Source organism: Lycorma delicatula, chromosome 1 (genome assembly GCF_047948215.1).
Source record: "Lycorma delicatula isolate Av1 chromosome 1, ASM4794821v1, whole genome shotgun sequence".
NCBI lineage: Eukaryota > Metazoa > Arthropoda > Insecta > Hemiptera > Fulgoridae > Lycorma > Lycorma delicatula.
In genome coordinates this window covers 327,643,482-328,188,769 of record NC_134455.1, presented here as the reverse complement: position 1 = coordinate 328,188,769, position 545,288 = coordinate 327,643,482, and the positions used below count along the sequence as shown (strand labels likewise).

The following is a 545,288-nucleotide window of genomic DNA, read 5'->3' as shown; positions in this document are numbered from 1 at the left end:
ACAGTTCGGAACAGGATTTGCAATCAATCTTAAAATAATTGACTCAGTCGTAGAATTTAAGTCTTACTCCCCCAGGATTTCAACCTTAACCCTAAAATCAGCCAATAAATTCTACACCATAATAAATGTCCATGCTCCCACCAATGACAAAAACAATCTTAAAAAAGATAGAGAAGAGATGGACAAATTCTGGGAACTTCTTGACCAAACTGCAAACAACATAAATAAGACCCACACGAAGATTTTAATAGGGGACTTTAATGCCCAACTTGGTAAAGAACGAAGATATCGTGATATTATCGGAAAATGGCCTGCCCAAAAGAAAACTAACAAGAACGGCCAAAGACTTGTCGAATTTTGCAGAAACCATAATATGATCTCAAAATCCACCTATTTTATGAGAAAACCAAACAAATTGAAGACTTGGAAACACCCAGATTGGAAAAAAGGAGAATGGCAACTGGATCATGTTTGCATGGACCGGAATTATCACAAGGAGATTTATAATGTAAAAGTCTTGAGAGGAATAGATACTGGATCGGACCATTACTTAATTAAAGTTAAAATAAAATTCACCCCGCATAAAAAGAAAAAATCCCAACCTAAAAACAAAAGAGCTTATGATCCACATAAATTAATAAACAATGCCATCTTTGAAGAAACAACAAAAAAAATCAAATTAACTAATAATTTAAAAGAACTGACATCCCAACTGAAAGAAATAGCTGAAGAACTAGCCCCTATAAACCCAAGAAAAAAACACCAATGGTGGAATGAAGAATGTGACAAAGCAGTCAAAGACCGACACCGGGCTTGGATCAACCACCAAACCCAGAAAACTGAAGAATCTAACCATGAATTCACCAAACAAAGGAAAATAACTCAGAAAATTATAAGAGGAACCAAACGACAAGCCCAAAAAAACTTTATTCAGCAAATAGAAGAAAGTTCCAAGAAAACTAATTTCCGAGACTATTATAAAATTTTTGGTCAGGCTCTTCAAAGATATGAACCACCCACCCTTATGCTGAGAGGAAAAAAAGGAAATATGGCCCACACCAATAAAGAAAATGCTGAAATTTTGGCAGAAACCTTCAATAGACTCCTCAACTGTGACGACCCGCCAGAGCTTTTTGAGATTGACACTGAAACTCCAGTTAAAACTTCACCAGTAAATATCAACCCGCCAACAATTCAAGAAGTTCTCCCAGCCTTAAATGAAATAAAAAACTACAAAGCAAGCGGAGAAGACCAGCTTTTCGCAGAACTCTGGAAACACTCATCAGTTTATTCAGTCAAAACTTCCCTACATCTATGCCTCGTGAAAATATGGAACGAAGAAAAACTTCCAGAACACTGGACCACAGCCCTCATCCATCCATTACATAAAAAAGGGGATAAAACTAATCCGGAAAACTACAGAGGCATATCTCTCCTGGATTGCACATACAAAATCCTGTCGAGAATCATATACAACCGATGCAAAGACCAACTTGAACTGGAACTTGGAGAATACCAAGGGGGATTTAGGCCATGGAGAGGTTGCCCGGAGCAAATAATATCCCTAAAACTTATGATGGACTTATATAAAAGACGGAAAAAACAACTAATAATCACCTTCGTCGACTTTAAAAGGGCCTATGATTGTATACACCGACCATCCATGCTGAATATTCTGAGAAACCTGGGCCTTCACCCTAAACTCGTAAACATGATAAAATTAACTTTAACCAATACCCAGTCCAGAGTGAAATTCAGAGGTGAACTCTCTCAACCCTTCTACATAAAAACTGGATTGAGGCAAGGAGACGGCCTCTCACCACTCCTTTTTAATTGCGCCCTCGAATTTGTCATGAGAAAATGGTATGAAATAAATCCCAAAAATATAAAAATGGGTACTAAGAAAAACTCCATCACACTAAATTGCCTAGGATTTGCAGATGACCTCGCTCTTTTAGCAAATAATATTCAAGAAGCCAAAACACAAATCATGAGCCTTCAAAACCTAGCACAAAAGATAGGGCTTCATATCTCTTTCGAAAAAACTGAACTAATGGCCATAGATCCTCTGGTAATAGAGCACATTACGGTAAACAATCAGAAAATTAAAATAGTAAAACAATTTAAATATCTAGGGGAAATAATAACTTATAATTTAAATGAAAAAGTGACATGGCAAAACAGGACAAATAAAATGATTAAATCCCAAAAATTAACTTGGTCAACATATAACAAAAAATGCCTTTCTGCTAAAACAAAACTTAAACATTATAAAACTGTAGTACAGCCAGAAGTCACCTACGGAAGCGAGACCCTTTTCAAAATCACTCAGAAAAACCGAATTGAAAAAATTCTGAAAATAGAGAGGAGAATTGTCAGAACGTGTATCAATAAAAAACACCAAAAAGAAGGCCAATGGTGGATTGTGCCAAATGAGGTGGTGTATCGAGAAATAGAGCCTGTTACTGATACTATGCGGAAAAAAAGAATCTCTTTCTTCGGTCATCTCATAAGGACACCGGAAACAAGACTGTCAAGAAATATCATTGAAAAGCTCTGGTTCCAAAAGCTAGAAGTAGGATGGATCAAAGAAATTAGAGAAGATATGAAAGAATTGGGAATTTCCCTAACTGACCTACAGAATAAAACTGGAAAAATTACAAAGCTAAAAGATAAAAGCATTAGATTTAAACAAAAGACAGACAAACGACAAAATATAACAAAGAGGGTGTTTACGGATGAAGAAAAGAAAGCAAGATCTGAACGGATGAAGAAATACTGGGCAGCTCGAAAGAGTAAAATAACACGCTTTTCTCAGAAAAGATCCAACTAAAATTGACTTAAGTGGTCCCATGTTGGCCGTAAAAGCATAATAATAATAAGGAATTACATGACCTGCTTCACAAAAAAAAATATAACCTTCCAGTCGATTCCAGGACACTGTGGTGTAGCAGGCAACGAAGTGGCAGATAAATTGGCTGTAATCGCATCAAGCCTAGAACCTAAGCCTGAGAAGATGGAAATAATGACAACAGGTTTGAACCAAGGCAGAAGAATCACCAAAAAACTTTGGGTGGAAAGGTGGAAAACCCCTTGAAGGGCAGAACATTATAAAATACAGAAACAATCAAACGATCTAATGGTTTACAAAGGAGTGACAAGAAAAGTGCAGACGTTCGCAACCCGAATCAGAACCAGTCGTAATTACACAACAATATCTATACAGGTTTCATCTGACTGAATTTCCAGTGTGGAAGATTGGTGTTATTGTGGAAACAATTAAAAATATAATCTTTGAACGCAGTTCTCCGATAGATGTTCATCCTGGTAGTAGGGTATATGTTAACACCCTGTGGTCTAAAAAGCAACTGAGTAATGTAGAAGTCTACATCCCCATGACCCTGTTCTATCTAAGAACTAATTTCAGGGATTAGTTCAAATGTCCATCGGCCTGTTGTCACCACATCCCATCCCCTCTGCCAACTAATTAACAAGGAATCACTTGCTCTCTTTACTCATACCTTCCCGTCTATCTACTCTTTTTGCCACCAAGAGGTCCATAGGGGAAACTCCTAGATGAAAAAATGGCTTCCTTGGACACACTCTGTATGCAGCTGCAACCTAGCATCATACGACTCTGTAGCTCGTTTAACAGGTCCCTGTTCCTTTGAATCATCAAAAAAAAAAGTCCTATGCCAGACCAGCACAGTATACAACCCCATTGACCACAGGACTGAAGCCAGCAGTCTCCTCTTCAGTGAACTCAGTCCTCCTACATTCTGCATCAGCCTGCTACATTTACCATTTTCTCTGCCTTAACTATTACATTCCTGACATGCAGTACAAAGATTCCAACCCTATCAAGCCATACTCCCCGGTACTTCCCCTTTTCAACCGGCTTGATCTCAACACCTCCAACATCTAGGAGTATAGGCAGTATTTTTCTCTTCTCTATCGTCACTATGATTTTCCATCTTCTCAGCCGCTAGCTACAATCCTCTTACCTTTAACCCCCCTTACCATGACAATAGGCTGGTTTGCCTTCTACCTAAGGGTGTCGGTTTTCCTGCTAACCACCACCAGTGCAAGATCATCGGCAAAGCCAACAGGTTCCAAGCCATGTGGCCACTGCAGTCTAAAAACCCCATCATACATAATGTTCCAAAGAAATGGACCTAGCACCAACTCCTGAGAAACCATGTACTGTATGAGCTCTCTAGCTAGATCTCAAACTGGCTAGATACAGCTACTTAATGGTGAATCCCAGTATCTCCTCTGCCACAATCTCTCTCATGCAAGAGGGCACATACCTAGAACAAGAGGTTCAAATTCTAGTATTTAGTTTTAGTTACTTTTGTACGGATTTGAATACTACGCAGTGGATACCAATGTACTTTGTTGGTTGGAGTTCAATTAACCACACATCTCAGGAATGATTGGTCTGAGAGTGTACAAGACTACACCTCATTTACATGTCATACATCATCCTCATCTCACTGAGTTGTGGGGAGGTTGCTTATTGTTGAATGGAACGGAACGCAAAAGTAGCGGGAGTATCACCATTTCTCCCTACGAATCGCAGAGCCTGGACAGTGTCCCTTGCTGTTGTATGATTCTGTAATTGGGCGTGTTTCAAGGATTTTCTTTTAATGTTGGTTATAGGTTTTAAGTTTTATTTATGGACGGATTTGCGTTCTCATCCGTTTGGACCAGCATTTTCAATTTATTACTGGGTCAGACCGTGGAAGGTTAAGCTTTTGAGCTGGTGCTCCTGGCATGATTCCCCTTCAGACCATCCGCTGAAGTCCTTTCGGTACTAGCACCTTATAAGCTAGCAGGAATACACCAAAACAGGACTCTAGTTGTTTAGAAGGAGCGCCCCCTTCTCTGGAGGAGTTACATGTGCTGATTAAATTAAATTGTAAGTTTTAAGGATTGTGGATAAAGGGTTACAGATCTTCATCTTCGTCTTCTGTGGCTGCCCTTCACATTGCTACTCTGCCGGTCTCTTCTTCTGGACTCCAGTCCGTGACGGTGGGTTGCGTTGCGGTCTTCTTTTTTTTTTTCTTCTTTTGATGACCTCTTCATTCTTCTTTGTCATTGTTGAACAGATTGCAACATACACATTAAAAAAATAAAAAATGAAAATTCCTACATCTCAGTGGTTATTTTGCAGGCAATTCCTATTAAGAACATATTTCATTAAAATAGTACTAGATGATTAAACAAAATATGCCTAAACAAATCAACCTTAAAGGGTACATTTTATGATCTACCCATGCCTAATTTATGTTTGCAATTTTAGATAAAGAATATTATTAGTAATGTTTACACTACTGTTAGCTTATTTTTACAAGTTTTCATTATTCTGAAATAATATATGTAAGTAGTTAAATTTTGAAATAACAAATAACTGATTATTATTAAATGAAATTAAAAACATACCCTTTATTATTTTTAAAATGGGAGCCAAAGTACTGAATTTTTCCACAGTAATTGTGTTATTTTAACTCTAGATCAATGTAATAAAATTTTCATTCATACTTTTGGTGCTTGATTTCAGAAAAGTTTAAACCTAAGCCCATAATTAAGAAGTAATGATTTTATAAAATATAATAATACATTTATAACTCTGTTGGTGTAAAATTACTCCCTGAAAAATGTATATTTTTCATATTTTTTTTATATTTTTTTCATATTTTTTTTTTTATATTTTTCCCTAATGGTTCTTTCCTTCATTAAAGATTAAAAAAATAAAATGGTGCAAGGGAATTGAATTTTCACGTATGATCAACAGTATTTTAAAACATCATTTAAAATGCAGCTCAACTCAAACTCTAATTAGATCTTTGCTCACATTGCAGGTTGGGCTTTCAAGTTTCATTCATTTAGGATTGCATACACCTATTTTTGTATTACCCATTGGTAAGATAAGTATTGTCTATCTTACCAGAAGGGAATATATATGTTTATATGTATTTATATAAATTATTATTTAGATCCTTTTTTTGCAATAGTCATATTAACAAAAATTGGGACCAGAAAATCCATGAAAAAAAAATTCAAGCAATATTATTGCAAGGATTCAGACAATTGCTTCAAGGAATATGAGCACAAATCAAAATAAACTGACACTAGTGAATTTTTGCTTCTGGGTAATCATTCAGTGGATAAAACCAGTTAGACTCCTTATAATAAAATAGGTGTGTTTTACAATTTTTAAAATTTTCAATACTTTTAATATAATTTTTGAAATTACACATTTGCAACGCCGATATAGTGCAGTCCTTTTTAATAAACAGTAAGTTAATTTTATAAATGAGACATTTTATAGTAATTTTCACAATATACTTGTATGTATCATACAAATGTATTTGTTGATCATTAAATACTTGTAAATAAAAATTAAAAAAAAAGTGATTTTACAAATAAAAACATTTTAAATATCTAAAATGTATATAGAGGAAAGTTTAATATTTTATCATTTTTAGACTGTCAATTTTTTCCCAATAACTGTTGTTTTGGCATTTTAATATTTATTCTGCAATACTGTGAATTATTTCCTCAATATATAATTCCATAAGTATAATTACAAAAAAACATTAACATAGTAACCACTAGTTGATAAAAGTGATATCTTAGGATTGAAATTACATGTTTTATCTTATTTTGATTTAAAATGTTTTTTAAAAAAATTATTTAAAACATTTTATTTGTAAAATCTGGTTCAGTTTGCAGTTTCAGAAATTTATTGTTCTAAATAATTTTCATTAACATGTACCAAAAATGAATCAATAATTTGCTTTAGGTATTACTTATTATGTTTTATTTCTAATAGACTCTAAATGTGAGATTTCCTCCAGAACAGATTATCATTTAATAATACCCCCAACATTTTGTGGAGCTGATTAAAATTTAATGATTTATAAATTCTCAGAAAAGCAATCAGATAAATTCAGTTTTCCTTTCATGTGCTCTGCTAAGATCGAAAGCAAATATCTTGAGTCAAAAAAGGTGTGAGTTTGTTTGCAATAAATCTATTCCATTTCTTGATCCAGAACAGTAGATTGAATTTTCAAGCAAATCTGATGTATCATCCACATATGTAACTAACCTGCAGACAAAATATTTGATGACAAATCATTTATGCAAATTAGAAATAATAGGAAACTTTTTTAACAAAATTTTATGATTAATGTGCAGATATGCTTTTTGTAGATAAAAAAAATATACCATTGACATGCGTAGATCTATCAGTATTTGAAATTACATAATTTATGAAAGTAAAGACAGCTAGGCATTTTTGAATCTTTAAATGTCAAATTGAATGTAAGCTAGAATCTTATTATCCCTAATATATAATATTACAATGATATTTTAAGTATTTTTTGAAAATGACAGTTCTCATGGCCACAAGACAATATTGATTTATTTCCATTTATTTCTGTTCATCATTTACTTTTTTCAAATAAAGATTTGATAATTGAATTTTTTAGAATGTCAGGAATTGTTTCAAATCAAAATGAGTAGTTCACTAAATAACTAATTAACTCAATATGTGCCCAACACATAAACTAATCAGTAAATACTGATCACTTTATTTTATTAGTAGAATCAGTAAATATTATTTTGATATGATTAGCTGATCAGTTAATATCAGAGATTTACTGATTTTTTATTACATTTATTAAAATGTTTGGTAATTTCTTTAGGGTTTGTAATGTTAATATCAATGTCAATAACTCATCAACTGCACTTGAAGGTTTGGAGCCCACGTATTCGTATTATATTATTTCAGATCATCATGGTAGAGCTATAATCTTTTAGTCATGTTGTCGCAATCCTCAGTTTATTTACAAATACGTAATCTTTTCTCTATACACATTTAAAAAAAAAATAGCAGTTTTTTATCATTAGATGTTTTATTTTATGCAGCTGTGTTTTTTTTTTTGCTTTTGAAATTTATATTATATTTATATTCAAAAATATTAAATCTATATTTTCCTTGTTAATCATTTATTTAATCTATCATTTTTAAACTGTTTTGTTTCTCAGATGTAAGAGAAAATGCTAGAATAAATTACATTATAAATATTAAAAAAGAAATAAATTCATTATTTTTATTAACAAAATCAGTATTTTACACACACACACACACACACACACACACACACACACACACACACACACACACACACACACAAAGGGGTTTTGAGACGATTTTAAGGGAATTTGTTACGAGGATCTGATTGGTTATACTAGCGCCACTTTCTCTTTTTTCTACCAATTGACTTCAATTCACTTTATAATTTTTATAATGTTTTAATGCTTTTTTTATGCTTTATTTTATTTAATATGATTACATTATATTAATATAATTTGCATAGATTTATATTTTTCTTAACAGTTTTTTTTTTCATTTTTAAAAAATACATAGTAGTCCTGTGTATAGCATATCAGCTTCAATATGTGAAAATTTTAGTCACAGGAGAAGTGATGGTCGTATAGTCGATAATATCCTATCATTATTGCAAGCCTAATTTGCAGCAGTAATTTCTACAGAGGAGCATTCAAATTATAATAATGACACTAAATTGTAATAATGCAAATTGTAATGGGAAAGGTGATTTAAAAATTCCTAAAAACCACACTTACACATATCAATACTTGATCACTGTAACAATTTTTTTATTTATAGTCTTTTATTTTTAATTTATTCAAAGTATCATTAAACTTGAAAAAATACATGACCAGTCTTGATTAGTAAGTAGGTGTTACCAAATGGCTTCGGCAACACATGGCACCTTAGAACCTTGTGGTAGCCCTGTAAAGGGCTATTTGGAATTTTTTAGTGGCAGCCCTGAAAAGGACGTTTATGTGTTTGAAGAGGTAGTCCTGAGAAGGACTGTTAAGTTCGTTCACTGGCCTCTGGAGAAGTCGGCTTGACTCGTTCATTGGAATCGAATCAAGCTTCCACTCAGCGGCAGTTGGATCCTCATTACAGTGTCTATTATATTGGTGGCTCATAACCCTGCACTGTCAGGTCGGCATCGGTCTTCTTCCACCTGTGCGGCCACGGTGGTTCTCCCAGAGTGGTGCTTGTCGGACTATGTCCTCAATGTTACGCCTCCTCATACTAGAGGGATTTGTGCTGGGCTTGCTTCTCCAGCGGGCATCCACTGTGAGATTCCATGTTAGGTCAGCCAGGGGACTTCTTTCTTCTTTTTTTTCTTCTTGGTCTGCTCCTCATGGTGATCTGTGAGTGAATGCTCTCACATTGCCATATTGCTGCCTATAAACTCGCCTGTATGTGCGGTGGGGTGGGAGCCACTATGGTGGGGCCATTGCACGATCAGCCGGATTGACGGAACGCATGTGCATGTGCATATGTGGACTGCAAGTTCCCTCAACATCTACAGCTAGCGTCGCGCTGGCCGATAGTAATCGCAGTACATGACAGCAGAAGTTAATATATAGCTAATATTTCAATTGCAAGGTATGAGTTAATGTCAACTGCAAAATTTTTAAGAATTGCTGTTTCAGATAGCAATTCAATTCATCTGTAGTTTTTAATGTTAAATGTTCAAATTTTAACTATAACAATGCTTTCTAATTATTTATTTGTTCTTCAGACATCACATGCAAAAATTCAATGACTAATGTGCACATGCATATTGACCATTGGATTTTTACAAAAGTTTTGTATAATAAGACTTGTAAAATTATTGAAATGAGTTTAAGAGTGGTAAAACACAATATTCACTCAAATGTCAACAATAAAACTTCTTATAAATAATACTCATAATCATGAAGCCAAGTAATTGTTTTGAGTAATATTCTTGAAACAAATTAATTTCTGTAATCTCTACTACTGTTGTAAGGGTAGTTTAATAGAGTTTTCATAACTGTTAAAAATTCATCAATTTCTATAAAGCAAAAATAAATAATTTATTAATTTTTTATCTGTTTTCACATAGGTGGTTAACTGTTACAGATTATGTACTGTAATATGATAAAATTTACATTATAATGATATTAGAACATCACTGATTTAATTTTTTAAACATATGGTAAGGATTTTGATTAAAAAGAAATACCATAGAAACAACAATAGGTCAAGGACAATAATAAATTCAAAGTTAATATTAAAAAAGAAGTCTACTGTAGGCCTATGTTTAAATTGATACTTAAGTATATAACTAAAAAAAATGCATTGCATAAACATAGCTATTTCATTCTGATCTTTTACCATTCATCATTTAATTATTTCATTCTGAAGTTGTTAGTATAAATGTTTGTTTTTATCATCTTATATGTTGAAGAGCTTCTGTTCAGGTATTAGGTTTATTGTAGAAATAACAATACTAGTGAACTGTGAAATTGCATCAATAAAAGAATAGGCCTATTACACAAAATTGATGTATTGAAAAATCTTTTAAGTATACAAAATGGGAAAGAAAAGGTATCATTTTAAGTCTGTGACTCCAAGGGATTTAAATTTGGTTAGGAGAATACATATTAGTTTATTAGCAACACCAAAGGACCGAGTACTGAAACCATGGCCAGATCCAAAATTAGAGGTACTGTGTAATTTACTTAATTTAAGTTATGAATTACTTTAAGCATGGGTATTATTTAAAAAGGTATATAGCAATGCATTTGTATGCTGGTTCCACTAGTAATGCAAAAGCTGAAATTAATAATAAATCTTGTAGTTTAGGTGGAGAAGATGTATTAAATATAGTTAAAGGAGGAGGTAGTTTTTGAATCTTCCCTCTGAATAAGATGGAAAACTGTATGTTTAAAACCAGAATAAGATGTATTTGTATAATGAGGAAAAATTTACTGCTTCTACTGAGATTTTAATTTGTTATTCAAACATGGATGTTAACACTTTGGGATTAGGGATATTATACAACTCAAATTATTACATTTACTTGAGAGATCTAAGTTTCTGAAGAAGCAAAGCTTGTTAAAATTAAATTTCTCTTGTATTCAATATATCTTTTGGTTTTAAAAATATGAATCCATCATTTTTTATGTTTAATATCAGTGAAATTGAGAAATATCCATCATATTTCATGTCATAAGCCAGGACATTACTTTTTATATACATTAGGAGTAGGTGAAAATTAATCCTTTACTTTAATCTTTTTTTGTCCATGACAGTTGGGAATAAAAATTATTTTGCTTTATATTATTTCATCCATCTTCAGTAACTCAGCCACATGAGTGGCTAAGAACTTTAATTTATTAAAAACTATGTATTGATTAAATATGGTTTGCATTACTTTGTTATTTCATTAGTTATAGTTCAAATAACTTGCTTAAGGTTTTTTTATGCCGAAAACAACCTTAGAACTGTTCTTCAGTATCTATTTTTTTTAATATTCTCATTTGGAAAAAAATGACTTATCACTAGCATTGCTCAGATCTATTTAGTTACTTTCAACTGATCCCTGTTTTTCTGGAATGCCTATTGGTTGCAGAGTTTCAGTTAACATCGTTTTAGAGAAGTGAGCAAAACAACACCTAACAAGTTCTATCAGACAAGACCAACAGCTAAATTGCAATTGGACTTATAATCAGTTGAAAGGAATTACAGCATTAAAAAATAAGATATGCATAAAAAAAAGGATTGTAAACAAAAATTGGCTACTGTAAATTGTTGACTTCTTTCATTTGATGAAGCTCAATATGTTTGTTCTTTTCATAAATATCTAAATGTACACAGCCCTATACATCAAATATGCCATTAATTTCTCATGATGTCTGAAGTGTTTCTGTAAATTACCGTTCATTAATGAATGCATTAAGAATGTAAATAAACCATCTAAAAGGTTATACTGCAGTTCTTTCTTACTCACTTTACTCATGTAGTTTTATTATTCATTTATTTCATGAAATAACTTCCTTTATCAATTTACTGTAATTTTTTGTTTTCTATTTGTTTTGCTCCTCTTATTGTCACGTTGAAAATGTTTTTCCTCTGAAAAAATAATTGCATAGGAATTAAGATTTTTTTTCACTTATTTATGAAGTTTTTTTTTATTACTTGATACCTGTTGTGTAATTTTGTATATTTTTATAAGAATATATATTTTATTGAAATTATAATAAATTTATTTTTGAAATTAAGTTTTTCTAACATGGCACCATTTGGTAAAATAACTATTATCATAATTTTAAAAAAGGCTTACCAAAACTGCATTTGACTTCCTCAAGCGCTTTCGGCTATTCTTCCATCTTCAGGCGGAATTAAAAATTTATAATTAAAATATATAAAAACTGTAAAATTCACATAATAAAATTAAATACATAGTCATAATGATTTTAACATTACAAAATGATGATCAGTTGTATTAAATCTTATGTGAATTTTACAATTTTTATATACTTTAATTATAAATTATAAATTTATTATTTATTAAATTATTTATATAAATATATTTATATTTATATTAATATTTATTTACTAGCTGGTCCGTCAAGCCAGAACCTGGACCCTCAGGGCTCAGGTCAGCCCACATGATGAATCCCGAAGCCAACTCAGGAGCTCCTTGGGGCTTCCTGGAGCCAAGAGGCATATCCCATGCCTCTTTGACTTGCTTTGATCACCATTTCCAATTTGCCAGGGGAACTGATGCCCTGGATACCTGCAGAGCTTGCTTTGGTGACATTCTCATCTACTGGGACGACTTCACCCCTTGGACACCCACCTGTATGTTATCCTCATGGTTGTGAGAATAACACTGATAATAATTATAGTATTCAGGCTTTATATAAAACTAAAAAAGAGACTAAAATACAAAAGATAGAATAATAGTTACCATGGTAATTAAAATACATACACCTTTGATGAGGAAAAATTCAAAACTTATTTCTTTGGTGAGAAATATAATAATGAAGTAAAAGGATTAATCTATTTTTCCTTAATGATTTTCTTTAATTCACAAATTCACCCTACTTGACGGTGAAGAAATAATAAATATTTTTAATATCTTAACCTTCAAGGGAGCTAGGGCCTTGGTCAATGGCTTGAAAACTTCCCTAAAATAGCATGAATATATACTGCAATCTGAAAGTAATCAACCGGTTGGTTATTGTGTGATGCACTAACAAGCAAACAGAGAAACTTTCTATATGTGTATACATTTCTGAATAATCATGATCTGTTAGATTGAGAGTGTACCTGATGAACGCAAAAATTAACTTTCAACCTACTAACAAATACCCCGTTTGAATTTTGAAAATCGAATGACTGTTTGCAGAGATATTATAAGAGCACCCCATTGCATCTTGCACCTCCCAAAACACTGTCCAGGGGCATTCTGATAGTTACCAGTTGATGGTGATGATTGGGTCTAACCTCCCATAGTAATTGTTCATTTTATTTTTATACGTTTATAATTTTTTTTGTCTTCAGTCATTTGACTGGTTTGATGCAGCTCTCAAAGTGATATAAATTATTAAATAGTGATATAAATTTATATATGAAATCTATTAGATTTAAGGAAATATATACAAACGTGCTTGCATACATCACCACTCTAGCCTTACATGCAGTCCCCATGGAAACCCCATTATTGTTCCCATTGTTGTTTGTAATAAATGTTTAAATTTATTTAACATTTTATTTAACGTAAATTTAATTCTATTATTTTTATAATATTATTCATTCAATTGATTTGAATCATTCAGTTCAAACCCAGCTCACACAGTGATAGAGACTCACCTTTTACAATGAATATGTTACTCTAACATCACTATTTATAATAAATTGCGTTCTTAACACTGCCGCCAATTACCATTCTGTTGTAGGGCTCTAATTAAAAATACATCCTAGTCTGTTGATACGTGGATGTAACCAGCTAAATTCATTACATGAACAAGGGAATGTCAAATGGTCTTAAATTACTTTCGGGTCTTTTCTCTTTTCTCCCCACAATATTTTTTTTTTACATTACTTGTTAGTAATTGCTCATTTTATAATCATACGCTTATAATTTTGTTCTTGTCTTCAGTCATTTGAGTGGTTTGATGCAGCTCTCCAAGCTTCACTATCTAGTGTTAGTCATTTCATTTCGATATACCCCCTTTTTTAAGGGCGCCTAAGCAATGTCGAGCTTGCTAACAGGTTCTGCCAGTTATAACCAAGGGCATATGTATATTTGCACACTACTGACTAAACCTCTACCCCTGGCTTCCCCCTTCTTGGAACTGCTTGTAAAAACATTTCATCAGAAGAAGAGGGAACTGCCCCCACACACACAGTCATAACAATACAACAATATCACACACCACACAAACAACTCTACTGGAAGCAACACATACAACATATCAAAAAAATACGCCGACAACAACACACAAAAACCTGCAGAAAACAGGAAATGCTACTACCATCCACAACACCCACACGTTACATACTCACACAGCCGTCAAGACAGAAAACTTAAATAGTCACACCATTTACCCAGTAGCCTCCATGAGACGCACGAGCAGAGTGTCCCACAACTCGGTACCATATAGCAGGGCTGAATAGAGCACACCAGTAAGCAACTGCCTCCTATGTTGGGAGGGCCCTCTTGTATTCAGAAGTAGGCTAGCAATAAGCTTCCTCGTTTTTTCTGCCTTCTCACAAGCCCGGAGAACATGAGTTCTAAATCTTAGTCTGGAGTCAACCCAGATTCCCAGGTATTTTATAGCCTCCTGAGACACAATTTCTCTGCTATCAAGTATCAGACATAAAGTTGGCCTCCTCCTGGTGGCAGAGATCACCACCATCTCCGTCTTTTCAGGAGCCAACTCCAGTCCTACCCTAGCCATCCACTCACTAATCCTTGTATACGACTCAGTTATTTTAACACCCTCATACCTTGTTTCCACCTCCACTAGCAATGCTATATCATCTACATAGCCAAATAATGTAATCGTTTGTGGGAGAACAACCCGAAACACTCCATTATAAGCCATGTTCCAGAGGGTCGGTCCAAGGACCGATCCCTGTGCACCCCTCTATCAAGGTTCTTCTCAACATACCCATCATACAATCTAAAGGTCATTTGACGCCAATGAGGTAATTTCGCACTATCCGTCGTAGGTAAGAAGGGACACGAAGGTCCTCCATTGCTCCCATTATTGCTGAGTGGCGAATGCAATTAAATGCGTTTCGTACGTTCAGTGTAACTAGGACGTAGATCCTACCATCACCTTCCTCAAGGTTCTTCCCGCCAAGTCGCAGACAGCAGCCACATCGTCGAGGGCGGACTTATCCCGGCGAAATCCATACTGATTCGCAGAGAGTCCGCCCTGCTCTTCCAGTACACTAAATATCCTTTGCTGAAGCATACGTTCCAGTACCTTTGCTAGCGCATCAATCATCGCCAGCGGCCGGTACGATGAGGGAAGTGCCAAATCCCTTCCCGGTTTAGGAACCAGCACCAGCCGCTGACGCTTCCTTCTGCCAGGAAAAACTGTCTCGTTAAAACAGGCGTTGTATGTCTCTAAAAACGCCTCTGGCTCAGCCCGAGCCGCCACCTTGATAACCATATTAGGTAGGAGATCCGGGTCAGGCGCTCTGGCAGATGATGTTCGTGTGATGGTGGCCTCCAGTTCTGCATCGGTAAACAGCGGTGCAGTCCCAGCCGCGCCTCTTACCTCTGGGAGTAATTCGTCCCCCGGAGGGGAAGAGTCTATCAACTATGTTTAGCACTTCTTGCGGAGACCTCGTAACTGTAGCTCTAGGTCTTACTGCTTTCTTCACTAGAACCGTACAGGGCCTCCCCCACAGGTCCGTCTCCACCTCCTCAATTAATTGAGCCCAACATTTTCTCTGACTGTACGATGAGCTTAGCAAGCTCTCTCCTTTTTTCTTATACAGCTCACGACTTTAACCGAATGCAACTACGCCCTTGTCATTCGCCTTCTAGCCCGGTGGCATTCTCCTCTTCCTTGCTATATCGGCAGTCCACCAATACGCAGGCGGACAACCCCTGCAGATGTACTTACGTGGAAGAACTTCGCAGGCTTCTTCAAGACAATCGGCAAGACATGTGGTCTTCCCTTCCGCCGTGGAGACCCGACGTACTGCACATAGGTCAAGCCGTTTTGTAAAAACACCAGGGTCGAAGTCCCTGGTGCTCCAGCCCGTGAATATAGGTGGTCCATCACTACCAGCTCCGGTGCCAGCGATCGTCATCAAGACCGCTTGATGATCGCTGGCCATGTAGCCTTCCCACACACTCCAGTCTGCAATGCGAGCATCAAGCTCAGAGGAGGCAAAAGTCACGTAAATTTAGACCTAACAATAAAAAATGCACAATTTATACGCTGAAAATGTGAATCCAATAGTCTTTTCTTCAAAGTTTCATTTTGATTTTACTGCCAAGGATACATACTAGGTTTGTGATGTTTATTGTAGGATTCTTGAGGCATCTGAAAGTGAGAAAAGAAAATAGTAGATAAAAAAAAATATATTTTATTGGATTAGAAATTGTCCAAAATGAAATACAATTTGATAAAGAAAGGTGTAGTAAAAATTATTTTGTGTTTACATTTGTTCTTTAAAAAGGATTACCGTTTTCCAAAATTGTACACATGTGTGGCATATTATAAGCGTAATCTATGTTTAAGCCTTGGTTGTCATTGCTTAAACACCGACCAGGGATTTATGTACGTTGTACGTTTGGCCTGAGATTGAAGGCTGTTGTGGTTCACAAGAGATAGTTGCTTGCCTAAAGAAACATATACTTTAAATGCTAAAAATTTTAAAAATATTGCACTGGGAAAAACAGAAATATAAAGCTTGCTTCAAGTTTACTAAAGTTATTGGCTAGTTCCCAGATTACAGCAGAATGTAAATCTCACCGATAGATATTTCTACATTCTTTGTTAAGAAGGGTCTTTTCTTTGTTTCTTAGATATTATAGTTTCTTTATTACTTTCTAAAGAAGGAAATTTAAAATCTATAGGATTTTTATAGGCAAGTAGTGTCTAAGTTTGACTTTTGGCCAACTTTTTCTTTTTCTCCGTTCATTATACTGCCTCATTCTCTATTTTAATCTCACCCGTATAGCTTCCAGTATTCTAATCGGACACATGGAAGCGGTGGACGAGGATTTCTGTTGTCTACAAAGCGAAAATGCTGGTGTTTTATTAGATAAGTTCTAGGAAGATGATGAAATTGATTTCGTTTGCAACAAAATCAAAGCGCCTTAATAAAACGTTAAATATTTGTTATATTTAAAACGTTAAATAAAGTCATGTCTTGATGATTCCTCAAAAAATCACAACTACTTTTATGATAAAAAATGTACTACCAGATGCCCAAATGTTGTGTTTGAAGCCCATAAGTATGAATCTTGTCGTGTAGTACTTATTTAGAATATTAAATATGTTAATTTATTCTTGTATTTAAATTTATGAACGTGCAATCTTTGCTAAAAAGAATGATAACATATTAAAAAAAATAAAAAATACCCACCCCTACGAAACAGATAACGGAACTGTTATCGTATAACTAAACAGTTCTTTCGCTTAACGAGAAAGAATCTTGTTTCCATTGCCATTTTTCATAAATAACCGGATCACTTTTTGAAAAATTCCTACCAATCTATTTAAAATACGATTAATAGATTTTCTTTCACAGAAACAATATTACTCAGGCGATGAATTTTTAAATAATACTAATTGAAACATTTTAAAAAACTTAATTTTCTGCTATCCGTTCAACGTGTTCATAAATATTCGTTTAAAATAATCTTCTGTTACGCCTTTAAATTGTGAATTATTTTGCAGCAATATTTTTATCTATTTATGTGTTTAATGTATTTAATACTATTTCATATATTTACATTTTCAACAGGATTATGTACTTAAATCAAATTTTTTTTAATCTTATTATGTTTTTATATTTATATTTTATTTTATTGCCTAATCTGAATAATGTATTATTATGTACCGTTCAGAATAAAAGATTTATTAACAAACTTTATTTTATTACTTTCTAGCGTACTCTACCAGCACCAGTTTCACAGGCAGCAATGAAGGCAAAATCATCCGAAAGAACAATAATGCTCTTCAAATCAAAAAAAATGTACACTGAAGGAAAAAAATATGAACCTCCGTAAGTTAACGAATTGCTGACTCTTGTAAAATTGTATTTAAGCTCATAGCATTTGGGCACTTTAATCTTAAGGCTAAAATCATCACTCATCAGTATTTAAGGCACATAGTCATATTAAACTTTATTCTCGGTTTAAAAGTAATGAATTCTACCTAAAGAAAAAAAAATACTAGAACTGGTAATTTTTTAATAGGTTGATAAACCTATGTAAATCACTTTGTATTCAGCTGAGAAGCGTAGGTCTTATTCAAGTTGCTAATCAAACAAATAAGTACTTTTATTCTTATATTTCTCATGTGAAATTAAGAAATAATAGCCTCAATGATCAATCAGCAGAGTGGCGCCGATTGAGTAAAAGCGACTAGAAATGAATGATAATAGAAAAAATAATTGTTTACTTTATTGTTATTTACTTTATCTAGCTTTCTTTTTTCTGTGACATAATGTAAAGTATTTGGGAGCTGACATTAGTCCGAATTGCTTTATCTTAAATGATATCCATTAAATCAACTTGTGGAGTTATGTATCTTGTAAACTGGAAACTTTGTATAATGGCAGACCAATGGTGTATTTGGTCAGTAAAGAAGGAATATCATCCTTAAGTTTTTCAAGTATATTTGACTGCCAAGTTACATACACCAGTAAACATTTAAAATAAAAATAATAATTAAAGTTCATGTGAAACGAGTAAAAACACGATTGAGGTTCAGGTACTGGTACATCACCCACCTGATGAACCTATCAAAACGTAGCTGATACAGAACCCCCTAAAGAGAATACGAAACAAATTCCTTCTCAAGTGGTATCACTACCCAAACCAGAGGCCATCCAAAACAACACAAAGGATGACTATTTATCCTCTTTTTGAGGCGGGAGTTGTGTAACGATCGTGGTTGTCTCCTGTTCACGCCTCTGAATCAGGGCCTATTCAAAGCCCCGATCCATACCCGTCCTCGTCCACCGCTTCCATGAATCGATTATAATAATGGAAGCTATACGGGTGAGATTAAAATTGGGAATGAGGCAGTATGCTGTACGGAGAAAAAGAAAAAGTTGGCCAAAAGTCAAACTTAGACACTACTTGTCTAGAAAAATCCTATAAATTTTTTATTTCCTTATACAGAAAGTAATAAAGAAACCATAATATCTAAGAAACAAAGAAAAGACCCTTCTTAACAAAGAAAGTAGAAATATCTATCGTTGAGATTTACCGCCACATATAAGAGGTGGAGTAGCCATATTAACCATACTAAGTTCGACGAGAGCGAGAGCTGCCACCGAAGCGGTGTTTACCCCCTTAACTTGCCTTCAATCTGAATACGATTTAATGGTTTCCTCAGAAGAAATTGCTGAATTATCATCCCAGTTCAAAGGAGTCAGTAAAACGAATAATTATGAAGATTGTTTCAAGAATTGGTGAAAAAAGGACTGAAGGGTTTCTTAAATTTTAGAACAAAAATGAATTTTTTGTAAATGTACCTTTTAAAATAGACGAACTTCTGAAAGTGTTAGAGAAAACAGGCAATGCAGCACCCGGTCCAAATGAAAATACATTACGTCATGATCAAGCAACTAATCACCGCTCTAAAACTTATATTACGGCTCCAAAAAACTTAGATTAAAGAAATCTTTTGATTAACGATTCTTGCATGACTATGGTCTACAATCTTGGAAGGGCTTAGGCTTTCGCTTTGAAACGCAGTAACACGAGTGGAACTCTTCACTGAAGGAAAGTTTTGGATATGCATCCATACCAGAAGCATGATATGCTTCTAAATTCTATCTAAGAACGACAGTTCCTCAGATTCTGGTCAAACGTGGAAACTTTGCCGAATTTTTAAAAAGTTTTGTGTGGTTGCTGATGAATCTTGTGCCAGTGGAGGAAATTTCAAATAATCATATAATGTTCTTTACTTCACGGGTAAAACTAACGTCTTATTAACAACGAGGCTTGGCAACCCGGCCACACAGTCGGACCATGTAAGAGTCCCTGAATGAGGTTGCGTCATTTTCTTCATTGAACAATATCGATCAAATCGGGAACACGGTCTTCTGAAAAGATGCATCCAGTCATCAGCTAAAAATTTTATACAGACGATCGTATACCGTATAAAGTATGGTGTGTATACCTACCTGACATAAGCCATCGTGAGCCTAAAAGAAATTTCGGTATTTGCAAACCAAGCCGGCCGCCTAACGAAAGTAGTTGTTCTGAGCTATTTTATTTCTAATATAATATTTATTTTATCCTCCTCTATGAATCATGAGACCTTGCCGTTGGTTGCCGTTGGTGAGGGGGCTTGAGTGCTCAGTGATACAGAGTAGCTGGACCGAAGGTGCAACCATATCGAAGAGGTATCTGTTGAGAGCCAGACTAAGGAATGATTCCTGAAAGAGGGCAGCAGCTCTTTTAGTAGTTGTTAGGGGCGTGAGTCAGGACGACTTAAACGGCCATATCAACATCACTGAGTCCTCTGAGTACTGCGCAGCTAAAAGCAATGGAAAACTACAGCTGCTTTTTTTCCAAGAAAATGTGGCTCTCTGCATTTTAATATAGCAATGATGACCCTTGGTAAAATATTCCGGAGGTGAACTAGTCCCCCGTTCGGATCTCCGGGTGGGGACTACTAAGGAAGGGGTCACCAGAAAATTAAAAAATAACATTCTACGAGTCAGAGTGTGGAATGTTAGAAGCTTAAAAAAGGTTGGTAGGCTAGAAAATTTAAAAAGGGAAATGGATAGGATAAATGTGGATGTAGTAGGAATTAGTGAGGTTCGGTGAGAAGAGGAAGGCGACTTTTGGTCAGGTGATTTTATAATAATAAACTCAGCTTCAAATAATGGGCAGGCAGGGGTAGGTTTCATAATGAACAAGAAGATAGGGAAGAGAGTAGAATATTTCAAAACGCATAGCGATAGAATCATTGTAATAAGGATAAAATCAAAACCTAAACCAACAACGATTGTTAATATCTATATTCCTACAAGCGCCCATGATGATGATGAGGTAAGATAATGATGATTATACTAAGAGATTGATGAAGCAATTAAACATGCAAAAGGAGATGAAAATGTAATAATAGTTGGAGATTGGAATGCAAGCATTAGAAAAGGCAAGGAAGGAAATATAGTAGGTGAATACGGGCTGGGCAAAAGGAATGAAAGAGGGGACAGACTTATAGAGTTTTGCACATAGTATATTTTAGTAATTGCCAACACCCAATTTAAAAATCATAATAGAAGAATATACACTTGGAAAAAGCCAGACGATACTGCAAGGTATCAGATAGATTATATCACGGTTAAGCAAAGATTTAGAAATCAATTTGTTGACTGCAAAACTTACCCTGGAGCAGACATTGATAGCGACCATAATTTGGTGATAATGAAATGTAGATTGGGGTTTAAAAACCTGAAGAAAAGGTGTCAGATGAATCGGTGGAATTTAGAGAAGCTTGAGGAAGAAGAGGTAAAGAAGATTTTTGAGGAGGACATTGCAAGAGGTCTGAGGAAAAAAGATAAGGTAGAAAATGTAGAAGAAGAATGGGAGAATGTTAAAAAGGAAATTATTAAATCAGCAGAACCGAACTTAGGCGGAACAAAGAGAACTGGTAGAAAACCTTGGGTATCAGACAATATATTGCAGCTGATGGATGAACGTAGAAAATATAAGAATGCTAGTGATGAAGAAAGTAAAAGGAACTATCGACAATTAAGAAATACTACAAACAGAAAGTGCAAACGAGCGAAAGAAGAGTGGATTAAAGAAAAGTGTTCAGAAGTGGAAAGAGAAATGAACATTGGTAAAATAGATGGAGCATACAGGAAAGTTAAGGAAAATTTTGGGGTACATAAATTAAAATCTAATAACGTGTTAAACAAAGATGGTACACCAATATATAATACGAAAGGTAAAGTCGATAGAAGGGTGGAATATATTGAAGAGTTATACAGAGGAAATGAATTAGAAAATGGTGTTATAGAGGAAGAAGAGGAAGTTGAGGAGGATGAAATGGGAGAAACAATACTGAAATCTGAATTTAAGAGAGCATTAAAAGATTTGAATGGCAGAAAGGCTCCTGGAATAGACAAAATACCTGCAGAATTACTGCGCAGTGCAGTTGAGGAAGCGATTGATAGATTATACAAGCTGGTGTGTAATATTTATGAAAAAGGGGAAGTTCCGTCAGACTTCAAAAAGAGTGTTATAGTCATGATACCAAAGAAAGCAGGGGCAGATAAATGTGAAGAATACAGAACAATTAGTTTAACTAGTCATGCATCAAAAATCTTAACTAGAATTCTATACAGAATAATTTAGAGGAGAGTGGAAGAAGTGTTAGAAGTGGAAGAATTTGGTTTCAGGAAATGTATAGGTACAAGGGAAGCAATTTTAGCGCTCAGATTAATAGTAGAAGGAAGATTAAAGAAAAGCAAACCAACATACTTGGCATTTATAGACCTGAAAAAGGCATTCAATGACTTAAACTGGAATAAAATGTTCAGCATTTAAAAAAATTAGGGTTCAAATACAAAGATAGAAGAACAATTGCTAACATTTATAGGAACAAACAACAACAGTAATAATTGAAGAACATAAGAAAGAAGCCGTAATAAGAAAGGGAGTCCGACAAGGATGTTCCCTATCTCCGTTACTTTTTAATCTTTACATGGAACTAGCAGTTAATGATGTTAAAGAACAATTTAGATTCGGAGTAACAGTACAAGGTGAAAAGATAAAGATGCTACAATTTGCTGATGATATAGTAATTCTAGCCGAGAGTAAAAAGGATTTAGAAGAAACAATGAACTGCATAGATGAAGTCCTACGCAAGAACTATCGCATGAAAATAAACAAGTACAAAACAAAAGTAATGAAATGTATTAGAAATAACAAAGATGGACCAATGAATGTGAAAATAGGAGGAGAAAAGATTATGGAGGTAAAAGAATTTTGTTATTTGGGAAGTAGAATTACTAAAGATGGATGAAGCAGGAGCGATATAAAATGCTGAATAGCACAAGCGAAATGAGCCTTCAGTCAGAAATATAATTTGTTTACATCAAAAATTAATTTAAATGTCAGGAAAAAATTTTTGAAATTATATGTTTGGAGCGTAGCTTTATATGGAAGTGAAATTTGGATGATCGGAGTAACTGAGAAAAAAATATTAGAAGCTTTTGAAATGCGGTGCTATAGAAGAATGTTAAAAATCAGATGGGTGGATAAAGTGACAAATGTAGAGATGTTGTGGCAAATCGATGAAGAAAGAAGCATTTGGAAAAATATAGTTAAAAGAAGAGACAGACTTACAGGCCACATATTAAGGCATCCTAGAATAGTCGCTTTAATATTAGAGGGTCAAGTAGAAGGAAAAAATTGTGCAGGCAGGCAATGTTTGGAATATGTAAAACAAATTGTTAGGGTTGTAGGATGTAGGGGATATACCGAAATGAAACTACTAGCACTAGGTAGGGAATCTTGGAGAGCTGCATCAAGCCAGTCAAATGACTGAAGACAAAAAAAATGTTTCAGTGTATTTAAGATGTTTTTCCCTTTATGCACATGTGAAGCATATAAAAGTTACTGTTAGCATTAAGGGATTTATGATTTGGATCTGCTAAATGATATGCAAATATTGATTATATATTACTACGAAATGCCTTTTGTGTTTATATCTTTTCTCTTTTGGGGGAATCCATGTTTGCATCCTTCATATCTTATTTCATGCATACCTCCTGGATTGTATCAAAGAACAGGGAAATCTGACAACTAGTTTAAACCCAACTAAGGAGCCAAATCACTTCTATGACAGTTTTAATGAACAGTGATTTTCAGAGCTTTGACAAAGGTCTTAAAATTGGTCCATTACATAAACTGTTATGAAGAAATGTAGAACGAATAAGTAAATCAAAAACAGATGTGTTTAAAATTTCAGGTAATGAGAAAACAGAGCTAACTGTCCTCTGAAAGACTTATACAAATCCAAATGGACTTAAACAAAGGAAGTATTCCAGGTCTCACATTTACTGCACTTGTTCATGAGTAAAGAATTACAATAGAAATTAAAAATAGAATTAGGTGGATGTTTCTATATATCCTAAACAATTGATATCATTCCAATTATCATTAAAACAGACTCCTTTATAATAAGGATGTATACATTACCCAATGATGAATGACATTACTTGTAGACCTTTCAGAGGACTGGATATTATTGAGGTATTTTCAATAGTCATCATAGCAAATGAGTCACAGCTAAACCAGTTTTAATGAACAAGCATTGAAACATTGGTCAGATACAAACACAATTTAGTCCTTAGCTATACTGAAATAGTTTTTTGTTGGGTAAAGCTGAAAATTAACTTAGACTTACATTTCTGCAGATCTACAGGACCTTAATTAAAGTATTGGATTTCTCAAACAGAACTTCTCAAATTTATCTCAGGATTATCATTAAACTTATTTCAGGATTTCTCAAACAACATCAATTGATTACCTATTCAATTGTTGAAATTCCTGCTAGAAATTTTTGTTCTGTCCCAGTGGAATCTATCAAAAGTTAACTGATATTTCTCTGTACTTTAGAAAACCTTAAGTGGATACCTTCCTTTTTCCAAAAATTATGCAACATTTTTAAAGGATTTATTCCATTTAGAAGTGTTATATATCTAGATGGAATAAACGCTAATGACACTTATCACTAATCCAAGAAACAGAGATATTTTGAAAATATGACAACCTGTTTTCCTTGAAGAAAACCAGAAGAACAGAATAACAATTTTAAAAAAATCAAGATTTAAATAACCATCTTTTTATAGTGATATTTTATCTGTCTTAAAGCTAATGAAACAAGTATTGATGTTGTACAGCATATTAGAATTATTTTCCTTATAGATCATCACATATTAACACTAAGATCTATGAAGAAATAATATTCACATTGCAATAAATTATTATTATTATACAATGCACAAATGATGATCTTAGGAATCTTTTAAATGCCAAAAGGCTGTTGTGATGCATTATGCTCAGAACTAAGTACTGAAGAACTAGCTATACTACTGAAGACACTATAGGTGTTAGCGCTGTAGCTTTACTTGATTTTCATTGTTCGATTATTTTTTTTTAAATCTGTGTTGTAGCATTTTGTTGATCATGACTCTTGGGCAATAATGAATCACCCAGTTGTTCATTCCCTATTAAAATAATTACCTTCAGTACAGGCCATCTTAGGATTAAAAAATGTGGGTTTTTTAATATATCTTATAATGTTTAATTGTACAGCGGACATATTTATTCATTTTAATGTTTTTAGAATTTATACGTGATAAAATTCAAATATGAAAATTATTTTTCAACAAATTTTAGTGTGTTAGGAAATTTCATATTGTTCAGTGTGTTGAAATCTTTGAGTGAAATGAGCATGTTGAGGTTAATGTCTTTGTACATGTCTTATTCCTGTCAGGCGATATGTAAAAGTTGATTCCATTGTTGTATGTGATCTAAGTGTGCTCCTAGTCTGCCTAAACTAGTATTTAGTGTGATCATCATAGTTTAATTTGTTTATTCTAAAGCTTACACAAGGGTTATTGTGTCAAAACATACTAGTGTGTTTTGATTGTGTCCATTTTGTTTGTTGTTTTGATAGTAAACCTTTCTTTCTAAAAGTGTTGGCCGTTCTGTATAATTTTTGACTGACGTAAGTTAAAATTTTTTTTTCGCTAGGTGTGTTTTTGATTTTGTTCTGCATTTTATGTAGCATGCTGTCTTTAAATATGTGGTATTTATTAAATTGTGGTAATTAAGTTCTTTAATGTAGTTGTTGGTACTGGAAATGGGATGTATTATTATTATTATTATTGTATGACAAAAATACATGTTTGGCAACAAAAAATATAAAAATACAAGGTGGTTAAATGCATTGTATTTATAATTAAGTTGTTTAATTTTTAATAATTATAAAATATTATCATGTATCATCATGCTATTCAAAGAGTTTAGTTATTTTTGTTTTATTTTAATAATTATAAAATATTATCATGTATCACCATGCTATTCAAAGAGTTTAGTTATGTTTGTTTTATTTATATTTATTTCGTATTTTGTTTTTATTTTGCATAAGAATGAGTCAATGAATAAGTTGATCTATTTGTGTGTGAGTAGGTATTTTGTCATGTTTATTTCGTCTGTGCGCCATTAAAATGATTATTTAGTGTATAAAAGAAAGAAGCTTCGATCAAATGTATTTTTGTATATGTATTCTATATTGTAATTTAACTTGATTTTAGTTGCCTATGTTACCAGTATTATGCTTGTCTTTGGTATTCATTTAATGGTGACATTTCAAGATTGGTAAGCTGAAAAAACAGACAAAAAGGTTGCTGAAGTGGCACACAGTTGAACCGTATAATTATGAAAAAAGATAAGGGTCGATTAGTTAAATGCACTGACTTTCATACCTATTGTAGTTTTAATAAGAAATGAGTTATTTTTTATAAACATTTTCTATTATAATGATTGTTACAGGGTAAAACCTACTCACTATGTTTCACGAGCCGCAATGAATGCTGTTTCTTCTGCTAGAACAGCAAAACTTGCTCTGCCAAAACAAATTCATAAACTGTAAGTCAACAATGAAATATTTTTTCATATATCAGAAGTGTAATGCATATTATTTTGTTCCACTTCTCTTAAAATTTGGCATTTTTTGTTTCAGGATATTATCAAACAATACTGATAGCACTCTTCAGTAACTTCCTGGCTCTGTAACTTTTCATTCTTACTATACTCATTATATTTCAAAACATTTTAATGTAATATTGTCTGAATGAACTTATCATTTATTACATATATAAGAGCTATTGTAATAAACAAATAATCTGAGTTAAAATAAATACAAACTGAATGATTTATCAGTAACCAATTAAATTCATTAGATCTGTTGCCTTGTTTAATAAATCAGACAGTAAGTTAAATTAATTTGAATTCTTTTTTTGAGATTCATGAAAAAAGTGATGTTATATACAGAATTGTAAAATTTATTTGTGATTGACTATACACTATACACTTAATCTAGGTCAGCGATTCTCAAACCTTTTAGCTCCACGACTCCTAAAAAAAAATATTTGCGACCCTCAACCATAACCCAGTGAAATCTAATTAAAACTATTTACCTGTGTTGATAGCGAATGTGCATGAACAAACATGTGTAAAGTGTACAAACATGAGCAATTTACAGGTTCCAACTTGATGTGTAGGTGCTTCTTTAATTTGGTCTACTTGCATAATATTCACTGTGAGAGTGTCATGTTCAAAAATGCATGTGATCGTTTGAACATGTCGTGCTCTCAGCAGTATAAAAGAGGCATAAGGAATTGCAGAACGTCAGTTTAGTTTCAAATGTGAAGTGTGCATCTGGTGGCTTTAAGTTTTTAAAAGCTAGTTTTCCTTGAAAATAACTGAGGTTTCGGTTGTTTAGTGTGCAATCAAACAGTGCAACTGTGTTTTTTTTTTCAGTTTGATTTTATGTAAAATTGGTAAATTTGTGAATCGATTGGTAAAAAGACAACATACAACATTGTATAATAATAGTTATTTAAATTATGGTTTTACATTATTGGATGGAAAGCCACACTGCGTTGTTTGCTTTCAAGTCCTCTTCGATAAAAGCATGAAGCCATCAAAATTAATTCGATACTTGAAAACTAAACATTCAGATTATAAAAGTAAGCCCTTGAAATTTTTCAAAAGAAAATTATATAATTTAAGAAATCAGCAAGCTTCTACTTGTAAATCAAGCCATACTGACAAAAGTACAATTGAAGCATCTTATTTTGTAGAATTAAGAGTAGGTAATTCGTCCAAACCGCCATAGAGTCGCAGAAAACCTCATATGTCGGCTGCAATTGATGTGGACACTGTTTTATAGGCTTGGAAGATGTAAAAAAATTGAAAAAAAAATCCGTTTCTAGAACATTATCAAGGAGAATCGATGACGTAGCTGCCGATGATCGTAATCAGATAATTTAGCAAGCGAGTTCAAGTGAATCTTTTAGTATTCAATTTGATGAATCAGAAAATGTGGCATTTCTCATTTCTTATGTTTTGTGATGTATGAATGCGATAGGGGCAGATCAATGAAAGAATTTTGTTTTGTAAATCAGTAACTGGTCATGCAACAGGACAATGTCATTTTAGTTTTTTTTTTATGAAGCTTCTAAAATGCATTGGACAAAATGCATTACAGTATTTAGTGATGATATAAAGGCAATAAGAGGAAAGAACTGTGGATTTCTAAAAAAAATAAAATATCGACTTACACGAAGGGCGGAATGAACGCGTTGCTTCCTTCATAGGCATGCTCTTGACACAAAAAATATGCCGGAAAATCTCATACAAATTCTTTGTAAAGCTGTTAAAAATGGTTAGTTTTATTAAACGTCGACCGCTACAGAATAGGCTGTTGGTAAACTATGAAATAGGCAAAAAAAAAATCTCCTCCGTACAGAAGTCAGATGGTTATTGCGGGAGAAGTATTAACCCTGTTATTGGAATTGCGAGATGAATTTATAATACTTTTTCAGGATAAACAAACCCCATTCTTAATTTTTTTACAGAATGAGTTTTGTTACTGTTGGCTTACCAAACTGATGAATTTTCGCATTTAAACGATTTGAATATGTATTTACAAAAACGTGATAAAAACATTTTATTAATGACAGAAAAAGTTCATGATTTCATTAAGAAAGCTTGACATCTGGATTATTCGTTTTCACAGGAAAAATTTTGATTCGTTTCCACTCACTTCTGATTATATTAAAAAATATTTTGATGAAGGTGACACTATTATTCACCACAGTTTGGGTAGCGTGAAGATGCATTTGTGTGAGCCAAAAATTCAGTTGGCGGAGTATTTCCGTGAAGATAAAAATGATTTCTCGAAGAGATGCGTTCTGAATCCATTAGTGAAAGCGTTGTTGCAGTTGCTAAGTTATCAGTTGAGATTCACGCAACCAGCTCATCGAAATGTCTGCCGATAAAACGTTACTACTACATTTACATCTGAAGATTTAGATAACATTTTGGCTTGCTTGTTGCAAAACGGAATATGGAAATCTAGACAGAGAAGTACTGAAAATTTAATCTCTTTTGTCACGTCTTACCTCTGTGAAAAGGGTTTATCGTCCGTCTATGGTTGCGCTAACAACTAAATATAGGAATCGTCTTTAAATCATTTGAAAACAATTTGTTTTTGTGTGCTATTAACATAGATCCACGTATGGAGAAATTTTTCATTGAAAAAAAGCAGCCATCCCATTAATTATATTTATTACATGTGCACTTATACATTTGTTTCTTTTCTTTTTCCTGTTTAGCCTCCGGTAACTACCGTTCAGATAATACTTCAGAGGATGATATGTATGAGTGTAAGTGAAGTGTAGTCTTGTACATTCTCAGTTCGACCGTTCCTGAGATGTGTGGTTAATTGAAACCCAACCACCAAAGAACACCGATATCCACGATCTAGTATTCAAATCCGTGTAAAAATTTACATGGCTTTACTAGGACTTGAACGCTGGAACTCTTGACTTCCAAATCAGCTGATTCGGGAAGACGCGTTCACCATTAGACCAAATGTAAAATTTAAGTAAAATTTTTATAATAAATGATTTTTTTCTCATAAAATGAATTCATTATTGTTTACGTGTAAAGTTATATGGTAATTTCGCAAAACCCTTTCATATCACCGCGACTTCCAGATTGAGAAACGCTGATCTAGGTTATCTAATTATTCTCATTTTGAATCAAATCATTGGGAAAAGGCCGTTTACATAATTTTATACATAATTATATAAATAATTTTAACATTATTAGTCTAATCGCCTTTGTTAAGACGCAGGTTAACAATTCCTATCAAACAATTCTGTTTGATAGGAATTAAGATATTCAGTAAGTTACCAGATATTGTTAAGATGTTCCCCTACTGAGTTTAAGTGGATTACATACACGACATAAAGGGAAACATTAGTTATCCTAATCATTCTTATGGCTGGCTATGCTGTACATCAACTACTGTACTTGAAAAACGTTTTAAACATATTAACTTAAAATAGCTAAAATAAGAAAATTAAAATGAATTAGGCAATATAATTCACCAAGTTTAAACAGTACTTTGCATTCAAAATAAGGTCTGTCTCTTTTGAATCTTTTCATGTCTGTATTATCTTGATGCAAAGAGTTTTCTTTGCATCACCACTGATGTCTGTGGTGTCTATGAGAAATGATTAAGTAATTCCAATCAGTTAAATTAAATTATTATACCTAATGACACCTTGCAGTCTGAAAAAACCACAAGAATGTACAAAGTATATTTCACTAATATACTACTGACTTGTAATATATTTCATACGACTGAATTCTGAAAACATTTATAAAATGAACGTGATTTCCTATGCAGTCTATGAATTTCTAATGTCGGTTCATAATTTTTTTTTAAATACTTTTAAAAACTTGAAAGGTTTTAAATTCACTGTAGTATGAAAATACTTAAGACATTTAATCAATTTCAGTTCAAAAAAGTTATCAAAGAAAGCAATCGCAAAAAGAAAAAAAAAGGTTATAGCATTCAAAAAAGGTAGAGATGAATGGTTAAAAAGCAGAGCAGCTCCAAAAAAAGTTCACACAGCTCCACCAGAACCAGAACGTGTGTGGTCTTTTCCAATGGTAACCATCTCCTTTATTTTACTTTAAATTACATTTATAATTTTGTAATACACAACATAATACATACATACAAGTATATGAATATATTATTAGTCTCTGTTGCATAAATTAACTTTATTACAAAGGGTGATTTAGTTGAAAAGGAAAATAATGAAAAACGTTCATACCAACATATGTCTGAAAACGCTTTGTTATTGAATTACGGGTAGCGAAAAATTTCGCCTGGATTTCAGTTCCCCCGGGTAAAATGAGGTGAAACTGAAATTTTAAAGATTTTATGTAAGGGATAAACTAGAATGATAGTTTCTCATGGTTTTTAAACCGAATGAAAAATCAAATATAACAGGTCCCAGAATTGTACCTAAAGTAGTTTTCGTGATATCCAACGTACAAGAGAGTTCGGTGACGAAAAACACGTTTTTTTAGGTTTGAAGTACAATAACCTTGTAAATGACTAATAAATGCGTAAATTCTAACGTCAAAACTTGTATAGAATTTAATTCTGAGAACATCGATGTAAATAAGGAACTATGAAAAACTAAAAAAACCTTTTATTATTAAAATTCCACCATTGACATCGATACACTTTTAAACTCGTTTCCTTGCGTTTTCTGTCGCCAACCTAAAGATATTTTCTTATTCCTTGATGAGGACAGCAGCATTGGGAATGCGAGCGATTATTTTCCAATTCACAAGTGCATCTACTCTTTACTTGTATACCTCGGATTTTATCCATACCCATTAAGAGTAATCAAAGGGAATATACCTCGGATTTTTTATCCATCCCCATTAACAGTAATCAAAGGGAGTAAGGTCCGTTGATTTAGGTGGTAAATTTACCGGACCTCTAAGGCCAATTCATTTACCAGTAAACGTTTCATTTAAGAATTATCTTACTTCATTCGTGAAATGTGTTGGTACTCCATTTAAGTTGGTTGTTATTACATTTCAATTCGTTTCACCAATGAGAAAATTTGAAGCACTGTAACAAATTCATTGTTTATAAATTCCAGATGATTTCTTCCCGTGACACGTTGTTCTAGTATGAAAGGGCCTGTTAATTGGTTGTCAATCATGCCGCACCAAACGTCGCTGGAAATTTGATTAAACTACGGCACGTGAGTTTACTACAGACCACAAGTGTTAATTCTGTGTGCTGTTTATGCCATTACGGGTAAAAGTTGCTTCACCCAAAATAGTGTGAACGGAATTACGTGGTAATTATTGTTAATCCATTGAAAAAACTGCAGTCGTCGGCATGGACACTAAGATGGAGTGTTGAACTTTCTGAACAAGTTAAGGACGCAGTCCATGAGCCCTTAAAGTTCTCCATATTATACTTGGTGGAATGTTGAGCCGTATAGAAATTCTTCGTGTCCTCAGTGACTAGGCTGTACTACCTGAAGAATGTTTTCCCTTTCATAGCCGTGTACCGGTTGAGGTTCAAATGAAACATGAGCTCTGGGAGATTATTAAAAATTCTACAAAATACTTTACAGTTTGGAACTACCGGTCCAGATTGCTTACGTCGGTATTCTTCCAATGCAGCTGGAGCACTTCCATCGCAAAAGCTGTACACAAAAATCATATCGGCATTTCTGCATCAGTGAAAAGACGCGGTATTTTTCAAAACAAAAAATCAAAACGGAATTTCACTTTTTTAAATTCAGATTCAGTTGGGAAAATATAGGTACAAATTAGGGTATAACAAACACAAAGACACTATATAACTTGATTCTCAAAAATAAATTAAATACAATCAAAATTATGTCAAAAACAGCTAAACCCAACATTTATTATCAACACATAACCACATTTTTATAACAACAATGAGAGTAGTATTGAAATTAATTTCGAAGCATACAGTTAGTGTAACCAACCTAATTTTTTAAAGGTCTAAATTTATTGTACTAAAAATAGCTGTTTGAATTTTACAAATTAACATTTTCAAGTTTTGTTTTTTATAATTAAAGTTTTTTTTTTGTTTTTCATAACTTTATTACATCAATTTTCTCAGAATTAAATTCTATATAAGTTTTGATAGTAGAATTTACGCATTTATTAGTCATTTTCAAAGTTATTGTACTTTAAACCTAAAAAAAGTGTTTTCGGTTTTAATAAATGTTTGTATTTTACGTTGAATATCATGAAAACTACTTGAGATGCAGTTCCTGCTTTGTTTAATTTTTCAGTTAAAATACCATAAGTAACTATCAGTCAGATTTACCGCTTATGTAACTATTTAAAAATTTCAGTATGTCCTCTGTTCAACGAGTGAATAGAAATCCGTGCGAAATTTTTCGCTACCCGTAAATCGATAACAAAGAGTTTTCAGACATTTGTTTTTTCCTTATTTGAAGCTCTAGAATCAGTTCCCAAATTATTTTCCTTTCCAATTGAATCACTCTTTATTTATAATCTGATGATCTAAGATAAAATACCATCAATTTGAATCATCTTAAGACTGCAATAAAGATATCTCTAGTTGTTTATCCTGGAGAAAACTTACACGGTTTACGCTACATCTACTCGAAGAAATAATACAGAAAGAGGTTTTATTTGTTTCCTTAGTGAGTAAATAACCTTGTGCCATAAGGTGATACCTGAGCTCTTCAACTTTTTTATGCCTTATGATTTAATCGGTTTCCTTCAGTTGCATCAATTTCTGAACAGCGTTTTCCATCTCCTTTGTGACACCCCAGATCCCCACCATCCTCTTTACAAAGTCCCATCTCCTTACTACATTATCTTCTTGTGTTCCTTGTTCCGTGCTTCATAATGTACTTTGTAACCTCTTTATTTTCTATTTTTATAGGTATCTTCGTGCTCTCATCTATATTTCCTTTCAGAATCATACTCCATGTTGCTAAATAGTCATCTAAGTATCTGGCACACTCTTAAAAAATAGAAAAAAAAAATTTATAATAAACATTCTAATGTTATATGCACACATATTGGTTCTTAATACAAATTTAATGTAAACATATTATTTAAATTTTAATGTTTACATATATATGACATGCAGCACACATGCATGGTACGCATACAAAAAGTGAATAAAACAGAACAGGACAAGAAAAAATTGAAAGATTCATCATTTAAGATTTTCTGAAAATATTGTTTGTTTTTTTTTCTGTCTTCAGTCATTTGACTGGTTTGATGCAGCTCTCCAAGATTCCCTATCTAGTACTAGTCGTTTCATTTCAGTATACCCTCTACATCCTACATCCCTAATAATTTGTTTTACATATTCCAAACGTGGCCTGCCTACACAATTTTTTCCTTCTACCTGTCCTTCCAATATCAAAGCCACTATTCCAGGATGCCTTAGTATGTGGCCTATAACTCTGTCTCTTCTCTTAACTATATTATTGTTTGTTTAATTATTATTATTGTTTGTTAAGATCTCATTAAATATGTTCAGGTACAAGAACTTACCTTTTTATTCAGACTTCACTTATACACAAATAAGTAATTTTCTAAAGCTTACTGCTAACTTCTTCATTTAAAAATAAAAAAAATTGTTAACATCATCCATGAATAAATGAAATTCAAAGTATATTACTACAAATGGATTGTTAGACAAAGCTAATTTCTTTGTGATTTAGCTTGTTTAAAATAACAGATAAACAATTTATTCTTGTACTAAATAAATAAAATATATACTATAAAGAATTAACCTTACACATAAGACGACTCAGTACCCATTTCAGGTTTTCTTGAAAAATGCGAAACTGGTGACCATCTTCTCTCACAGCTAACAATGTACACTGTTAGATCTTTTATGTGGCTTTTATATATTGTCTCGAATTGCTGTAACGGCACGCGGCGTCTTAAAACCTTATGGTAACCTTACGTTGGGACGGCTAGAGAAGTTTCTTCTTTCATTTTCTCCTTCTTCTTTTCCATGCAGTGGTCGGCGACGAATTTCTCTCGCTCTGCAGTTCGACTCTTTTTATAGGAGCCTGCGAGTGAGTGTTGGGGCCGCACGCCGCTATGGTGGGAGAGTTCCGTGGTCAGTTAGATTGGTGGGGAGTGACGTTGTGCAGGCGCATAGTTATTCTGTACTCCCACTGACGTCTGAACGGCTAGCGTTGCGCTTGCCGATATGAAGTTAGGCATTTATGTGACAACTTTAACCCCCCCCCCTATCCACCACCCGTTTAGGCAGGCGCATACAGATCCAGATCTGATGAATCTCACTGTAGTTCAGGGCGTGGTGTGTTGGTTTGAGCCTGGAGACGTGTACCTTTAACCGAGTACAGTGTACGGGCCTTCCTATGGCGCCTGGAATCCTGCACATCTACCATCCTGAGAAAGAGGGCGTGCTGTCTGACGAACACTTGATCATACCTGTCGGCTGCTCTTTTCTATTGTCAGCTGAATTTCTTCTGACAGCTTAGACCTCCTGGTGTGATGCTGCTGTCTCCCAATGAAGTTCGCCTGGTGGCGTGCTGATTGCGGCGTTGGTTCGCTTTCTTTAATGCGAACAGCACTCGCGGCACACTGTTATCCCAGATTAGTGTCTTCTTCACCTCCTCCTTACGACGCTCCGTATGGTATACAGTGTGCAATGTGCCTTTGGCGGCATAAATTCTTCTACTTCCGCAGCGTAGTCCCTTTATTTGTCAGGAGGTCTACAGGATAGCCCCAGCGATGTTCGTGTCAGTTGGAGGAACGGGCCTTGCCTCTACACAACGGGAAAACAGGTCTGTCACTACCACTAGGAATCTATTGCCTTGTTCCGATTTTTTTCTGGATACGGACCCGTAAATCAATTGCCACATGCTTCTAACACGTGTAGGCCTCCGAGGTTGCTGATTGAGGATTTGGCCGTCGTTTGTAGCAGCCGCATGCGCGGAACTGCCGGATGTACCGCTGAAAGTCCTTCATAATGCCCTCCCAATCATAATATTGGCGGATCACCCGCCAGGTCTCTTCTGCTCCGGGGTGACCGGCTTCTGGAGCTGTTATATGACAGTTAACGGTTGCCGGATAGGTCGTACAGTACCACTGATCGGGGTCCTGCTCTAGTGTCCCGTCCTGCTGTCCATACGTTGCCGTCTTCATCCACTCTGAGGTGAGTGCCTGAGATCAAACTGTAACCAAATTGTAACTGCTCCATTCTTTTTCTGGTTGTGTTCACTCGGCTGTAGTCTATCAAAAAGTTAAAAGTTTCCTACCGCACCGTTGTAGTATTTTCTTCTTCCGCTGGTTCTCTTGATAACAGGTCTGGTAATTCATTCTCCCAGCCAGGACAGTACTCTAATGTAAACTGGAAACTTTTAACCAATAAGGCCCAACGAACATATTTTTTTCTTCCTGGTGGCCTGCCTTAGTAATGTCAGAGCCTTGTTGTCCATTCTGAGGATGAAAGTTTGGCCTTCAAGGTACGATCGATACGTTTGATTGCCCAAAACCCGGGCAAGGATTTAAGCTCAATGGAATGATATTTCTTCTTCGCCTCTGAGATCCTCGTGTTGGCGTACGAGATGACTCTTTGCTCCCCGTTTTTGGCTTGCTGATAAAGCACGGCTCCCAGTCCTTGCTGGCTGGCGTCGGTTTGCAACACTGTAGGAAGCTCTCGACCTAACTAAGATAACTTCAACGGTCGGCTGAAGATTCAAAGGTTAAAGGTCGAAAGGCTGAAACAGCTTCGAAGGTTTGCTGTGCAATGTCTGTCCATTTCCAGTGTTTCCCTCGTAAAAATCAGTGAGCGGCGCGGAACTCTTCGGATATATTCTCGCAGACAGCTCTTTTCTTGACCCGGGAGCCTTTGGCTCGATGATAGCCTGTAGTTGCTGCTTCGAAGTATTACCCGTGGGTGTGATTTCATGGTTCAAAAATGACATCTAGTCTCACCCAAATTGGCATTTCTCCAAAGAGCACATCAGGTGGTGAAGCTGTAGGCGTTCCATCACCAAGTCTTGGTGGCGAAGTGTTCTTCCCAGCTATTGCTGTAAACAATGATGTCCAGGTAGACCAGGCAGTACAAGCCTGGTCTTGTACTTGGCTTCCTCACAGGCCAAGGAGGCCAGTGAGAACGTGCTGCATTAGATGCTGGAAAGTACTAGGTGCATTTTTCAAGCCGAACGGTATGACTTGGAAATGGTATCGGCCGCCATTTGGAACCGAAAAGGCTGTAAACCGTTTAGCTGATTCCTCCAGGGATATCTGCTAATAGCTTCTTAAGGTAGATTGTCGAAAAGACACGAGCACTTTCCAGGTCTTTAATAGTTTCATAGATCAGCGACAATGGTGAATCCACATTTTCTGTGATGCCGTTCAGGTGGCGGAAGTCTATACAAAAACGTGGTATAGACTACGAAAAGAGTCATTCTTTTTAACAGTGACTGGCGGCTCTATCACCTTCTGCCTCAGAATCTCTTCCACTTGTTCTCCTACAATAGGTTTCTTTTCTTTGCTGTATCGATACAAAACGATATAAAACTGTACCGTTCGGTAAGCAAAACGGCCGGCTTCCTTTCCAAAATCGGATCTCATGTCTTGGGTGCTGAGGTGAAGACACTCACTGCCGACCAGTCCGGCTTCGAAGCTGCAGGTTCGGGTCGATGGTACCAAAAAACGGTTTTGCGGGTTTCCCTGCCAAGATGGAAGCAACCACACTTTAGTCTAACACGGCTTGTTACTCCTTCAGCCAGTCGTGTCCTAAGATGATTTCTTATCGAAGTTCCGAGACTAGCAAAAGCGAAATGGAAATTTTCGTGTCACCGCAGAGAAGCTCTGTTTGCACTACTTCCATGGTACGGCAGAAAGTAGAATTAATGTCATATCTATCTTGATGTCGTCTCCCTGCTGTAATTTTTTTATTGGGCAGTCCCTGTGAAAATGGCGCTCCGGGCAGTGATGATTCCACGAAATCAAGCTGCTTATACGTCGAATGTCACCTGTTCTAGCGACAGAAGTATGCGGTTAGAAGATAACCTACTCGATCTAGCGAGCGCCGCCCAGAACTACCGCGGCTTTCGTGAGTAATCTTCAACTTGGATAATCTTCAACTGTAGCTTGGATTTCCTGCTCGTGCGCTTCAACGATGATGGCCCGATTCAGCAGGCCGTCAATATCATGGATGGTTGCCGCTCGAAGCGAAAGTCGAAATTGGGTTTTGAGCTGCTGTAGTAATATTGGTAGAGGAAGGAGTTTTACCTTCTGCAACAGGAAAAGCTCCATTGGTTCATTAGCCCCTTGCGTTCGTCCGTAAAGTTGGGACCATAGATTGGCAGTAGTCTTCGAGCGGTTATATTGATACCGAAATCGGTCGATGAACTCGAGCCAATCGAGTTGTAGGTCTTAGGTATTGCCTGGCCCTGGACAGAGCATCTCCTTTCAGCTGTCCTTCGGCGTACTCAGCCCATTGTTACTTTCTGCCCTTGTAGCTGAGTTTGTAGATGAGTGTAAATGAAAGAACAGTTCTGGAACTTCATGTGGCAGGCCGCTAAAGGTTGCCGTTGTCACCGGCGGAAATGCTGCACCCGGTGCCCGCAATCAGGCAATCAATGTTGTCGGGTGCTTTGTGTGTTTGTCTGTCGGGTAACATGTGGTCGACAGAGGCGTGGCTAGATCCAGTCTTCTCGTCCAGACGATCTTCGCCCCACATTGGGCGCTACTTGTCGTCGAATGGCTTCGACGGCACGCGGCACCTTAAAACCTTATGACCTGAAAATGGCTGTTTAGGTTTTTGGAATGGTGGCTCTGAAAAGGGCCGTTTGGGATTGGAGTTTATGTATTTTGCGAGGGAGCCCTAAGAAGCACTGTTGGGTCCGAAAGCTGATTTCCAGCGATGTCAGCTTGACTGTAGTCGGGGATTTGCGGCTCCATTTGAATCGGACCGATCTTCCCCTCAGCGGCAGTTGGATCCCCACTACAGCGTGGCAGTGTGGCCCTCAGAGTCGCGCAGTGTCGAGTCGGCGTCGGTCGTCTTCCGTCGGCACTGCCAAGGTGGTTCTCCCCGAGCGATCCCACGCTGGTCCGGCTCCTGCTATGACCCCGCTGGCTAGAGCGCTTGAAGCCCGGAAAACTGGCACGCAAAGGTAGCACCCGCGCTCAACGGTTACCTCCGTGGACCTGCCAGGCCTGCTGCACCGGCGGGGATGTTGGCATCCGCCGGGAGCTCCCACGTTGGGCCGTCCAGGGAACTTCCTCTTTCTTCTTCTTCTCCTCCATGCGGTGGTCGACGACGAATTGCTCTCGCTCTTCAGTTTGACTCTTTTTATAGGCGCCTGCGGGTGAGTGTTGGGCCCGCAGCACTGTGGTGGGAGAGTTGCGCGGTCAGCTTGGTGGGAAGTGACGCTGTGCAAGCGCGTAGATATACCGTAATCTCGCTGACATATTAACAGCTAGTGTTGCGCTGCCGATATGAAGTTCGGCATGTATGTGGCAATAATATCTACAGCATAGCTGTCCATTGCGATCAGGTTTTCGTGTTGCTTTGTGATTATATTTTACGGTTCACATTTTCATTTGAGTATTTTAACTACTACCTAATTCATACAGTATGATCTGTTATCTGGTATTGGTCATTTTCCTGGTTACACTTCTTTTCCAACTTTTGTAAGGGATATTTCTTAGCAATGAGTTTATTGTTGACCAGACTTAATGATTTTGTTATACACTATTAATCAGTATTTTTCACAGTATTTTATATCACTACTAGGATTATCATAATTTCTCTGAGTGCTAAAAATACTACTACTTTTAGCTGGAGTGCTAAAACGTATTGAGACTGGATGTACTGCGAAACGCGTAAACCATGACTGTTGAGTGACAATGTTAGGATGGATAGAAAACAACACTCAAATCGTTTTGTAAATAATTTGTTTAAACTCTATTTTTTAAAAATGTTATTCTATTTTAAGAAGGATTTATTTTTTCATTACAGCCCATTTCTATTCATATCGTTATATAAATCAGCATTTGTATTTTCATTATAACAAATATTTTATGATGGTATGTTAGTGGAGAATAAAATGAAATGGTAAAATGCAACACGCTAGTTGTTCGATTGATCAGTGAAAAATAATTACTTGCATTACAACGTTTTTAGCGTAACTGTGTTAATCAAACAATTCAAATATGGATTATTTTTTATTACAGTAAAATTATAAATTTTAATAAGATACTGTGTATGTTTAGAAGAAATGGACACCACAAACACGATATCAACGTATAGAAAGACTTAACTTACTTGCTCAACCACCTGCTCGAAGAAAGATAATAAAACCTGCGATTGTAGTAAGTACCAGATTAATAATTTAATAAACTTGGTGTGTTTTCAAACTAGTCTTTCCCATGTCAAATATTCACTTGTAATGCTAATAATCACTAGTTAACAAAAAAAAAAAAAAAAAAATGTTCGTGTATCTGGAACTGTACAGAGAGGCCGGGAAGTCACTGTACCCCCTAAAGTTAGAACTAAAAATCTGAAATTAGTTTTAAATGAAAAATGGGATATAATAATGAATTTACGTTATTTACTCATTTGATACATAATATTAATTTTAATGCTATAGTGAGTCTGTGTATTCGCTCTCGTGTTGTACTCACAATTCTATACGTCTCCACGTCCTCTGCGACATGCGACGGAGTATTTCTGGTATTACGTTACAGAAGGCGTCCCTCACAGCGTCACGCAATTCTTCATTTGTGGTGTAGCGACGTGCAGGTACGTGTGCCTCGATAATTTCCCATAATGAATTGTCTGGTACGGTGAGATCAGGACTTCGTGGTGGCCATGATAACGAAGCTGGTGACTGTGGAATACCGCGGCCAATCCAGCATCCTGGAAATGTTTCATTCAGAAACGCATCGACTGATAGAGCAAAATGTGCAGATCCTCCATCTTGCTGTAACCATATCGTTCCATGAGATCCTTCTCTTGAAGCTGTGGTAATAACCACACCTCCAACAACTCTAAATAAGTTTTTGAATTCACTCGCCCGTCAAAATAATAAGGACCAAATGAAGGCTGTCATTCCAGCCCATATCATGACGTGCGGTGGATTTCTTTCCAAATCTGTCATGTAATAAGGATTTTCTTTCGCTTAAAATAACGTATTTCTGGCACGCGAATTGCGATAGATTGCGCATTTGTCAGTAAAAAAAAAAAAAACACCTTTCCACTTTTCTTTTCTTTTATCTTTTCTCTTATTTTATCTTTACTGCAGCGGGGAATTTTCTAATGAAGCCCTACCGGTTGCAGCGCGACGTTCCATGTTTGCATCTGACAGTTGATGAACATCGTACGAACGGGCCTTACTTTAAAGTCCTTTACTTCTCATAATACGGAATATATATTTTTTCTTTATTAAGCACGTATGCAAATTGTTTAAAAGTAAAAATACAAAAACTATTCTTAATATTAACCACTATTTGATCAAAATTAGTTTATTATAAAAACATTTACAAATTTACGTAAAACTTTTACGTGGTAACACAATTTCAAACGTATTTAAAATCAGCATCCAAATTACAGTGAGAAAAGTTGCGTAACATGTTAGATATGAATTCTCTGTTGACTAGTGATAATTTATCAGGAAATATTTAATAAAAATTTAAAAAAAACTAAATCGGGTAAAAATATTTACATTGTCAATACCTATGAAAAATTAATTTTGTTTATGCTTCATCAGTATGTATAAAAAATATATTTAGTTAAAAACTGGCTTTTAAAATTACTAGCATGCTATTCTCAGTTCTGTTTTTTTTTTTTTTTACAGAAGATATATTTTTATGAGTTATTTATTATGTTTATTTACTGTTATATAAATAGGTGTGTTTTATATAATAATTAAAAAATATTAATGGTACTTTTTATGCAGTTTATCTACAATACTATATTTTTGTTTAAAGGAAAAACAGTGTTACTGATTTCCTCCATGTGTTATAATGCGCCTTTTAATATAGAAACCCAGAATCCTAATAAGGTTGTTTTGGTTAGCAATTAAGTGGAAGATTACATAATAATCAAAAAATAATTGTGAATACACAAGTATTCACAATATAGTATTTTGTACTAAGGGTACAAAATATTATACAAACTGATGGTTTACACTTTTTATGATGTTTTTATTCAATTTTCTTAATTTTATATTTTTAAGATCAATGTTTCCCTTCTAATTTATGTTTGAAAGCCATAATGACTCCCTTGCCCCATACTCTGGTACAAGAAACCAATTGGTCTTCATTTACTATATCTTTCCCCACTTCTTCTACTCAGCACTAAACTAAATCAGTAAATATTTTTAAAACAATAAATGCTAAACTTATAGTGTGCTAATTCTCAATATATATATATATATATATATATATATATATATATATATTCTTGTTTTCTTTTGTTTACTTCAGATTTCATATACTAATTTATGAAACTGATTCACTTACAAGATAACAAGATAGCAATTCTTGACATAATATTGTCCATTACCTTATTTTTGTCTAAATCTTTGAGAACTCTATTAAATTCTGATTTCACAATAGATTCCTGTTCATAATAGATTTCATAATAGTCTTCTTTGAAGTCGTCAATTTCTTTTTCTTTAATTTTTCTATCTGTGCACTAATCTTTCCAATAATTATTTTCTTCTTTTATCTTCCTTTGTAGCATAACAGCAAAGAAAAAGTTCTATTAATTTTATTTTTAAAGAGCCTTCACAATTCTGGTCTTAACCATTTTTTTCTGTATTCTTCCAACAATTCTAATACTTAACTTATTTTTTATGATTTTCTGCTAGCATTTGTTTTCTACCAACTGTCCCTTGTCTTTCTAAGTACTTGTTCTTTATTAACTGATTTATTTTCCAATGTGTCTGCTTTTGTGGTCATTTCATTGGTTTTCTTAACAGAACTTCAACTTTATAGTTCATAATTAATTCACCTACAACATGTTTTGAAGTTGCAGGTTTCTTTTTTCAGCCTCCAAAATCACAGCCTGATTTTTTATTTATTTATTTATTTTTTTGGAATCCAATTTGATTAGACTTTTTAAAAGTCTAATCAATTTTTTTAACTAGCCCAAAATGCTTTTACTACTTTCTCTATGGCATTCTAATCTCCCATTATTAATATATTTGATTAGATCAACCAGTTTCTTTAGATACCTTCTCCTTTCTTCTTCCTATTTAAAAGTTTGAACCATTGATCTGTATTTATTGTTGATTTGGGCTTTGAACTAATAATCACGAAAATCATTTTTTTACTGTCTTGCAATTACATTACCCTCTCTATTACTCTTTAGATTTGTACTTCCATCATTTGATTCTGCGTTAATTATCTTAAATTTTGATGAAAATTCCTTTTTGCTTTCCATTCTTTACCAATTATTTTCAATTCTTATTTCAGTTATTTTAACTTTCAAGGGCTGAGTCGAATTTCAGTAAAAGGCACTTGTATAATTACGATGTGTAAGTTCTGAAACAATTAAAAGTTTTCTATTTTGAGAAATAGTTTTTGAAAAAAAAACTGTTTTGGTTTAAAATATAAATGTATTTATGTCAGTTTTAAATAATTTTGTCATACAAATAATTCTAAGTATTCTCTTCTTTTCCAGAAAACTGTGGGACAAGTCATTCGTTTGGAAACATCTGATAGGATTCGGGAATTAGCTCTCCCAAGAAAAGTTCAATCAGAGACTTTACGAAACTTGAGATATAAACCTGGTGAAATAAAACGAAATGTGTTAAGAGCTGTAGGTAGGCTACATTTCTGTACTTTCTCAAAGTATAGGATTTTAAGTAATGACAAATTTTTTCTCCATGAAATATTGATAATTTGTAACTAGTCATGGTTAAGCCAACTGTATACACAATATTTACTTACATTTACTATTTATAATATACATTCAAGTTACATCTATTTGATACATATTTAGTTTGACTAAATATGTATCATATGAATGTACTATTCATTATATTTTTGTGATATCAAAAAAAAAAATTGGATGATTAAACATTACTTTTCTAAGCTTATAAAGGAAAATTAAAAAAATGGACAAACATGCAAATTATTTTATAAAAAAAGAGGAAGGGACAAAGACAGAGCATTGACTACAGTGCTTCTTGCTTTTTTATATTTTATTCTGTCAAATAAAATTAAATCAATTATACATTAAATGTTCTATGTGTCCTTTTGTTTTTTAAGTTCAATGATGCCTTTTTTTAATACTTAGTTTTCTTTGATTACATTTTAAAAACATTATTTTATCTGATTAAAATTGAAATAAAACTATTAAAATAAATAGTTAAGATATTTTTGAGGAGGTTTTTATTGTATTTTTAACATCTGTTCAAAAATAGTTGTAATACATATATATATATATATATATATATATATATAGAGAGAGAGAGAGAGAGAGAGAAAGAGGGAGAGAGAGAGAGAGTTTTACTGGCATTTTTGAAGGGAATTTTTTTGCTATACATCGTAAATATAATTCTCTTTTTTTAAACATAAATATTCATCTCTTAAGTAGTACCTAAAGTATAAAATGTGTAGTTTTTTTTAGCAAAAATTATGTTTTCATTTGCCACCAAACCAGCAAAACAAGAAATACCTATTCTTTAAATAATTTTCATTTAAATTCTTCAGTTTTTCAATTAAATTTTATTAATTGTTTTTTTGATAAATCATTTAAATATGCTTGTGCTATCTACCCACCTGTAATGCAGCCTAAGTAATTTAAAAATGAAACACATTCAGTGAAGTGAATGCCATTTACTGCTAAGTGATGGCTTTGTTGCTAAATTAATCCACATCCTGGATTATTACTCTATAATAATCATTACTATTTATTTTTAATATTAATAATTATCATTTTTATAAAAAGATGATTTCAGAACATGAATTATCTTGATTTATTTGGTTGGATTGAAGGTGATACTATGTTATTTAGGTGCTATAGTCATTTAAATAAAGATAAGAGAATAAATTGCTTCAGCATTTGCTTGAACATTCAAGGGAAACCATGAAAATACCTGACTATCAGCAAAAGAAATATTATAATCATCTTTTACGTTTACCTGAGAAGTATGATGAATAGTTTTATTCATACTTAATGACACACATTTACAATCTATAATTTTTTAACAACCATATTACTTAATTATCTTTCAACTCTAATACTATGGTAATCTGTGAAGTGGATAATAATGAACATTAGAGATATTTGGAAAATATGTAACAAAATGACAGCAAATCTCTAATGTTCTTTTGTATTACACCCTGTGATGTAAAACACTTTGTAGAGCACAAAATGTAAAACTTACATCTTGAGAACCTGCATTTTATGTGGGCTAGCACCTCTCATTCAACGTTTTGAAGAGGTTATATTTCACACAGGTGTTCTAACTGAAAATTAAATTTTTCAAAAAAACTTCACTTTCATTAAAACATTTTTAATTTAAATTTTTAATATCTTGCTTTCAAATAATTTGTTTTTTCACAAGATAACAACAGTTCTTTTGCACCACTTTGTTCTCTTTAATTCATCATACACCCATTGGCATTCATGCAGTTGAGCTGAATCATTTGATAGTAATTTCATGAAAATATGTGCAGATATCTAGGGGAGTAACAAGAGCAAAAATATCTCACATAATATATAATAGTTACCACATAAACACTTACCCTCTTTCTAGAGTATTTAGGTAAAACAAAATCACTAGCAGATTTATATTTATTTCTAGTGAGTGAAATTGGTGATTGATAACTGAATGTGAAGATTAGTATAAATACATTATATTTAGTATGATCAAAACTCACCATATACATATTACATAATGAACAAAAATAACTTCATAACCGTAATTATGATTGAGGTCTTGAAATATTGATTAGAGAAATACTTTTTCACTAGAGATCACAATAATGTTTAAAAATGTTTTAAGATGAAGAAATTTATAACTATACTGGTTTGGTGGAAATTTATGTGTATGGTGTGTGATTGTATAAGTATTTTAATACAAAATAAAGTTTGTGGATTTTCATATATGTTCTAGCCTCTGAAAGAACAAAGGTATTAGCAAAACCTCGCCCGAGATCAAAAGCTGTTGATAATGATGTAAGAGAAGATGCATTCACAATCTCACCAACAGCATTAAAATATAAAGCTTCAAGACGAATAATTGATTTAGCAAAACCCAGGATAAAAATATAAACATCAAATAAAAAGATTAATTAAAAAAAAAAAAAAAAATTCAGGATATTAACTGTAAATAAAGTTTACAATAGTGATGTCAATTTTATCTGAATAAACTATTTTGTAATCTGAATCTTTTATTAATTTATTTGAATGAAATGTGTGTAGCTGCATGGATGTGGAAGATATTGAGAAATACTAGCAGAAAAATGTAAACTAAAACTTAAAAGTTTACAACTTATTTATTGGCTTATAAACCTGTAGTGAACCACTCTGCCTTTGGTTGAATAGTATTATTTTTATGCAAACTATACATAATAAGAAAAACTTGGAGGTGGCGTAATGTTAGAATGTAATATTTTTCCATTATTTGATATTTCTTTTTTCACCTAAATTAACATATGGCATAGCGTTTGTATTAGTCACATTTAATTCACATTTAATTCACATTAGTCACATTTAATTCTAAAATGAATTAATTTGTATTTTTTGAAACATGTTACTGTTTTATAGTGGTGATAAATGAACTTGATCCTTCTGATATATTTGATCAAAGTTATTGCCATGACCTCAATCTGCTTTGGTGTTTATTTAAACCAGTGGTCAAGTGTGTACCTTCTGCTGGTGTTGAATTCTTATCGACTAGTCTTTAACAGTATCTGTATCAAGTGCGTAGAGTTCTCATCATTTGTTCGTTTTCACCAAGATCCTTCTTTGTAACTGAAGTTTGATTTAGACTTGTATCTATCTTATAGAGGGCCTTGAAAGTGATAGAGTTTTTGTTCTACAAGGCCCTTGGCAAAGAAGTGGCAATGACTGCTGGTGTTTTTGTAATTGCTTGCACTTGCATAAACAATCCAGCAGTGGCTAAGAGGTGCAAAGAATGACAGGAGGAGAACAATCAGGCCTCCAGCTGCCCATATCTCGCTGAGCACAGCTGTCACATTTGTGGGCTTGCCCAACAAAGTAGTAGATATCAGCGAGTAAGTAGATAGATTAGCTTAGCTTACTTTATTTACTAAGGGAAGCATTGGTGTTTCTGACTTCTCCGATGACAAAGGCCAAGCTAGTCAGGCACGTACATCCAACTGGGTACCAAAAAGTAGTCTGATTATTGATTTTGTTAAGGCTAGTGGCAGGACTGGCCCTCTAGTAGCACAATTTGAGGAACAATATGAGCAGTTGTTGGGCTTTTCTTGAAGGCCCTCGAAGCACCTCTGCAGCGGTTCGCAGATGAGTGATCCTGAGGCTTAATGAGTTTAGGGGAAGGTTTTGTACTTGGGCGAATGGATCTGAGGCGCTTACCTCTAAGCCAACTGAAGTAAAGGAAGTTATAGTTAAAGAGGCAGTTTCCATCCCAGTGCCAGTACCTGTGCCTATTAGAGCAAGTGGAAACCCTATGAGGAAGTGCTTAAAGGTAGGTGGGAGGCCAGCTTAGCCCATAAGCAGCCAGAAGTTGTCTTCCTAAACAGGAAGGAGAGATCCACAAGAGTGATTTCAGATTGCCTTTCAGGGCAAGAGGTCAAATTTAAAAACTTTGAACGTAAAGGACAGTAGCAAATATCTGGTTGTTATAGTAGATGACAAAGAGATAGAATCATTTCAGAATTTGTTGTTAGTAAAAAATGGGAGGTCAAGGTGCATCAGAATGTAAAAGGGGGCCTCGAGTCATTGTCTGATGTAGATCATTGCTTGATCGAGAAGGAGGTTGTCCCTCATACAAGATCAAAACACAGACTTGGATGAGGTGACATTCAAGTCTGAGTGTATGTTTTTGTTCAAATTTGTAGGTTTTGGTAGACATGATTGTCCAAAGGTATGACATGTTGCATTCAAGGTTGGGCCTAGTCTGTTTAACAAGTTTATTGCTGAGGGTAGGTTGTTTGTGGATTTCTCTTCTTGTAGAGTCAAGAAGTACATTGAGTTCAGAAATGTTTTAAGTGTTGTAGGTTTAGTCACAGGGCTAAATTCTGTCAATATGCTTCACTTTGTGTGCATTGTGGTGATAATTTAGCACTTAGTTAAAACTGAGGTGTAACATTTTATGATGAGTCCTAGACGCTATCAGAATGTAGATCTTTATTTGTATAGTTACCAAAATGGGATATTTTTGGAGATGGTAAAAAGTGAATTAGCATTTATTCTTTCAAAGACAGCATTTTTTTTTAATATTAAAGAGATACTAATGTGAAGTTTAAGTAACTGTCTAAACTACAGGTGTACAAATAAAAAATTGGGGTTTTAATTTGTTATAATATCTCTTAAATGAGATACAGTGTTGATTTAAGACTAGAATCAAAAGGCAAAAGGGGCAGTTTCATTTGCGTACAAGGCCGTAGATTGATTCTTAGAATGACCAAGTCTACCTGAAGTAAAAGTTGAATGTATCAAGAAGCTTTCTTGCATATTTCTATAAAATTTGTTAGGAATCCACTAACTAGCAATGATGACGATGACAGTGTGGAACGTTTTTTAAGGAAATACTTGCAAATGCATTCATACTCTTTACAGCTGTTACAGGCTTTGAAACCTACAGACTAGGCTGTGCATGCCTACTTTGCAATTTAAATGTTGCAGCATGAAGATGGTGATTTTCTTGATCATACTGTGTTGTTTAGTGATAAGTCAACATTTCATTTGATATTCATGGACCTGGTGATAGAGCTTGTTTGTGGTGGCCTAAAAGTTTACCTGATCTGACCCTTATGATTTTTTTCCTTTGGGGTCTTATAAAGGATCTTGTGTATTCACCTCCCTACCTACTGATCTACTCGATTTGAAACATAGGATTGAAGCACTGTCTTTGATTACTTCAGACATGCTTGTTAAACTATGGGATGAACTCTCCTTTGACTGGATATGACAGTTAGATATTAATGTTTATAATTTGTACATTCATTCTGTAATATTCATCTTTAACTAAATGGATTCAACTCGTCACAGAAAAGACAGTGTTGAATAATCTATGTCTTCAATGACGACCAATTATAGCAGAAAAGATATTACATACTCATCTTCAATTCAGTATAAACAATTCATCCAAGAAAGGATACAAGAAAACATTATATCTACAATAGACGATTTTTTTCAATTTTATGATAAAAGATTACAAAAAAAATCCAGAAAAGAATATGAGATTTGATGTTAAAGATTGTTAAAGATGTTAAAGATTTGATGTTAAAGAAACTAGTCAGGTGATAGAATTAGGTATTTCCCTCTATAGAAGAATCTAGGTGTTATCCTTGATGAAAATCTTTGATTAAAGGAGCACTTTCAATATGCTGCCAAAAAATTTTTAATGCTTTCTTCAGTGTCCAGAGAACAGTTCACCTCAGTTGGAGGCTTAATTTCAGAACCATGCATATTCTATATAAGGGTGTATGCAAACCTATAATGCTGTATGCTGCACCTGTCTGAGCCCATTGAATGAGATAAAACAAATGTTATAGGAATATTTTGTTGAGGCCATCTCCTATTATTATCTGTGATTGGTGTCTATTGAATTCTCTTGAGAGGCGGTCCTTCTTATTTCTGGTATTAACCCCATTGTTATCCTTGCAACTGAGTGCCAATTATGTTATGATGCTAAGAAGGTAGACCAACTTACCTCTAGGCATATAAAAGAAATAGATGACCAGGTTTTCCATTTGTGGCTGGTCAGGTGGACTGAATCGCTCGATAGCTGTTACATGTATGGAATTTTTCCTGATGTGAGAGGTATGCAGCTGGCTGAGATATTCACTGTTATGATGAGAATGGATGTATGGAGAACACTGTGATGAAGCTGTGGTGTGGGAGGATATAGGTATTGATCTCATTCCTGAAAGCTGACCAGAGCAGAGAGAAATAGGTTATGTTTTCATTACTAGCTTATTATTCTTGAATCTGTGAATTTTTTTCTTGATTTTTGAGGAATTCTAGAGAGCATTGAGTAAACTGAATTTAGAACAAAACTGCTATTTCTATCAACACTTGTCAATTTTATAATGACTTTTTCTTGTTTTCTCTCTGTATCCAAAAAATTTGAATAGTCATTCACTATCAATATTCTGCACCCAGAGTTTTATGTTGTGAGGGCTATTGAGTAAACAATAAGCAGAATAATCAGTTCTGTTTTATTAATTATTTTAGGGGAGAGGGAAAGAAAACATAAAGAACCTTTATGTGAATCTAAAAATATGAGTATAAATCAGAAATGAAATATATAGGAATGGACACCTAGAAAAGTAAAACAGGAATCCAGTTTTTCACCTGCCCTGTTCAATATCTACCTTTAATTGCTCTCAATGAATATTATATTAGAGAACTATCTGCAGTTGGAAAAAAATTGAATGTAACCAATATTAAAATGACTTTACATTGTAACTGACTATATATATATATATGTATGTATGTATATAAAGGCTATACAGAAAATAACTTAAATTTCACTGTTTGTGAAGGATTAGGGGTCAGTAAACATTGACCTATGCTACCTGAAGAACTGTAACATGTCTTGTTGATTGTTTACAAGTGTTTTTAATGTGTGCTGCAACAGAAAATCCCTCTAGTTGTAGTGAGATTAGTTATTAAATTCCTTTTAACAAAAAGCTACAAACCCTCTGAAATTAAATGGGAACTATAAAATATGATGGTTGTGGGAAAGAGGTAATGAGCGAATGTGCAACGAGGACATGTTTGAAAATGACCACCCAAATGTTCACAATTAAAAATTATGGGACCCCCAGCCTAGTGTTCTGATGAACTGGTAAATGTATTGGTACATATATTGGTGCAGGGACTGCAAGCCTACGTACTAGCATTTTTCATATATTGGCCTCTGCTACAAGCCAACTAAAAATATTATCCTTTTCTATATGTCTTTTGTTGTATGGTAATATATGAAAAATAGGTTTCATAAACTTGCTGTAGTATATGTAATTGTTGACTTTTGTTCTAAATTATACAAGTATATTGATGCAGTGATCTAGGTCTACTTCCCGTTGTATAGCAACTAATAATAGTAGAATCATTCATGAATCATACAATTCATTCATGCAATTCTAAGAATTTCATTTACTTATTTTTAATCTACTCTAATCATTGCGCTGTGATGAATGATATACCACACATCGCTTGTAATTATGTTCTAGAAATGGTTATTATAGAAACATTTATTGCGATGTATATTTATTTAATGAAGTGAATAGCGTTAGTGATATATATTTACTATTTGTTGTGTTTTTTCATTTAAGTATTTGTCATAAATTTGGTCATGCAAATTTTTAATATTTCAATAGAGCTATTTTCTTTTAAAATGTCCAAGTTTAAGACGTAAAGGTACAGCAGTTTACAATCAAATGAGAGAAATTGTATTCAATGTTTACAATTTCCTTTTACAAAACAATGTCAGAACTGAAATAGGGAGGTAATCAGTTTACCTCAACTGTAACAACTGTGTTCAGCACTTCAGTAGTGTTGAATACAGTTGTTCAAGCAAAAAAGTATCAAAATGAATGATCTAAAGAATTTTAGCAGGAGGGAAATCAAATGAAACTGAGAAGCCATCCATGTTTGTTTCGCAAGAAAACATGTAACCAATACTTGTGCAGTTTAGATTCGTTTGACAAGGATGCCTTTAGGCATTTATGAAATAAATTTTATATAACCGAAAAATGCATTCTACTGAGAAGAGAATTATGCAAAAAGCCCAAGAAAGTGAAATTAATTACAAAAGGAGTGAAGTATCTTTAAGGAGAATATTACATAAAATGGGATTTAGATGGGAAAAAAACAGAAGACAACCGGAAAATACTGATAGAACAACATCACATTAAAACAAAATGTATTAAAACAAATTTATGACAAATTTCCTGTTTTGTGAAGAAAGAAGACCAATTGTATACTCAGATGAAACCTACATTCACAGTAGTCATGCGACACCAAAATCGTCAGTACAGACAACAAACCGTCATGAGGACTGAAAACCTCAGTATCCAAGGGCTCACTATTAATAATTGTTCATTTCAGCTATAATAAAAGATTCATTAATAATGCTTTACTTATGTATGAGTCAAATAAGAAAGAAGACTTATCACAAATTGATGGATTCCAAAATGTACACGTAATGGTTATGGGAGAAATTCTTTCCAACATTTTGAAAATTATGATCACACCATTCTATGATTGCCACCTTACAACCCTGACTTAAATGCCATTGAAATGATCTGGAGTCAAGTAGGTAAAAGAAATACAACATTTAACATGTCGGAAGTTAGCTGAAGAGGAATTTCATAAAGTGTCTGAAGCTGAGTGGAGCAATGTCTGCGAGAATGTTGTCAACGTTGGAAAAAATACATTGAAGATGAACATCAACAATTTTGTAATAAATGTGAATTCAGAATCGGATACAAGCTCTTTAGAATCTACAGACGACAGCAACTTCAAAATTTACAAGCTACAGCAATAAAGTGAGTAGAAAAAATAATTATTTAAAGTAGTTTAAAATAATAAATATTAACAGGGATACTAAACTAGTTTTAATTAAATAGCATTATATGTATTTTTGGTCATAAATATCATATATATTAAACTGACAATGAATTTTTTCAGTTGGCCCAGTACCATGTTAATATTTGCTGAATGCTAGTAGTTTTTTGTGCTAACTTACATGCCGATAATTCTAGTGAAATTTAATGAATAGATTCACATTAATCATTGCTTTACTATTACAGAGTTTTCATTTCAGTTTCCAAAAATTTCACTTAGTTGTAACAAGTTGTGACAAAAAATTCAGGTTGCCAATAGTTTTACACTCGATAGATTCAAATCTTCCTTAGCACAACAGTTTTCTGTGATAGAAAAGGGGTAATTTTTATTTAATTCATGCAATGTGGTGCTACAATAAATGCAGAAATATATTGTGAGACCCTAAGAAAACTACAAAGAGCAATCCAAAACAGCCCAGATCTGGCATTGGCCAATTACCATTTGTTCCCTCATATGAAAAGCTTCTGGCAACTAAACTCTTTGATTACAATGAGGGCTCCAGGAAGGTGTCATCACTGGAATGGCTGAAAAATCAGGTAGCAGAATTTTTTGATGACGGGATACAAAAGCTCATCCACAGATGTGAGAAGTGCCTCAATCTATTTGGTGGCTAATTAGAAAAGTAGTTTAAGAATGTATTCACAAATTGTAAGTAATAAATTTTTTTCCAACAGCTGTTGTAAGCTACTTTCTGGATAGTTCTTGTATACATAAGAAATAGAATATGGAATGTTGGATGTAGAAAGATAAATAAAGTAATATAGAACAGAAAAAGAAACTAGATAAGGCACTGTTTAAGAAAAATGAACTTACACTAATGGGGTTTTACAATCTATGCTGAAAGGAGAAGGTTTCAAGTATAAGTTAACGTCAGGCTATAAATAAACTAAAGGCAGACAAAAAGATTAGTGAACAAATGACTTGTTTGAAGGCTGGCTGCATGCTGAAACTTGATAGATAACCAGAATACTTATCGAAGAAGAGGGCAGTGAGGGCAATTTTACCATCTTGTTTAACAACTGCTATCTATGACCAGACTTTGCTACATACTAACGAAGTCTTCACAAGAATTCATAGCTAAAATTTATTGGCTTTTTAAATTATGAACTGGAGATAAAAAACAAATGAACAATGATACTAATAAACATGTAATTATGAAATAATTCACTACTCTTGAAATGAAGTGGTAAAAAAGATTTTGTGATTAGTTGTAGATAATTATAAGGTAATAAAAAAACATATTCATATATATATGGACAAAAAAACCAATAATTATGGGTTTATTAATGCATTGCATCTGCTTCTGATTAAACTTGAATTATATGCTGATTAATGTTAAAATTGAATTAAACAAGTGTGATTAGTTGTAGCAAAGCATACTAAACCGATTTATTAATTTACTAATAATATAATGGCCTCATTTCTGATCGCATTGCTTCATCCAACCACATCACATTGTTGAACTTCAAGCACTTTTTCATATATGCTTAATAACTGTAATCGTAGAGAAACATGAGGACATATTCATACCTTTATATTTGTTAAAGAGTATTACTTATGGTATGTTTATAACTAATATGTCAAATGCAGTCAGAAATAAACATACTGCAATATCTCGTTCATGGTTACTTTGTTAATGACAAAATGTTTAGATCCTAATTCTTACGAAAGATAACCGTGCAGTTATCAGCGGAGCTGAGTGATTAAAATGATAAACCTCCTTATATTATCTGAACTCCCAAACACAGTTATCTTCTATTATTGACAAATAATTTACTTCTAAACATTATCACTAATATTATTTTATGTTATTTTGCAAGAGATGTTGCAATGTAGTGGTGTGTTTCCACTTCTTCCACTGAAGAGGAAGAAACAGTATAAAATTGATTAGGCAAAGTTTTTTTTGTTTTCAGTCACTTGATTGGTTTGATGCAGCTCTCTTCCTATCTAGTGCTTGTCACTTCATTTCGGTATATCCCCTACATCCTACATCCCTAACAATCTGTTTTACATTTTCCCAACATTGCCTGCCTGCACAATTTTTCCCTTTTACCTGTCCCTCCAATATTAAATCAACTATTCCAGGATGCCTTAATATAAGGCCTATAAATCTGTCTGTCTCTACTTTTAACTATATTTTGCCAAATGCTTTTTTCTTCATCAATTTGCCCCAACATCTCTTCATATGTCACTTTATCCAACCGTCTGATTTTTAACATTCTCCTATAGCACCACATTTCAAAGGTTTCTAATCTTTTCTTCTCAGGTACTCCGATCGTTCAAGTTTCTCTTCCATATAAAGCTACACTCCAAACATATACTTTCAAAAGTCTTTTCCTGACGTTTAAATTAATTTTTGATGTAAACAAATTATATTTCTAACTGAAAGCTTGTTTCGCCTGTGCTATTCAGCATTTTATATCGCTCCTGCTTTGTCCATCTTTAGTACTTCTACTTCCCAACTAACAAAATTCTTCTACCTCTATAATCTTTTGTCTTCCTATTTTTATATTCAGTGGTCCATCTTTGTTATTTCTACTACATTTCATTACTTTCGTTTTGATCTTGTTTATTTTCATGCATTAGTTCTTGCGTAGGACTTCATCCATGCTGTTCATTGTGTCTTCTAAATCATTTTTACTCTCAGCTAGAATTACTATATCATCAACAAATCATAGCATATTTATTTTTTCACCTTGTACTGTTTCTCCGGATCTAAATTGTTCTTTAACATCCTTAACTGCTAGTTCTATGTAAAGATTAAAAAGTATTGAGGATAGGGAATATCCTTGTCGGACTCCCTTTTTTACAATGGCTTCTTTCTTATGTTCTTTAATCATTACCAGTTGTTGTTTGTTCCTATAAATGTTAGCAATTGTTCTTCTATCTTTGTATTTGAACCCTAATTTTTTTAAATGCTGAACATTTTATTCCAGTTTAAGTCATTGAATGCCTTTTTCAGGTCTATAAATGCCAAGTATGTTGGTTTGCTTTTCTTTAATCTTCCTTCTACTATTAATCTGAGCGCTAAAATTGCTTCTCTTGTCCCTATACTTTTCCTGAAAACAAATTGGTCTTCTCCTAACACTTCTTTCACTCTCCTCTCAATTCTTCTGCATAGAATTCTAGTTAAGATTTTTGATGCGTGAGTAGTTGAGCTAATTCTTCACATTTATCTGCTCCTGCTTTCTTTGGTATCATAACTATAACACTCTTTTTGAAGTCTGATGGACCTTACCCTTTTTCGTAAGTATTACACACCAGCTTGTATAATCTTTCTTTTTCCTGTTTAGCCTCGGTAATTACCGTTTAGATAATACTTCAGAGGATGATATGTATGAGTGTAAATGAAGTGTAGTCTTGTACATTCTCAGTTCGACCATTCCTGAGATGTGTGGTTAATTAAAACCCAACCACCAAAGAACACCTGTATCCACGATCTAGTATTCAAATCCGTGTAAAAACAGCTGGCTTTACTAGGACTTGAACGCTGGAACTCTCAACTTCCAAATCAGCTGATTTGGGAAGACGTGTTCACCACTAGACCAACCGGTGAGTGAGTTTGTATAATCTATCAATCACTTCCTCACCTGCACTGTGCAGTAATTCTACTGGTATTCTGTCTATTCCAGGAGCCTTTCTGCCATTCAAATCTTTTAATGCTCTCTTAAATTCAGATCTCAGTATTGTTTCTCCCCTTTCATCCTCTTCAACTTCCTCTATAACACCATTTTCTAATTCATTTCTTCCATATAACTTTTCAATACATTCCACCCACCTATCAACCTTTCCTTTCGTATTATAAATTAGTGTACCATCTTTGTTTATCACATTATTAGATTTTAATTTATGTACCACAAAATTTTCCTTAACTTACCTGTATGCTCCGTCTATTTTACCAATGTTCATTTCTCTTTCCACTTCTGAATAATTTTCTTTAATCCACTCTTCTTTTGCTAGTTTGCACTTCATGTTTGTAGAATTTCTTAATTGTCAATAGTTCCTTTTACTTACTTCATCACTAGCATTCTTATATTTTCTATGTTCATCAATCAGCTGCAATACATCCTCTGACATGCAAGGTTTTCTACCAGTTCTCTTTGTTCCGCCTAAGTTGGCTTCTGCTGATTTAAGAATTTCCTTTTTAACATTCTCCCATTCTTCTACATTTTCTACCTTATATTTTTTACTCAGACCTCTTGCGATGTCCTCCTCAAAAATCGTCTTTAACATCCTTTCCTCTTCCTCAAGCTTCTCTAAATTCTACAGATTCATCTGACACCTTTTCTTCGGGTTTTTAAACCCCAATCCACATTTCATTATCACTAGATTATGGATGCTATCAATATCTGCTTCAGGGTAAGCTTGGCAGTCAACGAGTTGATTTCTAAATCTTTGCTTAATTTTGGTATAATCTATCTGATACCTTGCAGTATTACCTGGCTTTTTCCACATGTATATTCTTCTATTATAATTTTTAAACTGGTTGTTGGCAATTACTAAATTATACTTTGTACAAAACTCTATAAGTCGGTCTGCTCTTTCATTCCTTTTGCCCAGCCCATATTCACTCACTGTATTTCCTTCTTGCCTTTTCCAATGCTTGCATTCCAATTTCCAACTATTATTAAATTTTCATCCCCTTTTATGTGTTTAGTTGCTTTGTCAATTTCTTTGTATACTCACTCTACCTCATCATCATCATGGGCACTTGTAGGCATTTAGACAATTGTTGTCAGCTTAGGTTTTGATTTTATCCTTACTACAATGATTCTGTTGCTATGCATTTTGAAATACTCCACTCTCTTCTTGTTTACGAAATCCACTCCTGCCTGCCCCTTATTTGAAGCTGTGTTAATTATTCTAAAAATCACGTGACCAAAAGTAGTTTTTCTCTTCCTGCCGAACCTTGCTTATTCGTACTATATCTACATACCCATTTCCCTTTTTAAATTTTCAAGCTTCTTTAACCATTCCATGCTCTGACTCGTAGAATGTTATTTTTTAATTTTCTGGCGACTACTTCCTTAATAGTCCCCACCCAGGCATCTGAACGAGGGACTAGAGACAAAGTAAGTTGCAAGATGTAAAACCACACACATGTAATCAATCGATAACCCACAATTGCCAAAAAATATTATTTCTTAAGTAAAATTTTAGAATGGAATTTTTAATCCAATAAACCTGATAATTTGATCTCTGTGAGAACAGCTGCTACTTCATGACATGTTGACTTTATGGCCACAAGTATTTATTTGATTTGAATCCATGACTCTTAATTTAAACTTACTTAATTTTTTCTCAGCAGTTTAAGTGTTACTTCCATCAGGCTTATCTTTCACCAGCTTATAAATATATAAGAGTAGGTCTACACAAGATAATAAGGTAAGTTATTACCTTATAAAGTTAGTTATAGGGACCTTAATAAAAAGGGATCAGATGATCACTGTAATGAATTTAAAATCTTTTAGATGAGTTTATAAAAAAAAGAATTACATAAATGCCATTTGAAAGTAACAAACAGTAATACTTCTATTGAGGGTTTTTTGACACCTGCAGGACTCTAGGTAAGTAAACCAGTTGACAATGTTTCTAAGACTACTCTTGCCATGCCTCCAGTGTTAATTTACATCTGAGTAGTCCTAAAGTTAATGAGATAGTTGACATTGCTGCGACTGTAAAATATGGCTAGTAACACTTTTTTTTTTTGGATACTACATGAAAAATTCCATGACAATAGCAAAAATTCATATGCAGTGTAATGTTAATGCAATAAATTAGAAAAATGCAGTGTTTCGTAATATAATAAAACTTCTCCATCAACTTAAAGAAATGAGGTGATAAAGAAAAAAAATGTTTGTCATATAGCACTCCTGAGAATGCATTTTCAAATGTATTTCAATCGTAAGAAACTTAGTGCAATGAGTTCAGTACTGTAAATAGGGTTACTGTTGCTATAAGCATTCTTACACGTTATAGCTTTAAATATAGACAAACAACTTTATGCAGATAATCTGACAATCTTTTTTGCATGCAGAAGCAGTGCCATGGTCCATTTTAAGTTGCTGTAGACAATAAATAAATTGGACACAGCTACTGACAAATGGGTATTTAGTTTTTCTGCTGACAAGACATGCTTAGTTCACTTTTTCTAATTATATAATGAAGACAATTGAAATTATTCATCAGGGCAATGTAAAATATTTAGAGTAATTTTTTTTGTACCAATAAAGCAACTTGTCCTGGACTGACTGATTCATCAACACCCAAAAACTACTTAAGATAAATTGATGAAAATTTGTATACATGTTCATGCTAGTGTAAATATACACAAAGAAAGGATTTTTTGAAATTCCGAGTTTAAAGAGTTAATAAAATGGAATAACAATGAAATTTACTATTTTGCTTTTAATTTCTTGGTAAAAAAGGAAGATATCATTTGATTTGATTTTTGGTGTGATTAATCTTCATGTGAATATCTAAAAAATAATTTCTAAATTTTTTGAAATTCAACCTTAAAAAAGGTGAAGAAAAAGTTAAAAAAATTTGAACAATGATTACAAGTTTTCCTCATTTCAGACTATACTAAACGAGGTATTCACTAGATTGTGGCTTGCTAATACTCTTCAGATAAATATCTAAAAAACATTTTTGGGATTTTTTGAATTTTGATTTTTAAAGGGCTGTGATAGAGAAGAGTGTGGCAGCTCAACCAACACAGCCACTGTTAGCGTAAATGCAACACGAATGGCTGCATCTACCTCTGGTTACTCGACTAAAAAACATAAAATAAAAATAAGAAAATTATTTTAAAAAATTGAGAAACTACTGGTGTTTGTTGGGTAACGCTAAGAACACAAGTAAACATATAGCATGGGCGAAGCTGCAACAGGGAATGCTAGTTTTTTATAAAAGACTCGCATGTCTCAAAATGTTCAACAGGCAGAAAGTAATCAAATGTAAAAGAGAGTATGCAACTCAAATGCCTTAATAATATTGGCTGGGAGGGGGTGGAGGTAGAGAAATGGCCTATGTCTCTACTTGTCCTGTTCAGTCAAGAAATGACTATGTACCACAATCTACTCATCAGCATGGAAAGCTAAGACTGGTCTATGTAGTGCAAAATAAAGGGATTGGATATGCTATTGATAATTTTCACTTAAGTCCTGTAGAAATCTTTTTAGTTAATGAGTAGTAATTAGCTCTATGATGCAGATTAGATCTCTTTCTGTGATATGCAGTTCAAGTTTTCTCTCTTTCAGAACATGTTAACTACATCAAATTTAATAATAATCATCCTCTAAAGGACCATTATACATGCTGTTGACATACTCATAACCAGTGTTTTAGAGCCATGTAGTTATGTCATACATATAAATTTACCAAGATGTCTCTCACTAGCAGTATGTAGTATATGACACACCAGCATGGTGTAGTCCACAAGTGGTTTATCAACTGTAGGAGATGACAGACATGTATAGTGGAGCAGGCTCCAAAGACATAGAAGGTTCAAACAAAAAAAATATTTTATATTGCAAAAGTTTTTTATGATGATACATGATAAATAAAGACAGAGTCGGAGTGGGGGTGATAATGATGAATCACCCCCATCACTGGTGTCTTCTAAGGAAAGCCAGCATCTACATAACAGAAACCTATGCCAAGTGACATGCATTATAGAGTATCAAAATAATCATATTAAACCTTTTTTTAACTTCTTAAGGTAGTACATATTTATTTATATAATTGTTTTATTACTGCTGAGCTTCATATAATCATTTAAATATTAAGTTCTTACATATTTTTTTATTCATTTAACATTATGAAATTTAGCACTTTATTCTTTAACATTTTCTGGTCTTTATTATTTATTTCAGATACTTCTTATTTTCCCCGATTGAAGTTTTATATATTATATTTTGATAGATATATGATCATTTTGAAACAACGATATTGTTCAAGAAACTGATTCATTCTTTGGGCATGGTAAGTCAATAACAATGTAATCAAATCACTCAGGACCCAACCACAGCCGATAGGAATAGAAATAAGTTAATTTACACACAGCATGGCCACAGAAAAACTGTGGCCACTTCTACTTGGACATGATGTGAGTGCAGCATGTGTTGGTAGACATGATTGATCACAGTTAATATTAATCTTATCCATCTTTAATGAAATTATCATTTTGTTAGCAAATAATAAAAATTGAATATAATGAATAAATAGTATGTAAAAAAAAATTCAAAACTTAAGTGAGCAAAATGTGGAAGGAAATAAAAAAACATAATTTAATACAACAACTTTATTAGACCAACAATAAACAACAATATATAATACATAGCTACACAATTTACAAAAATCATTTTTTTATATATGACAACTACAATTTCGTTAATAATACATCCTACTGTAAAAAAATGACCTGCACATAATAAGTTTCACAGAAATAATTATTTTAATTTCTATTATATAAAAAAATTATCTGACACAATGATCAGATAGCAAAATATCACAAGTCTGTACAACTAACTACCATGTATTTATAACTATGTGGTACAATAAACATTGTATTTCAAAATACAACAAAAAAATAAAATTTAACAGAATATTCAAATAACACAATTTCAACAAAAAAAATGAAAGGAAGACAATGAACACAAATCAATATTAAAAAAATAAATAATTTTGCCTTTTCTAAATGGTAAATCGAAAAACCTAAAATATTATAACCCTTTCAACTTGTACATTGAAACCATATGAACTCTTTGCATTGTTTCTTTATGGAGATTTTATTTACAATGTATTCATATATTCATACCTTCATAGATAAAGGTAACACAAGTTTGGTAAGAATTAAATAACCGATCAGCATACTTGACATATTAATTAAAAAAACCTGAGATATTAATTAAAAAATAAAGTAAATCCAAAACTTATTACTATGTCTGGTGTTTATTTATTATTCTTTTTTATAAAAACTTATGTTACAAATAAAAATTTTTATATCCCATTTTTATTTTAAATTAAGCTGTTTAAAACACCATAAATATTTCATAATTCATAAAACAAATATTACTCCTTAGCACTCTAGTCTTTAAAGTTTGTGGCTTTCAATAAAAAAATATAGCAACATTGATCTTAAATCTGTATATGTTATGACAGCTCAAATTAGATGAATCTATAAAGCCTACTGACACTGTGTAATAGATAATCATTATTTACATCAGGAGCCATTTTTATTTAAACATTAAAAGCAATCTTTGTAGAAAACTGGTCTTTATCTATAATACTAACTCTTTAATATAGTTATGTATAAACCATCACAGCCTGTATTAACTTACTTTACTTAACTTTATTAATTTATACAATTTAACACATTCCTGATTTTTTTTAAAAATGTTAGTATTCAGTACATTCTGTGTTATTACTAACTTACAGCTAATGTAAAATAAAAGAAGTAAAGACCTGTTCTATTTAACAGATTTAACGGTTTAAGCTAAGAAGGAACATTTTTTCAAACTTATACTGATATATTTACATAAGTTTTATCACAAAAATTAAATAAAAATAATTTAATAAGTCAAAGAATAAAGTGGTTAAAATTATGTTAATGTAATTCTTAAAATATTTATTTATATAATAAAATAACATTTATTGTGATGAGGTAGAAAGATGCCAAAATTAGTCACATGTGGAATGGCCATTATGTTAAAAAAATAACAATCCAAGTTGAAAGAGTTAATAACTTCAAAGAAAAATGTGAATATGAATATTATTAGTAGAGGTGGTTCAAATCACCTAAACTGTTTAATTCTATTCCAAACACTTTCAATACTTGATTCGTTATCATAGTTCTCTTTCAAGTAATAAACCTTTATTTTGTCTTTAGTATGGCACTCGAGTACATTCCACCGTTCAAACAACTTCATAGCATTCCTGATAGTGTCAACAGAGACACTTTCACCTGCACAAAGAAAAATTACACTAAAATCATGATCGAAGATAATAATTCATATGAACAAATTGATTTATCCAAGAAATGGGATAATTAATTATTATAAATGATGGTCAAGTGAGAAGACCAAATTTTTCTAATTTTTAAACAATTGTAGTGTTTTGTTAAACAGAAATATTAACATATATAATAATTTACTGTTTAACAAACTCTTTACACTGTAATTTTAACTGCCTGCACCCTCAACTTGGGGCATTCCTTGCTGTTGGTTGAAGAACAGCGCTTCTTGGAACATTATTTAATATTTGGTGAAGACTATAACACCACAGGAAGTTGCATTCAAGACCTCAAATTACTATGGCTTAAGTTTTCCCACAAAGTATATATAATTTTCTTATTAGTATAGCATATTAACTGCTGAATTGTACCCCATATTAATGATCCTTCATCAAATTGTAGAAGGATTTCACTATTCACATTCGGTTATGCTCTGATTCAATAAATGCTCTTCAGGCTCCATTTGACATACTCATTACAGATCCAATAATAGGTATTAAGGAATCTGATTCTCTTCCCAGTAACCATAAGATAAGTCAGTTTTGGCTGGGTCCCTAACCTAAAGGAATTCTAGACAATGAATGGCCAGATGTAGCCATTAAGGAAGCTTGTGCGCAGTCACTTTTTATGAATAATGTTATTCATTCCAACTACACATACTTTTGTCAAATGTTGGCTGAAGGCAGTTTGGTAGAATGAATAGATGGCAGTTGTTGAAAATGAAACTGTCATTTTAAATTTAGAGCATTGCTTTGGAAATTATCAGTGCACAACAACCACTATGAAGTTATCCTTTGTTGTCTGTGTTTGGGGTTTATTAGGTTAATGCATATCATATGGGGATGATCCAATAAGTATGTCGTATAGCGTTGTGTCATCGGTTTGAGTTAATCATAATCACATTGCAATATAATACAAAGCCACTGAACTTATAAGTTCATCTATCTATACTTCTTCACAAATATAACACACTTCAGTGGGTAACAATGATAAACCCACTAATTATTAAACATATGCTAGCCTGTGTAGCACTTACTATTCACAATGTAAATTTTCAATTAACAGCAAATTTATTAAATTTAAGCTAAGCTGTCAGGAATAATAATCGCATCAACCAGACAACCAAAATTAAATGATGAAAATTAATAACAAAACAAAAATATATTCTGAATGAGAATTCCTGCTTAAGTTAATAATGAAACAAAAAATTTAAGTAGTTACTTCTATTACAATCCTTACCGCAATGTATTATTTTTGCATCGAGTTGAACCTTTATGTCATTGAGAACTACTTTTATAAAATCCCTCTCAGGAATAAGTTGTGAAACAAATCTATGTAAATTTCTAGCAGTGATGGAATATACATCAAGAAATGGAACAAGAATGAAACTGTACAGTTTATACCGTTCAGAATTCTTGTTAACCTGAAACACAGAATTAAATAACACTGATGAAAATAATATACAATGATGTACAACTGAAATAATCATACTTATTAAATTAACAAAATACATGTGAATAAAAAGTATATATTTTACATTATGTAGGGGAGTAACAATCAGTAAAATTATCAAAACAAATGGTTCTGCATATCCATAATTGTTAGATAGAAGGTAGAATACTATAGTGAAATGGTTCATAGTTCTTTAGATATAAGGGCAGTCCAAAAAGTAACGAGACAAAAAAAATAATTGTAGTTAAAAAAAATTTATTCTGATATTACATTTACATATGTCTTTTCAAAACTGTCTCCCTTAAACGAAGCACAATGCTTCCGGCGATTGATCCACTTTACAAACTGAAAGTCCAGACCATCTTTCAAAAGCACTTTGCATTTTGCCTTCATAGCTTTTACAGTCTCTAGATTTGTCTCAAATTTTCACACTTTCAGGTCTTCATTCACCTCTTGGAACAGCCAAAAGTGATACAGATGGAGCTGTATCTGGAGTGTGTGGTGGGTGAGGAACCATTTTATTTTCCATTAAAAAATTCTAGATATTTGAGTGACTTGGAGATGCATGTTATTGTGATGCAAAAAAAGCTTTTCATTTTTTCCAAGGAGTTTCTTTTGAAGTGAGTCAGCATTACCTTCAATACATTGATGTACCAGCAAGCATTAATAGTCAGTCATCCATGTAGGTACCTGATACTGGTAAATGAATTTTTCATTATCAAAAAAGATGATCATCATGACTTTACCCATGTTGTATGCAACTTTTGCTTTTTTCAGAGCTGGTGAAGAAGTTGGCTGCCACTGGGAGCTCTGTTGTTTCATTTCAAGCTAATAATGGAACATCTAAAATTTGTTAATGGTTATCATATACCATTGAACATTTTTTTTAATATAAAAAGCATGTCCCTGCCTTCTTGTAGCAAGCCAACACTCACAGACGAATATGCAGTACCCGTTTGTTCACAGATGAATATGCAGTACCCATTTGGTCAGGTGTTAAGAGCCAAAGAACCCAGCGACATGCAATCTGTTGTACATGCACCTCCTCACTCAGAATTTTATGTGCATTGCTTTTTGAGATGTACAGCAGTTCCCCCAACTGCCGCATACCAATACGATGATCTTGAATGATGGGTATGCTTACTGTATACAGCATAGCGTCATTAATCAATGTTTCTTGGCCAGCTAAAGATGTGGTATGCCAATGAAAACATTTTGCATGTGATACACACCATTCACTGAATGCTTCTTTTGACATTATGTATGTTTCAGAAGCAGATTTTTTTAAACAAACACAAAACTGAATCACGTAATGTTGATCAATATTTTTTCCATGGAAGGAGATTACCTAACATTACACAATCGATTATTGACACTCAATGACTTCAACAACCAACTTGTAACTGAGAAGTAAACAACACATTTGGGTAATTGTATGTATGCAGAACTGCTACTTTGCGTACTTTAAATTTCCCTGTAAAAATCAGTCTCTACTTTTTAGATTGCTCTCATACATTTATAACAACTAAAGAGTTTTTAATATAGAACACAGATTTTTAACAACTGTTAATACAATATTTATTAATTAATTCTAAATTTATATTACATTTTTAAAAAACAATTAACTCTCTAATAAATGTACCCTGTAAATTAAAATAAATATGAAACCAGTAATTTTCATGTTTACCGTGACTGATATCAATATGTGTAATATCTATTTCTTGGTCTCTCTATTTTGTCCAACTGCTCCCAAACTCTAATAACTTCCTTCATTCATCTGACTGTCATCAATATGTTAATTAACTTAATTTATACTTCCACTTCATTCAATTTTATCAGTATTTAAAAAAAAAATGCAACTAATATTATAATGTGAGAACTGCACCATCAGTTTAACATCTCAAGCATAAAAAAAATAGTCACTAGGGTAGATTATAGGTGAACAGAATGCACAGTAGAAAATGTGTTACATGAAGAAGTTCAATCTTAAAAACAACATGAATATAAGTGGGCAAGCATTCTGGTCTCAAATTAATGTTACAAGGGTGATTTAAAAAGAATGAGACCATATATGTGGAATTTATAGATCTGAAAAAAGCATTTGGTAATACTGATTGGAATGTATTTTAAAAATTTTAATAAAAACAGTAATGAAATGGTAGGAGTTATTTACAACTATAAATAATCACCTCCTCTATGAATCATGAGACCTTGCCGTTGGTGAGGGGGCTTGAGTGCTCAGGGATACAGAGTAGCTGGACCGAAGGTGCAACCATATCGGAGAGGTATCTGTTGAGAGCCAGACTAAGGAATGATTTCCTGAAAGAGGGCAGCAGCTCTTTCAGTAGTTGTTAGGGGCGTGAGTCAGGACGACTTAAACGGCCGTATCAACATCACTCAGTCCTCTGAGTACTGCGCAGCTGAAAGCAATGGAAAACTACAGCTGCTTTTTTTCCAAGAAAATGTGGCTCTCTGCATTTTCACATAGCAATAATGGAGGCGCCTTCCTTGGTAAAATATTCCGGAGGTAAAATAGTCCCCCGTTCAGATCTCCGGGTGGGGACTACTAAGGAAGGGGTCACCAGAAAATTAAAAAATAACATTCTACGAGTCGGAGCGTGGAATGTTAGAAGCTTAAAAAAGGTTGGTAGGCTAGAAAATTTAAAAAGGGAAAAGGGTAGGACAAATGTGGATATAGTAGGAATTAGTGAGGTTCGGTGGGAAGAGGAAGGCGACTTTTGGTCAGGTGATTTTAGAGTAATTAACTCAGCGTCAAATAATGGGCAGGCAGGAGTAGGTTGCGTGATGAACAAGAAGATAGGGAGGAGAGTGGAGTATTTCAAAACCCATAGCGATAGAATCATTGTAATAAGGATAAAATCAAAACCTAAACCGACAACGATTGTTAACGTCTATATGCCTACAAGCGCCCATGATGATGATGAGGTAGAGTGTGTATACGAAGAGATTGATGAAGCAATTAAACACGTAAAAGGAGATGAAAATTTAATAATAGTTGGAGATTGGAATGCAAGCATTGGAGAAGGCAAGGAAGGAAATATAGTGGGTGAATACGGGCTGGGCAAAAGGAATGAAAGAGGGGACCGACTTATAGAGTTTTGCACGAAGTATAATTTAGTAATTGCCAACACCCAATTTAAAAATCATAATAGAAGAATATACACTTGGAAAAAGCCAGGCGATACTGCAAGGTATCAGATAGATTATATCATGGTTAAGCAAAGATTTAGAAATCAACTCGTTGACTGCAAAACTTACCCTGGAGCAGACATTGATAGCGACCATAATTTGGTGATAATGAAATGTAGATTGGGGTTTAAAAACCTGAAGAAAAGGTGTCAGATGAATCGGTGGAATTTAGAGAAGCTTGAGGAAAAGGAGGTAAAGAAGATTTTTGAGGAGGATATCGCAAGAGGTCTGAGTAAAAAAAATAAGGTAGAAAATGTAGAAGAAGAATGGGAGAATGTTAAAAAGGAAATTCTTAAATCAGCAGAAGCAAACTTAGGCGGAATAAAGAGAACCGGTAGAAAACCTTGGGTTTCAGACCATATATTGCAGCTGATCGATGAACGTAGAAAATATAAGAATGCTAGTGATGAAGAAAGTAAAAGGAACTATCGGCAATTAAGAAATGCTATAAACAGGAAGTGCAAACTGGTGAAAGAAGAGTGGATTAAAGAAAAATGTTCAGAAGTGGAAAGAGAAATGAACATTGGTAAAATAGACGGAGCACACAGGAAAGTTAAGGAAAATTTTGGGGTACATAAATTAAAATGTAATAATGTGTTAAACAAAGATGGTACACCAATATATAATACGAAAGGTAAAGTCGATAGATGGGTGGAATATATTGAAGAGTTATACGGAGGAAATGAATTAGAAAATGGTGTTATAGAGGAAGAAGAGGAAGTTGAGGAGGATGAAATGGGAGAAACAATACTGAGATCTGAATTTAAGAGAGCATTAAAAGATTTAAATGGCAGAAAGGCTCCTGGAATAGACGGAATACCTGTAGAATTACTGCGCAGTGCAGGTGAGGAAGCGATTGATAGATTATACAAACTGGTGTGTAATATTTATGAAAATGGGGAATTTCCATCAGACTTCAAAAAAAGTGTTATACTTATGATACCAAAGAAAGCAGGGGCAGATAAATGTGAAGAATACAGAACAATTAGTTTAACTAGTCATACATCAAAAATCTTAACTAGAATTTTATACAGAAGAATTGAGAGGAGAGTGGAAGAAGTGTTAGGAGAAGACCAATTTGGTTTCAGGAAAAGTATAGGGACAAGGGAAGCAATTTTAGGCCTCAGATTAATAGTAGAAGGAAGATTAAAGAAAAACAAACCAACATACTTGGCGTTTATAGACCTAGAAAAGGCTTTCGATAACGTAGACTGGAATAAAATGTTCAGCATTTTAAAAAAATTAGGGTTCAAATACAGAGATAGAAGAACAATTGCTAACATGTACAGGAACCAAACAGCAACAATAACAATTGAAGAACATAAGAAAGAAGCCCTAATAAGAAAGGGAGTCCGACAAGGATGTTCCCTATCACCGTTACTTTTTAATCTTTACATGGAACTAGCAGTTAATGATGTTAAAGAACAATTTAGATTCGGAGTAACAGTACAAGGTGAAAAGATAAAGATGCTACGATTTGCTGATGATATAGTAATTCTAGCCGAGAGTAAAAAGGATTTAGAAGAAACAATGAACGGCATAGATGAAGTCCTATGCAAAAACTATCGCATGAAAATAAACAAGAACAAAACAAAAGTAATGAAATGTAGTAGAAATAACAAAGATGGACCACTGAATGTGAAAATAGGAGGAGAAAAGATTATGGAGGTAGAAGAATTTTGTTATTTGGGAAGTAAAATTACTAAAGATGGACGATGCAGGAGCGATATAAAATGCCGAACAGCACAAGCTAAACAAGCCTTCAGTAAGAAATATAATTTGTTTACATCAAAAATGAATTTAAATGTCAGGAAAAGATTTTTGAAAGTGTATGTTTGGAGTGTCGCTTTATATGGAAGTGAAACTTGGACAATCGGAGTATCTGAGAAGAAAAGATTAGAAGCTTTTGAAATGTGGTGCTATAGGAGAATGTTAAAAATCAGATGGGTGGATAAAGTGACAAATGAAGAGGTATTGCGGCAAATAGATGAAGAAAGTAGCATTTGGAAAAATATAGTTAAAAGAAGAAACAGACTTATAGGCCACATACTAAGGCATCCTGGAATAGTCGCTTTAATATTGGAAGGACAGGTAGAAGGGAAAAATTGTGTAGGCAGGCCACGTTTGGAGTATGTAAAACAAATTGTTGGGGATGTAGGATGTAGAGGGTATACTGAAATGAAACGACTAGCACTAGATAGGGAATCTTGGAGAGCTGCAACAAACCAGTCAAATGACTGAAGACAAAAAAAAATAAATAAATAATCAGGTAGTATAACAACAGTAGAAGATTGAGAAAGGCAGGTTTCGATTCAGAAAAGAGGGAGACAAGGATATGTCTCACTGTGTACAGAAGCAATAGACCAAAAAAAAAATTTAGAAAAGAGTAGCTACAAAAGGAAAGAAAATCAATATGTTAACATTTTGCTAATGAGATGGTTTTGGCAAAAATGAAAACTAAGATAACAAATTCTGAATGGCATGAGTTGATTGTAATGGAAAAAGTGAAATTTGAAAATAGAATGTTACCTAAGGTAATAAAATGTGTCAAAAATGAGAAAAAAGAGGAACTTAATATTAAGGAGAGCATAATCTATCAGTATTGCAGAATTTTATAACTTGGACTAAAATTATAATGAACAATGCAAGAATCAGTGTAAGTACACTGTCACAAACAAAAAGAGTTTTCTTGTAGAAAAGAAAAAAATAACTTTAAAAACTAGCAAGAAATTCTAAAAAAGAAGCATTTGCATGTATTGCAGCATATTTTAATGGAAGCAAACAAGGACTACAGGAAAATGAGTAGAGCCCTTTGAAATAGAGTGTTACAGAAAGATGTTAAAAATTAGGCGGGTTGATATACAAAATTAAGACTTAAGATGAACAGGTGAGGAGAAAAATTTGGAGGCAGAATTTTGTGAAGAGTGGAACTAGATTGGAAGGCCATATATTACGGAATCCAGGTTTATTTAATTTGGTAAATGAGCATGTGTATAAGGTGAAAAGTGAGAGGAAGATGCTCAGCAGTCACCTGCCCAGCAGCCACCAATAGCATAGAAGAACGAAGAAACCTGCACTTTCCCCCATTCAGGCCTTCGGGGCCACGGGAACATCAAGGTTACTGGTATGTAATTTTGATTACTGCCGAGTCTCGGAAGGTGCAGGCCATAGAAGAACGAAGAGGTCATCTGTAGAAGAAGAAAAAGAAGAAAGAAGACCCACTATGCGACCCGACGTCACAGACGAGTCCAGAAAAAGAGCCCAGCAGAGAAGCACCATGAAGGGCAGCCATTGAAGAAGTGGATGAAGATCTTCTCCTTATCCATTCCTTAAAATACCTTATTACTTACAATTAATGAAATTAAAACAGCAATTACGACTCCCTCCGGAAAAGGGGGCGCATTGCTCCCTCCAAACAATTAGTGCCCCGTTGTGGCGTATTCCTGCTAGCCTATGAAGCGTTAGCACCGAAAGGACTTCAGTGGACGGTCTGAAGGGGAATTACATCGGGAGCACAGGTATTAAAAGCCTAGTCTCCCGTGGTCAGACCCAAAAATGGGTTCAAGAATGCTGGTTTGAATGAATATGGAACACTATTCACAAATCTGTCCATAAAATTAAAACAAAACTTTAAACTTACACCCAACATTAGAATAAACCCTTAAACACGCCCGATTAACAGAATCATACAGCAGCAACGGACACTGTCCAGGCTCTGCGATTCGAAGGGAGAAATTTGTGAAACTCCTGCCACTTTTGCGTTCCGTTCCGAGAGGAAGATAAATATAGGAATATACAAAACACAAACTGAGCATGTACAGCAGGATGTATTTTCAATTCATTTCAGACCAACCAAAAGAAATTGCTAATAAAATTTATTTATCTTTTTATCACGAAGTGTTATCACATTTATAGTTTAAAACAGAGGTTATTAAAAGGATGCTTCAGATTTTTTCAGCAGCCATTTTGGATAAGGATGTTGACCAATTTTACACTTACAGTTTTGCAGAAACATCAATATAAATTCCTTGTCTTAAAGGTATCAAGTTCAAACAAAAACCCATTCATCTAAATAAAATATGTTTTATATCAATGTTTATTTCAATATACACTGAAGGAACTAGCTCAAAAATTAATTAAACATTTAAATTATAAAAACACAAAATCTAAGCTTTGGAACTAAATAGGGACTCATCTTCAAATATAGTAAGATTAAATGGTTAGATTAAATCATAAACAAATAAAATTACAAAATCAGATGATTTGGTAAGATTTAATCCTGAAATAATTAGGTTAAGATTAACCTAATATTTTACCTTATTAGTACAGAACATTAAACCAGTCAAACAACTAATAAAAAAAATAATAATAAAGCTGATCAGGAATGATACTGTGGAGGTTTCTAAACATCTAGTGCAACTTTCTTTATTTGGATTTTTTTATTATTGATATTCCCAAATCTTTTGTAAGTAGTTAAAAGGAATTATTTTATTATTTATTTTTTTACATAGTAACAACAAGCTTACGCCCCCTTACATGATAAATTAATTTTGTAGCATGTGAAAAATGTCATGCCTGACGGATTCGAACATGGGAACTCCAGATGAAGGACCACGACGCTATTACTCTACAATGGAGATCAGCAAAATACTATGAAAGTAAAATAGTGTTAAAATTGAAAATTTTAATTTAAATGTTCCTTTACATATAATTAAATTAATAAAATATTCAATAACAACAACCTTTTTTCTGAAGTTATCATCAAATATCTGATATGTCATTAATATTTAATTACACATCAAGTTAATAAGCAACTTCTCACTAGAGTAATTCATGCAGTAGCTTCAAGTGTTAAATGGACTTTTTAAATATGCCTATCAATATGGTTTAATCAACTATTTGATTCCAAGGATCAATCAAATGAGATTCTCAGAAAAAAAATTGTAAAAAAATATAAGAAAACGTGGTAAGTACAGCCTTAATTGGACAAAATGTAAAGGAGGGGACTAATTTGACAACTCGATTTGAATAATGATTAGAAAAAATACAGCAATAAACAATAAAAGTTGTAAATTCAAAACTTCAATCCGAAGCTAAATAAAATATAATTATGTAGTTCACTCATAATTTGTATTTATTGAATAGGTTGGGTCTGAATATCTGTCAGTTCATACTTGTCACTTCTTCAAGAAGTCTGGTAACATGATTTAACATAACTCAAAAATTCTCTGAACACACACGCAAGGAGTTTGTAATGTTTATAATTTGATAGTTTAGCACAGTAGTCGGCAAACTGCAGCTCCTTGACTACTTGGCTGCGGCTCTCCCACGAAATGTTTAGTGCAGGCATGGAATATAATTTATTAACTTGCCTTGTAAGAGACAATTAAACATTTTTGAAATGCAAGCCTACAGAGAAAAGAGGCACATTTTTAGAAAGCAACAATAGCACGTATAGTCGCTCGCAAACATGTGTATCATTATCTCTGTTAAATTGCTGCGCGCTGAAATGTATTTTAACTATTTGTAGTTAATATTATTAACTATTTTAATATTATTCGGTCGGTCAGGGCAATGACGGCGCGGGGGAGGCGCTTGCGATTCTTACATGAGTTGTGCAAGCGAGCCCAGTCAGCACTCAGCCAGCAGTCTCACAGCCCAGTAATTAAATTATAATCCGTAAATCTTTCGAGTGATGTAAAAGCGTATATATTTTAAATTCATAAAATTATATATATTAGTAGTTGTACATATTATGTTAATCATCTATTTAATACAGTTATATATATTTTTCCATCTACAGATTCCACAGGTATTTAATGATATTTTTTTACTTTTGTTATAATTTTGTGTTTAATGCTTTATTTTTACTCAAAATGAAACATCTTTTTAGGTGCCCAGCACGGATACTAAGAAAAAGTAAAGAAAAACGGAAGATGAAACCTGTGAATTCAGAGTGGAGTGGAGTGGACAGAAAACTTTGCATTCATCCAAAACTTAAATGGTCTTTTGACCTGTCTTATTTGTCAAGAAAAAATGGCACATAACAAAAAATCTAATTTAGAAAGACACTTTACAACTAAACATGAATCATTTATTATCAAATATTCCGTTGGTGATGCAAGGATGAAAGCAGTCAAGGAACTCAGAGGAGACAAGAAAGGTCAGCTTTTGTTTTTAATCACTGGGTGCAATCTTCTAACAATGTTAATATGGCAAGTTTTGTAATTAGTCAGAAGATTGCTCAGAGAGGAAAACCATACATAGACTGAGACTATATAAAGAGTTGTTTTATAAGTGTATCCGAAGAGGTTTTTTGAGATTTTAAGAATAAAGCAGACATTTTTTAAAAAATGCGAGAGATACCTTTGTCTGCTAAAACAGTGAAAGATAGAACAGTAAAAATGTCTGCAAACATAACAAACAACAAACTGAAGATCTCAAATCGGCCTCAACTCTATCAATAGCAGTTGATGAGTCTTGTGATATAAATGACACAGCGCAAGTTTCTCTTTTTGTGCGATTTATCTCCACTACAGGCCCCAAAGAGGAACTTTTGGGATTATTGCCATTCAAAGGACAAACGCATGGAGTAGCTATAGCAAATGTTGTAATTGAGTGCTTTGAAAAACATCAAATTTCATTAACAGATGGAGCGAAAAGTATGACAGGTGCAAGAAATAGGTTTGCCGCTATTTTGAAAGAAAAAATTAATCACGAGATACTTACCATTGTATTATTCATCAGGAAGCATTATGTGCACAGAAATTTCCTGAAGAAATTTGCAAAGTAATGGAATTGGTGATTAAGATTATCAACTCCATTATAGCTAAAGCTCTTTATCATCACCAATTTAAAGAATTTCTAATTGAGGTAGGGAGTAGGTATGCAGATCTTCTGCTGCATAACAAAATTCGTTGGTTGTCGAGAGGAAATGTTTTAAAATGTTTCGCTTCACTGTTTACTGAAATAAAAGCATTTCTTCTTGATAAGAGTGCTCACTATGCAGAACTAACAAACGATCTGTGGATTCAGAAATTTTATTTCACAGTGGATGTTACTTCTCATCTAAATCAGCTTAATTGTACGTTACAAGGAAAAGGAAACAATTTTTTCGATGTTAGAAGAAGTATTTTCATTCAAAAACAAATTATCGCTTTTTGCCGAAGATTTTGAAAGAGAAACTCTAATTTGCTTTTCATGCCTATTGAAATATTGTCAAGAAAATAAGTCTAATATTAACATTTGCTATTTCAGAACAACACTGTTTAATATGAAGGAAGCTTTTCTCAGCAGGTTCAAAGACTTTAGAAACAGCAAAGCGACGACGTTAGCCTTTGTTAAAAAAACCTCTGAATGCCACGGTAACAGAAATAAATTTTTCCCCCTTTAATACTGATATTAGCAGCTTTGAAATGCAGTTGCCGGATTTAAAAAATAAAAAATTGTGGAGCTCAAAATTTGAGCATCTTTGTGCCGATTTAGAGCTATTGGAGAAAAATAAATGTGAATTAAGTTTACAGCACAAGTGATCTGCTTTGAAAGATCTGGAGAGGGAAGATATGTTGATTTTTAACACCTGGAATAGTATTCCTGACTCATATGATCAACTGAAGAAACTAGCGTTTGCTCTTCTTTCCTCATTTTGATCTACATATTTATGTGAACAATCATTTTCAAGCATGAACTTTATCAAGGGTAAATTAAGAAATCGGCTTATCGATGAACTTGGAATCGTGCCTAAAATTAAAAACAGCGTACAAACCTGACTTACCATTACTTTTCAAGGAAATGCAAGGCCATTGTTCACATTATTGGAGTATCTGTAGTTTTTTTTTTTAAGGATACCTTTTATATATTATTTAACTTGTTATATTTTTAAATAAATATTATCTTTACATAAGTATGATACCAAGTTTTATTTAATGTACCGTTAGTTAAACTAAGACATATTTAGCAAAGGCAAGCTCGAGAGTGTACTTTTGATCCTAATTATTTCCATAAAAATGTCTCTCTACTAAAGCAAAGCTTAAGTTTAAAAAAAAATGGCTCTTTGAATAAACTTCAATTTTGTATTGTTTATATTTGGCTCTTTCGGATGAGTTTGCTGACCACTGGTTTAGCATATTTCATTTAACATCAACTCTGATAGGGGCCTTTATAATATATAATTTAAAATAATTCTCATTATGGTATAATGGAATCCATTTTTAGATTTTTATATCATATTTTTAATGTGCAAGTTTTTGAAATAGTTCAGTAAGTTTTTGAATTTAGTTCGTATTTCTCTACTGGCTTGACTTTTTACATCAGAAATACTTTATTAATTTTTGCAAATATATAACTTTTAAAAGAAATTTAGAATTTATGGATTTATTTTTTTAATAATAAATACAAAAGTAAACACATTATTACTGGGTTATTAGAACAACAAAAAATGCAAAAAGAAGTTTTGGGATGTAGTTACACAGTATTATAATATATTAAAATATTTACTGCTTAACAACATTTTTTACCATAAAGAAGTTATATGGAACATAAAAAAAAATGTATTTACTAATTGCAGTTAATGATCTGTGCACTACAAAACCATATTATAAACAGCTTAAGTTGACTATTATACATATTCTGTAATGCATGTTTGGTCAACAAATTAAGCCACAGCAGCAAATTTGTTAAATAGTCACTGGTATGCTAGTGTAGCCATTCTTTTCTTTAATTCTTTGTTTCAGTATTACCTCCTTATATAAAATGTTTACTGAAAATATCCTTAAAACACTGAAATTTATTTTAACCACATACTTGATAAGGAGGTTGCTTTTCCCAGGAGTGATGTGAATATTCATTTTCTTCTTCAAAATTATCAAACTGTGCCGCAACACGCATACTCTGCTGTTCTTCTTCAGTCAGAAGTTTCTAGAAATTAATACAGAAAAAAGACAATAAAGTAACAACTGGTATAAAATTTCAGACACAAATGAGTATCAACTAATTATCCTTAGATAGTACCCCCAGGCCGATTTGGCATTTCAATAAGACACTCATTACATTATTTTTAATAAAAACTTAATAAGCTAAGAATTAATTTATACATAAAATGCATTATAATATAATTCCTTTATATAAGAAATACATTGAAAATACTGTGAACAAGGTGCAAGGTGTTCAGATTAAAAGAGGCCCATATCATTCAGTAGTTTATACGTAGTAGTTTATCATATTTTAGTGTGAGATGGGTAAAATAATCTGGAAGATGTTGGTATGACTAGAATTAAGGAGGGGAGTACTTGTTTATTGTCTGCACATTTGAGTATTGCCAGTCTGTGTTGGGCATTGGCTTTTGAACAAGGTTGCATTATTAATCGTATGTTCTTTGCTAAAATGCGACTGAACTGTTGAAGAGCTTGTAATAGTGATTGAAACTTATTTGGAAATGAAATTTCATGTTGTGAAATGAAATGATGTTGGTGAAAGTTTAGGATACCAGTGAAAAGTGTAATTCAGAATTTGGTTGAAATTTTGTAAACAGATTCAGTGTTAGACCAGAAACCTATGTGCTCACACAGGACAGTTTTAGTGACTCAGGTTGAACATCAAATTAAAACGGCAGTTACAAGATCTCCTCATAAATCTTTGCAGAGACTAAGCTGGAAAAATAACTTTCACTAGTTCAAACCAGACTGCATAAAGGAGATTGCTAAAATGTTATCCTTAAAAAATGCAGGTTTTCCATGAGCTAACTAATGCAGATTATGCTAATAGGGTTCACTATTGTCAATGGTTCAAGAACTTCATTAAAAGCAACACTGGCACTTAGATCAAGTGTGGTTTGACTTTGGTGGCTAAGTTAAAATGGCTAGTTAAAACTACCAGACCTTCCTTTTTTCCTGTTTAGTCTCCAGGAATTACTGTCAGGTATTACTTCAGAGGATGATATATATGAGTGTAAGTGAAGTGTAGTCTTGCACAGTTTCAGGTCGACCATTTCTGAGATGTGTGGTTAATTGAAACTCAACCACTAAAGAACACCGGTATCCACGATCTAGTATTCAAATCCGTAAAAAAATAACTGCTTTTACTAGGACTTGAATGCTGGAACTCTCGTCCAAATCAGCTGATTTTCTGATGGGTTAGAACTATAGACCTGAGGTACTAAAAACTAACATTTTTTTTTAATATTGGTTTGCATTTTCAAGGCAATGAATAATAATAAAACAAGGCCTTTTAAAAAAAAAAAAAAAAAATTAAAAAAAAACTGAATGCTGCCATCCACCAACATATTAGCCTTCCTGCAAGAGGATGAACATGACCGTTGGTTGTAACAGGACAGTACCACTTGTCATACAAATCTCTCTATTATGGAGACCCTACAGGATTTTTTTGGTGGTAGAATCTTTTCTACTGTGGCCACCCCGATCTGACTAGTTCAGCCTTCTTTCTGGGATTGCTTAAAAGAAATTGTTTGTATAGAAGTGGATGGACATCATTTTCAATATCATCTGCAACTATTAAGTAATGGGGGGGTCTCTTAAATTGAACATTCTGAATATGATACTAAAATTTTCCTGAAATGCAATATTAACAAATTTTAAGTGTTACAAAAATCTTAAACAAGACCAATAATAAAAAAGAAGGAAAAAACATAAAATTTTATAGTTATAATTTTATTTGTCCAAAACCTACCATCCACAAATCTTTTCATACTACTAGCCATTTTTTCATACTATTAAGACAATTAGCAAAAATAACTTGAAAAATTATTTCAGAAATGATTTTTCAAATTATGGGTCCTACAACAAAACAAACAAGAGCAACATAAACTACTGCATCCTTTAATTTCTACTATAAAAATTTTCATTGGAGTCACAAGTTTTTAGAATAAATGAAAAATGCTGCAACAGATTTATAGTTGGCTCCATTTTTAATGCTGATGATGATTTCATTACATACAAAAGGTAAATCATGTTAATCTATTTTAAATAAATCTATTTGCAAGAACTTTATTTAACTAGGATGTACAGGAATCAAAAAGAACTTTTTTTTAATCCTGCATTACAAAAAGCCTGTAATCCACCAGTTAAATGGAAAATGCAATCCATACAAATTTATGCACACCTACATTTAAACTTCACAAAACAGTATTTTTTTTTCACAATAAACCTTCACTACAATAAAAATTTGTTCCAGATGACTCTTTCTCAAAACTTCAGTTGTCAATCTTACAACTTGAAAAGAGATCAGCTATGACAAAAGAGCATGTATGAGTTTCTTCATAGAATCTTCCATTTGCTTGTATTACGATTAAAAATTTCATGTTATAGTTCAGAATCAGCATGTTTGAGTAGAAAAGATGAAGACATTTCCTGATTCATATAACAAAAACTGGATTAGCTTATTGGGGTGATGACTTTTGTGGTTTAGATATTATTTGTAAATTGTTGAATGTTAACAAAAATATGTAAATCAATCGTTTCAAAATGAAGAAATCAAAAATCATTATTCTACCTTATTGGAATCAATGCCAAAGAGGATTAATGAGATTAATCCTCTTAAAAAACAAAGGAACGACACGTAAACTATTAAATTTGATTAAGTTTAACTATTAAACATTCTTTCTTTTAAAAATACTGTGTTTGGATTAATTTGTTCACCACTGTAATAATCACAAGAAATGTAGCAAAGAATTACTTCTAGTAAAATCATTACTAATAAAAATTTCTCTTATTTAATGAAAGGAATTTCCCTTTATATTAATTAAGGGATTGAAAAAAACTACAAAAGTAATTCTTACCTGCTCCTGTGTCAGTATTTCAGTTGTAACAAAATTGTCAATTGTTTCACTTAGTACATTTTCCAAGTTCTGACAAGTTTTAGTGAAAAGGAATTCAAATTGCAGAATATCACATAAAAGTTGAGCTTGTTCCAGAATTTTTTCATTTTTTACATATGTACTTCCCTCTGACATTAATGACTTAAGAGCAGTAGCTGAAATGAGATAATACAGAAACGTTAATTACAATAACATTAATTTAAAAAATTACTAATAGGCAAACTAATAATAGCTTAGTTGATTTATAATTTTTCACATTATTGCTACTTTATATTTTTCACATTATTGCTACTTTAAGTGATATTCACTATTATGACCAAGATGACAATGGCTTGTAATCACCCATTTAAAGGGAAAAAACTAAACACCCAGCACCGTTTTAAATCTTATATTGTTACCATAATAATACTAATAAAATAATAAATATGGGCAGATTAGAACACAAATTTAAAACTTCAACTTAATAAATTACAAAATGTAACAGATTCATACACACATTTTTTTCAATTTATTTGCAATTCAGAATTAACAATTTTTTGGTAGCAGTAATCCCTTTGGCTGTTAAAAAAAGTTTCACAGTGCAAGATTTCATATCTTTTAAAATTTTTAAGTCAAACAAGAAAATTGTTTAAACTGTTCACTCTTTGCACAACACCATGGCATATATTGAGAGGCAAGGTAAAAGCATTGATATAAAGTGTAATACTTTTCATAGAAATTTTTCTAGCCTTCTTGTGTTATAGGAAAATAACTTACATGTATGTAAATTTAGGAAAGTTTTAATGGAAGTAGATAATCGGACTAATTGATCTGAGTGTCATTTTCTACCCTTCCTAGTATTGTCACTCTAACATTCATAGTTGACACATTTTGGAGCACCTCTATTCTCAAAACTACTTTTAACACTAAGTATACTAAAAGTGCTAAAGTATGAGCAGAAGGAGTGCTAAAAGTAGTCTTGAGAAGGTATTCCGAAACGCATCAACTACATGTTAGCGTGACAATGCTAGGAAGGGCAGAGAATAACACTCAAATCAGTTACAAAAATAATAATAATAATGAAAAAAAATAATAGACTACTTAATATTTTTGGAATATAATTTTTGTTTTAGAATTAAAATTAAATGTTAATTAATAAAAATCTTGTTAATATAAGTTGTGTTTATTATTTTATAAGTTCATAACAAATATTTTAATTTTGCATTCAGAAAGAATCGAAGGTTAGTTATGCAGCTCTTAATAAACAGCATAATCGAAAGGCTCACAGACATGGTCTGAAAGGTCAAATTATGGTATATTTTTCATAATACGTTTCAAAAACTTAGGTGACCAAAAATCTATACATCCCTTCATGATTTTCATTCTAATGAAGGACATCAATGTTTTCTGAGTTGGTTCCTGCACACAGACTGTACACTATATTCAGAGGTGAACTGAACTCAAGAGATGTCTTTGTAAAGATACCTTACATCAGAGATGAAATGAATTAGCACGTCTATTAACAATGAGTTTCTGCTATCAATAGGTTTCCCATAAAAATTAAAGAGACTGTACAGATTTAAGAATAAAATTTTACGTACCAAATATGTAAAAAATGTCCAGAAAAGCTAAGGTAAGAGGATTCAATTAGAAGTTTGTAATAAAGCATTCTCTAAAAAGGAAATAACAGAGAATCATCTGGCCATATTAACACGGTTATGAAACAGTGGTAATCTTATCTTTGTCTTTGCTTCTCAATAAATCTTTGGTATAAATAAGGGATCAATATCCTTGATTTCTTTAATATTTTTTTATGTTAACAAAATTTCTTAAAAAACCTCTTATCAAATTTCTTAATTTTTTTCTATTAAGGAGTTGTGCGCTTCTTACCTATGTAACATAATTTGTTACAAAATAATATAACCACCAAAATAACAAAAAAAGTGATTTCTATTAAAGTAGTATTGGAAGTCACTTAAAAAAAATTAAAGCCAATTTTAATATATGGTGAGACCTTCAAGTGAAACATTAATTTCAGTCCATGATTACATTAAATAACTTAAACTCTGATAATCATTAAAATAAGTAATTACCAACAACAGCCTCCAAAATGAAATGTGGTATCACACAGTTACTGTAATATGACAACTCAATAACGTTTGGCAGCATAGTAATCGGTCGTATCATAACACATCCAGATTCTACATCTCTTTCTCTTTTGACCAGAGCTGGGCCTAGAATGTGCAACTGTAAAATAATTGGATATGAGTTTTATATCTTAAGGAGAACTTGTTATGTGATGGGAAATATGGATGCATTAAACACATGTAAAGATATGTACATTATGTACAATTAAAATAGTTAGAAATAACCAGTATGATTAAATAATTATAATATGCAGATGTTAACTAAGAAGACATCATTTGAGGTGTGAAGGAGACACCACACAAGTAAAAAATGTTTTAATAGCTTTGCTTTTATCTAGTCTTATAAGTTTGTCTATAAATCTTATTACAGTAGAGTATGTGAACATACTTATCACAAAACACACACACACACATATATATATATATATATATATATATATATATATAATACTATATTTAAATTCTATTAAATATAAACCACCTAATACAGAATATTGAGATAAGATATATCTTACCTTAATTTTCCGTTAAAGTACTTTTGCAGGATCCTGAATCCTCAGAATGATTGAAGTAATGAAATTATTTCCATTAGTGCATAATAAAAAATTTAAAATAAAAATAATGAAAATTGCATATTTACATTAATTCTGTTATCTGTTGCAGTTTTTTTATGAGACCATCTACCTCCAACATCAACCTCCAGTATCAAGTTTTAATAATGCTTCAATGATATTAGGTATAAATTCTTTATGTATATTTAATAATTCTTTTGTGTCTTATTTTTGTATTGGTTGTAAGGCAGTTATTTTATTCTGCTAATTGTTTTTTATAAATATTATTAATTAAAGTAGTATTATATTCACTTATTATGCGTCTATCTGATTACTCTATTAATCATAATTGTGCAAGTGTTTAATTCTATGAGCCCAAGGGTGACTTGATTTTTGAAACACAATCACACATTTTGTGGGAGACCATCTAATGAATATAGACAGCAGCACTTGTATAAATTAATATGTAATTCTCATTATTTTAGTATTTTTAATTTAAATTTCTATAATGCACTAATGGAATTATTTCAATCATGACTGAGGTGCGGGATCCCACCAAAGTACTTTCATGAAAAATTAAAGTAAGATACGTCTTACCTCAATACTCTGTACTAGTTGGTTTATGTAATAGAATTTAAATATAATTTAACAGTACATAGGAATAATATGAATCTTAAAAGACTACTTTCAGTAAAATAAATATAAATACTAATGTAATGTGTATTTAACTTAAACACTTTTGTAGTGATTATGGAAATTATTTCATTTTTTAATTAAATTATAACAGGAATTTTTTGGTAATGTTAAAGTTTGGTTAATTTTTAAAAATACTTAAGATTACAGTATAGTTATTAGTTAATTATCTCTTATAAAATATTACAATTGGAGTATTAGTTTATAATTTATACTATTATAAAAGTTTGAAAATAGACTCTAACAAGTGAATTACATCAGTTTAAAGGTCTTTTCAAGAAGATGGTTCTAATGTCATTTTTTAAAAACAATTAAAGCTAGAAAGAATTTTTAAGGTTTAATGTGATGCTGATACAATATACAATGAATGCTTATGCAGGCAGATTGCTTAACTGACAACACTGATGCCCTTACATTGTTCTACTCCCTCTATAAAATGAGTCTGTTTGCAGATATCTGCAAGCTAGTGAAGCATATATCAAAGATGTTGGTCGATTATAGATCACACTACTGCTGTGTCAACAGGCTTATATCTTCAGTCTTTATGGTTTGTGACTAACAGTATTTCTCAATACTTCTTATATATATAAAAACAGTATTTAACAGTACTATAAATCCTTTTATTATTTTTACATAATAGCAAAAATGTGTTACAAGTTCCTACCTTTTAAATCCAGCTGAACTTACCATTCAGCTTTTTTGCTCACTTAGCTTATAGTATAAACTGGCATAACTACTTTTTCTCTTTATTCCTTATTCTTTAGTGTATTTAAAATGCCTATTTTTCATTTCCTTCTTGCATTTCTGTTTTTATATTTATTTTTAAATCAAATCTATCTTAATAGAAATTTCTTTTTCTCCTTATAATTTTATTGAACTTGAGACTTCCGGTTATGATTGTTCATCTTCATCTTGAAATACTGATTTTGCTTATTTTATTTATATATACACCAGGTTACACAGTAAAAGAACAGTGACATGATGTCAACAGTACACTGCAGAGATGCCAAGTCATCTGTAAACAGTCTGGCGTGTAATTGTAAATGTACCGGTAAATGTGTAGTCTTGAACAAACCCAAGCTGACCACTCCTGAGACATGTGGTTAATTAAAATCCAACCACCAAAGAACTCCAGTATCCACAGTCTAGCATTCAAATCCATATAAAAGCGACTTGCTTTACAAGGACACAAACCTTCGAACTCTCGACTTGAAAAATCAGCTTATTATCTATCGTTTATTTATTTTTTTAAATAGTGGATAACAGTACTAATGAACCCCATTTGTTTCCTAATGTATGAGAAAATAATTACTTCAATGACTCTACTTTCAATCGATTTCTAATGTTATTTTCCTCAAAATGTTCTGTTTATTTCAAAGACCTGAACAAAACTGATCAGTTAATGATAAAGATATTTACAAATAATTTCTGACTGGAGTTGTAGGCCATTGTATTGAATTTTCCATCATTATGTGACAAAAACAGCTGAGGTATATAACAGCCTTAAACAATCTCTAAGTGCAAGCCAACAAAGAATCATTAAAATTTTGTATCCCCAACAAACGAATATGTTTTTTAAGCCCTTTATACAACAGTCAGATTCATACTCATGTGGCATTTTTGCAAGTGCTGTCAATACATCTTAGGTTTTGAAAAGAGAATCCATCAAGTGAAAATTAACTTATTGATAGAAAAAAAATATAATACGCCAAAAAAAGTATATGTATGATATTTTCCCTAAGTAGCTGTGATCAACTAAGTAATTTTAATAGTTTAACTGTGCACTTATCAAATTGTGACATACTAACAATGCCACTGGGTCACTACCCGAAATTAGAGAAAGTCCCACACATAAAATACTTAGGTGTTACAACTGACTCACACTAAATAACTATTTCAAGAATTCCATGTTTAACAATTAGGCAACTATATATTAAGAATCTACTGTTTTATATATAAATAAAAATAAATGTCCATTTATCCATTGTGATCCATATTACAGTCTATGACCATTATCTAATACTTTTGTAAATACTCATACTGACCACAGTACATTCATTAAATGTATGTAGAAAAAAATTCAAGTATATCTTGAAAGAATTAATAAATATGGCCACAAAATATATGGTTGGTAGGATGGATGAATTGATACTGCGCACAAGATTTTCCTTTGCAGGAATTAATTTCATATATATGTATATGTTTTCTTATTCTATTGTAATTTATAAATAAGGAAATAGATTTTATTAATTTACTATATGTGATACAAATAATCAACGTCAAATAAGTAGTTTAAGGTTTCATTTGACCCAAGTTTTAAACACAAATTTTAGACACTTTCTGGATTTCAAACAACCCCACAATAATTATATTTACAATTGTTCCGGCAATAAAAAAAAAAAAACTGGCTGACCTGTCCATTAAAACTTATCATAGAATCAATAATTTAGCCCTAAAAATGGATTTGATCATTTGTTCAGAAATAGTTAACCAACAACCAGATTCTTAGGTGCACAAAACTGTAGTAAAGTACAAGGTTCATAGTTCGTGTGAATCTTTTAACCCTACATTCAGTTATATGGTAGATGGGAGCTTTCAAAAGTTACCTAAAACAGTTTTTAAAAGAAAGCATTACTGAACAAAATAGTCATCCACTATTTCAGAAGATCTGAGAAAATGATGTGGTCTTTTGAAAAAATTAGTAACAAAAAAAACCTGGTGAAAGTATACACATAGACAATCAATGACAATCAAATAAGTGTTTTACATTCTTATTTTGGTCCCAATGCTCAATGCTCATATTTATTGTTGATTATTTTTCATCAGTTAAACTCATTAAATATACCTACAAATATATTAATAAGGGACCTAACCAAGTATGTTTTTCAGCTATTTTCTGTGATGAAAGTTGTAACGAAGCATTGAAACAAAAAAAAAGTTAAAATTTTATCAAATAAATCACTGACTGATTTTGGACTGCTGCCAGTAAATAATGACGACTTAAAAAATAAAGAACTTTTTCCCATAACTTCACCCAGTATTACTGATATTGCTTAATGATTCTGGGGACTTAAGTTTAATGATAATATTAAAAATTTTGAGCCACTTTTAATTAGGGAACAACATTCAACTACAATTTTATATTTTCAACCGTAAACTAAAATAATTCATCTATTTTCTTTTTAAATGCCCCAGGAAGTATTGGTAAAACATTTTTAATTAACCAACCTACTCCTCTCAGGAATTCAGTCTGAAAAAAAGTTGTATTAGCAATGGCATCATCTGAACTAGCAGCTACCTTTACAAGGAAGGACCACCCACTCAATATTTAAATTTCACTATAATTCTCCAAATCTATAGGCACATTGTGGAACATAACAAAAACTTTTCTTCTGATGTAAGATGTAATTTCAAAATGTTCACTAATAATCTGGGATGAATGTACAAAAATTACAAAATGACTAAAAAAAAAGTCCCCAGAAGTTGTTGACTGTACTTTATGGAATATGAACATCTCAATTCCCCCCCGAGGGGAGAAGATCCCAGCCTCGTAGCTTGTCAGGTCGCTACACCACCCCCTCCGTTCCTTGCCAGCAGTGGCTTTAACGGAGGACATCTTCTTGCCCTCAAACTGTAACACATTCCCCAGTGTACAGCCCGGCCACGGGGAGATGCCACCGATGCAGATGCCCCGAGGGACATCTACATCGGTAATTCGTCACGAGAGATAGTATGAGTTCTGTCTTCCGAAGAAGACAGCTGACACCTAACGCTACCACGTTGCCCTCAAGAACTAAGCAAAAAGCCTAAAATCGCGGAGAAGAAGACCCCGCGCCTACCACAATCAGTCTAAATTATTCCATAGATGCATCAAGTACGCCACGACAGCAAATCTATCAGCAATTTTTTCGGTAACCACAACGGATCGTATGAATTTAAGCGATTGGAGCACAGCCGCTAGATAAACAATAAATTAAGTCCCAGAGGTCCTAAAGTTTGGTCTGTCGGGAGCTGAGTATAACCTCTAATTTCCCACTTCAGCTCCGGTTAGGAGGGCCTCTCGGAATACACCCTGGTTGATCGCAACCAATTTAACCCATCACCCCCATTAGGTGTGCACTCCAATTCGACAAATCGCCATGCTAAAGTTAATAATCGTGCACGGGGAGTGAACCCCCCCGAACACAACCTCCATTAATACTAATCTAACCGAGGCCGGTGCCAAAGCGCCTACCTCTGGCCAGTTAACTGCCTGGGCAGTGCCCTAGCCACCCGGAAGTCCTACGGGACAAGGCCCCACAAGCGCCAACACAGTACGAGAAGCCAAGACTAGTCAGTTATTACAGCAGCATAAGCTGCTAGGAAACCTACACTCTGCCAGGCCGACAACATCAAGAAAGAAAATAACACTGCCCAGACAAGTCTGGGACTGAAAAGCCTACCACCAAATCCACCCACATCCAATGCAGAATCAACTTTGCAAGCAGAGCAACACCAACAGAAACCCGCGGTCGAGAAATAACTGCCAAAGAAGCGATTTGGCTTCGCAGTAAAAATACAGCCTTCCGCATCAGAAATGAGGTGGATCATTTTAAAAGAGCAACTTAACGACCTGGCAGATCGCCCAACTACATGAGCGGTGTTGAAAAACAACCCCGAGACTCCAACAACAACTATCCTACTGTGTGCAAACACAATGCCCCAAAGAAGGATACTAACTATCCAAGGAATTAAAATATAATTTTACCGCACGTAAGTAACAGCCACAGTCCTTACTGTTGACCGAATGCTTGCACTCTTTGCGTTAACGCAAGATGGAGCCTCGGCTTTCTGCGGACATGGAATATGAACAACCAGAATCAGGTAATGGGAAGAATAATCACAATAATATAATAAGATTTTTGTCATACCATGCTGACCATATCAAGAACAAAAGAGCTGATAAAATCTTCCTACATTGGCCTTATGTTAAGTATTTTCCCTTAAAACAAATAGGAGGGTAATAAAATTTAATTTAGCAAATAAATTTCTCTGAAATTTTGCTCACAATAGTAAGCTGTATATATGAAAATCTAAATTTATTAACTTACTTCACTGAGTGGAATATGGTTAAAAATTCACTTATTCAGAAAATAAAACTTATAATTATTTATTCATATTTATGAAAACATAAAATCTGAAATCTAAAATGGCTGAAAGATTTTTTAAAAGAGCAATACTGGCAACAAAAAATTATAGAGTAAATTTTATTCATCATAATCAGTATTCTGTTTTGGAAAAAATTGTGTTCAAAAAAATTATATACTAGAGGAATTAATCAGATTGTAACAATCTAATTTTACATATGGATAAAACTGTTAAATTACAGTTCCAGATAGAAATAACACTGCTAGTTACATAGCTAGTATTCTCATTAATCATAATGATTGTTTCTCTATTATCAATAGTGTGAAATAGAGTGTCTTGTTGAATGATTGATTATGGGATCAAATTAATTTTGTTTGTAACAAAATAAGTTTTGCTTTGAAGCATCTTAATAATATGTTACGCTTCTCATCATTATTAATTATTATTTAATATGCTGACATGCATTTGTATATGAAATTTAAGATCATCTCTAGGGTTACTTCAAAAATTCAGACCCAATTAGAAACAAAAGAGGAACAAAAAAGATAATTGAAAAAAAAAGATAATTGTTTGACACACTTAAATTTTTATGTTGTGACAAATGTTTAACAGATTAAAAATTGTAACACATTTTCATGTTTAAAATTATAAGTATGATTTAAAAAACAATTAATGAAAAACTTTTAGTTTTAATTTTACATTGTGTAGTTTTTTGTTTTGAGAGTTATTAATTATGTTACAATTTTTATAACTATAATTATTAATAATTTAAATCTACTTGATACTGAAATTCTGAGGAAGCTGATATCTAAAACCTTATATTTAGCATTTGACAATCCCAGTTCAATAATTTCTGCTTCTAAATAATTTATTTTTCATTCTAAATAATAATTTGTATTTACAATATGATTTAGCTCATAACTGACAATTCATATATATTTTTTTTAAACTCTGGGACCACAATCAGGTACTGCTTCAAAGGATGAAATGAATGACAAATGTAGCGTGTGAAAATTCCATGTCTGACCAAGATTCAAACCTGGAACCTTCGAATGAATAGCCGAGACGCTACCACTTGTGCCACGGAGGCCGGTGACATTGTCAAATATTAAGCATAACTTTTATAATCTTGTCCTTGGAGTGATGAACTAGATTCATTACTTCCATTTTACACTAGTTCTATGAATATGAAATGCAGCAATAATCTATATTAATATTTAAATTTAAATGAATGAATGAATATCACACGTTGATCATTACACCCTGAAACCAATTATTACAAGCAGAACAAAGAATACCTTTATTTAATAAATACACAATTTACAAATTTCATTATTTTTTGGGGGGGGGAAGATGCTAGTTACTGAATACGATGAGAACAAATAGTTCTTTCAAATACTAATATCTTATAATTTCTGTCATTAGTTCTCATACTGAAAAATTAGTTTTATTAAAAGTATAATAAATTAAAAGTAAAATTACACATATGTGATTTTTGTATAATATTATAAGATGACTATTGACTTACTGTGAACACAGGAGATATGTTACTTCTAGAAACTGCAGTAAAACTATTTACTTAATACTGATAAATTAATTTAATGATGAAAATTATTGATAATGTAATATTTAATACATTTTTATTACCGTTTCACTATCAGAAATAGGTAATCAAAATTATTGCAGGCAATAAGTTCCTACAGACAATCAGTGAACAGTAATTACAACTAAACATGAACAGCAACTATGACCATAAGTCAGAACATCTAAATATATGCAGAAATATATCCAAATGCATCATGACAGAGTTCTCTTATATCTATAAAAATCTGTGATCACAACTCTCTTTAATTTTAAAATTTAAACCTGCACAGTGTAATTTCTTTTGAAAAAAAAGAATCTGATTCAGATAGCTGAATTTTCCACATTGTGACAGCTTAAGTGGTAAGAACAAGAAAGAGTTTCAATCTAAGGAATGAGTATCCCAGTAAGAATTACATGTAAGATTTAAGTACTTTTTTGAGAAAGTTGATTACATTGCAGGCCTATTATCAAAAATTTCTGTAAAATTACTTTATTGTGTCAAAAAGTCAAGCTAATAACATATGCAAATATATATATATATCAGTACCTAATATTTAATTTAACTGATGAATGTAATTTTTACACAAAAACCAAATGATGGTGGTGCTTACTATAAATAGAATGAATCTGTATTATATACGGACATGTTGGTCACTGAGAATAAACACAATATCTTGTAAATTTTTTATTAGGTCATCTTTATATATTGATTGTACTGAGCATTGTACCTTTTAATGAATGATATTACAATGTAAAACAACAAACCTCTTTAAAATAAAGAAAATCATAACATTTACTGTGCAAAATTTATATTAAAAAAAAATTGAAGAGAAAATGCAATAACAAATAAAATTATTTATAAAACCCATATAAACATTATTCATGGTAATTTGAGTATGTCAAGGGTTGACCATAAGGGATTTGAGAAACAGTATACAATTTAGCAAACATAAATCTTGAGAATAGTTTATAAGTCATGTATGAACTATTCCTTATTTCAATAATTAAATCATCACAAAAGACTACACCTACACTTCCAAACAGCTATTCCATACTTGCTCATTGCAGTTCAAATATTACCATTTAAATAACACTTCAAATCTGCCTCTGCTAAAAATACTTTACTGAAAAATTTTACCTAGAACTCATTAAAATGAGCATTTTTACAACAAAGTGAAACATAAAAATCTTCTTCCAAATTACATAAACCTTACCTTTTTTTGGATCTGAAAGAGTACTTGTTTAAATACAACAGCTTAGTTTTTATCCAGGAAAACCATGTCACAATAATCCATGACTCAATAAACTCACCTGATGGTGAGGAATTATAATATCTCTTACACTTTTTAGAATAATTTCACATTTTTATCTCAATAGATAAAAATGTCCTATATCTACGTGGTACATATATTGCATCATATCTGTTTCTAATTGTCTGGAATGATACCCTTCCAAATGTCTTTCACAATAATACATGAAAATCTATCTGACAGAAATGTAAAATATTCTCATACACAATTTAAGTGTCTCCACAAAAATAGATAGTAAAAGTTTCTCCCACAGAAGAATATATTCAGATGCATACTTAAAAAAATATTGAACAGCTTAGACTATCATATAACTTGCAATTCCTTACTAGTGCACAGTAAGTTATATCTGATCTTGATACTTCTTTTAAAGTAGTAAGATTGAAGGAAAGTACACATTACTGTTCGACATAATATCTTTGAAAGAGTAACTGCAATTTTTACTTATGCCATTTTTCCCCCTTTGGCTATGGTAAGAGACTTTTACCTATAATAAAAAATGTTATAAACAGTTAGTTAAATTTTTTTCAATAAGATTTAAGTAAAATATTTTGTAAATGCTTTTAGACTTTTTGAGTTTTCTTGTTTTCCAAGTTATTAAAATAAAAAACTTGAAAAATGTTTCAACTACTTTAAATGATCTGTACATAAATCCAATATGTAAATAGTTCAGTTCTAAAATCAATATACTGTAAATCCCATGCCAATACAAAGTAACTTATGTTTACTTTTTCATACTATTAATTATACATAATTAGATTCAGTATGTGTACACTTATGCATTGATTTACATTACAATCATTGTAGGCTGCATTAGAGATTAGTAAAATACATTGGAAAAGTTAAAAAATTATGTACTAAATGATGAATTAAATGTTGAATTCTAACAGGTTAACTAACACTAAAGTGTACTCTAAATGGTTAGGTTTAGATGTATATTAAATGCTTAAAAGTATTTTCTATTTTAGTAGGTAGAAATATGAACTAACCGCATGGTTTACTACGTCAATTGTTTCACCTGAGAAACCCATATCTCTATTCATATTATGAAGCTCCTGTCTAAGACTATCAACAGCACTGACGAGTGTGTCCAATTTAACACCATTCCTGTATGCATTTAATAACAAGAAACTAACTGCATTTGTTGACATAATTGATGTTGTGCGGCAGCAATCTGAAAATAAACAATAACAAATTTTATAAAAAGGAGTTACAATCAATCTCATTAAAAATAAAATGTTCAATTTCACATCCTTCACTGATTAATTTTTTCTGACATCATGTTGTACTGAACTCAGATAATTTTTGGCAAATTCCTAGGCTATATCATAAAACTGGACATTAAAAACACACTAATGGAAATTCTTAGACCTTAGTTAAGAAAAAAAGAGTAAATAAGTCTTGCAGTTAACAGCCAATTCTTGTAATGATTAGCAATAAGTGAATAGAGTTAGTAGTATAAATATTATGGTAATAACAGAAAGCCTACAACACAGAACCATAAGAAAAGTCTGGATGACTGTGGAGGAAAATGTCAGCTATATGGTGTTTAAAGAGCATGGTTTCAGGAATCATAGAGTAGATTTAGCGGTGGGACTTCACTTTTGTAATGTTATAATTGAAAATGTTTATGGTACTAGTAAAATATAATATGGTCATACATCAAACATACCAATTATAAAATATCTGAACCCTATTTTATTATCTTATTTCAATCATACTACTCAGATGATGTTTTTTGCAATAGTGTTCAGCAGAAAGTTTTGATTAAGTTCGATGTATCCCTTCTTCACTTTTGAATAATAGCTCAATGCAGAAAGAACATATTCTCAGGAAATAAATTTGAGATAGGCTATCCAGGAAATCCTACTTCAAAAGATGTAACCATTTCCATGGCATTTTTAGGAGTGGTGTGAGGAGTTTTGTAAGCAACATCCTTAAGGTATCCCATAAGAAAAAGTTAAGAGGGGATAAATCAGTCGACTAGTCGACTAAAAGGGCCATAACCCTTTGAAATCACTTACCCATGAAAACAGCAATCCAAAAAAGTTATAGTATTGTTGGCTGTATGAACCATAGCATTGCCCTACTGATACCACATAGACAGTCTAGAGGTATAGTGTGCTTACAAATTGTTCCACCATCTGTATGTAGCGTTCAATGTTCACTGATCACTGTACCATGAAGATTTGCCTACTTGACATTGTACAGCAAACACCCACTTTTTGTCCATGCAGAAGAGATTTGTGCAGCTGATGTGGATTTTCCATACACCAAATGCATGAATTCTGTGCATTCACATATCCATCAAGGTAGAACCATGCCTCTTCAGACTACTACCAATCATCGAGTTCTTCCCCATCTGGTGTTACAGATGACATGAACCACTGACAGAAAGTCTACAGGTAACAACTTGTGAACACAAATTCTGTACAGATACATCTTTAACCACTTGCACAATGGCATGTGTGCACTACGAACAGAGACTGGCTAGATAGGTGTCGCACAGACTTCTTGGGACTTGCAGAATATGCAGCTTGCACTTTGATCAACTTTTCTGCTGTTAGAGCACTTTCAGTCTATCACTTCTGGCTACATCTGCCACATTTCCTGTCTCTTGGAACATGTCGTACAGTCGCTTGATAGAGACTGGTTTGGTGAAGCCACACCATAGTTTTCTGCGAAGGCATTCTGGGTCTGGGCATAACTGGCACATCTAATGTATTGGGAGACAATGAATATTCTCTGCTGAATTGTGTAACCCATTTTTCCTCAATTAAACCTGCAATAAAAGAAGGAAACATTCTTCCATATGGGTGCATCACTTTTGGTACACTCTGTACTATTCTGTCTTTTGTAATTTGGTTTCTATTTGAGGTATCTGTGAAAGCTGAATACCTTATTTGCTATTTATTAGTATTATTCTCCCACAGGCATGAGAATAACAAACACAGCAGGAGTCCAGGTGGCAGAGCCCTCTGGCTACACGGGAAGGGCAAGCGAAGCGAGCCTTGACCAGCTAGTCATTTATATAAAAAAAAAAGATAACACAAATATTCTGAGGATAAACTATATGTAGCACACTGGTCTATGAGGAAGGAATTTATTATATGCTTTTTCATGATGTTTGATGTAATAAAATATTGGTAATTTACTAGAAAATCAGAATTACTTAAATTAACCTAATAATACGTGAAACAAATCCCCAAACAAAAGCTGTTGTAAAATTTTTCAAACAAAATATACACAAGAAAAAATAAATAAAAATGTAACTGTAAAAAAATAAATTTATTGGCACTTTACCATATCCAGGATAAACCTGGGAAACATCACCCCAAAAATAAACAAACAAATAGCTGTGAAAATATAAAAGCAATTTAAGAATTCTGAAAGGTAGTATTTATAATTTTCTGACAGTCTTCCGTTCTCCTAAACTGATTTTTTAATGAACACCATATCCTTTCAACCACAATTTAAGTATTTATACTTGGATCATATGGATAAACAAAATACAATTTATGATTTACTGTTAGATACATATACATATCATTGTCGACTTTTGTATAAGGCTTCCTTTGTCAAAATTTATAGTAGTTTTGGGCTTATTAGATTTCCTTATTAATGGCAGTAATTGTTAAGCAATTCTCTTTGTCATTGACAATACAAAATTTTCTTTTGTAATTCTGTTACTTCCACCATATGACCCATGTTTAATAGTTTTTCTTCTGACAATAATCTTCCACGATTATATTTTTTCATTCCGAAATAGGTCTCTTCAATTTCAAAAATATTATTTGTTCCACTAAGTACCGTAGAGTCATTACTAACAATGTAACACACTTCCCTAGACCAATCTACAATTCCTCTCATCAAGTTTGTACAACCAACAGTATAGAAAAGCAATATTTGCCACATCTTTGTAACTAGTTGTGTGAAAAAATTATATTGATCAAAAGAGAGCTAGAAAAGCACAACTTATGACTGTTCAATTGGCATGTTATGAGGATATTTAAAGTTCTTTTAACATTTTTTACACATCTGACCAAGAAATTTATTTGTATGTATATTTTGAAACCTTCTTTGCTGATTTTTTAAAAATAAAAGATAAAACGGTTGGGATTCTCAATATTAATACTAATTTTTCTCACAAAATATACCCACAAAAATGTGGGTATTAATTAAAAATTTCCAACTAGTATCAACATATTTTAAATCACACTGAAAGTTTGAAAGAATGCAAAGAAGGTTTCTAAAGAATGCATAAAAAACTTCATAATATTAAAAAACTAGTAAAATGTATGATAGTACCATAAACAATATGTCTGGCTATGCAGTCAACAAGCTGTCTATGTTCTTCAATTACAACATCTGTTCCATATAATGAGGCACTTGATGGTACTGTATGTAAAGTCTTTCCTTCTGAGCCAATGGAATTAGATCTGTTGTTGATTTCTAAAACTAGTTTAGATTGGAACGACTTGACTAATTCCTGCAACAATGTAATTAAAAACATTTATATGAAAACTAAGTAATAATTAAAGCAACATACATGGATTTTTGTATTTATTAAATGAATTTAAATACTTATAATATTGGGATAATAAAAAACACTTAGAGAAAAATTGTGCATTTTATTTCAATTACCAAGCAATAAAGGAGTGACAGAAGAGTTAGTCATCTGGGTGTCTTTGAATTGTTCAAAAAATGACAATTTTCTTTTCAGATCTATCAAAAACAGTAATACAATATTTTTTTAAACTGTTTAGCTATGGCTATGATACAGCACTGTTTTTTTCACTATCCTTAACATATTTAGTCAAATGTTCAAGAATTTAAGTGGATTATCAATTGTGTAATAACAATCAAGTTTGGAGGTAGAATCTTACAGAAACCTTTTGAAAATACATGTGCTTTCAAATTTGATTCCAATACTCATAACAGTAAAGCAGAAGTTAGCTCAAATACTGAAGTGAAAAAAAAGGCCACACTGAATATGGACTTTGAATGAATTTGCCATAAAAATAGCAGCTGATCATGCAGTTAACTTCATTAAGAGAAGAAGAATATAAAAGGGTTACCATGGGTTATTAGTAAAGGATAGAAAAAATGGAAGAAAGAAAATACATGAACAGGAAGAATAAAGAAAGTAAAAGGATTTACAGAAAATAAAAATTAAATTTTAAAAAAGTAATACAAAAAAGTAAAGGGAAAATGGTTTGCAGATGAATGTTAACACAATTAGACTTGGAAAGCAAATTATATGAATTAACGTATAAAAAATAATGAGAATAACATGGAATAAGTGAAGAAAGAGTGTAAGCATGAAAGAAATTACCAGTAGAGATGGCAAAATCTTTTGCAAAGAGGAAAAGATACCTTTCAAGAAACTAGTAAAAGGTACCTATAAAAGGTGAAGGCATAAATGGAGAAACAGTGCCAGTCTAGCAGAAAGCTTTACTATCACTCCTGTACATCAGAATGAAATGGAAGATATGAATTATGAGTAACGATCCTGAAGTTGAAAGTTTTACAAGAAATAAAAGATTCAAAGAACTGAAAAGCTGTGGACTTAGGTGAATAAAAGAAATGATCAATGTCTTTATAAATAATTACAGAAGTAAGCGAAATTGTATATTGTAATCCACAATAATGGTATGCAACTTGAAGATTTCTTAAAAACAATCATGATTCCAATTCAAAAAGCATGTAATAGTAAAAATGTCAAGCTCAAAGGAAAATTAGTTTATTTTTGCATAACTAAGTAATTTAAATAAAGAGAAGTAAAGCAGATGCAATTGGGTTAATAACTATTGTCGAGAGGTTCATAGAAAAAGATAATGGAAAAGAAGTATATTTTGCAGAAAGAGGAAAACTGTTATATATTGTCAAATGGGATGAAAATTGAGGATACACAAATTAAGTAATTTAACTAAGAAACCTAACTTTATTTCTATGTATGCTGATTGATTAAAATTACTCTGAAAGAAAATGAAGTGATTACTATATGATAAAGGAAATCAAATTGTGTAATATTTGAAGACATGGTGTTTTTAGAATATTAAGCATAGGATAATCAACAAATGATTTCAAAATTAGTAGAAATTATAATTTCAAAATGGAGTAAGAATATTAGAAAAACAGAAGTAATGAGATGAGAAAATAAGCCAATGAATGTCTATACAAAAGATGGAAGAATTGAACAAGTAAAACTTATAGGATAATCTTTTGTAAATCATTTTTAGAAACTGATATTAAGGAAATGTTTGTGAAATGTTAAATCTGGAGTGTATGTTTGTATGGATGTGAAATATGGATGGTAGGAAAAAGAGATAAAGAAAGGCACATATTATATATAAGGGTCATCAGCAACTTCACTAAATACACATTTAGCTAAATCTGCAATCTTATCAGATGAAAAATCTGATAGGCAGTATTTTTAAAACAGAAGTAAATTTTCTTTCATGTGAAACTTTTGAAAAAAATACTATATATAGTGTATTCAAAAAAGAGAACTTGTTTGTGGTACAGAAATCTCATTACAGGATAAAAGTAAATAACTTACAAAACAGTAAAATGGTAACATTTAATATGGCAGTTATATTTTCCAGTATCATGAAGATGACAGAAATCCGTGGTGTATATCACAATTTATCTACAGAGGATTCATCTACTCAGAATTTGGTATCTAGCCAATAAGGCAAGTATGATGAAAGGAATTATCATAAAAGATTTTGCATTTATCATATTACAACCATAATTGCTACTCCTTCAGTAATTAGTTCACTTCTCAAGAGCTACTTGAGAAGTGGCTCAAACTGCCTAAAAGAGTAGTCCACCAATCTTAAGAATTGCGAGGGTGAACGCAGTGTAACAGAGATAACTGAAATAGTAAAAATTTAATAAAAATAATAAAGTACAATTTCAAAAATTTTCTCACTCAAAACGAATCATGAACAAGGGTATTTTTAAATGGCATTGAAAGCTATGAACATCAACAACTAAAAAATAACAGCATGTTAAAAAAAACGCAGACTCAGTTCTTGTGTTAGTAATTCTACCAAGTTTCATCCAAGAAATATCTCACTTTACATTTTTTTCTAATATCACAAACTTTCATTAATCCTTTTCTCCAGTTCTATGTACAATGAATGCACTATAGTAATGAATTTTGATTAGTTTTTTTTTTTTTTTAATTGTAACCAATGAATGTGTTTAGCGCAATAAATCAAAAATATTTCAAACTAATATTTGTCAGCAATTTTCTCTTTCATAATTCATGAAATAAGAAGGAAAATTTTAATTATTCACAAACCAAATAATTTACTGCTACACATTTTTTTTTAATAATTTGAATTTTTTAGAATTCTATATTGCCCACAGTAATGTTCTTCTTTCTGTTAGTATTTTTAAAGGATTGACTTCTACACTTATAAGGAATAAAAAAAATTTAAGAGAACATTCAGTTTCACAGTATGCTAATGACCATAGCAGCAATCAATGTTACTGAACAAGATTCATTAAATATAAGAGAGGAAAACCCATGAAAAAATAATTTTTTTTATATTATTAGAAGAAATCTGTTAAGTTAGGTTGTTTCCAATCGTAGTCTTTATTAGACAGTCTTAAGGTAAAATAATAAAAAAAATTACAGTTTGAATTAATTCATTGTACTAATAGCAGAACTACATTTGTGGCTTAATATGAAAAATAAAGAATGTAACACAATTCCATTCTCCTAAAAAATATTAAACAGTCTTTTGAACATATAAGCATATGTGCATGTAATGTATAAATATATCTAATTTCTACTCAATGGTAATACTAACCCTCAGTGAAAAAGGTTGATTAAAATCAACTCTCATGATGCCATAATGTGAAGTGAATGCATTCCAAATGCCTTTTAATGCAGTACCAAAACTTTCCATCTGTTTAGGTTCACCCATCTGCTCATGCACAAAATTTCCATCAACAAGTTTTTCATAGTTTATACTAACAGGTACAAGAAGAGCATCCTCTATTGTACCATCAATATATGCATCAACAAAAACACTCAACAGTCCACCTAAAAACAATAAAATTAAAACAAGCAAAATGTAAAACATTAAAAACTGAAATACTGATCCAAAAAGGAATCACTCAGTCTATCATAATGCAAAAATTTTAATGCACAATTTAATGTAGGGGAGTTAAAGTCGTTAATTTGTATACAATCATAATGTTAACACACTGCAACAATTAAACGCATCAGGTGTATTAAATTAATCTACCTATTTAATTTACACGTGGGTTAGGATTCCTCTATTCATAATGAAGTGAGATTTATTCACCATATGGGTTATCACCATCTTGATTATTCTGGAAGGTTCCATTATATTTTTGGTCTGAACTCATTCTTCTCTTACCACAAACTCAATATGGCAATATGATACTGAATGACTGTTAATTTTTAATTTTTCTGTTCTATATATTTGTACGAAATTGTGTAAGTTCAAGACGGATCTTCGAGGATCAGAATGTGTGATACCTGGATGTTCACACTATCAACAGACAATATCTCTCTAAATCATTTTTTTCTTTCTTATTTACTTAAATATGGTGTTTTACAAGTAAATAATATACAGATTCACTTCTTTCCAATCCTTAAAACAATTCAACAACTGATAGATAACAAATGTTAAATTTAAAATGGAATAAAGCCACTTCAAGCCATCTTCCATGCTTGGTAATCTATATAGTTATGGTATGTACATGCATTAAAAAATATGTGACCAAGAGTTACATATTTATTATTTTTGCTCATGTTTTCTCCTGTTGTGTTTTCAATTGAGCCTTTGACTCTTATTTAGCGAAATAATTATCTTGTATTCCCAATTTAAAAGCTTAATGTTCAGGATGAACTATAAGTAATTAATTTTAAAATAAGATAGATTTACTTTTTTAATGGATATACAATTGAAAATCAGATGATAAATATTCTCACTAGAGACAATAGGTACAATACTTTTGCTTCTAATGTGAAAATTAAGTTGTGTTTTATCAAGAGATATCATAAAAACATACTAGACTTTTCATCATCATTAACTTATTTATATTTCACTCTGAAGTCTTTCAAACATTACAAAAGTTTCAGGGCAGATTTTCAAGAAGAGCTGGTCACATTTTTGTTAGCTACCAGTAAATACGAATCATACAGGGAGTTGCCAATGGATGATATTTTATCAAATTAAGGATTAGAACATTTCCATGCATTTATATGTGCACAAATGCAACTTTTATTACACAAAACATTTAGAAAAAATTTTTAAACAAACAAGTTATTTATCTGCAACATATCTGTAACTAATAAAACTATGCGATGTTTATTTTTGAATGATCTATATGTTATCTATTTTAATTTTTTTTCAAGAGGATGTACAAGTGTCTGTTACTTTTACACAAGCATACATAAAAAAAATCTACAAGTATATGTCTCAGCTTTTCATCTGGAGGTCCCAGGTTTGAATCCTAGACAGGCATGGGATTTTCACATGCAACAAAAATTGCCATTTCATCTCATTCTTTGAAGCAATATGGTGGTTCTGGAGGCTAAAAAAAAGTATACATCAAAAGTGTATCTATTAAAAAGTAACAAGCTAAAGTGTTCCTCTAGCACCAAGACTCAAAATACATCCAGCATGATGGCACACCTCCCCGCTTCTCTTGTGCAGTTTCCACTCACTTAAATCATAATTTCCCTGAGAAATGAACTATCATGGAGACACACTCCTAGCCACCAAGATCACCTGATCTAACACCTTTAGATTTTTGTGTCTGTAAATGGATGAAAAATATTGTACACAAAACAAAAATACATTCTCGTGAATTAATTGTCTGCATTATGAATGCGGCTGAACAACTTAATGATAGTCTTGAATAATTAAAAAAAAAAGAGCAACAAAGAGTACAATAACATACCATAAATATGTTGAAAATAGGAGACTAATTTCTGAATATTTATTATAAACTAGTACGTACAATGCACTTTGGTCTAGTGTACTGTTTCTAAATAAAATTTGAACTTTTCTAACTTTTCTTTCTTCTATTCAACTTATACCATTTTGTTCAGAATTATATTTTCTACAAGTTTTATGTGTTTACTATCCACTTACAGCAAACATAAAAACCTTCTTTTTTTTCCACAAATTTCTCAAAACCAATGCAGATACAGTTCTGGGACCTATTTTAATTGATTTTTTAAGGTCAAAAATCATAAGAAATCACTAATATTTGTCAGCAATTTTCTCTTGCATAATTCATGAAATAAGAAGGAAATTTTTAATTATTTAAAAAGTGATTTACAAACCAAATAATTTACTGCTACACATTTTTTTTTAATTTGAATTTTTTAGTATTCTTTATTGCCCACAGTAATTTTCTTCTTTCTGTTAGTATTTTTAAAGGATTAACTTATTTTATTCTGCCCTTAGTTAATGTTAATGTTAGTGTGTGTGTGTGTGTGTGTGTGTGTGTGTGTGTGTGTGTGTGTGTGTGTGTCAGAAATTAATTTTTTTAAGATTCATTCAGTACTATTTAATTATATTTAAATTCTATTAAATAAGCTACCTAGTACAGAATATAGAGATAACACATGCCTTACTTTTTTTTTCAAGTACTTTTTTGGGATCCTGCATCCTCAGTCATGATTGAAATACCTAATTAAACTGCATATTAAAAATATTAAAACAATGAAAATTGTGTATTAATTTATTGTATAAGTGCTGCAATCTGTTGCAATTGTTTAAAGACTGTCTCTCTCAAATACTATCTGATGGTTTATCAAATTGAAATTTTGTTATTTATACATGTAATATTTTAATATCAGAAATACAATGTTTATTGTTTTTCAGATGGTCTGAATTATTAGATAAATCTAATTTATTATCTTTGTAATTTCTATAATGTTCAAGAATTTAATTTGTATAATATTATTATAAAATCATAATAATTTAATATCTTAAGATGTTCAATGTTTATTATTGGGTTACATATGAGAATATCAACATAATGTGTTCGTATTAAAACTTTATGTGCATGCAGTTCAATTTAATTAAATATTTCAATCATGACTGAGGATGTGGAATCCTGTGAAAGTATTTTCATGGTAAATTTAACATAACACGTCTTATCTCAATATTCTGCGGTAGGTGGTTTATATTTATACTAAACCTTTAAAAAATGATATTTCTGTTACAATTTCTTACTATTTTCATTTGTTTGTAAATTTAATTTTTTTTTCAATATTTATTATGTTATGTATATCTTTAAGTAATTTATATATATATATATATATATATATATAAACTATATATATGATATGTCATTTTTTTATTTTTAAATACTATGTATGTTTTGTAAACCTAGTATATAATTTAAACATTATTACACTGTTAATATATTTTTTCTATTTATTTCACACTAATTGCATTTTCTTTTTATTATTAATCATAGTTTTAAGTTTTAAGATAACACGGTTGATAGGTTTATAGGATAAACTATAACAAATATTTTTTGTCATAATCCAATTTAACTCATTTACACACTTACTGTATAATTTACTTATAAATCTACCATAATTGTTTCTGTAACCTAAGTCTTAATTTTTTTCAATTTCAGAATTTAAATGCAGTTCTTTACCATGCATATTTATTTGTACAAAGGCCATGTTGATATATTTTTTTTATCAAGTATGTTATTTGTTTTCTTCAACTGAAATGTTTTAATTCCCATATATTATGAGAAATTATTTTTTATATTGATATAAGTATTAATTATTATGTTACTAATACAAAATCCTTTTGAACAGAAAATTCCCAACCTTCTGCATACAAAGATTACTTTTACATATTTTTTAATAATTTATTTATAATAACAACTCAAGAGATACTGAATCCTTTCTAAGTATATCTACAATATATATGAAGTGCATATCGAGTAAAGTAACCTTCCCAAAAAAATCCCTGAATATCAATACAATTTTACCTTTGGGCATGCATGGTTTACCAGATCTGGTTCTGCCACCTTCAATAAAAAATTCAAAATTATGGCCAGCTCGCAAACACTCAGTCATATATGTATGTAGTATTGCTCTGTACAATATATCTCTACGTCCCTGAACAGCTGCTATTTTACGTTTAATAAAAAAAGCTCCTAATCCACGTAACAGCCATCTACAAACATAAAATAATTATTTTTGTAATCATATATCATGATAGATTGATAATAGTAGTTGTACAAAGATATTGAGGAGTATTACGAATGCCTAAAGCATTACAATTGCACATACATACTATTCTTTTCATTGTGATAAAAAATAAAAGTGTATGTTTTGAACAATTCATTATAGAACAGATCAAATCAGTCTGTTAACTGATTCTACTTAACTGATTTCATATTTGTAAAGATAATATGTAATAATTTATTTTAAATAAATAATTATCTACTGTATTACTTATTATTATTATTATTATTATTACTACCCAACTTTACTAGACAGTTTATGAAATTACCCTCGCTCTTATTCAAAGGTCATGCTGCCTTATATTTATTAGTGGCATTAAAAAATATCCCTTCTTTTATTGCTATTCTTTTTTTTTTTTGGGTTGATAATGGTAATTCAATGTTAGTACTGCAATCAAATGTTCTTGGCCAGTATTTTTAAATAAGTTACAGATTACAAGAATTCAGTCTTTTGTTATTTTTAAATCATAATACCATTTACTTTTGAATCTGTTTTTCTATAGAAACGTCACAAATCCCTGAGAAAAACTGGTTTTAATGCATCTATACACAACCTTCCATGATGGTGTTAAGACTGGAGCAATAAAGCCAAAAATATTTAAACATATTCTTAATACTCTTTATTTTCAGCTTTCCTGTTATTTCTACTCAAATTAATATTAATTTCCTGCATAACATTTCTGTTGTCTGAATCCGACTCCAACTCCAACAACTGTTGATTACAATTGACAGAAAGAGGGAAAACAAGTAAGCTGCACTACTGATGGCAAGTTCAGACATGGACGTATTCTATCTAATGAGTCATGCCTACTTTGCACTGATGAAGAATAAGGAAGAGAATTCCTGTTTTTGTTTTTAAGCACAACAAATATATGTGTTTATTACTGCGTTTGTAATATATTTATCTGAAAATATTGCAAATTTTTTCCCAAAAAAAAATTTGTTACTAAATCAGGATCATGAAGTTACAAAGTTGGTGACATGTATGCCTAACTTGACCACAACCCTAGATCTGGTAGTAAAACCTCCTCTTATTCATTTATGTGGACTGCTCAAAACACCAGAATTCTTTCATCAACTTTTTTAGTGAACCATGCAGTGATTAGATGGCATCAGTAACCAGAGTCATATGTTTGTTACGGCATACTCTTTATCTGTTTCTTGAAGATAACATAAATTTATTACAGCAGGAACTGAGGTAATATGAATGGACATAAGCACTGTCAAATAAACAAATGAAAAGTTCATTATATATAGCTCAAGCAGAAAAAAACAGAAGTAGGACAACAGGATGTAAACAAGATGCCAGTGAGAGTTACTACATTTATGATTATAGAAGGTAATTTTTGTTTCAGGGAAGTGAAGATTCCATCAGGCTATCTGTGAATAAAGTAACAAGTTTTAACAAAAATAAAAAATACTTTGAGAATAGATCTGTGATAAAAAAATAAATGACTTCAGTTTTAATATAAAAGTGTCAATCGGAAGCCATGTAATCACAAAGGAAATTTGTACACAAATACCAAAGCAGTGAATATTTCAAGACTAGTTGATTAAAATGATATTTCAAAAGAAATTAATTATCCATTAAAAGATAAACAACTGTTCCACAGCAGCTTCCTGATGCATATAAAGAAAAATGGTGAAGTTTCAATGTTTCACAATAAATTTAACAAAAGCAGCATTTGTTTTCACTGCCCCACATCTAGTATGCCCAGGTATCTGAAATGTACCAAGATACATGGTATTTTGAAATGTACCAAGATAAATTTGATTTGGGGATTATGGTGACAGAAAACAGGAAGAGTGCAATAGAAATAAAAGGAAGGATAGTGATGGCAAAGGAAGCTTTCAGAAAAAAGAGGAAATTAATTTGAACTTAAAAGTTAAGAAATTTAATATTACTGTCAAATTATTATTCAGACAAGATTATCAGCAAGTCAAAAGTATAGAAATAAATAAATTATCACAAAAATTCATTAGCCATAAAAGCTATCTCTAAAGCGTCAGTCTCTTTTTTTCATAATAATTTACTACATTAAAAATACATTGAAATACTTATTACTTGGCACCTTGTTTCAATATAACATTGATAAGATTTATTCTGTTAGGTGTTTACAAAAAAAGTAGGTATATAAATAATACCTAGGTTGTTTTTCATATAGAAATAAGCAAACCACAATAATTTTATAAGCTTGAAAAATGAAATGAAAATTCTATTGAAATGAAATGAAAATGAAAATTATACTTTTCAAGATATTAAATTTATGGCAAAGAACACACTTTGCTCTTCTTCATTCATCTACTACGAAAAAACGTTCAAGGGGGATTCAGTTTCAACAATGTAAATATATACTCTTTGGAGTTAAAAGTGTTAAATTCTAGTTAAGATCTATCAGTAGTATTTTTAAAAGGAGTAATCATGAGAGTGTTATCCCGGTACGGGATAACACTCTCATGATTACTACTGACATCAAGTAAACAAGGACCTGATAAACTGCAAAATTATTTGTTTTAATAAACCTAACTTCCCAATTCTATTGCTGTGTTCATTAGGCATCAATGTATTAAGTTTTTTAGAATGATCTTATGTACTCTGTACTGGACAGCCATTCCTGTTTATGTACTTGTCACCAAATCAGTATAGTTGGTTTTTTATATTTACGCTACCTTCTGCACAGTCATAATGAGCTTTTTCAAAAATATTATTAGGTATATAGGGAAACATTATTGCCTACAGTAGCCACACCTCTTCAGAAACCTGGATTGCTGAAAAATCTAAAAACGTTTTATTCACTTTTTAGACACTAGGATAAAACCTTGACTTTCATCTGTATTATAAATAAAACAATCATATACAAAGTTGATACTATCACTTTTGAAATGTATCATTTATTTTTATCTACTTAGATTATATATTTTCTCACACATTAATGTTTAACATGATACGATTGCTGAAAAAAAATTTATTCACTTTTTAGACACTAGGACAAAACCTTGAGTTTCATCTGTATTATAAATAAAAGTCACATACAAAGTGGACGCTATCACTTTTGAAATGTATCATTTATTTTTATCTACTTGGATTATGTATTTTCTCACACATTAATGTTTAACATCACAAAATTGAATATTTATTCCAACATCTCTATTCACTGGTTAAGTGTAAGTGACAAAAGCTAGCACAATAAATTAGCTTCCTGTAAACTGATTAGTAGTTACAGATATGAAAGTGTTTTTTTCTCTTGATTCAACAAATACTACAAGCCCTGAAAAAGCCTTAGCAACAACTAAGGTTGTTAGTAGTAACTACTACTACGTCAATAAAACAAATACTACCACCTACCCCTTTTAATATCTTACATTACAATAACTACTTAAATAAACTACAATTAAGTGTAATCATTTGACAGAAAATGTTTATTTTATACAAACTTATTTTTTAACTTAATATCAGCACCACTGTTCATTTCTTTTTTAATGATAATTGATCATTTATGTTTAATAATTTGACAAAAATAGAGTAATGTCAGACAAGAATAAGTTTAATCTCTTGATTATATCTTGATAAATAGGATTTAGAAGGAACAATGAACGGCATGGATGAAGTTCTACACAAGAACTACCACATGAAAATAAACAAGAACAAAACGAAAGTAATGAAATGTAGTAGAAATAACGAAGATGGACCACTGAATGTAAAAATAGGAAGAGAAAAGATTATGAAGGTAAAAGAATTTTGTTATTTGGGAAGCAGCATTATTAAAGATGGATGAAGCAGGAGCGATATAAAATGCCGAATAACACAGGTGAAACAAGCCTTCAGTCAGAAATATAATTTGTTTACATCAAAAATTAATTTAAACATCAAAAAAAAAATGTTTGAAAGTAAATGTTTGAAGCGTAGCTTTATACGGAAGTGAAACTTGGACAATCGGAGTACCTGAGAAGAAAAGATTAGAAGCTTTTGAATGAAAAATGAAGAGGTGTTGCGACAAATACATGAAGAAAAAAGTATTTGGAAAAATACAGTTAAAAGAAGAGACAGACTTGTAGGTCACATATTAAGGCATCCTGGAATAGTCACTTTAATATTGGAGGGACAGGTAGAAGGAAAAAATTGTGTAGGCAGGAGGCCACATTTGGAATATTTAAAACAAATTATTAGGGATGTAGGATGTAGGGGGTATACCGAAATGAAATGACTAGCACTAGATAGGGAATCTTGGAGAGCTGCATCAAACAGTCAAATGACTGAGGACAAAAAAAAAGTAAATCATTTTCTCACATTTATTCATCAATTATAACTTCACCACTATACATCTTTACTTCCTATAATTTTAAACAAATGAACTTTAAAAGCCATATCACATTTCAAATTTCACAACTGGTTGGATGGTGTACTTTTCCACACATTTGAAATGCTTAAAAAACAGTAAGATGTATTCTTGAAATTTACATAAAGGGAGCTAATACAGCTGATAACTAATTGCAAGCAATGTTAGAGGTCACTCATCAGTGACAGCACAAATTTTCTATTTTCTGGATGGTTGCAGTAAATTTTATAATTTTTAATTATATCTTATGGCACTTTTTATGTTTATTTTATTGTATAATAGTTTAATAATATTTTTATCAATCATAAAGTTGAATTTCAACAGTTTTACACTGTGATTATATTAATTGTATTACTTATTTAGATAAAGTTATTAAGTCATTTAATATAATATAATAAAAAAATTAATTTAATAGAATAATAAGTGTAAAAGTATAAATTTCATATAATAACAATTTAATATAATTTTTAAGTTATTAGTCACTTGTATTAACGAGGTTATTTCATTAATAGAAACTGTAATATCCCATAGTATAAAAAAATACTACAAAGCTATTAATCAATTTTAAACACCAAGGATTGGCTAGCATCAAAACAAACCAGACAACAAAGAATCATTGTAAAAAGTAATTGAGATTTGTACTTTGAGGCTCAAGCAAATATAGATACATAAATTTGCAATAGCACTATGTAATTTAGAAGAGAATTGAAGAAAATTCCATGCCATGGCCAGCTGTAAAAAATTATCATTCTTGTTTTCCTCTATTAAAAGAAAAAGATTTCATACAATATTTAATCTCTGTATTAAATGTTAACATTTAAAAAAAAAATCTAATATTATTATTAGTATCAGCAAAAGGTAACAAAGGACCCTAAAATATTAGTGGCTCTGAGGAGGGCTGTTTAAGTCAGCTATTGGGATGGCGAGAAGTGATGACTATAGCAGACTGAAATCCACCATAATACATTACATTGACTCCCTAAAAAAATCTTTTTTTTTTACTAATTACCAGGTAGTTAAAGTTAGAAGTCTGACTGGAACTTTGGGTTCAAATTTTATTGGATGGGTTTGAAAAAACCCACTTAGTTTTTGAGCCCCTAAAATTGGTGGTAGTGTGATGGCTGTGTAAATATCTAAGAATCTTAACCTAAAAAATTTTTTTAAAATAACCGTTTTTTGGGTAGCCATCAGGTGGCCAGAGATAAGCCAAACCTAAAATGTTAGATTATTTTTTAAAATACCTTAGATGTTAACCTTAAAATGGTACTGAAAAAATTGTTTGACAGCAGGTAGCAAGAAATACTGCAGGTTGGTGGTGGTAAAGCAGTGGAGATTCTTGGTCACCCATTTCTTACTCTGGTTCTTCTTGAGATATTCATGTTTTCATCGTCAGCAGTCTATTCTGATTATGCAAGCATACATTTTCACCAAACCGCAGATACTGGTTAGAATAATGATATTTCTGGCTGTTTCCTGTGGCCCAATCAGCTATCTAAAATTATGTTATTCAGAAAATTTTATTAATTAAAATTTTTTTAAATATTCTCTAGGGATATGAGTTGCCAAGATATTCCCTACACAATATAAGATAACAGATATATTAAAGATATTTGCTGCTAACTATTTGTATAGAATGACATGATTGTCTAATATTTATGTACATTAACACTTTTGAAGAATAACATGTATCAAATAAAATTCGTAGACAATATAATTTAATAAAAAGGAATCATACCCAAACACTGGTATTCTAAGATTTTCTCCCGCAGCCACTAATGGTGATCTGATGTTATTATAACACAAAATATACGTGATAACAATATAGTCAAAGTGACTGCGATGCAGCGGTATGAATACTAGAGGTAGTCCAGTAGTACTTGCCTTCTTCAGCATATCAATATGAGCTGGATGTACAACTACACTTGTAAACAATCGAGACATAACTTTAGTCATTACCCAAGCTCCTAACCTAAAAAATTAAAAAAAAACCAATAATTCAAGAAAAAATTGAAAATATATAAGTAATGATAGTCTAGCAAACTGCATTCTAGCAGCAGCACATAAATAACTATAAAAACTAATTATTAAATATTTAATGCTTATTTTTTTCTCTATTTTCATGATAAAGTGTGTCCGCAGAGATCTTATTTTTATCAGTATATATAAATATTCAATAAAATTTTGCAAAATTAAAATATAGAGGTATAGGTCAGTGATATAAAATGAGTTATTCTGCTGTTCTGAGTGACTGTTATGGTAGGTATTCTCTTGTAGAATTATTGTTACTGATATTATAATTTTAATACATTTCAAAAATCTAGATTTAAAAATTTTAATTAAATAAATTATTTTCCTAACATGGCCACAATGTTCAAACTTTACTTTTTCCTTAATTATATGCTTACAGCTGGTTTTTATAGTATGTATTTTTTTTGGTTGTTACTTACTTCTAATACTGGGATTTTTTTTATCTGAAAATATATTTTTGTTGAACATTTAATCAGCAAAATAAAATTTTTCTAAATTATATTTAGAAAATAATTATATAATATTAGTATTATTTATAAGTATGTAACTCAAACTGCTCCAGAAAAAAATCTAATGTGTTCTCTTTAGAAGGTAATTTAACTTTTTTAAACACATGTATGGATCATTACAAGGTCAAATTTAAAAAAAAAACAATTATTTTTTACATAATTTTTTACTGGATTTTATTACTTTAACGAACTGAGCTCTATAATGATATTCAACTACTAAGGTGAAAATTAAAATAAAAGACAGAGTAGAGTTGTTTGTTAATAGATTGTAAAAGGTGTTTAATCATTGCCAAAAATATCTTACTTCCATACTGTTACTTCCATAATGTCATATGAGCAGTTCCATAATATCCCCAAAATTATTTTTTTAATATCTTTTATGTATTAAATTTTTTTTGGTTAAGAATGTCTGAGAATAAAACATTAAAAAATAATCTGTACTAAAGAATTGTGAAAAACATTTAGTGCAGTACAGTAGAAGGAGAATGATCCGATGACATCAGCCTTAACGATAAGAGTAAAAAGTCAAGTGAAGGACAGATGTAATTCCTGAAAGACAAAGCGGAAATGGTGGATGATGTAGTAGGTTGCATCAGGAATATGAAAAACTTATGCATACAATGTTTCACTTAACAGCAAGGAAATTTTCAGAAAAATTTTATAAAATTTAAAAAACATATTTGGCCACAACTACATCAAATCGATCGGTAGAATGATGCCAGCGAGAGTTTGTCAATGGCAGAAACACCGAAGACTTATTTACTCTGACCAATTTGTAAATCAACATTTAAAAATTTTTTAAATTGTTTAAAGTATAAAAAAAATAATTTTGATGAAATAAAGCAACATATAATCACAGAACTACATGATCTTAATGAGTATAGGTTTTTTTTGTTGATAAATATATGATAATCTTTGTAATTTCACGTTTTTATTTTAAGATGTGAAATTTCTGTTCTTCTAACCCTGATATTTTCTCCTAAACTGTTTACAAATCACGTCACTAGATAGCAGTACTTGATAGTACTAGGTAGCGTACAAAAACTTGATAATGTATACTTGAAATAATAAAATTTAAAAGAAAAATTTAAAGATTATACTAGTTTTACTAAAAAAGTAATAAATAAAACAAAAATAAGTTGGTAAAAGTTATATTCTACAATTAGAACTATTTGGTGGCACTGAGATCATGATATTCTGAAAAACTGTATTTTTGGTCTGACTTAGCTCATATTTGGAATACATATTAATTAGTTACATGAAGGCATATTTCTGCAAAAAAAAAATGAAAAAAAGATTTTCATTCATGAAGACCAAGTGCTTTATTTGATGAGAATTTTGAAGTTGTTTTTTCATAAAAATAAGAAGAATCTTATATAACAGATGACTAGTTATTGACTAGACTTGATATATCGACCAATCAACCAATTGCATGATTTCAGATTGAATATATTGCTGCTGTTCTACTTGAGTTGAATCTTGCTCTTCAATTTAGGTTAAATTTTTTCAGTGCACTGGGTAAAATCTTCTCAACTTGACTGACTATCAGCTACATATTATTAGTTTCATAGGTAATTTGAATTATAATTCTGATGCTCTCATTCTTAAAAATACACACAAAACAACAATACTTTTTAATAATAGCTTCAGTGCAATATAACCTATCATTTGAAGTTTTAACCTTAGAATAAATAAGTAAATGCTAACAATGAGTAATATTTAATGTTTTTTAATCAGGTCTTTATAAGGTTGATATTGTACATAAGTATACATCCAATTCATATTTTTTCAAGTAAAAAGTTGATTATAATTTTAAAAATCAATTTAGTGATGTAAGGCTAAACTGAAGTAAATTCTTAAATTTAATTATAAAATGAAATACATTCTACTAGCATATAATAATTTTAACATTTTTTTAGTCATAAATAGATATCATACATTGTGGTTAAAAAAAGTCTGAATATGACTGTAAATTTTAAATTTGTAATGGTTTTATTTTTAATAGATAAAGTTGGATAACTTCGTAAAAAAGACAACTTTCATAATAATTTTGGAACACTTTCATGATATATTGCATAATAGAGAACACTCTAAAAATTTAATCTTCCTCAAAACTTTACTGAAGATGAATTGACTTTTTCTAGTATATCTTAAGCATTTTTTAGTCAAATAAATAGTAGAATAAATACAATAAAGTTTTTTATATTTCTAATATTTTTTGAAAAAAAATACTTTAGTTTAATTTCGAAATTAGAAAAGCTTTACTAAATCTTGAAAATTATATTTTGATTTCAATACTCATTTTCATTTTTTTTTTTCAGCTTGCAGTATTAGCTACAATTTTACTCCAAAGTATTTCATATATGTTTTCCACAAAGCAATCATAAAACTTCTCGGTTTTGTATACAGATTCTTGTTGAAGCATAACACAATCAATGCTCTGAGATTTTCAGTAGATTCTAATTGAAGCATTGATATTTTGCTGCAGAGTCTTCAAAACTGGTTCTAGTTGAAGCAATCAAATTATACTTGCTCCCGGTTTAAAAAGTTCTTATTGAAGCATATTAAGTTTATTTATCAGTTACTTTTATTTTTGATATACTGATAAGTATATTATCAAGTATATAAGTGAATAAAACGTTGATGATAAAAATGATATTCACCAAATAATGATTACTTTATCTTCTGAGGAAGAACGTACAATTGTAAGAATAAGTGTTAAATTTGAATTGATGGACAAAGTTTTTGTCATATGGAAACAATTTCCTATATGTTTAAGCTATCACCATACATAAATCACAAGGAATGAGTATATAAAATGCCTTCATAGGTGCTGGTAATAATATTTTTACAGTTGGTCAAGCTTACATCGCATTTTCAAGAACAACATTTATTTAGGGATTTCATCTGATCAATTTTGATCTATCCACAATTAAGGCCAGTTCTGAAGCAATGTATTAATACAATAGATTAAAAAGTAAATATAGGCCCGATCTTCTAGTTCTTGAAGAGGGAAAAATTAATTTAAAAAAAGTCAAGGATAATATTTGGATTATGCCTAAACACGTAAATGAGTGCCAAGAATCGAATGATGCAATTGATATAAACCATGCAAAAGATAGAGAATTGTACAGATTATCTAATGGTGATTAATTTTCATGTTATGCTAATTCAGTTATTCGATGTTTGTTTAATTGTGCATTATTGAAGAATAAGATAATGTATAAACTATAAAAAAAATATATAAATAGAGCAAACATAGATATGATAGAAATAAGAAAATTTGTACATGAGAATTTCAATATTCAATGATCAAGATGCTGTTGAATTTTTCACATATTTAATAGACAAAGTTGAACCTTTCAAGAACATTATAGAACACACTACTCAATACACGATTATTTGTGCAAATGATAAATCTTAAGTAATTAAGTTTTACATATAGATAATAAAACAGATAATTTAAAGAAAAATAAGTCTCCAAGATTTAATTCATAATTTTGGTAAAACTATTGATCTTTAAAACAAAATTATTTGAAAACGATGCAATATGTTTATGCAAAATAACTGAAACTAAAGGAATAAAAAAAAGTGTTTAATGATGCTTGCAAACTATTCGGGAAAAAATATAACGTTATAAATACAATAATTCATCACGGACAGTCAATGAAAGAAGGACATTATACTAGCATGATCAAAACAGGATTGAAGCTATTGAAGCTTTATATATTAACTGCCAAAAAAAGTTGGCCACAAAATTCCAAAAACGTTTATGTTTTAGTTTTAGAACAAATTAAATTTTTTATTAGATAGGTGAATACAACTGACGAAAAGTTATTAGCAAACACACGACAGATACCAGAATTTTTAATAAATATAATAATAAAACCAGTTTCAATTTAACGAATGAAGAGAAAACAAAAAACAGATGTTATCCAAACTCTGAAAACAATAAAATTGTTAAGGTTTCGGCGAGAGTTTGCTGTTAATTGAAAACATAAAAATTCAACAATTTATTTAATTATAGTTCTTCAAAAAGACATTGTCAGAATCAAAAAAGTACAGATAGTATGAAAGGTGAGATAATAATTGTTATTTATTTTTCCTACTTCATTTTCTCAAACACAAAAATATACACCTTTAAAAATTTTCTTCCTATATATTGAATATTAAATATTCATTTTTTTTTGTCTTCATTCATTTGATTGGTTTGATGCAGCTCTCCAAGATTCCCTATCTAGTGCTAGTCATTTCATTTCATTTCGGATGTAGTTTCCCCTACATCCTACATCCCTAACAATTTGTTTTAAATATTCCAAATGTGACCTCCCGCCTACACAATTTTTTCCTTCTACCTGTCCTTCCAATATTAAAGCGACTATTCCAGGATGCCTTAATATGTGACCTACAAGTCTGTCTCTTCTTCTAACTGTATTTTTCCAAATGCTTTTTTCTTCATGTATTTGTCGCAACACCTCTCATTTTTCACTTTATCCACCCATCTGATTTTTAACATTCTCCTATAGCACCACATTTCAAAAGCTTCTAATCTTTTCTTCTCAGGTAATCCGATTGCCCAAGTTTCACTTCCATATAAAGCTACGCTTCAAACATATACTTTCAAAAAATTTTTTCTGATGTTTAAATTAATTTTTGATGCAAACAAATTATATTTCTGACTGAAGGCTCGTTTCACCTGTGTTATTCGGCATTTTATATCACTCCTGCTTCATCCATCTTTAGTAATTCTGCTTCCCAAATAACAAAATTCTTTTACCTTCATAATCTTTTCTCTTCCTATTTTTACATTCAGTGGTCCATTTTCATTGTTTCTACTACATTTCATTACTTTTGTTTTGTTCTTGTTTATTTTCATGTGGTAGTTCTTGTGTAGAACTTCATCCATGCCGTTCATTGTTTCTTCTAAATCCTTTTTACTCTCGGCTAGAATTACTATATCATCAGCAAATCGTAGCATCTTTATCTTTTCACCTTGTACTGTTACTCCGAATCTAAATTGTTCTTTAACATCATTAACTGCTAGTTCCATGTAAAGATTACAAAGTAACGGGGATAGGGTACATCCTTGTCAGACTCCCTTATTATGGCTTATTTCTTATGTTCTTCAATTACTACTGTTGCTGTTTGGTTCCTGTAAATATTAGCAGTTATTCTATCTCTGTATTTGAACCCTAATTTTTTTAAAATGCTGAACATTTTATTCCAGTCTACGTTATCGAATGCCTTTTCTACGTCTATAAATGCAAAGTATGTTGGTTTTTTCTCTTTAATCTTCCTTCTACTATTAATCTGAGCGCTAAAATTGCTTCCGTTGTATCTATACTTTTCCTGAAACCAAATTGGTCTTCTAACACTTCTTCCACTCTCCTCTCAATTTTTCTGTACAGAATTCTAGTTAACATTTTTTATGCATGGCTAGTTAAGCTAATTGCTCTGTATTCTTCGCATTTATCTGCTCCTGCTTTCTTTGGTATCATGACTATAACACTCTCATATATATTACACACCAGTTTGTGTAATCTATCAATCCCTTCCTCACCTGCATTGCACAGTAATTCTACAGGTATTCCGTCTATTCTAGGAGCCTTTCTGCCATTCAAATCTTTTAATGATCTCTTAAATTGAGATATCAGTATTGTTTCTCCCATTTCATCCTCTTCAACTTCCTCTTCTTCCTCTATAACACCATTTTCTAATTCATTTCCTCCATATAACTCTTCAATATATTCCACCCATCTATCGACTTTACCTTTTGTATTATAAATTGGTGTACCATCTTTGTTTAACACATTATTAGATTTTAATTTATGTACCCCAAAATTTTCCTTAACTTTCCTGTATGCTCTGTCTATTTTACCAATGTTCATTTCTCTTTCCACTTCTGAACATTTTTCTTTAATCCACTCTTCTTTCGCTAGTTTGCACTTCCTGTTTATAGTATTTCTTAATTGTCAATAGTTCCTTTTATTTTCTTCATCACTATATTTTCTAAGTTAATCCATGAGCTGCAATATATCGTCTGAAACCCAAGGTTTCCTACCAGTTCTCTTTGTTCCGCCTTAGTTCGCTTCTGCTGATTTAAGAATTTCCTTTTTAACATTCTCTCATTCTTCTTCTACATTTTCTAACTTATCTTTTTTACTCAGACCTCTGGCAATGTCCTCCTCAAAAATCCTCTTTATTTCTTCTTCCTCAAGCTTATCTAAATTCCACCGATTCATGTGACACCTTTTCTTCATGTAAATATTCACAAATATTAAATATTTTATTTCTCTACTAATATTATAATTAAATGATAGAACTTTTTTAATATAAAAAAAAAAAAAATTAAATCATCGAAAAATAATTGGAGATAAACAATTTTTTTTATAAATTTGTATATATACTTATACTAAGTATATACTATATAAGTAAAGTAACATACTATACTATATAAGTATATACTTATTATACAAGCAAGTAAGTAGTATATACTTAGTAAATAAGTATAGTATATACTAAATATATACTGTATATACATAAACTAACACAAATCATACAATAAAAAATTCATAAAATTTTCTCAAATATGTTCATTGAAAATGCAAAAACTCTTGTCGGCCCAATTTCATACTTTTAAGAATGAATCTGAATGAAACTTCAATATTTTACGCTTAACATTGTTATTTATTTTTCTATGCAAATGCATTACAATCTCAAAAAAAATAAGTTCAACTTTGCCTGTTATGGTGAAAAAATTCTACAAAGAATAATATCAATTTCTGATTTCAATATAAAGATCACTTAATGAACAGATCAAGTGTTGATCAAAGATCAACATTAAGGGCAGTACAGGTCATTGTGACAATTTAAAGTGAATGTTACATAACTTATTATATGAAATAATTTAATTATCATTGTAGGTTTCTATTGATATGTATTTATTATATGTTCCTAATGGTTAAAAAGTCACACAATATTAATCTGTGTAATTTTAACTTTAATAAAATGTTTCCTTGATATTTTGATCATTCAAAGTGACAAAATCATTTCTAATGTCATCTTCAGTCTAAGTATCATAACTACCAGTACTGCCTCTAATTGTGCATTAATTAGCTTGGAAAAAATTAAATTACCAAATAAAAAAGTTATTAAAACATATTTCAATATTGTGAACAAAATTTACATTTTTTTTACTATTTTGAAATTATACAACATTTTTTCTAGAATTGAATTCATTTTTGAAACAAAGAAAATTATGAACTGTTAATATTTTTTTCAGATAATTAATTATTTTCAATGACTGTATCATCTGATACTATCATGAATTAAAAATAATAGATCATATTTTTTTCATTAACTTTAAACTTTTGTCAAAAATTGAAAGATAAAAAATTAAGTATATTTTAAAGAAAAATTAAAAAATAATTATATAAATTAAGATGCACATTATTTTGCATGATACTCCCAAATTGCATAAAATTATTTTATACCATATAAGTTCATATGAATGACTAATTAGGATTTAGAACTAGAGAATGATCAGTCATACGATTTGCATTGTGAATTATTGTCTTTCAAAAGCAAGTAAATAAATAGAACACTTACTTATGGAACATGAATTATTAGGATTAACGAAGTTGTTTACAGTATGAAATTTGGTTGGCAAGAGTTTTGCATTTTCAATCAGCATATTTGAGAAAATTTGATGAATTTTTTATTATATGATTTGTGTTTGTTACAAGTACATATACAAGAATATAAAAAAAATTGTTTTTTTCCAATTATTTCTTGATGATTTCTAATTGTTTTATATTAAAAAGGTTCTATCATTTAGTTACAATATTAATACAGGAATAAAATATTTAATATTTATGAATATTTAATATTCAATATATAGGAAGAAAATGTTTGACGGTGTATATTTTTGTGTTTGAGAAAATGAAGCAGGAAAAACAATTATTATCTCACCTTTTATACATATCTGTACTTTTTTGATTCGGAAAATATCTTTTTGAAGAATTATAATTAAATGATGAATTTTATTTTCGACATTTTCAATTTACGGCATGACAATTATTATCTTACCTTTTATACATATCTGCACTTTTTTAATTAGGACAATGTCTTTTTGAAGAACTACAAATAAATTGTTTAATTTTGAATTTTGATAATTTAAAACCTTAACAAAACAAAGCCAAAACCTTAACAATTTTATTGTTTTTGGAGTTTGGATCACAAACATACAGATGAAATGCCAAAATATAGAATTAAAACAGGACCTTGCTTTGCTAAGTCAGTAAAACATACCTCAAGATAAAATCAGAAAATGTAGATCTAAGACCTTTAAGTAATCTAACTGCTCTTTCCTGTTGTCTCCTATACATGGCAGAGTAAGCAGACTCATCTGAGGTAACTTTAGATTCCTCCAAAGCCTGTGTGGTGACATCCTTAAGTATTTCCTGAAGTCGTTCATTTTTTAATACCTAAATAAAAAAAAGAAACAGTAAATTTAATAAAATATGTACATTTTCATATCACAACAATATTGTGTAATTAATAAATAGGGAAGGTGATCAGACAATGCACTAATTATGAAGTTCGATAACTAACAAATTCTCAACACAAAGCTGAAAAAAACTATACTACCTCCAAAACTAAGTTCTTCTTTTTAATTATTTCTAATCAAAACCGTAAGGTCAAAAAATGTTTCAAATACTCACTACAAAAATAAAGTGAGAAATATTATAAAAGTGGTAACAAAGTATTTGAAATTTACACAACTACAGACAATCTTAAAAAGTTATCAATTTTAAAATTCTATTCACAAATTTTACATCTAAAATTTTAAATAATTTTAAATCCATTTGATCAATGTGGCAAAAATAAATGTTTGCTAAATTTACATCATTATAACCTAAGTACCAAAATATCTGAATAAAATTCAGTATCCTTTAACCACAAACAAACATTTATATTGAAATTAAGTATATTGGTGATAGTACCACAGCAAGAAAATTAACATTTCATTTTTTTTTTTTTTAATAATTCATTGTGTCTTTCATATATCTGTATAAACAGATTTCTAAAAATCTAATTTATACATTTTTTTTCTTTTTTGTTGACATTAGAGTAAAAAATTGTGAAAATGAACTGTGGTGTAAATATAAAGAAGTGCTGTTAGTATTCACAGATTAGTGAAACATTCCATCTAAGACAACAGCAGGCAGCAATTTCACTACAAATATTATACAAGGTGAGTAACATAAAGCCAAACCCCTTAATGTAACCGCTGCAGAATCAGTAGGTTATGTTGGAATGAAATTTTATGAATAATACTGGTAAATTAAATAAGAAAAACAAAAAACATAATTTAAATGTTGTAAATTTTATTTATCTTAGTGTTACAAAGATGTTCAAAATGACCACCCTGAGCATCGATACACTTTTGTGCTCAACTTATCATACTGAGAGTAGTCTGACACAAAACATTGTCAATTGCATTGATTTTTTGTTGAATATTCATCACCTTCAGTTTACCAATATTGGGGGATTAGATGCACAAACTCTCCCCTTCAAGTAGCCCCAAAGGAAAAAAATCACAAGTAGACAACTCTACTTGTCCACTAACAATGTTTTCAAGAAGCCATTTAAAATAATCAAATTGTTTCGGTTTGTCTTGTCTCCTTCAGTTGTTGCACAGTTGTAATGCGGTATAGTTTCAGTTTTAATTAATGAAGAATTTTATGACAAGATGTGTATTTAACACCAGATTGTTGGGATAACTTGCATACTGATTTTTATGGATTGGCAGTAATTCTATTTTCGATATCGGCAATGGCCTGAACGGAGTCCTAATGGAAGGTGGACTCTTCACTGGGATACAGGAATTCGGAAATTTGTCTACAAATACTTGACATGATTCTTCAAACAATCCAGAACAAATATAGTCCTCCTCAACTATAACTATCCTCTCCTGGATTGAAGAAGACATTTTAAACAAACACAACCGCACTCGCAATTACTGCACTGCAACAAAACATATACTGCACTGATACGTAACCACCTGAAAAACGGCAGCAACAATCAGTAATAACATATACGAGGTGCGACAATAAAGTAATGAGACTGATTTTTCTTTGGAAGATGTGGCAACCCTGCAGCTTGCGTAGGCACACCATCTTTGACCTTGGTCTATAAGCTACTTCTAGTCCAAGCGGCACATTGATGCAACTGCTCAGTCGTGAGTTGTGCTGTAATAAGTGAACACGTGTTTTGTGTCTCTCATCACACAAATGAAACCGCAAAATATTGCGCAACGGTATGCCATTTCTTTTTGCGTTAAATTGGGTGAAAACAACACGACAACTTATGGTAAGCTTCAGAAGGCTTTCGGAGAGGAGGTTATGTCAAGAGCTCAAGTTTTTCGGTGGCATAACATTTTTAGTGAAGGCAGAACGAATGTTGAAGATGAAGACTGCAGTGGACAACCATCAACCTCACGGACAGATGTCAACTTGACCAGGGTGCGTGAAATTGTACGATCTGATCGAAGATTATCCGTGAAAATGATTGCAGAAGAATTCAACATCAATCGAGAAACGGTTCGTCTAATATTAACTGAAGATCTTGGTATGAGAAAGATTTGTGCAAAAATGGTCCCCAAAAATCTCATACAACAACAGCGAGAAACACTGAAAAATGTGGCAGCCGATCTGTTAGAGCAAACGGAAATCAATCCAGATTTGCTGAGCCGTGTTATCACTGGTGATGAAGGTTGGTTTTTTCAATATGATCCAGAGACAAAACGCCAAAGTTCGCAATGGTGCTCAAAGGAATCACCCAGGCCAAAAACGGCTCGCATGTCAAAGTCAAAAGTGAAATGCATGCTTGTGTGCTTCTTCGATTCCAAGGGAATTGTTCATAAAGAGTGGGTGCCTCCTGGACAAACAGTTAACCGATATTTCTACAAGGAAATTTTAGAAAGACTTCGTAAACGAGTTCTTCGTGTCCGTGCCAACATTGCTGATAATTGGATTCTGCATCACGATAATGCGCCATATCCCATACTGCTCTGTCAGTTCAGCAATTTTTAACCTCAAAACAAATTTCAGTACTACCACAGCCACCTTCTTCACCAGATATCGCTACGTGCGACTTTTCCCATTTCCAAGAGTCAAAATGGCGGTCAAGGGACACCATTTTCAAACAGCACAAGATGTCCAAAAAGCTGTGACGAGGGTCTTGGAGGATATTACAGAAGATGAGTTCCAGAAATGTTACCATCAATGGCAGAAGTGCTGGAATAAGTGTGTACAATCAGAGGAGAACTACTTTGAAGGAGACAACACTAAACATGACTAAAACGGTAAGCAACATTTTTTTTCACATCAGTCTCATTACTTTATTGTCGCACCTCGTACATCTACTAGTTGCGCTAGTTGTGTGACAGTCTTTCATAAATAGTGTTGGGTAGCAGTTTCATTATGAGTTCGGTTTTATGTTGCTCACGCTGTATAATTTAATACATTAATTTAATTATTATTAAATAATAATATTTAATTATTCATTAATTATTTTTAAATTTATCATATTAGTTATTTTTTAATTTATATATATATATATATATCTAAATATAGAGCTCCTATGTAAATTTCTTTTGTGAATAGATTAATGTTTAAGAATAAAGTGAAGGGCTTACTTGAATTGTCTCATCAAATGTGATCTGTCAATCACATCTTTCATCTTCGTGCACTGACATTGATACCTTTAACCCAGCTAGAGTAACATTTAAATATTTTTTTGTAAAACAATTCATTTAAAGTAAGAGTAGTACAGCAAATTAAAATTTGATGTTTTACTTTGACTATTCTTCTATTCTTTTTAATCACCATTTAAAAGAATATATTTTACTGCTTTGCATCATCTATTCATTTTACTACTAAAGATGTGATATTTTTCTGGGCACAATCATCATTTTTGTTATACTTTCTATATTAGTATAACTATATAAATTTTTCTATCCCAAGCTTACATAGTATTCTTGTAACATAAAGCCTTCTCTACCATCTTAATCGTTTCCTTTTATTACTGATCGATTTATTTTTACTGTAACTGTTTCTGTAGGAACAGATACAGTAAAGACTTATTCTTCTGGTATGTTTAAGCTTAGTAATACATTAATCTGTTCCAATCTGCTGGCTATACTCTATCTTTTTATCTTTAGCTATTTTTTTTTGGTTACTTTAACATTAAAAAAAAAAACCATGATTCTCATACTATCTAATGGACTCTCTCCTACTGAGTATTTCTTACCCATAAATTTTACTAGGATACTATGATACATCTTCTTCTACAGTCTGTTCATATTCTATTAGCACATTATATTCTATTATAAAAGAATAAGAAAATGCTAAACATCTCTTATGATAATAAGTATACAGTAATTTTTCATTCATTTAATTTTCTTATTAATAAGCATGAGTTAGCTTTAAGTTTTTGTGCTGAGGTAGTTTCAACATAAATTAAGAGGTGATCTCAGTAACTAAAGAAACCATTCTATAGGAACACAATCTTTCCCACCATCTACAAAATTTTATGATTCCTAAAGACAGATTTTAGTGACATAAAAGCAAATTCTGATAGCTAGAATAAAATTGGAACTATAAAAAATATGGTACAGATACAGATTTACACAACACAAACACAATAATATGTTACAAAGTATGAACATTCCAGTGAACAACCAGAAGAATTAAGCCAACCATCCCAACCCCGTAGAGGAAGACACCCACCTTGTGGCGATTCCAGTTGCCACACCATACCCTCTGTTCCAAGGCCTGAGGGGCTTTACTGGAGGTCGTTTTTACACTATCTAACTGATTATATCTCACAGTCATCAGCCAGGCCTCAGTTGGAATGCCTCGGCAGACTTTTACATCAATAAAAATTAATATCTCAGCCAAAATTTCGCTTTAGGCTTCTTTCAGACCTCTTCATTCTACTTTTCCTACAATATCGCTCTTGGAAAGACAATGCCACAGCTCATGGATGCATAGACAACCATGCCCTCGGTAGCGCTGTCACCTCCTCACCAAAAACAGCTCTGCCACCCAACTTCAACAACCACTGCTTTTGAATTAACCAAGGCTTGTTACCAAAATGCCTACCCTCAGCTAATCAAATGTCTCAGCTGAAACCCTAGCCACCCAGGATCCTACTCCATTTAAACACCTTCAGCCGATCTATGTAATGCAAGGAAACAAAAGGAAACCAGCCACTATTGACCATTCCCCATAGACCTCCCAGTTAACTCAGAGATTCAGAAAGGAGTTACTCTCTCAACTTCTCTAACTACTCTGGTATGTTCAGCCTCATACTGGGAACAGACATGAAGGACGTGGTCCACCGTGTCATCAACTACACAATCCGGGTATAGACCTGAATATACTGAATGAAACCTAGCCAATCTCTCTTGAAAAGCACCATGCTCAGAAAGGAATTGTGTATATACCGATTGGGGAAAATCCACCTAACTGCACGCAAATCAGACAATCTGAAATATGCCATGTATGTAATGACCAACAAGGGATTCAGCCCACCTGGCCTGCCAAGATGTAAAATCCTGGTCTTCAATTTCCTGTATATGTTACCAAGTAAGAAGACCATCCTGTATAACACTCCTTACATTCTACGGCAAGAATATCTATTGACTTAATGCCAACAATAACACAGACTGCTTTCTGCAACACAATCCTGTAACCGCCGACAACAGCCAACAGAAGGAGACACTGGGCTCTCAAAAGAATGTCCCTATAACACCTAAAGGTCATGCGATGAGCTCAGACAGACACAGCATATAACATAATAGCCTCACTTACACCCATTTAGAGGATACACACAGCACAGAAATACAACCCCCAATTAAGATTTATAACTCAGTGAATTCCAAAAAAGGCAGCAACAGCCTTTTTGGCAACATATTGAAGGTGTTCTTAGAATCGAAGATTTCCATCAAGGATTACACCCCAAGTATTTCTGACGAGAAACATACCTAATGAAAAGGCTGGCCACTGAAACCCATGCTCGGTGTGAATTGGCCAGCTGACCCTTCAACAACATCATTGTGGTTTTTTCTGAACTAAATTTCATGCTGGAGACTCCACAATCTGAGAATCTCACATGCACAGGCAGCTTGAGAGAATCTTTATTTCATTCAATGTACAACCTCGTTTCTGCATTTGAAGCAAGGCAGAGGGCTACCATAAGTTATTAAAAGCAACGGGGATATATCCAGAAAAACACCTAACACACACCTACATACACTGGAAGAAGCAATATTCATCACATTCAATATGGTATCCTCTGTGCACTTGCCAGTCTGGAAGACATATTGGCTGTCCATCAATAAGTGCTCAGTAGTTAACCTACAAATAATACAGAGATACCACACTTTCTCAAAAACCTTTCAATTACAGGCACGAACATCAAAGACCAATAAGAGAACTAACAGTAGGATCCTTGTTGCCACCTTTAAAAAACAATATCAATTCTCCATGCTTCCAACATGCTGGGAAATATAAATATAACGGGCCCATGAATAAAGGGGAATGAACGAACAAGGAGTTCCACCGTGATACAAGTATATCTGGGGGCTTTATGTCATGCCATACTAAAGACCACCTGACGAACCTCCACCTTGGTAATCTCAAGAGACTGTACCTAAGTATGGAACTCAGTGATTTCTCACCGGACACGTTGGTGAAACAAAGTCTCACCAGCAAATCATTCAACAAATGTGGAAGACATGATCTCTGTCCATCACAACACCATCCTGAGTCGAAAGAGCTGATAAAAGGACTACCTTCCTATGCTTATGTCAAAGGACTCTGTACACAACACCCCAAGGATCCCTATTTCCTTGCATCTGAACAAATGAGCGCCACGAATTACACTTAGAGGACCAATATAATGATAGTACCTGGCCCTCTCCCTGCGATTATCTGCAAGTAAAGCCATGCACCAACCAGGATCGCCTTCATGTTGTCCTGCATTGACACACAGACCGCTTCATCGCAGTCAAACCCCAAGTCCACCAGCCTGCTATACGTTCTCAGCCAGAGTTCCAGGGAATGGAACTATCAGTAGCTGCTACCAACACAGAAGTAAAATTTTCTGGAGCTCATCCAGGTTCTGAGAAAAAACTTCAAGCCCAGACTCAATAAGATTAGTAAACCTAGGCCAATCCGCCCTCCTGTGCAGGAAGTGCCCCTGTGGAACAGGAAAATGTCTTCCATGAACATTGCACAGCCCATCCATCAGCACAAAAAGTATTAGTGGATAAATCACTAGAGCAATCATCAACCACAGACCAGTCCAGGGATATATCCACAGACCTACCAGGGATATATCTACCAATGGTAATATGCCACAAAAGGCGTATCAATCTACAGCTCCTATCCCATCTTGCCCTGATATTCCTCAGTGGGATCACTATACTTAAGTATGAGCAGACAACAATCAAGTCCTGACCATTAATGACAAGCCAGACCAATATATGATGTGTGTCAGAAGCCTGTTACACAAAGACACTATCAAGCAACCTCCTACACATGGTAGCAGACACGCTATTATGTCTTACATAAAACTTTTCCAGCCATAAAAACCTGGCAGATCACCTTTAAACACAAATGGGTGCTGCAGGAAAATAACATAGAGGCTCTATTGCTGAATAATTTCACCTAACTCAACTACATAAGCAACCAGGGCATTCAGTTGACCAAACTTAACCATCAAGAGATTTAGTATAGCTCAACTGCCTGCAAGTAACAACCACAATCTCTACTAGCAACTGAGTGCTGATGATTCTTGCGCAACCTTTCGCAGTTCACGCAGGTCCAAGCCTCTGATTTCTGTGGACAATCACAATGCACACAGACCAGCGTAAATTTAAAAAATTTGGCTGTGTGGCCATACCTGCAACACTCAAAACATCTTTTAACATCAAGGTATTCTTTGACCCAACAGGATCCAAAGTCAACAAATAATCTACCCTCAGATGTAAACCTCTGAAAGAGACCAGCACTTACCTCAAAAACTCCATGATATCTTTGGGCATCATGCCTACCAGTTTTAAAGACCAACCTACATTCCCGCATAAAAGCGGCTTTATCCAAATCGGTGTTTTGTTCCCTTATTAGGAACAGAACATCCCCATCAGAAAGGCTGCGATCAATATCATAAACAATGATGCAGGGCCTACATATCCTTTTACAATAAATTTTTACATTCAAATGTTTGATGGCTGAAGACTTCATGATCACCCAGACTGTAGTAAACTAGGCTGTTTTAAATGAAATCAGTAGTAGAAGCCTTAAAAACTTAAAAGATTAAAAAAAATAAATGAGCTTAAATTGTAACTCATTATAATAAATACAAAAAAATAATACTTAGCAATACTTACAGTATCATAAATATATGGAAATGGGAATGCCTGAAAAGTAACTGAATGTGCTATATGAGGGAATATTTTAGCTAAAATTCCATCTGGATGATTATCTAAAGATTCTACCTGAAGTACATCTATCAGGCTTGCATTTTTTGCTGATCTATCAATCAAAGAATTCTGTAACAAAAAAAGTAAAAACAAGTTAAGTAAAATTTCTTAATGTTAGCAAAATCAGTTAAGAACCAATACATAAAATGTTATACTCATTGCAGAAAACTCAATTTATTGATTTGTACCATAGTAGAAAATTAATAAAAATATTTTTTTTTAAAAAAAAAGATAAATGACAAGGTAGGAAACTACTAATTTATTGCATGAGAATTGTTGTGTAAACCTCAGTGAATCTGTCCCAAATAAGATGATGGTAGTATCCAATTTGTAAATACGTAATGTAAGTCTACAATTACAATAAAAGTGGCAAGCAACAGCAAAATCCTGCTTAAGTATGTTTCTTTAATTTATTAATACTTTATTCAAAATGCAATTTATGTTGCTATGACATTCATTGGTAATGGATCAGTGCTGTTCACAACTTGTTATTTGCATCTAAACACTGAAACTCTAGAATAATAAGTAGCTGCAATCTTCATTTCTGATTATAGAAAATACTTATAACAAAAATAAACTAAAAAAGCATAAAGTAGCCTAATAAATTAAATTAGCAAAACAGATCACATATAAATCTGTGCCAGAGGTTTTTTTAGCTAAATAAATAGACTGCCTAAAAGTGGGAATTTGTATAATTGAACTGCAGAACTAAATTAGATGATCGTAGTATTATTTTGAAGTATTTATTAAACCATGATAGGACTCAAAGTAATTAGATGCTACTGCCTTTAGAAAATTCGGCTGATTCTTCAATATACAAATTACGTTTTTAATTAAGTGTTTGAATTCACTAAAGTGATAATTTTTGTGTATGTAATAAATTATTTTCTTCCTAAACAAGTTTTAAATAAATATTTTATAATTTTGTTAATTGTAGTTTTCTCCCTCCACTCAACCTGCCCACCCAAGGCCTGACCTCAACCCTGGGGGAGTGTGCTACTGCCTCTAACCACCCGAGTGGCCATACTGGGCCCAGCTACATTCCCAGCAGCACCACCCAGGCAGCCGAGAATAGGTCTTCTGCATGCCTCACATATCTAGTCAGGATTCTCCCAGAAGGGGATCCCCACCAGGTCTGTGGTCTTTTCAGTTGCTGTTGCCTCTAACAATCCAAGTGAGCACACTGGGCCCAACCATGCCATTCCCAGCAGCACCAACTGGACGGCTAGGACTAGTTCTTCTCCTTGTTTTGCCACTAATGGGGGGGCCCCCAAAGCAATATCCCTACTGGGTCTATGGTCGTGGTTAATTGCAATCCCTTGCCTTGCCTAATTACCCCTCTTCCCTTCCAGACCTTTCATCCACCATCTTCCTCGTATTGTAGCTCTTCAAAAGCCTCTATTCTCAGAGTACCACCAATCATGCCAGTGAACAATGCTCAATTTGTAGGACCATGCAGCACAGCTGCTACGATATTGTCAGGGTTAACCTCGCCAATCACCGCAAGGACCTCCCTTCTATCCTCGGTACACCTGATACAATAGAAGATGGTGTGTTCCACCGAATCACTGCACTCGCAGTAGAAGCTCCAATCCAACCTCTTCTGCTTCCTCTCAAACAGATACTTATTGAAGCAGCCGTGGCCAGACAAGAATTGCGTCAGCTCAAAATGACAGTTCTCCATGTCTTCTTGTCAGCCACGGCTTCAACTCCAGGATTAGCCTCCAGGTCCACCTACCCACCTGTGACCTATCCCACCTTGCCTGCCAGCTTTCCAGTAACATCTGTTTTGCCTGGCCCCTTGGCATGCCTTCTGCTTTCCTGGTGATCTCTTCTGCCATTAGGTCAAACAGAGGCAAGGCCACTATTACTAGCGCCGTCTCTCTTGAGACTGGCCGATAAGCCCTATACACACCAAAGGCAAGTGGCCATTGCAATCCGATATGCCTATAGCTGCCTATTTTCTTCTGCAGTGCTCTCTCATGGAGCTCGGTCCACTGTCCTGCCTCTCAGCCTGGTGACCACTGCCACCGTCCTTCTTGCTTTGTTAACAGCCTTGATCATGTGAGGTGAGAATGACCTCCTACTGTCGAGCCAGATCCCTAAACACTTGACCTTAGTCACATGGTACCTCCTACCATCACAATTAATTTTGTCTTCACCGCCAAATGGAACTTCCTTTCTTGTAGCCAGTCGTATACCAGCCGCATTACCACTTTCTTTTTCTTTTCCTGTTTAGCCTCCAGGAATTACCGTTCAGGTATTACTTCAGAGGATAAGTGAGGATGATATATACGAGTGTAAATGAAGTGTAGTCTTGTACATTCTCAGGTCGACCATTCCTGAGGTGTGTGGTTAATTGAAATCCAACCACCAAAGTACAGGTATCCACAACTAGTATTCAAATCCTTGTAAAAGAAACTGTCTTTACTAGAAGTTGAACACTGGAACTCTCGACTTCCAAATTAGCTGATATGGGAAGCCGCGTTCACCACTAGACCAACCCGGTGGGTTACACTGTATCACCTCTGGCCATAATCTCCTCTTCTTTCCTCCCAGTAATGACCAGGGAGAGATCAGCAGGGTATCCTCAGGGTATCCAGTAGGGTATCCTCATAGTACAGCAGTCTGAGGAGCCCTGGGGTACCCCAGCTTGCATAGAAACCTCCAAATTCCTTCCCTCTGCACATTCTACCATCATCCTCCCTTCAAAGTAGTTCTGAGTGAGCCTAACAAAATATGGCCTGATGTTCCGTCTTGTAAGTTCTTGAACCACCCACCTGAACAGCAGTGAGTTGAATGTATTACATATGTCCAACAGCATCACCACCAGGATAGATCGTCTCCTTCAGGAACCGCTCACCACCTTACCCACCAACTGCATGACCCTATTGATTGCTAAGATGGTGGTGAGGCCTCTACGAAAACCGAATTGATGTTGGCTGAGTTCCTCACCACGATCAAATTCCTCCACCAGTCTCTCAGTCACCAATCTCTTAAATAGTTTCACCATGAAGCTAACAAAGTAAAGAGGTCAGTACTCTTTCAGATCATCAACCTCCCTATCAGGTTTTCGCAAAAGAACCAGTTTCAATTCGAACCAGTTTCAATCCATTCACATGGGAGCACTTCACCCAGCACAATGTTGTTGAATGCTGAATGCACCTGCTTAGGTATAATCTTCGTCTTCCAACCCTGGATGCCGCACGCAGCAACTCTCTTGGTGTAAAGATCAGTATATGAACTGCAGTTATCTCATCCATCAACTCAGATGGCATTCTTGGAAACGGAAAGCCCACAAATCTCTTGAACATGTCCATCGACAGTGAGGGTAATGCCCTTGATAAATTTGCCACTGACAATCCTGAAGATCTCCTCATATGTAACTATTCAGGTGCAAATGGGGAATATCTTCCCCATTTCTTCTGTTTGGTATCCAGTATTTCGTATTTATATTCTTTCTACTCTGTCGTAAAGCTTGTCTTTCCTGTGTCACCTCTTCAACATACCCCTTCTGTTGGCACATTGCAATTGCCTCCTGGCCCATATACATGCTGCCCTCTTCTCAACCACCCATTCCGTCCACTTTTATTGAAATAACTCTTTCTTAACAGCTTCTCCTACCAGGCTTTAACAGTTCGTGTGTCACCTGGTTATATCGCCTAAAGATGACTCAGTCATTCCCTTACCACTTTCTCCACTTTAGGCAGACCAAACTTGTTGACAATCTTCCTAGGAGATGCCACAGCGCTCAGTGACCACAGAGTACCCACTTCAAAACAGATCAGTTCATGGTCGCTGAGCGTCTCTTCCTGAAGAACCAACCAGCATAGCACCTCATCTTCTCGACTAATCCGGAGGACACAAATGTCAGGTCTATATAAAAGATCCCACTATCCCTGACCTGCAGTTGTGAATTGGGATCACCATCATTCAAATAGGTGAGTCCCAACCCGCCATTCACTTCATCAAGCAGCCTGCCTCTTCCATCTGTAACGCTGTCACCCCATGCTACATTTTTCGCATAGAAATTTCCTGCTATAATGATTCCCTTACACTGGCCATACCGTACCCTGCACAGACCATCTAGAATAGCCTCAAACTCACTGAAGCTGCTGTTCGGGGAGATATGAATGCTGTAGACTATAAAGTTGGCAACCTCCATCCACACATAACCATATTAAAGCCGAGGTGTAAAATAAGTATGTAGTAAGCAGAAATAGGGCAGCTCCCTGAGTGCTGTCCATCAACCACCTCTCAGCAGTTAACCGCCTTAGGTTCAGTTCTGCCACTACCGGTATGTCTGAATTGTTTCACCTCCCAAGTCCAAATGTAGCATTGTGGGAGGTGGAACTTCTATTTACATTGACCTGAACTATCCTTCTTCAAACACAGTCCACTCTCCGTCCTGTGGCTCAACCTGCCATACTTCATACATTTGGATCTCTCCCTGCAGAGAGGCCTGATGACTACTAATGCCAAAGTTGAAGTGTCTGATCTATCAGGACCACTCCAATTGGCCAAAATATAGCCTACCTCCTGGCATCGGAAACTCCTGGATTTGTCATGTCTCATGGCGCCCAACAAAGGATCAATCAACCTTTACCTTTTCTTACGAAAAGGTAGGGCTACAATGGCATTCTTCGTACTACCTTACACAGACCTGAGTGATGTCACCTTCACTTTCGCCTCACCGTCTTCAGCAAACTCCCTTATAGCTGATAGTACTGTTGCCTCCATTGTATCCTCTTCAAGGTCTTTGACATACAAGTACGTAGGTTTCCCCCTCGTTCCCTTAGCAACAGTAACGCCCTCTAACCTTGCTTTAACTGTTTGTTGCACTACCTCCACGTGCTTGCTCTGTCATTAACCTGTATATGAACGCCTTCTCCTTGCCCTTTCTTAATACAGAGAACATCCCCTAGTTCTTCCTTATCCTTATTAATCTCCTTAAACGTTTTACGGAGGTCCGCGTAAGAGGTCCAGTCGAATTTGAGGATGATCGTGGTTGACCCCTCAACGCTACCCAGTAGACCACTCGTACCGTTGGTCCACTTCTACAATCATTCCTCCTTGAAGTATACAGAACTCGTATTACCCATTCTCCTGCTGCGATATTTAAATATCTTCCTCACTGACCAGTCTATGCGATTCGCCATATACGGCTGTAATTTGCAGTTCATTGATTCTTTTCAGCGCTTGATAGATATCCTTCAGCACAATCGTGTTGTAACAAGCTCCCCATTTTTCCTCGTCCAAGTCACCCAACAGGATTTCCGTTTGCCCTTTCTCCACAACTACCTGTCCCCTACAGAACTTCTCCTGCCTCAGCATCCGATCGACACGGCCCTCTCCAGAAGCTGCTTGCCGTAGTCGGACTTGACATCCCTAGCGAGGTGAAAAACATCTACAATATCTTGGTTTGGCACTCCAAAATCCAACCCCTTCACTCCCTCACATCTGGAGAAGAAATGTTCTCCTCTAGTACTCCTTTTTCAATTTGCTCCAAACACTGTCTATAGTCCATCTGCACAGTTTGTGAGCCCGCTTCTGTTACTTTTCGTCTCAGTAGAAGGTAGTCTCAGCTGAAGGTAACTCTTCATTGGAATCCCGGAGGCCACGATGATCCCTTTCGAATAGGCCTACCACGGACTCCTCATAGAGCCCAGGCTATCCGCCCTGCTCTTTTTTTCGCCCCGTGTGGGCGGTGGGGGAGACTGCAGCCGCCGCTTGGTTTCCGTCTTGGCCGACGGTCGCATCCCGCCTCTACTTACAACCGCCAAGGGGGTCAATACCGGGCCAAAGTAGTACCCGACGTCACAGAAGCACTACCCTCACACTCCTCAACATCATCAAAGCCATCACTGTCGGACACAGAGGAGGAAGCCGCCGAACATCGGCGCCGTATCATACGTGCTATGTATTTTTCCTCGCCTTTCCTATACCTCATTCGATAGGATTCCAATTACCTGCTCGACTCTTCATTCGGTGTCACAGTGCGTTTGCCCACACTTTACTCAGAAGAGCCCCCCTTTGGGTTCTAGAGTCGTTTTTCCTCTCCTATTACTCCTACGCCTTCTGGGAGGGGTGAAAAACTCTTCGCCCACAGATTGGGTAACACCCCTAGACCCAATGAGATCGGACATGATAGTAAAATTCACCAAAACCCAATGGAATCGGACATGATGTTAAAATTCACCAAAAAAATTCAAAGTACAGAACACATAAAAATTACTAGGTCATTGTAAACAAACAATGTCAGCTGTTCAAAATAACTTCATTTATAAAAATAAACACAACCACCGAAAGAAAGACTTAAAAATAAGCAATCCCCACGCAAAGTACACTGCACAAGTCCTTTATCAGTGCAAAAACACAGTAAAAGAAACTGAAAGTACAACGTTTACCTAGGGTTGCTAGGTAACGCTAACAAACACAATAGCCTAGATGGGCAATATGGCTACCCAAATAAGCTATATTAAAAAAAAATAAAAAATAATAAAACGTAAAATAAACAAAAAAATAAACAGGGAACACCAACAAAAGAACAGAACAACGAACAAAAACAAAGTAACAACAAAACACAAAACTGTAAACTCAGAAAAAATAGCTTCAAACACAGAGCGAGAACGAAGCCGACCACCGCGAGCAATAACTCGAAAAACGTTAATTGTAATTGAAGACCTGATTTACACACACCGATGGTATCAGTATCCAGATTAGATTAGTGCACATTAATTTTGTGTTCATTATGTAATTATTTCTTAATTAAATACATTCTTTCAGTTTTATATTTTCTTAACTGAGACATTTTTACAATTTGCATAACTTACAAATGGCATTCCTTTCACATAATGTCAATAATGACAATATTTTATTGAAATTCTCAGTTTTGTTTAAACAAACTGTTTCTTTAGTACTTTTTAACTTACTTTAAAATGGATGTAATTTTCAATCCAATTTGTATGTTTTTTTTTATGAAAAATTACATTATCTACAGTGGTTTGAAGATGTATTTCATCATTTGTTACCATATTTCTAAGTACTGAATCTTTATGGTGTAATGATATGTAGAGTTGGTGTCATTCTTATATTCCAAGTATAGTACATAGAGATTGAAAAAAATTTAGGTGGCAAACTAAAAATAAAAACATAGAAGCTCCAGAATTGAAGAGAGTTTTACTTTACACTCAATAGCTGCCTCTTCACACTGTATATATTTAAAAAAAATTTTATCAAGGCATAGGTTTCTTTACAGCTTTACATTTCTTGCACATCAATGTTATTTTTTTAATTTATTGCATAGTTTTATTAAATTTATAATAAAAAATATATTACAGTTCAATCAAATGTGTATAGTGATAATATGTATAAATTACTGAGTACTTTTAAACAATTTTAAGTCTTACAATTTATCAAACAGAGTAGTTTACAATCTACTGATTTATCAGCATCACATTAATATTAAAAATCATGTAATATTACTGCATTAATAATAATTCAAAATAGAACTATTTTTAATGAGTTGCAATTAAAATCTAGATGGTCAAAGAAACAAGAGTATAATAAATTACAATTTTTTTTTGTCTTGTCATTTGACTGGTTTGATGCAGCTCTTCAAGATTCCCTATCTAGTGCCAGTCGTTTCACTTCGGTATAGCCTCTACATCCTACATTCCTAACAATTGTTTTACATATTCCAAACATAGCCTGCCTACACAATTTTTCCCTTCTACTTGTCTCTCCAATATTAAAGCGACTATTCCAGGTTGCCTTAATATGTGGCCTATAAGTCTGTCTCTTCTTTTAACTATATTTTTCCAAATGCTTCTTTCTTCATAAATTTGCCGCAACACCTCTTTAATTGTCACTTTGTCCACCCATCTGATTTTTAACATTATCCTGTAGCGCCACATTTTAAAAGCTACTAATCTTTTCTTCTCAGGTACTCCGATCGTCCAAGTTTCACCTCCATATAAAGCTACACTCCAAACATATACTTTCAAAAATGTTTTCCTGATGTTTAAATTAATTTTTGATGTAAGCAAATTATATCTCTGACTGAAGGCTTGTTTTACCTGTGCTATTCGGCATTTTATATCTTTCCTGCTTCATCCATCTTAGTAATTCTACTTCCCAAATAACAAAATTACAATTACAATTTATAATCTAAAAAAACATGTTCTATTAGTATTGCCAACTATGTTCATTTTTTGACACTATCAATTCATAATAATTTCCTTCTTGCTTAATAATGACACATAAATTCATAATGGGTTAATCTCTCATAAACTCATAAATAATATTGAGAATGCCGATTATTAGAGATAATAAAAAAATGTATAATTCAGGTTTTACGCTTCAGAGGTAATGTCAGAATTATACTTTCAGAAATATTTATTAAAATTCATAAGTCTTTAAAAATCTATCATTAATCATCCATTTGACCTTCAACAAAGATCTTTTCTTTCTTTTGAGTATCTTCAACAATGATATTTTCTTTTTTTGAGTAATTTTTGTTAAGTATCTTCAAAAAAAATAAGTAATTTCTGTTTTTTTTTCATTTAAATAATTGTTTTGCTATACTATATAAGAGTAACCATTAGCAATAATTAATATTTATAAACGAATAAAATTTGCTAAACTACCTAAAAAGAAATGGCAGTTATTGAAAACTGTTTAGCTGGAAATAAATAAGAATGTAGAAAGATGGGGCAAAGAATTTTTTTTTAATCTCCAGGACCACCATTAGATATTGCTTCAGAGGATGACATGAATGACAAGTAGCGTGTGAAAAATGCCATGCCTGACTGGGATTCGAACCCGGGACCTCTGGATGAAAGGTCAAGACGCTACAACTCGTGCCACAGAAGCTGGCAGGCAAAGAACTTGCCTAACAATAACTACACTTTCTACAGGTTTGCTACGCAAACTATGATTGTATGAGGTAAGATGATTATTAAAATTTGTACAGTTTAAAGATACCTGTGGATTGGGTGGATGTTGACCAGAAGAGTCCCTGCCTTTTTTCTCTTTAATTTGATATATCTCCTCCTTTCAAAAACCATCCAAATTAATATTATTTTAACACATATCACTCTGTGGTTAACTTTTGAAATGTGAACAGCTTAATTCCAGTTTTTTTTTAATTTTATTTGACTGCAAAATATTATTCTTTAAAATTTATAAAATATGGAATGTTAAAAAATTAATATGCAATAATAAAATTATAATTTTTTTATGATTTTACTTAACATTATCTAAAAAGAAATACAGCAAACATTTAAATTATTTTAATGAATAAAATCTAATGTACTTCTTACATAGTAACCCTGTGTACATAGTAAATTTATACATACTTCTAACACAGTAAATATATTTTGTTACAATTTCCAAAAATTGAGTGTTTCTGTTTGATTTACAACCTTTTTCAGGTTGTGTTTCTAGGCGAGATCTGATATTGTATGCGAGTGTTTATAAAAAAATAAATAATCTTGTTTGTAACAACCTTATATGGTTTTGATGCAAATTTTTTTAAAAGTACAAGTCTGTCTGTATTTTGGTTTACATAATTTAATTACAAATATTCCTGTATACATCTGCAACATGTAGTGATTTTTTATATTTTACATCAATTTTTTTTTTAAATAGGGTAAAAAATTAAGATTATTTTGAGTTGATTTTTTTGTTTAATTTTTTAAAAATGAGCTCGACCTCCTCTTTGGGTATATGTGCAAGGTATGATTCGATATGTATCCAACCTTATAATTATTGTGGTAATCAGTTGTAGTAGAGGAACGGGACCATTGTGGAATGTGTCCTTGTATTGTTTGCATATGATTCCCTTTTTGGCGCCATTGCATCCAGTCTCTGCTCAGCAGTCATGAAAGTAAAACATGCGAGTACTGCTCGTGGTGTTTTCATTGCCATACAAAATGAATGAACGGGTTGAACAGAGAATCTACATTTAATTCTGTAAGAAAATTCACAACACGCAAGAAAAGACAATAAGGAAAATTCAAATAGTTTTTGGTGACTATGGAAGTTTATGGTCCAAAATAGTTTTGGACAAACTATGGGCGTTACATAAATTAAAATGTGGTTGTGCCATTTCTAGATGTCTGTTGAAAGTTACAAATGCTCTGGTAGACCTTCCATCAGAAAAAATTCTGAAAAATCAAGCATGCTCAACAGATGGTGAAGAATGATTTTCTCATAACAATTAGAGAGATTGAAGATAAAGTAGGAATTTCATTGAGCTCAGTGCAACTGATTTTAATAGATGATTTCAGGATGCAGCATGTAGCACCAAAATTTGTCCCAAAACTTCTCACTCATAAACAAAAAGAAAACAGAGTGAAAGTTTCATGCTGGAATGTGCTGATAGTGATCTTGATTGAATGAAAAAAATTACAACTTTAGATGAAATATGGTCATATAGCTTTGACTGTGAGACAAAGTTATAGTCATCCCATTGGAAAACTCAAAGTTTTCTGTGACAAAAGAAGGCCAAACAATCATACAGCAATGTGAATGAAGGTCATGCTGACAGTCTTTTTTTATTATCAAAGCATGATTCATCAAGAGTATGTTGCTCAAGGACAAACTGCCAATAAAGAGTACTACATAACTGTTCTTTGTCAGCTAAGATATGCTATTCGATGCACAAGACCAAACCTCTGGGAAATGGCAATTGGAGAATTCATCACAACAGCGCATACATCACAACTTATCCAGAAATTCTTGGCAAAACATGAGATCGAACAACTTTAGCAAGTTTCTTTCTCACCAGATCGACTCCCTGCAATTTTTGGTTTTTATCTAACTTAAAATGCTACTTAAAGGAAAGAGATTTGAAGACAGAGAAGAAATTAAAAGAAATGTGACAGGAAGTTGCATACAACATCAGAAACATTTCTGAGTTAAGTCTGTTAGATCAGAGTCGGTCTAATTTGAAAGGGACACAGACAAGTCACTGAACTATACAGATTACTTTTGTTTTTATGACCTACAGGTAAATATTTTTTGATCACAATTTGTATATATATTACTTTCCCATTTAGATAGAGCTAAAGCTCTAGAAAGGATATTGTAATCAGTCCAGTTTGGGCATATGTGGTTTTTACTGGATCTTTATGTTTTGACATATAAGGAACCCAAAAATTTGGATGGAAATTGTCTGGATGTTATGTTAATGTTAGTGTGTGTGTGTATGTGTGTGTGTGTGTGTGTGTGTGTGTGTGTGTTCAGTGATGGCCATAAAACACCTTATATCTCCAGAACTACTTGAACAATTTTGACCAAACTTTGTCAGATTACTTCTACATATGGGGGCATTGATGCCACTAAATTTTCAACTTAAAAGTTGAAAATTTACAGGGAAAAAGGGAAAATTTCCCTTTTTCCCTGTGTAGGTGGGAAGCGGGAAATTACCTTTGTCCTCGTACTATTAGACCCGGAAATTCGAAATTCCACAGAATTGCCAAACAAATTTTTTTTATACTTTAAATATTAACTATTTATTTTATTAATTAAGTTAATATTTTAAAGGTTGGTACAATTGAAGTACAGCTGTTGTAGTCGTCCGCTGTGTTGTGACGCTACAGGTGAGCGATAGAATTAAATAAATGAATAATATTTCAAGTGTCAAAAAGTAACTCGGTCTGGTTGGGTCTCGAACTCGATCGCCCGGTTGACTCACTTACCTGGTGCGTTAAGCCTCGCGGCTACACCAGCCACCGACCGTACAAGCGAAATTTGTTCTATGTAAGCTGTGAAAATACATTAGTTTAGTTAGAGCCGACCATCGCCGCCAGTACCACCACACCCGCATGAATTCAATATGGTATGCGCACGCGCGCTTTAGTTATAATCAATGAATTAAACCAAAAATTATTATATTTAAACAAAATGGTAAATATTTTTAATTAAGTTGTGTGTGTACGTGCATCAGGAACAGCCCACAGTTGTCATCTTTTATATATATATATATATTTTTATAAAATCGATCCTTTCAAAACCCATATCAACTCTGTACTAATAATTCATATATCTGTGATTACACGTGATCCACCCAAGAACAAAAAATAAATAAAATAAAATGACACACCTTATTTTTTCACGATTCCTAAAACAGTACTTTCGCGGTAACCAGCATCTTCAGTTTTAGATATTTTTTTTGTAAAATATTTGTATAAAAATTCATATTAAACGTAAAAATTAAATATAAAAATAAAATAAATAGAAAATTAAATTAAATAAATATTTATTTTTCTTTACTTTATTTTTAATTGACGTCATACATTTTATATGTAATTTTAATTTTAATATTTAGCTTTTCATTTTAATTTTAATCTTTACGTTTAATATGTAATTTTATACAAGTATTTTTACAAAAAAAAATCTACTACTAAAAATTCGGGTTACCGCGAAAGTACTTTTGTAGAAATCATATGAAAAAATAAAGTGAGTACCATTTTATTTTATTTATTTTCTGTACTTGGGTGGATCACGTTGAATCATATATATATGCGCGTGTGCGCGTGTGTATGCATTAAGCGTTTTATTTATTTTGTACAGCTACTCTTTTTCTAGAAATCAATTTATAAAACAGTATGGGGACGTTTATAAAAGTACTTCTTGGTTCCAAAAAATCGTAATGAAATAATGAAACGGTTAAAAGCATCCAGTTTTCATATTTATATTCATTATATTATTGTTTTTCATCGCAAATATTCGTCACGGTTGGCATTATTGTGATGACTTCACTGCCTAACCAGTTAGCAGTCTCGCTCTCAGTCATGATGAAACTATAATAGAAAGCCCAGTGCGAGATTTGGTTTATCGGAACAAGATCGTTTATCACAGTTCATAATTATCTAGATGAATATGGCGGTGCTGCACCTACGAATAAAACAATGGTTTAATCAGTTTACGGAAACAGTAAGTGTCTTAAGGGGGACACCAGGCAGGCTGTCTGTATTTTAACAAAATGTGGAATGGACCAGCATCTTGTACGTGTAGCCCGAAAACGTCATTAGCAATGCGCAGTTTAGAGTTAGGAATACCTAAATCTAAAGTATACAAAGTGGCGCATAAGAGACTACGTGCACATAAGACACAACTTTTACATGAAATCAAACCCAATGACAAAGTGAAAAGATTAGAATTTGTAGCTTTAATGGTTAACAACACTGAAGAAAATACGGACTACCTGAATAATGTCATGTTTAAAAATGTTTAATGTCATGTTTAGGTCGGTAAACCAACACAATTGCAGAATTTGGGGTTCAGAGCCACTGCATGAAATTATCAAACATCAGTGTGACTCTCACAAAGTCAAGTGACTCTCAAAGTCAAAGTTTGTGAAGACTGATGAATGAACTTATTGTACGCCCGTTAATTTTTGTAGAAAGCACAATTAATGAGGATATTTTCTATGACATGTTCGAAATTTGTTTTTCCACAAATTGACAATACTGAAGAAGAAAAATGATTAATTTTCTATCAGCTAAACAGCGCTTTGCTGCATTACAGCAACAATGTCTGTGCTGCGTTAAACATTCGGTTTTAATGTGGCGGATTGTAAGGAGGGCTGATCGCATGGCCACCAAGGAGACCAGACATGACCCCACTAATTTATTTTTGTGGGGGTATGTGAAAAACAATATTTATTTGGAGAAAATCCATGACATCAGTAGTCTACAGAAGAAGATTGTTTACATGCCAGCAAGTGTATGGGAAGAGCTGGATTACTCTCTGGACGTGTACAGGGCAATGAATGGTGCACATATCAAAGTATATTTAATACCAAAAACTTCAGAATTTACCCTTTCAGAATATTTACTCATGTAAGTAATTCTTCAGAAATAATGTAGTATAAATAATATTTGAAGCTGAGGAGTTTTTTATTAACACCCATATAGGAACAGATTGGTCAGTTAACTTCATTTGTCTCTTAAAAATACTGAATTCCGCTGCCAATCAAGAATATGCATAGTACGCTCTCAATAACAAAACTTAACTTCATTTAAAATCCCAGCGATCTCAGTTGCTGAATATGACTATTTGTAGCCTATCAGTGTGAGTTTCCCAGCTCAATCTACAGAGCAGTACACAAAATATTTTGTTTTGGCAATAATTGTTTAGGTTAATAATTATTGTGCTTTATCTTGGCAGAAGTGTCAGCAGTTCATGAATATTCTGTCACATGGAGGGTGTCTTCCTCTGTGGGGTCAGGAATTCATGAATATTAGTTTCTACTCTTTCCAAGTGCACTACTTGTGTATTGTTCCAAGATGGCTAACAAAGGAAGACTGATTGTTGAACAGCACGTAAAGACTGTGTTGTTTTTAAATGAAACGAAAAGTATGGTGCTTAAACAAAGTCGGTTTTGTTCCCCTTTTCCAACTCGGTGGTCGCCCTCATTTAAAACAATACGTATAGTTTACACAAAATTTAATAGTGATAGATCAGTATTTGAGAGTAAGTGCGACCAGCCTGCTGATGTTCTCCACAATTTCCACAGAATGTTGAAGCTGTCAGAGCAGCATTGCTGAGGAGCCCGGGCAAATCAACAAGAAAAGCAGCTGCACGAATTGGGATTTCTAGGTGATCTAATTGTGCTGCTAATTTTAAAAACCAATTTGCTTTTGTATCCGTAAAAAATAACAGTTTTGCCTAAATTAACAGTTGACAACAAACATCAAAGAATTCGTTCAACGAGCTGTGTACCAAGATGTATTGTTGAACAATGTTTGGTTTTAGATGAGGCAGATTTTCACCAAGACAAGGTTGTTAATAAATAAAATGTTCGTTTTCACGTGCTTCATGAAAAGGTGCATCACACTCCAAGAATTACAGTACGGGCCACAATCTCAAGCCATGGGGTAATAGGGCCATTCTTTTTTGGACAGTGAACATTGAGTGTTATCTAAACATGCTGCGTAAGAAGCTGAGCAATTTTGTTCCTCAGCTTCTTAGGTTTCAATAAGAAAATGAGTGTTTCATGCGGGATGGAGTCAGACCACACACAGCTAATGTTATTTTAGACTTTCTGCAAGAAACTTTTAACCCAAATGTCATTTCAAACCGATTTTCCTATCGTTTTGCGCTTGGACAGAACTGGCCCCCGAACAGTCCTGATCTGAATCCATATGATTATTTTCTTTGGGGCTTTCTAAAGGAAAAGATTTTCCCTAAACATCCTCGTACAGAGATGGAACTGCGAGAGCTGATCATTGAGGCGTGCAATGAAATAACAGAGGATATGTGTTGTCAAGTTATTAAAAACATAGGAGTCTGTGTTAAATAAGTTGTTAGACAAGATGATGGTCATATTGAACACGTGATAAGCTGAACATAATTTCCAAGTTATAGTAAACACGTTGTATTTTACTCTTCTGTATTGCGATTCAGATAAATATTGTTTAACAAAACCAACTGTTGGATCATTTCGTGCGCCACCCTGTATTACCAACATAGAAGCCTAGGAACTTGATTATAAACTTCATGCAATACAAGACCTCTAAGAAAATGGATGCTGTTTGTGTAATTTGACTGAATTTGTTGTTTTGAATATGAAGTATTAATTTTTTTAAAGAGTATTAATGAAGCCTATTCTTCAGATATCAGTTGTTTCTAGTAAGTTTCAAATGACCTGTCAGTTTTATTTTGCATACTAAGAGACAGGGTTTTTAATTAAAACTCTGTCATCAGCAAAGACTATATTTTCATCCATTACACTTACTAGTAAACAACATTAGATTACTAGTAATCTTGAACAAAAGGTTGCAAAATAGATTCTGTAGCTCTCCCATATAAGTTTGTTGTTGGGGTCATTTTGGTAATTTATGACAGGACATATTGGATTGTTGGACTTTGTATTTTTGGAAAGGCTTAATGGGTGGGACTTTAGGGTGAATTTACAGTAAATTTTTCTATGTCAGGCGTTTGATTATTAAGATGTCTTCAATCATAGTTTGGAATTAGTTATTTGGATTCTGACTAGATCCGGTAATTTTTTTTATGAACAAATCAAAGAAACCAACAGTTTAATATATCAGTGTGATTCTCTAGATAACTGTTATGTTCTCTTGAATGAACTGATTAATGATGTCATTTATTCGTATTTTTCTTATAATTCTTTATCTGTATCGATTTTAAAGTAATGGTGTTGCTTTAAATAGCTGTGGGGATGGATATGGTTACATTTTTACTTTGTGTAAAAGGATTTTGTGTCTTGAATTCAGCCATGTGTATTATGTTTTAGAGTTAAGGGTAATTTTCATAAAAACAAATTTCTTTGTCGTGTAACATAAATAAATTATGATTAAAAAGTTTTCTTTTACCGATTGTTTCATCACTTAAGTATGTTGGATTTCTTAAATTTACAGTTTGTTGGAAAATTTTTATGTATAGCGAGTGTAAATGGTGGTTTTTATTTCATTGTTTCAGCCAAGAATTGTTAAGGGGAAGGATGAAGTTAAATGGCAGGTTAACTCTTCTCCATGTATCTTCATATAAGAATGTGACAATATTAAAAACAAATTTATCATTCATTATCTTCTACATGCATATTCTGTAGTTTATTTCTCAATTTGACTATTATTTCCTTTTTTTCAATAAACAAGATTTCAATTTTACCCTGACCTTCCAAAGGTTATTAATATTTGCTCAAGCTAATAATAGAAAAAAAAAAAAAACATACATTTGTTACGACGTAATCTAAATTTTTTAATTCCATTGACAACAATCTGTGTTTAGACTGCACGTGAATGTTAACTGAGAATTTTTATCAGAAAGGTTACATTTATTACAACAGATTACAGATAAACTGATTTATTAGTCAATATTATAAAATAATTAAAAATATTCTTCATTATAACAGTTTAGAAATTACAATATGAGTTCGCAAATGAGTATTCAAAATATAAAAAAGTGATATAGTGCAAAAACCATCTGAAAATTCACTGAATTACTTTGATAATCCTCGCATTCTTTTAGTGGTAGAGATATTAAAGTGAGGGAAAGGAATATGGATCCAGATTAATAGATTTACACTGATAAAAAATTTCAATAAACCAGAATCATAAAAAAGAGATTATTTAAAAGACTCAATAAAATAGAGAAAATCATAATAAGTATTTCACTAATTTAAAATAAAATATTATAAGAGTACTTCGTTCTTCAAATGGAAACTAGGATAGGATTCAGAGCTAAAAGAGCTCAACACTCTTTTAGACACGCTCAATGAAAAATATTCAAAAATAATATAGGGGATCTCCATATAGGTATCAGTAAATATATTATTAATAAATTATTAAAAAGTGCAAATCCACCTAATCAGCAATTAATTTTGACTTCTCAAGATCTTCAGTCTTTAGACCATTGTCAGGAGATTACAATATCATTATAAAATAAAGTTACAGAATTAAAATATTAACCAGCCGTAACCGATTGCTAGTTATCAGTATACTGATTGAAATGTACAGTGTAATCTGGTGGAATAGAATAAAATCTACAGGAACCATGTTGTAAGAATTATATTTTATTTGAATCATCTGTTTACATCTATATTTAGGGCGTGTTTAAACAATTTATTACCTTTAAACAAATGTTTAAAGATGTTGTTTTTCTTCAAAAGAAAACATTAAAATTAAGTTAATCAATAATAAAGCACACATAGTCAAAACTGATAAAACAGGTTCACCTGTCATTACACACAAAGAACAATATCTAGAAAAAATTAAGCAATTTATAAATAATTATTTTACAAAAATCAAAAACCCCATAAAAATATACATTATATATATATAAAATTAAAATGTTAATCAATAAATCTAAATATGTAATACCAGATGATATACTAAAAAATAAATTCAAAAAATTATTAATACATATATGTACCATAAATGAAAGCTTTACCTAAAATACATAAAATTAATACACCAATAAGATCATTAATTGATTTTACCTGTTCACCAACATATCATTTAAGCAAATTTTTAGCAAATACATTAAAAAATCTAAATCAAACACATACACTTCAAAAAATGGTTATAATATTATAGATCTTATACATAAAATTAACATAATAATTCAAAATATATATCTTTAGATATTTGCAATATGTACTCTAATACAGACATAAAAAAACTTTAACAATCATAAAAAAAAAATCATTTAAAAAAACAATAAACATTTAAATATACAATACATTAACGAATTAATAGACATGATAAAATTATGTTGTGATTGTAGTTTTTTTACTTTTAATAACCAATTTTATAAACAACCATTTGGTTTGGCGCTGGGTGAACCATTATTGGCAATTATGACAGAAATATACCTACAATTTAGAAGATACTGATATTAAAAAATTCCTAACTCAACATGATATTATGTTATACAAATGTTGATGACACCATAATCATATATAATGAAAAATTTTAAAACGAGTCAGGTACAATATAAATAAATTCAATAAAATTGATAAACACAAAATTTACCAAGTAAATATAAAATGACAATCGTTTAAATTTTTTAGTTATAAAAATATATAACAATAAAATAAATAAAAAAATAAAATTAGTTATATATATCGCAAACCTTCTTTAAACGATACAATAATTAACTTCAATTCATTTCAACCACGGTCCCAAAAGATGACTGTTTTTAATGGACTTTTATATAGAGCAATACATTAACTCAATCATGATAAAGTTTCTTTAAACAAAGAAATAGAAGTAATTAAAAATATTGCTATTACTAAAGGTTGTAATATTAATACTATAAACAATAAAATTAATACAACTAGGAAATGAAAAGTTGTATAAAATAATTAACATAACACCTACATATACTACAAATAATAAATTAAATATATTAATAACAAATATAATAAGATATGATATAATAATGATGATAATCTTGATAAACAAGGGTTATATAGTTTGGGTTGTGAAGATTGTAACATGATATACACTGGTATGACCAATCATAAATTCTCTACATGCGCAAAAGAACACATGGATAGTATAAAAAACAATAAACCAGAAAATTCTAACTGCTAAACATATATTAGATAATGGTCATACATACAACCCAAATACTTTTATGAAAATTTTAGACATTTATTAAATTTATAAAAATCTTATAATTATTATAAAACATCTAATTTAGCAAAATATCACAATATTTACTTAATAAACGTAAACATCTAATCAATGAGCAAAAATTTTTTAAAGATGACAAATTGTTTAAACACGCCCTAAATATAGATATAATGGGATAATAATTCAAATAAAATATCATTATTACAACATGGTTCCCGTTGATTTTATTTCATTCCACCAGATTACACTGAACATTTCAATCAGTATACTGATAACTAGCAATCAGTCATGAATGCTTAATATTTTATTTCTTTAACTTTATTTTATAACAATATTTTAATCTCCTGATGATGGTCTAAGGACTGAAAGATCTTCAGAAGTCAAAATTAATTGCTGGTAAGGGGTGGATTTGCACTTTTTAATAATTTAAATATCAGCGGTAACCATGTTTGAGAAATTAACTATACAAATAAATCTAAGGGTTTAAATAATATAAGTAAGCACAATCTTCAAACTACAATTCAAGATTACACTAGAGTACAAAAAATTTAAGAGTACAAATAATCAAGCACAAAAATAAATACTTTTCTAGCCAATTTAAATGATAGTATGATTTGTACACAAATGGAATGGAACAAAACAAAAGAAATGAAATGTAGTAGAAATAACAAAGATGGACCACTGAATGTGAAAATAGGAGGAGAAAAGATTATGGAGGTAGAAGAATTTTGTTATTTGGGAAGTAAAATTACTAAAGATGGACGAAGCAGGAGCGATATAAAATGCCGAATAGCACAAGCTAAACGAGCCTTCAGTAAGAAATATAATTTGTTTACATCAAAAATGAATTTAAATGTCAGGAAAAGATTTTTGAAAGTGTATGTTTGGAGTGTCGCTTTATATGGAAGTGAAACTTGGACAATCGGAGTATCTGAGAAGAAAAGTTTAGAAGCTTTTGAAATGTGGTGCTATAGGAGAATGTTAAAAATCAGATGGGTGGATAAAGTGACAAATGAAGAGGTATTGCGGCAAATAGATGAAGAAAGTAGCATTTGGAAAAATATAGTTAAAAGAAGAGACAGACTTATAGGCCACATACTAAGGCATCCTGGAATAGTCGCTTTAATATTGGAAGGACAGGTAGAAGGGAAAAATTGTGCAGGCAGGCAATGTTTGGAATATGTAAAACAAATTGTTAGGGTGTAGGATGTAGGGGATATACCGAAATGAAACTACTAGCACTAGGTAGGGAATCTTGGAGAGCTGCATCAAACCAGTCAAATGACTGAAGACAAAAAAAAAAAAAAAAAAAAAAAAAACAAATGGAATGAGTTATCACACCATGAATATCTATTGTCCAGGTTTTAAATAAAGGATAATGAAGAAACAAAATTTGAGAGGAGTATCCCCTGATTAGCAGAATTAAAAATGATGTTGAATATGATAGATTAATCACAAAGGATCAATGAAAATGAGTCTAATTTAAAAACTGATAAATTTATTAAATTATTCGCATCACTTCAATGTAGTTGTATTACACAATGCAACTTAAAAATAGAAACCCACAAATCAAGAATTTAATGGATATTGAAAGACTTACTGAACTTAAAGAGAACTGATTAAAGAAAAGAATATATAGCGAAAAGAAACAAAAACTAGAGAGACTACACAAAAATATAATTATAATAAATAGTACAAATATTTTATAAAAACAAGTACAAAAGGTTATAAAGCTAAAAACCTTTTAACTCTTTGATGATCTGGTATATTTAAAAACATCATCAAACCTTAATTCAATAGTGTGGAAATTTATTAAAATTATTGATAAAACAAGATCAAGAAATTAGTGTGTTAGTTTTTTTTCAATCTTTCTCAAAATGTAGGATAGGGAAATTTATATCTAAAAAATAACTGATGGGCTCACCCATTTATAATCTTCAGGGTAAGGTATTTTTACAATACTATGAGAATTCAGATTTGTAGTGGAGATTTTACTTTGAAAAACAATAAAAATAATATACCGGAATGTCTTCACTGAGGACAACATACACTCCTACAGAAAGGCAACACAAGAAAATATAATACATTCTTACTCTTACCTACAAACTACACTTCAATCTACTATAGTGTGAAAAATATAAACAGAATAAATCATTTGATTTTGTAGACCTCATATATGTTACGTAAACAAGAAGCACACTTTCAGAATTATACTCATACTAAAACTCAACAGAAAAGCAAAATGAAAATGAAATGACTCACTTTACTGTGAATTGATTCATAAAACTAACTAAATACTTATACCACAACATTCAATGAAGAGCAGAGTGAAGCGAGTTCATCCGAATGAATATAATGTTTATCATGAAATAAGACTACCATTCACCTCGTCAGAAAAAGGAAGATTACTGAAAATGACATTTCAAAGTAATTTAAATATACATAAAATTTTGTTCTGAAACATCTTCCACTATGAATTCCAATATCAAACATATTAATGAAAGAGCAACTTAATATTTAATGGACAATACAATAATCAATCTTACAGAAATACACAATTAGCAAATAATGAGAAGATTCAAGTTAGATGCTAAAATATCATATTCTACACATTCATATAGTGAGATTCACTAATAAATGATACATAAAAAAAGTTACCATTACTTTTAAACAATACAAATACAAATATATATATTTTTTTAAACAAAACACTATATAAGACAAGTTTTATAATAATAACAAGCTAAACACTAAACATAAGATCAGATCCAACAGAAGCACTTTTAAAAAAATAAAAATGTAAATTAAACCTATTCTGGGTGTCAACTAAACCCCAATTCTAATTTTACAATCACAATCATTTATCATTACCTTACAATTAATATCATCCCACCACGATCTCGTATATATGTACGGATTTGAATGCATATGTTGTTGCTCCATTGATAGATAGCATCAGTAATGTTACCCCCACCACCTTACAGCTGACATCCTACACACTAGCTATAACCAACTATTACTATTACCACCACTACAAATGCAGGTCAGTCTATAATTAGAACTCAAATAAAAACATTTCTACATCATTCTTCACCTCTTTCTTTACAGCAATATTTTTTTGTTATACAATACAGAATGTCACATACTGCATATACAAACTGAATTGGAGACCAGTATTCAATGCTTGACCCAAATATCAGTCAGCAAGTTCAAACTGATCTAAATTATCATGAAAACAGATTTTTAAAAAATTATAATATAAAATACTCAAGACTAAACCACAATCTTTTATTAGCCAATGCTTGACCACTTGTAACTGAAATAAATGAATCCAAACAACCATTTACAAAGGTAGTTGATAATACTATAAAGTCATAAATTTTTATCCTTCTCAGTTGTATATATCTGGCTAGATGCCTACAGGACAAAGAAACTGAATCCATTTTCCTTTATCACAGACATACATCTAATTACAAAAATATGGTTTGACAGTTATAATTCTAAATTGTAATTTTTTTTCAACAGCTGAGTTGTGTTTGTAATATATACTACAGTAACTAAACCCTTGGAGCTTTGTACTTATATTGATAAATTATAGAAATATAAAATAAATTTATATAGGAATGCAGAATTTTAGTCAGGTAAATATTTTTACTCCATCCTATAGGCATCCAGTTCCCAGAATAAGCAAGGGCACAATTTAGCAAATCAATTTATTTGCTAAATTGCTACTTTCCAAGTAGTCATTTATTCTTAAAAAATAACAGTAACCAACTCTGTCAAACCAAACAATAGATTATTTTTGTGAAGCTCAGTGCAATATTTCACTGTACAAGAAAGGGACTTTCACTTAATACAAGGGAAGGTTAAGATGTAAAGGAAATTTTTTTATTTTCCTTCCAATCACATGTCTTGCAATACTAACAGTTCTGCAATAAATAATAACCTCATATCACCTGTTCATTGGAAGTAATGTTTCTTTGTGAATGTATTTAAAAGAAACATAAAATAGGTGTTCCTTTGTCTGATCATACCAAGAATGAAATTTAAGTTTCTTAGGGGTGAAAAACCCAAAAATTATTATTCATAGAATAAAGCAGCATATGGAGAGGATTGTGGAAGCAAAATTTATGAAATGATTGATCGCTTTAAAAAAGAGAGGATGGATTTCTTTATGCGATGAAATATGGAAAGATAAGTCTTACATTTCAAAGAATAATGACAATATTGAAGCAGTTTAACAAAAATGATTCAAAACAGTGTATGAATTAAAGTTGATGAGATTGCAAGTGAGTCGAATATAAAGGTCCAACATTAATTATGACTCAGCATTTTCAATCACTCACAATTCTTTAAACTCATGGAAAGTCTGTGCTTGCGGGAAACAAATCAACTGGCTGATATTCACAAAGAGAATCATTTAAAAATTTCTCAGCTTTTGAAATGTTATGAAGATGGAGTTTCATTTCTATAGTGTATAATCATGAATGGGAGAAGGGTCTATCACTTATACTTCAGAGAGTAACTGACAAAGTTAGTCAAGAAACATCCTTTATCTCCAATGGAAAAAATTCATAATTCACATATTTGCAAAAAAGGAATCATCCATTTTTATCGACTTTCCATTTAAAGGTTAGGTAGTGGCTATCTACCAGTAAAGAGTTATTTCTACTGGTAACCTTTTAACTCAACTAACTTATAACTACTAAGTTTTAGTTGGTAGTTATGTCTACCTGAGATGAACAATACAACATTTTTATCCATATTTAAAGTTAGATGGTTAGATGGTCCATCTAGTGAATAATCTTTCTAACTACTATCATAGAAGTTTGAGTTCCTTTTAAATAATTATTTTCAGATACAGAAAACGTTGTATGACCTGTGAAAAGGGTTGCAATGAATGGTTCAAGATTTTAAGGAAGGTCATTAAAAAACAATAAGAAAACAACTCTTCCTAAGGCACCCAACATTTTAATTTTGAAGCAAGTATCTCAATTTTACATGAGTATTCCTAATAAAAGATGATTTTAACAACCTGTTAACAATTTGGTAAGGTATGACTTCAATCAATTATAAGCAGTTCTTCTGATACCGTATTACTATGTTTTTTCATCAGTAAAAAATGTGGAACTAAATCGAATTATTAATTGAAATAGCAAAAAATTAAGTGTTTTGATTTTGTTACCTATATAATTTCAAATACTTTCTAAAAACTGGGAAATGTCTGCTAGATAGAAATTTCTTTCAAAAAAACATGCTGAAAGCTTGTTCATACATTATGCTTCTCAACAAATATTAAAGGCTATTTTCATACTTTTACAAATGCTTCAGAAAATATGTACAATATAAAAATTGGCTTATAATTTTGAAAATTAAAACCCAACCTTTTTTTAGGGAGGGGAATAAAAATAGAAGTCTATATGGAGATGGGAAATACTCCACTGTTGAAAGAGTCAATCCCAATGAGACCAGCCTTATTACTACGAGATGTAAAAAATCAGATGGTGATAGATGACTCCCGTTAAAGCCCAACAGGGCAAGGAACAGCGGGGGGGGGGGCAAGGAAGCGTCACAAGGAGAATATCTTCCCCTAAGGGGTTGGGATGTTGAAAGAGTCATTCTCTGGTCCCTTGAATGCATTTCCAGACAGTTCTGTGGCTTCTTGGTTTGCTATTAGTGTTATTGGCTGTCAGTTGCATGTATACCTACTAATAGTGTCAAGATCTGCTGATTGCATACTGTGGCTGCTCTTTAGAGTCATATATAGACTCATTACTTGCTCCTCATTTGTGGTGTATAAGGCACAGATTTCTGCAAACATGTACCTGCCTCTCCAAAACGAACAGGTGGCAACAACTTCTGGTCGTAAGCTCCTGTAATGAGTAATGGAATATTCCTGCTAGACCTACTTGCGTTATTTTCAGAACGAGGGCCATAATCTGTGGTTATTATATAACTGATCCAGAAGAAGCTAAGAGTGACAAGCACAAAGAGTGGCAGGAGAATACCTCAGGTCTCCAGCTGCTCGTACTCGCTGCGGGCAGTCGTCAAAACTGTGGGCTTGCCCAAAGTTTATGTAGGAGGAAGACAGCAAGAACAGGATTAGTCATGGCTAATCCCGTGGTAAAAGGGAAGTCAGCCAGGTCAAGAAACCAGAGGTGTTTATCAACAAGTCGGAGGGTTTCACCAAGACAAGTACCGACCTCAAGAAGAACTTTCAAGCTGCCCTTCATGACAGCCTTAAGGCCTTAAGATTAGGGACATAAACAAGACCAACAAGGATCTAGTTGTGGTAGCAAATAACAAGGAGACAGTCCAAGTCATCCACGACTCTCCTGCAATGAAGAAGCCTGAGGTCAAGGTTGACCCATGACCTCAAGCGCGGTCGTAGGCCCACTGTCGTAATCTATGACATGGGAGATCGCAGTCTCTCTTCAAGACAGGAAAGCGTGATGCCCCACGATATCACAGTGTGTTCGAGTTAGGCGCTGGTCTTTCTGTCTGAGGGTAGAATCTTTTTGGACTTCGCATCCTGCCGCGTCAAGGAGTACCTTGACATGCAGTGATACTTCAATGTTGTTTTTTCGGCCACAGGGCCAAGTTCTGTAGGTATGCATCAGTCTGCGAGCATTGTAGTGAGGAGGGTTACAAGCGTGACAATTGTCTTCAGAAAAAAGAGGCTCCGACTTGCGTTAACTGTAAAAGGTTGCGCAAGAGTCATAGGCACTCCGTAAATAGCTAGGAGTGTGGTTCTTATAAGAGAGCAGTCGAGATTTATTTCAAATTTCTCATTATTTCATTTTTATTTTATATTTTTTATTTTTTATTTCATTTTTCTATCGGATCTCCCAATCCAGGATGGAGTTGTAATAGACAAAGTTCGTGTCCTCATACTTCTGATGAACAATCTGTTTCCAGATGACACTGAGGTTAACGAAACCTCTTATCATCAACGTGTTCGAAGGGAAGTTGTAGGTTTTCGTGAGAATTTGTCTTCTGAGCAGATTACTGAGGCAGAAGTCCGCCGCCAAGTAATTTGTAGCCTGGCTAGAATTAAAGCTCCCGGATATACTGTATCACAGTGGAATTCCTTGTTCGAACGTTGCCAGTGATTCTTGGTCCCCTGAATAGGGTTTTTAATAGGATGCTTTTGCTGAATATCCCTCAGCGTGTTGGAAACGTGACGAATTGAAACTGCTCCTAAAGGATAGCGACAAGGACCCCACTGTAAGTTCTTCTTACTGGCCTCTGAAGCGCTTACCTATAATAGGTAAGGTTTTCGATAAGACCTTATACCTCCGCATTAATAGTAAGTTGACTTCTAACCGTATGCTGATGGACGACCAGTGTGGTTTTCGCCCTGGCAAGGGCACAGAGGACGCTATTCTTACAGTAATGGATTTGGCTTCGACCAGCGAGTGCAAGTATGTACTCGGCGTCTTTTTGTAAAAATTCGGGGCCCTCAATAACTTGTGATTGCCCTATGCCTTGTTTCAATTGCAGCAGCGTGGCTGCACACAAAATGAAATTAAGAATTTCTCGAGCTATTTCAGCGACAGACCGTCGTCCGTGACTGCGCCTTTGAAGTAGTAAAGACCCTGTCAAAAGGTTGTCCACAGGGCAGTGTTTTAGGTCCACTCGTCTAAGGAGTGGACCTAAAGGGAAGGGTCGTTGAATTCTACTCTCTAATGCGGTTGCGGTAGCCCAGTGGCTGCCGCATCATGGCTTATACCGACGATGGGTTACTGCTTGATGAGAAGCTTCAATTCAGGGAGTTGTTTGTCGCAAGGAAGGCTATAGATGCCTTCTTTGGTGTTCGTAGGGTCATCCATTTCGATTGGGGGTTGAATTATTCTACCATTCGTATTCTTTACAAAGATGTGTGCGAGGCCATAATGTTGTATGCTGCGCCCATCTGGGCTCATCGTTTATAATTCCAATTGGAGACATTTATTTATAGAGAGTTATTATAGAGACATTTTATTGCGAGCCCAGCGTCTTCTATTGTTAGCTGTTGTTGGAAGCTACAGAACTGTCTCGAAAGAGGCAGTCTCTGTGATCGCCGGCATAAAATCCATTGACATTTTAGCTACGGAACGTAGCAAGCGGTATGTTTCTATAAACTTCTGGGCGTATGCGAGAAATCGAAGACCAAGGTTTTGACTCTTGGCAAGTTAGGTGGAACGATTCTTCTACTGATCGATACACGCATGGTATATTTACAAATGTTGGGGAGCTGCGAGCAATTAGGTGGGTCTCCCCCCCAACCGGTACACAACTCAATTCCTTTCAGGACATGATGCTTTTAGGAATAGTTTGGCTAGGTTTGATTTGACTGATTCGGGCGTGTGCCCGAAGTGTAAGGTCGATGACACTGCAGACTATGTCTTTATGTTTGTCCCCGGTACGAGGCTGAACGTACCAGAGTTGTTAGGGAGCTCGAGAGAGTAAATTCCTTTCTTGATCTGCGAGTCAACTGGAAGATTCGCTGAGAATATTCCATTCTCAGCATGGCTGGCTTCCTTCGTTTCCTCGCCCTGAGCAGAACAACTGAAGAGGTATAAGTAGAGTAACACCCCGGGTGGCTAGGGACTGCATAGACAGTTGAATGGCTGGAGGTAGGCTTGTTAGCATCGAGCCACAGTTAATCAGTAAAAGTAATGGTGATTATAGTTAACTGTCAGTGGAACGACGACTGCACTGCCGAGGGAATGGGTAACCATGCAGCCGTGAGGTGTAGCGACATCTCGACGATGGCAGTAAATGAAAATAAATGTCACACGGGACTCTGTGATAGAGCTGTGTGGGAGTAGGAGGTCTGTCCGCCTCTCCCTGGTAGACCAGACCGGAGTCCATAAATGAAACCAAGTCAGGGATATTAACTGAAAGTTTAGTTCACTAAGGGAACTAGAAATAAATTTCGTTGTTGCGTATAATAACATTTTTGGTGGTCTGTTATTTATTCAATTGCCTCGAATATTATGAGACAATTTCGCACAAATTGGCTCTGTAAAGAGTAGAACTAGGCGCGGGGTTCGTGCTTTCGCGAACTAGTTAGCCAGTTAGGGGTTAGCTAGTTCAGAGGGGAACGATGTAGGGCATTCAAGATGTGCGGATGAGGCCTGCAGTGAAGGTAAAACCTGAGTTATAAATCACTGATGTAAATACCTACCAATTTACACCGGTGCCATCCCAACGAGGCCTCGCTTATTACTATGAGATGTAAAAAGTTAGAGGGCGAAAGACGACTCCCGTTAAAGACCATCAGGGCCTGGAACGGGGGGGGGTATTGCGACCGGAAGGGTCTCAAGGCGAGTGCTTCCCCTACGGGGTTGGGATGTTGAAAGTGTCATTAATTAGGTTTGTAAATGAAACAATAATTAATTGTATATGATATCTTTCAAAATACTGCCAGGAATTTTGAATACCCAATGATTGTTTACTAAAAGTTTTAACTTCTTGGGTAAGAAGTTAAAACTTTTATTACGAAAAAAAATACTGATTGATCAACAAAACCATTCAAGCATTTGTTTTAAATGCAGCAATATTGTTATTTGAAATAGTGGAAAAGATTTCATTAAATTCCTCTGCTACAAGATTGGGAGATGGCATAACAGAATTGTGAGTCCTTCTGTATATTTGCTGAAGTTACGTGTTTTATCTCAAATTCGGTTTCGTTTTTTAAACCTGTTTATGTAGCCTGTTATGTAATGTATTGTTTAAATTAGATATTAAATTATCATAATTTCATTTTTTTAACATTACGAATAACTTTAGCATAGATTTTTTTTTATTTTTTCAAATAATTCTGGAAGTCATCACAGAATTATATTTAGACATTTTATGGAGATTTCTTAGTGTAAGGCTAAATTTTACAATTCTTCTAGTAATATATGTTTCTCTTATGTTTTTTTATGAACATTATGTTTTTCTTTTTATATCTAAACTTTCTTTTACTAAATGGTAAGGTAAGAAGAAGGCCTTCTGAAAAGAGTTGAGAAAATTGTTAAATATTTTTCAAAACTAATCTGTTATTTTAACAATCTGTTTAAGACAACAAAGTTCTAAAATTTTTAATTGAATTTTTACTAACCAATCTTTTCAAACAAAAATAATAATCATCTTGTTGCAGGCTTTCATTAATAAATTATTCAATTGCAATTTGACAATTGTGATCTGGAATACCATTATATGCAGAAAAAGGAGGGAATATTATCTTTAAATAAATTTGTAAAAATATTGTCTATACTTACTTAGCTCAGAAATGGCTTCTGTGTATTGGTCAATATTCTAAAATCATGCAAAACCTTGTGACTCATTGCAAAAAAAAATATTTCAACTTCTTTGGATATTTATATGGAAAATTTTAATGTTAGTGTAATTAATGGTGTTCTGGGAGGAAGAATCAAAGTTTGATGTTTCAGATTAAGATTAACTTGACTGCCACCGATGTTTTATTAGTATTATTAGAGTTCATAAAATTTTTAGGGAAAGAATTGTTAATATTAACAATTCAAACTTAAAAAATTGTTAATATTAACAAAGTTAACAGTAGATGGAATTCTATCATTAAAAAAACAATTTGAGCTTGTTAATACATATCAAAAGCTTTTAAAAGTAAAATTGTGTACAAAAATATAATTCCACAGCTCTAAACACTGATTTGTTCATTTATCTTCTGAAATTCTGAATCTGGACATTTGAGAACTGTAGTTTTCTTTTTACATATGGGACTAGCTAAGACTGGTTTTCAAAATTTTCTAAGGAAATAACCAAAAGTGGGATTTAAAAAACAATTTAAAAACATTTAAAAGATTACTCAAATTTCTATTCTTCTCAAGAGTAAATCCAGTTTTCCACACAAATACAAGTGTAGCCTAAGCAACAAACAAGAGCTACTACTTACTTTTGCATAAGTAATGACAATCTTAAATTTCATACTTAAATTTTTCAGAATAACTTGTATGATTTTGATTAAGTTTAAATTGAATGTTCACTGTTATGAAGGGTACTATTATTTCTAACATTTATTACTCTGAATTCTTTTTTTCAAAAAAATCTTTCTTTTTTTTTCTATTCTTATATTTTCTTTTCTTTTTATAAAATAATAGAAGTCGGCAAGTTTCTTTTCTTTGAAAATAAAAATTGTAATTATTCTTTTATTATTTATCTGTTTGAATTATTGTGCAATAATAATTTCTGTACAAATTTCTTCTAGTCTTAGCATTAATTTTGCCAAAATAGTTAAATGAAAATCTGTTATAGATTTTAGAATATCACATTATCAGCAGCAACTTTATAAATATTTATTGGAGGGATTTCATTATGATACAATTTACAGTAATCTTTTAAAAATTAGTTAAGTCATTACCAAGATCTCTCTAAAAGAATTACTACATATGTGAATAAAACATCCATAAATTGGACACAACACTAGCCTATTCATAGAGTTGCTAAAGGAAGTTTCATCATACCTAGAAATGATCTTTTTTTTAATAACTTCAAGGCATTCTTTGTGGTTGTACCTAAAATTTGTAAAAATATATTCTGTTTCAGTAATTTTAAATTTAATTGCCAATTGTTTGGTTAAAACTGCAAAATGGTTTCTACAGATTTGAAAATTAAACTCTTTTTTTAGTGTTATGATCACAGATACGGTTTACAAGTAATTTAAGATCTAAGATGAGATAAATAAAACAACAGAAGGAAAATGCCAGCCCCTCACCTGAATCAGATACAGAGTAAAGGAAACCAGCATCCTCATACCTTCATTAAAAGATATATTTTTAGCGCATGCAAACAACTTTCACAAATCTTAAAATTTCATAATATCTTATAAATTCAAATTTCAAAAATCAGTTCTTCAGAAAAGCTCCAAACTATTTTAATAGACTTAATATATTTATTGTTGTAGAGAAGAATTTTGGCATAGAATTAAAACTTTGTACACAATTTTCACAAATTACAAAAAAAGAGATCACTAAATATGATTTACTGTAGATCTAGATTGATTATTTTCAAAAAAATTATTTAGGTGATTCAAAAGTAAGAATTACATATTTAAAGTAAAACACCTCATTAATTCTATAAACAGATTCAGCAAAAACATTACACAATTTTCATTGCATTTATTAATTTAATACAGGCATTCTTAAAGAAATGAATAGGCAAATATTATAATTAATTAAAAATTTGTTCACAAGAGCTTAGCAAATAGTGCACCTCCTTGTACTTTCTACTGTAAATATTACAACAGAATAATGTTAATATTTAAAGTATTAGATGGCTTATTTTTTATTTACCTAAGTTAATTATTGATATTTAAAACTAAACAAAAAGGAAACTAACAGAATTTTAAAATAAATATTTTTTATGATTTAACAATAAGGAATAAAAACTAAAATAATAAAAAATTTTATCACAAAACGAAGTAAAAATTTCAGTCTTAAAGAAATTAATAACAAGGAACTCGTTAAGAGTTAATCAAAATGAATTTATTAAGTTCAACCATAATGTTTTTAACATTTAATCAAACGGCTAAATAAAAAATACATTAATTATTAGTGAATATTCCAAAATTAGCATTAGAATATTCACATCAGACATCTAAACAAATTAACATTCAACGCACAGTTTTGGTTGAATTAAAGACTACGGGTATTCTGTAAAAATAACTGAACACATTTTGCAAACCACTAAAACCATCATTTCCTTGGTAATAATTTTATGTTATACTTTTAAAAAAATTGCAAAACCTTATTTACAAAATTCAATATTTAATTACATAATTTGAACCCCATTTGGTCTTACTGTCACTTAAAAAGTTGCTAATTACTTCACATTCCAAGTACTGATCGTGTGCAATGAAAATAGTATACCAAAGTTGAACATTTAATCCTAATAGAATTTTAACTTAACTGTATGTAAACAAAAAATTAAGTTAGCCAATAATGGAAAATAACAAAATATTTATCAAATATGTTATAACAAAAGAAAATAAGTAAACAAAAAAGCCTCCTCAAAAAATGCACATCTTCTTTCCCATAAAAAAGTACGGTGCATGGGTTTGTTTGTTTGATTGTGCTCACATTTTTGTATTAGCTGTTATTAGCATATAGCGGACCATGTGGTTTCCCAGGCAGCTACACTCAGCACACGAATGATTCATTCATTCAAAAAATTTATACTTCTCGAACAATTCAATAATTTGAACAATTCATACTTCTTTATATGAACGATTTATTTAAAATTATATTTGTGTTTTGAGGATAAAAAAGGAAAACAACGGGGTTACTGTAGAGCAGTGTTAAAAAATCACAACTAAAGAAACAGCTAAAATGGTTCAGGATTTTGAAGCTTTTCAATGTATAAGTTTTTGTTGTTGTTAGTAGACTAAATTAATGAACATTATTTAGCTACAGTTGACAAAAAATTTAACAAATCATGTGTAATGAAACATAAACCATGTAACATTTTCACAGCGAGCCATAGGCCCACCTTTTTTCCTAGTCACTCTCTATAAAAAAGGATGGTGCATGTGTTTTTTGCATGTACACACATTTTTATTTTAGCTGCTATTGGGGCAGAGCAGACCAATGGTCATGTACCAGGCAGCTGTGCGTAGCACATAAATGATTCATTTGTTCGAACGACTGATACTTTTCAAACAATTCATTTGTTTGAATGATTTATACCTCTTTGTTTTAAAATTACAAAAAAGGAAAACACTGAGGTTAGAGCTACGTTAAAACAAATTACAACTCAAGAAACAGTGGCCTATGGTGGCCGTAAGCCCGCCTTTTTCGTAGTACTAACACTAATATATTTAACTTATATTGAAATACACTTATTTCAGACTAGGCAAACAGTAAATTATTTACAATACATAAAGATTGTATATATAAAAATAATATACTGGGCGATTCAAAAACACAACTTTAAAAGCATATAAAAATTTATTGAGATAACTTTCAGATTCGGTTGAGGCCTCATTTCATACAAAAACACATCAAGTTTGCCACCGAACACAGACTTTGGTTTAATACGGCTTCCATTTGTAAAGCAACATACATCCTACCTGAAGTTGTTTTCATTCCAGTTTGCAGCCAGCAAGTCAAGCATTAACTCAGCAACTGCACAGTAACGCCCAGAGGTTAATTCAAAATCTTAGCTCAACAAGATCAGCACGTAAAAGGTGGTACATAAACCTGATGTTTAATGAAACCCCACAAGAAAAAATCAAGCAGGGTCAAATCTGGGAAGCAGGGTGGCCATGAAATTGGACCCTCACGACTAATCCACCAACTTGGGAATCGAGTATCAATAAAATCTCATACTGCTAAGCAGTAGAGGTGATGTTCTGTTTTGCTGACATTAATGGTATTCATCTTGGTCATCATCAACTAACTGAGGAATTAAAAAATGTTGAAGCATGTCCAGATAAACAATAGTTGCTTCCTGGAAGAAGAACATACTGTTTTTGCTTAGGGCACAAAAATACATTGACTTTAGGGCTATCACAAATATGCTATAAAGTTTCATGAGGGTTTTCGCCACCCCATATTTTGGTAGTTATGGGTGTTCACCTTGCCACTGATGTGAAACGTTGACTCATCACTAAACATTACAGTCTAAAAATGTATTGTCTGCAATTCTACCCATGATTTCCACACAAAACTGCAGGCGAGCAACTTCAATGTCTTCTGTAATACGTTGAACCATGGTAAATCTTTATGGCTCAAGTGCAATCATTTGCATAATATATGCCAAACAGTCGTTTGTGGAATGCCAGTCTCATGCAATGCATGTCGAGTTGATTTCTTCGAACTACGTGCAAAGCTTTCATAGAGTTGTACAGCAGATTCAGGGATGCATGAGTGTCCTGGTGATTCAACGAAGGTTTGGTGCCAAGAGGAAATTTTATGCCTACCAGAAGGCTCCCAAGTACTTTCTATGAAAGTTACGTTGAATTGCAGTTGATGACTGCAAACTGTGAAACTAAAACACACAGCATGCATGTTTGGTAACAGTAAATATATCCATTTTTTTAACAACACTGCTGACAGTGCTCGTGGCTGAATTCAGTACTAATAAACTACCCACCGGGTTAGTCTAGTGGTTAACGCGTCTTCCCAAATCAACTGATTTGGAAGTCGAGGGTTACAGCGTTCAAGTCCTAGTAAAGCCGCTTATTTTTACACGGATTTGAATACTAGATCGTGGATACCGGTGTTCTTTGGTGGTTGGGTTTCAATTAACCACACATCTCAGGAATGGTCGAACTGAGAATGTACAAGACTACACTTCATTTACACTCATACATATCATCCTCATTCATCCTCTGAAGAATTATCTAAACGGTAGTTACCGGAGGCTAAACAGGAAAAAGAAAGAAAGTACTAATAAACTAGCTTGATGTGTTTTGCTATTAATTGAAACCTCAACTGAATCTGTATCTACATAAATGTTTATATGCTTTTAAAGATGTAAGTCCTTTTTGAATCACCTGTAATATTCTTACATAAAATATATATATATAAGAAAAAAATATATATAAACACACACGCATACACACAAGTAATGTGTGATTAAAAAGTTTATAACATAGGTCATACAAACAAAAATACTTAACCTATTTAGTTCAATGACTTGTCCTCCTTAAAATACTTGATGCAACACAGTTTATCCCACTGATGTTTCCATTGTTGAAAGCAATATTCAGTCATTTTTAGTAACACAAGGATTTTGTCACGATTTCTTTTGAATTCTTCTTAGTCTTCAAAATATTTCCTTTAAGCAGAATTTTAAGCTTAAGAAAGAGCCAAAAATCACACAGAGCCATGTCTGGTGAATAAGGAGCCTGGTAAAGTTGTTCAATCCCATGTTTTGCTAAGAATTTCTGGGTAAGTTGTGATGCATGGGCTGGAGCATTGTCATGAAGATTTTTCTAATCACAATTTTCTCAAAGCTTACTTTCATCAAACAGCATCTGTTAGCCAATGAAGAACAGTTATGCAGTACTCTTTATTGACGATTTGTCCTTGAAGAGTATACATGTAATGAACTATGCCTTGATAATAAAAAAAGGACGTCAGTATGACCTTCATGCTGTCATAAAATTTCATCATGACAACACCTATTTTGAAGGGGACAAGTCATTGAACTAAAAAGGTTAATAAGTATTTTTGTTTTTTATGAACCAAGGTCAGATAAAACATAATGACTACTGCATTAATAAATTTTATTATTACATAGAATATAAACCATCAAAACACAATAATTACATAGGTTAAACTTATCAACTATTAACATGGTAACTTTTACCGTAAATCATATTTTTCACTTTTATTGTCATATATAAAGTAAAATTTCTTTTATTTTTATTATGGTCTTAACTTACCCATAAATTTAACTTATGTAAATAAATTAAAAATTAACGTAAATTAATTAGTGTAAAATTAAAAATTAAAATTAAAAGTGTTTTGATGGTTTAGATATATATCTAAATATAATATATATATTTTATATATATATAAAATTCTATAATTACATTAAAAAACATTTATTTATGATTTTTTAATTTGTCGAAATTGTTTTTTGAGAATTTTGAAATTTATTATAGAGATGAATATATATACAAATTCTGCTGTCCAGTTCTGGATTGATGTAAAATTTTAAAAGTTGTATTTTCCTTTGTTCTATTGTCACTATTGCCAACCATTAGATTGTATTTTTATTATATTCCTAATTATATCATCATCTTCAAATATCATTTGGAGGTTCATCATATTATTTTTTGTTTATATTTATAAATGTCATATTTCGGAAGTATAATCATTTTTTTTTATCATTGTTACAAATTTCCAAGATTTCTAAATTATATTTTTTATCAGTAATACTATGTTTACATTCTAACAAATGGTCAGCTACATTAGACGTACATATTTTTTTTGTTTTTGTAAGCTATATAATGTAACGTAAATCTTTTTTTAGATGATCTATTGATTTTTACCTGTATCATCGTATATGCAGCTGTGAGGTGTAGCGCCATCTCGACGATGGTAGTTAAGTGATTAAATAAATGTCAGGCAGAACTCTGCAATGGAGCTGAGTGAGAGTAGGAGGTCTGTCTGTCTCTCCCTGGTAGACCAGACCAGAGTCCATAATTGTAACAAAGTCAGGGGTATGAACTATAAAGTTCAGTTCACTAAGGGAACTAGGAATAAATTTTGTTGCAAACAACATTTCATATTAAATTGCCTCGAATTTATGAGACATTTACACACGAACAGGCTGTAATAAAGTGTATAACTAGGTGTGGGGTTCGTGCTTCCACGAACTTAGTTGGCTAGGTCAGAGGGCAACGAAGTAGGACAGTCAAGATTGTCTGAAAGAAGCATACAGGGAAGGTGAAGGCTGAATCATTAACTCTTTGATGCAAATGTCTACTGAGGAATTTACATCGGTGCCATCCCAACAAGTAGTACTCCATTCAACACATTGAATGATAAATGCTATATCATCATTCCTATTAGGAGGATACGTTTAGGACTTTTGTTCAGGGCACACCAGATGAAAACATAGATTTCTAATGTTATCTGATGATGCTTTAATCTGATTATTGTGTAACTTAAATATAATGTTTGTTTCATGCTGGTAAATTGTTTGAATTTTATAGCAGTACCTATCACCCAACCAAACCATTACCACATCAAACATAGTTTAATTATTTATCAGTAATTCATAAGCATAGAATAGAGGTACCCTCATGAAATGCTGATAATTTGTATAGTAAAGTTGATCCCGTTATATTTTTAAAAATTCACTTAACATAAATGAAAAAATCGACTTTAATAAAACATATAAAACTAAAAGCAAATAAAAAATCATAACTATGTCAAATATACAACCATCCAAATTTATACAAGAATGACATTACAAATGAAGAGCAAAAATGTTGACCTTGATAAAGACAGTTCCTGCTATCTAAGCAGAGGTAAAAATAACACATCAGATTTGTTTTCACATGAAATTTGTTTAATTATTTCTATTTTAAGATACAGATTTAGGTCAATCTTTCTTATTCCTTTTTTTCTGCTTGTTATAGAGTAATGATTTTTTTCTTTAACTCAACATGGTTTGTATCAATGTGGTCAATTTTAAGTTACTAGATTGAGCAACAAAAAATTCTATTTTAAAACTTAATGTTTTTTAATATCTTTGTCAATTACATTCTGAAGAAGGTGGATTCACCAAAAAGTAGTAAAACAATAAATAACAAATGGATGAACAACGAGGACAGTAAAATGTATTATTACCTTTTAACACTGAGAATGAACTGAAAATACATATTCAGAAAAAAATTAATTATATAAAATAAAATATACACATATACACATTTTATAGAGTTATGTGATGATTACTAAATTAAACATTTAAGGAAATAAAAAGGTAACTTACCCGACTACTAGGAGTGCAAGATGTGCAACTAAGTCCCACAAATGGACGAGGCTGTGATTCACCAATTGGTGTCCAATCTGCTTCTTTTATCTGAAATAACTGTCGTTCTAAAGACTGCTTTACAGCTTCCTTATTACGCAATGAAATTTCTTTCTTCCGATTCCTTTGTATGTTCACAATTTGTTGTAAGTGAGGAGTCACTCCTGACTGATGTGTCTTTAGTCCTCTGGTCTCCCACCTCGAGTAAATTTCTTGTAGACGAGTTGAGAGAACATCTACCATCGCTCTCAAACTGAAATATCCAAAAGCAGACACATAAAATAGAATTAATTCAAAATAATATATAACTTAGAAATCACTTTGAAAATTATAAATGAGAATTATAGCTTTAAATGTATGAACAATACTTGAGAATATTTTAAAACTACAATTTACTACCAACAAAAGCCTAGGAAGAAAGAAATCAGGATTTAATGAACTTACATCATTTACTATCGAAAATTATTGCATTAAACACAATCAAATAAATACTCAAATACTTGTCAAAAAATACTTATATCACTAATAAGAATATATTCTTGGGAGTATAGTTCTTGTAATATTCTTGTCTTGTATCAAGTAATATTCTTGTTTATAACCTTAGTTTTAAAAAAATAAACTGAAGAGAATATTTATAAATTAATCAAAGGATTACATATTATTCTGTAATAACAAATACATAGTGCCATCTCCTGTAACAATCCTGTTAAACATGTCTTATTCTTCTTCTATTACAACTTACAGAGATGTTGCAAGCATAGGCCTATTTGATTTATTTTGTGTTCCTCATGGTATAGGTAAGAATCATGCACACATTTTGGAAAATCAAACAATTATGCGTTTTCATACATGGTTTATGATCATTCTCATTCATGATTAACTAGGCTAAATCATGAGAATACCCAATTGAAGTTGCTATATTGTCTACCATTATTTTTCTGCCAACAAATCTAATTAATCTCCTTCTGCTTCTTGGATTGCATCAAAACCAACAGTTTTGATGCAATCCAAACAAGAGAACTGGGTCAGTCTTCATCAACAACTTTTGAGTGTCCTTGAGAGTATTTATTGACCCAGTTGAGTATTACTTTAAACGACAAACACTTCTTGCCAAAAGGAAAATTTTCCTAATGAATATCCTTTCCAAGATGTCTTTTTGCCCAAAAGATTCACAACTCAATCCTACTCTTCTGACACTCAACTTCTCATACACAGCTGCTAATTTTATACTGACCTGCACATATATCATAACCAAGCAACGGCTAATTGAATATCAACACACTGGATTGAGTTGCAACTAACAATATAGAAACCACTCACTACTATTTTCAACTATTACATATCAGTTTATGACCTATTCACAAACTTCCTCTTGTGTTTCTCAGTAAAATATGAAAAAACTAATTATCTAAGTGTCATCCAATCATTCCGTGACTTAAGATTTTGTTAAAATTGATATACGAGGTGCGACAATAAAGTAATGAGACTGATTTTTCTTTGCAAGATGTGGCAACCCTGCAGCTTGCGTAGGCACACTATCTTTGACCTTGGTCTATAAGCTACTTCCAGTCCAAGTGGCACATTGATGCAACTGCTTACTCGTGAGCTGTGCTGTAATAAGTGAACACGTGTTTGTGTCTCTCGCCACAGAAATGAAACCACAAAATATTGCGCAATGGTATGCCATTTCTTTTTGTGTTAAATCGGGTGAAAACGCAACGACAACTTATGGTAAGCTTCAGAAGGCTCTTGGAGAGAAGGTTATGACAAGAGCTCAAGTTTTTCGGTGCCATAAAATTTTTAGTGAAGGCAGAACGAATGTTGAAGATGAAGACCGCAGTGGACGACCATCAACCTCACGGACAGATGTCAACTTGACCAGGGTGCATGAAATCGTACGATCTGATCAAAGATTATCCGTGAAAATGATTGCAGAAGAACTCAACATCGATCAAGAAACGGTTTGTCTAATATTAACTGAAGATCTTGGTATGAAAAAGATTTGTGCAAAAATGGTCCCCAAAAATCTCACACAACAACAGCGAGAAACACGGAAAAATATGGCAGCCGATCTGTTAGAGCAAACGGAAATCAATCCAGATTTGTTGAGCCGTGTTATCACTGGTGATGAAGGTTGGTTTTTCAAAACGATCCAGAGACAAAACGCCAAAGTTCGCAATGGTGCTCAAAGGGATCACCCAGACCAAAAAAAGCTCGCATGTCAAAGTCAAAAGTGAAATGCATGCTTGTGTGCTTCTTAGATTCGTAGGGAATTGTTCATAAAGAGTGGGTGCCTCCTGGACAAACAGTTAACCAATATTTCTACAAAGAAATTTTAGAAAGACTTCGTAAACGAGTTCTTCGTGTTCGTGCCAACATTGCTGATAATTGGATTTTGCACCACGATAATGTGCCATCCCATACTGCTCTGTCAGTACAGCAATTTTTAACCTTAAAAGAAATTTCAGTACTACCACAGCCACCTTATTCACCAGATATCGCTCCGTGCGACTTTTTTCTATTTCCAAGAGTCAAAATGGCGGTCAAGGGACACCATTTTCAAACAACACAAGATGTCCAAAAAGCTGTGACGAGGGTCTTGGAGGATATTACAGAAGATGAGTTGCAGAAATGTTACCATCAATGGCAGAAGCGCTGGAATAAGTGTGTGCAATCAGAGGGGAACTACTTTGAAGGAGACAACACTAAACATGACTAAAACGGTAAGAAACATTTTTTTCACATCAGTCTCATTACTTTATTGTCGCACCTCGTATATATATATGCTAAATTGATAATATCAATTATATATGGTAAGAAATAATATTAATTATATATTGTAAGAAATAATATAAATTATACGGTAAGTAATTAAAGCGTATAATATTCCATGGCTTCTAAATCATGCCTTAATGATTCCTAGAGTCATCTATGACTCAAGATACAAACAGTAATTATTTCTGTTATAAATTATGTCAGTATCTAGCACTAACCCACCAGGTTAGTCTATCACAAATCAGCTGATTTCAAAGTCAAGAATTCTAAGATTCTAATCCTAGTAAAAGCAGTTTACTTTTATACGGATGTGAATATTAGATTGTGAATACCGGTGTTCTTTGGTAGTTCTTTTTTTCCTGTTTAGCCTCCAGTAATTACCATTCAGATATTACTTCAGAGGATAAATGAGGATGATCTGTATGAGTGTAAATGAAGTGTAGTCTTGTACAGTCTCAGTTCGACCATTCCTGAGATGTATGGTTTATTGAAACCCAACCATCAAAAAACACCGGTATCCACGATCTAGCAATCAAATCCATATAAAAATTCCTGACTTAGACTAAGACTTTAAGACTGGAACTCTCGACTTCCAAATCAGTTGATTTGGGAAGACACATTCACCACTAAACCAACCCAGTGGGTTGTTCTTTGGTAGTTGGGTTTCAATTAACCACACATCTCATCTGAGGAATGGTTGACCTGAGACTGTACAAGACTATGCTTCATTTACATTCATACATATCATTCTCATTCATCCTGTGAAGTAATACCTTACATTGGTTCTGAAGGTTAAACAGATCAGAGTAGCTAGAACTATTGTTAATCAGCTGTTGTTAAATGCTGCAAGATGCAGACAAAAATCCAGTTTAAGAACAGTTTTTGTATGGAAGAAAATGCTAATGGAGTTTATTTTTGGGATTCAAGAAATAACATCTGATGTTAGGAATGATTAATGTAAGATCTGGTGAGACCAAATTCTGTACTGTAATCAGACTAATGACCTATGGTGAAGCAAAAAATGGTACATAATCACAACTGCAATGGTTTTTTTAATGGCACAATAAATATAGAGAAAGCTTATTACTGTTGGTTTACTGATGTGGAGTTAAAGCAATTAAATTTTTCTGATGATTTAAAATAATTGGTAACAGATATTCAAATTAATAGAAGATTTTTTTTTTAAATCTACGGTTAATTAAACAGATCCATCTTAGTTAAGCAATTGAAATTTAAATAAATAACTCTTAAAATAAGATTAAATAATAGGAAAACAGTAATAACATGGGTGATAGATAATAATAGATAAGGACATCTAATAATGAATGGTGATTACTGCTAAGCATTCACTGCACTTAAAATTATATTCACATACAACTTACAAAGTAAAAATTGAATCTTCTTAATTGATATAATTCAGATGTTTACCTGATGGTAACATCAATAAGAATCAGTAACATCAATAAGGAATAATCATTAAGGGAAGTAAAATCTGCGACTCAGACTTTTACTGTAGTTGTATTGTTGCAGAGAACAGGGTTCATATCAAATAAAAAAATGTAAGTGGTAAACTAAAAATTCAGAATATGCGTATAATTGTTCTTTAAAAATAATTTGTAACTGAAATTAGTTTCAGGAAGGCTTTGTTTTAGTCTTAACAAGATGAACTTGAAAAGTTAAATAGGCATATCTGTTCTTTTTTAATACTACAATCTTATAAAAGGGTAAAAAATTAATGAAGTTTGACTTTACTAACTAATTTTAAATTAACCACTAGTAAAATTATATCATTAAGATCACACTTAGTGGAAATTAAAAAAAAACAAAATCAAGCACCAGATTCAAAAATTATAATATTAAAATACAGAAAAAAGTAGTTTCAATTTAAAAAAAAATATTTTTATAAATATTCCAACAAATAATATAAGTTTTATTTATAAATACCGAGACATTTAACAAGAACTTCATAGATTCAGTGACACGATTTGAATATAACCCACAATAAGAAATAACAGAAGTTTAAGTAGTGAAATGAAGAAACCAATTTGCTCAATCACTTAAATAGTCCAATAGATATGATTACTGCAGTAAATATGTATCACATGACATGTCACAATAGTTTGATATGTTTAGTCAAAAGCGTAATAAGAACAACTGATGCGGAAGTCGTGGCATGATTTGTATATTATATAAAGGAGGGGAGTAGTTTATACTAAACCAAATTAGTTCACTGAATCTTAATTTTTAATTAGCCAACATTAAAAAATATCATAAAATTTTACATCCATATGATTAAAAATATAAGTTACTTTTACTATTGATAATAATAACTGTATTGAAATCATTCTTTTCCTGCTAATTAATCACATAAAATTGTAATTTAACAATATTGTAGAAATTATTCATTATGCATAAAATTAATCATCTATACTATTATGTTAAATCATTTGAAAAATTTCTTCTGAAAATATTTTCTGGGTATGAAATTTCTCATTTAAAATTATTCAAAAGAATACCTACATGTGGAATCTAATGTTACTGCTGTATATTTATTGTTTTCAAGGTATCAATAGCTTAATCATCTATGTCATCTTCTGATGTCAAATTAATGAAATAAAAAACCCTATTAATAAATTTTAGAATTAATTTTTTGATTCTAATTCTAAAGTTAGATAAGATGTACACTAAAATGAAAAATCAATCATTCTAGATTAGTTAATTAATTAGAACATACACATTTGGTTATATCTTTAACATAATAACTATAAGAAAATTCCATGCACTTAGAAAAAAATTCTAACTAATTCCTTAATTATTCAAAATGAACAACTGAAAGTAAACAGGAAACAAGTGCGTTAATGTTGCTGTCACTAAAAAAAATTCTAAAAACATAATTATACATCAATTTAATATTTACTAACATCTGAATGATAAATCTATAGATATAGATTTGTTCACAAATAATAAAACAATTATTCAAAAGCAAACTATTAACAACGTACAAAATATTTTAATACCATTAAAGGGTGAAATTAACACTTTTTCATAGCATATAAATAAATTCATATAAGTACCATGTATAATTTTGAGTTCTTTAAACATTTAAATAAATCTGACTTTTAAACTCCACAACAGGAATTACATCTGTTCATTTATTTGGTTTTAAGCATTTTTAACAACTTAAATTTAAATAGAGTTAAATAAAAACTGATTTTAATGAATATACTGTAAACCATGTAATTATTCTTACAGAAACCGTAGAATGCTTAGCTTATTCCAGAAAATAAAACTCAAATAATATCTCATCTGGAATCAGACTAGGAGAGATGAAGGTGGAATAACACATCATTTGTTACTTTAATATGTGTGATTGATTACTATACAAATGATCTTTCATTTTAAGAAAACAAGTACAAAATACAATTAAATTATAAAATATAATTGTTTTTTGGATCAACAAAACAAAGAATTTCAGCCAATTTATTTTAGGAACAGATTTTAAAAAAGTACTCTCCCTCTCTTACTTTGTAGATTTAAATTTACAAATCTTTGTAGATTTGAAATTTAGTATTCATATGTTAAATCTAGGAAATATAATTAAGTTGTACTTCCATATGATCTTTTTAGAGTCGCAGAAAGAAGCTGCAAAAGTAACTCCAAAAATATGTTATAAATAATTACACACTTCAACAGTAACGTACAACCAGTCAGGAATATTATAATGCATTAAAAGTGCGTGCGCGCACAAATACACACACAAAAAAATAAATAATGTTAACTTCTTATATAACATACCTCCGAAAAAAAATTAAAAATTAAATTAAAGAAATAAGTTTTACTTATGGAATGTGAAGACTGCGCAGTATATGTCCTTATTTAATTTTTTTAACATAGCTAACGCGATGAACAAAAAAATTCTTTATTATTTCTTAACAACTCGCACGAATAAACGTAATACGTAGTACAGACGAGACACATTTCAATGTTTTAATAACACAGGCAACTGACAGATAAGACTAATCGGTATCAGATTTATTGATAAAATTTATGTCATTTACAGCTACCATTGAAAACAATTATCGCTAAATGAATAATTACATTATCTTATAATTGAAACCTAACGTTTAATAATCGTACTACTTAAATTTTTCGTCTTAAAAAAATACGTAATAATATTTTTCTCAACAGTTTAATAGCTCGATTTGATAACCCCGTGTTACTTAAAAAAAATTAAAGTAAAGCAGGAAGACTATATAGGATACTAACTAATCGCTTTATGTATCTTAACTACGCCTACAGTTTTTAACTTCCTTCGTACTGAATTAAAAAAGCCTGGGTAGGTTATTTACGATCTTAAGTTATCGAAGGAAATTGCCTCCGATTTTTCTCGCTTAAAACAACTTCACGTCATCCATCCACTACGTATTTCCATTTCACCTCAATTATTCCTATTATACCTTGGTTTAACCTATCCGTTCATCTTTTAAGTGTGCAGACCACCACTTTTATTCGAACTAACATTTCACGCTCCTAGTAGAATATCGTGGTTCTTATATTTTCTGAGCACTCGGCACTCCCTGCCCGAAAATTCTAGCAGAAGATTATTTCATCTCCAAAATACTTCATCATAGAGGGTGCCATTGTAAAGGTTTAATAAAAAATAATAATAAATAAAGGAATACCGAGAAAAATGTTTTGAACACATAATTATAGTCGAGCAAGAATTTGATAAGCATTTTAAATGTTGATATCTATTTGTTGACGGTCCTGTTATTTTCGCAGTTTTTATTTTAATTTGCATAAAAACAACATTAAATTAAGCGGTCGGTTAAGATTTCCAATATTACTCACCGATGGAAAATCCTGATTTTAAATCAAAACTTGGAAGTAAAGTTCTGAACAGAGTACAGAATCAGTAAGCGTCGTATGAGTTTATGAAAGAGGAGGCCGGATAAACAACGTCCAATAATTCCGGCGATTAAGGCCCGAAAAAGGACCGCTCAAGTTAGAGCGCGTCGTTGTAGCAAACATCAAGAATCAACGCCGGATTGTAGTCCACTTTAGAGACGGACTCCAAAGATCAAAATACTGCTTCTTTATTGACGCCGAAAAAAATACAAAGGATACGACCGTTTCGGTCGTACTTTTCGTATTTTTTTCAAACCAAGTTTTTTCCGGTCGAAGTCGTTCAAACCGTTAGTATCGGATTTCAGGGAAGCGAGAAAAATGTTAGAACCATCTTCCAAGATGGTGACGCTCGCGTTGAAAAACTCAAATCAAATCGATGATTTATGGGAATACGAATATACCTAACGTCAGATGTTCGAAAAAACGGCGATTACTTATCGACAAACGTTAAAATAATACAGATCCAACTCAACCTTTTACATTTAGACGAATCATTCATACTAGAATCACACTGCTACGAAAAACCTTTAAAATAAGGTTTAAGAATACAAACAGCAAAAGTAGAATGTTTTATAATAAACCGTGGCTAGCGGAGAGAAAGTATTCATCCGAATAAGTAAACAATGAAGACGGCTGAGCAGAGTATAGGATTATCTTGATCAAATGGACAATAGGAATTATAGTAACCAAAAACCCGACCTAGAACCCAACTTAGTAATTATTTAAAAAAATAATTTATGAACTAATAATTACAAACCGTAATAAAAAAAGTATTTTCTGAAAAGGCTTCCGGTTCAAATAGCATAAAGGAGGAAATGTTACAAAAATTAAATTATGTTTGATGAAAACTTACTGAAAAATCGGAGCATTTTTTAATAAAAACTAATAAGCCGAAGCGTCTGCGTTATTTAGTGAATGATGCTATTAGAAAGTAGTGTTACTGTGTTTAACGGCTAACACCGCACCGTACTGATTTAAATGTAACTTAACTAATTTGGGCTAACGCGAAAAGCTACTTTACGAAACAGAATATATTTTTTACCACTTCGGAAGTACAAAAAATATTCGTAGAAAAGATTAGAAATTCAGACCGGTGAATTTCTAAGCGTGAACACATTAAAAAATTTGAACGGGAACACGGAGTGAAGAGTCGATGACAGATAACCAACTACTTTGATTCCATTGTTATTAATTTAAACGAAGTGGATCGTATATTACAGGTTTCGCTGGGAAGATAGAACTTTGGTTATTTGTACGCATTCCGAGTTAAGTTTTAATTGCATTTCTGTTATTACATTTCGCTAGACCTCAAAAAAGTATTTTTCTTGTAACAATAAAGAACTTATTTTTAAAGAAATTATTAGTTTTAGGTCGAAATGAATATAATTATTCATTTTCGCCAACGTTGTGGTAAATTTATTACATGAAATAATAATAATAGTAACACGGGACTTAAACCTAAATATTATAAAACATAAATCTTACGAACTATAATGAAATTGCAGTACAAAATTAAATACTACTTCTTTATACGGAGCAATAGGCAATAACATAAATTTATGTTAAAATTAAAATAACAAACAACCGAAATAAAATTTATACGTAATTTAGATTAAAATAAGAAATACGCAATAAACTTTTTAATAATAAATTCTCACGCAGATCGAAAAGTTTTAATACGGAATAATAGAGGGGAAGGAGAACGAGTAACCGTACACCATTGTACTGTTCTCTATATCAGGTATATTTTTACAATTCTGTATTCATAAAGCGGACTTCTAATTTCACAAAACGGACTTCTGCGCCGTCTTGTTTACTGTTTTTAACTTTTGCTTTCACCTTCGTAACTTTATATAAAGAATTTAAATAGATAATTACTTATTCATAATCAAATCGATACCTTCTGTAATTGGAATAATCTTTTTAAATATATAAACAGGTATTTTTGTTTTCTAAATGTTGTATATAATATATTCGGTAAACTTGTATTACTTTTCCAATTTATTAGTGCAGAAACAAAATGTAATATTAACCTCTTACGTGATTGTCAATGAATCTGAAAGTTTTGACGACATTTTGTTAATAATAGTACATGTAAAAGGTCACGGTGACCTATTTATTTCGTCATCTTTTTACCTTCTGACGAATGGAACGACATGTCATTTCATCACTTAAATTTGTGTTCAAAAAATTTGAAAACCCTATATAAAAATAGATCCTATTTTTATTACTTTTTAATCTAATCAACTATGAAATGCACAAAATAAAAATATGCCTTACTAACTGCCTAATAACTTAATGTATCTTATTAGAATTAACAGTTGTTCAAGTTCAACATCGTCTGGTTTGATCTTTTACATAACACGTTAATATGTTGACTTTTTTTGTTCACACAATTTTTTCAAACGTTAAAGCGGTTATATGTTCATATTTTTTTGTATGCACATATCTTCTATTATTATGCTCTGTTTATCCTTAGATTTAACAAATAGATTATTTTTCTTTTTTTTAGCTCAAGCGGTCCGAAAACATAATATTCATTCAATTTTGTAACGAGCACATAAACAACAATCGCTCACAGCAGCATTGCAATTCGGCGATGTACAATTGGCAGACTGAATTATTTGTAATCAATATCTTCATTTAACTGCACGTGTTAAAGATTAAAATTATCTTTGTTTTAAAAAATACGAACTTATCAATGACAATTTGTTCGTAGACAAGATATGATTAAGCTGAGTTAAACGATGTGTTCTAAATACGATGTCCAGGTTTTGTAGTTATGAGAAGATAATTCTTCTAACTTTTTTTTTTTTTTACTACTTTTAAGTCATTAAAAATGCTACTAATGAAAATATAATGAAAAATATACAGTTGCAACACGAGAATATATGACCCGCTATCGAACCACCTGTAGAAATCATATGAAAAGGTTAAGCATAGCGTGTTAGAAAAAATTAAACAAATGCGATAAGCGTTAGTCAATATTTTCGTCGATTAGATTTTTAAATTATGAAATAAACGTTCAGCATGTTTAATCTCCGTAGATTTGTTTATAAATTCATCAACTGAAGCGATTTACAGGGTCATTCACGAGAACCGGATGTTTTTAAAATAATAATAAAAAATTGAATATTTACTTTAAAAAAGTTTTATTGGTACTGAAACACTTGTTAAATCAAAGCATTTGTTACTTACTCATGAACGAAAAATTACGTCCGGCAAGTGATGTCCATTTTGGGCAATACATTGTTGTAGCCTTTCACGGTAACTGGCCTCAATTCTTTGCAGCATGTCTACATCAATCTGGGTGACGTGATGACGAATTGCGATCTTTAGGTCCTCCAATGTACGCGGTTTATTACCGTACACACGCGATTTCAGAAATCCCCACAGAAAAAAATCACAACTACTCAAGTCGGGGGACCGAGGGCCAAGGAATGTCGCCGAATCTGGAAACGATCCGTTCCGGAAACAAGTTACGTAGAACAGCCATCGTTGTCCTCGCTATGTGCGCTGTAGCTCCATCCTTCTGGAATAACACATTTTGAAAATCGATTCCCCGATTTCGTAACTCAGTGATGAAAAACGTATTCAACATCGCAATGTAACGATCAGCTGTTACAATTACGGCAGCGTCATTTTCTTCAAAAAATATGGTCCAATAACACCGACCTTTCCTATTGCACACCAGACAGTCACCTTTGGGCTATGAAGTGGTCTCTCGTGAAGCTGATGTGGGTTTCTTTCTGCCCGATACCGGCAATTCTGTTTGTTGACGAAGCCATTCAGATGAAAATGGGCTTCGTCACTCATTAACAATAACAAATTTTCATTTTCTTCAAAAATGGTAAGCATTTGTCGACAAAATTGTAATCGCTGCGTGAAATCCTGCTCGTTTAACTGCTGCACGACGGCTATCTTGTAAGAATGGAAACGCAGGTCTGTATGCAGAATTCGTCGTACCGTACTTGTGCTCATTTGAAGCGCTGCTGAATGCCTCTGAATAGAGCGGCGTGGGCTTCTGACAATGGCTTCCCTTACTCGTTCGATGTTCTCCGGAGTGCTAGCAGTTCGCCGGGGACCCGGAGGTTTTTTCTTCAATATTGAACCGCTTGTTCGAAGGTTGTTTACCCATCGCAATATTGTGTTACGAGAAGGGACACTTGCATTACGACGGATATTAAATGACGGCGGAAATTTCGCTGAACATCAGTTACGGATTCGTCATTTCGCACAAAACTCTCATACGCGTATAGGCGTTGGTCTAGCGTCCACGGCTCCATCTCAACGACTAAAATGTAAATGCTATGAACAAAGGAAACGTCAGACACCAGCTACGTGCCCCTCCCACCGCGAACGCCCGAGTACAACCCACTTCAAAAACATCTGGTTCCCGTGAATGACCCTGTATTTTCGCAAATTTCTGCTTTTAAACAGCACTCCAAAAAATCCATCATCCACACTTAAACATGAAGATGCAATGAAAAAGAAATAACCGTCCACAGAGTGTTCTTCGATAATTTTCTACAGATATTCTCACGACATGCCACGGCAACATCCTGCCGGAGCCGCAGTTCATTCGAAATGTCGAGCCGCGACATCGTACGAAACGCAACCGTAACCCAAGGTGGGAACTATCGTGCCGATGGGTGAATGGCTCTACGTAGCGAGTCTCGAACGATGTCCTCTGGGCACCAGAGCTAACCCAGTTGTATTTAGCTCTAGTTCCAGTACGCGTGCGCTCTGCTGGAGTGGTCTATTACATCGCTGGTTCTCGTGGGACCAAAATTTCAGTTCCTATAGCAAATTCTGTGATGGTTGGTGGTCCATCTGAAAAAAATACCAATTTAAGTCTGGTGAAAAGGCCTCGGTCAGCTTCGTCTGACGAGGATAATTTTGCTACAGCCGACGAAGATGGTGTCAGGTGCAAGAATGTTCGCTTTGTTGTTATTAGGAATAATCAGGAGGGTGGCTCCCTTCAAAAGGTCTCACCTTTCCTGATTAATAAATGCATCACAGGATGTATTGGTTCTCCGAGGAACATTAAAAAATTACGTGATGGGACAATTCTGGTGGAGACATATAACGATGAGCAGAGTCGCTCTTTGTTACGTCTGACCAATATGGGCGGCACAATCGTGCGTACGACATGCCACAAGACCCTAAATACCAGCCGAGGGGTAATTTTTTTGTCGTGACCTTTTGGAAATGAATTTAAGGAAGATTGCTGATGAACTTCGTACTCAAGGTGTTGTAGAGGTGAAACTTATGATGAAACGGCAGAACGGGACAGAAGAACCGACGCCGTCCCTGGTACTGACGTTCAGTCTTCCTGTTCCTCCAGAGAATTAAAGATGAGTTACCTCTCCGTTCGGGTACGCCCATTCATACCCAACCCACGGCGGTATTTCAGGTGCCAAAGGTACGGTCACACTACATCTTGCTGCTCGAGGTCGGAGATCTGTGCTCGGTGTGCTACCGAAGGTCACAATGACACTAACTGTGAGGAAAGTGAAAAAGTGCTAACTGCAGTGGTTCACATACAGCCCGCTCCCGAGATTGCCCAACCTTTAAGGAAGAAAAGACAATTCTCAAGATCTGTACTGAGCAGAAACTATCCTTCCCGGCTACACGCAGGGAGTATAGGAAGATAGTCAACTCACGGAACCTCGTACAACCAGATGTGTCCTTCGCCACCGCTGCGTCGAAACAGACTACTTCAACTGCTCATACTCCACAGTGCGGATCCTGCACTGAACTTAAGAAACTCGTTCATATGCTTTCTGATCAAGTTACTTCGCTTACAGCCACTATTTCCGGGCTGACAAAGGTGAGTGAAAAGTCCTGCGTCGCAATAACTGAATCCAACAGTATGGTCCACACAAAAGTTCCTGCTCCCAAAGTACTACCGGTACGGGGAGAGGCTACCACAGCTAACAGTAAGCCAACTAACAAGGTCCCCACGAAGGGAACCCACATAACCACCCCCTCTGGGATGTCAATAGCGACATCCCGTTCTCATAAGTCTCCTCCACCCATACAGTGGGGGATATGGTTGAAGAACCTCCTGACCCAAAAGCGTCGGAGTTATCCAAGTTAAAGAACACGAAAAAGAAAAATAGAATTACATACAACTAAATTCTATATGGTTTCCTGAGTATGTTTATTATTATTTTTTTATTTATTTTTTTTTTTTTTATGAACATTATTCAGTAGAATGTTAGAGGTGTACGGTCCCGCATTGATGATATTGGAGTACTGGCGGACGTACGATTATCATGTGTTTCCAGGAAACTCATCTTCTACGACATGACCCGATAGCACTCAGAGGATACTTCTGTGAGAGATACAACTGTGTAGTAGACGGTAGAGAGAGAGTGGTGGAGTGACTAGTTTCATAAAGGATGAGATATCTGCTACAAGGATTGCGGTGAAGATTTCTGTCCCCTTCAAGTTGCATATCTGCAATCTGTATCTCTCGCCGAACACTGAGTTCAGTGCTCTGGATATCTCAAATCTCCTCACACGAATACCATCTATATCGTTAATAGTAGGGGACTTCAATGCCCACCATGTTTCTTGGGGCTCGACTTTCTGCTCCACTCGAGGAAATATAGTACACAATGTGAGACAAGACTTAGACCTTTGTTTGCTGAATAATGGATCTCATACATTCATGTCTTTATCATCTGGTACTATGTCTAACATCGATCTCTCCATATGCTCGCCGAATTTACTCCCTCATTTTTATTGGTCTGTTTGTGATGATTTTCACGGCAGTGACCACAAACAAATTATTATTGGTTTCGGAGTGGACCACGAGGTTAGGAGAAGGCCACGGAGGTGGATTGTTGAAAGGGCAGATTGGGATGGATATCATAAAGCCTTCCAATCGCAGTATGACGTCGGTACGAACATCCTTGAGCAATGTTCCCCTTTTACGTCCATGATACTTGAAACTGCCAGCAGATATATCCCACAAGCAAATGGTAAACCTAAACGTTCTTCCGTTCCATGGTGGAATGATGATTGCAAATGTACTATTAAGAGTCGACGGCGGGCACTACGCAAATTCAATAATAAACCTACGACTGAACATCTAGATTTGTACCGCAGGGCTAGGGCGGTATGCCGTCGGGTCTTTTTGACTGCTAAGAGGAATTCATGGACGAAATATGTGAACACCATCATCTCACGTACTACACCCACGTCTACTGTGTGGAAAAAATTCCATGCAATTTTCAGATTTTCAAGGCAATCCATCCTCGGTCTTATCGATGAAGGAGAACTCCTTTCATCATCTTCGGCTGTAGCAAATGCTTTAGCGAAATCTTTCCGCTCGGTGTATCTCACTTCATCATATAGTAACGAATTTCAGAGGTACAAAGCACTGATGGAAATATTGGTGTTAAATATTGATGTTTTGGTTGGTGAATTGAACACTCCATTCTTATTTAAGGAATTGTTGCACGCATTTACGAGCTCACGTGACACTTCCCCAGGACCGACAACGTTCGCCTTTGTATGCTTTCACACCTTCCTAACTCAGCACTACGACATCTTTTGAATATTTACAATGGTTTATTCTCCGAACAAGTCTTTCCGCCCGGCTGGTCAGAAGCGTTTGTTATACCAGTACTAAAGCCTGGTAAAGACAAAACCGATCCCTCAAGCTACCGCCCTATTTCTTTGACAAGCGTGTTGTGTAAAATAATGGAGAGAATGGTAAACCACAGGCTTGCATGGTATTTGGAGAAACATGGCTTTCTTTCTTCGGAACAGTGCGGTTTCCGACAAGGAAGATCTTCCATTGACCATTTAGTGTTGATGGAGACAGCTATACAAAACGCCTTCTTGAACCGCCAACACCTCGTTGCTATCTTCTTCAATATAAAGAAAGCGTACGACACAGCCGGGCGACGTGGCATTCTTAACACCCTTAGAAGATGGGGAATCAATGGCAATATGCTTGCTTTTATCCAGGGATTCTTACATCACCGAACGTTTCGTGTTCGTGTACACGATTCACTTTCAGACAGTGTCGTCTCGGAAAATGGAGTACCTCAAAGTAGTGTACTAAGTTCCACCTTGTTTTCTGTGGCTATAAACAGCATTACCGATTGTGTACAGGCTCATGTCTCACGTTCTCTATTCGTTGACAATTTTGTTATTTACGTTGCGAGCCACTCAACACCCACTGCGGAGCGGCTGATACAGAACACTATATTTTGCCTTGAGGCTTGGTCAACGACTACTGGTTTTACATTTTAACCCGACAAAACGACATGTGTGGTCTTTTCTCGGCTACGGAACCCTTCTATTCTGCGGGTTTTTCTGAACTACTTATTGCTGTCTCTCCTTCCTTCAAGTTCCTAGGTTTGCTTTTTGATAGCCGTCTTACTTGGGTCAAACATATAAAGGGATTGAAGACAAAATGTTCCAAACTTTTAGATATGATGCGGATCCTTAGTAACACCAATTGGGGAGCCGATCGGTCATGTATGTTACGTTTTTACTATTCCCTTGTTCGTTCCCGTTTAGATTATGGTTGTGTCGCCTACTCTTCAGCTCGTCAAACCGTACTTAAAATGCTGGACGGTGTACATCATGCTTTTCTTCGGCTTGCCACAGGTGCGTTTAGATCAAGCCCCATCGCAAGCTTACTTGTGTTGACTGTGGCGAGCCATCACTTTGGGATAGACGAGATCAGCTTTTGTTATCTTATTTTGCCCATCTCAAAGGACAGCCAAATCACCCGGCTTTTGACCCAGTTCTTAGGAATCCCAATTTAAGGAAGTATGAGGACCGTCCACGCTGTACTGCGCCTGTGGGTGTCCGTATCCAGCGTCTGCTGCAGCATATAAATGTTGACACTCCCTCGTTCTTTCCATCATGTCCGTGCTCATATCCTTCGTGGAGAAAAAACCTTGTAAATTTTACATTTGACCTTACAACATACGATAAACGATCGACAACGCCTACGGTTTTTCGGCAAATGTTTCAGTGTATTCTCACCAAAACGAACCCAGATGCGATGATATACACTGATGGGTCAAAACAAGACGGTAACGTTGGTTGTGCTTTTGTTGTCAATGACAGGACTTATATGTTTGGCCTAACCGGTATTACGAGTGTGTTCACCCCAGAACTAGTCGCTATAAATAGGGGTCTAAATATCGTTAGCCGTAAATATAGAAACATTCTTATTGGCAGTGACTCGTGTAGTGCTCTCCAGGCGTTAGTAAACTTTTATTCCAAACATCCTGTCGTCATTGACATTTATGATGCAATTGCTGAGTTAGGTAATCGCAGTAGAGGTAAGTTTTTGCTGGATCCCTAGCCACGTGGGGATTCTAGGTAACGAAAGAGCAGATTATGCTGCCAAAGAAGCGTGTATTCAACCTCCTTTCACCACCCGAGTTACTACCTTTGAATTTATCAATCGTACAAAACATCACCGAGAGCAAGGTGGCAAAGTGACTGGGCGACTAACGTCGATAATAAACTCCGATGGATTAAATATATAGTGTTGCCATGGGGTTCCTCTTGCAGAAAATCTCGTCGTGAGGAAGTGGTCCTCTGCCACTGTCCTACGGTTAGGACATACGAGGATCACACACAAATACCTAATGTCAGGAGAAGCCCCACCCCTATGCACACTATGCAACTGCCGCATGATTGTGCACCACATTCTCGTGGACTGCATATGTTATGCGGCTTTGCGTTGTCAATTTAATCTACCTAGAAACATCCGTGATATCTTGTGCAATAATAACGGAATTTTGGACCGGATGTTTCTCTTTTTAATAGTACCAGGTTACTGCAAAAAGTTTAATATTATCATATGTTTTTCTGAGTTTTTAATAATTTTAACCTTTACTTTCAATTTTGGTTTATTAGTTCTATGTATTTAATCTTGCTATCCGGGGAGGGGACTTTTGCACAACCCGTCGAAATTAGCTAAGTTTTATATAGTTTCTTTATTCGATTGTTTTAATTTTTATATTTTATCGACTTCGTCTGTGGTATTAGTATTGAGTTTTATTTTGCCTTCTTGGCTTGTTTTAATAAATGTTTATTGTATGATTAATAATATATTTACATCTTATAAACTTTATTATTTTGGAGTTATTTTAGCCTTTTATTAATAAAGTTCCGGGCGATGATAACGCCCAGGCGTTTTTCGCCCACAAAAAAAAACAATTGTTATTTTTTGAAAGAAAATTTAATACGAATATTTCCAATACGATTAAATATGCGTTTTAATTGCTCTCATTTAAAATTTAAGTTTCAACTCAGAAATAGGATACGTTTACTGCTGTTTTTAAGAGTGCATCTTAAAAACAGCAATTATTTTTAAGAGATGGTAAGTTTAAAAAGTTTGGGGGGCGCTAAAAAAATTTTGATTCTCGATGTGGGCGGTGGGCGAAAAGTTTGAGAATCAATGGATTAGATAATATTAAATATCGAAAACTGTTTGTATTAGCTATTTCGTCTTTAGCTGTTATTATTTACCTTTATTTAGTTTTTTATTTTTTATGTGTGTGATAAAAGTATTTTAATTATGTGTCCAATTTCTATTTATTTAAACATTAATAATAATTATTATTATAAGTCTTTTTTTCTTTTTTGTAGTCACTGAGCTACAAGAATAATTAACACACATAAAAAGGAAATTTTTGGCGATTAGAAAACTCTATGAACATTTTTGAAGTTTAGTTTAAATTTGAGACAAAGAACAAGAAAACAATGCCTGAAACAAAGGCCTAAAAAATCTTTGATTGACTCTCAGGGCTCGGAATTAAATTTTTATTTTAAAACTGAGGTAGTAACTCAAATACGGATTGAAGTTATACGGAGATCCTAACAGTATCACAACAAAACATAGTACAGCATCGAAAGAGTAGAATCTAATAGTACAGCATCGAAAGTCTATGCTTGCAGGCACATTCAGTGCGAACGGTTTGCAGATGGTACGAGTATCTTGGAGTAGCGGTAACCAAAGGCTTACAAATCAGGAATTTGTGAAATGTTTATGAAGGACGTCGTACAGGTTAAGAAGGATTAACTTTAATTACTTATTATTATTATTCCCTAAACATCTTAATGCTTAATGCACCACGAGAAACAATAGTTTTACGATGAGCTCTTGATGTAAATCGTATCTCATCTTCGTCAGTGCCTAATAGTTTAACGAAGTGTGTTCGCGATTGTATCAATGTAGTATTGACAACAAAACAGTAGATCTATTTGCAATCACCTAACGTTTTCTTGTTGATTATGTTTTGCTTTAGATGCCGCTGTCGTTGCTGTTGATTAGTTTACAAATTTTTTTCCTCCTTCTGCTACTCCGCTGCGACGGTTGGACGATCATTTTCAACTTCTGCAGTTAGAGGATTTGCGTGACGGAGTTCCATAACTCTCGCTCGTCTAAAAGAGAAAAAGAATAGGCGTATCTATTTCAAGACCGAATAAATCTTGTCTTTAAACCTTCACCTCGAGGCATCGTGAAGTACTGTCGTTATAAAGGCCGATCATAGCATACTGGCTTTCTGATGGCGCGTAGGAGGGCATCAATACGCGCTAAATTATCCCCTCTTCTTATTCTACTGGTCAATAATAACATCGTATTAACTAACGTAATAATCACCGCGTCAGTAAAACGAATTCCTGTTAGTACGCTTTTGTCCGCTATGTAAAATTCCTTTTACAAACTACAAACCATAATCAATCTCTATCTCTCTCTTGAATTTTTTTAACCCGAAGCACGATTCAATAGTAACGTTACGATCCGTTTATCAGCGTTCATTTGCAATACAGACTTATTCCGATGTGCGATTCATTTTACTGGTACTATTAGTTTCGACATAACAAATAGCTAAATATTAGTAAAGATATTTCATATTTTAACTCGCCTGGAAATGACGATTGTTGATCGATAATAATTTAAATTAACTGAAAATTAGAAATTATTATTAAAGTCTACGGAGTCCTTAGATTTGATGTCAACGATTGAAGTGAAATATCAATATAAAAAGTCGGCGTTAAGGAAAGACTATCTATCTATCTAGTATTGCTAGGTTTTCGTGTTGGATAGAAGCGTATGGTACCGCTGACGATACACACATAATAATGAAATAAAGAGGCAGAAATAAAGGGAGGATACGGAAAAAGATGCAACGAATCAAACATTTGTACGAGTAGTCTAAGGTACATATTGCAAGTACAAGGTGTTCAACTTAAAAGAGGCCCTATTACTTAGTTTAGTCTATATAATATAGTATAGTCTACATAATAATTTACAGAAGCTGTTGAAAATGTCTATGCACTTGTCAACATGTTTAACCACGTACCTGGCTACTCTTGTTAGCTGTACCCTTTCTATTTCCTGGATGACGTTCGTAATGTTTAAGTTAACCAGACGATAATGTTTAGTTATTTCTATTTAAAGATAAAGATTTAAATCTATTTTTTTTTTCCTTAATCGATATTTCGATAATTAAAGAACCGGTAAGAAGGTAGAATCAGATGCAGTATTCATAATGTGAATTAAGGATAATTCGAGGGAGAAGGAGCACAGAGGCTTGGAAGACTATAAGGACGTCAAAGTCGACCTGTAAAAATTACTTTCATCTTCAAGGTATTAGTAAATAGTTGTAAATGAAAATTTTAAAGAAAAATAAACCACGACTAACTTATATTATTGCAGACCATAATGTGATAACCCACCGGGTTGGTCTAGCGGTGAACGCGTCTTCCCAAATCAGCTGGTTTGGATGTCGAGAGCTCCAGCGTTCAAATCCTTTATTCGGATTTGAATACTAGATCGTGGATACCGGTGTTCTCTGGTGGCTGGGTTTCAATTAACCACAAATCTCAGGAATGGTCGAACTGAGACTGCACAAGACATTTCACTTACACTCATACATTTCATCCTCATTCATCCTCTGAAGTGATACCTGAACGGTAATTCCCGGAGGCTAAACAGGGAAAAATGAGACTATAAAAACGTTAGATTGGATATTAATATAGTGAAGAGAGCTTTGGTAATCTCGAAGGTCGGAAATCTGATGGAAAACGATCAGTTTAACCAGAATTGGTGAAGTACGACCGCTAGAATTACGGAGACCTTACAGAAAACAAGGGCGCTGTTTGAGAGACGTTTTAACAGTAGGAAGTGCCATTTGAATAGCTAAATCATCATGCAAAATCTGAATATACGTAGAGCATAAGCCGGACCTCAGAGTTACAGAGGGCTGGATATCATTCATTGGCAGATTGTATTTTGAAAAGGTCTAAACCCGAAAAAGAAACACAGAGGTCGCCCAAGGCGTATATGGCGGGGAGAAGTTAATAAACCTGTACGTCAGAAATTTAGAATTATATGTTCAGTCTGCATGCAAAAGTAAGTAAGTATAAAAATAAATACGTAGATATTATAAATATTTAAAATATAAGTCATCCAGACGATAATGAAAACAACTTCCACTTGAATGTACTGTAAAAGATTGCTAGACCTAAGACTGCAATTGAGAGGCAAGTCAGATTCCAAAAATGTTAATACAATTTTTCTTTAGCTCACATCATCATCTAATTTAGTTCAGTAATATACACACGGATAGCACTATAATAGATTTGAAATCACCTTGCGGATGAAGGTCACGCGTCGTACTTGTCTTGCCCTCCCCCTTAGTGGTATTCTGCAGCAGCGCGATGCGCGTACGGCCAGTACATCACCGCATCCATCATAATTACGCAATCTAAGTCCATACAAATATAGTATTTTCAGTAAATAACTAAATTATAAAAATTGAAATAAAATATTTCAATAACCCCGCTCAAGGTATTTCACGTACACAATAACATTATCTCATTCTACAAAACGTTAAGTGTTTTCCCATATAGAATTAGTTTCATCGCGAAAGCGATGAAACTAATTCATTTCTTTACGGTATTGTTTTTGAGCAACAGTCACGTACAAAGGCAAATCTTTTTTTAAATAAAAAAGTGGCATAATGGTCATTTATATTATTCAGTCTGTTATTTTAAACAGTCTGTGTTTACCATTTAAGACAATACATCATGTTTGTCACCGTATACGCTACTTTTGTTTTGCAATACAATTTCTACCGGTTCAGATTACGGTTTTATATTAATCACACGTGAAGTTTCATTGGCTGATCTTTAATTGTGAAAGTTACGTTATTTTAATTGTGTACGCGTGTAAATTAAAATGGCAGCAAACAGTGCTCATCTTTGAAAACCACCTAAAAAATTTCCGATGGGGTATATAATTATTATAAAAAAACTTGGGCATAGCAAACCTAACGCTACAATTAAGAAGGTTTTTAATGCGACGCAAGAAGTAACCGCAACAACGTGTGTTGTATCAGGGCGTACTGTATAAAATGTTTACAGTGAAGGTAAGAAAATGCGTCAGCCAAGGCATATTACGCGAACATTCTTTCAAATCGTCTTGGAAAAGAATTCCTCATACAAACTGGGTAACCGATCTGGACGATTTTAGTACACAATTCGTCGTTCCACTCAAGAATTTTACAATAGAGAACAGTATCCGAAGAGCAGTAAAATTGGAGACGTTTAGAAAAAAAAAGTAAATTTTATCGGGAGTGCGTGTTCTACGTGGAAAATTGTAAGACAATCAGGGCTCCGCTTTCGTAAGTATAATGACGGCAGGACATTTTTGATGGAAAGGTCTCTGACACTGATCTAGCTCGGGTAAAAGTTTTAAGGAGGATGCACGAAATTATAAAAAATGATTACCGACCAATAATTTACCTAGATGGTACGCGTGTAAATCAGAACCGTTCCAGGAAATACATGTGGGAGAATTCAACAAGCAAAGGTGGTCTTAAGATTACGGTTCAGAAAAGGTTCCGTTTAATTATATGCACGCTGGTCGCTATGAACTTGGTTTTATAAAAAAAACTGTGCTCTCGTTTGTCAGTCGAAGCGTACGGAGGAACTTCCACCAAGAAATGAACGATAATATATTCCGAGAACGGTTCGTAAATTTGCTACGATATTTGGAAGAAGGCTGTGTTATAGTGATGGATAACGCCAGCTATCATTATCCGCTTGAAGGAAAAAGTGCCACAGATCGACATAAAAAAGAGGGAAATTGTTTCACGGTTATAAGAGAGGAAAATACCACACAATCCTTCGCACACAATTCCCGAATTATGTATATTTTTAACGAACACAGAGAAAAATACAGACGGTATGAGCTTGAGGGCATTGCGACAGAAATGGGACATGAAGTCGTTCGACTACCGCCGTATCACTGCCAGTATAACCCAATCGATCATATGGGTGCAGATAAAAGGTGAGAAGGCAGCCAAAAACAGTACATTTCAAATAAATGACGTAAAAACGTAATTGGAAGATGCTATAAACTCGTAACAATACACTGGAGGAAATGCGTTAAGAAAATCTTAAAATCACGCAGAAAATCTTAAGTAGAAGATTTTCATAAAGAAGGGTTGCGGGACGATCATTTAACAACGCATTGTGGTTGTGTTACAAGAAAATGACAATGTCGATTTATCAGGTGATGAAGACTTATAAATTATTTTGTGTAAAGTTTTACGAATTTTTCAGTTTTAAGACCATATATAAATTTAGCCGTAACGTTTCAAAATGTTTGAACATATGAGGAAATTAGAGGAACGAGGAGAAACCATAGGCAGTGGAAATGGGAAAGATCCTGTGAACCTTCAACCGCAAGAAGATTTCAAATCTATAATACATAATACGAGACGAACCTTTAGTGACTATTAGACAGAAAAAATATTAGATCATCAACAAATACAAAATATCCTGGTGCACTCTAAACACAAACGCCATTGGTGAAGCTTCACGATGATCGTCAAACCTTATAAAGCATTTCGTAATTCCAAAAAGTTAAAAAGTAGAACGCATCACAAAAGTTAAGAAAGCACGAACGTCATTGATTTTTCAATCGCAAATACTTATACTCAACTTAGCGGCTGTTATTAAAGTTAACGACAATAATTAAAGGAATACAAAAATTAATTAGTGCCGCTCCAATACCTTCGGTTCAGTCGGTCAAAAACAGCCCACTAATCACTTCACCTCACGGCTTTCAACCGTCATACCGACGTCACGAATATAAACGCTTCTTTTTTTGTACGATATACTTGTTATGAGTTATTAAATTTGTTTTGAACATTAGATTCGTAAAATGTAGATTCAATTTGTAGGGCAATAAAGATAATCTGTTAAGTCTTTTATTCATCAATTTTACGGGTGGGCAAGCTCGTGGATTTTAAGGCCCGAAAAATTATAAGATAAACACCGCTCCCATTTAAGCTCACTTACAATAAAATGTTATTTTAATACAAAATTTTAAAAATGCGTAGACCCGATCTACCACTACACCGAAAAAAGCTTAAAATTATCACACGTATTTGTTTTAAAAATACCAATGAGATTATAAAGTGACCCTACCGAAAAACAACCGCTTTAAAATTTTGGTAAAATAAGTGAACCTAGTCGCCAGGTTTATTTTAAACATTTTTGAAAAAAAAAGTTAAATAGAACGATTCAATATGAAAGCGATACATCGGTCAGAAATTAACAATGCTACGTGGCTCTTCTACTAGCCAAGTATTAAGGTTATACATTTTCTGTTCTACTTATTAACTATTAAAATTATTAAAAAAAAGGTTAAGTACGGATAAAGTTAACTAAGCATAAATACTGATTAAGTAAAAATTTAAAAAACGCTTTACGCATAAATCTGAATTTCGGGACAAGAGTGACCACCTTAAAAATTATTTCAAACTTTAAATCTAGCATGCAAAAATTAAAGTCGCAAACAAATAAAAAATTTAGATCGAAAAAATTTAAAGAAAAGTAAAACCGGTTTCTAGGGAGAACTCTTTAAGGACTGAGGCATCCGTTTCTGACCGCTGTTTGGATAAACCACAAATAAACAGTCGATTTAATGCTAATCGTGCCAATATAAATAATTAGTAAAAATTAAGTAAATATTGCAATAAAACATATTCTTAACACCAAAAGAGTTTAATATCTTTCGGCTAAAATTACGTAATCTTCATTTATCGCGCAAATTCAATCTTCCCGTTACTATATGTACTCACCACCTGTTGTAATAATTCACATATCAACGATAGCGGCAGATTTTAAACAAATTTTATACTTAAACAAAATATTCGACCGAAATTACTAAACTTAGATCAAGAAGAAAGCTCAGCGACTTCATCAGATAAATGTTATTTCTCATACTTCAGTAACAATGTAATTTAAAAAACGTGACGTTGAAAATGTGCCGAATGAATAAAGAAGTTGTTAAACAAATGTTGGCTTCGTTAATACGAAAACCGTACATGCGATGCATGTATAACAAAAATGCAAGTGCACCAGTTATTTTATATTTTATTTTGTTAATTTAAAAAATGTAACACAGATAATCACAAATACAATGTATCTATAATAAATCACCGCATCTGCTCAATCTCTTTGTAAAAATGTATGCTGATCAACAAAAAAAAAATCCAGACGTACAAATTTTGTAATAAGTTTGAATATATTCACAATAACTACCTTATTAAAATAAAATTTCTTACCTGTCACTGAATATCCAACAGAGTAATCCGCCAAACACAACAAATTCGAATAAACCGTCAGCCATCTTAAAGAAAAACGAATTTCAATAAAATCACAATATAAAAAATTCTGTAAATCAATTCTTTAAGAGAATCACTACCGAACAGCGATAAAACCAAAGAACGGAACAGAAAAACAAGTTTTTAAATAACTTTAGTAGTAGTAGCAGCGGCAATAGCAACAGTCTACAGTATAATAGCCAACTGAAGTAGAGTTCAAAACTGAATCGATCACATTAAGCGTCATAACACTCACCACCCGTTTTAATAAACACTACACAAATCCGCATCCAAAACAAACACGGCAATAAAGTGTCAGATCTAAAACAAAGTAATTTCGGTAGGAGAAACGTAACATCATAATTACACATTCTACATAGTACCAACTGTTTAATTAGCTGTCCATTGCCAAGACATTAAGATCGATATAAAATAATTTTTAAATTAACCATTTTTTAAATTAATGCTCAACCTTCAGCATTCTACCAGCACGTAAGTCATTACGTGTTTGTATATTATCAAATAACCACGAATAACGTGAATGAATGCGTAAAATATGAGTAACCACGGGCAATATAAAATGCGATTAGAAGTTGCTTTTATGGAGAATACCCTCGATTCTTAAGGTAATAACAATTTTTACTAAAGAAGCGTTTTGCTAAAGAAGCGTATGTAAATAATCTCATAGAGGAGTAAATGGATTGCCTCAAATAAACGAATTACTCTTGTGCGAGGAAAAAAACATCATCAAAATTAATCTATTAACTAACAACAAAAAGATTAGTTTCGGTTTATGTTTTACAGAAGGATCGGATGAAAATAATAAAAACTATTTTTAATTGATACACATCTTTCAAATTGTTTCTTTTAGATGAAAATATACTAAGATAATAACGGTTAACGAAGAACTAACACAAGGGGACAGTTAACGCTACTTGTCTCTAGGCAAGTCGACCTGCGACTGGGACAAAACCACAGCCGTTATTTGTCAGAAGTTTTAATTTTTTAAAAATAAACCACACTTTTATTTTTTTACGCGTTTCGAAAGCACGATCGTAATGCGAGACGTAAATATTCAAATAGTAGTTGTAATAAAATTAAGAAATACTGAAAAAAGTACACAGGTAGAGAGCTAAAATATCAAACAGAAACTGAATAAAATCAGTCTCAAAAATTTGAAAAAAAAACTTGGAAAATACCCCTAGACTGTTTTTGACTTAATTCGACTTAGTACTTGAACAAAACCCGCAAAAGCATTAAAAAAGTTTATTACCTGTTTAATAACTAATAATTAATCTTTTCCCTTTTTGTTATCTAATTTGGTTATTTTTGAACGATCAGTTTATGTTATTACCGTTACCGGTCATGCCATTTTTTTCAAGTAATAACTATTTCAGTCAGGAGGAAGTTCGCTACGATAAGCTAAACAGAAAAAATATGTAACGATTAATATTAGGACACAATGAAGATATTTGAAGAATAAATCGTTTAAAAGTGCTACATTACTAAACCGAGTTAGGTACTAAACCGATCGCATAACAAACGGCTACTGAGGAAAGCTGATCTTAAATAAGCGCCGACTGCAAGTTTTCAAACATATGTTTATGACACGTCCCTACTGAGAAATATTTAATCGGTTTTCTATGTAAAAGTATCGCTTCATCCGCGATAAACGTACCGGCAGTTTTACTTTTTAAAAATAGAAACGTTTAACTGAAATAGCTATTTTTTGAGAGATGAAAGAAAACTAGAAAAACGTTAGTCTAACATGCCTCAAATTGGACGAAACAATAATAAAGGACTAACCGGTTAATAGAAAATACTTTTAGGAATCTTTGGTGGAAGTTTTACTCGGGTTTAAATTTTAGTTAAAATAAGAATAATAAAAAAGGAGTTTTTCGTTTAGTTTTTATAAAGTTTTCACAGGAAAATTTCAATTTGAAAAAATGCATAGATTAACAGAAAAAAAATCGGAGAACAAAATAAGACTACCATATACGTTTTACCGAAATTAAAAAACGATTTATCGAGTATCAAACTCTTTGGCAAAAATATGTCGGGATCGACTTAACTGTATTTGTCCATAATTGCACCACGAGAGATTAAATAGTAAACTAGAAACGTATAATGAGGAAACCAGTAGTAGTACCTATTTCAAAATTAGAAAAGCATTAATAATTAGGAATAAAGAACAATAGAAAATAACAGTCACACTGCCGTTCCAATATTTCCAATAAAGAATTAGCTACGACTTTGAAATTTTTAGTTTAATATTAAAGGAAAATAACGACGTACTTCAGCGAAACCTAAAAGACGAATTAGTAGTTTTGAAAACAAAGTTCACAAATTACACATTGGAAATTTTGTTTCAAGCAAAATGAATCCGGTAAACATTGAACACCTTAAATCAAATGTTATTAGCAGTTATTACAAAAAACAAAAGCCAAAATTAAGAATATTACAGTATCTCTCATCGTGGAGCAAAATCCATAATTTAATTAATACATAATGCTTAAAAATAACTTAATGGCTACTGGTTTTTTTTCCAGTTATTCAGATGTTACTCCATTTTTGAATTCAAAAACTCATTTTTTCACCGATCACTTTAAGAAATTATATCCAATAAGCACACCAAAGAAAAGAAGAAAAGGACATAGATCTGTCGGTAGCGACTAAAATCGCTATTTCTATTTCAGGAAGTAATGAGGGAGGAAACTCATCGCTTTCGTTTCTGTTATTTGAGCACCTCCCCGATCTTTTAACACTTAAATTTACACGAACGTATGGACTAAACAATACTTGCCGAGGAAGAAATCTTATTTCGAGTTTACGTCAACAATAAATCGTTCACGGTCACAATAATCGCTTCGAAAGTCTTTGTCTTCGTCTACACAATGAAATAATAATCTGTCATCTGCATAACGAAACCTTTAAGACGCTTCGAATTTCTAGCGAAGTAACGCGATTTCAACCGTATTCAGAATTTTCGTCATAAGTCTGCCGAAAACATCTTAACTAATTTTATCGCGAAAAGAAAAAATGTACTGGTTCAAATCATCGGGTATCAATTAATTTTAAAAAACGGAACGATAATAGTTCCACAAACTACGAGAAAATTTACGGTAAGCGCTCAAGCTGTCGAGTCACTGTTACTAGCGAGGGAATCTATTCCGTACAGGAAAAACGTGTCTTACTATCCGTTTATTTTTTATCCCGCTGCAAATACGAAAGCTATTATGATACTTTTATCGAATACCGGCATAACTGATTATACGTTTAAAATATAAAGAGTACGACGTAATTATCACTATGACGTAAATTCAACTACGTATCTAATGTATAATTCAGTATCTAATGTATAGCAGCCGGTTACCTAGAGTATGTTTAAACACCAAGTTTGTTAGATTGCTTAGTTTGTAATCTAGGATTAGTTTGTACCTAGAGTTGGTTTATCGTGAAAGCAATTTAATTTCGTTATCGAAGTTTAATATGAACGTTTGGAATTTGCCGACATACGAAACACGATGCCATGTTTATAACTGCGTGGCATTCTACCGGGAATAAGGACGTGCAACAGTCCAACTTGAAAATCTAAAGTCAATATGCGTGTCGGTACGAGGTGATACGGCTGAAAAATTCGAACCTCGGCTTGGTGACCGTCATACGTTCTCTATGTTAGATGTTCGAACTATCAAGTGCTGCTCGGTGTCACCGTGAATCGGGTACGTCCGAATACGCTAGACGACTGGAATATTTCATTAGAGAAGTGTGTATCGACTACACTAAAAAGCACGCAAGATAAAATCGGGGAGAACGATACGGTCTTCGAAATCGATGAGACCCTGTACTCCGAGACGCAAAATTAGAGCCGATCGTTCTACCCGCAACAACGGATTTTCAGGTAGCATTTGTCGTGAAAACGGAGAGCGTTTCGTTGTGAAACTTGCAGACAGATCGATCCAACCCGATTGAATCCTACCGAAGACAATGTTAATGACGGGAGCATATTGTACTCGGTTTCCTAACGCGAGTACCAAACCGATGCACTGGAAACACAAGGATTCTGCCGCCATTATACTGTGAATCATCGACACAATTTCGTTGATTATCACAGCGGTGCTCATACTAAAACCGTTGAACGCTTGCGGTTGTCGATGAAATGGCGAAGTACAAAACACAGGGGAACTGTGAGGCATCACGTGTAATCATATTTCGCCGAATTCATGTGACGACTCGAATGGTAGGGGACGAAAACCCTTTCCAGAAAATACTCGATACTGTAAAGGACACCCGGCCGCCTGAAGTCGCCAGGCCGGCCGCCAGTAAATTTTCCAGGATCTTTAAGTTTAAATAATACAGTAGCCCGTAAATTAACAATGAATAAATAAATACGTACGAAAAAGCCGCCAATCTGAAGGGAACAAGCGCTGGCGCCGGTATTCGATAAAAGTAACGTTATTATTATTATATTATTAACGAAATTAGTAAAATGAAAAAATTTAACCGTCGTTTAATTAAATGAAATTAATGTTTTACACTAATTTAGTAGATGATTTCTGCTAAAAAAAAATTATTGTGATTTCATTTATTACCGTAATAAATACGAAAGCAATATAAAACGAATGACATCCCGATTTTTTGTCGTTACAATTACCATCGCCTTATTAATAGGTCTAATTTATAGACCTATTGTATGTCTAAATGTCTCCTGATCGAATTCTGTTTTAAGTATGTTAAGTATTATTATAAGACTGCTCAAAAATGAAAGTAATCCATTTAGCGTGTATGTATGTTTCACCATAGCGACTCAACGGCTGAACAAATTTAGATATATTGAAATCCTTACGTTACCGAGAACGTCATAGGCTATATAAATATGTATATATTTATGTTTACTTGTAACTAAAAGATTCTAAATCGACAGTATATTTAGTATCGATTTATTTGTATCGAAAATAGTTATGTTTTAAGTTCTGCTACAATACTGAATGAATGAATTACGGTAGTAAATTTTATTATTACAAGACTACTAAAAAAGGAGTGTAATGTAATTATAGGAGCTATGTATGTATGTTTTTCCACCGTAGCAGCTCAACGGCGGAACACGTTGAAATCTTTATGTTACCGAGTGTCATAGGCTGTGTGTGTGTGTGTGCGTGCGCGCGCGAATTTAAATAAATTTGAAAAAAGAAATTACAATATATACAAAATTGTCGCCCGCACGCACTTTAATCATCATATATTAAAGAGCAATGTTTGTCAGAAATGTATTTTTATTTTTTAATATTTATCTCTTGTTGCAAGCTTACAAATGAAAAATTATCAACTACTTCAAGGTCGATTGGAAATTGGAGAAGCAGTGACAATTTTCAATCAGAGACCTACCTAAGCATTAGCACTAGAGGGATTCTTATCGTTTCTACTGCAGGGACTTTAAGATTAGCGATGCCAAGCTATTAGAAAACGTTAGCACCTGCAAGCGACAAGGAATAATGATGCAGTCAGCCGCATGGACATAGCGTCCGGGCGAAGCCGAGCTAAATTGTCAAAAATCGCAGACATTAAGACGTAATAAGCAAAATGAACAGAGGGCATTCATTTTTATAAAATTATCAAACAACTTGTGAAAAAATAAGTTAATAAATAAATTACCATTTATTCCTAACGAAGCGATTTTGTGTAATTGCATTACGATCTTAATACAATAGTAGCTAAATAAAAATCAAGGACACAAGTATCGCTTCCACCGCACGAGAAAAAGAAAGAAACACTGACTGAGCGAGTGAGAAGCGATGAAGGAAAGAGGTAACTGTGAGAAAAAAAATGTTTACGCACGTTGTCTTTTTTAAACGCTAGTATTACGTATAATACTGCCTACGACCGAAAGAAACGGCAATAAATAAGATAATATTATTTTATTAATATCGTATAAGGTTAATAGTTCAAGAACAAAGATAGCCTTTTACAATAGCAAGAGGGATAATTTAATTAACGAATAGACATCGGCTTATCACTGATAAAAACAATTATACGTTCAGTGTAAAAATAATTGTACAAACCAACCAACCGGCTCTAACCTTCCAACTAATTTAAAAACCCGTTTAATAATAATAGAAAAAGTACCTCTTATAGTAACACAATATATGTATGTTTCGATAAAAAAAAAGTAATAAGAATAATAAACACGATTAATCACTGAACTAATTACAAGCAGTACAGAGTGAATAAAAATTGTACATCAGAGATTGAAAATAACGATTAAATAAAAAACCCTCACTCAGTACATCGCTTGACATGAAAAGTATAATTATCGGCCATAGAATAGTAATAAAATAATATCTTTATTTATTGCCGTTTCTTTCGCTCGTAGGTAATATTATACATTAACATTAGCGTTTAAAAAAAAACAGCGTGCGTAAAAATATTTTTTTCTCACTGTTACCTACCTCTTTCCTCCATTTACTGACGTTTGGTTCAGCTCTGTTTGAACATCAACAGAAATAGGATAAAGAAAAGTTTTAATATGTTTTTCCCAATCATCCCCAATTTTTTTCTGGTTAAAAAAATAATTAAATTATATAAGTATTCAACAACGTTGGTGAACAGAGAAAATTTTATAATTTTCTTTGAGATTATATCGCTAGGTGTTACCCCGTTGTCCAAGCTTACAATTATTTTAATTTTAAAAAATTCCATCGAAAATGTAAGCGTTTTTTTTTAAATAAATCTTTGTATCGACAAATTAGCTACAGATTTTTTTTCCTATTTAACCTTACCGCAGACTACAAACTTACAAATTATGTAAAGTCGTACAACGTAACTCCCTCTCACTACTATGAATCAAAAGATGTCATTCTTCAAAGCTACAGAGCGCTTGGAATAATTGGAGTTTTCTACTAATTGCGGATACTATTATCCAGAATGAACCGATGAAATACTAAACTCAAACACCAGTGATAACGCATAATATATTTAACTAATCTGTCAAGAACATTAATCGGTAAACAGAAAACAATGAAACGAAACAATTACGTAATTGCTATCGCTAAATAAACCAAAAAAAGGAGGACATTATTTAATTGTAAACAAACGAATATTATTGACCGATAAGACCGAAGTAAAGTATAATAATTTTTCCCGATTCTAACATCTACTCGTCCCCGATTATTAATCATCACCGAATAAAACCATCAATATACGCTTATTTTAAATTATTTTTTTGGACATCGACAACACTATACACATACGCCTAGTTGGGGATCGCGTACAGCGACGAAGTTATTCCAATACATAGATAACGGAATAACTTATAATAATAAGTAGCAAATAAAAATTTAAAAAAAAAAAAAGTTTTTTTACTACGTCTTAAATCACAAATGTAATTTTTTAAATAATTATAAGTAGAGTCAAACAATCGTGTCGTTTATTAAGCTTGGAACGTAAGATCATGAAATAAAAACCACTTGCTGAAAATTATTAATTAAAGCATAATATTAAAGTAAAAGTTCATACAAAATTAAACGTTCGCGAGAGTGTACACACACACACACACACACACACACACACACACACACACACACACACACACACACACACACACACACATACACACATATGTTAATACTCTGTTATTGTATTGTACGTCTGTCGTCCTACCATATTTTAAGTAATTCATAATACCATCTGCCGATATTCAAATAAATTAAGTAAAATATTTTCTATTACAACGTCGAAAACACAATTTTCACAAGATATACACAAATTAATCGACAGAATAACCCATTAATCCAAAAAACCAATATTTCACGTAAAACATTAGAAATAACTGCCCGGTAATAAGAAGCCGGCCACAATAGATCCACTTCACTCGAGTGTAACCAATACAATGGCTTGTCTTCGCAGAGTTCAGGCCTCGATAATACGTAGAACGTATCGGCTAGCAACGCACACGAGGAACGCTGAGCAACGCTGGCGGGGTCGAAGGTCATCATAGCTTTTATAAAACCTCTTAAATCTTGATAACAATACCGCGTTATTATAACCACGTATGACATAGAACTTCAAGCGCATATTAAAACCGTGTAACATTGACATTCACAATTCGGTCGCTACGATGCAAATTACATCTGCATTAATATAATGCTTCCTAACGGCTGAGCATTTACGTTAAAATTTAAAAATAGCTCCGAATACATACAAATACATAAACAAATAAACGCACGAGATTCATTGATAAGAATGGATTTGAATGTGCAGTTACTGTGTTTGTATGCATCAAACAATGTTAAACAGTCTTTATACAAACCATAAAAATTAATACCGATAGCTGTACGATCACCACATTAATATCACATCACGCAAGACGCCAAAAGGTCTTTTTAAGCATACCTTAAGGAAAGCCTGGAGCAGGAACTTATTGGTTTTTCGAGCTCGAGTTTTTAACATTTAAAAAGTATTAAGAATATAATCTCAAAATAAACAACCCGTACACTGATGCCAGACGAGCAGCGTAGAACCGTAGGCTTACAAAAGAGAAAAAGACTATTTTCATTATCGGTGATAAGAAAAATAATTTTTTCCAACTTTTTTACATTTATTTCTGCTACCTTAAACCGGTAGCTACAATAAACTTACGTATAGGTTGGCTGAAGTCACGATCGGATAGAGGATAATTGTATTGCAATGAGATATTTTTCGCGAATAAAAACCTAATCTGAAGCTTCAGGGCTTTTGAAATCCCGTCATAATTTGTTAAGCCATTATTGTTACGTTATTAATTTGTTACATGTTAAGTTCTCTTTACGATAAATTTTGCTCAAATGACCGTTTACCATCGTGAATTACACGATAAATAGTTTAACTTGGCCCATATTTTTTCTACGTTTGCTAACCCGTAACGCAAACAATTACATTTACGATTCAGAAATGTTGTTTGCAAAAAAGGTCCGAAGCATCCTTGCGTATACCGAACAGAAAAAACAAGTGATTCTGTGATAGATGTAAAAAGTACTTCCTTAAAAACACGGTCACATTTCCAAAAATGTTCTATTAACATTACTCTGAGAAAATTACTTAGTGTAAATCTTCCAGAGCCAAAATCAAGCAATATAGTATTCAATTTGGTCAAAAAATTGTTATCGCTATTTCGACAGCGCCACATAAATTCGCTTATGTAAAAGTCGAGGGTACATCTAGTCGTTCAGAACTCTTCCTTAATTTTCCTATATGTGCCCCCCACACGCCTTCAATTGCGTTTGTATGTGCTCTACTACCCGGATCTCAAAAACTGATGGAATGATTTTCACTTTCGTTTATTTATTGTAACCTGGAAAATACATAATCTTGTTTTACTTTTTGTTTTTGCTTTTCCAACAATCAGAAATTATTGTTGATCCAGGCCTTTGTACAGTCGATTCTGTCGAGGACAGCGAACATAAGAAAATTTTCGTTTTTTTCCCCTAAACAACTCCGAAGCTACATTGCTGGAGATAAGCTCTCTCCATATTTTATTTTTGTGGGAGAACATGTTCTCATCAATTTCTACCGTTAAACAGTCACAACTTGCGAGAGGATTCTTCACCATCGACTCGGGTTTTCTCCAATAAACGTTTTCTATTCCGTTGCATTCCTAAAGTCAATTCGAATTCTTCGTTACAAAATTGTACGGCAGTACATATATTCATTCTTTTACGATTGCTTCAAATTTCAATTTAACTGACTGTAAACGAAAGTTTCTTCGTGCAATATTTGGGGTTATGAAAGTTACTTTACGTTGTAAAAATCGAACGGCGTATTATTTACTTGGAACTTCATTAATTTAACCAACCCCACCACGCTTTACGTACAACGACTCTAATGAAATCAAACTTCTCAGTTTGAGCGCTTCACAAACGTAGTAAATAAACGTGATTAGTTAAAGTTTGTTTTGTATTTTGAGTATCTTAACAATATCTGCCGTTTCCTTTGGGTGTTTGTATATATTTGAGGCGGTAACGGGTGCAAAAACTGTAACACACAATAAAGTGTCTGAAATCTTAATTTTTAACATTACAGACTGTACAATTTCCACGGTACAACTTGTGAAACTTATTGCTCAATATAAATTTGAGATTTACGTCCATACACTGTTCTCAACTGTCCTATAAAACGCCGTTTCGTAATTTATACTCAAGACTTCAATGTATTTTTCTCCAATTCCAAGTGAACGTCAGTCTCGATAATCAGAATTATAATACTTTTAGTAAAATTTTTTAGTTTGCTATTTAAAAAACTATTCGTCAACTCCCTGAACAAGAATCCGGGCCTTCAATGGTAAAGTTTTTCCTTAAATTCTTCAACATTTTTGAAGAATATGCTCAACTGACACTGATTCTACCGCACCTCTGATATTCAGTTCAAATCTACATTATTTCTCCTTCAGCGTCTAGTAATGAAATACGACTTCGGAACCCTTTGATCATACATTTGTTACAATTTTAACAACCGTTTCAAGGCTACCATTTATCACAAATCTCCAATTATCGAATACTAAACTCTGTTTTAAAAAATGATTTGGTGTATTACGAAAAAAATAAAATAGTCTCTTAAAAAAACAATTTGTTAGCATTCAATATGCTTAGCATAGCAAGGAACTAAAATTTCCCCGTTATACGATAACACACTTTCTAATTCCGGTTTAAACTGATCCAATTTCGTGTTCCGATCATCTGACAAGCACTTAGTGAAATTTTTTAATACGTACTACTTGGAATGGTAATAGCCTTTATAAAAAAAGGTGTACATATTTGTGTACACTATATTCGCCAGAAACAACAGGGTAACGCCAATTACAGTTTCCTTTTGTTAGATAAACCTTTTAGTCTAAGAAAAATGTCAACCCAAATCGGGATTCGAACCGAGAATCTTCCGAACAAAAGACAAACATGCTATCACTCCCTATAGAGATCAGCATATATATAAACCTCTGATAAGTGTTCTACAGTAAACACAGAGAGGGAGAAATACTTTAAAGAATATAACATTTTCATTCGGCTCGCCTTTTAATTTGACTGATTAAATACAAATAAATAACATGAGCAAAGATTTCAGGATTATCGTATAAATCCTTCAGAAATTATCATGCACACAAAATTAAAGGGTTAATCCTGCCATGTTTGGGAGATTTATTTTGTATAACATCTGATTTGTCCGAACCATTTTTAAAAAAAATAATTACTGTGCAATTTATTTATTTTTTAAAAACTTTATTTGATTTTATATAAATGGAAGTTTTACCGCAACTACTATTAAACAGGCTTTTAAAGAGATGTCACTATGTTACCTGATGCAAATACCCTATTACACCGATATCAATAAGCTATACACTAAAATACACTACCGACATCAAAAACGTATGGAAACAACAAAGAACATTTCAAAAAGAAATGTTACTCCGATAAATAAGGGAAAAAATCGTCATAACATATGCTTTCTTATCTCTATTATTCGATGAATCTACTACACATAATAAAACAACTGTACCAACAGTCTAAGTTAAAAAAAAGAAGAAAATAACATTTGCGCCATTTTCAGAACATTTTATAAATGAACAGATGTTAAACAGATTTATCGCTAACACAGAAAAAGAATCGCATTTCTCTTTCAACCGTTCTTGGAACGTAGGTTAAAAAGCAAATAGTAGCAGAAAATTAAAAATCAAAATAAAATTTAAAAAAGCCACAAAAAATCTTCTAGAGAATATAGATCCTCTCAATGCTAATCTCCTATGCAGATACATTTCTTATAATCGTAGTCTGTGGATCAACCGTGCGTCAGCTCTCTGCTGAACAAAATTCATTTTGTACTAAAATTCTTCCTGAAGGAAGAATTTTAGTACAAATTTACACAAATGGAAAACAGCCTTGAATTCGTGTTTTTAATATTAAAAAAAAATTAAAAGGTTAATATGTTTATTATTTTAGTCACAACACTCCGTTGGCCATCAAGCGATCCGATCCCGTCCCGCTCCGTCAGCTAAATTATGTCTAAGTGCCATAAACAAGCCAAGTTGGTCTAGTGGTTAACGCCTCTTCCCAAATCAGCTGATTTGGAAGTCGAGAGTTTCAGCGTTCAAGTCCTAGTAAAGCCAGTTATTTTTACATGGATTTGAATACTAGATCGTGGATACCGGTGTTCTTTGGTGGTTGGGTTTCAATTAACCACACATCTCAGGAATGGTCGAACTGAGAATGTACAAGACTATGCTTCATTTACTCATACATATCATCCTCATTCATCCTCTGAAGAATTATCTAAACGGTAGTTACCGGAGGCTAAATAGGAAAAAGAGAAGAAAAAAAAAGTGTCAAACAAAATTATGTCGCCCAACAGTAGTAAGTGATTCGACATAATACATCGGGATATCTCTAAAAATTATACAGACATTTCCAAGAATAAAAAGCATTCAATGCCAAAGTTACAACAGAAAGCGACGGTTTCCCGCTACAAACTTTACTGAAGCGACCATATTCGTTGCATTTTAGTATGTCTTCCGAAATACAGGTTCTTTTAGACTATACAAGCGACTCCTGTACCCTATTCACTGGTTGTAAAGTATTTACAACCAGAGAAAGCAACTCTAACTAGCGCCTCGTGTTCTCCAACTGCTTCTGAACCATCGCAATCATTACAAAAACTGGGACGCAGTACTGAGCAGCAAATGAATTACTCTTTTCCTGGAAAACTATGTACTACGTATGCTGTTCTCAGTCAGTAGTAGACACAAAAATAATAATTTTAATAACTGAGAAAGCGTTAACCGAAATAACTGTAACTACACGAAAAGAATTTCTTTCCGAAGAAAATGTTTCATTACAATTCCACGATTTTGAATTTTGATTCTTTCTGTCATTTTCATCTTATTGCCAGTTCCAAAACCTGAATAAAGACTGAAATTTTTTTCTACAATAATTTTCATTCCCCAAGAGTTTAAGATTACAAAATCGTCATCAGGCATTTATCGTACGATAGAACTCTTGATATCTTTCTCGACGAATACTATTATCGCGCTATATCTTTTCCGAAAAATTTGAAATTAAAAATCGCTAAGTAATATCGGTAAAAATCGAGTTAGTCTTATTTTATTCATGTTTCTGTAAATTTATGTAACTATACCTCACCAATAAATTTTTCTTCAAAGTGTATTGAAGAAACATCAAACAAAGAATGCTCTTTTACTGCCTTTTAGCTAACATAGCTTCATACCAGTGTGAATCGCGCAAAATTCTAATGCGTTTAGTCAACTGACTTAATCTTTTCTCACCAAATCTGGATGTCTAGTAACAATAACAACCACAAATAATATTTATAAAGCAAAGAGTTAAAATTGACGAAGTAGTAAATCCTGAAAGAGAAATAGTCTGGATGCCACAGAGCCAATTTTAGGAACGTTATTATTTTTATTTTTTTTTTTGTCTTCAGTCATTTGACTGGTTTGATGCAGCTCTCCAAGATTCCCTATCTAGTGCTAGTCGTTTCATTTCAGTATACCCTCTACATCCTACATCCCTAACAATTTGTTTTACATATTCCAAACGTGGCCTGCCTACACAATTTTTCCCTTCTATCTGTCCTTCCAAAATTAAAGCGACTATTCCAGGAAGCCTTAGTATGTGGCCTATAAGTCTGTCTCTTCTTTTAACTATATTTTTCCAAATGCTTCTTTCTTCATCTATTTGCCGCAATACCTCTTCATTTGTCACTTTATCCACCCATCTGATTTTTAACATTCTTCTATAGCACCACATTTCAAAAGCTTCTAATCTTTTCTTCTCAGATACTCCGATTGTCCAAGTTTCACTTCCATATAAAGCAACACTCCAAACATATACTTTCAAAAATATTTTCCTGACATTTAAATTAATTTTTGATGTAAACAAATTATATTTCTTACTGAAGGCTCGTTTCGCTTGTGCTATTCGGCATTTTATATCGCTCCTGCTTCGTCCATCTTTAGTAATTCTACTTCCCAAATAACAAAATTCTTCTACCTCCATAATCTTTTCTCCTCCTATTTTCACAATCAGTGGTCCATCTTTGTTATTTCTACTACATTTCATTACTTTTGTTTTGTTCTTGTTTATTTTCATGCGATAGTTCTTGCGTAGGACTTCATCTATGCCGTTCATTGTTTCTTCTAAATCCTTTTTATTCTCGGCTAGAATTACTATATCATCAGCAAATCGTAGCATCTTTATCTTTTCACCTTGTACTGTTACTCCGAATCTAAATTGTTCTTTAATATCATTAACTGCTAGTTCCATGTAAAGATTAAAAAGTAACGGAGATAGAGAACATCCTTGTCGGACTTCCTTTCTTATTATGGCTTCTTTCTTATGTTCTTCAATTGCTACTGTTGCTGTTTGGTTCCTGTACATGTTAGCAATTGTTCTTCTATCTCTGTATTTGAACCCTAATTTTTTTAAAATGCTGAACATTTTATTCCAGTCTACATTATCGAAAGCCTTTTCTAGGTCTATAAACGCCAAGTATGTTGGTTTGTTTTTCTTTAATCTTCCTTCTACTATTAATCTGAGGCCTAAAATTGCTTCCCTTGTCCCTATACTTTTCCTGAAACCAAATTGGTCTTCTCCTAACACTTCCTCCACTCTCCTCTCAATTCTTCTGTATAGAATTCTAGTTAAGATTTTTGATGCATGACTAGTTAAACTAATTGTTCTGTATTCTTCACATTTATCTGCCCCTGATTTCTTTGGTATACAAAGTTATTATTTACACTTATGTAATTATATACGAGGGTTATTTTTTCAAGGTCCGATCGGTCACGAAATTAAAACCTCAGTGAAAATAAAAAATATTTTTATTTGTAACAAGTACTTACATAGTTACGCTATTTCTCTACATAGTCGCCACTCCGAGTTAGAAATTTGTCGTAGCGTGGTACCAACTTTCCAATACCCTCGTCATAAAACGGAGCCGCCTGTGTTTTCAGCCATGTTTCTACGCTGGTCTGTAGCTCGATGTCTGTGCCAAAATGTTGTCCTCCTAACCAGCATTTCATGTTAGCAAAGAGGTGAAAATCGGATGGAGCCAAGTCCGGGCTGTATGGTGGATGATCAAACGCTGCAGGAGCTTCTTTGTTACAGCTGCAGTGTGCGGCCGAGCATTGTCATGGAGAAAGACAATGCCTGATGAAAACATTCCTCTCCGCTTATTCTGAATTGCCCTTCGTAGACGTTGAAGAGTCACGCAGTATAAGGCTGTAGTGATGGTCGTGCCACGTTCCATGAATTCCACCAAGAGAACTCCACTCCGGTCCCAGAACACAGTAGCCATACACTTTCTGTTGGAGAAGGTTCGCTTGAACTTCTTTGGTTTACTGAGAGAATGAAAATGCATCCACTGTTTGGATTGTTCTTTTGTTTCTTCAGTTTCGAAATGGACCCACGTCTCGTCCCCTGTGACAATTTTGTTCAAAAAATCTTCTCCTTCATTGTGATACCGCTGGAGAAACGTTAGGGAAGCGTCCATTCTCATTGTTTTGTGATGGTCGGACAGCATCTTGAGAACCCATCTCGCACACAGTTTGCGGTACTGAAGTTTCTCACTCACAATAGTGTAGAGAGCTGACCTTGAAATTTCAGGAAACGAATCACAATACAGAAATTGTGAACCGACGATTTTCTCGAATTGCCTCATTCACTTGTTCAACGAGATCATCGGTCGACACTCGCTTCCTTTCGTGACCGCCTGCTTCATGAACATCTGTACGTCCTGCTTTAAAGTTCCTGCACCATTGTCGCACTTTGCTGTCACTCATTGAAGTTTCACCGTACACATTACTTATTCGTCGATGAATTTCAGCTGCATTACAACCTCTCAGCCTGAAGAAATCGAATTACCACACGCACTTCACACTTGGCGGGAGATGCTATTGTTGTAGACATGTTTACGTGCTAGCTGCGTGTCATACTACAGACGCTGCGCAACACATATGCGCAAAGGTTCATCCGAATTTTGCGCGGGTTTTTATTTCGCAACCGATCGGACCATGAAAAAAATAATCCTTGTGTATATATAAATACTTTAAACTCAAACGAAGTGAAAATATTTTCTTTTACTGATGACACTGCTCTATTCTACCCTGATAAAGATTGGGTTTCAATAATAAATAAAGTTAAAACTAACTTTCCACAAATAGTTAAATGGTTTAATGAAAATAAGCTAGTTAATTACAATGTATATATATATATATATATATATATATATATATATATATATATATATATATATATATATATATATATATATATAGTAATTACTATAATTTTTCAAAATAAATAAATTTATTATACGAATAAGTTTGTAGTAGTAGGTTGAACGTGCTACAGCTGCCGTAACCCAGAGATAAGTAAAAGTATAATTATCAATAAAATTTTCTGTATAAATTAAACTTGAGTTACGCTGATACAGTGTCTAAATTTTAGCCTACGATGGCTAAAGAAGTTAAGTAAAGAAAATGGAAAACCTATACAGGAAATTCCGATGCCTCCAACATTAAAAAGGCAATATGCAAGTCCAAGAAGTTCAAGGAACTTCGTAGCTGACTTCACGCTTGGGATTGGCGGTTTGTTTACATAAGAAAACCGTTTCCAAATATCTTGAAAAAAATAATTAACTTCCAGAGACCATACCAAATTTTCCTGACCTCAACATCAAGGGAAGGGGATTAAAATTTGACATTTGGTAATGAAAATAACTGATAAATTATCACTGCCAAGGATTTCTCTGTAAATGAGAAAAAACCGAATTTCATGAGGAAGAAAGTTGTATTTAGTTGGTCAGAATAGCTGTTTAGATAACCATAAAGAAGAAAAAAACACTCAGAAGAACGGTTGAGAAAAGCAGTGGCGGCTCGCGTATAGGCACTGTGGAACAGCAACACTCCCTATTTCCACTTGATATTATCGATAAAATTTAATATAATGAATCCTTTTTTCATTAATTCTTTCTTTATACTTGTACAATATATAATCCTTAAGCTTAATGTCAGCAGCCAGCCCCCGCTTATCAAATACAAAAATCTTTGTATGAAACTGTGCGCTTCACAGTTCCAGCAGCATGGTTTTTGGTTGTTGTGGGCAAGCGCACATAGGAAGCTAAACGCGAGGGGGAGAGGACTGTCGCTTCCGCAGTTCCGACCCTGGCGAAAGCAAGGACTCTTTGATTGCCAAATCTGTCCAAAAACACACTGGAAGGGCGAAAGAGAAGGTAATTAGTAAAAACGAATTATGTATTTGTTTCTGTGTACATAGAAATTTAAATTAAACACCACTGGACTATAGTATTTTTAAGCGGACATTTAATTAAGTGATTAATAATAAATTAATAAAATGTCCCCGTAAGTTGTATATCGTTAAAAATTTCATTTTTAGCGTAGGATAGATCTGAATAAACCATTTCAGCCGACGAAATACAATTTAAAACAACTTTCCTTGGGCATTTTCTTTCCCATTAGGAAGACAACTGGAGTTTCACCCATTTTTTTTATTTTAATTTACTAGCTAGCGATAAAATAATTGCTTGCAATAATTTTTTAATAAAAAAAAATAATTAAAATTACATGACTTAAGAATTAAATAAAGCTTGAAACCCTATTTATATAATTTCTTTGGAACTTTGAATGAGAACTACCTTTCGAAAAATACATAAGAGCTGATATCCAGGGATGATTCAGCAACGAAAATTCAGCCTGTTGTGTAAATGAAATGAAATTATATGCTGGCGTAATTTGTAGTAAATGTTTTTAAAATCTTTACAGTCGACTAAATAAAAATACATCAGTATGATAAAACATTTTGAAGTTAACTATCTTATAAGCAAAGAAATAAAAACATTGCATTTCAGAACACAATTATTGAAAAACTTAAGGTAACAAAACAGCGTAACTCTTTTTACAGCAGGTATTGTTGTGCGTAAAATTGTTATGTACACAGATATGATTAAATAAATTCCAATAAACCGTGTTAAGTAAATAAATATTGCATTTTTTTGCGTAAATGAATATTTTGAAGGCTGAAAATGCGAGGTAGACATGTTACACAATTGCTGAAATATTAGATTTCATTAACAACAAATATTTATACAATTATTAATTCAACAAACTTACATGAAATATTAGGATGAAGTAAAAGTCCCTTTATTACTCGTACTACTAATCAGTATTATTCATATATTCGTGAGTAACTGATTAACAAAAGTTTTAGATTTCTGGTGTGTTATATAAATAAAAGTTAGTAATAATTAAACTATTCTGTTTAGTAAACTGCTGAATACTGGTTACAAATGCTAATTTCGACCTTACGGTGTAAAATATTCAGTTTTTATTATTGAATTATTTGGTGAATAATCAAAAATGAAAAAGAAACAATCACACAGGAAAGAAAAAGATAACATGAAGAAATGTATCTCAAAAACACGACAAGAAGATGAATATGAAGGGGAAGAAATGTTAAGAACAAGGGAAAAATAAAACAATTAAGAGATGATAAATATAAAGAGGAAGAAAATGTTAAAGAAAGAATAAAAAGATTAAGAGAAGATGATAAATATAAAGAGAAAGAAACATTAAGGAATAAAAAGGTAAGACCAAGGAAAGAAGAGAAAGGTAAAGGGCGGATGATGAATATAAGAAGAGAAAATCTGAAAACTAGAAAACATGTACACAAATTAAGATCAGAAAAATTACATCAAACCAAAGAGCAATTAAATGATTGGCTACAGAAATCAAATAAAATGATAATCAACTCCGACTTAGGGAGAATATTGTCTGACAATATCAGAAAAGTAATGAACTAAAAGATAAGGATTTTTTGCAATTTATTAAAGATCGGACATGTATGCCTCAGTGTATATGCTGTTCTTGTGAGAATCTATTTTTCAGTCACTCTGTAGTAAACTTTAATGTAGATAAAATTAAACAATAATTCCAGAATAATTAAATAAAATTAAACTAGAAAATCCAAAAATAATACGATTCTATATTACAATTTACAATTAATACTAAGTAATCCGATGTTTCACTAAATCTATTAGATACACACATATGTAATAATAATGCCTATTAAATTACATATTTTATTTCACTAATAACATTTCATTTTTTCTTTTTTTTTTAATTATTATTGAATAATTACTTATTGTAAAAGTTTTTATACAATCACAGGCTAATAATTATTAATAAATCAATGAATTTAAATTAAAAAAAAGTTAAAAAAAAAATGAGATGAAGTCAAATTTGAACCGATGTGCCATTGCTTGTAAGATCCAAAAATATTTCATTACTTAAATGTTTATTTGGCAACAGCTTTGAAACCAATGAAAATAAGTACCACTTCTGACATATCATTGAAAAGCTCTCAATGAGGGCTTATTACTGCATTTAAGAAAAAGACAAAAATGCAAGTGTGAAGTGTGTGTAATTTGACAATTTTTAATCCAGTAAACAAATTATTTCATTATTAAAATTTAATAATTCAAAGAGACTGGATGTACACTTGCTTACAAGTAAAAGGATCATGTACAGGCAATATACACAACTTAACAAATTTTCCAGATGACCTCATTAAACAGAGCAACATTCAAAAGATGTTTACCACCAGTGGTGACTTGTTGCTAAAATTAGTGCTGCAGAAAATTTTTTTCTGGGACTTTTAAGGCTATGGTTAAAGTTTTCTGTAAAATAATAGAAAAGGAAAATAAAAGAATAAAAAAAGAAGTTTTTAAGCACTGAGCTTAAAAATTCGGTTTAACCGAATAAATAATAAGATGTCAATACAGATAATATTTTTTAGTATTATTAAATAATAACTTAATAAAATGTCAGCTTAAAAACACTGCAGTCCAATGGTGCTTAATTTAAATCTCTATGTACACAAAAACAAATACAAAACTAGCTTCTGCTTCCCTTCCCTTTTGCCCTTCCAGTGTGTTTTTGGACAGATTTGACAATCAAAGGGCCCTTGCTTTCCACCATCTTCTGATCGCTACTGGAAAAAACAACTAAACCGCTTTCATATTCCTTCCACAGACTACACTAGAAAAGGGGACAAACAAGGAATGTTCCATACACACGCAGAATAAAAAAAAACAACCAGCACGCCAGGGTTGGCACTGCAAGAGTGACAGTGCTCTCTCTCCCTTGTATGCAGCTTCCTATATGCGCATGTGCACAACAGCCAAACGCCATGCTGCTGGAACTGTGAAGTGCACAGTTCCATACAAAGATTTTTGTATCTTTTCCATAAACTGCAGGATGGCTACTGACATTAAGCTTAAGAATAATAAACGTAGGTTTCATTTTATTTAATTTTTTCGATAACAATTGGAAATAGGGGTGCTGTAGTTCCACAGTGTCTATACGTGAGCCACCACTGTTTACTACATAATGAAAATCTTACAAATAGTAAAAAAAAAACAAATGCAAAAGTAACAATAAAAACACACAAACAAACGGTAAAAAACTTAAATCTCAACTTACTTGATCGATAACAAATTTATTAATATTTAATTCAACAAAAATAACTTATTAAACAAACATAACAGAGCAAATATATTGTTTGATTACATATGTAACAGCTTCCTTAAACTTTTTAAGATTGGTACCATTATTAGAGTTTGTCTCAGTCAGTAATTATTTATTAATTTCTATTACTTCTTTCAGCTTAAGCTTCTTTCAGGTACTTCTAGACTTCATATTTTCTCTCTCATATTACAATTATCCTTTTTTAACTTTACATATTTGTTTTTGACTGTATTGTTTATTGCTGCAACTTTCAGGCTTGTACCTATGATCTATTCAAATGGCAACATTACATTAGTCTCTTTAAGCCTTATCACATCCCAAATCATTATTTATCATTGTTTCTTATTTCTTAGACTTTAACCTACACTTGACCATTGCTTAATTGTGGAAAGAATCAATGTCTACTTCTTAAGATGTTTACAATATTCCATATTGTGACCCACACACAGTTCCATAGTGTGACACAAAATACTTAAATTAAAATTTGTTGTAGCTTACATCACATTTTGATAAATTAGATTCAGTCAAGGTTTTCATAATCCATTACTTAAAGGATTAATATCACGGATTAAAAGAAATTTTATACAGTAATTTACATATATTAACAAATGCCTTGTATCATTAAACTGTACTAAAAGGTGGAGGTGTTTCAGTTAATTACAGATTAAAATTTACAAAAAGTACTGTTCTGAAAAAGGCACTGAGCTGTCTTTTCCGGATCATTAATTTCTAAGCACACTTGCATGTTAGATTTACATTGATCTCTGTCAAATAGTTGAGATACATTGCCTGTAGTTTTGACAAAAAGATGATTCATAAATATAAAGATGTTGTTCATTTGGGCAATTTTAATATTGATATCGACTTGAAGGTCGACACTATATTTTAAAAATGAAAACAAAATTTATAAGATAAAAAATAAACTAATGTAATAATATATAATAGATAATAAAATCTATGAAATAATAGATAATTATGTAATAAGATAATAGTTTCAACTTCCAGTAAAAGTAGAAGGAGAAATACTGTAGTGAGTTGAAATTATTTCAAAAATGTTTGCGTAGGCAAAAGAAATTGATGTTAATTTTAAGAATAGACTTTAGTGTAGAAATAAATAAATTTAACATAAGTTAGAAAGACACAAGAATAAAGCAGCAGGAATTAATGATGTATGATCTGTATTACTATGATGTGTACGTTAAGTATAACTGAATAAGCATTATACATTAGGAATGCAAAATTTACAGCACTACACAAGTACCCTAAGATTTAAAAGGGTGTACTTACATCAGTCTAAAAAAACACCAGTGGATAAATGTGAATATTACTGCAGTAGTTAATTATCAGTTTAATGCTCAAGTACACTACATATACACTAGCAAAGTTTAAAAGCTAATAGAAAGTGTGTTCAAAGGTGGATTAGAACACCAGGTCAGGATCAGAAAAAATACAAGAAAGGCCATTTTAGCCCTCAGACTAATTGTAAAAGACGGCCTTAGGAAGAAGAAGAATAACTACCTTACATGCATTTGTATATCTGGAGAAAGCACTTGATATTGTAGAATGGAATAAAATTTATCCAATTTAAGAAAAATCTTATAATTTTTATAAGAATTTTGTGGTAATTTAGTTGTATAGGATGAATAACATGCACAGAAAAGAGAGACAAGGATGGAGTCTGTCCTCATTACTTTTTATCTTATACAACGCAAACTTATACAGCAATGCAGGACTGATGGATAGACTTGAAACAGAGGTAAAAACTACAGTAGAAATAACAATATTAAGAATTGCTAATGACGTGTTCTTTTCAAAGATAAAAAAAACTTATTTAAAAGAATTAATAAAAAATAGTAGACCTAAGTTGCATTTGCTTATATTCAGCCAAAAAACTGTTCAACTGAAATGTTTCATCTCAGAAAGCATCTTAAGTTTCAAATGAACTTTTGCACCAATTCCTAACCACCAACAAAACTACACACCTGATAGAAACTAATAGTAAAAACAAAAATGGGACACCTAGAGACAAACCAACAGCAAATAACATAATGCTAATTCCCTCCACTGGAAAGTCATGTTCACTGTTTCTCCTTGTTTTTTTTTTGAGATATGAAGACCATACTTTTAACTGAATATCTTAAAAACTAAAGCAATCAACAGTCAGTTACACCAATTTATCTCTAGTTATTTAGTTGATAATTCACCTGACATACAAATCACCATATCTTTTGCAGCAGGAAAAAAACAGCTCTTCATTGATTTTATAAACTTTTCCACACTTTACAATTCTTAATCTCCCTAAGAAAGATCCCTCAACTACTTCTCAGTACTGTCTGAAAAAGACAACATAATTTTCTTTGTACAGTTTATCTGTGACAATTTTCAAACAAAATGATCCTTATGTTTGTTTTCTAATGTTGAAGTTTTAGTACTAAGGTGCTGTTTTAATAAAGAGAGTTTCACGATTTGATTTGAAAGGATATCAAAGCAGATTACAAATTACCCATAGATCATTATTTACTCTGATAGAGTAAATCCAATACATACTCATGATCATATTTTCTTACAACCTTTCATATTTTAGTAGAGCTCAAAGCAGGGTCTTAACTATGATGTTTTGCTTGTTGTTGCTCTGTAAGTCACTTATCCATGTTGATTTATACCTTATTTTGACTAAACTAACTAAACTACACAAAATTAATTCAAGTAAAGTGTAAATAAGTACGTATATAAGAAAAAAATTCTTTTCGAGATACGAATGCCAACAATATCGCTTCGGTTTTAACAAATGAATAAGTAACATAATCCTTTTATGGTGACCATTACCAAAACTTATACATTTATGGGTCAGACAAGTCACTACATCTGCACTTTGACTTGTAAAAACCCATTGGCATTGCAAGTTCGTTCTTACTAGCCAAATAACTGATGTTCTTATAGTTGCTATACACAAATAATTTTCTCAAATAAAGAAGAAAGGAAATACAAGATAAAATACTTTTGAATAATACATAAAAAAAAGTTTAAGAATTGCTTACCTACTGTATTAATAACAAATATCTGTTACACTAATAATCTTGTATTATAATACAAATTTTTTGTCTTTTTTTCTATTGTTACAACTGTTTGCATACCACCTTGAGAAGTTCCGAGTATTACACCAGTGGTACATATACCACAGTCTGACACCTACTGGACTAAATGGTGGCTGCACATTCACAAATAGACCTATGGAATGCATACAGGTCTACACGTCTACACACAACAACAAAATTGAACTTTGAAAATAATTTTATTACAAGAGGATAGAATTGAAGGGGTATTAACCACATGATGCAAATTTTACAAATGGTACATGAAAAATCAAGATTTCAAGCACTTGAACAACATGAAATTTACATTATACTCAACAAAAACTAACATAAATATATCAAATATAATATTGAATTACAATTTAAGTAATTTGGTAACTTTTTAAGATGGATGCTACCATTTTAAGAAACCAACAGTTCTAATGAATTCTCCAGTGAAGAAGGAACTAATACTTAGATCCAAAAGGCTGTTTTAAGAAATTTTCCATTAATTTTACAGTGAGTTGTTTAATATTTAATAATTTTAAATAAGATAAATGTAAAGAATGAAAGAAAAAATATATAAAGAATGAAAGGTTTTACAGCCTACTTGAAATTCGTAACAACACAAACAAGTATTTTCAAGGAACAGCAGTAGATAAAGTAAAAAAATAATTTTAATATCCAGTATGTTATGGTTTCTGTTCAACCTACATCCATCACCAGATATAAAAAGGATCTGTTATACAACTCTAAAAAAAATAAAAATAATAATATATAATTTAGGATGTTAGCTACATAATGTTAATAAAAAGTTGGGAAAAATTATTTCTGGAACCTCTTTCTCAATAATATCTGTTTTCTTTAACAGGGAGAAAATTCCTAATAAAGTATGATCATCAAAGTTGAAACCATGAAACCGATTCAAATTCATTTTTCTATAACACTAGTCAGTGATTTATACATTTTTTTAACAATTATAATTAAATAGACTATTACATTTCATTTAAAATAAACATAATAATCTAGAAAATGGACAACGTGTATGGTCTCAAAAAGGAAAATTCTATTAAGTATTGATTATAGAAAAAAGTAATAATTGTAAAGATGATAATAAGAAAAGATCATTAAATATCTCTTGATTCTCAATTGGTATTACAAAAAGGATCAAGAGTGACAACTTGGGAAGCAAATATTGTTCTAGTTTGAATCTTAATTAAGTAACAAAAAATAGTGAGCGAGGTTAAAAGAAATAAATGTTAAAAATGAAACTGGAGGATAAATTTCAGTTTCTTATAGTGAATTTGGTATCCTAGAGATGCCCAATGGGCTGGTCTAGTGGTTAACTCATCATCGCAAATCAGCTGATTTTGAAGTTGTGAGTTCTAAGGTTCAAATCCTTGTAAAGACAGTTACTTTTATACGGATTTGAATACTAGATCGTGGATAACGTTGTTCTTTCTGGTTGGGTTTCAATTAACTACACATCTCAAGATGGGTCAACCTGAGACTGTACAAGACTACACTTCATTCACAATCATACTATCATCCTCATTAATCCTCTTTAAGTAATACCTTGCGGTGGTTCTGGAAGCTAAACAGAAAAAAGAGAGGTGTCCCTAGAAATTTTATTTCCTATAATTTATAATTAATAAAAAATCATCATCTTATTTCTCATTCTAGATTAATTAATTCATATAAACTTCATTTACTAATAACAATACTAAATAAAATTTCTCATCACTCACTACAAACAGTGAAATACATTTACATCCCGTACAAGTAAATGCACTGATAAAAAATAAATTTAATAAATATTTAATTTCAGAATATATATGTATAAAAAATTGGTCAATCAAAATAAATAACCCATAAAAGCCTTTAAACAAATGAGCCTCAACAATACAATAAATGAAATATTCTAGGAATTACCACCAATATAAAACCTACGGTTAAATATGCTGACTGCTTGATTGGTTTAAGTAAAACTTGCTTCTTAAACCAGCTAAACTAACAATCCGATTTTAAACCAAATTGTTAAAATGAATTAAAAATTAAATAAAACCTTACAACAACCCTGACAGAACGAAAGTTACATAATACACAGATATTTAAAGTTATAAATTTATTTTCAATTTAAGACAAATAATGTCCTCATTTTTAATTATTAAAATCCTATCATATTTTAGGGGTTGCCTCATCATGTTCCAATTTAGAGTTCCTAAATTTCATAAATATGATATAGTTAAATATGAAGTAATATCCTATTTTGACTGTTAATTCCACACTTGCATGTACATAATCAAAGCATGATGTTTGGCCTTAACAAGGACAAGGTATTCATTATCATTACAATTAAATAAGATAATAAACCAAATTTTAAGACACTTTAACAATGTATAAGATTTGAATTATTCAGAGTAAGTTTTAAGTGTCTTACCCAGCTTAGTATCAACGACTTTCACTTTAAAAATACCTGAATTATCTCAAATGTAACCTTTATTTGCAACTTTTGTGAACATTTTTACAGTATTTATAGGTTCTCTGCAAATAAGCAAGATGGCAAATTTACATCTTCAAAAATAAAACTTTTTCCACATCTAACACTGTTCCAATACTAGTATTTATGGCTTCCAGCCTACAGTAAAAAATCTTTTAAAAATATTTACATTAAAATTAGGTTTGAAATAAGTTTTAAAACATCTTCTCAAAAAGAGGGGAGAGTTACACAACATTAACACAAATATTTAAAGTTTTATATTTACTTCCAAATTAATATAAAATTTCGCAGTCAACTTATACAATGTAAAATACCTAAAAACTACAGCAAAACTATTTTTTTCAATTACGTAATCACTGCTGAATACACGATTGACAACTTACTTTCCATTTAATTGGGGACAGTAATAGCAAAGTAATATTATTTTCACTCTCTAAACATTTACAATTTATAGAACCAAGATGTGTAGTATTTTCCCCACCTTAATTTTCTTAATAACTAAAACATAAAGTAACCATCAAAAGCTAAACTAATTTAATCACAGGTAAGCGTAACATAACCTACAAATGAGTCAGTCACAAAATTGTTAAAATAATAAGACTCGCATAAAAGTTTCAACTGCTTCAAATATGTCTACATAGTACTGTATGACTGAAAAGCTTAAAGTGAATTAATTAAAAAAACGCATCTCATACGTTTGTTTCATATAGCATATAAAGGTTTATGATTACTTACCAATTATATTAAGATCATTCACGATAACAAATTACGTTTCTTTAAAATTCACAGAAACAAACACACACTACGAAAGTAACAAAAGGCGTAATAAACTGAAATATTTGAAATATCACGACGGTACAAAATAATTTTGCAAAACACGTGTAAACTGAAACTTAACACGCTCTAAACAACCAAAGCAAAATATTTTTCTCGACTGCAGCGCTAAGTTGTGTGAACGAAAAATAAGAAAATCGCACCACTTTTTTGAATTTCTAATTCACAGATCCACCTAATAATAATGCTATTAATTTAAATTTAACAAATATTTGGTTAACATTACACATTCGACGTTATAGTTACAGATATAACTATAATTCGTCATTCGTAATTATAGTTATATCTAATATTAAGTCACAGCATCCCTTATCTGAACCAGTTTTTAAGTAATATATATAGAACTAAGTTTAAATTACTTTAATATAGTGTTTCGAAAATGGTGTACAGGCTACACTTTTCGTATTCGACTTGTAAAACTAAACAAAAAATATCCTTACAAAAAATGGCAATATCTCCTTCATTCTCCCCTTGTCCGCCATTTTGTTATTTTTATATAAAAATTTATATCTCAAGTTCGAATAAACAAATCATTAATATATAAATCATTAATATTTGGTAAGTGTCTTCGAAATAATGTTTTAAAATTAGCAATTTACGTTATTTGCTAAAATATTAAGCCTTTTACTTTGAACAGAATGACATTTTATATTTTAAAGACGGTTAACAATTGTGTCTGTTTTCATGTTCTCAACTATATGTTCAATTCGATTAAATATTAATCGTTTTTATTTATTTTTAATTCTAGTATTGTAAATTAGTATCAAATTAGTAATAATCTTCTCACAATAATAGAACTAATAATTATACAAAATTATAACATCAATTTTCTTCCATAAATTGACTGTTGTCAACCAATTTTAAAAACCAAATGGCACTTTTTTCAAAATAAAAGGCTTAATATTTTAGCAAATAAGGTAAATTTTGATAAAACTAATATTTATGGTAATATAACGGTTTGAAAAATAAACATGGTCGCCATTTTGCAATTTGCGAAGGTATTTAAGTCCTGATTTTTTTACTAATTTTAAAACTTTATTACCAACATGCTTACCAAATATTAATGTGATTCATCTATTCAAAATTGAAATATTAATTTTTCAAGTTTTTTTTTCTATAAAAATAACAAAATGGTGGACAGGGGAGAATGAGGGAGAAATTGCCATTTTTCCTAAGGATATTTTTTATTTAATTTTACAAGCAGAATATGAAAAAGTATAGACAGCCCACCAATTTAAAAACCATTTTGTATATCAGTCAACCTCTGTGGCAGAGTAGCTGTATCTACACTTTCATGTAGAAAAGTTTACGTTTGATTCTTGGTCAGGATTAGCATTTCTCATATTCTATAAAACCGATTTTCATCATTGATTATAACTTTAATTAGAGTAATACTATACTGTACTTCCTTAGGTAATCAAATAAATTATGCATATAGTACAAGCATAAAAATAAATGTATATTATACAGATAGAAATATATGTATATAGTGCAGGCGTAAAAATACTGCATTTCTTTTTTGTAGTCTTTACTGAGTTCTTTGAAAAGATTTCTGCTTCTTCATAACTGATTACTTATGAAAAATTAGTTATAATAATTAAAACTTGAAAGTTATACACAAATGTTACCTCTGTTATTGAAATTAATTATTTTGTTTTTTTACCAGTTATATCTGTGGCTACTCTATCTCTATCTGTTTGTGTTTAAATTATAGAGGAAATTTCTTTTCTTCTCTTTGATATTCTTTTGGACCATAATCTTTCAGACATACTATAAATAGCCTGCTGAAACTTTTTTATTTTTCTCTTGCTAAGATTAACTCTTATTCCATTATTAAAACATTACAAATGTGATAGAACCGTTAAACCATCATCACTTGTAGGTTACGTTGGTTTAGAGGTGGCAAAGAATATAGCACATGACGAAACGGGGTTGAGGATGAACTGAGAAATCACTTTTCTTAATTAAATGGAAATGAATTAAATTTCAATGTGTATGTACACAGTGAATTCAAATAGGTTAATAATTATTAAAAGTTTGTAATTTACTAAAATCTTTTAATGTAGTCACTTATGTTTTATCCAGATGGCTACCTTTAAAATCAGAATGGGCAACAGGGTAATAACTATTCGCGAAACTCAGTCGAATCCTCGAATCAGAGTAAGCGAAAGTCTGTTTATACATGAAGTCACTGAAATATTGATTCTCACGCCTGAAAGTGTATCTGTCGACGTGAGAATCGCTCACACATGGGTACCGCAGTAAAATGCTAATTTGACACGTATTAATACATCGTCAGAGCGGCGGCCGGTGGCTGAAGTTGTGCCGATTGTAAAAAAGAAGGTGCAGGTTGCCGAAACTGAGCCTTCACCTAGCGCAGCACCCCTTCAGCCCTTAATTCTTAACGAATCTATCGGCAATATAGAAACTGAAAATTGCGTAATATTATGCAAATGCTCCGATCGTCCAAATATTGTGCAAGCATTATTCATGATTCAAGGGTTTTGAATCAAAACCGCTGGAGTTTTTTGATATAAAGAAAGACTTTAAAACAAAATACATTTGTAGTAGTCTTTGAACTGCAGGATATAAGAATAACCTCCCCGACGGGGAGTCTTATTCTTTAAGACTTTGGGGGTTGGCGTCCCCACGGGCCTAGCCTCCGCAGCTTTTCTTCCCACTATACAATGAGCTGCGGAACACTTTACATTTTACACATATACTACACCAAGAACACTACATAAATTACAACATACACACATACACAATTACACAACAACAACCTACACTGATATTTCTTACATTTACACTCGGTGGTGTTGCGACATCTTACGAAACGCAACCGTAACCCAAGGTGGGAACAAATCGTGCCGATGGGTGAATGGCTCTACGTAGTGAGTCTCGAACGATGTCCTCTGGGCACCAGGGCGAACCCAGTTGTATTTAGCTCTAGCTCCAGTACGCGTGCGCTCTGCTGGAGTGGTCCATTTTTCGCCGGTACTCGTGGGACCAAAATTTCAGTTCCAATAATAAACACTATGATGGTTGGTGGTCCATCTGAAAAAACCATCAATTTAAGTCTTGCGAAGAGACCTCGATCAGCTTCGTCTGACGAGGATAAAAGTCCTACTGAACAGAATTTCTTAAAATCAAAATATAAAAATATCAGATTCATTGTACTCAGAAATAGTCAGGAAGGTGGCTCCCTTCAAAAGGTCTCACCGTTTTTAATAAACAAAACCATAACAGGTGCAAGTGGCTCCCCGAAGAATATCAGGAAATTACGCGACGGATCGATTCTGGTTGAAACATTCAACGATGAGCAGAGTCGATCTATCTTACGTCTCCGTAATATGGGTGGCATAAATATAAGCGCAGAATGCCACAAAACGCTAAATACGAGCCGGGGTGTAATTTTTTGTAGAGACCTTCTGGATATAGATATCTCTGAAATAGTTGACGAGCTGTGCCACCAAGATGTTGTTGAGGTGAAACGTATAATGAAACGGCAGAACGGAACAGAAGAACCGACACCGTCTCTTATATTAACATTCAGTCTCCCTGTTCCACCAGAAAAGATCAAAGTGGGTTACCTCTCGGTTCGGGTACGACCATTCATACCCAACCCACGGCGATGTTTCAGATGCCAAGGTTTTGGTCATACTACAACATCTTGCACGAAAACTGAGATCTGTGCTCGATGTGGTAAAGAAGGTCACAACGACACTAACTGCGAAGAAAGTGAAAAATGTGCAAACTGCAGTGGTCCACATACAGCCCGCTCCCGAGATTGCCCAACTTTTAAAGAAGAAAAGGCAATTCTCAAAATCTGTACGGAGCAAAAACTATCTTTTCCGGCTGCACGTAGAGAATATAAAAAGATAAACAACTCACGGAACCTGGTTAAACCAGACGTATCTTTTGCCACCGCTACAACTAAACAAATTCCTACAAATGCTAATAATCAGCAGTGCGGATCCTGCAATGAGCTTAAAAAACTTGTTCAGATGCTATCTGATCAAGTAGCTTCACTTACAGCCACTATCTCAGAGCTGACAAAAATGAATAAAAAGTCCTCCATCGCAGCTAGTGAATCAAACAGTATGATACATACGAAAGTTCCTATTCCCAAAATCGTACCGCCACGAATAGCGACTATCACAGCTGGCAGTAAACCACCTAATAAGCTCCCCATAAAGGGAACCCACGTAACTATCTCTTCTGGGATGTCAACTACAGCATCCCATTCAAATAAATCTCCTCCACCATCTCCTCATATACTGGAGGATATGGTTGAAGAACCACCCGACCCTAGGGCATCGGAGTTCTTTAAAATAAAAAATTCAAAAAAGAAAAACCGAATCACGTACAACTAATTTTTATATAGTTTCCGAAATTTATTTTTTTACTTGCTTTTTACACTTATGAACATTATTCAGTGGAATGTTAGAGGTATTCGGTCCCGCATTGAAGATATTAGAGTACTGGCGCACACACATGATCCACTAATCATGTGTTTCCAGGAAACTCACCTCCTACAACATGACCGAATTACATTTAGAGGATACTTCTGCGAGAGATACGACTGCCTAGTAGACAGTAGGGAGAGTGGTGGAGTAGCGATTTTCATGAAGAATGGGGTGTCAGCTACAAGAATTCAACTAACCACTGTCATTCCTGCTATTGCAGTAAAGGTCACTATTCCCTTCAAATTGCATATCTGCAATCTGTATCTCTCACCGAACACTGTGTTCAGTGCTTTAGATGTCTCAAATCTCCTTACACAAATACCATCTCCATCGTTAATAGTAGGAGACTTCAATGCCCATCATATTTCCTGGGGCTCAACCTTCTGCTCCACTCGAGGAAATATGATAAACAGATTGAGACAAGATTTTGACCTTTGCCTACTGAATAATGGATCACACACATTTATGTCCTTATCAACTGGTGCTGTATCTAACCTTGATCTTTCCATATGCTCACCGAATGTACTCCCTCATTTTAATTGGTCGATTTGTGATGACTATCACGGCAGTGATCATAGACCAATTATTATTAGTTTCGGTGTAGACTGCGAGATTAAAAGAATGCCACGGAGATGGATTGTTGAAAAGGCAGATTGGAACGGATACTGTAAAGCATTCCAATCTCAGTATGACGATGGAGCGAACATCCTCGACCAATATTCTTCTTTTACGTCCATGATACTTAAGAATGCCAACAGATATATCCCACAAACATCGGGTAATCCTAGACGTCCTTTCGTTCCATGGTGGAACGATGAATGCAAAATTGCTATTAGGAATCGACGGCAGGCACTACGTAAATTTAATCGTAGGCCCACAACAGAACATCTAAATTTATACCGCAGGGCTAGAGCGGTGTGCCGTCGAATATTCTTGGACGCTAAGAGGAATTCATGGACGAAATACGTGAGCACTATTTCACGCACTACTTCCACGTCTACTGTATGGAAGAAAATTCGTGCAATCTTCGGATCACCGAAACAATCTATTCTTGGTCTTATTGATGAAGGAGAACTCCTTTCATCATCCTCGGAAGTGGCAAATAGTCTAGCAAAATCTTTCCGCTCGGTGTCTCTCACCTCATCATATAATAACGATTTTCAACGGTACAAGATACAAATGGAGGTGTTGTCGTTAAACATTGGTGATTCGGTTGGTGAATTAAACACTCCATTCGTATTTAAAGAATTGTTACATGCACTTAAAAATTCACGGGACACTTCCCCTGGACCGGACAACATTCGCCTTTCCATGCTTTCACACCTTCCTAATTCGGCACTACAACAACTTTTGAATATTTTTAACGGTATATTCTCCGAACAAGTCTTCCCACCTGGCTGGTCAGAAGCATTTATTATACCAGTACTAAAACCTGGTAAAGACCAAACGAACCCCTCAAGCTATCGCCCTATTTCATTAACAAGCGTGTTGTGTAAAATAATGGAGAGAATGGTAAACCGCAGACTTACATGGTACTTGGAGAAACATGGCTTTCTATCTCCAGAACAGTGTGGTTTTCGACAAGGACGATCTTCCATTGACCATTTAGTGTCACTAGAAACAGCCATACAAAACGCTTTCCTCAATCGGCAACACCTCGTCGCTATCTTCTTTGATATAAAAAAGGCGTATGATACAGCCTGGCGACGTGGTATTCTTAACACTCTCCAAAAATGGGGAATCAAGGGCAATATGCTTGCTTTTATCCGGGGATTCATAAATCACCGAACGGCTCGTGTTCGTGTAGATGATTCGCTCTCAGATAGTGTCATCTTGGAGAATGGAGTGCCCCAAGGTAGTGTATTAAGTGCCACCTTATTTTCTGTAGCCATAAATGATATTACCAAATGTGTTCAGGCTCCTGTCTCATGCTCTCTATTCGCTGACGACTTTGCTATCTACATTGCAAGCCGTTCGGCACCTACAGCAGAGAGACTACTGCAGAACACTATATATCACCTTGAAGCTTGGTCCAGGATTACTGGTTTCACATTTTCATCCGAAAAAACAAAATGTGTAGTTTTTTCTCGGCTACGAACCCCTTCTATTCCGCAAATTTTTCTGAACGGTGAGACTATTACTATCTCTAATTACGTTAAGTTTTTAGGTTTAATTTTTGATAGTCGTCTTACTTGGGTCAAACATTTAAAAGAATTGAAAACAAAATGTTCCAAAATTTTAGATATGATGCGAGTCCTTACTAACACCAAGTGGGGAGCCGATAGATCATGTATGATACATTTTTACTATTCCTTTGTTCGCTCCCGTTTAGATTACGGTTGTGTGGCCTACTCATCAGCTCGTCAAACCGTGCTTAAAATGCTGGATAGTGTACATCATGCTTTCCTTCGGCTTGCTACAGGCGCGTTTAGATCAAGTCCTGTCGCAAGCTTACTTGTAGACTGTGGTGAACCATCACTTTGGGATAGACGAGACCAGCTCTTATTATCTTATTTTGCTCGTCTCAGAGGACAGCCAAATCACCCGGTTCTTGAGTCAGTCCTTAAAAATCCTAATCTAGGAAAGTATGAGGATCATCCACGTCGTACTGCACCTGTAGGTATCCGTACCTGGCGTCTGCTGCAGCATATAAATGTTGACACACCGTCATTCTTTCCTATGTACCCTTGCTCATATCCTCCATGGGGAATAAACCTCATAAATTTTAATTTTGACCTGACTACATGTAATAAACAATCAACACCATCTATCGTCTTTCAGCAGATGTTTCAGTGTGTTCTCTCCAAGGCGAAACCAGACGCGGTTGTATACACTGATGGATCGAAACAAAACGATACGGTTGGGTGTGCTTTTGTTGTCAATGAGAGAACTTATATGTTTGGTCTCCCCAGTATTACGAGTGTGTTTACCGCTGAACTATATGCTATAAATAAGGCTCTAAACATCATTAACCCTAAATATAGAAAAATTCTTATTTGCAGTGACTCGTGTAGTGCTCTCCAAGCCTTAAAGAACTTTTATTCCAAACATCCTATCATCATTGAAATTTACAACGCAATCGCTGAGTTGAATAATCGCAACACAGAATTAAGTTTTTGCTGGGTCCCTAGCCACGTAGGGATTCCAGGTAATGAACATGCAGATTCCGCTGCCAAAGAAGCATGTAACCAGCCTCCTTTCACCACCCGAGTTGCTACTTCTGATTTCATTAACTATGTAAAACAATTATTAAGAACAAGGTGGCAAGGTGATTGGACAGCTACTGTTGATAATAAACTCCGTCAGATTAAAGATTCTGTGTTACCATGGAACTCCTCATACAGAAAACCCCGGCGTGAGGAAGTAGTACTCTGTCGATTGCGGATAGGACACACGAGAGTCACACACGAGTACCTGTTTACAAGAGGACAACCACCTCTATGCGCAAGATGCAACTGCCGCGTGACTGTGCGCCACATACTCGTGGACTGCATATGTTATGCGGCATTGCGTCGTAAATTTAAAATTCCTAGTAACATCCGTGGTATCTTGCGTGACGATAAGGAGGTTTTAAACCGCATGTTCATATTTTTACGTAGTATAGGGTTAATGCAAAAAATTTAATAAGTATGTATTCTTTAGTAATTGTATGTATTGTCCTATGTATTGTTTTGTTATCCGAGTAGGGAGCCTTTTACACTCCCTATCGGATTTTTTTGTTTTTTTTTGTATGTTTTTTAAATTCATCTGTGATATTGGTTATAAGATTTTTGTGATATTAGTTTTAAGTTTTATCTCCTTTTTTAGTTTTAAGTTTTATTTATTTTTAATGATAGTTTTTAACATAGTTTTAAGTTTTATTTATTTTTAATGTGATAGTTTTTAACATAGCTTTAAGTTTTATTTATTTTTAATGTGATAGTTTTTAACAGAGTTTTAAGTTACATATTAGTGTTTTTGTTATCCGAGAATGGGCCTTTTACACCCATTCCGGATTTTGTTTCTGTGATAGTAGTTTTAAGTTTTAATTTTATCTAAAAAACTAAAATTATTTTTATTTATTTATTTATGTATTTATTTATATTTTTATTTATTTTCCGGGCGATGATAACGTTCAACCGTTTTTCGCCCTTAAAAAAAAAAAAAAAAAAAAAAAAAAAAAATAAGAATAACCTGCATATTTGCTGTGATTAAATTGCTTATATTCTAGGTTCACAAGGTGAAAAAACTCTTTGAGGGATTTACATGTGCAATGTAAATTAAAAATTAATTCAATGTAATTATCAGAGTTTGTAGGTCCATATCAAGCAATTCTTTACGATATTGAATCCAATTATTAAGGGTGTGTGCAGCACATTTTATTCCATCCAGTGACTGATTGACAGATCTCTTCAGGTTGGCAAATACATTATTTCCATTACTTCTTGCAAAATCCTCTAACATTTTATTGCAATTATCATCTCCAAAGATATTACGTTTATTTTGGAATCTCAGACTGGTTAGTGCTCACTGTCATAACTAGAAATAGTATCTGCTATTAACCTACCAGTGATAATGGTTTAACGGTTCTATCATATTTGAAAATCGACTTACAGTACATATTTAACAGAAAATAAAAATACAAAACTACAAATACTTCGTACAAATTTGAAAATAAATCAGGATGATGTACATGTTACGTATCTAATATCCGTTATAGTTCTAAACGAATATCAACATATCCACAGGGAAGAGTTTCTATTTATTAATTGTAACGCGTTTATCATCGAAACTGTTCAGCGCAAGTTTGTTTACAGTCACTGTTTCCACCGTATGTTTTTTGAGCGTATCAGCTTAATTTGAACATACAGGTACGTATCGTCGCCTGTCTTTTACAAACAGTTTTTGTATTGATTAAAAAGTAATGATTTTTTCACTACGTTTATTTTTATTCCTTTAGTTGTTCGTGATTCCCTTCGTTCTAGTAAACGTATTTAATTTTCGAAAAGGAAAGTCGCCGTGATGTTTATGAAGACATTCAGGATAATCTACGTCAACTTAAAGAATGAAACCTATCATTCCATCGTCCTTAATGGACAAAATATTTTCTGCTATCGATTTTTGAATTTATTTTTCGACCCATCGAAAATTGTTTTCGTAAATATTGCCCACCCGTACAAATTGTTTGCATCAAAGAGGGTAAATATTTGGAAGGTGAATTTACATCGAAATCTTCAGGTAAGTACGGATTGTTAGCGTTTGCGTACTTTTTAACGCAAACTGAAATTCCTCCCCTGATTCCTTTCTCAAGGAACATATAGGTGTCATAGTCCGTTATCAATTCTAGTGAAACTTGCATCTTATAAAGCATAACATCGAACGAAAAACCAGGAAGTGTATAGTAGTATGCAAATCTAATTGTACTTAATAAACAGAAATTTTCAAACACATCCGCCAAAAGAAGGACATCACATTTTAAGTAGAGGTAACTATATTCACCTAAACTTTTAATTTTCAAATTATTCTATACGGTTTTAGCATGAATATAATCTTCTTCTGTAAGTGATAAGTGAACTAAAGAATCTCTCTTTTCGTGGTATTTCGGTCTCTTCTAAGACATACCACGAACTAGTGTACCCGTAAGGGTAAAGTCCTTTTCGAATTACTACATGGAGATCATCTTGCTTAAAAATATTATTAAATGATTAAATTTTTCAGTGGGTAACTTTTTAACCAAATTATCTAAACTATATGACATAAATCGAATTGAATATACAAAACGAACGGACATACGAATGAAATATATTTTTTAGTAGTGTTGGGAATTAATCTAATTCTTTTCTCATAACCCACCTCCTTTACAACAAAATGCGAATCATAGTTCGAATTTTTATGCCAAAAAACGGAAGAAAGGTTTGGTTTTAAAGGCTGTATAAGTTGTAATTGTTCCACAAAGAAGTTCTATATCTACCCGTTAAGTGGTAATGATCACGAACAGATATTTTTTTCGAACTAAATTTCACTTTGCACATCTGAAAAATTGAAACTTCGAATGCGATACTGTTTTCATCCGTAAAAATAATTTTTTTATTAATGCCGGCGTACTTTTCAATTTCTAAACAAATATCAGTAAGCACCGACATGAATTTTTGCGATGCTCCTTTTGCCTTGTACAAAACAGAAGATGAAAATATTACATCGCGTCTTTTATTCGGAAGTAATGAATCTGTAACAAATTATAAACAAAAACTTATAGGAATGTGATGTTAAGTAGAAACTGTGAAATAGGTTTTTTTGCTGGGGTAACATGTCGAAATCGGTTTTAGTATACACTCAAAATCGGCGTAACAAACAATTGGTACCGGAAACATTTGGTGAAAATTGTTAAACTTTAATAGAGGGGGTGTTCTGTCCTTTTCTACCTCAGGAAGAACAACGTTTTCCGAGGTATTCAACATGCATCTTTCCATATGTTCAACCATTCTCATACCGAATTTTTATCTGTTTTATAAAATGTAAAACATCTTTTGCAAATAGTAATTCTATGGTTGTTTTTAGTTAATTGCGAACCGTATAATCTTTCAAAATCGACTATATAACAGTAATGAAAAACTTCATTGTCCATTAATAACAAATCGAAATGATCATTCTGTTCTTTTAGATACACCTTTAATAGGAATATTATTGCATTTTCATCAAATGATTTAACGTTAACAGAAACATTTTCTTCCAAAGAATTTCGTCTCGTCTAACGGAGTAGGAAAATTTATACCGCGAAAATGGAATTTTTCTGAAAGAGCGGTATATCGTCTATATACTCGTACGCGGTGAGCACCTTTTACGGAACGACAAAGGAGAGACCATTTAAAACAAAATTGCTCATCGTCCCTTACATTAATAAACGCTCGCTTTCGAAGAAGTTTGGCAGGTAACGAGATATTAAACAAACTTCTTAAAGGAAAGAATTTATTCACCCTTACTAATATCCTATCCAATGTGATAAAAGTCCACTCACTCTGTTTCCCTTCAAAATTAGCCTCCTTCTCAAGCAACCGATAAAACGCATCCTGAATTCAATTATCTAGATCGTTTATACTATATATATATATATATATATATATAAAAATATTTTGTTTTAAATCCCATATTTTTTACATTTCTAGTCATTGGGTTTTTCATTGGTTATGCGGAGATTAAATCGTTTAGCCCTGTTTTGATTGCACTAACCCACCGTACAGCGTACCGATCCGATCTTTCGCTAAATACACTTAAAACTGTGCGCTAGCGCAGGTGTAAAGTATAAACTTATGAAGACTAAAAAGTAGAAAAAAAATATATATAAAAACCTTATTAAAAAAACTACTCTTATTCAGGGTCATTCACGGGAACCGGATGTTTTTAAGATAATCATAAAAAATTGAATATTTACTTTAAAAAAGTTTTATTGGTACTGAAACACTTGTTAAATCAAAGCATTTGTTACTTATTCATGAACGAAAAATTACGTCCGGCAAATGATGTCCATTTTGGGCAATACATTGTTGTAGCCTTCCACGGTAACTGGCTTTAATTCTTTGCAGCATATCTACATCAATCTGGGTGACGTGATGACGAATTGCGATCTTTAGGTCCTCCAATGTACGCGGTTTATTGCCGTACACACGGGATTTCAGAAACCCACGCAGAAAAAAATCACAACTACTCAAGTCGGGCCACCGAGGGGCCAAGGAATGTCGCCGAATCTGGAAACGATCCGTACCGAAAACAAGTTACGTAGAACAGCCATCGTTGCCCTCGCTGTGTGCGCTGTAGCTCCATCCTGCTGGAATAACACATTTTGAAAATCGATTCCCCGGTTTCGCAACTCAGGGATGAAAAACGTATTCAACATCGCAATGTAACGATCAGCTGTTACAGTTACGGCAGCGTCATTTTCTTCAAAAAAATATGGTCCAATAACACCGACATTTCCTATTGCACACCAGACAGTCACCTTTGGGCTATGAAGTGGTCTCTCATGAAGCTGATGTGGGTTTCTTTCTGCCCGATACCGGCAATTCTGTTTGTTGACGAAGCCATTCAGATGAAAATGGGCTTCGTCACTCATTAACAATAACAAATTTTCATTTTCTTCAAAAATGGTAAGCATTTGTCGACAAAATTGTAATCGTTGCGTGAAATCCTGCTCGTTTAACTGCTGCACAACGGTTATCTTGTAAGGATGGAAATGCAGGTCTGTATGCAGAATTCGTCTTACCGTACTTGTGCTCATTTGAAGCGCTGCTGAATGCCTCTGAATAGAGCGGCGTGGGCTTCTGACAATGGCTTCCCTTACTCGTTCGATGTTCTCCGGAGTGCTAGCAGTACATCGGGGATTCGGTGGTTTTTTCTTCAATATTGAACCGCTTGTTCGAAGGTTATTTACCCATCGCAATATTGTGTTACGAGAAGGGACACTTGCATTACGATGGATATTAAATGATGGCGGAAATTTCGCTGAACAGCAGTTACGGATTCGTCATTTCGCACAAAACTGTCATACGCGTACAGGCGTTGGTCTAGCGTCCACGGCTCCATCTCAACGACTAAAATGTAAATGCTATGAACAAAGGAAAGGTCAGACACCAGTCATGTGCCCCTCCCACCACGAACGCCCGAGTACAACCCACTTCAAAAACATCCGGTTCCCGTGAATGACCCTGTATTAAATGCATTAAAAAGAAACAATATGTAAAAAAATTAAAACACCACTTAAAACAAACGCTCTGAAGTGTAAAAAGTAATTTTAGGACGGTATCTCAGAATGGATTTGATCACAAGCTTTTATGTTGATATATAAAATAATGTGAAAGTCATAGCTTCAAATTAAAAATTTCATGTTTTTGCTAAATTTTCTTATGCGTGTTTGTACCCTCTCTTTTAGCCATTCATCACGCATAAGAAAAAATTGGCAAATAAATGAAATTTTTAATTTGATGCTATTACTTTCACATAATTTTATATATCACTATAAAAGCTTGTGATCAAATCCATTCTGAGATACCGTCCTAAAATTATTTTGTACCTTTTAGTGCGTTTAATTTAAGAGTGGTGTTTTAAAACATTTTTTACATAATTTGTAATTGTTTTTCTTCATAAAATAATGAACCATAACCAAAATGTAGACACCGGAATGTACCGATCACTACCGGAAATCCCAGTTCGTTAATATCAATTTCTAAAATTAAATTTCTAATTTTGCTTTCGATATATTAATTTTCATCAATAAAAAAGACATATTTTTACACAAGTCGTAATCAATTTTGGAACCTAACAATCCCATTCCAAGACGCCGCCCGCCCAGAGGGCGTAGCTACGAATGCGTGCCTACGGCACGCCATGCAGCTAGTTAAGGTAGTATTTTAGAGAAATAATATTTCTTTGAATTCTGTAACGGATTATTATTTTTTTATTTATTTAATTTTCTTTTATTAATTGTCTATTAATAAAGAAAATGATTGATGAAATTATTCTATAGAAATTATTAAAACATTATTTGTGAAATATTTTTAGAACCGTAACGAATTTGTTAATGTTTAAAAAAATGATTTTTTCTGTTGAGTGGCAAGATTTGCATTTTGTTGGGAATAGTGTAAACGCACTTCGGTATGGGATGGAATGACATCATAGTCGCACAGCGCATCATTACCGCCGCCAATTCACCGTAATTAATTTATTCGCAATATTCGATTCCTCAGATATCATTCATGCGAGTTGAATACCGGAGACGGTATCAAAATCAAAATGTATTTGAAAAAATTCTACAATTTATTGAGTAATTTATGCCACCCGAATAAATTATACTTCATATTTCAGTATTACTCTCCACTTATACATATTACTGTTCTGTATTATAGGCCTGTAATATTGTTAATTCCTGATTTATATTTTTTTATATTTCTTTACGTATGTTTATTTTTGTATAGAGTATATTTATTATTAAATAAAGTTAAAAGTATCAGTTAGTAAAACAAAACAAAATAATAAAAATAAAAATTAAATAATAACATTGTAATCAATCGAATTCTTTCTTCGACAATCTGGCATCGCCGAGTAGCGGGCCAGTGACTGTGGTGGTATCGACCACCACAGTCGGTACCACCGCAGTCTGTACAAATATCGGACCAGACTCTGTACAAATATGATGTCAATCCAGCTCATACTGACGCAAGTTTACCTAATACCAATAGAAATGCAAATGCTCCCACTTAACGGAAAAACGCCCAAAAAATTTTTCAATTGATCGTTTTCTTTTTGTTTCAACTATTTTATAATTAATTATTATTAAAACATTTTTATTACATGTCAAGGTCGATCTAGTTTTTTACCTATTCCGATCGTAAACATCTCTCTTTTTCTGTTTAGCCTCCGGAAACACCGTAAGGTATTATTTCAGAGGATCATATGTATGAATGTAAATAAAGTGTATACAATAAAGTATATACAGTCTCAGGTTGACCATTCCTGAGATGTGTGGTTAATTGATTGATACCCAACCACCAAACAACAGTTGAGTGGGAGTTGTTGCGAGAGGACGTGTCTTTGCCGCTTCGAGGTTTTGATTGTGTTTTTGAATTGGTTTTTGTTGTTTTTTCTATTGGACTGTACATTCGACAACAACGACGGTTTATTATTGGTCGTGTTTTATAGTTTAAAAGATTTTGGATTACGGAAAACCTTCTTTTTAAAGCGACTTTTTATTGTATAGCTTTATTGCCAGTAGGCAATAAGGTTTGAACTTGTTTGGTGTTAGTGTGTGTGTGTGTTCAGCTGTGCGCATGTTGTAAGTAGACAAATAGAATTTAATTTATAAGAATAGGACTTTTTATCTACGCTGATAATATTGAACATTGAGTTGATAATATAGCGTAGTTAGAGGTAATCTAATTTTAATTTGAATACTGATAAATGAAGCAGGTGCTTATCATAACTTGATAAGAAACTTTTATAGCTTTGCTGGTAAAGCTGTTGAAGTTAATTCTAAGTGATTTGAATTGAAATATATTGAATTTATTTTATATTAAGTTGCCTAAATCGAGTTCGCCAGAAGAAGCAGAAATGGAGTCTTGAGTTTCCTTCTCAACGAAGTCGAAAGACAGCTAGGTCACTTTGGTCGACGCTGGCGCCCAGTATGATGGATCTAACAGTAAACACTCACGATACAGTGGTGAGGGCCTCCAAGAAGAGAGTGGAGGTCATTGAAACTAGCAGTGAAGGGGATCTCACAAGAGACGGATATGGACTACCTTCTGGAGGCCATTACCATATTGGTAGAACTTTCTCGCCAGTTCACAATCACCAAAAAATTAAGGAGGGAGCGGTTCTGGTCAGTGGGACAGCGAGGGATGTGGAAATTGTGATGAAAGAGCTGTTCGCATTATCGCATTCCAGTCTTATAGGGGTACGCAGTGGTGGTTAACCGTTGAAGGATGCGGACACACAAACTTCGAGAGCTGTCAACCGAGAGCTACTGTCACAGATAGAGGAGGATGTGCCAGACGAGGAAGCCCCGGACCTGGTTATCAGGGGAGTATTTTAAATATTGCGAGGAGGTAAAGGGGTCTATCTTTGCCAGTAGTGATATGTTACCCACATATGACTTAGCGGAGAATGGTAGAACAAGCTATGGTATGAAACTGCTGGACAGGCAATCTAAGCTGAAGAGGGGTCAGCTGGTAGTGGAACATGGCCTAGCAGAAGTGTTATAGGGGACATCGAAGAAGATATACAAGGAAGTGTGTACACGGTAGTAATTGAGACTAGGGCTGGGGAGAGAGTAGTTGCAAAGGACTACACAGAGTTGTAAAGAAAATGGAGAAGATTAATGCCGAGGATAGATATGGCTCAGTGGCGAACAAGGTAGGAGTAGTTCTTAAGAAAATGCTTAAGTTCTTAAGAAATGATTACCATAGAAGGAATGGTGGTAATAGAGTTGGGTGTCTGGATGAAGCGATACCGGACGGGGCGGCGAGTAAACGGTCGCAGCAGCCGACGGAGCTCACCACTACACTTGTAATTAAGGAGGAGGAGTCTACGTATCAGACCTCCTCAAAAAAGTAAAAAATGGTGTGACCAAGAAAGAGATTAGGGACATACTGTCCATCAGGAGAAATGGTGAATCCTTGCATACGAAAGTGAGAGCCAACAAAGAAGAAGCTGTAGAGGTTCAGAAGAAGATGTCGAGTAAACTAGAGGGAGTGAATATTACAAGTGGGTCGCGCAGGAGTGGCCTCATTATCGTTAAGGAGCCACGGTGCTGCAGGTGCTTCGAGGTGGGACACATGGCGGCCAAATGCAGTGGCTCTGAAAGGTCGGCCTTTTGTCATATCTGTGGTTAGGAAGAGCACAAGGCCGAAGAGTGAAACATCATGGCGAAATGTTTAAGGTGTGGTAGAACTGGGAATCGGATTGGTAGCACCATTTGCAGTAAAAGAAATGCCTAGAGTTCTGCAGTTAAATACGAATAAGGGCGCGGCATGACATGACGCGCTCCTGGAATTGGGAAGGCGGAAGGGAGCAGACATTCTGTTAGTGTCTGAGCCTAATTTCAGGAAGGTGAAGGAAGACGGCCGGACAATGGATGGGATGAGGAGTGCGGCGGTTTATGGGAGCGGTGTGCCGATCCTAACCACCGGTGAGAAAAATGGATTCGTATGGATTGAGCTTCCAGACGATGTGGTCTTTTCTGTTTATATTTCGCCGAACTCTGGTCTGGATGATTATGTACAATGCTTGGAGGATCTGGCCGGTGTGATTCATCCTCTTCTAAAGGATGTAGTCGTGGGTTGTGATCTTAACTCAAAGAACGTGATATGGGGAGGACATGTCACAGACCAAAGAGAGCGGATTCTGGAGGAGTACATAGCCGTGTTGGGCTTGGTGGTGCTCAATAATGGGTCAGCGTCTATCCTTTTGAAGGTATCCTTGTGAGGGCTGCTCGTTTGGTAAGGTACCGTTTTTCTCGACAGGGTTGTCAGAAGGGTGGTGGAGGTGGAAGGTTCTCAGTGAAGAGGAGTCGTTGAGCAACCATTTCTTCGTTTGGTTTGAAATTGGGGACGGTGGGTCTTATAGCGTGGCGGCTGACAACTGAAGATTAAGTTCGAAAGAGAGCCTAGCTAGACTTAAGAAGTTGGTGAAAGAGCGCCTTGGTCATCTGGAAAACGTCTCTCCCAGCTACCTGACGAAGGTGGTATCAAAGGCAACAGAAGAGTCGCTGGACCATAGAAGTCCGCTAAGAGAGAATGTATATTGGTGGACTGCTCGGCTGGCGGAGGCAAAAGAGCACTATATTAAGGCCAGGAGACAGCTACAGCTGGCCAAGAGAAAGGGGTATCGTTAGGACATTTTCTCATGCGGAATGAAGCTGGCCAAAAAAAGGAGAACTTCCAGGAGTGAAATACTAGACAGTAAGAAGAGGAAGTGGAGAGAGCTCCTGGACTGGTTGAAGCACGATATATTGACACCTTCCAAATCGTAATTGGTAGATTTGGTAGGGCGTTACCCGTTCTTGTCGAGGAGGTTCTTAGATAACAAATTGATGTTTTGTTCCCGGCTAGAAGTGACCGGACCAGAGCGAATAACCCACTATAACTGCAGTGAATAACCCTGTATTCACAATGGGCGAGGTGTGACAGGCGGCAGTGAGACTGAAAGCTAAATTGAGTCCCGACCTCGACCGGGTTACTAACGAGGTTGCGGCTGCAACGGTGGAAGTTGCTGCGGACCAAGTGCTGGCCTTAAACCGAATACTCCTGGATGGTTATTTGGCACCAGAATGGAAGGAGGCCAGGGTGGTTCTACTGAGGAAATATGGAGAAGAGGTAAGAGGGCCAATCGGATACCGACCTCTTTTCCTGTTTAGTTACTTAAGTAAACTCCTCGACAGGCTGTTGGCGGAGCGTCTCCGAGATGAAGTAGAAAGGAAGGGAGACCACAGTGAATGTGAGTATAAATTCAGGAGAGGGCGGACAATGGAGGATGCCATAGCTAGGGTGATGAGGATTGTTGATGAAGCCGCATCGGGTTCTTGGAGGACAAGGTGCATCCCGGCGGTGGTGATGTTGGATGTCAAGAATGCATTCAACACACTGCTGTTCGAGTGCATCATGGATGAGTTGATTCGGAGAGATATCAACCCGTATCTTGTGCAAGTCCTTCATGACTATGTTATTGGCTGGAGGATAGTTGGTTATGCAGAGGGTAAGGAGGTTGCGACCAGTTTGGAGCGCGATGTCCCGCAGGGTTCGGTGGTCTTGCGGAATCTAGCATATGATGGCATCCCCAGGTTGCGGTATCCTGAGGGAGTTTCGGTTACCAGTTTTGCCGATGATGTCTCCATGGTATTAGTCGCCAGAACAGAACAGGAGATAATCAGGAAAGGTGAACGGGCCATTCTATTGTTCGATAGATCGTAGGCGGGTCATGGCCTTAGCCTCGCTGCAGAGAAAACGAATCTGCTGCTGATGGCCGGGAGAAAACGACTCTCCCCGATCAGGCTACAGGTAACGGTGGTTGTTGTCGTGCCGGTCAGTAGAGCCAAATATCTGGGGGTTTGGCTGGTCAACCGGAGAGCCTTTCAAGATCATGTCAGTGATGCAGTTGACGGGGCATGTAGAACAGTGGTCGGCTGTCTCAAGGCTCATGAGCAAGGTTGGTGGGCTGAGCTCATGAAAGAAGAGGATGCTGGCAGCGGTGGCTCGGTCCGTTGCCTTGTATTCCGTGCCAGTTTAGAAGAGGGCGTTGTGCACGAAAATGGCCGTTCGGAGGCTTGCGGGGCTGCAGCGCTCACTGGCAATCGCCGTTGCTAGAGCTTACCGAACGGTCTCTACAGAGGCAGTTCTGGTGAATGTCTTGCTCCCCACTATGGAGCTCTTGGCGGAAGAACGGTGCGAAGAAGAGAAGGGATGACAAAGAGCATGGGTAGGAAAGAGAGGACAGAGCGCTGGCAGGAGAGATGGGTTGGATCAGAGCTGGGTCTCTGGAGGAAGAAGTTAATACTAGGTATCAGGCTTTGGTTCAGACGTGAGCACGGGGAACTCACGTTTAGCTAACCCAGTTTTTATCGGGGCATGGTAGCTTTAATAGCTATTTATGCGGCAGGAGACGGTTGTCTGAAAGCTGCCAGTGTTGTGGAGAGCGAGATACCGCAGAACATATTGTCTTTCAGTGCCCAAGGTGGAAGGAAGACAGGGTGATGATGCGGACGTGGTTGGGAGAGGTTACCGCAGATGTAGTAGAGATAATGCTTCATGGTAAGCGGATTTTGTCGATAGTCAGTAAGGTAATAGGGAACATCATCCGAAAGAAGACCCTGGAAGAAGTGCAAAATGGGTGAGGGATGTTAGCGTTAGGGCAGGGAGGACAGCCCCATTCAGGAGGGGTGGGATGCTCCGGTGACCCACCTTCAATGATTGAACGGGGGCTCCTAGTCCTCTAGGTGGGGGAAAAAACACTGAGTTTCTTTCTGGGGCTTTGGTAGGGGACCCCGGATTTGAAGCAGGCGCTTATGTAAAGACCGAGACCCAGCCACTGAGGGGTGCTGTCAGGAACAGCATAGCCAATTCTGGCATGGCCTCGCAGTGGAGTAGAGGCAACTGGCACTGTCAAGGCCGTGTTATACGGGATCGTGTCTTGAGGAAAGGGAAAATTAAAAAAACCACCAAAGAACACCGGTATCCTCTATCCAGTGTTCAAATCCGTATAAAAGTAACTGCCTTTATTAAGATTTGAAACTTAGAACTCTCGGATTCAAAATGAGCGGATTTGCGATGACGAGTTAACCACTAGACCAGCCCGTTGGACTGATCGAAAACGTCTAACAACGGTCTTCTAATTTGGGTTACCTCACCGTGTCTATTAACTATCTGTGGGATTAGATCACTGATCTCTATATAACTGGATAGGGGATCCCATATAAGGAATTGGTAAAATTTGAAGGATAAACCAGCACTACCAAATGAGTGGTAGAACTAAATAAAATGGAATGGTGCATCCGCAGAGGTAAGTGTAAGTATAAAACCACGTCTTAAACCGATGCAGTAGACGTATTCTGATTTTGTATTTTGAGCACTGATCTCGAAATAACTATATATCTGCTCTCTATATATCTGTCCGTACATTTTTGCTTGTATTGCGAAAATGATTGTTCTTTTTGTTATCTGACTTGAATAAAATAAACATCCCTAACATCCCGATTATAGTCGCGTAAGCTTACAATGGTTTTATCTAGTTCCTAGCTGCTGATTCTGCGGCGCCGGATTATGCTTCAACATTGAATATTTAATTGTATTTTACGCCTTAGGTCCCCTATCCAGTTATGTGGAAATCAGTGGATTTGTGTGTTGGAGGGTGAGCGATTGTTGTGCTACCTATGTTGACCTAACACGAACTAAGATTAGTTTAACAAAGTTCCACTCTTTTTATCGTTGCATCTATGTTCTACTATTACCTAGATTCGGTGTTAATAGACATAAAAATATTTACTTTAGTCGTTTCGATAAGAATATAATTGACGAATCTATTTTTAGTTAAATTAGAGTAAAAATAATTGAATATAATACTTTACAATTGTAGAAATAACACTTGGTACACTGATTGTTTTTTATTTCAACAAATGACAAAAATATTAATTTTTTCTCTGCTCTAATTCCAAATTTCGGTGGTAATTATAAATAGCAATAGAATTAAATAAATATTGCAGAATATCTAATAGGCAGTGGTAAGTGCTGAAGTAGATTCATACAAAATGTGACGTTCGTGTAATCAACATTTGGCGGTAAAGTGTGTTTTGATAAAGTTTGCTCGAGGTTAGTAATTTATTTTCGGTTATGTACAAAAGGCGATCGAAAAAAAGGAGTGCAGGTGCTCTTGGTACTGTGGAATCAAGTAACGGAGATGAAAATGTAGAAAATATTATAAACGGTAGTTCAAATCAGGCAATAGTCGATGATTTTGTTTTGTCACCCGTTATGTTTGATGATGGTCCTAACAAGAAACAAAAGGTTGGGGATAAAAACAAACACAGTTCTAGAAAAATGACATATTTGGAAGAAATTACCCACGTTTCGGGGATGCGAATTCATAAAAAAGACATTCCGAATGAATTGGGTAAGTCAAAAAACCAATACAGTTTAAACCTTGTAGACAGACTGTCTTTGTGTTTTGTATATATTTTAATTGTTAATATAGAAAAAGTAGATTATTTCTAGATTAAGCTTTCGTCATGAATCGTTAAAGAACTGGTCGATTAAACCCAAAGATTTATTGATTCTCATTTCTTCTAGAGATCTGATTTTGTAACTTTTACAAGTGAAATTATGTTCTTTTAAACAATACACTATTCATTCTTTAATTGTGATTGTATTTAAAAAAACAAACTAAAATTTCACTACAATATTTTCATTACTGTACATTTGTAATCAGCATTTTTATGTAAGCTAGCTGGCGGGACTTTTGTGCATGCTAGTCAGAAACATGTTATCAAATTTCCTGATCACTGCATTATGAATCAGACCAGGAAAGTATGAAATTGGTCATGCTTATGCCATTCTTTCCCAGATTCATAACTTTCTTTTGGAATGTAGAAAGAACATTGGAAACTAATGTATTAGCTACTGTAATAAGAACCTGAATGAATAAATAAATAAATATCCGATTCACGTAATCATGATTTGCATGAAAAAAAGTTTATAAAATCATAGTAAAATTATTTGTGTAAGGATCTACTTGATAGCCATTTTTCCAAATGTTCAATATTTCATATTTAAAATATTTTTCAGAGTTCTGCTGTGGTCAAGACTATAATATGATGCGGTTTTTTCATCGTGTCAATATTGAAGGCAGTTTAACAAACAGAAAACATTTAAAATCAAAATTGTACAATATAATAGTAGGTCTTTTAAGGGCAGTACTGAACAAGTACTTGCTCAATGTCAAATTTTAAAATATTCATACTGAGGTATGATTATGTTAACAATAGAAAAAGTGAAGAATATAAATTAGGTATTGGAAATGTAAAATAAACCATACACTAACCCTAATAGTCATCAGAGCCAGCTGTTGAAAATGACTAATCACGCTCATCATAAGGTGATTCTTCATTCTACACATGAATTTTATCACAGAACATGTGGTGTAGTCTCTCTCTGTATGACTATTTTTCTGTTTAAATATAAATTTGGCCAAATGTACTATGAGATTACACTGACATATCTTTCTTTACACTTACCTCACTCTACAAAACCCTAGCCTTAACTGTAACTTTAACTTACATTAACTTGTACTTTAACTTTTACTCTAAGTCTAATTTTAACCATATCTCTGTAGAATGGATTAGTATCTGAATAGGTCGCCATAGTACAAAACTGTTGTTAATTGACTAGACCACCAATAATGCTGTACGGACTTTGACCTTGCATGAATCACCTGTTGTAAAAAACTTGATCTCCAGTATTTAGATCTTGATCCTAAGCATGTCTACTATGGTATTTTAAAGTATACAAAAAAATTGAAGTTGATTAAGTAATTGGTCAGAATTATCATCCCAATAAAGTTTAAATGATTTTCTGTCTTGTAAATAGTAACGGAGTAGATCTTAAGTAGATACTTATAGTATTATTGTATTACTAAACCCAATTCTCATTGGACAAGTTGTTCGAACCTAATTAATAAAAGATTATGCAGTTATCTAGGAGTAACAGGGGCACAAACAAATAAGCATACTATCAAAACTTATATGTAATATAAACTTATGTGTAATATAAGCTGCTTACCAGTATATTATTCATTTCCCTCAAGTATTTTCAGCTATTCTGCCATCTTCAGGAGGGATTATAATTTATAATTGAAATATATAATAGTATTAAACTCACATATTTAAATTATATACATAACAATTGATTGTCATTTTGTAAATGTTAGTTTTAAGTCAAAGTAACTACGTCTGTATTGTAATAGTGCTGCAATTGTTCATAACATTGTGACACTAGATAACAGTTGTGACTATTACAATATGGACGTAGTTACTTTGACTTAAGACTTTTACTTTTACAAAATGGCAATCAGTTGTTAGTTTTATACTATTATATATTTTAATCATAAATTATAATCCCTCCTGAAGATGGAAGAATAGCCAAAAGCATTTGAGGAAAATGAATAATATATTGGTAAGCAGTTTATATTATACATAATAATTATATTTTACCAATAGTGCCATGTTAGGAGAACTTAATTTAAATTATAAACTTACTTTATTAGTCTTCTTAAATAAAATTTAATTGTCCATCACAGTACAATTAACTAAATTAAAAAAAAAAATCTAATTAAGAAAAGACAGAAAACTTAAAAACCCTATCAGATTCAACTGAATTGAACAGTAAACTTACTTATTGTAAATAAAACTCAAAATCCATATCTAGATAGATACATTTTCCAGTACATCTACTTTGTGACGTCTTATTTCAATTTATGAGAGTGAAGGCAGTTAATTATCCTGTTTTAATGAGTGTTGAGTTTAATTACTTTAAATTACCTTCCTAGTGTTGTAAGGTAATTAAAGTATTGTATTTAAATGTTTTATATAGTTAAAATTTTAATTAGTACCATATTTAATTGAAAATACCTAAGAATCATTATCATCACTACCATTGTTAACTTATTTTAGTTAATTAATAATTAATTCAAATGTATATTGTTTATTTATTTTTGTGTGGCTGTTAGATGTATGGAAATAAAACAACAAAAAATAGATTTTTCTAGCATTGAGTACCATTATTGCAAAAATGAGTTGTGTTTTTAAACATTTTTTTCGGTATGAACAGTTTTATTTCAAAATTGTATAAAAGTTATTTCTAAACACTAATTATGTTTTTTCTATCTGCTATTTGGCTAGTTTGGCATAATTTTCTGTTGATTTTGATATAATCTTCAAAGTCATTTTCTCCATTCCATATCCTTAGTTAATACTTTTAATATATAACTTGTATGTTCTTCTAATCATGCTCTCTTTAGTATTCTTTTCTTTGTTTTGTTACTTCCTTTTGTTACTAAATAAACTAATCCTCTAGCTTATAATATAGCCCCCTCCTTTATAATAAGTACAAGAAGCTGTCATAATTTATTTTCTATTTAATCTTGAAAGCTCTTAATTTTGAACATCAACTTCTTTTTATTCTCTTCTCTTTCCTCGTAACACCTCATTTTAAAATCTGTACTCTTAATTACTTGGTATTTTCATTGTCATGAAGGGCTGCAATCTACATCTTAAATGATCTTCAAAGAAGTTTTCTTTCCATTTGCTAATTTACTTAATTTTTTTTTAACTTCATTAAAACTTTCTAATTTTATTGCCTGAAGAGAAAGTATTTGTGATTTTTCCATTTAAAAAAGGAGACTCAATGCAACAAGTTTTCATGAGTGTTGTGCTACCTATCGCTAGTATTCTTGTGAAGTAATTAATTTATTATTGATTTTTCTTGTAAGTGGGGTTATTTCATTCAGTGCTCTTTATTACATCCTTTTCACTTTTCATGATTTTATTCTGATATTTAGTTTTATCCAAATTCTCAGCATTGTTTATGGTGTCTTATTTTATATGGCTTGTATGTTATTTTAGCAGACGTTTTTGAATCAGATTACATGTTATTGTAAAATGTTACAAGTCTAACTTTAATGTGCTGTAGCTTTTACTGTAGAAACCCCTTTTTAAGACTTGGGAATCGTCCATGTGCAATTATGCTGTTGGATGGTGTTTGATGCTGGTGTTTGAAGGATCTGTTTGTGATTTGTACAGAGAGTGATTTAAATTACATGTTTTCACTTAGAATCTTGTTTTTATGCCTTTGTGTGTTTGTATATTTGAGTTGCTCAGGAGTTTCCAATTTGTTCTTTAGTATTTGTGTTTTAAGGTTTTCATCATGTTGTTGATTATATGTGTAATTTGTTTCAATGAAGTCATATGCAAGAGTGATTCAGTGGTGGAGAAGAATCCGTATGAGGGTTTGTTATATTATAAAAAACTGTACCTTGTTTTTCTCGTGTAAGAACTTGCTCCAGTTGGAGCAGTTAAATTTGTTGGACTTCAGGTTAATCAGATTTATTTACTGTGTGACAGATGCACATCATCAGAAAAAAATAAATACAGGTTGTAGTAAGCAAATTCAGTGGAAATCATTGTACAAGGTTGAGTAGAATGAAAGCTAGTCGTTGGTACCTTTTATAAAGTTTTGGTCTTGTGTAAAGCTTTTTTTACTTTCACCTTAAAGTGTATTGTTAAGAAACTGTGGTATATATTTTTAATACTGTTCATAGTGAATACAAAAAAATTGAAATGTTATTTTGTCTTATGTGATTTCACTCTGGAAGTATTCTTAGAAAAAAATGAGTTGAAATATGTAAGTGTTAAAATATGCAAAGTAAGTGGATATTAATAGCAAGTAATGTATAATAATAATTTTAATCATAGTAACAGTAATACTTAATACCTATCTGTGTAATTAAGTGGCTGATAGGGAAGGACTGATATCCAGGGGAACTGAGAAAGTGTGATAGAATAGCATCAAACAGCAATGTATGGTATTTATTCTTGAAAACAAGTGTAATACAACAATAGAACATGGTGGCTCCTTTTAGGTTGCATATTCATTGTTAAAACTTATTTACTGATAAATTTCTTCAGGCTCATGATTCTTGCATTAAAATAATTAATAGTAGACATTATTAATAGAATTGCCTTAAATATTTAAAATGTAAGAATAAAACCATAAATAAACGAAGCAACTTATTGCTTCTTGCAGATAAAGCGCTGTAGTGACTAATTTTGGAAGTGTTGCTTACTTTCTGAATATACCATGTGTGTGTAACAACTTGGTGTAATATTTATATCTTTAATGCTTACTTTTTTTTTAATACATTACTGAGTGAATTGAAGTAATTGAGTATTACAGAAAAATGGATAAAATTAATTTTTGAATATTATGTATTTTGAATTTATTTCAATATTTAAATGAAATGTTTTATTGTAAAGTTATAGTAGATAAACAAGTTATCTACTATAACTTCATGTTGGAGATGATGTCATGTTAAGTATGTGCTCTGTGAACTGAGAACTCTTTTTCTTTTTTAGGAATAGATCAAATGTTATTTATTCAGAAAGTTTCTGAATTTCTAGCCCAAAATGAGGGAAATGTTAAAAGAAATGTTGAAATTCTAATGGAAGACCTTAGAAATTATTGTAATAAATTGTATTGTTTGAAGAATGCTCTTTCTCCTACAGTTGTAAGTAAAGTAGTTAAGAGGTAGTACTGTACTTTTTTTAAATAGTTATTTCAATACAGGTGTTTCTCTGTTAAAAAGTAATTTCAGAGGCTCTTATTATGATTGTGGAAAGCAATCTAGGGTCTTGCTGCTGTCTTCAACTTTTCTGAAACAGGAATTCTTTTTCTCTTTTGTTGTGTTTAGAATGTATTCTGTTAGTGCTAAGCATACTAATTGTTTTATAACCATAGTCAATCCATACAGTGTTTATGTTTGTGTTATGTTGATATACAAACAAGGATTTTTAAATAGGCTGTGAAATTTGCAGTTTCACTTTGCTTTATCAAAGATATTGTCGAGCAGTATATTGCTCATCAGCTCTATTAAGCTTTGAAAATTCATAATTTAGTATTATTCTACTGTTGATGTTTTAAAAATAAAAAATGGTTTCACTATTCTTTAAAAAATTAACCCAGACATGTGCTAAATATTGAAAATTAAAAGAATGATCTGTTATTATCCTGCTGTTTGCCCTGTCTCCAAAATATGGTATCAATAATGCAAATGTAAATGCCTAAATATTTGTTCAGTCCTGTTTCAAGATACGTGTTAAACATCTTCTAAAGTATAACAATACAATCTGGTTCTAAACATTACACTGTAAGTGGAAAGTAGGAGAATAGAAAATGTATGCAGTATACTCTTTGATGGTGTAAATGATTTACAGTACCAGATTGAAATCATAAATTCTGAAACTTCATCATCAAAAAGATTTCAAATAATTGGAAGGAAGTCGTTAAAAATTGTAAGTCTTGTAAATTTAATAAAGTCTTATAGGTCTTTTTTCCCCATTTTTGAATTTTAGTGTATATATAATGTAAAAAAATTATATATTTTAAATCGAACTTTCTAAGTTAGTAATGTTGTTTACTTTAGCTTGAGATTTATTCTTATTTGTTTTTTATCCCCTTAACTGTATTGAAACACAAGTTTATCTCCTATGATAAGAGTGGATTTTCATCATCACTAATATCAAGGTTTTCAGAATAGTTTAAATGGAAATCACTAAGAAGACAGTCTTCTTTTAGGATCTCAGCAATTTATTATACATAAACCTGAGCTTAATAAAGAACAGATAGGTGTAAAATGCTTTTGTGCTCTCTATTGACACATTCTAACAAGAAAATGAGAAGTATAGTGAAAGATCAAGAAAGCAACAAATAATAAGTTTTAATTCTCCACTTATTAATTTGTATGTATAAATTAGAAAAACACTTCTAAATTTTAGATAGAAAAAAAAATGATATGACACTTTAACAAGTGTTATATTGTGATTTGCATTTATCTCTAATCATCAGTATCCACTTGTGAATAATAAAAAACACAAAAAAACAGTATTTGTACATCTAACATCATTTAGAATTTACCAAAGTTATCAGAATCAATTTCAAGTAAGAAAAACTGCACTTGTCTGCAGACAAACAAATTATTGGATCATATTTTTGGAGACATGGTGGAAATCAGCATATCAGTGACTTTCAAGGTTGACAACATGGATTTTTTAATTCAAGATCCTTATCAGAAGCTTTTGATAACCATTCTATCTCAGTTTACCTGTTAGATATTTGCATAATTTGGGATAAGCAACTGTTCATTCAAATAGAATTGAGAATGCTTCCTTTATAGAATTCAGTGTATGTATTAAACAAAAATGTCTGTATAAGCTTTAAAGTGCATACATTGAACCCAGACAAGTACTGCATATAGTTTAATGGCCTTGCAGATATCTTTGTATTGTACATGCTTGTTTCTAAAATTCAACTGCCAGTTGGGTTGGGTAAAACTATGAATGCTGTAGAAATATCACATGCCTTCCTCACAACATACTTAAGTTTGGGTCCTTGAATCAAAAATTCTCAATGACAAACCCAAACACTTTTGGACAGAAAGTGGAGCATATCTAATTAAAAGATCCATCTTTGGCACCCATGGTAAAAGAATCATGGTGATGTTTTAGCAACTAAAGACCATATTGTGCTTAAGATTCCACAATCTTAGAATTCTACATGCCTGAATGCTCTGAACGTGATCTTATTTCTTAGTTTCCTTCAGCCAACAGAAGCCCATCATCGCCATAGGCAGTGGTATGACAGAGGGTAACCTCAGCCTTATCAGTGAATAAAATTTGACAATCCAGATAAGGGAGTCTAATACTCTGTTCTATGGACAACCTTTTTGACAGGCTCTGTCTTATACTATGCTGAAGAACTACAACTCTTGCTAAAATAACTTGAGAGAACCTGTATTTTTAAAAATTTTATAAGTTCATTTATAATCTACCACTGCCAAGGTTATGATACTTAGTTAATTGTGAAGAGTCATATTGCCATGTGTTACATATTAACTATTTATAGTGTATTTTTTACTGATTTCCAAAATAAGAGTTGTTCAAACAAAATATTTACACTTGTGTATTCTGCTTTGCAAAGGGAAATTGAGTTTCTCTCTTTCAGTCAAATTACTTTGAAATTGAGGCTGGTAAAAAGGTTTGGTTGAAAGCTTTAGAGCCATAACCATAAGAATAAATTTTTCCAAAACTTTTAGTAGCTACCTGATCAAATGATATAACTCTCTGCGTAAGTAGAAATAAAAAGAACAAATTGTATTTCTGTCTTGAGTCTTTTTAAAAGAAATATATACCAATAATTCTAACCATAAATTCTGCAGTGGTATGACATGTAAAATAACCTTGCATTAGGAATAAATCCATGCAAAGAAAACTGTACTGTATGAAATAACTGTTCAGAAAGAGTTCATATTTAATAGGTCATTTAAACATGTTCATAGTAACTATATTCTTTTCTAGTCTCCTTTCCATCCATTAGCTTTTAGTGGCAGGATGTCAGTGTTATAAAATGGATGGTGTCAAACAAATTGTTGTTGGCATACGTTTCAGTTTTATTTACAAAGTTAATCTACTGTAACGTTCACTTTGATCTTGTTCATGAATTGTAAGCCTCCACTACATGTAGATCAACCTTTCAGAAGTGAATTTTGTTAGTTTCACTTATGATTGATTATGAACATTGCACCAACTTGTTTTTTACTTTCCTTAAATGCACATGTATTTGGATAGTTGCAGTCAGTTTTTTGCTATTATCAGCTTAGTTATAATTTACTGAAATCAATAACAATAATTGCATTAACATTCTTAATTCCAGAGATAATTAAAGTATTGATGGTAAATCACGATTGGTTGTTTTCAATTAATAATGCAACATTTAAGTTAAACATCTTTTAAGATGAAAATAAGCTGCCAATAATTATTTACGTTATTCTTTACTTAAATTCCTTGCTTCTTAATTTCATTACTCCTTAACTTTTTTTACCTGAAAATTTTAGAAATTTTATGTGTAAATTCATAAATACGTTTTATATATAAATACATAAAATATTTTATGTATTTAAAATACATAGCATTACGTTTTAAAAATGCATGATATTGTCTGCTTGAAGTGGTAGCAAAGTATGCTTCAGATTTTCATTTTTATTACTGTATCCTGTGAATGTGTGTGTAATATGAATTTGTGTTTTAGACTGTAGATGGATGTGATGTGACCAGAGGAAGTGTACAGGATAGTTTGATGAGGTTGTTCCTTCATGTTGATCCTCTTTATCAACCAGTAGCCCAATTTCTCATTGATAAAATGGCAGAAATAACTGCTGATGAAGATATGTAAGTTAAATTAGTTTTTGCTATAAATCTGATTTAAAATAATTCTGTTTCCATTAATTATTTATTCATCTTTATTTTTAAACATTAGTTTTTACTTTTCAGGTTTAAAGTCAATTAAATGTTTTGGAAAGGGATTGTTGTAGAAATACAGAAAGCCTGATTTATGTTGGGAAATTTTGCAGAGTTGTGTTGAACTGATTCATTAAGGATAGTTTGCATGATGAACACTACATCAATGTTCTTGTTTGTTGCTTAATATTATAATGTAAATATGAGCTAATTTTTTTCTTTTAACTGTGGCAAAAACAGGCTACAATTGTATTATAAACAATCCTTAATTTTCAGATAAAAATTTTAACTTTTTTTCTTGTAAAACTGGTTTAGAAAATATTTTTCATATTGCTGAGTGTACCATACAAACAGTGCTTCCCTAGTTTTCAGCTTAATGCAATTCACTGGATTTTAATATGGTTAGGTTCTGTTAAAACACCTCCTGTATACAACTTTTCAGTAATTTTGCTACTTCTCCAACCCCTAATAGTTAGTTTACATTGCCAAATGTAGACTAAACTTAATTGATGAGGTTATTCTTAACCTTTCAAACAATCTTTTTCAAAATTTTTCTCAAGCCCAAAGTTTAAACACAAACCAAAATGAGGATAATGTTCAAGTTTAACTATCAACAACATGCTCTTGAAAAACTAAAGAACAAGTTATAAATATTGTAAAACCAATAATTATGGAAGAGCTCTAACCAACACTGCCTTAACAACACATTCTTTCACTGAAATTTATTTGCGTCAGCGTACGTATAATTTTATATAAAAATGAAAATGCAACTGATTAAATACAGTAAAGTGAACATGAGTTTTATTAAGAGAAAAAAGACACAGTATTATACTAATATATTACAAAATTATTACTATCAAATTTTTTAATATTGTAGCACTAATAATTAAGTGCTTACAATTTACCTGAATGGAAATGCAGATTCATTCATTCCTATTGGGAAACAACATGGTTTGAAACTACATTGTTGTCAACAATTTATATGAATTTAAACTTTTTGTGGATAGTTGTAGGATTTATTATTTTTTTACAAATTTTTTGTTCACTTGTATTAGTGTTTTGGAGTGAATATGGCTGCCAGCTTAACTAGTTCTTTCAAAATCTTGCACTAATTATAAACCAGTTATTGCAAGCCTTTTTAAAAACCAGAAGAGAATACATGTGGAAGAACTAGGAGATACAGGATGGTATTTATCTTTTGTGGTTTAGGCAGGGATATCAAAACCAAATCACCTAAAACCACTGATATGACTGCACTGCCTGTGAAATTTATCACGATAATGATCTCTTTTTTAATGATCTCTTTTTTAATGATCCAGTTTGAAACCAGGTTATCACGTAAGTAGAATTTCCAACAATTCAAGTTTTCAAGTTAAGGAGGGACAAAACATATAAGAATTAAATTTCTCAAATGTGTCCAATGTTTACATGTTTACATGTAAGAAACTACATGCCATATAAGTCCATTTCTTTGACTGTGAGAGTAGATTGTTATAAATCTCATAAAATGTCGATCCTGGGAGAGAAAGAAATAGGTGGGTGCTGCATGAAATTTCCAAATTTCATAGGCCTAAACAGTGTTCTACTCATATTTTCATAATGGAATTTTCCCTTCTTTGTCAGTGAGAATGTAGAAGGTAGGATTTTAAATTATAAATTTATAAATTGTCAGCCCTAGGAGAGAAAGAGATGAATGCTTGTTGCATAAAGTTTCCAAACTCCATAAGTACCCTTGCTTTTACAACAGAAATCCATTTCCTTGTGATTCTCAAATACATGGAATGTCTTTTTAATCTTTTTTGGATTAATGCTTAATGTAGTGAACCATAACGGTAAACCTGTCATTGCATTTTCCAGTCTCCTTGCCATCATATATTTCCAAATCTCATCCCCGTATACTGTCACCATCTTACTTGTGGCTTGACAGACTTACATCTTGGTAAAAAATGTTACATTACTAGGCTTACCATATTTTTTTGGGTCCAACCCAGGACATATTTTTGAAATTACGTAAAAGTCTTAACAGTTTACTGAAAAATTAAACTTTATTTATTCAGTTGTATTTTTCACTAGATGACTTTTTTCAGAAATTGTTTGTTTGTTTTAATTACATCATAAAATTCACAACAAGAAAGTTCTGAATTCATTTTAACATTTAGCAGATGTTTAACAGTAGATACTGAAAGTCTACTCCTTTTTGCAGATCAAATGTTCCCTGTAATTGAAAAAAACTCTTTCAACTTGAGCAGATGTTCCAGGCAGAGACATTACAAACTCAACCATTTTATAAATATTGCAACATGAAATTTCAGTCTTTTAAAACGCCTTAAAAATTGCTTCCCACTCCTCTTCAGTAGTATCTGGTACTTTTTCAGAACTTGAACCACAACCTATCCTTTGGTTTGGAATTACCTGGTTTAACAATGTACATTCATTAAATAGGTCATTAATATTTATGGAATCTTTTATAATTTCATTAGCAATCTGTGCAGTCTTTTCTAAATCAGTCCAGACAATTTCAGTTTGTAGATTTAACCACTGAAACATACTAACTTTATCAAAACTGGTTCTCCACAACTTTAAGTATTGGATACTAGAGTCTACGCTTGAGAAGAATTTTTGTTACTGAACATGATTATTTTCCTTTAGAGTGCATAGCAATTCTTTGGCAGAAGATGGTATAAATTTGTGGGTTTTTCTTTCCTGAAGTTGACAAATTAATTCAGAATATGTCTGATGCTTCTGTTGCTGTGATAAAATTAGCTTCCAATTTTAGAACTACATTATTAAAAACTGTAGAGTACCATATAAAAATTTAAAAAAGTTCATTTTCTAGATTTTTAAAAACCAAATAATAATTTTGGGCATTTGTCAGAAGATAAGAAGTATGATTTTTGGCCATCAAAGATGGAAAATTCTTTCTATTGCAGGTAACAAACTAAGGAACCTTGTGTTGCTACAAGAGAATACTTTTTTCTGATCTGTTTCCACAAATTCACAGAACTCTTTAAGTTTCATTACTCTTACTGTATATGAAGTGTGTTCAAAAAGTAATGAGAATTTTGAAATTTCACGGGTTGCATTAATTCAATTCTTGGGATATTTTCATTGTTTTATTGATAAACTTGCCTGAAAAATATGTGTACATTTTTAGCCATATTGGATGTTTAGTCTGTTGTCAGCTGTCAAAAGGATAACATGCGTTTTGGTACGATTGGCAATTTTTTATTTGTAAAAATAATTTATCAGAGAATTTGTATTAAATTTTGCTATAAGAGTGGAATAAAGTGTTTTAAAAATGTTAAATATTGCCTCCGGTGAGTCTGCTATGAGTAAAGTAAGGGTTTATGCGTGGTATAAGCATTTCGAAGAAGGTCATGAAGACGTCTGAAGATGACGTTTCTGGATGCCCCTGGATGCCCCAGCTCACCAACAACTGATGTAAACGTGGAAAAAGTGAAAGAAATCGTTATGAATGATCGCCGAATCACAATCAGAGAAGTCACTTAAAATGTTGGGATAGCAATTAGCTCATGCCATGAAATTTTTTCTGATGTTTTGGGTATGAAACGTGTGACTGCAAAATTTGTTCGAAAACTGTTGAATTTTGAACAAAAACAGCAGCGAATGGAATTTGCTTAGGAATCACTAAATGAAGTCAACAGCAATGCAGAACTACTGAAACATGCCATAGCAGGTGATGAAACATGGGTTTACAGATATGATGTCGAAATTAAAGCTCAATCATCCCAGTCATCCCAGTGGAGGCATTCTGAATCACCAAGACTGAAAAAAGCTCGACAAGTATGGTTGAATGTGAAGGTTATGCTCACCATGTTCTTAGATTTTTATTGTTTAGTGCATCATAAGTTCTTGCCACATGGTCAAACAATCAATAAGTAATATTACTTACAAGTTCAACTTCGTTGATTGTGTGAAGCAATCCGGAAAAAAACCTGGATTTGTGGCAAAAGAATTCATGGCTTTTGCACCACGATAATGCGCCTGCTCACACTTCATTGCTTGTTCATCAATTTTTAGCCAAAAATAACACTTTAATGATACTCCAGCTGCCATATTCACCAGACATGGCCCCTTGTGACTTTTTTCTATTCCCAAAAATAAAGATAACCTTAAAGAACTATCATTTTACAAGCATAGATGAGATTAAAAGTGAATCACTGAAAGAGCTAAACACTATTCCAAAGATCAAGTTCCAGAAGTGTTTTGGGGATTGGAAAAAACACTGAAATAAGTGTATAATATGTAATGGGGACTATTTTGAAGGGATAACATTAATGTAGAGGAATAAATAAAATTCTTTCCAAAAAACAAAAATTCTCGTTAACTTTTTGAACACACTTCGTTTATATGAAAATATTTATAAATTTTTATAACAATAACTTCTATGTCCAGGGGTAGAGAATCACATGCTGTTTGTACTAAATTGTGTACAATGTGGATTGAACAACCAATTGTTAAAATAGATCTATGTAAAATCACTTTGAACTTTTCTGAAACATTTTCAATACCCCTTTCTGTTCCCACAACCAAAATTACTGTTAGTGTTATCAGCAGTATAACAAACCAATTTTTCTTCAAGTTTGTATTTTTTCATACTGCAAAAGATACTGTCAAAATTTGAGCAGTTTCATCTGACTCTTCATCGAAATTTAAAAGTTTAACTTGAATTCCCTCCTCCAGAAGGAAATATCTTACAACAATCGGAACAAGTTTTACTCCATTTCTGTTTGATCTATCCATTATTACTGTTACATAATTAATATTTTCCAAAGAACGCAACACATTATCATATATAATTGGTGAAATAATGCTAACAATAATTGCTTTGGTTTTGGTTCTAGCAAATGAAAATCTTGGGTCATATAACTTTTTAACTAGTTTAGATATGCAATCTGATGTTTTGAAACTGAGTTTCTGTCCAGCAGTGTGGTATGAAAATGCAAATTCTTTAGCAGCACACTCTAGATCACTGTTACCGTTATTCCCATCTTTGTTTTTAAAATATCTTATGTTTGCTGAAGCAGTAGCAAATAGTACTACTACATAACTGCTTTCACATGGTCTTCAATATCACCCTTTTCTTTTTGCGCAACAGAAAATTCTTCAGTACTTAGTGTGCAATAAAAACGTTCATTGTTACTGTCACAACACAATTTCAAAAATTTGTATTCCTGTTGCAGGTTAACATTAAACACATATTTTCTTTTGCCCATTACTAAACGATGAGACAAAAAAACAAATAGAGATAAAATGAGTTACTTCACACATGAAAACATCATAAACACATTGCCCCTGTAGTGTTGCCAAATGACTAAGTAAAATGTTGTGGTGAGACCGGTAACCACACTTCTGTGAAAATCAATGTCAGTGCTTGTTCCAAGGTCGGCTGAGAGATTCATGACCGTAACAGAATGTTTAAAAACATTATTTCTGTATGTTATATCTATATGTATGTCTTATATCTATATGTTGAACATATAGATATAAAATTAAAAAAAAAAATTCCCAAACCCCGAATATTTTTGCAACCCTGGATAGCACTAAAAACCAGGACTGTCCAGGCTAATCCTGGATGTATAGTAAACCTAATCATTGCTCCCCATAATTTTATTCTAACTGCTGTTGAACACAAATTTTGCCCAGTCTGTAAGTATAAATAAGATATAAATTTTTGAGAAAAATAAAATAGCAGGCAGGGGGAAAATTAAGTGATCTTCGGCATTTGTTCGCATGAACCTTTTTTATTTATTTTGATGTTTTAAATCTGTTCTTTAAGTTTGGCCAACACCCTCAGGAAATCTTGTGTACGTGTGTGTGCGCGCACTCATGCACGCATTTGTGTAATTTTTTTTTACACTGTAAGTATGATTTAACAAAGCTTCTACCTGTTTGATTGCTTACAAAATTAAATACAGCTATTCAGTTATTAAAAAAATCTAATTTATATTTTCTTTTAACTATTATCCTAATAAATAAAATTAAGTAAATTTTAAATAATACTGTCTTAGGAGTGTATACTGGCAATAATATGTAACTCAAAACATTAAAACAATTATAAAATTGTTTTTGAAAAGGGGGTCACTTGAAAATAATTTGAGAAACACTCAAGTATTAAAAAATATTTCACTTAGCTGCAATACTAGTTTATTTATGGGTCAGGTTTCTTAGATTTATGTTTTCACGAATTACTTATATATATGTAATTTTGTCATTCAGGAAAGCCGATGCAATAAATTGGGTTAGAATGTTTATGCAATCTCTTAAATTTCTGGATAATACATCATCTAGTAGTAAACTTGGAGAACAGCTATTTGATATCATTCATAGTTCATCTGATTCTCAGGTAACTAATTTTTAATCTATTTTTTACTCTTCATTTACTATATGTTAAAAGTGTAATAAACATCCTTTTTATTTTGTTTTTTTTTCTTAAATTTTTTCTGATTAATTTAATCAGAAAAAGTTTTAGTATTATTAGTTTAGTATTAAAGTTTAGTATTATCAGTTTTAGTATTGTTTTGACGTTCTGCAGAAAATCTGTTTTTAAAAATAAGCAAGTGATGATGTGTAATACTGTAAAATCATCAATGAAAATTGATGAAATGTATGGATTTATTGAATTATATGAAACAGATTTGTAAAACTAGTGTTTGGAAGTGTGGTTAAAAAAATTCTTCTTTTTTGTGTTGTGGAGTTGCTTCACCAGTTGTTTTAAAGATAGTACAATTATTACCCTTATACTGTATATGCAGTGTGTATAACCCTTCTTAAAGAGCTGGGAATTCCCTTACATATATAGTTGATCTATGATATGTTTCTTCATTTAATAGGTTGCTTTTTCAGATTTAATTTGTTTGTAAAATAAACTCATAAAATTAATTCATTTATAATATTTCATGTAAATGTTGTTTTAGTGTATTGCGTTTATGGCTTTTACGTGCTTTTGTCAAATTTGTATTGTACAGTAGCAGAGCAGAATAAGTGATTAGAATGGTGTTGCTGATATTATGTATTATGAATATTTGCTTCACTTACATACATCAGCACTATTCAGTATGTAAAACTTATTTCTCCAATTTTTGTCTTTGTCCAATTAGAATTTTACATGAACGACAATTATGATGTGTGGAGCAAATTTTTCTTCTTTTGTTCGTATTTTAAAAAGTAATTACATTAAGAAATTTTATAAAAATTTATCATTATAAAACTAGCAAGCATCCTAATGTGCTTTAAGGAAAACAGTTATTACGTAATATTGAGTTGGTGGTCTTAATTAATGGTGTACATAAACCACTGGGTAGTGAAGGCAGAGTGGTCATTTTTAATTAAAGGTTTTTCTGGGGATAGTTAAACAATTTATGTTTAGATTTAAGAAGGAACAGGTTTAATTCAAAAATTGTACTCCATAGTCTTTAAGCATGTAACATTTCCGAGTAAATTCATTCCTATTTGTCTCATTAAATTGCTTGGCATAATATATTTTATGAGTCTTCTTAAGAAAGAACTTACTTTTTAAATAAATCCTGAAAATATGTTGTCTAGTTAAGGAACTTAGTTAACTTACTTAGGCTTTACCTGTATAATATAAAGAGCTTTATTAGGTTTGTAAGCAGCCTGCTAAGCATTGTGTGATGGGAAAAATATTTAAAGTTCTTTGATGTGGTATGTTTTTGTTATACTGTGCATTATGTGGTTAGATGTAGATGTACGTGGATTGAGTAGCAGCATCCTATATAATTTGATGGAAAATTGCAACCCCTTGGGTTCCTGAACTGCTGCTCTACATTGTTTACACTAAGAAGTTAAAATGAACATACAAAAACGTGGCTACAAGTTAAGATAATTGCCAAAACTGAAATAAGTCCTTGAAGGAAATGCCTTGTGCTTTAGTTTCTTATGTGATATAAAAATAATAAAAAATAAAATACAACTTTACAATTATTTACCAACATAACTTTAATTTTTTCTTTAGCATAAGGTAATGCTCACTATAATTTTGACATTCATTAAAGTTTCTATTGAATACCTCAAGAACAGAATTATTGTCATTGTTTAGAAGAAATAGGTCTGATTTGACTAGATTTTTGAGTGTGTCGTTTTTATGATACTGCAGAAGTTGTTTCAGAATATGAAATTGTTATTTTCCTGAAGAAAGTAGTCCAGATTAATGAGATTACTACACTGTCATTCTAACTTTTCCATAAAAAATACTTTTTGAAAATTGTTCAGAGACCAATAGAACATTTGGTGGAAGGTGCACTATTAGTTTCTTAAAGAGCATAGGTAGAAGAAGGCCATTCTGGCCCTCAGACTAATTTTAAAAAGTAGCTTTAAGAACAATAAAGCCAACTACATGACAATTATAAATATGGAGAAAGAATTTGTTGTAGAATAAAAATATTTAACTGTGAATAAAAGTTTGAAAATTAAGAAAAATCAAACTGAAATTTAGGGAAGATGAGTATTTAATCTTTACTAGAATCAAGTTGCAGCAATAAAAGACTAAACCAGCTTCTGTTGGATTTATTTTGGAGTAGAGATGTTAATGTATGTATTAACATTTTTTCTTTTGCTTTAGTATTCACTGCATTAATTCAAGTAGAATTATTAAACAAAACATTTGTTCGAAAAAGTACTAAAGGTGAGAAATCTGTTATGAAAAAAATAAGAGAAAATAATGATTAAAAAATGTAAAACAATGGAGTGTAATGAGGAATCACAAACTTAATTAAAATAGTATTTATTAAGTGTTAAGTTAGGGAAATTTCTACAGTACCTCACAAGTTATAGAATTTTTCTGTTTAGGGAGTAAAATTATAAAGTATGAATGAGGTAAGGTAGATATAAAAACTGACTGGCAGATATGAGAAGAGGTATCATATAGAATAGAAGTTTGTTCTTATCAAATATTAAAAAAGATATAGAAATAATTGCTAGTACTTGTGTAGAGTTGTAACAAATCATGGTCAATAGGAAAGGCTGGGATGAAAAAGGATTGAAATGTTTAAAATGTGGTGTTATAGGAGGATATTGAAAATTAAGTGGGGTAAACTATTACTTACTTATTAGAGAATTAAATTCTCTACAAGTTTTTTTTACTAATTATTATGCATCTATTAGTCATTTAACAAAGGTATTTTATTACAAACCTTAAAAAGTTTTTCAACATTAAATTTTGTGTTTTATGTTGGATATCTTAAAAACTACGTGAGTTACAGTTCTGGCATATGTTTTATCCTATTTCCCAGTTCAAATTACATAAGAAACTATCAACGTTACTCCTTAATTTGCATCCCAAAAATGACAGTAGGGCTTCTTATTATTAGAAGAGCTGAAATCCAGATGAAATCTTTTGCTAGCTGTAACTCAAAAACAAAGTGTTACCAGACATATGTTTTTACAAACTTTTTTCATTATTTTTACAAGTAGAAGTCCTGAAAGTTTCTCCATTTCTTTGTGGGACATCTGTATTCTCCATTGACTTCTCCAGTATCCGTAACCTTTTGAATAAGTGCCATTTTATTAAGAAGAGGTTGCTATTGTAATGTATTATAAAGGCAGATAAATGTGATTTATTTTCTTTTGACAACTCCCCTCTACTTTTGCGTTGTTTCCAGTATAGAAAGCATATATCGAAAGCCTAGCAAAAGCTAAGATTTAAGTTTCTTTAGTTGGGCCATACAACGACTAATCACTTTGACAATGGGTAAATATTAAAAGGCCTGTTGATCTTTTCAGGAAAATATGTATCTGGTCTCTTCAAAGACTGTTGAAAGTATCTGCAGGGTATGGCTGTTTGCTTAACTGCTTCACAAAGTAGTGCAGACTCCTTACTATTAATGCCACACATGGTTCCAGGATTAAAGACTATTTATTTTCTAGTTAACAAGTTGGGCTTTAAAATAAATAGTCAAATTCAAAGGTTTCGAGAGACCAATGCAGAGTGAGGTGCTGTGGGCAATATTCTTATTATTGAGAAATAGCACCTGTGCATGCACATTGTGATCTTTCCTGGTCCAGTTGAATTGTTTGTTAGTAGATTTGTTATTATTAATTCAGAATACATTTTTCTGGGGAAGTTCTAAATTATTAATGATTACTTATAATTCCTTTAATATTTAACTATATACATATACATATAATATCCATATATTTTTTTTGAGGTTTGACCTGATTTGAGGATTGCTGGAAAATGATTGTGTTTAAATGCCAGCACCGTAACTATTCTATAATAATAATCATAATAATGATGATGTTGATTGTGCTGACAGCAGTGGTGTCACTGTCGATATTGTTAATGATGTTTATTTATCTAAAATGGATTGTTATAAATAGCCCTTGTTTACTTTTTAATTCCATTTTTGTTAATATTGTAAAGTCTATTGTACTCTGTTGTCAATTTCTGTGTTGCAGGTGCAGGTAGAGATAATTTATAATCTTCCATCCATAATATCTGAAGTAGAGCATGCAGAATGTGCTACAGAATTAAGGTTCACATTGTTAGATTTATTATTGTATTTTAATTTATAATTACAATTTTATGTATTTTTTGATTGTTAATTGTGTGATACTATGGTTTACCCTGAGTTTGGTTAGGCAGAAAGCCAGGTGATAAAATTGCATATAATTATATTCTCCTTGTAAATTAATATGCTTATCTGTGTGAACATATAACTTCATTAAATCTTTTATCACTATATAAAATTGATAAATTCATTTTTACAGTAACTTGCTTTGTGTATGAAGTTTGTTAATGATAGTTCTAAATTTGAACTAATGGGACATTATTTGGAGTAATGTGGAATTTATCAATTCAGAACCGTGGATGTAGTGGATGAGTATTAAAAAAAAAAACTATAAAAAGTAAGTGAACAAAAAAAAAATCATATTCATAGTTCACTATATTGTTTACTAAAGTGTAAGATACAGGAAGTATATGGAAAAGTAGCTGCTGCTATAGGAGCACACATAAGTATATAAAGATTCAGCAAGGTGACATTACTTTAAAGAAAATTAAATAATTTTAATATTATTACACAAGAATGTTTTACCATAAATGATTCATTTGGTTGTTACTGTTTGTAAAGATTTCTATCTTTATTGTTTTTATAAAAACTGATAAAAGTACCTTTAGTGGAAAGTACTTATTATTTGGACTTTATTTTACAAACTATTAAGTATACTTTTGTATACTTAAAATATAAATACTATAAATCAATAATATTGATTTATATTTTGGGTTATATTGGTTATTTAGGGTGGAGTAAATAGCTGATGGTTTAACAAATAACATTATGAGATTTATGTTTAGAGAAACATACAATTTGTTACTACAGATATTTACAGAATTTCATGGAGTTGAGGTTGATATAGTTCCATCTTTAAAAACAGTGTCCTTTAAGTATCCACCTTCGTTTTCCAAACTCTACAGTAATCTATCTTGAAGAGAATGCATATCTCTTTATAAGAAGAGGTCCTGCAGGATATAACTATGGGCTATGGAATGCACTTCTTCCAATTACAGGTGTTGGGTGGCTGTGTCTCATAGACCTTGGCTTTCAGATATTTTGAAAGAAAAATTCTGGTGCTGAAAGATTTGGTGATCAGGTGGAACAGTTGAAAACACTTCTATGAAATATGGTATCTAGGTTACATTCTTTTTGATGTGAATAAGGCCTGTCCACCTTCACCACACCTTGAATTGAGCTATTTTAATAACAGTATTTAAGTGCTGCAATAGTGTGATAGATTTAGAAAACTTTGATGTTTGAGGTTCATTGTTCAGTAAGGTACTAAAAATGAACTGGCCGTTTATTACAATCTTAACTGCATTTGCAGCTACAGTATATTAGTAGATGGTTGTTGATTTGTATTGAAATCTATTAGAAAAAAAGGGATCAAACTGTGTCAATGAGGCTGGTCCAGCAGTATACTTACCACAAATCACTTGTTTCATAGCAGATTTTCAAAGTCGAAGGTTCTGAGGTATAAATCCTAGTGAAAGTTAGTTACTTTCACACGAATTTTAATGTTAGACTGTGGATATCGGTGTATTTTGGTGGTTGGGGTTCAGTTTAACCATACATTTCAGGAATGATTGGTCTGAGTCTACAAGACTACACCTCATTTACAAGTCATACATATTATCATCATCTCATTGGGCCTGGGTGGGGAAGGGGTTGTTTTTTGTTCACTAGTTTAACAGATTGCAACATTCACATTAGGAGGAAAAAAATTTGAGTGAAGTGTGTCACTCAACATTCAGATAATTTGTCGTAATACAATTTTTCTTTACTGGGTGATTCAAAAAGGACTTCACAAATTTAACTGCACATAAAAATTTATTGAGATAACTTATAGATTCAGTTGAGGTCTCATTTCATAGAAAAACACATCAAGTTTGTCATCCAATGTTCACTTTGGTTCAATGCGGCTTCCATTTGTAATGTGATGTATATCCCACAAAGTTAATTTCATTCCAGACTGTAACCAGCAAGTCGGGTATTACCTCTGCAGCTGCAGTGTTAATTTGAAGTCTTAGTTCAGCAAGATCAGCAGGTAAAGGTGGTATAAACCTGATCTTTAATGAAACCCCACAAGAAAAAATTTAGCAGGGTCAAATCTGGGGAGTGAGGTGGCCATGCAATTGGATGTTCATGATCAATCAATCCACTGACCTGAGAATACAGTATCAATAAAATTTTGGACTTTAGGCAGTAGTGAGGTGGTGCTAAATCTTGCTTATAGTAATGGCATCCATCTTGGTTATCATTGTCTAACTGAGGAATTAGAAAATTTTGAAGCATGTAATAAATGGCATCATTTAATGCAAATGCGACCATTTACTTCTTGGAAGAAGAATGGACCATAGTCTTTGTTTGCTTTGGGTGTAAAAAAAAATTGTCATTAGGGCTTTCATGATTGTGCTGTAAAGTTTCATAAGGGTTTTCGCTATCCCATATTCGGCAGTTACGGTTATTAATCTTGCCACTCTCTCATCTCTAAAAATTACATTGTCTAAAACTGTATTGTTGTCTACAATTCTATCCATTATTTCCACACTAAACTGTAGCTGAGGAACTTTTTCATCATCTGTAATGTGTTGAACCAGATATAGTTTGTATGGCTTTAAGTACAATTGTTTAAGTAATATATGCCAAACAGTCGTTTGTGAAATGGCAGTCTCACGTGACGCACATAGAGTTAATTTCTTCGGATTACATGCAAAGCTTTCTCTGAGTTGTTCCACAACAGATTCAGGGATGCATGGGCATTCTGTTGATTTTGTATGTTTAACAGATCGATCTGTGTCAATGAAGGTTTGGTTCCAAGAGTAAATTGTTTACCTACTATGAGGCTTCTTACTATATTCTACTTAAATTATTCTACTTAGATTTGCAGTTGCTAACTGCAAATCGTGAAACTAAAACACATAGTGAGCACATTCTGCACCTGTAAATGTATCCATTTTTAGTAACACTGATTTACTATCAATCTGGCAATGATGGTCGAATTCAATACTAATGAACTACGTGAGTCAAAACTTGATTTGTTTTGCTATGAAATGAAACAAACTAAATGATTTGTTTTGTTTTGTGAAGTTATCTAAATAAATTTTTATATGCTTTTAAAATTGTGAAGTCCTTTTTGAATCACTGGGTATAATGTTTGTCGTTATACATTCGATAAAGGATAAGGTGGTATTACGGCTGCTTGTGAAGAGGAGTTTTTATGTGTTTAAAATGTGTGTTGTGTTTTGTGTATATAGTGAGTTATGAAGTCTCAAGGGTGGACCCATTTTTTCAAAGGATAAAATGTGCTCAAGATATTTAAACATATAATGAATTAAATGTTAGTGCAGATATTTACGAAGGTGGTAAGAAAATAAGGATTGATGAGTTATAATATAATAACAATCAGTGATTGGCATCACTGATCGGTGATGCCAATCACTGATTGGTTCACTTTTTAGTGTCTGTTGGACAAGTAACCGCCAGATTGTTCATTGTTGTTTGCCCTTTGCGAGACAAAATGAGTGTGGTAATAACAAATCCCACCAGTTGTGAAGTTCTGTCATAGATTAGATTTCTGAACTAGAGGACATAATGCTGCTGAAATTCACCTTCAGTTGTGTGTAACATATGAGCCTACTGCAATGAGTAAAGGGAAAAATGAGGCAATGATGTTGTGAGTTTAAGGAAGGTCATTCAAATATTTACAACAACAAAGTCACAGGTCTAGTGTCTGGATTGATCTCATTAAACGTGTCTTTGCATAACTTAGAGAAAATTGTCGCTTTACAATTAGCAATCTTTTTCTAGAATTTCCGTAAGTTTCAAAGCAATATTGTTGGGATTGTGATTGACACTCTAGGCTATTGTAAACTGTGTGCGCGATGGATTTCAAAAATGTTGACAAGAGGTGCTCACAAAGATCACAGAATGTTGTTTGCATATGCTTTTCTCGACCATTTTAACAATGAAGGAGACAAATTTTTTTATCATATCGTCATGGGTGATGAAGTGTAGATTTTGTATGTCAATGCTACGATGAAACAATAATCTATGCAGTGGTGTCATTCCGATTCACCTAAACTGAAAAAATTCAAACAAGCCCAGTCTTGATGGAAAATCATGGCATATGTATTGTGGGACCAGAAAGGTGGGCATTTGATTGATTTCATGGAATCTGAAATATCCATCACGTGACAGTACAGTTGAGAAAGACTTTCTAAACTGCATCGTACCATTCAAAACCGATAATGAGGATTGGTGAGATCAGGAATTGTTCTTCATGATAACACATATCCACACACAGCTGGAAACACAACAGAAATGATAAAAAATTTTAATTGGATTTTTGATCGCCCCCTTACAGTACTGATCTTGCACCCAATGACTAACATCTCTTCCTACACTCACAACTTGGCTTTTGTCTCAATGATTTAAACAAAGTGAAAAGTTGAAAATCTGTGCTAAGTGCTACAATCCCAGGCAGCAGAATTTATTCAGTGGGTTTGAAGAAGCTTGTTTCATCATATCAAAAATGAAATGGTGATTATGTACAAAAGTAATTTTAATATGTATTTGAAACCATTAATAATTTTTTTTAAACTGTTCTCATTTTGCTATATATCAGCCCTTACTTTTGAACTGCACCATGTAATACTGATTCATTAGTTTAAAGTGGTTGACAGGTTGAATTATCTTTAGGCTTTAAAGTTTTACTGAAAAATTCAGTAAGTATTGAAAAAATAAAAATAATAAATTTTTTTAATAGTTTATGTAAGATACAGTTTTTTTTAAGGTTAATTAAATAAGTTGTGCACCAAAATTTTTATTAAAATATGTGTTTCATTATATTTAAAGTTTACCTAAATGTGTTATTAGAGGAAATGTTAACACTCATTTTTGTAAACTTAATAAAGTATATTCTTTAAAATACTTAATTTTTATTTATAAAGTACAATACTAATACTTTTTATTATACAAATAGTTTGTATTATTGATTTCTTCCTTATCTGTTTTAGTAAGTTGGTGAGAAATGAAAGACTATTGGGGGTAACCCTTGAATCATTGAGCCAACTATCAGTGGACTCTGTTGTCCAATTAGAAGTACAAGAGACATTAATATCTTCTCTTCGCCGAATTTCACCAGATGTTTTGTCTGGAGTTATAAAATTTTTACTTACAACATGCAATCCTGAGCATGTTGATGATGTAAGTCATAGTAGCATGTAATCTAATATGATATTTCAAAACTTTTCTTTCCATTTTATCTTATCAATACCTATATAAACAAGAAAACTTTTCCCAGCAAAAAGGTACATCCTAAAGTTTTTAGCTTTCGGGTGTAATACTAAAACCTAAAACAAAACTTAATAGTAATCCAAGACAAAAAAATAACATCCCATTGTTCATGCAATATACATTATTCACACATTCTTGTTTAGATATTATTATTATTTTTTTTACCAAGGATTGAAAAACAGAAAATATTAACATATTCTAGTAAATTAATGGTATTTAATGGTATTTGTCTGCTAAGACATTAAATACAATCGCTTACAAACTGATGGTAATAAAGCTCCTAAATAAAATATGTTAGGATACCCTTAGCACCTACAAAATGAAAGTACGTGAAATAAGAACAAACAAAATAGCTAAAGCCACACTTAACCACATTAAAAAGTGTTTAGTTAATGTTAAAATGGAGAGTTGTGTACTACTGGGATTTGTCTGGTTAATAACCTGATTCACTTATGGGGGAAATTTTAGTTTGCTTGTTTTTTCTTCATTCCACATCAGTTTGTCCAAAAACAGGCTTTTGACACCTACCAACCTCAAATTTTTATGATATGGTGTGCTTTATTTTTTCTTATAGACTTGTAACCACAATAAATCTTTTCCAGTCCAACTGTCATATTTATTTTACAGATGCTTAAAAGATAAGTAGTAAAAATTATTTTTTAAGGCTTCAGACTGAATGTGTGTCTTCCTTAGAAAAAATCTGTTTCTTATATTAATTAAGTAGTTCCACTGAAAAATTCCATTAGCAATTAAATAATAGGATTTCAGAAAAAACCTGAATGCTATAAGGAATGTCATGTTCAGGAAAAAGTTTATTTTAATTTATCTTCCAGTTTTTATAGCAGAAAAGAAGGGTTTGTGCTGACTGAGTTATTCTTGTGTAGGAACGGGTAATCAAATATGTATTGTAATATGTATTTTTAATACATAAATATAAAATATTACTGGTAAAATGTCACGGTAAAAGTTCTATTTTGAAATATTGAGTTTTTGGTTTTTATAGTAGTTTTGTGTACCTAGTCTTATATATATTTTTTATCTATTACCTTTTAAAAGAGTGGAATGTATATATCATAATGTATACATTACATTTTATTCTTAACTATTAATTTAATAACTTGATTGTACTACTTTTTATTTTAAATTATTTTATAGAGAAACGTGTTTATATTTATTATATCTTGAAGTTTACAAAGCATAAACACACTTTGTTGTCTGAAGTAATGTTGACAATGCTAATAATAGTAGAGGGGATAATATGCCTTGACAAGGAGTGATTAGCAAAGAAGCCAGTCACAATTCTTCCCCATTTTCTATGTCTACTGAGCTTTCTAAACTTTGATGGGTATTACTTTGTGTAATTACAAAATATATACAGGTGATTCAAGATTGCTTTGATTTTAAATGTAAATACTTCAGGAGCTGATTTAAAGCATTAATGTAGAGAAAGTGTTTCTGTAAATTCCAGATATATATCTACTTAATCTTTGCCACCATAATATGACCCGCAGGCCATTTTTAAGATTACTGAGAAAGAAAAAAACTGTAGAAGATATAACTCATTTACATCTAGATACTTAATAAATGGAAGATTTGGTATTAGTAAAAAATAAACAACATTCATTTTTACAGATTTATTTATTAATGTTATTATATATGGATAAATAATTATTTACAATTGCTAAGCTTTCCAGTTAATCACTTCTTCACTTTCATATCCATTTTCAGATCCAGAATCAGTCTTTGTTTTAGTTTTCCCAGAGATCATCATCTGTCTCGTCAATATTATTTGGAGAGAGATGGTTTATTAATTCATATAGTGTGTGTTGATGAATGATGATTGTTTGGTATCCAAGAGAATAGAATTTTTTAAATCTGTCTTCAAAAGACAGACTATTAATATATACATCTAAAGGTTGAAGAAGAGAAGTTAATCCTCTTGGAATAATTACTAATTCAGAATTATTTTTTGATGTATTTTTCACATTTTCAGTTAAATTTTCATGAAAGCTACAAGGGATGAACATAGATTTTTATCGTTTGCAAGCTTTTGGGTCTGCAAAACCACACCAATTTCACCCATTCATCCATTAAATGAGTTCCACCCATCCATTTTCATTACATCGAACAGTTTTATCCCCTTTGTGAAATTTTCTTGGGACAAAGTCTTTTGCTTGAAAATAGCAGAAGGTGGAGGTTTTGTTCCATCTGCTAAAATGGCAATCATAACTGTACATCTTTGTTTTCCATAATCGCTAGTTTGAATAGGAACATTTTTTTCACCAATGAGACTTATAGTTGAGTTCTGCAGCTTTTCAAAGTAAACTGATGTTTGGTCAGAGTTATCTGTTTGTGGTAGTTTGAAATTGAATTTTTTGTGGGTGCTAATAACTTAGCAGAAACTATAAGTGTTTCTTCATATGCATGTAGCCATCTTTGACAAACAGTGGTCTGTCTTTTATAGTCAAATCAGATGTACATATAAATTTAGGAAACCAACCCCTGCTAGCTGTAAACTTCTCAACATTATTGGCTACAGCTATTAGTTTAGCTTTTATAATGCACATTTCTGTCGACACTTTTCCATTTTTTATTTAACATAGTTTTTGCTCTAATACAGGAATTTTCCAGATTTTGGTCCACGCAATGATCGTCTTTTGCAAGAAGCACCAAGCAATAAATCTGTTTTCTTTTGCCTGAAATCACCTGAGTACTGAAAGATAAGTGAAAGGGTGAAGGAAATTTTCTTGAAATGAAAAAACCAAAAAATGGAATGAACCGTATTTCCAGAAACTTGTTTCATTCTTTGTTTTTGATTACAGAATAAAGAACTAATAATAGAGACTTAACAGTATTAACCCTTGTACTCTTCCTCTCTTATAAAGAAATTCATCTTTGTTTACGTGTTGTACCCATTTTTGTGTAACCTTTCATAGTCACAGTCACATATGACACTGGCTTGTAAAGTAATAATCAAATTTAATACATCGTTTATGCATCAGTAATCATTCATTATAATGATTTGAATAAGACTGTACCCAAAATTTTAATCAGAAAATCATGAAAAATGCTGTGAGGTTTATGTGAATAAATATGGATATGCCTGAAAACTATTTTATCTTTATTACTTCTCCATGAGTAAAATGAAGCCATTTTGAAATTCTTTGGACCCAAATTAAACGGGGGAATAAGTCCATGTTTTGTGCTTATGTTCTAAATCATGGAAGAAATCAAGCAAACAGAAAAATGTCAGAAAATATTTCTGACAGAAGTTATTAATTTTTTGGTTAATACAATCAATATTTTTAATATCGTAAGAAGGAAAGGTTATGTCAACTTTTAATAAGTACTCCAAAATATATCTGTACTGATAATCATACAAAATTAAAAAAAAAAACTTTTTCATTTAAAAAAGGGATGAAGCCCTTAATGAGAATTTTTAGTTAAGTATCTTTTTTCAATCCCAGCCAAGATAAAATCATCCTGTTATTTTCATTAAAATTTGTTTAACTGCTTTTAACTTAACTGACAGGAAGGTGACATAAATGTTAAAAAATCGTTGAAATTACGTGTGTATTCTAGAAACTTACAACATGATATTTTAAAAAGCTTTCAAGATATAGCAAATAGATTTTTTATGATTAGATGTTATTATGATTTTTCTGCTTTCAGGTACTTAATGGTTTAAGAACTGAAATCTGTTTAAAAAATGCTGATGAAAGCATACAAGTAATAGTTTTCAAAGGTATTCAGGATTGTATGTATGCTCTTAAGTTTCTTTCCAGTGCTTGGTTAAAAAACATTAGTGGAGTTAAGTCTTTGGAAAACCACAGGTAATTATTAGTATTATTATTATCAGATTATACTACCTTATATTATTCATACTTATTATTTTTATTATTGTGCATTATATACATATCTCCTTACTTTTTTGAATTAGCTGTTTTACTGGTGTGCTGCGCTTCATTCTTTTCTCTTCTGTGACAATTTAAGCTTCAGTGCACCTCTGACATTTTAAATCTTAAATCTATTTTATGTAAACCTGCCTTTGTTTTCCTTTACAGTCTTTTACAAATAAAATTTTCTACTAAAACAAAATTGACTTATACTGGATCCCTTGTAACATACCAGTCTTGTTCTTTTATGTGATTCTGTATATTGAATTCTTTAAAGGTTTTGTTTGATATGCTGTCTATCTTCCTAAATTATAAGATTTCATGTTAATTTCAAAAGCTTTTATTATTATTATTATGTGTGTGCATTATTATTATTTTGCTTCTTTTATTATTACTATCTCGTCCGTTTTGCTCTCAAAAATTTCTGTTTGCCATAAGTAATTTAAATATATATTTTTTAATTTGTAGATGTATGATTGATTTCAGCACAGTTTTTTTTTGCATTAAAATTCATCAGTTTTGTGCAAATCTGACATCTTCCTTACTTCTTCTAATCTATATTTACTATCTTAAATAGAAAGTTTTTATGTTAAGCATCATCATCATATGGTTATATGCCCTAAAACAAATCCCTTGCACCACATTTCCCACCATTCTCCTCTATTCCTGGCTAATTTTTAAAATTTTTATTCTTTTCTGGCCTTCTTTTTGCATTTTTAGTATTGTTTTAATCCTCCTATGATAAATCACAGTCTGTTTTGATTAGTCATAGTTAAGCTTCAATTCTTTTTAAGTCTTCTCATTATTTATTCATTTTTCAGTTTATTCATTTAATCTTCTTTGATCTCCATGCCCGCATTTAAGATGTTTCCAGTCTGTCTATTTCTCTCTTTATTAGTGTCTATATTTCACATCCTTAGAGAAATATTCTCTAAACATAACACTAAACAAGATGCTTATTGTCAAAACTTATTGTCCTCATACTTTTAAATTTCTGTTAATTTTTATATAGCGTTTAGTCATTGTCCCTCCCTATATTTGACGTCCTTATGTAGCCTTATTTAATCTTCGTGTTTATTTTTTATTAATGGTTATACTTATTCTTTAATTTTATTCATCTATTTCTTGTTTTCAATAAATTGAGGTTCTTAAAAAGGACATCTGCTTGATTGTTGATCTATTGATTTATGATCGTTTTATTTTTACTTTTTAATTTAAAGCTACCTTACCTTTTAATTTAAACTTTAAATTTTAATTTAAAGTTTTAGTAAGTCTTTAAATTAAAAAGTAACATTAAAATAATTATAAATGAACAGATCAACAATCAAGCAGATGTCCTTTTCAAGAACCTCAATTTATTGAAAACAAGAAATAGATAAATAAAATTTAAAGATAAGTATAACCATTAATAATAAATATACAAGAAGGTCAAATAAGGTATGACATCAAATATAGGGAAGGACATGGACTAAACGCTATATAAAGATTAAAAAAAATTCAAAAGTACAGGACAATAAGTTTTGACAGTGGAGTAGTTTCGAAATTCGAAATATGTCAACAAGTGATAAAAGAATGAAGCTAAGAAAGGTAAGCAGTATTCAACATACAACATAGAAACTATATAGTGCTCTTAGCAGAAAAGATAATAGTAATTATTATCTTAATAACAACAATTTTAAGTAAATTAAGAATTTGAACATAATAATAAAATAAACTCGTAAATAATAATAATTTGAGCACATGTTTATATCATGTTAAATGTAGGTCCAGAAGGTTCAAGCCTATTTTTTAAATTATTTTTTGATTAATATTAATTAAAAGCTTATAGACAGAGTTTCTATAAAAAAAGGATTTTTTTATTATTTTTGTTTCAGACCACTGGATATTATTATACTTCTCATAATATTTTCTATTTCTGTTGATGACACAAAGAAAAGAGCAGTATTTACCGTTTTAAAAAATAAAATTCGTGATGGACTTTTTAAAAAGAAGCTTTTGACAGAGACATTTGAAGTATATACACAGGTGGGTAATTTTTTTGAGTTTATTAAATGGTTATGTAATAACAGTTGGAAATAAAGAAAAATTTCCAACCAATATAAATAATTTGTATACTAATCTTCAGCACTGAGTCATCATTAGGGATACCTCTTTATCTCAAGAAGCTGATAAATATAAAAACATTTTAAAATATATCAGATATCAGTAATTGTTATGGTGCGTGTCAATTAAAATTTAAAACTAGTGTACATTATAGTCAGATATAATGTAGAGATCAAAATAGGTAGTAATACTGTTATAGAATTTAAAATATGCCAAATTATTTAATAAAAATCCAATTTAATATTAAATTGTATATTAGGATATGTTATTAATAATATATACAGTGAAATCTCCTATTCGTGCTTCTGTATTTGCGATTTTGTTATTTGTGGTGCAATATTTTACGATGTCTTTTCTATATTCACGGCTAAAATATTCCATATTTGCGTACATTACATTAGTTACATAAAAAAATTAAAATATTAAAAGATGGTGCAGGTAGAGTACGAACGTGAAGAGGTAGAAGATACGATCCCTGGAATACAGTTAAATATCAAAACGTTTATTGAAGGTATTAAACTATCTCATGATCTAATATAGTTTTCTATAGACACTGATCCATCTTTGAATAGAAGCTTAATCTTTAAGCGCAAAATTGAAGATGCCATACAAGAATACACAGAACTTCACACAGGTTGAAAAACAAGAGCAAGACAAGGACAAATTACAAATTTTTGTAATCGCAGTCCAAAATACTGTAGGTTAGTTTTGTAAATTTCTTTTACAGTAATTTTAGTTTTATTGTATGTAGTACTCTAGTGTTGTTTTCTTGACTTTTTAAGCCTTTGACTTTTTTTGTACTAAGTACAATTTGAACATGTAATACAGTTTTCTAATACAGTATATACTGTAAGTACTGTAATGAGTTTCTAAATCAAACAGTTCGGTAAGTGCTTACAAGTAATTAGAAAATTTCTGTATTTTGTTAAATATTTTTTGTGTACTGTGCTATAAACCAGTACTTATAATTAATGTTGCTGTTGTATTTCATCAATAACATTGTCCTAAGTAAGTACGCATGATTTTTTTTCATTTTACATAGAACCTAACCATTCTTCCTTAAATGAGTATTAGTTCCGTTGTGTATTCACATCATTTTTAAAGTTTCTAAACCTCGCGAATAAGGAAATTTTACTGTATTTAATATTATTTTTATATATATATATACATACTCCTTTATTGTATGTGTGTATGTGTGCGCAGGCGCGCATGTGTTTGTGTACACACATACATACATACATACTCCTTTATATATACATATAAAAAAGGAGTTGATTTCTTTGAAATGCAAGATTAAGGACCCCATCCATAGGTATTCAAAAAAATCTAATTCAGCAAAAAGTCTATTTATTGTAAGGGTGGTTTTTATGTTTTCCTTTTTTCAGTGCGATTGCTCGTGCGGCAGTAAACCGCACATTTCTATTGCACAAATCCAGCTACATGATTTTTTTTTTTTTTAAATAACCAAAAGATTCATTTTTTAATTATTTATTGATATGCCAAGTAAAAAAAACATTTGTTGTCGGTCGTTATTTAAAGTTATTGGTTATCAAAGATTTTAAAATTAATTTTAAATGAAACATCATATAAAAATGAAATCAGGACAATGATAAATCGATTTTTAGGAACTTTTGAAGTTTTTACAAGCTTTCTACACCTAATAAGCTGTAAATTGCAAAACTTTACTGTGCAAGTGCTATTGAGTACAAATTTTCTTAACAAATTGAAGAATGTTCTCCTTGAAAATGCCTATTGAAATGCACTTTTGGTTCTATAAGTTGGGGATTGATAATTGGAGTTGTAGCTAAAAAATCATTACAATAAATTTGTTGCAGCAAAATGCTAATAAAACATTAAAACATTTTATGAAAGATTTTGTGATCATTTATAATAAAAAAAATCAGATAACAATATCTGTAAAATGTGTCAATAACATTTTTTTCAAATATTTTGAAATTGAAAACATTTAAATACATAGCCTAAGAAAAATTAAAACTACATTATATATCATGAAAATAATTTATGTTTAGTGCTTCTTTAAGGTGCTAAACTTTAGTTGTGCTTAGTGCTCTTTCAAGGTGCTAAACTTTAATTTTATTTGGTAATTTTGCTGTGATTGATAGTACTTTGAATTTCATCAACATTCAACATCAAATAATAATCAAATTGAAAAATTTGGTGGTATTTTACAAGTTGAATTTTTTAAAGTTTATTATTTACATTGAATTGAAAATTTTGTTATTTTAATTTGAATGTTCACTTGAATTTTTTTCAATCAATTTTTCTTGATTTATTTTTTCTTTAAAATTAAAATATTTCTGCCACTTTAATTTTGTAAAATTAAATTGATATGTGAAAAAGTAGTACTGGTAGGACAAGTCATAACCAACAAAGAATTGTAAGACACCATACTTGATTGAATGAAACATTGAGATCCAGATCCGAATTCCAGCGTGAAAGAGCATCACTTGATAGCGGTGAAGGGTTACATTATGATCCAACTATAGTTTATTCAAATCTATTAGAGTTGTCAGTAGGTAAAATGAATTGTATTTGTTTGTTTTGTGAGGCTTGTAAGTTTCATTAAGAAAGAAAAGGAATTTGTTGCGGGGATGGCAAAGTTTTACTGCCAGAGTTATCAAAATTACTGCCGGAGCTAGCATCTATTACATTCTGACAGTTTCCAGTTGAAACAATTTTTGAAAAACATCCGTCATTATAATTCATGTTTTGAAATGACATCGTTTGGAGCATCTGTATATGATTAAGTGGAGCATCTGTAGGTGGGTCTAAGTCATCCTTTAAAGTCCAAGGACAAATTTATTACAGGATTGAATCACTGCTTCCCAACATCAATGAAGAGCTGAGTTTTCTACAACTGTATTTCATGGGTAACCATTCTTTAGAACTCTAAGGAAGACGTCGTTTATTTCAATCGCTTAACCATGAAATCATAAATACCTTGCAAGTGCTTCTGCATTCCACAAATCAGTATATCAGGGTTTTCAAGTCAAGGATTTAACAAATTCCTTCAGATGACTATTCTTTGATAATTGGTGTAAACAGAACTCTGTAAAGTGAACACAAAAATGCTATAATGCATCAACTACATATGAAGTTGTTGTTGTATTGGTGATCAGTCAGAGCAGAGATATGTTGTATTACAAGATTGTATCCCTAAGCCAAACTCCTGTCATCAGTATGGCTGGGGTTAAACATTATATTTGTATTAAAATCTATTAAATTCTACATCTACTCACTCCTTAAGCCTGCTTTATATATAAAAAACCAAATGTTAAGAAAAATTCTGTACACTAATATTTCTCTTCTTAAAATGTTTCTGTCAAATACTTAATATTGTTACTAACATGATACGAACATTTCAAGGATTCAGGGGCAGAGCCCCGTGGCTAGATGGTCTGGCTCACTTTGCTTGCCAGACTGGCTAATTTAATTCTGTTTAAATAAAATATTGTTCTCGAAAATATAACAGGTCTGTAATGAAGGATCTGTTTTTCACAAAATTTGTATTTTCATTTGTTTTGAGAGGCTGACATAAATATTATAACTAATAGAATTTTGTAAGTAATTAACATGTTAATCATGTCGTTTAAATCTAAATCATTAATATGATACTAACCATTGTAACCATTCAGTGAACTAGTGCAGTGGTAAAGTTAAGTAAAGATAAAGGCAAGTCAAGTAAAGTGGTAGTAAAGTAGGTCTAGAAAAGGCTGTAACATCTTTGTCTGTTTGGTGTTGTTTTAATTTTAATATTGTGAATCTTTTTGTGTTATATTGAGAAAATTAATGAACCAAGGTTGTGTAAGTATTCTAGATAATATTTACTGTATTTTTGGTTAGTTTGAGATAAATATTATAGCTTTTATTAGATTATGTCTTATTACTATGACTATTTTGATATGCAGCTGAGAATCAAAATAAAGTGGGCTTCTCACAGTTTGTTGCTTATGGATAGGATCTGTGAAAATCAAAGTAGAAATATTTTTTGAATTTTGTGTTCATGTGATTTGGAAGATTTTTTAGAGGCCCCAGCACTTATATTGCTCTGTAATAATTAGACGTACTTGTAGGTAAATTTAATCCCAAAAGCTGTTGCATAATGTTTGAAAATAAAAATGAATAATAGAAAATCTTAAAACTTTACGTGATATTTCTTACTTGTATTACTATATTTACAGATATCCCACATAAAATGCAATCCATCTATCATAGTCTTATGCACAGACATAAGTGTGTAATTAAATGTTGGGACATGAGTAAGTTACATACGATATAAACATCTTAAATTCTATAGTAAATGCTGAAAATGGCCGCTATCTTTCTGAATAATATGCTCCTCCCGTATCACAGTGTTTCTTGTGATTGTTTTCAAAGTTTCTTACTGGATATTTAATACAGGTTTTTTGATACCAACCTTCAATTCTAATAAGATTTTCTTTGAGGTACCATATATATGGACTCAGTTTCATTCATAGTTTTTAAAATTCACTATTAATGAGAATATTTATTTTCATTTAAAATAGGACTTTTGAAATTTAAAGACTTTTCAGATAGTTATGTTCGGCTGTATTTGGCTACGGTCAGAGTCGCACAGTTTTTGATAAATACATGGCTCCGTTCAGATGCACTCGACTACACTTGGCGATGATTCAGTGGCTGTGTTCAGTTCACACAGCTCTTTTTGGATGGACTTGGATCCTGTTGACTCTATACAGTTCACACAGCTCCTGACAGATTCACAGCTCCATCTTATTATATAAGTAGGTCGTGTTCTGTCAGATCAGTCTTTGATCAATCTCCAAGGACTCAACATGCACTAATTACATGATGTTACGTATAGACTTACAAGTTTAATAATGTTACATATATTAATTACAAATACAATCAATTTACATATATATTTACAAGTTTAATAATGTTTTATATATATATATATTATGACAATCATAATTTATAATAAAAATAATTTATAAACGGAACTACATAAAGGCTTAATTTATTTAAAAGAATCAGTGAAATTCAACATACATTTTTTGTTTGGTCCACCGGCTGTGGATATCTTCAGAAAAATTTGAAGAATTAACTTTTGGTCTTCCAGAACCGTGGTTATAATTTCTCAAGAATCTTCAATAACAACAAACTTCATACTATCAGGGATTGCAACAAATATAACAACATTATCTACCGTATTATATTTTAATTTACTACATTTAATTTACATTGTTTCATCATTTATATAATTAATATCATTGATTAATTTCACATTTAATTTATTTTATTAACATTTCATATTAATTTAAATTATTTAATTTCATAATTGAATTGGAACAATTAATAAGACAAGAGGGTCAGTAAAGGCCTCTACACGAGAATTTGCAACTGTACTGATAAATTTGATCCCTTACAGGATGTTAGGATTGACTTAAAAATTAAGTTAAGGAATCTTCTTGATTTACAAGACAGATGTAACATCATTCAATCAAAAACTGAGATGCAGTTTGATGATGATTTATTTTTAGATCGTGAACAAGTCGATTAAGACTTGTGTATTACAGAATGCAAATTACAAAATTTAATAAATGACACTAATAATAATAAAAAATCATCTAATAAAGAAATTAATCTTTAAACAAACTCAATTACAACCTATAAATATATCCATATTTAAAGGTAATGTGTTAGAATAGCAGCATTATTTTAATATATTTATTGATTTAATACATAATAGAGAGATGATTTAACTAACATTAAAAAAATTACATTATCTTTATTCTTCTTTGAAGAATGAAGCTTTAGTTATCATTAAAGATCTCCCAATAACAACTGAAAATTATCTTGTTACTCTAGAATTATTAAAGATACGGTTTGGCAATAAATTTGTCATTGATTTTCACACTGCTGAATGCATTTTAAGATCAGATTCTTTAAAAAGAGAATTGTAGATATTTTGTCCAAATTTATTAATGAAATTTCCTCAAATGTGAACTTGCTTAAAGCGATGCAACTTCCTGTTAATATGTATGAACTTATAGTAGTCCAATTTCTAACATATAAATTGGATTATAATACCTCAAGGTTGTAGAAGGAAAGGTTGTCAAATGAAAGGTTTCCCACCTTTACAGACTTCATTGAATTAAGAAATTCAATAAAGTTGCAAGTGAATTCAGAAAATGAAACCAAGGAACAACATGATAAAAATACAACCAGATCCTTAGCCAAACATTGTAATTTAAATCGTAATAAACAATTTAAAGGATATAATTAGTTATGCAAAATCTAATTTTAATCAGTGTCAATTCTGTTATTCAAATCATTACTTATATCAATGTAAGGAATTCTTAAATTTGTCCATTGATGATCATTAATTTTCTAATTGTTTGAGTGAAGGCATTCTATTAACCAATGCTATTCTAAGAATCTTTGTAAAATTTGGCAAAGAAATATAATACCCTTCCTTATTCACATGGACAAATTTAATGATTCTAATTTAGTTAATAATAAATCGAAATTAATGCATATTGTTCGTTTAAAAATCATTCAAATGAAAATATAATTTTGTGAACAACTGTATGTGATACCATTGATATACATGGTAATACATATTTCATGCAGATTACTGTTACATTCTTGTTCACAAGCAAATTTTTGTACATTTAATTTTGCCTGCAAACTAGGACTCAAACTTAGGAAAAATAATCTTTCTATTTTAGGAATAAACAATTCGTTATCGCAATCAGAATATAGTGTCGAAATTACATTGCGTTCCAGATACAGAAACTTTACATTCAAGGTACAATGCGCTGTTTTACCAGCTATTACTGACATTCGCATTTGACATTTCTCCCTTCTTCCGCATTTGACATTTCTCATTTCAGATTACCTCATAATATATTTCTGGTGATCCCAGTTTCAATGTACCAAGTACATTGACATCCTGATAGGAGCTCAATATTACTTAAGTCTTATCCTGGCAGGGAAATACATTCGAAACTAGATTTCCTATTATTCAAGTGACTAAATTAGGATACATAATTTGTGGTTGTATACTTATTAATAATAAGGGAAATAACACTGCAGCATCCTTTCTTACTCGTAACGATCATAAAAAATTTATCAAACATACTTGAACAATCTTGAAAATAGAAATTACCACTGATACATCAATCAATAAGAGTTCCAAATGTGAAGAACATTTTCAGTGAAATACTACTCTAAACAACCATGGCAGATTTTTTATAGCATTACCACGCAAATCTGATAATATTTATGTGGGCAATTCCTTTATTAACACTAAAAACAGATTTCTATCTTTAGAAAGGAAATTAATTAACAATCCTAAGCTTAAAAAGAACTATACCACTTTCATAGAAGAATATTTACATTTAGGTCATATGTCATTACTTAATTTCAATGATTTGTTAATTAACTAATTGAATGTTTGTTATTTACCTCACCATCCAGTATTTAAACCACAAGTTTTAACTACTAAAATTCGAATTGTCTTTGGTTCAGTGAAAACCACTAACGGTTTATCCCTCAGTGACACTGTATTAGTTGGACCTGTAGTTCAACAAAATCTAATTTCCATATTATTTAGATTCAGAATCCATAATTATGTCATTATTTCTGACATAGCTAAAATGTATCGTCAAGTAGTAGTAAATCTAGTGATTCCAATTTACAATGTATACTTTGCCGTGATTCTCCAGATCTGGAGATAAAACACTACGCATTATGTATGGTAATGTATGGGATCGCTTGTGCACCATATTTGGCCACATGGTGTTTAATTCAAATTGCAAATGAAAGTGCAAATGAATTTCCACTTACATGTAAGTCCATTTGAAATGATTTTTATATTAATGATCTCATAACGGGTTCAGACAACTTTGATGAAGTTATTCAGTTAAAAATTGATATTTCAAAATTATTACAACAATATGGTTTTTCACTCTATAAGTGGTTTTCTAATAATAGCATCATTTCTATTTCTGAGCACAATACTTCCATTCCCTTAAATAAAAAAACAGAACTTATATAATTTAGGACTTCTATGGAATAATTCCTCAGATAAGCTACTTTTCCAAACCACTCATGCTAATGATTCTAAGAAACACCAAAAGAAATATTCTGTCCATCATAGCCGATGTATTTGATTCTTTAGGACTCATTGGTCCTATTGTTTTTTCACAAAAACATTTTATATATTCATTGTGGCAACTTAAAATTAATTGGGATAAAACATTACCCAATACGTTACTAACACAATGGCTCAATTTATACAACCAGTTGATTTTGATTGAATCCATTAAAATAAATCGTTCCGTCAAACCCAATGTTGATAGAATTAATTCTGTTCAAATACATGGATTCTCTGATGCCTTCATAAAGGGCTTTGGCTGTTGTACTTACATAAGAACTGTACACACTAATCATACAATTTCTCCTAATTTACTTTGTTATAAATCAAAATTGGCACCCTTAAAACAAATTACATTTCCAAGACTTGAACTTTGTGATGATTTACTATTTAGTCGTTTATTATTAAAGTCATTTATATATTACCTTTAATAACTATAATATAAGTGCTGAATGTCTAATAGAAAAATGAAAACATAATGTAGCATCATTTGTATTTACTTTTGTATTCAAATATACAGAATGATTTTCTTCACTATATACTTTAATTCACACTTTTAGTTTTTGTTTCAGAATTATTCATAATTCCAAATCAAGACAGTCAGAACAAATTTCAGGTCCTTTAATTATTCAGGAATTAAACCACACTCTTACCTTTTTTTACAACTACAACACATGCATTTTAGTGACGTATTAAATAATCTTAAAAACAATCAAACTATATCTAAACAAAGCAAACTTATATCACTTGATCCATTTCTGAATAATTCAGACTTACTACGCGTAGGTGGCTGACTGCAACACTGTCTGTTACATTACTAAGTAAAACATCCTAATGCTAACATCACAAAACTAATCATTAATGCTGAACACTTGCGACTCTGGCATGCTGGTGTTTAACTTATTCATCATTCGTTATGACAAAAATATTGGATAATGAATGGCAAGAAAGGTATTTCCTCTTTCATTTGTAAATATATGATTTGCTTTTGATATATTGCAAAAACCCAAGTACAACAGCTTGGTCAGCTACCATCTTTCAGAGTTATTCCTTCCCGACCATTTTCTACTTGCGCAGCCGACTATGGCAGTACTTATAAGATTTGTCTTGGTGGGCAGAGATCTAAAACATTAACTAAAGCATATATGGCGCTTTTCTTATGTCTCACCACTAAAGCTATTCGTTTAGAATTAGTCTGATCTCATCTGACAGTCTTTTATAGCAGCACTTAAAAGATTCATGTCACATAGGGGCATTCTCATACAAGTCTTTTCTGATAACGGTTCCCATTTCCATTCCGCCAAAAATATACTTTATAATTTGTATCATTTTTTAAATTCAGGAAACTTAAAATCAGACATTGGAGCATTTTCTACAATACAAGGTATTACTTGGTCATTCATTCCTCCCTCTTCACCCCATTTTGGTAGTTTATGGGAAAGCACAATCAAAAATGTTAAATATCAAGTTATGTAATAGGACAAAACCTTGTTACTAATCCCAAATGAATTCAAATAATATATTTTCTTTTTTGTAATATTTCTTATCAATTTAAATATTTCATACTTGTTTTCTTTAATTTCATTTGATTTTTTTTATAAATGTCTGTGAACATACTCATAAATATTGTTTTAATATTTGTAACCTGGTACATATTTGTATTAGTTTAATTATGATTATGTAGAGAGCAAATTACTCAATTGTATTGTTATAACAATATGTTAATTATGTTATTGCCCATTTATACCACTAAACTTGTTATTTATTCAAATACTTCATCATAAATTGTACCTTTTATGTAACTTGTATTTGTGAAATCATATGTTTAAAAAAAAAAATAAAATCATATGAATCATGTTATTGTTTATAATATATTAATTCATATTTCATATGAACCATTTTGGCAGACAGTATGTAAAGACTCAGGTTTCATTCATGTTATTTAAAATTCACTATTAATGAGAAACATTAATTTTCATTTAAAATAGGATTTTTAAAATTTAAAGATCTTTCAGATAGCTCGGTTCAGCTGTACTGGCTATGGTCGGATTTACACAGCTATTGATGAATACACGGTTCTGTTTGGCTACACTTGGCTCCTGTTGATTTAGTGACTCCGTACAGTTCACACAGCTCTTTTCAGATGCACTCTGATCTGTACAGTTTATACAGCTCCTGACAGATTCTCCCGGCTCCGTACTACTATATAAGTATGTCATGCTGTGTCATCAGACCAGTCTTCGATCGGTCTCCAATGACTCAATATGCACCAATTACATGATGTTACATGTAGTTTTACAGGTTTAATAATGTTTTATGTATATATACATATATATATATAATATGAATGACAGTTACAATTTATAATGAAAAATAATTTATAAACACAATTATACAAAGGCTTAATTTATTTAAAAGGATCAACAAACTTCAACACCGTAAAGAAAAAATCTGGCTGAGTCAATCTGGAGATCTTGATGGGCATAAAGCACAACCGATGAAATGACCACTAAAGAATTATTTAATAAAAGGAATTGTTGAATCTGGGTTTTGTGATATTGCATTATAATGTTGTAACTAACAATATTGATCTTCTACTTCCAAGAGTGCAGTGAATTGCAATCTAATTTCTGATGTTCTGCATTAATCTTCAGTTGTTGAGGTGATGTCATTTTGACACCTCTTAATTTTTTGCTACTTTTTATGTCATTTTTAAGTAAATTTTTAATTTTAGTTGCTGTTAAGTGAATAAAGATTTCTATAACACCTTTAATACTTTAAACCACTTTTTAATACAGTAAAACACTTTAAAATAGGAAATAGAAAAATAATTTATTCCATACTCCAATTTCACTTTCATTTGGAATATTATTGGTCTGTAACCAATTCGTAATATATTATGTGCCACAAACTTGGACATTTCTTCTCAGTTCTACTTTAGACCATCTAACATTTGATTTATTCAGATAAACATTGTCATCCACTTCCCTATGTTTATCAATTCCTACATTTTCACCACCTCCTGAAACTTCAACCTCAGAATCTGTATCATGTTCACTGATAGTCATTCCGATCAACAGCTTGTTCCTCATTTTCTACAGAAACCACCTCTCGATTTCCATCTTTAGCTCATTCTTACTACCATTTGCACCTTGTTTCCTATTTTGACCTATAATTTGTTCATCAATATCTGAATCCTTGCTTTCCCATCCATCCACTTCAAGAAGAATTGCTTCTTCAAAATTTTGATCATTCACGTTCATTATTATGGTGCAAAGAATTAATACGATTTGCTAATAAATTTGAAACAACTAGATGAAAAAAAATTAATATTTAAGCAAAAATCTGCATTATTTATCATTTTATGAAAGGAAATTGTACTTACATAAATATGACAGACACTTGAAAGTATGACGGACACTCAATTGAGAAAAATCAGACACCATAAAAATTCTCAGTGCATGGCAATCTAACTATAACTAAAAATAACCAGCTACTGCAAATCTATTACTGATGTCAGCCATCCAAATGGAATTACACCTCATCAGAGAAAAATAACAATGTTTTAAAGATAAATGACAATCTATCTGTTTTCTTTGTCTGGATCAGCAAGTTGATGAGTAGTTTTAATTAAAACTACTATTAGATGTTGTCACAGACTTACCTATTTTGTTCTCCTGTGAATGGTTGATTTTGGCAAATTAATTTAGCTGACGTCGATTATTTTTTTTTGGTAGGCAGTTATTCAGTTATTGATCTCAGCAATTTTATCTGCATTCAACACTGTTCTTGATCTTTTGTATTCCTTTCTCTCTGAAATTAGTCGCCAACCTCAATACTAATGTGTTAGGAACTGGTCTGTCTTTGTATTTATGATGAAAATATTCTTGCACTGCAGTTTTTCATTCTGTTTGAAATTCTTTGACTTCATAATAAAAACATGTTCTTGTGAAACATCCTCTCGCTAACAATGCTTTGAATATTTGGATTTTAATGTAATTCAGTACCCTTTGAATTTATAATTAGATTTAGGATATACATCCGAGATGTTTTATTTATTTGAAGCATGCTTTGCTACAGGTTTACTACTTCAAATAAAAAGCTCTAAATACAACTGAAAAAAAACTCTTCTATAAAACAAAACGAGTTATAAAAATAATTGTAATAACTAAACTATTAGTTTTACCGAAAAAGAATGTATTAAATGAGGATTTAACATGAAGAAAAGAATGATAAAAAGAGGAAATACCTCTTTAGTCATTGTAAATAATATTGAAGCCTTTTAGAGGAGGTAATGAAGCATATTATATGTCTATTACTGATGTCTGTAAGTTGGAGGTTAGAGTAAAGATAATTTGTGACATCATACGCGTTACTTTATTTTCAAGCTTTGAATGTAATAAAATGTGTAACAAAATTTTGCAACAGATAGAATTGTAAAAATATTCTTTGAGTTAGAATAGAAGAGTATTACTGTTTATTTTTATTTGCTGGTTTATTTTACTTTATTGAATTTGAGCAAGTGAGAGATTGGACAAATAAAATGTAATGTGATTTTGGTTATCTCTCTGTTCTAAAAGTGAACTACTAATTAAAGTTAAGTACCAAACAAATATGTATAACTTATATGTGTGTGTGTGTGCACACGCACAACTTTTTTTTATAGATTATTACTTGAATAAATATGTGTAATTAGTTGAGTTTGAGAATCAATAACTCCAGTGTGGATTTTGTTTGATATACCCATTTTTGCCTATTAAATTTTATATTTATTGGTTGCCTTCAAAAATGATATATTTTTGACTTGAGAATAAGATGTTTTTTAGGTGGTAGGAGTGGGATCCCTCCTTTAAATCCAGAATGGCAAGTTGCAACTTTATTTTCATGTAAACTTCATTTAAAGATTTTTGAGCAGTTCAAGTAGCTTATTTATACTCCTGCACTGTAGCAGCGCAGCAGCTGAATGGTGAGCATTCTCTTGGGTTTGAATCTCCATTTCAGTTTTCTTTTACTTTTTTTCTTACAAATACACTCGTGCAGATGAGTTTTTTATATCATAGTTAAAATAATATTTATAAGAACCTAGAAAAAGCTCTGAATTTCATGTTTGTTGAGTGTAATTTTATTTGAATATAATAATTATTAACCTATAAATCTTTATAAACGTTTGGGAATTGGGCTCATATGAGGAATGAAGAGTTAACAAACAGAAAACATGCAGATTTTGTAATTCAGACTTAAAAATGTTTAAATAAATAAATTTATTTTAACTTTCAGCCTGTCCGTTACGATCTGGATGATAATTATAAACAAAAATAACAAAGAAAACAAATATTTTCAGCACTAAGAATATTTATTTAATGCATGTGAATGAGCGCATGTTAAACTGCCATTCTGAATTAAAAGGAGGGATCTACGTCTACCAACCTGCAAAAGGGGATCATTAAATTCTGTTGTACACTCCTCTTGTTTGTTGGTAAAAGTAAGGCATTAAAAAATCTTCCAAATCTGTTGCTTGGAAAACTAGCTTATGGAGGCATTTTAATCCAAGTCTATAAAAAATAGAGTTAATAGAATCACAGAATAAGATATCTATCGGACATCCAACAAAACGCAGCTGATAAATTAATAAAAACAAAATAGCTTATGATAATTCCTGATGTTTTGTGGTCATAATTTATTTAGATTATAAATAATGAATGTACTAATTAGGGATTTCTAATGTGAGTGCTAGTTCTAGATTATAAAATACTGATTTATAAGGAAAGTTCAATTACTTTAGAGAAGTGAATCACAGAAAAATATTACTTTCTTCATCTTCTTAGACAGCCTAGCTTTGAATCATTTTGTGTAAATTCATTTGAACTAAAATAGGATTTTCAGTAGTTATTTTAAATGTGTAATCTAACTTAATGTATGATAAAAATTAACATTAATGACAATAGTTTGATTTTGTAGCTTTAGTTGTGCATTTTATTTAAGTTTATTCATTGTTCTCTAGTTTACAACAATTCTTAAAATAGACAACATGATTTGGTTGTGAATTAAAAGTATATATTAAAATAGTTAAATACTATTTACAAAACTTAAAACATCAAAGGAAGATTTTCTTATCTGATTTTTTGAACAATCTGTTTATAGTCACAGGTGTAGTACTTGTTGATAATTATTGCACTGAACCGCCACTTATCATGGGGTTTCTAGTAGTGTTGTGTTCTTTTCTCTGCATTGCCTATTCCTGTAATTTTTTACTAATAAAGAAAAAATTATTTATTTATTATTTGCTTAAAATTATGATGAAACTATGTACATAAAACATCTATATTCAAACTCAGTTAGTGAATATTAATAAGTATCCTCAAGCAGGCATTGTTAAGAGCAAGCTGAATGTTAATTAGTACATAAAACAAGTTAAAAATAAATGTTTATGTATATTTTTATGTCAATTAGATGTGATTTTTTATTTTAGGTTGTAATCCAGTACTTCCAGCCATTAATGAGAATAGCTTCAATGCTTCTGAAATCTCCTGACTTAGTCGTTGCTGATGGTGCAAGTCATATATACAGGTGATAAATGAATTTCTTAATTTATCTTGTCTGATGGTCAACTGATTTCAGAAATTTTTGTTGCATATTTAGATAAAAATTACAGTAAATTTATTAATAATGATTGTACAATGGTTTAGGTGGATGTAAAAGGTTTGGTAAAATTATGTAAACAAGCCATTATGTTTTCTAGGGTTCCTTAATAAATTAGAATTAATTGAAATGTTTATTACATTGACATTTATTCATTGCATTAAATATATTTTTTTGGTAAGGAACTGTACTTAATTTTGCTGTTTTTTTATTGCTGTGGATGAGGCAATTTGTATGTAAGTTCTTATCAATTCTGTAAAAGTTACTAATAATGGTTGTGTAGAAACCAATGATTCATTAGTAGAAGTATATGTTTTTGTATTACACAATTTAAATGGTTTGTTATTCAGCCAAAGAATTTGCCAGCAGTGTTCCACCAAACAAATGTATTATGCTAGTGAATGTCAGAACATGGGGAAAATAAAAAGAAGAATTAAAATATGGTAATTTTCAGGAAAATCACGAATAGAAAGATATGAGTAGTTGTGAAAGGAAATGTTTTTTCTAACAAAGGTTGGTAATTTTTGGCCAATACATGATACAAACAGTGTATGACGTGTTAGTGTTTGTTCCCATCTTGCAGTGCATAGAAAAAAAGAAGATATTTGGTGTACGAGGTGTGATCAAAAAATACGGTAAATAATTTTTTGTTAAAAAAAGTAATAAGGTTACATAGAATTCGATTTAATCTCCTTCAAAGTACTGTCCTTGGCTAGCAATGCACTTATTCCAACGTTGACTCCATGACTGGAGGCATTTCTGGAAGGCGTCTTTCTGAAGGGCTTTCAGCTGCTCGGTCGTGGCCCTCTCAATGTCAGCAATGGTGTCAAAACGTTTTCCTTTAAGCACAGTTTTAATTTTTGGGAAGAGCCAAAAGTCGCATGGTGCTAAATTTAGTGAGTATGGCGAATGTGGACAGACAGAAACACTTTTTTCAGGCAAAAACTCGTGAATGAGAAGCGAGGTGTGACACGGCGCGTTGCCGTGGTGAAGAAGGAAGCCATTGGTCCATTTTTCTGGTCGCTTTCTTCGTACGTCGTTTTGCAACCGTTGCAGTACACCCTTATAAAATTCAGAGTTTACAGTTGTTCCCCTTGGAACGAACTCTGATCGCACTATGCCCTCACTATCGAAAAAAACAACGAGCATGACCTTGATGTTGGATTTTTACTGACGTGCCTTGTTAGGGCGAGGAGATGAACTGGTTTACCATTGGGAACTCTGCATTTTGGTCTCAGGGTCATAGCCATAGACCCAACTTTCATCTCCAGTTACAATTTTGGCCATGAAGTCCGAATCTGCATGAAGACGACCCTTCAACTCCGTGCAAATTGACACACGATTTTCCTTGCGCTACAGACACGATAAACACAACCTCACTCTAGCGGCTGTGGCAGCTGACTGGCAAGCTTGAACGTGTTACAATTTGTCTCAGTTGATCACGCTATTGGACAAATTACAGCATATGGATGTAGTGTCGGCAGTTGCCGCTATAAAAATTCATTCACCGTATTTTTTGATCACACCTCGTATATACTGTCATGATTAAATGCTTCACTACTTTTATTGCATAGCTCAAAGGAAATTAATTTATCTGCATGGACAATAACTTTTTTTCTTTAGCACAATCCAATACAACATTTTATTATATACCTATATCAACTACAACCACCATTAAAATCTTAAAAATTTATTTTGTTGAGATAGTTTTGTTAACCTAAGGAAATGTTTTTCTATCAAATGTAGGGATTAGGAAAGTCTTATAAAAAGTTATGTTGTTAAAAGTGAGTGAAATAACCCAACAAAATTATTTCCTAAGATTTTAATGCTTGTAAATTGATTTTCTTTCAGAGTTATCCAATAAAATTAGTGAAGCATTTAATTATGACAGTACATAGGAGACCAGACCAAATATCATTTTTTTCTATGTTTTGCAAGAAAAGAACAATTCCAAACAAATCATACACTGTTTGTATCTCATATTGGCCAAACATTACCCATGTTTTTTTTTTTAAATGTAATATTGTGTTCCTGAGAGATGTTTGTACTGGAATTATATTGTGCCGAGAAAAAAAGATGAATGATTGAAGGTTTGAACTTATTGAAAAATGCGGTTAATTTGGTGGTCTTCAAAGGAAGTAGTATACACTTGTGTTGCTAAAGGTCATAAACTGAAACATTAAAAAAACAAATCATCACTTTGATCTCAGATTTGATCAATTATTCTGTTAGCCTTATAGGTGCTAGCAAAACTGTGTTGGCTTCTTTCAATAGATCTTGTGTTAACCATATAAGAAATTAAAAAAACTTTTTGTTTTAAAGTTCCATGAATGAATTAAAATTGCATTTGGCATATTATGAGAAGACTTTAAAAGCCTACTTGATGTGGGTTCAAGAGGTGTTATATCTCAATTAATATTGTCAGAAAAGTCAAAATATTGGGTTAAATGTTCAGAATTATTTTTATCATTACTTAATTGCTATTGAAAGGCAGTTAAGCTGCTGTTAATTTAGTGGAGTTGCTTTTTTAAAATTTAATTGTTTATTAATTTTCAAATTTATGATAGGTTTATGTTAATTCCATTTAATCATATCTCTTCAGTAACCATTTCAGTATATAATGAAACTTATGATGAATAGTTAATCCTCTTTACATATGTATCTCCATTAGAGATTTTGTTTGGTACAGTCTCAACCTGAATTATATTCAACACAATTACTTTTACTAAAAAAATTAGCCATCTTCCAGAAGTGAACTGAAATGGCATTAAAAAGTAGAGCAGAAAAATAATTAGCAGTTATGTTATTATGATGGTAGTAATTAAATAACAATATTTTCAATGTAACAGTATAATATTGAAGCACAACTTTTTTTATGTATTATTTTACTTTAATTAATTTTAATGTTGTAGTTTTCTGTTCTCTGTAATGTAAAATTGATAAAAAATTTTAACTGACTTAGGCTATTTAGTTGAAATTATTGATGTTAATATGTACATTTATTATATTTCTAATTCTACAGGATCAGCAGAGTAGCATCATTAGAGTTGAAACAATTTTAAACTCCTATAACTTCCTTTGACCCCTTCAAACTTAAAAAAAATGTTTTCTACTTTCAGAAAAAAATTAGTAAATAAGAGAGGTTGCCTTCATGCTCCTTAGGCTCTACAATTATCAGTAATTGAAATATCACAATATGAAGAAAATATGTTTTACCTTCATTTCAATGTGTTTTCAAAATGTTTTCCTCAGAGAACAAAAAATTATTTCCAAATTAAAATGCTTTTTAATAGGTCTCTAGCCATTTTTATCCTGTCAGATTACACAAATTGAAATATGGGACTATTTAAATCATTTCTGTTCAAAACATGTTTGACCTACAATTCTCACTTCAATCACTTCTCTTGTTAGTGTCAATTTTTTTTGGGGGTAATTAAAAAGTTTATGGCACTGAAAGTTTGAGTAGTGTTACCTGTCTGGCTACATTTAAGTTCTTCAAGATGTTTCATGAACAAAAAAGGAAATTGATTTTCAAACCATAATTTTTTAAGGTTATATGAAGAATAGTGATGCCAAAGAGTCAAGGGACCTCTTACTAACCCAAGTTAATAAAACTAAGAATCACATTTCAGATTAATTATTTCCTTTCTTGAAATTGTGAACATCAAATAATTTTTTTGTTAAAATACAAATATCTCTGGACATAGTAAAAATTGTATTATGTGTCTAGTCTTAGAAATTTCTTCTAGGAATATTTACTACTTCTGTAAGTGATGGTAGTACATGACTTCCATCCTGAAGAACATTTGGTAGTGCTGCTAGAATGTATATTAAAAAAAAAGTCAATAGCACTTGTTTATTTGTTAGTTTATACTTGTGCCTGTAGAAAAAAATTGATTTTAATCTTTTCCAGCTCTGAAATATGCATAAAAGTGTCCTCTAATATTATTTAAGTGGTAATCTTTAAGGAACTGTTTATTATTACTGTTATAATTAAAATAAATTAATTTTTTTTTTATGTTAAATTTTTTTCTTTCCCATGCATCATGTTTTAATAATATGAATAGTTCTATTGTCTCAAATCATTTAACAATATGTTTATTGTTAAAGTGGAATTACAAATGTTTATTTGGTATGTACTGGCTGATTTCATCAATTTAATTTGACAGAATACACACCTTAAAACTAGTGTACATTAACTACTGCTACAGCTCTATTATTATCTCTTGTTAACATGAAACATTGTCACATAATGAATTTTTTTCTATCTCAGCTTATTTTGTTATGTTTATTAAAAATTTATTTTTTTTGTTGTTAAATTTGTATTTTTGTTGTATTGTTACAGTGGTCTTTTTCAGTATGTTGGAGATCATTATTGTAAGCTCATTATAAATGAATTGCTTGTCTGTATTGGAGCTACAGGACCATCTAGTATAGTGTCTGTATCTGCTTTTAAAATATTGAATATTTTGACTACAACTTATGCGAACAAAGTAAAGCAGTTTTCTCATCTTCTGATTGTAAGTTATTTGCTTCCTGTAATCTTTTTTTAAATATGCTTTCATGTATTCCATTACTTCACTAACTTTACTGTTTCTTATATTGGTATCTTTATTATAAAACTTAGCTAACTGTAACCTTCAACATAGAATTTCAGTTTCAGACAGCTATACATATTGTAGTCAAATCATACATACTACATATTGTCACATAATGAGGCCAAAAACAGACATCATTTCTTGAAAAGATTACTTAGAAAAAGTACTAGTATGATATCCGTTGCTTTAGGCAGGTTTCAGTCAGAATATTATGTAACTTCTGTTATGTGATCTTTACTATTAAACACTTTTACCAATAACATCTGCTTAAATACTTCCTTCCAGTATCAGCTTATGCTGCTAAAAGTAGACTGAACTTAGTATATATCGAAGGAGTTAAAAGGAAGTTGTTTCAGTTTTGGTAACCATCTAATTAATCTATGTTTAGTCTAAATATCATTAAAAGCAGAGAAATGCCAAGTTTTACATACTTTTATTCACACTTCTTAAGTTGTGATAGGAGATGGGATAGTTGATGCTGTGGTATGACCTGAAAATGAAACAACAATCTGCTCACTGGACGTTACTGAGTTTACCGAGGCAAAAAAAAGCTTGGCAAGTTTGATCAGATGTATTGATTTACTTTTTGATGTGAACAGGATTGTTCACAGAGAATTTTTTCCTCCTGAGGAGATGATAAATCAGCATTTCTACCTTGGAAGTGAAAGAAGATTGTGTGTGAGTGTGATGAAAATGCCCAGTGATGTGGGAGAATGACAATTGGTTTATACACCACAACATCCCCACTCACATTGTCTGCACAAAACAAGGTGACTGCTTCATACTGCATTACTACTATTTCAAAAAATTAGGTGACCGTTGCCACACATCCTCTATGCCTGATCTTACTTTGTGTGACTTCTTGTTTCTTTGTATGAAAAAAGCATTCAAAGAAAAATATTTGTATACTGTTGTGTCAAGTGCATTCAGTCATATGGGGAGTAACTTTTAAGGAGATTAAAGTTTCAGTAAGAAAAAATGATTAAAAAACTATTTTTGGGCACCCCTGCACTATGGGTGAACGATGCCAAAGAAGTAAAAATTTTAACTATTTGTTGCAAAAACAGCAGGTAACGGTGGTGTTGCATTTCAAAACTGATAGTTGGAAACTTCCATGTTATATAATTCATACTCAGAAAACAATAGTTAAAAACAAAAGTTCCCTAAAAAATGTAGTTGTATTTGTGCAGAGTAGTTGAATGACTTCTGATCTCATGAAAGATTGTATCAAAAATGTCTGTAGTTGTCAATTGGGCACTGTATAAAATCTACAAAATATGCTAATTAGTCCATTTAAACATTTAAAAGACGTGTAAATATAAAGTGTGATTAATAGATATAAGATGCAGATGAAAAGAAATGGTCAGTACATATAAATATGTATTCACAATATAGTAATTCTTACTTGCATGAAAAACCAACTGTGGCCCCTGAATGTGTTGGTTAACAAGTCATTTATAGGACATGTAAGAGAGGAGTGTGAAAACTTGTTTTTCCAGAACCTTGCTGTAAATTCAGTCAGCAAAATTAAGAAAGAGGCCCTGCCTCAGGATGGATCTTGGCTACACAGGAAAGAATTGAAAAAAATATTGTTTAACATTTATTTTTTGTTTGTTACAAACATTATTGATGCTACAGAGATGACAATGTGGCAAGAAAGCAAAGAGTGTAGTAGCAGTAATAATTCCAAGTCGAAACCTGAAAGCTCAACATTGTTGGATGTTGATGCTGATTGAGATTATTATTAAATTACACAAGTTGATTATAAGTTTATTGTTATGTTTGATGTCTTACATTGTTTAGTTTGTTCTTAATAACAATTTCATGTATAATTTTTATTAGTTAACTTTATTTTTTTTCAGTAGTTATGTTTAACTTTCTCTAATAAATGTTTTTCATATGTATTTAAAATAATTAGTTTTAATACTGACTTAAGGAGAGATAATTTAGAGAAGTTCCAGTATTTTCTCTGAAAAGATTCTGAAAATTTATCAAATTTAGGGGGTGATTCTTAAAATTAGTTGTATCTAAGAATTAAAGAAATATGTATTACAAATGAATGGAGGCTTGGCTTCATCTCACTTTGTTTTTTTACGAGCACTAAATATGACATTGAGTAGTTGAACAGTTCCATGCACAGAACCACTATACTTTTTCATGTAGAAAAAAGTATATCAGTTAACCTGCTTTAATTAAAATGTAAGAAGTTCTTAGAATGCCACATATTTACTTGCAGATCTGAAATGTTAAGTTCTAAGTATTTCATCTTGCTAAGATCACCCACAAAAATTAAAATAGATGTGTTAAAGTCACCACTTTCCTTTCTTTTTCCTGTTTAGCCTCCGGTAACCACCGTTTAGATAATTCTTCAGAGGATGAATGAGGATGATATGAATGAGTGTAAATGAAGTGTAGTCTTGTACATTCTCAGTTCGACCATTCCTGAGATGTGTGGTTAATTGAAACCCAACCACCAAAGAACACCGGTATCCACGATCTAGTATTCAAATCCATGTAAAAATATCTGGCTTTATTAGGACTTGAACGCTGTAACTCTCGACTTCCAAATCACCACTAGATTTGGGGAACATTTCGGTGCTTGTTTGTGGATAAAAATTTCACATTTTTCATTTTCCAAGTGTCCATGCTAAGAATTCCATCCAGTGTAAAACATTAAATGTTCAGCGTGCTGTATTAGCTATTATACTAGCTGTATTAACTATTGTAGTAACTGTTGGTATAGTTATTACGAGCTTAAGTAGTAAAAAGAAAAAAAGAAACATTTGTTATGGCCTTTTTTTGAGAATTAAGGTTTACTTATAAAGCAATTATGAAATAACAGGTAAAAGAGGGGTGTTTTGATGTTGATGAAGACACAGTTTGCGATTGAAACATGGCTAAATGGCAAATCAGTCACTAGACAGATGTTGCAATTAAAGACAGTAGAGAGAATGCAGCTTTCTATTCTTTCTATATCAAATAAACCAGAAAGTTGCATGTGTAGTAACCTATTAAAATTATTACAGGAAGATAATTATGAAAATTTAAAAAAATTGCTGAAGGATGAACAGTGTTGTTTTTAATGATTCTTAATTTTAGTTGGACTGTTTTTAAAAAAAATATCAATGTGAATAACCATTTTACACGTAGATTGTTTTGCCTTCTTAAACTATTTTTGGAAACTGCTGCACATCACCAAAGAATTGTCCTATTTGAATTAGTTATATTTTGAAAAATATTGAATATAAAAACTTAAGATTAATTTTGTATTAAAGGTTTATTCATGAATTTCTTTTTCATACCAAGTTTTAGGTGCTGAATATGCCCCCTTGGGATGCATGGCATAAATCCACACGGTAGATGAATTTGTCCCATACCTTAGCAAACATTTCTCTATTTACTGCTCCCACACCTGCTGTTATGTAGTTCTGCAGTTCAACCACTGTAGCAGGTAGAAGAGGACGAAATCTTTTACAAAACCCCACAAGTGGAAATCGCATACAGTGAGGTCTGGTCATCTTGTAGGTCACTGATGTAAAGCAGAATCATTAGGTCTCATTCACTGTTGAGGAATCCTATCATTCAAAAATTCTTAAACATACAGATTCCAGTGAGGTGGTGCTCAGCTCTGCTGGAAAATGAAATCTTCTGAATCAGCCTCTAACTGAGGAAAAAGCCAGTTTTCAAGTATATCGAGATATGTTGTTCTCAAAACAGTGTTCTCTAAGAAAAAAGGGACCATACACTTCCTGAGAAATAGCATCATAAAAACCAGTATTTTTGTGAGAGTTTCTCTCATGCTGAACTAATTCATGTGGCTTCTTCATACACCATATTCTAACATTGTAGCGGTTTATTTTCCCACTTAAATGAAAACTAAGAGTGAATCTACTTCTCAAGATTGCCAGTTGGGGTGCAGACACCAGTACTCTACGTTCTGCTGCACTCGCTCTTGTGTATTCAGCTGGTGAATATTGCGTCTCTGTGTGGGAAAACAGTGCCCACACAACAAAAATTGATGTGCAGCTTTATGAAGCCATGAGGGTTATCACTGGTACTGTTACATCTACTCCCACTCAGTGGTTGCCTGTCCTGGCTAATATTGCTCTGCAGGATCTAAAGAGGAAAATGGCTAAGGTAGACTTGCTTAAGAAGATCACTTCTCATAAGACCTCTCCTTTGTTCAATGCCCTACAAGATCTGCCAACAACTCGGCTGTGGTCACACAAACCACCCTGGTCTGATTTAGAAAGTATCAATTCTGTTGACGTGGTCTCCAAGTGATGATAACACTGGAATGAACATCCACCCAACAATGCTCATCTGGTTCAAGATCCAACAAAGAAGGTTGAGAGATTCCAGTTACCATACTAAACCTGGTTGAGGCTGAACCGCATTAGGACAGGTCAGGGGAGGTATGATTATACTTTGAGGAGGTGGGGTTTCCGCCCATCTGCTGTCTGTGACTGCAGAGTGGAGGAGCAGACAATACAACATATTGTTACAGAGTATCCACAATGAGCACGGTGATCTGGGGACTCTGCATCAAGTGACTGCAAGTGCTTTGGACTGGTTGTCAAATTTGGATATTTCCATCTAATTGTGGATACTTTCATGTACTTGTAAAAACCATATGATATATAATGAAAAGTAGCCTCGTCAGTAAACACTAAACTTGTTATAAAATTGTCATCTTCTGCCATCTTGTTAAAGATGAATTCACAAAACTCCACATGTTGTTGTTTCATAAGCAAAAATCGATGCAAAATGCACAGATAAACATTCAGGGAATGTTTAATTCTCTACCAGCATGACAAGTTGATTTTCAGGGGCTACGTGAAACACTCTGATGGATGTGGTCCACATCTTTGTCTGACACACGGGATTGACCACTTGATTTCACCTTACACACAACCTGTGTCTATAAATTGTCTATACCATTGCCCAATGCTCAATGGAGGAGGTTCAGCACTTTATTTACAACAGAAATCAATCTAGACAGCAATTATGGATTCACACTGCATGAAGTGTAGAATATAAAATGATTTCTGTTGTGGAGTCACCATTTTCTCTAACACTAAAATGAATGAAACTCTGCTGCTACCTAGCAGCAGCTACATGAAATTCGAGAGTTCCCTCTTTCTAACAGTGCTTTGTTCGATCAAAACTGATTAAAAGCTATACGAGATTTTAAAATCAGGTGATTCTTTTAGAGACACACTGATAAATGTATTGTAAAGAAATAAATGTAATAAAAATTATATATTGAAATTATATCTATTAAAGTTGTTCTGTAAAACATAAAATAATAGAATATTAAATACGAGAGTCATTCAAATATAAACCAGAATTCATTTACATTGCTTCATTGATATTAGATAAAATTACAAATAAATTACCATATTTTTCTACATAGTTTCTTTCAACAGAAATACATTTTCTCCACTGGATATGTAGCTTCCTGATCTCCTAACAAAAAAAAAGATAAAAAAGATGGCTGCTCCAATCACTAACTGTGCACATAATGCTTGACTGCGGCATTGTCTTTGAATTTTTCCCCTTCTAAAGCTTTTTTCAGCAAACAAAACATGTGGGAATCATATGGTGACAAGTCTGGACTGTATGATAGGTGTTCAAGAGTTGTCAAATGAATTTTAACAAGTTTATCATGAGTTTGAGTTGCTCTATGCGGCTGTGTGTTTTGGAGAAGGAAAATGTTGCGAATTGGTTGCAGGCATCATTTGCTGTTATACACAGCCCTGCATTATCAAACGGTTGGCAATAGTGCTGTATTCCATCTTTTGTTTGTACAGAAAATCAATTGGCAGCACAGTTTTTGAGTCCTAAAACATTTGCCAGAACTTTTCCAGTCAACAGCTTCTCTCTTGGCCTTGATTGGTTCCCTCCCAATTTTTCTACCACTCCATAAATGGTCTCTTGCTTTCCAGGATGGAGTGGTAGACACAAGTTTCATTGCAGGTCACCACAGTATGGTTCAGAATGCCTCACCTACTTTCTCAAAGCAATTCAGAAGCCACTAACGGATGTCTTTCCGGACATTTCTCTATGCCTCAATTAGGAGTGGAACTCACCTCACTGACACTTTGCTGTATCTAAGAGGGTCTGACAACATTGTATGAACACTTCCAAAACTTATTCCCATTTCTTTTGCAATTTCAGCCACAGTTATGTAGCAGTTACCTTCTAGAAGGTCACGAACAGCCTGAATGATGTCATCATTGATGCTTATCTGCAGATGATGTTCGTGACTTTTGTTTTCCACTGCATCATGGCCCCTTCAGAATTTTTGGCCCAATCAAACACTTGAGTTTTTGACAGGGTAGCATCTTGAAATGTGCTGGGATTTGAGTTAAAATTTTAGAGTATTTGACACCTTCATTGGCGATAGATCAGATTATAATCTGTTACACAACAGATGATGGTATCTCCTTCTCAGACATTCTGCTACTGACGTGGGAACATGACCTATGGGTGTAGCTGGCCAGTTGCTCCCCTCCAAACATATCCCACTAACTACCTACAGCACCTCACTACATTTATTGCTTTTCCTCAGTCTGTGCAGTAAAATTCCAATTTATATTTGAGTTACCTTCATACAAGTTCAATTTCAAAATAATGAAACAAAAAAGAAAGTTGAAATAAAATGAAGCATGTGCTAAAAAGGTGGAATTTGTGCTAATGAACTCACACTCTCAAAGTCCATGCTTCAGTGCCCAAAAAGTAACAATATTGTAAATAGCAAATTTTGATGTTATAATTTATACAGATATACTAGACACGATAATTATGTTGGTTGTGCTTTTGTGGTTGCTAACAGAACATTCATGTTTGGCATTCCTAGCATCACCAGTGTTTTCATCATGGAGCTGTATGTTATTAAGAAGACCTTAAATATATTTAGCCCAATATTCCAGCACATACTTGTCTGTTCAGATTCAGTGAATTGCCTTGCAGGCAATTAATGACATGTACTCCAGACACCCTGTTGTCTGTGATATACATTCTGTTGTCTCTAATCACTCAGCATAACACAAGCATGAAATTCTGCTGGATCCTAATCATATTGGAATTTTAGGCAATGAGTGTGTGGATCATGTGGCAAAAAAGGCCTCCTTTCACTAATTGCATTGTTTTGAATGATCTTGTCTGTTTTCTGAAGAGGATGATTCATGATGAGTGGCAAAGTGTTGTATGCCACCATCAACAATAAACTTCGTCCAGTGTCACTGTGGAGCTCCTCATCCAAGAATAACTGTCAAGAGAAGGTTATTATTTGCCATTTGTGAATAGGGCACACTAAACTTATTCAAGGACACCTCATGAATCGGCTTGATGCACCCATCTGTGTTCGCTGTGACTGCCACTTAACAGTACTCTACATTCTTGTGGACAGCAACTTTGTTGTTTTATATCGTGTTTTTATTTTGGTTTTATTTCTCATTTAGCATACTGCACAGGTGTACATCCTTTTAATTATTAAGTTTTAATAATTAGTAATATAATTCAGTAATTTTGTGTTTGGGGCTGATAATGATACCTCGTGTGTCTAGAAAAATAAGAATAGATTTGATTAATTACTTTTTTAATGAAATTTTATACTATGACTTCAGAATATTGGTCATTGGGGCCATTTTGTTTTTATTACAATCTGTTAAAGGTATGAAGAGGTATAGACACCATGTTTTCCGTATCTCAAAATTTTACTGAAAGAGAAGAAAAATTCTTTTGTGTAATTCTTAGGAGGCTTACATATATTTAGTTAGTATTGTGTCCCTCGGACCTTAAATTGAAAGAGTGGCTGTAAAAAATTCTTCACTCTTTATCTAAAAATTTCATTATTTATTAACCAAAGTAGGTCACATATTTAAAAAAATTCATTTTGGAATCATTTGAATAAGAGGGTTGTGTAATCTATTCTTATGATTAATTAAATATCATGATAACTGTTTTTCGTTCAATTTTGAAATTTTTGCAGTAACTTGGGTGTCAAAAGTATAACCATTGAAATGTTTTTGAATGAAATGAGGAGTTGGGATAATCTACATACATGAGTGATTGATTGTCTATCTTAATAATGGTTTATCTTACAAAGTTGAAATTTTGTGTAATTAAGGAGATATTTTAATTGTAACAGCTTTAGAATTTTTGAGTCAAACAAAAAAGTGGTTAGGATAATTGTATTCATTAATAGTTGTTATGTATTCTAATATTGATTTATCAAAGCTGGGAAAGTTATGCAACTTTTCCAATTTTTTTTTACAAGAAATTTATATAAACAATTTATGCATTTATATATTAATATTAACATTGTTATGTAATGTAATAAAAATGAATTAAATACTTTATGCTATTGGTTTTGATAAATGAAATTGTGAAAAAGGAAAACTAACTGAAAATTGTTTGTAAGATTACATTTTATGATATATGTGTTGAAGACGCTTTAAATTGGGAAGAGAATTGCTATCATTTTTTATAAGAAGGTACACTATTATATGTTTTGGTTAAAAAGGTCTTCCTTTAAATATTAATTTAAACAGAAAACTTGTTTGGACATTGTTCTCAAATATTAATTCCACTGTAAGCTGACTGACTGTGATGTAATAAAGGGTCACTTACATCATGTGATACCTGCTGCTTACAAAAGCATTGATTGGTTAAGAATGAAAAGGTAGGTAAAATTTATTTTTTTCATTAGCAGAAAATATATTCCATTGAAAACTAAGTGGCCTCAGTAATTAATTTATTTGTTGCTATTCATGATAGAAGCACAAGGAGTCTTGAAAAAGTTGAAAAGATAATCATATGACACTGTAGAGTAAATCATTAAGCTTAAGCTACATGATTACTTACTGAACTTATATGTGGCTAGTTTCCCTGAATAAAGGGTAAAGGAAATTTAAAAACTTACCTTATAATCTGCATACTTAACAAATTTAAATTAAAAAGTTTCACATTTCTGAATAATTGGTCAGGTTTTTATCAATTAATTACCCAATTTTATGTTTATGAATTCATTTAGTTTATTTATTTCTGTATCTGTTTAATAATTTTTCTATCATATGATCTGCCCACAATCCCTCAGTTGAGGAAATTCTTATCCAGGTGGGGGTAGCACATAATTTTTTTGCAATTTTTTGCAGTGATCAATAATCTTGCATTGACCATCTTAAATATATATTGCAATAAAGATTGCTTTCCTCAAAAATTAAAAAACCATTGAAAAAGAGGTAGAGGATTCATACAGGAACAACTTCACTGATTTGTGTAATTGTGAACTCTTTTTTTTTTTTTGTTTGTTTTACCTCCGGGTCCGCACGCAAGCAATTCATTCCGCAGAGGATCAGATGAATGTTTTGTAGCGTGTGTGAAAAATGCCATGCCTGACCGGGATTCAAACCCAGGACCTCCGGGAATTGTGAACTGTCTGGAAATATCTAACTTAACACGTTTAAACTGTAATGTGTCTGAAACTGTATAGCCGCTGTCTTCCACTGGAGGTGAAACTAGTGTGTAATTGTGAGATATAACTTAAATGATCTCCAGTTACCATATATATATATATATATATATTTTTTTTTTTTTTATCGGAATTCTAAATCCTGTGAAACCTTCACTCTCCTACAGAAAGATTTGAACATATTTCATTTTTGATTAATGATAAAGGAGTTAATATGATATTAAAAACAAAAGTAACAGGATAAATTATATATATTACTATTTAATGTGTGTTGTTAGAAAAATTAATTACCTTTTTCTAAAAGGAAATAATACAGTAAATCTTTCTGATATAAATTGAGTGAGATATCTTCATTGATCTGTGTTAAGTGTGGGGTTTTGCCAGTGATCATTTAGGATAATAAAATTTATGCTTCTATTAGGTTTTATATTTTTTAGGTTTTGCTTAATAAAGTTAATGAACTGGGATTGAATGAAGCTCGACAGTTGTTGGATATGTTATGCAGAATTGCATATTCTTCTGACGATGATGATATTTCATCTTCATCCGATTGTGAAATTCTACAAAGTGAACTTAATATGCTTGTCCAGAAACAGTTTTCAAGCTTACAACCAAGGTAAGTACATATTTTCTTCTATTTTTTATAACACTATCAGAATTTTAGTGTCCAATACATTAGGTTCCTGTTATTTACATTTTCAATGAGTTTCAAAATTTTTATTACACATTCACACACAAAAAAGCTTCTTCAAGCTTGGTGGTGAAAATTATATATGCAGTGCGTTTGGAAAGCTGTTGTAAAATATGGTTTAGAATTATGTGGTGCATTCTGTTCTTATGGCGTTAGATTGGTTGGCCTGTGGATTTGTTGGGCATTGTTTAGTAATAAACCAAGACGTCAGTTGTTGAGTTGTGATTGAACATGTTTCATTTTGTTTCGTTTATCTTACTCAATCGTTGCGAGAAATGTAATGGTTCTTTGGTAGAGAAACACATTTTTCTCGTTGAATACATCTTTTGTGAAGGTGACAAGTATACTAATTTATTGAAATGCTAGTTTTCTGAAAAGTTTCCAAATATTCCTGTTCCTTACCGCGATGGAATTCGAAAATTGACCAAAAAAAATTGGTCAACAGGCTATGTTGAAGACGCTGATCGAAGTGGAAGATATCAACTAATGAACAGAAGCTGCTTGATATTTTGGATGCTATGATCGAAAGCCCAAACAAAGCAATTTAGTATAAATTTTAGAGATTGTAAGCTTTGTGTTCATAAAATACAACATTGTTAATACTTCTGCTGAATAAAGCAGAAACCATGGGTAAAGTGGCTCTGGATGTGGTTAAGTTACTCTCTTTTACATAAAGTATTGCAGTAGCTTCCTTTCATCATTTCCATCATAAAGGGGTAAAATAGAAAAAACAGACCATATTCAAAAATAAAAAAGTTATTATGCTCATCTCATTAAAACTTAATAAATAAATACAAACATTAAATACAAGTAATTTAAGTAGTATTTTAATCTGGTAATTAGTGCTTAATTTTATAATAAACTTGACTAAAAAAGCTTTTTACCTTTTTGTGTGCTTTTAGTTTCGTGACTACTAAAACAATTTGAAATGTATTATTTTCAGTTTCACTTTATATGTCATACATATCATCCTCTTCTCATTGGGTGGTGGAGGGGGTGCTTATTGTTCAAAATAATAGATTTGAAATTATCCCGGGTGAAGGTCACGCAATTAACAGTTGGCTTGAAATTCTTATTAATTCGACTGACAAGACTTTTTTTTGTTGGATATTATAGTTTAACCCTTTATAAGTAATTTCCAAAAAAATTAAAATTGCCTCTTGGTAATTAAAAATAAATTGTTTTTAAGTTTTTTAGCATGAATTATGCATGTATTATCTTTCATTTCAATTATACTCTACAATGTAAGCTGTTATAATATTTTAATAACAGATTTACTATGTAAACCTGTTAATTATTCAAAAATACATTAATTTTTCAATATAAATACTAATTGTTTAAAACATAACAGAGTTCAGTTATTGATGTTATTGTTCCACAAATAAAATTGCCTGTTGAAAACTTTTTATTTTGCAATTTTGAAGATACTCTGATGTTTTTTTATGCGTAAATTATTAATTATTAAATGCATATTCAGAGTAAGTAAGTTTTTGATAAGGAGAGAACAGTGTTTGAACAACTTTTAGGAACAACATTCTTAGGAACAATAAGGTATATTCAATTGAAAGTAACGTTATTTACAATTTTTCTTGATATTTTCAAGCATGAAGATTATTGTATTTATTCAGTTACAGCCTGTAGTAACTTATTTTTGTACTCAGAATGAGATGCATGTACTAACTTTTCCCTTATTCCAAGTCTATTTGAAATCTGAGTATACTGATTCATTAGGGTGTTTGCTGTTGGGGCCCTACACTGTTTGCTGTTGATAGAACTACACTTCATTTATATTCGTACATATTATCCTCATTCATCCTCTGAAGTAATACCTTACAGTGGTTGCAGTGGCTAAACAGAAAAAAGAAAAGAAGACAAGTTGATTTGCTATTCAATCCACTGGGTTAGTCTAGTTGTGAACTCGTCATTACAAATCAGCTGATTTCAGAGTCAAGACTTTAATTTAATTAAAGTCTTTAATTTAAGACTTTAATTTAAGGATTCAAATCCTATTAAAGGCAGTTAATTTTATATGGATTTGAATACTAGATCGTGAATACTGGTGTTTTTTGGTGGTCGGGTTAAAATTAACCACACATTTCAGGAACGGTTGACCAAGATTGTACATGACTACACTTAGTCTACATTACACTTAGCCACTACTTACACTTAGACATTCTCTTAGTATGAATTTACATTCATATTTATCATCCTCATTGATCCACTGAAGTAATACCATGTGGTTCTGGAGGCTAAACAGAAAAAGAGATTTGATTTGCTGCTGAAATTGCATGCCTTTGCCCGATTCAAACTTTCCTATTTGAACTTCAGCAGCAAATCTTAAAAAGAATGTTTACAACTCCAAGCATCAAATACAATTCTGGGGGTGGGATGATATCAAATATTTCCACATCCTCATTTCAAGCAAGAATTGGCTGGTGGATGCAATTTTCCATATAATTTCACATCTTCTTTTTACTCCTGACTAGTTTCCATGCCTTGTATTGTTTCAAACAGCTTGAAAGTGTCCGCAGCTAAGCAGCATTGTGTAATTTGTTCTTATGTGCAGTGCATCTTGTAGAAGGAAAACATCTTGAATGAGACTTAATCCCTACTTACAAATTAGCTAATTTCAAGTCTGTGGGAACTGTGAATCTTGACAATTTAATAATCTTCAATAATGATCACAGCTTGGACATGTCTGGACACGTTCTCATGATTTTCTTATACCCCTTCTGCCAAACCAATGATAAGTAGCTTTTTAACTCCTGAATACTTATTTGCAGCAGTGGCATCTCACAATTTTTTTTTTGCGACTACTGTTTTGTTGCATGTTCATCTATACTCATCGCTTGTGCTATTACTTCCTCCGCTTCACTTTGTAAAGACACTCATATCTTCAGTGATCCTCCACCACCGTCTGTACCTATTTTTACATGATCAAGTACTTCATTACACATCCTTTGCACTTAGGCAAAAAAATTTTCATAAAATTTTCAACAGGCAATTTTATTTGTGGAACAATTAACATCAATAATTCAACTTGGTTATGTTTTAAACAATTAGTATTTGTATTTATTGTGTTGAAAAATTAATGTATTTTTGAATAATTAACAGGTTTAGATAGTAAAACTGTTGAAATATTATAACAGCTTATATTGTAAGTTATAATTGAAATGAAAAATAATGTATGCTTAATTCATAATAAAGTAGAAAATGAAGACAGTGTGGAAGAAGAACTCAACAAGCCTTCCACATTCCATGACTCTGATTTTGACGAAAAAGGTGATAAACCGCACAGACTGAGTAAAGCCTGAGTAAGGCTTTAGCCTCACAAGACTGAGTAAAGGTCTCATTTGAGACCTTGATTTGTTGAAGGAGAAGGCAGAACTTCTAGGGTCAAGACTACAGTAATGGAATCTTCTCCAATGTAATGTCAGGGTGTCACAGTACAGACATCGTCATAGGGATCTGCTTTCTTTATTTAAGAAGAAATACAATAAATGAAAAACAACAAGAAGAAAAATGACATTAATGGCTTGATGAAATGCTTGAATTTGAATCATGATGGAAAATCTGTGGCGATTTAAAAGACATCACTTTACTCTTAGGAATGCAACCGGGGTACACTAAATACTGCCACTATTTATATATGTGGAACAGTAGTGTAGGAAATCACATTATATTCAAGCAGACTGGGCTGCAAGAAATCTTAACTCTAGCAAGAAGAATGTCATTGTCTCTTCAGGCTCAACCAACTGCTAGGTATTCTTCTATCAATTAAGAACTCTTAGAATGCAACTGTCATTAAAAAATTTCAAATGGACTTTCTGTGTTGTTGGTATATGTAATTAAAAAATATCATTTTCTCTTAATCCATTAAAATAAAATACTTCCACCGATTGTATATCATAGAAAATAGAGCTAATAAAAATTTTTCTTTGTCATATTTGTTTTTCTTAACCCAAAGATTTGACTTATGAAGTGTAGGAAACATTCAAAAAAAAAAAATTTGTTGGGCAGTGAAATTTACCTAGGTGAAATGTGGGTAAACCAAAAACATTCCAGGAAATACATCAAGCAAAAAGAATTCAACAAGTAGTGGTGGCCTTAAGATTTGGTTGAGAAAGGATCCCCTTTGATTATATGCCCTGCTTGTTGCAAGGAATTTGGTTTAATAGAAGTCTGTGCTCTTGTTTTTCAGTCGAAGCATTTGGGGGACTTCCACCAAGAAATGTACTGTGATGTATTCTGAGAATTGTTTGTAAATATGCTGCGACCTTTGGAAGAAGGTTGTGTTATTGTGTTGGATAATGCCAGCTATCATTCTGTGCTTGAAGAAAAAAGTGCTAATGACCAACATAAAAAAGGGGGAAATTGTTTCACAGTTAGAGGAGAAGAAAATACCACACAATTTCTGAATTACTGTATATTTCTAATGAAAACAAAAAAAATACAGACAGTATGAGCTTGAGGACATTGCAACAGAAATGGGACATGAAGTTGTTCGACTACTGCTGTATCACTGCCAGTGTATGCCAATCGAGCTAATTTGGGCGCATATAGAAGGTGAGGTAGCAGCCGAAAACAGTACATTTCAAATAAATGATATTAAAATGTTATTGGAAAATGCCATAAACTTGTAACAATAGATGGACTGGAGAAAATGTGTTGACACGTAGAAAACCTTCAAGTAGAAGATTTTCACAAAAAAGTATTATGGGACAATCATTTACAATGCATTTGTAATGAACTTACAAGGTGACAGTGACGAAAATATGACAGATTTATCAGGTGATGAAGACTTATAATTTATTTCAGGTGATATTGACTTTAAAATTATAATTTATTTAGATTTTGTGTAAAGTTTTACGAATTTTTCAAAAATTTAGCCTTAACATTTCCAAATTTTTAAACATGTGGGAAGATTAGAGAAGTATTTTATGAAAAATAAAAAGTTTCACGTGTGGTAGTAACTTCTTATGCACACCAGAGTAATGTAATAAATATTTTTCTAATAAATGTGTGAGATACAGGCCAAACATTCACCTGTAAAGAGAAAATAAATAATATTTTATTATTCCCGTGGTTTGGGGGGAACTAGGAGAAACTTTAGGCCAATGGAAGAGTAAAGAGTGTGTGATCTTCACCCACAAGATGGTTTCAAATCTATAATAGTTAACAGATTTCAGCATACACATTAGGGAAAAAATTATTAATTATCATTAATAATGGTATTATTAATGACATTATTATTATAATTATGGTATTATTAATTGCCAAGAAATAGTCTTGGCTGCTGAAATAAAACTTCAACTTTTATGACCACCTAAGATTATTTTAGTCAGTCCATTATCCAGGTCTCTTCAAAGGGGACTGTTTGGGCCATTTGGTCCTCCCAGTACTTTTTCATACGTTCAGATCTCCTTGCCCTTTCTGTTATTGAGAATGTTCATGTTGTGAGTTTCTTTCTTGTGAGTGTGAAGAGAGTGCTTTTGTTCTTGAATTTTTCATTATTTTTATTTTTCATTCTTGCAAGCTTTAAAAATAAGAATAAAGATAAAATTAAAAATTAGAAAAAATAAAATAGCTGAAATAAAAATGAAATTAAAAATAAAACAAATTTTATTAAATTTTTTTTTCTGAGATAAAGAGAAAGTATTTGTTTTCTTTTTTCATTGTTTGTTATGAAAGAGCAGGCATCAATAGTTATGGTCATTAGCCCAATGGACATTGATAGCATAAGAAAAGATGCCATGCCTGACCGGGATTCAAACCCAGGACCTCCACATAAATTGCCAAGATGCTTTACCTGCTCAGTCATGGAGGTTGGAGAAAAAAATAGTCATTATTTATGAATTTAAAATCTGTTATAATTTCTTTTATTTAATACAACTTACAAACATATAATTTTTTTTTTGTAAGCCTTAAAGATTAAGTATGAATTAGCCTGAAAATTAAAAAAAAAAAAAAAAAAATTAATTTTAATATTTTATTTTTTAATAAGGTTAAAAAATTACTGAAATAATGCTGAAGCCGAGTTAAATACATTTAATAATAAGGATTCAATTAATAAAAAAAGTTATTGCTTGGTTTTGTAGGTTTTTTTTTATATTTCTGATACTATTGATTGCATTGTATATATGTTTCAGTATGTATGGTGCTTCAAATTGTTATTTTTTTTTTGACTTTATATAAAAAGAATTTAAAAATGGTATGTCATTTAAATTATTGTTTTACTTAATGTCATTTATTTACTAAAAATCCCAACTCCTTTCCAAGTGTTTATATTTACAAACATGCTATTTATTCTAGAAAAAAAAAAATTACATAAAAGTTTTTCTTTAATGTTGATAAAAAGGTGGCTGTTGTTACTTTTTAGGGATGAAAATATCCACTTTTATCAAACCAGAATTACTTTCAAATAACATAAAAATATAATTCAGTTTAGAAGAAGAAAAATCTTTATTATCCCTTTAAATTTATATATTGCCATTTTAAATAACCGTTAAGGATCTTAAAAGATGGGGATAAATTACTCCCATTTAAATGATCTTTCTAATTATTATTATTTTTTTTTGATCTTTAATGACCACATAGGGATCAATCACTTTAATCAGTCCTTTATCCAAGTCTCTTTGACAGTACTTTTTCTTATGTTCTGATCTCTGTGCACTTTCTTGAAAATATTCGTGTTGTGAGTTGCTTTCTTGTAAATATGAAGCGAGGTGTCTTTGGTGAATATGAATCTTGTCTGTGTAAAATCAATTTCCTTCAGATTTTTTTGTTTCTCTGATCCATTCGCATCCTGCCTTGGTGTTTTTCAAGTCCAGATTGTAATGTACCAGCTGTTTCAGAATTCTCGAATCTTGCATCCTGATGTGTCCAAAGAATCCCAACTAAACCTATAAATAGTTTTGTTGGGCACGATCCACTCCACTGCTTGTCTATCTGGTGTTTTTTTTGTTAATCCAGGTTCTTCAAATTCCTTCAACTTTGTGGAGCCTTGTCTATCTTTGATTGTTTGTTCAGGTGGAAGAATGTTTCTGTTCCACGTATGGTTTCTGGTTTTATAATTGTGTTTTAATGTCTTATTTTAGGTTAATTAGCTAGTTTGTTCTTGTTAGCATTGAGCTTTTAACATAAGTTGTTTGTTAATATATTTCTCCGTGTACTGGCCTACTATTTTGACTTTATTACTGTTTTTATTTTTTTTTAATTGTGTGTGTATTTCTGTCTTCGAATGACATTTTGAGGCCAATTTTATTTGTCTCAAAGTATAAAGTTGTATTTTTCTAAAATCGATCCTTTCGGAAATCAGTGGGTTGATTGGATTAATATAAAGTTATATTTATATATATTTAATAAATAAAGTTGTATATGAATATATTTATTTATAACTAATTTGTATATAAATATGTTGTATAATAAATATCAAGTTGTATGTTTTATAAAGTTATGATATCTGTCTTTTAGCTTCGTCAATGTTGTTTGTTAGCAGTGCCAAGTTGTCAGCGAAACCAAGGGAGTTTGTTTTGATTTTTTGGCCTATTTTTATTTTTGGGGAGCATCTTTTGAGCCATTCCCTCATTATCAGGTGCAAATGAATAGCAGCAGTGAGAGTCCATCACCTTAGTGCAGTCCTGTTTTAATCTCAAATTTTTTTGAGGTCTCTGAATTTTACTTTTGACTTAGTGTTTTTGAGGGTCAGTTTTATCATGTTTATTAATTTAGGATGTAGTCTGAGGATTCTTAGAATTTTTTAGTAGAGATTCTGTGTGGATGCAATTGTATGCTTTCTTGAAGACTACAAAGATTATCAACATGTCTCTGCTGTCCATTATTAGCTTGAGACTCATGATCTGATCTGGACAGCTTCTCTAGGATCTGAAACCTTCCTGGTACTTTCCTAGTTCTTTCTCGAGTTGTGAACTCATCCTGTTGAAGATGATTCTTGAAATAATTTTGTATGTTGTTTCTAAGAGTGAGATTCCCGTGTAATTGTTAGGGTCTGTTTTGTCCCCTTTTTTTGTGTAGTGGATGGATGAGGGCTGTCGTTCAATGTTCTGGTAGTTCTTTGATCCAGATGTTGACAAGCTGTTGTTAAAGGCAATTTTGGCTGATTTTTCTGCATGTTTTGGGATCTCTACAGTCTGATCTTCTCCCGCTGTTTTGTAATTCATCTCGTCCAGTGTTTGGTAGATTTCTTTATTATAGTAGGGTTGATGTTTTCAGGTGGTGTTGTTAGTGGGGTGTTGGTGTTAAAGTTTTGTTGGTTCTTCGCAATTTAGGATTTTGTTGAATATTTAGTTAAAATTTCTATTTCCAATTATGGTTTTCATCCTCCATCAGTAGAGTTGGGGTTTTATATTTTTGGAGTGGTTTTTTTGAAGGTTTTGTGGCAGTCTCTGACTGCCACATTTTGTTGAATTCTATTGATTTCATTGTGTCTTTTAGGTGTTGTCTTTTTATTTTCCTTAGGGTTCAGATGATTTCTTTTCTTTGTTTTACTTGTTTTTTTTTTGGAATGGGTGTAATAGCCATGCATGATGTTTTCTTCACTGTTTCATTGCATTAGCTGTTCCATCATTTGTGCTTTTTATGAGGCATTATTGGGACCAATTCTTCTGCGATTCGTTTAAGGTTGTGTTGACTAGGTCTTATTCGTGATTATTATTTTTCCGGTTGCTTTTTGGTAATTTTCATTCTTGATTGGTTGGATAGGGTCTATTTTTATTTTGTTTTAGGGGCTTGGTTTTGTTGCTTCCTTTGGGGAGTGGATTTAATTTTAATTTTGATTACTTAGTGATATGAACCTGTGTCTTCTCCTTGGAGGACTTTTACATGTAGATCTCTTTATGGTGATCTTTGTACATGAAGGCATGATCTAGTTGCCATTCTCCTTTAGTGTTTTCAGGGTGTTTCCAGTTTTAAGGTTTTTGTGAAATATGTGGATTTTGAGATTAAGTTGTGGTTTCTGCAGAAATGGATAAGCAACTGTCCTTTTTCATTTTATTTGTTTTAGTTGGCCACTTTCCGATGATGTTGAGATATCTTATTTCCCTGTGTAGTTGAGTGTTGAAGTCTCTGATTAGTTGGTTAAGGTCATTGTTTTTTGGGGATGTTATTTATGGTCTGGTCGAGTAGGTCCCAGAACTTTCTATTTCTTTAAGGTCTTTTGGATTTGTTTGTTTTATCAATACATGGGCATTTATTATGGTTTAGATTTTATTAGATGCTTTTAGGGTGAGTGTTGAGATTCTTGGCAATTGCGACTTGAACTGAGTTTCTTATTTTCAGAATGACCAAAAAGTCTGTTTCAGACACTTTTCCCACGTATACCTTTGTATGTATACAAAAAACATGTATGTATCTATCTGTTCATATATCCTTCATTTAAATGTATGTTGAATGGATTTTTCAAATATGAAAATATGAAAACAAAACATTTATTATTGTGGTTTCTGATGAAAAATAGATTGTTCTCCATCCATTCAGTGCAAATACCAAGGGATTTTTCTCTTGTGGGCCTTATATATCTTTTGTATTTTTAAATTGCTTTTGTGTAATTGATTTTGATTTTGTATGTAATATAAAATACACATTCACCTTAATCATTTTATGATATTATTTATGAATTTTATTTTCTTATATATTTTATTTTTTATGCTTTTTTTTTAATATTTTTTATTTTCTTATTATTTATGAATTTATTATAATTATATAATTTTTAGATGAAATTGTTATTTTTTATAAATTTGTACAACAGAATGATTTATGTATACTCTACTAATTTGTTAATTATATTTATTTAGTTATTAACTTACCTTAATATTTTTCTTTATTTTATTACATTATTCTAGTTAATGTAAAAATGAGAGCCAATTTCAATCTTTAATCTTGAAAATCTTTAATTCTACTAATTTTTAACAGTAATTAGAAAAAAATGAAATTCCTATCATAAATTTTTGAAGTTATTACTTAAATTTAAAAAAAAAATTAAAAAAAACTGTTTTTTTTTAGTTTGAAATAATGCAAAAATTATCATAGGCAATAATATCTATGATATTTACTAAGTTAAAGTACAACTTTGTCAGTGTTTCACAAAATTAAAATACAGTTCGAAACTGTGCACACTTTTTTCAGAAATGTTTTGTTAGAACACGTGCATTTCTTACTAACAGAATGCTTCTTGTGTTGTAACTTCAATACAAATATTAATCAGAGTATCGGGGATAAATTCTTCTGTGCTTCACTTGCATAAATATGAATTGATATTTATTAATCAGCATGTATCTTCCTCTTGATGTGTTAGAAATACACATAAAAATTTGACTGCTTTTTAATGACTGATCACTAGTTATCACTAATTAAAACAAAACTTTTTATTAATAGAAAGGATACTTTGTGAATTTCAAAATAATTTTTTATGGTTAGCTTTATTAAAACTTTACAGGATAAAATTAATTCAATATTATTTTCTGTATGATTTCTACAATTTAAGAAAATTGTAAAAAGCAAACACTGTTATTTAAAATGATTATATAGGCTGATTTTTACATCCTCCATGAAATCTATTTTTTCCTTAGACAAAAAGTACTGCAAGTTTAGATTACTGTTTGAAGAAACATTAAGCATGGTGAATTGGTTTTTTAAGCATATAATTTGAAATATTTATATTCGTGGTGGTGTCATTCATTGCCTGAATTTGAATTACATTTAAAAATGCATATTTACGTTTGACATGAAATGACATTTTTTCATGTTTTAGCAGTGATACTCATGAATATTTTTAAAGTAAGACATTATTTTCTACATTTAATCATAATCTATGAACTATTTACCTTTAAATTGGATAAAGGATTTTTACCTGTTAAGTTGGATTGTGTTTATAGAATTAAGTATTTTAATTTATTTATAGTGTTGTTAGTACTGGAGTAGTTGGTATCGTCATGCTGATAAAACATATTGCATGTATACCTGATAATGCTTCAATTTCCAATGAACATATTGATCGATCAATTGAAGAAGTGGAATTGAGTGATTATGCTAAAAAAGCTCGTCCACTGTTTGGTAAGTCTATTTAGTACTTGTTTTACTATATTGGTTTTCCTGTTTAATTGTATGTTAAGCTGTTAAGTTTATGTATGTTTTGGCATATAGGATCTGATAATTTAAGAGGAAACTAGATTATATTGAGGATTAAACAGATAATTGAAGATACAGTATGTAATGTGAGTATGTTAAGGAATATATATGTGCTCAAAATTGAAAGCAATAGAAAATTGCACAAAACATACTGAGATAAAAGAAATTAAGCTTAAAAATGTTACAATTGAACAGTTATAAAGTATATAAAATATTAAATTATTGGGTAACACCATTTTTAATTATGATAATTAAGACTTAAAGTAACATGATAAAACATACAAAAAACTAAAATATTCAACCTTATTTCAGGGCCATTAATTGATAAATACCTTTTTTTCAACCATTTTAATGCCATAAATAACAATGGTGTAAAGTACAAAGCCATTTTTATTTTTATCCATTATGAGAGTATCCAGTTTGAATAAACATCTTTTTAATTGTAATGATTTTTTGAGTTTTCCATGTACCTAACATTTTTTTTTTTTTTTGTACTTATACTTATACCTTATACCTTATACTTATATTTTTTTTTGTACTTATACCTTCGTCTTTTTTTTTTGTCTTCAGTCATTTGACTGGTTTGATGCAGCTCTCAAAGACTCCCTATCTAGTGCTAGTCGTTTAATTTCAGTATACCCTCTACATCCTACATCCTACATCCCTAACAATTTGTTTTACATATTCCAAACATGGCCTGCCTACACAATTTTTTCCTTCTACCTGTCCTTCCAATATTAAAGCGACAATTCCAGGATGCCTTAGTATGTGGCCTATAAGTCTGTCTCTTCTTATAATTATATTTTTCCAAATGCTTCTTTCTTCATCTATTTGCCGCAATACCTCTTCATTTGTCACTTTATCCACCCATCTGATTTTTAACATTCTCCTATAGCACCCCATTTCAAAAGGTTCTAATCTTTTCTTCTCAGATACTCCAATTGTCCAAGTTTCACTTCCATACAAAGCGACACTCCAAACATACACTTTCAAAAAAATCTTTTTCTGACATTTAAATTAATTTTTTATGTAAACAAATTATATTTCTTACTGAAGGCTCGTTTAGCTTGTGCTATTCGGCATTCTATATCGCTCCTGCTTCGTCCATCTTTAGTAATTCAGTGGTCCATCTTTGTTATTTCTACTACATTTCATTACTTTTGTTTTGTTCTTGTTTATTTTCATGCGATAGTTCTTGCATAGGACTTCATCTATGCCGTTCATTGTTTCTTCTAAATCCTTTTTACTCTCGGCTAGAATTACTACATCATCAGCAAATCGTAGCATCTTTATCTTTTCACCTTGTACTGTTACTCCGAATCTAAATTCTTCTTTAACATCATTAACTGCTAGTTCCATGTAAAGATTAAAAAGTTATGGAGATAGGGAACATCCTTGTCGGACTCCCTTTCTTATTACGGCTTCTTTCTTATGTTCTTCAATTATTACTGTTGCTGTTTGGTTCCTGTACATGTTAGCAATTGTTCTTCTATCTCTGTATTTGAACCCTAATTTTTTTAAAATGCTGAACTTTTTATTCCAGTCTACGTTATCGAATGCCTTTTCTAGGTCTATAAACGCCAAGTATGTTGGTTTGTTTTTCTTTAATCTTCCTTCTACTATTAATCTGAGGCCTAAAAGTGCTTCCCTTGTCCCTATACTTTTCCTGAAACCAAATTGGTCTTCTCCTAACACTTCTTCCACTCTCCTCTCAATTCTTCTGTATAGAATTCTAGTTAAGATTTTTGATGCATGACTAGTTAAACTAATTGTTCTGTATTCTTCACAATTATCTGCCCCTGCTTTCTTTGGTATCATGACTATAACACTTTTTTTGAAGTCTGACCGAAATTCCCCTTTTTCATAAATATTACACACCAGTTTGTATAATCTATCAATCGCTTCCTCACCTGCACTGCGCAGTAATTCTACAGGTATTCCGTCTATTCCAGGCGCCTTTCTGCCATCTAAATCTTTTAATGGTCTCTTAAATTCAGATCTCAGTATTGTTTCTCCCATTTCAACCTTCTCAACTTCCTCTTCTTCCTCTATAACACCATTTTCTAATTCATTTCCTCCGTATAACTCTTCAATATATTCCACCCATCTATCGACTTTACCTTTGTATTATATATTGGTGTACCATCTTTGTTTAACACATTATTAGACTTTAATTTATGTACCCAAAATTTTCCTTAACTTTCCTGTATGCTCCGTCTATTTTACCAATGTTCATTTCTCTTTCCACTTCTGAACACTTTCCTTTAATCCACTCTTCTTTCACCAGTCTGCACTTCCTGTTTAATTGCCGATAGTTCCTTTTACTTTCTTCATCACTAGCATTCTTATGTTTTCTACGTTCATCCATCAGCTGCAATATATCGTCTGAAACCCAAGGTTTTCTACCAGTTTTCTTTATTCCGCCTAAGTTTGCTTCTGCTGATTTAAGAATTTCCTTTTTAACATTCTCCCATTCTTCTTCTACATTTTCTACCTTATCTTTTTTACTCAGACCTCTTGCGATGTCCTCCTCAAAAATTTTCTTTACCTCCTCTTCCTCAAGCTTCTCTAAATTCCACCGATTCATCTGACACATTTTCTTCAGGTTTTTAAACCCCAATCTACATTTCATTATCACCAAATTATGGTCGCTATCAATGTCTGCTCCAGGGTAAGTTTTGCAGTCAACGAGTTGATTTCTAAATCTTTGTTTAACCATGATATAATCTATCTGATACCTTGCAGTATCGCCTGGCTTTTTCCAAGTGTATATTCTTCTATTATGATTTTTAAATTGGGTGTTGGCAATTACTAAATTATACTTCGTGCAAAACTCTATAAGTCGGTTCCCTCTTTCATTCCTTTTGCCCAGCCCGTATTCACCCACAATATTTCCTTCCTTGCCTTTTCCAATGCTTGCATTCCAGTCTCCAACTATTATTAAATTTTCATCTCCTTTTACGTGTTTAATTACTTCATCAATCTCTTCGTATACACACTCTACCTCATCATCATCATGGGCGCTTGTAGGCATATAGACGTTAACAATCGTTGTCGGGTTAGGTTTTGATTTTATCCTTATTACAATGATTCTATCGCTATGCGTTTTGAAATACTCTACTCTCTTCCCTATCTTCTTGTTCATTATGAAACCTACTCCTGCCTGCCCATTATTTGAAGCTGAGTTAATTATTCTAAAATCACCTGACCAAAAGTCACCTTCCTCTTCCCACCGAACCTCACTAATTCCTACTACATCCACATTTACCCTATCCATTTCCCTTTTTAAATTTTCTAACCTACCAACCTTTTTTAAACTTCTAACATTCCACGCTTCGAGTTGTAGAATGTTATTTTTTAATTTTCTGGTGACCCCTTCCTTAGTAGTCCCCACCCGGAGATCCGAACGGGGGACTAGTTCACCTCCGGAATATTTTACCAAGGAAGGCGCCTTCATCATTGCTATATGAAAATGCAGAGAGCCACATTTTCTTGGACAAAAAGCAGCTGTAGTTTTCCATTGGTTTCAGCTGCGCAGTACTCAGAGAACTGAGTAATGTTGATATGGCCGTTTAAGTCATTCTGACTCACGCCCCTAACAACTACTGAAAGAGCTGCTGCCCTCTTGAAAGAGCTGGCTCTCAACAGATACCTCTTCGATATGGTTGCACCTTCGGTCCAGCTACTCTGTATCCCTGAGCACTCAAGACCCCTCACCAACGGCAAGGTCTCATGATTCATAGAGGAGGACCTAAAATTTATATACTCATTATCCATAGTTAAAAGTACTTTTTGATAAAAAATTATTATTATTATGACTATTATTAGTAGTTTTTTTATTTTTATTTATCTAACGATTTTATTCTATCTGTAGCTTCACATAACAGAATTTCTTTACATTATTTTTCACCATAGCACTAATTCACAGATGTCAATTAAATATACAAGTAGCCATATTTTGAATAAATTCTTTATTTACCTTTGCATGTATAAGTGTTATTGAGAGTGTGATGTGTGTTGTTTGATATATAAAGAAATACTAATTTTAGTAATGCAATTAACATAATTAAGTACAAACAGCTGGTAACTGGCAGTAACAAAATAACAAGTTTGTTTACATTTATAGAAAGAAATGAACATCTTGATATTAAAAAATAAAGTGGAAATGAAGTCGGGACTGACCATTATCCTTCAATATAATACATTTAACTTTTAAAACATTTGAAATTAAAGGGAAAAAATTGCTCATCTTTTTTGTAAACATCTTAGTTTTTTGTACCATATACTATGCAAAGATAGATCAAGATCTCATAAAAATTAATTTATTTTCAATGCATTTGGTACAAATGTCAGCAGACTACTTTCTCTTAAGATCCCTTTATATTTCCTGTATCTTTCCAACATTTACAAATACATGTTTCGTGACTTAGAAGGTACATTATTTTAAATGTGTCAGAATTAAATATTTTTTAAAAAGAATCTCATTTTGAAGATTAGTAATTGAATCTATTGATTTGGTTATTTCAATAAACAAAACTGGGTTTGATTACAGTGGTTTTCTTGTATTATTTATTTTATTTAAGTTAAATAAAATGTTTGTTAATATATAATTAATTTATCACATAATTTTGTTTGATAATTAATTTATCTTTGAATATTTATCAAAAGATAGTAAGTTAATATATATTTACCAATCTTCTCAGTTAGGTAATGCCAATATGTAATAGATCTGCTGTGGTTTCTTACTTTGATTACTTTACTTTGATTACTACTTGATTACACTCTACTTTGATCGTGATTTTATATATAACTGATAAAATAAATAAGCCAAACGATTTTATAATAGTACCAGTAATAATATTATTAATGATAATTTGTCTACTTTGTTATTTACCTATTAAGTCAATATTTGAATGATTTTCAAATGTAATCTTTATTTGTCGATAAATTTGAAAATGTATATAAACAATATAACTACAGATATATGCAGATTGACTGCAATGTTTTAATTTTAAAGATAATTTTGCCTTAATTTTAAACATTAAAAACATACATTTTTCTAAAATGTTTTTTTCCAGAAAAATTTGATTTGATATAATTGTAATGCTGAACTCCCCATCCATGTTACAAAGATTGAAGCATTTAACCATCACATATATGACTATAAAAGAGGTTATCCTAATCAATTATTAAATAAAGAAATTAACATAAAATCTAGAAGTTGAAGTGGCTATAATAATGGGTTAAGTGGAGAATCGATTTATAAAATGTAAATAATGAAATTATATTAAGTGGATTTTTAAGTACTAATAAAATGTTGCATAAACGTATTGGTAATTTAAAGTGCACTTTAGTAGCTGCACTTTTTTTTTATTTTTTAGGAACTGGAAGTATTTGCTCATATTGCTGTAAGCACAATGGCATTGTAGTTTGAAAGTGCAGTTGACTTTCTGCTCAAAAGTTATTGATGAAATTTTAATGTATGAAGTGTATTCAAAAAGTAACTAAAAATTGGTTTGTTATACTGCTGGTGGTGGTGTGAAGAGAAAGAGGAATAAAAATTTTTCAGAAAAGTTCAAAGTGATTTTACATAGATCTATTTTAAGAATTGGTTGTTTAACCCACATTGTACACAATTTAGTACAAACAGCATGTGATTCTCTACCCCTGGACATAGAAGTTATTGTTATAAAAATTTATAAATATTTTCACATAAATGAGGTGTGTTCAAAAAGTTAACGAGAATTTTTGTTTTTTGGAAAGAATTTTATTTATTCCTCTACATTAATGTTATCCCTTCAAAATAGTCCCCATTACATATTATACACTTATTTCAGTGTTTTTCCATCCCCAAAACACTTCTGGAACTTGATCTTTGGAATAGTGTTTAGCTCTTTCAGTGATTCACTTTTAATCTCATCTATGCTTGTAAAATGACGGTTCTTTAAGGTTCTCTTTATTTTTGGGAATAGAAAAAAGTCACACAGGGCCGTGTCTGGTGAATATGGCAGCTGGAGTATCATTAAGTGTTGTTTTTGGCCAAAAAATTGATGAACAAGCAATGAAGTATGAGCAGGCGCATTATTGTGGTGCAAAAGCCATGAATTGTTTTGCCACAAATCCAGGCATTTTTTCAAATTGCTTCAAGCAAACGCCGTTGAAATTGGAGGTAATATCCGTATTCATAATTTGACTTTGTGATAAGAACTCATGATGCACTATGCTGTTAAAATCAAAGAACACTGTGAGCATAACCTTCACATTTGATTGTTGACCTTTGTTGACCTTTTTTTGGTCTTGGTGATCCAGAATGTCTCCACTGGGATCATTAGCAACTTCTCTTATTGTGATTCAGCGATCATTCATAATCATTTCTTTCACTTTTTCCATGTTTTCATCTATTGTTGACGTGCTGGGGCGCTTGTCATTTTCAATGTCTTCACGACCTTCTTGGAAATGCTTATACCACTCATAAATCCTTGCTTTACTCATAGCAGGCTCAACAAAAGCAATATTTAACATTTTTAAAACATTACTACATTTTATTCCATTCTTATAGCAAAATTTAATACAAATTCTCTGATTAATTATTTATACAAATAAAAAATCGCCAATCATACCAAAACATGTGTTATCCTTTTGACAGCCGACAACAGACTAAACATGTAATATGGCTAAAAATGTACAGATACTTTTTTCAGACATGTTTACCAATACAATGAAAAAATCCCGAGAATCTGACTGATACAACCCACAAAATTTAAAAATTCTTGTTTCTTTTTTAACATTCCTCTTATAGTGAAGTATTTTTATTATTCCTTCTTTTAAGTTACAGTTTGAAAAAAGAGAGGAATTCTAAAATAATTCATTTTCAACTATTAATTACATAGAAATTTTGATGGTACTTGAGTTTAGTGGCATGCTTGCTTATTACTAAATTTTCTATCAGGTGCTAATCACATTTGATTTGGATACAGTTTAATGGACTCAGAAGCTTCTGGAACATAATTCATAGGTAAATTAATGAATCCTTCAGGAAATTTTTATGTCGTTGCCTTATATGTTAATATATATTATATATGTTATTTTTAATTAACTTAGCAAAAACAATTCTTTTGTTATTGTATTTGTCCATATTTCCTTCTGTACTAATATCTCAAAGACAAAAGTATAAAAACTGTTTACCACCAAGAGTACAGAATTTGATAATGCTTCTTACCTTATGCTTATTATTTTTTTCTAATAGAGCTTTCAAGGTTTTCCCTCATCATCAGTTTTTCTTTCAAATTACACATTAAATTCAAACCATTAAAATTATAACGCATCAAAAAATATAGTCATAAATATTAAAAAAATATAAAATTAAAAAATTAAAAATTCTTTTATTATGTGACTAGCCACACATACAGTATTGTACTAATATATATGCATGTATGTATACTAATTTTATATGTTATATATAATATATTATTATGTATCTTAATATTTTGTTGGTTTTTTCAACTTGGAAAAGATTGGATGGACCTTACTGAGAGAATGTAATGTTTTATTTAAATTAATTTTGGGAATTTTAATAAATTATATTGTGTATTTGCTGTTGCGATGTTGGCATTTCTGTTTTATCATTTCTATATTTCATCTGATTATAAATCATATTAATTTTAACTATGACTAGACTTTAATATTATATTTAAATTTTTTGTATACTTTAACTTCTTGTAGTAATGGGTATCTCTGAAGACAATCCTAGGGTTGAAGGTATACTTCTACAAAGTTAACTTAGTATGATTTCTAGATGTGGAGTGTACAACTGGTGTGTTGTGGTTGGTGGGATGAGTTATTGCCTCATCTGGAGATAGTCATGTGTTGTCAGCAGGCGCAGTTGATCAGAATGTTCCCTATGCCATGGTTCTGCTGCTTTTTATCCATTTGATGTATTGTTTTGTAGTCTTTTATGACATATCATACTTGTAGCTTTTAGCCTCTGAGTTGGAAATAAAGAATAAAAGTACACCAGTAAAACAACCAAAAAATGGACATTTTTTTCTAGTCATTTTCAAAGACGTGCAAAAGGGATATTTTTATTTTTAATATATGAGTATTGTAACAGGGAAATTAGAATGTACAGTATTCTACAGAGACAATTGCTGGGGGTAAACTTGGATATCAGGAATAAAACAATACCAGTTGAATTAAAAAACATATAATTAATAACATTCAATGGCCACAGATATTAACATTACAGCTTCAACATTTGCCATTATTATGGTTAAAATAAATCTAACCTTAACTGATTACGTTTGTTTGTGATATTTTTGTACTTCAGTTAAACACTAAATGTCAAATACAGTGTATAAACATTATATTCTTATTAAAAATAGTTTTATTCAAAACTGATGTCTTTAAATTTGGTAGCTTGTGTAAGATTGATAAGAGTTGCATACAACAGATGTATGATAATACTTAAAGAGGAATATTATGACTCATTGCATATACTTTGTTCATATGAACAGTGGATAAATTATAAGTGCCTATATAATACTAACCAGTTAGAACCCTGTGTAGAATTATTAGTTATGTTAGCCACTGATTTGATAAAGTTGCCACAGAAAATAAATTTACATCCAATTTAGTTAGTGATGATAAAAATATAAAATTATATAAAAGAATGCTTAACAATTGTAATAATAACCAAAACATTAATTACCTAAGAATTGCATTAGTACTGTTGTAATATCTGATAAATTAAATAGAATTTTCTTAAAATACATACTAATTCCAGTGCTATTTTGTGTTTCAGATCTTTTGATTTACAATAAAAAAAGTGAGAGTCACCCTGTTACAAGAACTTCTGAGTCAAAAGAACAGTTACTCTTGTTGCTTGATCAGCTAACTCATATGATTATGAATGTTCATAATTTAGATCAAACTTTGAATGTAAGTATGAATTACATTACGCTGCTTTCTCAGTTGCCATTTAATATTCTGAAAAACTGTGTAGACTCCTAAACTGAAAAGCTGGGTTCCTAATTATCATTTTTCTTATCATCTTCCCTCTAGTTTGCCTTATGAAATAGATTTGCAGTATTATTTAAAATAAAACAAAAATTAAAGTTAGGTTTTGTTATATGCTGGAATGGGAACATTTGGGGCTAACAGATTAATCTCATTTATGTCCTAATTGCTTCATGTTTTCATAACTTATTAGGGATAAATATACATTTGTGTATATGGCCGATTTGGCTTGAAGTTATCCTTACTCTAATTTTTAGCTACAACATCGTTCTTGTACATCAGAGTTATAAATTTTGATGTTTCACTGGTTCATACATTTAAGGAATGGAGGGGGTGGTGTAGCGACCGGACATGCTATGTTGGCGGGATCATCTTCCCTCAGGGGGGGGGGGATTGAGATGGTTCATACATTTGCACGATGTCTACAGGGGAAACGTCCCTGTTCAGCAGGAGCACTTCCTGCACAGGCGGGCAGATTGGCCTAGGTTTTCAAATATTTTTATGGCCAGGCTCTGAGTCGTTGCTCGAAGTCTGGATGAGTCCCTGTTAGATGACCTGGCAGGGAATTTTTCTTCTGCGGTAGTTGAAGCCATTGAGCAGTTGATTACCAGAAGCACGGGTCGAGAGAGAATAGGTGGATGGTGGACTTAGGATTTGACCACGATGAAGCGGACTGTAGGCCGGCTCAGGACTGTAGCGGACTGTAGGCCGGCTGCACAGCGTGAGGGTGACCCTGATCAGCGTGCAGTTTTGCTTGCGGACTCTCGTCAGAAGAGGACCGAGTATTTTCATAGGATTAGTTCTTTTAAGCGTGATTCCTGGTGCTCTTTTGTACAAGAGCAGGGAAATTAAAACCTGTGGGGTGTTGTTTATAGAGTACGTGGTTATAAGTGGAAAAAAGACATTCTTCTCGGCCCTCTCGGATGAAGTTGTTATAGACAAAGATCGTGTCCTCACTCTTGAACAATCTGCTTCCAGATGATACTGAGGTTGGTGAAACCTTGTATCATCAGTGTGTTCGCAGGGAAGTCATAGTTTTTCGCTATGAGAATTTGTCTTCTAAGAATACTGAGGCGGAAGTCCGCCAAGTAATTTGTTGCCTGGCTATGAATAAAGCCGCTAGATATGATGGCTACTTGTTCGCACCTTGCCATTGATTCTTGGTCCTTTGACTAGGGTTTTTAATAGGATGCTTGTTGCTGGATATTTTCCAGCGTGTTGGAATTGTGGTGTATTGAAATTGCTCTTCAAAGGTGGCGACAAGGATCCCACTGTAAGTTCTTACCGTCCTCTGACACTCTTGGTAGGTAAGGTTTTTGAGAAGGTCTTGTACCTCTGCATTAATTCTAGGTTGACTTCTAACCATATGCTGATGGATGATCAGTATAGTTTTTGCCCTGGCAAGGGCACAGAGGACGCAATACTTAAGGTAATGGGTCTGGCTTCATCCAGCGAGTGCAAATATGTACTTGGTGCTTTTTTTGGACATATCTGGGGCCTTCAATAACTTGTGGTGGCCCTCTGCCTTGTTTCAACTTCAGCAGCATGGGTGCACGCTAAATGAGATTAGAACTCTCTTGAGTTACATCAGCGATAGAACCGTTGTCCTTTGTGATGGTGGCTCGGAAGTAGGAAAGACCCTGTCTAAAGGTTGTCCACAGGGCAGTGTTCTAGGTCCATTCGTCTGGGTTGTTGAGTTCGACTCTCACATGTGATTATGGATGCCCAGTGGCTGCCACATTATGACTTATGCAGACGATGGATTACTGCTGGTCAACGGTAACTCGCTTGCCGAGATAGAACTCAGAGCGACACTGGCATGTAAGGTTCTGAGGTTGTGGAGTTTTCAGCATAAGATGTTTTTCAGTATGAAGAAAACCACTATGATATTACTTAAAGGTTGTCTAACCGCAACCTGTCATCTGCGGGTTGTGATGGATGGCCTTCTGATTACGTATGTTACTGTTCAGAAGTATTTGGGTGTTATCCTTGATGAGAGGCTTCAATTCAAGGAGCACCTGCAGTTTGTTGCAAAGAAGGCCATTGATGCCTTCTTTGGTGCCCGTTGGGTCATCCATCCCGATTGGGGGTTGAATTATCATACCATATGTATTCTTTACAAAGGTGTCTGTGAGGCCATTATGTTGTACACTGTGCCCGTCTGGGCTCATCGTCTACAATTCCAATGTTATAGGGGTGTTCTTTTTCGAGCCCAGCATCTTCTATTTTTAGCTGTTGTCGGTGGCTACACACTGTCTCGAGAGAGGCAGTCTCTGTAATCGCTGGCATTAAACCCCTGGATATTCTAGCTACAGAACGTAGCAAGCAGTATGTTTCTATGAAGGGAGGCCTTCTTACTTATGGGTATATGTGAGAGATTGAAGACCAAGGTTTGACTCTTGGCAAACTAGGTGGGATGATTCTTCTATTGGTTGATACACGCACGGGATCTTTCCAAACGTTAGGGAGCTGCTAGCAATTATTTGGGTTTCCCCCAATCGCTATATAACTCAATTCCTTTCAGGACGGTGCCTTAAGGGATAGTTTGGTTTGGTTGATTCGGGCTTGTGCCAGGACTGTAGAGTCAATGACACCATGGACCATGTCCTTTATGTTTGTCCCTGGTACAAGGCTGAGCGTACCAGAGTTGTTGAAGAACTCGAAAGAGTGGATTCATTCTTTGATCTGTGGGTCAATTGGAAGACTCGTAGAGACTGGACTATTGTGGCTGGCTTCCTCCGTTTCCTCGCTCTGAGCAGAGTGACTGAAGGGGTATAGTAGAGTAGCACCCCGGGTGGCTAGGGACCTGGGCAGTTTGATTGGCCGGAATTAGGCACAATGGCATTGAGCTACGATTAGATAGTATTAGTGGTGATTATTTTTTATTGTTTACCTGTCGGCGGAATGGTGACTGCACTGCCATGGGCATGGGTTACTATGCAGCCATGAGGTGTAACAGCGCTTTGACAAGGACAGTTTTGAATGTCCACGCTGTCGGCAGGATGGCAACTGCACTGCCGAGGGCATGGATCTCATGCAGCTGTGAGGTGTAGTGGCATCTCGATGATGGATGAAAGCAGTAAATGACAAGCAGGACTCTGCGATGGAGCTGAGTGGGAGTAGGAGGTCTATCCGCCTCTCCCTGGTAGACCAGACCAGAGTCTGTAAATTAACCTAAGTCTGGGATATGAATTAAACTTGAGTTCATTAAGGGAATTAGGACTAAATTCTGTTGTTGCGAACAACATTTTTTGGTGGTATGTTGTTAAATTTGCTTTGAATTTCGAGACATTTATTAGAAATTGGCTCAATAAATATAGAAGTAGGCGTGGGGTTTGTGCTTTCGCAAACTTGGTTAACTAGTTATGAGGGAAACAATGTAGGACATTTAAAATGCTCAGACGAGGCCTACAGCGAAGGCAAAAGCTGAGTTCATAAATCACTGATGTAAATGTCTACCGAGGCAATTACATCGGTGGCATCCCAACAAGGCCAAGCTTATTACTATGAGATGCAAAAAGTCAGAGGGCAAAAGACGACTCCTGTTAAAGCCCATCAGGGCTATAAATGGATGGGGGGGGGGTGTGGCTAGGTGACCAAAAGCATCACAAGGTGGGTGTCTTCCCCTAAAGGGTTGGGATGCTTCATCCATCTATTTATGTGTACAGGATTCATAAACTGGGTTATTATACTATATTAACTGGGTTATTATATTATATTTAACCTCCTCTTTTTTGACCAACTTTTTGTGGTCTTGAAATGTATTTTGGCTTTGCTTGATATTTTGTGTTCCATTTTGCATATTCTACTATATTATGAAAAGTGCATTTACAATGATCATTGACTTATAGTTGTGTTTTAATTCACAGTATGTAAATTTACTGTTTTTATGCGTATTGCTTGTCTAATTGTTATTGGCCAACTATTGTAACATCTGTTCTTTGTTGCTACATGACCCAGATTCTACTGTAGTATAGATAAAAGTGTATTTAAATTTTACTTTCAGATTCAATTCACAATCAGAATTTTCATCATATAATCTTCAACATTCTAAATGAAGTAATTTTTTTTATTTATTTAAAAAGAAAGTATAAAATTATACGTATGGCATTCACTGATGCTATACTGTTGTAGAATGCAATTTGATTAGAGATTAAAAAGTTCATTATGTTAAAAGTATTCTTATTTCTATTTTTTAAAAGTATCTTAACATTTAAATGTAAATTTTGGAAAAGTTATAGATCAGTAAATTCTAAGTGAATCTTGCTTAACTTCTAACTTAAGTGGCCACTAGATTAAGCTGTAAGAAAAAATTATAAGTATCAGATAACTTCTGAAATTTTTATGTAAATAATTGTAGGAAGGATGAAAATCGTTCTATAGTGTATCACTTTTTGTTTAGGAAAAAATTAATTATACTGTAAAGTAAAAATTTTTTACCAAACTTTGATTTAAGAACCAGACTATGGTTTTCAAAATAAGATACAAATAGTAAATAACATTCTGTAAATTCTAAATGCTGAATAATATTCAGTTTTACATTTTGTGGCAGCAGATATATGCTTTATATGACTGCAAAGTTTTTTTTATATAACTTTTATTATTGTATAAAAAAAAAAACTAGAGGAATTGAGTTATTTACATATTAAGTTATTTGAATTGAAAATTAAGTATTTGAGATTAAGTTAAATTAACTTATTTAAAAATAAAGTAGAATAATTTTTGTATGATTTACTATGGTCTTAAAATATTAAGTGCAATTACCAGAAATAAAAAAATTCTGATATGGACACCACATGACTTCCTTGTATGGGTATTAAATTACATATACACATATTTTTCTGCACTTCATTTAAACTTATTTCATGTAAAAGTGAGATACAATCCTCCAATTCTTTAATAAAGTGTATAGTTACACAGTTTCATTGAAATGGACACCACATTGCATCACATTTTTTTGTGTCCATATCAGCATTTTATGTTTATATATTAATTTTTGTTTCATATTGCTCAAGTAGTTGTGTGGTGTAAGTGAGAACGTGTCAGATCTGTAACCATGTGTACATCAGATTGAATCCAATTTCATATCCATATATTTTTTTAACTATTTTTTTTTTTTTTTTAATTTAAATATATTGATTTATTAATAATTATTAACCTCTGTCAAATTTTTGAATTAAAATGAAAAGTACTTAAAAGTTTGTTTCACTAACAACTTCTGATTTTTTTTCATATTTTTTTTATTGTTATTATTGAAATATTATTTATTATAAATATTTTTTACAATCGGATGTTAATAATTATTAGTAAATCAATATATTTAAATTAAAAAAAAAGTAAAGTAAAAAAAAATATGTATATGAAGTCGGATTCGAACCAATGTGCCTTCCCCTAGTAAGATCTAAATTCATTAATTAAAAAAAAAATTAATTAATGAATTAATAAACCAATGAAAATAAGTTCCATTTATGATATATCGTTGAAAAGGTCTCAATGAGGTCTTATTACTGCAGTTAAGAAAAGTCTTTTATCTTTGTCTTTTTGGACACTTTTGGTCCAGTTGATTGTAGTCAAAAGGGGAGGTGCACAACTAGATGTTGTAACAGTCCTAAATCCAAAATTTCATCATCCTACAGCTAATCGATTTTAGTTATGTGAGATACATACATACGTTCGTACATACATCATGCCGAAACTAGTCAAAATGATTGAGGAATGGTCAAAATGGATATTTTTCTTGATGTAATGGATATTTCTTGCAACTCATGACAGTTATTTTCTCCTAATTTACTTATTTATAAAAATTGAAATAATTTTATTTAAATGGAAATTCTTATCCCTGATTTTATGAACAAATTCAGGCTGTAAATATATGATTTATATGTATATGTCTATATTTAGACTATGCGTCTTAAGATTTAATAGCTGATGACAGGGAACATGATAAGTAAGAGGGTGGTTCGACTAAAGTTATTTACATTTTCACATGTCAACAGTATTTTCAAATTAATTTTATTGTTTTTTTTTATTGAAAGAGATTTTTTTTGATAAAACTCTTAAGTTATTTATAAGGTGTTCATCCAAAAAACCTACATTTTACATAATAGTTATACAATTTGTAAGCATATAGTAATATGTTTGCACTTAATGTATTTATTTTTGTTATATATTTCATTTTATGACTACTGAAACTGTGGAGATCCAATGTTAGAAAGTGTCAAATGTGCAGAATGAATTAGTTTCACATATCGATAAGGTTTCTTCACTGAAATTACAAAGTACAATGCCTTACAGTTTTTTAAATGTATATCTACTTTGCAGTATTTTTTGAATATTGTTAATTTGCTGAAGTTAGTGCCCGTGCTTATTTATTGAAAATTAGTTTTGTTTTACTAGTGATGTTTATTTGGCTCATGAATATTAATTTAACTTAATGTTACAGTTTAGTACAAACAGAAAACAACTTTTTGCTTTATGTGCAGATACCTGGAGACTGTGTACTTTATTAAAATGTTTTAAATACTTTGTTATAAAAGTTAAAAAAGTTCATAGAACAAATATTTTCCATAATTGAAACTGACAGAGTTATTTCATTGTGGTTTATTGACTGTGTATTTTTTTCAGCATTATATGGTGTCTGTTATAAGAAAAAAAATGAATGATGCGTACCTTATTACTTATTCTCCAAGCACCAAAATTTCAGAATGGTGAGTAAAGTGTTGGATTTGAAGATTTTACAAAAGTCTTGTAATTAATATGAGAGCTATTCCAAAATTGACTACGTAATAACAAAAAATATATCTAAAGTAAATACTAAATTAAAAATATTTATTTTAAAGCTGGTATGTGAGAATATGGAAATGGAATTTTATAGCATATGAAAATTACCATGCTTGACTGAGATTAAAATCTGGTGAAAGGTTGAGATGCTACTATTCCACCATGGAGATCGACAAATCCATATAATAATTACTCAGAAAAACACAATTTTTGTTTCTTAACTTGTGATACATGAATCCATTCAGTTTTTTATGCTGAAAACAATCTGAAGTCAGAATTTTTATACACATTTTTATTTTATAATATAACTTTATTTTATGTGCTCAGTATATATTTTTAACTCTATTACTCAATTAACCGTGAAATAGTAACTTAATTCGTAACACAAGCATATATCATGACATCATACTTTTCTGTTGAAGCATATATGAACAAGATTCATTATGTGTTCAATTCAAAATAACAAAGCTCTTTGGCTTTGTTAGCATATTGCTTTTAATAGTAGAATCTCTTTAGTCAGTGTAAACTGTATTAAGTGAGTGAACAGTGAAGACTCTGTAATGCCTTGTTAGTGTGTAAATGATTTGGACAGTTTTTGCTACAAGTGTGGTGAGTTCACTATAAAATCACACAAGAAAGAACTTCACATCTTTATTAAAAACATTTATAAATTGTACTTTGATTGTAAAATTGGTGATCAGGATGAGACATGGGCTTTTCCTGTAATATATAATAATTGTGTGATCAACTTAAGAGGATGGTTAAAAGGCAAGACCTTGCCGTTTTTTCTCCCTCTGGTTTGGAGTGAAGTAAAAGATCTCTTAACTGATTATTATTTCTGTTTAACTAATGAGTTGAGGAATTCTAAGAAGTCTAAACACACTACTCTATCCTTCATTGCTATCTGCACTCAGATCTGTACCTCACAGTGAATACATTTCAGTTCCTGAAAACTGTTTCATGAAACAGTGATGAAGAAGTGGACTTTTGGAAGACATACATGATTCAGACTTTGAATTACAGTCCAGTGGGCCACACCTTTTATCACAAGGTGATTTAAATGATTTGGTAAGAGATTTAAAATTATCAAAAAATCAAGCTGAACTTTTAGGTTCAAGATTGCAAGGTAGGAATTTACTTAAAATAAAACAAAAATCTCAGGCCATGAAGCTGACAGAAAAATTTTTCTCAATACTGAAGAAAATTACTTACTTTCCTGTATAAGTATTGATGAGCTTATCTTACTATTAAAGCAAGTTCATGTACCTGAGGAGTGATGTCTTTTCAGTAATCCCTCCAAGAATAACTTAAAAGTAGTTTTGCTTCACAATAATAATAATAAATATCGTTTTGTACCTATCTGTTGTGTAATTAATATGAAAGAAATGTATGATGTTATGAAAACTGTAATTAAAGAAGTAAATTATAAAAAATGTTATTGAAGTGTATGTGGAGATGTAAAAGTGATAACTCTTTTCTTAGGTATGCAGATAGCGTATATAAAATAATGTTGTTTTATTTGTGAATGTGACAGTTAAGCTAGGAATCAGCTTTATGTAGTAAAATAGTGGGAAAAACATGAGCACTTAATTTCTGCTGGAAAAACACTATTCTTGAGCCTCTAGTAAAACCAGAAAAAATATTTTTACCATCCCTTCATATCAGACTGGGATTAATAAAAAAAATCTGTAAAAGGTATGAAGGACAGTCAAGGATTTTTGTGCATAAAGCAGGAATTCCCAAAAGTAAGTGAAGCAAGGGATTAGTGATGGCTCACAAATAAAGGATCTGATCAGATGAAATGTTTAACTTACTGCTTGGACAGCATTAAAAGACGCAAAAAATCTTTTGGGTGTACATAAATAAAAAAATTACCAGTCTGTTGTAGATAAACTTATAATTCATACAGATTTATGGGATGTATTATGACACTAAAAGTTAATTTCCTGCATTCATGTCTGGATTTTTTCTCACAAAACCTTGAGGCAGTAAGTGATTAACATGGTGAACAATTGTATCAAGATATTTTAGTTTTGGAAAATGTTAGAAAGGCAAATTGAGGGTTAAATATGCTAGCTGATTACTGTTTGGTTTAATTTGATATTTACTTGAGGCTTGTACTAAAGGAGAGCATCTGCTAAGAAGTTTTAATTTAAGTATAGATTTTTAATGCCATTTTTATTAAAATGAGGGTGATAGAAAGATTCTATTTACATACTTGTAATCCATCCAAAAAAAATGCAGAGAAAGGTATCCCATTTAGAGAAACATTTAAAAAAGATTTATTTTGTATATCAGTAATGTTTGTCCATGTTTTTCTGTCATTTGGTTTGTTTTAGTTTTAAGTAAAGTTAAATTTCTGAAAACTGCATTCATTATGTATTAACTTCATTTACATAAATTTTTTCAGAATTAAATTTTGTACGTATATTATTATAAATATGAATTTGTTTACTAATTAACAAAGTTAATTATGATAAACTATGTAAATGATTTAAGATTTCCTTGACTACAACTTTTTGGAAACTACTAGAGGTACTAGAGGCCTTTCCTACTAGAGGAAAGGCTCCTGGAAAGACGGAATACCTGTAGAATTACTGCTCAGTGTAGGTGAGGAAGCGATTGATAGAATATACAAACTGGTGTGTAATATTTATGAAAAAGGAGAATTTCCGTCAGACTTCAAAAAAAGTGTTATAGTCATGATACCAAAGAAAGCAGGGGTAGATAAATGTGAAGAATACAGAACAATTAGTTTAACTAGTCATGCATCAAAAATCTTAACTAGAATTCTATACAGAAGAATTGAGAGGAGAGTGGAAGAAGTGTTAGGAGAAGACCAATTTGGTTTCAGGAAAAGTATAGGGACAAGGGAAGCAATTTTAGGCCTCAGATTAATAGTAGAAGGAAGATTAAAGAAAAACAAACCAACATACTTGGCGTTTATAGACCTAGAAAAGGCATTCGATAACGTAGACTGGAATAAAAAGTTCAGCGTTATAAAAATATTAGGGTTCAAATACAGAGATAGAAGAACAATTGCTAACATGTACAGGAACCAAACAGCAACAGTAACAATTGAAGAACATAAGAAAGAAGCCGTAATAAGAAAGGGAGTCCGACAAGGATGTTCCCTATCTCCGTTACTTTTTAATCTTTACATGGAACTAGCAGTTAATGATGTTAAAGAACAATTTAGACTCGGAGTAACAGTACAAGGTGAAAAGATAAAGATGCTACGATTTGCTGATGATATAGTAATTCTAGCCGAGAGTAAAAAGGATTTAGAAGAAACAATGAACGGCATAGATGAAGTCCTACGCAAGAACTATCGCGTGAAAATAAACAAGAACAAAACAAAAGTAATGAAATGTAGTAGAAATAACAAAGATGGACCACTGAATGTAAAAATAGGAGGAGAAAAGATTATGAAGGTAGAAGAATTTTGTTATTTGGGAAGTAGAATTACTAAAGATGGACGAAGCAGGAGCGATATAAAATGCCGAATAGCACAAGCGAAACGAGCCTTCAGTAAGAAATATAATTTGTTTACATCAAAAATTAATTTAAATGTTAGGAAAAGATTTTTGAAAGTATATGTTTGGAGTGTCGCTTTATATGGAAATGAAACTTGGACAGTCGGAGTATCTGAGAAGAAAAGATTAGAAGCTTTTGAAATGTGGTGCTATAGGAGAATGTTAAAAATCAGATGGGTGGATAAAGTGACAAATGAAGAGGTATTGCGGCAAATAGATGAAGAAAGAAGCATTTGGAAAAATATAGTTAAAAGAAGAGACAGACTTATAGGCCACATACTAAGGCATCCTGGAATTGTCGCTTTAATATTGGAAGGACAGGTAGAAGGAAAAATTTGTGTAGGCAGGCCATGTTTGGAATATGTAAAACAAATTGTTAGGGATGTAGGATGTAGAGGGTATACTGAAATGAAACGACTAGCACTAGATAGGGAGTCTTGGAGAGCTGCATCAAGCCAGTCAAATGACTGAAGACAAAAAAAAAACTAGAGGTACAATTTTTGATTATTTTATTCAATATTTCAGATAAAATCCATTCAGAAGTACCAAATTTGTTTCTTATTCTTGGTCTCAAGAACTTCAGTATGGTTTCATTTTACCTTTTCACCAGAAATCACAGTGAAATGTTTCATTAGTGGTAACTGAAAATAAAATGTTTTTGAACATATGTGTATAGGGAAGTTTTTGTTGATATCACTGTCCCAAATCAGTTCTTAAAAGTGTGCAGCTTTAGCCACATTTACATAACATACATATTTTATGTTTGTATAATATGATGCGTATTTTACTACATATGAGTTTGATAAAAAAATATAAGGGATTTTTAATTTCTGAGGCTGTATTAATCCAATTCATTTTTTTTGTGTTCGTACACTTGTCCCAGTATTGGATGCTTAGTTTATTGATGGCTGTTGAAAAGGTTAAAGGTGTTTTGGTATGGTTGGTAGACCAAAATGGAATAAAGATTTACATAAAATTTTACTTTAAGAATGGAATAAAGTGCAGCACTGTGTTGAAAATATTGAACGTTGCTTTTGGTGATTCTTCTATCAATAAAAACAAGTAATACAAACATTTCCAAGGGGGCTGTGAACAGACTGGACATCCCAGTACATCAACATCCAATCAAAAAAGTGACAAAAATGATTACAGACAATCGCCAAATCACTATGATTTGAGTGTCAGTATGGATTACTATTTGGAAGTTCTATGCTGTTTGTTTGAAACAATCTGAAGAAAATGCCTGGATTTGTGATGAAGCAATTCATGGCTATTGCACCACGATAATGCACCTGCTCACGCAGCAGGTACTTCAATCTTCTTGTGATGAAGATTGATTTGGCAAGTGGAGTTAAGTCCAGATGAAGTTCAACTTTATAAATTAACCTTCATTGTATTCAAAACAGGAACTAGCTTTTTAATAAACACTTTTATTATAAACGAATGCAGCTCTCACTATTACATCTTGCACATCAGATGTTTATAAGCTTAATGCCCATTATGGTAAATCCATTATGAGACATGTACAAATAGCGTGAAGTAATCAACTGTAAGTGACTTACAGACGGATAGTAGTCCAATAGGTCACATTCCAAAAAATCAGTAATCTGTTTAATGTCAACACTAATTGTCAATAATTGCATCAGTGGTTAGTTGGATAATAGCTTTACGGTAAATTTTAACATATAACATTAATAAGTTGCCTGCTCATTCTGTTGTGAAACAGCCCAATCACGAGAATGGAAAAAAGTAATGTTCATAAAATTATCAATGGCTGTAAGAAAAAATGCCTTTTTTAAAATTAATTAAAGTTTATTATTCTTTTTCTATGAAAAATTTTTATTTACTTGGTTTCCTTATATTTTTATAAAATAATATAACAAAGCTGCTTGGTAATTAAAAAAAAAATGGAGTTCTGTCTTGTGTCATTTGTTTCTCTGATGAAAATTTTATCGGAATCAAACAGTACATTGAAACCAGGTGAATTCTCTTATATCTTACATTATTTAAGAATTGTTGGCTAGTGTTACCTAATTTGAATGCACCGTTAAGTAAATAACAGATATAGTTTTTTAAATGTTCCTATATTTCTGACATTTAAAGATTAAAAAAAAAGTACTTAGTAATTAGAAGTTAAAAAATAAATTTTTTTTGTGTGTTTATATTTTTTTAATGTCCGTTTATGTTTTGTAAATTTTATATGCTGGTCTGCGTAGAGGGTTAACCCTCAGCAGAACTGATTCACTCTATTTGCAGAGGTGTACATGTTACAGTTGAATAATTGAATTGGATTGAATTAACTCGGTGAATTTTGTTACAAAAGACATTAAGATAATAAGGTAAACTTTCTTTTAAAGTTTAACTTTAAGTTAAACTTTCCTCTCACATTAAAAAAAAAATGCAGTATACTCTTATTAAAACTCTACTCATCAAACCTTAGTATTTTATCAACACTGAAACGACAAATTCAACAAATGTGTCCTAGTTTCTACAAGTGGTGGCAGAGATATCACGTCTTTGAGAAAAAAAAATTGGAAAAGTATGGAAGTTTTAAAATATTACAGTATATACTGTTTGAGAATGTTAAATATGGTTAAGGATTTCCCTATATATAATTACCTAAAGTAATCAACTTTGGATTCAGGGCTCTGAAAACAGATCCTCTGTTGGATTTACATAAAAAACCCAAAGTATCTACAAAATACAATCAAAAAATAAAAATCTGATAATCAGTTTCTAAGATATTTGTCTGCAAATATTTAATTGATTAGTTGTGCATAAAGTATTATTTTTTAACAAGAGTTAACTTTAACAACATTCCGTTAATATTTACAGTATTATATTTTCATGCTATTTACAGTTTGTAGATCTGCAGTAAAACCTTTAGTATAGTTATCTAAAAATTAAAGAGTAATGTGATTGTTTATTCATTTAGAAAAATTATATTATGTAAAAGATATTTATTTTTCTTATCAGTTTAAAATATGTTGTGTTCCTTAGAAATATTAAATATTTGATAAGCATATAACACTGTCATCTCCATCTTATAAAGTGTTTGTTGGTTTCATTTTGTACTCTTAAACGTGTGTAATTTAATTACTTCCTGTATTATTAGCTTTTAATAAATATTAATGTGGAATGTTTTTTTTTATGTTTTATAATTATTTTAGTGATGCTGGTCTCCCAATGAATATTCAGTTCTGCTTAAATGAAGATGTTGAAGAAAATATTGCTGTTAATATAGGTGTGCTTAGTGTACAGGAGGCTGAGCAAGTGAAAAAACACCTCTCTTGGTAGGTGTATATATACTATTTACAGTTTTTTTTGTCTTTTTCAGAAATTTTTTTCTCACAGGTTTGTAATTTATATCTTTGTAATATGTAGATTTTATTAAGTAAGAAATATTATTAAAACAAATTTAAATTTAAAAAAAATTTATATATGTCTATAGTCAGTGTGTAACGAAAAAGTATGGCTATAACATTCATTTTCAGATACAACATATCAATTAAATATAGTGTAGTGGTCAGATGCCACTTCTGTTCCTTTCAGAGATCTCATCTATGACTCCTGTTCTGTATCTGTGATCCATTAATATATGGTCAATTTGATTTCTTGTTCGACTGTCTGAGGACATCCATGTTTACTTTTGAATTCCTTTATGAAGGAAATATGTGCTCATAATTCTCACTCCTTCTGAGGTGGCAAAAGAAACAAGTCTGTCCCATTTTCATTGGATTTTTCATGCAGACTGCGGTTTCCTACACAGGGTTTCCATATGGTTTCTTTGCCAACCTTTGTATTTGTATCTCCCAGCACCAGTTTGATATATTTTTGAATCTCATTGTAAGTATGTATGTTCTAGCAGGCTATAGAATTCATCCTTCATCTCATTGCTCTCTTCAGTAGATTATAAATTATAACAGAAATGTTTTTAAATTTTCCTTTCAGCCGGATATAGATTCTTTCACTTGCAACTCAAAATTTCATTATCTTATCAGTATAACATTTCCTTATAGCAACTTCAGTGCCGTACTGGTGTCTATCTTTCTTTTGTTCACTGGAAAGCTTAGTATGTTTCTTTCCTGTTACTCTTCTTTCCCCCACCCACCGAATTTCATGTTGATCAGTGTTACCACATCCATGTTCTAAGCTTCTAATTCAACATCCAATATCGCTGCCACATCCAGGTCATATAGTGTTCTTATATTCCAGCTTCCAAATCTCATATCTTCTTTTTTATTTCCATTGTTTAAAATCCAAATTCCCTGTCTACCTCCAAGGCTTGTTGTGTGCGTTTCTGAACAAATCCATTTTTTCGATATAAGGCTGTTAACCTTATGATCAACTCCCAACCTGGAACACTAGTTTTCAGTTGCCTAATTGTAGCCTATTTATCAGTGCCACATCCATTGAAAAAGTATTTTCTGTCTTACACTACTGGAAAGTACCAGGACAGCTCTTAGAATGCACCTTCACTTTCTCACCACTAGGGCAGGCAGTGTAGTGAGTCCATTACTTGGTAGAGAAGAGAACTCCAGCTAGTGACCCATAGTCAGGACAATCCATATACAATTAAACATTTTTATTTAATTGGCAATCACAAAACTAAATAGTATTATGTCATTAATAAAAAGTTTGTTTTAGTAAAATGTTCCTTTGTTTCATTCTGTCTCTGTTGTGTTGTGTTTTTTCGTCATTTGAAATGGCATCTTGTTGTTTAATTTCCCTACTACTAACTTCCAAAACCTGTAAATCCATGCCCTTTATTCTCTGTCAGATGCCGTTGTCTTATGGAGTCAAGTACATTTGATGCTATGTCTACAATAACATGTTAATGACATTCATTGTTATCTAAAAGCTGTGTATGGTAATGTAACTGTTAATCGAAGTACTCTGAGTTGTTGGACAATAAAATTTTATGCATCAGAAGCTGGTAAAATGAGTATGGAAAATTAACCTCATAGTATTGACCAGTTTCTGTGACTGATGAGAGGCACCAAAAGTTGCTGAATAAATTGAAGTATCACATAGCAAAGCATTATCACCCAGATAGATGTATTGAATGAATAAGTATGACACATTATTGCACAACTGGGCTACCCATAATCTGTTTGCAGTGTTAGCTACACTAACTCGCAGAAAGAACAAATAACGAAAGGAATGTTGTGAATAGTACCTAAAACAGTACATGACAACGGAGATGAGTTCTTTTTCAGGACTGTAATGGGAGATGAAACTTGGATGCATTATTATGACCAAGAAGAAAAACGGCAGAGCATAGAGAACTGGCACTGTGGTTCACAATCAAAAATTCAAAACAAACAATCGTCTGCAAAAAAAGATTCTCTGGACAATGTTCTAAGATTCCACATGTATTTTGACTACCTAGAAGCTTGATTGACTAAATCTTGTGTGATACATAGGACGTTAAAACACCTCAGGAGTCATTTGTGTTGTGTTTGTTAATGCTCGGTCACATACATCATGTTCAACTTCTGAGGTTGCATTCTTACAAGATTTGGCACCCTCTAAATTTCATTCTTTTTTGCAATTAAGGGTTATCATTTTACTGCATATGATGAACTGAAAGACATGGTGAGGTCGTAGATCAAGGAAAGGCCGCCATTATTTTTTAACTGGTGGAATGAGAAACGTTGTTCAACATTGGGAGAAATGTGTAGCTGTAAATGGTGACTATGTGGAAAAGTTAATGTATGTTTTTGTAACAAATAAAATTTACTATTATTCCATATTCGTTTCATTTAACTATCTCTTTTCATTTGCAAGTTATATATAAGTGATTGTGCATTTCATTTTGGTCACTCCAATTTTGATTTTGTTGTTTCATACTTGCAGAACTGAATTTGTCCTTTTATTTCTCACTCGCTCATATACATCCAATTAGGAATTGTTTTTGTTATACTTAAAAATTAAATAAAAAAAAAAATTGTTTATAAGGTCAGTCCGTTTAGGTCAGTCATTGTAAGGATAATTGACCTAAGCATACAATAGGATAGTTAGGATTTAATTAGGAAAATCTTTGATGAATTTTGAGTTCTGTTTAAAAAACCTTAATTTTTTTTTTAGCTTTTAGCATAATGATAAACAATTTCCAGATGGATATATGTGAATGTATTTAAAAGAGAACAATATGAAACTTTTCATTGATTTTTTTTTTTGTAATCCAGCTATGTTTTTGCAACTATATTGATATGTATGTCAAATTATAAGAACATGACTATATGAGATTAAACAGATATAACAAATTTTTTTCTGCTAATTAAAAATTTTGTTGGCTTTTAATTCTTTATTTAGTTATTTGAATTATTTTTTGCTGATTTTTCATTATAGTGCTATTTTCTTTTCTCATAATATCATCATCATCATTATCCATCATGGGCTAGGCTCAGGCTCATTGGCCTTTTCTGGCATCCTATATCTTTTCTTCCCCTCAGTTTGTATCTCTATACTTGAGAAGGAAATATATAAGGTCTACAAAGCGGCATATGCATCAAATGCTCACTCCATCTTTTACAGTATTCCTTTAATGTACCCAATAGTAGCATCACACTTAGCTGTCTTCTTATCTCCTCATTCCTTATTCAGTCTACTTGAGTACATCCTTTAACTGCTCTCAAAAACCTCATCTCAGCAGCCTGAATAAGTGACTCATCCCAACTCCGCAAAACCCACAATTCACTACCGTAACTAAGAATAGACACGGCCATTGTTTTGTAGAATCTTAACTGAGTCTCCTGTCTGCCTGTTTCCCTAACGTTCTGCATATTAAACCACAGATTCCCCCAAATTGGCTCAGCTTTTATCAATATCTGTGTTTCTGTCATATGATAGATCACAACCAAGATAATTAAAAAACTCGTATTTGTTCCAAAAGTATTTTCAAGCGTACTGGCCATTTACCTTTAAAAGCCATAATCTTTGATTTCGCAGATGAGGTTTTCATAGTCGAGTTGGAGACATATGTCATTTGTTGCTTTGCGTTATTACTCTTTTTGATTGGTTTTTTGGTAGAATTTTATGGATACGGACACTGGATATTGTGGTTGAATGGTTAATGGACACGGACACCAAGTTTCAAGATTTTCGGTTGTGGATTACAAAAGTTAAAAAGGTTCTTTCCGAAGATAGTTCATTTCCAGTGCTAGTGAAAATTTAAACATAATTAGTGTTGAGATGTGAAGAATTTATGGGAGCGAGTGATTACCGGTGTTACTGGTTACATCTAAGAATACATTTACAGTATTGTGAGATAACTGGTGTATATGTGTGATTTGTTATAATTTGTTTAAAAATTATTTGAGGTTATACATATAAATACTATATTATAGAGAATTATTCTAAGTTAAACTCACAGGCTAATACTGGTCTGTGACGTCACTTTAAGTAACGTAAACAAGCACTTACAAAATTTCACTCTAGAGAAACTCAACTACGAAATATTTTACAAGTCCTTGTTTACATTACTTAAAGTGACGTCACAGACCTCAGGAGAATTATAAGGGGGAATGTATTTTCATTCATACTTCTTTTCCCTTCAATCCTACATCAAAACCCCCTGGGATCTATTCATCCCGGGTCCTTCTCTGGCCCCTGACCCCTCCCCGCCTGTTTTACATTTTCCCTGACCCCCACCCCCACCACCCTAATTTTTTTAATTCCATTTTTAACAGATACATTTTACCTACCCCTCCCCACAAAAATCCCCGTCCCACCTTTTTTGAACCCCTCCAAACCCTTTTGAGTGGGTACTTTATGAACTTGGGTTGAGGTGCAGAACCCAGGAAAAATATAATGTGTGACCTGGGTCACTCCCGTTGGAAGAAAAGAAGTCTCAAAGTTCTGGGACGGCAGCGAGTTTCGCCACGAGGAGACCAGAGTCTAAAGGGAAGAAACGCTTACGACAGGGATCCTTAGAGGAGGAGGACCCCTTCCCAGACAGTCTAGGTGGATTAACATACCAACTTGGTATAGTTATGATGTTACTCAAACAACACATGGGCTCAGGGCTGTCAAAGTACATTCCTGAGCACGAGAAAGAGTTGAAGAAGATATATGAAGGCCTAAAAACATTGACTGAAATGTTGGCGCCATTAACAGTGATTACCCAGGCAACACAAACAGACCCCACTGTGGATGAAAAAGATGTGACAGGCGCCATCAGGAATACTCACTGACGAGGAACTGGTCGAGTTAATCCCAAGAAGATGGCCCACTACGAATAGAGACAAGCTCTGCATATTGAAGGAACTGCCGGAGAAGTCGTATAATGTGTGTAGCTTACACGATATATCTAAGAAATCTGGAGTCGAAGAAGTTACAACTCGCTGTCTAGAGTATAAACCAGGTGATATACTAAAGGACAAGACGACAATAATCGGCGAGGCAAATATAGGATATACTATGACACAACAGTACCAGAGAAGTCTTCAATGATTGTTATCCTCAGGGCGATAAGAAGAGTGCTACAGTAGTCACCGGAAGTTATATTCACATTACCAGTGGGCGCAATAGGAATTGCGGTTAAGGAGGCTCTTTCATACATCCTGAAGGACCAAATAGAACCAGTCCAGGTGTTGATTCAACATACAGAAGTACCAACAAGACAGGTTAGACCAGGGCCAGTCCCAATCAAAAAGCTAGCAAGAGAGAAGGAAGCAGATTTACTGCTAGTCACGGAACCCAAGATATATGTCACGGCTAAGACTGTCTGGAGTATTGATACCAAAGGAAACGTGGCGTTCATGGATATAAGTGGCAGGATATCATGGCAACTTAAGAGAAGAGGTCTAGGCTATATAGCAACTGAAACAGTCAGCGCAGTAAGTGATCGGGGCATATGTATTTCCCAACTGTGAAATTAGGGTATTTGAAAGGTTCTTAAATTATCTACAAGTCATTACCAGTACTGACAAATGGGTAATTATGCTCGGGGGACTTTAACAGTAAGGCGATAGCCACAGGCAGCAGTTACACGAGCAGGTGAGGGGAACTCTTAGTTTCATAGGAGGAAAAAACAGAGACTCAGGCATACCGGTGGTGAAGCTTATGAGGAAGCGGCCTTAAGGTATGTTGAACACAGAACACTACTCAACAAAGAAACAAGAAAATTGAAACGAGAACACTGGAAGCGATTGTGCCAAGAATTGGACAATGACCCATGGGCTCAAGCCTACAGGATAGTCACCAAGTGCTTTGGCAGGACATTACCAACCCTATCAAAGGCACAAGTAGAAACACAAATAGCAATGTTGTTCCCGTGCACTGAGGAAGTGATGGACGAAGCGATTGAATGGGAGGCTAGAAGATTTACCCTAGAGGAAGTAACACAGGCAGCTGCACAATTAGGCGATAAGAGAAGTCCAGGACCTGATGGCATTCCAGGAGCTCTACTGAAAGGACTTGTTAAGCACCTTGGAGATAGTCGACGTGACCAGTTATTGTATTGAAAACAAAGTGTTCCCAGGGTGCTGGAAAGAGGTGAAGGTGGTGTTCTTGCTAAAGCCCAGTCGAGAGAATGACAATATAGAATTCCGCCCATTGAGCTTGATTAACACAATTGGGAAGTTAGTGGGAAAGATGCTGGTGAATCGACTAGTTAGCGAGGTCACTATGATTGTGTCAACATATATTGCAACAATAGCTGCTACAAGATGTCTCAGATATCCATTTCTAAGCATTATATCCGATACCATGGGCCCCTTAACATTATCAAAAGCTTTTTTCCAGTCTGTAAAAGCCATGTGAGTTTCATAGTTATATTTGCGATGCTTTTCTATAATTTGGGATAAAATAGAAACTGTATCTACACACGATCAACCTCGACGAGAGCCCATGTTCTCTTCTGCAATCAAATAATCTGTTATTGCTAGTAAGCGCTGATTCAAAATAAAGGCATAACATTTATTAGCAACATTAAAAAAACTGATCCCTTTGTAATTTTCTGGCTGTGAATTTAGCCCTTTCTTATAAATATATATTACTTTTGAAGAAGCACAGGCCTGTGGCATTCAGTGTTTCTTCCAACATGTAAAGGTGTAATAACCTCAAAATGGAAGAACAAGCCACCATATTTTATAATCTCAGCATTCATACCATCTAAACCTGTTGCTTTATGATTTTTTAGACTCTTAATGGCTTTCTGAAGCTCATCCATGATGATATCATCAACATGACAGTCTGGGCAATCAACAAATTCAGAATCAGGAGAAGCTTCGTCATACCATAGACAGATACAGTGCTTTATCTACTCCTTCTCTGACACACAGTCTATTCGCACATGTTCTCTTTGTGTTTGTCCCATCAACCATAAAAATTTATAAGCTAGCTCGTGCCTGCCATACAGATTATCCTCAACGTTAGCAATTAATCTTTCCCAAAAGCTTTGATGAGCCTGCCTACCAATGAGTTTAACATAATTCCTTACTTTTTTATAGTCATTCCTATTCTGTTGCATGGGATTAATCAACTATTTAATGTAAGCCTTTTGCTTCCTAGAAATAGCATCTTGAATTTCATCGCTTCACACTTGTAAACCTTTCTTTTTGTTTTGTCGCTTATAACATCCCTTCCAAAAGCTTCATAAGTAGCTTGTTTTAAAGACTTCTCTATATTTTCCCATTCTCTATCTATATCTTCTTAGGTAGGGATACTTCTCAATATGGATGTTAATCTATCTTGAAACAAATGTTCCACACCTCCATCACGCAATAAAGATACTTTGAAAGCTTCTTTGCTACTTCTCTCTTTCTGTGCAGCAGAACCCAATGGATGATACCATCAAGCATATAAATCAATCTTCCCTAATACTAAAACATGATCTGAATTCACGTTGAAATTTCGAAAAGCCCTTACATCAGCAAACTGTTTTGCGAATCTCTGATTGGCAATGATATAATCTATGATCGATCTATTTCCTCTAGCTAAATACATAAACTTATGGATATCTCACTTTCTGAAGAAGGAATTGATGACTTTCAGCTGATTAAAAGTGACAAAATTTCTTAGTTTGGTTCCATTCCAATTAATTGTAGTCTCTCCAAACATTCCAACACAGTTAGGTATGGGGCAGTTACCAATTCTGCTATTCAAATCTCCCATCAGCAAAAGATTATCATTCACATTGATACCATCAATTACATTTGCAACTGCACCTAAAAATCATCTGTTTCTTCTTGTTTTCTATTATCTGTTCTATCTTCCAAAGCATACACACCAAGAATTGAGAAGTAACCTCTGTCATGTTTTACTCTTGCTGTGATAATTCTATCACTCACAAATTTATAATCTTTAATTCTTGAAGCCCAGTTCCTATTAACATACATGGCTACCTCCTTGCTAGCTCTAGTCCTGCTGAACCTCACTATACACCATAATGTAATTCCTCACATATTTAGTACCTGATACCTTCTTTTTAGTCTCTGTAACTACTGCAATTTTTATCTTAGCATCATTAAAGAACTTTGCTAATTCCATCTCTTTATAAGACCAGCTTCTAACATTCCAAGATGCCACCTTTACTATGTCCATAATCTATTTAAACTTTTTTAATTTTGACTTTTCCAGTTTACTTTGCTGATTATTCTGATTCTGATCTGAGGCTAATGGTTGTTTTCCAGTACTATAAAGATTCTTCTAGCTGTGTTACGGGTGCTGCATAGAGAGATGGGGTGGTGGGGCTGCCACCTCTCTGCTTCCAGACTTTCAGGATTATCATTCAGGGTTTACTCCCCTAGGCTGTTCCGTCCTCTCCACTGTTGGGACATTCTTCCATTGTTGAGGCCTTTGACCTGATAATTGCCCCGGGTATTCTATCACCCAGTACCCACCATATCTGGTGAGCATTCCCCTATCCACCACTTGGGGAGGCATCTGATGGGAAACCACAAAACTCCACATAGGCGGAGTATATTATAGTGTTATTTTCTCATATAATCTATTAATTACAAAAGGAGTTCTACAGTTTAATAGGTGGCTTGTAATTGTGATAAAAATCACAATTACAGGTGGCTATAATCACAATTATAGGTGGCTTAAAATCTGTATAAAAATACAGATTTTAATACTAGATCGTGGATACTGGTGTTCTTCGGTGGTTGGGTTTCAATTTACCATACATCTCAGAAATGGTCGACCTGAGACTACACTCATACATATCATCCTTTGAAGTAATACCTGATGATGATTTCCAGAGGCTAAACGGGAAAAAAAAATGTAATGTACAAATTATTTTTTATGTTTATTTTTCTTATTCTATGGAAAATGATTATAGCAGTTTATGTATGATAAATTGTACACAGTATATGAGATGAAAAAATAAACCTTATTTGGGATTGATTGCTGTGGTCATTAGTCATCAATAAATAGCAGCATCCTTCATTGTGGGATATTCCCATTCATCATCAAACTTTGGTGATTTTGAGAATCAGTTTATTAAATTTTAATGGCTTAGATCATTATTAGCATTTTACCTTAACTTTATGCTTTCAATCTCCAGTTTGCGACTACATACGATGTTCCAGGTATAGTTGAACATCAGTTTGTAAGGATGCAACTTACCATCTTACCTGCAGCCTAATAAAAGTGATATTAAATTTTATTACCTGATTCACTGAGTATAATAATATGGAGTTTATTTGAAATGAGTAATTTTTCCAACAATCAGCTTTGTGTAAACATATTTATTAACATTCTTGACATCAGACATGAATTGTGAGTACTTTATAAGCATTCTAGTTCAGCTTGATAAATCATTTATTCTCTTACATTCTCTTATTGAAAGCTATAATTACATAATGCATTAAAAATTGATTTTCTTTTCTTTTTTTCAGTGGTTCTACTTGGCCTTTGAGTTGTTTAAATTCTACTTTTCGTCTATTGCAGTCTTTAGAAAAACATGATTTGAATGAAATCGATGCTTTGCTTGGATGTGGTCTGGTGTTTCCTACAACTGATGTTTACAGTACAGCAAAGTTTAATGACTTATCACCTTATCAACAACACGTTGTCTTAAATTGTTTATTCTATGCTATTAATTGGTTTCGTGGAGTAATCAGTTGTTTTTCTTTTCTGATTAAGAAAAAAAAACCCCAGAATGTGAGTACAGTTATTTTTTTGCTATTGTTGATTATTTTGTACTAGTAATTATGGTTCAGTACAGTTATGTACATAAGTTTTTCTCATTCTCAATTTCAGCTAGTGTATGACACCCATAGAATTAGTAACTTTTCTTATTAAATAAAAATAATGATTGTATATAAGAAAAAATGGATAGAAACTTATTGAAATGTTATTTGGATTTAGCAAAGGCTTATTGTAAGAAACTGAAATGAAAATTATCTGTTAACATGAAAAGTATACTAAAATATTTGTCATTTAATTAATGACAAAACACTTGATAATGATTTCTGTATTAAATTACTGTATTTATGTTTAGACATTTGAGAATAATATTTAAAATTTAATTCTATTTAAGTATCACAAAAAAAGATGAATAATGTTTGTGCAAAAGTGTTACATTGAAAAAATATCTAGATGGATCAACTTTTAAGCAACATTTTATGGAAGATCACTTGGTTTTTATATGTGATTGTGGGACTAATAACTATAGGAAAGAATCAAAGCATAATTAATTGTTTTAAAAAACATGATATGAATATGATTATATAAATATCATGATGTGTATTCTCGCTCTCAGAATTATTTAATTTTTTTCTTACAAAGTATCTCTCAGTAATAATTTACTCAACATCCTTCAGTGAAGTTACCAGTAACACTTTTATTTATAGCAGTTTAGAAACTTGTATGTAATCAAATAATGTATTTGTTCTCTGATGAGTTTATATGTATGTGTGTGTTGTTTTAGTTTGTAAATTTCATATTGCTCAAATGACTTTAGATATGTAGTTTTTGTATACTATATGTAAAATTTGCTTATTATGGTTAATGTTTTTTATGTGTGTTCCATTCTTTGTGTTGATTTGTAGATTGAGCCACTCTGTGTAGGAGTGCCTGTACATGTTGTTTATTTCTGTAGTTGATTATGCATGCAATCTATCCAGAGAGTTGGTTAAAGTGAATTTTAGTTGTGTAGTAAAATCACTGCAGTTTAATTTGTATTCTTCCATTTGATGATTGTCTTGTTACTATTTTGTTTGATTCTGTTTATTATTTAGAAGGCGAGACAGCACACTTCCTGAAAATATTAACATTTTGCATGGGTTGTGATATTTGTGTGTTACGTATGTTCTGTCATTAGGCATGTTTTGGATTTTGTTTTGTATTTTATGTAACATTTTATTCATAAGTGTGGGTGGGTGATTAACCTGAAATCAGATGTTTTATTGTACTAAATTCTTTAGTATAACGGACAGTTGACAAAAGTGTATTTACTAGTAATATGACATTTGTAAGAAAAATGCATGTTTGCAACTTTCTTAAACATTTGAAAAGAGTGAGCCTGTTGTAGTAGGCATTGTGTAAATTTTAAAGCTTTTTTTCTGTCCATTTTAGATGTAGCATCCAAAATCCATTCAATAAATCATAAACTATAGTGATTACATTAAAACTACATTGGGTAGACTGGAAGCATGTTCATCCTCTGATTGTAGGAACACATGCGTCCTACGTTTATCAACTTTTTTAAATCACTTTATTGAAACATGATACATTTACAAAGATGTTAACCACAAAATGCAATTTCTATTCATAACATGTAATATTCTACTAACATGTAATTCTTCTATCATAATAAAAGAATATACACTTGGAAAAAGCCAAGCGATACTGCAAGGTATCAGATAGATTATATCATGGTTAAGCAAAGATTTAGAAATCAACTCGTTGACTGCAAAACTTACCCTGGAGCAGACATTGATAGCGACCATAATTTGGTGATAATGAAATGTAGATTGGGGTTTAAAAACCTGAAGAAAAGGTGTCAGATGAATCGGTGGAATTTAGAGAAGCTTGAGGAAGAGGAGGTAAAGAAGATTTTTGAGGAGGACATCGCAAGAGGTCTGAGTAAAAAAGATAAGGTAGAAAATGTAGAAGAAGAATGGGAGAATGTTAAAAAGGAAATTCTTAAATAACCAGAAGCAAACTTAGGCGGAATAAAGAGAACTGGTAGAAAACCTTGGGTTTCAGACGATATATTGCAGCTGATGGATGAACGTAGAAAATATAAGAATGATAGTGATGAAGAAAGTATAAGGAACTATCGGCAATTAAGAAATGTTATAAACAGGAAGTGCAAACTGGCAAAAGAAGAGTGGATTAAAGAAAAGTGTTCAGAAGTGGAAAAAGAAATGAACATTAGTAAAATAGACGGAGCATACAGGAAAGTTAAGGAAAATTTTGGGGTACATAAATTAAAATTTAATAATGTGTTAAACAAAGATGGTACACCAACATATAATACGAAAGATAAAGTCGATAGATGGGTGGAATATATTGAAGAGTTATACGGAGGAAATGAATTAGAAAATGGTGTTATAGAGGAAGAAGAGGAAGTTGAGGAGGATGAAATGGGAGAAACAATACTGAGATCTGAATTTAATAGAGCATTAAAAGATTTAAATGGCAGAAAGGCTCCTGGAATAGACGGAATACCTGTAGAATTACTGCGCAGTGCAAGTGAGGAAGCAATTGATAGATTATACAAACTGGTGTGTAATATTTATGAAAAAGGGGAATTTCTGTCAGACTTCAAAAAAAGTGTTATAGTAATGATACCAAAGAAAGCAGGGGCAGATAAATGTGAAGAATAGAGAACAATTAGTTTAACTAGTCATGCATCAAAAATCTTAACTAGAATTCTGTACAGAAGAATAGAGAGGAGAATGGAAGAAGTGTTAGGAGAAGACCAATTTGGTTTCAGGAAAAGTATAGGGACAAGGGAAGCAATTTTAGGCCTCAGATTAATAGTAGAAGGAAGATTAAAGAAAAACAAACCAACATACTTGGCGTTTATAGACCTAGAAAAGGCATTCGATAACGTAGACTGGAATAAAATGTTCAGCATTTTAAAAAAATTAGGGTTCAAATACAGAGATAGAAGAACAATTGCTAACATGTACAGGAACCAAACAGCAACAGTAACAATTGAAGAACATAAGAAAGAAGCCGTAATAAGAAAGGGAGTCCGACATAAGGATAGGATGTTCCCTATCTCCGTTACTTTGTAATCTTTACATGGAACTAGCAGTTAATGATGTTAAAGAAGAATTTAGATTCGGAGTAACAGTACAAGGTGAAAAGATAAAGATGCTACGATTTGCTGTTGATATAGTAATTTTAGCGAGTGTAAAAAGGATTTAGAAGAAACAATGAACGGCATAGATGAAGTCCTACGCAAGAACTATCGCATGAAAATAAACAAGAACAAAACAAAAGTAATGAAATGTAGTAGAAATAACAAAGATGGACCACTGATTGTGAAAATAGGAGGAGAAAAGATTATGGAGGTAGAAGAATTTTGTTATTTGGGAAGTAGAATTACTAAAGATGGACGAAGCAGGAGCGATATAAAATGCCGAATAGCACAAGCGAAACGAGCCTTCAGTAAGAAATATAATTTGTTTACATCAAAAATTAATTTAAATGTCAGGAAAATATTTTTGAAAGTATATGTTTGGAGTGTTGCTTTATATGGAAGTGAAACTTGGACAATCGGAGTATCTGAGAAGAAAAGATTAGAAGCTTTTGAAATGTGGTGCTATAGAAGAATGTTAAAAATCAGATGGGTGGATAAAGTGACAAATGAAGAGGTATTGCGGCAAATAGATGAAGAAAGAAGCATTTGGAAAAATATAGTTAAAAGAAGAGACAGACTTATAGGCCACATACTAAGGCATCCTGGAATAGTCGCTTTAATATTGGAAGGACAGGTAGAAGGGAAAAATTGTGTAGGCAGGCCACGTTTGGAATATGTAAAACAAATTGTTAGGGATGTAGGATGTAGAGGGTATACTGAAATGAAACGACTAGCACTAGATAGGGAATCTTGGAGAGCTGCAGCAAACCAGTCAAATGACTGAAGACAAAAAAAAACATGATAAACCAGATTTGAAGCGACTTGAACTGTATAATATTTGTAAACACATTTGACAAAAACAACACATCAACATACATAACATACAATATATTATTGACTAATTAAACTACTTTATTTCGTGACAAATAATTTGTAACATCAACAAACAAACCACCTCATGACTGACATTATTGATTGTATGACTAACGTATTTTTTCATTTTCTGCAGTAAATTTTTACTTTTTCTGGAAATGTAATGTTCCCTATTTTTATTTCATCTTGTAACACCTCTAGAGACTGTGAGAATTGCAAAACTTTCAGCAAAGTGGATTGGATGTTAGATTTCCAAGAATTTTCACTTTTTGTTTTACATGACTGCCCAGAATGGAATGTAATGTATTTAGGGTGAATGTATGTATGTTTGTTCCACCGTAGCAGCTCAATGGGCAAACCGATTTAGATGTATGACCCCGTGTTGGAATCCTTATGTTACTGGGAGTGTCATAGGTTTTATAAATAAATAAATATATATATCTTACTCGAAGGAAATTTGTGTGTGTGTGTCCGTCCGTCCGTCCGTCCGTCCGTCTGTCCTCCTTAGCTTAACACTAGAATGTACCAATCACTAGTGGAAAATTCCAATTTGTTAGTACATATGTCTTGTGGTGGTCAGTGCATACTTGTTATATTATTATATATTGATACATTGCTTATATGTCAATATATATGCAAAATATATATATTGTTATATATTTTTTTGTTTATGTGATTGTACTTTTTCATATAATAGACACCAGAATCTACCAGTCACTAGCAGAAAATCCCAATTCGTTAGTATCAATTTGTAGATTTAAATTTTGATAATTTAACTTCAGTTATATCAATTTTCATCATTCAAAAAAGATATTTTTATACAAGAGGAAATTATTTTGGACACACTGCAAAGGGCGTGCTGTAGGCATGCTCTCTGCAGTGTGTGTATATATAGTACCTTTATAGGTGCAGTGTGTTTTTTCTACAGTATGTGTAAATATATGTAGTAGTTGAGATTTGCTGGTTGAAGCACAAACTTTAATGAATTGAATTAATGAGCTATGATGAACTGCGAGTCTCAATCACTGTGTTAGCTGGGTTTAAACTGAATGATTCAGATCAATCTAATGAATAATATTACAAAAATAATAAAATAAAATTTTCGTTGAACAAAATAATATTAAATAAATTAAAAAAAGTTTCTGTTTAATAATGCGGCCCTGCGTCTTAAATTTAAATTACCCAGGAACAGTCGTCAAATCCTGGGAAATGACAAAGAAGTTTTAAACTGATAATTTTATTTCTTTGGCATATTAATATTTTACATAGTATTTAATGTTATTGTTGTTGCAACTATTTTCATTTTATAACCTTTATAAATTTCCTGTTAAATCTAATCTTTCTGTTATCCGAGAAGGGGCCCTTTACACTCCCCTTGGACTTCATTAAATTTATTTTAATTTTATATTAGTTATATATATTTTAATATTTGTTATTTTTAAGATTTTGTCTGCAGTAATAGTTGTAAGTTTTTCTTTTTTTGTTTTATTTTTTTAATACATTAGTTAAGTACTTTTTAATTTGTCTTAATTTTTGTTTGTTAATTTTATGTTTTTGTTTTTTATATTTTAAGTTTTTTTTCCGGGCAATGATAACATGAAAACGTTTTTCACCCTCCAAAAAAAAATCTGAAAATAATCATCTGATGTATTTGTTAGTAAGTTGAAGGCTAACTTTTGCATGCATCAGGTTTACTCTTGATCTAACAGATCATGGTTATTCAAACCCACCGGGTTGGTCTAGTGGTGAACGCGTCTTCCCAAATCAGCCGATTTGGAAGTCGAGAGTTCCAGCGTTCAAGTTCTAGTAAATCCAGTTATTTTTACACGGATTTGAATACTAGATTGTGAATACCGGTGTTCTTTGGTGGTTGGGTTTCAATTAACCACACATCTCAGGAACGGTCGAACTGAGAATGTACAAGACTACACTTCATTTACACTCATACATATCATCCTCATTCATCCTCTGAAGAATTATCTAAACGGTAGTTACTGGAGGCTAAACAGGAAACAGAAAGATCATGGTTATTCAGAAATCTTGTTATATCTTTGCAGTCAATCTTCTGATTTCCAAAATTCAAACATTATATTTGCTAATATAATATAAAATCATGATGGAACCAAACCAGAACAAAAATTAACTGATATACTCAGTAAAATTGAGTGGCCTGCCTACACCGAGACTAGGTTGAGCCCAGTGAGTTCCCACAAACGGTTTTTGTAGAGTTTGATGACAGTACAATTAGAGGTAATGCTGTTTGCATTGGATTGAGAGCTGAACCCACTATTGTCAAATTTGATGCTTTAGGGTTACAGGGTAAAGTGGAACAGCATATGCTGCCACTAATGTTGTGATGGTGCATAAACTGCAAGGGATTATTACCCTAGATATAGCTGTCGTAGATCTGAGCACTTACATCTTTGCCAAGGGCCAGGCCTACGTACCACCGAGTCGCTTGTTTGGCACCGAGCTGTTTGGATCCCAGAAGATTGCTGTATGATGTGTATGATAAGTTTAGAATGGTACACACCAGTTACATAAATAAATTTAAATCTTTACAGTTTTCTCATTTAGCTCAGTACTTTAAATACATTATATCCATAAGTTTTCAAATTGTCAATTTTTTTCAATGATCTCTAAAAATTACTAAATAATAAAAACAATTATAAAAATTAAAAAACATGACTGCCAAAAATAAATAAATAAATTGTACTAAAAAACAACAATAAATCAAATTAAAAAAAGAAAACACGGTATGAAATTAAAGGACTAAACATCATTGTATTGTATTTAATTAAAATAATGGGTGACCAATCAACCTTCAGACAGTTTTAATTTCTTTAAATATATTTTTCATGTTGTAGAAATAGCAGGTGTTTAAGGTTGTCTAAAGTTTAAGTTCTCACCAGGTCTTACATTGATACGAAAATTTTGTTCTTCAATGAAAATATTTAAATGCAATTGCTGATTTCTGAGTAGTAATTATTCTTCTATATTAAAGAGCCCTCTGAGACTGCATTTAAATATTTTTGTTGAAGGATTAAAATTTTCTTATCGATGTAATAAGACCTGATGAGAACTTATACATTAGACAACCTTAAACGTCTGCTATTTCTACAACATGAAAAATATATTTAAACAAATTAAAATTGTCTGAAAGTGGATTGGTCACTTACTGTTTTATTTAATTAAATACTGCATACGATATATGTTTAGTCCTTTATTTCATATCTTGTTTTCTTTTTTTAAGTTCAGTTTATTTATATATTTTAATTTTTTGGCAGTCGTGTTTTTTAACAAAGTATTTCAAGGATCATCTTTCCTGGTCTCAGCTGTTTACTTTACACCACTACATCTGCTGTAGTGGTTCACAAATTCTCTAGATCTTTGTACCATTCAGTAATCTTTCAAATGTCTAGGCCTGCCAAGACATTGGAATATTCTACCTTATTGGTAATAGTCTACATCTTTCTGAATGCTAAAATTGTAATTAAATTTTGAAATCTTGAATTATTCTGAGTATTAAGCTATTAAGGGTAATTGAAAGTTAAGAGTTATCAGTAATTCAATTTTGTATCTTATTTTTTGGTTGTAATTTGTCATTTTTTATTAAAAATATTTTTTGTTTTCTGTGTTGTTGTCTATTTTTCTTGTCTTCTGTGTTGGAATAAGAATCTTTTGGAATTACAACAGATTAAATTAAGAATTATGTAATTTATTAATTTAAATAATGCATTAATAGACTCATAATACTACCGGGTAATATATTAATTACCAGGGGATATTTCTTGATAATTTAATACTACCCAGATTTTTATTAATTTAAAAACATTTTTTTGCAGATCTTGATAAGGTTGAGGACTGTAGTTTGGCTTATGGACCAGTTGTCATATTGTTTGCCACTTACTATGGACTATATTCCACCACAGTGCTATTTTCGATGCCCTTCATTCAGAGTAAAACCTGACAAAGCAAATAAGTAAATTAGTTTTTTATTGTTTAATTAAATTTAATTTTTTAATATGAAAAGTATAGCACTTACCTCTCTAATTCAACATGTATAATGGATGATGATGTGCCATGGCTTGCAGCTGAAAGATTTTATTCAGCTGCTTTGTAGATAAATGGTTTTTATAATCCATGTATCATTATCATTTGTTGCAAAATTAATGATCTTTCCAATTTATTTTAAAACTTACGATTTGCCCCTGCCTGCAGTTTATCAGGTTGGTATTTTAATTACTTTGCTTTGGAAACTGGTTAGGATTTTAAATCATGCAAAATTATGTCTAAAACATAGGTTTTCTTTGTGTTTTATTTTGATAGTTGTATTATTTAAAATTTTAAGAAATTGGCTGTTTTTTCTGTATAGCTGGTTTTGAAACAACATAGTGAAGTTAAAAAAAAAACATGTTATTGAATCCTGCTGTTGAAAATTGGATAATAATCCTTTTTGTTTATTTAGGTGTATGAAAAGGTAATTTTTATATAGTTAAAAAATAAAAATTGTTTATTTCTTTTTATTCTTGTTTATCTAAAATTTCATAAAAACAAAGTAGTTAAATCTCATTTTCACATTCACATATAATATTATATATATATATAATATCTTCCAAATAAGTCTATTGAAAAAAGTGAATTGTTTTCTGTCTACTAATTTTTCAGATGATAATTTTTTTTACAAAACCAAACAGTTAGAGAAACTATTACAGATCGAACAAATTTTTGATTGTTGTAGATAGGTAACAAGGGTTGCTTTTTAGAGGTACTCTTTGTTTTTATAAAAAAGGTAACTCTGTGCTTGCTTAGGTAACCAACTAATAGACATAGATTATTAAACATGTTCTTAAGTTCATTATCTATAGAAGAATATCATAATCATATTTGTTAATTATCATAATCATGTCATATTATCTGTTTGACTTTTTATAAAATATATATCTTATCATTTTTACTTCCTTGTATGAAGTAAAGGAAGTATTGTGATCGTGAAAAATTTCGGTTTTCAAATTTCAACGGAAATATCCATTTTGACTAGTTTTGGTGTGACATATGTACATATGTATCTCACATAACCCAAAAATGATTAGCTTTAGGATGTTGAAATTTTGGATTTAGGATTGTTGTAACTTCCTAGTTGTGCACTTCTTCATTTGATTGCAATCGACTGGACCAAAAGTGTCCAAAAAACCCAACTCCAAAAAATTTGGTTTTTGGAATTTTTCTGCAGTAACCTCATTGAGAGCTTTTTAACGATGTATTTTATAATTTTTTTTTTTTAATTTAAATGTACTGATTTATTAATAATTATTAACTTATGAATGTAAAATAAATTTTACAATAAATAGTAATTCAATAACAGCAAAAAAAAAAAAATGAAAAAATAAGTTATTAACGAAATAAAATTTTATGTACTTTTTATTCCAAAAAAATATCTGTATGTAGTTTAGTAGGCATACAAGGAAGTCATGTGGTGTGCACACCATATTTTTTATTAAGAAAAACTGGCAAACTTATGATTATTATAAAAAAATAATATATTTTTTTCAAACCAAGATATTTATATAGATAAAATTGGGGGAAAAAATTTAAAACAGGACTTGGTTTTTGCTCATTTCATTTCTTGAATTTTTTTAATTTAAATAAAAAATACTATTCCTCTAACAGAATTACTGATTATTTATTGGGTCATATGTAAATAACATGTGGTGGGGTGGCTCTGTGGAGGATATGCAATCCCTGGGAAAAGTGATACAAATTGAATTTGAAGCCTTGAGGAATCAGCACATGTTTGTCACTCCCTCAGTGAAAGTGCCATATTGAATTGATGAGTGTTAGATAGAAAAGATGCCTGTGAAGGCTTTGATTCTGGAGTGATTGAGAAGTAAAGATCTTACATTAGGATTGACATTTTTTCAGTAAATATCCAACAAAAGTATGCAGTGCTTGGAGTGAAGTTTATGGTAGCAGAAAGTAAATTATAGTTCATGCATACACTGGATATTTGTTTATGTGAAAGTTGTTTTAGCATCAATACTTCCTTTGTTTGTCTCTTAGTAGCTATGAATGAACAGGGAAAAGCCCAAAGCCGAAATCCTCGGGCTTTTCTCAGGCCAAGCCCGTTGAGAAATGTATTAGGGAGGGTCTTGTTCTCGTGAACGAACAGCAAGTTTAAGTCCATCTTGAATGGGGACACTGCCTGCCGATGGTGCTAGGCCTGTAGTGATTGCTTCTTTGTGAGGTGGACCTCTCCTTAGAACGGGGTTGTGTAAAAGTGCAACCCAAAGAGAATGGTAATTTCATTGAAGGCTAAACAAGACCCTGAGACAGGTACGAGTAGCAAATAAGTACTGTGAGGGAAGGTTGAAAATAAACTTGGAAGACAGAGAGTGCAAGAGCATGTGAAACCGTCCAAGAATAAACGGGAAAAATCTGGAATTTTGAAAGTAGAGATTCACATTTTGACCTCAAATCAGCTGCCGGGATGGGATTGCCCTGATCTCGACATTGACAAGATGATGGATTCGAAGCCTGATCTTGGCTGCAGACCCGAGAGAGTCCACTAGTGTCGCTAGTAATGGAGGGCCACACTTCACTTCCTATTGGATGTCGCAACCTGCTGACTGGCGGTCTACAGACTGAAAAGCCTTCAGGCCAGCCACGCCTCATGGGAAGGCAGGCTGGGATTTCCGGTCGATTGGCTGATGGTATGACTAGAAAGTCAAATTCAAAAGCTTCAAATTCTTATTCGAAGCTGCCTTGAAACACAGACCAAAGAGTTGTAACATGTGCGCAAGTCATTGTGACAACTCATGTCAAACACCGTGGGTGTAATGAAAGTGAAGAGAAAGCCGGCCGTCGCCATACTGGGCTGGTCGCTGTACTCCCGGGCATCTTGATCTCACCCAAATGTGAGGCATGGTGCACTTAGAGTGTTCACATTGGGGCCCAAAAACTAATGAACTATGCCTGCTTGGCTTGGATGAAGTCAGGGGAAACCCCGATGAAGGTCTGCAGCTATTCTAACATGCAAATCAATTGTCTGAGCTGGGTGTAGGGGCCAAAGAGTAATCTAACAATCTACTAGCTGGTTCTCTCCCAAGTTTCCCTCAGGAAACCTTTGTCTCATGTAGTCAAGCAAATGATCAGAGGCCTTGCTTTCATTAGATTCAGTGCTGTAATTTGAGTTTAATGATAGATGTCAATGATCTTTATTAGTGTGCTCACTGCAGTGAGCTATGATGAATACAGTGAGCTATTTTTTTGAATGTGTTAAGTATAACTGTTCAGTCACATCACCACTAACCTCTCCACTCTTGTCACCATTGTTTTATGACATTGTGTTTTACTCTATCATATTTCTACATGTAAATATTTCATTTTATATTTCGCTGATGTAATACTGAAATTCTGCAATTGTATGAAAGAGCTCCTGCAAGACCAGAAACAATTATATTTTGTTACTGGGTAGTTTGTTCATAGTTAAATTGAACATGCTTTTTTTGGTAGATTTTTAAATTTGCATAAACATTCATTAATTTTGAAAGAGGATAAGTTTGTAACAAATAGATTTATTTTATAAATTTGTATTTCAGTTAGTATTGATTAGATGATTATGTTTTATTTTATAATTATATATTGATAGTATTATTTTCATTTTGAATTATACATTTGACTATTATTTATTTTGTTTATAATTAAATAAATGCCACAAAGATATTTTTAATTTTTTTATTAATCTTTTAAATAAAAATGTTAATCTATACAATTTATTATTTCATTATGTGTTTAAAACATAAGTAATATAGTTACTTTAGTTGTTTTGTCAGATCTATTCCAAAACGATTAGAGGAATTTACCAAAAATCTTATTTTCTGGTCATAAACAAGTCAGATGATAATAAACTGTAAAAAATTAATCTTACTAATACAAAAGAAAAAAAATTCTAAATCAACTATTGATATATGGAATAAATTGAGGATTTATTGCATATAAATTTATCATACTTTTTAAAGTAAAATCCACAAACTTAGATCTTTCTTTTTTCATAAAACAAAGAAATAAATAATTTTTTTTATCTAATTAAAAGACTAGAAAATTAGTTAACATAAATTGCCAGCATGAACAAGTAAGAAATTTATGAACCTGCTCAACCCTGCACGAGTGAGTGTTCAGCACAGATGGTAAGACGGTATAAATTCAATACTTTTTCGTCTCCCATACACACCTTGTACTAGCATGTGGTTGTGATTTTCAGGCTTTTCAAATGTTTTATATTCCAAGACATGTATAAATGGTGATAATATATACTTAAGTGAGTTAAAAAAAAAAAAATTCAGCACGGAGGGTTGAAGAAAAGTAAGCATTGAATGTGTTAGGCATAACTATTCAGTAGCATCTTCTATCCTAATCTCTCCATTCTTATTGCCATATTTTATGACTAATGTTTTCAGATTATTTCTAAATTATTTGAAATATAATACAACTCAAAGTATGGAGTAATCTTACTCTACTCTTTGAGCTTCCAATTGCTTATCAATGTTCCTTTCCTCTTAATTAAATTTATTTACTGGAATAAGGTCATGGTCAGGAAAACACTTAATTGTTTTAATGTTTTTTAAATAGTCTTAAAATGGAATGTTAACAACAATTTCCTGTGTTTGTAACTGAAAAGTCATTCTTTCAGGAAAAATGACTGGATCAGTGTTTAAGTTTCTAACCCCACTTTTCACTATTTTAGTCGAATGTCCTAAATAAACATCCAAAAGTTACATTGAACAAGTTGCCAATACAATATGCCACCCATACTATTGTCATATAAGTCAACTGTGTATTTTATCTATTTCTAATGTGCAGCTGATGTGAAGTAATTTTTGAAATCATTATGTATTTATAAATAAATAATCAAGAAATATGTTTTCAATATTTTCTTGTTTTAGTTTTTTTTTAGCTTATCTTATTTATTTTTTTGTTGATTTTTTATGTTTAAATTATAATAAAAATACCAAACAATAAAAAAATTGGAATTAATTAAAAAAATAATAATTTAAGCCAATCTCCTTGGCGCCATGGTAGCATCTCAGCCTTTCATCCTGAGGTCCCAAGTTCAACTTCAGGTCAAGCATGACATTTTTCATATGTTACCAAATTTCCATTTCAAATTCCCATGTACAAGCTTGAAGCTAGTGGTGAATTAATCATAAAAATAAAAAAAATAAAAAAAAAAAATAGGATAAGTTTACACGATACTTTGCTAAAAAAATTCTATGCTTTTTCAAATATAAAAACTCAACAAACACCTGGATTACTGAACTGGACTGCCTGATTTATGTAGCCAGTTCAGTTGGTGAGCTGTATGTATGATTCAAACTTTAAGTTAATGATAAAGCCAAATAAGTGCAGTGACAGAAATTTGGCATATCAGAATGTAACATTATATAGTAAAAATAAGATGAAGTAATGTTTTGTCTTTTGACAATAAAAGCATTTCAGGGCCTGAAATCAAAACATTTAATGAAATGGATACCGAAATAATGAATTTTGTGACTAACATGAAATTAACTATTTTGTGTCACTAGAAATTCTGATTTGAAGAAACCAAAAAAAAAATTGCTACTTTATATATTACTACCCTCCTCTATGAATCATGAGACCTTGCCGTTGGTGAGGGGGCTTGAGTGCTCAGGGATACAGAGTAGCTGGACCGAAGGTGCAACCATATCGGAGAGGTATCTGTTGAGAGCCAGACTAAGGAATGATTCCTGAAAGAGGGCAGCAGCTCTTTCAGTAGTTGTTAGGGGCGTAAATCACAATGACTTAAACGGCCATATCAACATCACTCAGTCCTCTGAGTACTGCGCAGCTGAAAGCAATGGAAAACTACAGCTGTTTTTTTTTCCAAGAAAATGTGGCTCTGCATTTTCAAAAGCAATAATGGAGGCGCCTTCCTTGGTAAAATATTCCGGAGGTAAAATAGTCCCCCGTTCGGATCTCCGGGTGGGGACTACTAAGGAAGGGGTCACCAGAAAAGTAAAAAATAACATTCTACGAGTCGGAGCGTGGAATGTTAGAAGCTTAAAAAAGGTTGGTAGGCTAGAGAATTTAAAAAGGGAAATGGATAGGGTAAACGTGGATATAGTAGGAATTAGTGAGGTTCGGTGGGAAGAGGAAGGCGACTTTTGGTCGGGTAACTTTAGAGTAATTAACTCAGCGTCAAATAACGGGCAGGCAGGAGTAGGTTTCGTGATGAACAAGAAAATAGGGAGGAGAGTGGAGTATTTCAAGACGCATAGCGATAGAGTCATTGTAATAAGGATAAATTCAAAACCTAAACCGACAACGATTGTTAACGTCTATATGCCTACAAGCGCCCATGATGATGATGAGGTAGAATGTGTATACGAAGAGATTGATGAAGCAATTAAACACGTAAAAGGAGATGAAAATTTAATAATAGTTGGAGATTGGAATGCAAGCATTGGAAAAGGCAAGGAAGGAAATATAGTGGGTGAATACGGGCTGGGCAAAAGGAATGAAAGAGGGGACCGACTTATAGAGTTTTGCACGAAGTATAATTTAGTAATTGCCAACACCCAATTTAAAAATCATAATAGAAGAATATACACTTGGAAAAAGCCAGGCGATACTGCAAGGTATCAGATAGATTATATCATGGTTAAGCAAAGATTTAGAAATCAACTCGTGGACTGCAAAACTTACCCTGGAGCAGACATTGATAGCGACCATAATTTGGTGATAATGAAATGTAGATTGGGGTTTAAAAACCTGAAGAAAAGGTGTCAGATGAATCGGTGGAATTTAGAGAAGCTTGAGGAAGAGGAGGTAAAGAAGATTTTTGAGGAGGACATCGCAAGAGGTCTGAGTAAAAAAGATAAGATAGAAAATGTAGAAGAAGAATGGGAGAATGTTAAAAAGGAAATTCTTAAATCAGCAGAAGCAAACTTAGGCGGAATAAAGAGAACTGGTAGAAAACCTTGGGTTTCAGACGATATATTGCAGCTGATGGATGAACGTAGAAAATATAAGAATGCTAGTGATGAAGAAAGTAAAAGGAACTATCGGCAATTAAGAAATGCTATAAACAGGAAGTGCAAACTGGCGAAAGAAGAGTGGATTAAAGAAAAGTGTTCAGAAGTGGAAAGAGAAATGAACATTGGTAAAATAGACGGAGCATACAGGAAAGTTAAGGAAAATTTTGGGGTACATAAATTAAAATGTAATAATGTGTTAAACAAAGATGGTACACCTATATATAATACGAAAGGTAAAGTCGATAGATGGGTGGAATATATTGAAGAGTTATACGGAGGAAATGAATTAGAAAATGGTTTTATAGAGGAAGAAGAGGAAGTTGAGGAGGATGAAATGGGAGAAACAATACTGAGATCTGAATTTAAGAGAGCATTAAAAGATTTAAATGGCAGAAAGGCTCCTGGAATAGACGGAATACCTGTAGAATTACTGCGCAGTGCAGGGGAGGAGGCGATTGATAGATTATACAAACTGGTGTGTAATATTTATGAAAAAGGGGAATTTCCGTCAGACTTCAAAAAAAGTGTTATAGTAATGATACCAAAGAAATCAGGGGCAGATAAATGTGAAGAATACAGAACAATTAGTTTAACTAGTCATGCATCAAAAATCTTAACTAGAATTCTATACAGAAGAATTGAGAGGAGAGTGGAGGAAGTGTTAGGAGAAGACCAATTTGGTTTCAGGAAAAGTATAGGGACAAGGGAAGCAATTTTAGGCCTCAGATTAATAGTAGAAGGAAGATTAAAGAAAAACAAACCAACATACTTGGCGTTTATAGACCTAGAAAAGGCATTCGATAACGTAGACTGGAATAAAATGTTCAGCATTTTAAAAAAATTAGGGTTCAAATACAGAGATAGAAGAACAATTGCTAACATGTACAGGAACCAAACAGCAACAGTAGCAATTGAAGAACATAAGAAAGAAGCCATAATAAGAAAGGGAGTCCGACAAGGATGTTCTCTATCTCCGTTACTTTTTAATCTTTACATGGAACTAGCAGTTAATGATGTTAAAGAACAATTTAGATTCGGAGTAACAGTACAAGGTGAAAAGATAAAGATGCTACGATTTGCTGATGATATAGTAATTCTAGCCGAGAATAAAAAGGATTTAGAAGAAACAATGAACGGCATAGATGAAGTCCTACGCAAGAACTATCGCATGAAAATAAACAAGAACAAAACAAAAGTAATGAAATGTAGTAGAAATAACAAAGATGGACCACTGAATGTGAAAATAGGAGGAGAAAAGATTATGGAGGTAGAAGAATTTTGTTATTTGGGAAGTAGAATTACTAAAGATGGACGAAGCAGGAGCGATATAAAATGCCGAATAGCACAAGCTAAACGAGCCTTCAGTAAGAAATATAAGTTGTTTACATCAAAAATTAATTTAAATGTCAGGAAAAGATTTTTGAAAGTGTATGTTTGGAGTGTCGCTTTATATGGAAGTGAAACTTGGACAATCGGAGTATCTGAGAAGAAAAGGTTAGAAGCTTTTGAAATGTGGTGCTATAGGAGAATGTTAAAAATCAGATGGGTGGATAAAGTGACAAATGAGGAGGTATTGCGGCAAATAGATGAAGAAAGAAGCATTTGGAAAAATATAGTTAAAAGAAGAGACAGACTTATAGGCCACATACTAAGGCATCCTGGAATAGTCGCTTTAATTTTGGAAGGACAGGTAGAAGGGAAAAATTGTGTAGGCAGGCCACGTTTGGAGTATGTAAAACAAATTGTTAGGGATGTAGGGTGTAGAGGGTATACTGAAATGAAACGACTAGCACTAGATAGGGAATCTTGGAGAGCTGCATCAAACCAGTCAAATGACTGAAGACAAAAAAAAAAAAATATTACTACTTATTATATTGGGAAGAGTGTTAATAATTCATAATCGATGAGTTCATCACTGATTGACAGTAGTATGGGGAAAATTTATTGGATTGAGATGACCAAACAGCAAATCATCTTTTTCTTTGGTTTGTGGGAAAAGGGAACATTTATTAAGTATTTATGGACTTATCTTTAATTATATTTATATTGCATGTATACCCTTACAAAAAATTATTTTAATTTTATATCTACAAAAACTGCTTACTATAAATATTTTCTATTTAATTCTTGATTTCTTGAAAACAATTTGCTTGATTTTGATAAATAAACCAAAACTAAAACAATTAAATTTTACTTGTAGAAGTAACCATTCAGCTATTTCTTACAGAATATGATTTAGTCAGTGACTCAAAATATTATCATTTAAAAGATTACATTTAAAATACAGCAGACACTGATCATTGACCATGTTCATCCATGTTAAGTGATCTGGAATAGGTAGCTTCGTTATCCATTTTTTTTTTAACATAAGTATGTTAACAGATGCTTGGTTATATATATATATATATATATTTTTTATAATTGAAATGACCTTTCAGCCACCTTTGCAATTTAACATTTGACTCACTCTAGTTCTCTTTCTGCATTATTTTAATGATGTCTGTTATAAACCTGGAATAAAAACTAACTTTCCCATTTATTCATTGTGGCATCTCTGAAATATCACACGTACAGCCAGAGGTACATCTAGATAAACTACAATATGAGTTTTTGCTAGAATTACAAAATAACATTTATTATTTGACATATACCAGTAATATGATGTATGGGCTATTATATGTTGGCCTGCTGTTAGAATTTGTGCCCATTCTTTAAAAATCATGTGAGAATCTGTATTACTATTTTACTCAAGATTATGTATCCTTTTACAATTACTTAATTTAACAACATTTGAATTAATTCATTTTCTCAGCAATCAATTACAGGTTTTTTAAAATTGCTATTTTTTCTTAATTCTGCACAAAAATGCTGTTATTTTTCTGACACTCAGAAAATATTTAAAGTATCCAAAAGACAATTTTTTTGTTGTAGATACTACACATGCTACATGTTCTCAAAATCATCTTACTTAAAAAAAATTGACTAAACTTAGGTATAATATTTTCTTACTATCTGTTACCTAGCCATAAGGTACTTAAACAACTTAACTTATACCATGAGTACACTTAGAAAAGAACTTTAAAATCGTGTATCAAATTTGATTAATTTGAATATTGTGGGTATTTAAAGCTAGACTTCATCATTAATTTTAGCCAATATAATTTCTTATTGGGACTTCTATTTTTCCATAATTTTTCTTGTTTTTTTTCTTTATGTTTTGTGATCAGAATTTTTATGTTTTGTATGACAAAACGTATTTTATAATTATGTATCATAACAGTAATTAACATTTGTTTATGAACCTAGTTTCAACTTTTAAAATTATATTTCAGGAAAAAGAAACCTGGGAAGAAAAAAGAAAAAAATAATAAGAAGAAAAATAAAAACACTGAGAATCATGGATCACAAAAAAGCATCAATGAAATTGAAGGAAGTGACGATGAAGAAGAGGAAGATGAGGGAGAAAATAATACAGTAAACGTAGAAGGGGATAAAAAAGCAAATTTATCCCTTTATCAGAATTTTTTTAGAGAATTGGATATTGATGTATGGTTGTTACTGACTCAGCCTTTAACATTTACTCCTACTCGTATACAGGTATTTACATTTGTAGTCAATTTCTTTTTTTTTATTATGCCATTTAGAGGTCTGATTTTAAAATGAGTGAAAACATTGGGTTAAATCTGCCACTTTGCATTTATGGTTTTAACTGCAATGACTGCTTATACAAACATGAATCTACTTCCTGTCTGGAGTGTATAATATATTGGCCCCTAGGAGGGCTTCTGCTTATGATAGGGTTTGGTTTTCCTTTCTGAAAATTAGTACAGTACCAGTCTCTCAAGTACTGTTGTTGCAACTTTATTCTTTGCAGTGTTCTAGCTTTTTCTATGTACTTAATTTTTTTATTATATTCTCTTTTATTATTGCACGCTTATGTATTTGTTTGTAGAAAGTTATCTTTGATTGAGCCCAATAATTTGTTTACAATTCTTAGTGTAGAATTCTGTATTTTTTCATATTTTTAAGCAAAATCATTGAAAATTTTATCAAATATTCTTCTTTGTGCATAAAAGAATTTTAATATTTCTTTTTTAATATTTGCAGTTAAAATTTTAGAAATAAATAAAAATATACTTGATATTATAGCTTAGCTGGTGGAGTTAACAGATGTTTTCAGTTAGGTTACAGCAAAAAAACAAAATTTTAATATAAATACAGATTTATCATTTAAAAAAAAAAAAATTAGTTACAAAATATATAATTTCTCAATTGCATATCATTAATAATCTGAACAATTTACAATAAAATATTATGAGTGAAAGACAAGACAAAAGTCAGGTGTTTTGTAGCTTCATAATGAACATAACACAATGTAAACACATTGTGTTATGTAATTTAATCAAGCATAAAGCAGCTTAAGATATTTACCTTAAGATATTTACTGTGATATAAAAAATTAAAAAAAGTAATTTTAAATATTAAAGATTTGCATAGACAAAAAAATTTACAAGAACATCTCGTTTGATGTTTGGATGATTATTACAGATTATTACAAGGATCATTCAAATATAGACTAGAATTTGTTTATGTAGCTTTATTGATATTATACCTAACTCAGTTAGCTTATAGAGTTGAAGTAAACAGACTGCGCACATGTGATCAGGTGGCCAATTCACAAGCATCTCTTGTAAATCCTGATGCATATAAAAGAAACTATGCAACATTAATATTTAGTAACCACACTCTATTATATTTTACAAAAGTTATACATATATTCTAAATTTAAATAAATTAAGACATGTAAATGTCTCTGATCAATAAATATTTCTTACCTTGTTGGGCACATCATGATAAACCATGAGAATTTTATTCATTAAAATTGTTTATTGTTATGTAGTTTTTTGAGTTTTAAGAGTTATGAAATTGCCAATTGTCCACTTACAGTAAAATTTCACCAATATTTTAGATTAAATTTTTATAATAATAAACAAATAATAAATTCAATGCAGTTTTCATCATCTGATTGTAAGAAATTCTCAGTGATACAATGAGAGGGTCAGTTTTGTTTTCTGTTGTATCATCCAACTCCTAATAATTTGATTCAACAGTATCTGTTGCACGTTTTGTACAGTTTTTCCATTCCTGCTGGTCATTTTATTGATGGGTTTTAGGCATAAATTTTTAACATCAGATATTTTAAAAGTGGCATTTTCTGATGCTACATACGCTTTTGATTTGTTCCCAAATTAATTCAATTGTGTTGAGTTCACAATGATAGGGAGGTAATCAAAGAATGGTATTACCAATGGATCTTGCCAACTCATCAGTTTTATACTTATTAATATTATTTTTTATACATAAAACCCTTTGCAATAATTGGACCTTAAGTTCATCCTCTTCAAAAAATATCACTTTTGAATTAAGCCACATTTTGATATCATCCTTTACCAAGACAATAACCAAATTATCTTTCAGAAGAGGTAACACATCGCTAAACCATTTCTCAAAAGACATGTGTTCATCTTGTTATGATTGTCTTCTATAGTTTTAGATTAAAAAATCCAAAGACCACCATTGACAAACCCTGTATCACTGCAGAAATGCATTATTATGAGACACCTTAACCCAATGGAGCCTTATTAGTGGTTGATAACCCACACAAAAAGGCTTCTTTTGATGAATTCACAGCCTTATCTTTCCAATTGGAACTTTTTGTGTGACCTTTGTAGACCCATTTCATCTACATAATATATTCTACAGCCTTCTTGCCTCTTTTTCTTTATTTCAGTGAGGTAATGTCTTCACCATATAATGGTATCAACCCTGTTAATTCAAGCACTTTCCAGCCCCTTTTTTGTTGCATTTAAAATTCATACTTTTGAAAAATCTGTAAAACGCTGTTCTTCGGAAATCTGGTGATTGTTATTGCCATTTAAAACTGTAACATTTCGTCTGTTGTAGGCAGTTGGTTTTGAATCATTTATTTTTATACGAATTGTGTTTTTATTGAAATCGTCAACTTTTTCTTCTGTTGACCTGCAGGGTTTTGTTTTCTTAGGAAATCATAACTCATTAGTAGATTTTATACACGCAAATCAAATTGTACTGTGAAGCAGCTCAGTTTCCAGTTATGTTAGCAGTTTTATTAATGACATCAGAAATCAATGCCGTTGGTTTACTCTGTAATTCAGTTTTGTAAACATTTAAATGATGTGCATTTTTACACAACTTAAGCGCTTTTCTCACAGCCTTTATCTTTGTAGATGATATCCTTGTAGGTAATAATCATGCACTATTATCAGCTGAATCATCATACATGATATTATATAAATGTTTGATTACATGACTACTGTATGACAGTTATACGGTGACTAATACATGAATAATGATTATAGTGTTGTATATAGATATGGCCACATTGTGAATCGGCACTGATACATGATTCAGCAGAATCATGACAAGCTCGCGTAAAAAAAATGTTTATTCTTTACTCTATTAGCTAACTGAATAAAATATAAATAAAATTACTAATAAACTTTTTTTTTTTTTTTACATAGTTCCCTTCAATAGAAATTTCTCCATCATATGTGTAGCTTCCTGATCCCCTCATAAAAAAAAAACAAGATGGCTCTCACAACAACCAGTTGCGTAACATGGTACCACCTGCTCAGACATTCTGGTACTGTTGTGGAAACGACCTACAGGTGTGGCTGGTCAGTGCTCCCCTCCACACATATCCAATTAACTACCTGCAGTGCCCCACCACATTCTCTGTTCTTACTCAGGCTGGCAAAATTCCAGTTTATATTTGAATGACTCATATTAATACTTTATATTCACACAGTGTTTCAGTTTAGGATGGCTATTCAGCATTTACATTCAACGGGTGTTTTTAACTATCTATGTTCAATTTAATTAAAAAATAGAAATATTAGTTTAGAAATCATAAAAGAAAAAAAAAAAGCTTTTCATAGAGATTTAAATTGCCACAAAAAAAATTGCTAATGTTAAGCACGTACTGGGTGGCCCAAGATAAACCAAACTGGACGTGGGAGAGGAGAAACCGAAAAGCATTAGTGTATTCAACGTAGCAAAAAGCAATAACATTTTGAATGCCACACAGTGAGTTGTGATACACATTGACTTTCAGTGGTGAGAGGGGAAAAGCACAGCAGGGGGAACATGACTCATCCTGTTGTGAAGGAAAAGCAGTTGAGATAAAGCCAACCACCAGTGCTTACATACAAATATATCACTGATGAAGGATTCAGAATATTTATTTTCAAGGAATATTATGCATAGGGCAGATCAGTCAAAGGAGTGCAAGTAAAATTCCATGCATAGTTCAGCAGTGATCCACCTGCCAAGTCATCCATATACGAACTCTTAAAGAAGTTTGAGCGAACTGGATCTGTGCTTGATAAGAAACATTAGTATCCACCTGTGAAAAACACTGAGGCACAGAAGGAAGATCTTTACCAGTGAACAACATGCCAGTCCATCGTAATGTAGAGATGCATAAATTATCTGTTATTGTACCCTTTTAGTACTCATTTTATTTTTTTTAGAAACAAAAATTCTAATATAATATTTGAGAAATATAGAAAGTGTTTTTTATGGCTTTTCATCAATCAGTTAGAGGTTACTTCTTGTGTGAGACACATTGTTTTACTCATGAAATTTTAACATTTTTAGTTCCTTATATTTTAGCAAGATAGTAGTAGTATCCTACAACTTGAAATATCATTACAACTTGTAAAAAAAAAAAAAAATGTTTTACTGTTATCTGTTATTAAATAAATATTGTAGTCTGAAGCAATTGATAATATAATTCTTTATGAGAGATAAATTAGAGTTGGAACTGTTAGGCATTATCTTCAGCAGACTTCATTTGAAACTATTGAAATTGTTCAAAATAGTTTTTTTTAATATTTTTGCTGTAAGTTCAGTAAAAGTTCAGTTTAGATCACAAAATTTATTTCATGTAAAATTGTTGCAGAACAATAATTATATGATATGTTCATCTTAATATTTGTTTTTTTTTTTATTCAATATGTACATCTTTGTATATTTTCAACATATTTTTACATACATACATGTATTTTTTATTTTTTAAGATTCATGTTTACAAATGATAGATTGACTAACTACACTCTCGTACATTTGGTTTACTAAGTATCCTAGAAGGTGATATAGCAATTTATTTTATTCTTTTTAATTTAATTTTGTTAAAAATAGAGTTGAGTAGGTAAACAAATACCAGGAAATAAAATCATTTGATATTCAAAAGTGCATTTAATGGTAGTTTTTGTCCCTGTACAGAGCAGTAATGTAATGTTATGTTGTCAGATTATAAGTTATGACTAATTGCTACATATTTTATAACAACTGGTAAGAGCCGATATGTATTTTGTAAATTAATTTATGAGAACAATTTTAACAATGTGTTACTATATGATAAAACATATTTCCAATGGTGTCTTGTCTCAAAGCAAAAAGATAACATGTAAAACCCTCTGTTATGCAGTTGATGTTTGCATTTATCACTTAATGGTATTTATTTTAAGAAATGTGGTTCCAAATTATCACATTTTACACATGATGTACCATATTTATTTTAGAAATACATTTTTTGAAGCGTAATATACATTATAGTGATCAGAAGATTCAAAAATTGGCAACATCTTCCCTGTATATGCCAGGTATCAAATAATTTATATCAAAAAATAGTTTTATATGAAGCCATTTTAGTACTTTTCCATCATGAATCTAATTAATGGATGATAAGCACATTTATTATTTTCCAGAGATCATAACATTCTTCTTTGTTTTGAAAACTCATATTTGAACTTCCTGCATAAGTAATTGCTGTTGGTTCCATTAAATTCAATTATGGGAGAGTACATTTTCCCATAAAATGTAATTTTTTTTTTTAAATTAGGCAAAAGGTGAGCTGATGAAAACGTAAGTATTTAGTAAAAGTAGTTAAAAGTATTAACTACTTTTAACCTTAATAGATTTCAGAAAATTAATTTAGAAAACACCTTGAAATGTTACTTAGGTTTTTAACCTTGAAATTAACTTTGTATTTTGTGTATAGCCAACTATACTAATTATATTTATTGTTTATTGTAATGTTTCAGGATGGTAAATTTACAGATGAAATGGGTCCATCAGAATTACTATTTATATTAGATGATTTTGTAAGGAAACTTGAACACAAGTTGCCAAGTTCTATGAAAAGATTATCTAATTTTAAGTCAAATTCAACATACCATGTCGGGTTTGAGAGTATTGATGCTTTTGATGAAATAGTAATAATAAAAAATACTATCACATTACTTGGAAATTTAACTACTTACTTGGAGAAAACTTTTGAATACACACAGGTTGGTATTTTGTGAATATATGTTTGTATTATTTTTAAACTAATCAAATACTTATTTTCAATTACTACTATGATATTCCTCCTACAGTTAATGTATTGTAAATATGCTACAGGATTAATATGTTGTGTTAATGTAGTTATGTAATGTTATTTAAGTCTTGTTTGAGGAATGTATCTAGTTTAGTTTATTGCATTTATTATTATTAGTCTAGTTTATTATTATCTGCGTGTTATTGTTATTCTATTAATTATGATGAATATCTATGAATTCTGATGAACTGTTGAGAAACATATGAATCTAATTTTACCTCGTGAAATAAATTAATCTAATTTAGGAGTTATAAATATTGTTCATGTGGGAGTTTGAAATCCTATGAGAAGACATTAGTTGCTTCCATTATGAATGGAAAAAGTGAAACTAAGGAGTGTTTTAAGAAATGAGACAGTAGCTGTTTCAGTTATTGAAAGTAGCAGCTAATTGATGGCTAATGCAATCTGAACATTAAACACTTAAAAAATTATCTTTTTTAGGCTATTTTTGGGTTGAAAGCGGTAAAAAACTGTAAACTTATTTGTGTAGGAAATCTGTTCATACATTTATTGCTTCATTATAATTTTTTCTTTTAGATATTAAATTTAGGGTGAAGCAAATATTTTTATGTTAAATTTGAAAGCTCAGTGAAAAATAGAATGGAATAAAAGATACATTGAGTAATTAAATTACTGATAATAATCATTATTGTAGCTTTGTTTATAGCCAGATTTAACTAAGATTGCTGATGTTTGACATTAATTTTGTAACATTTTTATTTTCTGTTGCTAAAGGTGTAAGCACACTGTATTTTTGGGATGGTAAGAATTATGCCATACACAGTTCAACAGCAAAATTATCAGCATAAGTTAATAATACTTAACTTATTTGTTTTAAAATCATTGATCACTTTTTTATTTTACTCATGTTTTCCTTTGTGTTTATTGTAGTGATAGTGGTGGTTTTTTTTGTCTTCAGTCGTTTGACTGGTTTGATGCAGCTCTCCAAGATACCCTAACTAGTGCCAGTCGTTTCATTTCAGTATACCCCCTACATCCTACATCCCTAACAATTTGTTTTAGATATTCCAAACATTGCCTGCCTGCACAATTTTTCCTTCTACCTGTCCCTACAATATTAAAGCTACTATTCCAGGATGCTTTAATATGTGGCCTATAAGTCTGTCTCTTCTTTTAACTATATTTTTCCAACTGCTTCTTCATCAATTTATCGCAACCTCTTCATTTGTCACTATATTCACCCATCTGATTTTAAACATTTTTAAATAGCTCCACATTTCAAAAGCTTATAATCTTTTCTTCTCAGGTACTCCAATCGTCCGAGTTTCACTTCCATTAAAGCTACACTCCAAACATATACTTTCAAAAATGTTTTCCCAATGTTTAAATTAATTTTTGATGTAAACAAATTGTATTTCTGACTGAAGGCTCGTTTTGACTGTGCTATTCAGCATTTTATATTGCTTCTGTTTTGTCCATCTAGTAATTCTACTTCCATAATCTTTTCCTATTTTTATATTCAGTGGTTTGTTTTGTTGTTTATTTTTATGAGGTAGTTCTTGTGAAGGACTTCATCCATGCCGTTCATTGTTTCTTTTAAATCTCTTTTACTCTCAGCTAGGATTACTATATTAGCAAATCGTAGCATCTTTATCTTTTCACCTTGTACTGTTACTCCAGATCTAAATTGTTCTTTAACATCATTAACTGCTAGTTCTATGTAAAGATTAAAAAGTAATGGGGTTAGGGAACATCCTTGTCAGAAGACTCCCTTTTATATTACGGCTTCTTTCTTATGTTCTTCAATTATTCCGATTGCTGTGTGGTTCCTGTAAATGTTGGTGATTGTTCTTCTATCTCTGTATTTGAACCCTAATTTTTTTGTAAAATGTTGAACATTTTATTCCAGTCTACGTTATCGAATGCCTTTTCTAAGTCTATAAATGCCAAGTATATTGGTTTGTTTTTCTTTAATCTTCCTTCTACTATTAATCTGAGGCCTAAAATTGCTTCCCTTGTTCCTATACCTTTCCTGAAACCAAATTGGTCTTCTCCTAACACTTCTTCCATTCTCCTCTCTATTCTTCTGTACAGAATTCTAGTAAAGATTTTTGATGCATGACTAGTTAAACTAATTGTTCTGTATTCTTCAGATTTATCTGCTCCTGCTTTCTTTGGTATCAACATTATAACTTTTTGAAGTCTGACGGAACTTTCCCTTTTTCGTAAATGTTACACACCAGTTTGTATAATCTATCTATCTCTTCCTCACCTGCACTGCGCAGTAATTCTGCAGGTATTTCGTCTATTCCAGGAGCCTTTCTGCCATTCAAATCTTTTAATGCTCTCTTAAATTCAGATCTCAGTATTGTTTCTTCCCTTTCATCCTCTTCGACTTCCTCTTCTGCCTCTATAACACCATTTTCTAATTCATTTCCTCTGTATAACTCTTCAATATATTCCACTCACCTATCGACGTTTCCTATCGTATTATGAATTGGTATACCATATTTCTTTAACAAATTATTAGATTTTAATTTATGTACCACAAAATTTTCCTTAATTTTCCTGTATGCTCTGTCTATTTTACCAATGATCATTTCTCTTTCCACTTCTGAACACTTTTCTTTAATCCACTCTTCTTTCGCTAATTTTTACTTCCTGTTTATAGTATTTCTTAATTGTCAATAGTTCCTTTTACTTTCTTCATCTCTAGCATTCTTATATTTTCTACATTCATCCATCAGCCACAATATATCCTCTGATATGCAAATTTTCTGTCAGTTCTCTTTATTCCGCCTAAGTTCGCTTCTGCTGATTTAAGAATTTCCTTTTTAACATTTTCCCATTCTTCTTCTTCTACATTTTCTACCTTATCTTTTTTACTCAGACCTCTTGCGATATTTTTCTCAAAAATCTTCTTTACATCCTCTTCCTCCAGCTTCTCTAAATTCCACCGATTCATCCGACTCCTTTTCTTCAGATTTTTAAACCCCAATCTACATTTCATTATCACAAAATTATGGTCGCTATCAATATCTGCTCCAGGATAAGTTTTGCAGTCGAGTTGATTTCTAAATCTTTGCTTTACCATGATATAATCTATATGATACCTTGCAGTATCACCTAGCGTTTTCCATGTGTATATTCTTCTATTATGATTTTTAAAATAGGTGTTGGCAATTACTAAATTATACTTCGTGTAAAATTTCATAAGTTGGTCCCCTCTTATTCCTTTTGCTCAGCACACATTCACCTTTTTTATGTGTTTAATTGCTTCATCAATTTCTTTGTATACACACTACTTCATCATCATCATCATCATCATCATCATCATCATCATGAACACTTGTAGGCATACAGATATTAACAATTGTTGTCAGCTTAGGTTTTGATTTAATCCTTATTACAATGATTCTGTTGCTATGCATTTTGAAATACTCTACTCTCTTCCCTGTCTCTTGTTCATTATGAAACCTACTCCTGCCTGCCCTTTATTTGAAGCTGTGTTAATTATTCTAAAATCACCTAACCAAAAGTCAGTTTTCCTCATCCCACCAAACCTCGCTAATTCCTACTACATCTACATTTAATCTATACATTTCCCTCTTTAAATCTTCTAACCTACCCATCTCTTTTAGACTTCTAACATTCCACACTTTGGCTTATAGAATGTTTTTTTTTTTTTTTAATTTTCTGGTGACTTCTTCCTTAGTAGTCCCCACCCATAGATCCAAACATGGGACTAGTTTACCTCTGGAATATTTTACCAAAGAAGGTGCCTCTATCTTTGTTATAAAAATACAGAGAGTTACTTTTCTTGGAGAAAAAGCAGCTGTAGTTTTCCATTGCTTTCAGCTGCGCAGTACGCAGAAGATTGAGTGATGTTGATATGGCCGTTTAAGTCCTCCTGACTTACGTCCTTAACAACTACTGAAAAAGCTGCTGCCCTCTTTTAGAAATCATTCCTTAGTCTGACTCTCCACAGAACCTCTCCGATATGGTTGCACCTTTGGTCCAGCTATTCTATATCACTGAGCACTCAAGCCCCTTCACCATTGGCAAGGTCTCATGATTCATATAAAGAGAGTGGTGGTATAAATGTTTAATTGGGTTTTAAATGTACAATGTGTTATCTTTGGGTTGTTATTTTGTTTTTATATCAAAGATATGACATATAGCATGTGGCATATGGTCCTTAGAAAGCCTTGATTTTGTTCAATTTCATCCAGCTATACAGCAGATTCTATGAAATTGGTGGTACCATGTGGTGTCTCAGTTTCTTTTAAAAAACTGATCCTTCAAAGAAATTCTCTACTGATAATGGATCCCAAACTCTGATTTTCAGCGGGTTCATAGGCTCTTCATAAGTAGCATGCAAATATGTAGCTCAAATAATTTTGAAAGTTTTAATTTCTAATATTTTAATACGGGTTTTTAAGTTTTAAGTACATTTTAAACAAATTATGAAAAAATCATGCTTCATTTTCAGCTGTTTTTTAAAAACTCATTCACAGTAAAAAAAATTTTTTTAATATTTTAGATCTTAAGATAATTTATTAAAAATTGGGACTGAATCATTGTGGTCCAATGTCATAAGTTGAAGTATTTTTCTACATAACAAGTTGTCTATTCCTCATTAAAATTATATTGTCCTGAAAAAAATAAATAAAAACCAATAATTCTTGGATTAAATTTGGATAATTTAAAAATTTGGTTAAGATGTGCATCAGGTACGATTAAATCTACAGTCAGTAGAACTTTCACTTATAAGGTAGTACTTATTAAAAAACATATTACTGAAATACTAAACAGTGAATTCCTTGCCACTACTTTTATGTGATTGTTTTTTGCCATTACAGCACGTAAAATTAATTCGCCTTAAGATACTGCTTTTACTGTGTTTCATTAGTCAAAATACAAAAGAAAATTAAAAAAATAATCCTTTTTTCATACCTTATCGAACATAAGTCATGGTTAAATTAAGGAAACTGAATTTCTGATGGCTAATTGTAAATCTATTTTTAGTCTTTGAAGAATGTTATTTTACAATGTTTCTAATTTCATTAGTTGATGCCTATTCTGTTCATAGTTTGTTAAAGTCATATGAGAGTGAGAAAGTGCAATAATTAAATGTGTCTGTTATTTTATTAAGATTTTTTTTCTCTGTTGTATGTGATATTGTTATCTATATAATTAAATTTTTAATTTTATAGAATCTATTAAAAGAAAACGATGAAATATTAGATTCACCTGCTATGTTTTTACCTGGGCCAAATGCAGTGAAACACTGTCAACATCATATCCTTTCCATATTTTCTACAGTGTTTTCTTGGCATGGATTTAAAGATGGATCAAACAACAAGCTGTTTCTTGGTAAAGAAAATTTTTTTTTCTTGATTGATTACATTAAATTTTTTAACTTCATTATAGAATATTTTTTTGATTGTTTTCCCAAAAAAATTTATTATAGAATTGTTTGTTTTGGTTCATTAAGTTGCTGATAACTTCTGCATTAGATCTAATTCTTAACAAGTACTCTTCAAAAGATTATAGAAAAATATACTCATAGATGATTTCAGGTGATGATAATGAATGTTATTGGATCAGTTACATAATATTTAACCAAAAATTTCTAAAAGCAAGTTTTAGAAATGTACACAGAGAGAAATTTAGGTATCAGTTTAAAGTTTGTTGTGGTGAAATCTGAAGAAAGGTTGGAGCGGTTCTAAGGTAAAATAAAGATTTTTATCCTGCAGTTTACTTTGTTTGAATTTACTTAAATTACAAAAAGTATATAAGTATTTCTCAGCATACCGATGTGTGTTACGCTCTTTAGCCATCTTTCTTTTCTAATGTGAATTTTACTACCCATGATGACCAATTTTATGCCTGTTCTCTGAGCATGATACGTCGATTGTATTTTATTTCTGAGTGATATTTTATCATTTATTATATTTTTTTAATAAAAATGAGTGAAAGAAATAACAAAATTAAGTGATGAAACTATGAATATTTTTGTGGATTCTGGTGGTGATATTTTTGCAGCAATGAAGGGCATTAATGGATTAGATAAGAATAAGGATTCTATTAGCAATAGAATTCTAATAGATTCTAATAGCAATATAAAAAAACGAGTAAAACAATGTATGTATACTTGCACTATTATTTTACTTATTCACTGTTATTTACTTATTTTTTCATTATTATTTTTATTTTAATTTATGTAATAGTATAGATGAGCAGAATTTAGTACTATCTGCACATTGTAAAAATGAAAATGATTTAACATGTAAATCAGTTGATCAGATTATGCGTTTTAACTAAATCGATACCAACTTCTAAAAAATTATCTTCCTTCAGAAAATAGTTTTAAGAAAAATCATTAATACATTCCAAATCATAATTAATTATGTAAACAAGAAAATGCAATCTAAACAGAATTTCTAGTCTTCCAGTATAATTTATTGTATTGTTAATTTATTAGCAGACTACTTCAAACAATCTGAGCTTGAATTTTTTCAATTATTTCTCTCTTATAATTTTTTTTTTTACAGTTCCAGTAATTGTCGGTGAGATAAAAGCTTTCATTTGATCGAGGAGTATGTTTTTAAATCCTAAACATAGATTGCAAACTATTTTTTTTCTGACAGAATAGCCTTTTTTAAAAATTTTTTTTATATGTTAATTATATTGGGCTTTTCATTTGTCTCCTTCAGTCTTGATGAAAGTTGCCAAATCAGAGATCATAAATTGTTGTTTGTTATCATAATGAAAAATTCATGGACTGTTATATACCATCTTATTACTCGTCTATTGATGAAGACATACGAGGTGTAATTGGAAAGTTTTAAGACTTGGTTTGTAATTTCAAAACGTCAGTACTTAGAGGCTATTGTGATGGATTTCCTTCAACAACTTCTGACTGAAAACACCAATTCCAATGGTGTTTGTACTTTTGGAGCATTTTCATTCTTAAGAACCCTTTCATATTTGTCTGGGTGTCTTCATTTGAATCAAATCAGTCCCTTTCAGCAAAAATTTCAATTTAGGAAATAGGAAGAAGTCAGCAGAGGCTAAACCAGGGGAATAGGGGGATTACGGAAGCATAGGAATTTGTAATTTGGCCAAAAATTTCACAATCAAAAACACTTAATAAGTTGATGCGTAGTCTTATTGGAGGACCCAATTCTTGTCTTGCGCCAGAATGTAGGCCATTTCTTCCACACAAATGCTGAAGGACACTTTTATAGTATTCCTGGTTGACTATCTACTCTTTTTTTTTGGAGGTGGGGAAACTCCATTTATGGGCGCTGAAGCAGAGTCAGACACGCTAATAGGTTCTGCAAGCTGTTACAGAAAATGCGTATGTATTCCTGTGCACTACCGACTAAACCTCCACCCCTGGTGACCCCACCTCCTGGGAAACTGCTAATAAAGTATTACTTCAGGAGGGGGCGTAAGCGCCCACATACACATTCGGTCTCCACAAACAAACATCATCCATATTAGACCACTATATGCACACCCTGCAAACCACAAATGCCTAAAGGAGGAAAGCATCTAGAAAAAAATAGCACACCTAAGGTACTAAGACGTACCACACACATTTATACATTCATACAATCAAGCCAACACATGCAAGCGTACAGCAATCATGAAGACATGGCCACAAGACATAACTTATCCACCAAAGCATACTCAACAGTTAATTAAATTTCCACAATCTCACCCAGAGTACACAAACACCACCTACCATTTAACACACACACACAACTCAACTACTTACAAACTTATTACTTACCGACATGACCATCAGCCATAATCACTAAAAACATGAACAATGCTCTCAGGTACTGGGAGTGGAGTGTCCACAGCCTCATCGCACCAAAGCAACCCTCCCTCATGCTCGAGAGGGCTCCCAAGGCACTCAGCCTTGGAAGCCCTGTCCAACCAGGCACCTTCTGATGCCCCATTTCCTTTCAGGCCGTGCAAATGCTCGTTGGCTCCTACGAGTTTTTTTCTGTGTTACTAAGTTCTAAAACTTTTCTATTGTAATTTCCAATAATAGCCCACTGCTTTTCACCCTGAAGCATTATCTGCTGAAAATCCTCAGGTCTGAACATTTCCACCCAATCCAGGGCATCTAGCATGCACCTCTGCACATTCTGGAACCTCATATAACAAAAGAAAACATGGTACGGAGTTTCCTCCACATCGCAGGCCAGACAGCAGTCTGAATGGTCAAGAGCAAACCTAAAATGATACGACCTGTAACCTTCATGCCCAGCCAGGAATTGCATAAGACTATAATCAATTGATTCGTGTGTCTTACTGCAACTCCTTACATTCCCAATCAGTCAGTAAGTCCACCAAACTTTCTCACACATCCCACCCTTCTTGCCAAGTATTCATCAACTCTTGTAAATTGGCCACAATCAATCTCTTCTTCTCTGAAGAAGGAAGTATCCTTAATTCTCTACACTTCCTTCTGTGAGCAATTAGCAGGTCAGTTGGCATAACACCTGCCAGCACAGCACCTCTTTAGCCTCTCTTGAGATGATATGATAAACTAATGAAATCCAGAGGCAACATCTCCTATGCAGCGCAACAAGTATTCCCATATACCTTTTATAGCTCTGAACATCTGCCCAGATCTCTGCCCCATATAAAAGGGAAGAATACTCCACACTTGATAATAACCTCTTCCTGAGTTTTCCAGGCCCCCTGGTGTTCGGAAGTAAGATGGCAACCGCATGCATTGTCCATGATGTTTGATAAAGTTAATGATGATTGATACCCATAGAATCAAAGAAAATTACCAATATTGTCTTCACATTCAGTTGGCTTTGTCGCGCTTTTTCAATAACAGTGAACTTGGAGCCTTCCACTGCAATGATTATGTCTTTGTTTCTGGATCATACCCATAAAACCATTATTCATCACCTGTAATTACCCTATTTAACAAATAAGAGTCAGTTTCGGCATGATCATTCAGTTCTTGGAACACTTCAAGTCACTGTTGTTTTTGCTGGTCTGATAACAATTTCAGAGTGAATTTCACAGACACTTGATGTATGTTCAGATCTTCAGTTAAAATTGAGTGAACCACGTAAAAACTTAATTCAGTTCATCAGCCATCTCCCTAATTGTAAGTCTACAGTCAGACCCCCCGCTATATCACAAACTTTCACAATGTGTTTATTGGTTTTTGAATTGAAAGGCTGGCCAGACTTAGAGGTCTTTTTTGACTGATTTGGAGCCATGTTTGAATCTCTTGAACCAGATAAAAACATTTGCCCGGCTCAGAAATTTATTTCCAAAAGCTATTTTTTTTTTTTGAGTTCATAAGTCTCTGAAGCTGATTTTCTAGTTTTCAAGCAAAATTTGACACAAATTTGTTGTTCCATTTTTCCATCCATTTTGCGAAATCGGTAATCTACCAAGAATTTAAAAAACATTTCACTCATTAGGATGCCACTCTCTGCTGAAAAAAGATATCACAATGATTTTTTCAGGATGCTTCAAGGACAAAACAAGCATACACACTTTTTTGGAAATTTACAAATTTCATTTTATTCAAAAGTCCAAAGAATTTATTTTTGCCAGGGAATTCAGAGAGAATTGATATAAGCAACATATATTTTGATATTAAGATACTTTTCAAGGAGTGTGGTTACCACAACACAAGAGTGGATAATCATAATGCTGTTTTAATTTTGTTATTGTTTATTTTGCTGACAATGTTGTCATCTATTTTTCTACAACCCTTTATTATAAGAAAAATTACTAAATGGTTAACAGAATGTTGTACTACATTAAACTTAATGAAATTGAGGGCAACAAAGCAATAACAGTTTATAAGGGCAAATTAACAGATAATTAAAGTGTGATTAAAGCTTACTATAAAGAAATTAAACAATGCCTTGCTTTTGGAATAAAATTGATATTACTATACAAGGTTTTTTATTGTTAATTTTAGACACATAGAGAAGGTTATTAAGTTGTTTTACAAAGAAATTAAAATGCCTTAATTTCTTAAGTAATTCATATGGATAAATCCTAGTTTTAATTTAGATATAACAAACATAATTTCATATCAAATGTAAGTGTTTGATATGTTGTATATTATTGATGTCCAGAATATAAAATCCTGCTATGATTTTAGATGGTTTGCAGAAGATAGCCAGCAGAATTATATCACCAAATTACAAAGTTACGAGTAAAGCAATTGCTGTTAGGGATGTGTGTAACTTTCTTTCTGAATGTGCTTCTAAAATACTTGATATAAAAACAGCAGCAGTCATTGTTTCATTGATGAAGACGCTAACTGATAATTTTGACAGTGAGAAGTCAACCCTGCCACTAATCAGTAAGTCAGTTAATAAAATAATTATAAGTTATAATTCTATTATTATAAATTGTATTTATTGATGAATAATCTTTAATGTATACTACTTGAACTGTGTTCACCAAAAAAAGACTTATTTTGAACTTTAAAAAAAAATTTTCAGATGTTTAAAATAATTAAAAAAATAACATTAGATTAGAAATATAATCTCTTTATAATTTTAAATTTAAATGTAAAATAATAACCAATAAATAGTTTATGAACAGAACAATTTATTTGTTATTATACATTTAATTTATGAATATTGTTGTTGACTGATTGTCATTTATGTGATATAGGTAAATTGTTTGATATGTACGATGTGTGGTGGAAAAGTAATGAGACTGGCAACACTGGGAGCGATCTGGCACTGATGGAGGCTCCACCTTCACATAGCTTGTGTGTCAGCTACTCACAGATGCTCAGTGAAAATTTAACCTTGTGCAGTAACTATGCATCCTTAGAGAACGTGATAAGTGAAGTTTTTTTTTGTAGTGTGTTATGAAAATGGAATGGCAAAATTTGGAGCAATGGTGTGCTCTCAGATTTTGTGTTAAATTGGTGAATCTCCAAGATTGACCTACATAAATTTGCAACAAATCGTTGGGGAACATTTCTTATCAAGAGCACAAGTTTTTTGGTGGCACAAAGCATTTTTAGTGTGTTAAATTTAAATCGTTTTACCCTTCATCAGATTTTGACTCAAGATTTGGGCATGAGAAAGGTGTGTGCTAAGTTGGTGGCAAAAAACCTTTCCATTGAACAGAAACACAATCAGAAGAATGTATACCTTCTTGACAGAATTGAAAATGACCTAGATTTCTTCAGTTGTGTGATCACTGGTGTTGAGTCATGGATTTTCAAGTATGATTCAGAAACAAGATGTGAAAGTCAAGATTGGCACACTGACACTTCTTCTCTTCAATCAAAGAAAATTCAAACGAGTAAATCAAAAATCAGGACCATGATGATGTGTTTTTTTGACAGTGGGAGATTGTTCATACAGAATTTATGCCCAAGGACATACTGTCAACCAAGTTGTTTTTATAAAGAAGTCCTTGAAAGATTCAGAAAAAAGGTCATTTTCATGTCAGACTAGACATTTCAAACACTTGAATTATCCACCATGAGTGTTCCCTGTCACTCGGCCATCTCCATCAACAAGCTTTTGACGAAAGGGATTCCAGTGGTTCCTCTGACCTCCTATTCACCTGATTGTAGTCCCCAGGATCCCAGGATTAAAACCCACTTGAACATTATTTTTAAAACTCATATTATTTTGGTTCTGTTGAAGACATCCAAAGAAGCATAACCAAGGAGCTGATGGCAGTTCCAGTTGAAGCCTTTCAGCATAATTATCAAGAATGGAAACAACACCTCCACCAATCTATAGCTGTCTAAGGGAAATATTTTGAAGATGATAACATTGGTGCATAAAAATAAAATAACATTTTTGGAAAAAATCCATCTCATTACTTTTCTCCTACACCTCATATTTTGTAAAAATTGATAAGGCTATTTTGGAATTGCTACAATGTAAACACACCACCCAGGTATATTACCCTTTTCCTTATGTAGTATAGTAAAAATAAAGGTCCTACTTGAAAGAGATATTAATGTTATGCTTGATATGAACACTTTTGTTTCCAAGAAATGTTAATCTAGAAATATTAGTTTACATAGATATTTTCTATAGTCAATCATATACTTCTTTAGATGATATAGTTAAGAGAGCAAGCATAACACAATTTATTATTAAAAAATCTGATGTGAACATCACATGGCTTCCTTGCACACCTGTTAAATTACATATACACATTTTTGCTGCAGTTCATTTAAATTTATTTCATTTGAAAGTGAGATACAGTCTTCCAATTATTTAATATGCCAGCCTCTGTGGCACAAGTGGTAGCATCTCGGCCTTTCATTCGGAGGTCCTGAGTTTGAATCCCGGTCAGGCATGGCATTTTCACACATGCTACAAATCATTCATCTTCATCCCCTGAAGAATGCCGAACGGTGGATCCGGAGGTTAAAAAAAAATTCCTTAATAAAAGTGGACAGTTACACAATTTCTAAAATACTAATTTTTATTAACATCAAATATTTATATAGTTATTAATTCAACAATCTTACCTGAAATATTAGGTTAGAGTAAAAGCCCCTTTATTACTCTTTAAATAAATGTTAGTCTTATTTGCATCTAATACTATGTTTTTTTAAATTATTATGATATAGCCATCAACTCACTGAAAACAAAAACAAATCAATAGAAGGTTACTAAATTTTATAGCAATATTTATTATCAAGTAGACTGAAACAAATGCATAAATAAAAACAATACATTCTAAACTATAATTTTCAGTTAACATTAAATAATCAGATGTTTCACCAGATCTGATGTGGACATCACATGACTTCCATGTACGCCTATTAAATTACATATACACATTTTTAAAAGTATATAAAATTTTATTTCACTAATAACTTCTGATTTTTTTTCATATATATATATATATTTTTTTTTTTTTTGCTATTATTGAATTATTTATTGTAAAACTTTTTTTATAAATCAATATATTCAGAAATGAAGTAAGATTCAAACCGATGTGCCTTCCCCTTGTAAGATTAATATATTTCATTAATTAAAATTTTATTTGGGTATAACTCTGGAACCAATGAAAATAAATACCACTTATAGTATATCATTGAAAAGCTTTCAATGAGGGCTTATTGCAGTTAAAAAGTTCAAAATTCAATTTTTTTTAATTTTGGTTTTTTTGGACACTTTTGGTCCAGTTGATTGCAATCAAAAGGGGAGGTGCACAACTAGATATTAAAACAGCTTAAATCCAAAATTTCTCAACATTCTACAGCTAGTTATATGAGATACATACATACATACGTATGTGCATATATCACGCCAAAACTAGTCAAAATGGATTCAGGGATGGTCAAAATGGATATTTCTGTTGAAATCTGAAAACTGAAAGTTTTCATGATCACAATACTTTCTTTACTTTGTACAAGGAAGTAAAAAAGTGTTATACCATGTTTAAAAAATCAAATTTTTCCCCATGTAAAATTTTATCCCACTATTATAAATTGCAGATAATATTTATAAAGATGTGATTGCCATAAATGTAATTAAAATAGTAATCATCGCATATTATCTGTAGAAGGTTTACTTCTGTTTATACCATGGTAGTGCATGGAGTTTTCAAGTTATTTTATTCAAAATTGTTTAAATTATTACATTTATTTGTTATACAACTTTTGTATATACAATTCTAAAATGATTGAAGAAGGTGCTGTACAACGGCCATCGGAAAGTCTTGACCTGATAAAGAAAATAAGATTTTTTAATGTAGTAACCTTGCAATTTGATACATGTAGACCAATGATGTTGTAGGCTTTTATAATATGATTTATTCAATTCTGCAAAATATTTGATTGTCTCAGCTTTGATCTCATCATTTGATGTGAATCTTCAAGCAGCGAACCATTTCTTCAGGTTTGGGAGAGGAAGTAATCACTTGGAGCCAAATCCAGTGAATATGGCACATGTGGAAGTATTTTTGAAGTGTAGGTCATAGAGTTTTGCTCCAACCTGAGACTTGTATGCAGTGCATTGTACTAAGTTGCTCCAGCAATGAAGCTTAATATGGTGGTGATGGCCTTACCTTTTTCCTGGTAGCCTGCGAGCACCACACCATGAGAATCCCCAATAAAATCACAGCTAAGGTGTTTCCTGTTTTGTGTAAGATGAAACAGTTTTTGCTTTCTTTGGTGTACATTCATCTTCTCGCAGCCCCTGTTTGTATTGCTATTTGGTCTCTGGTATGCAATGGTGAATTCATGTTTCATCACTAAACATCAAAGAAACTCAACAAAATCCTGTTAAAAATAAAGTGAAGTTTTCAGACAAGTGTGTTTTTGGTTGACTTAACAAATCAAATGCCGCACCTATCAAGCGAAAGGCATTTACATACCCAAAACACGTAAAATATAGTGGACATATTCCATCGAGATGCTTGAATTGTCTTGTATACCTTGAGTTGATTATTATTAAGACATTGTGGATTTTTGTGTCAGTCTTAATGGTCTTGTTTGTAGCGTTCCGTGCAGTTATCTTGAAACCATGTATGATTTTGTTTTAATTCAGCAACTCACTTTTTTATCATCAAAAGCAAACGGGAAAATCTTTTAAAGTTGGAATTTAATGCTTTTTAATCGTGGTTTAATCTTTAACTGTTAATACTTTATAACAGCTAAAACTTCAGGTATATGCATTTTTCAGAAATTGTCAAACTTGTTTGCTTTACTTGACTCACAAACCAGGAATTAAATACATGGGTCTGAAACTTCGCAGTATGCCATGCAAATGATCATATGTGATAAATATCATTTAGTCATACTTGCATAATCTCTATCTCAGACCACTTTCTGAGTGACCCTGGTACTTTGTTTAAAATGAAACAAAAACAAATGTATTATATGAATTTATTATGTCACCAGAGAGGAGCAGGAGATACCTTGAGATTATTGGTGGTTTTTTAAATAACCATTTAGTAAGTCAGCTGCAGTTGCTATCAGTAACAGTCAAGACTAGCATCCACCTCTCAGTAGGTTGGCTTTGAAAAGAGCTGGTTGGTGTGTGAGCTAGAGTAGATTATACAAACAGCTGGAAAACTTGAAAGTAATTCTAAAAATAAATGTTTAAGCCCACCCCAGTTGGTGGTTGGAGTTGGAAGCTTGACTAAGATGGTCAGAATTAACTTTTAAATGGTTCTAAAAAGAACTGTTTTGGTTCAACAACTGGTAAATAGATCAGGCCATGGGAGCTTGACTAAGGCTGTCAACTGGTGAAGCGGCCAAGCTCCTCGTTTTTAAGTGTTTTCTCCTTCTTCTTTTTCTTCCTGTGGTGTAGTCTCTGTCTCTCTGCACTGACTACAGAAGCCCCCTTTTTTATAGGTGCCAGACTGCAATATAGGGCTTCGACAATCTTGTTTGGCAAAGTTAGCTCTTGGTATTGGTCATAGTAACTGATTCTGACCAGTTGTAGCTTAATCCTTTCTCAGCTGAGAGCACAGTAAAATAAAACTGGTAATCTTGACAGCTATTAAACTGTAACATTGAGGATTATTTTTTTTATTTTAATTTCATAAGATTTGTGAAGTAGTGTTTTTCATAACAAACTTGGATCTATTATTTGTTTCAGGTAAGTTATCATATAAATTCCTTAGCCAACCATGGTTTGACTCAAAAGGAATTAAGGAACAAGGTTCCTTATTTAACAGGCAATTAAATATGCTTCTTCAAAATTTCATTAGTTGCTCTGAAAATCAGCTTGAAGACTTACGTAAAATAACTGTTGACATAGAAAATGACGTCTGTGATTTATCATCGGATAAGGATAGCCATTTACAGACTTTCCCAGTTTTCAATCGGTAATTATTCAGTAATCATCATTATTTAGTAATTCTGCAGGACTGGAATGTAGAAAATGATAGTGGTTTTTAATAAAAAAACCTGTATTACTATATAATGGTTTTTATTGACACATGACTCCCAATATAAGTAGACATTTAGTGCTATGATAGAGTAGGATTCTATAGAAAGTAGAAGAACTATTATATGTTATTTTCAAAAACATCATTTTACAATCATAAAAATTGTTATAGCGATGTCATCGATGTGCTAGAATTATTTTTTTATATTAATCACTCTTGTACAGTAGAAACTTATTTATAATCCAGAACAGAGCTGTATGAATGTAAGTACTTTTCTGATAAACAGTTTAATATATTACTATTTGTTATGTTTTAGATACCATCTGTTAATTAAATTCATTTGTACTGTAATTCATGTGGTATCTTTAGAGGTTATTTTTGTTGCACTTTTCTTTTTTTTTACTGTATCTTTGGTTTATATTCTTTGGATACATTTTTGAGAATTTTCTGTACTTTTATGTAGTTATGATTTTTATACACGAGGTGTGATTAAATAACAAGACTAATGCTGTAAAATATTTTATTTTAAATTTATACATATTTAATTTTTGTCCCCTTCAATATACATCCCTCCTCTATCCCTACAACACTCCATGCAAAATTTCCATTGTTTGAAACAGTGCTGGAAGTCTTCTTCTGTAAGCTCTTTCATGACATGTGCTGCTTTTTCTTTCACACCTTCAAGGGTCTGAAATCTTGTTCCTTTTAATACAGATTTGACCTTGGGGAACAGATAAAAGTCATATAGTGCCAGGTCAGGCGAATAAGGCGGATGGTCTAACACTGGGATGTTATATTGGCTAGAAACATCTTAACAGAAAATGCAGTGTGAACTGGTGTGATGCTCTGATGAAGAAACTATGACTTGTTCTTCCACAGTTCGGGTCGTTTTTTTTCTTAGTTTTTCACGAAGTTGAGCAAGGACCCCAAGGTAGTAATGTTGATTAATAGTATGACCTTCAGGAATCCAGTGAAAGCATACAAACCCATGAATATAAAAAAAAACAATTATCATCACTTTGAATTTTGATCATCTTCATCTTCTCGGCCACCTTGGAAATGCTTAAACCACTCAAAAACCCATGCTTGTGATAAATATTCATTGCCATATACTTTTTTTAATAAAAGATAAGTTTCATGAAATTTCATGAAAATTCTTTGCTCTTATAAAACACTTATCATTTTTTCGGCAAAACAAAAAACAGATGTTATCCTAATGAAGGCCATGGCCAGACTAATATGTCTACAGAAACTGGAGTGGTAATAATCAAAAGAGAAAGCTTCATACTATACAGCTGTCAGTCATACAAATTTGGCGCAAAAGTAGTTCTTCTGTAGCAGCATTAGTCTCATTATTTAATAGCCACACCTCATATTCCTGTTGAATAGATCTGGTAACGATGTTTGTTTTTTATGAATTCAGTAATTTAAAGTTAGTAAAAAACATAAAAAATTTTGTTGACAAAGCAAAGAAATTATATACACTGCTAAAATTTATGAAAGAAGAAATTATCTTCAATAAGTACAAGAAATCAGATGAAAATTTCCTTATACCATTGCAACAAGTTCATCTTCATTACAGTAAATATGCCTGTGCTGTAACATGCATAAAAAATGAACCTTAAGACATAGTTTAAGAGGGGTGGCCAAGTTTTAATACTCCAAATAAAAATTGCAAGAGAGAGAAACCTATAACTGCGCTTCACAGTTTTAAATCATCAGCTGCTATAAGAATCACTAAGGAGAAACAAATACACAGTATTTACTTCACTAAGAAAATATTACAGACCTGAAAAGTTACAAAATAAACTTGAACATCATTCAGGGTAGCATGGTGGGGGAAAAAATTAAAGATTATATTAAACTATTTAAAATTTAACTGTTTGACAACAATTTGTAATGGAGAATTGTTGCTTGAAAGAGGAAATTTTGCCATAAAAAGGATTTCTTACTTGAAAGTATAAAAGATATTGACAATAAGAGATATATAATTTATATCGATGGAAATTATGTTTAACTAAACATTCAACCAAAAATGTTGTAGTAGGGTGGAAGAAATGATAGAGTCCAACCACCAGGTCAAAGGTGAAAGAGTTATAATTTAAGCAGAAGGAAGAAATTATTTAGTTTCTGATCCCATATTAACGTGACCACTTACTCAAAAATGGGTACTACAATGAAAATATGAGTTAACAGAATTTAAAAAAATGGGTTACAGAAAATTTATTAAAACTTACAATTTAATAGCCTACTAATATTGAGAACATGGCATATCGTTGAATTAAAATTAAAAAAATTCCAACTATGGCAAGCTGTAAACTAGTAATGGAATGCAAAAAGATTGGAATATTTCCTTTGAAAAATCATTGTTCAAGGGTGAGTTACTTCGATTTTATAACCTTTGAATCAAGATGGTAACTTCTCTTGACATTTAACAAGAACACAGTCATTCTTTCTTAGACTGCCTCCTTATCACACACACTTGAATCCAATTAATCTCATTTGGGAAATAATAAAAAACTGCATGACCACTTCAAGCTTCTTAGGCATAAGGGATTAGTTTCATTAAGAAAAGGTTGCTTCTATGGATGTTGATATGCGATCAGAATGTAGCCAGCATGTTATTGAAATTGAAAATGACTTCTGGAGTAGGGCTGATCGATTGATTACCTTCCTGAATGCTGAAAATAATGGTGTAATAGTAAGTGATACTGAACATACGGTCCCTTTGGTCAGAGTATCTCGAGTTAAAAAAATGCATAAAAGTTTGTTGCATCTATGAGCGCAATATAAATCCAATATTTTTATTGTTTAATTTTATTTTAATAAAATTTATATAAATAAATTTAATTGAAACAATTGATTTAATTTTAGTAAGTTATAAATTTAAATTAAATTCTATGGAATTTAATTTTGCCATTAATTTATAAATATTTGTGCTGAAGTTTATTTTTTATTATAAAACTATAGTTTATGGCATAGAAATTAATGAATGGGTAATAGCAGAATGGGTAATATACTTTCCCTTGAAAGGTAGGCAGCTGTTTTCAAGTTATAGCGCAGGACCAATACAATGCATAACTATTTTAAGCAGCTTTTGTTCTGTTACCAGATGAAGAAGATTAATAAAAAACTACCTTAACTTAGATTGGAAAGAGAATAATTAATGGAAAGACATCACATTTAAAAACATAATTACAAGGTAATGCGCTTATATGGTAGAAATGCATAATGTAACAAGAGGTAGATGCATCTGTGCTGAGGTTGAGTTGAATAATTTATACTACTTACTGTATTTTGTGTACTTTTTTCAAATATTATTTTTATATTTTTAATATTTTATGTATTTTTTAAAAAAATACATAAAAATTACATTTTTATGTATTATTAAAGTATTATTCTAGTGTTGTATTTGGAATTATTAAACTGGAAGAATTAAAATGTCTACATTAAAGCATTGAATTGTAATATTACTGCAAAAGATTCTTACACAATTACAACCCATCACTTGGATAAGTGATTTATGATCATTGCTGATCAAGCTATTCTTGACGCTACAGAACTCATTCAAATGCAATAAAAATTAAAATATATATATTTTTAATGGATTGAATGCACATGTTATTAATTTACTTTAGTCATTGGAGTTTATATAATGGCACTCTTAGGAGTGGTGAACTATAGTTAGGATAGTTACTGAACTATATTTGGACTAACAGCCTGTTATGAGACAAATATTATTTAAAAATAAAATAAATATGACATTCTTAATTGCTTATATTTATTGTTGCAGGAGCAATATTAATTGGTATATTGATGGTGTGCTAAAAGGTATGGAGACTACTTTAAAAACCTGCATTGCACGTAATGGTTTATCTAAGGATCGTTTTAAAGTATGGTCAAAGATAATGGATTATTTGGTTGCAGTTAACAACATTGTAAAAAGTAATGATAACAGGATTGTGCTGAGAGTATTTGTAAAGGTAATAATTTCTGATAAAGCGTATTAATATAATCATCATTATTTTTTTAGATTACAATTTGTCATTGATACAACAAAAGTTTTAAGTTTAGTCATTAGCTGTTTTAATTGTATTACCAGTTGTTTAGAATAACTTTTAGGCTTGGGGTTGTCATACATTGCAAATTTCATTATAAAATAGATTACTGTGGCTGTCGGCATCAAATTTTTGTTCTTCAGTGAATGTATAAATAGATAACATTATTTACATTTAGGAATACTAGTAGATGTTCCATGTATTAGTTTATCTTAGTTTTTACAAATTTGATAAGGATCCTATGATGCAAAACTCATATAGGCCATTAACATTATTACCAATATTGGGTAAACTGTATAAAAATGTTAAGTGTGATAAATATATCTAGATATGAAGGACGTTCAATAATTATGAGACAAATTGATGTAGAGAAAAAACAGTTCATTCAATGACAGTGAAACGTTTTGAGGGTCAAGTTGGCAATCTTGGAACACATTTAATTAGCTGTTCGATCATAATTAATCTAAACATAACCTCTGTTGATTTCAGAATGTCAGCTCTGCTTGAAACATGTACACTGGAAGAGCAATGTTCATTGATAAGATTTTTGCCATATGAAGATGTGAAGCCGGTGGAAATTTATTCAAGAATGTTAAAAGTATAGTGAAAAGTGTTTAAACTGCAGAAATGTGTATAAGTGGGTGGAATAGTTTAATTCAGGCAGAACAGGTGTGACTGATCAGGGTACTGCACTGCAAAATTACATGAATGATATTATTTGCAAAGACAGGCATATTAGTGTCTTATTAGTCATATTAGTGTTGGAACTAGTGTCTTATTAGTTATTAGTGTTGGAATTGCACATTCAGTCATTCGTGACGTGCCGAATTATTGCAAAACATATTTGAGATGAGTTCCAAGACGGTTGACTCAAGCTCGTAATGACACCTGGGTTTGCATTTGTTCTGAGCTGAAAAAACAGTTTGAAATAGACTTTCTAGTAAGAAACATGGATACACCATTTTGAGGCCAAATCCAAATGGCAAAGTCTTGAGTGGGAACATCTGGATTCATCCACCAAAAAAATTTAAGTCATACTTCAGCTGGTAAAGTGATTTTGACAGTCTTCTAGAACTCGCAAGTTCCTGATAAGGTGAAAACATCAGAGTGCTTTCTCAAAAGGTGTGATTCCAGTTACATGAGAACACATGCCCCCACATCGCTCAGAGAATTGGAGAAACACTTGAGAAGTTGGGCTGGGAGGTGTTTCCACCCCATGGGCTTGGTGTTTCCAAGCCCATACCTTGTCCTGCCAAATTTTCATTTGTTCGACTTGCTCAAAGACTATGCAGTAAGAAATTCAACGACAATGAAGCGGTCAAATAAGCGGTACATGAATGATTCAAACTGCAAGGCAAGGTAAAGACTTCTATGCTATGGAAATCAGAAAGTTCACAAAACAGTGGGTTAAGTGTCTAAATGTTGCGGGAGATTATGATGAAAAGTGGTTTAAGTTTCATTGTCATTGAAGAAATCATTTTTTTTTCTACATCAATTTGTCTTGTTATTATTGAATGTCCCTTGTATTAATGAAAGAACACTGATTTCAGGTAGGGAATTATGGGTTTAGACCTGGATGTGGAATGATGCTGTATTGTTGCATTACAACAAAATGTAGAAGCATCGCAGAAGAAATATTCCTGGTTATAGGAGGAGCTTTGATGACTGTCAGTTTGTTTGCAATTTACAATGATGGCATCACCAGGAAAGAGATTAAGTGTACTGTAAGTTATCTGGAAAATAAAGAGGTGTCAGGTAGGGAACTGAAAATTGGACAAAGTTTTTTCATGTGAATGCTTTAAGTCATTTGATGGGAGTCATTAATGTGGATTGTTGAGTTTGATTTGTTTTTGAAGAAAGTTCCAAGAGAGTTGCTTAAGTTGATTTTCTAATACAAATTGAATAGATGGCAGACAAGATTAGAAGATAAGATTACAGAGGTGGCGGAGAGCATATGTTTTCTTTACACCAAAATAATTAACACTGTTATTACTTGAAGGAAATTTGTTAAAGAAGGCTATCATTAAATTTCAAGGGAGACTGAATACGTGAAGGAGCAGTGTTGTTTAGCAGTAATAATGGGGAAAAAATAAGCTTTAAGAACTATTTAACAGCAGTAGGGAAGAAAGTTTTCAATGAGAAGGGCATTCAGTGGCAGGGATAAGGTGGTTATAGAAGTTTTAATGAATGTAGCATGTATTATAGCTTGAGTTAAGTAGTTGATATTAAAGCAATAGAATGAATGATATTATCTGAGGAGATGATAAGAAATGGTAATTTATCATTATGTAACTCGATCTTTAACAAGAATTTTAAGGAAAAATTTTAAGTAAAATTTTAAAACTTTTATGACTGTTAATAATGAATATGTCTAGATTGTGAGTTAAAAGAAACACATGTTATCTCTAATTGCGAATGTTATTGAGATGAAGGTACTTTGAAAGAGAATTAAGGCAGATAAATGTTTTAATGAACTTAAAGGATGTTTGTGAAAATTAGCACACTATTAAAACTTTGTCAAATATGTTATAGATCAGGAGCATTAGATATTGATTTGGGAAAAATTCATATCATTGTGTAAGTTGGCATGTTGATGTAACTGATGAAAACTAATGTTTCTAACAAAAATGTAACATGAATCAGATTTTAGAAAGGGTAAATTGTAAAAAATTGCCTGAGTGATATGAAAATTACATATAGTTCAGCTAGAAATCACTTCAGTAAAAAAATATCAGGAAAAAGTTTTAGGTGTTCACTTGACCTATAAATTTGATACGTAAAAGATAATAATTTCATAATTAGGTCACGTGCAATATGCAAAAAAGCAAAAAAAAAGAAGCTGTGTTTGAAGCTCAGTAGCTTTTTCATTTTTTTTAAACTTCAAATTTTGTAGAAAAACAGCTCTTAATGTTGTCTAAAAAGTACTCCCAAGCTGGATGCTGTAAGTTAATTTGTTATTGCAAATAAGCATTTTGCAAAAAAAAAATCCATAACTTTTAAGCATACAGGAATTTCTGGGCCTACTTGGACTAAATTGAAAAAAGAGTTGAAATGTGACTTTTTCTTTTCAAAAACATTATTTTTCAGCTCATTTTTCTGTTTTTTTATTAATGCTTATAAAATTTTGCAATATTCTAAAATACAATATCTCAATGAAAAATGAATGTATTTAAATGAAACCAAATGCATGTGAAAATACTCTTTAAGCTTCAAAAGACGACTAATTGATTTAGTAGTTCCTGAGACATTTGTAATAAAGTGTTTTTTATTGCAAAATATACATCTCCAAAGCTAATTAACGTCAAGGGCTGGAATTTGGAGGGAGTGATTAAAGAATATTTTAAACATTGATTTGATGTGCATTTCAAAATTGTTTTAGCGTGAAATTGTTCAAGAAACAGCAGTGATAAAACAATGAACCAACTGTACGTTTGAGTTTGCAGTAGCAGCATAGCACGGTGTGTGAAGTATTCTTCATAGTTCTGAGCATTCCCAAATAGGAGACCAAAGGGCTTCAAACCATTGTAGTGATTGATATCTCTGGTTATAATTATTGAAAATTGATTTTTTTTTAAAGGGAGATAGAGCATAGAGATAAACAGGAAATTTGTTGGAGATTGTTTGTGGCTCTAAAAATCTTTTGAAATACACATTAATTCTGTAAGAATTGGTAAGAAATCTATAAGAAAATTTGGTTTAAACCACTAAATGAAATTTATACATTTTAAGAATGTGTTGTTTCTGTTACAGGGTATGTTAAGTATACTTCGTCTTATTAAAAGTAATGCGATTGCTACTTTTGAAGATGTGTTTGTTGATTGTCATTATGATGCTTCGTTGAGTATGAAGAAGATGCAGGTGACAACACGATTTCTGCAGTCTGTTTGTAATCATACAAAGGTAAAAATTAATGTTCATTACATTAGTATTCAGCATTTCTGTTGGTTACATCAAGAAACAAAATTAAACTTTTTTTACACAGGGAACAAAATATGTAATTCTAATAGAACTTTTCAGTTGAATTCAATATGTGAATTGAGTTTCTCCATCTTTTTTTTTGTGATAAGTAGCATCCCATCTTTTTTTTGTGATAAGTACCCATCTTTTTTTTTGTGATAAGTAGATAAACTTTATAAAATGTAAAATGTGTTGTTTTCCTTTTGTCTAGTGTCCACTAATAATCTGTAAGCATCCTTGCACTCCATTGTTGCTGGTACTTGTTTTCCATGACAGATTTGCTCTTGGAAGCATTCCCCATGTTTATCACTGATTACACAGATTATCCAGAAATAAATCCAGGTTTGAATCCAAGAAATGAATATTTTTAGTGACATATTTATATGACTAATAAATAATTCACCCACAATGGCATGGTAGTAGGGGATTTAGGATTTCCTAAAAAACGTTTGCCCAACACTTTTAAATGTCCTCGACACTGATTTTTCAACTTGGCTTAACAGTTCTTTGAATTCCCCATCTCAAATTAAAGGGGACCAATAAAAATTCCTTCCTTGATTTTAACATCACTAACATAAAATTTTTTCTTTTAAATAATGAAATCCACCACCATTTTCATTCATCCTTAACAGAATTTTTAAAAGGCCCTTACTTTATATGGATTGGTGGAGAAGAATGATTTCCCAGTTAACTAGTGGGGGATGTACATTATTATGTCCAGGCCTATAAGTCTTACATTTTGGGCATTCTTTCCTGATATAATAATTTGAATTGTACCATTGTTCCATTTGCACAGAAAGCAACAAAATTTAGTTTAGTCAAACAGCAAATCTATTATAATAATGTAATAACTTTTAACACTTTGAATGCCATGGTGGCGATCTACCTCCACCATAATTCTGTGCAAAAAGTGTCACAGTGATGATTCATCACCACTATGTATTTTGTAAATTATATAATTTATTTTTTATTGGCTTTACAAAATTTGATTCTTTTGAACTACTGTGTGGTATATGCAATATCTCTTTTAGTAGTCAATGGTTTTTGGAAAAAAAAGGCTTGCTTTGACTAAACAAAAAAATAATAAGCAGACGCTACAAAACAGCTGATATGTTAACACTGACAGTTCGCAACATGCGTTATTTGTTGTTGTATGTGAGGTTATATCGTGACTTTCTATGCAGTGCATTCATTGTTCAGTTTTTGTTTTATTTTATTATTATTTTGTTGTATGTATTACTTTTTTTTTTAATGAAAAAAGTGTATTGTGTTTTGGATTCATGTGCTGAAATGGCACATGAAAATCTTGGATGTAGTGAAGTAGACAGATTACTTGATACTGACTTCTCAGACATTGATTCGTTAGCTACTGAAGAAGAGCTGGATGATGTATTTTGCTGTGACAGTGATGCTAATGCAATCTATCTGCCAGAAAATGAAAATGAGGGTCAATTTTGTGGTAGTGATTGTGATAGGTTAAATCAACCTAGTACATCAGGACAACATGGTAGGCCTGTGCCTAGATCAAATCAAACTGTTAAGTCTACCTTAGGTTCACAAATAAATCAAAGTGTGTTTAGTAGTTATTCCTCTGAGTCTGAAGATAGATCTGTTAGATCTACTGACAATGATATTTGTTTAAGCATAAATGATGAAACACCTGATAATATTATTCATGATTTTTCTTACAATGAATTACCAGGCCCAAAACACTGTCCACCTCTTGAATAGAATAGCCTATAGATTTTTTTAATTTCTTTTTCACAGAGCCCTTTTGAATATGTTTGTAATTGAACACAATCATTATGCTAAACAGATTATTACAACATTGTCAGACAATATTTCACCTTGTAGTCGTAAACAAAACTAGATCCCAATAGTATAGAATGAGACAAGGGCGTTTATCATAGTGATTCACAATATGGATCTTATTAGAAAACCAACCATTCCTTCTTATTGGTCAACTACCGACAACCAAGAAACACCTTGGTTTCCAAAAATGTTTACTAGAAACCGATTTCAAATTTTACTTAATTGCTTCCTTCTACAAAGTAAAAGAAGTATTGTGAGTGCAAAAAATCTTGGTTTTCAGATTTCAATGGAAATATTCATTTTGACCATCCCTGAATCCATTTTGACTAGTTTCAGTGTGACTTCTGTATGTACGTATGTATGTATCTCGCATAACTCAAAAACAATTAGCTGTAGAATGATGAAATTTTGGATTTAGGACTGTTGTAATATCTAGTTGTGCACCTCCCCTTTTGATTGCAATTGAATGGACCAAAAGAGTTCAAAAAATCCCAAAATTCAAAAAAATTTAGAAGTCATGTGGTATCCCCATCAGATTTTTTTTTTCATGTTCTTGACAACAGCAAACTTCTAAAAGTAAATCAGCCACAGTATGTATGATGCTTCTCAAAAATTCAAGCCCAGTGCAGAACTATAAAATATTGGAAGAAGGTGGTTTCCAACCTCTTTGCCAGAATGATAATAAATTCTTACATAATCAATAAAGAAAACTGTACCAGCAATAACAGAAATCCCCTACCTGAATATTGTTTTCTTGTTGACATCATAAAAACTATCACTGAAGAATGGAATACTCATCGACAGAATTTGGTAGTAGGTGATGGCCATCTCAAAGAATTGCCAGCTTGGAAAAATTACCAGGAAAAAGGAAAAGACTTGCTTTGTTTGTATAAAGAGAGGACCTACTTTTAAAACTAATAGGAAAAGATCAATAACTGTTTGTGCTATCTGCTTAGAAGGATTGGGGGTCCTTGTTTTTCAAAACGCAAGTGTAAATAAAGTTTTTTTCAGTTTTCAGTATATATATTGTAAGTAAGTACTGCAAATTAGGTTATTGTGAACTGTATAAATATTTCTAGTTGATACTCCTTAAATTCAGTGTAATAAGTACATTGATTATACAATATTTATATTGTACAATAGTTCAAGTCTAAGCTGATTACTGACGATTTTTTCAATAACATTCCAACAGGAAAACATATTATTTTATGCTTGGTTTTTTACCAAATATTTTAAAACTTTGCATGGTTCCAGGAAGCAGTATATAGATTGTTTGACCTTGTGGCAAGAACTCATGATGCACTATGCCATTAAAATTGAACACTGTGAACCTTCACATTTGACCATACTTGTCGAACTTTTTTCGGTCTTTGTGATCCAGAATGCCTCCACTGGGACGATTGAGGCTTAGTTTCGACATCATATCTGCAAACCCATGATTCATCACCTGTTATGACACGTTTCAGTAGTTCTGCATCATTGTTAACATCATTTAGTGATTCCTGAACAACTTCCATTTGCTGCTGTTTTTGTTCGAAATTCAACAATTTGGGAACAAATTTTGCTCACAAGTTTCATACCAAAAACATCTGAAAAATTTCATGGCATGAGCCAATTGTTATCCCAACAACATCAACGACTTCTCTGATTGTGATTCGGCGATCATTCATAATTATTTTTCACTTTTTCTACTTTTTCATCGGTTGTTTGTGTGCTGGGGCGTCCAGGGCACTCATCATCTTCAGATGTCTTCATGATCTTGGAAACACTTATACCACTCGTAAACCCTTGCTTTACTCTTAGCAGACTCACCAAAAACAATATTTAACATTTTTAAAACACTTTATTCCATTCTTTTAGCAAAATTTAATACAAATTCTCTGATCCATTATTTATACAAATAAAAAATTGCTGATCGTATCAAAACATGTGTTATCCTTTTGACAGCTGACTAAACATCCAATATGCCTAATAATGTACAGATACTTTTCAGATATGTTTATCAATACATCAACGAAAAATTCGCAAGAATTGGACTAATAAATCTGTGAAATTTCAAAATTCTCATTACTTTTTGAACACACCTCATATATATCAAATACAAAATTATAAAACAGTTTACCACCAATAGTATAGAATTCAGTAATGCTTCTTACTTTATGCTTATTGTTATTTTATAAAAGCGCTTTTGAGGGTTTCCTTCATCATCAGTTAATGAAACTTTTTCTTTTTAAAAAATTACATATTAAACTTAAAACATTAAAATTGTAAACATAAAATATGTAGTCATAAAAATGAAAAAAAAAATTTTTTTTGTGGCTAGCCATATAAAAGCCACACACTATTATTTGGTGGCCGATCAAATCAGTACTTTCATGTTAATCATAATTTATAGTCTTATATGACATTGGTTCCTTTTCAGCATCTGTTAGAATAAAAAAGTTACACGTTTTTCTAATTATAAGTTAAAAAAATTTTTTTTTAATTTTCAGGTGGCACAAATGGGTTTGTTATGTTTTTAATAAATTTTTTGGCGTCCTACATATGGGAAATTAATATAATTTATTTATCTCATGTTTTGGCGATTTTATAGGATTTTTTTCAATTGCTAAAAAGTTACCTTTTCACAATTTTGGGGTCTTACAATTGATTTACAGAATTGATATTTATATATTTTATGTACTTTTGTAATCTTCTAATGATGCTTAATCCGAATCCAAAATCAAATTCCAAGACAAAAAGTGTTCACACAACACAACCCACATACTGTGTTCAATAACAAAATGTTTGTTTATGAAAATGAAATTAAACAAAATAAGTATGTAAATATATGGGCAGACACAATGCCCCATTCTTCTTTCAGGTACACAATAGGTCAAATAGTACAGGAACAAAATGATGACTGAATAAAAAAGAAAGAAATGTTTTAGAAATATATATGAAAATTCTAAAACAGTAATGTCGCTGTTGAACGAAACATATAGTGATCCTCATGTGTTCTTCAGGTTTAAGTCAATAATTTTAAGGTTTCTATTTTAAGGTTTGTCAATAATTTTAACAAAATAAATACATTTAATTGCCTAAGCAAAAGTTGTATCTTGTTGTCAGGTAACAAGAGATGCCTCCATGCAGCATTATTTGCCCCTTGTTCGAGCACTTATGGAATCAGTTTTATTTGACATTCGACACATATTTCTAAAATTTGGTTGTATGGAAGCATGGTTCCTTGGTAATATGAAACACAGGAATATGAAAGGGGAAGAAATTTTGAGCCAGGTAATGTTTTTTAACTTTTTATACTATATTGGAGTAGATTTTTTTTTAAATTTGCTATTGTGGTTAGCATTTGAATAAATGTTAATTGATGGGAAAAAATTGAATAAATGTTTTTCCTTGCTTGCTGAGAAATTGGATCCCGTGCTGTTTAGCTTAATCAGACTACGGGAACTGGTTTGTTAAATGTAACTTGTATTTCATTTAGTTTTCAGTGTACATTCCCTGAGAAATTAAAAATATTATGGAAAGAATGTAGTTTATTGCCTTAGCCATTACATGATCCATATAATACAGGGTGATTCAAAGAAACGGGAAATTTTGAAAGTTGTGTTGATAGCCGTGGGCGATTGGTACCACTTGATAAGTGGCACCAGCCTCTCTAACCTAACCTGCCATTTAGTTGTCATGGATCCTTGAAGTGGTGCGCAACGTGCATTTGCTATCAAAGCGTTTTACAAAAACAATGACAGTGTGGAGAGAGCGCGTTGAGAATTTCACCGTCATTTTAATCTGGGACGGCATGACCGTGTTCCATCAGCACATGCAATTAAAACTTGGATATCTAATTTTGAGGAAACTAGTTTGGCAATGAAAAAGAGACCTCCAGGCCGTGAGCGAACCGTCCGTACACCACAGAATGTTCAAGCTTTACAAGATGCTGTCACACAAAGTCCACATCGGTCAATCCGTCGTCTCTCAGGTTCTTTACAATTGCATAGTTCAAGTGTTCGAAGAATGTTAGTGAAGGACTTGCAATTCCATCCATACAAGTTGCAGATCATCCAGGAACTGAAACCGAACGATACAGTTGTGCGAGCACAATTCTGTAATGTAATGCTTCAGAATATAAATGATAACGAAGAGTTAGTTCACGAACTGTGGATGTCAGATGAAGCGCATTTCCACCTCAGTGGATTTGTTAACAAGCAAAATTTCAGATACTGGGCACAAGAAAATCCTACGCAGCTACACCAGCGTCTGTTGCACAGCCAGAAAGTGACCATGTGGTGTGCTATGTCATCTTACGGTGTTATAGGCCCTTATTTTTTTGAGGATGACAACGGTCTTGCAGTGACGTCGGCTCGTTACGTAGCCATGCTTGAAACCTTTGTTGTGGAACAACAAAAGAGATTTCCACCAATTATTATCACAGCCTGGTTTCAACAAGACGGAGCAACATCACATACTGCACGAATATCGATGGCAGCTGTACGCCGATTGTTTGGACAACGTGTCATTTCACGAAATGTTGACATTAGATGGCCTCCCAGATCGCCTGATCTCTCAACTTGTGATTACTTTTTGTGGGGTCACCTTAAAAGCAAAATGTTCCACAATAGACCTGCTACAACGGAAGAACTGAAGGCAAAGATCCGAGAAGCAATTGCGGAAATTCCAATTGAGATGTTACGTCAAATCATGAACAATTTAACAAAGAGACTTCGTGAGTGTTTACGTAGAAGAGGAGGTCACCTGCAAGATGTCATCTTTAAAAAATAAACTAAAATGTATGTATCCTAAAATGGCAACATTTGTACAATTACATGAAATAAAATTAATTTTCTAAAAAAAATTTTTCATTAACTTTATTTAATTTTTAAGATTTCCTGTTTCTTTGAATCACCCTGTATATTAGTTTTTTAACACATTCTTCTCCAGGAGTAGTAATGAATTATATAAAGTAATAATTATTTATTTTAGAAACTACAAGCTTAACTGCCCATTTATGGTCACTTATGAGAAATGAATTTTGTCATGTATTAAAAATACCATTTCTGACTGGATTTGAATCCAAATTTTAAAGTAAACGGTATTTATCTTCATTGGTTTTGAAAACTATATTTAATATTAATCAGTTTTTAAAAATATTTTGGTTTGCAAGTGTGTAATTTAAATTCACCACTACATTGAAATTATAAAATTATGTGATAAATTTTAGTTCAGTATATTAAACATAGGACTTAATACATAAGTTGTCATGTAGTTGTTATTTTTTCTGTACGTTAAATATTTTAAAAAATTAAACAAAAAGCGATTATTTATATTCAAAACATCTCTTCTTGCCATGATATAACTAATAATTATGTTTTTAGAACCACTAAAAAGGAAGTAAAATTGCTTATACCTAATTCAGTTAGCTTATCGAGTTTAAGTAAAAAAAACTGTGTGTATGACTGTTCAGGTGACCGATTCACTAACTTCTCCTATAAATCCATATAAAAGAAACTAAACGACATAAATATTCAGTAACCACAAGCTATTATATTTTACAAAAATTATAAACATTTTAAATTTAATAAATTAAGACATGTTGAATGATCAATAAAATATTTCTTACCTTGTACAGCACAGTACAGCACATTTGATAAACCATGACTATTTTATTCATTAAAATTGTTTATTGTTATGTAGTTTCTTTGAGTTTTTTAAGAGTTATGAAACTGTCAATTATCCACTTACAATATAAGCACTAATATTTTAGATAATAAAATTTCTGTGATAAATAAATCAGTTATTGTCATCTGATTGCAAGAAATCCATAGTGCTATTGGTATTAAGGAATACAATGAGAGGCTCAATTTTGTTTTCTATTATGTTACCCAATTCCCAATATTTTGGTTCATCAGTATTCGTTACATATTTTATACAGTTTTTCCATTCTTGCTGGCCTGTTTAATTGATGGCTTTTAAGCATAAATTTTCAACATCAGATATTTTAAAAGTAGTATATCCTGTGCTACGTAACTTGATTTTCCCCAAAATAAATCAGTTGGACTGAGTTCAGAAGGAGGTAATCAAAGCACAGTTTTATCAATAGATCTTGCTAACTCATTAATTTATACACGTTAAAATTACTTTTAATACATGAAACCTTATGCGATGATTGGACTTAAGTTTATCGTCCAAAAATTACTCCTTTTAAACTAAGTCACATTTTGATATTTTTTTCCAAGACTGGTGGAATTTTTTCCTTTTTGCATGAATGATAAGTGGCATTGTTAAATACAATTTTCCAGAAGAGTTAGCTTTGCTAAACCATTTTCTAAAAGACATTCATCTTGTTGTAATAGTTTCTTGTAGATTTAGATTCAAAACTCCAGAGGCCACCATTGACAAACCCATTGTCGCTGCTGATATGCTTAATTATGAGACACCTACCTTTAACTGATGGAACCTTATTACCGGTTGATAAGCCACACAGAATAGCTTGTTTGACGAATTCACAGATTTATCTTTAAAAAAAAAAACTTTTCATATAGTCTTTGTTGACCCAGGTTTCATTCATATAATATATTCTACACCTTATTTTTCTTATTTCTTTATTTCATTGGGGTAATTTCTTTGCCATATAATAACATCCCTATTAATTAAAGCACTTTCCCAGCCCCATTTTTCATATTTAAAATTCATACTTTTTAAAAATTTATAAAAAGTTGTTGTTGGAAATTTGGTAAATCGTTATTGTCATTTACAATTTGTAGCACTTTGTCTATTGTAGGCAGTTCATTTCAAAAATAAAATTTGTGTACTTTTTTATGAATCATTTTTGTCAAAATCAACATTTTCTTCAATTGACCTGCAGGGTTGTTTTCTTAGGAGACTGTAATTTATTAGTAGATTAATACTCGTGAATCACTTTGTACATTTCTTTTATCTTTCCACTTTATGACAGCTACAAAGTCTTTCTGGCAGCTTTTGCTTTCACCGTTCTTTAGCTTTGCACTAATAACTACTGAGTTTCCACCTCGATTTGTCTGTAAGGTCCCACACATATTCATCAGGTATTCACATATTGCTTGAGGTGCTCCTTTAGGTTTACACTATTATAGAAGTTTTCTAAAAAAAAGTGAGTGGCCCATCCTGATATAATCTTGCATCAAACAAGTCACAACTTCAAAGATGTGACCTCTTTCAGGGTTTGATAAAGTATCTTTACCTATATAAATAAGATTGTTTAAAATGTAATCATCTGGACTGCAAAGCTTGTAGAGCTTAATTCCATATTTGTGCTGCTTATTCTTAATATATTGTCAAAATGACAATCTTCTTTGAAAAAAAACCATGGCCTCATCTAATAACAAATTCTTTCCAGGAGTGTAAGATTTAGTAAAATTACCCAATAAATGCTTCAGGACATTATTTACTTTGATACTTATCATCTGTAGGATCTTTCTTGATCTCATAAAAACAGATGTGTTACACTCCGTGTTTTACATCTTGAAGCAGGGATCTACATTTTACATTGTTCTGTCAAAAGATGTAATTTCAACTGCATTTTTATGGTCAATAATTTAAGATTAAAATTATAACCGTTTATAAACAGCTCCTCCCATACCATATTAACTAAAAATTTTTATTAATAAAAAAGTTGTAGTTAAATGCAATGCTCTACAGAGAATGCAAAAAATTGAAAATGGAATCTTTTGTTATCTGTATAATTTAAAATATTTGTTTAAAAACTGGGAAATGGTTGTCAGGCAATTTTTTTTCTTATAACCTATTTTAATATGTAGGCTTTTCTAGAAATATTAAAAATTTACTTTTCATATTTTTTTTCTAACTGAAGTACTGTACTTAAAGATATTTTTAATGGAATTTAGCATAATTTTTGTTTGTCCATAGTATTGAATTTTTTATTTTTCTTATTATGAAATGCTCTTATCAGTTATCAGTTATTCACTGAAGGATGATATAATTTATTAATTTTTTAATATATTTTGAAAAAATGTATTCCTTAGTTTTTAAAAAAAGTGGTAGAAGCGTGGACTAATTTTAGATGGTGTAAACCTTTTCATTTCTGAAACATTGCTAAAGTTTTCAGTCTGATTCATTTACAAAGAAAGAAAAATTCTTGGTCTGAACACACTCTACAAGAGAGCAGAAAAATAATGTTCTCCAGTTAACAGTAATGGGTGTACCTGAGTTTCAGAGTGCATTATTGGAAACTTTCTTCTATTATTAAACCAGTTTCATCTTGATTGACATTTTTAAAAGTAACAACTCTGTTTTGAATGTAGTATGAACTTGGAACAGTCACTGCAGTCAATGACTAAACTGTTTGTGTTTGTATTGAATGATACATCTACATATTCATTTTTTCTTTTTATGTAGGATATGGATGACTCTGCAGAAGACAGTGATGAAAATTCTGAAGATAAGCTTAGTTCAGAAAATAATAGTGACAATCATACTAGGTTAAGTGATAAAAGAAAAAAAGTTAATGGAGAGACTGATGAAGATGAAGATTCAGTTAGTGAAATGTGTTGAAAGTAACTCTTATATCTGATTTTAATTACTATTATTTGTGCATTTGTCTTTCTCTTTTACTTAAGGAAAAATTGTTTACTTACTTTTGTATGGTTTGTAGTCAGAATTAAATGGTGTAAGCAGGCAAGATGTTCTGCATCTTTACTATGTGTCCCTATAATTCCTGAGCATATTAAGAAGCAGCATATTACGGGTTGCACACATTTCTTTATGAACTGATTGTATTCAGTTAAGTGAACTCAGAATATTGAATTAAAGATTATCACAATGGGTTTTATTAATATTGCTTGTTATTTGTGTTTTTCTAAAAAAAAACTTGAGTACTTAAGAATTTATGCTGTATTAGCTGTACTGTATGTAGATTTTTTAATTGCAATGATTTTCTCACAAACTACAAATTTTGTCTTGAAGTTTTATTTGGAAACTGACTGTTTAACAAAGTAAATTTATGCCAAACCTAATAAAATATGCTTTTCAACTCAGATTTTTTTTGGATTTACTCAACAGTTCTATAATTTACATCAAACTGCAGGAGATACAGTTTTGCAAACTTTTTTTTTTAATTTTTCTTGCAAGACAAAAACTCCATATAAAACAATGTTATTTATATAATTTTTAAAAATAAAGTGTGATTTAAGTGTGTATGTATAAAAGGTCTGTTCAGAAAATAACCAGACTTAATTCTTTTAATCTTTATTATTAATTTTACAGGTTATTGGTCTGTGTCTCCTTCAAAAGTACTCCCCACCCTTATTCACACACTTTTCCCAGCTGTGTTTCCATTTTGCAAAGCAGTCCTGGATTTGAAATGGCATTTGAGGTCCTTGACAAATTTGCTTTAATGTCATCAATAGTCTTAAAATGGCTTCCTTTCATCACTGATTAATTTTGGAAATAAGAAAAAAATCACAAGGAACCAGTTCTGGCGAGTAGGTAGGCTGAGGGAGGACAGTCATCTGATTTTTGGCACAAAACTAAATGTGCAGGAACATTGTTATGGTGAAGAAGTCATGAGTTGTCTCGCCACAACTCTGGTCTGTATTTGGGGATTTTTTTCATGTAACCTTAATAGTATGCATGGATCACTTTTGCCTGCATGCCTCAAGGTGATACACATTGAGGCAAGTATTCAAAATGCACAATTACATTAAAATAAAAAAACAGAGAGCATCACTTTGACATTGGATCAAGATTGACATGTTTTCTTGCAGCATGAAGATCCTTTGTCACTCCATTGTGAGATTGAACTTTTGTCTCAATGTAGTAACCATAAACCCAGCATTCATCTCCCATTATGATCCTTTGCATAAGTGTTTCATCATAAGCTTGTTCAAGAAGTTGCTGACAAACATCCACTCGGTATTTTTTCTGCTGTTAGGTTATCAAACGAGGAACAAACAGCTGCAACTCGATACATGTTCAATTTTTCAGTCAAATTATCATGATCCAATTGAGATCCTAACCTCTTCTGCAAGTTCTCTGGCAGTGAGTCAGCGATTTGCACACACCAGATTGTTTATTTTCTGAATGTGAGTGTAATCAGTTGAAGTCGAAGGCCTTCTTGGTTGAGGGTCTTCTTCAATTGTCTGACGACCACTTTTAAATCGTGAAAACCATTCGTAAAATGCATACAACTCAGAGTATCATCTCTGTAAGCTTGTTTCAAAAGTTGAAACGTTTCTGTGAAAGTTTTCTCCAGCTTCATGCAAAATTTTATGTTGTATTTTCACACATCTTATGTGTGAAAATCACACATTACAAAAATTACTACTAACAGAATGCACTCAAATAACAATAACATGAAAACTAAACGAGATATCAACAATCTAAGAACATCTGGTTACAGAGAGGTTGTGCAAAACACAATGCTGCCAACTGCATATCACTAAATATCTCCATTGGCTCGTAATTAAAAATGTTCAGTTATTTTCTGAACAGATCTTGTGTATATCATTAAAAGATTTTGTCTTTTAAATAATAAAATTAATTTTTTTTTTGCTGGAAATAACTACTGCAGCAGCTTTAAAACAAAGTACGGTGATTGGTTGTAGTTTTGGGTAGGGATTTTTGCAATTCTCAATGATTTTTGCAATGACTCACTACTGAAATTCTCAATAATACTAAAACATTTTGGAAAGAAGTATGTATTTATGTTGGCCTGTATTTTGATAAGGTCACCATACTACTTAATCAGATGAGTATTCTCTGGTTCAAAATTTCTACTATTGGGAGGAGGTCATCTTATGAACTTGAAATTCAGTACATTGATAGTACTATAACATGCTGCAATTGGTTACAAATTGATTAATTACAATTGGTTGAAATTTATTGCAGTTTGATTTGTCAGTTCTTTCCAACCGATTATTGGTTACAAAATGAGAAATTGTGATTGGTTGAAATTATCTATGTTGCAATAGATTAGAATTTAGTGTTCCAATTAGATAGTTTTTTCCATCTTGTGATTGTAAATATACTGTTTTTCAGATGGTCAAAACATTTCATATTCTATTATTTTAATTTAATTTATACGTGTACATATTCTACGAAAGTATTCAATGCTGTGTAAAGTATACATATATTTTATATATGAAAATATAATTAAGAGAAAGAAAATACAAAATAATTATTTAAAAATTTTAATAATAAAAAGTATAACATTTAACAAAAATCTTTGGTCAAATATTTGAAATTTGGAAATTCTTAAAATATGTTGAAGTTGTTCACAGCAATTCTGTGGGATGATGATTGGTCAACTGTGAACAATGTTTTGTCTTAATAAACTTCATTGTGGAGCACAAAGATTCATAGCAATATGTTTTACCAAAAATTGAAATTAGATGGCAAGCAGCTTTTTTGAAGCATAGATATTTTGATTTTGACGAGTTTCCAAAGAAAAGCAGATTTGTGTTGTATTTACAATGCCTGTTCCTATTTCATCTTTAATAACTCCAATTCTCCAGCTGCTTTTTCAACAATTATTGAGTCGATCCGTTTGAAATGACTCAAGGGAGGTTCCTTAACCAATTCAAAAAAGATTGAAACTTACCCACTTGTTTCCTACATCTCTTAGGACCTTAAATATAATTTTTTTTTAATTTTTTATTTAAGCAGTTTACCTGTGGCAACATTTTTTGTATCGGTGCGCACACCTATTTTTGTGATTGTGAGGTTTATGGAAAAATTATTACTATAAAAACTATTGGTCCTGGAAGGGCCAATAACAAAAAGCAATTTATTCATATTCTGTGAAGGTAAAAGATTGATCCAGTGGTTTATTTATTTATCTCTTCTTTCTATGAGAAAATTACCAATAAAGTTGAGCATGAAAATGGTGAAATTTCACTTTTGGTAATTTTTTCAAGAGGAAGGAATGATGTCATACACAGTCTGAATTATTTTTTTATATGTAGGTATATGTTGGTAGTTTTACCATAAATAATATTAATGATGATATACATACCCCTAAACTTTTATGAATTTTTGAAAACTAATTTTTTTTTAAATTCAAATTTTGGCTTCAAATAACTCTGATGGGGCTGGTGATAAAAATCTAAAATTTGCACAACTTGCAGTGTTTTTGTATATGTTTATGGCAAATAAAAAAGTTTCTTGTATATTGTACTAATAAAAAAGTTAAAACCTCTCAAAAATCATAAAAACCGTGAAAAACATTTTGACTCATTAAATAAGTGCTCCAAGGGGGTTTTCTTGTCTTCTTGGCATTTTAATATTTTTTTCTTATTACTACAGCTGAAATAGACTTGTTTGAACCATTCAACTCCAGTGTTCATGTTATAACAGGCGCTTAAAGTCATTTCCAGTCATCAGGAAAATTCATGTACAGACTGGTCACCTGACATTAGTCAATGACCTGTTCACATTTTTACTGAGTGTCTCAAATTTCATCCTGTGTTTATTAAATAAATAAATTTTACTTAATAATATTATATGTGCAAATTATGAAATCAGTTAAATTTTTACATTATTTTCAAGTAATTTCACATAAAATTATGGAAGAACAAGCTTCCATAGGAATTTAGGAGAATGAAGTGTCATAAAACAGTGTATGGAACAGTGCCAAAAGAACTCATTAAAATTTAGTGATAAAAACCAACAATTTATTTTTTTACATGTTAATTCTGATGTCACTAGTGTTTGTAAATATCATGAAAAAACATTTTTGTCAAAATTCAGTCACCTATATGGACAGTTCTGTTGTGACCCTTTGAGAACTCATAAAATAGCAGTTAAGATAAACTTAAGACAAATAACATTTGAGCAAGCTCTTAAAGAACACATTTTTCCAAATTTAAATTTAGTTCCTGAAAAGTTTCTTTGTGTTAACTGTTTCAAAAGTATTTTGTCTTAGCAGAACAAAGAACTATATGAATGCGAAGACCAAGAGCAATACATTGCCCCACATCACAATATTCTACAATTGAATGATGCTGCTTGTAGCATTTTGGGTGTATCACTTCCATCAACTAAGTACAGTGACGGGTTGTTCTCACACAATTTCAAGATAATTATCAGAAGAGATATCACTGCTGTTGGTTAACCACACTAAATAATAAACTTTCATTGTTACAAAACGAGCTATTTCATTGAAGAATAATTAAAATTTTGCTACAATTTATTTTTTTCTTCGATAGTGTTTACAAAAATAAACCAATATAAAAATAAAAATGAATTCTTGAAAAAACATGATGCAGCCTACTCATTGAAATCTGTTTGGGTAAGTTTTAAAAGCATTTTTGAGTCAAAATTGTATTAGGTTACTGTTATTGGTTAAGTTATTAAATTACGACCTATCATTAATAATTTAACAAAAACTATTTAAAAAACATTGAAAACATCAATTTCAACAACATAGGGGCAAATATAAAAAGTGCAAAGAAAACGAGAAACCCCCTTAGAGCACTTATTTAGTCAAAATGGTATCGCTTTTAACAGGTGTTTCATGATTTTCAAGAGGTTATAGCTTTTATTACTACAATACACAAGAAACTTTTTTATTTGCCACAAACATCTACAAAAACACTGCAAGTTGTGCAAATTTGAGATATTTATCACCAGTCCCATCAGAGTTATTTAAAGCCAAAATTGAAATTAAAAAAAAAATTAATTTTCAAAAATTCATAAAAATTTAGGGGTAAGTGTATCACCATTAATATTATTTATGGTATAACTAATAACATAACATGTACTTACATATAAAAATAATTCAAACTGTGTATGGCATTCCTGCATCTTGAAAAAAATTACCAAAAGTGAAATTTTACTGTTTTTCATGTTCAACTTTATTGGTAAATTTCTCATTGAAAGAAGAGAGGTAGGTAAATAAACCACTAAACCAATCTTTTATCTTGAGTAAATATGATTAAATTCCTTTTTGTTTCTTACTTCCAGGACCAGTAGTTTATTAGTTATCATTTTTTCTGTAGACTCTTACAATCACAAAGTAGGTAAAATAATAAACAAAAGCAGGACTTAAATTTTAAATGTGACCTATACTTAATGAAATGCAACTCTGCGAAAAAATGAAAAATAACTACTAGTTCCTGATCACTCAATAATAGGCAATTCCATTTAGTTTAATTATCAGAAGGAAAGAACTTTTATTTCTAGAAATTAAAAAATTATATACAAATTTTACATAGATTTTAATTCTTTTCAAAAAAATTTCAGATTAAGATTTACATCACTTTTATTTCATCTGCAAAGTTGTACATTCACAGCCTCATGTACATTTTAATTTACATATTTTTCATTGAAGACTTTTAGTAAAAGTGTTTACTAAATCGTAGATTACAATTGTAGGTGTTTGTTCATAGCTTGCAGTAATAATTTTGAGGATTTATGTTTTTACTTCCTTGTACGAAGTAAAGGAAGTATTGTGATTGCAAAAATTTCGGTTTTCAGATTTCAATGGAAATATCCATTTTTGACCATCCCTGAATCCATTTTGACTAGTTTCAGCGTGACATCTATATGCATGTCGTGTAACTCAAAAACAATTAGACGTAGGATGTTGAAATTTTTGATTTAGGACTGTTGTAGATAGTTTTGCATCTCCCCTTTTAATTGCAATCGACTGGACCAAAAGTGTCCAAAATTCAAAATATTGGGATTTTGGACTTTTTCTTAATCGCAGTAATAAGCCCTCATTGAGAGCTTTTCAACAATGTGCCATGAGTGCTGTCCACCACAATGCAGTTGTGTAACTGTCTACTTCATTAAAGAATTGGAGGATCATATTATCACTTTCAAATGAAATAAGTTTAAATGAAGTGCCGCAAAACATGTGTATATGTAATTTAAAGGCATACAAGGAAGTAATGGGTGTCTACATCAGATTTTTTTAAACTAAGAGATTAGAATAAAATTAATTTTTCAATTAAATCCAGTTTTCTGTACTAATCTCTTATTGGAAGAAGACTTCAGTATGTCACAACATGAACATCTTTGATGTTCAAGATGCAAAGTATTAGTGATGGGTTCTAACTCTTTGTACACAACTTTATTAGGCACAATCCATACTGCTCGTCTTTCTGGTACTTTTTATTAATGCAGATTATTCTAGTTCTTTAGATTTTTTTGGAGTTTGTGTGTCTTTGATTATTCATTCAGGTGGAAGAGTGTTTTTGAAGTAACTTCTGGTTTTATAACTGTGTTGTAGTGTCTTATTTTTGTATTTATTTATAGGCATTTTTTATTGCAAGTATATCAGGTTAATTTTTGAGCTTTAGCTAGTTTGTTTCTTCTTATTTAGATCGAAATTTTTTCGTTTAGGTTGTTTGTTATTATTTCACTGAGGTATTTAAATTGAGTTACTATTTTGATATTATTACTGTTTATGTTGACTTCTTTTAATCGTTTTTGTTTTTGGGACAATTTCTGTCTGTTTCAATGATATTTTGAGGCCAATTTTATTTGTAATGTTTTGAAGTTCTAATATCTACGATTTAGCTTCGTCAATGTTGTTTGCTTGCATTGCCAAGTTTTTCAGCCTATTTTTACTTTTGGGGGGCATTTTTTGAGCCATTCCCTCATTTGCCATTTCTAGAGCACAGTTAAAAAATAATGGTGAGAGCCCATTGTTTTGGTGCAGCCCTGTTTTAGTCTCAGATGGTTCTGAGAGCTCGCCTCTGAATTTTACCTTCAACTTTGTGTTTGAGAGAGTCAGTTTTATCATGTTTATTAGTTTGGTATGTAATCAAAAGTGTCTTATAATTTTTAATAGGGATTCTCTGTAGATGCAGTCATATGCTTTCTTGAAATCTACTAATATTATCACCATGTCTCTGTTTCTCTTCCTGTTGTAATCCATTATTAGCTTGAGACTCATGATCTGGTCTGGGCAGCCCTTCCAGAGTCTGAAACCTCCCTGGTACTCTCTTAGTTCTTTCTCAAGTTGTGAACTGATCCTGTTGAAGATGATTCTTGAAATAATTTTGTATGCTGTGTCTACGAATGAGATTCCCGTGTAATTGTAGGGTCATTTTGTTCCCTTTTTTGTGTAGCGGATGGATGAGGGCTGTCGTCTGGTGTTCTTTGATCCAGATGTTGACAAGCTGTTGATGAAGGGCAATTTTTGCTATCTTCCTGCATGTTTCCAAATCTCTACAAAAGTCTGATCTCCCACTGCTTTTTAATTCTTATCTCATGCAGTGTTTGGTAGACTTCTTTTATTGTAGGAGGGTTGATGTTTTCAGGTGGTGTTGTTATGGGGTGTTGGTGTTGAAGTTTAGGAGTTAGTGGAAATATTTAGCTAGGATTTCTGTTGTCTTTACTGATATGGTGTAGATTATGGTTTTCATCCTTATTTACGAAGATTGGGGGGTTTGTATTTTTGGAGTGGTTTTTTGTAGGTTTTGAGGTAGTCACTGCATTTTGTTAAATTCTATTGATTTCATTGTGTCCTTAAGTGTTCTTTTTATTTTCCTTAGGATTCAGGTGGTTTCTTTTCTTTGTATTAGTAGCATGTTTCTGTTTTTTGAGGTTGGTGTAATTAATAGCCATGCTTGATGTTTTCTTCGCTGTTTTGTTGCACTAGCTGTTCACCATTGATGCTTTTTGCAGGGCATTATTGGGGCCAATTCTGTGATTTGTTTAAGGTTGTGTTGACTAAGTCTTCAAGCTTATCCATGATTATTATTTGTTTGGTTGCTTTTTGGTAATTTTCATTCTTGATTAGTTGGATAGGGTTCATTTTTCTTTTAGTTTTAGGGGCTTGGTTTTGTTGCTTTCTTTGGGGTGTATATTTAATTTTAATTTTGACTATGTAGTAGTGGCCTGTGTCTTCCTCGGAGGACTTTTACATTGTAGATCACTTTGTGGTGGTATTTGTCCATGAAGACATGATCTAGTTGCCATTCTCCTTTAGTGTAGTTGGGATATTTCCAGGTTTTGAGTTTGTGCGGTTTCTTCTTGAAATATATTTTTTAATTATTTTGATTTAAAAAATTTTCTTTAGAAACAAGTATTGCAATTTAATTGATAATTTAGTTCACTAACTGAAAATACTACTAATTTCTTTTTGCGGTGAATGCATTTCTCCAAATCAGTGATGATTTGGAGAAATGCATGATGATTTGGAGATTTGGGGTAATATATGACTCGTTTCAGCGAGTGAAACGAGTCATATATTTAGTTAGGAATTACGTTCTCGATTATTCATTTACTTTTTCACTAAACCATTTTCTGACTGCAGTTTTTAACTAGTATAATAGTAATTACATTACTATTATAAATTTGTGGCCAAACATTTGTGACCCAATTACTATGTCCTAGCTTTTATTTATTAAAAACATTATCTTTACGACTTTGACCATTGAGTGTCCATTCTTCTATTGCAATTTTAATCTATTTACTGTTGAAAGATATTAGTTTTTTATTATATTTCCTAACCAGTAAAAAGTAAAAGTGGTTTGGAGTAAATAATTTAAATATTGGTGGATTATCTGAGAATATAACTAAATACGGACTTGTTAGTGCATTTAATTGGTATATAAGGTATAATCATTGAAAAAAGTGAAAATCTCTGTTTGAAAATCAGATTAGAATTTGCATAACATTTTAGAAATAAATTAAAAAATTACATTATCATTTGCATATTTCCAATCGTAATATAGTATTTATATTTTCTCTCTTTCATGCTAAAACACTTATGTTATTTGGGAAAGTTGTAAAATTTACAGCTATTTATCAACATCAATAATTCAAGAGCATGTCATATCATACATTCTGTCCAACTACTCGAGTATAATTTTGTTCAAAAGCTCCATTATAAAGTAAATTACGTTTTTCATTACTTATTTGTTCATTGTGTTGACAGAATGGATAAAGGAAATTTTCTTAAAAGTTTTAAATGTTTGTTAAAAACAACATATTTACATACTCGTAATTTTATGTGTTTCAATACATTATTGGTTAAAATTAATATATTAAAGAAACAATAAAGATGTTAAGCTTTCTCGTTGTTTATACATTTTCCAATAAAATAATAAAAACCTATAAAAGACTAGTGTAAATAAATGGTTCTGATTATTGAGTTAATTCTATTAGATAACATTCTATTGTTTATGTTCTAATTTACTTAGCTCAATGGTCTGGTTTAGTGAGTGGTTAACTCGTCATCGCAAATCAGTTGTTGACAGCTGATTTTCAAAGTCGAAGATTCTGAAGTTCAAATCCTAGTAAAGGTTGTTGCTTTTATGCGAATTTAAATACTAGATGGTGGATACTGGTATACATTGGTGGTTGGGGTTTAACCAACCACATATTTCAGGTTGCTTATTGTTCACTAGTTGAACAGATTGCAACATACATATTAGAAAAATAAAAAAATTTAATGTATGTATGTTTAGATCCAAATACAGAGTTATCATAAAAGAATGGTGCGGTTTCAGTAATTCATAGGAAGATTGCAGCGAAATATCTACATGTTATATTGGTATCCCTGAAAGCCTCCAACCCAGAAGTTAGTTTATCAGCAGTTGTAACCACAACGTCAGTTCTTGTACTGTTGTTGCGGTGAGTTTAGCGAGTTACTGTGTTCTCGGATAAAGACAAAGCAAAGTGTGTTTTATTGATGGCTAAATTAAAATCCGTAATTTTAGTTCGACGTGAATTCGGAAGAGATTCGCCACACAAAAATAACATAACACGTTGGTTCAAACGATTCGAAGAAACCGGATCGGTTAAGAAACAGAAATCAACCGGCAGACCAAATGTACCAGACGAAACGGTTGAACTAATTACACAATCGGCAATTAGAAGTCCTGGGAAGTTCATCCTCCGTCGAAGCGTCGAATTAGGTATTCCAAAATCAACAGTTCACAAAGTTTTACATAAAAAACTGAAATTACACGCTTATAAAATCCAGATACTGCAGGAATTGAAACCCGATGATGGTGTAAAAACGTTACAATTTCGCTGTTGAAATGTCGGACAGAATAAGTGAAGACGATATAATTTTTACAGACGAAGCTACATTCCACGTGAATGGATGCGTTAACAGACACAATTCACTAATATGGGGCTCTGAAAACCCACACGCAATTATCGAGAAACAACGCGATTCGCCTAAAGTTAATGTTTGGTGTGGTGTGATGAAAAATCGTGTAATAGGGCCTTTCTTCTTTGCTGAAAAAACAATTAATGGAGTTGTGTATCTTGACATGTTAACCGATTATTGCTTTCCTCAGTCGGATGAACTCGAAAACATTCATCGACCTCATTTCCAACAAGATGGTACTCCCCCGCACTTCAATGCGTTGGTCACGGACGCTTTGAACGAAAAATTTGGAGATGGATGGATAGGCCGGCAAGGAACCATACTTTGGCCTCCAAGGAGTCCAGACCTGACACCTTGCGATTTTTTCTTGTGGGGGTACATCAAAAGCGTTGCTTATACACAAAAAATTCGCGACCTAAACCGCTTAAAAAACAGGATTAATGAAGCAATGACAATCGTTAACGAAGAAATGTTAACTAATGTTTGGAGAGAAGATGAGTATCGTTTGGACATTTGTCGAGCGACTAAGGGCGCACATATTGAAATTTATTAATTATGTAAAAAAAATGATTGAGACGACAAATTTGAAAAATAAAAAAACATAAACTGTAAGTAATTCTGTTTTAATTTAAACCATGTTCAAAACCACGCCATTCTTTTATGATAACCATGTATAATGTGGGTAAACGTAAATCTAAATTCAAGTGCTAACTATAACGGAACGTTACTTGTATTTTTTTTAATTCAGATTAATAATCGGTCGTGTAGAATTTAATTTTATCTGCAATTTATTTTACCAACACAATAAAAATAAATCTGTATTTTATAAAAAAATTTCAATCCAAAAAACCGGCTGGAAATTTGTTGAATGTTAACGTTGTATATTTGTTGATGTATATTTGATATATAGTTGATGTATAGTTTGATGTATAATGTATATTTGTTGAATGCTGTATATTTACGCGCGCGCGTGTGTATGTGTTCGGTGTTGGCCTTTAAATCACCTTCTATCTCCAGAACTAGCGGACCGATTTTGACCAAACTTGGTCAGATTACTTCTACGTATTGATGCTATTAAATTTTCAACTTAAAAGGTCATGGGGGTGAGGCTGTAGAGCACAGTCACACTCACTATCTAGAGATTTCGGCTAAATAAGGTCATATTTTTTCTTGGCCACATTTGGTAAAATTGAAAAATGACAATATTTGCAACAAAAAGTTTTGCAAAATCGCAACCCAGGCCCAAAGAATGCAAATGTCCCGAATTAGTAAAGCTCCTATATGTAAAGCTACGGTCCAAACGTATACTTTCAAATTTTTTTCCTGACGTTTAAATTATGTTTTCATGTAAATAAATTATATTTCTGACTGAAGGATCGTTTCGCCTGTGCTATTCGGCATTTTATATCTTCCTGCTTCGTCCATCTTTAATAATTCTACTGTCTAAATAACAAAATTCTTCTACCTCTATAATTTTTTCTCTTTCTATTTTTACATTCAGTGGTCCATCTTCGTTATTTCTACTGCTTTTCATTACTTTCGTTTTCTTCTTGTTTATTTTCAAGCGGTAGTTCTTGCGTAGGACTTCATCCATGCCGTTCATTGTTTCTTCTAAATCTTTTTTACTTTCAGCTACAATTATTATACCATCAGCTAATCGTAGCATCTTTATCTTTTCACCTTGTACTATTATTCCAGATCTTAATTGTTCTTTAACATCATTAACTGCTAGTTCTATGTAAATAATTTTACTAAAAAGTAACGGGGATATGGAACATTCTTGTCGGGACTTTTTTTTTTACGGTTTCTTTCATATGTTCTTTAATTATTACTGTTGCTGTTTGGTTCCTATAAATGAGCAATTGTTCTTCTATCTCTGTATTTGAACCCAAAAATATATATAATGTATGTTTATTATTAAATAAAGTTGAAAATACCATTGCTGTTTGGTTCCTATAAATGAGCAATTGTTCTTCTATCTCTGTATTTGAACCCAAAAATATATATAATGTATGTTTATTATTAAATAAAGTTGAAAATACCAATTTGTAAAAAAAAAAATTATTTAAAAAGTAAAGTAAGCCATAATCAGTCGAATACCGAATTATTATTAATTTGACAATCTGGCGATGCCGAGTCGCGAACCAGTCACATCAGTGATACCGGTAATATTGCAACAATAGCCAGCTTACACAGAGGCGTGTTTATCTATTCCCAACAGAAACGCAAATGCTGCCACTTTATGGAAAAGGTTCACAGTTTATTCTATCGAATTTTTTTTTGTGTTTGTGATAAATATTGCCAGGGTATGACGTAGGAAAAGGCAAAAAATCTGTTCGTAAATACCAAATATTGTCAGGATGTGTGCGAGTCGTAGGGAACGATTAATTTTCAAAATCAATCGGCTATATAATATTTCTAAGTTCAATTAATCTACTAATTTTAGTCGAACTATTCCCATGACTAACAAGAATGCTTTTCTCCTCTTTCAATTGCTTCACTTTGTTAACATCTTTGAAATTAAAATAATAAAAGATGCCATAATGATTTAATGAACGTCTAATTTAGCTGTAATGCTGTTGTTATATCAATTATAACAACAAAAAATTAACTTGAATTATTATCCTTTCCTATAAACAGGAAGTGCTATAAACAGGAAGTGCAAACTGGCGAAAGAAGAGTGGATTAAAGAAAAGTGTTCAGAAGTGGAAAGAGAAATGAACATTGGTAAAATAGACGGAGCATACAGGAAAGTTAAGGAAAATTTTGGGGTACATAAATTAAAATCTAATAATGTGTTAAACAAAGATGGTACACCTATATATAATACGAAAGGTAAAGTCGATAGATGGGTGGAATATATTGAAGAGTTATACGGAGGAAATGAATTAGAAAATGGTTTTATAGAGGAAGAAGAGGAAGTTGAGGAGGATGAAATGGGAGAAACAATACTGAGATCTGAATTTAAGAGAGCATTAAAAGATTTAAATGGCAGAAAGGCTCCTGGAATAGATGGAATACCTGTAGAATTACTGCGCAGTGCAGGGGAGGAGGCGATTGATAGATTATACAAACTGGTGTGTAATATTTATGAAAAAGGGGAATTTCCGTCAGACTTCAAAAAAAGTGTTATAGTAATGATACCAAAGAAATCAGGGGCAGATAAATGTGAAGAATACAGAACAATTAGTTTAACTAGTCATGCATCAAAAATCTTAACTAGAATTCTATACAGAAGAATTGAGAGGAGAGTGGAGGAAGTGTTAGGAGAAGACCAATTTGGTTTCAGGAAAAGTATAGGGACAAGGGAAGCAATTTTAGGCCTCAGATTAATAGTAGAAGGAAGATTAAAGAAAAACAAACCAACATACTTTATAGACCTAGAAAAGGCATTCGATAACGTAGACTGGAATAAAATGTTCAGCATTTTTAAAAAATTAGGGTTCAAATACAGAGATAGAAGAACAATTGCTAACATGTACAGGAACCAAACAGCAACAGTAGCAATTGAAGAACATAAGAAAGAAGCCATAATAAGAAAGGGAGTCTGACAAGGATGTTCTCTATCTCCGTTACTTTTTAATCTTTACATGGAACTAGCAGTTAATGATGTTAAAGAACAATTTAGATTCGGAGTAACAGTACAAGGTGAAAAGATAAAGATGCTACGATTTGCTGATGATATAGTAATTCTAGCCAAGAATAAAAAGGATTTAGAAGAAACAATGAACGGCATAGATGAAGTCCTACGCAAGAACTATCGCATGAAAATAAACAAGAACAAAACAAAAGTAATGAAATGTAGTAGAAATAACAAAGATGGACCACTGAATGTGAAAATAGGAGGAGAAAAGATTATGGAGGTAGAAGAATTTTGTTATTTGGGAAGTAGAATTACTAAAGATGGACGAAGCAGGAGCGATATAAAATGCCGAATAGCACAAGCTAAACAAGCCTTCAGTAAGAAATATAAGTTGTTTACATCAAAAATTAATTTAAATGTCAGGAAAAGATTTTTGAAAGTGTACGTTTGGAGTGTCGCTTTATATGGAAGTGAAACTTGGACAATCGGAGTATCTGAGAAGAAAAGGTTAGAAGCTTTTGAAATGTGGTGCTATAGGAGAATGTTAAAAATCAGATGGGTGGATAAAGTGACAAATGAGGAGGTATTGCGGCAAATAGATGAAGAAAGAAGCATTTGGAAAAATATAGTTAAAAGAAGAGACAGACTTATAGGCCACATACTAAGGCATCCTGGAATAGTCGCTTTAATTTTGGAAGGACAGGTAGAAGGGAAAAATTGTGTAGGCAGGCCACGTTTGGAATATGTAAAACAAATTGTTAGGGATGTAGGATGTAGAGGGTATACTGAAATGAAACGACTAGCACTAGATAGGGAATCTTGGAGAGCTGCATCAAACCAGTCAAATGACTGAAGACAAAAAAAAAAAAAAATTATCCTTTCATTCCTTTCAATTACGAATTATTCTTACAGTTAGAACAAAAACTGTTGGCGGAGTGTTAGCGTCTCAGTTTCTCATCCGGAGAGAGTAGGTACGAATCCCGGTCAAGCATAATATTTTTCTTACCCTACAAATTTCCATTCTCGTAGAGTAAAATTACCAAAAAAAGTAATGACCGTCACCACAAATAAAAAAAAATCGTTGGTTAAGTCGATAACTACAAACATAACCTCCCCCTTTTAACCTACCATCGATAACTACGACTGTAGCAAAGCTGAAGGCTATCGATATTATACCGTAGGTACTCCACGTGTGTTGCTATTCGGGATCTTGTGGTTATGTCAATAAGTTTATGATGGAGACCGTAGAACCACAATGTAATGTTGTCCCATGGCATTCAAAGTAAGTTTTAGTTTTATTTTATTTATATTAGTGTTTTTATTTCACTGTGTTGAAAACAATCCTGTTTTTGATGTGGACGGATCCGAAATGTTTACGATTCCTAAATTTTGCATAGTTTTGAAAGTGGTACACCTGATGAAACTAATTTTTCATAGCTTAAAAATATTTTGAGGCAATATAGGGGTTCCTGTTGTTCATAATTTTGCTTCGTTCATGTTTTTAGAGCTTCTTAATTTATTAACACCGTTTTCTTTCGTTATTTTTCGGATGTGAATTTACTAAGCTAGGGTCTGATTTTTAATATTTATTTCATTGAATTAATAGGTGTAATTTCTCTCGCATTTAAATATCTCCTTGTTATCCTATCACTGGTAGTAGCTATTATTATCTTATGGATGTTTGTAAACTTTTACCAGAATCTCTTCTTGTAGATGGTCTAACTTTTCATTAAAAGATTTAATGATGTGAAATAGATTGAAAGTGGTATTGTTAAAGATATGTTCATTGATACTACTTTACAGTGCCTGAGCTTCTCCGTGTTTCTCATTGATCCTTCTATTTATTATTCCCATCTAATAGTAATTTATTTAAGATGTGTCCAATCCACCAAACTTTCTTTGTGGTTATTAATTTAGCCCTACCACCTTATTTTCTTATGTCTTACCAAGTAAAATCAATTTGTTGTTCAATTTTACTTTTTAATGTAATTTGTGGATGACATATGTAAAACCTGTAGTTAAAACCACATTTGCTTTAAGTTTGTTGGTATAATATATTTATCTTCCTCTTTGTGATAAATAAATTTTTGTGTTCTGTTTCTAGTTTCTATTTTAACAATAATTAGTTAATAGTTGATGAAGTACTTGTAAAAGTTGGCATAACAGAAGGCTGAGATGCTTGTAATGATGAGTACATTTTAGTACTATGACAGTAATTAACTCGTACTTACAAATGAACTTCTTTTACTATTATTATTTGAAAGTATTACTAGTATTATGTTGCAAGTCCAATGTGTGAGGATAATGTAATTCAGTTGCATTTATAGTTTTATAATGTTTATATGAACACGCTGTATTTGTGCAGTGGATGTGAGTGTACATTATCACACTTTGTTGTTTTATCACAAGATATTGAATCCTTACCAACTAAGAAATGTCCAAATTGTGGAAAAAAATGGCATTAAATGAAAAAAGGAAAGTGTTTTGTTGTTGCAAAAAAATTGTACAGTTGAATCTCACCAGAAAAACAAAAAATAGTGTGATAACAATCTCACAAAGTAAACACATAGATTTCTTGCGTTTTGGATTTCAGTAAAACTACTATATCAAGATTTATTGTGGAACGAGACTGGCATATCTTGTACATGTGTAGACTGAAGTTCTTACCATGGTGAAGTTTGTGTATACTCTGTTTTATAGGAGTCTTCAGTGATTGGTGGTGTAAGAGCAGCTGTCGAAATAGACGAAGCAAAAGTAGGTCACAGAAAATATAACAGAGGTAAGCTGATTGATGTTAACGGGATCATCAGGAGTATTTAACATAGCAGTAAAGTGTTTCTGTGTTCCAGTTCCAACTTGTGGAAATGAAACTTTATCAGCAATAATCAAACAGTACATTTTGCTTGTCACTACTATCATTAGTAAGTGTTGGAGGTCTCATAATTGTTTGCATTTCAAAAGTTACAACCGTCTTACAGTTAAATCACTCTGTAAACTTTGTCGAATCGCACCCTGGAGCTCATACATAAATGATAGAAAGAACGTGGCATGAAGTTTTAGGCAAGTGTACCTAGGTACAGTAACCAAAAGCATCATTTAATTGTCCAACTGATTAAATTCATGTTTCATCTTCGCAACCCCCATAGGGGAAGACACCTATCTGGTGACAATTCCAGTCGCTACACCACCCCCGCTGTTCATAGTCCTGATGGGTTTTAACGGGAGTTGTCTTCAGACCCTGTAACTGATTACACCTCACAGTAATAAGCCAGGCCTCGGTTGGGATGCCACCGATATAAATGCCCCTGTCAGCATTTACATCAGTGATTTTTAACTTGGCTTTTGCCTTCGCTGCAGGCCTCTTTTGGATGTCTTGACTGTCCTACATCATTGCCTTTTGAACTAGCTAACCGAGTTCGTGGAAGCACAAACCCTGTGCTTAATTCTACACTTTACAGAGCCAGTTATGTGTAAATGTCTCATAATTCAAGGCAGTAGAAATAAACAACATACCACCAAAAATGTTGTTCGTAACAACGGAATTTATTCCTAGTTCCCTTAGTGAACTCAACTTCAGTTCGTAAACAACTATTCTAATATTATTTTGTCTATTGTTATATATTATTAGTAATCAGAAAAAAACTAACACAGACAAGTTGATCATCTAATGATGACCAACCAGGTTTCAGTGAGTTCTGTTGATTCAGTGTACTGTTGATGAAGCTTTTCTCCTTATGATGTATTTTTGTATTACTTCCTGACTTAACAAATCAGAAACATAACAGTATAAAAATGCAAAATCTATTACTTATAAATTAAGAACTAGTAAATTAAAAATACAGTAGTAATTTGAAGTAAAGCTAAAAATGAAGTGATTTTTTTTTCAGTTATAACTCGCATTAGTCTTGACTAAAAACCCAAAGGTTATTGTTAAAGGGTAAGTTAATGAATTTATCTTTTATTTGACACCAGAGAAATTTCTTCACTTTATGGCTATATTTTCTTAAATAGAAATGTAGCATTTACATTAAATTTAAATTAAAATCAATATATATCTCAGAAGGTAGTTCCATTTCCCATGTGTTATGATTCCATGTGCAAGCTTCAGATATCTTTTGGTCATCTTGAATAAACAAATTTTTCAATTTTATTTTTTATACTCTAATTTGACTGTTTGTAAAAGAATTGGTGGATAATATTTATCCACCCATCATTGTTTTAATTGTTTTGCTGCTGCTTTACAGTCTGATGTTATTTTGTTGAAACTAAAAATATTCATCTGTGACCTCATTAAATGGATATATTTCTCAATTGTTTATTAAATTTTTTATCAAATGCTTATAAAATGATGACATTAAATCTTAAGTTGTACAGTAATAAATGGAAATCGTACTGTTGTATGATATTTTAATATTGTCAAAATTGGGTTGGACAAATGTTTTATTATCTATTCAAAAGAAAAATTATAAGTTTTGGAAAAAGTTGTTTTGTTTTTTACACTTAGTGAGTAAAACATCTGTTTTAGATCAATTTAACAGTAGTTATGAACTTCAAAATATTTCCAGCAACTGATGGCCATTAAGATACATGATTTTAATTGTAGAATTTTAACTGAGAATCTTTAAACTATGTACTTCAAGAAAGGAATTGTCAGAAAATGTCAAAATTATTTGTTCAACAGCAGGTCAATTATTAAAGTCCAAAAACTTAGTAAAATTTAAAAATCTTTGTTGCAATTTAAATAAACCATATGCATAAAACATTAATTTGATCTCTTTTGCTTCACTTTTCTCTTACACTTTATATTGAATCACCTATACTTCCTTCAGTATTTTTCAAAAATAAACTCCACTCTTCTCTCTGGTCTCCTGATTTCCCTTTCCCCTAATTGTTCCAGCTTTGCATGTTCACAACCTCCTGATATCTTTAATTTCCCCTTCAGGCAGCCAATCAATCTCTTTTGTATTTGTTTTTTAACCTATTTCTCTATAAAAAAAAAAATGGTTAATTTATCTTAATTTCACTTACTGCAACCTCTTTCTTTATTCTATCCAGGGTGACTTAAAACTCTTACTAACTTTTAGAGGGCTTACTTTACCAATTGTCAACTTTTTTTAATTTAGGAAACAAAGGAAACAGTGACAGGATAAGTTTTGTTTTGTAACAGAATTTATTTGAGTTTCATTTATTTCCAATCGTAAAAACAATCTTCCACAAATTTATTACAGTGTTCTTTAGCAGATCAAAACTTTCCTTCTGCTTATTTTATATCATAAAAATCAAAATTATTTGTTCTTGTGTGTGATTAAAAAATACTCTGGTCTCTTGCTAATTATTGTATAAGGTAAAGCTATGAATATATTTTTCATTGCACTTTTAATTTAAATGAATATAATTTACAATATTCTTTGTTAAAAATATCAGACACATACTATAAAAACAAAATGTGATAAGAAATGAATGAGGAAAATTGAATTTGAATAATTCCAGTGGTTTACTTTTATTATAAATATAACTACAGGGTTGCTCAGTTTAAAATACTTTCCTCCACGATGGACTATCAGCCTTGTTACAGTTTTAGCTTGTCGCTTCTACTTTGTTAACTATTCCTAAGATAATGCTTTCAACTATTTTCTATCAAACATTTGCTTAGCAAACATAAGTTTCCTGGTTATATAGGTGATTTACTAGTTCAAGTTATACCTCTGGTATCCATCATATTGTTTGTATGGGCAGATTTATGTCATGTTTATAATTTGTGCAAGGCACTTTAAATACTGCCAAGGTTTTTTTGAAATTTTTCACATATTAAAATGATAATTTTCATTGTTGTATTATGATCCAATTTTTTTTACAGATCTGAATGGAATGATGTTTTTGAAAAGATTTATTCCAATGATTTAACACTACAAAATGAAGCATTTCAGAAGATGTGCATATGGAAAATTAGGTATGTATTTGTTTGACTATTAGAAAGATTTTGATACAAACTTTAACTACTTGAAAAAAATAATTATCCACCTTTAGTCCATACACATTTTACTGTGTTATTTGTGCATGTATCTTACAATGACATACATCATCATATCCAATAACAAGCTTTTGTTCAATACTTTCCAAACTAATTGTAGATACCAAGGTTTTGAAGGATTACTGCCCCGTATCTCTAGGAACTGACATTCTGAAGATTGGTTGAATCAAACTGTTTTATAGTAGTGTATGTAAAGTGGTTAAGATCTTTACAGATTACTCATAATTACAGCTGTTTTGTGATATTGTAAGTCTGATTCAAAACCTGTTAAAAATATAATTTTACATTAACTGTGGCTGGGCAACATCATCACTGTGATCTATTTGTCATGATTAAAAAGCTTTAGTTCATCATTTATATATTTATTTGTTCAAGGTGTTCAAAGCTTCCTGTTGGAGTAGAATGTACTATGGAAATTTTACAAGTACATTTATTTAGTAAGAAGTGTGATGAGACTTCATTTGCACACAAAGATTTACAGCTTATGTACTCTACTACTATTATGAGGTGAGTTTTTCATTTATATCTGTAATTTTTATGTTTCTACTACTATCATTTTTTTAGTATTGTCAACTGATATGATCATTAGTCACTAACATATGTGTTATCAAAATGCACCATATGGGTGAAACTGCACTGAGTGTTCTATAACTTCATTGGTCAATGGAATCAGTTTTAATCAAGATGGCAACAGCCATTGACATTGAATCTTTACTTTGTACCCTTTGATCTCCAGGATGCTACACCCTGAAATGTTTCACATGTTGCAGAAATCTGGTTTTTATTTGGTCATAGTTAACTATATTTTCCAGGACCTGTTGATTTATTTATTTTTTAAACAATAACTTCTTAATTTTTATTTCTTTTTATGTAATTGATATACGTATTTTTTTTTTTTTTTTTGTCTTCAGTCATTTGACTGGTTTGATGCAGCTCTCCAAGATTCCCTATCTAGTGTTAGTCGTTTCATTTCAGTATACCCTCTACATCCTACATCCCTAACAATTTGTTTTACATATTCCAAACGTGGCCTGCCTACACAATTTTTTCCTTCTACCTGTCCTTCCAATATTAAAGCGACTATTCCAGGATGCCTTAGTATGTGGCCTATAAGTCTGTCTCTTCTTTTAACTATATTTTTCCAAATGCTTCTTTCTTCATCTATTTGTCGCAATACCTCTTCATTTGTCACTTTATCCACCCATCTGATTTTTAACATTCTCCTATAGCACCACATTTCAAAAGGTTCTAATCTTTTCTTCTCAGATACTCCGATTGTCCAAGTTTCACTTCCATATAAAGCGACACGCCAAACATACACTTTCAAAAATCTTTTCCCGACATTTAAATTAATTTTTTATGTAAACAAATTATATTTCTTACTGAAGGCTCGTTTAGCTTGTGCTATTCGGCATTTTATATCGCTCCTGCTTCGTCCATCTTTAGTAATTCTACTTCCCAAATAACAAAATTCTTCTACCTCCTTAATCTTTTCTCCTCCTATTTTGACATTCAGTGGTTCATCTTTGTTATTTCTACTACATATCATTACTTTTGTTTTGTTCTTGTTTATTTTCATGCGATAGTTCTTGCGTAGGACTTCATCTATGCCGTTCATTGTTTCTTCTAAATCCTTTTTACTCTTGGCTAGAATTACTATATCATCACCAAATCGTAGCATCTTTATCTTTTCACCTTGTACTGTTACTCCGAATCTAAATTGTTCTCTAACATCATTAACTGCTAGTTCCATGTAAAGATTAAAAAGTAACGGAGATGGGGAACATCCTTGTTGGACTCCCTTTCTTATTACGGCTTCTTTCTTACGTTCTTCAATTGTTACTGTTGCTGTTTGGTTCCTGTACATGTTAGCAATTGTTCTTCTATCTCTGTATTTGAACCCTAATTTTTTTAAAATGCTGAACATTTTATTCCAGTCTACGTTATCGAATGCCTTTTCTAGGTCTATAAACGCCAAGTGTGTTGGTTTGTTTTTCTTTAATCTTCCTTCTACTATTAATCTGAGGCCTAAAATTGCTTCCCTTGTCCCGATACTTTTCCTGAAACCAAATTGGTCTTCTCCTAACACTTCTTCCACTCTCCTCTCAATTCTTCTGTATAGAATTCTAGTTAAGATTTTTGATGCATGACTAGTTAAACTAATTGTTCTGTATTCTTCACATTTATCTGCCCCTGCTTTCTTTGGTATCAAAGAAAGCAGGGGCACTATATTTCCTTCCTTGCCTTTTCCAATGCTTGCATTCCAATCTCCAACTATTATTAAATTTTCATCTCCTTTTACGTGTTTAATTGCTTCATCAATCTCTTCGTATACACACTCTACCTCATCATCATCATGGGCGCTTGTGGGCATATAGATGTTAACAATCGTTGTCGGTTTAGGTTTTGATTTTATCCTTATTACAATGATTCTATCGCTATGCGTTTTGAAATACTCTACTCTCTTCCCTATCTTCTTGTTCATTATGAAACCTACTCCTGCCTGCCCATTATTTGAAGCTGAGTTAATTACTCATATATATGATCTTTATGATATATATATATATCTATATAATATATATATATATATATATATCATATATATACATATTTATGATGTTTAAATTAGCTTTTGTAGCAGTTTGGTATTGCAACATTGAATTAATTACTTTGTGAAAGAATGGTGATAATAAGTCTTAACTTATCCTATGTTTTGTACTACTTTTGAATCTTAAAGTTGACAGAGATTTGGATTTAGTTAGTTAGCTTATGCGTCTTCCTAAGGAACCAGAACTAAACTAAAGAAATCTTAAGGATAGGTGTACACAAAAAAAAGTCCTTTCAACATATGTTGGGTTGGCTCATTCCAAAATTTTAATGTAATCTAATGTAGTGGAAGTATGATTAAACAAGCTAATTCAGTCTGTCATCTACTTTTGTACTTCTCTCTCTCTTTTTACTGTCTTAGTCTCCAGAACCACTTTAAGGTATTACTTCAGAGGATGAATGAGGATGATATGTAGTCTTGTACAGTCTCAGGTTGACCATTCCTGAGATGTGTGGTTAATTGAAACCCAACCACCAAAGAACACCGGTATCCACGATTCAAGTATCCAAATCTATATAAAAGTAACTGCCTTTACTAGGACTTGAACTTTAGAACTCTGAACTTCAAAATCAGCCTGATTTGCAATGACCAACCCAGAGGGTTATCTACTTTTGTACCTACCCATTCTATCACCACATGTAATGTTTATGTGATTAAACAAGCTAATTTGCCGGCCTTGTGATACGAGTGGTAGTGTCTCGGCCTTTCATCCAGAAGTCCTGGGTTCAAATCCCAGTCAGGCATGGTGTTTTCACACGCTAAAAAAATTGTCATTCATCTCAACTTCTGAAGCAATCCCTAACAGTGGTGCCGGAGGTTAAAAAAAAAAAGCTAATTCAGTGCTCCTACCTATCATCTACTTTTCTACCGATACATTCTATCACCAAATGTAATGTTTTGTTGGCACAAGCAGAAGGCTGAACAAATGATGTGCACAGACAAGCAACCAAATAACAAATGAGTTGTAGCTATACTCCTTGAAAATAAAAGTTTAGCATCTTGAAATTAGAGTCCTTGAAAATGATAGATAGAATGTAATGTTTTGAGGGAATAATTAATAACGATTTTTTACTCTTATTTCTGAAATTACCTTTGAAAAGAGAATAATAAGTAATCATCATATTTTTGTAATATTAATTTATAAGTATATCTTCTACTTAAGATTTATCCATAGACATTAATAGAATATAATTCCTTAGGCTAGAAAAATAACTTAAAATCTTTCTTTGGAAAATTAAATAATCGTTAAAGTCATGCCATTTAAGGAAATTGAAATTTTCTGGCAAAAATACATCATAAAGGATTGTTGATGAATAGGAATATTAACTAAAAGAGCTTATAACTGTAATTATTTAACTTGATTTTTTTCCATAGCTTTATTTTTATTAGGAGCTTGCATCAGGATAAATAGACATTTATTTCCATTTATCCTCAGTTACGATGTGTTGTGACAATTTTGGATCATTCATGACTTCATTTCCTCCATAATTTTTTGATAATGCAATTTTTGGTCAACAGTTAGCACTATTTCAGAACAAATTTTGCATGAACCACATAATTACCAATTTCTGAATCTTTTTAATAGCTCAGATATTCATTGATTTGCTGTGAATATGTATTTTTTTTTATTCAGTGCATGTTTCTGTTTTATGTTTCAATGATCAAATAGATAATGATGACAATTGAGAAAGTAAACAGACATAAAGTGATATTGAAGAAGTGCATAACAAAAGTTGGAGCAGAGGAAACGCATGTTTTTTAAACCGCTAGTACTCAATGGCAAGTTGGGGTACTAACCTTCGGTGACCTCTGGTGGATAGTTCAGACTATGCAATTTTAGTCACTATGGAGTGTTGGAGAGTAGTACATCATATGTTTGCTGTCAAGCAGTTTTTTTAGAAATAAAAATTCTGTGAAAATTCTGAAATAAAAAATTATATAAAATTCTGTGGTCACAGTTCAACATCTTTTCTGTTGAAATTTTAACGTCAAGGTGCAGTTAAACATTGTACTCCGATGGGTTGAGGTGTTTAGAAGTATCGAATCTGTGATAAAGAAAATACCACCTGGCCTTCCCTGTTCAGTCCAAACTTCAGAAAACATACACAGAGTGAGAAGGGCAGTTCTTGCTAGTCTGAAACAATCCATTAGGCGACAGGTTGTACCACTGGGTATGTCACATCGTTCGCTTCATCGCATCTTACAAGGTGATCTCAAATTCCACCCATACAAAATAATGATCCTCCAGCAGCTAACTGAAAGGAATTTTGTGCAATGCAAAGCATTTTATAGCATAGTGAACGCCATTCTTACAAAAGATTCAAACACCCTAGTAATGGTGAGTGACAAAGCCCATTTCTATCCGGATGGCTGTATTAATGTACAGAACTGTCAGTACTGGGCATCTGAGAACTCACATGAACCACAGCTCAAAATTAACAGTGTAGTGTGGTATCTCCAAGATAGGGATTGCTGGTCCTTACTTTTTTGAAGAGGGGAAACCCCTCAGTTATAGTGACATCAGTGTGCTACATCGACATGTTAAACAATTTCCTGCGTCCAGCACTGAAAAGGCATCAGGTGAACGTAAGAGAAATGTGGTTCCAACAGGATTGTACCACAGCTCACATGGCGAGAGCATCAGTTGAATTGGTTTGACAAATATTTCCTGAACATGTCATTTCATGATTCGGCAATATTTATATTTATATTTTGGCTCCCATGCTCTCCCAATCTATTGATTTGTGACTTTTTTTGTGGAGCTACCGGAAATCAAGAGTGTATGTGAACAAGCCACACACACACACACACACAAACACAATTGAAGACCTGAAAATTTCCATTCGTCAAGAGATTGAAGGTGTGTCGAATGAAATGTTGGGGAAAGCCATACAGAGCTTTGAGGATAGGCTCTGAATTTGCATCTGACAAGAAGGATGTCATCTTATTGGAATTATTTTCTAAACCTAATTAAGGTACATTGATTTCAAAAATTCAATAAAAATATTATTTAATGTAAAACTTTTTTTCTATAATTAAAATAACCAAAATTATTCAGTGGTAGTGAAAAATATGCATTTCCTCTGCTGCACTCTTTATTTTGTCTGTGGAGAATCTGCCCTCTCAGTTTTTATTAAAACTTTTTATGTGTGAGAGAGAAATTGTTACTGTTCGGGGACAAATCAAATTAATTAACTATTGTATAGTTAGTTCTTTTATATGAAAATATAACTACTATCTGTAGTGAAATATAAGTGCGGGTTTGTTTTTTGTGAACTGGGTACTTGAAGCTCTAGCACTATGCTGCAAGAAGGAAAGTAAGGTTATCAGTCAAAAAATGGAGTATGGGGTTTTTTCATTTCTCAATGTTTCATGACCCAACTCCAAAAAACAAAATAGGAAGTAATGTTTGTACTTTTGTACTTGTGTTGGTGTATTTTCAGGTTAATAACTTTGGATTGGATAAACCAATCTTGATGAAATTTTGTACAGAAACTCGTGTATATGAGGCAATTTGTTGGTAAAATTTTGAGGTCAATATTTCCAGGGGGGGGTTTTGGGGGTCAATTTTTTCAAAATTTTGCAAATATAATCTCGCTTAATATTAAACTCAGTATATGCAATTTTTTTTTAAAATTGTCCCAAAATTCCCCCTTCCCAAAAATTTTTTTTTATTTATTGCATATATTTTACCAATTTTTTATTTTAATGTCTTCCTATACATAGTAGTAGTGCAAACCACCCAAAAAAAATACTTGGGGTAGGGGAGTCGACAAACTTTAAAAATATTGATTTTTTGAATTTTTAAAAAATTAATTTATTTAACAGTTTTATGGTATTAAAAGTTTTAATAATTTCACAATAATATTAGTAAATTTTTAATATTATTAATAGTTTAAGTAATAAACATTTAATAATAATATTACAATATAATTCCAACCCTCAAAAAAAACTTAGGTAAAACATTGGTTGTACATTTCTTAATGGATTTTTTTTAGTTTCTTTCATTTAACTTGTAAATATAGAAAAATCAAAAAAAAAATTTGGAAGGTGATTTTGGAGATGAGTAGCAGAAAAAACAGATTTTTTTAATTAAAAAAAATTTTTTGTTGTTTAAACATATAATGATAATTTTACAATAAATTTCATCAAATTATACCCCCAACCCAGAGAAGAAATCTTATAAATTTTTTCATGTATAATTATTTTTCCATTATATAATAACCAATGTCAGAAAAACATTACAAGTTTGTTGTCAGCTTTTTATATGTTTACTTCTATTATTTTTTTATTTTTTTTTGTATTTATTTTTTTATAGGTTTGTAAATCAATTAACTCACATTTATGGTAAGAAAATGAACATGTCATTGACATGTTACAAAATTGCTGAAATTTGTAAAATACCAGATTGGATAGTAAATATTCGCCATGAAGCAGCCCACAGTAATCTTCTCCCATGTATTGAATTATTAGAACTTGCTGCAGCTTTTGTTCTAGAATGGTTACATGTATGTAAATATATTTTTTCCATAAAATATAATATTTTGTAAAATAATTGCTTTATATACTATCTTTGTTCAGTTAATTAAATTTATACCATTAATGTGTGCACAGTGTTGTTGCCATTGTTATCTAATTAAAGCCATAAAAAAAAAATTAGATGGTAACATACGTTTTATCAGTCTTAAGGTTAGTGTAAATCTATCTAAAGGAGTCACCACAGTTATTTACAGATTGGGAAATTAGAAATTGATAAAAGCAGGACAGCTCAGTAAAATGTAGCAAATATATACTGTAATTTACTTCATAGTAATAATAAAAATTAACACTTATAAATTAAAGAAAGTTAACTCAGAAGACAGTATAAATATTCAAACACTATTTACTGATAACATATTAAATCTCCTTCAAATGATATATAACTTAATACCAGCAAAACATCTCCAAAGAATGATAAGTAACAGATATTTATTCTACTGCATTAAGTTTACTTATATTTCTTTTTAAATTTAGTCTTAGCCATCCATTGTCTCCTACTGGAATAATGGCTCATGTACATGACTCAACTCTATCAGCCTCATATTCCTGTAATACTATTAGCATATTTTCTATAAAACTTGTAGATGTCATTTAGAAATTATCAAAATGATATAAGTATACTAATGGCATACTGGTCCAGTTGCAGGTACAACTTGATGCTACATATGGCTTGAAAGAATGGTAGTTTCTACATATATACAGCCCTTCAGAGCCAATGTTCATTTATTTAAATCCCTTAAAACTTAAAAAGCAAGTTGAGCAGACTGTTATAAACAGATTTTAAGGTTCTCAAATTCACACTTCATTATTTATATTTGTTATATTTTAATCCATGGATCTAATTGAATAAATATTTAACTAATTTGTAATAAGGAGAGTGAAATCATTTATTGACTGGATAATCTATTTTTTTTTTTTAATTATAGCCATTGTGTATTAAGTATAATGAGTTTTTAATAATATAAAAGAATGATTAAAAAATAATATTATTAGTAACTGTGTACTTTCTCATATACTGTAATTATTTAATTATTCTGTTTAGTAGTTATTTCCTGTATTTAAAAGTAATAACACAAATAGAAATATTTATGTGAATGGTAAAAATTAGTTTAAAAGATTATTTTTGCTAAATTTTTACCAATATAAAATTAATTAATTCCTAATGATTATAATATAAAATTGAATCATAAATTATAATTAAAATCATTATTAAAACAATGAACTAAATTGTTCCTTTTGCTAATTATACTTTTTGAATTCACTTAGTGAATTTATGGAAAACCACAGTCCATCAATTAATGACACGAATTCTCATAATATATACCAGACCAAACACCAAGGAAAGGAAAGAATTCTATGAAAAAGAGATTATGTAAGATTAGATTTTTTTTACCAAAAAAAATTTTTAAGATCCTACATTACAATTATTAAACTTATTTACAAAATAAATTTTATAAATTAATATTTAGTTTACTTTCTTATCTCTCTACTTTTGTACAATCAAGTGAAAAATTGAAATAGTTATTTGTAATTAAAGGAAGAAAAACAGCATAGTTTACTTTAATACATTCTGCAAAGGGGACATAAAAGTTTTATGATTTCACAACAGTTGTTTCAGTTCAAAATTATGCAGTGTCATGAGCTCATGGCATTAAAGTCTGGGTGCAGAATTTTTAAGAAACTAGTTCAGCTATGAACAAGAAGCCTATTGGTAAACAGTTGAATATATTTATGCCAAAAACATAGATACTATAAGAAATGCAAAGCTGTGAAACCCCAGATGGTTTCCCTGTTCAGTTTCATTTGGTATGTTGAACACCAGTGTTGGAAGGATTCTTCATAAGGTACTTATGTGCATAAAGTACGAGTGGTGGAGGCATAATTGACACTGAGCTAATTATATGACTTTTGCCTCTTAACTTTTGAATGTTATAAATATTAATAAGGCTACTGTTCACAGTTTGCTGAGATGTGATGAATCACATTTCCAAACACCTTCCTTCGGGAATATGTGAATTTAACTAAACTTCTGATATCTGGTAACAAACACCACTAATAAATGAAATACATCAAGAACCATTGCATTCTACTGAAGTCACCAAATGGTGTAACAGCACCTTCTGGAGTAATCAATCTATATTATTTTGATGTCAGTGGTAGTAATGCTGCTGTTACAAATGCCAGAGTGGTATGTACGAATAATGGAAGAATTTTTATTTTCTCAAATAATAGCTAGGGAATGCAATAAATGATTGTTTATAGACCACACTATCATGAGACGTAATAGTATTCCTTGGCCCTTGAAATTACTGAATCTCATAGCATGAAATATTTTTTCTGGTGTGGTTATTCAAAGAGTAAGGCATTCAGTGATCCACCCCTTGAAATGTTAAAGAACTTAACAAATAAATGTCACTAAGTTACCACCATAATTCCTTGGATATATTAGATTACATGGTGAAAACAAAAACTTTTGTTGATTAAAATGTGGATCAAAGTAGTGAACACCTTCAGGATTTAGTGCTCAGAACCTACAACAGTTAAATGCTATTAAATTATTAGCCAGTTCCATAGTAAAATTTATATTTTAAATGCATAAATAAAATTTTTAAAATACTTGTTTTATTGGCTTATCAATTATTTGAGATTTGTTTTTGGTATCAGTCTGGTTTGTTTGATTCTTAATTTTTACATATATATTTACATTTTATTTTTGTTTCGATTTTAAGATTACACATTTATGTTTCTCAAAGAAACTTTATTTTGTAATATTTATTTATTTGTTCCTTAACACATTATTAACATTTAGTGACAATAATTGTTCATTATTAACATAATACTTATAATATCAAACTGTAATCTTGTCATTAACAAATTGTATTCCCTATTCAAATTTCCTGTAATATGTAATGTCTTTCAGTATAAACTCTTCTTCTTATTTAACTGAAATAACAGAAATTAAACCGGTAATAAAATTCACTTTACAAAAAAAGTAGACATGATGAATTGACATGATGATAGTAAAATTTATTTACCCTAAGAAATTTCTGGTTAGGTTTTACTATGAATGGCTTTACCATAAAAAATTAAAACATGTTTTTGTGAGCCTGTGTGTTTGATTTAAATAAACAGACAGTTATTAATAAACATTATATGCTTATTAAAATAAAAAAGCTATTAATACATTATGAGAATTAACCAGGAAGTAGGATGTAGTATGATGTAAGAAAAAAAAATGAAAACATTAGCGTGAGAATACAGCATAGTTTGAAAAGTTTTATATTTAATAAATTTGGTTTGGTTTGCATTTTAAAAAGTTGATGATTTTAAAGTAATGTTCATCACAAATGTCATGGATAAAATTTAACAGAAAACAAAGCTCAAGAATCATTACTGTTTGTTTATCTGAACTTATCACTTTTATTGTTACAGTAATTAAAACTTTACAAATAAAATTTGGGTTGTTAATTGAAATAAGATATTATTTAAATTGTGCATACAAGTTCATCTATTAACACATTGTATATGATGGATGAGTATAACTCAGCCGACCATCTTTGTTCAGTTGAACAGTGAACAAGTATATGTTGTTCTTGTGTTTAAAATTCTATATCTTTCGTTAAGATGACTCCAGGTCGTTTTTCATTGATTTTAGATGTTCAGTGTTTGTTGCTGAATTTGTATATAAAGTTGTTTCGCTATCAGTTGGATGATTTTTGAACTGTGTTAGTTTCAGTGAAATGATGTTTATGAGGCACTGCGTAGATGATATTTGTGAGGCAAGTTTGTTTACATGCATGTTGATTTATTTTCCACTTTATTTTATTGACACAATTATTTTTGTTATTATTGTTTAAAAATTAACAAAATGAGTGGTATTTATGACCCTAAATTAGCCAAATTGTTATACGATATTTTGGATGATAGTGAAGGAGAAAATTCTGAATCTGACAAAGAAATTGAGGTTGTGTCTATTGAACATGAACAAATAGTGAATTATTTTGATAGTGGTTTTGAAGGGGAACTAGATGATGAGGCTAGGGACCCAACATACAAAGATCTGGTTATTTATAATTGTGATTTGTATTCATCGAATGATTATTAACCTTTGGTTAGTAATATCTAATGATTCTACTTCTAGACATACTAATATTTTTCATCTTTGTTTTTTTTATGAAATTCCTAACACTGACAATTCTGTTTGTACCGAATTAGATTTAGGCCACTTTCAACACTTCATCAGCTTCTTTTACTGACAGTGTTACACTCTCATAACATTGTAACAACTCTTACAATTATTTTTGTTTATTATAAATAGTTTCCAAGAATAATAATGTTCCTACCCGTACCTAGTTCTCAAGTGTAAGCAATCAGAAGTGTGTGAAATAGTAGTATTCACTGGAAGTAAAACATTAGACAAACTCTGGTTTTGTGCATATTTTACTAAAAAAAATTTATCTTTCAAGTGACATAACTTTTTACTCCAAAGTGATATCTAAATGAATTTATATTATATTGAAAGAGTATGTTTCTGTGTTTCTAAAAATATGTTATATGCAATCAAATTTGTTTAAAGTTACCACTATTCTACGGATAAGGGCCTAAAAGTTATCAAAGTAAATTTTTTTTTGATATCACCAACAATTGGCCCAAGAGGTGGAAAAAATGGGGTTTCGAAGACAAAAAAAATTATACTTCCTTTAATAGGCACAGTATCGAATCGGTTTAAAGTGTTTGTTAGTCCTCTAAACATTACCTGAAACTTTTGTCTAAAACAATTTTTTATATGACCAACCCTTATGGCAAGGGGTGACAAAATGTTTCTGGAATTGTAAGATGGGGCTTGTCATATGCTAACATGTGAAACTTTTTTTCACATGCAACCATTGTGATATTGAGTAAATATGAAGTTTTTCTTAACTTTAAGATGGAAATTTTTTTTATCCCCTACTTAGCACCGGTGAAATGTACCTCCATCTTCCAGCATGCTGAAAGGGATTTTTTTTTCTGCATTTAGAAGAGGAATTTCAACAAGGAAATTTTATAATTATGATAAGTAGGAATTTTTTATTAAGCTGTTCTAAATTTCCCAGTTACTATGGACCACCATGTGCTGAGAAGCCCAGGGTTCAAACAAAGTGTTAATTTGCACTATTCACTTTCCAAAATTAGTTATGTAGAATAAGGAAGCAGTAGATTAATTAATGTCTGAGTTAAATGTGTGTTGAGTAATATTTTCTTTATTTTAGAATAATTATTGGATTCCAGAAGCTAAACATGCTTCTGATCTTGTGATAAAAGAAATTGTGTTGCCTGAAGCTACTGAAAGAAAATTAAAAGTTTGTTTGAATTTATGGCAGGCTTGTAAATTATATAAATATGCAAACCGTCACACTATTGGTGAGATACCAAACAGCTCTTTGAGGTAACTGTTATTTTTATTTATATTATGGAATATATTTTTATTTTATGGTACCTTAGTTTTACTCTAAATTTTTATATGGTATATACAGTTTTACCATAATGTATGTACAGTAACTTAGTTTTTGTTTTTTGATCTTAAATGAATTTAATTAAGTCAGACCTGCTTCATTTAAAGTTTTCTAATTTTACAATTAGCAGTATTCCAGTATTACCTTTTCCGTGGTATGTATGTTCTTTTTTGTGGAATTAATTTTAAAAAGATCTTTGACTGAATTTGAAGTTATTCAGTCTTCACAATTGCTTAGACTTTTTTAATGTTGTCCATTTAGAATTTTTAACCTCATTATTTATTTATTTATTTTTTTTACATTTCTTTTTGTTCTCCATTGTATATAATCACATTCTTGATAATTTTCCTTACAAAATGTTAATGTTGAAACAAGTATTTTAATAAACAAGTTGGCAAATTTTGTTAATTAACTTTATTACTTGTCTAGCTTTATAAATGTTAAACCAAAGATGTACTTGTCTGCTGGAAAAGCTGTGACGAGAAGAGGAGCAGTGCAATTGCATGTGTGTAGCTGACAGCTGACAGTTTCCCTACTGAAGACAGTCACTTCTGTTTATATGACAGTGACATGTTGATGATTGTAGTTTCATTAATAGCTTCTCAAACAGATGCAAATATGCTACTCAATGTTTTCTATGGAGTACATGTCGTGAAAACATTAATATTAAATTTTGTTTAACAGATTTAAAAAGTGCCTTAAATTACCAACCTTACTTCAGTTTTTGTGACACTGCCATCTAATAATGTTGCTACTGATCATTTTTCTGTGTGATTTATTTTTGATGAAGGGGTAATATATTTTATAATCAGTATGAATGAGAGAATTTTATTACAATACAGCATCAAGAATGATTTAGTCCAAATATCTGTTTGTTAAATATCAATGCAACAATACTAAAAAGGGGCACTATTTCTTAGTCCCTCACCCTATCACAGGTATCTCAGTTGTATTTTCAGAAGGTGGATCTTTCAACTAATAATTGCCTAGTTGCCAGTTAGCCTTATGATAAGCTTCATGATATTATAATATATATCTTGTAGTATACACTCACTGTAATTCTATTATGTATTCTTACAGCTTTTATGCCACAGTTAACATAATACTTACGATCAACATAATAATTTTTCACAGCGTGAAAAAAGAAGGGTCAACCAATATTTTGGTAATGTGCCCCTCACATAAGCACATTAATAGTTTTTCAATAATAATTAATATTGTTAAAATTTTTATCAGATATAATCAGTTTAGTAGTATTACTGCTAAACTGATTATAAACACTACAGTAGCAGTGTTTAGCAATATCAGTTATATTAATGATAATGACTAATATTATTATATAAAGTAGGGGATAAAATTGGGATGGAATTATAGTTTGAACTTTAATTTATTCTGTTTTCCATTATAACTCGGTTATTCAAAGTCTGATTTGAAAAAGCAAGTTGTGATTTTATATACAGTGAAATTATTAAATTTTAGCTAATAAACTATTATTTCCTAACATAGTATACTATACATTATATAGTTCTTGTGCTATTGTGAAGTGAAAAATTATGGTGGCTTTTTTTTTTAATTTTATGAAAATAAAATTTCCTATTTATTTTGTACAGGATATTAGTTTAAAAAGATATCCCAAATTTCATTAAATTACCGCAATTTATTCTGAGTTATAAATTTCAATTTGAAAAACAGGAGATGTGTAAAAAAATGTATTCTTGAATTAAATTTATAGTAATTTTTTTTTTGTATTCATGTTAGTTACGCACTACCAAAATATTGTGCTTCTATATTCACTCTTACAGGTAAGAACATTGTTCTTGTTCCATAAATGAGTTTGAAGAAGCACTGAGTTTTATGAATTTATTGCTAGAGAAATTCAGTCTGGAAATAAATAAAATTAAAACAAATTTTATGAAAGGTGGCAGAAATGAGGAGGCAGTAAATGATTTTAAGATAGACAACATAATGTACTAGAAGTTGCATTTAGGTAGAAAATGATAAACAGTGGTTGAAGTAGATAGATATGAAAAAAATGGATTAGGGCACAACAAAGAAGAGGTTTCGTGCAGAAGAGAAGTCTGCCTGTATAGGTGTAGTGAAGAATTAGAAGTAAATTCTTTAAAATGTTAAAATATGTTTTAAATTCTTAAAGGTGATCACAAAACATGAACAGAAGGAACATTATTTCATTACTCAAATACTTACAAAAAAATTTCATTAAATGCAGCTTTTCTGTATTCCCAACATCATGTATCTGTATTTTTGTATATTGTTTGTAAAATAATTATTTTTCTATGATGTTACCATTTTCATATTTCTATAAATAAATGTTTCTGTGAAGTTTTGATAATGATGTGAAGTAGTAGTAATCACGTGAGTTTTGTAAAAATGTAAGCGTTCTGAGTTAGGAACTAGCTCAGATGTGTTAAAATTTATAAATTAATTTGTGACTCACTAGCCCAAGTACTGACTAGATGTAAGAGAAAATTAATGATGTTGTCAGAATTGGTGTTTGGAACATCATTTACTTAAGAAGCTAATTTCCCTTAATCACCCTTCTTCCCTTAGAATCATTTATTTTATTTAATCAGGTGTAAAAATGAAACAGTTACTTTTATATGTATTTTAATACTAGATTTTAAATACCGGTGTTCTTTGGTGGTTGGGTTTTAATTAATCACACATCTCGGGAATGGTTGACTTATGACTGCACAAGACTATTCACACATATCTTCTTCATTCATCCTCTGAAGTAATACCGTACATTCTGGAAGCTAAGCAAAAAAATGAGAAAGGTGTAAAAATGAAGGAGGCTCTTTTCTATTACAATGTCTTTAATTTTTTTTCTCTTAACTTAATTATGATCAAATCCCTGTAACTCGAATACCTATAAATCGAAAGTTTGTACAACTCAGAACTTTTCTACTTCCTGGCCGTATTGTTATACGGAAATATAATTCCTTTAATTCGAACAAAAATTCCTATGAGTCGAAGTAAAGAATTTGATTAGTTTATTACAAAAAATAAAATAAAAAACCCAAGTTTAACATTAGGTATAATACCGACCTTATTTTCAGTTCAGAAACATGAAACAAACATGATTCACTTCCTTGTACTATGCAATAACAAAAAAGGATGAATCAACATATAGTTAAGAGATAAGCAAAATCTTATACATCACACATCAGTATTCACCAGAACTCATTCTGTCGTAAGAAGTGTCAGTCAATCAGTCAATGTGTCTTTATAACTGTTTCAGCTCATATGCATAGTTGTCATATTTCTGTTTAGGTTTGTTTACTACTGTTCTTATTCTTTCCTTACAATGATTTTTATGTGTTTAGTTTTTATACAAATAGGTTTAGTTTTTATTCAGTTTGGTTAGTTATTTTTACACTCTTTCTGTTCTTTTTTTTAAAATGTTGAAAATAAATTTAAAAACACTGCCATTAGATAATAAAATAAGGCTCATGATGGAAATAGACAAGGGAAAAAAGAAGAAAAACATGATCCCATCAGAATTTGGTATACCACCCAACACGCTTACAACGATTTACAAAAACTGTGAAAAAATTCTGAAAGATCATAGCTTTTGTAACTTAGGCATTATCAAAAGAGTAAAGTCTGTTGAGTATCTTGATGTTGAAAAAAGCATTTTATATTGGTTCTAAAACAGTTGCGATCAAAACTAACCTATCAATTTTGGACCAACTGACCAATTTTACATGAAAAGGTCTAGTACTTTGTGAAACTGTTCAATTATACAGATTTTAAAGCTAGTGTGAGTTAACTTAATAAGTTTAGAGATAGGCAAGGAATAATTTTTAAAAATGTTTGTGGTGAAAGTGTAAAGTAGAGTATAATAATTGGATAAACAATATGCTAAAGAAATTATGAGCACTTACAATGAATTGGACATGTTTAACACTGACAAAATTGGACTGTTTTACAAATGTTTACCTCCCAAAACTTTTAACGGTGATAAATGCCATGGTGGGAAACAAAGTAAAGACCATGTCAGAGTTCTTTTAGGTGCAGACATGTCAGGGACAGAAAAGTTGAAACTTATTTTAATTGGTAAATCGAAAAAGCTATGTTATTTCGCTAACGTTAAATCTTTGCCTATTCAGTACAAGCCAGTAGAAAAGCGTGGGTTACTATGGATATCTTTGAAAAATGGTTATTCAAATTGGATCATTATTATCACTTGAAAAATAGAAAGATTGTTCTATTTATTGACAACTGTTCGGCACATCCAAAATCATTTCCTCAGGAATTGTTGATAAAATACGATTTCTTTCTATCAAATGTTACCTCTAAACAACTCCAATCAATGGATCAGGGCATTATACAAAATTTTAAGCAAATATACAGGTAAAAAGGATTATAATGAAAATGTTAAGAGATGGTTGAAAAGAAACAAAAACCAGAAATTAATCTTCTTTATTGTCTATGGGAAGTTAAAAAATCTTAGAATGATGTGACTGAGCTAATAATTTTTAACAGTTTTAAAAAAGCTGGATTTAAAAACCCATAACAACCTGTTATTTTGTCGGAATATGAACAGTCTAGCAGTGAAAATATTTGTTCTAGCAACAATAATGGTGATGATTACGATTATAAAGAAAGGCAGTCAGTTACCGATGCAAGTATCAAGTGACGTAGCTCTTTGAAATTATGTTTTTATAGATGAAGATTTGGTAGTAGCGGAGAATACCATACTGACAAAGATATTGTAATCAGTATGATAAACACAAAAGCAAATGAGAATGACACCATAGAGACTGATTCGGCGGATAACAATAATGATGAACTACCCTGCGTACCGCCCTCATCTTTAATGGAAGTTACAGATAATGTTGAACCTGTTCGATGATTCGTTGAGTCAAAAGATGATGCAACAGAATCTGTTTTTTTCATGTTGGGAGATATAGAAAAATAGTCGACTATACTGCATCAGAAGAAATGTCAGACAACTATGAAAAAATTTTTTTAATTGATTTTAATTAAATTCACTTTTTTTTACGAAAGACACAATTATTCATCAGTTTTTATTTTATTTTTCTAAATTTTAATATTTTTTTATTTTATCTGAAAAACTTTTAAAAACACAATTCTTGAATTTAAAACTGAACCATGTTTTACGTACAAATAACAACAATATTTTTTACTATTCGTAATAAGTGTAGCGTTATATATTTTTCATTCATTAATAATTTTTGTGCAATAAATTGATTACCAGTGAGAAATAATGTGATTAATGTACTTAATGTACGTCTTTTCATGTGTATTTATTAGCTTACATTTCGTTTAGTATCTTCCACAGTAATAGAATACTCTTCAAGTAAGTTAAGTTTAATTTACTAACTACATACATAATATATATGCATACTAATCAGTAGTACATATATATGCTCTATTTATAATGTTGAATCATGTCGTGTAATAATATTGATGTGATAAAATAAGACTGTATATGGAAAAAATGGAATATTTTCTTAAATAGTGCTCTACATTTTATTTGAGTGAATTTACGGTGGGTAGTAATTTCGTAACATGTGTGTTTTTCTAACTCGAACTTTCCATAAGTTGAATTTTTTTTTTTTACTCCCTTGAATATTCGAGTTATAGGAATTCCATTTTATATCTGTCAAAATATTTTAATGCTTCATTATCTTTAATAAGATTCTCCTTCAGTAAGTTTTAGTGTTTAATTACTTTAAATATTCATAAACAGACTAAAACTTTTTAGAAATTTATTATTTATTGGTTCTGTCAATATCCCTGGATTTTAAAATTATTTATTTTTATAGAACCTTACTTTAAAAAAATTACATGGAGGTTTAAATACATAAATGCATTGTATCCTTGAAGACCATTCTTTCAAAGATTTTCCCTGTTCTTTGGAGAAGTAATTGTCGATTGCTTGGTAGCAGTTCTTAATTTTAATCCATTTCTTATTTAATTTTATTTCTTTCTTGTTAATTAAGACCAGCATTGTTTTATTTTTCGGGTATTAGCTGAGAAAGAGTTCATTGGTATTGCAAATTCTTTTTAGGGATTTGTAAAACAGTAGTTTAATACAATTTTATATTATTTTCAATAATGGTTTGTGCCCATGTTGTTGATAAAATGTTTTTCTGATGAAATTAGTTTTTAAAAATCATAATTTATTAATTAGCCCATCTGCTACTAACAAATTTTTAGAATCTATTTTTTGTCTGTTTAGCAGGCAGGGAAACTGCTAATCATTTTAATTTTTAATTGACATTAATTAATGTTTCTGTATTTTTAAATGTGCTAACAGGCTGCATTTATTATCACTGCAGAAAAGAAAAAACATTTTAAATGACGATAAGACTTCAGAAAACTTATCTGATTTACTCACATTAGAATCTTACTTAATTAATGATGGAACTTGTGGAAAATCAGCTGTAAAAGTCAGCGCAGTCTTAACATTTCTGAACAGTTATTTAACAACATTATTTCCAAGGAATGCCATTAGTGATTATCATTCAGAAAATGTTTTCGTTAAAAGTCTAATTGATTGTGAACTTTTTCTTCCTACGATGTATGATCACACATTTTATTGTAAGTAAATTTTACTTTATTAAAAGCATGCTGAATTAATGGAAAAATGTTTGCAAATGTATTCTATCAGAAAAAGGTCAATGTGTATGAATTTATGCCTTTAAAAATAATCCTGTTTGTTACAATTAGTGTTTTTTAGAGACAATCTTAGTTAAGAGGGGGTGTTATATTTTTTTAACTTGTTTTTCTTACTTCTCTCAAAATCTATTTTTTTTTTTTTTGTTCAATATAAATGTTCAGTTCAAATATTCATGACATTGACTTTTCATAATTAACTTATTTCTCATGTTCTTGTTGGTTAAGATAATCTTCAAACCTTTATAGGTTTGAGGATCTCATTCCTGTACTCTCTCTTGTCTGCTACTCTATTCATTCTTCCAGTGTGACCTCTATTGTATTCCTTCCATTTACTTCCTTGATCAATCTTTTTATAGTATTGTTACCATCTCATTCTGGTTTTTTGTATATTTCCTTTGCTTTCTATTAGTAAAAAATATTGACTTGGCCTTTTTCTAATTTCCTGTAGAGTAATTTTTTCTTGCATTATGAATGTCTGTTTCTGCTACAATTCGTTTTTGTAATTTTTAGTTACATCTTCCTTCTGCATATCAAGTTTCCAGTAGTAGTATCAAGTGTTACCAGTATTGCTGCTTACTGTATTTGCTTCAGTGCTATTATCACCAACTTTTTATTTCGATTTTTAATTCTTATTTCACAGTCATAACAACTTAATTAGTTTTTTCATGTATTGTTGATTTAATCTCCAAAATTAACACCTTAATTAATAACAAATCTGATAACGTATCGTATATACTTCCTTTTTATACATAGTAGATTTTTAAAAATGGGGAAGAGATAATATTCTTCCTTATTATGTACCAATTATGCCTTTCTGGATCCCATTATTTTTGTACAGAGCTTGGAGCCTTTTACACCCTTTAACATACTTTATATTAGTTTTTAAGTTTTCTTGCTCAATTTAATTTTATCCTAAATTCATTCTTTTTAAGAATATTATTTTACCATATAAACTTAATGATTTTTCTCTCTGAAATTTATTAAATTGAGTGTCAAAACTTTTTTTTACACAAAGGAAAAGAATTTAATGTATCGCCACCTTTCTTGTACAGTTTTAGATTTAATGGCATCAACTTTAATCTTTTCTTTTAAAAGGTTGAATTCCTAGAAAAGTGTTTTTAATATTGTTTCTGTAATTTTCAGCTGATGGGCATTCCTTACGTGGAAGTTTATCTTCATTATGGAGAGAGGTGCTTGAAATATTTCATAAGGCTCAATTACTGGCTAATCTTATACAAAAATTAGCTGATATTTCTGTAAAGGACACTATTACTTCAAGGCGGTTGGTTGCTGCTTGTTGGATATCCCATTTAAGTGAATCATTATGTACCCCATCAGATGAAATTGATGTATTTGTAGAACTGAGAGAAAATAGCAAATATGCATCATTTTTCTTAAAAAAGGATGAGTATGCTGTTGGTGATATAGAAAAAGTACTTAGCAGAAATGTTTTAAGAAATCTAAATTTAAGTAAAAATGTCATCTTGAATAATCATATTTTAGAAAATACAGTGAATGAAGTTACTATGTCACCAAACATCTACACTATTATCTTTTTGTCAAGGTAATCTTTTTGTTTGCATAGTATGATTTATGAATTTTATTAGTTTGGCTGGTTGGTTATGTTGTTTAACCGTTTAAATGTAAGGAGTCTAAACAGTGTTGTATTTCTACATAAGCTGCTTCCTTCCAGGATTGTTATTTGAACATGATTTTGTTCTCAGTGCTTGTGCTCAGGAATGTATTTGAGCCTTCATTCTTAATGTACCATATATCTAAACATTAGAAAAATTTTGTATTTATTAACAATTTTGAAAGGTATTTTAAAAAATTTCAAAGATAAATTAAAATTCTTCTGGCAAACACTTTGGAATTTTAAACTTATAAAATTTGCAGTTTGTGAAAATATATGGTGATTACAAGTGTGAAACTGATACATCTAATTGCATCAGAAAAGCAGCAGCTTTATGTTGCTAAGAAGTCTGGTGAATTGACTTCAGAAAAAATTTGCCAAGATAGATTGGCATGGCAGTGCTTTATGACAGGCCAAATGGGATGAGGCAGAGGGTGGGTATTATTCACATGATCTCTTCCCAGACGTTTTTGGTTTATGGTGGACCCCTTGGGTTCACCCTAAGTATGTGATGCAGTTTCTTTCTGGTTATGGCACCTTCCAAGACAGACTCCAGTAATTCGGCGTGGTGGATTCAGGTGTCTGTCCAGATTGTGTACAACTAGATGATGCATATTGTGTAATTTATGAATGCTCAAAATACGAACTTATGCGCACAGAGATTATTTGCCGGGTCAACTTTAAATCTTCATGAGAATTGTAAAAACCAAGCCAAATCGGTAATCATTGAAAATTTCATCGGGTACCTGGCAAGAGAACAGATTGCCGAGGGAATTTAGGGTTCCGCTCAGTTTTGGTTTTGTAGTTCTTGTGTTATAAGGTTTAATGTTTTTGAGTGTTTTGTTTATATGTAGTTTTATTTTTAAGTTTATTTTCATTTCTTGTTTTGTGTTATGGTTGCATGTTGAACTGAAACTCTTACCTATCAGGTAGGTAATTGCGTTTTTAATTTCAGTTTTTCATATCTCTCAGTCTTGTTAAAGACTCACTATAGATTATAGATTTGTTCTATAGAGTTCATTTCGTAGTAGTACACTGATGGGAATATCACATTTATATATTGATCATCTATATTACCAATGGAAATATCACATCAATATTATATTCACATCAATGGCATCCTGACTGAGGCAAGAACAAGGCTGAGAAATGCCTCAGGGCATCTCTGAAGATGACTTCCAGTAAAGCCCATGCAGTCTAGGTACAGAGGGGGTGGCATGGCGACCGAAACTGCCACATGGAAGGAGTCTTCCCCTATGGGGTCAGAATGTACAAAAACAGTGAATGGTTGATTTTGTCAATTGATAGGTTAAACAAAATTTCAGAAAATTTTTTCTTTTTGCATTGCTTATAAAAATATACAAGTTTGAAGAGCATTTTAGTAAATCATTATGTAACTGTAATAAATTCTGATGAATGTTAGCAATTTAATTGAAATTCATAAAAAGTACATGAATTATTATTTACGTGCATTACAGTATTATACAATGAAATATAATGCTTTAATATTACTATATCTAATAAAAAGATTCATGACAGATGTGAACAAAATGTGTTTTTTATACATCATTTTATGTTAAAGATATTTCATTTTTAAAAACAGCATACTCATTCATTCATATATACTCACATACAATTTAATGTCATTTTTGTCTAAGTTATATCATAATAAATAATTATTTAAAGTGTTACTATGATTATTTAGTTTTAGTTTCAGATTTGTTAATAAGCGATGCAATACGATAAAATGTTTTATTCTTTATCATTGAAATAATCAATATGTAAACGTATAATATGAAGTACACATATTTTTATAAAATATTTTATACACATTTAACATGTTATAACGTTACCTATCAACTTTGATACAGATTTCAAATAATGATTACAGTGTACAATATGTCATTCAACTGGAAAAGGGTTTTGCTTTACATTTTTCTTCTATTATGAATTTTTTTCTCTTCACGTGTTCATTTTAATACCACCATAGGTTGTTACTGTGCTGGTATTTACAAAATTTTACTTTTATAGAATATTCTGAAAAGAAATAAATCTTACAATATTTATTAAATATTGTTTTTGTTAAATGTATTCTTTGGTCCATTTCATGATTAGACTAGATATTATGTATTATTGTACTAACATCCATACAAGAAATCTTCCTTCACTTTAAGATTTTCTGATTTGAAATTAACTGTTTTGTTTGAAATTTTGAACAATTATATTGCTCAAATTGCTCTATAATGAATGCCAATTAAAATTGCCTTAATTCTAGAAAACAAATGAAATTTTTTCACCAGCAGAAAGGTCTGACTGGTGGGTGTTTGAAAGCTTCTTAATAAGATTTTTATTGCAGCGAAGTGTGGTAAGCATTATTGTGAAGAAAAAACCCCACTTGACAATAAGCCATATCATTTGTTTTATTACATAACAGCTAATTAAGTGTTACACTGTCAGCCTGTGAATTTATTGTTCCTTTTAAATTGAAATCAACCAATAAGAAGCCTTTCTGGTTCCAGAAAATTCTTGCCATCACTTTCTATTGATTGGAATTTCTTGAATTCATCTCTTCAGAAGTTGATCAATTCAGATTCACTCCAGTGATTGATCTTTACTTTCAGTAGTTTTGTACAGATTCATTTTTGTGACCAGTACTTGTATGAAGTGCTAATTGGTGGTTGTATGAAGTGCAACCATTTGCATAAGCAAATGGTTATAGGTACAATCTCCAAAGATGGCATAATTATTCCCTAGAACATCTTATTCCAGGTCATACCAAGAATCACTATAAAATGAAATTCATTATCTGTGGATGATAATGTAGTGGTATTGGATTATTATTGAAAATTATATTTTCATATGTGGATATTGTCTTTTATAGATTACTTGACCTTCTGAATCCTCCTCTTGATCAAGCCGCAAAGGATGGCATTATACAACTGGTTAAAGTCTACACAAAAACCGAAGAATGCATATCTACATCGGACACCATATATACTGCTGATATGCTTCTTGGCTTTAATTTGTGTGAGTCTAAAAGTGAGTCAGAAGAAAAATATGAAGAAATTGGTTCTCAGAGTAAATCAATATGGTCAAAAAAGCACGGTAATTATTCAAATTATCTATATAACTTAAAATATTTTTTATTAATTTTATTGATATCCACGGTAGTCAGTAGTGACAAACTATTACGTTATAACTTATGTTTTGATTATTTGTTTGCTTAAAAACTTCTAGCTTTTTTATATTTGTCACACAATTTCTACAATGTTTGTTTTTTCTGTTTTAGTTCTTTTCACAGTTTCAACAAAAGTTGTTTAGTTGTTCATTAAATAAATGTGTAAATTAATTGTTTCTCTGGAAAATTTTTTCTTCTTCTGTTGTAAATTAAATTCATAAATATATTGAAATATTTTTATAATTGTAGTTCAAGAAAAAGATTTTTATAATATGCATTACTTTTCCAATTAATTACAGAATTAATTATAATTGTTTATTAATAAGTGACTTGTAAATGTTTAACTAATTTACATGTACTTTTGCAACTATGAAGATGGAGGGCCCATATATTTCTTAGTTCTTAGTAATTTGGTTAATAGTTAAATGATATGAGGCAAGAACCACATTTTTTTGTATTTGTAAGTGTAATCAATTCAAGACTTGTAGCAGCTTAGAACCCTAAGCTGATAACATTTTGTATTGTAAGAGGTAATATTAGTTTAAATTATTTATGCCATATGTTCAGTATCTGGCATAAAAGTCAGATGACTATAAAGTAAAACATCCAGAAGTTCAGAAGTATGTTCTTGAGTAAAATTGTTATGATTAATTATAAATACGGAGACTACTTGAAAAGTAATTTCCAATTTGTTATTAAAAAAACCACCAAGTGGTAAATAAAAACATTTTATTATATACATCTTTTAGTTACTTTTCTACATAACTGCCATCCAAATTAAGGCAGTTGTCATATCTGTAAACAAGTTTTTGAATATGCTCGTGATAAAATTCTGCTGCCTGTGAATTAAGCCAAGTAGTTATACTGGTTTTCAACAACTCTTAATTTTCAAAACACTGCATCGCTAAACATTTCTTCATTTTCGGGAAAAGGTGATAATCACTGGGAGCCAAATCAGAGTTGTATGAATGGTGATTAAAAAACTCCCATTTGAAACTGTTTATTTGTTGTTGAGTGTGTACTGCATTATGCAGCCTAGTGTTGTCGTGAAGAAAAACGATGCCCAAACTCATCATGCTACGTCATTTGTTTTATTTGGCCCTTCTCAAATTCTTCAACACATCACAGTAAGTTTTAACGGTAATTGTTACGCTTCTTTCCATAAAATCACCAAGATCATACCTTCATGGTTCCATAAAACCAATGTGTGAAGGAAATGGATGACAGTACGCATATCACCATTGTAAGATTTTCTATGGCAGCAGCCATTTTGAACAAGAGTTTTACAGGAATAAACAAGTGAGCAACATTTCCAATAACACTACTAGAACCAGTCTGAATCAGGCTATTGTGCAAAGGTAGAATCATTACCCCCACTCATTCCCACAATACCAAGGACTGGAAGTTAATTTCCAAGTAGCCTTTGTTGATGATATGAAATTTCTTTGATGGGTGTATTTTACAATTTTATATTTAGCTGTGTTAAGATTTAAACCAGTCCACAGGCTAGTCTAGTAGTAAACTCATCTTTGCAAATCACTTGTTTATCAGCTGATTTTCAAAGTTTAAGGTTCTCAGGTTCAAATCCTAGTAGATGTTGGTTTCTTTTATTGGATTTGAATACTGGACAGTGGATACTGGTGTACTTTTGAGATATAATTAACTATACATCTCAGGAATGGTTGGCCTGAGCCTGTACAAGACTACTTAATTTACATGTTATGCATATCATCCTCATCTCATTAGTCAGCGCGGGTTGGGGGGGGGGGGTGGTTGGTGGAAGGGGGTTGCTTATCGTTCAATAGTTAAACAGATTGCAACATCCACATTAGAAAATAAAAAAAGATTTAAACTGTTGTGATTACACCAATCATAGAACCTCAGTGTTTCATTACCTCCCTTAGTTCATTACCTTAGTTTACCTCAAACTTCAGTTTGAGGTAAAGTGAGGTAACTCACCTCCATCTCAAACCTCAGTTCATTACCTCAGTAGTTCACTCATAGAACCTCAGTGTTAAAATCATCCTTATTTTGTAAAAGATCAGACATTATCAGGAAACATAAGGTATTGAAAATTAGCTACATTACTGAGTAGCTATTAATAAAAAGAGATAAAAATAATGACCTAAAATTTAAACTATGACCATCCTAGAAATGATGTGTCTAAGGAATTCCATATATTTTTGATAGTGTTTGTGCAATATAATTTAAACTCATCCACTTGAAATGAAACTTGGTTCAGTGTGTACAAATATGTTTATTTTTGTTTAGAATGTGTTTTATAATTTCCAGTTAAAATTTAAATAATTGCTATCTTCTTAGCAATAGCCCAGAATACGTATCCAATCTGTCATAGCATAATTTTAGTAAACCTGAAGTCATCACAGATCATAGACAATTTTTAAAATATCATCTTCATTCCCTTAACCATTTCAAGAGTTGCAATCACTTCCTTAATCAGATTAGGATAGAAAATCTTTACAGGAATTGAGTCAGTTTGGTATATAGAATTTTTCTGCACTCTTAGCACACATTCATGATTGATCAGACAACAAATTTATTTTAGTTTCATTAAGATTTACACAATCACTGTGAAAGAATAATTACTCTGTTGGCAAGCAGTTCAATCTTATCAGTACGGTTTACAGAAAAGCTCATTCACCACATATTCTTTCACTGTTGCTAATCTCTAAAGAGTAGCCACACAGTCACAAACAATTAACTGCAGATAACTGAACACATTATAAGACAAATGTATAAAATTAAGTGAAATTAGATGCACATAAAATACCAAATCCTGAAAATTTAACTGATAAGTATGCAAGTAAATATTTATATAAAATCCACTAATATATCTCAAATTGATTCTGTTGGTTAATTCAGAATCATGTCATTCAGGCGAATGACATATATGTCATAATTTATTTATAAAACTTCCTTACAAAAAGTTAACCACTATCACTTTTAGACAAAAGAATGGAGTAGGGTTGTGGAGGACACTACTGGAGAGACTGAGTAAGTAGTTTCTCCTCCACTTTTGATATGACTTATTGTGCACCCTATTTTGAGTCGTTTTCAATATTCACACTGAGACTGATTGGAAGATGTTGATTCTGTTTCATCCTCCATGCTGTTATGTGGGTATTAAAAGCATGTGACTAAAGCTCCCCTAATTGATAATTCCATTTTGTTTATTTAATTTTCATTTAATCAATTCAATCCAGTTGTAGCTTAATTTGTGAAAATCAATACAAAATGTTTTAGGTATACTGTTCATAGAATTACAAGTCAGTATTTCTAGTCTTATTAGTATAGCTTCATTCTTTACTGTGATTTTGCAAGAAAAAATTATTTAATACTGTGAAAAAATATGGTACTATATGGAAATACATTAACTTTTTTTATAAAATAATGGATATGTAATAATAGTCTTATTATACATATGAATAAATATACAAAAATCTTAGTTTTTATATTTGATTTCCATGACTTTTTCTTCTAAATAATTAATTCCATCTACTCATCATTTACCTCATTTATTTTTTCTTATACTAAATTCACTATATTCTTTTTTTTCTATGTATACTCAAAAGATTTTAAAAGATCTCCATCTTAAAAAAGTTTTAGGTCACAGATCTTTTAAATTCTGAGTAGAGACTGCGCTACAGAAAAGGGCTTTACGATTGGCAAAAGAGTTTAATGTTGCATCATAGTTAACTGAATGCAAATAATTTATAAACATAAGAAACATACACTGATAATGTCAAGTGTCCTTAATGCCTGTAGCTTTTTGGTTAATGTTTGTTTTCTTATAGTCTTTACTGCTACTGCTAAGTAGAGCTTGCACTTTGTTCTTTTTTCTTTTAAACATGTTTAGAAGTTGTTTTATCTGAAAAATCAACTAACCTGATTTATAATATCTTTGCAATAATTTTTTAATGCATTGATAACCATGTTCTAGGTCTGTACTTGTTAATCTAACTTATCACCTAAAATCTGTTTATTTTACTTTGAGGCCTGGAGGCCTGAAGTAAACAAAACAGATGCCGAGCAAGGCAATATGAACACAAATTTCTACAACACCTACTACATGTCTAATTTAGTTTCTATCGTAATAATAATATAATTGCTTATTGCTCGTTATATACTAAAACATTTAATGTTTATTAAATTAAGAAAAGGTTATAAATTGTTAAATATACTAAAGTTATCTTTGATGATAATTTCATTTTACTAAGACAGCAGTAATTGTCATACACAGTAGCCATACAAAATAATAATGTTTTAATGAAATGATAAACATAAATAGGTTTGTAAATAATTTGTTAAGTGCTTTACACAAACCCTGAAATACACATTTGCATACATAAAATAAATTAAATAATATTTTATGATTTATTATTTTGTTAGTTTTTTCTCACTTTCTTACAGTGAATCACTTAATAAATAATCACTTTATTGACCGAATGACCCAAACTTTATTGAACTTTCACCCAAGTTTCAATCAGATAAAAATGATTTTTTCCCATATTTCTTAACTCTAATTTGTTGCAAATATTTCCTTTGCCAAATCTTTATGTCAGCTCTGTTAGTGATAAAACTATTTTTATTTTTTCCTGCAAATTTGAAACCCATTGATAAAAGAAGCTGAAAAAAGAAACTTTGGATTTGACAAGTGCAATCATCAAATTGGCCTAAACGGATTTTAAATGTTTTTTCTTTTTTTGGAATGCATACTACCCTAAATTTTTTTCTTTTCAGCTCGCAATCTCTCAATACTTGAAATGGATACACCCATGAATTCAGATATAAGCACTTTTACTATTTAATGTCTAAAGTAGAGTATTTTTCACAAAATTTATTGAAAACATTAAGAACTATCATCTTTTCCACACTCCTAGTATTTTAACTTTACAGTAAGAAGGACTCTCAGCCATAGTTATAAAATTTCACAACACTTATAAAGAAAAACTTAATTTCTAGCATTGTAATGAAGCAAGTCCGTCATAAATTTCAGTATGATAGTTATTTAAACCAAATTAATAGCAGAAACAACCTCACTCAAAATTACTTCTGTCACGAACAGTTAACAATGCCACAGTTAAAATAACAATGAAGTTTAACAAGATCAAGTAATCATTTTTAAAATAATGTTGGAAATATAATTTAACTGTGTCATAAAACTATAAGTAGCTATGAAGTTGCTATTGTTTGTATAACATCATACATGATATGTACCAAATTGTAATTAAAATACTTGCAACACTAGTATTTGAATTTAAACACAGAAACTAAGTGATAATTTCCGTGTTTAATTAACACACAATCCTAATCACGTGCCAGTCCTGTTCAGGCATGGCATTTTCATTCGCTGCTTTTCATTCATCTCATCCTCTGAATCAATACTGAACGGTGGTCCTGGAGGTAGAAACATAGAACATTTATTATCTTTAGGCCCTAAGTAGCAATTAATTTGAGTATTATAAAATTAGGAAACTGAAATTAGTATAAGTTTTTTAATAATAGTGCATTGTTTATGTTGCTGTAGACCTAATATATTTATAATAACTAATAATGTGATAAACTTAGATTAATAACAGACATAAGAAACGATTAATGTTCTTATCATGTGGTAGCTATTTTTAAAAGTGATGTGTCATTTTTGTCCACTCTGGATTGCATCAACTGGTTGAAGGTTGTCATTTGTAATTGTGTTGTATACTTACACACCACACACGTGCAGATTGTTTACTTCAGGCCTCAACATAAAGTAGACAGAAAGTAGTTGATATCTGTCAGGTAAAGGAGTAATGAGTTTTCTGAAGTTTTTTAAAAGTTTTATCATAATTTATTGTTGTTATTCTTTCAAGCAATGCTTTTTATTTTAAAACATATAATGTGCAAGAATAATTATTTTGTGATCCTCTATTATGATATTATTGATTAGCTAACACTGTGTTTATTATTTTTGTAACAGTTTAAATTTTGAAAAATAGGTTCTTATTTCTACATTTCATGGTAAATGTTAGTATAGTTTAAATAATTTATATATAATCACTGTCTATATACATTTGCATTTGGTTAAAATAGGACAGTAATAAAATAACGATTATTCTTTTATTTACACTTTTAATGTACATTTAAAGAATTACTTTACTTATAATTTATTTTTTCATAAAAAATGTATTTAATCATCCTGTAATAAATAGCTTCATCTCAGCTTCATAATTCTTATATAAAATTCACACTCCTCACCTTTGTGTCAACCACTAATCACAAATTCATAATGACCCCCAAGATTTAGTTAGATGACAGATCACTATTAGACATCATCTTAATGCTTTACTAATTTTCATAAAGATAATCATATGTAACTAATATTTTACAGTTAACTTATGTTTGAATGTGAAATTGGTTTCATTAGTAGAATCGCATTCACAAATAGCCTATCAGCATTACTGGTGAAATATTATATTCCTAACTTGTTTAGTGTTGTTTTTTCTGCAGAATATTAATGAATAATTGTGTTAATGTATTGAAACTAAGTTATTGCTATTTTTCTCAGTAAACATAAACTTAAACTATTATTAATTCATAGAGTTGATAATAAAGATGATTATTATTATACTGTGTTCAGCATAAGAGTCCTAGCTGTTGTTTGTAATTGTGAGATTTTATTGCAACCTGTGCAGTTGTATAATATAATGTGTACAGGGTGACTCAATTTTTTATATTCCTCATCAGTATTTATAAGACTCTATCGTTTGTTGTGTTTTTCCAACAGTGATATAAGTTTAAATATAACTGCCTTGTAATTAATTTCTAAATAACTCAAGTCAATTGGTGCCAAATGAAAACATCAGATAATAAATTAATCATTCTTACACTATTTACTGTTGTATAAGCAAACCATGGAGTTTGTCTACAACAGGACAGCTCTTAAAGTGAATTGAGTATACACTTTCTGGACACTAACAAATAGATGTAGTAAATTATAAAAAATACCTACAAAATGCTTTTAACAACTCTACCTTTTTTGGAACAACAATTTATACTTCAATAAATAATCTTTCCACTATAAAAAAGAAAAATTAAAGATTAACATCAGTCTACAAAGATTATATTGTGCATTTTTCTCATCAGTTTTTATAGATTTTCACTTATGATGTACAGTATCCATATGTTTTAAATTTTTAGTTTGTCTATTTCTTAACATAATTGTATAATAGTATAAATGTAATTAACCAACAAAATGTAGGACATTACCAAATAGAATTTATTTAAGTCAAGGGACATTTTAAAAATTAGCAACATAACATCAAAAGTTGATGAGATGTAGATATCTAAATAGACCACAATATGTTAGTGGTAGTTATGAAATGTAGTCTCACTTTAAAAAAAATGGGGAAAACTGCAAATCTATAAATTATATAAAAATTAATAAGGCTTGTGGAGAAACAAAAGAAAAATATCTTCAAGAGAGATGGGTGTGAAGAGGTTGAAATGGTGTCAAGAAAATGAGTCATACAAGAGAAACAAAAACTTATTTGGTGAAAAGAAAAAGAAAGTATGTGCTGTCAAAAATAAAGATTAACAGAATATTTGAAGAGTAGATTGTCAATAGATGGAAGAATGTGTATATAATTTATATGAAAGGGAAGAGCTTAAACTAGACACAATTCAGGTGAAGGAGTGATATAGAAGAAGAAGAAGAAGAAAAATGAATATCCAACCTAGAAGAAGAATTTGATCTAGCTTTTAAATATCTATGAGGAGGAAAAGCCCCAGGAGTTGATGGCATCTCCATAAAACTGAAGCACCAGGGATGTACTAAAAACATTTTTATATGATGTAGAACAGGGATAATATTAGATGATTTCCAGAAATTTCTGAAAGTGAACTTGTAGGAGGTAGGAACAATGAAATGTAAGGATTTCCAGACAGTAACTTTGATTTTCCATTAATCAAAGATCTTAACATTTATAATTTTATATAGAATTGAAAGGAAGCTGGATTCATTTTTATCTGAGGTTAATTCGGTTCATAAAAGTAAGAGGATCAAGAGAAACTATATTAGCACTGAGAGTCTGTATCCAAAACAACTTAAGATAAAACTGTATGTATTACAACATTGGGCTTGGAAAAAATATCCTATTATGTTAATTATTCCATATCCCACGTACAAGCTTCAAGCTTATCTGGCAATATCATCAAGCAAAAAAAAAAAAAATTAAAACTAAATGTTTGGTATCAAATGGAGAGACTAGAATTATTTGGAAACTCTACAAAAAAGAAAGAACAATTTTAGTGAAAATGAAAGAGCAATATGAAGAAGCAGAGTTGTAATTTTTCATTTATTCTGTTCAGCCACTATGAAAAAGAAGTACTAGACAGAGTAAGGGCAGAAGTCAGGATAGGAATTAATATTCACTGAATGGAAATATTCTTTGTTTCATAGATGACTTGGCAGTCATTATTTAAAAAGAACTGGATTCGGAAGACATGATAAAAAGGATGAGGTACTTGACAGAGACTACAATCTAAAACTGAATGAAGCAAAAACAAAATTCATGGTTCATGCTGGGAACAGAAACTTAAATCAGAAACAGAGCCTTGGATCAAGTAGATGAATTTAAGTAGGTAGTATCATCATACCTGATTGAAGAAGCAAGAGAGATAAAAATCGAGAATCACAAGCTAAAATTGCTTTTTTAATAAGAAGACTAGTCTGTTGCAGTATCATTTGTCTGGAGATAATAAATCAGTTTCTTGAACAAATGTGTATGGAGTAGCACTATACTCATATGGAAATGAAAGCTGAACTATTAGAGTACCAAAGAAAGAAAACTAGAATCTGTAATTTAATGTGGTTCTGTAGGTGGTTGCAAAAAATTAGGTGGATTTAGAATATCCAATGAAGAGATACTTATAAGGGCAAATGAAACCAGTTGTTCCAGAAAACATTAACTAAAAAAAAAAAAAAAAAATGTACACATTTAAGTCTCGATGGACTGCCAAACATCGTTATTGAAGAAATGATATAGGGAAAGAACGTAGAGTAAGAAGCAAACTGAAATATATTAAACAAATTATGAATGATATTCTTTGTTCAAGCTATCAAGAACTATAGTTGAAAGCACAGTATAAAAAACTTTGGAGATTTGCTGCAAACCAATTTGAGGATTGATAATTGCAAGAGAGACAAATACAATTCTGCATCGGTATTTGTTTTTCTAAAATATTTTTATTTAAGCGTATTGTATTCGGGTTAAGTAGTTTTAATAGATTGATATTAATTATTTTTATATAAATGTATTTCAGCAGTTCACCTGGAACCTAAAAGAAAACAATTAGTGAATGATTTTATAATGTAAAAGCCATCAACAGGAGAACTGTTGTGCTGGATTAAATTTTCCAGTGTTGCAGTTTTCTTTCTTCATATTTCTGTGAAATAGAAAATGGTTTTCTGTTTCAAACAAGTATGAAGAAAGAAAACAAAATAAATTAATTTAGAGTGGGAGAAGATTTTAGCAGTAGAGAAAAATGCACAGTAACAGAATTCTTAAAATAATTTTTAATCTGTAAACAGTGATAAAAAAATTATAAAAATTTACAACTATTTAATTAACATATATATATATATATATATATATATATATATATATATATATATATATATATATATCCGTAGCTTCTGTGAAAATGAACTAGTAAAATTGCCCAAAAAAATTAACGTATTATTTTTAATACAAATTCAATTTATTATTTTTTTTTTTTTTAATTATGTCACAGTTGCTGTTGAAACCAATAAAATTAATGTTAAACAATTTTCATTAAGTTTGCCTAAAAACTAATGTTACATTATCCAGTAATATCCACTGCTGAAAATATTTTCTTAGTCATTTTTTGGAATGGTGTTAACATCATTATTTTGTATTATGATCTCCAGACTGTTAAATGGAGACCCTTTCATTAGCTTCTTCAGCTTGGGGAAATCTGTAAATCACAATGTTTTTGTCTTGTGTGTAAGGAGCCTGAATTCTTGAGGAATTCCATGCTTGACTAAAAAATCATGGATTAGACATGACAAATGGATGAGTGTTACCATGATGCAACTACCTTTTGTATGTTTCCCAAAGGTCTGGTTTCTTGAACCAAACTGCTTCACAAAGACAACATAGAACCTACAGTTAGTATTGTAAATTGACAGTTTGGCCATCTGGGGTAAATTCATAGTGCAACTGTACGACAGAAAAAAAGTCTGTATCACTTTTTTTCACTTTATCCCTTACTTCTCTTGCTTCTGTCTTGATAATGATTGTGACTTCCACTCTGATAAGTAAGATTTGATTTGTAGATTGTGCTCATACACCCAAGTTTCATTACCATTCATCATGATCTTAAGGAAGTTAGGATCACCATTGGACAATCCTGTATGTCCTATGCAAAATCAAAATGAATCTTTTCTTGTTCAAGTTTAAGCAGTTTTGACAGAGATTTATGGTTATTCTGTGCATGATCAAATCATTTGTTAAAATAGGGTGTACAGAACTAATTCCAATGTCATTTGCCAATTTGTTGGATGGTCATCTATTTGTTCATTGGTTAATTTTTTTTCATTATCAGTTGTGTATATTTGGATTTTGGCTTGTTGATGGCAAACTGTCCACTTCATTTTTCTATTCTTATTTATTCTAATTGTTATTGTTTTATTTATTGAATGTTATTTCTATTTTTATTTCATTTTTTTTCTGTTTTTCTATGAAAGTGGAATTTCCTATTTTGTTCATCATCTTGGACCTAATACTAGACTTATTCCTCAACTGAAATGTTTTATTTTTAAAATATTCTAGTACTACTGTGATGCCTTTCTTTAGTGAGGTAATGGCATGAAATGAGTTTTTGGCAAAGCATTGATCAATACTTTCTTTCATTGTGCTCAAAAAATAATGGACAAGCACATGCTTCACTAAATTTCCCAATTGGCTGCTGGAAAATAACTGACTACTGATGCACTCTTGAGGTTACAAAAAAATTCATATGCACACTGTGTATAAGTGCTGCACTCTAATAAGTTTTTCAGCTCATGTTCAAATACTTTTCAAAAAGAAATTTGGTTGGATACTTTTTGAAAATAATAAACCGCACAATTAATTTTTCTTGTTAAAAAAGTCTTTTATAATTATTGATGAGTGAATTTCATAAAATTAAAAATAAATAAATAATTTTGATTATTTTAAGAAATGGATTTTTCCTTTTTGTGTAAGATCTGCAAGGCAATTTCTACTGTATATTGCTAAACATTTTCACAAAACATTCACTACTATTAAGGTTTTACTAAATGTTTTCTTCTCCTCTTCTCTCTCTCTCACCCCTCCCCTCACACTCTTCAACCTCATCCACATCTTCAAAGTCTGTCTCCGTCAATATACATCAGTGGTCGACAGCTAACACATTTTCCAAATACTTACTGGAAGCTGAACTAGGTTTAATCAATTGTATGTTAAGGTCCTGGCTTAGTTAATATTCAATGATGAGAACTACTGTGTAATAGTTTGTCTGTAAGGAAAGACAAAAATTAAAATACATGAAAGTAATATAATTGAAGACATATGATGCCTTTATGATGAATTGTTTAATAACTAAAATGTAAAATTTTAAATAAAATGACAACAGTTAAAAGAATAGGTTTTAATATAATAGATGTAAAATTTAAAATCAACTGAAGAAATGGGCTACTGTAAAAACTAGTTATTGGAAATTAATATGGTGAGTTTAACTAATCTAATTATTGTGTTTTGGCGTTTTATATTTTATATAATATATATATTGTATATATATATAAACAAATTACCCTTATCTTAAAAGGTGTGGCAAAATACCCTCTACTGAGAGCTCATTTTTCATGACTGAATGAAAGAAAGGTTTTTTGATTTTTATAATTACTGTATTTTGCTGAATTATTTTTTTTCAGGTGTTTATGACTGGAGCAAGTATCCTCTGGGTCAGCTGCCACAGGTCTTATGAATAATTCAGAACTCATTGAAAAGCTGTTCATACAATTTAGTTAAGATTAACTATTTTATTAATAAAAATATGTAAATTTTATCACATAATTTCTTATTTGTTTACCTCAAAAATTGTAAGATATACCTTGTAATCAGTTGTGATACATCAAAATCTAATTATGTAGCTGACCAATGTATTTAAAGCTATAAGAATTGAAAGAAGTGGAAATATTCATCATGCTCACAAAACATAATATTGTTTGCTGAAAAGAGCTTTGATAATTTTAGAAGAAACTGCTTAGATAAACATCATGTAATTAATTAAAACAAAACATTATATTACTTTTATATCTTAAATGCATCTGTGTCAGGGAATTGGCTAAACAATAGCTTCTTCAAATTTATATTTGCAGTTGTGTTTTTATTTTTGAATATTCCCTGCTACCATTCTTGCAATACTTATTGTGAAGTTTACCTCCATGCTGAATTATTTATTATATTTTAAATTTTGGAACAATTGTTCACTGGTGTAAGGTGACTGACTTTGTCAAATAAAGCAGTTATATTCAGCCAGTACAATATTTGTCTGACATTAGACAAGGAAGACAAGAATAGCAAAATAAATAAAAAAGAATTATAATTTTTTTTAAATTATAGAAAAAAATATAAAATATTCTAAAAAAAAAACTGAACTGGCCAAGTAAACCAACAACCTATTTGTAAAAACAAGTACTGTAAATAAAAATATAATGCGTCTATGGTATGTGAACAGACTTGTCAGTAAATAATGTGAATATCAATAAATATTTCTACATTCAGGTTTCTTTGTTATTAATCTTAATTAATATTATTTTAAAGAATCATTGACTGAGTAATATTGTTATTGTAAAATAAAATTATTTTATTTTATTTAAAAGAAATAATACTTTATCGAATACCAGATCCACCACTTCTTCCTGTCAAATTGGTGGCTTTTTCATATGAATTCTTTATTCATTGTTAGTTTACAAACTACTGCATTATTTCAACTTAAAGATCATGGAAAATTTACTCACTGATGAGATATCCCTTATTTCATCAAGTATTTTCTGGTACGGGTTCTTGTTCCCTATCTTGCAACACCACATGAATTCAGTGAAGCAGGATTTCAAATAATGCCTGGCAGTTCACTGGTGCTTTTTATTCCATAATTTCACTGAACCAAAAAAGTATTCAATGGTTTGAATGTGAACACTGCTGCAAGAGTCACAAAATGATACCGATGATTCACAGTATAATGGCAGAACCCTTCTACTACTAATGCAACAGTTTGGTATACATTCCAAGAATCTGAGTACAATATAATTCCATCATTAACATCTTTGATAGAATTCAGCAGGATTTGAATCGATCTGTCAGCAACTTTCACAACATAACATTTACTATCTTCACAACAAATCCTGATGGGTAGAACCATCCACCCATCAGCACAATAGTTTCCATCGTAGGTTACAGTTGTGTTTCATAAGGTATTGCAACTAATATAAACCTATCACTAGAATGTGAAACAACATCTGCTCCAGTCACTGATGATGGCTGCAAAATCAACTGAAAAAATTGTGATTTAAGGGAAAAATAGATTTCTTTCCATTTGTCATTAAAATTATTAGTTGTGTATAATTTTAAATGCTGTAAACGGGTAGTCATCAGCCACTTCATTTCATAGGATGCTATTTATCAAGACAGTTCAAGTATTACAGATCATCAAATTGTAACGTATCCTATTTTACCTTCTTATCCTTATTAGGTTTTGAAAAGCTGTCATATTGAAATGACTACCCAAATATTTATTGTTTTGAAGGAATGCAGTTGTAGTATGACATTTGTTACAAACATTTTTGCATCATTTCCTTTATAAAAGTCAAAGTGTTGAGAAAAGAATGTAAGTTGCATAAAAGAGTATTGTAGTTGTAAGTTTAAAATTATAAATTTAATTCAATTATGTTACCTTTTTTATAACTTTTAAAGTCATATTAAATTAATGTTTAATGAAGGTTCACAATTTTGTTAATTTATTCAAAAGGTGTATAATTTTAAATCCATTGTTTAATCTAAATTTATATTCATTCATTCACATTTTATCTACTGCAATTGACCAAAAAGTAAATTCACTTTTCCTAAGGAAACCAGAATTCAGTAGGACAATAGCAGATATTATATAATCAACAAAGAACATATGTGAATATGTGTATTAAGCTTATACTGGTAATAAAGTGAGAAAGAAAAGAAAAAAAATATTAATTTTCAGTTCCTTAAGCCAGGAAATTTTAAACACTAATAGTATTACTTAATTAAAAACGTATAAGAGCTCTACATAAAAACATTTCTCACTTTATGATGCTTTCCCCAAATGATAACTTCGAGTGAGAAGATAGAATATAAAATCACAGTACATCTGTTTCCTTGTAGTCTGGTCAATAAGCTTAACCAAATTTTTAATTGCAGTGTAAATTTTATTAAATTTATTAGAAAATAATTAAATAAACTTAAAATGTAGCTTTGTCAAGTTAGCATACTAACTATTTGAATACCCAAAAATTTACTTATTGAGAAAATATGTAAAGAAGAAATTAGTTTGTATGGAGGTTCTGTAATTGTTTTTGAAATAAATTTGGCTGAATTTAATCTTTATTCAGCAGCGTAAACTGGCTTGGAAGAAGTGTCTGAGGTACCAAAAGCTAATTTGTTCAACAGGATTAATATGTTTATTACAACATCAAAGATGAAAACTTGCAAGCATTACCAGTTTATGCTAGTAACCAACAGATAAAGGTTGATATTTGTATATAAACAAAAAAAGAGCAAAGGACATACATTGGTTAGAAAAATGACAATCATATTCATTTCATACTTCATTCCCAAAAGCACCTCTATGCTTATAACCTAAAAGATATTATGCAATTAAATTAAAAATTCATAAAGTGATCTCTTAATTCACTTGCTAAAGCTTTGAAAGGAAATAAAGTCTCATTATCTCTACACATGACTCATTCATTGGTGGCACCAAATATGCAGGATAGCCAGTTGTTAAGATTCTGCTACCAAATATGTGATAGCACTACTAATTGAATACTTAACGCATTTTGGTGCAAATAGAATTAATCTGGTGGCAGACAACATTTAGTTTTGTCTTAATTTTATAATTCAGCATATAGTGTGGGTATAGTTGTTATGCATGTAACCTAATTTTGCAGTTTTGCAAATAAAAACATGCATTCATTGGGTCCTTTGTAAGGCATCACTGAACTGATTAATTTATTATTTACATCAATTAGTAAATATAGTCTGAGTAAGTAAAGAACCTACTGACTTTTTTATTTCCATTAATAAATTTTTCTGTTTTGTGCACAATGCTCGAAAATCAGCTTTAAGTATCAGTGTAATTTATCTCATGTCTTTTAATTATTTCAGTTTCCAAAATTGATCTTCAAGCTTTTCTCAGCTTAAATTTGTTTCTCCCCATCACATCATAGAGACATATAATTTGCATCATGAGAAGAGTGATCCATACAATCAATAATCACTTCACTGACTAGCAATTACTGAATGATTTTAAGTGTTCAGAATTAAACCATCTTTTAATGTAACTGGATGGAGAGGAAGTTAGTATTGTTTTGTAGAACAAGTATTTGAGCATGACCAAACATGTTAGGAGAGTTCATTTAATGAATTTTTTATTCTAGGAGTGTGTAGTAAAAAGGAAAATTAAGAAATTTTATCAAGATTTAGACATACAGTATGACTTGGTCAGAGAATTTAAAAGAGGGTGCAGCTTTAAGAATATTGATCTATGAATAGAATAGTTATTGTATTAGTAAGCCTTACTGACAACAATTTGGTTGGCTTAATCGTTATGTAGTTTTGATGAAGTATAGGTGGAATTTAAAAATGGGAAACATAGGCTAAAGAGGATACTACATTAAAATTTGATCAGATCTTAGGTACATGAAAAAAACCAATGCAAAAAAGATTCAGTTAAAAATGAAGGAATAAATTAAAAACGAGAATAATTATAATCTGTGAGAAAACTAAGTAGAAATGTAACAGTTGATAGAAAAATATAGGCAATAGAAATGATTTTATTAGAAGTAATGAATGAAAATAAAATATATAACTAAGATTAAAGGCGATGAAGACAGGAAACTGTATAGGCCCATTAAAACTCACTTGCTGAAAGTGAAGTAGAAAAAATATCAGTACTGGAAAGATGGAAAAATATAGAAAAAAGGGAAAAAATAATGAAATAAGGCCATAATGCATTAGTGAACACTCCACTCTCAGTGCCCACATTTTTTAGTGATCATGGCTGACAGTTGTGTGGGTAAGTAGTTGAGTTGTGGGTGTGAATTTGTGTACTTTGGGTGAGATTCTGGAAATTTAATTAACTGTTGAGTGCCAGTCTCCGTGGCACAAGTGGGCGGAGCTCCCGGGCTCGAATCCTAGTCAGGCATGGCATTTTCACACACACTACAAATCATTCATGTCATCCTCTGAAGCATGCCTAATGGTGGACCCGGAGGTTAAACAAAAAAAAAATCAACTGTTGAGTGTGCTTTGGTGGATAAGTTATGTCTTCATGATTGTTGTGCACATGTCTTGTGTTGGCTTGATTGTATGAATGTATAAATATGTGTGATACGTCTCTTAGTACCTGTTAGATGTGCTATGTTCCTGGATGTTTTCCTCCTTAGATATTTGTGGTGTGCAGTGTGTGTGTGTAATGGTTTGGTGTGGATGATGTTTGCTTGTGGAGACCAACTGTGTGTGTGGGCACTTACCCCCCTCCTGAAGTAATGATGTATTAGCAGTTTCCCAGGAGGTGGGGTTGCCCTGGATGGAGGTTTAGTTGGTAGTGTGCAGGAATACATACACATTTACTTAACAGCTTGCGGAACCTCTTAGCGAATCTGACACTGCCTCAGTGCCTGTAAATGGGGTTCCTCCACCTCCATAAAAAAAAGAGGTGCAGAAGCGAAACTGTCCTTAAGAAGAAAGATTTATAGGAGGGAGGAGTATGTTGACAAATTACACAGATGAGAATATTAATCAGATACCGTTAAAAAGGAAGAAAAATAAATTTATAATTTCAAAAAATAATCTACTTTCAGATCAGAGTTTAAATTTAATTGCAGATGGAGGACAGGATTAACAACACAATCAAATAAGAAAGAGTCAGAAGAAGTAAAGATTGTTGACTGCTCCCCTTTCAACACTTCTAAATAAAAATATAAATCTAATATTTTAAGTTATGTAGAATTAATTTATCTATCATCCAGTCATTTGTCCCAGTGTTAATAAATTTTATGTAAAATAAAAATATGTTCCATTTTTGGCAAAATTAAATTTTGTTGGAGATTGTTCACCAGTAAAATTTAGTTTCAAACGGTGTCCTCGAGATGGGATTTCAGTGGACATCACTTTTGATTGACCAACCTTGCATATAATGCAATTGATTTTTTCTTGGTTTTACACTAACCTAGATCTTCACAGTGAGTAGACTAATCTACTTGAAACTGATTTTTTTGTAGCTAATTTATTTGTAATTATATTTTTGCAGAAAATGAATTTTTAATATTACTTCCTCAATGGCTGCTGCAGAAGCTAAATTTGAATACTTTAGTATCTGTTATTACAGTTTCTGGTTTTCAGAATCAAAAAGAAAGAGACTGCACATCTTAATTTTACAATGTAAAGATAAATGCAGCCTATCAAGATTACAAAAGAGTATGCAATGTTTTGAAAGCTGTGTCTGAAGCACACAGACTCATAGGATCATTTTGCGGCTAGAATAAAACATGATCTGCATGGAAAACTACAAATAGCATATGAGGCTCTCAAACACCTTAATAAGTCATTTACGATGAATAATGTTATAAGTGTTATAGAAGATGAAAAGTGAATAAGTGTCATAAGACTTCATGATTTGATGTGGACTATGAGCAACCTAAAAAAAAGAAGAGTTCAGGAATTTCATAATTCTAGTACTCTAATTTATAATCATTTCATAATTCTCCAGCAGCAGAAATCTACCAGAGGAATGGAAATAGACAATAGTATTAAACCCCATCAAATACAGTAACAGTTGTGCGAATTAGAGGGGTAATAATCTTTAAAGTTTGTAAACTATTCATAAGGAATATTATTGAAATCCTTTTGTTAGTGGAGAATAAAAACAGATTTTGCACAAGGAGGTCCTTTATGAATAGCGTTTTTACTGTGAAACAAATTACGGAATAAAGGAAAGAATTTAACCTTGCAACTTATTTAGCATTTCTTGATATAGAAAAACCTTTTGATCGGATTGACATGTGCGTCTATATATCTCTGTTATAATAAAGAGAAATGTTTGTGTGTTAGCAAAAACCCCAAGAACCACTAAACTTTTACCAAATTTTAACAGTAGGTTCATTATGTAATCTTGATTGTCACAAGCTACATTAAGATGAAAAATTATTTGTTAAAACATGTAAATAATAAATATTCCGTTACAGTGCTGCACTTCTTATTCAGGCTGCTCCCAAGACATTTTTCAATAGAGGTCTTATTGAAATTGAAGACAAGATTGCAAGTCTTAGTGATTTCAATTTAACAACACCAATTCATGATAAACAAGATAATGAAAACCTCTATGATTCAATGTTCTGAACTTCTTTAATATCAATGAACTTAGAGTATATAAATATTAACCTTTCTAAATTTGTATCAGATCAGTCAGCGCCAAGCATATGATTCCATCACTCACTCACAATATCCTAGTGACAGAAAAAAAAGTATTTTTTTTTTAGATGCTCCTGGAAACAGTGAAAAAACCTTTTTGATTTATCCACTTCTCACATATGTTTGATCAGCAAGTAGCTTGGCTTTCAGTATAGCATCATCAGGCATGGGTGCAAGACTCCTTACTGGTGGTAGGATTGCTCATTCAACTTTAAAATTGCCATTAAATGTATCATGTGGACAGAAGTCAGTTTGCACTATAGATAAAAATGATGTTGGTTAATTTTCCAAAATAAAAACTTATTGTATGGGATGAATGTACCATGATTCATCAGAAGCGAGTACGGTGATTGGCCATACTCTCAGAGACCTTAAGTCATGTGATAAGTTGATGGGAGGCATAACTTTTGTCTTTACTGTAAGTTTTTGGCAAAATTTGCCAGTGCGGGCAAAGCCGCAAATTGGGATGCTAGTATTATATATCAGATTGTCAAAAAAGTATTAAGCCTTTGGAGGCAAAAATTGAGCATATTTATTTTTTTAATATTTACTTGTTTAAATTGAGAACATTTTTTTTTTCTTTTGAAAATAACATTATGAGGTCTTACATGCACCATTTTTTCAATTACCTTCTGTCATTTTTCTGGCAACCATAATCCTGTCACTATACAACTTTAGTGGTGTCTGGTCAAAAAATTGTGGTTTCAACTGACTTACTTTAAAACAAAAGTAACACTAAAAACTAAAACTAAATTAACACTATTCAGGGAGTTCTGCAGAGACTGAAATAAATGATTGACTACATTAAAACCTCTCAGTCAAGTTCTTTCAATTTCTGACTGGTCAATAATGATATATGTTGTCAGTGTGGTATACACACCCTTTCGGTTGATCAATTCAGGCCGTTTCTTTTAAATTGCTAAGTGCAATTGCACTAATTACTGACAGTACAGGTCTGAGTATCATTCTACGTGGCAGCAGCAGCTTGTGATGCACAATGCTCTTCCAGTTGCATCACAGCACAGCATAACTTTCCTGAGCGTCAGTACAGGCTGTGGAAGTCCTTGCTTCGACCATGATTTTTTACTAACATTGTTGTCATTCGTTATCTACTTTTCACCAGTTGTGACCAACTGCTTCAGAATGGCTTGATTTCTTTATGTTTCAGTAGAGATTTGCAGATAGAAAGATTCAATCAATTAAATCTTTCTGAGTTAGATCATGTGGCATCCAAATGTCAAACTTCTGTTTATAGCTAGCTTTCTCCAAATGGTTTAACATTATTTGAAGATGGATGTTAGGTCATTGGAGGTGTCATAGCTGCTTACATGCTGGCCTTCACTGACTTTTGCCAGAAAACACTAACACTATCTCGTGCACAAACGTATCACCTTCAGTTTCATCTAATGAATTGTTAATGCAACATTTTTAAAGCCTTGTTTAATGCTCTCTGGTATTATCGAGTTCCACGACTCAAAATCCACTTGTGTAACAAGCTCATGGAAGGTTATTTTATTTTCAGTAAGAATTAGCTGATGACCAAAGGAGTACCTAGCTTAAAATAGAAGGGGGTGGCAGCTTTCTGAATTTAATTTCTTTCATGGTGGAAGGGTAATCGATGAGGGAGTGCTATGCAAAAATACACAATAACAAATGGAAGAATAAAATATTTATATAAAAAAAATAATTTTGTAACAATAGTTTTCAATTAGTTGTAGTTCTAACTATAACTTTAAATAACGCCATAAATTTGACGAAATGAACGCTCGATAGTACTTTTTGTGCAGGCCTGTGAAAATCAACAGAGCCTTTATAATAGCTCTTTTTTAAAACCTCAACTATGTCTGGCGCTTCCTGCACTTCATTTCACATTTTGAGCCACACTTCCCTTTCTCCTTCAATTTCTTCTCAATTGTAGAAAGTTGTAAAAGATGAAATACTTTCAGTCGATTCCTCCAATGAAATACCTCTCATGTTACTCGAATAGAAATTTATCAGTGAAAATGCGGGCGATCTGTTTGCAGAAAATTTGACTTCTAAAGGTGATATCATGGAGTCCAAGCAAGGAATTTTTAAAGACCGTCTCCAAAATTCGGATGGATTTTTGGCTAGATGATTGCTTCTGTCGGCCGCAGTGCAAATGACTAATATCTACATTCAAATGCATTGTAATGTCGCCTGCTTTTTTAAAACTGCAGTCGTGACGTTCTCTCCATCTTCCCGATGAACTTGTCAAAAATAGTTTAAATGTGTCAAAAATAGTTTAAATGTGCTAGTTGGTTTTGACTATGTCAAGTGTCTTCAATTGAAGTGCATTTGCTACGGGTTCCAGTATAGCGGAATATTTAGCAATTAATGCTACTGATAGAATAAATGAAGATCTGCATGCATTTGGTAAGCATTTTTTTTTTGCTTCATTTGCTTCTTCAGCTAAGGTCTCTAATGCATTAAAAATACCAACGAAATGATCCTTAAAAACACGGTTGTTCTTATATTTCTGTGACCACCAAGTTTCACATAATTTAGGAATGCTAGCAATAAGCATGTTTGGTAAAACGGACTTGCAAAAAAATGTGATTATCTCCTTGATAGTTTTAATGCAGTTTCGAATTTCTGAATAACGTTTAAGTAGTTCACGACAAGATTAAGCTTGTGATAAGAGCAATGGAAGTAGAAGGTTTTTTGTCTTAAGATCGCCTGCACACCTGCTTTCACAGACATGGTGGAACATCCGTTGAAGCCTAATCCCACACAGTTATTAGGGTCGAAATTGAAGTTTGCCACAAAATCTTCAATGGCTTTGGCAATACTCACGGCTTAACTCAAAGTTCTGCAGAGCCTAAAATTTCTTCTTTGATTTCGTTGGCCTTATCATCGAAGAAACGTAATCCAATAGACTGCTGTTCTTTGCCAGAAATATCAGCGTTTTCGTCAGCGAGAATGCTGTAAACACAACCCCTGTGACGATGTGTTCAAGATTTCTTCTTCGATTGTGATGATGTGTTAAATGTTTTCCTTTGTTTACTGATGAATTCAAGAAAATCTAGAAATGAGCTTATTTACTGATATAAAAATCGAACAATTACCAAAAAAGCAATATTGGTAATCAAGACACGTTTTGAATTGTTTATTAAAATTATTGATTATTTGAAGAACGTATGAACAAAAATTATAAATCTAAATACGAAACTAACTCTATTTATGTTGAATGAGCGAAAAAAATCCCTAATGGCATAACACTTGCAAGCGCAGAAAGATAACAAAAAAATGAAGATGACAAATTTTAAATTACATGCTTTTAAAGCAAGAGCCAGTCGCACTTATGTAAATTTACGGTACATACATTGCAAGTTAAATAAAAGCATGCAATGAACATTACAGTAGAATACTTACAAAAAAATGTTCTAATGTGCATTCGTTTTAATAAAATGGACGACAGGGCCAGCACGAAAAAAATTTACGATCGTTTACAATTAAAAATTGGGGCGCTCTTACACACTTGGTAAATAGCTCCTGGAATACTCCCATCGTGTCATGAAATGAGACGAGACTATCCTACAAAACTCTTCTTGCCGCAAGTAAGTTGGCGCCTGCGTGTAACAGTAGTTCTTAAATATTCTCACAGATTGTGCGAGTGTCTATTTTATAATTAGTTAATGTTAAAATGTTGTTTACTTTTAAATTTTTCAAAGATTTGTTCTTAATATATAATTTTTTTTTTTTTTTCAATCTTGGGGAGGTAGCTGCTTCCCCCTCTCTGGATACGCTCTCAGCATGAGAGTATACAAACTTGTTTTGCATCCAACAAGTATAATTTTTTTTTGTAAATTATCTTTAAAAGGTTTGTTCACAACTGCATCCAACCCTGTAACTGTTTAGTCATACTACCGGGATTATAACTAAATTAGTGTTTAGGTTTTTACTTCAGATTTTATATTTTTGATAAAATTATCCCTGAATGCATCTAATATTAACATGAATCGCTGCCTTCTAAGACCTAAGTTTCTGGATGAGACTGTTTTGACAATCTTTGACCAAAGACTCAGTCATCCAACCTTTTTCATTAATAAGGTTCTTTAATTAATAATAATAACTGAATGTAATTGTTACTATAAATATAAGCTGTATTAAGTTCCCTATCACAAATGTAGAAATGAAAATAAACTACAAAATAATTTAAAACCCCATTTGAATCCAAATATAAGTCGGTCCCGCATATAGGTCGACCCCCCATTTTTTGAGAGAAAATGAAGGAAAAAACCTCAACCTATATTTGGGTAAATACTATATTGGTATTTTCAGTTTCGGCCAAAAGGTCCTTCGATTTATATAGGTTGACCTGTTTTCCCCCTTGTCAGTGGTTGCTTCAGTTTTACTACCAATTTTTCCATTTAATAAGCTCCTATGGCACCTTAACTGGTCGCCAGGAGAACCAGTGTTTTAATCCTCTGGCAGATCTGAGAAATGACCCCTTTTCTGCAATCTTGGCCAAGGGTTAAGATTTTTTATTTAACAGATGCATTGCATGTTTTTTTAAATTTTAGTCTAGTCACTGTGAAATGTGAGTTTTTAATTTCACTTATTTTGAGTTTTTTTTTTAGTTTAGCCATCGTGTAATGACATGATGGCTTCATAAATTATTTGATTTGCTTTGCATATAACAAGGGTTACGCAGGGAAGCATAAAAACCTGTCCTATAAAGGCCCATGCTATATTTTACATCCCTTTTGTGCATGACTGAGTTTAATTTTTAAATCTAGAGTGGCTCTTTAAAGTATATATGTTTTGATTGTGCTAAATTATCTAGGGGTGATAATACTCCAGTGAGTTGGTGGATTGAGATATTAGAATTATTCTAAGTAATAATGTTACTCAACCTGGTGATTGAACTTCCGCTCATTCTGACATCTTATTCAAAATATTTCAGGTGTCTTAGCCCTTATCAGAAATGACACAGGCAAAGCTTTCTTGTATGGTTTTCCATGAGACTGATACAATGTTTAAAAATAAATAACAGAGCATAGGGATTAAAAAACTGGACTAAGATACACAATCGCAGATTTTCAAAAGCAAGTCAAAATATTTATAAAGGAAAAACATTTTTTAGAATTGAAGCTGCAGAGGCTGATCACAAGAGTAGACTACAAAAGTTATTGAAATACCTAAGTCCTTTCTAAATTGAAAACTGTCTGTGAGGTCAATATAAAACCACAATATGATAATTTCTTTGCAGAACAATTGTGCGAGGAATCTGGAACTAACTTTCATTCTGTACTTCATATGAATATTCCTCTATATACCAGGTGGGAGAGAATTAACTCCCTATAGAAAATAGTTTATAACATTTTTAATACTTAACCAATTTTCATCAAACAAAAACCATTTTGTTCCTTATAATGGTAGAATTTATTACATGATATCTCACTTATGTCATTGCAGGTATCAGTGTGGACCATGGCACAACATCTAACCTTGCTTGAGCGAGATCAGCTGGGATCCCGGAAAGAAGTATGGCCGTCCGTGGTGATGCAAAGGCCATAAGGAATTGCCACTTGAACCTAATGAACACAGGTTCTGTATCAGATGCTAGGAGACACGGTCGTCCTTCAACACCCAGGATGTTGGAAAATGTGCAAGTGGTTTAGGAAATGTTCACTCGAAGTCCTCAGTAATCACAAAGACAGACATCTCGCGAAAATGGTTTAACCCGACCCACAATTCGAACTGTTCTGAAGAAGGAGTTGAATTTTCATCCATGGAAACCACATTACTGCCAGGAATTATCGCCGGAAGACTGTGATCATCGGTTGGAATTTTTTTTTTTGTCTTCAGTCATTTGACTGGTTTGATGCAGCTCTCCAAGATTCCCTATCTAGTGTTAGTCGTTTCATTTCAGTATACCCTCTACATCCTACATCCCTAACAATTTGTTTTACATATTCCAAACGTGGCCTGCCTACACAATTTTTTCCTTCTACCTGTCCTTCCAATATTAAAGCGACTATTCCAGGATGCCTTAGTATGTGGCCTATAAGTCTGTCTCTTCTTTTAACTATATTTTTCCAAATGCTTCTTTCTTCATCTATTTGTCGCAATACCTCTTCATTTGTCACTTTATCCACCCATCTGATTTTTAACATTCTCCTATAGCACCACATTTCAAAAGCTTCTAATCTTTTCTTCTCAGATACTCCGATTGTCCAAGTTTCACTTCCATATAAAGCGACACGCCAAACATACACTTTCAAAAATCTTTTCCTGACATTTAAATTAATTTTTTATGTAAACAAATTATATTTCTTACTGAAGGCTCGTTTAGCTTGTGCTATTCGGCATTTTATATCGCTCCTGCTTCGTCCATCTTTAGTAATTCTACTTCCCAAATAACAAAATTCTTCTACCTCCTTAATCTTTTCTCCTCCTATTTTGACATTCAGTGGTTCATCTTTGTTATTTCTACTACATATCATTACTTTTGTTTTGTTCTTGTTTATTTTCATGCGATAGTTCTTGCGTAGGACTTCATCTATGCCGTTCATTGTTTCTTCTAAATCCTTTTTACTCTTGGCTAGAATTACTATATCATCACCAAATCGTAGCATCTTTATCTTTTCACCTTATACTGTTACTCCGAATCTAAATTGTTTTCTTATCATCATTAACTGCTAGTTCCATGTAAAGATTAAAAAGTAACGGAGATAGGGAACATCCTTGTCGGACTCCCTTTCTTATTACGGCTTCTTTCTTATGTTCTTCAATTGTTACTGTTGGTGTTTGGTTCCTGTACATGTTAGCAATTGTTCTTCTATCTCTGTATTTGAACCCTAATTTTTTTAAAATGCTGAACATTTTATTCCAGTCTATGTTATCGAATGCCTTTTCTAGGTCTATAAACGCCAAGTGTGTTGGTTTGTTTTTCTTTAATCTTCCTTCTACTATTAATCTGAGGCCTAAAATTGCTTCCCTTGTCCCGATACTTTTCCTGAAACCAAATTGGTCTTCTCCTAACACTTCTTCCACTCTCCTCTCAATTCTTCTGTATAGAATTCTAGTTAAGATTTTTGATGCATGACTAGTTAAACTAATTGTTCTGTATTCTTCACATTTATCTGCCCCTGCTTTCTTTGGTATCATGACTATAACACTTTTTTGAAGTCTGATGGAAATTCCCCTTTTTCATAAATATTACACACCAGTTTGTATAATCTATCAATCGCTTTCTCACCTGCACTGCACAGTAATTCTACAGGTATTCCGTCTATTCCAGGAGCCTTTCTGCCATTTAAATCTTTCGGTTGGAATACGGGGAGATAATGCTTGCTCGGTATGAAGACTGGTCCGATATTTTCGGTAATATTCTGTGGTCAGATGAAACTGTGTTTCATGTTAGGGGTTTGTTAACCGGTACAGTTGTTATTATTGGACAACAGAGGATCCAAGGGTGGTTGTTGAAAAAAGCCAACAAGGTCACAGTGCCCTAAGGTCACAGTGTGAACTTCACACCCACAAAAATGGCATGACATCCACGAAAATTGTGGGTCCATATCTCATTCGGGACACAATGAATGCAGAACGGTACATTGGTGTGCTTAAAGATTACGTTCACGGTATTGCATCCACATGGGACAATTACAACGACCTAATATTTATGCAAGATGAGGCCCCGCCTCACTTGGAAAGTCCTGTTCGTGCTTGGCTGGACACCCATTTTCCAGGACGCTGGTTGAGACGTCGTGGCCCCGTGAATGGACAGCAAGGAGTCTTGACCTAACGACTTGCGACTTCTTCCTCTGAGGGTGGGCGAAAGAGGAAGTTTATCGCACAAAACCAAAAACTCTTGATGAATTGAAGGAGCGAATTCGCCAAGTTCTTGGAAACGTACCGCTGGATTATCTGCAGAAGTCTGTCGCAAACATTCGCTTCCGTTTACAGAAAAAGGTGCTTTTATAGAATTTTAGTAATGTATAACAATTCTAGCGTTGTAACAGATTGTTTTTTGTTTCATGAAAATTAGTTAAGTATTAAAAAAGTTACAAACAATTTTCAATAGGGACTTAATTTCCGCCCACTCTGTACCTATTTCAATCGTGGAGAAGATTGTAATACAGATACAGTAAAATTTCTCTGTAACTTATTCGAAGGGACCTAGAATTTTCGGCGCTATAAAGAGATTTCCGTTACAAAGAAAAGGGGGAATAAAAAAAGCACAGAATTTAATGTTTTCACGCCAGAAGTGGTATTATTTGATCTGTTTATCGTCATACCTAACTACAACAACTCTATAAAATTTTATTTCTTAATCTAACGTTATTCAGAATTTTTTTAAAGGCTATAGTATTATAATACCGTGTTTTGGTAATAATTAAACGGGCATAATGCTTAAAAAAAATGCAAACTCCCTTAGGGTTAAGTTGGATACTAAGACTATAGTTATTCACAAACATATAACTTATGTAAAATACACTGACACCCTACAAAAATATTGTAGAAATAAAATATGAAAAACAAAACTTGATTAATTCATTTGCCTATGTAAGAACATTTCAAATTCAAACAAATTACAAACATTTAGTCACTTATCATTTTTAAGAGTTGAAAATTTCATTTATATTAGTCGATTTTAATGAATATTTATTCCTGTTTAAAAACTGGCAATTTTTAATCGTTTACGTTTCGATCGTAAGAACATATCTTCTATTTTTTCGATGTTCATTCTCTTCTACGTCGTGATAGCTGAAACGTAGAAACATGATGAATAGCATCAAAAGCTTCATTATTGGAAGCCGGTATTATCGCTGCTTCTGTTTCATCTTCTCTTTCTTCGTCATAATTTAGAGGGGTTATCACTTAATTTTTATTATTGCATCGTCTCCCAAAGGCGCCGAGGTGGTCGTCATTATCAATGCATATCCAAATTCTTTTCTGCAAGTTATTGTGGCAAATTAAATTATTTTATTCACTCGGTTAGCGGAATATCGTCTTCTAAAATATAGCTGGAATTATTATTTTCAGCGTGTACAACAAAACCAGCATGACGGAACGCATTTTTATAGTTGTCAGATTTTCCACGCTTTTTATAGCAGACTTACTAAATTGTATAGATTGAATTGATCATTTTTTGTATTGAATTCGTTTTTCCAATAAGCCTACACAACATTTTCTTTCTGTAGCAGCCTTTGAGATATTTAATAACTTCCTGGTCCATCGGCTTAAGGACATTTGTTGCATCCGCCGGTAAAAATTGATTGTTATGTTTTTTAATCCACCAACGTTGATATGAGTAGCATAATTTTTTACATGCAATAAAATTTTTTTGATTATTTTTAATTAACTAGAGGAGTGCGAAATACGCCATCATACACTATATTCCAAAGGACCGGCCGAAGGATCGACCCTTGTGCAAGTTATCTTATTTATGCGCCGTTCAACTGCTCCGTCCTTCATTTCGCAGATCAACTTGCGCTCACTGAGATAGGAGAGAATTATCCTTCTCAGTTTCGGGAGGACTCTCATAGCGCAGTCCTAATGGCGTCATGAGTCACAGAGTTAAATGCGTTGCGAACGTCAAGCGCCACGAGCACGCAAATGATTGATCTCCCTCCAATGATTCTCTTTGCCATACAAACAAATTCCGACACCGTGTCCAAAGCAGATCTTCCTCTGCGAAAACCAAATTTTTTATCCGAAAGTCCCCCTGCGTCCTCAATAACTCTGGTCAGCCTCTGCAGCAGCATGCGCTCGAGTATCTTTGGCATGGCGTCGATCATCGCCAGTGGTCTAAAAGAGGATGGCAGCGTTGGGCCCCTCCACGGCTTGGAAACCAAGACCAAGCTCTGCCTTCTCCACCTCTGAGGGAACACCCCCTCATCTAAACAATTATTGTATATCTTCATAAAGGCATCAGGGTCACCAACAGCCACCTTAACTGCCAAATTTGGCAAAAAATCTGTTCCATGCGCATTACCCAGAGGCATCCGTTTCACTGCTGCTGTAATCTGCTCTCTGGTAAAATGTGGAGGGAATTTCACATCGTCCTCAACTTCCGCAACTACCTCATCCCCATGAGTGAACAGTCCCTCAATTATGTACTGAATCTAGTGTCCAATGATAAGGGGACTCTAGCTCTTAGTGTCCTTTTAACGACAATTTTAACTGGATTCCTCCATGGGTCTGTATCAATTTCTGAAATGAATCGCTTCCAATATGCCCTTTTAGAGTCTCTAATAAGCTTATTGAGCTCCTGCACCTCCTATATCGGGCCATGTATAACTGTCCTAGTGAGTAAAGACGCGTACGCTGCGCGAGCCTCCTAGCCCCAAGGCACTCCCTGCGTTTCCGAGCAATGTCTTCTGTCCACCAATATACTGGGGAACGATTCTTCCAACAATACCTGTGAGAGAGAAGAGCAGCATATGCTGTTTCCTTGTAGTCCACCAGACATGCGGCTCCGTCCGCGGTTTTATGGTAAAACTCGAAGATTATAGAATGTTCAAGGTTGGATTTAACGGGAAAGTTCTAGTACCTTCTGTTCCCTATTTAAGCTCTGCAATCAGTGCGAGTGAGTCAGTTAGGTGAGTTGACGCAATTGAGCTATTTCAGACCGCAGTCACATTTTTAAGATTGAAGTTTCCAATAGAGTCCGTTCAGTTGCCTGAATTCTCAGATTGCTTTAATTTTTTTTTGCAAGTGTAGTAATAGTTATTTATTTTCTTTTAGGGAGACAGAAGAGGAAGCAACCAAATAAAAGTAGTAGCAAAAGTGATAGCGGAGGAGAAGAGAAATTGAAGTAGAATGTTGGTGAAAAATCAGGTGGATCTTCGCTACCATCTAGTTTTGGTATACAGGATCAAACGAATTTTGATAATGATGTGGGTCATTGGCTTGGATGTTCGTTTAATATGACCTCATCTCAAAAGATTGAAGTTTTAAAAAACTGTTGATCACCAACTTAAGATGCTGTGCAATTAAAAAGAAAATTCAAATACAGCTGGTTGGCGGATTATGCTCTTTGGTTGGCGTATTCCAAGAAATTAAAGGGAGCGTTGTGCATTTACTGTGTGTTGTTTCCACCAGCTAATGTGAATGGTGTTTTTGGCTCTTTCATAGTGAGGCTCTTTACTCGCTAAACAGACATGCACAAATTCGCGAAATCTCACACGTCATCTTAGAGGCCGTTTTGTTGAAAATATTCCCGTTGATGTACAGCTGATTTCTGTCCACCAACAAAAAATAGAAGTCAACAAGAAAATTGTTGCATCAATCATTTCGACTATGATGTTTTTTGGTACACATGATACCTTTGAGGGAAAATAAAATCATGAAGGTGTTTTTGAAGACTTGATCAAACTCAAAATTGACGCCATCACCACATTTTAATGAGCACATAGAAAAGGGCGCAAAAAGGGCCACTTGTTTGTCACCACGGATTCAAAATGAAGTAACCGACCTATACAGGGACGTCATTAGAGTCGATATAGCTACTGACGTAAAGAAAGCAGTGCTTATAGTATCCTGATAGACGAGAGTAGTGACATATGAGGGAAAGAGTAACTTTTTAGTGGGGGGTTAGATTTTTTTACAAAGAAAAGATGACGATTCATGAGGAATTTCTAGGTTTTGTAGAGATGACTGACGTAATTGCAAAATCTGTAGCATCTGAAATTAATAACTATATTGAAAAGGTAGGGCTTGATCCAGAAAAGTGCGTCGGACAAGGATACGATGGGTGTATGGCAGGAAAGGATGGTGCTATCTAGAAAATTATTCGAGAACAGTATACGAGAGCGACATACTTTCACTGTGCTAGTCACAAACTGAACTTAGTTGTAAACGACAAACGAAATAGCAGTGATACGAAATACGGTCTCCACAGTAAAAGAAATAATAAGATTCTTCCGAGAATCAGTCCTTTATCGAAAATGCATACCGAATATACCAATGCTCTGTGAAAATCGTTGGTCTCAAAAATATAAAAGTATCGCCACATTCAAGAAACATCATGTGCAAATCGTTATGGTGCTTGAAAAACTATCAACAGATGGTACAAATTCAGAATTTATTTTTAGTGTTCGTCTCATAGTAAAATATTCGGTATTCCTGCAACCAGTGGTAAATTCTCTCCAGTCAACAAGTGTGGATTCACTGCAGTGGCAAATCACATAAAAAAATCACAGACATCATGAGGAGACACCATGGAAATGCGGTTGTTGAAAGTGAAAGTTATAGCAGAGGCTGAAACAATCGCCGAGCATCTTGGAACAGATTTCAATATGCCGTAAGTTATAAGTCGGCAGAAACATCGTACAAATCCACCAGCCCAGACTGCTAGCGAGTTTTGGCGAAGATCCCTAATTATTCCGTCCATAGATTCATTAATAATGTCTCTGGAAAGGCGTTTTTCTGAGGAGAAGTTTCCCGTATTCTCACTACTTACGTTGCACCCTCACGTAATGTTTGATATAACATATGAGGATTTTTAAAAAACTACAAGTTTTTGTAATTACTAAAATTGGAATGATTTCCTTGGTGAAACTGAACCTTGTTACAACCAATAGAAAGGAAAAAATGTGCTAAATGCCGAACTAAGGAGATAGAATTTAGCTGCACTAGTTAAAGAAACTAGTTGTTCTACCCGTTCATAAAACGGGCGCTACTTATATCACTTGCACAGCCCTACGAAACATGCACTATCGAAGATCTTTCAGCACCTTATGCAGGGTAAAAACTTGGCTTCGGTCAACAATGACAGAAAATTGGCTTGTCGGTCTTTGTATGATGAATGCGTGAAAAGTGGGTTCTGGAAGCTAAAATTAATTTGAGAAAGGAATTTTCTCAAGATTTAGCCAGAAGTCTCGTAGACTAGTGCTGAAATAAGATTTAGATAGGTTTGAATATCATTGCAACTAATTCCTTTTAGTGTTTTCAAATGTTCAAATAAAACCATTTTTAAAAAAAGTTATCATATTTTTTCCCCTACTGGATAAAATCCTGGCTACACCTATGGAGCTCCCTACGAGTTTCCAATAAATAGGTAACACTTTGTATTTAGGAAACTTTATAGATTGGCAAGTTTATTCATCCAACTATTTGGAATTGGTAGGTATTTTTCACGTCGTGATAAATGGGAATTTGTTTTTTTTAATTAGGGCTCAGCATATATATACGTATATATAACATAGTTATAAGAATTAGTTATTTACCATTTTTATTAATGTTCGTTATGAACGATGCATTTTTGATTACATAAAAATGACATAACCTATACAATTTTGTGTCCGGTGTGTAGTGGTTGTTCTTATTGAACGTGGTATTCAGGATTATATTCCTTATTTCATGTTCATAGTTTATTATTCTTATGAAAAAGGTAAGCTATTACTTGAAATTTGGAGAATTATAATGAATAACAGGTATATTACTCGTAAAAATGCAAATAAATCATCATTTATATTTTTACCCGGTAATTTGATGACATCCCTTAGCTTGTTAATACCCTTCCCCATAGGTGGAATCAGCTGGTAATAAGGATTAGACTTATTTTTGTGCCATAATTAACCTGGTGTTTTAATTACTTAAGCAATTTATTATAGCTTTCTTATTTAACAGCACACCATCAAATGTAATTCTGGTATTATTTTAATCTTTTGTTTACAGTATTTTAAGATACTGGACCATAAATGTTTAATACTATGTGTATTATATCCATTACTATGTTCCTGTATTATTTTTTCAATGACATTTGATGTTGATATTGTGTATCTGATGAATTAAGTAAGGTTTCTGTTTCTAGCAATGACTAACATTTTGCAGAGAGAATTACATCAGATTTAAAAATTTAACAGATGGTTTATTTTGTTCTTGGAAGTATGTGATTTCAGATCCAAAATTTACTTACAATAATTTATATGGTCAAAGGAACCCTTTTCAATCAAATTTAGTATTATTTAAAAAGACTAATCACTTCCTAAATATTTGGAAATGCACTTACAGATTTTTTCATAGCTACTGTGGAGATTCTTCAGTGGAATCACAGGTGGTACTGCTGTTTGTTACCCGTCATATAGTGGTTAGATAACTTGTTCAGTAAAGTTTGTGTTGAAACAGTATATTTGATCCACATCATATTCATTACAACATACAAATTCTGTTCATAAAAGACAGAAGCTTAAAGCCACACTGGACACTCAAACAATACCAGATTTAAAAATACACTGAATGTGAGAAAAAAAAGTTAAACATAGAAATAATCATAAAATACACCAAATGTTTTACTAAATGGATGAGGGTACAACGGAGGAGTACATGTAGATGTAATTTAAAGTAAATCTTACAGTAGCATGCAAATTAATCTGAACAGAGGGAATTTTTGTTTATTTCTATTTTGTGGCTGCACTGTTTGATCACCCCCATTTTTTTAAGTTGCCTGTGTAATTGTGAGGTTATTATTCTTTAGTATTCAGCAATTTTCATGTTATAAATAGTGTTTTGAGAAAGTTTATTTCATTTTTATTAAAACAGAAACTTAAAGCCACACTGGACACTCAAACAATACCAGATTTAAAAATACACTGAATGTGAGAAAAAAAGTTAAACATAGAAATAATCATAAAATACACTAAATGGATGAAAGACATGCTGCCACACTGACATGGAGTTTGGCTACATTTACATATTATATCTGTAGTTATCTATTTCAATATTTCTTCCTCTAGTATTTTTTTCCATTTGGATGCAATTTAAAAACTTTATATTAGTAAATAGAACAAAAGAATTATTAACCTCCAGTTTAAGAATGAAGAAACTTTTTTTTAAATTAACTGCTTATTGAAAATAACTTATTTAATCCTACTCAATTATAAATAACTTTCTACCAACTAATCCCAATTTCTTAGTTTATTATGTTTGTAATAATTTTATTTTTCATACTTTTTTCTGTATAATTTTGTTAGTATTTACTTGTATTTACACACTTGAAGATGAGGATACTCTTGAAAATGCTTCTGTACAAAATATAGTAAATTGTTACAATAAACAAATGTCTTGTTTATTGTTAAATGTCTTGTTTGTGTTTTTGTAAATAATTAATTATTTTCATAAAATTATAATGTTTTATATAGAGTGGCCCGTGCCCTTTTCCATGATATAATGTACAGGTTGGTATCACTGTATATTGTCAGGTGATTATAAAGGTTAATCAGTCACTTTCATATACTCAAAAAAGTACCAGGTTTGTTTGTTTGTATTTTCACATGTTCTATAAGAATTTTGTTTTGGTGCAGTGTTAAGTAAAATGACAGATACAAGCAAGTATTCAGTTGAAGAAATACTTATTACTACTGTTTTGTTCGAATGCGCAAACACAAATGAAAACTATGAAAACATAAGAGACAGATTCTTTCAATGTTTCAGTAAGGAAGCGTCATCAGTAATGGGAAAACGCCTTTTCCACTGATCAGTTTTGATTTGAAATGATCTGGATGTCCTTTCAGTCAATTGAATAGTTCTGATATTGTTGAGGAACCCTGACTACAATGACCTCATAAGTCAGCCACGAAAAGGTTTTCAGAAATAAATATTCCATGTTCAATACTTAGACAATTATGTGAAAGATGTTGAGTTTAAATCTTTTAAGCCTGCTCATGTTGAACTTTCTGATCAGAACATGACTTAAGAGAAACATGTTACAAAGCTATTTTAAGCTGTTTGTTTTCCCAGTGTTCAATCATGTAAGTAAGGTTTTGTTTTCAATGAATCAGCCATTTACCTGAGTAATAGACCTCAAAACTTCTATTTTTGGTGTAAGGAAAACCCCAATTTTATGAGGAAATCAGAGATCTTGCACCACATTTACTGATGTAGACAGCAGTAGCTGAAACACACTTGACTGATAAGAGGGTACAACGGAGGAGTACATGCAGATGTAATTTAAAGTAAATTTTACAGTAGCATGCAAATTAATCTGAACACAGGGAATTTTTGTTTATTTCTATTTTGTGGCTGCACTGTTTGATCACCCCCATTTTTTTAAGTTGCCTGTGTAATTGTGAGGTTATTATTCTTTAGTATTCAGCAATTTTCATGTTATAAATAGTGTTTTGTGAAAGTTTATTTCATTTTTATTAAAAATTATATTTTTGGTCTGTGTGTGTCTTGAATATATAATAGATATAACAGCAAAAAAGTGTTCAAAAATTGTTTCTCATTCTAAGCATACTAGTATTATACGATAACAAATAGCTTCCGATTGTGGAGTTGGATTAGGAACAGTGAATTCTATTTTAAAACAATTTAAAGAAACTGGTTACTTTTTACCGCAAAGGAAAGGCAAATGTGTTCAAAGGAAATGTGCAAATGTGTGTGCAAAGGAAAGGTAAAAGAAAAACTATTCCAACATAGGATCGGTTATTAGAAAAAGTAAACTAAAATAAATAGGTAAAGTAAAATTACCTGCTCTGGACTTAAATTGATAATTAGCATCTAGTGGCACTAGCTGGACCATAGAAGACTAGAAAAATATTATGTTTTCTAAGTCACATTTTTATATTCAGGGATAGAGGTTTCCTTTACATTAAAAAAAGCATCAGATGAAAATACATCACTGGCTCATATCCAACAATCAGTTGAACATCCCCAGAAAAAAATATTTTGGAACTGCTTCAGATTTGAAGGCCCTTGTCCATTACTTCCAGTAGATGTTGAAAAGTTATGGATGTATCAAGATTCTGAAAGAAACTGTTGTGACACAACTTCAAAACAAATTCCCACAAGGCAATGTTGTGTTCCAACAAGATTTAGCACCATGCCATACTGCCAAAAAAGTGGAAAAAATGTTCAAAGAATGAAACATTAAAATCAACTTCCCAGACTTAAACCCATTTGTAAATGTTTGGGCAATAGTCAAAAAACGACTTATAAAAATGAATTCTACTACAAAAATTGGCCTCATTGAAGCAATGTTATCAGTATTGTTTCATGATGAAGAAACCAAAAAAATGAGTAGATGTTGAATCGATGCCAAATCATGTAAATGAATGGATTAAGAATAAAGGAGGACGTATTAACATATTAACAAATTGTATCAGTGTTTTTTTTTTTTTTATAAAAAAATTCTTTATATTAAATAACATCTGTATTTGAATTTGCACGCTACTATACTATATATATATATTTATTTAAGTATTAAAAAAACTAATAATAATAATTCATGTTTATTTCTTTGTATGGAAAGGAACCTTTTGGCCATGGATTATTAAAGGTTTTGTTTTAGATACTCAATAACTTTGCTTTCTTTTTGTAATAATCATTATATAAACAATCATTTTTTCTAAGTCTTAATCTAGAACAAGAAATTTCTGTATTTCATTCACTGTAATGTTTTTGCTGAATTAGTATTTTATGTGTGTGAAATTATTTCCAGTGGTAATTTTATGGCATTGGTGGCAGAAATGGATTTAAAGAATTATGAAATAGAATCTGGTGAAAAACGAAGGTATGGGTTCATTATTTACACATTCATGATGTTTAGCATAAGTGAGTTAATTTGCTAGATTTTTATTTATGAGAAGTTTAGTAAAGAGAGTCATTTTAAATATTAAATAGCACTGGATTATAAAATTAGTTATCATTTTTGTGTCACTTCTGAAGTTTGAGTTTATCTACACCATATTTAAGGTGGTGTTAGTTAATTTTACTATATGTTATAATTTTCTAAATATTTTTAGAATTCTTTTCTTGAAGATAAAAATATTTAATCCTTAAATTGTGGTTTATGTATAAAAATTTCAACAATTACCCACTTTACCCAGTGAACATTTATTTATTCAAAATAGTTCAAGGAAAATCTAAATCGTCACATCTCAGCTACAAGATTCCTATTTAGTTGTGTTTTTTGCTTAAAATTTCCTTCATTTATTTTTGCCATTTATATTTTATTTATGGCCAATGTAGTGAATCTCTCTATTTTATATTGAGTGATATTGATTTTTTATGCATGTACAATAGAAATTGAGTAAATTGTTTTTGCTAAGCCCAAAATATTTTAGATTCAGTATTACATTCTATTTTACATATAATTCTTTATTGTGTATTGGCAGTGTGTATAATGTATTGTTTCATAATACAAAAAGGTAATTTTTTTCTTTATTCTTGTTAAGACTCAGGATCCATTTGCTCCTTTTTTATTAAAGGAGGAACTTTAAATTTTGTTTATGGAGGACATGTAAATTTTAAAATAAAAATTTTCACTGTTTTTCTTACTCTTTATAAATTCTCACTATTTTGTTACTCTTATTAATTGAATTGGTCTCATGCCTTATTTTTAGTCAGTCTAGTTCCATCCTCCAAAGACTCAACTTGTATTTGTTAGGAATGTATAATTAATTGATACAATAATTATATATATATATATATATATATATATGTGAATTAAAGTTCAACATATAATAAAAATAGTTTATGTTATAAACAAAATAAAGACTTTTTATTTATTTGAATGAACCACGAAATAATAAAATATTTAGAATAATTAAACATAACCGGTATTGAACTAAAGCAGCATATTATTCAACAATACTCTCGACTGCTGCCTTTGCTAGATGTAAAGCACTTAAAGATATAACTGGTGCAAGAGGCATCAGTTAAGAGTTGTTTTATCTATAAATACATTTCAGTACACAGCTTGTATCGCTGGGGAACAGAGAGAAAGTTACTTCTAGAATTGAATGTCACATTTATTTCAGTGAGCTTGGCATACTGATGTAAAGTAATATATACTTGGTTCAGTTTGAAACCACTTAAACCCACCGGGTTGGTCTAGTGGTGAACACGTCTTCCCAAATCAGCTGATTTGGAAGTTGAGAGTTCCAGCGTTCAAGTCCTAGTAAAGCCAACTATTTTTACACGGATTTGAATACTAGATCGTGGATACTGGTGTTCTTTGGTGGTTGGGTTTCAATTAACCACACATCTCAGGAATGGTCGAACTGAGAATGTACAAGACTACACTTCATTTACACATACATATCATCCTCTGAAGTATTATCTGAACGGTAGTTACTGGAGGCTAAACAGGAAAAGAAAGAAGTTTGAAACCACTTAGGTTCAAATCCTAGTAATGGCAGTTACTTTTATATGGATTTGAATACTAGATTGTGTATACTGGTGTTCTTTGGTGGTTGGGTTTCAGTTAACCACACTTCTCACGAGTAGTTGACCTGAGACTGTACACTTGAAGACTACACTTCATTCACATTCATACATATCATCCTCATTCATCCTCTGAAGTAATACCTTACATGGTTCCAGAGGCTAAACAGAAAAAATAAAGTTGAAAACCGCTTCACTCTTCAATTTCCCCAATAAGCTTGTAATGAAGAATTCATTGCAAGAATTTGTATGCAAGAGTGTATTGTAATTTAGATCATACTGTTTTAGACTATTAGATACCCAACAGGTAGACACTATTCTGCATTAATCGTAGTATCCCATTAACGGTATCTCTCTTTTTATCACATGCAATAGAAAGATTTATCACTATTCATTAAGAAAAGTTTTTTGGAAGTTTTTAAAAGAGTAGTTTTTATGGTATTACATCTGCACAATTATTGTAATTATTACTGTACATAATTTAATAGTATTATTCTTTTTCAGACTATATAATCTACATTTGATGGTCCATTACTATCTAATAAAAAAAATTATTAAGCAGCATATTCATTATGATTAAGATGTGATTTTTCATATATTTTTATATCAATAATGTTAAAAAAGGAAACTTTTTTAGTTTTATAATTTTCAGAAATTAACTATTTTATTTGTTAAAGTATAATTGCTTTATAATTATGGTATTTACCTAATTGTTAATTACGTTTCAGATTTAGTTGCAAACGTTGTAATGTGGTTTGTTCTTCTCGTTACGGACTGACAGAACATTTGAGAAAACATACAGGAGATAGACCATTTTCTTGCACACAGTGCAACCATTCTTTTAAACGAATGATGGTAATTTATTTAATACTTTTTTTAATTTAAAAAAATGTTAATCATTTCTTGCATTTGCCTATATAAAAATACATCCTTTTTGAAATATACAGTAAATAATTTCTGTAATGAATTCGATATAATGTGACCATGACATTTGTTTATTATATAAACATTTTGTTAGAGAGCCACAATATTGAACATTTATAAAATTAAAATATGCTTTTTATTTAGTTATTGTTATTAACTTCTGAAAAACTATTCTAATATCTAAAAAAAATAAGTAGAACTAGGCTAAATTAGAAATACATGTATAAAATGTAGCAATGTAAACTTAGCTGGGGATTTGCATAGGACCATTTTTCAAAATTAACATTGAACACTGTAGTATATATTTAAAAACTCTTCCCTTATGTACATATTTTAAAAACATATATTTAATTTTACTTAAAATTTATCTTGTGTTTTTTATTTAAGAACTATAATTTGCAAAAACTCACAAAACTGTTTTAATTGTCCTCACTTATTTATTGCACTTTTCACAAGTTATTCTTGTTTTTTATTTTTAACACATGAAATAGTTTGTAATCAATTATTGATTAAGTCTTAATCAGTAATAATCCTTTTCAATAAAACAAATCCTTTTCAAAATTAAATTTTTCTATAACCAGTTTCATTTTTTAGCAAAGAATTCCACTTTAGTTTTTAGAATTGGGCCCCGTTAATGAGAACGTGTAAATTTCATTGCTGCTGAAATCAGAAAAGAGGAAGCCAAATTTAAATTAAAACAAAATTTACTTGATTTTTTCACTCTTCTAATGCCTAAATAATAAATATTTTTCTTTGGTAGAAAGAATCCTAAGTTTACTAACCATAATCTAGAAAATAAGAACACAACTGAAGAATATATCTTATATGTTACGTAAACATTCTGTACTGTAGTGTTCACTTGTAAAAATAGTACAACTCCATCCAAATCACAGTTCATTAACATCATAATTTTAACAATGAGAGTCAGTAATTTTAATCATGTACTAAGTTGTTGGACAAGTTACAATATTCTGAGAATATCTTAATGAGAACTGCATTATGGTATGATACTCATCACTTCATAGGTTATTACATTGTTTAGGTCAATGTTTATGGCTCATATAAAGCAAATGTAAATGTATTGTGCTATTGACTTGTTGACCCATCCTTGTTTCATCATAGGAACATAAATTTATTTGTAAAAAAGAGTAAACCAGTGAATCAGTTACAATCTAGTGTAACTCATTTCTGAACGTCATTGACCTCCAGAAAATCCCCATATCCATTGATTCAAAAGTAATTGTGGATTCATTTTTTTGGGTGTTAAAGGAAAATTTTGTTTTTTTGCTTAATAGAGAGCCTAAAATACATTGATAAGTATTCGAATTGTTAAAGGATCAGCCAGTTCTTTCATTAGAAATAGGTTTTTGTTATGAAGTGTTCTGTTATGGGGAGAATTTACTGTAATTTGTTGTATAATCATCGCTTTGCATCTCGTAACTTCTAAGTAGTTCTGGAGTGACTAACCTGAGATTTCATTATTGAATTTCTACTTTAAAACATGAAAAATGTTGTAAATAATAAAAAATAGTAAGTATTTATAAATAGTAATAGATAATTTATAAATTTGTAAACAGTAGTAAGCAATTTGAATTTAATACTAGTTTCACTTAGTTCATTTCTCCTTTTTTATCCTGCTAAACTAACCTTCCACAAGTTAGCCTTATACCAGGTGAACAATTTAAAACTGAACCAAGCTGGTTCAAACTGTAGTTATGTGATTATTGCCTTTAATGTTGCTACTGTCAGTGTTAGTACTAGCTACTCTATTGATTAGCTTTCATCTATTGTTGTAAATTTTAAATTGTTTATTCTTTAATGCAGTGTAAGTTTGTTCTTTGCAGTTGTTTTTTTCTAAAATGCTTTATTCGATCGAGGAAAGGATTGATATAATAAAAGCTTATGTGCATTCTGGATTCTTTCAAGAAATGCGTTAAATTCTTGCATAAAAATTTACGAATGCTAGTATCCCAGCAAAGAGTAGCAAAACACAAAATAGTTCAAATTTGCAGTTTTAAATGCAAAATGAATTATGCATTGTTCCGTTAGAAATCCAGAGACCACAGCCTATTCAAAGAAGAATTTCTGCCTGTCTAAAAAAATCTATACATAAATTATCACAAAAAATTTGTGTAAAATAGACATCTTGCCATAAGATTCTGAAGGATTTAAATTTGAAAACATATTGTATAATAATTGTGGGAAAACTTAAGAAATCAGAAAACCAAAGCATCTTATTTTTGCTACTGGCTTTTCAAAAACATTGTTGATGGACAGATAGATCTGATGCCATATTTCATGCTAGATAAGACATACCTAATATTTTTTTAACCAATACAGAGGTATACAGTTGTGTAAGAATTTTATACTTGGTTAACAAATCATGAAAAATAGTATGACTTCTTCCAACAAGACAGAGCAATGTGTTGCACATTAAACAATTCACTAGCACATGTTCATGCAGCTTGTACAGAAGAACTGTCAGCAGAGGGTGGTAGCCTCTGCATTTCCGAGATTTGTCTAGTTGTTATTTTTTCCTTTGGGGCTATATCAAAGGTAGGATTTATGAACCAAAAACCTGAAAACAAACATTCAACAAGAAATTGATTGCATTAACAATAATGTTCATCAACAGCAATGACTCAATATGATCATTTGAGCTCAAAATTACTTATTTTGTAAAATTTGTTAAATATGTAAACTTTTGCTAATGTAATTACAGAATCTAATTTATGTTTTCATTCTTTCATGTCATTTATAAAATGTTACATATCAGTAAAATGTCTAGTCTGTTGCAGTTCGATTTTAAGTTGTTCAACTTATTGATTACTTTAGATGATTAGAAAATATTTTTTTATATTAGAATAAAACATATTTGTTTATTTTGCTTATTTACATCACATTTGATGTGTCAGAGATACTGTCAGATAAACGGTCAGAGATTGAAAAATCAGATTAGAATTATTAGAAGGAAACTTTGTTGAAGTATACAAAGCTTATGTATAACAGTTTTGGTATTCTTGTAATCTGTATTTAAGTTTGCAAAAATTTGCAGTGCCTGTATTGTTTTTCACATTTAGTCAATATTGAATGTACAGTTAATTAATTTACTATATTACTTTTTACCCATTTCTCGTTAATTCTATATTCTTTTTTGTAGTATTTTCTCTTATACAAAATTATGTTAATATTTATAATATGATATTTATTTTTATACTGAATGGATAGTTTTTTTTTTTTTTAAATAGCTTAATTATGTATTATTCTTATTTATTTACAAAATATACTTCTACTTTCATTAAGCTCAGCCAAATCTTAAGTATATTAAAATAATGTAAATTAGGATTTACCTAAGGACAAATCTGTTTTATTAGAAATTTAAAACCTGATAAAAATTGACTGACATTTCCCTGGTGATTGTAGAGATCATGGGAAATTCTGAAATTTATTTTGGAAAAGAGATTAGATCAGAACTATTTATTAAAAATATAGTTTTAATAATTTCAGTAGTTTATTAGATGGTTAATTTAAGAAATTTATTCTGTGAAGGAATAACATTTTTCTCTGCTGAAGTAAATTGAAAAGTAATGTGCTTACTGCTGTATTTTAGTATTTTTAAACTTATTTTATCGAGTAATTAAATTTTTACAGGGATTACGAAAACACCAGCAGAGCATTCATGGTGCACCTGGTTTAAAACAGTTTAAGTGTCCAGAGTGTAAGCTAATTTCAACAAACCTTGGTAATGTGGTAAGACATTACCTTGTTGTTCATAGAACATTACGACGATTCATTTGTTCAGTTTGTCTAGCTCAGTATAGTCAGAATCAAGAACTGAAAACTCATGTTAGTGCTAAACATAATGTTACAATAGATAACATCAATAGTCGAGAGAAGAAATCAATTTGTGAAGTATGTTATAAATCATCTTTTATTATTTTATTTGTTCTTATTTTTATATTTAATTGAATTTTTTCTTATATTTAGTCTTTTTTTTTTTTTGTCTTGTAAGACAAAAAAAAAAACAAATGACTGCTCTCCAAGATTCCCTATCTAGTGCAAGTCGTTTCATTTCAGTATATCCTCTACATCCTACATCTCTAACAATTTGTTTTACATGTTCCAAACGTGGCCTGCCTACACAATTTTTTCCTTATACCTGTCCTTCCAATATTAAAGTGACTATTCCAGGATGCCTTAGTATGTGGCCTATAAGTCTGTCTCTTCTTTTAACTATATTTTTCCAAATGCTTCTTTCTTCATCTATTTGTCGCAATACCTCTTCATTTGTCACTTTATCCACCCATCTGATTTTTAACATTCTCCTACAGCACCACTTTTCAAAAGCTTCTAATCTTTTCTTCTCAGATACTCTGATTGTCCAAGTTTCACTTCCATATAAAGCGACACTCCAAACATATACTTTCAAAAATCTTTTCGTGACATTTAAATTAATTAATTTAGTCTATGTTTTTATCTTAATTTAGTTAATGCAAAAGTATAAACTACATTATAGTGTTTTATGATAAAACTTTGAAGTTTTTGAACAGTGCGCTGCATTATTTATTCAGTAACTGTTAATAGGCTGATACCTACTAACATTTATGTAATGGATGATATGAATTTTTTTAGTATGTGAAAAATATTATACCTGATTGGGACTGTAACCTAAAACCTTCAGATACTAGGCAGAGATGCCATCATCTGGAGGTTGTTTTATTATTTACAAGTTAAACATATTCATGCTTTCTTTGTTTGCCTGATTGTGATCTAGTGTTTTTACTGTGTTCACAGTTCCTTTATTTTCTCAGAAATGTATATCTTCTTTTCATCTTCCTTTGTTAAGCAGTTCCATTAGAGCTTTGTCTGTTTCATTCTTACCAATTATTAGGAAGCTCTTATTTGTAGATTTGTGTGTTCATTCTATCATAGCTTTGTATAATTGTATGGTTTTTCATTAGTTTTAACATAAATATTTTGCAAATTTTATTGCTTCTTTCACTATTATTTTTTCTTATTTATTGTTTTTAGAAGGTGTAATTTCTCTTATCTTTATCGTGTTTTTGGGTTATAAAATCCAGTTTGACAGAATTGTAAATTTAAAAGATGAGACACTGAGCAATAGGTTACTGATAATAATAAACTGCTTTATTGAGCAAAACAGATTAGTTTTATATAATGAATACTATTGTAATACTTTTTATTCCATGGTCCATAAACAGTTGAGAGAGTTGCAGTAACATAATGTAAGAATTCTAAAAAAGTATACTCCCATAATCCATTAGATTGCCTTTTCTCACTAAGCACTGCTTTTCCCTACCTTTAACCACTCCTTTCACAATATCATTTTCAATAGTGGTACTAGTAAAAAAATTACTTGATCTATAAGAGATTAGTCAAAATAACTTTTTCCATTCATTATTTAAATGAAATTTTCTTCTTATTACAAATTTTTTTATTAATTTTATTAAGATTATTTCTATTAACTTTAAAAGAAAATTTACTGAATCATTCCAATAAAATTATGTATTTCTTATCAGCCGGTGCTTATTGCATTTTACATTCATTTAATCATTTTTAAATCTGAAATATATATACAAGTGCATCAAGATATATTTTGAGGTTAAGTTTCAGCTTAACTTGTATCTTCTCATAAGGTGCTAGCTTTCAAATTAAAGATGTACTCAAATCTTTTGAAAATAAACAAAACTTATGCTTATGTATAAAAAGCATTTTTAATCGTATTAAGAGAAAAAGTTAAAAATCTCAGTTATCTTAAATTCATCATTGAATAAGTTAAAAATTGAGCTCACTGACCATGAACAATAAAAGAGATAATCCATTTATTTAATTTTATAATTTTTCTTTTAAACTATTAAATTTTACAATTATATATCAACTGACACAGCTTACCCAAACACTGTATTTGGGAGATGAATTTAATGAGGGCAAGTCCATGCTCTTCTTTTCATACTTGGAATTGTTAAACATCCCAAAAGACTTTGACAAAAAGTTGAGTTCAACTAAACAGATAACAATACAGCAATTTTTTGATAAAAGAATCAAAGAAATTAGTATTGTGCTCTTTACACAATATAAATTTAGGAGCTACCATACCCTGTCTTATTTAATTTAATTACAGTAAATATTGTTCATAATGATGTCCAAGAGACTGATGACTTTAGGTCATTATAACCGATGTTTAGGTAGCTTAGTGGTACTACTTGAATAAGTCATCTAAATGGCATTGTAATACAGTAATAATAATAATAATAATCATTAAAAATAATAATTATTTATTTCCACAATAAAATAGTATAAAATAATAAAAATATGCAATAGTAAATTCAAATACAGTAGAGTAAAAGAAGATAGAGAAAAGTTGTAAAAATTATTTTGTGCAAAATGTTGGTTATTTTGATTTGTTTTGAACATTTCGTGTTGTAATATAGTTTTGAAGGTCCTTTCTTAATCAAAACAAACACTCTGTTTCTTCATTAGCAAGTTCTGTAAAACTGAGAAACTGGCAAACAGTTTTCATTGCAGCTCTGAAAGATATTTGGCAGGTTGATGTTTTCATTGTTGTTGCTATCATCACCTCCGTTGTCATTACCTACGTCCCCATCTATTTCTGTTAGTACTGAAGCCATTACATCATCTATTACAGTTTCTTGTGTTTCTAAATTTTTGTCAACCTCTTGATAATCTTCAAACAATACATTTGACAATTATTGGTTTTGCAGACTATTGCCCCATTCTGCTAGAGATTCTTTTTCACATGCAGCATCAGTAACTTTGCCTGTAATTCCACTTGAACTTGTTTCGCCTTTAAACTGAAGGGTTCTTTCTGGCATCAGTTTAAAAAAAGACTGGATTCATCAGTATTATAGATTTTTGTCATCATAGTAGCCCTTACTTAATTTTGGCCAAATGATCTCTAGCTGTTTTTCTGACACTGGTTGGAGCTGCTGCGGCGTTGCCACTTATTTTCCCTGACACAATATCGTAACGCTGATGGAACCGTTGTTTCAAGCTGAAGTTATTTCATGTGTTTTAATGAATTTTTCAGAAAAATCATTTGCCTTAGCTTGCAATATAGGGATATTACTAATAGGGATATTACTAGTCCTCTGGTGTTAAAACCATTCTAAGGCGCTTAATCTGTATCATTATGTTGACTAAGCTGTAATTTTTTTGATTTCATAGAATTTGCTTTAAAGTTTTTTTATTCATTTTTTCACGGTTCTTCCACATCATTAATATTGTTGAATGACCTATGCCTCCTAATTCTTGGGCAATGCCTTTATTAGTTTTGCCATTCTGTAACTGCTAGATAATGTGTGTGTTTTCCTCTATCATGAATGTTTTTCATGAAGTTATAATTAAATCACCATTGAATGAATTACACAGGATATGTAAAATAATACTATACCTGCACTATATGATACGCTCACAGCAAAAGATTAACTACTGAATGTGTGACTGCTTCACTTTACAATGATCTGGTACAGGAAGAAGATAAAAAACACAATTATAGAACATATGTAAGAAAAAAGGAAATTGTAACTCATTTTAACCATCAAAATATTTCTGTAGATACAATGTAGATATACTATGTTACTGATGAGTCACTTCCATCTGTCATTATAAATGATAAAATGTTGTATTGCAGTTGGAAAAAAAGCCATAATAACTGATATGTTACTACAAATGATGTCATTAAAACAGCGTACGTACCATAGTAATGCATTAACAAGCATACCAAACCAACCAAGAGATAAGTTTTTGGTCACTATATCTGATATGTCATTATATCCAATGTCACTATAAACGATACTTACTGTATTTCCTTTTCAAAATTTACATAAGTCGGTGATAGATGCTAATAAAAAATTCAAGATCTGTGTGCATATGGTAGAGTGATATATTCACAGTGCAGTCATTCCTTTACCTTAAAATTTCCAATTTTTTTTTTCATGTTCAATTTTTGGTTCTGTTAGAATAAGTAGCTAAATTTGTTCAAATTATAAATTTTTTAAAAGATAATGCAAAAAACAGCACACCTTTATTTAAAATAAAAAATAATGCTTTACTAAATGTGGTCAAGTGATTTAGTACCGTAAAATTGCTACATCCATTTTGAATCAAAAATTGTTCATAGCTTTTTTTTTATTTTTGAAGGAATTGTGATCAGTTTCCTAAAATTTCTGAGATCCTTCACATCTTCAAAGCTATAACTGTATTTTTTCCAGTACGTCATCATTTTTCCTTAAATTCTCTTTTGTCCTCTTGTTTGTATAAGAATGTAATTTTTATAATCTTTTAACATTTTATTTTTAATTTGTCAGTTCTAAACCTGTTTATGAGAAGAAATTTTATTTATTTCAATACTGATGCTCAACACAGTAATTTAAATTGTTTTGATTAACAGTTTTTCATTCATTGGCATGTTATCTGAATAAAGTCAGCAGTCTTTCTCCTAGTCCATTTCACATATAAACAAAAATGAAGAGATTTTTGTTTGTTTTAGATTTTATAACCCACAATTTCATTCTACTGCAGTAATTATCTACTTGGACATGGATTAAATGTCACTTTAGATAAAAAAACAAGAAGTCTCTGAATCCTCTTGATTGTTAATGACCATCCAGAATCCAGTTTTTTATCCTGGATTTTATCTGCAATTTATATTTCTTCACTTTCAGCTTTATATTATATGGTTCTTAATATGAACTAAAATTATCAATAACAGATCCAGCTCTAATTAATTTTACGTTCCTGATCACAATTTTCAGCAATAAAAAACATAATTTTCCTTTAGTTTAATCCCATTCTAAAGCTCTTCCTTTTTCTTTATATTGTACCCAGATTAGACAAACAATTACTAAATGTTTTCCTTTAAGTAGCATACCTATTTTTCTTCACAATTATTGTCACAGTCCTTACATTTTATTATTTTATCATTACTTAAAATTGTTTTATCATTGTTCTCATTCAGATCTCTTGTATTGTTCTCAAGTGCATATATTTTCTCTTCCAGTTCAGTTCTATTTAAATTATCAATGAAGAAATAAAAATAAAATGAATGCTTAACTTAATTTTTTAACCTGATTAACTTCAAAGGCTATATTTTATTCACTAATGAACATGGAAAATTTGATTCAAGTTTGATAAAAAATGATGCTTTTTAAATATATTTACATTTGTTTCTAGATATTTTCAAAGCTTTTATTATATTTCTTCATTCGTGGTGGTATATTTGGCAATTTTTTTGATGATGCTTATTAAATGTTATGAAAGCTTTTTATTGTGGTTCTATATTACAATTATATTATCAGAATAGTTTAATTTTTTAATCATTAAATCTCTTTCAAATTTTGTGTATGTAATTTATGTGGCAAGTATTGGTTCAACCATATTTCATCCACTAGTACTACTCCTCAAGGTTTAAAAAGCCTAGTTGACACTACTAAACATCCAACAATCCATTGATTCTTACTTTGTGAATCAGATGAACTGGCTTCTTTTGCTTCCTATGATATTCTACAGCAGTGCAGTATTCCCTTCATTGCACTATTAGCAATGCCACCACAACTTCATACACCCTAGCAAGAACTACTATGCATCTGTGTGTACAATTTATAAACTTTGACAAAAAAAGCATATTACTTTTAAAGACATATTTTTATGTTAGAAAATAATTTTTTAACATTATATCATCATATTTCTTCATGAAATCAATCATATTCAATATTCTTTCTTTTTTATTTGATTATTTCAGATTTATGTTTTGCCACATTTTGATCCTAAAGATAGAACAGAAACCATTAAAAGGAGATTAAAGGAAATTGTTGAACAACAAAAGGAAAAGTTAGAAGGATTAGAAAAGTTTATCACATTCATAAAAAACAGTACTAATAATGATAATTTAAATGATAATAATGAAACTAATTTTCCTTTATCAGAAACAAGCACATCTGTTACCATTCCTGTTGATGTGCCATCAAATTCTCTGAATGATAAAGAAAACAACAACATTGTTAAAGATGTTGAAGAGAGTGTCCTTATTTCAGGTTAGTGGACTTTCTTTTTTAACCAGTATAATTCCTTATTGCAATACAGTAGAGGCGTGTAGAGTACAAAAAGTATTGAGAGCTGGTGGAGTAAATTAACTTGACATACTACTCGCATAAGCCTTGAGTTAACTTTTATGCTGTTCATCTGAGTAGTATGTAATGTTTACATTTAATGTCAAAACTGTAGTTGTTTTTTAATGTATTTTTTGCGTCCACCTAAACCACACTTTCACCAGCTATTTTTTCAGTAAATCTACTCTTTTACTATGTAAATTTCTCAATAAACACATATTCATCATGCAGAATATATGTTTAAATTCAGTGTCATTTCAGCGAAAGCTGGAATGTCCAAGGGAGACCATGATTTCAACCCTCCCCCGCTCTTTTGCTATGTATTTTTCAGTAAATTCACTCTTTCATCATGTAAACTTAACAACAAACATGTATTTATCATGCAGAATATGCATTTACATTCTATGTCAAAATTATACTTTGTTATTTAATGTATGATTTTTCGGCCATCTTTTCATCGGTCGGAATCCCAACTGATGGAATAATGTTTAAATTTTCAATTTTTTGAGTTTACTATGGAAATTTAACAAAAAATGCATATTCATCAGGCAAAGTAGATGTTTACATTCTGCATCAAAATCATAGTTTGTTATTTAATGTATTTTATTATAACAGCTACTATATAAATTGTTGGTGATGTCATGGTTAATGATCCTTTAGTGTATCTTGTTTTGGTAGCTGGAATCCCATCCACCAAAATATTTCATAATGTAACAAAATATAATAAATTTATTGATGAAACAGTTTATTTTGCAGATTCTGCATCACAATTCTAGTTTAGTATTTACTGTATTTATATACTATAGACTGCTGATAACATCATCATCATTAGTCAAGGATTCCCAACATACTATACAGCAGTTTCTTGTGCATGTGCAGAACTTATTAAAAATAACATAAATATAGTATTATGTGTGAAAGAAAATCATTCTCAATCAGGGAGCATTAAAATGATGAATTTTAAACGATAAAATTATCAAATGATTTTAACCTATGATCCTTTATTGTTCTCCTATAACAATTTCTCTCTTAATAAATACGATTTGATTATGTTCTTAGATAACATACAAGATGATATTGAAAATCTAATTAAAGAATATACTTCTACAGAATTTTCTTTCGAATTAAACTGTGAATATAATAAAGCCATTTTTTGTTTCTACCGGAAAAAAACTTTTTATTAATGTCAAAGTGGAAAAAATAAAAGTTTGTTGAAAATAAATGTATTAATAATGCTTTTGAAAATATATCTTACCTATATTGACGCTAACAAGTTATGCGGCTGGTCTATGAGTCAGTATTTGCTGTTAAAAACCTTTATGTGTCCGCGACGATTTATGTGGGATATCCTAAAAGACGTGGGTAATATTCTTGTCGAATCCGGGATAAGGTTCATCTTCGAGGTTGATGTTGAATATCTGGAGAGTCTGCATTTAGACCACGAGTTACCGTTCCTCCCAAAAAATGAACCGCCCCCTTTTTCTAAACAATACAAGTTACTAAGACGAAACAATCCAAGCAATCAAAGCAAGATTGTTGAAACCGTATACAGATCTAAATACGGCTAACAGGCAAGCCGCTTTGAACGAGTTCGAAAAGGATTTTTTAAATTAATGAACATTGCGGTGATTTGAAAACGCATAGAAAACGTAAGAAGACAAACCAACTTAGATTTGTTTTCATGCCCCTGCCGTCTTTCCAAACTTATATGTTAACCTACATTCCTAGACAGGATAATTTGATGAACTTTATACATTGCTCTAAATAGAAAATTTCTTTGGATTAACTGATTAACGTAGGTTTAAACGTTTTAGATTTAAGCAAAATACTAATGTATCCATTTCATTACGAGGTTGTGAAATCAAAATGTGGCTCGCACGTTAAATTATTATATATGCATAGACAATTTTTTTTTCAAATTGAATTTTTAATTTTTATCGCGAATAATAAACGAAAATTTTATTCAATATTTTGAAACGTCAGATTATTCGATAAATCACCCTTGTCATTCGCTCACTAATAAAAAGGTTCTTGTTAAATTCATGAATGAATGTAAAAGCGGTGCCGATTGCAGAATTTATTGGTTTACGGGCAAAACTCAATACATTCAGGAAAAAGACGGGAAAAGTAGAAATAGGAAAAGGCAGAAAAAGGAAAACGAAAAGTAGAAAAATGTTGTAAAAATGAAATTACTTTAGACGATTATAAAGTCTGTTTGGAAGAGTCCGTATTAACGTTATATCGTAAGATGAAAATGTTTCGATCTAGAAAACATTCGTACGCTTACAATTAATACATTAGCGATTTATAATTTTGACGATGAAAGAATAGCAATCGATGAAATTAATCCGATCGCTTACGGACAAAAATACGCCATTGCAATTGAACAATGTATTTGAAATTGCCATTCTATAAAAATTGCAATATGTTCAGCGACTTATTAAACGTAACATTCAATAGCATCTATTTTGTTTATTTTCAGTTTAGTATGGTCTATTTTAAATCAAATTTTAGTCTTATCAGCCACAAAAAGCCCTTACCACTAGTAATTCATGTTAAGCAGTAGTAAAGTACATTTTAAACGGTAAAACACATTTTACTGCTCGATGACTAATTAAAACATCTTTAACCCGCAAATTGCGCGGTAATGTTAATGCTTACGCAGAATACGATATTAAAAAGAATCCAGATCCTTCCTTTTGTTCAGATTGCCTTGTTAAAATATTTTTAATTTTAATACCGTCTGTTAAAAATGTGGACTTTTACACTTGAAATGACCCCATATGTCTATTTGGCAACGAAAACACCAGTCTGTTTAAGCTGTCATTAACTGATTAATTCAGTAATATTATGTCAATTCTACTTAATCCAAGACATGAAATTTCGGTTAAAGTATATTTCATTAGCATTTATTTTAACGACTGGTTTGAGTATTTATCAAGTGAAACAAACAGATATTTTATAAAGAATTTTAATGTAATTTATTTCGGTTTGTCTATTTAGAACGTGTAAAAAGTTAACGTTAATACATATACTTATTACTTTCTTCTAATTGATAATTGTTAGAATTTTGTTTGTACCTTTGAACTCTTCATTAAGCAGCTAGTATAAATATAGTAAAATATATCTTATATTTTTAAATTATATAATCATTTATTTAAAACTATGTATTTATCCATTTATTTAACAATTTGTAAATTATGTTATCATTTTATTTAAAACTATGTTAAAGTTAAATGGGCTTTTTATATAATTATTTATTTATTACACCGGCTTGCTTTCCTTTTCCTATTGATTTCCTAAAGTATAAATTGAATAATTATCTGCTTTAACTATATCAGATAAAAATGAAGGCGTGGTGGTGAAGGCGAAGGTGAAGAAGGTGGTTTAGTAATTTTTTTTCTTTTAAAAAAAGTACAATCATAACGATGAAAATTATTACTTAATAAAAACATCTACAAATTTCAAATTAAATGTTTCTAGGATATACATGATATTTGGTGATGAACTTGATGAGTTGTTTTAAAATTATATTATAATAATACAGTAAAACGAACAACAGCTCGTGTTGTTTCTTTCCAAATCTGATATTTTTTTGGAGAACTCGAAGTAGTTTCCGTTCTTGAAAAAATAAAGCAGTCCGTGTTTGAAATGTACTACACCATCTATATTTGCCGGTATTCCCGGAAATAGATTAGAAACGAGGTCTGTTCTGGCCGCGGTGAAAGAGCATTCGTCTATCTCCGACTCGTCTTCGTTGTAGATCAGATATGTTTTTCCAGTATTTGTGTTTACCCAAATAATAGTATACTCAACCCCGTTGAGTTTACAAGGTTGAGCGATGTTGACGTGAGAACAAACATTATTCGGATATTCTCCGATCAGTTGTTGCGTATGAAGGTACAACATTTATTACGTAAACAGCGGACCAAATCTGCATTCGGCCGCTGGCAAATCGCTTCTACTCCCTGGAACGTGTCGGAAAGAAACAAATCGGTGATAAGTAAAGATCTGAGTAGCTTTTGGTTTCATGTTTACCGTCGTCGGTGATGTTTATTATCCACAGCTGTTTCTTAAAGACCACGTAGAATTTTCCGTTGACCAGCAAGTAGCGAATTTTATCGCCACCCTCTTTTACCGCGCATACGTCAGTGATTGTGGGGGTGCAGAAGGTTTAGATGGTTTCCGAGTCGGTCTGACGGTAATAGTCATCGCTATGTCGCTGCCGTAAAGCGACTGCATGGCTAGTATGTCGTCTTCGCTCAAGCTCGCCTGTTCAGATACGGATACATGAGCGCATTTTTATTGTAAGAGTGGTGAATTCCCAAGGCGTGTCCGATCTCGTGCAACGTGTTCAATAAGCCTGTCTTGTCATTGTCCACTTTACCGTGGAGATCATAACTCCAATTCTCCTCTTCATCTATGTGGATCTCTATGTACGTGTTGACTGTTTTGGGGGAAATTGCATGCCCCAAGATACCTCCGGGTCGATTGAGTTTGTTCAGACACCGGCCTTCTTCGATTTGGCGTGTGTGGATGCCGTATTTGTCTGTAATGAGGATATCATATTCGTAGTAATCGTGAGTGAAAGTCAGCGACGTGTGTTTTGCTCACTCCGAAGGCTATTCTGGTCAATTGCATCTTTTCGTTCCACGTCCGTCGGTAGTGTCATTTTATTTCTCCTTTTCTCTACACGATTCGAGAAACCATGTATGGTATCACATCTGGTACGCCGCACCTGGGGGCGCGCATGAAGGCTTCGGTCTCGCTGTTCAAGTTCCTATTTACAGGAAGGTTGAAAGATTCTTAAAACAGCCTCACCGCGTATTCTGTCGCTTTTACATTGAGCAGGCTCGCGTTATCTCCTCCTTTTAGGTAGCCGTATCTTATAGAAACTAATTCGGATCGACTTCGTCTGCGGCGATGGTGATCACTGCACCAAACAAACTTATGAGGACGTTCATCTTCTCACAGTTTTTGTTCGAAGAATGGCCATACCAATTCGAACGCAAAATTTAAAGTAGAGTAGAGGTTAAATTATATATAGAAATGAAAACAAATGTTTCTATTTTTACGATTAAACTTATTTTCCAGAAACTAAAACTAAATTCAGCTGGAACGGCTTACAATGTATTTACACATATATCTAATGCAAAATAGAAATACAGAGTATAAAGAGGTTGGCATTAACTTTAAAGTACACTAAATAAAAAAAGAATTTGACTCCATTCTTTGCTGTCTTCAGGAAACAGTTGATTGATCTTGATTTCTGGATCCTCCTGCAGGTAGACGGATAGATCTTCGTATACCTTAGTGAGGATGTAATGACCATAATGGTCAATGATGAACCATCATCATCGTCTCGTCCGGGACTGTTTAAACAACATTTTTTCGCTTTTTGCATGGCGTTTCTTACCGCTTGTATGATACAGAATTTTCTCTGCTCGCACCATCAGGTGTGCACCTGATGGTGTGTAGCCATATAACGTCATAGCGCAGTCGTGAGTTTCGCCGAAACGACCGATTTTGTCCGTTTTACAGGTGAACTTGTTTATCGGCGGATAATCGTACCCGTTGAGATCTTCTATCTTGCAGCCTGTACGTATATTGTGAAATTAGGTCCTAAACGTTGGAGGATGAATGGCAGCCTCGAATACAAAATGAATCCCGAATTTCAACTATGACTTATTTCTTTTTATAAGTTTTGTATTTTAGATCTAGTAGCGTAACACACTATGTCGTAGTAGTCGAAAGACGATTTAAATAAATAATGTTCGAATTAACGTCCTCCCAATGAAACGATGGCCAGTTTTTTGACATACACGTCGGTATGAGATGCGAAAACAACTAAAATCGGCCACAAAGAAAGGGATGTTTATTCATGGAGATAAGATACTATACTGGTTACGAATCGCTTCTTACTGTTCCTGTTAAAGTGTTATATTACATGATGTAATCACTTATCATCAAGAAGTAGGCAGTCGTGCTAGCAGGGATGTTGGCAGAAGTTTAGATCTCAATTTTTATATTGACTGCACCAGTTTTCAAAGTATCGCTCTGTTTCAAACAATCTATAAATATCTGCGTTATAAAAGGGCGTTTGCTCGGAACGATTAACACTCCTCAGACTTCCTGTTATAGTAAGATCGATAAAAACTTAAATATTTCATACAGTACTAGCAAATCTCCTTGAATATTTTCGTATAGATAGTATATCGAATTCAAATATAAACGTTTGTTGTGAATAGAAATGGAATCAAAATTAGAAGCGCTTTTAGTCGGCCCTCCTTTTCTTGAAGTTTGAATGCACATAACTAGATTTTTCCACTTGCGTCGCTGTTTTCACTGTCCATATAGTGTCTTTACCGCTAAAAGCAGACTCGTACAGATTCCATCTACGGAAAGTTATAGAAATCGGTTCGTCTCTGTCGACGAGTCTGAGAAGCGATAACCGCCTTTCGTCTGATACGTTCACGTACGGTGTTTTCCATGTGATTTTCGCGATCTTCAAAGTGAACATTTTTCCTGCAGGAATGACCACCACGTTATCGGTGAAAGCCCGAAGCGGGAAGGGCTCTTGTTTCAATTTCTGATGGATTCTTGAGCAATATTTTGTAATCCTTAAAGAGTCCTAAGATCATCCTTAGCAGTAGCATGACGCTTAACTTGCCGGATTCCGCACTGATGTAACCGTCACCGTTCGGAAGGATATTGTCTACGTTGGACGATGACCAACCCGCCGTGAAAATGTCTTTCTGAATTCCTGAGCGATAGAGCATTTTTCGCAGTAGAAGTTATGCCCACGTTTCTCATCCTGTCGACTTCTTGTCCGGCTATCTCGTACCGGATTTCGTACAAAAGAAACGTTCCGAAATTATTGCACAATTTTATTGTCGGATCTGCCGCTCCATTGTCGTCGCCGTACGTTCCGTAGACGTACAAATAACTGTCGCACGGAAGCGTGTACACGTATGTTGCCGGGGATTCTTATTTCAGCGTTGTTAAAAGTCGTAGTCGCGTAAGGATAATGGGTATGATACTCCTTACCCGTAATTGTTTCATCGAACACCGCGTTTGCAGAGTCTACATTTATTGTCTGTCCGCTTATTGCTGTAAGACCATGAAACGTAAAGATTCGAGAAAACGCACGTTCTCTCGTGTTAACCGTTTAAGCTTTGCAGTCCTACGGCGAGGCTGCCGGACGTGGTTTCAAAATTAACGAAAAAAATCAACTCCATCATTTCTTTGTCTCAAATCCAGCTTCATGGTCACTTATTAGCTCTGATTCTTGGTTGCACACGCGCACGGTTATATTCGGTATAGATTTTGTGTTCATTGGCAGGTAAATGACGCTGTGAGGTACTTGGACTATTATATCCCCGCCCGACGCTGGGAAAGAATTCGTGAATTATATGATTTTCTTCTCCGTCTACGTATGATCTCCGAACGATGTTGCAGGTTATAGGTATCGCGTTTACAATTGAAATATTGATCGGTCTCTGTGCAACGTGTTAGCGGACAGGACAACCGCGTCAAATCCCAAAAGAGTGCGGATAGAGTAGGGTTTTGTAAAATCAACGATTTCGGAGCAAAAAAGTTGCGAATGCATCGTCGTAGGATCGATGTGTTGTTCGCGAGAAGTATCGTAAGTGACATTGCAGGAACCGTACTCAATCGGGCGGAAGACTTGCTCCCTTTTGAAGCTCACATACCAAAATACCAATACTGCGGTCCTGAGACCAAACTACAAAAAAAATTGCAAAGATGATCCGGGGAAAAACCCGCTCTATAAAGCCTGTAAAGTACACGCTTACACTTACACTTACAGCGATTCTCGACGGAGAGCGTAAGCCGATAAAGAATTAGCAGAAAGAGCCTAGCAGAGGGTGTCCGCATCCGATTCTAGCATTAATGAGAAGGCTGTAGGATTGATGTGTCGGAAATGTCTAGTAGACATTTCCGAGAGGTTATCTTACTGCGCTGTTGCGGTTTCCATTTTCCATCATCGACCTTGTAATCTCCCTTCACGCTCATTAGGCAATTCAGATCCTATTGCGCTGTCGCAGCTTCCATTCTTTATCATTATCAATCGCGATCGGCTGTGTGTTCGCTATTTTCTCATTGTCCTCGTATCCAGCAATCCCATCTTTTAATTTCAACCGCAGGTCCTCGATCTGATAAATCCCCGGGATAGCGTTATCGTTTTACCGTCACTGTAATAAAACACGTTGCTTTAAATTTTTCTACCTTCGGAATATTGTAAAACATGAAATCGATGAGATCGATTTCCCACGCGGCATCGCCGAGTTCTATCGGAAAAAATTCGTAGATATCACGATCGATTTTCTGCTCAAACAGAACATATCAAAAATTTCAAACACAAATGTCCGCAGATGACAATCAAATCCCCTTCTGCGATCTAATTTATACTTGATGTCGATTTTCTTTCCGCCAGATCTGAGATAAGACGCTAATTCTAGGCGGTCGTAGATTTCCATAACTATCGAAATAACCACTTTTGCGCCTCGTTTTTATAACAGACTCAATGCGTACCCGAATTGTCGGCGTTGTCTAAATTCACCATCCCCAATTCGTATTTCTTTATGTTATGCGGTAGAGTATCGCGCATGAAAACCCCTCTGAAATGTGTTATAGTCACTTTACGCGCAAACCGTATCAGCTCTATGTTAGTCAAAGGCTTATTCAGGAGTTTTTACAGTAATTCTAACGCCGTCTGCGACGGCAGGCCGTCGTTTTTGTTACACCGCATCCGGTCTTTGAACGGTACGGCTCGAGATAAACGCCCCTCCCTGTCTTTGAACAGTACGGCTCGAGGTAAACACTCTTCCGTTTTCGTATTGTTTTTCTCCGCGTACTTCTGCTCAAAGGTTTCTTTAGTTTTCCACCGAACTTGCTTTCTAATTCCACAACGCTTGTTACGGCCCACGCAGCAGCCTTCTCATTAATGCTAGAATCGGATGCGGACACCCTCTGCTAGGCTCTTTCTGCTAATTCTTTATCGGCTTACGCTCTCCGTCGAGAATCGCTGTAAGTGTAAGTGTAAGCGTGTACTTTACAGGCTTTATCGAGCGGGTTTTTCCCCGGATCATCTTTGCAATTTTTTTTTGTAGTTTGGTCTCAGGACCGCAGTATTGGTATTTTGGTATGTGAGCTTCAAAAGGGAGCAAGTCTTCCGCCCGATTGAGTACGGTTCCTGCAATGTCACTTACGATACTTCTCGCGACCGAACTTAACAAACCACGTTCTGTTTTCTCACTAGACATTCGCTTGTTCGCTTTCTTCATTTTATACTTGACTAACATTCTTCGGATGAATCGTCCGTTTTTGTATTAGATTCGTTTTCAGTCAGTGTTCCTTCGTCTTTCCCACGGTTGTTCGTGATTTTACCTGCAGAAGGGATTTCTTCATTTTTCCTGATCATGTTGACGACATTGTCGAATTTCTGCTGGATGAGGAACCGCGCTTATTCAGCGTTATCAGGTCGTTTTCATCGTCTGGATGAGCTGTGTTTTTAGCGCGAGCAACTTTGAAGTACAGCTTTAAAATTATTATGCTCCTCACACATTAAGATACCGCGATTGTTATACAAGATACTGCTCGATGATATACAAGCAGTCACTCGTATTGACGGCATCATCATAATTTTCTGCATACGGCAGATCACAGATTCTTTTATGGACGTCGATATTTCCTTCATCGTGATCCGATCGGGATCCCCGAACTGAGTTCTGACAGACCAAACCTGTTGATCGGCATGTTCTCAGATGAATCGTCTACAGTACGCTTTTTCCTGTTATCAGCCATCGTTCTTTCAATTATTCGATTATGGATACAATTTCATGATATCACCATATTACCCGCTTTCTTTGATGCAATCAACAGTTAACCTTTCGCAGATTTCGTTAGGCGCATTAAAATAAACATATTCGACTACGGATTTCGTTCAACGTCATCGCAGGTTCAACTTCTCGTTTCTTAAAGACGTAGGTTGGAAAAAGTGTGCTTATTATCTCTATATGTTTGTATCGCGGATTGGTCTTTTACCTTTCTAGAGCAGAATTGTTTCCAATAATCCACTAGGGTCAAACAAAAGGTAGAAATCCGCATTTGTTTTACCACAGTTTGAAGTACCTATGACCAAACATCTGATATGTCTAGAAGAAAAAGGCTATGCCTCTTTTTCGAATTGAAATCGATTGTATCACCTATTAAACGATCAAAGTTAATCACTGTTAACTTCCGATCTTGCTCTTCGACGTCCATCTCCGCTACTAACATACTTGAACAGTGTAATTTTTAAGTTCTTCTGTTTTAAACCTTCCGTTTACTACTTCACCCTTCCCATCGTTAAGAACGTACGTTATAGGCTGTCATTTTTACCTTACTGATTGTAAAAACTTCATTCGTCCAATTTGGAAGATATCCTTTTACAAATGTATTTTTTTACTTACTTATCCTTACCTCATCACCGACATAAAACTTACTCGTAATCGCATGCCGTCGGTTTTTCGTGCAGTTTTTGTTATATTTAGCAGCAGTTAGCTTTCGTTTTTATAAGAAACATCTCTTTCGGCTTAAAACCGGTAGTCCTGTGTACCCTTTTGTTATAATTATTGACCAATTCGTCTAATATACTTTTCCAATGGTAGTTTCCTTTTTCGGTAAATGCACGCTAATATTAGACTTGAGGGTTCTATTGAATCGCTCAACTAGTGATGCCTTTTTATCGGAATAAGTTGAATAATGATTAATATCTAATTTTAGTAATAAAGATTTCAATTTTGAGTTAAACTATTCCCTACCATCATCAGTTCGAAAATGTCTCATTTTACAAAAATGAGGACTTTGCAACACCATCCGCCTTTTTACTCTTCAAAGGAAAAGCAGAAGCGTATTTCGAAGAACAATTTATTATTTAAGAATATATATATATCCTGTTGACTGGAGTAATCAGCCATCTCAACTAAATCAGCTTCGTACAAGTTGTCTATCTCTTTACGTACGTCAGGTCTTGTCGGAAAATTTCTGCGACCTTGCTTATGAAACTCTTGCAATACCTTGTACAAACTCATGGTTGGAGAGATGTTGGACTCAGATTAGCAAGCAGTCTCTTATTCTGTAGATTCCGCATCCGCTTCCTTTGTACTCAGATACTCGCACTCAGACGGAAATGAAGGAGAACTCATTGTTTCTTAACTCTCTTACTGTCGACAGCATGTCCCTATAACAATAACAAAAAAACATTAGAGATCCGCTTATATATCATGGCTAAATTCGCGCTCATGAATGTGACGATAAACAACTCATCTCACCCTCGTCGTTGACCAGTACGCAGTTCGGCGACGCACGTTTATGCTCCTCACACAGATCATCATCATTGATCTACTCGAACATTTTAACTCCGCACTGTAGGTACGCTACAATATCTAACTCGCCGGTGAAGTAGAATCCTGCTTAACATATCATTAATATTATTAGGTAATTTTTCTCGGCCATTCATTGAATGTGTTACGTAATAATATGTCAAACACATCGCCATCTTTAATGTACTTATAACAATCATTAGCTTTTTTGGCGGTATTGCATTCAAATTTGAGTTGGTAGTGAATTAAACAGCTGTGTGGAGAAAAATAGTTCCTAAATCGAAAACAAAACCACATTCGGCACACAAATATTCTTCAGCAAATTGATGAATACATTTCTTCAAATCAGATTTTGATATCCTTTGACTTATTACTGCAAAGGGACAAAAATTTCTCAGTTTTATTTTCTTGATACAATTATTAATTTTATACATTTCCAATTCGTATTCCAGTTCCTCTAACATTGTTTTAAACGACGCCATCTCTCATAATATTCTTTAACTATATCTTTTTCAGTTTGCAGCATCGGTTGTAACTGAAACAAAACAACCACATTTAAAAAATTAAATTAAATATTTATATATGAGCGGGGGATACTAATAAGTTATAAAATCGCATGCAGTAATTATGTTTACTTTTATTCACGGATTTTGTTTGTTAAAACGACAGGCTCCCTGCAGAATGGGCATCGATTTTTCGTTTTCGGCTTATTTGCGAATAAAGTTACAATGCATTTCCTACACGAATTATGGCCGCACAGATAAATAGTATGGTGGTATTTTCTTTGAGGCCTATTTTTCATAGTATTCTTTTATTAACCTCTTCTGTAAGATTTACAAAACTTTTGTCATCATCATCTTCGTTTTCTATTGACATTCCTTCATTCTTATGGAAAAAGATTATCTGTTCATCTCTTTATACACGGATACATATAATGTAAACCATTAGATACTCTACAGTCATGCTGAAGAGAAACAGCAGAAAAATTGTAGAATAAAATACAGATTCTTTTTAAAAAAAATTATTAAAAAATAAAATTAAACCGCCACACAATGAACATTCGATTAGTGATACTAATTTTTCTAGCACGAAATGCAAACCGCATGACCACAGATAGTGGTAATAAATTTTGCGTAATTAATTATACAAAATAAGCACCACATCAGATCTACTTTTAATATAGGTCTCTGTTTAGTATTTAATTTCAGTTTTGAAACCGGCACCTACTACTTGATTTACAAACGAAGTTCTTTTCATCTTAAAAGCATAGTATCCAATACAACATGTAGCGACATTCCCTTTTAAATTGCTAAAAAATATTTTAAATAGTTTTACCTTTACAGCAAGACGGGTCAATTCCATCGTTACATTCTTTATATTGTTCACTTTAGTATTTAGCTCGCGTGCAACGGACACAAACGTATTATAATCATCTCCATCCTGAAAAAATAGAAAATAAAAATCTTATTTTAAACTTTATTTGCGAATAAATGTAAACACTCCAATGACAGAATATTTACCAAATTATCAGCGACACTCTCAACTCTAAATTCAGTGCTAACGGTGCTCTGTAGGGATGCAGAGGTTGAAGCTACATTCTTCAGAAGCGGTGCAGTTTCTTCTTCATTCACCAGAAGTGGTGCAGTTTCTTCTAACAGAAAATGCTGCAACCGATAGTTCCTGTTCAGTTAGTTGTGACGTAAAATACAACAACCGTTCCCATTCATCTGCTGACCGGTGATGTTCATGGTTATCGCTCGAATCAGAAATAATGAGGCTCATTCATTCTGGTCTATTCATATGAAGAGCGGCATACTGGGAGGCTAGCATCATCGTCGCTCGCTACTGTCTGATTCAAAGACTAATCTTGTACGTCAGGTTTGGCTGTATTGCAGAGACCGTGGCCGGTAAATAGTGTGCATTTCACGAGTTTTGTTTTGATTTTTCACGAGAGTTTGTTCACGAATTGTGGATGTCAGATGAAGCGCATTTCCACCTCAGTGGATATTTGTTAACAAGCAAAATTTCAGATTTTGGGCACAAGAAAATCCTACGCAGCTACACCAGCTTCCGTTGCACAGACAGAAAGTGACTAATCTTCTACGACAGGTTTGGCTGTATTGTAGCGACCGTGGCCGATAAATAGTTAGCATTGATAATTAATGACTATCTTATCGAGGCCTGAAGATCCCGGACGGGCGGCCTCGACTACTCCCCTTAACTGTTCATCTGAACAGAATATATCTTGCGACATATGTTAAACATAAACGATATTATTCTGGAAATAATTTTACACGATCTTTCCAGACTTTATTAATAATTAACTGAAATTAAGAAAACAATAATTAAGAACTAATTAACTGGAATTAAGAAAATACAAACAGTTCATATTTAACAATAACAAATTAAATAAACGAATAGGTGATTCAAAGAAACGGAAAATTTTGAAAGTTGTGTTGGTAGTCTTGGGCAATTGTACCACTTGATAAGTGGCGCCAGCCTTTCTAACCTAACCTGTTATTTAGTTGTCATGGATCCTTGGAGTGGTGCGCAACGTGCATTTGCTATCAAAGCGTTTTACAAAAACAATGATAGTGTGGAGGGAGCGCGTAGAGAATTTCGCCGTCATTTTAATCTGGGACGGCACAACAGTGTTCCATCAGCACATGCAATTAAAACATGGATATCTAATTTTGAGAAAACTGGTTCGGCAATGAAAAAGAAACCTCCAGGCCTTGAGCGAACCGTCCGTACACCACAGAATGTTCAAGCTTTACAAGATGCTGTCACACAAAGTCCACATCGGTCAATCCGCCGTCTCTCAGTATCTTTACAATTGCGTAGTAAGTGTTCGAAGAATGTTAGTGAAGGACTTGCAATACCATCCATACAAGTTGCAGCTCGTCCAGGAACTGAAACCGAACGATGCAGTTGTGCGAGCACAATTCTGTAATGTAATGCTTCAGAAGATAAATGATAACGAAGAGTTTGTTCACGAACTGTGGATGTCAGATGAAGCGCATTTCCACTTCAGTGGATTTGTTAACAAGCAAAATTTCAGATACTGGGCACAAGAAAATCCTACGCAGCTACACCAGCGTCCGTTGCACAGACAGAAAGTGACCGTGTGGTGTGCTATGTCATCTTACGGTGTTATAGGCCCTTATTTTTTTTGAGGATGACAACGGTCTTGCGATTACAGTGACGTCGGCTCGTTACGTAGTCATGCTTGAAACCTTTGTTGTGAAACAACAAAAGAGATTTTCACCAATTCTTAACACAGCCTGGTTTCAACAAGACGGAGCAACGTCACATACTGCACGAATATCGATGGCAGCTGTACGCCGATTGTTTGGACAACGTGTCATTTCACGAAATGGTGACATTAGATGGCCTCCCAGATCGCCTGATCTCTCAGCTTGCGATTACTTTTTGTGGGATCACCTTAAAAGCAGTGTTCCACAGTAGACCTGCTACAACGGATGAACTGAAGGCAAAGATCCGAGAAGCAATTGCGGAAATTCCAGATGAGATGTTACCTCAAACCATGAACAATTTAACGAAGAGACTTCGTGAGTGTTTACGTAGAAGAGGAGGTCACCTGCAAGATGTCATCTTTACAAAATAAACTAAAATGTATGTATCCTAAAATGGCAACATTTGTACAATTACATGAAATAAAATTCATTTTCTAAAAAAAATGTTTCATTAACGTTATTTATTTTTTTAAATTTCCCGTTTCTTTGAATCATTCTGTATATATATTTAAATCTAATAAATTAAGATTTTCACAAATATACAATTATCGCTGAAATTGAAGAAAAAAAAATTATTTTTTTAAAATTATTATTAAGATGTTGTTTTGCTCACCTGTGTAACAAAAATGACGTGAAATGAAGATAGAAAATAACTAACACAGCAGTAATACAACACTGGTATACTAAAAACACACTGTGAACATACGAAAAATGTGGATGGTTTTCATATAAAACTGTCGGTCTTGTTGACTTTCAAAACTAGTAAACAGAAAAACTGCGAAAAAAGTAAAATTAAAAATATTTTTTCCTGCTAAAAAGGAAAACTTTCGCAGAAAGGGCATTTATAGAATCTTTTACGAGTTGGCAACGCTGGCGTTTCTCTTTCTTTAAATTTGATACTGTTGCATGACTTTGACCTTTCTCAGAATCGGCAAAACTATACTACTGCCGTTGGTGTATAAAATGTTTACCGATTTAAAAAAATCATATCAGAGTCGCCACGTTTTCAGATTACAAAAACAATTATCCGTTATACGTGATTGACTTCTCGCGGCAAGATGATTCTATAAAGATAGCCGTAGTTAATTTGAAACTTGAAATTGAAACCGAAGAAAATTTCAAACCTAAATCCACGGCATATTTTTTGATAATTTACGGCACTATAGTCAGGTTTACGCAGTTAACTGATGAAGTAATGAATAAGAATAAGTGATTAGGCGAAGTTGATTCCGAACAAAATTTCTCGCGACCTATGCAAGACTATATTCGAGTATACACCATTAACTGTTGAAGAAAAAAATGTAATTTTATTTTTTTGCTGGTGAAAAGATAACACACATACGCTATTGTTGTTTGGTATGATAAAATAAATTAGCATTGCATATAAACTATTATTGTTTTATACAACAAGAAAATAATTAGTGTTTGTAGATATATAATATTTAAAATATATTTATATAAAACAGAGGGAGGAGACTATATATATCCATATGTATATAGCAGCGGTTACATGAAAAAAATAACCATGCTTTCGGCCTGTATGTGCAGTTCAAGAAGTTGCTATGCGGAAACACACCTGAATACATACCGAAATTTCCGAGCAGCGTTAATTGGTCCGAGAAATCAGATCGAAGTTTTTCGCTTCGATCGCACACTGTCCTTTACACCGTTCGCGTTGCGATTCATCGGGTCGCAGTCTTTGTTTACCTATCGCTGTAGGGGGCAAGCGAAAAGCGAAACGGGTAGCCTTTCGGCGGCGTTTCCACAATGAGACCGGCTGGCTGAACACTAGTTTAGGGCAGCGCTAACCGCGTCCCGGGGTACGAGGCGTCGTGTCAAGATGCGCTTGGGATCGCAATTAATATAATGATTGGTTGAATTTAACAAAACATAACTTATTGCTGTTAGCGGTTACTGTATATATGTGTGTGTGTGTGTATGTGTGTGATTGATTGTTCACTGCAAGATGAATAGACATGGTTTTTATACTCTTGATAAAAGATCAAAGTCGCATTATAAAAACAACTTGATTGACAGCTGTATACTCTGCGGGTAATCCCTATGACGTCAGCAGCAGTCTATATAGTAGCTGTTTTATAATAAAATACATTAACTAACAAACTATCTTTTTGATGCCGAATATAAACAACGTGTATTTTGCATACGATTTTTGATGTGGAATATATACGTCTATTTTGCCTGATGAATACGTGATTAAAAAATAGATGATAAAAGTGCGGTTTAGGTGGATGCAAAAAATATATTGAAGAATGTATTAAATAAACTACGCTTTTGACGTCGAATGTAAACATTCCATACTACTCATCTGGTTTATTTGTATTTTGTTCTTAGGCTAATAAACCTCAATGCGTTTATTATTCAGAAAATGTTAAGCAATGAATTCATATAGTATTTTACCAAACATTTTAATAAAAAATACAGTAGTGCTTTCTAAAGATTACTGCATGGGAGGGTGCACTGAAGTTTGATTGGATTAGACATTTTAAAGGAGATTGTGAAGTAGTGAGACTTGTGATTAGTGAAGAATTGTCTAACCAGGAAAATGAAAAAGTTTCTAACTTGAGAAAAGTTTCAGTTAAGTTTAGTCCATTATTATGACAAGTTGGACACGAAACACATTTAACCAAGTTTGTACCAAAAAAAAGGCCTGTGTATCAATCGCTTATGACGAGTTGAAGTATGTTTAAATCGTATAAAATCATAAATATGTTTTAAGCGATGTTGAGTCATGGATTTATGAGTATAACCCTGATACTTAGATACAGTCCTCACTGTTAAACATTAAAAAATCCTTCTGAACAAAAAAGTACTGCTGGGGCGTAGCAGTATATAGTATAAAAGACAATGCTAACAAACTTTTTCTTAAGCAATTTTGTGCATCATGAATATGCTCCATCAAGATATATAATCTACAAGAAATATTATTATATTCTTCTTTATTTGAGGGGTGGATTTTATTGCCAAAGACCAGCAGTGTATGAGAGTGGTTAGTAGACAATTTCACCACCTCAACACACCTACCCATGGCATTACAGCTTGTCCAGCCATTACTTACAAACATTCTACAGGTCCAGCATGTACCTAATCTATTAGATTTCAATACTTATGAATTTTTCCTCTTAATTAAAATCAAATATCAGGAAAAAGATTGTAGTATTCTGAGTTAATGTGAATGCATTGTTGGAGCTGTTCATTATTTTCAATAATTATTTTTAAAAATGCTTTAAACAGTGAAAATAGTACTTGATTTGTGAATAGGTTAATGCTTCTACTTATTACAAATTATTCAAATCATCCTTCTATTAGTATCAATATTGTAAAATGAATTTTCGGGGTATATCTACCTGATAGTGTTATCAGTTTCCAATGTTATAATGTATTTCTTTTTCTTATTACTTTTGTATTTGTTTTGTGTTTCCTGTCATAAAGGATATTTATTAATATAATATCAAGCGAATCAGAAATGTCATGTCTAAATGCCGTAAAACAGAATTATATCTTGTCAAACTAAATTAGAAAACTACTCAATTCTTTTTTCTTATAACATAGCAAAAAAAAAAAAAAATACCTAGAATAATTCAAAGAGCAAAGATCCGAAGACCCAGAGTTTATATTAGGATATTCAGAAATGTATCTAAAGCTGCAATTGAAAATGCCAAAGACGGGCCAAACAATGATCCGTCCAAACCGTCCAAATAGGTTCATCGAACTTTATAGCACATTTTAGACAATTTAAGTGAAAGTCTGAAGGAGGGCGTGGTTAAACATAAATTTTATCTGCCCTACCCTCACTGGTAAATTCAGTAGTCATAATTCTCAGTTTAAAAATACAGTATTGTACCATAGAATCGGTTAAACAAACAGTATTGTGTTAAGGTAATGGATTGGATACCCAGTAGCCAAATACAACAGTAATACTGTAGTCGCGACAGTGAATTCGTTTTCATTTTAGTGTTTCTTGCTAAAAAAAAAAACTGTACAGTGTATTCTATTAACTTCCGTTCATTACAAATGAACGATATAGGGCGTAAAAAAAACAACCGTCCTTGAGTGATAAAATCCAAATTATCCAAGAACTGCAACGAGTCCTATCTAATTCAGATGTTTGCAAAAAACATGGACTTTTTTCATCCACAGTTTCAACAATGTGGAAGAATCGCGAGTAACTTACGAGTGCTTTTGAAAAAAAACCGCACGCAAGCAAAAAACCTCATATTATGTGACAAAGACTTTAGATAGGGCCCTCATGGTTTAAAGTGAAAAGAAGTGAAAATGTACCTATCCTATCAGTGGTCCAGTTTTAAAAATGCAGGTTGAAAAATTCGCTATAAATATCGGCTACGCAGATTTTGTTTCTAGTAACGATCCGTTGCTAGAAACGGATCGTTGCTAGCTAGTTTTTAAAACAAACCGTTTTAAAAACAGACATCAGATTGTTTTTTTTCAAAAATTAGTTGGGAAGCTAATACTGTAGACAGTTCAATTGTGAGCAGTTGTGTGAATGATGATTGGGTTATATTATAACCCGATTTAACCAATTTATTGAAGAGGACATTTTTAGGTACTTACGTATTAACGCCACCGCAGCTACAGCTTTATTTTTAAAATAAGTAGTCAATCTGATTTCGGTGGAAAATGGACCGAAACAGATTCAAAACAGAATATAAAGGTTATTTATATTTATTTATTTTATAAATATAATTTAACCAATTTATTTATATTTATTTATTTATGTTAAACTCTATATCGGCCCATTTTTCATCGAAATCCGATTGACTACTTTGTTTTTAAATAAAGCTGTAGCTGCGGTGGCGTTAATACGTAAGTACCCATTTTTAATGCCGATGAAACCGTCTTGTTTTATAAATTAACCCCCGACAAACTTTTAAATGTAAAGGTGAAAAATGTATTGGTGGAAAACAGTCAAAGGTCAGGCTATTTCTTTATTCTGGTCTTTATTTCTTTCCTGATCTTCCAATAGGTATTCATTCTTTCACTTTGTTTTTACATTCTTTCGTCTGATCAGACATAGTTAGTTTCTTTTTCTCCTTTTCTTGGAAAATGTTGGAATCTTGTACAAGTTTTCTGAATGTTCTGTCTTTTACTGCTTCAGAAATTTTCATTTCTTTTAGATTCTTTTGAGTCTCTTGAGGTCCAATGATTTCCATTCTTTTTGTTAAAAATATTTTTGAAGATTTATTTTGTGAACTTGTTAAAATGTATTATTATAACATGGCTGAAGAATTTGGCTCTTCTTTTTCAGATGAAATCTGATATTTCTAAGTTTCATTGTATTTGTATGGATTATTGTGATTTGTCAACTTGCATTTGTTATTACCTATTTTTATTAGTTCTAAGTTTTTTTATTGCATTTATTTCACCTGATTTCAAACTGAAGATGCATTCTTACGCATATAGGCCTTCTGGTTTGATTACTGTATTGTAATGTCTGATTTTGACTTTTATTGAGATATTCTGTTTCTTGTAAATATCTTTTGTTAGTTTGTAAGCCATTTCGTTTTTTTATAATTTTTGTTTGACAGGCTTCTTTACATAAACCATTAATTTGGATTATTTCTCCCAGTTATTTAAATTTATTATCTTTGTTGATTTTCCAATATTTCATATTAATAGATGAACTATGAAATCATATTCCATATGAATTCTGTCTTTTTTAAGAAATCTTTTATAATAATTTTATCAAACATGGCCCATTGGTATGATTATACAATAAATAATTAAAATGTAAAAACCCACTTGCCAACAGTCTTTAAGATTGTTGGCAAGTGGATTTTATATTTTAATTATTTATTTGCAATCTTTTAGTCCTATTTTTCCTGATAATATTTTTTTAGGTGGTTTACTTGTTCTACTGCCGTTTTGAGATTTTCCAAAAAAATAGTAATATCATTGGCAAAAGTTCAGCCGTTAATTCCAATTCATTTCAATTTTGGACCCAATTTTATTTGGTGGTGTGATTCAACTTCTTCCGTCTTCTTTTCTGTTTTTTTATTTGTATTAATGATTGTTTCCAAATAACTGTCATCATTACATTCAGGAATAATTTTCTTTGAAACGTATAAAATAAACCAATATTTTTCATGAACAGAATTAATCAAGAAAATTTATATAATAATTAAAAACAACATATGGGGTACTGGGTAGTTTGGTAAGCAGCATTCCTTTCATATTTATGGTTTCTAAACACCTGCAGTTTTGCTGATTTTTCACTTCAACTGTAATATGAATTATGTAGCTACAAATTTTTTTATTAGTATGGAAAAAGAGAATTATGTGAAAGGAGGGATTGCCTGTAAAGATAAAATACATCAAGAACTTGAGCAGCACGACCACTACAATAGTTATGTGACACTATAGGAACAAAGATAGTAAGAGCCTTCATGGTTATAGTGATAGAGTAAGCAAGGCTGTAGTGGATTGACATACTTTACAACAAAGGCCTCTGAAACAGCAGGATTAAAGGTTGTAGAAGTGAAAGTGAAACTAAGATTACAAATAGAAGAGGTAGCAGATTAGCTAGAATTAGACAGAGTTATGTTTCCAAGAGACCCATCTACAAACTAAAAATTATGTACAGTGACAATGATTTTTTGTTGACTGTAGTACAAATTGAAAAAAGAAAGTCACAAAAAACTGAAAAAAAGAGTAATTATTCTGAAGAATAACTAGCATTCTGACTGAGCTAACTACATTTTATGCATCAGCATGTCAAGACCAGTTGATTAGCTTTAAATATATATATGCTATATATGCTATATATTATGCTGATATACCTCTATTGTTATAATCCCTTCATCACAGAAATCCCTTAGAGTAAATGCCACTATCCTCAAATAAAACCACTGGCTGCTATTTGTTATTTCTCCATAATAACCATAAGAAACATAAAATGAAAAATGAGTGTCCTCTTTTCTATCATGATATCTGTATACATTGCTTCTATTAAAATTAATATAATTTACTGTAGCAGGTTGAAACAGTTCAATTTTATTTACTTATAAAAGAACAATTTAAAATTAATTCTATATTTTATATCTCGTACAAAGCTCTCTAAGATGTAAATAAGTTGCAGTTAATGCAAAATACTTTCAGTCTGTTTGCTTTGAAAGATTTAAATAGCTAACATTTTCATTATCTGATCCATAATAACTAAATTATAAAACAGTAATGAAGAATTCTTTATATGCGTTAAAAAAAAGGCAAAAATGATCAGTTGGTACAGAACAATTGATAAAGATAATTTTAATAATTTTGCAAATGTTCTTAAACAGTAAAATATTTACTTCAGTGTGATTCATCTCCATTACTCGTGTTATTATTTACTACAATATATTTATTATTCATATCATTCATGACACATGCAAGAAAAGAATACAAGTTTCTATAAATTACTGTAATTCTCATTACAGAAGAACTTGACTGTGATGCATGCGAGTTTTCTGTGGTGAATGTGTTAGATATTCTACATGTGAAGTTGTTATGTGGATACTAAATTTTCCTGTTTGATTAAAAGATTTTTTTGTTTGTCTAATTTTTCTCATTTGTTTATAGTACTTCATTTTACAGGTTGTGATAATTCAGATTTAGAATTACATAAATCATGTCCTGAAACATGGATATCATTTGTGCTTGAAAGACCTACCATAATCTGTGATGAAGTTTGTTGCAACAATTCTACCTCCACTAGTTTGCTTGCTAACAATCAAGAAAATGAGCAGAAGTCAGTGTTGTTTTTTTCCATTTCTGTTTGTTTTTTAGTTGCTCCTTTTAGGTTTATTTATTTTTTTATAATTTTCAAATTTAAGTAATTACTTTTTATAATTAAGTATATTTTATATACGTATATAAAAATATAAAATAATTAGCTGAATTTTGTTTAAATACCTGAAATACTAAAATAATGATAAAATAAAAAAAATCCATTATTTAAAACAATTTTTTAATCATCGGTATTTGTATGTTATAAGCTGTTGCAGAACAACACTTACCTTTAAATTATAGTAATAAAGTGAGTTAAAGATTTTCACACACCTTTACATCTAATGGTGATAAGCAACTACTGTTTCTATAAACTAATGATTGAGTTTTTAATCACTAGTGCCTGCTTTGGTTCAGGTAGCAACTCACTCGGACAGTTAAAACCATAATTTTTTTTATTGAAGTTTCTTTCTGATTGAGATGAATTTTTAACTGTTTTTTTTGTAATTTATAGAATTATCATATTGTAAACAAACTTATTCAAAATTTTCATCTATTCTATAGAAAAACTTTTGTAAAACTTTTAATATATGAGGTGGTTATAAAATCTTATTTTGTGTTAATTATTTTTTAAATATTATTTCATTTTATCATTAAATTATTTTTTTGTGTTTTATAGTTTATTCTACAAAAATTCATTAATATTTTAAATTAAGTAAGAATTATATGTTTATTAATGTTTTTACATATTCTTCTTAATGTTAAAATACCCATGATCTGGATGTCAGTTTTACATAAAAAAACAAACCAGTTGATTTTATTGATTTACATCATTATCAGTTGTTAGATGATGCTGCAAGACCCAGATTCGTAGATTCTGAATGAACTATTTTACTTTTAATAGGTTCTGAATACTCATAAAACATTTGTAATCTTTTCGCTGATATTCAGTTGATTACCTTGTTTAAAGTTTGGCTAAGTGGAGTATATAAGAGGCTACATCTTATTATCCTTGTACACCTTATATGGCCTTATGCATCATCCTTATTTTATTTTATGCAATTTTTAGAGAAATAGATATTTTTGTGAATTGTTATACAGTTGTTCCTTAATTTTTCGGGGGGTTGGGTTCAATTTAATGGCTTAAACTGAAATTTTGGTGATTTGTGATTTTGGGGCATAATTTATGGAACCGTGATTTCAAACACAATAAGGAACATTTTAAATATTAGTAACTTCTTAAATACTTTGTAATTTTTATTAAACATTAGAAATTAAAATTACTTTCACTGATATTTTTAATGACTTCATTTTAGCATTGTAACTCATTTAAACAGCAATAATATTCAAGTAAAGATGTATAAAATTACTTTTGTTTACCCTGTCTGTTACAATTGCATTTGTAAAAAAAGATTGACAAAAATAAAATTGAAAGTCAAAAGGTACTAGATCTTTGAGTGTTATCAGCTTCACCCATTTTGATGTTCATTCATTAAATATTATATAAAGTTTTTAGAAAATTATTAAGCTTAACATTTTTCCGTAGGATTTTCAATTATATGTTTTCATTTTAATCTAATGATCTAATAGGTCATTAAATTTATTGTTTAAATATTCTTCTTATTCAATAAATTACAAAATGTAAAAATTAATGTAAAATTTGAAACTCAAAATATTAAAAAAAAAAACAAAACTTATTAAATACAAAATGTATCATAGAAACTTATCAGTTTGGAAATACCCAAGTATTGTCTCAAGAAAATGACAAAAGTGTCTAAAATGGTTTCTGATGCTGATTTCAGTTAAATAATACTTACTATTTCTGTAATTAGACTGCATAACACATTGTTTTTTAAGTTTTTAATAATTAGTCTGATGCTAACTGATGTAATACTAATAAAAACTGAATGTCTTTTAAGCCAATAATATTGTACATTTGAAGTGTTTAAAACATATTTATTTATTGTCAGCTTGACATAAATTTGATTTCATGGTATAAGTGAATAGCAACATAAATAAATGGCTGATTTCATACTGGTCAATAATTAAAACTAAACTTCTGTCACGAGTTTTTGTTTGTTAATTGCCAAACCAAATGGTTTTAGGTTATCTTACATGAAACATAACCTTTCTAGAAATTGGTTTAGCTTTTAGTTTATTTTTATTTTTTTGAGATTATTAATTTTGCTTGTGCATGGAAGTAAGAAATAAAAGTGTTGTAAATTAAAAATACCATGCCTGAATGAAATATTAAAGATAAATGCCATGCTGGGTTATTAGAGAAACTAAGAAGTGAAACAGATTCCCATTGCCTTCTTTATTTAGCAGAATATACAGTTGCATATAAATATGTCAAGGCAACTGAAATGCAGGTGATATTCTTCATCACTTTCAGAAAAAGCAACTAATATCTGATGCCTTTTTTTGCTTACCCATATTACAGCTGTAACAAAGAATGATATAGGTAGGGTAAAGCAACAAATTAATGTAACAAATAATAAATTTTGTTACTGCTTCGGAGGAATGTCATTTTAATTAACCAAAAACAACTGTTCACAGCATAAAAGAAAAAAAATACCTGGTTATAAGATTCAGGTATTACATAAAATTTATTCACAGGACAAAATTAAACGATTTGAATTCGCTACTGATATTCTGAATAGATTAGATCATATTGAAAAAAATAAATCATTTTAAGAGGAAGAGCATATATTGAATTTCATTTTTCTATGTTTATTAGTTGAAAAGTTATTTAAGCGTTCCCGTACTTTGTGAACAGCCTATTTATTATCACTTGGCAGGCAAGACATCCTTTGTTCATCTTTTGCTAAAATAATAGGATAATAGGAAAAGACCATTAGATAATGAATTTCATCTTAGTGTTGCAGCAGTAGTAGTAATAGGTTGGATGTATATAACTTTATACTATACAATTTGTAAAAGTAACAAGATGGCTCTATTTTTATAACTACAAATTTTTTTTAAGCATTGATGAGAGGAGAATTTTTTATTATTTATATATTTTGTTTTAATGCTTTTTTCTGTGAATTTCTCCTTTCACAGTTGTTCCTTTTTTCTTAATTTCCTTTATCTGGTTTTTATATCAACTTCTATGACTCAGTTGATTAGTAGATGTTTAGTAGGAAGTGTAATTCTAACAGTAATCATAATATATAAGTTTCTGATTCATTTCCTCCATCTAACTTTTCAGTATATTCCATCTACCTGTCGACCTTTTCTTTCATATTATAAATCAGTTTACCATCTTTGTTTAACACATTATATTTTAATTTATGTACCACAAAATTCTCCTTAACTTTCCTGTGTGGTCTGTCCATTTTACCAATGATCATTTCTTTTTCCACTTCTGAACACTTTTCTTTAATCCACCCTCTTTCACTGATTTGCACTTTCTGTTTATAGTATTTCTTAACTTACGGTAGTTCCTCTTTTACCTTCTTCATCACTAGCATTCTTGTACTTTCTACATTCATCCATCAGCTCCAATATATCCTTTGATATCCAAGATTTTCTACCAGTTCTCTTTGTTCCGCCTAAGCTCGCTTCTGCTAATTTAAGAATTATCTTTTTAACATTCTCCCATTCTTCTTCTATATTTTCTACTTTACCTTTTTTATTCAGACCTCTTGCGATGTCCTCCTCAAAAATTTTCTTTACTTCCTCTTCCTCAAGATTAAAAAAATAGTAATGGGTACCATGATGATGCTCCCTTTTTCAGTGGATTTAAAAATCAACCAAAGCCGGGACATATATAGCCAAATTTCCTTGGTCGGCAAAACTTTTTTTTTCAAATATTAGGCAAAAACTGTTTAAAAATAATGTTTAATTTACTCACTCTTGAATTTAATTGACTTAAAACCTTAAAATTTAAATAACTTAACAAGTACTTTATATTAAAGCTCAATTTTCTATGACCATTATACAAGAAGATTAATAATGACTAAAACTGTCCTCTTTTTTTTAATTTTGTTCAAAATTTAATGCTATCAATCTCTATAACTTCTGTAAACATTAATGTTTAATTTGTATGTTTTAGACTAAGGGTATCTTAAAATGTCAACATTTGCGAAAACTCTGGTACCCAAAATTTTGGCCACTATACTTTTTCCATAGTTATGGTGCTACAGAAGCAGTAGACTGTAGCATCGTAGACAGAAGCAATATCAATAATTGAGAAAGTAAAAATGTAAGGTGTTGGGTTAAGTATATATTGGCTATAAAAAAAGTGGATACGGTTTTTCATTATAACATTCCTAAAGATTCAAGAGAAACAAATGACATCCCATTAAAAAAAAGTGTAGAAGTTTTTTAAAAAAGAAAAATATAACTATTCTTACTACAAAAGAATCAGATACTTGTGAATTTAAAATTGGATCTTGATGAAAAAGAATCTAACAATCATTGCAAGAAGAAAAATGCTGCTTGAGCGAGAAAAATAAGAACAGTTCGAGGTATTTGCTCTAACAATGAATCTGCCCAGTGTTATGACCTATCTGGTTACTATGGATGGCATCATCGATGTATTAGATATAAAAATTTGTATTCCACAACTTGACAAGTTCCATAAATCAATAAATTTATTTTGTGAAGTAAATTTATAATGTGGCATGAAGGTGATAGTGGTGTATTGAACAACAAATTCACCTCAAGTATGATAGAATATATCATAAACAATAATTTTAAAACTGTTGTTTTGATATATCTGACAGGTACATGTAACAAAATAGGAACAAAATCTTGGAAAATGCCATATATGATATTTCTATAAGTAATTCTTTTGGTACATGATGATGGAAGAAGACCATATTACTTTTCAAGTTACAAATCAATGCACCATCTGATTACATTTATGAATGTGAATAAAAATTAGCAAACACTTATACACTGTAAATATTGTTTGATATTATGTTTTGCAAGATTTATGATGGACAAAAATCTGACTACATTGATTTTACTGAAGAAAATCAGGTAACTTAACTGTTGATGACATGTGCAAACGAAGCTCTTGAAAGTGAGATATATTACAAGATTAATTTCAAAGATGTGTGGAATATTCTGTTTCAAAAAAGATCTAACTTAAGTCACCACAAAACATTAAAAGCTTATACTTGATTCCGCTAGCTATCAGTGAATCTAAGTACAAGGACAATACCTAAGAAAAGACTTGCCATTTATTCTACAACTATCTTAGTTGGGAGTTAATGAAATACATTAGAAGCAGAAAAGTAGTACAGAGTAATTATTAACGTTAGTAATGTTTATAATGTAGGACAGTTAGAATATGTTTAAAATAATGCTTTGATTTTAATATTTTAAAGAATTCTTATCATAATTTAAATATTTTTAAAAGCTTTTATTTAACTCACTTTAGGAATAATCAAATCTTGCAACTGCTATATCTTTTGATCTATCATATCAAACTCAATGAAATTTGGTGCACTTATGTAACTTTGATGACAATAGAACACTACGGTGTCGGAATTTGATATGACCCACCTCCATGCCACCACACGCTACCCCTATGCTAATTCATGCATTTAGTTGAAAATTTTCATTTCTTATGAACTATCATATGAAAATGATTGAAATTTGGTACAGATAATGTGTACCAATGTGTCAAAACAAATATTTTTACTTTTTAAAACCTTTTATTTTTAGTCTTTAAAGAAAATACAAAAAAAATTACAAAAATATATTTGATTACATATAAAAAATTATTTTTTAAAAAAGCTTTTATTTAACTAATACTAATATTAACATTAATAAAAAAAGGAAACAAAAACCCTCTAAAAAAGTAAAAATAAGGTTTTTCTAATTTGTTTCTTTTTTTTATTAATGTTAATATTATATTAGTTAAATAAAAGCTTTTTTAAAAAATAATTTTTTATATGTAATCAGATATATTTTTGTAATTTTTTTTGTATTTTTTTAATGTTTATTGTGTGTTTCTAAGTAAATTTAAAACGGTTATTTATATTCAGATATCAATAAATATCTCAAAAATCTTATTAAACCTCAGTATCTTAATAAATACTTAGTAATGTCTCCTACATGATATTCAGGACAAGAGAAAAATCTGCTATTTGAAAAAACAAGATAGAGACCTTATTGTCAGTGATAATAACTGACAGTGAGACATAGGCATATGGGTATGATGTGGAAAAAAGTTTCTCATTGCACTGGATCAGAAAACTGTCCTAGGGCAGACAGTCAACTGCCATTACTGTACAGTCTTTATCTGTACTAGTACAATAAATCTATAAAAGATTCTGTATAAGAATCTATATAAGATTATAAAAGAGATCTAGAACCTGTCAGGTATTTCCATGATAATGTGAAGAAGAGATGTGAACTTTAGAATGGCAGCTCTTTCTTTCACTGTGACAATGTACCAACTCATGTGACTGCTAATTTTTTATTTTTATAAAAATCAGCCGATCTTGCACCTGCTGACTTCAAAAATCTATATTTTTGACATTATTAGTCTGTTTTTGTGTTTACAGAACAGAAGAAACAATAAAATTGTCTGTAATTCCTGATGATATTCAATGGAAGTGTGAGATTTGTAGTAAAACTTTTTCTGAAGAAAAGAAATTATTCCGTCATTTTAAAATTCATTGCAGTAAGTGATATATTTAATGACATATCTTTACTATTACTTTCAAAGCACTTTTATTTTAATTATATATCTATTTACAATTAAAATTGTCATTTGTTCATATTTATTTTTTATATGCTCTGTATATCAAAATACTCATCTAAATGAATTTAATTACTCATAATTAGGCTAAAAGTTATTTTTTTTTTAATTTTCTTCTATAAAATATTACTAATATATATATGATACATTTAAGTAAAGATAAAACACTAAAAGTAATCTGCTCTGTGCAAGAATATTTAGTAAGTCTAATGCAAGTTTAGTAAGTTTATTGTGGTTGACAATATCAACATAAAAAATATATCTTCATTATTTGTGTATATGACAACTGTCCAATAAATAACTCTCTTCTATTAATTATACTGTTATTTATTACAATATGTTAAAACACAGCTATACACCCATTCCTCAAACATTTAATTTATGAATTTTTAATTCTGTAAAGGAAATTATATTTAGTTATTTTGTTATTTTCCTTTATAAAGACGTTGTAAAAATGAATTCACTTGGGTTCTTACAAATCATTGTACACATAATAAGATATGTTTATGAAAAACAGTAACTAATCCACCTGGGAAATATTTCATTTTTGGGTCGGCAGCAGTGTAAGAAACAATTTTGTAGTTGAAAAGAAGTTGTTTTATGTACAGTATTCTAGTTGTTTATGTTCTAGTTCTGACGTAATGTTAATGTTTTGTTTAGAATCTATTTTAGAAATTGGTGTTTTAATACTGACATTAATTAATTTGTTTTGATGTACTGTTCAATTCAGTGTTTTGTTCTCTACAAAAATTGTTTTCTGTTTATTCTATTGTGACAATCATATGAACTTTTGGTTCTGTTTTTACTTTCTTTTTTGATTTTTTTTATGAGATGACGGTTCCTGAAATGGAAAATTTAGTTTTGTCCAGTTTTCTTAAATAAAAATAAGTATTGTTAATTACAAAATTAAATGTTATTTATGCCTTGAAACTGGTTGAAAAAAGAGACATTTGGCTGCATCATTGGACAAGGGATGTATTGTTTTGTCTGTTCAGATAATAAGAACTTTAAATATCACAGGAGACTTCATATCATGAAACAGTTTTTCTTCTTACTGGGAATGGTCTTAACTATTAAGCCAGTTCAGTTTGGTACTCCATATTACATGTAATTGTACCTTTGGTTATGAAATACTGTTATTCTCACATTTTAATATGATCTTCAGTATTCTCTTGTTAATATTTGAATTATATGCCCAAGAACTGATAGCAACACCTTTTCTGTTGTTCGTTTATTATTAAGTTGTAAATCAGATCGTACATATTGTCCTGTTCCCATAAATATGTATAAATCTTTTGTTTATCTCCTGTCACTTTTATGTTAATTTTCTTCTTTATTTTAATCACTAGAATTTTTTTTATTTATGAAATATTTTTCTTTAACTTTATTGAACAATACTTGTTTTTTTAATCTTTTTTATTACTATTTTATAAAAAATTACAGTACATGTGTATTGTACATTTTCCTTTTAAAGATCACAGTGAATCTCAGGTTTATTATTGATGAGTATATTGTTGAAGGAAACAACAGTTTCTGAGATATTAGTTTAAAGCCAGTAATTAATTATAATTGAAGTATTTTAACTTTTTTATGTACTTGATTTAGTTTTTTATAAATAGTTTAAATTTGTGGTTTTATTTTAACTTGTAGTATAATGGAAAAAATATTTTAGTAATATAAAAAAAAGTTTCCCTTACAATCCAAAAGATTTAATAATTTACTATTTCTAGTAAACGTCAATTTGTAATTTTTGTTTAAATAAATAAATAAATATATATATATATATATATATATATATATATATATATATATATATATATATTGTGTGTGTGTGCGTGCGTGCGTGCGTGCGTGCATGTGTGTGTGTGTGTGTGTGCGCGCGCGCGTGTGTGTGTGTGTGTGTGTGTGTGTGTGTGTGTGTAATGTTACAAAAGATTTATTAGTAAGGCAGATATATAAAGGAAATTGACACAAACAAGGAGATGCTTCTTGCAGAAAAGAATTGTGCTGCTATCAAATATAAATCCTAGTATTATAAAAAAAATTCATGAAATTGAGAATATTTCAATGGAATAGTGTTTGATGGTATGAAACAAGGATGTCATAAGAAAAAGTATGGAAGCCTTTGATGCATGTTATAGAAAGATATTGAAAATTAGGTAGATTGATAAAGTAAGAATTAAAAGAGATCTTTAGATGAATTTGTTAAGGAAATAATTTTTTTTTGTAATTGGGGTTACACTTATGGCCCATGTCATCTAAGGTTAATTAATCTGATAATAGAGGGATGTTTTTACTGAAAAAATGTAGGGAAAGGCATTAAAAGATTGGAATACATTAAACAGATAATTGAGGATATAGAATTATAGTAAATATATTTAAAGTTGAAAAGAACTGATCAAAAAGGAATCAAGTGTAACATTAAACTAGTTTAATGACTGATAATTAAAAAACGAAAAAAAACATTAAGATAAAATCATTAACAAGAATTTTCCAGAAATCAGAAAAATTCAATCTCCAATTGTGATTTTTAAATTTTATGAAAACATTCAGACTCTGTCTGGGCAGTACACAGTGTTGCTGTACACTTGCATTTGTAACTTTAAAAAATGCACCTACCTTATGGTTTAAATGAACATACTGTATTTATAAGCTAATCATATGAGCAGAAGAAATTATTTCAGTGGTTTCAGATAAAATTCCGTGAGTACTTTCTCTGATCTGCCCTTTCCATAAATCTGATTACAAAGATACATTATAATAAAGAGCAAGACATTTTAATTTCCGTAGGAAACTAAACTTATTGTTAGACACAATAATATAGCAATGGTGATTGTTGGCACTAACTGACAGCCTTCAAGATTATGGTACTGCTGCACCAACTGCAGGGTTACATTTGTTGAACTTTAAAATAATATCATGCAGAAACAAATCTGTGCTGCTGGTGAAGTGTAGAAATGTGAAGAAATGTAGAAATGAAGTGTTTAAAATAAAAAGAATTTTTTTTAATTTTGTTTGTAAAATTGCTTATAAATAATATTACTATATTATAAATTTATGTAACATAATTTCTGGCCATACGTAACTGAAAAACTTTTTGTTTTTTAATATGCAATTAGAAATCTTAAGAAGCTATTACCGTTTTTAAAAACTGTCCAATTATAAACATGGATAAAAAAAGTCCTACTATTTTAAATACATTTCTAACTACTAGTCAAAAGAGGAAATGGTTTATTTTAGGTGCTTATAGTAACAAATTTTTCTGTTAAAAATATCACAAATATATTGAAATCATTCTTTTAAACAGTTTAAAAATGTATTTTATATTGCGTTTCAGAAAAAAAATGATAAAAATGCATAATACTATACTTCTTTATGCAATATCTTTTAAGGAGTTTTTACTATTTTTTTTTTTTTTTTTGTTTAATCCTTTATAAATTTCACACTTGATATGTTAAGATAAAACTTTCAGGTATTTTTCACACCATAATCAGATCTTAAAAATTATAGTAATTTTCTCAGCTTACATGAATAAAAGACAACATAGAGGAATGAATGTAGTTGGATCACTATCAATTTGAAGTACAAACAATTAAGTAGTTATCATTTAGGTCAGAAGTGTAATTGTTTATAAAACTCTCAGTGAACAGTGATTTATGAATTAGAATTAACAAAAAAGTAGTTTTGAAATTAGTAACTGAATATACTGTTTGACATGATTCATAACAGCAGAGTCAGACAGCAGCTAAGAAAAGGAGTGTAGCACTTATTTTGTATAAATATAGAAAACAATGGGATAAACTGTTTTAGATGGCCATGAAAATTGATTGACTTAATAACATTTGAAAGAAGTGTTAGATGTCTAAGGAAGTGTTAGAGAAGCCAAGTATAGATTTGACTAAATCTAAACCTGCTGTTCATGAAGATGGTGGTGATGATCAGTTAAATAGTAGCTTTATGCACGAGACTAGTTAATTATCGATCACTCCCAGTGTACCAAGTATTGAAAAAACAAAAATATTTGCCAACTTGATATTTTTAAATAAAGAATTAGACAATATTTTTTTAAATTGCATTAATTATTACAAGATAATATTTTACAGATGTTTAGTATTAAGCCATTGATGTGCTACTGCAATGTAGTATATAATATTGATTGTTTCTTTTCATGTTTCCAAAGACAATCAAAACTTGAGCATCACTGCCATGCTGTGCAAATTGTCTGAAGTCTTTGTTAAGTTCTACTTGCAAAGGTTTTATAGTTATTGTCTTTACAGTAAATGGTCAGTATAATAAATTAAATTCTCTTTAATTGAAAATAAAAAGATCAGGTAGATTTTACAGGGGTATTTATTCTAGTTTATTTACTTTTGTGTAGATGTAAAGCAGTACAAGTGTGATAGATGTGAAAAAAGTTTTCATGAACAATATAACCTAGTTGTCCATCAGAGAACTCATACAGGAGAACGTCCATACATTTGTCCTGCTTGTGGTAAAAAAATCAGGTGATTGATTAAAATTAAATAATCAACAGAACCAGTAATACATTTGTGATTAATAATATTTAACACTTAATAATAACTGTTAGTAAGAAATTACTCTTTAACACTAATTATATAATTATGTTGTTATCAGTAGACTAAAATTGCTTGAGGATATTTTATTCTCTAAGATCTTGCCAGAAAGTTCTTTACTGTGGTGAAAACCATCTAATACTCTCATAAAATTTATTTATTGTTATAATTTAAATCTGGATTTGTGACCATCAGATATTACTTAATGTTTCTCAGTAGTTTTAAAAAGTGCAAATTTAGAATGCTGGAATATTTCTCAGATTGAAAATTAAAACTTCATTAAGTGTTTTCCTGAAAGTTTGGAAGCAGTCGTCGGAAAACCAATTACAACAAATTTCTTAAATTAAAACGTCAAACTTCTGTGCATTTTATTTAGGAGTTTAGTGGTATCCTTGATATTATTAAAAGCCTTTTAAAAATGCATATAATTAGTATGAAGTTTTGTTGAGCAACAGTTAATTAATTATATTGCTCCAAATTATACCCTCTTTACATGGTATCTATATTTGTACTGGAAAAGTAGCTGGAATACATTAAACTACATGAAAAAAAATAATAACCCTTAAAAATATTCTTCTTAAAATTATATAGAAATTCTTAGAAGAAAACCGTCTTTCCCTTCTTGGACCTATATGACCTCCTCTTTCCTCTTCGTGGGTGAGGACTTTTCAGAAATTTAAAAACAACATTAATATATTGTTTATGTTATATAAACAATATATATTAATATATTTGTTCATATTAATTCATAATACACATATATTGAATATTTTATTTAACTACATAGTGAGGAGGATTGATTCATAACCTCCATGATGATAAATCTCCATAATTACTTCTGAAAGGTTCTCAAAAAAAAAAACAATATTCTGTGTAGTTTGAAAGTGTTATATTTTTTAATAATTTTAGAATAATTTAGTATATTATTGAGTAGGCGTGTCAAAACTTTTTACTTATCAACTACTTGGCTTTTATGAGTATTTCTTTACTAAATACTTTCCACAAATAAATTTAAAACATTTTTCTGAAAAATATTAATTTGTTCAACCTTTTTTCTCTTAAGTTTGTCTTGATCCTGTTATAATCCTTTTACCCTAATCTGAATTTAAACTGTTTTTCTGTTTACTTCTAGGTATCATAAAGATTTAGTTGATCATTTTGTTTCACATTCAGGAGAAAAGAAATATTCTTGTGGTACTTGCAGCAAAAAATTTCCCAGGAAGCGTGATTGTGATAGACATATGTTGTCCCATAATTCTGAACATAAGTAAGTAAATTAGCAGTATGATTTAGAAAAAGTTATTTTTACTTTCCTGAATGTAATAGAAACTGATTATAAATCTGTTAAAGTATTATTATTGTTATCAATGTTAATGATATTAATCAGTTGAAATATTAATTGATTTAACCATATTGTTCAAGTAATACAATCTATTCATTAAACTTTGAATTTGATAGAATTCTTTAGATTTACACTTAGGTAGATTTTAAATAAAAAAAGTTTCCATATCTAAACTAGAACTAGTTTTGTTCATTTTTGTTAAATAATTCTAATAATTTTGTTAAGGATGTTTAAAATAAGATTAAAGCTGGATTTAGAAGCCAATTGTAAATGTAATAACATTACACTACAGAGAAAGGATCATAAAGATGTTACTAAAATAGAAAATATACTTAATGATTAAGCTTTTTTGGGAAGTAGGAAAATTCTAATTTTAATAAGCATAAATTTACTACGTATTTCAGCCTGAAGTTAGTGTATGGAGTTGTTTATACTTCACTCATAATTCCATTACATATAATGTAAGTAGTCATAAGCTCACTAAAGAATTTTATTTTTACATGATAATATTTATATATCTTTGATGGTTTTTAAATATTAGTATTGAGAATAATGTTATGAGACTTAATAAATAGAGTAATTACATGTCTAAAATTGTTAACACTAATAATCTATAATTCAGAAAAATAGTATTACATAGCATGCCTATGTGTAGCCTATAAATTATTCTTAAAATTTCAAATGCCTGTTAAATTTTTAGAACCAATTAACCATTACTATGATAAACTAATTATGTAGCAATAGTTGTGTTTATTATGATATTATATATTACCAAAGTAGTGTTGTGTAATGTGGATCAGTATTTATCCATAACATATTTGTGTTTCTGTTGGTAACATTGTTGATTTGGCATGCAGATTCTACTGACAGAAGACTTCTGTAGAGATTTGTAAGTGATCAGTTTTTTCAATTTTTGTAACCACAATGTTAACCGTGGCTGCTTCGCTTGCCATTTGCACCAAAGAAGAGCAGTATTCAGTTATTCACTTTTTTGTGGTCTAAAGATGCATCAGAAACCAAAATCTGTCAAATTCCTTTTGCACAATTCAGTAACAGTGTTTTACCTCATCAGAATGTATGAGTGGATTGAATAATAAAAAGATAATAGCTTAACCTTTTCGAGACTGGCATCACGCTTACGCAACTTCAGTAAACTACACGCACAGACTAAGATTGCGTAAACTCATTTTAGAACTTTATTGTTTGAATACTATCATTGTGTTAACACGATTAATATAATCCTTTCACTGACATGTATTGCACTCTATTGGCTTTAAAATTAACTATTTGCACTATCGATAGGTTACAGCTACCAGCTGAAAATAGAGAGAATCATGCTACCAGCATTCTAAAATTAGGGTTTGTAAGTTTTATTGAACTCTCTTAGTAAACATGGGGGATTCATTGCATTCATGCCCATGATTTATTTCTTCTCATTAAAATTCTAATAACGCTCAAAATTATTGAACATATAGCGACTGAAACTAACATATTATACTAAAACCGATATTGCTCATTCAAATTTATAATGGAAACCAACCAACATAGATAAACTGTATACATTTTTGAGTTTCATCATGCTTATGCCAAGAAATAAGAAAACTTCTATAAAAGAGTAATGGTCAACCGACAAGCATTCCCTAATACTTTCCAAACTATGGCTAGTCAACAAAAAAAATTTAGTTGAAAATAATTTCACAAATGTGCTGTATCCTTTACAAAAAAAGTGAAGTCTTAAATTTTGTTCAAAGGAAGGCTTAATTTTGTTTATGTTTATAATAAAAATTGTGTTAAAATTTGCCTACAAAAAAAAGTTTTTAATTTTAAATGGATTAAAATAATATTCATTCCAAGTGGTTGTGAAATGATAAATCATACAAAGAATGACTAAATAAAGATGAGAAACTGTAATAAAATAACCTAGCCTAAGCATAAATTAGAATTTACAGTATGTTAGTCCCGAAAAGGTTAAGTGTTAATCATAAAGAAGGAAACCGCTAACTGACTATGATTACCACTGACAATATTGTGCATTCATGTATCATGGTTCTGAAAGAAAGACAAGTGATGAGGTGGCAAATGGTTTACAGATTAGTGTGGTTGTGTCTGCAGAATCATATATAACTTTCATAAAGTTTGTGTAAAGTGGGTCCTGTAGCAACTCATAATCCTGCATAAACAAATCCACTTGAACATCTGTTAACAAAATTTGGTCTGCTATAGACTATCTTGAACAGACTTATAATTTGGATAAAATGTGGATATTTACCATTTCAAACCAGATAATAAATGACAGTGTATGGAATGGAAGCATCCAAAATCACCTCCCAGAAAAAGATTAAAAGTCTATCATCAGCAGGAAAATTGATGCAACAATACTGAAACAGTATTAGGAAAGGGGCTTAGCACTAACACTGCACATTACAGTAAAATACTTATTGAGTAACTGAAACCTGCAATTCAAAGTAAATTTGATGAAAACAAAAAACTTGTTTTGTTGCATGACAATGCCTGTATTCATACTGCTGCTCATACAGTTGAAACCCTTCAGAAAATAGAACTTGGTTCTTCACTCTTCATATAATTCTAAAGGCATAAAGAAGCTTGTACAACAATGGAAGAAGTGCATTGAAAATTTGTTATTATAAGTTTTTTTTATCTTTATTGAAATAAAGTTTATAGCTAACTATATTGGGGATAAAAATTGGCTCATCTTATACATATATAAAAGTATTTTACTGGTAATCAGAAGAGATTAAATTTTTAATTTGAAATTAGAACTTTTTCCTGCACAAAAAAATAAAAGTAATGTTTTAAACTTGGATAAGAAAAGCATACATTTAAAATTTTACAGTTTTTTTTAAAGAGTTTTTTAGTAATTGAATAATAAATGTAAGAAAGAAAAACTCTGTTGCTAAATTGTAAACTTTTAGCAATACAGTGCTGCATTTTCTCTTCTGCATCAAAAGATTTAAATGTACTGCCTATTTGGTCTAAACTGGAACAATTTCAGCAGGTTAATAATACCTGCAAGATCTATGTGGTGTTTGCATCTTATTTAAATTTCTTATATACTGCTCTGTTTCAGAATCTTCCTGTGAATAACTGACATTAAATTAAGTGATATCTACTTGTATATAATTGTATTCTATTTTACTGTATTTTATTTTAATGAAGTCTACTAATTAAAGTTTGTGTTTGAATTCAACCATATAGAAAATTTATGTTCACTAATAATGTGAATCAAAGAACTTGAACAAAGAGGTAAGCTTGGGCTGCAGGCATTTGGGAGACTTAATATCATTTGCTAGAACAAACTCCTCTTTTGCTTTAAAAAGAAAGTTTTTGATCAATGCATCCTGTCAGTCCTTACCTGTGTAAGTGAAACTTGAACATTAACTGTTCAGTCATTGCAGAAGCCGCGGGTTGCACAAAGAAATATGGAACGATGTATGGTTGGAGTTACCAGATGGGATAGGAAGACCTGCAAATGGATCAGAAAAAGTAGAAGTATATGTTATCATCATGAAAGTTAAAGAATTAAAATGGTGGTGGGCAGGCCATGTAGCAAGAAGAACTGATTGCAGATGAACTAAATTAGGACTTGAATGGATACCATTAGATGTTAAATACCCATGAAAAAGACCAAAGACTCATTGGATTGATGATATTATCAAGCACATTGGACTGAATTGGCAGAAGATTTCACAAGACTGTATTAATTAAAAACATGCTGAAGAGGCTTTCATCCTGCAGTGGATCAATAATAGCTGAAATGATGACTGATTTAACTTGTCATTTCTTGTCTAAAGATCATATAAGAATATTATCATGAACATTGTGATACTTTTCTTTAGTAAAAGAAATAAAAAAGTTTAGTTAAATTCTTTTTGTTTTAAAATCTATTATTTAGTTTTATTAAAAACAAACTATAATTATGTAACTCGCTTCCTCCTGCATGCTAATCAAAGTAGTCAACTAGCTTTAGTTTTTTTATTTTAATTTTTTATAATTTTAGGTTTAGTTGTGAAATCTGTGGGAAAGGGTTTTCACGGCGATACCTTATGATGAACCATGTAATAAAACATAAGAAGAATGAAAATCAACTTGCAACAAAGAAACAACTTTACGAATGTGATGTTTGTAGGAAACATTATAAGACTTTACAAGGATATCAACAACACAAAACCAAACATACTGGTACTTTAAATTTTTGATTATTTAAATTATAAGTTTTTTTTAAAAATAAATTGTTAAAAACATAAATGCTTATTGTTTATAAATAAACGTTTTGCCCATTTTACAGTCTCATAAAACTAAATTAAATTTTGGGGTTTAGATGATAGATGAAGAATGTAGCATTAAATTGAATTTAAGACAGATGTTCAGATTCTTTATAATAAAGTGATAAAAATTAAAATTGTTTAGAGACTTTACCACCACATTTAAAATGAAAATAATCTAACTTTAAATAAATAAAAGAAGAATTACACTATGAGATCAAAAATGTGTTTTTAAAAAGATTAACAAATTGTTTTGACATGAATAAGTAAATTGGTCATGTAAGGTATTAAACTTAAGGATCACACTGCTTGATTTATATAACTGGCTTTTGATCTCTGTGTAAACATAGATTTTTGATACTACTAAAGGTGACCTTTAGTTTTTATTACTATGGAGCTATTATAAAAAGTTTTATATGTGATCAAGGAAATTTTTATTGGTGATTGAGGATTGAACTGATGAGAATAGTGACAGGCTTTTTGTTGAGGATGCTCAGAACAAACAGGAAGGTTGCAATTTTAACTCCAGGATGTGTGCTTTGTTCGAGTCACTACATGTTTAACCTGTCTTGAAGTTGGATTTTGCCTTTTGTTTCCATAGGTGAGATCTTAGTCCCTAATCTCTATAGCTTGTGGTTTGAGGCTAGTGTCTGTGGTTGAAAATTTAACAGATTGGTTTTCTCTCACGTGATGAATTTGGTTGGAGTCGGGTATCTACACATGTACCCAAAAAGAATTGACGTTGCCCAAAACTTATGATCGACTGTGGATCCAGTACACTCCAAAAAATAATCTGTTGTTCTCAGCAGAAGTGATTATAAGGAAGTGATTTCTACATCCAAGTGTAGATAAACCATATTTGTGCCAAATCTTTATTTGTAACTGACATAATAGAAAATAACAATTTTGTTCTCTAACATATGATTAGGAGTTAAATAACATGGTTACAAGGTGAGAAATGATGCTGTTAGTTTAATATTTCTGCAATTGACTGCAGTTAAAGACAGGTTTGTAAGTTCAGTGTTGTAATTAGGGCTTTGGGTTGGTAACATATTTGTTAAATCCCTCTTGGAATAGGTGGTTTCACTTCATATTGCTTATGCGTCTGTAACTGCATTGGTAAAGCATATTGTTCCATAGTACCCAAAATTAAATAAGTAAAACATTAATATTTTTTCCAGTATTTCAAAATTAAGTTTCAGTTGCTTTTTTTCCAAGAACAAGCTATACTATATAAACAAAAAGTAAGTATGAGTGATACATATTGATTATTTCTACAAAAATTAAGTATAATATTTGAGATATTTATTTTATAGCATGTTTTAGGTAAGTACACGTACATTTACAGTTATAATTGTACAGTTTTGTCTTGTTAAAGGTTAGTTACCCTTTTGCTGTATTAATAAAAATAAGGCAATTTAAAAATAGTTAAAAACAAAACAAAGAGCAGAAAAATACTAATGTGTAAAAACTAATACACAAACTAGATTAGTTTTAAATCTTAGAAACTTATTTTTTTTTTAAATCTTTCTAAGTTAAACTGCTTTGTTTATTTACCTATTTTTCCAAATAACAAGAGATTGTTGTCCAGTTAAGTTCCACTGAAGAAATACTAGAAAGTGAAAAATTTATAGATCAAAAATTTGTTAAACTGACATTACAGATGATATAAAGTTGTTCACATATAAAAATCAATTATATGAGGTTGAGATAGAAATAACATTGAGCATAAATGCACGCTTGATGACTGAATGATTTTCCTGTTTGTACATTTACTCAATATTTTTCAATGCAATAAATAATACTGTGCCAGTAAGATATCTTGAACTTAAAATATAATTATAAACTAGTTTGCTTTTTAAATTTGAATATTTAAAAGTTTTTAATTTTTGGAATATTTAAATATCTGAATTTTTCTAACATTTTCAGAAGATTTAATTTATTGTTCCATCATCGTGCATGAAAAAAAGGTCATTTTGTTTGTTTTTTTTTTTTTTTTTTTTAAAGTGATAAGTTGAAGTTAATAAATGATTTAGATGCCATGTAAGGCAGGGAACATTTATTAAATCCGAATACCTTGTGCTATTTTTTTTTTTTTTTTTTTTTTTGTTTCAGTCATTTGACTGGTTTTATGCAGCTTTTCAAGATTCCCTATCTAGTGCCAGTCATTTGCAGTCATTTGATTTCAGTATACCCTTACATCCCTAACAATCTGTTTTACATATTCCAAATGTTGCCGGCCTACACAATTTTTCCCATCTGCCTGTTCCTTCAGTATCAAAGCGACTGTTCCAGGATGCCTTAATATGTGGCCTATAAGTCTGTCTCTTCTTTTAATTATATTTTTCCAAATGCTTCTTTCTTCATCATTTTGTCACAATACCTCTTCATTTGTCCTTGTGCTAATATTGCTGGATAATTTTATTGATAGTAATATATCTATATAAATAAAAGAAAGATTATACATACAGCATTCAAGATAAATTAAATTATAAGGTAGACTTGATTATTGATTTGAAAAGTAAAGAAATAGAGTTAAACATCATGGATAAATAAAAAGTCTTAAGTCTGAAGGCAGGCATTTCCTATTCAAGATAGATTGAAATAACTGATGAAATAAAAAATTACCTGATGTTTCTTCAAATCAGTCACTCTTAAATATGTAGTATCCACAATCATGTACACATGCCTGACACCTGCATGGGTGAAGGTTCCTTATGTACACTTCCATTTTCCCAGACATGATGCATTTGAAGTTTCACTCTCATTTGACTTCCTTATACACCAGAAATAGGTTCTATTTTAATAGAATAGGAAAAAATAAAATGATTGTTCTTATTGCACAATCAGTTCACCTCTGTATTGAGAAATATGAGAACAGTTTATTCCAGCCATAGTCCAAAGATTTATAGGGCTACATCCTGTGAATTAAAAAATATCATTTTCTTTGTTTCTAATAGTGATAAGGTAAAATTTTATAGTACCAGTAATACTTAAAAAAAGGAGAGAATTAACTGACCAAAAGATTGATGTCATAATAACTCATCAGTCACTATTATGAGTTATTGAAAATAACTCATAATAGTGAAGTTGGAATAATAAATTAAATCTTTTGCAGTGTTACAAGAGAAAGGTGCATGTCTAGAGAATTGTTGACCAGGTTAAAAACTAAACATAATTTGAACACAGTCAATCTTACACAGGTATTTAAAAATAAAGATGTTTACATTGCTATATTTTGCTTTAATGAATGAAAATTTATTTGTATATATCTGTAATGTATTACAATTTTATTAATGGAAGTTATTTATCTAGGGATGACAGAACATCAGTGCCATATTTGTAGTAAGAGTTTCATATCTGCTACTAGACTGCAGGCTCATTTACGTAACCATATTCCAAGAGTAAAAAATGTTACCTGTTCAGAATGCCAGAGGAAATTTTCTTCACATGATACACTTAAGGTAATGCCATTAAAAATTATTATTTCCTTATAATTTGTATTTCACCTAATGTTTGATAAATTTTGGTTTAAAGTTAAAATAAATATTTGTACCATTAAAGTAATATAGTTTAATCTTTATTATTTATTTTTATTTTAAAATTGTAATATGTGTTTATTTATTGTTTGTACTGTACTGTACTTTTAACAAAAAGAGAAAAACATATTGTGATAAGATTTTTGAGACTAAATTCTTCATGAACCATCTTGATTCTTTAGTCTCACAGTAAAAAAAAAATATAGTCTCATTCTTTCTAACTTCTCTTTTAAAAAAGATCTTCTGGTTTTGAAATACAGTGAAACTTTTTTACCCACAATTAATATAAAATTAATAATTATTGAAAATTACACATATTAAATAATTCTGTTCATTTATTCTTTATTATATTTAAGCATGTAACAGATTTAAAGGATGAGACTTGGAAATGACTTTTGTCAAACCTTTTTTCTTAATTTTGACAAAATTTTCCACTTGCACTTATTAAAAGTTGACAAAAAAATTATTTTTATAGATGTCTTTCAAATTTGGTATTTAAATATGAAAAATAAACTTGTAGGAGCTATTTAAATCATTGTATAAATAATAGAATATTAATGTTCTATTTCAAAATTTGCCTAAGGTTAACTTTTAAACATTGCAGTTATAGTGTACTGAACTCATGTCAGTTAGATTAAAGAGTTCAATGTAAAATAGAATTAAGAAACTTTTGTTAGTAATTCTGTTCTATTACAAGGATCGTTAATAATTAAAAACAATTGACTAGAGAATTTATTATTTATTCAGTGACAATGAAAATAATGCTACTTTTACATAATCCCTGACTGTATTTAGGCACTTGATTCATCTTTTTGTGATCTTTCTTATTCCAGTAGTAAAGAATTATTCACCTTTGTGTCTGCACCATTTTTCAACTGCTCATTGCTACACTGAACTTTGTGCCATGTAAAAACTCTGAGAGGACCAAGAAAAGAAAAAATTTGATTGTGCGAGTTCAAGACTGTAAGGTGAATGTGGCAATACCTCCATATCCAACTATTAAATAGTTTACTGTGTCTTTTGAGCAGTATGGGGCAGACATTATAGTGTAAAATTATGTCTTTTGAGAAAGAATCAGATGTTTCCTTCTTACTGTGGAGTCCCCTTTATTTTCTATCATCACATTAGTACTTTGTTGAGTTTATTTTGTTCATCCAAATAATCACAGTAAATTGGGTTTTTATAGTCCCAAAACACTATTATTTACTGGCTGACAAATAAGTGTAGAATTTTTTCTGGCAGGTGAATTCAGATGCTTCCAATTCATACTATGATGTTTGGACACCGACTCAAAGTGATGACTCCACACCTTGAACACATTTTGTTGTAATTCAGCTCATTATGAGTAATGGCATAGACAGTACCAAACTTACACCACCAGTATCAGTAATTTCCCACATTTTTATGATTCTGTCCTTACAATTATGATCATAATGTGATTTTGCAAAGCTTCAATTGAAATTTCCACCAGTTTCCATGCAATGAAAATTGCTGACATATGTTCTTCCCGATTTAAACTGTTTAATCAACTTATAAAAATATATATACTGATACACTTTTTACCAATTGTTTAACATCTGCAGGTGAATTTCAACCAATTTTACACCATCAAAATAAAAATCTTATCACAGAACATTGTTCTCTCATGTTACATATGCATTTCAAGTAGAACTGATATTTGAAATAAAAACAAGAGGATATAATATTGGAAATTCTTCTTGAACAGCTGATATTTTTTGTCAGGGGTGCCAACTTAAACTCTTTGTCTCTTTAATTACTGAATGACCCTCATAGTTATCATATCTATAGTATTTTTGTGTTTTTAAAATTACTGTTGGTGAAATAGAACAATAACAGAAAAATGCCATTTAATTTCATAAAATATGAATATATAGATATATACAAGAGTTGTGTTATTTTCAACCTCTGATCATGCATCTATGTAAACAAGAGATAGATGGGAGCCAGGCCTGAATGTTGTGATTGCACCCTCCCACAATCTCTGCTATGCTGGCTCCATTACATCAGTCTGAGCTGGGCTGCGGGCAATTGAACATGGTCGCTACGATCTATGCTCCTGCCAAGTGTTAGTTGCGAATTGTGATACGTTTTCTGCAAGCAGAAGGATGTAGTGCTGCTGAAATCCATTGCAGGATAAGCCTAGTGCATGGTTTTATGAGTGATGGTGGTGTACAGGAATGGTGTAGGAAGTTTAAAGAAGGGTGAACGGATGTCCATGACAAAGGTGGACAAGGATGCAAATCTGTTGCTACTGTATGCTTGGTTGAGCATATTGATGATTTTGCCCGCAACAAATGGAGGTTTACGATAAGTGAACCTTCTGCAAAAATTTCAAGGTCTTCTCTGTACACAATTGTGACTAAAGACCTCGGATATTGGAAACTGTGTGCACGTTGGATCCCAAAAAATGTTGAGTGACAATCACAAAATGCAGCGATAATCCTTCTGGTCAAACAACAGCTTTTGGAAGTGCCATTGCCATTGTCTGTATTATAAAAAACAGATTTTTAAATGGTCCTGTTAGTTTGAGAAAAGAATCCCTTTTAGTTCATTGTGGATTCCTCTTTCCAGTATTATTTTGTCATTCTTTCTTCTTAATTGGAAAAAATTCATTATCCTGGTATATTATACTGTCCCTGTTACAATACCAGTTGTGTAAATATGAAACCGGAATTTGCCCAAAAATGGCCCTAGCTGTAAATGTAGTTACCGTCAAACCACATCATTGGTGCCATTTTCTTTCTTTGACAGCTGACAAAGATTTTCAATTCACAACAATACAAGTTTCATAAAACAGCAAAGTTTTAATTATTATTGAACATGTTCGAGTTTTGTTCCTACAAACTACAATTTGCGGACAGCATTGATTTTCTATAACCATTTAAAAAAAACTGCTGAAGAATCGCATCAAATGCTTGCTTGTTGAAGCTTATAGTGAGCATGTTCTTGGTAAATCATAGTGCTCTGAGTGGTTTAAAAAAAAATTCAAAAATGGTGATTTTGACATGAGAAACAAAGAACGTGGAAGACCACGTTCAAAGGTTTGAAGACAGCAAATTGCAAGCATTGTTGGATGAGTATAACGCTCAAATGCAACAACTCATGGACCAATTAAATCTAACACGAGAAACCATCTCCATACATTTGAAAGCCATGGGAAAGATCCAAAAGATGGGAAAATGGGTTCCACATGAACTGAATGAAGGACAGCAAGAAAACCAATTGCAAAATGCTACTCGCCAGGTACAAAAGAAAGTCATTTCTCCATTGAATTGTAACAGGTGATGAAAAGTAGATATATTTCAAGAATCCTAAGTATAAAGATAAAAGATCATGGGTAAATCCAGGCGAACCACATCGACATTGATTTCAAGTCCAAATCGCTATGGAAAAAAGACAATGCTCTGTGTTTGATGGGATCAGAAAGGTGTGATCTATTATGAGCTGCTAAAACCTGGCGAAACAATTAATACTGAACGCTACCAATAACAAATGATCGATTTGAATCAAGCATTGCATGAAAAACGACCAGAATATCAAAAAAGGCAACACAAAATGATTTTTCTTCATAATGCACCATCACACACAGCAAAACCGGTCAAGGAAACGATTGAGGCGTTCAGTTGGGAAATACTTTTGCATGCACCTTACTTACCAGACTTGACTCTGCCCAACTACCATTTATTTGCATCGATGGGACACACACTTGCTGAGCAGCACTTCACATGAAAATGTACAAAGATGGCTCGTTGACTGGCTTGCTTGAACAGTTTTTTGGCGTGGCATTCATAAATTGTCAGAGAGATGGGAAAAATGTATAGCTAGCAATGGACAATATTTCGAATGAAATATTTTTTATCATTTTCATACAATAAATGTGTATTTTCTATACAAAAATTCCGGTTTCTTATTTACACACCTGGTATATACACTTTCTGTTAAATTATATCTACTATGATGAGAAGATGTCATTCTTTTGGTCTTCCCAACATTACCAGAAAATAAAATTAAAGGATTTTATTATAATAAAATTGGGTTTCAGATATTTTACACTGATATTACCTTGGTTTAGCTGGAACTAGTATGTAATGGGAGTTTAAGATTAACCGCAGTAACAACTTGGGGAGATTTTCCAGGATAAAATCTACCTATTCTTAAGGACGTTGACAAATGTATTGTCATGGCTCTTAGACAATTAGCGGTACTTAAATTGCTTACATTGTATCAGTTTTATTTTCACTAGAATTAAACTGGGAATGCTCCAAAGTGCTTTTTGAACACCCTCTTCCTAGTAGAACGTGGATGGATGCATAGATACTCGTGAAAGTAATAACAAAGCTGGCATTCCGTAAAAAGAATGCTAAGTATTCATTGAATTCAATAGACAACCCAACCCTTAGACGAACTTTGATAAGCTTCTCATTGAAGAGCTCAGTAAAGTTCTTTAAGTCATTTCTATTAGTTATATATCCTTAAAATTGTTGTATTCTTCTGTTTTATTTCACTGTTGTTATTTAAAAATATATATACAATGTACTTACATACAAGTAAATATATAATATATATATACAAATATACTAATTTACTATATTTATGTACACGAGGGTAAGGCAATTATTATCCGCAATTTAGTTATATTTTTGTTTATGTTGGTAATACTGTCATGTTGCGTAGATGACGCATGCGTGGTTTAATTGTTGTTATGTCTGTGCAGGTTTGATGCTGCTAGGTTAGTTCTATTATCACTGCCCTCCTGTTAACCATGGCTGCTCTACTTTCTTTTCGCACCAAAGAAGAGCAACGTTCAGTGATCTGTTTTTTGTGGTCATTAAACCTTTTGTAGTATTAGGGACCGAAATTCATCAAAGACTTTCGGTACAGTACGAGAACAGTGTGTTGCCACAACAGAGTGTCTACAAATGGATTGAAAAATAAAAAAATAGTCGCACAAGTGTTACGCACGACGAAGGAGCCAGACAACTGTTTACTGCCACAAATGAGGAAAACATTGATTGTGCACGTGACATGGTTTTCTTAGACAAACGAGTAACTATTGATGAAGTGGCACATAATCTACAAATTAGTCACAGTTCCGCCTGGATGAAATCATCCACAACAGACGTGGGTTTCATAAAGTCTGTGCAAGATGACTCCCAAAACAACTTGCACAGTTGTATAAACAAACGCGCTTGGACATCTGCCAAAAACATTTGGATCGCTATGGGCTATGGTAATGAATAGGACATCTTCTTAGACAGAATCATCACTGGTGACGAAACATGGATCCATCATTACGAGCCAAAGAGTAAACGGCAAAGTATGGAATGGAAACATTCAAATTCACCCTGCAAAAAAAAAGTTCAAGACACAACCAACCACAGGAAAACTGCCAAGCTGAAGCCTGCAATTCGAAGCAAACGCCGAGGACTGCTGTCGAAAGGTGTTGTGTTGTTGCACGATAATGCCCGTCCGCATACTGCTGCCCACACTGCTGAAACGCTCCAGAAACTCAACTTTGAAGTACTGGCTCATCCTCCTTACAGTCTTGATCTTGCCCCTTCTGACTACCACTTGTTTGGTCCACTCAAAGAGGTATTAAGGGGCCGTCGATTTACCTCAGACCAAACAGTGAAAGTTCAACTGAAAACCTTCTTTTATGAGAGAATCAGGAAGCTTGTGCAACAATGGACCAAGTGCGTTGAAATGCAAGGGGACTATGTTGAAAAATGATGTACGTGTAAGTTTCCTATTTGTATTGCAATAAAATTTATAACTACATTGCGGATAATAATTGACTTACCCTCATATATATATATATACATATAATACTATATATAGTAAATATAATATATGTACAAGTATGCTGCACGTATTTGCATGTATGTTTTTAATTAAAGTAAGGCTTTTTGAACCATAAAGTTAATAATTATAGTGTATACACTGTTTTTTCTTAAGTAATGTTTTTTTAACTTTTTAATGTTATAATCCGACCCTGAACTTATGCTTTGAAAGCCCTCATATTTCAGTTGGATATCACATATTCAAATAAGGCAATAAGAAAGTTAGTGTTTTTCTTATAAAAACATTATTTAAAATAATTATGTTTATGTAATGTGTATCATATAGCAAATATATATATATATATATATATATAAATTGATATCTGATTTATATATATATACTAGCAGAACAGTCAGGGGATATTTAGCCAGTCAGGGTTCATTTCACTCACCCTTCCCATCTAGCCAGGGAGTTTGGCCCCTTTCTTTTTTCTGTTTAGCCTCTGGAACCATCATAAAGTATTATTTCAGAGGATGAATGTGGATGATATGTATGAATGTAAATGAAGTGTAATTTTGTACAGTCTCGGGTCAACTGTTCCTGAGTTGTGTGGTTAATTGAAACCCAGCTACCAAAGGACACCAGTATCCACAATCTACTATTCAAATCTGTATAAAAGTAGCTGCCATTACTACGATTTGAACCTTAGAACTCTCGACTTCAAAATCAGCTGATTTACAATGACGAGTTCATCACTAGACCAACCCAGTGAGTCGGGCTTTGCTCACTGGACCCCTCTATGTTCATTAAACTCATACTTATGAGAATAATAATAATAATTAAAAATTAAAGGCTTCAATTTATAAAAACTATCAGTGTATTGTAATTACAACACAGCAACAGTTTGGTCAGTACAGGCCTTCAGTTTGAGTAATCACATCAAAAAGACATTGTCCTGTTGCATGACCTGGTATTGATTTAAAAAAACTACATATTTTCAAATGATTTATGACTGTTTTCGTTAAAATAATTTTACAATGAATTTATTTTGTTTTTAAATTTTCAGATACATATGGCTCGATTTCATAAGCCAGAACAAATTAACTTTGAGGAAGACTGTTTGGTTGTAGCTGCTATTGAAGTTCCTAATTACGATTATGAAGTAGTTGTTGAGAATGATTTTAATGATGTTTTGTCATAATCATGCCAGTCATTTTGTAACATATAACTTTTAAGATTAGATTTTGTTGATGTCTATGTAGTTGTATGCATCAAATTAAGTTATATTCATTTTATAGTTTTTAATAAAGTTGAATATGTTTTCCTACAATATATTAGGTCTGAGAATTTTGTAAGAATTTATAAAGCGATGAGTTGGTTGCAAGAAAGGCATGGAATGTTAAAAGTCCATTTTAAGAAAATTAAAAGCCAAAATATTTCATGACTTGGATATGAGAAATATCCATAAATTTTTATAAAGGGAATTCAGTAATTTTCCATTTTGCTAAATAAAAAAAAATTACCTGTCTTCTCTGTTTTTATCCACTACATAAAAAAAGCTTTTTAGTAGCCCTTTTTTCCATTAAAAACTTCAGCTGCTCTTTTTTCATAAAATTACTTTTTTTAGATGCCCTTCTTGCCTAAACCTGATAGGATAAAATTTTTTGATAGGATAAGATTATTAAGATAAAAAGTAAACTGCGGTATGTATTTATATATTTAATGAAGTGTGTATATAAAGAAAAATGTGGATTTCGTTCTCAAATCCTGAACTCTATATCAATTTTTTAATCTAATGGTTGTCTACACTGCACTTCCAATTCTATAATTGGACCCATTTCAAATTTTTAAATTTATCAATTGGACTATTTCTTGTACCCATATATCTATTGATTTTTTATTTTGTTTTCTTCTGGATTTTCTTTCTCTGTCATAAAATAATCAGTTTCAGGATCTGATATTTATTTCTTCTCAGTACTTTCATGTTTCGATTTTACTGTTACTTTCAGTGTCATCAAGAAGACTTTTGACCCATAAGATCTGTTGTTTGCTGAAGCGTGTAGGTTTATTACAAAATATTTATTTATAGTAATACCCTTTTGAAAAATGTTTAAAGGATTATAGGTATTTCTTTATAAGTTTTTTATCAATACTCTGAATTTATGATAATTTAGTCAAATATAGAACTGAATCGTAAAAGAAATGCTGTTGGCTACTGATTTTGATAGAGTTAGCTTTTAAAATTATTTTTTAAGTATGTTTGATAGTCACATGTAGATAAATTGATTGTTCAATTTTTTCACTTGTGTAATCTTAAAATACTGCTTTAATTTATTTAGAATGGACTCCAAAATTGTTATCATCTTAACTGTAGCTGTGTTCACATGTTGGACATATGTGTGATGGAGTAACTTGAAAGTAATTTTAATAAAAATATACATTTTTATGACAATCCTATTCTGCTCACCAGTATTGTCTGTCAGACATCAAAAATAGTTCAGATGTGTTAAGTTCTTTTACATTCTTATCTATAAAGTTAAAAGGCTAAATGTGAGTGTCACTTTTTTTTACACTGTTTCAGGAGAACAAAACAAAAATTGATGCAACATGTTCAACCACATCGATATAAAGAAAATTTGATAGTATTTTATTTGATTTTGTAATAAATAAAATTTTGTGATAAAGTATAAAATATTGATATCTGATTTTCAAAAGAATAGAATGTATTGTTACAAAAATATCTGAATTTGCCATATATTTCATGGTATGAGTTTTTTTTGTTACTTTTTAAAACTTTTACATAAAATTGTCACTTTAGATGAGGGTTTTCTAAGTAGATTTTTCTGGATTTATAAGTGCTACAATGAGATCAAGAATTGGTATTAATTTGAAATGCGAGTCACACATCTGCCAAACTAATGAATCAGTTTTTTCAATCTGTTAAAATGTATGACTTAATTTTCAACAAAATTATTACACATAACTGAAATGATT

The 545,288-nt window shown here is 32.0% G+C and overlaps 4 protein-coding genes across 13 annotated transcripts; 3 read left to right on the top strand and 1 right to left on the bottom strand.

Annotated features, from left to right (window-relative positions):
- Positions 1–60,820: 60,820 nt before the first annotated feature.
- On the bottom strand, positions 60,821–216,165 carry mino (glycerol-3-phosphate acyltransferase mino). 8 transcript variants are annotated; one of them, XM_075382111.1, is made up of 15 exons: positions 215,989–216,165; positions 211,887–212,015; positions 163,705–163,996; positions 126,038–126,199; positions 117,886–118,061; positions 108,774–109,007; positions 102,444–102,631; positions 98,252–98,487; positions 94,734–94,914; positions 91,415–91,599; positions 81,110–81,263; positions 78,999–79,192; positions 76,010–76,123; positions 63,785–63,968; positions 60,821–62,497 (listed from the first exon to the last, which is right to left on the bottom strand). In XM_075382111.1, exons 3-15 carry the CDS (start codon positions 163,984–163,986, stop codon positions 62,328–62,330), a joined length of 2,460 nt encoding a protein of 819 aa, XP_075238226.1. In that variant the 5' UTR covers positions 163,987–163,996; positions 211,887–212,015; positions 215,989–216,165; the 3' UTR covers positions 60,821–62,327. The 8 variants fall into 8 exon arrangements, with proteins under 8 accessions (XP_075238226.1, XP_075238223.1, XP_075238219.1 ...); XM_075382108.1 differs by lacking the exon at positions 211,887–212,015 and adding an exon at positions 189,063–189,127; XM_075382104.1 differs by lacking the exons at positions 211,887–212,015; positions 215,989–216,165 and adding exons at positions 189,063–189,422; positions 196,758–196,998.
- A 21,152-nt stretch (positions 216,166–237,317) lies between these two features.
- On the top strand, positions 237,318–400,802 carry Fancd2. Its single transcript, XM_075382103.1, has 26 exons — positions 237,318–237,680; positions 242,695–242,846; positions 246,422–246,561; positions 252,871–252,997; positions 257,068–257,144; positions 262,184–262,373; positions 266,136–266,296; positions 268,234–268,384; positions 283,096–283,193; positions 287,611–287,785; positions 297,779–297,957; positions 308,951–309,102; positions 317,978–318,114; positions 324,817–324,899; positions 331,679–331,801; positions 341,360–341,624; positions 349,500–349,636; positions 360,041–360,305; positions 365,855–366,100; positions 371,367–371,526; positions 376,319–376,522; positions 381,762–381,990; positions 385,847–386,036; positions 389,862–390,011; positions 394,989–395,156; positions 400,269–400,802. The coding sequence occupies exons 1-26, from the start codon at positions 237,401–237,403 to the stop codon at positions 400,422–400,424; spliced, it is 4,395 nt and encodes a 1,464-aa protein (XP_075238218.1). The 5' UTR covers positions 237,318–237,400; the 3' UTR covers positions 400,425–400,802.
- A 14,890-nt stretch (positions 400,803–415,692) lies between these two features.
- LOC142334238 (uncharacterized) lies at positions 415,693–456,784 on the top strand. The gene is made up of 9 exons (XM_075382102.1): positions 415,693–415,808; positions 420,384–420,476; positions 420,933–421,064; positions 427,484–427,673; positions 432,954–433,129; positions 439,504–439,787; positions 441,009–441,429; positions 444,380–444,603; positions 456,651–456,784. Exons 1-9 carry the CDS (start codon positions 415,759–415,761, stop codon positions 456,701–456,703), a joined length of 1,623 nt encoding a protein of 540 aa, XP_075238217.1. The 5' UTR covers positions 415,693–415,758; the 3' UTR covers positions 456,704–456,784.
- A 19,919-nt stretch (positions 456,785–476,703) lies between these two features.
- LOC142334237 (uncharacterized) lies at positions 476,704–544,935 on the top strand. Of its 3 annotated transcripts, none has more exons than XM_075382100.1 (12): positions 476,704–476,803; positions 480,854–480,925; positions 483,309–483,435; positions 487,156–487,416; positions 493,286–493,577; positions 515,902–516,055; positions 522,558–522,676; positions 527,133–527,259; positions 528,461–528,595; positions 532,689–532,870; positions 536,269–536,417; positions 544,876–544,935. In XM_075382100.1, the coding sequence occupies exons 2-12, from the start codon at positions 480,864–480,866 to the stop codon at positions 544,921–544,923; spliced, it is 1,656 nt and encodes a 551-aa protein (XP_075238215.1). In that variant the 5' UTR covers positions 476,704–476,803; positions 480,854–480,863; the 3' UTR covers positions 544,924–544,935. The 3 variants fall into 3 exon arrangements, with proteins under 3 accessions (XP_075238215.1, XP_075238214.1, XP_075238216.1); XM_075382099.1 differs by lacking the exon at positions 544,876–544,935 and adding an exon at positions 543,361–544,869; XM_075382101.1 differs by lacking the exons at positions 480,854–480,925; positions 544,876–544,935 and adding an exon at positions 543,361–544,869 and having other exon boundaries at positions 476,712–476,803.
- The last annotated feature ends 353 nt before the right edge of the window (positions 544,936–545,288 follow it).

Bases quoted from the DNA above. Each gene is read 5' to 3' on its own strand.
- mino (XM_075382108.1), bottom strand. From the start codon at position 189,127: ATGGCTGACGGTTTATTCGAATTTGTTGTGTTTGGCGGATTACTCTGT. The intron at 126,200-163,704 runs GTAAGTTACCTT...TTTTTGTTACAG, and splicing joins CTTGCACTCCTAGTAGTCGG to AATTCTTTGATTGATAGATC. The intron at 91,600-94,733 runs GTACTATCATAC...GTTTATTTTCAG, and splicing joins AGCCAGACATATTGTTTATG to ATTGCTGCCGCACAACATCA.
- LOC142334237 (XM_075382099.1), top strand. From the start codon at position 480,864: ATGGCATTGGTGGCAGAAATGGATTTAAAGAATTATGAAATAGAATCT. The intron at 487,417-493,285 runs GTATGTTATAAA...TGATTATTTCAG, and splicing joins AGAAGAAATCAATTTGTGAA to ATTTATGTTTTGCCACATTT. The intron at 527,260-528,460 runs GTGATTGATTAA...GTTTACTTCTAG, and splicing joins GCTTGTGGTAAAAAAATCAG to GTATCATAAAGATTTAGTTG.
- Fancd2 (XM_075382103.1), top strand. From the start codon at position 237,401: ATGTACAAAAGGCGATCGAAAAAAAGGAGTGCAGGTGCTCTTGGTACT. The intron at 252,998-257,067 runs GTAACTAATTTT...TCTGTGTTGCAG, and splicing joins ATAGTTCATCTGATTCTCAG to GTGCAGGTAGAGATAATTTA. The intron at 360,306-365,854 runs GTATTTACATTT...GTAATGTTTCAG, and splicing joins TTACTCCTACTCGTATACAG to GATGGTAAATTTACAGATGA.
- LOC142334238 (XM_075382102.1), top strand. From the start codon at position 415,759: ATGATGGAGACCGTAGAACCACAATGTAATGTTGTCCCATGGCATTCA. The intron at 420,477-420,932 runs GTATGTATTTGT...TATTTGTTCAAG, and splicing joins ATGTGCATATGGAAAATTAG to GTGTTCAAAGCTTCCTGTTG. The intron at 421,065-427,483 runs GTGAGTTTTTCA...ATTTTTTTATAG, and splicing joins TACTCTACTACTATTATGAG to GTTTGTAAATCAATTAACTC.